Source organism: Sorex araneus, chromosome 2, assembly GCF_027595985.1.
Source record: "Sorex araneus isolate mSorAra2 chromosome 2, mSorAra2.pri, whole genome shotgun sequence".
Classification (NCBI taxonomy): Eukaryota; Metazoa; Chordata; class Mammalia; order Eulipotyphla; family Soricidae; genus Sorex; species Sorex araneus.
The window spans coordinates 107,066,337-107,518,550 of record NC_073303.1 but is presented as its reverse complement, the minus strand read 5'-3'; the positions used below and the strand labels follow the sequence as shown (position 1 = coordinate 107,518,550).

The 452,214-nt window shown below is 41.9% G+C and overlaps 3 protein-coding genes and 1 pseudogene across 4 annotated transcripts; 2 read left to right on the top strand and 2 right to left on the bottom strand.

Moving 5' to 3' along the window:
• Nucleotides 1-17,991: 17,991 nt before the first annotated feature.
• On the bottom strand, nucleotides 17,992-57,754 carry MRPL13 (mitochondrial ribosomal protein L13). The gene is made up of 7 exons (XM_055127622.1): nucleotides 57,601-57,754; nucleotides 55,152-55,275; nucleotides 49,010-49,103; nucleotides 46,968-47,028; nucleotides 39,297-39,383; nucleotides 33,615-33,736; nucleotides 17,992-18,275 (listed from the first exon to the last, which is right to left on the bottom strand). Exons 1-7 carry the CDS (start codon nucleotides 57,625-57,627, stop codon nucleotides 18,254-18,256), a joined length of 537 nt encoding a protein of 178 aa, XP_054983597.1. The 5' UTR covers nucleotides 57,628-57,754; the 3' UTR covers nucleotides 17,992-18,253.
• Nucleotides 57,755-57,968: 214 nt separating this feature from the next.
• MTBP (MDM2 binding protein) lies at nucleotides 57,969-139,647 on the top strand. The gene is made up of 22 exons (XM_004607645.2): nucleotides 57,969-58,152; nucleotides 58,964-59,044; nucleotides 60,868-60,941; nucleotides 61,022-61,173; nucleotides 69,893-69,951; nucleotides 71,877-72,021; nucleotides 73,542-73,659; nucleotides 75,866-76,000; nucleotides 76,217-76,311; nucleotides 79,895-79,967; nucleotides 85,056-85,173; nucleotides 97,219-97,392; nucleotides 98,387-98,494; nucleotides 102,913-103,074; nucleotides 109,670-109,787; nucleotides 115,378-115,530; nucleotides 118,373-118,468; nucleotides 132,095-132,361; nucleotides 135,314-135,554; nucleotides 136,140-136,253; nucleotides 138,759-138,824; nucleotides 139,437-139,647. The coding sequence occupies exons 1-22, from the start codon at nucleotides 58,029-58,031 to the stop codon at nucleotides 139,473-139,475; spliced, it is 2,712 nt and encodes a 903-aa protein (XP_004607702.2). The 5' UTR covers nucleotides 57,969-58,028; the 3' UTR covers nucleotides 139,476-139,647.
• On the top strand, nucleotides 89,569-90,437 carry LOC101537290 (60S ribosomal protein L5-like; annotated as a pseudogene).
• An 11,480-nt stretch (nucleotides 139,648-151,127) lies between the features above and the next one.
• Nucleotides 151,128-430,578, bottom strand: SNTB1 (syntrophin beta 1). 2 transcript variants are annotated; one of them, XM_055128958.1, is made up of 8 exons: nucleotides 430,203-430,578; nucleotides 429,106-429,722; nucleotides 301,264-301,480; nucleotides 242,145-242,352; nucleotides 177,440-177,579; nucleotides 158,379-158,575; nucleotides 155,941-156,131; nucleotides 151,128-154,185 (listed from the first exon to the last, which is right to left on the bottom strand). In XM_055128958.1, the coding sequence occupies exons 2-8, from the start codon at nucleotides 429,632-429,634 to the stop codon at nucleotides 154,093-154,095; spliced, it is 1,575 nt and encodes a 524-aa protein (XP_054984933.1). In that variant the 5' UTR covers nucleotides 429,635-429,722; nucleotides 430,203-430,578; the 3' UTR covers nucleotides 151,128-154,092. The 2 variants fall into 2 exon arrangements, with proteins under 2 accessions (XP_054984933.1, XP_054984934.1); XM_055128959.1 differs by lacking the exon at nucleotides 430,203-430,578 and adding an exon at nucleotides 429,886-429,953.
• Nucleotides 430,579-452,214: the final 21,636 nt, after the last annotated feature.

Below are 452,214 nucleotides of genomic sequence, written 5' to 3'. Positions count from 1 at the left end.
TGATTTTTTATCTTTTTATTCTTTTTGGGTAAACACCTGGAGACGCACAGGGGTTACTCCTGGCTCTGCACTCAGGAATTACTCCTCGCAGTGCTCAGGGGACCATATGGGATGCTGGGAATCGAACTCGGGTCGACCGCATGCAAGGCAAATGCCCTACCCTCTATGCTATCACTTCAGCCCCTGGTCTTATTTTTTTTTTTATTTGTTCTTTTAGTTATCTTTTATCCTAATTGACCCAAGGAGGTGAAAGAAGCATAGGAAAGTTGGGACAGTAAGCATTATGGCTCAAAGTATCTGTTCTTAATCTCCAGGCAGTCTGCACCACGTATTGGGAGCTCTTAAATGTTCATGGCAAAAGGGAGTGGTGGTGGGCTAATTCTTAAAACTCTCTTCAGTTTCCTGGGCTGTGAATATTACATTTATTTTTCTTTTTTTATTTATCTGTGATTTCTATTTCTATTTTGGTCCATGGGTCACCTCTGATGGCACTCAGAGATCAAGCTATATGGTGCCTGAGATTAAAACAAACAAACAAACAAACAAAAACTGGTTGGTTGCATGCAAGGCAAGCACCTTACTTGCTCTACTATATTTTTGCATCCCATATCACTGTATCACTGTCATCCCATTTTTCGTCGATTTACTCAATTAGGCACAGTAACATCTCTAATCTTCTCAGCCCTGAGATTTTAGCAGCCTTTCTTTACTCGTGTTTCCCAACGATTGGAGGCTTTTTCAGGGTCAGGGGAATGAGAATTATCATTACTGTTTTAGGCATATCATCCTGTATTTTCTTTATTTTTTTTCTTTTCTTATTTCTCTCTCTTTCTTTTTATTATTGTTATTTTTATTTAGTGAATCACAGTGAGGGTACAGTTACAGATTCATACATTTTGTGCTTGTTTTTCCCTCATGCAGTGTTCGGGAGCTCATCCCTCCACCAGTGTCCATTCTCCACCACCAATGAACCCAGTATCCCTCCCACCCCCCAGTCCCATCCCCCCAACCCCACCCTGCCTCTGTGGCAGGGCATTCCAATTTGTTCTTTCTCTCTCTCCTTTTGGATGCTGTGGTCTGCAATATGGGTATTGAGTGGCCATCATGTTCGGTCACTAGTCCATTTTCAGCACGCATTTCCCTTACCACCAGGTATCTCCAATCACATTTTATTTGGTATTCCCTTCTCCATTCGGTATGACTTTCCCCCAGGGTGTGAGGCCAAGTTCCAAGCCATGGAGTCAACCTCCTGGTATTATATACTACTATTCTTGGGTATTAATCTCCTACTCTGTTATTTTATATTCCACAAATGAGTGCAATCTCTCTATGTCTGTCCCTCTCTTTCTGGCTCATTTCACTTAGCATGATACTTTCCATGTTGATCCACTTATATACAAATTTCATTACTTCATCTTTTCTAACAGCTGCATAGTATTCCATTGTATAGATGTACCAGAGTTTCTTTAACCAGTCATCTGTTCTTGGGCACTGGGGTTTTTTCCAGGTTCTGGCTATTGTAAATAGTGCCGCGATGAACATATAAGTGCAGATGTCATTTTGACTATACTTTTTTGTTTCTCCAGGATATATTCCCAGAAGTGGTATTGCTGGATCAAATGGAAGCTCAATTTCTAATTTTTTGAGAAGCGTCCATATTGTTTTCCAAAGGGGCTGGACCAGTGGCATTCCCACCAGCATTCTCTCTCTTTTTTAATCAAACACTTTAGATGATTAATAAACTGAAGCCTAAGAAACACTGCTTTGAGATCATTCTGAATGTACATAGATATTGGGTTGGAAAGGATCATGTTGGGTTAAAGCAGTTATTCCATTAGAATTGCTAAAGGAAAGATGTCAGGGTAATGACCTCGGATATCAAACTGGCAGGACTTATCAAACAACTAGAAATGGAGACAAGGAGAGAAGCAGAAGCAACCAAGTGAAATAAGGTCTATTTATTCCCCCTGAAAATTATAAATTTGGGCAGAGAGGTTGAAGAGTTCAGCTTGGGAGATAATTGAGTTCAAAGTATTTAATAGACAAGCTGAAACTTGAGGTCTAGAGGCAGAAATTTAGGTGTTAACAGCATGTAGGTAGTATTCAAAGATGATAGAAATAAATTACATCATCTGAAATGTATTCTACTTTCTTTTTTCCCCTTCTTTTCTTTTTTTGAAAAGGGTGGGGTGGTGTGGGCAGAAATGTTGGGCCACACCTGGATGAACTTATTCCTGGCTGTGCTCAGAGATCACTTTTGGCAGGACTCAGGGAACCACATGTGGTGTTGAGATTAAACCAGGGTCAGCTGTACACTAGGTAAGTGTCCTACTCACTGTACGGTCTCTGTCTCTCTGGCCCAACTTTTTTTCCTTTTTTAAAACTTTATTTAAACACCATGATTTGCAAAGTTGTTCACAATACAGTTGTTTTGGGCTTTCTGTGTTCCAAACACCAATCCCACCACCAGTGTAACCTTCCCTATACCACTGTCCCCAGTTTCCCACCCCGCCCCCCAGCCTGCCCCCTTAGAAGACTTAAAATAATTTATTTTATATTGCTTATTACATAGCTAACGAGATTATCACACATACTTCAGTGAAAAAAAATTATGAAAATTGGGGCCGGAGCAATAGCACAGCAGGTAGGGCATTTGCCTTGCACATGGCCAACCCGGGTTCGATCCTCGGCATCCCATATGGTCCCCTGAGCACTGCCAGGAGTAATTCCCAAGTGCAAAGCCAGGAGTAACCCCCGAGCATCGCTGGGTGTGACCCAAAAAACAAAAAAAAAAAAAGGAAAAGAAAATTGTTATGTCTCGCAATGGCGTCATTAAAGTCATTGTCTGAGGGTTTACTAAGCTCTGTGTTGCCGGGGGGTCGTCTGCATCACTGTCTTTGTTTATTGAGCCGAGTGGGCTTCTCTGCTACTTTCCCATCTAATTGGGTGTGTTCCTAGTGGGCTGTCGGTATAGTGGAATTGGGAGGTTTCATGCTTCAGGAACTCCGGGATCTCTACAACTGGGCTGATACATTTCCGAGACGCGTCTCGCGTCTCGTCTACGATTATGGCAGTGGCTGTGGGATGTGGGTGTGGCTGCTGGGTTTCGGGCATATTGTGGGGGGCCGGGAGGAGAAGCTGCCTGCTCCTACTCCGAGAAGACCCCAGAATTCTCAGCCCATAAACCTGTATACCTGGAATATTTCTTGGCGCGGCATCTGCAGAGACTTTGTTGTGAAGCAGTGAAGTTGGGCTATTTGCCGGGTCTGCAGCAGCTGTCGGGTGTGGGTGTGGTTGCCAGGACACCCCGGAGTTTTCCACTTGAAGACCAGTGTACCTTTAGCAGCTTGCTTGCATCTCTTCCAAGATTAGTGCTACAGCTTTGAAACTGGTCTCTGGTCCAACTTTGTTACTAGCTCTCTATTCACTGTCCACAAGGGTTCCAAGATACCTTTTTGTTTTATTCTTAATAAATTGCTTTGAAATGTATCTCACAGCCAAAATATTTGTCAAACAGCAGTCAGTGAACTGGTTGAAAATCTCTAAAGCACTCTCCCCATCTTTTCTTTTCTTTTTTTTTCTTTTTTAATTTTATTGAATCACTGTGAGATAGTTATAAGCTTTCATGTTTGGGTTACAATCACACAATGATCAAACACCCATCCCTCCACCAGTGCACATTCCCCACCACCAATATCCCCAGTATACCCTCCATTTCCCACCCTCCCCCTGCCTCTATGGCAGACAATATTCCCCATACTCTCTACTTTGGGGCATTATAGCTTGCAACACAGACACTGAGAGGTCATCATGTTTGGTTCATTATCTACTTTCGGCACACATCTCCCATCCTGACTGATTCCGCCAGCCATCATTTTCTTAGTGATCCCTTCTCTATTCCATCTGCCTTCTCTCCTCCGCTCATGAAGCAGTCTTCCAGCTATGCGGCAATACCCCTGGCCTTTGTATCTACTGTCCTTTGGTGTCAGCCTCATGTGATGTTATTCTATACTCAACAAATAAGGGTAGTCCTTCTATGTCTGTCCCTCTCTCTCTGACTCATTTCACTTAGCATGATACTCTCCATGTCTATCCCTTTATAAGCAAATTTCATGACTTCATCTCTCCCAACAGCTGCATAGTATTCCATTGTGTAGACGTACCAAACATTCTTTAACCAGTCATCTGTTCTAGGGCACTCAGGTTGTTTCCAGATTTTGGCTATTGTAAACAGGGCTGCAATGAACATATAGGTACAGATGTCATTTCTACTGTACTTTTTTGCATCCTTGGGATTTTGCTACCCCTTGGAAATCCTTTCTTTTGCCCCCAGACTAGTTTAGATTGTGCCACTGATATTGCTACTTTCAAACTCTGCTATGGTCCTCTTCCTGTGTGAAACCTTTCTTAACCTCCACCACAACCACCTGTTCAGCATTAGCAACCTTGACACCACAGTCCTGACTACTGAAAGGGATTTACAATTAATTCCAGAAGTTCTGTGTTCCCATATAATGTGCTTAGTCTTTGAGACTGAGACCTCAGGTCCTCTCGGTGTGCTTAGCACTTGGCAGCTGTTCAATGGATGTTGGTAGTACGTCTGCATCCTGTCAGTTTCATTTATAATTGGAGTCAAATCATTCACCCTGTCTACCCTTCCAAATCTAAACTACAAAAATGGACTTAGTATATACGATTGCAGATCTTAAGGAGGGGAAATGGCTACCTTGAATCATCTTGTCAGTTCAAGGTAGTCATAAAATTTCTTATCAAAGGAAGGTGAGAAAGTCAAAGTCAGGGACAAAAAATAGGACAATGAAAATAAGAGCGATGTGCTTGACAGAATCCAAGACAACAGGCCTCTAGAATCTGAATTCAGGAAATTGTCCCCTCAGGGGTCTCCAGTTCACCTGAATTTGATCCTCAGTACTGCTAAGCCCACCAGCATGGCTAGGTATTGCTGGGAAGCACTCCCCAGGGGGCACTTTGTAAATGAAACCCTGTAAGATTCATTTCAAAACTTTTGAGCCTGGGAAAGCACATGGACCCTGCCAGGAGTGATACCTGAGCACTACTGTGTGGTGCTCACAGGAGAGAGAGAGAGAGAGAGAGAGAGAGAGAGAGAGAAGAAGAGGGGGGTAAGAGAGGGAGAGGGAGGGGGGAGAAGAAGAGAGGGGGAGAGAAGGAGGGAGGGAGGGAGAGAAGGAAAGAAGGAAGGGAGGAAGGGAGAAAGGAAGGAAGGAAAGGGAGAAAGGAAGGAAGGAAGGAAGGAAGGAAGGAAGGAAGGAAGGAAGGAAGGAAGGAAGGAAGGGAGGGAGGGAGGGAGGGAGGGAGGGAGGGAGGGAGGGAGGGAGGGGGAGGGAGGAAGGAAGGAAGGAAGGAAGGAAGGAAGGAAGGAAGGGAGGGAGGGAGGGAGGGAGGGAGGGAGGGAGGGAGGGAGGGGGAGGGAGGAAGGAAGGAAGGAAGGAAGGGAGGGAGGGAGGGAGGGAGGGAGGGAGGGGGAGGGAGGAAGGAAGGAAGGAAGGAAGGAAGGAAGGAAGGAAGGAAGGAAGGAAGGAAGGAAGGAAGGAAGGAAGGGAGGGAGGGAGGGAGGGAGGGAGGGAGGGAGGGAGGGGGAGGGAGGGAGGAAGGAAGGAAGGAAGGAAGGAAGGAAGGAAGGAAGGAAGGAAGGAAGGAAGGAAGGAAGGAAGGAAGGAAGGAAGGAAGGAAGGAAGGAAGAGAGCAATATTAGTAGCACAATTTAAACTAGCCTGGGGCAGAAGAAGGGACTTCCAAGGGGGAGTGAAGCCACGTCAAAGTGAAAATATGGGGGAGTAGTTCGTGACTGTTGTTTGTTTGACAATGTAGTGAAATTCAGCTTTATTAACCTGACTTAACATAAGTGCTATAATGAGATCCAGGGGTGTAAAAATAACTTTTTTTTTCTTCAGATCCAAAATGAAAGTTGACAAGGTAAAACTAATCAAGTAAGGCAGAGGAGAGAAGAGAAGTGTAATTTCTACAGACATTTAACTCTATTATTTGGTATCTTTACATCTGATTCAAATTTAGTGAATCATAATAAAACTATAGGCCTGTTAGGTCCGCAAAGTCATGTCACAAAATTGCTAAGAAGTTCAGTTTTTCTGATAAGAAATTAATATTTTAATGTGCTATGTTATTGAGTAAATTTATAAAAAGGAATTTATTTGAAAATTTACATGTTTCCACTTTACCTCTCTTTTCTCATGTATATGCAAATATCATGCCTGTGAACTGGCAAGCTTGGGGGTTGAAGGAATTGAACTTCACTGGCAGGATTCTTTTTTATAAGCATTCCAGTTATCAGATTTGGAACTATAGGTAGACACTGAGCTCTCTAAATCCACCTTGTCACTCCAGACTGCCTGTTCATGTTCTTGGAATGGTGCCAATGGTTTTTTTTTTTTTCCCTCTGATTCCACTATCAAGTGTGAATGTGTCTTATCACACCAGAAGGGACCAACAGTGCTAGCAATGGGGGCAGACAAAAAAAAAAAAAAACCCTAGGGAAAATGGCTACTGTTCCAACACTAACTCTATAGGGAGCAGACAGCCCACTTTCTATGACCTTGGAAACATTTGCTTTCTTCCCCTGAAATATTGACCAGTGCATATTTGGGGTACCTTCAGAAGGAATTAGATCCAGGTTGACATGGCTAGAGATAACTTTCAAAGATGGGGAAGCATACAAGCGACCATTGATCAGTCATGCAGTTACCAGAAGCTTGGCTAAGTGGATATGGCTGATCATTTTTGCCTTCAGGGACTGAACGATGACTTACTTTATGGTTACCAAAAATATATGACTCATAAGAAATTTTTCCCCCTCTCAAAAATTTTGTTTGCCTATCAAAGCAGGCACTTACTGAAGCAGTACTGGGTGGTTATGGAAGCAATCCCCTGTTTTGTAACTCAAAGGGGACGTACGTTACATTGGAGTGGTTGTCCATGCACTTTCCCCTTAACTGATTGAAGTCTGGGTTTCTCATTTCCCTGACTCTAGGTCACCAATGAAATAATCACATCTAGTTCAAAGTAATTTCATATTATCTGCTGTTAGAGAAGGTCTAGTTTTGGTTTTTGGGTTTTTTTTTTAAATTTTTTTGCTTTTTGGGTTATACCCGGCAATGCACAGGCGTTACCTCCTGGCTTTGCACTCAGAAATTACTCCTGACGGTGCTCAGGGGACCATATGAAATGCTGGGAATTGAACCCGGGTCGGCTGGGGTGCAAGGCAAACACCCTACCCGCTATGCTGTTGCTCCAGCCCCCAGAGAAGGTCTAGTTTTAACCAAGATTAGACAATTCATGTGTTTCTCTTCTTGGACATAGTTAGATTTATTTTCTACTTAATATAAGTTAGATTTTTCTTTCTCAGACTCCCTCAGTATGGCCAAGTGACATGTCTTGACCAGTGAAATAATACAACTTACTGAGTCAAGGGACATGTTCTTAAATATGCCCTTCAAGAAGCAATCTCTCAAACAAGGGTGCAGTAACACTTTTTATGACCTCTGCTACCTCCAGGAAGCATTCCTCTCCTCTCCTCTCTCCTCTCCCTACCCTTCCCCTTCCCTCTCCTTCTCTCCTGTCCTCTCCTGTCCTCTTCCTCTGTCTTTCTCTCTGTCTCTCCTCTTTCCTACTTTCTCCCTTAGTCCCTCTTTCCCCCCAACCCCATTTTTGGTTTTTTTTCTTGGCCACACTCATTACTATTGGTGGGGCTTAGAGGGGACTGTGACACCAGGATCAAACCCAGAATCGCTGCATCCAAGGCAAATGCCCTACCATGACACTAACTGAAATATGTGTACAATCTCTCTGGCCCCTAGATTATATATTTCAAAAGATATTTAGGAAGAATAAATAACAATAGACTCACACAGGAGCTTCTGAGCATTTGGAGTCCAATGCATTGGTGTCCGGATGTATTTTGATTCACCAACCTGGAAACTCTCTGAACTGCATTCTTTGAGTTTTTATGAAGTCACTACTGCAGAAGTGGAGTAAATCATTGGTCTTTGATGACTGATTAATTCTCCTCTTCCCACTAGAAGTCAGGAGGTGAAATTTAGGGATTCCATCCCTCTAATCACCTGATTGTTTTTTTTTTCCAACCAGCCCCAACCTTAAATGGGGCCTAATAGCACTGCGGGTAGGGCGCTTGCCTTGTACCAGGTTCGATTCCTCCATCCCTCTTGGAAAGCCTGGCAAGCTACCTAGAGTATCCCATCTACATGGCAGAATCTGGCAAGCTCCCCTTGGTGTATTCTATATGCCCAAAACAGTAACAACAAGTCTCACAATGGAGATGTTACTGGTGCCCCGTAGAGCAAATTGATGAACAACTGGATGACAGTGCTAAAGTCACACATTAACATAACAACAGACACCTTTGTGGCTCTCATTGCTTGGGATTTTCTAGGATTTTAAATCTCTCCCAGAAGAAGGGATGAAGGCCAGAAACAGACTTCATACTTTAAATCACAAGAGCACACCACGATAGAAAACATTTATTCACATAGGTATCTTAGGCACCTAGAATAGCTTCTGGATAACAAATTCAAGTTGGATGACTGAATGAAATATAGCACCTAATCCCATGCTAATATAGACAGGAACACTGGCTGATAAACAAATGCTTCTGTCTAGACGTAGATCACATTTTTAAAGGACATACATATTCATATTTCTTTATGATTTCCTGGCCCTGCCTATATACTGTGCTTATTAATCATTACACACATGTGCAATAATAAAATAACTGGTGATACTTTCATAAATAAGCCATAAAAATATTTTATTTGGATTTTGGAAATTTGCCCCCAAAGTAAAAAGACAGCTTTATACTCTGAAATTCCTCTAAATATCAAGACCCTTTTCAGTCTGTGATTTTGCTGAAGCTGCCAGATGGCACCATCATTTCAAAGTGTTGATTCTAACTGATTCTAAACAACTTAATACAGGTGTACAAGCTGGAGTACCACAGCATCAACCTAAAAGGCTTAGGAATTCCACGAGGAACGAGTGATCTTCTAGCAGTTACAAGTTGCTTGCAAGGTTTAAAAGGTATTAATTTTGGGATGAAAAGTGAAGGCAGTGAAAAGCAAAAGCTTTGACACACAAATGTGTTTGAAATCAACGAGTCTTTCGTGAACCCAGCAGCAGTGACGGTCTCCTGTAGAGGTTTATCATGTGGAAAATGGATCCTAAGCCTTCCTGGCAGTCAGTTTTAATAAAATTTGGCCCTCGTCCGGATTGATGGGTTAATTTTTACCAGTAGCCCATCTCAGATTTACCTTTTTCTAAGGCAAAGCCCCAAGCAGTAGTGATACTGCAAAACTACTCAGCTCTCATTTTCAGACTTTTGGACAGAGACAGAGAAATACATTTCTCTGCAAGAGTCAGTGTTTAAGTTGAAATAGAGTCTTCGTGTCTGTCTTGGAAAGATCAGACATTTTAAAGTAGGGTTGTATGGATCCAATTCAAACTCAGCATTGCAGAGCTTGGCAGCAAACCCCCCCCTGGGGCCTCCGGGCTTTGCAGACTCAGAACTTGCTACCTGTTCCATGGGAGCAATGTCAGCCAGGAGAGACCTGGACGTTTGTGTTGTTTTTGGCTGACTGTTGGAACTGAGCCCCCTTTCCAGGAGAAGGTAGGAAAATAAATCAGTCAATAGCAGTGTAGAAAAAAAGATGGCGGCGTGGCAGGATGACAGGTCTAGATCTGACCGGTTTGAATTAGCATTAAGAGAGAAAGGAACTATAGAAAGAAACCGCTAATAACTGTAATTTATCTGCTTTAAAACAAATATCCTTCATGTAGGCTAAACCTTGCAAGTACAGCCAAATTCAGGTTTTTAATAATTTTTAAAGCTGGCAGCATTGTTTCATCGTCATGAACCCCACCTCTGGGCCAAGAGACATTATCAGTTTCGCTGATCACGATTCGCTTGGTTAATTTCGATTTGGAATGAGAATACGAAAGCGAAGAATAGCAATTCATGACCAAGGATAGCTGTTCCTTGTTCGCACAGACATTTTATTATTATTATTATTATTATTATTATTTTTCTCCCATCCCTCCACCAGTGCCCATTTTCCACCAACAATGGTCCCAGCATCCCTCCCACCACCCCCACTCTGTCCCCTTCACCCCACCCTGCCTCTGTGGCAGAGCATTCCCATTTGCTCGCTCTCTCTCTTCGGGTGTTGTGGTTTGCTGCAGAGATATTAAGTAGGCATCATGTCCTGTCTATAGTCTATTTTCAGCCTGTATCTCCCATCCCTAGTGGGCCCGCCTAGCACCCTTTGCTTGGAAATCCCTTCTCTATCAGAGCTGCTTCTTCACCTAGCATGTGAGGTCAGCTTCCAAGCTGTGGAGTACTCCTCCTGGTACTTATCTCTACTATTCTTGGATGTTAGTCTCCCATTCTGTTACTTTATATTCCACAAATGAGTGCAATCTTTCTATGTCTGTCCCTCTTTTTCTGACTCATTTCACTTAACATGATACTTTCCATGTCGATCCACCTATATGCAAATTTTATGACTTCATCTTTTCTAACAGCTGCATAGTATTCCATTGTGTAGATGTACCAAAGTTTCTTTAACCAGTCATCTGTTCTCGGGCACTCGGGTTTTTTCCAGATTCTGGCTATTGTGAACAGTCGCACAGACATATTAAACTATACTTCTTAAATTCACTGATGTTCTAGACTAACCATAAATAAGTAAATGGAGACCAAAAAAATCATCAAGAAATAAGCAGCATTGTACTTTTGGTGTTGTTCTGTGTTTTGGATCATACTGGCCCAGGACTTACTCCTGGCTCTATTCTCAGGGGTCATTCCTGGAGGTGCTTGGGGGACCATATGTGGTACACCAGGGGTAAGTTATAGACAAGGCAATAATATTGTGTTTTATATATATCTTTTTTTTTTTTTTGCTTTTTGGGTCACACCCAGCAATGCTCAGGGGTTACTCCTGGCTCTGCACTCAGGAATTGCTCCTGGCAGTGCTTGGGGGACCATATGGGATGCCGGGGATCGAACCCGGGTCGGCCGCATGCAAGGCAAACGCCCTACCCTCTGTGCTATCAAAGACCTGCTTTATCCACTTTTTAAAAATTTTATTGAATCACTGTGAGATAGTTACAAGCTTTCATGTTTGGGTTACAATCACACAATGATCAAACATCCACCCCTCCACCAGTGCACATTCCCCATCACCAATATCCCGGGTATACCTGCCCTTTCCCACCCTCCCCGTGCCTCCATGGCAGACAATATTCCCCATACTCTCTCTCTACTTTTGGGCATCATGGCTTGCAACACAGACACTGAGAGGTCATCATGTTTGGTCCATTATCTACTTTTGGCACACATCTCCCATCTCGACTGATTCCTTCAGCTTTATCCACTTTGATCTTCGCCCATGGCAAGGTCATAAGGGAGCCTTGGGAGAATCGAGACTTTGAGATGAGGAAAGGCTGTGGTGAGTGTCCTTCTGTCCATTTAGAGCTGACAGTGACGTGGCCGTGGGAATGTCCTCTGACAGTGAAGTGCTCCCTACTCTCACCCGGCATGCCAGCAGACTTCTATACAGTCTCTCAGGGGGCATTTCTCCTGAGGCTGACCCTAAAGAGTCAGGCTGGCAGTCCACATGCAGATCCAGCAATTTCAGTGAGAAGGACTGCACACCCTAAGGGCACATGCATTCCCAAGATAATTATCCCTACTCCTGGGGCTGGAGAGATAGCACAGCGGGTAGGGCGTTTGCCTTGCACGCGGCCGACCCGGGTTCAAATCCCAGCATCCCATATGGTCCCCTGAGCACGGCCAGGGGTAATTCCTGAGTGCAGAGCCAGGAGTAACCACTGTGCATCGCCAGGTGTGACCCAAAAAGCAAAAAAAAAAAAAAAAAAAAAAAAAAGAAAAAAAAAATTATCCCTACTCTTAAGAGGCTAATGGGACTCTCCACAGGTAACAGGGCTAATGGAAAAGGAAGTTAGGCAGAAAACTCAAAACTTGCAATCTTGTGACTTAAGAAAATGATCGCATTTTTAAGTATCATACATTCCTATTATATAAAAAAAATACATTTAAAATATAGCACAGTGGGTAGGGTGTTTGCCCTGCACGCCGCCGACCCAGGTTCGGTTTCTCCGTCCCTCTCCGAGAGCCCGACAAGCTACGGAGAATATCTCGCCCGCATGGCAGAGCCTGGCAAGCTACCCGTGGCATATTCGATATGCCAAAAACACTAACAACAAGTCTCACAACGGAGACATTACTGGTGCCCGCTCGAGCAAATCGATGAGCAATGGGATGACGGTGATACATTTAAAAAATATACCCTAGAAATCATAGACTGTTGGGGCCGGAGCGATAGTACAGTGGATAGGACACTTGCCTTGTATGCAGCTGACCTGGGTTCGATCCCTAGCAGCCCAAGCCCACCAGGAGTGATCCATGAGTGCAGAGCCAGGAGTAAGACTTTAGCACTGCTGGGTGTGGCTCAACAATGAAGAAGAGACATTATAGATGTTTAATTTGACCAGACATGCTTCCTGGTAGAGGCAGGTAGAGGTGTTTATAGTGAAGTGCATGGTTTCTGGTCTTTGGAGAAAAGGAGGGAGGCCTCTGGGTCTAAATGGGATCCTGGAGAGAGATGGCCAGTGCTTCTTGTCCTGGCTTCATTTTTGAATGGGCTTAAGCCAGAAATCCAGCATTATGGTTCATTGCTCCTCTCATAAGGAAACGGGATGGTTCCCAGTGCGATCAGATGGTGCAAGTGCTCTCCAGAAGCAGGTTTGTACTTATCTTCAACCCACTGCCCACGAGAGCCTTCCAGTTCTCATTCCTCTCCAGGTGGATGTTGAGAAATGAAAATTAACTTTCTTTGGGTCTCAGTGTTGACTCCTAATGTTCATCACTGTGACTCTGGGCCAGCTGACTTCTGTGATATTACATTTTCTCCTACTGGCAAACTTTGCAATTCGTGTGTGTGTGTGTGTGTGTGTGTGTGTGTGTGTGTGTGTGTGTGTAAGTCACAATCAATGGTGCTCAAGAGGCACTCCTAGGAGTGCTCAGGGTTAATATATGCACTGGGGATTGAACCAGGGCTGGTCACATGCAAGGGAAGCACTTACCTCCTGTATTCTTAAGTCTTTTTCTTTTTTTTTCTCTTGCTACCTATAATCAGGATGTTTACTCATGTTTTACTGAGACCATTCATAAAATTGGAAGATACTAGGCAACAAAGCAGGCAAAACTGAGTCAGAGACAGATAAGGTTATCTCTACATTCTGCAAGTTATTATGCTCAGTTGGATATTTTGTATATGCATACCGGGCATTACCTGTTAACAGACAGAGGCATATTAAGAATTATAAGCTGGTGGAGAGATGGGTGTTTGATCATTGTGTGATTTTAACCTAAACATGAAAGCTTGTAACTATCTCATGGTGACTCAATAAAATTAAAAATAAATTTATGCTTCCTTGACAGTAGGACTGTCTTTTCTCTTTTGGGGGGAAACCCTAGCAACAATAGTGAGTTATGTGTTGAAACATGGAATGTAACCAAGATAAAGCGTAAACGAAGTGAAACTTATCACTTACAAGGGCGGGGACTGGGGGGGCAGGAGGGGGCGGGAGGTATAAGGGGGTAGTTGGTGATGGAATATGGGCACTGGTGAATGGAAGGGTGTTTGAGTATTGTATAACTGACATAATCCTGAGAACTATGTAACCCTCCACATGGTGATTCAATAAAATTTAAATTAAAAAAAAAGAAAAAAAATAAATTAAAAAAAAGAATTATAAGCTGATCTGAGCAAAAATTTTAAGTTTATTTGATTCTAACCATGAAGCATCCAATATAAGAGGCAGAAAGAAACTGAGGACCTGTTCAAAAGGAAATAAAACAGACAGAAAGGACCAGAAAAAGGACATCACACTAGATAATTAAACAAGGTGGCTATTGTAATTACTTTTCTTTGGGGCAGTGAGTGATCGGCAGGCTTTTAAGATCAGCTCTCTTGTTCTTTGCACTATGATGGAGTAATTTCCCTTTGCCTATAAGAATTGATATATTTTTTATGGAATGAAAGGAAGGAGAATAGAAGGAAGAAAGGAAAAAGTAGGGAGGAAGAAAAGGAGAGGAAAGGGGAGGAAAAGGAGAGGGGAGGGAGAAGGGAGAGGAGAGAGGGAAGAGGAGGGAAGAGAGAAGAGAAAGGTGAGAGTAGGGGAGAGTAAAGGAGAGGAGAGGGCAGAGGAATGAAGACAAATGGAGCATTGTCGAGCACTGTCAACCCGTTGTTCATTGATTTGCTCGAGCGGGCACCAGTTATGTCTCCATTGTGAGACTTGTTACTGTTTTTGGCATTTGAATACTCCACGGGGAGCTTGCCAGGCTCTGCCATGTGGGTGGGATACTCCCGGTAGCTTGTCGGGCTCTCCCAGAGGGTCGAAGGAATCGAACCTGGGTCGGCCAGAGTGCAAGGTAAATGCCCAACCTGCTGTGCTATCATTTCACTCCGAAGACAAATATCTCTTCATTAATCACTTTCTCTTTGAAGGTGTTTTCAATTTTAAAATAAAAATAACCTCATCAAGCATTTTCACAATACTCTACATTGTGGGTGAAAAACAGTCACTCATTTTACTCTAATAGTAGTTACGATTCTAGGGGCCCAGCGGTCTTCCTTCATCAGATTTACTGAGTCATCAGGTTTACTGATTTTTAGACTACCTGTGGTTGTGTTTTTCAGGATATGAACCCAAAAGACTGTTAAACCTCTCCGACAAGGCCGCTAAGTGTGGTCACTCGACCTCATACCTCTTCATCCTCAGCAATGGAAAACAAATTATCTAATACTTCCTTTTCAGCAGGTCTGACTTTAGGGGAGAGACTCTCCAAACAATAATAGTGAGTTTTGTTGAAATATTGAATGCAATCAAAGTGAAAGTAAAGTGAAATTTATTAGTTACACAGGCGGGGGGGCTAAAGGTGGGGGGGCTAGGGGCGTGGGGGGGTTATGGGTGTGGGGGCGTGGGGGTGCGGGGTGGAGCTATACTGGGATTCTTGGTGGTGGAATATGTGCACTGGTGAAGGGATGGGTATTCGAGCATTGTATAATTGAGATTTAAACCTGAAAACTTTGCAACTTTCCACATGGTGACTCAATAAAAAATTTAAAATTAAAAAAAAAATAAAAAAATAAACCTCTCTGACAGAGGCAATCGGCAGGCAGGATAGGAGAGGTTGGGGTGAGCCTGCTTGTGAGGGTCTGTTGCTTCATGGAAAAGCCTCTCTAGGTTCTCTGAATGTGAAAGGGAGTCAGAGTCCAGCAGGAAGGGGGAGCTCACTGAAGCGTGGATCAGGCGGAGCCTCTTCCGCCCGAGAAGCACTCCCAGGCCTGGAAGCTTATGGTCATGCTAGGTCTCTTAATTTCTTATCAAACATTTAATATGGTGATGGCTGGCCTCCATATTCGTGTCAAGTCTCTAGGATATCATCTCTTCAGATTCTCAGGTTCCGGCAGAAACAAAGACTTTCTTCAGGGAGACTCTCATCCTCCGAGATGTGCTGGGCGTTGTTCCGGGAGGGTAGGGTACACCCGAGATAAACTGCGGTCAAAGCGGCAGCACAGGAGGTGGGGCTCACTCCATCCGGGCTGAGCCTTAAGGTCACGGCAGCACAGTAAAGGCTAGAGCCCCTGTTCCCGTGAAAGTGGAGGAGGCGCCAGGCCACCTACTTAAATATAAATATTTGCTCATTTTCAATCTCACCATGATCTCAGGGAGCCAGTCAGGCTGATCGTCCAAGTGGCTAGGGACAGGGATAAAGAAGACTGAAAGGAGGGGGGCCCAGGTCAGGTCACTTCATCGCTGCAGCCATCATTTCCCACCTACATGGATAGCAGCCTCTCTTTACCCCTCACCTGGGCCCTGGAAAAAGACAGGACAGTTCTTGGCACATGGCCAGAGAATCAAGCAATGCCACAGGGATGGAGAGCAAAGCACCAGCAAAGAGGCAGGTCACAGGAGGTCAGCCACAGGCCAGCGGGCTCTCGAGAGCATGAGGAATGAGGGACAGTGGACCCCTGGATATTGAGGAACAGGATCCTGGAGGAATAGACCAGGATTCTAAACATAGGCCCTTGATACACAACATGAGTGAGGAACTAGTATGTGGCACAGGACCTGGAGAACTCATAATTCTCTTCATCTGTGAAACATCATAAACATCTGGAGCTCTGTGCTGATTTTACATATAATCCTCACGGACCACTGCAGCCTGTCTCAGCTTTAGGACGTCCTACCACCACTTCTAAGCCCAACAGTTGAAAATACAACTTCCTGGTGAACAGAAGTGATTGACAGGTGTGGTACGAGGTTACGTGCCCCTTATTACAGAATGTGACCCCCAACAGAAGCATTCTCTTTTTCTTGTCGAGCTGTGGCTATGTCCACCAGGGCTTTTTGAGCCACACTGCCTGGATTCCAATCCCATTTTTATCGCTCAGCAGTTCTGTGACCACGGCCGAGTTACTGACTGTTGCTGCCGTGTGCTTCCTTCTAAATGGGGGAATAGGGCACCCTATATGCTAAAGGATCAATGTGTGACTGGAGGGAATTAACTTGCATTAAGCAGCTATGCCTGGCACATTAGCTGGTGCTTACCAGCAACACTTCCTGCTTAACGCCAGTGACCATTTCCACCTAAGCCAGCTGGTATCACAGCTCACAGGTTATGGCAGCACGCTGGAAAACGGGTAGACTTCTCTGCAAGGTCTGCTGCTCCTTCCTGCATGCGTTGAACAGACTGCATAGTCCCTCCTATCATCAAACAGACTAGATGCAATGTAGGTGGGCTAAAGGGCCTAGGAGAAGCCATGCCATTTCTGTTTTTCTGGTATCTTAGAAGTACTGAGCTTGGCACACAGCAAGCACTCCATGAGTGTTTGTGGAACGAATGGGAAGGTGGTTGGAAACTCATTCCTTGACTGACTAGGGTAAGAGAAGAGGAAAAGACTATCATAACACACCTAGGGACAGTGGCAATAAGGGCCAAGAGGACTGCTCTATGTCTTGGAAGCCAACCTCACATGCTGGGGGAAAAGACAGCGGGGATGGATAAGGGACCACTAAGTGGGGGGTTGGAGGGATTGCTCGGAATGGGAGATGTGTGCTGAAAGTAGACCAAGGACCAAACATGATGGCCTCTTAATATCTGCATTGCAAAACATAATGCCCCAAAGTAGAGAGAGTAAGAAGGAATGTACCTGCCACAGAGGCAAGGGGCACGATGGGGTGGAAGTGGTGGGAGAAGCACTGGGCACATTGGTGGTAGAAAATGTGCACCGGTGGAGGGATGGGTGCTCGATCATTGTATGACTGCAACTTAATCATGAAAGTTTGTAACTGTATCTCACAGTGATTCAATTAAAAAAAAAAAAAGACTATCATAACAATGCCTAACTATAACACCTCAGCATCTTAATTCCCAGAGAGATTTTGCTCAAGATATCTCATAGCAGCTCAATGTAAGTGCCCAGCACAGGAGTAGGCACCAATGAGAGAGTGACAGTGGCACAGAGGAGCAGGGGGCTGAACAAACAGCATCGTGGCAGGGACAGCGAGACTTCAGCCAGTGGAGGCACTGGCTCAGGGCTGGGGAAGGAGAGGCTGGAAGTGACACAGAGAAAGAGAGGAAGCAGTTTGCTAATACCAAAGGACCAACCTCCCCCTGCTGAACTGGAAAGGTGAACTCAGATCAGTGGGAAGGAGCACTGAAATAAGTCACTGAACGAACTCAATAAAAGGCTCACCGAAGGGGGACCGTGAGGCTGTGGTTGGTTTTGCCACTGCATGAGCTGAAATTTGAAGCTAGCTGTGTGGACGGATGGGCACTTGGCAACCTGCAAAGACAGTGCTACCTAGAATCGGATTTTCCATTCAATGCAGTTAACAGGCTAAACCATTTTATTTGTTTCATCTGAAGAGCATTCAAATTAGTTCAGTATTAAAACAATTGTACAAAAATAACGCATCAGATTGTGATTTCTTATTGAAGGAATGTCCCTTCCTGACTTTTCCTCATATACTTCCGGCACCCCCACAGGCTTCGGGCCACACTGGAGCGACTCTCTCGTTCGGCCTGAGTGGTGAAGAAACTCATCTGGAGGACGATTTAATCACCTTATTGTTGTCTTCTGATATTTCCTTTCTAGAGTCGATAATCTTCGGGTCTGAAAGATAAAAAACGAAAATTCCTTCATGAGTCATTCTTCCATCTTCTACTCCTTGATGAAGGAAGACTATTTTTCTCATTTTAAGTGAAAATAATTGTTCACCAGGAAATAGCTACAGATACAGTGTGTAAACTTTTGGTGAAAAACATTAAAGCTAAATCATTACAGAATGGTTAAGTCAAAAATCCTCAAGTTCTTCTGAGAGCATACATATACGTCACTTGCAACTATGCATAAATGATTTAGTAACTCAAAACACCCAAATTTACTTTCTTTTCTCTCTTTTTTCTTTCTAGGTCACACCCAGTGGTACTGAAGGACTATACTTGTGTGTTGCTCAGGGGTTGCTCCCTGTGGCACTCAGGAGACCCCGTGATGGGGTCAAATCCAGGGTTCCTGCATGCAAAGCTTATGCTCCAGGCCTCTGAACTTTCTTCCCTACCTCCCCCCTTCCCCATCTTTAAGCATTCTTCCACAAAATCCTATTGAGAGGGTTGCTGTGACTTTAAAGTTTATATCTAGACTTACTTAATAAGAATAACTTTAAAGTGAATAAATTACATTTATATTTACCTATTTATATTACTGTCACATGCTAAATTTAATTTTATTAAGATACATATACAAAATAAATATACAAAAAAGGGCAATACAGCCCTTTCATATTTTAATTATAAACTTGTGACTAATCTTACCCTCATCAATAATTTTATACAGTAGCTTCTAGTAGTAAGTTAAAACAGGGAATATTTTCAAGGAAATGTGAACTCATACCAGTGGAGAAATGAAGACTAAGAAATTATAAAATGAAAAATATTTTAAAGTCTTATTTTTTACATAGTATGTTATACAGATGGAATCTTTAGAAGAAAGTAAGTAAACTAGTTTGGAAATAGCTGTGAAAATATTTGACAGTTAGAATTTCTTTAAAAAGGCACCTCAGATAGAGAAGGGAACACCAAGTAGAGGATGTTCGGGAGGACCCATTTGGGTTGGAAGATGTGAGCTGAAAGTAGACTATAGACCAAACATGAAGGCCACTCAATACGTCTATTGCAAACTACAACACCCAAAAGGAGAGAGAACAAAACGGAATGCCCTGCCACAGAAGCAGGGTGGGGTGGTGGGGGATGGGGTGGGGGTGGTGAGAGGGATACTGGGTTCATTGGTGGAGGTGAATGGGCACTCCACTGGTGGAGGGATGGGTAATCACTGTATGAGTAAAATGCAAACACAAAAGTTCATAAGTTTGTAACTGTACATCACAGTGATTCTCTAATAGAAAATTTTTAAAAAGTACATGAACTCAGTTTGTTCTGAAACAACTTATCAAGAAAATACTTGATACTTAGAATTTATTTAAAAAGTACATGAACTCAGTTTGCTCTGAAACAACTTATCAAGTTCCTTTCTACATTTACAGTGTGTTGTTTTCTTAAACAAAACACAAGATATTAGAAAGCTCAGCTACAAAGACCAATAGTGTAGTGGTGGAGTAAATGAAATATATTCCATTTTTCAGTTATTATTCAACACTGAGGACCACAGGCAGTGATCTGGGACACTAGGCAAATAAGCTTCATCATATCAGTCATCCTACAACAACAAGAGACATTGCAGGATTTTGTCACTGTTTTTGAAATCTTTGCCCGAGTGTAAAAACTGCATCCAAAGGCTGGGAAATGAGTGTTTGATACAACAGCTGAAAATGGCCTCAAAGCACACAAACCCTTTTAATCTCTGGTATGTGACTTAATACAATGAAAGCAGTTCCCAGTCAAGATACACCAGTGGACATATTAAGGAACAATTTATTCTCCCGTCCAGATGGTTCATATAATTATGAAAGAGAAGTGGTGATGCCATTGGAAAGAAATCTTCCAAGCTGATGTCCCAACAAGAAGCCTCTGGAACTCAGCTCAGTAAAAGGAAACGTGGTCAGTCACAGTCAAGCTGCTTCAATACCACAGACTAATTTATTAGGTAACAATGATGATAAACGCACCTTTCAGTGAATAAAAGGAAATGTGTGCAAAGGCTGTAATCTGTCATACTCTGACAATGACTCACGGCAATGAGGGGGCTCATAAAACCCATGTTTCAAGATTTTTCGTTTTCTTTTTTGGAGGAAGTGAGGAGGCAAGAAGCTTGGTTCAGGACTTAGGAAACAGAAAAAGAACATTGCTGGGCTCTAAGAGGGTGGCAGGGGACAGGGGAGAAACCAGGGAGAGGATGAAGGAAGGTGCCACTGGAAAATGACAATTCATGGATAATCACTAATTTTCAACTGAACTCAGGGGCCAGCCACACTATTAAATTTTTTTTTTTCGAGACAGAGAATACAGGCAGAAAAAAGGAATTCCAAAGGGGAGATCTTGGCCATTCCACTTCCATATACCAAGTAGTCCTGCTTCAAAATATTCAGTAGCCTTCTACTACTCTGTCAAAGCCCAGCCACGCAGAACATAATCCTCTGTGACAAGAGCTTTTCGATGGAGTCTAAGGTGTTCTCTGTATATGACCACGCCACCTGTGAATGATCGTCTACCATCTTCTCCAAGCTGAATGCCTTTTTCGACCTGTTGCTTCGGCTGACTTTCAACAACGTATTGAATAAAAGTGGAGAAAGTAGACATCCTTGCCTGATCTTATAGAAAGGCTTTCAGCTTGAGTATGATGTTTGCTATGGGTTTGTTATATGTGGCTATTACTATATATTCATATATGTTCCTCCCACCCCTATCTGTTGAGGGTTTTTATCATACCTGGATGCTGAATCTTATCAGGGTCTTTCTAAGCACCAATTGATACAATCATATGATTCATGATTTTTATTTTTACTTCTGTTGATACGATGTGTTACATTAATTGATCTACATAAATTAAGCCAACTTTGCATCCCTGGAATGAATCCCTCTTGATTGTGCTGAATCATCCTTTGACATCTACTTATAGTGTATAATCCTTTGATATACTGTTGGGTTCAGTATGCTAAGATTTTGTTGCTATTCTTTATATTAATATTCCTTAGGGATATTGGCCTGCAATTTTTTAAAAATTAAAATATGCTTGTGTTTGGAATTAGGATCAAGTTGGCTTCACAGACTGTCAGAAAAGATTCTTGCTTCTACTTTGGGATTCTACTATAATTCCCGTAATCCCAACCCTGCCACTCTCTCAGGCTTTGAGGTTAGGTTGTTTATTCTTGTTTTCTGATAAAAGTTTGCATTTCTATAGTACTACTTTTACTGAGTCCGACAGGTTCTGACAGTTTGCACCTTCATTCTCATTTGCATCAAGGAATGTTTTCAATTCTTCCTTTAGCCAAGGGCTATTTAAGTGTATCTTGTTCAGTTTCCAAATGTAAGTTTCTCCTTTGGTACATCTACACAATGGAATACTATGCAGCTGTTAGAAAAGATGAAGTCATGAGCTTTGCATATAAATGGATAGACACGGAGAGTATCATGCTAAGTGAATTGAGTCAGAAAGAGAGAGACAGACATACGAGAATTGTACTCATCTGTAGAATATAAAACAACAGAATGAAAGACTAACACCCAAGAATAGTAGAAATAAGTACCAGGAGACTTGCTCCATGGCTTGGAAGCTGGCCTCACATACTGGGGCAAAAGGCAGCTCAGATAGAGAAGGGAACACCAACTAAAGTGTGGTTGGAGGACCCGCTCCGGATGGGAGAGGCGTGCTGAAAGCAGACTATAGATTGAACATGATGGCCACCCAATGCCTCTGTTGCAAACCACAACACCCAAAAGGAGAGAGAGAAGAAAAGAGAATGCCCTGCCACAGAGGCGGGGTGGAGGGGGGGGATGGGATGGGGGGATGGAGGGATAATGAGGTCATCGGTGGTGGAGAATGGGCACTGGTGGAGGGATGGGTACTCGAGCATTGTATGACTGAAACACAAGCACAAAAATATGTAAATCTGTAACTGTACCCTCATGGTGATTCATTAATAAAAATTATTTAAAAAATTTGTTTCTCCTGCCCCCCACAATCTCTTTTTTTGGGATCACATCTGGCAGCTGCTCAAGTGTCACTCTTGGTTCTGTACTCAGGAATTACTCCAGGTGATGTGAAGCGAGCCATATGAATGCTGGGGACTGACCCCTGGCTGACCACATGCAGGGTTTCCTACCCACTGTCCAGAGCATTTCCTGGCTTCCTTATGGTTAATTTCTACCTTCATGGCATAGTGGTCTATGTACTTGATATAATTTCTATTTTCATGCTTTGTAGTATTAAGATTATGTCCCAGTCTGTTGTCTATCATGAAAAGTATTCCATGTGCACTGGAGAAGAATGTGCATTCAGCTTTTTGAGTATGGAGGATCCTGTACATGTAAATTAGTTCTAGTTATTCCAATACCTTGATTAAGGTATTTAAAGAAATTAAACCAAGATATATACATATGGTTGTCTGTCAAAGTTCAACTAGAGAAGGAATATTATAATTCCATTAAGGTATTTTTCCATGAGGAAAATAAAAAGCTTTACATTTCAGTTGCAAACCCATCAAATTGGGTACACTGCTGTTTCCTTGCTGATGTTCTACCCTTTTGATCTGTCTAATGGTAACTCCAGTCCAGTCCGGTCCAACTGGGCTGGAGCAATAGCATAGCAGGAAGGGTTCTTGCCTTGCATGCAACCGACCTGGGTTCAATTCCTCTGCCCCTCTCAGAAAGCCCAGCAAGCTACCGAGAGTATCTCACCTGCATGGCAGAGCCTGGCAAGCTCCCCATAGCGTATTCAATATGCCAAAACCAGTAACAACAAGTCTCACAATGGAGATGTTACTGGTGCCCACTCAAGCAAATTGATGAGCAACGGGTTGACAGTGACAATGGTGACAACTTGGTGTTAAAGTCTCCCTCTGCCATTGTGTTGCTGCTGATGTATATTACCTTAGGTCTACTAACAGTTGCTTTAAAACTTTGCTCTCTCTCCATTTGGTGCTAAAGTGTTGATAAGAGTTAAATCTTCTTGATTTACTGATCCTTTATCCAGTATGCAAAAACTGTCCGTATCTCTTACTTTCTCTTTTTCTTAGCTTGACCACTATTTGGTCTGACACAGGTATAGCTATCCCAGCATTTCTTAGTTTTCCATTACTTTGTATGATTGTCTTCCAACATTTGACTCTGAGCCTGAGAGTTCAAGGAGAGCAGAAAGATGGATTTTGTTTTCTGATCCATTGAGCCATTTTATACTTTTTAATGACATGCAATTCAATGATACTTAGAGATGCTATTAATATCAAATAACCTGTTGCCATTTATCTACAGAGATTTTGATTTCAAAGCTTAAAATTTTAAGCTCTTAAGTATGTGCTTGAATATATACTTGAGACAAATGAATTTTCAAACAATTTGCCATCCTAAAACATTCTTTAATTTTCTAATGTATACTCAACTTTCATATCTATTAAATATTCCATAGGAACAATGTATTTTGTACTTGTCATCAGCAGAAGACTCTGTAAAATATGGCTTTTAAAATACTATTAGCACCTTTGCAAGTGTAGAAACAAAACTTACAAAAGAACCTCTAAGATACGGAAAACATTTGTAATTGCTCAAAACCATGTAAAATCACATTACATTTCACACAATCCTCAATTTTTAGAATAAATTCTTCACAACAGACATTCCTCTGCAAAACACTGCCTGCAACTCATTAAATGAACAAGCGAAATGCTGCCAAAAGTACAGTCTCGCATTCAGAACACAGAAATGACATAGGTCAAAACATTTACATTATCCTGAAAATGGAACATTTCTATAAACAGAATTTGTCTTCTGATTTCAGGAAAAATGTTTTAGGAGATTACAGTTTTCATTATAGGCTGGTAGAAAAATGCCATTTAGTGAATGAAATTAAACCAAGATATATACACACGATTTTCTGTCACAGTTCAATTAGAGAAGAAATATTATAAACCCATTAAGGTAATTTATTTTTCTATGAGGAAAATAAAAAGCATTACATTTCAGTTGCAAATCCATTAAATTGGGTACATCTTGATTATTTTATTCTCCCATAGGTCTTACGTCTATCACACCTATATTATGTTTCTCAGTGTGATGCAAACTCCAACAAAACATTTTAAAAAGCAGATAAAAGATGCAGACAGTGGAGTTATCTTGAGAATATTAAAGTGTCAGTTTGATCTGAACTTAGAGTTATTTCCATTATGTAGATGAAATTTTATAGAACAAGCCCTTCCAGGAAACCAGCAACATCACATCTTCCTTGAACTAAAGATTTTAGCTTTATAGATAACAATAAGGCGAAGTAATGGAATCTTTGTGCTCATTTCTCTAGGCTTTACACCACCAGGCTGATCAAAAAAAGGTCAACAGGGGCCAAAGAGAGAGTACAGCAGTAGGACATGTCCCTGTATGAGGCTGGTCTGGATTTGATCCCAGGCACCCCATAATGGTCCCCACACCCCCACCAAGCATGATCCCTGAGCGCAGAACCAGAAGTAAGCCCTGAGCACTGCTGGATGTGCAAAACAACAATAAAGTTTAACAGTGCGTTTATTTTATTTTTTGGATGGGTGTGTGTGGGTGGCCTACACCTATCTGTGCTCAAGGCTTACTCCTGGCTCTGTGCTCAGGGATCACTCCTGACAGGGCTCAGGGAACTCTATGGAGTTGTGGGCACTGAATCAGAGGTGGTCACAAGCAGGGCAAGAGCCTCACCCACTCACTCTGGCTTCCATTAGTGCTTTTTAATTTTTTTTTTTTGGCAGGGGAGGAGGGAGCAGGCACACCCAGCTGTGCTCAGATCTTACTCCCGAAAAGGCCTAAGGACCCATCTGGGGTGCCAGGAATTGTCCCTGGGTCAGCCACGTGCAAAGCAATAGCTCTACCCTCTGGATTATCTCTCTGTGCGCCCCCCCACTGCCCCCACAGTGTTTTATTTCTTCCTTCTTTTTAAAAATAAAATATAAACTCCTACAATTGTTTAGAAAGCTTAAACCACACTCTTGGGGTTTGTTTACTCTTTTTGAGTCCAGAAAGAGTTTTATTGGCAATAAGGCTAAATTGGAAAATGGTAGATAATGGTAGATTCATATCCTTCAATTAACCATCTTCACTTACTATTAGTTAAAAATTAAATAAGAATTGTCATTACATTAATTACCAATTTTCAACAATATGCTTTGTTAACTATAAATGTAGATAAATTTTATTTTAAAAAATAGTATTTCTATTTTTACAATCAATCCTAATCTGTTCACATTCAAAAGAACAGTGCAGTCTGGAATGCCCACTCTGGACAAAATCCAGTGCTGGAAATACTGAGGTCTGCTGATGGAAGCCAATGCTGAGCGGGCTGAGAGGGAAAGTTCAAATGCTCTCCAAGTCCAGCTAATAACTTCTGACTGTGAAAAGCAGCACAGTAAGTTGAATCATGTAGGAAAATTCACATGACTTGGACTAGCAGAAAATAATGGAAAACCTTAGAGATATCCAGAATTCAGGTTTTTTTGGAGGGGAGGTAGGGGCACATCCAACTGTGCTCAGGATGTACTCCTCGATCTCCATTCAGGGATCCTTGCTGACAATGCTGGGGGTGGGGCGGGGTGGGAGTATCACATGTGATGCTGGGGACCAAACCCAGGACAGCCACGTGCAGGGAAAGTGCCTTACCCACTGTGCTATTTTTCTAGCCCCCAAGCTTCTTATAAAAAGGTTCTGAAAAAGTAAAAATCCCATACTGTCTTCAATTAAGTCTCTGATCTGAAACACATTTAATAAGGTCATTGGTATAAATTTTTTCCTGGATATTACTTAGAAGTGAAAATTTAGGGCTAGGGAGGTGACTCAAAGGACGGAGAACAGGCTCCTGTGCACACAGTGGCCCAGGTCTGATCCCAAACACCACACAGTTCCCCAAGCGCAGCGGGAATGACTCTGAGCATGAAGCGCCCCCAGCCCAGTGGGGGTGGCCCCCAAATCCCCTTGCCTGAATATAACCCTCTAAAAACTATTTTATTCGTTTTTTAAATGTTGTATTAATGTCACTGTGAGGTACAGTTATAGACTTACAAATTTTCGTGATTACATTTTGGTCATACAATGTTCAAGTGCCAGTGCCCATTCTCCACCAGTGCCCACTCTTCACCACCAATGTTCCCAGTATCCCTCCCACCACCCTCGCCCCTTGCCTCTGTGGCAAGCACATTCCCTCCTACTCTCTTTCTCCTTTTCGGCATTATGGTTCGCAATACAGGTACTAAGTGGTCATCATGTTTGGTTCATGTCTACTTTCAACACGCATCTCCCATCCCAAGTGAGCCCTCCAAGCATCATTTGCTTAGTGGTCCCTTCTCTATCCCAGCCATCTTTTCCCCCAGTTTCCAAGCCGTGTAGTGATCCTCCTGACCCTTATCTCTACTGTCCTTAGGTGTTAGTCTCCTGTTATGTTACTTTATAGTCTACAAATGAGTGCAGTCATTCTATGAGATCTCTATAAGGTTACCCATGACATTCTTCAAATAAATTAATCAAACACTCCTGAAATTATATGGAATGACAAGCCCCCATGAATAGCTAAAACAATTCTTGGGGGTAAAAAAAAGATGGGAGGCATCACCCTAACCTTAAACTGTACTACAAAGTGGTAATAATTAAAACAGCATGCTATTGGAACAAAGGCAGATCCACAGGGCAGTGGAATAGGGTTGAATATCCTTACACACACTCTCAAATATATGATCATCTAATCTTTGATAATGGAGCAAGAAATGTGAAGTGGAGCAAGAAAAGCCTCTTTAACAAATGGTGCTGGCAAAACTGGACAGCTGCATGCAAAAAAATGGGCTCAGACTTTACCTAAAACACAATGCACAAAAGTCAGATCAAAATGGATTAAAAAACTTCAATATCAGACCGGAATTCATAAAGCACCATGATGAAAAGGTTGGCAAAACCTTCTACAACACTGAAGCTCTTCATTACTAATCATCATGGAGATGCAGGTAAAAACAACTATGAGATACGACCCACATCCAAAGAACAAAAGCAACCACTGTTGGTGTGGATGTGGGGAGAAAGGACCCTTCTACACTGCTGGTGGGAATGCTGACTGGTTCAGCCCTTTTGGAAAACAATATGGACGATTCTCAAAAATTCAGAAATTGAGCTCCCATTTGACCCAGCAATATGACTTCTGGAATTAAATCCCGGAGAGGCAAAAAGGTATAGTCGAAATGACATCTGCACTTGTATGTTCATCAAAGCACTGTTTACAATAGCCAGAATTTGGAAAAAACCGAGTGCCCAAGAACAGATGACTGGTTAAAGAAACTTTGCTACATCTACATAATGAAATACTACGCAGCTGTCAGAAAAGATGAAGTCATGAACTTTGCATATAAGTGGATCAACATGGAAAGTATCACATTAAGTGAAATGAGTCAGAAAGAGAGAGACAGACATAGAAGAATTGCACCCATCTGGGGAATATAAAACAACAGAATGGGAGACTAACACCCAAGAATAGTAGAAATAAGTACCAGGTTTGCTCCATGGCTTGGAAACCGGCCTCACATGCTGGGGGAAAGACAGTTCAGACAGAAAAGGGACCACCGAGTAAAGTGTGGTTGGAGGATCCGCTCCGGATGGGAGAGGCATGCTGAAAGCAGACTATAGATTGAACACGACGGCCACCCAATACCTCCATTGCAAACCACAACACTCCAAAGGAGAGAGAGAACAAAACGGAATGCTCTGCTACAGAGGCGGGGTGGGGTGGGGGGAATGGGATGGGAGGGAGGGAGGGATGCTGGGGCCATCGGTGGAGGAGAACGGGCACTGGTGGAGGGACGGGTACTCGAGCATTGTATGACTGAAACACAAGCATGAAAATACGTAAATCTGTATCTGTACCCTCACGGTGATTTAGTGATTCATTAATAAAATTATATAAAAAAATAAAGGTATCTTTAAAAATGAAACGTTATTGACCAATCAAGTGGAAAGAGAGATACACAAATGGGACTATCTTAAACTAAGAAGCTTCTGCATCTCCAAAGAAACAGTGATCAGAATACAAAGTCTACAGAATGGGAAAGGATAAAGCAATAGCATAGCAGGTAGGGCGGATTCAATTCCTTTGTCCCTCTTGGAGAGTCCGGGAAGCTACCCACCCGCAGGGCAGAGCCTGGCAAGCTACCCGGGGCATATTTGATATGCTAAAAACAGTAACAAGTCTCACAATGGAGACATTACTAGTGCACTCTTGAGCAAATTGATGAACAATGGGATGACAGTGCTACAGTGCTACAGTGCTACCCTTCTAAGGAGTTAATATCAAGGATATGCAAGGCACTGGTTGAACTCTACAAGAAGAAAATAAACAATCCCATCAGAAAATAGGGCGATGAAATGAACAGAAACTTTTACAAAAGTTTGGTCAAAAGGGACATGAAAAAATGCTCTTCATCATTAATCATCAGGAAGATACAGATCAAAAGAACAATGAGATATTATCTCCCACCACAGAGACTGGCACACATCAAAAAGAACAAAAACTGCTGTTGGCATGGATGTGAGGAGAACAATATAGACATTTCTTAAAAAAAACTAGAAATTGAGCTCCCACTTGACCCAGCAATACCACTTCGGGGAATACATCCTGGAGAGGCAAAAAGGTACAGTAGAAAGACATCTGCATTTGTATGTTCATTGCAGCACTATTTACAATAGCCAGAATCTGGAAAAGACCCAATTGCCTGAGAATAGATGACATCTACACAATGGAATACTATGCAGCTGTTAGAAAATATGAAATCATGAAATTTGCATATAAGTGGATGGAAATGGAGAGTATTAGGCTAAGTGAAGAAAGTCAGAAAGATAGGGACAGACACAAAAATCTATTTTAAAGAGTATTAGCTTTCATATCAGAGGTATGCATTTAAGCTTAAATCTTTGCTTTTTTCTAGAGCTATACAGAAGATAAAGAAAATAAAAACCAACTCCTTCAGTGCAAATGTTTTCCTTTTCAGAGTTTGTTGGGCTTGGGGGTCTCATCTGGAGGTATTCAGGTGCTACTCTTAACTGTGTTCAGTGGAACTTCTGGTAGTGCTCGAGTCCATTGCAGTAGTAAACTGTACTGGAGTTGGCCGCACGCAAGGGAAACACTTTAAGCTTTCTCTATTTCTCTGGCCACCACACACCAACTCCTCTTTACTCTTTTTTGGTTTGGGGGCCACACTCAAGAGTGATCAGAGCTTACTCCTGGTTCTATGGTGAGAGGTCACTCCTGATGGGCTCAGGGAACCATATGGGGTGTCAGAGATTGTATCTGGATTGGTTACATGCAAGGAAGTATATCTGTTGTACTATAGCTCTGTCCCACACACCAATTTTTTTCCCCAAAAATATTCTTCCTAGGAAAATTTTTATTTGCACAAAATTTTCTACAAGATTTTGTGCAAATAAAATATTTGTCTTTAAAATGAATCCAATTTTTCTTTTACCTTACATAATGAAAAATTTCCATTAGGTGACAGCATTATAATTTCCATAATTTTTGTGGTTTCATATTACGTTGACAAAACTGCAATGATAATCACTGATAGTACTAAAATAAGTTGTCCACGGTAAAGTAAAAAATCTCAGGCAGGGCCAGATCGATAGCACAGCGGGTAGGGAGTTTGCCTTGCACGCGGCCGACCCGGGTTCGATCCCCGGCATCCCATACGGTCCCCCAAGCACTGCCAGGAGTAATTCCTGAGTGCAGAGCCAGGAGTAACCCCTGAGCATTTCCCGGTGTGACCCAAAAAGCAAAAAAAAAAAAAAAAAAAAAAAAATCTCAGGCAACTGAATTACAAGGCAAAGCAGTGCAGTTGTTTCATTATTTGAGAAATGAATTTTAAGTGTGTCCTCTACAATTATGATGTGTACAATAATTGTACAATTAGAAAAATACTTAATTATAGCTTTGTAACATAGCAACTCTAGAATATGTACAATAACTATATATCCATGAGATATGGAAGATACTAATATACTAAGATATCTACTACATTAAGAAAGTGAGGTGCATAAGCTATAGCTCTCAGGTGAGAAATGGCTTCTTTCATGGTTTTCTCATAAATATCAGATTATTTTTTCTCCTTGTTTATCATTTAAGAAAACACTGGAGTAATAATCAAGCATAAGGAAACTCAATATGCTCAAATAATGTCTGTGAAAATAGAATTTTTCCAAGTGCTTTTAAATACTTTACGTAAAACTCCAATGATGGCAGTTTTTAATTATGATTAAAACAATTTTCTCAAGTACTGATTGGTTCAAGTTTTTGACAGCTGTTATGAATGCTCAAAAGTTTTAGCCTCTAATGTAAAAGCTGTACTAGTTCCAATTAAAAATGTTTATTTTTATATTATAAACCTATTTAAAAGTTTTTGCTACAGAAACAAAAGTCAAAGTCAGTTATTTTTATGTCCATTTATTTATGGTGCAATCAGGTATATCTATTACAGTGAGGACTCTGCAGACATACCATCAGGTCTACCTTGAGTGAGTTTCAATTATTACATTCCCAAGGAAGATTATAATCTTGGCTGAGCTATATTTTTGCTGTGTGTGCCACACCCAGTGGTGCTCTAGGGACCTGTCAGAGCCAAGGACCAAAACCTGGACGCCTGCATGCCAAGCATGTGCGCCAGCCCTTTAAGCGGTCTCCCCAGTCCCTTGGCTGAGTTTTTAAAGAATAAAAACATATTTTACATAGGCTTCTTTTTCTTTTTTTGGCTACACCTGGCTGTGCTCAGGGATTACTCCTGGCTCTGCACTCAGGAGTTACTCCTGGCCACGCTGGGGCGGGGGCGGGGGGGCGGGGGGACCGTTGGGGTGCCAGGGGTGGAACCCTGGTCTGCCGAGTGCAGGGTAAGTGCCCCACCAGCTGGACGAGCACTCCAGGTTCAAAAGCTCCTTTTTCAAAAGGAGATGCACAACTTTTTTTTTCTCATAAAAACTTATCTACATTACATTTACATCAAATATTTTAATTCCCATTTGAATGTATATTTAATGCCAGACCTTTACAAAAGAGCAAATGAAAAAAAAATGGCACTTTAATAGGGTAGTCAATAATCAGGTGAGGCTACTGAACTTTAAATTAAAATACAATAATTTAGTTCTTCAGTCAGATGAGCTACCTGTGACCTATCCAATAGTTTCTGTGTTAAACTGCAAAGATAATGAGCCTTCTCAGCAGTGTAGAAATTTTTATTAGCTCTACACTAAAAGATAACCTATGTCTTAGATAGTAACTTTTTAGTTCATTAAAAAAATGCCCATTATTTTTCCTCTGGTCATATGCATTTCATGGTAATAAAAAAGTAGAAGGATTTGTTGTCAGTTCTAGTGTGTATAAGGCTGAGATGCTGAATGATTTATGTTAAGTAGCCAGCATACCTTTCTGGTGATATACCCTCTAATTTCAGTAGTATGTATACTGTTATTTTGGGACCAAAGTTAACATATGTGGTGGGTGGCTCCTAGAGATGAAAGATTGGAACTTTAGCAGGGAATAAAGGAAAGTTTGGTGTTTAATGCATATTGTGGCCATAGGAAAACTTGGAATAAGAGAAAGGGCAGGAAAAACCATTCCCAGAGTAGTAATTGAAAAAAAATATCAAGTCGCTCCAAGTTTTTCCAAAAGGCTCCTTGAAAATTACTATAGTTAAATAAGAATTTAGATCAGAACTCTGACTGTAATAACATTAAATATACTGGTATAAATTGCTAATCCATTACCTACTACCCATCACAATATCTTGCACAGAAGGGATGGCTACTACTTATTTATAGAAAAAACAAAATACTTAGAAGTTTGCTTCTGTACAAAGAACACAGGCTTTGAAATCAAACACCAGATACAATCCAAGCTGCACTACAAACCAGCTGACCCTTGGCTTACTCTAAGAAATAAAAATGATATATTTATCTTTTGTGACTGTGGAGGGTTTACACAGACTGCACAGAAACCAATTAGCACAGAGTAGAGCAGCTGAACCATGCTAGTACACGGTCATTAATAATAGGTGGCTCATCATTAGCATATTTAACAGAGGAGAACCTTGAGAGCAAAGTCATAGACATTTAGACAAAATGCCCGTATCCTAGCATGTACGGTAAGACTGACAGTTACTGTACAAACACGCAATACTGCTTAGAGGGACAGGTTAAGGTTTTCAGAATCTGGGGAACCTCTTGGCCCAAAGAGCCAACAGAGAGAGAAGGAATTTCAGAACAGTGAGAGCGGTGTCCTGGAAGATGGGCTGCCTTGTGCAGGTCAAGCACAGGTTATGTGTGGTTTTTTCCAGACCCCCTGCAAATTCTGCCACTATTCCTGAGGCCTGATGGTGCAAAGTGCTGTTCTATGCACTGGGGATTCAGCCATTGGGAAGAGGCAGCCTTTGTTCTTACAGGGCTCCAGGTATTGGCAAGCAATGAACTTACAGCACTACAGCAGGACGTATTTGGCACTTAGTCTGCTCTTGGTAGTAGGTATGACTTAAAGGAGATGACATCAGAATTTCAGATATAAAGCAGAGTACCCCAAACCGATTTGGCCTACTCCCCATTTTCCCAGTGCCCCCCAAAACTACCTAAACAAACAGAAATTGTCCCCCACTTTTCCCTAATTGCACCTAAGACTACTCCACTCCCCTACCATCCTGGGGTGCTGGCAAGCAATAAGCCCCACAATTTGCTTTACGCAGAAGTACTGCTAGATCAGTGGACTGGGAGGAATGTAAGTGCGGGAGAAGCCAGGTCATGGAAAGTTCTAGAAGTCGAACAAAGACGTCTGGACACAGAAGGAAGAGAGGAAAGCAAAGTGTTTTCTTTTTCCTGTTTCCAATTTAGATAGACTGTCCAGAAGTAACCAGAATTAAAAGTTTTCATTATGTGATACTCTTGGGTTAATCAAACAACCTGAAAAATGGCGATTTTTGTTTCAGGTTACTGCCAATTTATTTCTCATTCCCTAAGAGCACAAGTAATGTCAACCCAAACAAAGTGTTTGACAGTTACAAATGACAGGCACACATGCACATTCTTGCACTTATCTGCATGGTCTTAAGTGTTAGATACGTTGTATTTTAATATCTACCTTTAGAGTTTATTTGCAGAGAGAACTTACAAAGTATACCTAAGGGCTTGAAAAAAAAATTCACATGTATTATTTTCAAGGATCTTACCATCTGACTAATTAATAGGGAATAATAAACTCCCATTTTTTTTTAAGCAGTAAAAATAGAGACAAGGAACAGAAAAGACTTACGGGGACCACACTCGTGGGAAAGCCTCGATCTCTTCTTGCGTGTACTCATCTAGACGTCGGGGTACTTTGCGTGGCTGGGGAAGCTCTTCCACTAAATTCTTAAGAATATCTTCTGGTATATCCTGGATGAAACAAAATCTCTGGCTTTATTTTTTTAAAAGCATCTTCCATAGCAATCAATCAGCAATATTTAATATTGGTAAAATTAGTAACATTATTAATAAATATTAGTAAAGAATGCTTATAGAATGTGGAAAACTATATCATGATGCCCGAGATTCTCTAAAGAGTACATCAGATCAGTAAGTAATCTCATTGTAAAAAGAAATACTATATACTTATTTGGTTTACAGGGGCAGAGTTTGGTGTGAGGTGCTGGGCAATGCTGTGCCACTTCCAGTACTGTGCCTGATGGTCTGGTACAGGTGCTGGGCCACCCCCAGGGCCAGACCCAGCAGAGCTGTGAAGCTGTGGTGCCCCCCACCTGCCAACCCCCTGCATCTAAAATGCAGTGGTGGGATAACTCAGACCCTCACACATGTCGGGCATCTTCCTGGCCCCTGTTATTATGAGAACTATCTTTACCACAATTAAATATAATGTGTCCTAATGCCTTAACAATGTCCCAAACTACTGTCCAGGGCCAGAGAGAGCACAGGGGTCAAGACTCAGGCCGTGCCAAATATCAGACTCTGGAAGCAGACACATTATATTTAACTGTGGCAAAGATAGATCTCATAATAATGTAAACAGCTTCAATTCTGTTACCAAGGTTTTGCTATTTTCCCCCTAAATATGTTTAAATTAATTCTTCTGTAAAAAGGTGCTGCTTTGCTGCTTTGGCTCATTGTGTTTCTTCTGATGACTGCAGGTACTAAGTAAATTGCTTCTTCTGCTATAACCTTTGCAATGATACTCCATGCTGTTCCAGAACGGCGGGGGTGGGGGGACGACGACTTTCACTGCAAATCTGCTGAATGGAAATAATTTAAGTGACAAACATTTGCGGGGCTCCTATGACCCAGAAATCATGAGAGGTGATGCATAAAAAGGTAAACAAGAGGTCATGTTTTCAAGAGGCCTGTAAATTTAAGCCACTTGTCTACCTGCAATCTCCCCGAAAAGTCCTAACCCCTCAGCCCATTCTCCAATTTAATTTCTAAACACACACACACACACACACACACCTTGGCTTAGAAGTGATCACTCTCCTGACCTCAGCTACACTCATCCTAATGCCTTAACTAACTGTGTTCTCCATGTCCCAAGCTACTCTCCAGGGCCAGAGAGAGTGCGGGGACTAAGGCGCAGGCTCTTGGAACAGTCAGTGTTGGCAGGGTTCTTGCTGAGACAGAAACTCTCATCTGCTGCTGGTGGGTGGGAATGTGGTTGGGCTCAGCCTCTATGGAAAGCAAGATGGAGGATTCTCAAAAAACTAGGAACAGAACGCCTATACAATCTAGCAATACACTTTCAGCATCTACCCCTAAAATACAAAAGTATAGACTCAAAAGGTTATTATATGCACATCCGTGTTCACCAACACACTTAGTACAAAAGTCAAGATATGAAACAACTCTTTAAAAAACAGCCTCCCTACTGATGAATGGATCAAGAGGTTGTATATCTACTCAGTGGAATACGATGCGGCTTTAAGAAGGAACAAAATCCAGCTCATGGTCCCCATTGACGTAGCTGGGAAGACCCCCAGCACTACCAGATGTGTCCCTGGAGGCCCTTAAATGCCACAAAGGTGGCCAAGATGACCCCAGGAACCCCAGGGTCTGCCCAAGTACTGTCATTTCCTCCTGGGGTTCTCACACAGACTACCGGGATGGCTGAAAACTGTGGAAAAAAACAAAAGCCCAAGCTAACGAACCCAACCCAAATAGCTGGGAAAATGAAATAAATAAGTCTGAATGTAAACAAAGAACATAGACAAAGAACAGAACATATATTTGAGAGATATTTTAAAAAGAGCAGGAAGCAGAAATTGATTAGATATAGAGAATGAAGAACATGAATAAAAAAAGGACATTTAAAATGAAGAACATAAATAATCAAATAATTAACGTGTATATTTTGCTTCTGAAATAGAAATAAGGGAAGGGGAATTATATTATGTGCCAGGATGACCAATTAATTTTGGAGACTACTGAAGTAACAAGATATTGATATACAAGTGTGCCATTGGCATTTTCATGGGGAAGGTAGATATATTTCTCTCTTCATTATAGTCTGTTCCTAGAAGTTTTCCAAAAAATAAATAAAACATTTGTATACTGATTTCTGTGCAAAAAGCACTGTTATAACTGGCAATCAAATACTAAGGGAAGAACATGAAACAAATTACTGCCGTGACCAATCAATGTTTTAAGAATCAAAATAAAAATTTAAACTATTAGGCCTTGAAATCTAGTACAGAGGGCAGGGCCCTGCCTTGCATGCAGTTGACCTGAGTTCAATCCCTGGCTTCCCGTATGGTTCCCAAAGCACCACCAGTAGTTACTCAGCGCAGAGCCAAGAGTTTGGGCTACTATAATAATATACAAACCACAATATAAATACAATATATGCCACCAACAACATGCTTCTTTAGTGAGAAGCATTTCAGAATATTTAATATGATTCTCCCAGCACATTTAAATATGTAAGTACAATCACACAGACAGAACAAGCAGAGGATGTCTGGACATATGAAATATTGTTATGATTCACTTTTGATTTATTAAAGGATACTACTGCCAGTTATTTAAGAAAATTCATCAATATTTCAACTTCTTTGGGAAGCCATAACAAATATCCCTATTATTTGCAAAGACTATTTCAAATGTTGCCAAGTGCTCACTCAGCACACAGAAGGGGGAACACAGTGGGCTTCGAGAAAACGCTTATTGAATTGAAAAGAATTTTGGCTGAAATTCGGTTACCAAATTTCCCCCATGAAATGAGCTTGCCAAATTTCCCCACTAGTAGAGGAATACATGGAAAGAATGAATAAAATCACGACAAAATGAAGAATGAAGATACCAGGAAGAGGGGAAAGTGCCTCCTTGAACCCTTGTACAGAGAAAGTAATTCCAAGATGGTAACTGAATGCATATATCGAGAGAGATAAAAGTTTTAAGTGCAGGGGCAGGGAGAAAAGTCTAATGGGACATCTGCTAGCATATCCTTACATTGGGGAGGCCCTGAGTTCTACACTGGCACCACATTTCCCACCCCTCCACTCCAGCACTACTCATACGGCCCTTGAATAGAGAGAGAGCATCTACAAGCTCTTGCTTTTGAGCATGGAACTGTCAGCTCAAGAATAACTAGAGTGGCCCCAAACTTGGCTGGGTTGGCCCCTACTAAAATATAAGTCCTTAGGTCAGGAAAATGGTATGGCAGGAAAGGCATTTGCTGACCCAGGTTTTTGAACCTTGGGAGTCTCCAGAGGTAAAAACAAAAAACGAAACTAAAAACCAAACCAAACCAAAAAAATACAAGTACTAGGCATAGAAACAATAACAACCTAAGAGGAGAATAAGGGAAAGAGTTAAAGGGGAAGAAAGAAGGATCAGAGAAACTAGATAACCATTTAATTTATTGTTTTCTTGCGATTTTTATTATTTATTTTTATTTTATCCTCCCTTCCCTCTTGCAATTTTAAAAGATATTTCAAATCTATAGAAAAGTTGAAAGAACATCGAACACTTATCTACTCTTCATCTCAATTCACCTATTGTTTATAAGATGACATGTGTGCTTTCTTATACACAAACACACAGACACATTTTCTTTTTGGCTAAATTATTTGAGTTATGGGCAAATATTTCACCCTAAATGACGTAAGCATCCATCTACTAAATATAAGGATTGTCTTGAACATAACCACATTCCCAATTCATGTTCAAGAAAATTTAACACTAGTAAAATACTTTGTATCTTATAGTATATGTTTAAATTTCCCAAACTGGTCTAACAATGTCTTTTGTATATTTTATCAAACATATATAATAAATACATCATTTTCTCTACATTCAAAACAGTCAAGGATCACACAAGACATACTATGCTGTTAATGTCATCTAAAATATAAAATATGTTCTCTGGTTTCCTTTAATCTAAAAAGTTTTCTTTTTCTGTTTTACGTGATATTAATGTTTTTAAAGAGGCCAGGCTAATTCTGTTGGGGCAAGTCTCTTTATCTGGATTTGTAGGCTCAAGTCTCTTTATCCGGATTCTTTCCTCATGATTAAATCTGAGGGTTGACATTTTGGTGGATACCTGCTTCCCCAGGGCACCGACAATAAAATGTGTTGTCAAGTTTTAACAAATCTTTCCCTGCCCCCCACTCCCATTTTTTCAGGAAACAAGATCATTTATTTTATAGTATGATATTATTTGGGTAATTTATGGTTCAACTGAACTACTACAAACATTTAAAACATCTTCACTCAAAACCAGGCTTACTTACAACAGTATTATTTTGTCTTTTTATACTTGGTAAAGTGAATAGTAAAAAATTATTCCAGTCATTCAAGCAAAACTTAGCTAGTAAATTAACCATTTTGATAAAAGAAGGAATTTATATCTGCATTAATGTAACTAATAAAAGCTCATTAGTGACTTGACTGGCTGATGTAACTTTGTATCCTGGAATGAATTTCTACATTATTCTTCTAGTTAGAACTGTAACACCAATAATCAGACCCATGGTAATCTAACATAATACACCCATTGGTTCTAAGTGTTCTACAAACGCCATCTCACTTAATCTTTACCAAAAGCTTATGAAGCAAGTATTTGTATTTCACTCATTTCTCAGACAAGAACACTGAGACAGTAATTAGCTCATAATCATGAAATCCATAAATAATGGGACGTGAATTTTAATCCAGAATGAATCTACACCTGGACTCAACTATTTTCATTTTAGAACATCTAAGGCTCCATCCATTACTTTACACTCAAGAGAAAAGTTAAGAAATCAAAACAGTGTAACAGAAATAAAGATGTTTTATCTTTAAAAGTACCTTTTTGGGGGCAAGGGTTAAATTAGGGGTGAATCTGGCCACACCCAGTGGTGCTCAGGGCTTACTGCTGCCTGTGCTCAGGGACCACTCCTGGTAGGGCTCAGAGAACTATACGTAGTGCCAGAGATTGAGCCCAGGTTGGTGTTACGTCCAGCACCCTACCACTTGGATTTTTTCTTGGCAGAGATTGGGGGTGGGAACGATGTACTTTTTAGCTGAATAAGCTTTACATAAGATCAGGTATTCTAAAGTTACATCATGAGAAATAATTAACAAACAAAGCCATTAACCATGGTTCATAGAAGTGTTGCTACTGGGGATATAAAAACATTAACTAAGTTCATGCTTTTCAAAATTATTGCTGGTAAAAGCAGTAAATGCCCTGATGAACAGAGTCTCTGGTCACTTGTTCTTTGTTTAAAAGAAAGCAGTTGTTAAAATGAAAATACAGAACTTCAACGCGTAGAAGTTTGAGTCTAATGGCTCATGGCATCATTTAAAAGAGGATCAACTATTATAGAGCATTCACTGAAAATCAGAAAATATTTGAGTAGAGTTTAAAAAGTGATTAAAGATAAGTCTATTGCAATTATTTTTTAAAAAATAAATTTTTTTTGAACATTTAAAAAAAAATCTTCATTACTAATGGCCACAGACTTACCTCATCTGGAAAAAGATGTAATCTCTGCATCATGGTCCTCCTGTGAAGGTTTTTAGGCAGCATGCCGTAAATAGCTAGTTTCACAATCTGAAAAACAGAGACGTACACTGAGTTCAGGAAGAAAACAGGAGTTGGGAGATAAAGAAGGGAGCTCAAGTAGTGACGAGAACAGATGCATCAAGGCTTAGTATGAACAAGGAAAACCAGACACCTAAGTAAGAACGTGGTAATACAAAAAAAGGATCTCTTTTGTACATTATTATTTTCATCATATCCCACTTTTATTTAGAAAAAGGATGAGAGGAAGATAGGAATAATCTAAGTGTGTGCCAATTTTAGGTTAAGTAAGAAAAAAATCGGCTGTTTCTTTGAGAATTGGTGGCTCAAGATAATCTACTACAACCTGATTGGAGGAAATGCAAGGGAGACCGTAATTCTTTTCCTCCAGGTGAGAGAGCGGAAGATTTCCCATTTAGAATAAGTTATGGGAAGTCAGATGGTTATGATACTGACCCTCTAAGTCACAGTGGCAACCTTCCATGGAAAACTTGTTGTGTGTACAGTAGTAGACTGTTCATTTCATCCGTTTCATTTGTGATGCTGAGTCCGAATTCAGAGGAGGAAATAAAGAAAGGAAAGTGGAGGAACATGCTAAGTCTCAGATATCTAAGAGAGGTACAGGAACACCAGGCTGTTTTGCTGCCACAGTATAAGCAGTCATACCTATAATACATTTCTCTCCAGGTCTTAGCTGGAAACAAAATTCTTCTCACTACCATACCCATTTCCAAAACCTTAATACCAATCTTATTGTGTTAGTATGGCAACATTACATTTATTTGTTTTTTTGTGTTCTTAAAATTTAGTGGTACTTACTTGGATGAAGAATTTTTTTTTCTAAAAAAATGTCTTATTAGGAAAAAAATGCAAAGATGGCAATCAAATTAGAAAAGCTATAAAATGTGAAAAGGTAATAAATTGATAGGTGAGAGAAAAACAGGTATACAAACATTTATGCACAGAACAAATGTGACACAACATGCCCACCCATTAAAGGAATTCTAGCTTTACAGACTTCAGCATAAGATCTCACGAATTCAGAAAGTGAGAAAGACAATTAAGGCACAGTTTAACAATAAGTAGGAAGGGCCTTTCACACAGAATCTGCAACCTAGGGCTGGTATCATTTGTTTTACACACAATTCCTTTATATAGGAGGGAGAAATAAGAAAGAAACCAAGAGTATGAACAAATTCAATATAACAGGGCAGTAAAGGATGCAAAGAAATGATTGAATTGATATATTTGAGTGTCGGATTATGGATCTGCATTTGGAATATTTAATGACCATTTATTTATTTATTTTGGTTCTGGGGCCACAACTGGCAAAGTTCAGGTGACCATCTATGGTGCTGGGGAATCAAACCCAAGTTGGCCTGTGCAAGGAAAGTGCCCTACTTTCCGTACTCCCTCTGGCCCCCTAAGAACCACTGAAATGTTTACATATTTTAAAAATATTTCAAAGCTGTACTGATAAGCAAAGGATGTATTATGAAACAAATTCTCTTATCATCAATTAGCACCGATTAGCAAACTATGTGTTGGCAGAAGATCATCTACCATTTCAGATAAACAGCTCATGTTTGAATTGCTAGAAGAACAGTTGGCCTCATCTTACAAGCCATTCTTTTCCAAAAACATAAAGTCAAAAGTAAGATTAAAAGATGTTTAAGGATGAAACTCAATGTCAGATAACAACTTGAGGCCCTTTGCACCAAGAAAATAAAAGATTTTGCAGCTAGGAGGAACATTTGAATGGGGTCAGCTCTGACACAGTTCCTAAGCCTTCATCAAATATTCTGATTTACTTCTTGACCTTTTTCATTAAAAAATGACTGCCATAAAATAATTTTGACAAACGTTATTTCAATGTCACAGTTTTAACATCCAAAAATTGGACAATACTGCCGCCTAGTGTAGAGATAGCTCACCCAGATGAAATAAAAAGAATTGCAAAGTACTAAAACTGCGATGCTATAATAGTAATAAATCTATTATCAGCAGCTTAGTCTTAGTTCCCTCCCATGCGATCTGTGTGGCTAGCATAATAGTTCACCTTTATTTATCTGAGCTGAAGGAAAGAGAAGCAAAGACTATCATAAACCTAGATTCTCAATAGGGAGTAACAGCCAGAGAGCAGAACTGGGACAGAAAAAGAGAAAAGCCATTCCTCTTTTATTCAGGTAAGTGCTAACAGTAAGTCTGACCTTATGAATATCTGTGTGGCCCCAAATTAGTTCTGCTTCTGAGAGGTTCAGAAGTCTGAAGTAAGACTTTTTAAAGAGATCTTGGAATGGTACTGCTCACGTACTGTTAGAAGCTAAGAACGCTTAAAAAAATTTTTTTTTTCTGCAGGACCTCCTTGAAAAAAACAAAAACAAAAACAAAAACACTGAAGTCACCAAGGCAGCATGTGGTGGTATGGGGTGCCCCCCACCTCCGAGGGCAGCAGACACATGGTGCTGTGGATCAGACTTGGGATTCAGCACAGACATGTGCTCTATATTTTGAGTCATTTCCCTGGTCCTGAAGAAATCCATTTTTTAACACTTGTCTCCCTATGTTGAAGTAAGTTTGCCAATATCCCAAGCAGAAACAAAGTGCAGAACCACAAGGACCACAGATATTGGAATCACAGAGAAATGCTAATAAGGATGTTTAATGTGCTTAAAAAAGGGGAGGAAATCGAGGCACGACAAAAGCACAGGTGATCAAAACTGACCAGAGTGAACTTGAAAAAGAAAAAAATAGCATTTCAGGGTGAGGTGGACAACATAAAGACTAAAATCAATAGCTCAGTAAAAGGATTGATTAGAGTAGTCATGGGTAAGAACAGTACAACAAAGTATATCATAATATATCAACACAAAGGCACAAAATATGAAGGAGAATAAAAGTATTGATCACTGTCACTGTATCACTGTCATCCCGTTGATCATTGATTTTCTCGAGTGGGCGCCAGTAACATCTCCATTCGTCCCAGCCCTGAGATTTTAGCAGCTTCTCTTTACTTGTTTTTCCCTGCGGTGCCACACTGGAGGCTTTTTCAGGGTAAGGGGAATGAGACCCATCATTGTTACTGTATTTGGCATATCGAATACACCTTGGAGAGCTTGCCAGGCTCTGCTGTGTGGGCAGGATGCTCTCATACCTTGCCAGGTTCTCTGAGAGGGAGAACTAGGCTATAAGAGGTCGAATGCTTCCGGGAGCGGAGCATTGTTTTAGTCTTTGGATCTTGGCCGTTGATGGGATTACACGGTGCCGGAGTGGGAGGGAGGGGGCTGGCGGTAGCTTCTGGGTGTGGCTGCCAAGCTACTGGAAAATGGGGGGTCTGGGTGGAGGAGGCCCAGTGTCGATCCAAGCAGGCTTGGAGATCTCAGCCCCGGGTCCCACACACCTGGGTTCCTCTGCCGGTTTCTTCATGTGTGAGGCTCGTCCGAACATGTGGAGAGGGCCCTTGAGCATGGCTGTGGCTGGGTTCTGGAGGTCTTTGGCTGACAGGCGTGGGGGCAAGAGACTCTGCATCACTCTGAGAGTGTTGTTTTAGTTTCTGGATCTTGACCGTTGATGGGATTACATGGCTACGGGGGGCAGTTTGTGGGTGTGGCTGCCAAGCTACTGGAAAATGGGGGGTCTGGGTGGAGGAGGCCCAGTCCCAATCCGAGTACAGATCATAAATTAAAAAATGAAAGAGTCTACTATAATGATTTCTAAAGGTAACAAATAAAAGGTAACTAATAAATCCGACCTGGGTTTTATTCCCAGCATCCCATATGGTCCCCTGAGCACTGCCAGGAGTAACTGCTGAGTGCAAAGCCAGGAGTAACCCCTGTGCATTGCTGGGTAGGACCCAAAAAGGAAAAAAAAAAAAAAAAAGAAAGAAACTCACACCTAACATCAATAGCAAGGAGGAAAAGTTTTGTAAAGATTATTCTAGAATTGCATATATGAACAAAAAATATTTTTTAATTAATTTATTTTTTAAATTAGTGAATCACCGTGAGGGTAGTTACAGATTTACACATTTTCGTGCTTGTGTTTGCCTCATACAATGTTCAAGAACCCATCCCTCCACCAGTGCCCATTCTCCACCACCAATGTACCCATTATCCCTCCCACCCCCAAATCCCATCCATCCCCACCCTTCTGTGCCAGGGCATTCCCTTTTGTTCTCTCCCTTCTTTTGGGTGTTGTGGACAAAAACTGATTTTCAAGAATGAAGACAATATGCCTGAGTTGAGTTTCACCCATGAGTGAACCCACAGAAAACTCAGGTAGGCAGGACTTGCGAACGAAAACTCCAGGTTCAACGAAACTGGGAATGGGTGTCCTTCCCCGATATCCCCCTGTTTCCGGCAACTTAGTAGTCACCCATACGAGCCACCTCTGGCTGGTGCCATATACTCTCATCAATGACCATAATCCAGAGATGAATAAATCTCTCAGAAGAGAGCACAGATGATATGCCATAGCCATGCCTCCAGACACTGTACCAGGCCGTTTCATCTGGGGCAACCTGGAGGGGAACAGGTGAGGCCCTCCTCGCCCCAGAGGAGCTAGCCCTGGCAGCTGAAAACCTCGAGAACTCAACTCTCCACCTGCTCAGACGAGTCTCACCCATGAGTCAATCTATTCCTGGACATCTTATACTTTACACCACTACTATTTCCAAGAGTAGCGCACCACATTTGATGGGGTTTAAAGTAGAAGGCAACCAATCTTAGGGGGAAATATATTTTTTACAGATGCACACAAGGCTCAAGCTTTAACAACACTTTAGTAATCTCTTATGAAATGGCTTAATGGCTCCTGGGTGAAATATAAGAATCTTAGAATCTTAGAGAGAAAAAGATTTCTCCCTGAGAAATCTTTTTTGGATCATTTTTAGTGGATTATTCATAACAAATAATACAAAATAAATTATTTCGGTTCTGCTTTGGGGGCAGAGGTTGGGGTTCAAAATATGGTGGTGGGAAGGTGTAATGGTGGTTAGATTAGTGTTCAAATATTACATGTAATCAAATATTGTGAACTACTATATCAAATAAAATTTAAAAAATAATAAATTAAAATTATTGCAAAAAAAGAATAAAGGCAAGAATTCCCTATAAAGAGATTGTTATGACATCTTATAAGAAGTACTTCAAAGTAAAGAAAACTGATTGCAATAGGAAGGTTAGGTTACATGAAGTGAATAAAATCAAAGAAAACCACAATATATCTACAATGGTATGAAACAGCAAAAGTAATGTTATAAAAGTTAAAAAATTTCAAAGAAAGTATATAAAGTGGAAGGGCAAGTGTTAGAAATAATCAAAGGGTCTTGATTGATTTGGAGGAATGTGTATATATTGATCAATCTTAGACCTCTAATTAAACAAAGTCAGTGCATCCCTGAAAAGGTCGAGAAAAAGGAAAATTTGCCACAGTAAAGTTTAAACTGTAAATAATACACTTAACGCTATAAAAACATAGTTCATATGGATGGATTCCTATTTTTTAAAAGCCCTAAAGCTAAAGGCATTAGTAGAGATTAAAAGAGCCAAGTACAGCAGGATGAAGAGGTAGTACAGGCAGTACAGGATAAAGAGGTAGTACAGGGTGATTGTCTTGCAAGCAGGCATACCTGTTTTCATCCTGGCACCATATATGGTACCACTCCCACCAGGAGTGAACCCTGTGCATAGAGCCAGGAGTAAACTTCGAGCACCACTGTGTGTGGACTCCAAATCAAACAAAACAAATGTAAATAAATAAAAGGGTCAATTACATACTTCAGAGGTTTTCATTGGCTGGTCTGTGGACTGGTGTCAACAAGAGATTTCTTGACAGTTCTGAAGAATGGTAGTACTACTTAACACTGTAGTGTTGAACTACAGGTCCATAGATGTAGGAAGGGCAAAAACCACTGGCATACCCTATTATTTTAGAAGATTATGTTTCCAAATTTTGGTTTTTATAACACTCAATCTTCAAAACAAAGCAAAAGCCAAGAGACTACAATAAAAAATTAATACCACCCCCAACTGAAAGTCTAATTCTTTTGCATAACCAGTAAATGAACTGGAAAAAAATTAAAAAGTCAGATAATTGGAAAACTAAACTTAGCACATTTGAGACTGTATACATAAACAGAGAGACAGACATCTCTCCAAGCCATTTTCAGCAAGCATACCATGTTTAAAATGATTACAAAGGTGTAAGACGCTGTTGGAGAGGATGTGGGGAGAAAGGGACCCTTCTTCACTGCTGGTGGGAATGCCGACTGGTTCAGCCCTTCTGGAAAACAATTTGGACGATTCTCAAAAAATTAGATATTGAATTCCCATTTGACCCAGCAATAGCACTGCTGGGAATATATCCCAGAGAGGCAAAAAAGTACAATCGAAACAACATCTGCACATGTATGTTCATCGCAGCACTGTTTACAATAGCCAGAATCTGGAAAAAACCCGAATGCCCCAGAACGGATGACTGGTTGAGGAAACTTTGGTACATCTATACAATGGAATACTATGCAGCTGTTAGAAAAAAGGAGGTCAAGAATTTTGTAGTTAAGTGGATGGGCATGAAAAGTTTCATGCTGAGTGAAATGAGTCAGAAAGAGAGAGACAGACATAGAAAGATTGCACTCATCTATGGTTATATAGAATAACAGAGTGGGAGACTATCACCCAAGAACTGTAGAAATAAGTACCAGGAGGTTGACTCCATGGCTTCGAGGCTGGCCTCACGTTCCGGGGAAAGGTCAACTCAGAGAAGCGATCACCAACTACATTGTAGTCGAAGGCCATGTGGGGGAAGGGAGTTGCGGGCTGAATGAGGGCTAGAGACTGAGCACAGCGGCCACTGAACACCTTTATTGCAAACCACAACAGCTAATTTGAGAGAGAGAACAGAAGGGAATGCCTTGCCACAGTGGCAGGGTGGGGTGGGGGGGAGATGGGATTGGGGAGGGTGGGAAGGACGCTGGGTTTACGGGTGGTGGAGAATGGGCACTGGTGAAGGGATGGGTTCCCGAACTTTGTATGAGGGAAGTATAAGCACAAAAGTGTATAAATCTGTAACTGTACCCTCACGGTGATTCTCTAATTAAAAATAAATAAAATTTAAAAAAAAAAAAAGGTGTAAGAAATTAAAAAGCCACAAAATTCTTTCACCAAATGCCAAAAAGTACTAATCAGAAAATACACACAATTGAATGGTGATGAAATAGCACTGTAGCACTGTCCTCCTGTTGTTCATCGATTTGCTCGAGAGGGCACCAGTTATATCTCCAATGTGAGACTTGTTACTGTTTCTGGCATATAGAATACATCATGTGTAGCTTGCCAGGCTCTGCCGTGCAGGCGGGATACTGTTGGCAGTTTGACGGGCTCAACAGAGGGACGGAAGAATCGAACCCGGGTCAGCCACGTGCAAGGCAAACACTCTACCCACTGTGCTATAGTTCCAGATGAAATTAAAACCTTTCAAAATTTGAGTGCCACCATTAGAGTGAAGAGTTCACAGTTCTGAAAGCTGGCTACACTAGAGAAGGAAGACAGAAAAAGCAGTGCCTGTATAAGTTGTTGCAGAGATGATAAACAACAGAAAATAGCATAGACTTACGGCCACTGGATCCTTCTGGTGGAGCTGAGCAGCTGTTACTTGCTTAAATCCTCCAGGGTAGCTGTTAAAGCAGACATTGAAAAGTGGGACTCTAGTAGAGTAGTTTTTAAATAGTCTTGTAGAATGTAAACTTATTCCGCCCCCTCAACTCCTTTTGAATGTTTTCAATAGGGGTGATGATCAAAAGTGCCGTGGCTGGGGGTAATCCCAGTGATGCCTGGCCCTGCAATGCAGTGTGGGTCTACTGCCAAGAGGTCCTGGGAGTGAAGGGTAGGAAAGTGATCTGGGAATCAAACTTAAGACCTTGTACATATGACACATGTGTTCCACAGCTGGAGCCACAGCAGCCCACAAAATGTCATTTTATTATGAAGCTACACTTGTTTCTGAAAACTGATCTCTAATGCCTTAAAAAGTAAACAACAACCTCTGATATTTTAAATGCCGTGATAGCACAACAAGTAAGGCACGCGGCTGACCCAGGTTCGATTCCTCTGCCCCTCTTGGATCGCCTAGCAAGCTACCTAGAGTATCTTGCCCGCCCGGTAGAGCCTGGCAAGCTACCCGTGGCGTATTCGGCTCGAGGAAATCGATGAGCAATGGGATGACGGTGATACAGTGATTTGAAATGCCATCCTCTTAAGTAGCCAACTCTTTCTGTCATAAGGGTAACTCCACATCTTGGAAAATTTCTTACCATAATGCTATACAAGTCTATAAATTCTATAGAATTCCATAGATTCTATACTTTATAGAATTATAGACCAATTCTATAATTCATAGAATTTATAGAACTCTATGGAATTTAAAATGATTCAGGCAGGCACTGATTCTTTCACTACGAGGTGCTTATGTTATTCTGAATTAAAAAAGAAAAATGTCTGATAAGCCTGTAGTCAGGTTTGGGGAAAATGGAGGCACACCATCTGATTCTGAAATCAAGACCATACTGGAAACTCACAGAAAGGAGACACTATTGAAAAGGACATTTTGAAGAAACTATGAATTGAAAATTGCTGAAAAAAAATCTGGAGTTACAGCTGATTGTGAACTCATTGTACCACAAAGTGAGACTGTCTTGAACAAAAGTTCTAATGCAACAGAATTCAAAGAAACAGTTTTTCCTAGAAAATCACTAGAACATTAAGTTCTAGTATTTAGTTAAAAAAAGATGTTGAAAAAAATCATCAGAATAAGAAAGAAAACACAAAAGTAGTGAGGGTATTTAAGAAGGATGACGACTTATAAGCAATGAGCATGAAGAATAACCAAGATGTAATATGGATATTTGAAGCAAAGTCCATATAGAACTTAGAAGGAAATAATCAATGGCACCTGAAACAATTGTCTTGAAATTATCTGAAGGATTTTATGTGAGAGAGAATATTAAGATCTATAATTAGATACTATAGATATTAATTTAATATCATAACCAGATAGTACTAAAGTATGTAATTATAATTTTTATAGTGATTTATATTTTACAATGTATTGTATACTGTCCTAAAGAGATCAATATGAAATTTAGAGAAACATAACAGCATAGAGATTTTTAAAAAATTTACACTATCTCAAAGGTGAAATAAATGTGCCACCTCAGGAACTACGAGAAAAATGATCTTTCAAAAAGGTAGAAAAGCCTATAATTTGAAAGAAACATCAAGATTTTAAGTATCTTTCAAAGCTTGGATTTTCCTCATCATTTCGTTAATACTTACAGATGTTCAGGATGACTCTGGAAACAGCTAAAAACATGGATTATAGGAAATAAAAAGGAGCAAAAGAGATTGATTTAAAAACAAAACAAACTTGATTTAGAGAGGTTTTGTAAAAAGTTTTCAGGAAGAAGACTGTCCCGTAATAATTGACACTGGGCACAATTTTGTGTGAGTAAATCTTAGATGCAAGAAGAGAAAAAAAAGGAATTTCCTAAAGGCTAATTTTTTGAAGTATTTTTTTTCTTTTAAAATAAGATCAATATTATTTTTAAAATAATACATTTCACTTGCCTATCTCTCTTGATAAAGTGAGGAGTCTCTTACCCGGTATGTGAGGAGTACACTTTTTGTTCCCATTTGTTTCCAGAAAATGCAATGTGTCTTGTATTCATTATGACAACATGATCCCCACAGTCACCTAAATTAAAAACATTTTTTAAATAAAATATTAAACTTTAAGAAAAAGTAAACTTGGTTACATATAAAACTTATAAAAAAGTCCAAACATATTAAAATAATAAAACAATTCATAGTACAACAGAAAAAATTCTTGAACAAATTTCTTTTCTTTTTCACATGACATCTAAGTATAGAAATAGCTGGCTGGCTTCTTGGAAAATCTCAACGCTGGAAGGTTAAATAGAATGTAATAAAGACGCCAACAATAACAATACATCTTTTAATGGTAAACTACTGTAATTCTATTATCTATCTCCATAAATAATTACCTTACTGTTTACAGTAAGTACCTTTAAATATCTAACACAAATTTTTCGTATAAACAGAAGATAAAATGAAAAGAACATGCATACAGATAAGGAAAAAAAGTATGTTTTGCCAATAGGCAAATTGAAAACATATGTAGAATATCACAATTTTAGAGAACAATAGAGCATTATGATTTTATGCTTGCCTACTAACACAGATTTCCCCACAACCACATTTAACCAGTTACACTTAAGCTGCCACTCTCAACTATGACTACATACATATTTGAAAGAATAAGTGATATGACCTGAAAATCAAAATACATGCATTGGATTGATTGAAATCACTGTCATCCCACTGTTCATCGATTTACTCAAGCGGGCACCAGCAACATCTCTATTCCTCTAAATGTCCCCTGAGATTTTAGCAGCCTCTCCTTACTTGTCTTTCCTAATGACTGGAGGCTCTATTCAGGGCCAGGGGAGTGAGACCTATCGTTACTGTTCTTGGTAAAAAAATAAATATAAATCCCTAAATTTGGCTGTTCATTCTAAAGCAAACAAACAAAAAGGTTCATATTTAATTATTCAAACACCATTATAAAGGACAATGTGAAGTAAGCAGAAACATTTATTGTCTATTCTACCAATAGAAGATTCAGAAGACTATTTAAGAAAAAATACCACTGAGGGGTCCACAAGTACAGTACAGCACATGACACTAGAGCATAGCACATAAAAAAGTACAGTGTAGTTTACAGAGTACCCATGCAGAACTTGAACTTGAATGTCGATGTTTCCAGGAAGTTCCTATTTCATAGAGGACAAGGGAAAGAAGGATAAAGCAAGAGGATGAAGCAAGGGTCTTTCTTCATCATGCTGAAAAGGAATCCAGGGTGTAAAGGAACAATGTGGGAAGCCTGCTGTGGGAAGGTTGACAAGGGCTGCTCAAGTTCCCAGAGTAAGGGAACTTGGCGAGCTGCTAGGGCAGTCAGGGACATGAAATGCAAGAATGAATAAAAGACAGTGAGCAGACAGCAATCTAAAGCTCAAAGAATGCTGAAATCACAAGAGTCTTTTTTGGACAGCAGTAGCTAAAGCGGCTAACACCCGTTTCGAGGAAGTGGCTTGCTAGAGCTCACACACTTGCTATTTAGCATGGGCCCATTATTTCTTCTCTCTCTCATTGACACAGCACACACAGGCATGCAAACATAAATCATCCAAGCTCTCGTCTTTTCTCTAGAAAGGCTCTCCTGATTTATTTTCACTTGTTAAATCTTACTCATAAAATTCAATTTGGACAAAAAGATCAAATTCCAAATAATTATCGGGCTTCCCATAATTCCTTCAATTTTGCTCCAAGTATAGTGAGAAGAGACTGGCATACATCACGGTACGAGTTTAAGGTGTACTGCATGATTTCATTTCCATGCAGTGGGAAATGACTGCAATGGGTTTATCTATGTGCCTGACCCAAGGTCAACTTAGCACTGCTGCAATGCTCACGCACCACTGGAAATGAGCCCCAAGCACACAGTCCCCCTACCCAATAAAAATAAAGCAATAAACGAAAAAGCTATAAAGGGCCACGGAGATCTCAGATTCAATCCATAGCACCACATGGTCTCTCGAGTACCGTCTGACCGGTCCTGGAGGAGCCCAGCACCACAGAGAGAGTACTGCTCCCCGAGGCCACATCTGGGTTGACTGATCATCTTGGGGGGTGGATTATCATCTTTTATTATACTATGAGAAGTTCTATGTCTGAAATTCTAAATCAAAAAGATTCTATGGCTGTTTTCAAACAAACAAGATTTTTTTTTTTTTTTTTTTTTTGCTTTTTGGGTCACACCCAGCGATGCTCAGGGGTTACTCCTGGCTTTGCACTCAGGAATTACTCCTGGCAGTGCTTGGGGGACCATATGGGATGCTGGGGATCGAACCCGGGTCGGCCACATGCAAGGCGAACGCCCGACCCGCTGTGCTATCGCTCCGGCCCCAAACAAGATTTTATTATGAGTACACAATGCGTTTTTAATTAATGCCAATTAAGTCAGTACAAATACAAAACACATGTGTAAATTAAAAGTAATCTGCATAGAACATCCTGACCCCATGTTAGGCTGTCTTCACTGGGGCAACTTGGAGGGCGGGGCGGGTTGAGTTTCCCTCCCTGATCCAGTAGAACTCTGGCAGCCAAAACCCTCCAGAACCCAGCTGCAGCCATGCTCAAGGCCGCTCTCCACAGGCTCGGACAAGCCTCACCTATGAGGGAAATTGCAGAAAAACCCAGGTATGCAGGACCCACGACTGAGGTCTCCAAGCTTGCTCCAAACAGGACTGGGTCTCCTCCCTAGTTTTCCAGAAGCTTGGCAGTCACACCCACAAACTGCGCCCCACCCCCTCCCAAGAGCCATATAATCTCACCAAAGGCCAAGATCCAGAGACTGAAATAAAGCTCCCCGAAGAGAGAGACGCAGAATGTCCTGGAGCACATGGAGCTTATACTCTAGTCCACTGATGTACCAAAAGTAGCACCCATTTGTTTGGGTTTAACATACATGCTTGTAATCTCTTATACAACGGCTTAAATGGCTCCAGGATAAAACACAACAATCTTTACACACTTTCCTCTTTTAGTGGTGGAATTGGTGTTTGAATATTAACTATACTGTGAACAATTGCATAAAAACAAAATTAAATTTAAAAAAAGTAACTTGTAATTTAAGTTTTGATTTTAGTGACATCTTGTGGACATAAAAAGTTTTGCTGGTATGAGTTCTATATCACATACAGTGAAACAAAAATGCAATCCAGTCTTTAAAAACATATTTCTAGTTTCAAAGAGAAACTAGAAGTGGCCTCCAAGTTGCCCCGAGAAGACAGCCTGGCGCCTCGGGGTCAGGATGTCCTATGCACGTTACTTTCCATTCTTTTCTTTTTTTTTCTTTTTGGGTCACACCCGACGGTGCACGGAGGTTACTTCTGGCTAACGCACTCAGGAATTACTCCTGATGGTGCTTGGGGAACCATATGGAATGCTGAGAATCAAACCCAGGTCGGCCACGTGCAAGGCAAGTGCCCTACCTACTGTGCTATTACTCCAACCCTGCTTTTTTCCATTCTTAAAGAATGATAGGTAACCACAAAAATTATGGGAATCTAAGAGTGTTTGTTCATCCAGTAGATAAGGAATATTTCTTTTTTTTTTTGCTTTTCTTTTTTTTTTGGGGGGGGGTCACACCCGGCAATGCACAGGGGTTACTCCTGGCTATTCACTCAGGAATCACTACTGGCAGTGCTCAGGGGACCATATGGGATGCCAGGACTGGAACCCGGGTCGGCCGCGTGCAAGGCAAATGCCCTACCGTTGTGCTATCACTCCAGCTCCAAGGAATATTTCTTGTGATAATGACATTAATTAAGTGACAACAAAAATGCAATAATTAAAATAGTCTTCTTATACTTTACAAAGGAAATTGAATGAGTTATGAATTAGACATTTCTCCAAGTTTTGCATCATGTGCATTTCTAAAACCTAAGAGATCTTATTTATTATTATTACCTTGTTGGTACCATTATGAAGAAATAAACAAATCAGTAGGCAAATACCCCAAAAATGGCTAAGAATCATCACACTGAAGTGGAATCGGTCATTCCTACAGGGGTTTTCAGCCCTAGATCTACTAGAATGCAGGCTGTGCCAGGCATGTGGCATTTCTGTGCTTTTGATCAGTGACCTCACTGCTTCCCTTCAACTCCATGCTGAATTGCTATTGGGTGTTTCCAAGTGCAAAAGGGCATTAGGGGGAGCCCGGGGAGTGGCTCAGTGGCAAATAGCACCTGTCAGACAATGGTGAAGCCACAAATGAGTGTGAAGGCTGGTGCCACCTGCAAGTCAGGAGCACAGTCCCAGCAACTGTGCTGTCTTGGATGCCTGCCACTGCACTGGAGCATGGGATTCCTTGAGCACTGCAGACAGGCAGGTGCAAGCACAGCATCCCTGAATCCAGGCACTCCTGTCCTGCACTAGAGCTCAGAGAAACCTTTCCAAGGGCACACAGTGGGGAACAGTACATGACTACAGTTACAGTATTAGCAATGGTGAAACAAACTGGAAACAACCTAGGCATCAAGTATTTTTCCCACATTGTTAACTTTTTCCGAATATTACCTGCATTTATACATAGTTATACTATTTTTGAATATTCTGCTTCTCCAAAAGAGTTAAAAACTGTTATCAATTGCAACAAATCTTGTTAATAGGGTAAGCAAGATCTAAACGGGCTTGCTCTACTTTGCAAAGTAGAGCCTATATAAGTGTAGCTAATCAAAATCACTTGAAGGAACTGGAGAGATAGTGCAGTGAGTAGGGATCTCAGTTCATATAGTTCCCGGAACACCACTGGGAGTGATCCCTGAGTGCAGAGCCAAGAGTAGGCCCTGAGCACCCATAAGAGTGGCCCACAAACAAACAAACAAACAAACAAACAAAAAACTACTTGTAGAAATGCAAGTCTTGGTGTGTGAACAACCATCTTGGTTGTGATCTGGGAAAAGATACATAAAGCAATCTATTCATTCAAGACAGTGAAAGGTGAACTCTCCCAACCTTGCTTTATGTAACTTTCTAGGGAGAAGGGCTTTTTAAAAGAGGAGAAAAGCTAATTTCCTTATTTTAAAAAGCCCTGTGTTCAAATGTGCATGGTTATATGATAAGACATGTATAGGAGGGAACACATTTAATTTATACTCCAAATCAGGGTATTTCTGAAAGTAAAAAGAGGAATACTGTTAACTTTGCTAGAGTGATGGCATAAAATGGGGTTGTGCCAGGCAAACAAGTCTGTATGGTTTTCCTATGAGTAAGTTTAACAGATTTTAGAGTTTATATACATTATGTTGTTTGTTTTTCACCAATACTGGAATAAGGGATCCTTTGGACAAAGCCAAAGTCCTTAAAAACATCCTTGTCAAACTGCCCCAAATTTCCATTAAGAATCTAATGAAAATTAGCATCCAGTTCTTGTCTGAAGTGATCATTTCTAACTATTATTGTCATAGTGGTCCCTTCTCTACCCTAACTAACCTCCACCCCCCACATACTTGTGGCAAACTTCCAACCCTGGCCCCTCTTTATAATGTCCTTGGATATTAGTCTTTATACTATGTAATTTTTATATCCCACAAATGAGTGCAGTCATTCTGAGGAATATGCATGATAACCTTTCACTATCTGTTTTGCAAGCCATATTGCTTAGAAGGTGTGTGTGTGGGGAAGGGGCAGGTAAGGTGGGGGGGAGAAAGATGGAGTGGTAGGTGGGGAGGAGGGCAGAGGGTAAATGGGGACATTGGCAGTGGGAAATGTACAGTGGTGAAGGGACAGATGTTGGAACATTGTAGGACTGAAACCCAATTACAATAAACTTTCTGTGTATCTCATGATTCAATAAAAAAATTAACAACAATAAAAAGAATATTAATGAAAATTAATTTTTGTAATTAAAATTACATTGGATGAAAAATTTATGCAATTGACCCAGGTTCAATTCCTCTGTCCCTCTCGGAGAGCCTGGCAAGCTACCGAGAGAATCTCACCCGCACGGCAGAGCCTGGCAAGCTACTCGTGGTGTATTGGATATGCCAAAAACAGTAACAAGTCTCAAATTGGAGAGGTTACTGGTGCACGCTCGAGCAAATCAATGTGCAACAGGATGACAATGACAATAAAAATTAAAGCTACCCATGATACTCACTGAGTTGATGGTACACTGGCTTATGCAATCCTTGAAGTTTAACTGATGCCATAGCAGCAAGCTTCCCTGGGGGCTGCATTTTTCCATCTAAGAGATACCAAACTCGAGCAAAAGTGGCCCATTGCTTGAAAAAAGGAAAAAAAATGAAGAAAACTGTAATTAAGGATAGTGATAAAGAGTGTTATCATATACCATCGCAGTTATTCTAGAGTTAAAGCTAGTAATGACTTGGAAGAAATAATTTGCCATTAAATAAATTTCTTTGTGCTCATTTCCCTGATTTTTATTTCTAGAAAAAGAAAGAGCAGGCTTCTTTTCTCATGATTCTCAAAGATTAACACATATTTTTTTCTCCCCAAGTTGCCATGAGCAATATGATCATGTTTTTTTTTTTAATTTCAAAGATCTATTTTCCTCTCCTATTACTTATCCCAAAGATACAGACCCTTACTTAAGTCCTGTGACAGTTCTTGGTATCATACAGAAAATATGGAGGGGTGACGAGAGGCTCTCAGGAAAGCAGAAGTTGTTAGCAAAGGTCTTCACATTTTTTTGAAAGTAGCAGATACAATTCATTGAGAGAGAAGGGGTCAATTTGAACTATGGACTACTCAGGAGTCAACTCGAAGGGAGAATTAAATAGAGTACAGAGATAAAACACATTAAATGAACTTAAATTTTTTAAGAGCTGCCCTAGGAACTGGAGTGACGGCACAATAGGTAGGGTGCTTTGCCTTGTCAATCTAGATATGATCCCCAGCACCAGATATGGTCACCAGAGCCCTGCCAGGAGTAATGCACAGCAAAGGAATAAGCTCTGAGCACAGCTGGTGTGCCACCACCACTGCCCACTCCCAGAATTCGAAAGGACTATTGGGAGCTGAAGAGATACTATGGTGAGTAGGGGCGCTTGCTTGCTTGTGCCATCTCTGGCTCAATCTCCCATGACCCATATGGTTCCCGGAGTGATCCTAGAGCACAGAGCCAGGCATAAGCCCTGAGTACCACCAGGAATGGCCCCCAAATACAATAGCTGCCTTAGATATCTCTGAACTGTATTTTGGACATGCCATTATTTTCACGGTGCTTTCTAAAAGATTTTTTATTTAGTGCATTATAAAGCCGTTCATTATTGAATTTCAGTCATACAGTATTCCAACACCCATCCCTCCACCAGTGTACATTTCCCAGCGCCAGTATCCCCAGGTTCCCTTTTATAACCCCCTACTCCCTACCCCTTGCCTGCCTCTTTGGCAGGTGCTTTTCTTCTCTCTCTCCCTTTTTGGGCATTCTTCACAGTACTCTTCACTGCATACAAAATGTAAGAAAATTTCAGTCCCCAAAAGATCCTGACTGAATGCCGTCTTCTCTGCATATATAAAGCAACTAAACCGTGCTATGGAAAATAGAGCCAGGTTACTTGATTTTATTTAAAATTTTTATCACTTATCTCAAATCAGTCTATAAAACTGCTTCCTTCCTGTTCTTTAGACCTCCAAAGCAATACTCAGGAGGTCCTGGGTGGGGGTGGAGTGGGGGGTCCCACCACCCATTAGAGATTCTTGACCAAGTGGGTTGTTGGTCCAATGCAAGAGCTTAAGGATGCTGCTCAGAGTCTGTGGTGATGGGTCACTCCAGAGATACTGGGGGCATCCTGGATGTGCTCAGGGGGTCCAGGTGTGCACCTGGTGATGCCCAGGGGTTCAAGTGGTGCTGGGAATTGCAACTGTAATGTAATATATCTGATAAAACTGAAAATTTAAACATACTTCATATCTGATATTAAGGAACTGCTGTTCAATTTTCTTTTAGTTGCAATGGCATTGATGATTGTGGTTAAGAAATGGTATCTGGAAGTAATTTTAAAGAATCCTTATCTGGGATAGGACATACAAGTAACGAAGGCGCATTTTAGGTCGAAAATCCAGGTGTTTTTCTTTTTAGATCTAAACCTGCTTCAGCTTTAACTTTCCCTCTCACGGCGGGTGGCACACCGCTGGCGCTGGGAGAGGCCTGGATTGGGCTTGCAGCGGCGCAACTGTGCGAGCCCGCGTGTCTGCGTGTCTGCAAGGCTCATTCCCGACTCAGCAGCCGCATCGCTCAGTCCCCGGGGTCGTGACGTCCCTCACGCCACCAGCCAGCGACCTCCGTGTCCCGGGGCAGAAACAGCGCTCTGCAATGCCCTGTGTGATTTACTTTATCACCCCTCGGGTCTTGTCTCTTTCCCGGATGAAAAGATCGAAAGACACGGCAAGGGCAGCACTGGGAAGCGAAGCCCCCGAGAGTGACAGCCCGCGGTGGTGGCCACAACAACACACGACCCTTGACTCCGCGCTGGTCCTTCCGAGCCCCAGATCTCGGCTTCCTCTCTAAGTCAGCGCCACTAAATGCTCTAGAGCCGCAAACCTTCTTGGAGCAGAATAATGAGTCCCATCCAGCACGAGCTCACCTGGTTCACTTTGGAGAAACTCGACATGCTCCTCCCGACTCAGGCTGCACGTCCTTTTCCCACGACCCCGTCCCGCAGCATCACTGGTCCGACCGGAAACGCAGACACGCGAGCATCATAGTTCCTAGAGCTGGGGGTGGGGGGCAGCGTTCGCCTGTTTCCTCTCCTTTTCTTGGGTCCCCTCTCATTTCCCCCTAAGTAGCGAGCTTCAGAAAGGAGATGATGACGCCGAGAGGCAGAGCGGTCACTCCCGAGAAGCACCCGATGGTTCGAAATGGTTTGGAAAAACCGACGGCGCCCGTCCCAGTTTCCAGCCGACTTCAGTTGTCAGGGAACCGGAAGTCCTCAAGCAGCGCGCGGCTGTTTGGATGGGAAAACCCAGACTTTTTTTTTTTTGAAGACTGCGGGGACTCGGCTGGGAGAGGTGGATGGATCGCTACCTGCTCCTCGTCCTCTGGGGGGATGGAAAAGTCCCCGCGGCTGCTGCGAGTGCGGGGCAGGCCGAGGGTGGCCCCGAGATGTCGTCGCGCGAGGGTGCCGAGAAGAAGCCGGGTAAGCGCCGCGCAGCGAAAAGCGCGGGAACAGCCGGCGGGGAGAAACTGCACTTGGGGAAGCGGCTCAGCGGGCGAGGGACGGGGAGAGCCGAGAACCCCCGGAACCGTGACTCCGGGGTCCAGGATGAGGCCGATCTGGAATCGACCTGATCGGGGCTGAAAAATAGGGACGCACTTGTGCATGCGAGATTGCAGCAAGCACTCTGGGCGCGGCGGGAAGGTTAAGTCCCCCCGGGTGTTAGCCCCAGAGCTGCTGCCCTCGGGAAACGAATGCATTTATTCATTCATTCATTCATCCCAGGTCTTTCTGCCTCCCGGCTGTCAAGTGCAGCAGGCAAAGGAAAAAGCCCGTGGGGAAGGATCTCAGCTCTCCGCGAGTTTGCACGCGTGTGACAGTTCGTGCAAAGCCAGCAACAAGTGGTGCATCTAAACCACGTTTTGAACATTTGAGGTTGCACCGCTTATTGGGGTTGCACCTGTCTTCTCTTCCACTCTGCTTTGCGATTTATTTGTTTGGGTCTAGCAGGTGGACTGAGGAGGAGGCGATGAGGTGGTTTGGAGGGTATGATATCTGTTTGCCACTCGGGCGTGACATCGTTTTCTCGGGAGAACTTTAGTTTTGTGTTACCAGTTTGGTATGTTCGAGCTGGAATTTTTGTCTGTTTACTCTTCTTTCTTTAGATTTGTTAGAACGGAACTGGAACCGAGTGTAGTTCTTCGTTATAAACGATTTGTTGTTCCTGAAGGTGAAGTTGAACTTGGCTCACATAAACTCTTTCGCCCGTTGAGTTAGTCTTTTCTTTTTTCAGACTTCTCAGCAGCAAGTGTTTATCATCTCTTGAAAAAAAGCATTAGTGCTTCAGTTAGTCCAGAAGACAGTACGTTCCCTGGTGAGTGTAACATAAACCTCTCTCTCTCTCTCTCTTTTTTTTTTCTCCTGACACATTAATTTGTACTGGGAATAATTAAGAATACAAGAAATAACTTCTTGACTGCGTACAAATAACTAGAATAGGGAGGTAAGTAAAGCAAAAAAAAAAAGTTTATCCCCTTAACTGATATTAAATTTCATAAAGTTATAAACATTATTTTAGGTTCTCAGCTTGACTTTTGTCCCCTTTATAAAACTGTCTTGCTATCTTTAGGCTCATAAAAATTGGATAGCATATACTTTATTAATATTCATACACCCACTTCCTTGGCATTTTTTCATTCTAACCTTTACTGCCCTTCCTTTTCCCCTTCCTTTCCCCTCTGTCCCCTCCCCTCATTCCCTCCGGCACATATTTATACTGCCCTTATTTTTGCGAGAATGTAAAAGTTGACAGGAATGGAGAGATTGAAGATGTAGGGAAGAAAGTATAGTTGGTGACTTGTGTTTCCACAGCAAGTCTGATGGGTAACCTGAAGTTTCGAGAAAGAGCCAGGAAAGACAAAGACAATGCAAGTGGGCCATGTTCAGATAAGTTATCACGGGCATCATTACCTACTGGTTTCTGTTTTCTTGAGGAAGTAGAAGATCAAGTCTCCTGCTCTATGCTGGCAGAAAGGTGGTAAAGCTGAGCATCTTACTGATGGCCAAGGGCTAAACCTCGGTTACCACATATCTCTCCTTTGCTTCCTCTTTCTGTATTTGGCTCTATTTTCTTCATGACTCTTGGCATACACCCTAGGGTACTCCTTAATTTTGTGTTCCATTGTAATAGTTCAGTCTCCAAGAGCATCTTCTTTGTCTGCAGGCTATAATGAGTTATTCTTTTTTTTTTTGCTTTTTGGGTCACACCCGGCAATGCACAGGGGTTACTCCTGGCTCTGCACTCAGGAATTACCCCTGATCGTGCTCAGGGTACCATATGGGATGCTGGGAATCGAACCCAGGTCAGCTGCATGCAAGGCAAATGCCCTACCCGCTGTACTATCGCTCTAGCCCCTATAGTGAGTTATTCTTTAGCTCCTTTCTCTCTGTCCTGACTGAACAAAACCTTCATGGTGTTTGAAGAAGGAATTTTTTTTTTCTAAATTCATTTGCATGGATTTTTTTATTATGAGTCAGTTTTTGTTTTGGGATAGTTTTATATTGTTCAAACTTTCTGGTTTATATTAGTGTTTGAAGTAATGGCTAAAATCATATGGAGTTTGAATTATGATGAATCGAAGCAAAATAAAAAATTTTGTTTTTTAGCAGATTGAATTTTTTTTTTTTGGCTTTTTGGGTCACACCCAGCGATGCTCAGGGGTTACTCCTGGCTTTGCACTCAGGAATTACTCCTGGTGGTTCTCGGGGGACCATATGGGATGCCCGGGATTGAACCCGGGTCGGCCGCATGCAAGGCAAACGCCCTACCTGCTATGCTATCACTCCGGCCCCACAGATTGAATTTTTGCAAAGATTTCAAGAAAATCAATACAATGCTGTAACATACATATTCTGTAATATATATCATATATGCTGTATGGTATTCATAATATAGGATATGTAAGTATAGTACATTAAATGAAATAATTTTTCCTCATATGCAAATACAATATATTGAATATAATATCCAGGTTACTTATATCTTATTGTATACATTCATATAAAACATTTTATTATTCATATAAAACTGTCAAAAATATAAATTTTCAAAGTATATAAGCTGCATTTCCATATTTGTGGTATAGATTGTGGTATCACCTGCACATTTCCCTTTATAAATGTGATTTTATTTTCAAGCCTGTTCAGTGGGTGGAATACCAGGCTCCAGGAAGTGGTTCTTTGCGGTGCAGGCAATCTGTGGATTTTATCAGGTAATTAAAACAAATAGTCATTAGTGAATCCCCTTGTTAATAAAAATAATCCCATCCTTAATGCAAACATTTAATATTAGTTTTGTAGTTCTGACTGGGAAGAGATCCATTTTGATGTGGAAAAAGATGAAATTGAAGATGTTCTTCAAACAAATATTGAAGAATGTTTGAATGCTGTTGAGTGTTTTGAGGATGAAGATACTAATAGCAGGGAATCAACATCCTTGACTGAGTATGTTTATATGTTTCTTATATGTGCTCCTATAAAATGTTTAATGAATTACATTTTAGATATGAGAGTGAATATTTGATACTATAGCAAACATGTGGAGGAATTTTAGTTAATTGGAATGTCCACTCTTTATTTTGGAAGACAGACAGATCTTATGTTTGTTTTGGTGTATATGCCACTTGAAGTATTATTGATGTACAGTATTATGTTAGTTTCAGGTGTACAACATAATGAATCGACATTTGAGCTTTGTGAAATGATCATGATGTTAAGTCTTCTTAGCAACTTTCAAATTTGGAATATTGTCTTATAGTTGCTCCTCATGTTATACATTACAGCTCCCTGACTAATATATTTTGTAACTGGAAATTCGTTGTACCTCTAACTTCATCCTCTCCCTTGACCCCCCCATTCTCCTTTCAGTCTTCCAACCCTTTGATAACCACTGAGTTTTCTGTTTTTGTCATTTCAGTTTGCTTTAGTTTTGTTTTGTTTGCTTGTTTTCAGATATGGCAAATAAGTGAAATCCTACAGAATTTGTTTCTCTCTGTCTGACTTATTTCATTTAGCCTCATTCCCTCCAGGTCTAGCCATGTTGTTGCAAGTAGCAAGATTTCATTCTTGTTCGGGGCTCATTGTGCTGTTATCCAGTCACCTCTTTATCTATCCATCCATGAACACTTGGTTTAGTCCCAAATCTTGGCTATTGATGCTGCCACGATCATAGGGATGTTTTTGTCTTTTGAATGAGGGCTTACTTTTACTTTAGGAAAAATACCTAAAGGAAAATTTCTAGGTGGTATGTCATTGTACTTTGAAAGCCTCCCAACCGGTTTTCTCAAAGCCCTTCCAGTGTCCATTCCCACCCGAAGTGCACAAGTGTTCTTTTCCGTTCATGACTCACCAACACCTTAAAATCTTTTTTGTTAACAACTATTCTGACAGGAGACAATAATCCCACTGTAGTTTTGCTTTGCATCTCCCTAATGATTAGTAATGTTGAACTTTTCATATGCATCTTGGCTCTCTCTCTCTCTCTCTCTCTCTCTCTCTCTCTCTCTCTCTCTCTCTCTCTCTCTCTCTCTCTCTCTCCCTCTCCCTCTCCTTGGAAGAATGTCTTTTTAATCCTCTCCCCCTCTCCCCCTCCTTTGTTTGGGTGCCACACCAGCAGTGCTATATGCTCACAAGCTGCTTTTGGCTGATGTGGAGGGACCATGTGGTGCTGGGAATTGAACTCCAGGCTCTCACATCAAAATTTACTTTCTAGCCTTCCGAGCTATCTCCTTGACCCCTCTGCCAATTTGGAGTTGGGGGGCTTGAGAAGAAGTTCACAAGCTATGCTCAGGGGCCCAGAGGCCACTCCTAGTGTTGCTCTACTAACTGGGCCAGGCAGTTCAGTGCAGGAGCCAGAGGGTGTGGAGCTACTGGGGCCCTGTGGTGCCAGCCTAGTGGTGCTTGGGGATCTGGTAGGGCGAGTGGGTGGTCATCTGATACTGGGCTTGAACCTCTGACCTCTAAGCTGTCTCCTTGAAACTTCCCACTGCCGTTGTTGAATTTGATGGTTTTGGTTTGTTTGTTTCTACTGAGTTGTATGAATTGTTTATATTTGAAAAAGTTTTATTTTTCCTTCTCTTTGTTGCTGCTGGTGCCGTGTTCGCCAGTGACGACAGACAAGCTTGACGACCGTGGTACTTGCACTTAATTGTGGTGTCCGTGTCCTGGCCAGCACATAATCTCACACACTATTTTCTTTTTTTTTTTTTAATTTTTATTTTTTTTTTATTTTGGAGCCACACCTGGCAATGTTCAGGGATGACTCCCTGCTCTGCACTCAGGAATTACTCCTGATAGGGCTTGGGGGACCATATGGGATGCACAGGATGAACTCCAAGTCAACTGCATGCAAGACAGGTGCCTTAGCTACTGTACTCTTATCTCCAGCTCCTCCTCACATCTGTTTTAAAGTAATGCCTGCACATGATATGCCAAGATTACACAATGAAATCTCGCGATTTTCTGCTACTTGGATGGATCTGGAGAGTATTATGCTGAGACGAAGTGAGTCAGAGGAGAGGGGCAGACACAGAATGATCTCCCTCATTTGTGGGATATAAAGACACATAGTAGGGAAACAACAGATGCCAGAAGGGGACAGAAACTGAGAACTGGTTTTCTCTAGAGTTTACCACGGGAGATACAGAGAACACTGGCACAGTGCTGGAGGGAAGCAGACACTGGTCGGGGCTGTGGCACAAGACTGTTCTAGGCAAGAAACCCTACCAATAACAGTTTTGCAAACTTTGATGCCTAAAATAACATTTAAAAAATTTTTTTTAACAAAAGGCTTCACATTATAGTTACACTACACCATTTTTTTTTCCCCAGAAAAAATTTGATGCAAAATCTGTGACGATTATGCAGTAATGCTGGGTCCTGGCCGTGGTGCTCTCTGGGGAGGCCCACTTCTGGTGTGCTGCTTGCACACTTCCTCGCTGGAGTGCCCTTGGGCCCGAGTGCTCCAACCCTTTTTAGGAGTCGTGCTCACCAGGGGGTCGCACATTCCAGCTGTCATGTGTATCCACACCTGTCTATGCCGCTGCATACTACTTCAGTGCAGGGAACCCAGAGCCACCGAGTGTCGGTGGGGGCCTTGCTGAGCACAAACACATCAGTAGCTCAGCGGGAACAGACTTGTTGATTCACCCTGGATCCACGTGCTATTGCCACTGACATGGTCAGCAGAGATCTCAGGCCTCTCTGTGTAATTTGAATATTATCCCTTGATTTATTGGCTATTGTTTGTGACTATCTTATTCCATTTGGTAGGTCACCTTTTCTTTTCTTTTTTTTCCCTCTGACTGTTGATTCACTGTGCAAAAGCTTTTCAGTTTTATGTAGTTCCCTTTTGTTTACTTGTGCTTTTGTTGGTTTGAGTGACTTTAGAATAAAGTCCAGGAGAACATCCCTCTGACCAATGTCAGGAAGACTGCCACCTGTTTTCTTGTAGGAATTTTTGTGGTTTTCGATCTTGTTCAGGTCTTTAGTCTATTGTGAGTTAATTTTTGTGTTTGATGTTAGACAATGGTATAACTTTTTTAAAAATATTTTTGGTTTACTTATTTTAAATACAATCACTGTGAAATACACAGGTGGATATCTAGTGGGTATTGGTTAAAGGCAAAAGATTTATGCGATCTGAAGGGTAACCAGAGTTTATCTGATGGGTATTGGGTAAGTTTTTTGCCCCCTGTCTGTGGGCTCTTTGTTTCTTGGTTACCGTTTCTTTTGAAGTGTAGAATCTTCTTAATTTAATGTAGTACCATTTGTTTATATTTGTTTCTACTTGCTTGATCTGTGGTGTTTTATCCTTGAAGGTTCCTTTAACTTCAGTGTCATGTAGGGTTCTGCCCACATTTTCTTTCATTTATCTTATGGATTCAGGTCTGATTTTGAGATCTTTAATCCATTTTCTTGTGGCTTTTGCGCCTGGTATTAAAAGGAGGTTGAGTTCATTTTATTTCATGTAGCTGTTTAGTTTTTCCAGCACCACTTGTTGAAGAGGCTTTCCTTGCTCCACTTCATATTTCTTGCTCCTTTATCAAAGATTAGATGATCATATATTTGAAGGTCTGTGTCAGAATATTAAACTCTGTTCCATTGATCTGCAGATCTATTTTTATTCCAATACCATGCTGTTTTAATTTCTACTGCTTTGTAGTACAGTTTGAAGTTAGGAAGGTGATGCCTTCCATCTTCTCTTTTCCAAGGATTGCTTAGTTATTTGTGGGCATTTATAGTTCTGTGTGGATTTCAAGAGTGTTTGGTCTATTTCTTTGAAAAATGTCATGGGATTCCTTGAAGAGATTGCATTGAATCTGTATAATGCTTTGGGGAGTATTTTGGTAATGTTAATCCTCCCAATCCATGAGCAGGGTGTGTTTTTCCATTTGGTGTGCCCTCTTTTAGTTCTTGGAGGAGTCTTTTATTAGTTTTATTTGTATGTTTCCTTTACCTCTTTAGTTAAGCTGATTCTGAGGTACTTGATTTTCTGAGGCACAACTGTGAATGGGATTATTTTTCTAATATCTCTTTCTTCTCTTTCATTATTTGTGTAGAAGAAAGTCATGGACTTTTGGGTATTGATTTTGTAGCCTGCTACTTTACTTTACAAGTCTATTGTTTCCTGGAGCTTTTTTGTAGATTCTTTAGGATATTCTAAGTATAGTAACATGTCATCTGCAAATAGTGAAAGCTTGATTTCTTTCTTTCCTGTCTGGATACCCTTGATATCTTTTTCTTGTCTAACTGCTATGGCAGGTATTTCCAGTACTATATTGAATAGCATTGGCAAGAGTGGGCAGCTTTTTCTTGTGCCTGATCTTAGAGGGAAAGCCTTTAGTTTTTCCCTGTTGAGAATAATGCTTGCTATGTTTGGTAACTAAATTGAGGTAAGTTTCTTCAGCTCCCATTTTGTTGAGAGTTTTTACCATGAATTGGTGCAGGACTTTGTCAAATGTTTTCTTTGCATCTGTTGATTAATATGGATATTATGTTGCATCTTTTATTAATATGGTATATTATGTTGATTGGCTTGCGATTGTTAAACCATTCTTGCATTCCCAGGATGAATTCTACTTGATCATGGTGTATGGTCCTTTTGATGAGTTGTTGAATTTTACTTGCTGGTATTTTGTTGAGGATCTTTGCATCTGTGTTCATTAGGGATATTGGTGTGTAATTTTCTTTTTATGTAATTCCCTGTCTATTTTTGGTATGAGGGTGATATTTGCCTCATAGAAACTGGGAGTGTTTCTGCTGCTTCAATTTTCTGGGACAGCTTGAAAAGGATTGGCTTTTATAAAGGTTTGAAAGAATTCACTATTGAATACATCTGGGCTTGGGCTTTTGTTTTTTGTTTTTAAAAATATTCCTAGACACATCCTAATTAGAATGACAAAAAGCATAGATATAGAATACTGAGACTAGCAAGGTCAAAGAAGGAAATTTCTTTTAAAGGAGCGTCCTTAAGATTAAAAGCAGACTTACCAGATGAAACCCTCCAGACCAAAGATAGTGGTGGTATATCGTGAAAAAACTCAATGAATGAAAGCCTTACCAGGAATATTTTACTCAGCCCAGGCAGACTCTCATTCAGATTTGAAGAAACAATACATAACTTTGCCAATGAACTCAGAAATTTCAGAGACTCAAAACCATTGTTACAAGAACTAAATGGACTGCTTTAAGACAAAACAAGCCCCACCAAAGTCCTACATAAAGTTGACAATAATCTCTCTGATTAAATCTCTCTAATTGAATTAAATCAAGAGACACAGGATGGCTTAGAAAATTGAATCCAACACTCTGCTGCCTGCAAGAAACACATTGAACAAGGCAAACACAGACTCAAAGTCAAAGGTTGGAAAACAATTCTTCAAGCAAGCAACTTTATTCTTTTGCACATGACTTCCCCACTTTCCCAGAATCATTTATTGAAGAGACTGTCTTTTCCCAATTGTATTTTCTTACTGCCTTTGTTGTCAGCTAATTAAACATATGTGTGGGTCTGTTTCTGGGCCTCTTTTCTCTTCCATTGATCTGTGTCTCTGTAGCCAATAGCATACTGTTTTAATTACGTTGGCTCTGAAATATAGTTTGAACCACGGGAATCCTCTAGCTTTGTTTTTCAAGATTGTTTTCATTTTTCAAAGTCTTTTGTGGCTGCATTGTTTTATTCCTGTGAATAAATGCTAGATTTTTTTTCCTCTTGAGCCACACCCAGTGATGCTCAGGGTTTACTCCTGGCCCTGCACTCAGAGATCACTCGTGGTGGGGCTCAGGGGATCACATGGGAGTCCAGGGATGGAACCTGTGTTGGCCTCAGGCGAGGCAAGAGCCCTGCTTGCTAAACTGACACCCTGGCCTCAGGTAGGTCTTCTTTTTGAATAAAATTCTTTAGGAGGCAAAATTGGTATGTGAAAGTTTTATTTCTTAAGCTTATATCATTGCAGGAATCATTAAAGTTGATATTTCATTAATATGATACATTTTATGATAAATTATGGCCGATTTCATATTTTAAGACCTTAATAAGAATGTTATTTAAGGTTAATACTGTGCACTTAACCTGAAGTGTCATTTTATTTTTCTAGTTGAGGCGAAAGTTCAGTGTTTCTTCATTTTTTATGCCTCTTTAACAATTCAGACATTAAAAAAATATATCCATAAAGAGTATCTGAGGACTAGATTTTTTAGTTTGCTACTTAGATTTTGTTAATGGTAATATAAGTGTGATAATTTTTTTGTTCATTAAATATTTACATCTGGTCCATAATTCTTTCATGTTCTAACTAATAATTCACTAAAAAAATCTACTTTCATTCTGGTATTCATGTTCTGTGGTATCTCTGTATTTCTCTACATCACTTGTATCACTTGTATCCCTTGTTATCCCGTTGCTCATCGATTTGCTTGAGCAGGCAAACTCTTCCCTGTTGCATACTAGTGTAGCCCATGGCATCTGCTCAATCCAGGAACACGAGCAGCATCAAACCATTCATTTAGGGTCTTGACGAAGAAGTCTGACCATCTCGTAGGTGGGCGGCAAGGTGTTCTTTTGATGTCCTGTGGAATCCAGTCGGTAACAGCTCTAGTCCAGGGTCGTCTCCAAATTGCATTACGTATCCAGCCCATCTGATTTTTGACGCCTTGGCAAACAAGACAGTGTCCCTGATTCTCGATCGTCAGTGGAGGTCAGAACTCCGGATTTCTTCTCTCACTTGAGTGAAACGTGATACTCCAAGACCATCCTGTTGTACAGGAAGGGAAACATCCACGACTTTGGCATCTATCGCCCGATCTGCCTGCTGTCCACTGTCTACAAGTTGTTCACTCACATCATCCTGAATAGGATTGGCAGAACACTAGATGAAGAACAACCATGTGAGCAAGTTGGGTTCCAAAAAGGATTCAGCATAATCGACCATATCCGCACAGTAACCAAGCTCATTGAAGTTTCTCAAGAGTTCAAGATGCCACTCTGTCTAACGTTCATTGATTTAAAGAAGGTCTTTGCTTTTGTTGAGACTGAAGCAGTCATTGAAGCCCTAGCCAAACAGGGCGTTCAAACTCAGTACATCAGGATCCTCTGTGAGCTGAATTTCTCTACATAAAAATAAAGAGATTTTCTTTCATGTATTTGCCAGTCATTTGTTTGAATTATTTAGAGGAGAATTTGTAGAACTGTGGAAAGAGCTCTAAGCGGTATTAGGAAAGAAAGTTTATAGATATATGACTTTAGGTCAAATTCCTTCACATCTTTGGTCCCACGTTTTTGGTTTGTTTTGGAGAGGCCATACTCTTCGGTGCTCAGAGTTTAATCACTCCTGGGAGAGGAAGTTTATGGATGTATGATTTGGGGCCTAATTCCTTAACATCTTTGGTGCTTTGTTTGTTTGCATGTTTTTTGGCTATAGCCAGCAGTGCTCAGAGATTACTCCTGGCTCTGCATTCAGGAATCACTCCTGGTGGTGCTTGGGGAACCGTATGAGATGCTGGGGTTTCACCCTTAAAGGCTGTGGGCAAGGCTAGCACCATACCCATGTACTATAGCTCTGGCCCTGTTCCTATGCTCTTTTTGAACCAGGGAGTATGGAGAGCAATGGGAAAGGAGATTTCTACTAAGTGTTAGAGTTATTTCCACAAGAGGGAGCTTCAACACTGTTCTTTACTAGCGATGCCCTAAGGTGTTTTAGACAGTGATAGGTTTTCGAAAAACTATTTAAGATATCTGTATATTCTATAATAGACTGTTTTGAGGAAATAAATTCTGACACTTTGATAAAACTAATAGATTCTGAAAAATTGGAGAAGGGCATTATATTTTCCAATCAGAGCTATTTTGTGCCATTCAGATAAAATCAGTACCCCTTATAAATTGCTTAGTTTGCTCCATTAATTAGGATTTATGTTTAATATACTAGACACAGAGGGTAGGCCTTGCACACGGCCAACCCGGGTTTGATTCCTTCGTCCCTCTCAGAGAGCCCGGCAAACCACCGAAAGTATCTCGCCTGCACGGCAGAGTCTGGCAAGCTACCTGTGGCATATTTGATATGCCCAAAACAGTAACAACAAGTCTCATAATGGAGACATTACTGGTGCCCACTCGAGCAAATCAGAGAACAACGGGAGGACAGTGCTCCAGTGCTACATACTAGACACAATATAGGAATTCCCCCTCCCTTTCCTTTTTCTTTGGTTTGTTCTTTCTTCTTATAAGAACTTTGACTCACATTGGACCCCAAAAGGGGAAAAAAAAACTATCAAAGTTGGGGCTAAATTCCTCTTAGACAATTAGATACTTGACTTCAGGCAATTTAAGTGGAAAAGATAATATTAATATGGTAGTGGTTCATGAGGCTCAAATGAGGTAGTATTTCAGCACATTTAAACACATCATGTATCTGGAGGGCTAGAACATTAGTACAGTGAGTAAGGTGTTTGCCTTGCACACCTACCTGGGCTTGATCCCTGGCATCTCATATGGTTCCCTGAATAATTCCTGAGTGCAGAGCTGAGCCAGGAGTAACCTTTGAGTATCATCAGGTGTGATCTTCCCATCCCCTCCCCCAAAAAAACCCAACTCTTAATATTGCCTGTTATCATTACATATGATGTATACGTGTGGATATCTTTCTAAATTCTCCTTTTATTTTAGCCTTTATGAAGAATCTGCAGAAAATTTGCATCAGTTATCTGACAAGCTTCCTGCTCCTGGTAATATTTTGTGATGGTTTTAAATAATTTATATCTTGTTTTATACTGCCTATAAATTTAGTCTTTATTCTTGTGTCTAACTTTGAAATTCAGTATGGGACATAATTTCTTAATTGAACTTGGTACAAAAATGTACTTAACTACTTTAATAAGTTTGTTACTCTAAGATATTATAGTTCTCTTGATGGTTTCCATTTAATGAGATAGAAATAACTGCTATCTAGTATTCCTGAAGAAAAATTTTCCCACTGTGTATATCTGTTGAACACTGTATTTTGTGTAGAACTTGGGTCCTCTGACCAACATCTGGAATTGTCTAACCAGGATAATTTGGATAACATCTTTAATGGTTTGAAGTAATGGACATATTATCAGTTAGAAAGCTGTTCAGGGGCTGGAGTGATAGCAGAGCGGGTAGGGTGTTTGCCTTGCACACAGCCAACCCAGGTTTGATTCCCAGCATCCCATATGGTCCCCTGAGCACCGCCAGGGGTAATTCCTGAGTGCAGAGCCAAGAATGACCCCAGTGCATCACCAGGTGTGACCCAAAAAGCAAAAAAATAAATAAATAAAAGCTGTGCAGTAAAGTAAGTTTTTAATTCAGCTTTTTCAAATTAATCATTTTTTAAAAAATGGAAAACATATTATTTATTATTTGAAATAATATGCATATTTTATTGTTCTTATAACTGTTTTTTTTACCCTTTGTCTTAAATTTTTCCATTTTTGTTAATCAGTACATGGCACCTAAAAATTGGGACAATTTGGCATCCACAAATACTTTCAAAAAGCTTTCTTTTGTGATTGTTTTCTTTCTTTCTTTCTTTCTTTCTTTCTTTCTTTCTTTCTTTCTTTCTTTCTTTCTTTCTTTCTTTCTTTCTTTCTTTCTTTCTTTCTTTCTTTCTTTTTGCGTCACACCTGGTGATGTACAGGAGTTACCCCTGACTCTGCACTCAGGAATCACCTCTGGCGGTGCTCAGAGGACCACATGGGATGCTGGGAATTGAACCCGGATCAGCCGCATGCAAGGCAAATGTCCTACCCACTGTACTATTGCTCCAGCCCCTCTTTTGTGATTTTTTCATTGCTGAGGGTTGTTTATTAAGTAGATATTTTCTGTGTTTCTTAGGTAGCAAATATTGTTCTAAGAATTGAGTGTGAAATAAAACATATTTGGTTATCATAAGGGACTTTATAGCTCATAGAATAATCCTCATCTTGAAGAAAATATTGTAGTGCTCAAGTTCCAGAGAAAATAACTGATAAATGTATCAGGGTTTTTTTTAAATGAAATGTTTTGTGTTCAAATTTTATAGCTGCTGTTTTTCCAAGTTAGAATATTTCCATTATATATAATTTTATTTGATTTTTGTTTTTGTTTTACTCTTTTGGTCCCTTAGTAAATTTATAAATTTAAATCTTCATAAAGTTATACTTTTTCTTCAGAAACCAATGATGTTGTCTGTATAATTGATCTTCTGAATGTTTCATTGTCCTTTTAAAAGAGAAATAATTTATTTGAGCTAATTATTCTCCATTGTATATAAAATTAAGTGTCAAAAAATATAATGAAATTGCATCGTTTCCCCTCCTTCTGTTCATTAGAACAATAGTATTGATGATCTCAAGAGCAGTGTGTATAATTAACCACTGGCATCAAATTAGCAAGTAATTATGATATAGCTCATTGTTTTCTGGCTTATGCTAGCTATTTCAAGATAATTTGGCTTTAAATCAAATGATAAACAGAAAGGAATGTGAACTTCTAAAGATGTGTATTGTTTTTGAAGAATTTCAAAAATTGAGTTAAAATTCTCTTTCATCATTTAAATACTCATTAAATTCAGTTGTTCAGGGTACTCTTTTGAGACATTGCAAATCAAACCACTTTAAAAAATTTCAAAAGCGGCTTTTTCTCTTTCCAGGTAGGGCAATGATAGATATAATACTGTTGCCCTCCGACAGAGATCATCCTAAATTGAAAGATTGTCTACCTGCTATCGGAGCATTAAAACATTTGAAGGAATGGTATTCAGCAAAAATTACAATGGTGGGAAATCAATGTGAAATGTAAGCTTCCTTGTTCATAATTGATTAATGTTTGTGCTTTCTGTTTTTATAACATGCTAGTCATTTAATAGAATCACTCTTGGAAGATTTTTTAATCTGATAAGGTAGTTTTATGTAATACTTTGATTAGAGATTTATCTATTAAAAATAATTTATATCCTTTTTCTTTTCTATTTAGTTTTTTGGGCCATACTCAATGGTATGCGTGGCTTAGTCCTGGCTCTGTGGTCAGGGAGGTACTTGGGGGATCAAATAGTATCAAACCCTGGTTGGCTGTGTGCAAGGCAATACTCTGAACTATCTCTCCAACCCCAATCTAGATTTTTATGATTTTATTCTTCATATTTCTGAAATGCTTAAATTTTTGGTAAATGATATTTATGCTATTTTATAACTATTCTTCAACATAATTTCTCCAAACTCATCATATGTTTTATTTAGTTTTAATTAATTTTTTTCTTTTGTTTTTTGGCCACTCCTGTTGATGTTCAGGATTTACTTCTCACTTTATGCTCAGGGATCACTCCTGGCAGTGTTTGGGAATTGAAGCCAGGTTGGCTGCATGCAAGACAAGCACCTTACCCACTGTCCAATCCTTCTGACGCTTGTGTGCTTTTTAATAGGCTTGTGTCACTTAGTGAGCACTATAGTAATCCCATTGGTAGATGGATAAACTAGACTTGTTATATTTGATTTTTGTTTAGTATGCCAGGAGAGAAATAGGAACTTTTGTATTTTATTTTCGTATGCATCGGTTATTGGCTTAAATTTTGATTCTTACTGTAACTATTCACACTAGATTCAATAAATCCATGGGTTATTTATTAATTGACTCCCCAGCAGAGCTCAGGGGGTCCTGGGGCCACTCCCAGAAGTATTCATCCCAGCTGTACAGGCTGGGGGGCTCAGGGATCAAGCCTGGGGTTCGTGCATAAAGGCACAAAAAGTTGATCTAAATCCCTGCCAAATCCCCACCTGCATGATTTTTATCTTATTATTTAATAACTTTATGCCGAGCTCACCAGTAAGTAAGGGTGAGTTAAGATGAGTTCTGTCTTCTTTAGTGAAGTACTAGGAGAAGTAGGGTTGCCAGTCATCATGCTTGTAATAACAAATACTCATGGAATTCTATATGAAACTTTATGAAAACAATCCAGGAGAATAGTCCAACTTCTGAAGATAAGGAACCGAAACTCAGTTTGGGTGGATACATGTGTATATATATATACCTGACACATTTAAGCTCATAAATGCTCAGAAGAAAGTCTTTCGTCTTCTGTAATTAAGGGCAGTTACTCCTAATTGTAGGGATGCTGGGATTAAATGAACATGTGATAGTAACTCTCTTGGAGTTGGACTAATGGATGTTCTATCGTATTTTAAAAAATGTGGTAAAGTAGATAAAAGCAGTGATAAAAGCTCCATTTTGCCGCTTAGGCTTTTGCAGTTAGCTCTAATTGTTGAATCTAGGTAAAATAATAATGTTCCTGTACTTAATTAGCATAATTTTTCATTTATAGAAATTTTCAGAAAATTGCCGAGTACCTTTCTGCTAATATTGTCTCTTTAGAAGATCTCAGAGATATTATTGACTCAAAGGAGTTGTGGAGGGGAAAGATTCAGATATGGGAGAGAAAGGTAAGTGGTTTTCTTGGATATTTTAGATGCAAAGCAATCCTTTCAACTCCATTTAAATGAAAATGGACCTTTCGAACAACACTGTGACACTGTGTAGCTCGGGTTTCCTGAAGTGATGAAATGTTTTACATATATATATATATACATATATATGTATACATATATTTGTGTGTATATGTATATATGTACATATATACTAATACAGTATACTGCCCACAAACCTTCTTGTATTTATACTGAGCATTTTACATGTGACTACTTTAATTGAAAAATAGAACTTTTTATTGATTTGAATTAATTTAATGACATAGTCACTATGATCATGTTTTGGTAACTGAAATTCCAGCAAATAACTTTTTTTAAAAAAGACAGAATTTTGATATGTGCTGAGCTCATATTGATTATCCAAGTTGCTTTATGTTATATTATGTGTGAAATAGTAGAGAATTGCCTAAAATATAAATGTCATCTGTAACAAACACTAGCTTAGGTGCCATGCTGCCCTTTACTAACCAGCACACTTATTTTGAACATTTTTTTTTATCCTTGAAAGATTCCAGATCTTTCAATTACAGGATGACAATATTAGATTAAATTAGTTGGAACATTCTAATCTTAAATTTCTATAAAGGTCTGTTTCTCCTTTTCTATCCTAGCATCTCTTATAATGAATGAATATTTTAGTGGTTTTTATACATTCTTCCCTATGTTGAAATAAGTGTTCCTAGCACTTTTATATTTTGTATCTAAACAAGACTATAATAAGAATGGTTTTTTTCTCGATTTTTGGGTCACACCCGACGAGGCACAGGGGTTATTCCTGGCTCTGCACTCAGGAATTACCCCTAGAGGTGCTCAGGGGAGAATATGGGATGCTGGGAATCGAACCTGGGTCAGCCGCGTGCAAGGCAAACGCCCTCCCCGCTGTGCTATTGCCCCAAGAACGTTTTTTAATGCTTGTCAAGGGTGGCATGGGAAAATGAGTAATTCCTTGCATTCCTGTGAAAGTTTATTTTACCAATCACAGAATTTCCCCCTTTGCAGTAACCTTTAACGTAGTTTAATAAAAATCCATAAGAAGATAATGTTTAAATGTGTCTTCGTCCGTCGTGTCTATTTGCTTGTGGGTTTATCCTTACTTTGGGAAGGTTACCAAGTAAACCTTCAACTAAATCTCCACAAATGATTTTAAGGTAAACAAACCATAGAGACAACTGAATTAGGTTGGAGAGTAACTTTTTGACTACCATTCCTGAAATCACGTATTTATATACTATGGATAATGGCAGGTTATTTTTATTTATACTTTTATGAGTAGGAAATTAAATATTTGTTTTTCTGAAGATGATATTTAAAACTGGAAATCACTTAGGGACAGAGGTGGATTGATACTGGTGTTTTGGTGGCAGGTGTGTTGGAGTAACATTAATTGCTTAAAACAATTACCTAGGCATTATGTATTGCACACCCTGTTGCCTTGATAATGCAATGAAACAAACATAAAGACTTGAAAATTACTTTTAGGGGGCTGGGATTGAGAATACCTTTTAGCCTAGAGGCATTACTATGTTTAAGAATATTGATTCCAGAGGTACTACCTTCATTCAAATCCCAGCTGTTTCTAGCTAGTTTTAATTTTGTGTGGCATGCTGGATATTATTTGGCATTTCTGGTGCTTTAGCTCTCTTCATGTACAAAACAGGAACAGTAATAGTAACTGTCTCATGGATTTTATGGGGGGGAGGAAAATTGTGTAAAAACAAATCATAATGTAAACTGTTAGCAATCATGGTTGCTACTGTTACTTTTTTTTAGCTATCTTTTTACTTTAGCAGGACTTGATTTCTTCAGCAACTTATACTGAAAGCATTAGTTGTTGAAGAAATGTCTTTTTCCCGTGATGAATAAAATATACCCTTTGTGTTTTTGCAAGACCTACAGACTGGTAGGAAGCCAATTATTGAACAAATATATGTAAACATGGTTGTTTGTTTCTGTGGTTACATAAAATGGACTTAGTATACTGTAACTAGCATTAGTTTTTCACTTTATGATATTCAATATGCCAAAAACAGTAACAACAAGTCTCATAATGGAGACTGGTTACTGGTTACTGGTGCCTGCTCGAGCAAATTGACAAGCAACGGTATGACAGTGATACAGTGATACAGTGATATTTAATTGTATTCTCTTGGCTTCTTTTCAGTTTGGATTTGAAATTAGTTTTCCTGAGTTTTGTTTAAGGGGAATCACACTGAAGAATTTTACTCCATCTGATTTAAATACTTGCTCTCTTGCCAAAAAGAGAGTACTATCGAAGGATAAGAATATTTTGCCAAAGGTAATTTATATTCAAGTTGTTTTTAGTAATTATCTATTCATGTATAAGTTTTTTTCTGTATGTTTGAAGTGATAGTATAGGCTTATAATTTTAGTTTGTAAAATATGTAAAAGCCTACTTTTTAAAATATTTATTGTTTTAATTGCTAACTACTAATATGTTCATTTTATTGACAGTAGTTAAGTTATTACCCAATTGTAATTTCTCTTTTTTTAGGTTTTCCACTATTATGGCCCTGCTTTGGAATTTGTGCAGATGATTAAGTTATCAGATTTACCTTCCTACTATATGTCAGACATTGAATTTGAGTTGTATCCTTTCATTTACGCATTTATTTTTCGTTGCGTTTTCTGTCTACTAGATAATTTCTTGCTCCACATTTAGATGTTTGAGTATGCTGGGTATTTACGTTTTTATAAAATATATGGTACATTTTTGTTGTTTTTGGCCACACAAGGTGGTGCTCAGGGATCACACCTGGCAAAGAACAGGGGACTATATGGGAGACTGACAGTCGAAACCAGGTCAGCCACATGCAAGGCCAGCATCCAACTCTATATTATCTCTCTTGCTCCAGATATACTTCAGATGGATATTGTGAATAGAAGAGAGATCCTATTGTCACTGTCACTATCATCCTGTTGCTCATCGATTTGCTCGAGTGGGCACCAGTAATGTCTCCATTGTGAGACTTGTTACTGTTTTTGGCATATCGAATATGCCACGGGTGGCTTGCCAGGCTCTGCCGTGCAGGCAAGATACTCTTGGTAGCTTGCTGGGCTCTACAAGAGGGGCAGAGGAATCGAACCTGGGTCGGCTGTCTGCAAGGCAAACACCCTACCACCGTGTTATCGCTCCAGCCTGAGAGATACTATTAACTGTAAAAAATCAAAACTAAACAAAATAAAACCTCATGTGTGGTTGTTGGTTCTAGGATAGGAAGAGAACATCCTGGTATAGGAATAGGGAGGAAAGAGAAATATTAGGGATCTGTAGAGAAAAACAAACAAACAAAAAATTGAAATGTTCAGATGTTTCTCTTGCCATTGACAGAATGGACATGTAAGTGCCAGTGCTCTTACCAGTTTATATCTGTAAGTAAAAGTAAATGCAATTCATCATTCATATACTAACTATTCTATGTATCTATGTATAACTATACTATCCATGAAAATAATAAGAATTTTTAGGAAAATACCTAAAAAATGGTATATTTCCTATAAAATATTATTGCCTGGAAATGGAATAGTGGCGTGTTGTTGCTGTTCATATTATCATTATTATTCTGGTTACATCTGCCCGTACGCAGGGCTTATTCCTGGCTCTACACACAGAGATCAGTCCTGGCGGGTGGGGCTTGGGAGACCATAGGTGGTGGCAGGGATCCAACCTGCTCGGCTATGTGAAGACAAGTGCCCTACCTGCTGTACTATTCTTCGACCCCTGTGGCATATTATTTTTAAAGTTTTAAGAAGTCATTGTCTTCACAAATCTCTCATTCTCATAGTTTTTAGGAACACCAATAGTTAACTACTTATTGTTATCACTTGTATCACTTGTCATCCCATTGCTCATTGATTTGCTCAAGCGGGTGCCAGTAACTTCTCCATTCATTCCTGTCGCGTGCTAGTGTAGCCTAATGGTGTCTGCTCGCTCCAGGAACACGAAGAGCTTAAAGCCATTTGTTCAGGGTCTTGAGAAAGAAGTCTGACCATCTCGTAGATGGGTGGCCAGGCGTTCTTTTGATGTCCCATGGAATTCAGTTGGTAACGGCTCTAGTCCAATGGTCATCTTCAAATTGCTTTACGTGTTCAGCCCATCTGATTTTCAATGGCTTGGCAAATGAGCCAGCGTCCCTGATCCTCGATCCTTGACAGAAGTCGGAACTCCGGATTCCTTCTCTCACTTGAGTGAAACGTGATACTCCAAGCATAGCTCTTTTGATTCCTCTTTGGGAGACCTGAATAGTGTTCTCATCTTGTTTTCATAGGGCCCAGGTCTCTGAGACGTAGTGCAGGAAGAACGGTGGAGTCGAAAAGATGTGTCCGGAGTTGGAGGCTCTCAGAATGACCACCAACTGGGAGCCCTTTCGCACTATTGAGGCAATAGGGGAAGATACCGTCATTGATAATATTGACAAGGAATACAATCGACTGGTTCAGCACCTCCATGACTACTCGAGGAATACTGAGAGTCAGAAAGCCACAAAAAGATGCCTGTCCTCAGAAACTCTCGAGCTCATTCACCAGTGTGGTTTGGTTCGAGCCTCAGGCAATCACAAGATAACGTTCGAGCTTGCAAAGCTGTGCAGAGAAGCAATAAAGGAAGATCTCAAAGAAAGAAGAGCAGCAGTGTTGGCCGATGTGGCAGAAGCTGGGAAAAGTATTTGCAACACCTGCCTGCCCTTTGCCAACTACAAGATCAAGATGACTATCCTCCGACATCCTGATGGATCTGTTATATCTTCCAGAAGGGCAATGGAGAAAGTTATCCATGACTTCTACTCGGAACTCTTCGGTAGCCATGTCCACCTGCCCACATACCAAATTCCGTGGGATGGATATGTCATTCCAAGCATTCTCCCTTCCAAAATCCAACACGCCATTTTGTCGGTAAAGAAGTGTACAGCACCCAGTCCAGAAAAGGTCAGACCCAAACACCTGAAGAATCTGCCACCAATATTCGTCAATACTCTGGCTCGGCTTTTCACATGCTACCTGTCTGAATGCAAGGTTCCATCCCAGTGGAAAACTAGCAGGACTGCCCTGTTGTACAAGAGGGGAGACATCCACGACATCGGCAACTGTTGCCCAATCTGCCTGTTGTCCGTCATCTACAAGTTGCTCACTCTAGTCATCCTGAATAGGATTGGCCGAACACTAGATGAAGGACAACCATGTGAGCAAGCCCGGTTCCGAAAAAGATTTAGCATGATCGACCATATCCGCACGGTGATCAAACTCATTGAGGTTTCATGAGAGTTCAAGATGCTGCTCTGTCTAGTGTTCATTGATTTAAAGAAGGCCTTTGATTCTGTTGAGCCTGAAATGAGTCATCAAAGCCCTAGCCAAATAGGGCGTTCAAACTCAATATATCAGAATCCTCTGTGAACTGTATTGTGGATTCGCCACCAGGATCTCACCATTCTACAAGGAAGTGATCATCGATGTAAAGAGAGGGGTTCATCAGGGTGATACCATTTCACGGAAATTCTTCAGTACCACCCTCAAGAACATCATGCAACAACTTGAATGGGAGTGAAGATAGACAGTTGGCAACTACACCACCTCTCCTTCACTGATGACATCGTTCTAATAATACCAAATATCAGCCAAGCGACACAAATGCTGGCTGACTTTGACCATGAGTGTGGAATGTTCAGACTGCAGAATCTCATGAAGACAATATTCATGAGAAATGAACTAGTTCCTGTTGTTCTGTTTGCTCTCAACGGAACGAACATCTCTGAATGCAACAGTATGTATACCTGGGTCAAGAACTCAACTTGAGAACAACTTTGCGCCAGTACTGTGCAGGAGGAAGAGAGTGGCGTGGAACGCCTTCAAGAGTGTCGAAGAAGCTGTTAAGAGGACGAAGAACTTAATGTTATAGTTTCAGAATTTAAAAAAAATCATTTAAAAAAAAGAAGAAATTGTGAGTTCCTACAATTAAAAGTTTCCATAAATGAATTTAGGACCCACCAAACATTTTGGGGAATGGAGTTGTCAATTATTCTTCTCTTATCTAAAAAAAATAATGGAGTGATCTTTTGAAAGATAGTGAGAACTTCGTTATGATATAATTGACATACCACATAATTTACCCATCTAAAGTACCTAATTAAGTTGTTTTTTTGTACTTTCATTTTCTTTATTTCTTTAACCCTTCGTACAGAGGATTGACAAGAAACAACACCAAACAGAACTCTGTGTTGCTGTTGGAGCAGCTTTCTTCTTTGTGTGACAAGGTAATGAGGTGTTTTTTTTAACATCCTATTTAAGGACGTGTGAGGAAAGGGAATATGGCTTTTCACTTTGTTTCTACATAGTTTCATTTCTTTGATAAAATGTAAACATGATTTCAGTCATTATTCTTGTTAATTCTAAAGTGCTCTGCAGATAATGATGCTTTGTTTTTAGAAGAGTTACAAAAATCTATTTCCTGACAAATAATTGCTTTACGGTTTAAAAATATTAGGGCCTCAGCCATAGTTTAATGGGTGGGGTGCTTGCATTGCTAGTGGCCACCCTGAGTTTGATCCCAGGCATCCCATATGGTCCCTGGCGCCCTGATAGTAATGATCCCTGAGCATAGCCTGGTGTGAACCCCACCACTTCCCCCCAAAAAAATTTAGACTCAGATAGCACAGGGCTAAGACACTTGCCTTGCATCTAGGTGCCCAGATTCAACCTGGGTTAATCATACACAAAGCAAGCATCTTACCTGTTGTACTGTTGCTTCAGCTTAGATATTTACATGTTTTACTGTTAGTCACTTTCTTCATGAAGTTGATAGTTATTTCAATAATTTGATAAGTTGATCTTTGAAAGAATAGTAGCCTGAAGTATAACATTAGTACATGTTTTCATCCTCTAGACCTAATTTAAGGGGTGGAGAGATGATCAGATAACAGGGAAGATATGTGCCTTCCCTGTAGCTGACCTGGATTTGATTTCTGGAATCACACATGGTATCCTGAGCCCTTCCAGGAGTAAGTTTTGAGCATTGCCAGGGATGGCCCAGAACCATAAACAAAGGAGAAAAGAAATGGGGGGGAAAAAACACAAACAAACGAACAAACAAAAATGCTGCCTAGATATTTTGAAAATATTATGAAATTTTTAGGAATTAGTTTTATTGATAGTGTTTGAAATCAAAATCAGGCAGGTATCTAAAATTTGCCTAATGTTAGCTTAATATACTAACCTTAATCCATCTAACAGTGAAAATAGTTAACAGTAATCCTAGAAGTACACTATTGATACTTATTAATGTTGTATTTATAGTTGTTTTGATTTAAATTTATTGGATTAGATTAAAACCACTGTTGTTGCTTTTTGGACACTGACGATAGAATATTAGGCAATTAATTGTTAGTAGGGATACATAAAAGGAGCTTCTTATATATGTTCTTAATTTAAGACAGCCAAGGGAAAAGTCTTAGAAATGTGTGTTATGTTATTTGATGGCTACATCTTTAAATGTGTAGCAGTTCACATTTTTTTTATGTTGGTCATAATAAGTCTTTCACATTTTTTGAAAAATAATAGTTTGAATTGTTTGCTAATTCCTGGAAGTTAATCTAATGCTTTATAACTGGTTTTTTTTATATATAATTTATGTAACTTTTTTTTGGCCTGCCTGCTGTGTGCCAGATACTTGTTCTGAGCACTGGAGAGAAAAAGGTTGACAGCGAACCTCTTGGCAGCTTTCATAAGGCTTAAATTATAGTGATTTATATGATCCTAAGTTAACTAAGCTTTAAACAGTTTGTGATTAGCCCCAGAACAGAAATAAAACATCCTGAAGTAAGCTTATTTTATGAGATTAGAATTCTAAAAGACTATTGTGAATAGTGCTGCAGTGAGCATAGAAGTGCAGATGGCTTTTCTGCAGTGTGTTTTTGCCTTCTTTCTCCCTTGGGGGTATATTCCCAGAAGTGGTATTCCTGGTCATCTTGAAGTTCAATTTCTAGGTTTTTGAGGTATGTCCCTAGTGTTTTCCCAAAAGACTGGACCAGTTGACATTCCCACCAACAATGAAGGAGAGTTCCTTTCTCCCCACATCCACGCCAGCAGTTGTTCTTTTTGATGTGGTGTGAGATGATATCTCATTGTTGTTTTGATTTGCATATCCCTGATGATTAACGATTAAAAACATTTTTTGGATGTTTCTTTTGGCCATCTAGAAACAACCCGAGTCCCCCACTACAGATAACTGGATAAAGAAACTATGGTAGATCTATACAATGGAATACTATGCAGTCACCAGGAAAAATGAAGACATGAAATTCACATATAAATGGCTGGACATGTAGAGTATCATGCTGAATGAAATGAGGCAGCGGGAGAGGGACAGACATAGAATGATTGGACTTATTTGTGGAATGTGAAGAAAAGAGTATGAGATTAATACCGAAGGACTGTGGAAGCAAGAGTCAGGAGGACTGGTTCATGGTTGGAAGCTTGCCACAAGTGTCAGTGGGGAGAGGGCAGTTGGGATAGAGAAGGGACCACTATGACAACGATAGTTGGAAATGATCGCTCTGGACAAGAACTGAGGGTTGAAAGTGGGTAAAGGGACAAACATGATAACCTTTCAGTACATGTATTGCAAATCATAATGCCCAAAAGGAGAGAGAGAGCACTTGAGAGAGATGCCATAGAGGAAGCCTGAGGGGAAGGAGGAGGAGGGAAGGTGGGGACATTGGTGGTGGGAAATGTACAATGGTTCAGTGACAGGTGATGGAAGCTTGTATGACTGAAACCCAGTCATAAACAACTTTGTAAATGTAACAGTGATTTAATTAAAAAATATATGTAATTCTAAAACCAGATGAGGTTGTTAGGGAACCATAGTATCTACTGTCGTATGACCAGGAAATTCTCATGGCATCCTATAAACAGGAGTACCACTGTTTGTTAGGTGGTTATACTCCTGAAAGATTGAGTCAGGGCTTGAAAACTCACATTTAACATTTGAGTTGACTATGCAATTCTGGACATAAAGGATCCATCCTCAAGTCTCAGAGACATGATTTTGTGAAGTGAGATCAAGTTATTAGAATTCAACTTTGTTATGAATTCTGTATCAACAGTTGCTATAAATGTGACAATGCAAGGAATGATAGACTATGAAATTTAGAATGGTTTCCTTTTTTCTTTTCTCTCCTCTCCTCTCCTCTCCTCTCCTCTCCTCTCCTCTCCTCTCCTCTCCTCTCCTCTCCTCTCCTCTCCTCTCCTCTCCTCTCCTCTCCTCTCCTCTCCTCTCCCTCTTCCTTTCCTCTCCTTTCTTTCCTTTTCATTTTCTCTTTTTCTTTTTTCCTTTTGGTTTTATGTCTGTACCTAGCCAAGCTTGGGACTCATCCCAGCTCAGTGCTCCAGAGTTTCTCTTAGGCTACTCCGTGGTGCCAGAATCAAACCTTGGCCTCCTGCATACAAAACATATGTTCAACCCAATGAATAATCTTTCCCGTTCTATTTTCTAATGTGCAACAAATATTTCAACTAAAGTAGACCATCTAATAAAAAGTGTAGCCACTTCAGTGAGTCAAGACACATATCAGATTGAAAGTCACGTATTGGACTACCTTTATCATGTCTAAATTATTAAGCTATCACTATAATTAAAACGTTAATGTTGCTTCTTTATTTTGCTCCTAATATACTTAGGACTCAGCTTTGATCTGGTATATTCACAAATCTTTGTCTACTCTATGGTTATACAGTCTTAGGCATTTTGAAATCTTATGGAAAACAAAAAACAGACCAAAAAAAATCCTGGTTACATCTGGTACACCTAATTCATTTTCATTGCTTTCATTAGTTTTCATATATATATATATATATATATATATATATATATATATATATATATATATATATATGGGGACCACAGCCTGTTGATACTCAGCCTAGCAGTTTGGTACCTAGGACATCACCAGGCCTATACCCAGAGGTACTCAGGGGCTGTGTGATGCCCGGGACTATCTTTAGGACCTTGCGTGTGCTGGACAAGTACTATACCATTTGAGCCATCCTCTCCGGACTTTCTTTGTCCTTTTCCCCTCTTTCCTTTGTGGAAAGAGGTGAGGCTTCAGCCATACACAGTTGTGCTTAGAATAGAACTCCTGGCTCTGGGCTTAGAAATCACACTCCTGGCTGTGTTTTAGAGACCTATGTGGTGCTGGAGATAGAACTTGGGTTGGCCGTGTGTGTGTAAGTGCTCTCTCTACCCACTGTACTATCACCAGACTCTCTTTTTTAGCTTTTACTGTGTAAATCTTTAACTATGTAAAATAGTTGTGACTTCAGATAGAAAAGGTTATATAGCTAAAACAGTAAGGGAAACTAAGCGTTTAATTTAACTTTCTGTCTCTTGCTTCTAATATGCCTACTTTTATATAGGCTAATTATGAATACATAAGTGAAAATGATAAATAGCAATAAATATAGCACATTAATTTGACTTTAACACATTATAATATTAGTTAGCTGGCTGGCATCTCATGTGACATGAGGTGTCAGTTTCATTTCAAATCACTTAGGACTTTAAAATCTTATTTATGGAGATGTGTTGATTGATATAGCTTATATTTCTAACACAATAGGCATAGAAGGTTTCTAAATCACAGTGTATTTCATTCAGTGCATAATCAAACTGAAAATTTCCTTAAATATATTATGGTAGATCAATATATCAACATTTACAAGGGGCACTCCATATTTGATAAGGGTCTGCCTCGGCTTGGGAGTACAGAATAAGAATAAATAGGTTCAGTTTTCTTCTAAACCAGTCAAAAACTGCTCTATATGTTTTGGCTTTTGATATGTTGTCTTCTCTGCTAATGCCTTTTAGCATTAAATCACTAATTTGTAGGAAAAAAATTTAAATTGCCTTCAGATACGTTTCAATTTTGAAGCCAGAGCAAATCCAGTTAAAAGATTAGAAAATTGTGGCTAAATCGGACAAAATCTTCTGATGGCAGAATTCCCAGCTTCTCATTGGTTGGAAGATATACAAAGAAGTTAACTCACAATCTGCATTTGAAACAAATATTGGGAGCAACAAGGTTTTTTCAGAGATAAATAATTCACTGGAAAAGGATTTTGAATGCCTTTCTTTGTTTTTGTTTGTCCAAGATTGTTTTTAAAGAAGTGAGGCATTGTTCTCAGTTTTTTTTTTAATAGTGGTGGTATTAGAAGAGAGCCATATTAAGTGCACATTATTTTTGATTTTTCCTTCTGAATGCATGTTAGCAGAAAAAATATGAGTGGACACTTGTCAGATGACTCTGTTTAAGAGCGATTCTTACCCTGTGTTCTGTTTTCTCCAGGTTGGTGCTCTTTTTGTATTGCCATGTACTATTAGTAGCATAATTATTCCACCTCCCAGCCAACTCAGTTCAAGAAAATGGAAAGAATATCTAGCTAAAAAGCCCAAGACGATCTGTGGTGAGTGGTTATCTTTATATTGTTTTTATGGTGCAATGTAATATACTGTTAAAATTTGAAATGGAGTTAATACTTCCCTATGAGAGATAGTGTTTTAAACTGATACTGCTGATTTAAAGGACTCACAGTATGTTAATATTTTTGTTATCTATAACCATTTCCTAAAATCTCAAGAAATCAAGTATATATAACCATATTTAAAATGATGGTCGTCTTCAATCAGAGCTATTGTTTAAGTGGCCAGTTCTCTTAAACATGTATGTTTTACAGACATTTTGAAAATGATACTTGTGAAAAGAAAGTGATTTATTTCTTTTTTGCTACATTCAGATTATCATTTGCTCGGTGGTGGTCCATGGAAACACTGGGTATAGCCCTGGAGTTCCCTGAACATCCCTGATGTGGTCTTGGTGGCCCCCTGATGACTATACCTAGCATTGAATGAGTTGGCTGAGTATCCCGGAGGTGTGGGGGGCCTTGGGCTCCCAGAGAGCCCCTCCTCATCCCATAATACCTAAAAACAAAATTTGTGACTACAATTTTGTGAAGAAATTAGCAAAACATTTATCAGTTTTATGTATATGCTATGCAGTGTTGTAAATGCTTCTGATGTTTAGACATTCATTTAAGTTTTGTAATAGCCCTGTGGATGCCTTTTAATCTTCATATATAAGGAAATGGGGTTTGGAGAAGTTAAGAGCTTTCGATTGAAGAGTTAAGAGTTTGGGTTGAGATCTGGACTCTGCAAACTTATAGCTCTATAACTTCCCCCAAGAATTTGAATCCAGACTCCAGCTTTCTAAAATCTTACATCTCTGTGGTCATTTGTTGGAGAACAGTTTTTCCCCAACGTGCTGGGACATATTGTCCAGGGTCACACTGGGTCTGGGCAGACGTGGGCTGAAGGATGATGGCTACTCGGAGAAACACCCTCCGGGAGCAGCTGATGGCTGTTCACTTTATTGCCAAATATACACATTTTATAGAGGGTCTCGTCTTACGGGAAAGTCCAGTCACATAAAGTTCAGCATGATTGGCCTATCATCACTCCTACTCTGCTTTGCTCTGGTCTGATCCCAGTGCTTCGGTTAGGATGACCTGCTAAGTGTACGTGACAGTTTCTGTGTTCCTGGCGCGTGTGGCTGAGTGAGGCTCAAGGCTGAACACCCTGTGCTGATCCCCTGTTCTTGCCAACTTTGCCCAGATACTCCGTCTCTCGAGCCTTTGTTTTTGGGCCACTTTGCAAGGTTGGATCTTATCTGCTCCGGTGTGTCTCGCCATGCTCCACAATTATAAAATGAAAATCCTAATTTCTACTACAAAATAAGAAACTTATTTAAGTCTAGTCTCTATCATTTTCTTTGACAGTTATACCTGAAAATGTTAAAAGTTTCTTGTCCAAAGTTATGTTGCTAATTTAACTGTCTTCCTTTATTTTCTGCCTCAGTGTAATGACTTAAAAAAACTTTTTTGCATATTTATTTTATAAGCAAATTATATAAATATATATTTACATAAACATTTTAATATATTTTGTATATTTATATTTATATATTATGCATATATAAACATATTTACATATTTTTTTGTTGGTGGTAGTTTGTTTTGGTGCCACATCCAGCAGTGTCTTGATATAAATTCAAGTGAGTTTTCCTGGAGGCAAGGTGGGATTAATAGAAGAAGCGTTTTCATTGTGCTGACAGCAAAATATGCAGTTTTCACCTTCTCCATGCCTCAGGAATCACCTGGTAGTTAGGCTTACATAAAAGCAAAATCAGAAATAGATCTCCTGAGTGACTTAGAGTCAGTTTCACTTAGACTACATGAAATTGTGGCATAATTTTCCATTTCTCAGCATCACATAGTTTTAGGCTGATTAATATATCTGATGTTCATATTTCATAAAGATCTGCACCCAAAGGTCACTCATAGTGATGCTCAGGGGGCCATATGTAGTGGCAGGATTGAACCTGGTTGACTGTGAACAAGGCAAATGCCCTACCTGCCATCCTGTCATTCTGGCCCTCCACAGATATCTTTATTGATCACCAGTTCTTTGACTACGCACTGTTTTTTTACAGTCAGACCTAGCAGTAAGTGAGCGTTCTCAAGGAATTTAATATCATGCTGCAGTAGCCAGTCAGTTCTTCTGTTAGTGAGCCACATAACTAGGTCTCTCAGTTTGGGGGGGAAATTTAGTCCAAAATCATTTTTTCATTCAGGTCCTACTTTGCCATTCCATGTGGGACTGCAGTGAGATTCAGCATTTTTTTTCCCTTCTAGACTTATTACTATCTAAATAATAAATGTCTGTTTCATTAGAAGTGAGAAGAGAATAGATGAAACCTTTTATCTTTTATTCCCAGTGCCAGGAGTAATACCTGATAGAAAGTATATAGAAAGCATTTGTTAAACATTAAGTAAAATGTATAATAAGTTTTCTGATAGTAAGAGCAGCCACCTGCTTCCAAGGATTTGGAATACACTTTGCTCAAATAATAGGAACCCAAATGCTCAGTTTCTTTTCAGCTTCTCAGTTTTATTTCTTTAATCTTTCATTCTTTGATGAAATGAAATTTGTATACAGGGTCTAGGTAGGAGTATATGGAATGACTGTACTTGTATATAAAAATGGTTAAATAAAAAAAATAAAAATGGTTAGTGACATTTTTATGTAATTTGAACTGTAGAGTAGTTAAAAGAATGATCTTTAAAATGATTTTTAGTGAAATACCCAGAAAATATTAAACTAGGAAAAACACAAGAGAATTTTATGAACATATGCAGTTAACTAAATACTGTTACAGTCCCGAAGAAAGATTTCTATATTTATTCAAATACTGTACTGAAAAATCAGTTTTATAATGAAAAGTGCTTGCCAGATTTACCACGTTAACTTTTATGAAGTTGTCAAAAAAAGTTAGTGTTGATCATTGTCAAATATTATATAAAAGAAAACTAAGATAACTGAGAATTCAAGAAATATTCCCAATATCTTAGTATAAAATAAATCTCAACCCTTCTCTGAAAGCCATGCATGTCATTTTATAATCCTAAATTTTATAATTTTTTTATGTCCTTGGTGAGGCCTCCTAAGCCATGCTCAGAATCATTCTTGGTCTTTCATGTCCAATACCTCCGAGGTGCTGGGGCCTCCAAGACTACGTCAGCAGTGTGGGCAGCTACACAGTCACCCTCGGGGGTGCTGGAAGCCCACAGAGCTGGACCAGGCGTGCTGCACTCCAGCTCTTTGAGCAGTCCAGCCCTTCGTCCAATTTTCTTAAGTTGGAATTCTTTTGATAGGAGGGGCTTGGGGGGAGTGGAGAATGCAGTTAAAGGTATTTTTGGGAGACATGTCATTTCTTAACTGATTTTCTGATTCTTCTAATAAAATTAATTTTAAAGGAAATAGTAAAATAAGGACAGGTAAAGTATTTTTAGCTTACCAGACAGTATTGTCTCCATCCTTTTTTAATTTGTTTGTCTGTTTTGGGGTCATACCTGGTGATCCTGGCAGGCTTAGGAGATCGTATATGTTATCAGAGATCAAGTCAGGTCAGCTACATGCAAGGCAAGCACCTTAACTGCTAGACTATTGCTCTGGCACTCAACTGCCTTCAGTCTTAATGTTTCATAATTGTGATCTAAAACTGAGAAGCTTACTGTATAAATATGTTTAAGTGATGTACATTATAAGTTAGTGTCACAGTATAAAATAAAATGACACAGTATAACCGATTAATAATTTCCATCTTGAGAAACAGATAAAGGGCTCTGATAAAGATTTTGAAAGACATTTTGGTAGCAGAAACAGTATGACTTCAGCCAACAGATACTCATTGTGTGCCCATTTTGTGCAGAGTATCATTCTGGGTGCCAGCAGTTTGATAGTAGGCACTCAACCAACTGGATTACTGACACCAGGGAGCAGCATGTTCCTTCTCCTTAAGCACACAGGAACATTTTTCAGGATAGGTCATGATAGGTCATTGGATTTGAAAGGATAGAAATAACTTGCAGCATAATTACAGTGGAATTCAATTATAAATCAATAACAGAAGGAAATCTAGGAATTACTTCAGTATAGTTGCAATTAAAAAATACTTCCACAGGTCAAGACTTAGAAAGTAGTTCTAAATGAATGAAAATAAAAAGAAGCCATCATATTTATAGAAAGCTGCTAAAGCAGTGCTAAGAATATCTTAAAATGAAGGACTACAATTGTTCATGGTTAATCTAAACTTTTATCCTCTTAGCTCAAGGAGACAAAGACTAAACCCAAGTAAGTAAAAGGAAATACGCCAGAAATCAATTAATGAAATACTGAGGATATATCTAACAAAAGAAATATAAATCACAAAGCACTGTGGGTCTGTGTCAAGCCGTGAACAGCGGTCTCTGTCCTGCAGGATGGGGTTTGTTAAAAGTTGTCAAAATAAGGCGAATTTCAAGAGATACCTAGTGAAATTTATTAGTCAGTGAATAGGCAATACTGATTACCATGCTTGGAAGTATTTGGTGATCCAGGATAAAAATAAATACAGCACACCAAGATACAAGGTGCTGTTTTGGTGTCACCATCAGAGACATCACTTGCCAAATTGCTTATGTCATATTAAAGGAGATACAAGAGTTTGTGCAGCATATGCACTTGAACTTCCAAAGTATGGTGTGAAAGTTGGCCTGCTGCTGACCCGCAGGCTTCTCAATAGATGCGGCATGGACAAGATAGATCAAGGCTAGGTGGAGGGCATTGGAGATGAATAGAATGTAGGAAGCATTGACGGGCAGCCTGATGCCTTCGCCTGCTATTTGGAACAGGACTTGCCAGAATTACTACTGGAAACAAAGTATTTGGGGCGCTGAAAGGAGCTGCATAGAGGATTTTCTATTCCTCACAGTCCCAAACGATTCCCTGGCTGTGACTCGGAAAGTAGGGAATTCAATGCCGAAGGACATCGGAAACACATTATGGCAGAGAACGTTGCAGAGTATGTTTGTTACCTAATGGAAAAAGATGAAGGTGCCTACAAGAAAAAGTTTTCTCAATACGTTAAAAAAACAACATAACTCCAGACATGATGGAGCAGATGTATAAGAAATCTCATGTGGCTACACGGGCCAATCTTATATACGAGAAGAAGCTAAGAAGATGAAAAGAAAGGTGGAGCTGTCCCAAAATGTCTCTTGCTCAGGAGAAAGGTCAGGTAACCCATAAAAAATCAAGTTTCCTCAGAGCTCAGGTGCGGGCTGCTGAGAGCTAAAATCAAACCATGATTTTTAATGGACATTTTGCAAAGACAATAATAAACCTATTGACCAACCAGCGATTTCTGCATAAAACTCTTGTTAATGAAACTATAGGGAGAAGACTGAAATTATAAAATGGGAATTGCTGGTCTCTTTTTTCCCCTCAGGAAAAAAAAGAAAATGACAAAGCGGTACTGAGCATAATTAAAGATGTATAAGTCAATGGGATGATACACCATATTCATAGATTGGAAAATTCAGTATCATTCAAGTGACACTTCTGGGGCTCAGGGAATGACTCAGGACTGGAGTGTGGATCGGGCATGCTGGTGCCCCATAGTTGATTCCTGACTTCATATGTTCCCCACATCCAGGTGTGGCCCATAAAACATACCAGAAAACAAATGGAAAAACGATACTTTGGGCTAAGAATGCAGCTCAGTGGTAGAAAACTTGTTTTGCTTGCGTGAAACATTTGGGTTCAGTCCCTTGAACTGTCCCATTCCCACCAAAAAGAGATATTTCTCTCCATATTGACCTGTCAGTTGGATCTAATGCCTAAAACTAATGAACAAACCCATAGTAAATTTATGTGAAGTTGCAAAATTTCTAAAAGAGTTTTGCAGAGAACTATATTGTAGAACTTACACTTCTTGATGATCAAAACAGTATGTTATTGGGACAAGACTAGAAATAGCAGTGGAACAGAGAGAATAGAGACAAAGGTGTAGTAGAAACAGTGTGAACATATTCTCAATGATGCCAGAAGTACTGGATATTCCTATTTTTAAACATATACATGAAACTAGACATTGATCACCTAGTTGGATTATATTCCTAATTGTAAATGCTAAGACTATAAATTTTTCAAAGAAAACATAGGTGGGGTAGAGAGGTAGTAACTTAGCTCAGCTGTTGAGGCCCTTGTCTCCCATCCAAGTACTAACCAGGCCCGACCCTGCTTAGCTTCCGAGATCAGACGAGATCGGGCGCGTTCAGGGTGGTATGGCCACAGACGAGGCCCTTGTCTAGCATGTGTGAAGCCCTGAGTTTGATCAGCTGTACTGCATAATAAAATTACGAAAAGAAAGGAAATCTATACACCAAAGCAGTCTATAAAGAGAAAAACAAAAAGTGGAGAGATGGTACCAGATTAAGGCACACGGAACTTACATGTACCTGACGGTGGTTCTGTCCCCGGCATGGTCAGTCCCCTGAGCATTGCCAGGTACAGTCCTGCAGCCCCCAGGCACTGCAGGTCCGAGTTGTGTCGCATCCTCCAGCACTGACATTGAGTGTCTCTCCTGCTTTACCAACCTTAACTGTCACCTTCTGAGCACTGTTTGTCAGGCTCTTTCCCCTGCTCACCCCCTGCCCATAGGTTAAAAGGAAAACAAATATAGAATTTCACCAAAATATTTAGGAAATGTTGTTTTATATAAAGTTGCTAAGAAAGTTTTCAAGTTATATGTCTGACAGTGGACAGATATCAACAAAAAAAAATCTTAAATCTGAATCAGAAGGCAACTCAGTAAGTAGGTAAGAGGATTGAATAGACATTTTCACTGTAAGTATATAAAATAGCTAATAAAGCAAATGAAAGATGCTCAACATCATTACTTTGCAAATTAAAACCACAATGCACTTCTATAATACACTCACTATAATGCCTGTAATTAAAAATAGTGGCTCTCAAATGTAGAGGAAAATGTGGAAAATCACAAGTTTCGTACATTCTTGATGGGAGTGTAAAGTGGTACAGCTACTGTGGAGAACAGTTTGGCAGTTAAACTTCACTTAACTCTGCAACCCAGTGCTTCCGTTCCTAGGTATTTACTCAGAAGAAATGAGAACATATGTTCACACAAATGCTTGCAGGCAAATGTTTATAAAAGCAATATCCATAATAGTTAAGAATTAGCAACTATGCAAATGCCCATGAATTAGTGAACATACAGTTCTTTTTATCCACACAATGGAATACTCCTTAGCAATAAAAAGGCCTGAAAATTTTGGAGTGTGTCTAAGAAATGCTACATTCATAAAGTCAGGCTTAAAAGACTAGTATATGATTTTATTTACATGGAATTTCTGTGAAAGTCAGAAAGAGACAGAAAGCATATTAGTGGTCGCTGAAGGCCCTGAGTCAGACGGGAGATCAGCTATAATCCAGGTTTTCCCAAACTGAACTGGTGACTGCACGGTTTGTAATTTCCTTTAAAAATTATCAAACTAAGATAGAGACACACATACGTAAATGTACACACACATGTATTTGCTTGCACACAGATAACATTTGTTACTTCATGAAAACTTTCGTAAGAGCCATCCCAAAATTCTTATGCCTAAATGCAAAATTTTGTTTCTTTTCAGTGATTTTTAACATCAGCTCACATTAGAATCACCCTGGGAGAGTCTTGTGTGTGTGTGGGAGGGGGGGATTGTTTGTTTATTTTTTGAGTTACCATGAGATACAAAGTTACAAAGCTGATCATGGTGAGGTTTCAATCCTGCAGAGTTCCAACACCCATCTCTGGGAGATAGTTTTTAAAGCAAAGAATATTAAGTTACACAAGTTTTCCTATCAGAGACTAATGAAACCCAAATCTCTGGGTGAGAAACTAGGGCTTTCATTGTTCATAAAACCATCCTAGGATTTCTAACGTCTATCTGGATTTGAAGAGCTTTGCTGGGGTGACCCTCTTCACCCTGAGACTGGTGACCCGCTTACTGAAGAGTCCTTCACCTGCTTTCAGGGAAGGAAAATGATTGATTAGGAATCACTGCTTCTGTCCTTTAATTCCTTGGGGAAAAAATGAAAATACTTGTTGAGTATATTTCACACCTATACTCATTCGAATCACAATTGTTAAATACAGTAAGAAGCTTTGTAAACTGGCAGTAGCATCTATTTACAGTTTTCTAGTTGGCTGTTTCACTGATGAAATGTTACACTGATAAAATATTTCACTGATATAATTTCAGGGCTATACCTGATGGTGCTTGGAGAGGTCGGCATATAATACAGTGACTAGAACTCAGGATCTCTCTAATGCTGGGCGTCTATCTGGTCGACCGTTTGAGCTGTCTTTCAGGCTCCTGTTTTCTTCTTTCTTCTTTTTCTTTTCTTTCGCACGTACGTGTGTGTGTGTGTGTGTGTGTGTGTGTGTGTGTGTGTGTGTGTTATTTGGTATTTGAGCTACACCCATAGGCACTCAAGAGACCATCTGGGGTCAGAGTTCAAACCCTGACTTTTAGCATTGAAAACGTGTTTTGCATACACTCAGTCCACTGATCTATCTCTCCATCTATTATTTGTCATTTGTCAGTAATTCAGAATATTCACTTAGTTAGAATACCCAGTCTCCCTAATTTTCCTGGATATTTTCCATTATATCATGTGGGTTTTTTTTCTCCTTTTGCAGAAATATAGTTTTGTTTTTTACATTGTCATACTGTTCCTTAAAAAGGAAGTTTATTTCTTGTTAGTATTTTTGTTTGTTTGTTTTTCTTTTGATTTCGAGGCCTCCCAGAGGCAGCACTCAGCCAGCCACACTAGTAGTTCTGTGCTCGGCCCGAGGAGAAGAAGGAGAGTTTTGCAGGATTTTAAGAACTGTGAGAAATTTATTGGTAGAGTAGGATTTGATTTTTATTATACTGGAATTTTATTTGCTAATGAAACTACTAATGATACATCTTCTCTTCACTATAGTTATATATTAGAAAATTTGATGCAGCTTGTTTTTGGTACAACTAGATTTTGCTCCTGCTGTTTTCCCTGTCTAGTGGATTCAGAGTGGGTGATTATTTTTGGTGGAGAGGGAGCAGGCAAACCAATCAGCCTTTGTGTGGAATCAGGTTGATAGTATGAAAATAATAGCTGAAAATAGAAATTTCCCTCTAGTAATCAGGTCCGATCATTTCTGTAGGAAGAACCAGGAGAATTGAATATCTATGCTAATTATAAATCTGTTACTCTGTGGTGTTTACATAAAATTTATTTAGTAAGGCTTCACTTAACACCTGCCACATCTGAAACAATGTTTTTCAAATGACTGGATTGTCGTATGGCTAGGGGAGACTGAAAAATAGGTGTTTTTTTTTTTTAAGAAAATAAGACTGTTGTAACTACATGCACCAGTGATTTAAAGTGCTAATAAAGGTGATAAGGTTTAAAATAAGTGAGAAAAGTATGTCGTGGACTAAAGAAACGGGTGTAACATGAGCTGGCAAAGTGCTAAGTTTTTAAATGAATGATGCAACTTGAAATTACTGGTAATTCCAAATGCAACTGGTAATGGCCATTGTTCTCTCTAATAACCTTTACTTGAATTCCTTTTCTGAGACCAGTAATTCTCAGTGTTGGTATTTGTCAATGTCCGCATTTTTGCACCCATTTCCAGAAGACTCGGTTTTGCTCAGTGGCTTCCAAAATCCAGGTGAAGAAATGTGAATCCTTAATATTCTGCATGTGAACATTCTCCTAATCTGTTGATGATCAAGCCCAACTCTCAGAATGATACAGAGTTATAAGGACAGGAGAGAAACTGGGCAGGGTAATATGGAAAAGAGAATTGCCCCCAAGAAAAATTTCCAGTATGAAATATCAGGAAAATGGACCCAAATTTGTAGAAGATGATACTGTCACACACTCTGCTCTTCCTAGGCCCTTTGCCTCAACCCTGTGCATGCCTTAAACTCAATGCAGAATGCTCTCTCATGCCCCTCAGTAAGAAGGTATAAAAGGAAAAGGATTTTCACCTTTTTTGGTGCTTCCTACTTAATGATACTTGATGCACAGCTTCCTGGGTCGTTCTCTTCCTTTCGTCAAATAAAGTTTCCACTGAATTCAGCCATAATCCTCTCAGGGCCTCTGCTTTCTATCTTGACTGCCTGAGGAAAAGAACCTGAGGGTGCTATAACATCATTTCTTAAGTTAGACTCCAAAGAATAAATCACGCTGGTGAGAGGGCAGTCATTTACCCGAACAGACTAGAATAGGAGGGTCAGGAAGCCAGAGTGCTTCTCAAGTGGGCTTTCAACCTCTCTTCCTGTTTGGCCTTCCTTTTGCTTCTAGCACCTTCCTAGCCATCCAGCTAGAATCTTTTCAAGATTCGGTACTGCAAGTATAGCTTATGAATGCTCTCTGCTATTTTTCTCTTTTCTTAGCAGTTGAGACAGATTTGTTGTTAATTGTTCATCCACTTTCGGAATTTAATTAGTATTAATCTCTTCTCTCAGATACTTGCCCTTGTAGACTTATGCTTTTAGTTTTTTAAATTTAGTTAGAAAAATATTTATTGAGTACACATGCTTTGCTTTGAAAAAAGAAAACTACTTTGTTTTCGTTGGGATTGAAGTGATAATACAGCGGGTAAGACACTTGCCTTCCACACGGCTGACCAGGCTTTAATTTCCTACACCCATATGGTTCCCCAAGCCTGCCAGGGGTGATCCCTGAGCACAGAACCAGGAATAAGCCCTGAACACCACTGGGCGTTTCCCATAAACCAAAAATAAAAACAACACTTATTTTTCAATCATTGAAATACATTTGTTATTACATACGACTTTTGGGTATCTATTGTTAATGTGTACTCAGCATTTGTGTCTACTACACTAAGTTTGCTGCTGGTTTTTATTTTATTCTTCACCAGCTAGTTGCCTCCTCTTCACTGAGTCCCTCCTTTCCCTTTCTCTCCCAGGAATTGCTGTAGTCCGTAGACTGTGGGCTGAAGAGCTTTGTTATATTTATATATTATATATTTGTTATGTTATATTTAGCTCATCAATGTTTTTTCTTAATGTTCAGCATTTGCATGAAGTTACCTGGTGTTTGTCTTACTCTGACTTATTTCCCTAAAACTTATGCTGTCTTAAAATTTTTTTCATTTTGTGAAATTTCAGGAGATAGTGAAAATAAAGGCATATGTCCAGTTCACCATCTTCAGCAAAAAGAACTCTTCTGTTTTTAATCTCAAAGGCATCAGAGTCATTCTTCAGCCTTCACTGTAACCCTCACTTGATTTTTTTTAAAAAAAATATACTGTACCTGTCTTAGCTGACCTTCATGTAACTGACAGGCCAGATTAACAAATACTCTCTTCCCCTCTGTCAAATACACTTAAAAATCTTTTCATTTTGTGACTTTCAGGAGATAGTGAAAATAAATGTGTAGACCCACTTCATGATCTTCAACAAAAATAATTCTTCTGTTTTTAATCTCAAAGGCATCACAGTCATTAAAAGTTATATGTAATAACACAATGCATTTCAATAATTAAAAAATAAGTGTTCTTTTTATTTTTGGTTTGGGGCCACACCCAGTATAGTGGGCACCCACTATACCTACTCGCTGTGGATTTAGACTACCTGAGTTAGTGGAAGCTCCTTTCAGTATACCTGAATTTCTGCTCCAGTACAGTTCTTGTACTTGCAAGGATCTGTTGATTCAAGCTCAGAGAAATAAAAGCTAGAAGTAGTAGTTGATCAATGAAGAGTATGATTATGTACAAAAGATATCCTGTCAAGCCTCATGAGCCACCTCAAAAAGAATGAAAAAACTAATTTTAACTTACAGGGGAATGTTTAAACTCGCATCATTCTTATGAATATAACCAAAAATAATGCAATACAGCTGTCTCAGTTAAATGAACTCTTAGTGCAAGTGTATGGAATCATGGCTTTTTTTAAACTAATAGGAGCATCATCTTATCTTGTGGGTCAGAATGTCTGATTCTGCTCTGTCATATGCTGAGTTCCTACATAATTAATATCATCATTGTTTTTCTTTAGTTCCAGATGTTGAAGTGAAAGGAGAGTGTTCTAGTTATTATCTCCTGTTACAAGGTAATGGCAGTAGAAAATGTAAAGCCACATTGATTTACTCTGCCAACCAGATCAATGGCTCATTTGCCCTCAGTTTAATTCATGGACAGATGAAAGCAAGGGCAGAAGAAACCAAACTGAGTAAGTGTTAGCTTTCTGGGGCCCGTGCTTTGTTTTGTTTTATGTATTTGTTTGTGTATGTATAATAATAGTCATCCTTCAGGATCTTGTTCCATTTCCTTGCCCTTTCTTTTCTCTTAAAGCCCCATGTTTTGGGTATCTATCACTGCGTGACAAGCCCTCCCGCCCCAAATTTAGTTGAAAAATGACTATTATTATTATTATTATGTCTCCCAGTCCCGTGGATTGACTGACTTGGCTGGATGCTTCTGTTTTGAAATCCCACGTTTGATTGCAGCCACACGGCTGGGGCTGCAGGCCTGGCAAGACTTATTAGGGCTGTCTATTAAATGGCTTCTTCTTCTCCCATCCTTTGCCCCTGGGTCAGGATGGCTGGATAGACGCATGATAGTTGATATGCGCATCCTGGGTCCTTTCCTTGCCACCATGGCCAGTCTCCTTAGAGTCTCTTAGTTTTAGGATTGGCTCACGGCTGTTGACTTCTCTCTGAGCCAGTGTTCTGAGAAGCCGCAAGGTTTTCTGTGAGTTTCCAGAAGTCATTGTTACTTTGGCCATGCCTTATTAGTGACTTAGACAGCCCATAATCATTGTGGTAGATTTCATACAGGTGAGTAGAAGGAAGTTTGGCTCATTGGTGTAGGTGGGAAGGGGTGGACAGGAGAGGGGTGACCCTGGCGAGCGTGTTTAGAGATTAGCTATGATATTCCATCTTTGTTTTGTGTGGGACATTTGGTAGTGAAGTTGCTTGAGGGTAATGGGATGGAGGGAATTTGTCCGTGCTACTAAGATTCCCTTAACTTAGAGGTAGCACAAAGTTAAATATGGTTAATAATTTAATATGCTTTTTCCCTGCAACTTAGTGGTTGTAATTGACTCTGAAATATGTCAGATGTAGAGAGATAGAAATTGTTTTGTAGCATGTTTTCAGAGAACTGCATATTAGTTGTCATAGATCGTCTTTAATATAGTTTCCCCCCCCCCCCTACTTCTTCAGGTTTTCCTTTTGACTTCTTGTCACTTCCACAGCTTTCTGGGGAGCAACTTATAAAGAGAGAGAAACAATTAGCAAATGTTCAAGCTTTGGCTTTGAAGGAGTACCTGAGTAAGTAGTGATTCATACATTTCATTCTCCTATTAAAAATGACAAGTTGTTGATACACCATACATTCTTATTTTTGTATTATTTTTTCTTTTGTGACTTTTGGGGCACACAGAGTAGTGCTCAGGGCTTACTATTGGCTCAGCAATCAGGGGTCACTCCTAGCAGCTAAGGGGGCCCTTCGCGGTACCAGAAATTGACCCTTGATTGGCCACATGCAAAGCAAGTGCCCTACCTCTGCACTATACTCTGGCTCATTAGACCTTTTCTTATGCACTTTTGTCTTTTAGGTAGTATATTAATGTATAGAACTGTTCTTTTTATTTGTTTGTTTGTTTGTTTTCAGTTTGGGGGCCGTACTGGCAGCTGGCAGCTCTGAGGGACTTTGCAGTGTTGGAGATTGATCCTGGGCCTCTTGTATTCAAAGCACACACTGCAACCCTTTGAGCTATTTTCCTAGCCCTGTAAACTCTTCTTGATAGAAATGATGTCAAATAAAAGGACAGCTGCAGCTTTTTGGACTAGATTTAGAATATCCTTTTTTATTTGTACAATGTTATTAACATTTATGAAAATATTTCTCCAGGCAAATTTTTGATTTTATTGTTTTTGACTGTGGGCTGGAAGAGATAACTCAATTTTGTTATTCTGGTTGTGTATCTCTTCCTAAATATTCTCTTTATATGTTTTTGGTTGTAGTGGAAGGCTAGAGACTACAAATAAGAAAAAAATAAAAGAGTGCATAGTAATCCGTTAACTTAAGCTTTGCTTCTTAGATACTAATCATTGCCATTAATAATAGTAATGGTGTGAGTAGATTCCACATATTTCAAGGAAAATGTAATTAGAAAGGCAAATTGATTCCAGTGATAGTACATGTTAATGTCAAGGGAGGGGAGGAAATACTGGAATACTACAATTTTTGTGGACGAGAAACCTTTCTTTGAAAAAAAATCCGCTGGTGATTTTAGTGGCTGTCTTTATTCTCATCTGCTAACCCCCTCTTCGGGGCCTGATCCATGTAATGAGCCTCCTGCAGCTCTTTTTAACTCGACTCTTTCAACTTCTACCTTCTCTTTCATCTTCACCTCAGCCCCTCAGCCTTCCAGCCAGAGAAACTGTCAGTGTGGAAGAAGCAGAGCCCTGATGCTGGGTGCGCCTTTCTTCCTCGAGTGAGAAGAGTTAACCCCAGCCTCTCCAGTCGGGCCGTTCCATTGCTTGGCTGGCCAGGGAGAGAGTGTCTGCTAGTATTGACTCTCGTGGATAGTAGCCATCAGTGGGTCACCGCCTGCAGGTGTGATCAGAAGCTCTGCAGAGGGGAGAGGGTGAAAGTGCCAAGAGACGCTGAAAAACAACTGGAGAGATAGCCCAGGGGTTGAGGCTCTGGCCTTGCCATGCAGCTGACCCTGGGTCAGTCCCCAGCACCACAGAGTCCCTGCGAGCACCACCAGGAGTGATCCCTGAGTGCACTCTGGAATGAGCCTTGAGCACCTCTGGGTGTGTGCCAGCCTCCCAGACTCCTCTCGAATGCCATAAATACAGAAGCTGTAATGCTGGGTGGAGGGCAGGGACATGAAGGAGGTCTGAAGGAGCCTCAGAACTAGAGCTCCCAGGTAGTCTAGCTCAGGGCAGCTGTAAAATGGCCAGTTTGCGATCCAGAGCATTACACTTTGATTAAAATTAATCATCCATTTAATCCACTTATGATGGAAAGACTCACTGGACCAGCCTCCTGTCTGCCCAGAGAATTGACATGTTACCAAGGCTCATTGTTTTTTAGAATAACACAAACATCAGATAAAATTCTCTTAGGGTTTTTAAAGAAAGATTTCTTAGTTTTGCTTAATTAAAAAAAAAAGGTATTTCGAATGTTTTGATAGTATTCAAAATTTGATTTTATACTTTGTGTTTTACTTGGTTTGGGATCATATTTTGTATAATTTTTGTATTTAAAAATACTGTCTCATTTTAATATTTAAAGAAAAGCTCTTAGATAGTGAACTTTTTTTTCCCAACTGCATGTATGAGATGCTTTGGGCTTTATGTTCCCAGCCTGGGGGAAACACATATCAAAGCTGTAACATCATCATTTTATTCTAATACCAAGGTCACTGTTCAGAGCTCCTGGCATCATTTTGAAGTTTCTTGTGTCCCCTTGTTTGATTTTTAGTTTACTAACATTTGTTGGTATCCTTGTCTATGTTTTCCTCCGATGAATAAACTTTTTAGTAATAATATTTTTAAAAAATAAGTTTGGGCTAGCTATAATTTTCGTTCTTCTCTTCCCTTTGTTGATGTCACCGCCAGTGTTGGGATATCCCTGGTGGCATATTTGTCACAGGGCTCCTGTACTGATCAGTACTTGGTCACGGACTCACACGCACTTGGTGGCCTTGTGCTGGGATTGCACTCTGGGGCTGGGGTGGCACCTGATGAAATTGGGGAGGCGGGGCTGTGGGTGCACTGCCTCATATACATCAGGCACTGCTTTACCTGAGCCACATCTCCAGGCCCCAGGAATAGCTTTCTTGGCTATTTCCATTTTAGACTTTGGCTCGATATTTTTCTCTCCAACCATTATCTGCCATTATGTGTGTAAAGTTCCCCATTTCCCTTCCTCCCAGGTCAATTGTCCTGTTTATAATCCTAGTAGAGGTCTCTTTTCTCTTCTTTTTTTCCCTAGGCACTCAGTTCGATATGAACTTTACTCTGCTCTCTAGATTATCCACTGTGGTAATATAATTGACAGTTTGGACCGTTTGGGTTTTTTTCGAGTATGAGGGAGACCTCCCACACGGTGCTGGGGGCCCACAAACCACCTGGTGGCTACCGAGTCCTGCTGTGAGGGTTGAGACTGCAGTGCCGGGGGCCCTATGTCACTATGCCACCTGGGCTTAGGGCACCCAGTGGTGCAGGGGGCCCAGCAAGGCCACACCTGGCAGTGTTGGAGAGGGACTCGAAGCCATAGGAATTAAACTCTGTGCTTCCTCGTGCAAGCCTGTGTGCCAGCCCTCGAAGCTGTTTCCTGGTTAGGGTGCTGGCAGTTCCCATCGCACTGGTCAGGGTCAGGGTCAGGATTTCAGTGTGCTTGTAGCGTGAGGGAAAATGTGGGAGTCAGACTGTAGTGCATCTTCCTGATAAAAGTTGGGAACTTTTTGTTCCAGAATGGCCCCTAGCACATTGGGCAGGAAATCAAATGAGTTGACCCTTTATTTTTCTCACTTCAAAACTCTAAGAAAAACAGCAGATATTTTAGCTTTTACTCTTAACTATTGTTGTTTTTATTAAAAAACTGTTATTTTTAAAGTTATTGTTGTTAAGTTTTAGGCGTATTATTTCAGCACCAGTCCCACCACCAGTATCACCATCCCTCCACCAGTGTCCCCTTCCCACCCAGCCCCTCATCCCTCAACCACTATTCTTGACAGCAGATCACTGTGTGTTACTTATCCTGGATCAGAATTAGAATGGCCTGATTGATGCCCATGTTGGTGATGTGGACCTTTCCCAGAGGCATCTCTCAAAACCTTGAGACTGACCTCTTCGTCTCCTGCTTGTTCTCTTGCATTATGCATGTACCGACCTCCTGGAGAATGATGTAACAGGCTTTAATACTCTGTGTCCAAGCACGCACCGCAGAGCTCTGCAGGCAGGACACACTCAGTAAATGCTTGTGGAATTGAGTTATGTATGAATTTATAGCTTCCTATTTTATTATGGATGAAAACATGAGTAGGCCAGTTTTGTTTTAAAGTGAATTATTTTTACAGAAGTAATACACAGTTTAAAAAATTCAGTGGTACTTACTGAAAACAAAATGGATTTAAAAAATAGTGAACTCCAAGTCTTAGCACCACCATTGTGAGCCCGCAGTGTTCCTGGGGGCACCAGATCAGCCCTCCCTGTGCTCTGCACCGCAGGTCACCACATGTTCCAGTACCTTGAGAACTGCCTGTGTCTGTGCTTGCTATCTGCTTTCCTCCCTCGTGCCCCACCTTGTTTTCTTGTTTTCCCCCCGTGTCCTTTTGATGTGTAGGTTGGAAAGGAAAAGAAATTTGAAGTAGTTTGTAAGGTTTGACTTTTTACCTAAGTAGCCGCTTCCCCCCCATACACACAACATACACACACACACACACAAACAAACACACACACAGCTTAAGGCCCATCTTTGTGATGCACATATTGTTCAGAAACTTTGGTAAACATGTAGTGTTCCTTTATCCACTTCACATCATTCTACATTCTACCGTTATCTCTTCAGTCTGGTTGAAATGGAAGCTGGGTCCTCATATGAATGTTGGTTTGCTCTAAACATTCATGTACCTCACTTTTGAACCTGTTCCCCATAATAAAAATAGTAGACGCATTCCAGAGAGGATTTAAACTTACATGGTTCGTTGTGTTGATGTGTTATCTTCCAGAAAGGAGAAAGTTGGCAAAAGAGTCTGAAGTCATTTCTATTGATGAGCTCAAAAGTCTACTAGTACTCGCAAGGGAACGCTTTTTAGACCGTTTTAATAGGCTGATTCCTAAAATAGTTCCAGCACAGACAGACAAAATGGAAACCCCGAATGTACTAAGTGGTAAGTGTTTCAATGTTCTTTTTGGAGTTGTGTGTCACATGTATGAGTTTTTATTAAAATGAATTAAAATATTTATCATATCAGAGTCTTATAAATTTAAATAAAGTCATCAATAATGATTTATATCATTATTAGATATATGAGATAGAGAGATGTGTAAATATATATAGATATGTTTGATGAGCTATTTCTGTCATCTAAACAATAATGACTTTGATAACTTCTAGTACGTATGTTCAATATAATTGTTTTTGAGCAGGGGAAAAACAGGTTTTTTTGGGGGGGGAGCTGATTGGCGTTTGGGTCACACCCTGCTTAGGGTTTATTCCAGGCTCTGTGCTCAGGGGACCATATGCAGTGCCAGGGATCGAACCCAGGTCAGATGGTTGCCAAAGCCATTTCTGGTTATGCTTTCGAGATCCCCAGGGCCATACCCCGTGATAATGAGGCCTGAGGTGGGGTTTTCCGTTATGCAGTGCTGAAAATCAAACTCAGGACCTTACTAGGCCATTTGGACCACATCCACCATCTGGGAGAAGTGGCTTTTCATGATCCTGGGCAGGAGATTGGGTTAAGAGTGTGCTTTGCCTGTGAGAGCCTTGAGGCCATCTCCAGCACTGCATGGTCCCGTGGGGGCTGGCTGGGCGTAACCCCCATCACTGCGTGTTGTGGCCCTAAGTAAGCAAGCCAAAAGCCAAATTGAAAGTGATGCTTCCTAATACTGTGCTTACCTTGTTGCTGGAATGGGTAGAGTTTTATTAAGTTGTTTCGATAAGGTGAGAAAAGTAGAGCGCAAGGTAAAATTAATGTCGTTAAAGTGACTTAATGATAAGAAGCCCTACATTTGCTGTTCATCTAGCAACAATAGTCACTGCGCTTGACTGAGGAGGATGAAATTTATTTCTCTAACTTGCATTTTTTCGATTTTCTTCTTTTCTACTATTGCGGTGAATAGAAAAGTGACACTTGGAAACCTAACAGGAAACCTTTAGAAGATTGCCTAGCAGTTTGAATTTAGTTTAGCATAATTTTATTTTACTTTTGACCTCTTTTTGTGAGCTCAGGGATTGGATGCAGAGTCTGACTCATACAAGATAAGCTCTCTCCTGCTGAACTACATCTCTGCCCTTACTCGGTCTTTTACTTTGAGTTTGGATAGGTGGTACTCAATGAATACTCCTAGTTTAGTGCTCCTGGGTTCCTCCTGGCAGTGCTTGGGGGACCGTGTGGTGCTGGACAATCAAACTCAGGTTTCCTGCATGCAAAGTATGTATACTTAACTTTTGAACTATCTGCCTCGCCCTGCCTGGTATTTTGTTTTTTTTTTTAATTAAATTTTTTTTAAAAATTCTAGTTTAGGTAATGGGCTGGAGCAGTAGCACAATGGGTAGGGCATTTGCTTTGCATGTGGCCAACCCGGGTTCAATTTCTCCACCCCTCTCAAAGAGCCCGGCAAGCTACTGAGAGTATCTCGCCCGAACGGCAGAACCTGGCAAGCTACCCGTGGCATATTTGATATGCCAAAAACAGTAACAAGTCTCACAATAGAGACGTTACTGGTGCCCACTCGAACAAATCGATGAGCAACAGGATGACAGTGATACAGTGATAGTTTAGGTAATATGGTTATAGCAGTGTTCAATTTTTATACTATTGCTATACAAAGTCATTTCACATCACTGCCACTGAAGTGTCTGTAACCCTCCACATCTGTCACGTTGCCATCTCTGGTCTGACTTTCCTTCACCCCATTATTTGCTGATTGACAAGTACAGCGCTCGCTGCTATCTCAATCAGCCACCGCCCATATATGCAAGACTCCACCTATGTTCCCATGTCACTCCAGTCAAACTACTTGTTCCCTGCCCCCAGCCTGGCTCTCAGCTTTGTAATTGCCTGATACTCTCTGTGTCCTTGATTTGTTTCTCTCTGTACCACAGGTGAGAGGTGGGATCATCCTGTATTTTCCCTTCTGTCTCTGACTTATTTCACTCCATGTCATCCCCTCCGGTTACAGCCAAGTTGATACAAATGACATTGCATGACTTCCTTTGTTCCTGTCCTGCATGGTACTTCGAATGTTTCAGCTAACTTTTTGTTTAAATTCCAGTAGGACAATTTTTTATTTCATAGGGTAATAAGAAAATGACCAAAGAATCAGCAGTAGCATTCACCTGGTCACTTTTTCCTAATGTTTAGCAATTTGAAGTTTTAGTCATGATTTTCAACAGACCTTACCACATTTCTGTTGCAGATTTTATGCCCATTATTTTTGCAAAAATGGAGAAAGTGGTATGTGATAGCCTGTGATTCTTTCTTTAAAAAAAAATTGTATTGGGGGGCTGGTGGGGTAGTACAGAGGGTAGGATGTTGGTCTTGCATGTGGCTAACCCAGGTTCTATCCCTAGCACCCATGTGGCTCCCCCAAGCACCACCAGGAGTAGTTCCTGAGCTCAGCCAGGAGTAACCCCTGAGTGCCACCGGGTGTGGCTCCAAATCAAAAGAAAATAAACAATAGTAATAAAATTTTAAAAATTTAAAGACTGCACTGGGATAACTTACAAAGTAAAATGGTTACCCTAATGCACTTAGAACAATTATTTGCTGAAACATGGTCTGAGCTATTTCAGAGTAAAATATAAATAAAAGATCTTCTTCAGAGCTTAGTATCAATAACTAGACTGAAAGGTTCAAACCTCAGTCTTATCAATTGTTACAGAATATCTTTGGGAAAGTTATTTAACTTTTTTTTGGGTCTCCCTCATGTGTAGTGTAGATACTACTGTTACTCATTACTCAGGTTACTGTGGGAATTCAATGAGTTGATGAATATAAAACACTTAGAACGTAATAAATGCCACAAAAAAATGTGAGCTGACATTTGTATTATCATCATCATTATCATTGTTTCGTCATTACAAAGAGAATACTAGCAAGTGAGAGTAATAATGACAGATGTTGAAGGCAGTTTGTGGTTACTCCTCAGTGGGGCTGTTTTCAGTGAGTGAAAGAACTTATCATTTCTTAGTTACATCATGAGCTTTGGAGCCAAAATATTAAAGTCGAATCCTGGTTCTGTATCTACTTTGTTGTGTGGTCTTGGACAAATTCTTGAACCTTTCTGAACCTCCTTTCTCTCTCCTTCCTTCCTTCCTTCCTTCCTTCCTTCCTTCCTTCCTTCCTTCCTTCCTTCCTTCCTTCCTTCCTTCCTTCCTTCCTTCCTTCCTTCCTTCCTTCCTTCCTTCCTTCTCTTTCTTTCTTTCTTGTTCTATTTCTTTCCTTTTTTTTTCCAGAGAGGAATGGCATAGGTTGTGCTGAAAATTGAAAGAATTAATTTGTAAGTTTCCTATAGTGTTGCCCAGTATAAAATAAGCATTGTAGGCATGCTGGTTTGATAAATGAATAAGAATTTAGAGGCATCAGAATTGAGTAGATGAGCCACAGAACACTGTTAGCAGCCACGGGATTTTCTGTAGACCCTCAGTAGTTTGCAGGGTTTGGACAAAGAGGAGGGGAGGGGGTTTCTAGGTAGGCTAGCCACATAGGTGAGCTGTGGAGAGAACTGAGATGGAGTGAGGTTGGTTTAATCAGAATTTGAATACTAACAAATCGTTGAAAGATCAATAGGGCTCAAAGCATTGCAACAATTTTAATAAATGGAATGCATTTTACAAAGAATTATACAAAGTCAGGTCCTAAGATATTGTTAGCACATTGAGTTACAAGAGTGCTCATCTTAGAATTGGAATTGTATCTCTCTCTATGGCTCACACCTTTGTGACTGCTTCCGGTTACACATCGCACTGCACTATTTATGTGAACTGTAAGTACCCTAAATGATCTCTGACTTTCAGCATCTCCCCTGCCACTTTTGCTTTGCTTGGCAGTCATTTCTTAGGACTTTGTGTCTCTTTCTTTTTCTCCCTTTTTTCTGTTTCAGGTTGTTGTTTGTTTTGTGTGGTAGTAGGGTGGAGGTGAGGGACACACACCCAGTGGGGTTCTAGGGTTTCTCCCAGCTCAGTGTTCAGGGGTTTTTCCTGTTGGTTCTTAGGGAACCACAGAGTGCCGTATCCAGACCTCCTCTTGCACTCGAAGCATGGACACCAGGCACTGGAGCTCTCGCTCCGGCCCTGTCTGCCTTCCAGTGTCTTCTCTGCAAGAGCCTGTTCTAGGCTTTGCTGAGTATAAATTTCCTGAGATATTTCTTCCCGTAGTTTTTCTACAGATAATCGTCACATGTTACATTATGGACTCTAGGGAATTACTGGCTAGCTAGTGGTATTCTCTCTAAACCCTGTGTTCTCTGTGGATGAATGTTCCTATTTGCTTTCTCTGTTCTGTCGCCAGCCTAGCATAGTTGCTTGCACAGAGGAGTAAGCACTGATAAAAATGAAATACCTCTTGAAGAATTTCTAAACCTGTCCTAAAATGTGATTCTTTGTGACTTTGAACATGACTACCAAGAATGAAGCTATGATATGAAGCAGCCCTCAGAGTTGTTGTTTGAATCCGTACATCTGCATGCCCATTAGGTAGCAAAAGAAGCAGGAAGGGTAATTTCGTTCCGTCTTTCAACCCTTTGTTTGTAGTCATGCATATTAGAAGTTATTAGTAATTGTTAAGGCTGATCTGCTCGTTCTTTATAAAAACTCTTCCATGTATAACAAAATCAGGCTGGAGGAAATGTCTTAATCCAATCATTTTATTTACCATTGCCTCCAAATTGCTGAAGGTTCTACATAAATGGATTTCCTAGAGAATTCTATGAGGTCATAATTTTATTATTTCAAATATTTTAATGCAAATCCTTTGGTATTTGTACAGTGCTTTTTAAAACAGAATATCCCCATGATAATGTACCCTTTTCTTTGTGATTTATTCAGTAGAGGCATGTATAACCTGCAAGGTCTTTGGCCCTGTGTGTGTATTCACAGTAATATTTCCTTTGTGACTTGTAGCCATCCCATCTCCCCTTTTGTATTACTCTCACTTTTTGTTTTTTTGGTAAAGTGTTTTTATGTTTTTGTTTTAAAGTAGTATTCATAGTTTTCCTGAGACCCTTTGTATGCATTTTACTTATCTGCATGTTTCACTGTCCTGACAACTATGTAAGCAATATGCAATATTGTAACTATGTAAAATATGCAACTATGTATATGCAATGTGCAATATCATATTTCATTTTGCTATTAAAATGACACTAAATTATTCCCACAAGTATATAGAATGTATGCGTGTTTAAGGATCAGCTCCTTAATATGTGATTATTATAGATTCGTATCTTTCATAGTCAGTTAACAGTGAATTATAATACTTTGGGCAGCTAATTTTTACCTTTGATTCACATGACTTGCATTATTTTGTGAACCCAGCAGGCAACTGTTTGAACTGCTAATACTTGTTTTCTTGAAACATATTTTAGTGGAAAACCATGTTAAACAATGGAAAGCAGTATTAAAAAGAGATTATTTGTTATAGATCACATTCTGTAAGGTCACCAGTATTTTATTGCCTTATTAAAAAGGGGCACTGGTATATTTGGGTAGTGAGTGTTTGGTAGGAGTATTAAACACTGATGTTAAATTATCTTGAAACACTCAAGGTCAAATAGTTGAATATGGAAAGGGAAAAATAAAAGTACTTGGCCTTTGTTTCCATTTATGTTTAATTTTTCTTTCTGTTTAAAATTTCTTTTATTGGGTTGGAGAGAGAGCCTAACAGACTGAGTGAAAGCTTTGCATGCAGGACATCCAGTTTTCATCCCTGACACAAGCCTTCCTCCCCACCACTGGGGATAGGCCACAGGCACTGCCAGATATGACCCCAAACAACAGCAACAAATTCCCTCCATTATAATATAAGATCCTTCTGTATTAAATGGTTTTGTTTGGGGTTTTGGTTATTTTGTTGTTACTGTTTTTCATTTTGTTGTTATTGTTTTTTGTTTTAGACTGGAGCGATAGCACAGCGGGTAGGGCGTTTGCCTTGCATGTGGCTGACCCGGGTTTGATTCCTCTGTCCCTCTACCTCTCAGAGAGCCCGGCAAGCTACTGAGAGTATCCCGCCGCATGGCAGAGTCTGGCAAGTTACCTGTGCCGTATTCCATATGCCAAAAACAGTAACAAATCTCACAATGGAGACATTACTCGTGCTTGCTTGAGCAAATTGATGAACAATGGGACTACAGTGCTACAGTTTTTTGTTTGGGTAACACATGATGCTGTCAGGATGTACTCCTGGTTCTCTCTGTGGTTCATTTCTCAGGCTCAGGGGACCTTCTGGGATGCCAAGGATTGAACCTGGTATGCAAGCATGCAAACAAGCGAGCAAGCTCCCTACCCGCTATACTATCCCATCCCTTCCAAAAATCTTTTCTATGGCATTTTACACAGTTCAGGCAATCAAAGATATAGTAAAAGATCCCTGTGGAACATTTTTTGAGTTTAGCATGGCTTAATACAGACATGCATGTTTATGTGTGAGCATGCGTGTGCTTATATATGTGTATATGTATATATATTTGTATGCATTTTTATGTTACAAAATTCTATAAGTCAGTACTTTTCAGTACTTACCTGGTTTTCTTTCTCTGTAGATGCCAGCCCAGTAGCACCTGTTTCTTCAAGTTTAACGGAGAGTAATCCCTTAGAATGGCCTGAAAGGCATGTTCTTCAGAATTTGGAAACTTTTGAGAAAGCCAAACAAAAAATGAGGTAACATTTAAATGGTTCAGACTCTAACTTGTTTTTGTTATTTTTCGAGTTGAGAAAAAATGATGTTAGTATATTTTAGGTGTGAAGCATAATGATTCCATACTTACATCTATTATAAAATGAGTCCTACGGTAAACGCAGTAAAGTGGTTATTGTTCATTACCCCAGAGTTACAAAGGTTGTTTTTTTTTTTTTTTTTTTTGGTCATAAGAACTTTTAAGGCCTACTATAAACTGCAACCTGCCAGTATATGAGATGGTATTTCATTCATTTTTATCGGTTTGTCATTGATTTATAATACTATAGAGTTTATAGTATATAGGGGTATAGTGTCACACCTTTCGTTGTGTGTGACCCCCCCTCCCACAACCGCCACAAAGTTCTAATGCCTTCTCCCTATTCAGAGACCACACTGCCGTTTCTCCGTTTCTCCTGCCTTTCTCTTTTCCTCCAAACGTGCCATAGTTTTCACTGCATCTAAGAGTTTGTTTTGCTGTTTGTTTTTTCCAGTTCATTTGCATTTGTCAATAGTGTAGTACATAGTAGTTGTCTAGTAGTTGTTTTACACTACCTGACCTATGTAATAATGGTAACGGGGCTGGGCAGAGAGGGGTCTCACAGGCATTGTTCAGGAGACCCAGGAGCCCCTCCTAGCACTTACCTGCCAACCCAGTCAGGTTTAATACAAGGACTGGGGGATGCAGTGCTGCTTGAATATAAGAAAAACAAGTAAGGAAGATAGCGATATTCTCCTTTGAATCACTATCAATTGTTTCTGCTGTGCATTCTTGTAGAGTTCTTATGACAACTTGAAGAAGTACAGTTAACTGTTTTCATTTTTTTTTGTTACTTTTGTTTGAGGGGGCTTTGGGCTCCATCTAGTGATACCCAGGTGTGCTCCTGAGTCAGTGCTTAGGAGACCATATGGTCTAGTGATCAAGCACACGCTTCTTGCATGCAGAGCTTGTACTCAGCCCTTTGAACTTTTCTCCGGCCCAATTTTTAATTTAACCATTCAAGGATCAGGTCAGACAAGTTAAAAGAAAAGTCCAATTAATCTTTACAATAAATTTTCAACAGATGAGAGGAATATTTAGTTTTCAGTCTTGGATTTGTTTTTCTTGATTCACTTCTCAAAAAATTGAGCACTTGGGACTTAACTATAGAATGATAAAACAAAAGAGAAAGAATAATTCCAGTCCCTTAAATTACCCGCTTCCCCAAAACTGCAAGTGACAGCTTCATTTTTAATCCTTCCGTTGATGGCATTGGCCACTTTTAACACGTTGTTCAGATACATCAGCAAGTATTTGTTGAGCACCATCTGTGTCAGGCTCTCCTCTTAGAGTCACCTTTAATGGGAAACAGCATAAAAATAAACCAAGAAAGTAAGGCCAGCAATGTAGCTCAGTGGAAGTATACTCACCTTGTATGTATAAGGCCCTGGGCTCAGTCCCCACTGTCACTGTCACTGTCACTGTCATCCCTTTGCTCATTGATTTGCTTGAGCAGGCACCAGTAACATCTCCATTGTGAGATTTGTTACTGTCTTTAGCGTATCGAATACACCATGGGTAGCTTGCCAGGCTCTGCCATGTGGGTGAGATACTCTCGGTATAATACCGGGCTCTCCAATAGGGGCGGAGGAATCGAACCCGGGTCAGCCGTGTGCAAGGCAAATGCTCTACTGCTGTGCTATCACTCCAGCCCTCTCAGTCCTCACACTGCAGAAAAATAAATACATAAGTAAAAAGTAAAGAGAAATAAATAAACACAACAGTTATATTTAGTCCAATGGGTAGGATGCTTGCCTTACATGTGGCTGACCCAGTTTCCATCCCTGGCACTCATGTAGTCCCAGGAGTCCAGCCTGGAATGATCCCTGAGTGCAGAGCCAGGAGTAAGTAAGCCCTGAGCACCATCAGGTGTGGCCCCCAAACCCGGGGAAAGAAATCTTTAATGAATGAAATCATGGACAGAAATGTGAGGCGGTGTAATCTGCTGGAGAAAGTGAAGTGGTGCAAACTTCAATGAGGTCAGGACGGAATCTTTGAGAAGCTTCCCTTGGATTGAGATCTAGTGAATAAAGGAGGGTCTTATTAGTTGTAACATAGACTGAGTTTTGTGGGTTTTTTTTTTTTTTTTTAGCACATTGCTGAGTTTTTTGAAAGGGTTTTACAGCAGAGTGGTATGATCTGATTTTGCAGAATGACTTTTGCTTTTTTGTGGTAAATAGATTGTAGGGACAAGATATTAAGAGCAAAGACATCCTGTTCCGCTCTCTTGCCAGTTAAGTAGCTTTTTCTGTAGGCTAAGTGAGTGAGAGAGATTTGCAACCAGACTAGTCACAGATTCGGTATTTATTTTGGTGGTAAATTGAGATTTAAAAAAAAAAACAAAAAAAAAGCCCTGTGATTAAATAAATTAGATGTTGATGACAGGCAAAAAGAGACATCTTAGGGGCTGGAGCGATAGCACAGTGGGTAGGGCGTTTGCCTTGCATGCGGCTGACCCAGGTTTGATTCCCAGCATCCCATATGGTTCCCCAAGCACTGCCAGGAATAATTCCTGAGTGCAGAGCCAGGAGTAACCCCTGAGCATTGCTGGGTGTGACCCAAAAAGTAAAAAAAAAAAGAGAGAGACATCTTAGATCCTTTCGATTTCTACCTTGAGCAGAAGGATGAGTGTTGGGAAATACCCCTTTGCTTCTTTCATGATGTTCTTTGCTCTGTTTTCCTTTTTCCTCCACCCTCTGAAATAGTTTTAGCATTCTGGAGTGATTTTTTTCTTTGAAATTGTATTTTTTTCCCTCTCAATAATCCATCTCTTTTCTATTCTGTGATTTTTTCTTTTAAATTTTATTTTATTAAAGCACAATGATTTACAAAATTATTTCCAGTGGGTTTTAGATATACATGATCCATCACCAACCATGCCACCAGTGTCAGCTTCCCTCTGCCTCTCCTACCCAAACCCCACCTCCCCCCTTGACAGGTACCTTTTAAAGTTTGGGTCTCATGATTTCAACGTTGTTGACACTGTCCTTTGGATATTTAGTTCTGTCCTTCCTTAACAGCACTAGTGAACCTAGACCTGACCCTTAATCCCTGTTCCTTCTCATCTGTCTCTTCTCTCCTTCCACCCACCCTCCACTCGTTGTCTTTCCTTCTCTAGATTTTGGGACTAAGGGTGGCCTAGGCATTCCCCCGTTAAACCTTTGCCTTTCCTCATCCAGTAACCCTAACAATAAGTGACATCATCCTCTGTTTATCCTTCTTCTGGCTTACTTCACTTAACCTAATGCCTGTGTTCGAAAATCTTTCTCCGACGTTTGCTTTTACCTTTTGTTATATTTTTGGCAGTCATATTTTCAATACCTAATTGTGTTTTGTTCTCTTCCTTATATTTTTTATTGCAATCTCTGACTTCATTTATTGAGAAGAAACAGTAAGGATTAATTGGACATTTCCTTTAGCTTGATTTATCTGTTTCTTGAATGATCTCACTAATTTGTTCCTTTGGTATTTTTATTTTTGTGTGTTGTGATTTTTTTTTGGTTTCATTTATTTTTTTAAATTGAAAAATATATCTTGATAGTATGATTTATCACGTTTGATTTTTTTAAATTGCTTTGTGTGCCGAGAGTGTTGTATAAATATGAATTGTTTCTCCATTATATCTGACATGTAAAGTGATTGAGAGTAGTATTCATTGGCACCTCCATCCTGAATCGCTGCTAGAAAACAGTTAAATAGAAATTAAATTAAATTCTTTTTGTTTTTGTTTTTTGGGTTACACCGGCGATGCACAGGGGTTACTCCTGGCTCTGCACTTAGGAATTATTCCTGGCGGTGCTCGGGGGAACCATATGGGATGCTGGGAATTGAACCTGGGTTGGCTGTGTGCAAGGGAAATGCCCTACCCGCTGTGCTATGGCTCCAGCCCCCAGAAATTAAATTAAATTCTTAATGTAGTTTTTGCCCTCTTGGGTATAAAGTTCAGAGAAAATATTTTAGTGTTTTTATTATGTTTATATTTTTAATTTAAAAATAAATGGATTGGGAAGGGGCAGGGGAATTGTTAGTATATTGTTAATCTTTAATGCAGAAATATATATCTAAAACATCGCATCAACGTATTAATCACATAATTACCCAAAATGCTTGATTTTATTTGAGCAATAGAATAATGAAGAAATAGTTGAATTCATGCAAAGTCAGAAACACCATTTTTAGTTTTAAAAGATTTTATTTTTGTTATGGTAACAGCAGTAGTGAAATTTATGACTTAGTCCTTGGTGAGACATTTAGCATTATCTGAAACTATTTTCAGATTTCTAGATTTAAAAACTTGTGTGGGATTTAGGAGGTATATAGAAGGATAGATTAGAAATTGGAAATTATAGTCTGTAATGAGAAATTAGAGTGTCTAATTAGGAGTCAGTCTCGTTCTCACTTTATCATTCTAAATAACTGCCTGGCTCCTCTTTAATGCAGCCTTTTCTGATAATCTCTCTACCCAGAGAGTTGGAATAATGATTGCTTTTTAGGCTTTGTATGCAGATTTTCATTTTACAAAGTACTTATTCTCAGGTGTCCCTTTATTTTAAGATATTCTGGTGGGTTTTCTCCTCCAAGGAAATTTGTGAGGACTAAGAATATATTCTATATAAAGTAGCTGAAAAGTATAAAAGCTTTTCCATATTTTAATAACAATCCAGTGCTTATTCATTATGTCATAATCATGGCTAGAAAGGACCGTGGAGAGATGTCTGATTACTGTTTCATTTTATACTTGCACTTCAAGTAATCTTTCAAGTTTATGTAATCGTTGAACGTTCAGTCTCTGCTCTCAAGATTTACAATACTGAGGGATTTCAGAACATATAAGAGAGATTAGAATTTTATAGGATTAGTTCACACTACTAAATAATTATTCATGCTGTGAGTAAAGAAACATTTGCGGGCTGAGGAGATAGCTCCAAGAACTTAGTGCGTGTTTTATATGCAGAATCCTAGATTGGATCCCTGACACCACACGGTCCTGTGAGCACTGCCTGGAGTGACCCCTGAGCACAGAACTGAGACTCACCCCTGAGCACTGCTGGCTGTGCTCCTAAACCCCTCCCTCCCAAAATAATATTTTTGTTAGCTTAAGTAGGAACATTATTAGTAGTAGCAGGGTAACCATAAATTGTTTGGTTGTTTTTTTTTTTTTTTTTTTGGTTTTGGGGACATACCCGGCGATACACAGGGGTTACTCCTGGCTCTGCACTCAGGAATTACTCCTGGCAGTGCTTGGGGGACCTTATGGGATGTTGGGAATCGAACCCAGGTCGGCCGCATACAAGACAAACACCCTACCCGCTCTGCTATCACTCCAGCCCCGGTAACTGTAAGTTTTATTGTGACCTCAATACACTTTTTGAAGAATTGATAGTAAATTATTTGCAATGACTTTTTCCCCCTGTGAATGTGTAGTTCTTTGGTTTTCTTTGTGTGTTTTTCTAGTTTCTTCTCAGATGAACTTTTCCTGACTGTGGTCACTTAAACGCCAGTTTTAATAAGCCTGTATGATATTATTTTCACAGATCTGGTTCATTTCCTCGTTCATCTGAACAGTTGCTGGGCCACAAAGAGGGTCCACGGGATTCTGTCACATTAGATGCTAAAGAATTGCTGAAATTTTTTACCTCAGATGGATTGCCAATTGGAGAGCTGCAGCCTTTACAGATTCAAAAGGGGTGAGTTAATAAATTTAAAATTCCCAGGAAATTTTTTAAGTCTTTTTTTTTTTTTCCAAGAACATGGAATCTCATTTTTCCAGTTAAGGGAAGCCCTATGTAGGCAGAATTTGCATGGTTGATCCCATTGTGTGATTTGGCCTTAATCCCCACATTTTGCCTTAGCTAAAATATCCTCCTGCTTTATGATGCTGAGTATAAGGGAAATAGGAATAATAAAAACAACTTCAGTCTTTCCATTTTGGAAGTGCTTAGCATTTACTTAACATTCAAAAGACAATACTTGCCCGCTGACCCCCTCTTGGGGGTCTACACTAGTGGTGCTCAGAGCTTACTCCCAGTTTTGTGCCCATGGGCCACCACTGGTGATGCCTAAAGAGTCAGATGTGGTGCCAGGGATCAAACTGGGTCAGCCACTTGCAAGGCAAGTGCCCTTATTGTTAAACCATTTTTCTGACCCAAAGACTTTTGTAAGAGAAACAATATAATTTGACTTGCAAATATTTTGCTTTACTATTACCCGCTGTGTTGCACTATGGTTTTGATTTTGTGGCTACTTGTTATGATATTACTAGTCACACCTTGTAGCCAAAAGAGCACAGATTAACTGAAGAGAATGGGAAAGTAATGAAAATGATTTTGTGCATGTATCTGTGTCTATGTGTGTGTGTGATATGTACCAAGAAAATGACATATTTTTTTCATTTATTTAATTTGGAGTTTTTGCTTAAATCATTTAAGCATGAATTGGAAGTCAAATGAATTTACTTAATCTGAAGTATGTCATTTGCATCTTTCTGGGACCAGAATGTCTTTCTAATTGCAGTTGTATAGGAGAAATCTATTTATTCTGTAGTTCACAGGTGAGTTATTTAGGGTATTTGATATAGTTCCTTGATGTTGGGGAGGAACTTCATCACTATTGAATATACCTTCTCTTGAGGGCCAAAGGGACTGTGTAGCAGGTGAAGTACTTGCCTTGCAGGCAACTGACTAGAGTTCAGTCCCCAGAACTCCTACGGTTCCCCCAGCCTGCCAGTCGTGATCCCTGAACTCAGAGCCAGGAGTCAGCCCTAAGCACAGTTGTGTGGAGCAAAAAGCCCCTATATATCTATATCTACATTTTGCCCGCTCGAGCAAATCGAAGAGCAACGGGATTACAGTGATGACAGTGATACAGTGGTATCTTTATTAATGTGAAGATTTAAGAATAATCTAAGGCAAGAACAAAGACCCTAAGTCCTCCTATTAAATTTCTACCTGTAGAAAGAATCATTTTGAAGTGCTGTATTTAAAGTAGAGCGTGACTTCTAAATATACCACATAATATTTATATTGAGAAAACACCTATTAAGTTGTTTCTGTTAGCATGAGCAAGTGAAAGTAAACTTAAGCAAAGACTGGAGCACACGCTCTGCGTACAGGAGCCTGGGCTCAGTTCTGACTCCATGGGTGCCCCCGTGCCACAAGGAGCAACCCACAGCCCGCCTCGGTAATAAATAACGTGAAGCAACGTGACATACAGTTGCTGACAAATAGGAATTGAAATAAAAACTGGAGCAGAACATGGTAAAGGAAAGAGTTACTAAGTTACCTAAGGAGTCCTATAATAGAAAGTTATTCATGTTTATAATCAGTTGTCAAAATGCTGGGGTCACTGCCTTACTTGTAATGGACCACTTGCAAGTGGATTTCGTAGAATATAACTGCTTTTTTTTTCATTCACTATTAAAAACATCTTATTTCAGTATAATAATTTTAAATGCTTATTATACTTCCCTCTTTATTTCCAGTGACTGATGAGCAGTTTTAACTACTAATTCTATAATAGAGAAGTAATAGCAAACTTATTCTCAGTACTTGATTTTCTACACACTTTTGAAGTCTCTGAGTTCAAGATTCTGGTATTTTTTTTTTACCTATTAGCTATGTAAAGCCTGTTGCTGCATATTTCTCCTATTTCCTTCTAACCTTTTCTGAGCTACAGGAATATGATCATGAATAATCAGGATATTATTTGATCGGTGTCTGTATCTCAGTTAAGAAGGGACACTGTCAGAGTAACCAGAGTTAGTTGCACTTTTTTTGCATTAACCTCTCTTTCCAAGTCTGATATACCCCTGCTCTTGGTGTGGAGGGATTGAATAGGAGCTTTTGATATGTGCTCGTCATATGCTTAGTTCTAGCTTGCTGCCTGATTGAAAACCAACTTCAAGGGCCAGAGCAGTAGTACAGTGGGGAAGGCATTTGCCTTGCTTTGATTCCCATCATCCCATTTCCCCGCTCCTCCGAAATCTAACCCTCTCAGCACCTCCAGGAGTAATTCCTGAGTGCAGAACCAGGAATAAGCCTTGAGTATTGTCCAATGTAGCCCAGAAAATGAAAGAGGGGGATGAGGGGGGCTGGGTAGAGAAGAGAGAAAGAGAGAGAGGAGGAGAGAGAGAGAGAAGAGAGACAGAGAGGGAAGAAGCCAACTTCAGAAGAACTGAAGTCAGCTAGTGTTTATATCCTCTGATATTTAAAGGATTACTGATACCTAAAGTAGGTGTTGAGATGACATAAATGCATAAACATTAGTGTCCTCTAACAAGAAAAAAAAAATCCATGAACAAGACTGCTTCTTGAATTTTGATTAGTCATTTTTTTTGTCTTGATCTCTCCATTTCTGATAATAATTTGGTACAAGCAGAACCCTCATAACTTCTAGTATACTTCATTTTTACTCCATGTATGATTCACTTGCAGAATAGCAAATCCTATTTCTAGCTTTAGATACTTTCTCTGTTTCACTAAGTAAACTTTAAATATAAATGAAACCCTTCCCTATTTATTTATTTTTCAGGGAGAAGACTTTCATCCTAACACCAGAACTTAGTCCCCAGAAGCTACAGGGTTTGCCTTTTGAAAAAGCCTCAGTATGTCATTACCATGGAATTGAGTAAGTTTTGTTCCTTATACTTTACTTCCCTGCACGTTATGGCTGCAGTTTATGTAAAATGAACGTGAAGGGGGGGAGTGTGACAGTGGCAGAAATTGAGATCTAGAGTCAAGAGAAAATGTATCCAAAAGCAAAGCAGTTCACACACATCATTTGTCTCCTACTGAAAAAAATTTTTTTTATTTGATGATTAATGATTAATGAGTTTCATAGAAATTTTAATCAAAATAATTTTGGTCTTCATGTTATGGATGTATATAGACTTCTGGTCATATGAATATTCCCTGGTCCTTAAATTACCTTTTAATTGCTCAGAAGCCATAAGTGAAATGTTTTCCTGTTTGTAGCATGGTAATTGTGCATGTTTTTGCTGTTGTGGGGATCACACCTGGATGTTCTCTGTGCTCTGATGTCTTCCTTGGCAAAGGTGTGTGAGCGCTCTAGCCACTCGTCATGAGCACAACAACTAGAAAATGTACGCGCCCCGCAACTAAAGAGAACTAAAGTTCTCCCTGCGCTCCCCCCGAGAGGCACCTGTGCAATCACCACAATCAGTATGCAGCTCTTGGTGAGCACCATGACAAAATGTGCAGGAGCCGCAGTCTGGTGTGTGGCCCTCAGCACGTACCACAGCCAAACGGGCGAGTACCACCGCTGGCCAGACTGATCGTCACAACGACAAGGAGCGAGGACAATTTTTTAAAAACATAGGTGTCAGTGGATGACTGGAACATTCTGTTTGTCTTCGCTTGTAAACCTAGGCTTATTTCATGCAAACTTTAAAATACTTCCCTGACAGTCGCTCACTTGGGGTGATAGACTGACTGTATAGAAGATGATAGAAGAAACTGTATAGAAACACATGATTTGAGTAACACATAAATAAGAGGTAGATTTCAGGTACATAACTCTGAGTTGAGCAAGTAAGTTCCAGGAATTGTTTGAGAGAATTTCAAAGCAGATATCTAAACTTAGTTGGAAAGAACAAATTAGAATTTGCCTGGCAATAAAGGGAATGTCTGGGGGAAGAGTCAGGAATAGAGGCGCATATTCTAAAAAAGGCCATCGCCTTTTTCATTTTGAATAAGACTGACTAATACACTTTATTATGGTGAGATCAGATCATAAAGTCATAAGATGATTGTTGACAGAGCAAGGAGTTTGAGCTTTCTATTAGAGGCAATAGAGAAAAAAAACCATTTTTTATTTTTAAACAAATTTTATTTAAAAATTAATTTTAATTAATTTCAGGAGTATAGTGAATTTCCCTGTGGGTGTAAGCCACACCAGGCCCAGCCTCCAAAGTCCTAGCACTTCCCACTATCAGAATAACCCCTTTGCCCATTCCCTTCCTCGTTCTCACAGTCTCAGAGTTATATCTCTTCATTTCTGCCAGTTCATTGGCTTTGGTTCTTCTATATTCCACATGTGAGTGAAATTACCCGGCAAACTTGTCTTTCATTTCCTCCTTGCTTCACTTAGCCTCATAACCAACAGCTTCAACAATGTTCTCAGAAAACGGACAATTCCATCTTTTTTAATAGCTGACTGATATTTTACTTAGTATCATACTGCAAGTGCTTTATTCAGTCACCCATGGGCAGGCATTTCGGTTGAGTCCAAGTTTGGGCTATTGTGCACAACATTCTTGGGAACATGTGTGCAAATATTGTTTCAAACCATTGTTTTCATATCCTTCAGATAAATGGTTCCGAGTGGTTTTGCTGGATTGTGTAGTACTTTCAGTTTCATTTTTCTAAGGGAAACTCGCACTGAAAGATCTTTTCATTTTTGTTTCTGGTCTCTGGGCCATGCTTGGAGGTGCTTAGCTGCTCCCAGCAGTGCTCAGGGAATCATGTGCCACGGAGGCTCTCACCCGGCCTCCTGCGTGAGGTGAGACTCAGACTGCCCATCAGCCTCTGTGGCCCCTGAATAAAAGCTTTTCTATGGATTGATAGCACAATGGTTAGGGCATTTGCCTTATGCACAGCAGGCCCGGGTTCGATCCCCGGCACCCCGTATGGTCCCCCAGGCACCACCAGGAGTAATTCCTGAGTGCAGAGCTAGGAGTAACCCCTGAGAATTGCTGTGTTTGACCCAAAAAGCCAAAAAAAAAAAAAGGTTTTTCTTTTTAAAGCATGGAAGTGAATGCTTGGGCTTTGTCATTAAAGAAACCTCATTGTATTTGGATGAGTTGATCAGTTGGGTATTTCATGCAAAATATTTTGAAAAAACTAAATGCTGTCAAGATCATGAAAACAGCAGTACAAATTTAAGAGCTGTCTAAAGAATTTATAAGACGAATGAGATTCAAAGTTTGATATCAATGGCAAAATATTCACTTTATTTTTAGCAGTAAAGTCAATCATCCTAGCAAATGGGATCCAAAGAAAAGATACGTGTTCTTACCACTCTGTTTTAGGCAATGAATTAAAATAAGGAAAACTAAATTGCTTAAAATAGTCACATGTATTGAAAAGAAAGCCAAAAGAATTGTTTTGCTACTGGGTTTTGTTTTGTTTTATTTTAACAGAAGAGACCTGAAAGGTTATAAGAAGTGGCAAAGAATTTATTCAATGGCCAGTGATTACATATGAAAACAATGTTCCTTTGGACTAGCCACTTCTACTGCTGCTGTTTATTGGGGCCACACATGGCTGTGATCAGGATTTACTCGGGCCCTGTGCTCGGGGGTCACTCCTGGCAGTGCTGGGAGTGCCAGCAAGCAAACTGCAGCCAGCTACGTGCAAGGCAAGCATCTGAGCTGCTCCTAAACAGGCCATAGTTGAGTAAAATGAAAAATAATTTTCAGAAGGACTCCATAGCAATCTCAAACAAATTGAAGTATGGGTATTAGAAGTAATCTTAGCGCGAAATGGGAAAAAATTGCAATTATTCATAACATCTGATTTATTTAGCTAATGAAAAATTAGTGGTGCACTTTGAAAGTACTTAAGGGAGAGTATTTTTCAGTGTTATTTAAAAGAACATTAAGAGTAATGCCTAACTTTAGAGGCTTGATTAAGTAAATCATAGTATGTCTTTAAATAAAAATTCTGCCCTACCGCCAGAGTCTCTAAAATTAAAAAGACCAATAAATATTGGCAAGAATAAGGACCAATCAGAACTCTCATACATTGCTAGTGGGAGTTTCCATTGAGTTGTGTTCCTTAGAATAAGATCTAGGGGCCAGAGAGATAATACAGCAGGTGCTTGCATGCAGCCAACCCAGTTCAGTCTCCAGCACAGCACATGGTCCCCTGACCACTGCCAAAAGTGGTTCCTGGGCACAGAGCCAGGAGCAAGCTCGGAGTACAGCTGAGTGTGTCTCCAACACCTACCCCCAGCAAAAAATATATTTTTTAAAAGATATGGAAGGTTCTTACAAAACTAAACACACCGATACCCTGCGGTTTAAGAATTCCAGTGCTATGCTTTTACCTTAAAGGAATGAAAACATAGCTCCTCAAAATAAGGACTTTTGATTTATGGAAAAATGTATAGAGTGCCGAGGGGTGGCTCAGAGGACTGGATGAAACCATCACAAGGGGAACCCCAGTTTGATCCCCAGCTTCATGTAGCCCTCTGAGTACTATGCTGGAAGGAGCCTTAGGAGGACCAGGTGTTGTCCAAAGCCACAAAACAAAATAAAGTGTACAGAACAGAATTTTACTTTATTTAGATGGTTATTTTGCCATGTGAGTTATTGAACCCAGAGTCTTACCCTTGCAAGGCAAGTCTAGTACTGGACTACACCCCAGCCTTACCGAAAGCTGTTGTATATATTGGAGCAGTAGCCCCAGACTGAAAGCAGTGCCATATAGCAACAATAAGGAGCAGGATATTGATATAGGTAACAACGTTCAATTTGTGTATGAGTATGTGGGGGGTGAGAGGGGAATTTAAAATAAGAATTTGAGAACTTGAAATGAACAATAGAGAGGTGAAGTGATAGTACAGTGGATAGGGCATTTGCCTTGCATGCAGCTGACCTGGGTTTGATCCCCAGCATCCCAGATGGTCCCCCGAGCACCCCAGGAGTGATTCCTGAGTGTACAGCCAGGAGTAACCCCTGAGTATCGCTGGGTGTGACCTCCCCCCAAAACAGAAATGAACAGTAGAAACTAAAATATTCAATAGTAAATGATTTTTGAAAGAGTTCCTGAATGAATGAACTATTAATTTAAGTCTAAATGATACAAATAGATAATAATTTTAAATTGTTGGGGCTGGAGTGATAGCACAGCAGGTAGGGCGTTTGCCTTGCACGCGGCCGACCCACGTTCGATTCCCAGTATCTCAGATGGTCCCCTGAGCACCGCCAGGAGTAATTCCTGAGTGTAGAGCTAGGAGTAACCCCTGTGCATCGTCAGGTGTGACCCAAAAAGAAAAAAAAGAGAGAAAAAATAAGTTTAAATTGTTTTGTTATCCACAGACTACTCAGAAATAACTACTCAATCATAAAAAGATAAGAAATGCCACTTCATCAAGTTTTACTGTTTCATAAATTTAAGGAGAGTTATTTCTCTTTATTTAAATGATTTATATTTTATTTTATTTTATTTTTTTTTGCTTTTTTGGGTCACACCCGGCGATGCACAGGGGTTACTCCTGGCTCTGCACTCAGGAATCACTCTTGGCGGTGCTCAGGGGACCATATGAGATGCTGGGAATCGAACCCGGGTCGGCCGCGTGCAAGGCAAATTCCCTACCCGCTGTGCTATTGCTCCAGCCCAAATGATTTATATTTTAGCTGTACACCATTTTTGTGAAAATATTACAAATTTGACTTTTCATTTGCACACAATTTCCCTTAGTTATGTTTTAAGTGGGAATATGTTTTCCCTAGTATGTTAAAGTTTGATTAATAGGATATATTTTTCTGTTTTCCCCTCTTTTTAATTTGACTAAAGGTCTTAAAATTAAATGTCACAGAAAATTCCAATAATTCCTCCATTTATTATTTGTGCCTATGATCCAAAGTTTTAATTCTTTTTTTTTTCTTGTGGTGGTAGGGGAAATTTTGTACCACCACCAGCAGTACTCACGACTTACTCCTGGCTCTACAATTGGGATCATTCCTGGTAGTGCTTGAGGTTCTGTATGTGGCACCAGGGTTAAGAACTGGTTCGGCCACGTGCAATGCAAATGCCTTAAACCTGTACTATCTCTTTTAGCCCAGTCTTGGTTTTCAGGTACATGTGTATATCTTATTCCGCATGAGTCCACTCATCTGTTCATTGTCATTCACTTCATAGCTTATTTCCTGTGTTATTACCTCGTTTCATTCATTTTATCCCAGAAAGTATGATCTTCTCCTCCTGAATGGTAGAGAAATATTTCACCGAGTATATCAGCCACAGATTCTTTATCCAATACTTGCTTGATGGCATTTAGGTTGACTCCCTGCTGCAAGTAAGGCTGCTGTGCACGTAGGGTGCAAGTTTCAGATGAGTGTTTTTGTATGCCTAGAAGTGCTATTGCTGCATCTTGTGGAATTTCCATATATGTACTCTGTTTTGAGTTTTTGTTTTCAGTTTGGAAGCCACCCCCACGCCTGGTAGTGCATGGGGGCTGCTGTTGGCTTCCAACCATGGGGAACTGTGGATCAAACTGAACGTGGGGCTCTCACATGCCGTATTTGCAGGCCCCCAAGAACTGTTTTCATCCATTAAAGAAATCTCCCTGCGCTTTCCCACAGAGGCTATGCCAGTTCACCTTCCCCGCAGCAGATAGCTCCTTTTTCTCCACATCCTCACCAGCATTTGTAGTTTCCAGCCTTTTGGATAGCACCATTCTCACCAGTGTGAGGTACTAACTCGCTGCAGCTGGGATTTGCACTTCCCAAATGATTAGTGATACTAAGCATGTTTTCATATTTCTGTGGGCCACCTGTATGTCTTTTTTTTACCACATGTATATTTTATTTTCACTCTTTTATTGAATCACTGCAAATTACAAAGTTACAAAAATATATATGATTGCATTTCAGGGATATATTTTTGAACTCCAGTCCTTTCACCAATGCCTGCTACCTCCTCCAGTGTCCCCAGTTTCCTTCTCACCCCCAGCCTGCCTCTGTGTCAGGCACTTTCCTCCTCCACCATTGTCCTGGTGTTCCCTTCCCTAGCTGATCCCCCTCCCCCACCCCAGCCCAGTGCCAGACTTCCTACCAAAGACCGGTTCTCCTACTCTTCTTTTTGCCATTGGGCATTTGATATTCTCCTATGAGGTTTTTTCATATTTCATATCACTGTATCACTGTCATTCCATTGATCATCGATTTGCTCGAGTGGGTGCCAGTGATGTCTCCATTCGTCCTAGCCCTGAGATTTTTTTTTAATTTTATTATTATTTTTTAAATTTTTTATTAGTGAATCATCATGAGGTACAGTTATAAGCTTATGAACTTTCATGTTTGCATTTCAGTCATACAGTGATTGTTTACCCATCCCTCTACCAGTGCCCATTTTCCTCTACCAATGTTCCCAGTATCTCTCACACCACCTCCACCCCATCCCCCACCACCCCGCCCTCCCTCTGCCTGTCAGGGCATTCCCCCTTGTTCTCTATCCTTTTGGGTGTTGTAGTTTGCAGTAGAGGTATTGAATCTAGCCCTGAGATTTTAGCAGCCTCTCTTTACTCGTTCTTCCCAGCGGTGCCGCATTGGAGGCTCACTATATTTGGCATGTCAAATACACCACGGAGGGCTTGCCAGGCTCTGCCATGCGGGCAGGATGCTCTCGTACCTTGCCAGGATCTCTGAGAGGGAGAACTAGGCTATAAGCACACATTCTCGGCCACGCACTTCCGGGAGCATTGTTTTATAGTCTCTGGATCTTGGCCGTTGCTGGGATTACAGAGCCCCAGGGGCACTTTGTGGGTGTGCCTGCCAAGCTACTGGAAAATGTGGGGTCTGGGTGGAGGAGGCCCAGTCCCGATCTGAGCAGGCTTGGAGATCTCAGCCCTGGGTCCTGCACACCTGGGATACTCTGCTAGTTCCTTCATGCATGAGGCTTATCTGAACGTGTGGAGAGTGGCCTTGAGCATGGCTGTGCCTGGGTTCCGGAGGTCTTTGGATCTTCTGGGGCTCTGCTCAGGGCGGGGAGGGAAACTCAACCCACCCCACTCCAAGGGGCCCTGGTGAAGACAGCCAGGCAGGCACGGGGGCAAGAGTCTGCGTATATGAGAGAGATCATTCTGATTCTGTTCCTTTCCTTCTGACTGATTTCACTCAACACTCAACATGATACCCTCCACGTTGCAGCAAACTGTATGACTAGCTTTTCTAACTGCTGAGTAGTATCCCACTGTGTATATATGTATATATACCATAGTGAGTTTTTTTAATCCTGTCATCTCTTCATGGGTATTTAAGCTGTTCCCATATTTTGTTTATTATATGAAGTACTACAGTGAACATACAATTGCAGGTGTCTTTTCTGCATCGTGCTTTTGGGCCCTTGGAGTATATTCCCAAGAGTAGAATTGCTGGGTGATATGGAAGCTTAATTCCTTGTTTTTTGAGGAATGTCCATATCATCTTAACAAATAGGCTGGATGATTCAACATTCCCACCAGCAGTGAATGACAGCCCCTTTCTCCGCAAATCCTCACCAACACTGGTGGTTGTTCTTTTTGATGTGTGCCAGTCTCTTTGGTTTGAGGTGAGATCTTGTAGTTGTTTGCATTTCGCTGATGATTAGTGATTTGGAGCATTTTTTTCACATGGGCCACTTGCACTTCTTTGAAGAAGTTCCTGTTCATCTCTTTTTCCCATTTTTTGATAGGGTTTTGTTGTTGTTTCTTGCAGAGTTCTACTAGGTCTTTATGTATCTTGGCTATTAACCCTTTGTCAGAGGAGTGGTGGGCAAATAATTTTTCCCAGTGTGTGGGTATTTGTCTTCTTTGGAGAAGTGTTTGTTTGAGCAGGGACTTGGTTTGTGTTTTCGATAGTCACTTATTTTGTGGTTGTTGTGGAGTTGCAGCTCTGTGTTGTGGATATTAACTCCTCAGATGTAGGATGTACAGATGTCTCAATTGCTAGGTTGCCTTTTTGTATCTGTGGGGATCTTCATCTCTTATAAGGGCTTCCCCAGCAGGGCCTGGGATGCAGGACTACACAGGACTTCGGGACCACCGGGGCCAATACCTGGTGGTGCTCAGGGTCCACAGTGGAGCTGCTGGGGGCAGAGGAGACATGCCAGAGACCCAATGCAGAGTCTTCTGTATGCACTTTGCCCATTGAGCTATCTCACCCCTATCCTCGTCAGAGTTCCTTTTGCTGTTCTAAAAGATTTCTTTTCCTTTTAATTTTATGTTGCTCCATTTGCTTATTCTTTGACCCTGCTTTTGGAGTTGAGTCTCCAAATGACTCCTCTGATATTGAGGTCCAGGGCTATATCACCTATGTTTTCCTCTGTGTATTGATGGCTTCAGGTCTGCTACTTATCTTTAACCCATTTTGATTTTATTTCTTTCATATACTGTTAAGTGTTGACCTGGTTTATTTCTTTGGCCTGTGGTAGTTCAGTTGCCCACACACCGTTTGTTGAAGAGACTTTCTTTTCACTGTGTAAGCTTTTAACACAGATTAGCTGTCCATATCTGTGTATTTCTTCCAGTGCTCTCCATTCTGCTCCGTTGATCTCTCTGTCTGTTTTTGTTCTGCTATTATATCGTTGTGATTACTGTTGCCTTGCTATATAATTTAAAATTAGGGCACATGATGCCTCCATTCTTCTTCTCTCTCAGAATCATTTTGGCTATTGAGGTCTTTTGAGGTTCCATGCTCATTTTAGAAATGTTCTATTTCCTTGAGAAAGGCCACTGGTTTTTTTTTTTCTTTTCTTTTATCAGTAGGGATCAGAAGTTTAGTTTTGATGATCCCGTGTCTTCCCCACTTTTTTCTTCTGTTTTTAATTGTCCCTAGGAAGAAATGTAATGGTGCATATAAACTTAGGGAACACATAAAAGTGTATTCTTTAAGGCCATTAATCAGAATGTTAAATTAAAGGGTTTGGGCACTAGTACTAGTTTGAGCCCTATTTTTGATAGGCCTAAATCTCCACCCGAAGCTTTATTTACTCATTTATACACATATAATGTTATGAAGTTCTAATTCATTATACATTTCATTATACAGCATTCTTGTCTCTGCTATGACCTATTGCACTAGCACATAAACTTCCACAGTGATTGAATTTTCTTTACTATAAATGCATGCATTCTAAGCAGGGGAAATTTAAATCCAACCATGGAAGTTACAGAAAGTGATCACAGAGAATATAGAAACGTGAACTTTTTTTTGTTTTGAAGTAAAGTTACATGTATGATATGGGAACCTATTTAATGATGTACGTTAAACATGAATTAGGAATTAGAAACATATTTCATTGAACCTGGCATAAGGAATATTTAGAAAATATTTAAACTGCTCAAGGTCAATAATGTTTTTTAAGGTGAGTTGAATGCTCTGTAGCACTGTAGTCCCGTTGAAGGTGAGTTGAATTACTTGTCTTTTATTGTTGAATATATAAAACATTGGATTATGTCTTTATTTGCTTTTCCCCTCATAATCCTTATCTGGCATATAAGATATTATTTATTGTTAGATACTCTCATTTTAGTAGCTGTGCCTTAACACTGCTTGGTGATCACTAGACAATCTTTATTGCCCAAGCTCTTTTTATTACCAAAATAAATTTTTTTTTATATAAAAATATTTCTTATATTGGGGCTGGAGCGATAGCACAGTGGGTAGGGCGTTTGCCTTGCACGCAGCCAACCCGGGTTCGATCCCCAGCATCCCATTATCCCATATGGTCCCCTGAGCACCGACAGGAGTAATTCCTGAGTGCAGAGCCAGGAGTAACCCCTGTGCATCGCCAGGTGTGTATATATATATATATTTTTTTTTTACTTTTTTATTTTATTAGGATTTTTTAGCAGCTGTGTGGGAGCTACAGCTGACAGTTCTCAAGGGTGCCCTAGTGGTGTTCAGGCAACCTTGTGATGCCAGGGATCAAGTCCCGGGCTTCACACATGTACAGCATGTGCTCTACGTCATGAGCCACATTCCCAGCATAGGTTCATTTTGCTACAGTTTTCTTATTTTGGATGCATAAAGCAATAGGTATTGTCTTACAAGAATGTATGGAACCACAGTCACCTATCGGAAAATGTAATTTTTCATTAATATCAAATATACATGCAGATACTTTGCTTCTGTTTCTTCCTGTGAATAAGGTAACTTGTTTTACTGACAAATAATCATTTTGAAAAGATTTTAAATTTTATTTAGCTTCGTTTGGAGCAGAGGTCACACAAGATTGTGCGCAATAATCACTTCTGGAGTTTCTCAGGAGACCATTTGTCATACCAGGGGGAAAACTTGCCAGGTCAGCCAAGTGCACAGCAAGGACCCTATCCATTGTACTTTCTTTAGAAGCAATATCTTAGCAAAGAAAAAGGTACTTAATTGGAGTCAAAATATACATCTTTTCTCATAAAAGTTTCTTGGAGACTAATCAGTCATCGCTTTGCCCCGTGCCTGGAACATTTCTTTTTTTATATTATTATTATTATTATTATTATTATTATTATTATTATTATTATTATTGGACTGGAGCGGTAGCACAGTGGCTACAGCGTTTGCCTTGCACATGGCTTACCCGGGTTTGATTCCTCCATCCCTCTTGGAGAGCATGGCAAGCTACCGAGAGTATCCCGCCCGCATGGCAGAGCCTGGCAAGCTCCCCGTGGTGTATTCGATATGCCAAAAACAGTAACAACATGTCTCACAATGGAGACATTACTGGTGCCCGCTTGAACAAATCGATAAACAATGGACGACAGTGCTTTTCTCCTCCTCTTCCTCCTCCTCCTCTTCCTCCTCCTCCTCCTCTCTTCTTCTTCTTCATGAAATTACAAAATTATTCATGATTGAGCTTCAGGCATACAGTGTTTCAACCCAGTCCCTTCACGAGTATCTGCTTCCCCCCACCAATTGCCCACTCCCCCCATCTGCTTCCCACCCTGCTTTAACAAGAGACGCTTTTTTGTTTCTTCTTGTTTTAAATACATTTTGCACTGTGATGTACAGCACTGTTACTGATAGAGTTTCGCACATGACACTTCCCCACCTTTCAGTATCACCTCCTCCCGACTGAACACTTCCCTCCGCCACAGACAGACATTGCCACTCCCCTGTCCTCTCCCCTGCCCCCTCAGGCAGCATGTTTCTTACTGAAGACCGGTTCTCATGTTCTTTATTTCCATTGCCTTTGGGAATTCAGTAGCCTGGAATATTTCTCAACAGTCCTGGTTTTTAAATTTTACTCTAGATTTTAATCAATCGCCATGATGCAAGTAGGACTTAGGCTTACTGCTGATTTTTAGAAGGATCTTGTATGAAATGAGATGAGAGAAAGAACCTAAGAATTCTTACTGGAGAAATCTAGATTCTAAGCACTCCTCTGCCATCAGCGAACATTCTGATTTAGAAGCCCATTTGCTAACCTCCTGGGGGCTTGGCAGATGGTCCAGGAGTTAAGGTGTACGCACAGTGTATGCCTGACCCGGCCTCAGTTCCTGGCACCACATGGTGTCCCCAGCATTATTGGGTATAGCCTTGAAGACCCACACGCCATGATCACCTCAGGGATTTCCCTGCTGTCCTCAGCACCAGAGGACCTGAGAAGCACTGCATCTTTGAGCCTTAGCATTGAAGCCCCAGCCCAGCTGACCAGATATCACCAGCTGTGACCCTTGGGCCCTCTGAGCACTGCTTGGGAACACCCCCTTTCCAGAGAGAAAGGAAAAATCAACCCTCTTGGTTTGGATTGGATCAGGGATTTTTTTTTTTTTCAGTTCTGGCTACATTTGAAAATTACCTAGACTGCTTCTAAAAAAAGAATATATTCTTGGTCTCACCCAAATCTTAAACCAGAAACAGGGCAGGTAGACCAGATGTCAGTGTTTTCCTAAAGCTCATCATATTGCTATAAAGTTCAGCTGCAGACTGGCCCCTGAGTAGAACATTGGACAGAAGAGGCAATATTCTAAAATATTGAAACTTGGCACTGAAGTCACCAGTCTGTATTTAAATCCTGACTGCTATGTATTCCCAGCACATTGTAAATTTGTTGCAGTAGGAATTAAGCGTAATGTTGATAGTTAAAATAATAGTAACAAGAGAAATAGTAATAAGAGCAGCAGCACGAATCAGGCACTGCCGTGCTTGCTTTAGCAGGCTCGGGTTCTAGGTTACATCTTTACAGTCCTCAGAGTAGTTTTTTGAGACAACTTCGAGAATCTCTCATTCTGTATTATGTATTATGCCTGAGTAACAGAGCATAGATACAATGAACAATTTCACCAGATGCACAGAGCTCACGTATCAGTGGTGGAGCCAGATTTAAATTCAGGGAGTTCCGCCACCTACTTTGTATTCTGAATCGAGTTTCAGACAGGAAAGTAGAAGTCCCAAAATTTCTGACAAACAATTGATGTTAACACAGTGATACACCTTTGGGGCCACTAACTAAGGGAATATTTTAGAACTCTTCGAGTGAAGAGGGCACATGAACAGGAAAAGGTTTCAGTTTTTATATTCCTGCATCACATAGTGAAAAGCCATTTGTGTTTTCTTAATGCAGCTACGGAAAGGGAGGTGAAGAGCTTTCTAGTATGATGCGCCCTAGAGCTGACTTTCCTGGTGTGGTCATTTGTTCTGCTTTTTACAAGATGGGGTTTCCACTCAGCTGACATTTCACTGATTCTCTGAATGAATCGGAGTTACTGAGTAAGTGAGGTGCCCAGAGATCATGGAAGCGTTTGGAGGAAACAGTATCAATCAGTAAGGTGAAAGTGAGGGCCTGGGAGATGGATGGGAGGCCTGGCACACATCCTTCCTCTGCTGGACCCTCTGCTTCCACCCTGGGCAACCACTTGCTCCCCTGAGAACCCCCTGGTGTGGCCCCTGAGCACCTCTGTGAGAAGTGCCCACCTCTCCCCCGCTCCAAAAAAAAATGTTAATGAATTAGGTAGGAAGTGAGTTTCAAAGAAAAATTTCAAAATATTCTGAGTGTTTGTTGAGACTTTTAATCCAGGTGCTTTAAATCTTTGTTTTGAAAATGACCTTTTGGGGTCAGAGAGATATTACAGTGGGCAGAGCACTTGCCTGGCACACGACTGACCCAGGTTTCATCTGCAGCATCCTGTGTGGTCCCCTGAGCACTGCCAGGAGTAATTCCTGAGCACAAAACCCTGAGCATCACTGGGTATGTCTCCAGAACAAAGAAAATGAACTTTTTCCTTTGTAGCAGAGAAGTCAGCATCTCAGTGTTGCATGTAAGCCAGGCTGAAAGATCAGGTGTGGGTAGAGATATGTTTAAAGCCTTGAAACAGCAACTGTCTTATTTTGGAAATTAAGCCCGAGGATTCACGTCATCAACCACCTCACCTAGCCCGCTGGAAAACAAAACCGAGTTTGGGAGGGAAGCCGGTCAGTCCCTCAACTTCCAGGTGTTCCTCGAAAGTCCGATTAGAAACTTGTCAAGCCATATTCTCTCGTGAGGGGGCAGCTGTCGCCAGGCCTTGACTGTCATGATCTCTCCCGTCCAGGTACTGCTTGGATGACAGAAAAGCCTTAGAGAGAGATGGGGGATTTTCCGAGCTGCAGTCCCGGCTTATCCGATACGAAACCCAGACAACCTGCACCCGGGACAGTGTCCCGGTCCCCACCGTGCTGAGCCCGCTGCCGTCCCCCGCTGTCCTGTCCGAGCCCGGCAGTGTCCCAGATGGAGAAGCCCTGCGGAGCGAGCGCCGCCCTGAGGGGGCCCGGCTGAAAAGGGCGGCAAAGGGTGGGGACTGTGCTTACCCCCGAAAAAGGTGCGCTGCGACCTCCCAAAAGTGTTGTCTTGACAGAAAGTTTCCCTTGTTTTCCTTTTACTTTTTCCTCTCTGGCCAGCCCTCCCCTCACCCTTGCCACATTCTTACATAGTTTTAAGTCCTTTTTTGGCCTAGAGTTTAGATTCCTTCCTTCCTTCCTACCAGGAATTTGTTTTTATTTTGGAGCGGTGGGTTATTGGGTTTCTAAAGTGAAAGAAGAAAACACTGGAGGGAAAAAGGGATCCAGTGCTTCTTGCTTCAGCTGTTGAGCGATCATGAGTGCTGTGGGCTGTCAGGGGTTTGACTGTGGGATTGGGGGGTCTCATCTCTGAACTCCTCTCTGAGGAGGGTGCTGGGGCTCCTTGCAGGCTGCTCTCTGTCCCCTTTCACAGTTTCCTGCCTATATTGGCCCTTCTAACAAGGGTGGGCAATCGGGCCTATACGGAAAGCCAGTTATTGCATATAGACTATAGGGGAAAGGTTTATATTATAATACCCATGTGACACTTTCCTAGATACATTCGGTGGGGGATTGGGTGTTGCGTGCTCAGGACTCTGGGACCATCTGGGATGCCAGAAACTGAGCCTTGACTGGCCGTGAGAAACGCAAACACCCCACTCTCTGTACTGCCGCTCCTGACGGTGCTCCCTGGGGTCTGTGATAGGGGGTTACCCACGAGTCCTGCGTGCAGAGCATGACTTAGCCCGCGGAGCCATCTTAGCCCGCGGAGCCATCTCTCTGGTTTGGGGTTCACTTTTTCAATGAAATGTCCATATACTTAAAAATAAAATTTTTGTGGGATAAACACTCAGATTCCTTTTGAACATGTACATTTTTAAAACCTTTGTGAAGATAGACTTTCTGGCCCTTAAGCAAGCCTTACTTTATTTTATTTAAGCCCCTCAAATTATGTTAAAGTGTAACTTTGGGCTTTTTTTTTTCAGTTGAATCACTGTGAGATACATAGTTGCCAAGTTGTTCAGGATTGCTAGCTCCTTTTTATGAAAAGTTAAAGATGCTAGAACACTCTGTTCCTGGTCTGGAATGATTCCTGATGCTCTTGATGCCAGATACAACTAAGCGAGTCCATTAACATTTGAGATACTGCATTTATTTATTGTTTTTGAGATACTGTATTTTGCAACATGACTTTTTCTGACCTTGCCCTCCCTCCTGGGTAGTAAAAAGATCTCATGTACCTCAGGAAGTACACTGTGGCCTCTGGGTTAGAAGATTCTGTCCGTCCCGGCGGGGGGTGGGGGCGGTGACTGAAGGCTGGAGCCCTGTGCTTCACATTCAGGACACCCAGGGGTTCATTTGTTTGTTTGTTTTTATTGAATCACCATAAGATACCATCACAGAACTTTCATGTTTGAGTTTCAGTCATACAATGATTGAACACCCATCCCTCCACCAGTGCCCATTCTCCACCACCAATGTCCCCATTCCCAACCCTTCCCAACCCTCCCCCTGCCCCTGTGGCAGACAATTTCCTCCATACTCTCACTCTACTTTTGGGCATTATGGTCTGCAGTACAGATACGAGAGGCCATCAGGTTTGGTCCTTTATCTACTTTCAGCACACATCTCCGATCCCAAACGATTCCTCCAACCATCATTGTCTTAGTGATCCCTTCTCTATTCCAGCTGCCTTCTCCCCCAGCTCATGAGACAGGCTTCCAACTATGGGGCAGTATTCCTGGCCCTTGTGTCTACTGTCCTTGGGTGTCAGTCTCATATTATATTATTTTCCACAAATAAGTGCAGTCCTTAAATGTCTTGTCTCTTTCTGACTCATTTCACTTAGCATGATATTCCCCTGTTTATCCATTTATAAGCAAATTTCATGACTTCATCTCTCCTAACAGCTGCATAGTATTCCATTGTGTAGATGTACCAAAGTATTTTTTTTTCTTTTTTGGGTCACACCCAGCGATGCACAGGGTTACTCCTGGCTTTGCACTCAGGAATCACCCCTGGTGTTGCTCAGGGGACCATATGGGATGCTGGGAATCGAACCTGGGTCGGCCGCATGCAAGGCAAACGCCCTACCCGCTGTGCTATCACTCCAGCCCAGATGTACCAAAGTTTTTTAACCAGTTGTCTGTTCTCGGGCACTCAGGTTGTTTCCAGATTCTGGCGATTGTGAACAGTGGTGCAAGGAACATACAGGTGCAGATATAATTTCTACTGTGCTTTTTTGCACCCTAAGGATATATTCCCAGAAGTGGTATGGCGGAGAATATGGAAGCTCAATTTCTAGTTTTTGAAGGCATGTCCATATTGTTATCCAGAAAGGCTGGACCAGTTGGCATTCCCACCAACAGTGAAAGCGCATCCTTTTTCACCACATCCATGCCAGTACTGGTTGCTTTTGTTCTTTTGAATGTGTGCCAGAGGACACCCAGGTTTAATCCCCAGCACTGCCTGGGTCCTCAAGCACCACCCAGAGTAACCCCAAACACTGAGTTGGGAGTATCTCCTCAATATGCCAGATGTGGCCAATGAAACAAACTAAAAAGCCAAAAATGAAAAAAATAAGGGGTTTTGTATAAACAAACATTTTCAAAAGAAACAAGTGTTTTATAGTAATTTCTAATAATGATTTATCTTGCACAGGCAGTTGTGTAGATGCAATAAGAATAGCTTGTGGTTTCTTCCGTAAAATTAACAAAAACATTTATAGACTCAAAGGGTGAGTGTTAGATCTCTAAATATAGCAGCTGCCCTGCTGTGGCTGATTTAGGTGAGGAATTTTAAATTGGCAGGGAGGGTTACAGTTGCTTTCAACTAAAATCTTCAGTTTTTCATTGAGTTCTACTCTTAATTACTCATTTGCAGAACTAGAGAGGAACTTTATACTGTCTTCTCTAGAATTTGTTTTAGTGGCTACAGTTATGACGTGTACACGGAAATTGTTCATTGACAGGGTTCTGTTTCTCCCTTAACAGATTTGTGAAATCGGAAAGTTCCGATTCTCTTCTTTCACATGTGAGCTGCGGTAATCACCAGCTTCCTGCAGTGACCTCCAGAACCCCCCAGGGAGAACGGTCATCCTGTCCCTCTGCTCCAGGTCTCAGCTCTAAAACTCCGAAAGCCACCGCCACCAAGGCCAGTTCAAGACCAAAAAGTGCCTGTGAATCAAAACCTTCAAGGCAGATTAAAGAATCAAGGTCACAGAAGCACACTCGGGTAAAGTTGTCTTTCCCAGATCAGGCTTAAGTAGGAAGAAAGTCCTTTATTTCATTCAGTTTAAACATTTGTCTAAAAAAATTAGAGGTTTGGCATGAAATGGCATCTACCACTTGCTTTAAACTGTTTTCCCCATTTTTTTTTTGGTTTTGGGGTCACACCTGGCGATGCTCAGGGGTTACTCCTGGCTCATGCACTCAGGAATTACCCCTGGCGGTGCTCGAGTGACCATATGGGATGCTGGGAATTGAACCCAGGTTTGGCCGAGTGCAAGGCAAACTTCCTACCCACTGTGCTATTACTCCAGCCCCTTTCCCCATTTTTTGGCACATGTGGAACTTTGATGCTGCGCTCCCAGGACAGAAAGCCTCTCAATCTGCTGCAGAAGTATCCTGCCAGTGTTCTGTTACACATGTGACCCGATAAAGGTGACAGCTTTCTTTTCCTCTCTATTTTTAGTCTTCACGAGCAAGTGAAGTTTGAGCACAAATGATTGTTTCATCTCCAAAATTCAACTCTAAAGCTGAAAATAACTGTTGCATCTTTTCCCTGAACACATCAATCTTATTTTATGTTCTTTTCAAGATACTGAAAGAAGTCGTTACTGAAACCCTGAAGAAACACAGTATTCCTGAGGCTCATGAATGTTTCACCGCATGTAGCCAGCGTCTCTTTGAGATCTCCAAGTTCTATCTAAAGGTACATTGTTTTCTGTACGGTTGGCAGAATGGAAGTCTTGTTCTAATGTTTCTCTTTGATCAGGTTATGTTCAGTTCTTTTTTTTTTAAATGCTGATAATATGTAACTTGCCACTTTTTATTGGAGATGAAAAAAATGAAGCCAAAATATTTTGCATTTCATTTTAGTCCTCAGAGATAGAAAGTACATTTTAACTTTAGTATCTTTAGTAATTGTTTCCCTAATGAGTCATTGACTGAAGACAATAATAACCTTCAAAAGCAGGTTTAATTAGTTAGTATATAGTGAAAAGACTACTGTACTACCAAAATACCTTTTCTCATTTTGGGCCCATTATCAGCTACATCTGAGACGTGGGACAGATGAGCCACTCAACAGTTTTCTAAAATTTAGGTAGTGATAAGGTCTCTCCAGCCTTACAGAGCATCTGTTTTAGTTTTTGCAAAAATATCTCAAGACAGTCATTATTCATCAGTATCCTAAAACCAAGGAAAGACAGAAATGTCCTCATTTTTTTTTTTTTTTAAATACATTGTTGAACAAGAAAAGTGCATGGAAGTGTGAAACGACAGAGTAGAGGCAGCTGCCACTACAATGCCTGCCCTCTGAAATTCCAGCGAGCAAGCTGAAGCCATGTTTGCCTTGCATACATCCAATCTGGATTCAATTCCCAGCACCCCAAATGGGCCCCTGAGCATTTCCAGGAGTGATTCCTGGGCAGAGAGGTAAGATCTGATCCCAAAACAATAAAACAAAAGAACAAAAAATGCCAGTGAACAACAAGCTGCTTCCCATGGCACGGTCTCTGAGGGGCTTGGGATTTGCAAAGATTAAGTTTTGTGGAGAAAAAAAAAAAAAACTCCAACAAAACAGGGGCATAACTCACTGTGAAAAGTAGGGGAATTAAATAAAGATCGACAAAGTGGGACCCTTCAGCTTGCTCTGAGGGTGGGACCCTCGCTTACAAAGCTAACTACAAAGTGCATGGCTCTCCCCCAGCTCTGGTAACGTAGAAAATCTTCTCTGGGGCAGAGAGAGCAGGAAACCACCAGGAAAAAGCCACTGGCCCCTTATCATCCCTTCCTTGTAAAGCCTGCAATAAATAAGCTATGTGTAGAGCTTTGTGTAGAGCTTCCAAGAAGATGCTTAGCCTCTCATTTGCAGTGTGCCTGGACCACCAGCAACTAGCAGATGTGAAGGTTGCTACTAAGGAGAGAAATAACAAAACACAGGACAAGTGAAATGCGGGAGGACCAGCAAACTGTGGAGAAGTCCAAGTCTAGGGTCTGCTATCTTCCTGGGCCAGACCAACAATTTTTTTTTTTTCAGCTTTTTAATTGAATCACTGTGAGATAGACCCTACAAAGCTGTTCATGAATTTCAGTCGTACCGTATCCCATCATCACAGATTTGTTAAAAGTCAGAGATGCGGCCCATGAGGCAGGGTAGCAGGTAGGCTCTTGCTTTTCACGCCGCTGACCTGGGTTTGATCTCCAGCGTGCCGTGTGTTCCCTTGCGCCCTCCAGGAATGATCTCTGAGCCAGGAGTAAGCCTTGAACACCACTGGGTGTGACCCAGATACCAAAATAAATAGAAAGAAAAGAGGTAGCACCGGGTTCTAGGCACTTGGCCTTGTGTATGGCTAATTGCAGTGTGATGATTCCTGCTCCCCAGCACTGCGTGACAACCCCTGGAGTTGTCACGAGCGGACAGCTGCCCAGAGCAGTCCCCCAGCACGGATCCAGGCTAGTCATCACTAGGTGTAGCCCCACCCCAGTTAGATTAAAATCAGATAACTAGATAAATTAAGTCGGGAGTCTCCGGGCAGGGGCCTGCAGCTGAGCATTGGAGTACTTGCTTTCCCTCTGCAGGGCCCCAGTGGGCTTCCTAGCACCGTAAAAATGAAAAAGAGTCAGTTTCCTTTCTTATGCCATTCCCTCTTTTTGTCGAAAAAAGGAAGAGAAAAAAAAAAGGTCAGTTACCTAAAAAATGAATACAAGCTCCTTTTTATTTTCTGAATAATGAAGTGTTAGCTAGATACTCATAATAAAAATGGACTTAGATTTGGTCAGTGCTATTGAATATAAGGTTAAAGTGACAAAGATTCTGTATTGGTGTATCTGTTCTGGTTACAGGAGTTGGGAGCTGGTCTTTCAGGCTGGAACTAATTTATAAAGGATGGCCTTCATTTGGGGTAGTACAGCAGCATTACTCTTGATTAATGCCTTTCAGCTCATTATTGTTTTGTTTTAACAATGGTGGGAAAATAAAGATTCTGACAGAGGTGAATAAAACACTCTCTTTGGGGACTTGCATTCGCCTTACTTCTTTTTGCTTACGGGCTGTGGTTTCCCTGAAGCAGGTGTTGAGCGAGTCCTTTCGGAACGTCCTTAATCACATTGGCACGGGTTAATTGGTCGGGGATGGTCCGCAGTGTGTCTCATAATGACTTGTTCCTGGATTTGCTGTTCAAATTGTGAGCTGCTGTGTTTTGTTAACATTTAGGATCTTAAAACTTCGAGAGGTCTATTTGAAGAAATGAAGAAGACAGCAAACAAAAATGTTGAGCAGGTATGATTCCCATGAAAATATATTCAGCCAAATTGCTGTTTTCTCAGGACAGCTATAATGGTAATTTCTTCCATGCAGTAAGAATTAAAAAGTGCTCTTTTCAGCTCTGTCCTGACCACTTGAATACACTTAATAGTGGACTTATTCCCACAGAGTACTTGATGGTATTTCTTTTCAGAGTGACTTGGTAACAGAACTCCTAAAATTAGGTAAAAATAATGAATTAATCCAAAGAGCAGGAAAATCCTCTTTTAATTAGTTTTTTTCAGTGTTTTATTTTTTGGAGACACAGTGTAGTGGGCAAGGTGCTTGCCTTGCACACAGCCAAGCTCAGTGTGATCCCAGCACCCTTAAGGTACCCCTGAGCCCCTCCAGGAATGATTCTTGAGTGCAGAACCAGGAGTAAGTCCACAGCACTGCCAGTTGTGGCCCCCAAACCAAAAAACAAACAAAAAAAATTCAAATAAATTAGTAAATAAAACATGTTTAAATAAAATGTTTTCAGATTTTGCTCTTACCCTATTTAAATGTTTCTGTTTATTAATGCATTCAATATTTTCACTTGTATTTTCAGTTAAAATATACCGTAGTAATATTTTTTTCTCCCTGTAGGTGATCGAATGGGTCTTAGAAAAAACAAGAAAGAAATAGCAGAAGTATACTCTTCGGACAACTGAAAATCAAGAAGACTATTCTTTATTACTTCCTTGATTTGAAACTACGATTTTAGACTTTATTTAAAGAATATGATAGTATATCATTCTTAATAATTTCATACATATTTATATAGTTTTAGGGTGCTCAACTAATGTATTTTAATTGTATACCTATTTTATAGCTTACCTTATTTTATGTTATAATTAATTATTATATCTGTATATTTTTAAACTTTGCTTTTGACTAATTATTCCAATAAATTAAGAGATATCCTTTACTTCTTGATTTGGTATTTGTTGCTAAGCCTATTTAAATTATTAGGACTTTCCTTGTATGAGGTCAATCCTAGTTTGATCGATGGCACTGCATACATTCCCCTGAGCATTGCCATATCTGACCCAATACCAAAAACATTGCTAGGACCCAAGGAAGATATTATCAGTGACTCTTCCCTGTTTTTCAATAGCACCAACATCATCTTTCGGGCAGCTCTGGATTTAGAAAGTACTGGCTTTCTACCTGGACCTGTACCCTACACCACCACTATGGGAACAGTTACTGTACATGGGGATGGGAAAGGAAATGCTCAGTGCAGACCTTCGTTTGCATTATGTTTCAAATCTTCCTGTCACAGAAAATTCGGAAACTGCAGAAGTAAGAAGAATAAGAACAATTCAGCATCCTCATTATGTGTACATACATATCTTAGTTTGAGGCAGATGAATCGCCAGGACAGAAAATGTGCCTCCGATTTTCAGGGTTTTTTTAGGCAGTCAAATATCTTTTTCAAAAAAATGTTTTTTGTCTCTGAAAAAATGAAAGCAATTACCGTTCTTCTATAGAACTCTAAAAGAAATTTGCCCGCTGTCTGTGTGCTTGCTGTGCTGATGCACTGAAAGGCTATTTATTAGGCATCCAAGCTACGCTCAGAGCCCCAGGGAGCCACCCGTGCTTCTCACAGCGGGGCTGGCGACTCAGTGCCAGAGGCCCATGCGAGGCTGCTCAAGCCATACAATGCCAGGGGTCACCTGGCCACATTGGTGGTGCCCCAGGACCCAGACAGCCATACTCAGAGGTTGCCAGGCCTCTGGGGCTCCCCACAGTGATGCCTGGGGACTGAGTCACACCAGAATTGGATCCAGGTTGGGCACATGTACCCTGACTGCCATACTGTCTCTTGGTCCTCACATAGTCGAGAATAGCCCCGAGCACCTACCCTCACCCCCATTTCATAAAAAGTATATGTTTTAAAAGATATTCTTTCCATGAACCAAACATGATGGCTGCTTGTTTCTTGTATTACAAACCCTAACACCCAAAAGGACAGAGAGTAAGAGGGATTGTGCCTGCCACAGAGGCAAAGGGTGGGAAGGGGCAGGGGTGGAGAGAGGGCCACTGGGAGCATTGAGGGTGGGGAATGGGCACTGGTGGAGGGATGGGTACATAAACATTGTGTTTTTGTTTTTGTTTTTTGCTTTTTGGGTCACAACTGGCGATGCACAGGGGTTACTCCTGGCTCATACACTCAGGAATTACCCCTGGCGGTGCTCAGGGGACCATATGGGATGCTGGGAATTGAACCTGGGTCAGCCATGTGCAAGGCAAACACCCTACCCACTGTGCTATTGCTCCAGCCCCAACCATTGTTGGACTGAAACGCAATCATGAAAGTCTGTAAGTCTGTAAATGTATCTCACAATGATTCATTAAAATAAAAATATATATATTTTTAAAAAAGATAGTCTTTTCAGGAAATAGCACTTGGCTATTTGGATACTAATATTAAAAAAGTAGTGAGTTCACTATGACCTTGACTATGTACAAATGTTAATTTGATGTGAATCAGACTTAAAGTTTAAAACCATAGAGTTTCTAAAGAAAAATATGCATCATTTTCAGAATAAAATGAACATTTCTTAGGCTGAAAAATAAAAGCCACAAATCTAATTGCAAATTTGTTTGAAAAATTTTGCGTTCATTTCTCAGAAAGACAACATTAAGAAAATGAAAATGTCATGCGATTAACTGAAATAATTTGCAGTGTGTATATATGACAAAGAATTTTTGTCTAGAATATAGAAAAGAATGAATATTTAGTTCTTAGTAATGTCTCTTAACAAAAAGATATAACCCATTTTTCTTTTTTTTTCCCAGTGGGCAAAAGATTTACAAAAGCATTTCCCAAACACACAAATAATATAAGAATGACAATAGGGTCATGAATTTGATCCCAAGTGCTGCCTACATGCTTTGAACTGCTTTTATCTAGGTGCTGCAGTAGTGCTCTTCAGCTAACTGCCATCTGCGTGTTAGTCCAGCTAACGTGTGTGCATGATCCCTGGGGCTGGAGAGATAGTCCAGCGGGCAGGGTGCTTGCCTTGCACGTGTCTGACCTGAGTTCAGTCCCTGAACCCCAGAGGGTCCTACAGATGCAGCTTGGCCGAGAGTGCCAGCACTCACACCATCAGCTATGAGCAGACTGAGATGTGTCAGCCTCAGTCATTGCAGCAGCACGAACAAAGGGCAGAGCAGGGGAGGGGGCAAGAGAAATCTCAGTTGGGAATGGCTTTTAAAAAGTGGCAATATGGGACCAGAGCAATAATATAGTGGGTAGGATGTTGACCTTGCATGCAGCCCACCTGGGTCCAATCCTCAGCATCCCATATGGTCCTCCAGGCACTGCCAGGAATAATTCCTGAGTTCAGAGCTAGAAGTAGCACCTGAGCATCGCTGAGTATGGCACAGAGAAACAAAAAAGTGAAAGTATGGATGATGAGGAGAGACATTTCAAAGGCAAAGTTTGATTTCCAGACTGTATGGTCCCCAGAGCATAGTCAAGAAGCTGCAGAGAGCAAAAAGCCGGAGTAGCCCCCATGAACCACCAAGTGTGGCCCCAAATTTTACAAAAATATCTATATGAAGAATCAAGGCTGAATACCCATGAATACTCAAACCAATTCACTTCTTAATGGCCTTAAGCCAGAAGCTACCCAAATATTTATCAGCGAGTAAATGCACAGATGGAATACTATTAATCAATGTCAAGGAACAAACTACTATGTGGCGACTTGGATAGCTCGCATTGAAATACCAGAAAATAAAATCCTAGAAAACACAAATACAGGGTCACAGAAATGCAAGAATGCTTTCTTGGACCCAGAGGTTGTCACCGTTGGAAAGTGGCACAAGGTTTGAGCTGCTATAAGTGCTCTGCACACAGATTGTCATTGTGCTTACCTGACCACATGGCTACTCAAAACTCATCCAGTGTGGGTGCTCTAGTGTTAGTTGAGGCATTTAATGCAATAAAATCACTCTGCCTTGATTTTTTTTTAACAGAAACACCCCTGACCAATCATCCTACAGTTTTTCTGGTCTGTTGTATAGTGCTGAACCATATGAAACTACTGCAGGTGGTACTAGTGGTCCTCAAGTCATTTCAGGCTGGAGAAATGGCGCAATGCGCTGAGGACAAGCTTTGCATGTGTGGAATCCAGGGTACATCCCCACGGCTGCATGTTGTCCTTGGGGCACCACCAAGAGCAACTACTATGCACAGAGCCAGGGGTAACCCCTGAGCACCTTCAGGTACCCACCTCCCCTCCCACCAGCACCTCACACATAAAATAATTTCAGTGAATCTACCTGAAGTTTTCATGTTTACATTTTATCCCTAGTTCCCAACCATTGTAGTCACCAAACACAGTTTGTCAAAGTCCTGCACATTTTTTTTTTGCTTTTTGGGCCACACCTGGCGATGCTGAAGGGTTACTCCTGGTTCTGCACCCAGAAATCACTCCTGGCAGTGCTCAGTGGACCGTATGGGATGCTGGGGATTGAACCCAGGTCGGCTATGTGCAAGGCAAACGCCCAACCCGTTGTACTATTACTCCGACCTGCCACAGTCTTGCTTACCCAGAGAAGCAAGGGAGCTTGTGGATAGTGAGTGGGAGGTGGGGGAAAGGGAGAACTCTGCAGATGAAGCGAGCAACATCTTTGTTTTATTCTGTTGAAATTTCATCCCAGATGTTTATGTTTTGGGACCATACCTGTTGATACTTAGGGCTAACCTTGGCTCTGCACGTAGGCATCACTCCTGATGGCTCTCAGGGTATCTTATGGGGTGCCAGGGGTGCCTTGCCCACTGCACTATTTCTCCAGCACCACATCCCTGATTTTATTTCAATTAAAATTTAGAAAAATTATTTTGGGGGCTCAAGGGACAGTACAGGGATTAAGACTCTTGCCTTGCATGCAACCGACCCTGGTTCCGTCTCTGGCACCATGTATGATCCCCTCATTACTGTAAGGAGTGATTGCTGAGCACAGCCAGGAGGAAGCCCTGAACACTGCCAAATGGACCCAGCCACCCTCCACCCTCCAGTTTTGCAGCCTCAAAGTGAACCAGGAGTTGTCGTTTGAGAAGCTTTTACAGCTCGGTCAGCTAGTCAATGAAAAGGGTTCCTAAATGTTTAGCTGCCCTATGAGATTACAAAGCTCAGCTCCCCCCTCCACAGCAGTGCCTGGATTTCCCTCATTCCAGCTCCCTAAGGAGAAGTCACCTCTGTGCTTAGCATGCTCAGTTTCTCCTTTCATGCCACTCCATGCTGTGTTCACACTTCCTACCTTTGGGGAACAATCTACAGAAAATACTTCCAAGACAGAAATGGGGAAAGGCCTTTTAAAGCAATCTGAAAGAAGGCATAAGGAGAGACCCCAGAGACCACCCCACTTCCTCCCTCCAATGTCCAGAGTCATCTTTGACCATACAGGAGCACCAAGCAAGGCAGCCTGGCAAACCCCACGTGGATTAAACTGAAAGTCAGGGTGGAAAAGGCAGGCTGGGGGGAGTCCAGAGGCTCACTCGGCCTAGCACCAGGCGAACAGTTGTTCAGACCTTATTTCAGCTGAGCAGGAGAGGGGCCTTGGGTATGGCAGAGAGGATATCGCTGAACTACCGGACCAGCTGTTCTGGGAGTCATTTACTAGTGTTGGACGTAATCCTGACTGTTCACACTTGAAAAGTTTCCAGTGGACCCCACAGCCAGGTCAACTCACTGGCCCAGACCAGAGACTTCCCACGCCTAATTCTTCCATACTGAAATTCCAATAGGCACACACCAAATTAGAGAGGAAAGGGATATAGAAGCCAACAAAACACAACAAACAAAAACCGTTATATAGAGGGCTAAGTTAGCAACAAGCAGCTTAGTAAGTTTTTATATTAGAACTTAACCCCCTGATCAGATATAACAGTTATCACATTTTAGAAAATATCTGATTTCAATATTGCACATTGTTATCTAATGAATTTCAACTCTAGAGTTGTATCATCAGTGTGGTTTTTGTCTCATTAAAATAAACTTAAAGATTGAAGCAGCTAAGATGGCAGCAATGCAGATGCAGGGGCCAGGGCGGGTCTGCAAGGGATGCCTCCAGACCCCGCACCAAGCTGAATTTTGGATCCAGGATACCCAGAGAGGGGCAGGTGAGACCCTCCATCTACCACAGCAGAGCCCTGGTAGCAGAAAGCCTCCAGAACCCAATAGCTGCCATGCTCACAGCAGCCCCCACAGCCTCGGACGAGCCTCTTGCATGAATGCATCTGCTGAAGAACTCAGCTATGTGGGTTTTGTGACCAAAATCTCCAGGCTCCCACAGTCAGGGATGGGTGACCTCCTCCCCCCCCAACCCCATTCCCCTGTTCTCCCAGAAGCCTGGCAGCCATGCTCATGAACTGCCTCCAGTGCTCGATAAATAAGCTCATTAATCGGCCATGATGCAGAGACTCATAAATAAATCTCGAAAGAGATCAGCAAGCTGCAGAGATGCTTCCAGAGTTCCAAAAGTCATGCAGTTAATAATTGAACCCCAGTTGTATAACCTCATCAAAATTTTAGAATTTCTGGAATGACATCTCATACTTCACATCACTGATATACCAGAAGTAGCACACCACATTGGACTGGATGTAAAGTAGAAGGCAACCACAAGGCTTAACATGTAAATACAGTAGTAACCGTTTATACAAACGCTTAATGGCTCCAGGTTAAGATACAAGAATATTTACAATTTCTTTTAAGGAAATTTGTTTTGATTGCCTTTAGTGAATTAATTATAACAAATCATTTAAGGAAAATAGGAAAAATGGTTGTGGGAAGGTGTAATGGTAGTGGGGCTGGTATTGAAATATTGAATGTAATTAATGTCAACAATTTTATAAAATTAAATTTAAAAAAATCTGAAAACAAACTACATTTTAAAATTTTATAATTATTTTTATGTACTTAAAATGTTTTAAGGATTTGTTTTAAAATCTGAACCACTAGATTTCAATGAGCCAGAAACACGAACTATCTGTTATGGAAAAGAAAACTGCACCCTAATGGCTACAAGGCAGAGTGAAGAATAGAAGCATCAAATTGAGGCAAAAATCCAGACTAGAATAGAAGCGAGGACTTGTTTGCCTGTCAGACAATGCGAGGCTAAAGGGAAGGAAACCAAGCTTCCCCATCTCAGCCAACATCAGCTGCAAGACAGCGAGGACACTGGGACCTGCTGGCCAGTGGATTGCCCTAGTTAAATACAGCATCTAGGCAGAACCAGGAAGGCATTTCCCAGCCAATCCACAGAAGAGTGAGAACAAATCTGTTGCCTTGTCCTTGTGAGGAGGTGTACTTACATGGGGAGTTCTATTCACCTTCATTTGTTAAGGTCTCAATTTGGGTGGCCGGGGAGATGCTCGGGTGAGTTGCTAGGTTCCATCCGCCTCTTCCTGTGGTTCCCCAAGCACCACCGGGGGTGACCTCAGGCCACAGAGCCAGGGATAACCTTCCCCAAGCCCCAAGTGCGGCCAAGAAACAAAACTCTTCAGCAGAAGGCCCTGCTTGATAAACAAGAACTTCTCTGAGCACCAGGTTTGTCTCTCTCAGGGCACCCAGGAGACTTGCAGTTCTTTCCTTGTGCTGGTGAGAATCAGGAAACTGGGAAGCTGTAATGAATGTACCTCTTAGTAAGGACCTGCCCTAGACATGATCCTTGAGTCTGGTGGGAGGAGAAGAGGAAATTGCCTTTATTTACCCAGAGAATTATCACTGAGAGATACTGAGAATATAACTAACTTTATTGAGAACGTTTTCTTCCAAGAGAAAGAGAAAGAGAAAGGGAAGGAAAATGCCTACCATAGAGGCAGGCGGGGGTGCGAGGCAGGGGGCAGAGGGTGATGGGAGGGAACCTAGGGACACTGGTGTTGGGAAATGTACACTGGTGGAGGGATGGGTGTTGGAACACTGTATGACTGAAAGCTAATCATGAGCAGTTTTGCAAGGGTCTATCTCACAGTGAGTCAATAAAAAATATTTTTTAGACTCGCTGCCGAGATGTGATCTTGGGGGCCGCACACATGCATGCGCAGCTGCACAAGCATGACTCCAGAGGCCAGCTAAACTACTTTTGATACCGGTAGATCCTTGCAGAATGTCTCCAGACTGAGAACTAAGCCTGCCCAGGAGGGAAAAGGTTTCTCTCTATCTCTCTCTGTCTCTCTCTGTCTCTGTCTCTCTGTCTCTGTCTCTGTCTCTCTCTCTTTCTCTCGTGAGTGCGCGAGCGTGCATGCCTTTTCCTTGCGAGGGGGGGTGGCGGGGGGGAAGGGCGTAGCGACCGCCATACTATGAGGACCACTAATGAGAGATACAAGCTTGCAATGATCCAATTTCTGGAAGAAAGGAGTAATCCCTGAGCACCGCTGGATGTGCCCCCCGACCCCCAAACAAACAAACAGATTTAAAAAGGAAGGCAGGAAAGCAAGCCGCAGTGGAACATGATGCACTGGTCACTTCCTCAGGAGGCCCCTGGACTCTCAGGTGGCCTCTTGCACCTTTGCGTCTCAGGATAGATGGGGTGTGGAGACACCAGGTCTTGGAGACGTACGTGGGAAGAAGCAAGCAGAGATGTTGCAGCTGCTTCCCATTAACCACTGATTTAAGAGGAAGGCTCCCCGGACTTCTGCGTGGGGAGCTATTCTTTTGGATGATTATTATTGAGGTAAATGTGGGTTACCAGAGTGATGATGGTTCTGCTTTTGTTGAACGAAGTTACTGCCCTTCACCACCAACGAAGACCCTTTGACTAGTTTTCAGGCCCTACACCACTTTGGCTTTTTATGTCAGCTTGGCACTGACCGAACCCAGAAATTCAAGTCTGCGCCTCATCCTGTCTGCATGGCAGGAGCCAAGAGAGAAGTGGTGGCGGCAGTGTTTTCTCACTAGAAATGCCAATTGCCTGGCTCCTGGCGGCAGGTACACTGAGGTCAGGGAGAGCTGGTGTCACTGCTGAGAGTTGAAAACTTCAAAGAGCAGATGAGGGTGGTGAGGGATTCAAAGAAGGTACAGAAGATACATACAAGGTAGCAAAACAGGTATCTAGAACTTTTTTTTTTTAATGGCATCTATTACCTGTAAGAAGATGATAACAAGAGTAATAACAAGCATTTCAATATGTAGCTTTGACTCATACTAGGCAGATGTTTTGAGATAAGTGACTCAATTGCTACAATGCATTTCCTGCTAGTGAGAATCGTGTGAAAAAACGCCCGTGTTGTGGCAGATCTGACTAACTTCAGGTTCTTGTGGCTGGACGGCCTGTAAGAGCAACAGCCCAGCCACAGGGTATCAGCTCTTTATTTACAGTGCATCACTGTGTCACTGTCATCCCCATTGCTCATCAATTTGCTTCAGTGGGCACCAGGAACATCTCCATTGTGACTTGTTGTTACTGTTTTTGGCATATCGAATATGCCATGGGAGCTTGCCAGGCTCTCTGAGAAGGACAGAGGAATCAAACCCAGGCCGGCCGCGTGCAAGGCAAACGCCCTACCCGCTGTGCTATAGGGAAATCTTCTTGCTGGAAGTAGAGCAGCAGAAGGCTGGAAACAGCTGCCTCCAGGTTTGGGGCAGCAACTTCCTCTACTCAACACCATAGAACTCATGTATGTTTTGCATCCACACCTCTTACCTGTTTCTGCCATCTGACTGGTTATGTTATGTTCAATATCAAAGAGGTTTTACGGAACTGACTAGTTGGACTGTATGAAGCAAACCATGGTTTCTACGATGAACAGTCAGCTCAGATAAGCCCTTACGTGTCACTCCAACAGGCTGGGGTCATGGGACTGGCCAGGGAGTGGGCCCTGGCAGTCCACCTAATTCCTCCTGTTGTGCACCTTAGGGGGGGAGGGGGACAGCCCATTGAGGGAGAGTGAGCTCTCCGAGCCCCAAGAAAAGACACACACCCCTGGAGTCTCTGCAGGGAGAAGACTCAATTTATTGATCACAGGGTCAGGTCTATGTATCTCAAGAAACAGGAAACTAACTTTTCATGGATGGATCCAGCACACGGTTTGCACAAGGCTTTAGGATGTTGCAGTTTGTTATTCCTTCTCGGGGTGCTGTTTCCTCCATTGTCCCCTGGTACCACCGAGGTGACTGGGTATTAGGCTGGCTGCCGGAGGGGAGAGGGGATGAGAGGGGGAGAAGGGAACCAGTGCCAGGAAATCAAAAAAAGAGGGTCACCTACCACTTGGTCCCAGTGGGGTCAAGTCCCGGGGGCTTCATCCTCAACCTGAGTTGCTCCCCAGTTGTCCCTTGCAATGTCCGACACTCATGAAAATATGGGTTTGTAAAAGGCCCAATTGGATCACATTTGCCCTTATGCAAATGAGGGTTTGTAAACTGATCAGAGGTATTGATTACTTAGCTCCTCCCTCATTCCTCCAGAATTCGGAGCAAAATGAAAACACAGTTTTACTTTCATACAGGTGGCAGTGACAAAGCTAGAAAATGGAGAGTGTAATGATGTATAAAAATATTTTTGTGTGTAAAATGTAAAGTGTCAGAGTTGAGGCTCAGATCATGAAGAACTTGGGACACAAAAATTATGTGGGAAATCAAATAGCAGGACACCCATTCATTCTGGCACTTCTTCAGTCAACACCCTTAGTGTCTCCCCCAAATTTGACAGCCAGAGTGCACCCAAACACCACAAGCACAGACTGTCAAAATGCACTGGCCACACCAAAATTCTTGAGGGCCACATTTTAGGAAATGAATGGCATCTTTATATAAGCATCCGGCAAAAACTGCATGGAGCAATCTTTGTCCCTGTTAGTATGTACAGCTGCTGGGTGCATTCCTTTGATTTTTTATAACAGTTGCCAAAAAAATATTCTAATCCATCACTGTGCTAGATTTTGTTTCACGGTTGATTTACAGTGATATTTTTAGAGATTCAGGGAGGGGTTCTGGGCTACATCCAGTAGTGCTTAGGGGTTACTTTTGACTATGGGGTCACTTCTGCTGCTGCACAGGGGACCATATAGGTTGCAGAGGATTGAAAATGCTTACCTGCTGTACTGTCTCACCAGCCTGCCATAATATATTTTTAGTGTCAAATTACAAACAATGCTGGAAAGATAATCCAGTTAGTCTTCATGCACATGTGCAATCACATATCTAGAATAAATCCCAGTAGATCAAAAAGCACACTTATTTTATCTTTATAGCTATTGCTAAATTGCCCTCCAAATTACTGCCAAATATATACCACCTAATTGGTATCTAAATGTCTGCTTTCCTATCACTTTCTACCTCCAAGTAGGGAAGGATTTTTTTTCCTTAGTCAATTAGTTCTTTGCAGATGAAAACTGAATATTTAAATGTCCCATTTACTATCACCTTCAGATCGTTTAATTTTACCCAGTAGTAGCCTCCATGTATATTTTCATATGGACCATTCATGTGTGGAAGAGATTGAGCTTCCATGTTTGCTCTTGTAGAACTGGATAATGACTGAGTTAGGCAGCCCTGAGCTTCGGCACTAGAAATGTAAGAACTTTCTAAAAACTCTAGACTGGAAACAATGGAATAGAGATAAGAGGTTCCCTCCACATCACTAGAAATTTTCAATTTCATGCAGAATGAACAAACTGCAAACACCTTGGTATACATGTAACTGCTGTTTAACTTGGAATTTTAAAATTGGTGTACATTCATTTTCACGTAGTATTTATACTATGTTGCCTTCTGTATTACTAGCAAATCAGATACTCTTAATATGCAAATATAGCATTGCTAAAATTATAAATAATTTTTGGGCAATAATATGTTGAGCACCACTTAATAACCGAGGCACTACAATTTGAAATGTAATTTCATTTCCATGAAATTTTTAAATAGTGGAAGAACTCTGACCCCCAGCCTGTTAGATGAGCAGCTTAAACACACACCACGCCTTCATAGAGAATATTATGGTTTGAATACTAGAGTGCAAGTGCTGAGAGCTGTATACAAACAAATACAAGGACACAAAAGTTCTTGCAAAAAATATTGTAGTGGCATCTCCCATTTCCATTAGCACCCTTTTTCTTGGGGGGGACACATCTGGAGATACTCAGGGGTTACTCCCCTGCATATGGGATGCAGAGGATCAAATGTCGGCCGGCCACATGCAGGGCAAGCACCCTACCCACTGTACTATCACTTCAACCCCTCAGTAGCACCTTTTAAGAGAAATCTTGAGGAACGAGTACACCAGGCCGTGTCTTCACACTCCCATACTTCTGTGGCAACTAGGACACCACAAGTCAGTCCATCATAGTCAGAGGTGAATATTTATTAATTCATATATAAATTTTACATGATATCCATGGTGCTATAAACATAGGCACATTTTTTAAAAACTCAAAACACATTCAAAAATTATCCTCTCACCCAGTTCATTCCAATGCCCTCAAAAGGGAGTACCAAATATTGTAGAAGTCGGGGTGGGGGTGGGGGGGAGGGGGTTGGAGGAAGCTGCCACTCATTACTTTGGGGGAAAATTGCTGGTCATATGTATGTATATATTCATATATATGTGCATGTGTATACATATGCATATATATTCATTTCTATTGAATTTTTAAATTCCTATGGGATGGTTTGAAAATGTTTCACCACACGAAGGGCTTACTTAACCACACCTACTAACAGATGGGTCGTTTCCCATTCGGTCCTCCTAAAGGGAAAAACATTGAATTTAATAGACTATCAATTCAACTAAGAAACAAATTGAGCACAGAGCAAACTTGACAAGAACAAATATCGCCACATGACTAAGCCCATTAAGCCCATTCATTGACTGTACCCAGTCATGACTCGGATGTATGAGATCTTGTCATTCAGCACATTCGTAACACACAACAGGACACACTTAAATTCTACAGTGTAAAGTCACTGGAACATTGAATTCAGAATAAGAAAAAGATGAATGTTCACAATTGATTCATCATAGCCACTCTCGTGTGACACATTTTGAGTTACAGGGAAAAAATAATTCGCATACACGATTTTCTTAGTAAAATTTTATATTTCTAAGAACGCATTTTAATGCAAAAAATGCATTAATTTTATTCAAATATATTTTCTCTAAAATATAAATATTTAAATTAATTTTTATAAATGCAGAGAATGTAGTTTATGTTGATTCCCGCCCAGAAAGATATTGATCACTCAAAAACTGAAGTGATGAAGAAAGAAATAATATTTGTAATTATGATAATTTTAATTTGCTTATAAATATATAATGGGATCTTTGCAACTTAATTATGAGTAATTAACTCATACTCATCTTGTACTGAGCACCTTAGATTATATACTGTTGAATTAAACTACTGGCATTAATATATGCATTTTAATGTTATTTACAATACACAAGTATGATTCTCTTGGATAACAACATTCCAGTGATTTTGAAAATATATAATGAAGGAATACATAAATTTACAAATACACCAAAGTTTTCCTACTATTCAGGTTTGGGTTTCACCCTTCAGTATTTTAAAACCTAAAATAATTTTTAAAGTTCCAAAGTTGCGTTTTCTAAAGTATGCTTTTTTGTTTATTTTTCTTTGTTTATTTTTAAAACACACTGGTTCCACAAGAAAGTAATTGTGTGACTAAGTGTTAAAAATGGCATGTTTAGTCTTGAAAATCACAAATCTATGAAAGTCTCTGAGACAACTGGTTTAACTTTTGTTAATTTAATATCCAACAAACATTTCTGATGACCAAACTTCTTATTTCCTCCCTCCACAAAATATCACTCGATCAATGTCCCTGGGAACTAGTATTCTATGATACATACTTTGGGAAAACATAAAACTTTGCAATTCCTTAAACACAGATGTCTGAGTGAGCAATATCACTTTCCTTTAAAAACTGCTTCACTTGTTAAAATCTCTTTGCATAGGAATTTACTAAAATATGATTCTGAGGAAGCACACACATTTGACCCAGGGCATTTATCTATGTAAACTAAAGGAAGAAGTGTCACAAATGCTAGAGCTGATTTCCAAGGTTTTAGGACAGGACTTCAACATTAATTCATAAGTGGATTTTAAGTGACTTATTTCAAAAGATGTAAGCAAAAGCTTTAAATAAGTAATGTGCTATATATTGTCTGAGAATATTCTTGTAAAAAAATATCAGGTCGCTATATTATTTCCCTGGACTTCTGAAAGACCTGTGAATGCTATCAATAGACTCTATCATAAGCTGGGGCCATACTTAGGAGTATGTAAAACCCAGCATTTTTCTGAATTATATCAGGCTGCTCTATTATTTGTTTGAAAATGCATGCATACAAGCACAGGCAGAAACAAGGGCCAATACATTGCTCCATAATTCCACTGACAACCACAAAAAGGGGATAGTTAACCCCATGTGCCTTGTTTATATATATATATGCAGATATATATAAACTTAAAAAAATATCATTTGCCTTCCATATAAGGTTCTAAATCATGGCTCTAGAACAGCAGACATCGGGGTGTGCCTGGTCTGGAATTAATTATATTTCACACATACCACTGTCCAGCAAAGCTTGCAATATAAGCAGTCTTTGGCTCAGATTCTACCAAGTTACAGCCCAGAGTCAATAGCTTTCGCTTTATTCAATTCCTACTCGGCACATGCTAATGGGGACATTTCAGAACCATCCGACATCGATGGAAGATAATCCATTAAGAACAAAAGTTACAGCTGCTTCATACTTAAGTATAAGGAAGGTTTCCATAATGAAGTATTTTTCTTTCCTTGCCAGTAAAAAAAAAGAAAGAAACACTCAATCACAAGTAGGAAATAAATCACAATACAGTGAGAGCTCACACTGGGTGCTCTGGGAGAAGTGAAAATGTCCATTTCTCGTCTATTCAGCCCTTGCTTACCTGGGCGCACCAGTTGCTTAGAAACAGATTAAGATTTGCACATGCTGTTCTAAAGCTCGAGTCCTTGATTGTCGTTACTTAAAAAAGCTATGCTGTGTATTTCCAATTGGCTTCACCTCTTTACGCTTTCTAAAAAGAATTTTCTTCTGATAGTCCTTGTAGCACTTTCTTAGGGCACCCCTTTGGAGTTGGTGAAACTGACGGAGGAGTCTGGACAGTTGCAGAGGACTTAGCATCTGGAGCTGACAGTGGCGGGCCAGGTCTGGGGCCCTGCTCGCTGCCAGTGATGCCCGATGGTCCCCTTGGGTCGTTTTGCAAACCTCCTGGTCTCAAAGCAGAGTCGCCCCTCGTTCAGGCCACCAAGCCCAGTCTTGTAATCTTAGCCGACAGGAAGGAATGAATGATGAAAACAATTGGCTTGGGGCAGGAATGAAGGTCCAGTTGCTAAAATTGAAAGAGAATAAAGCATGAGAGATTTGTGTAATACAAGCTTGATACAGAATTATGATCACCACACCAAATGCATTTCTGTACTTCCTGATTTTGAATGATAACCGAAGCAACTATGTTTTAAATCCATGTTTTCTGCCCCTCCAATAAAAAATGACCTTAGACTTATTCCTTATACCTCATCTCCTTTTAGATCCTGTGAAATTTATATGAACCAGTAGCATAAATATTGATGTTGCTTTTCTTGACTGTCTAAAAGCATTTATTTTTGGTATCACTATGGTAATATTATTTATGTTGGACTAGATACACTATTAACTTTCACATCTGAAGATTTAGGGTTGGGTTCTGGTTTCTAACAATTTAATATATAATATCTTGGACAAATAACTTGAAAACTTTCTTGGTCCTCCCTATCTTATGGGGTAGATATAGTTCGAATGGTAATGAAAATTCCTTGAATCCCAAATACAGGGAGCCATTCTGCTAAGAGCTGGGTCCTCTTCCCCCTCTTTTCCTTCCTTCTTAGGTGACGAGCTGGGTTGGAGGGGTCTGCACACCAGTAGCACGCAGGCTTACTCTTGGCTCTACGCCTAGGGAACATTCCAGACTTGGCTCTGGGACCATATGTGGTGCCAGGGATTAAACCAGAATCTGCTGTGTGCAAGATATGTTCGCACCTGCACTATCTCTCAGTCCATGAGGTCTTTAATCTCAAAGTTGCAGCGACCAGACCCAGCAGAGCCTAATTTCTTCTCTGGAGTGCCCCTGCAGTAAAGGATGAGAGCTGATCTAAATTTGGAGAACAGCTTCTGGTCTAACTTTCTGTTTGTTTTGGTTTTGAGGCCACACTCAGTGATGCTCAGGGCTTACGCCTGGCTCCGCACTCAGAAATTGCACCTGGCAATACCTGGGGACCATATGGGATATCAGAAATTGAACTTGGGATGGCCATGTGCAAAGCAAGTGCCCTGACTGCTGTACTATCGCTCCAGCCCTAACATTTATTTTTTAAACCATTTTTATTGAGCTACTTGGTGTCCAATACTGTCAATCATACTTTTCATGCATGCACCCATCACGCTCTGCCTTTTCAGGTAGAGAAAATCATGTTCTCTTTCCTGCTGCTACATGTCCATGTCCTCCTATGGCTTTCATATCCTCTCTGTTCTGCAAAGACCACCCCGATGGATGGCCAGGGCTGTGGACCTTCGGTCTTGTATCTCTGCACTGAGAACAATGCTGATGGTAGGCTAGAAGCTCCAGACTTCAGCGTTTGAATGAGACATTGTTGAAGCTGGTCAGACCTTATCTGATGGGAATTTAATGATGACTTTGGAAAGGATTATTTCCTTTTGTTGGTCCCTAAGACACACCTGATGGTGCTTATGGGCTACTCCCAGCTCTGTGCTCAGGAATTACTCCTGGTGGTGCACAGGTACTGTGTGGGGTCAGGGGTCAAACCCAGAACTCCCACATACACTCAGTCTGGTGCTCTCTCTCCAGCCAGATTCTTTCCTCTGCTTCAAATACCTAGGTAGTATTCTATAGAAAATGAGATAGAAGAAAAGAGCTTTGAAATAAATAACCAGCTAATCTGTTCACTTTTTTGGGATCAAATAAGCTATAAACAGCAGATTCTGTTGGTAGTTCACATGTCGAATATGTACCAGGTAACGTTGGCCAGTCATTACTTGTGTGAGACATGAAGGAAATCATTGCTCAGCGCGCTCAGAGAAGTGCACTTACAATCTCTCCATCTTTGCCTCCGAAATCTAAATACAGCATTCGGATCCCATCATCGGATGACATTTTCAGCTTTTCATAAGGAGACTGAAGGATGGTCTTGGGTAAGGCCCCCTCCTGCGGCTCAGTGGTGATAGAAAAGCCATTGTCATAATGGATGGTCAGACGGCACTCCTGGTTCTTGTAGGTGCAAGCTGGGAGGTGGTGCAGGAGTGGGGGGAAGACAGAGAGAGAGAGAGAGAGAGAGAGAGAGAGAGAGAGAGAGAGAGAGAGAGAGAGAGAGAGAGAGAGAGATGAATGATGAAAAAGTCAGTACACTTCCCTAAGCACAGTCTCCTCAGTCCCAGGGACTATGCACAGATTCCTACAATTTCTGCAACATAAAAAACATCATGTCTATATGAAAAAAAAAATTCTGTCATTTAACTGGCCAACTTTAGCAAAAATAAAAGGACTTAAAGTTTAAGAAAAATAATTCTTTGTTTATTACATCTCCGTAGATTTATATTGCTTTGGCCAGTTAAGAAAAGGACTGGAGCAATAGCACAGCAAGTAGGGCGTTTGCCTTGCATGCGGCCGACCCGGGTTCGATTCCTCCATCCTTCTCAGAGAGCCCAGCAAGCTACCGAGAGTATCCCGCCCACACGGCAGAGCCTGGCAAGCTCCCCGTGGCGTATTCGATATGTCAAAAACAGTAACAAGTCTCACAATGAAGATATTACTGTGAGCAAATTGATGAACAACAGTGCTACAGTGCTACTGTTAAGAAAAAGTAAATGAGAAGTTGGAGTGCTAGTACAGCAGGTAGGGTGCTCGCCTTACATGCAGCCAAACTGGGTTTGTTCCCAGCACCCCATACGGTCCCCCAAGCACTGCCAGGAATAATACCTGAGTGCAGAATCAGAAGGAAGCCCAAAACAATGCCAGGTGTGGCTTGTTATACACATCTATTATCCACTATATATCTACCTCTACATTTATCATGTATCTATATAACTTGGGGAGTGACATAAAAGCATTTATCATAGCAACCTGGAAAAAGTATTTATTAAATCTCTGGCATAATGGTGATATATTCCAGGGCTCTGTAGATACCCTGATGAATGCACAATGTAATTGAGAGGACCATAACCTAGAACAAAGAAAGTTTAAGCATCAGAGGTGTGGCTCAGTAGTGAAGTACTTCAGCAGTGAAGCACATGCCTTGTAAGCATGAGACCTGGGTTTGATCCCTGGCATCATTAAAAAACAATGATTATTCATAATAACACTAATATTAGCAGCAATAATTCTGTCATTTATTAGCTTATGATTCTGGGCAAGTGGCTAAACCCTTGGCAAAATTTGCTTCCTAGTCTGTAAAATAAAGTTGGTAAGGGAATTGTGAGGGTTCTCTGAGATGAGGCAATGAATGGAATCGAGGACACACACACACACACACATACACACACACACACACACACACACAAGCAGCCACAAACCAAAAGTCCTACAACACCAAACCACAAAAGGTACCCTGCTGTTTCTAGTTCATTAAATTTGTTTTAAAAACACTGGTCTCAGGTATAAAATGAACTTTGTTTCTTGCAATACAAAAAACGTTCTGAGACATTCTTGAAAGATATTCCTCCTTGTCTGCACAGAGCCCATTTCTGCCACTTCCTTGGCTAATCTTAGAGTTCCACATGAAGGTGGCTCATGATCATACTTATGACTGGCGGTGTCTGTTTTCCATCTCTCCAGTCAGCCTGGGGGCACAGGTCACTGATGATTTCCCAAGGCAGTTCCTCTGACTTTGTTTACCCACTTCAAAATGCCTTATTATTATTATTTTTTTATTAATTGTTTTATTTGGGGGCCACAACTGGTGGTGCTCAGGCGTTACTCCTGCCTCTGTACCCAGGAATCACTTCTGCGGTATTTGGAGGACCATATGGTAGACCAGGCTGGACCCCAGGTAGGTTGGCCAGGTGTACAGCAAATGACCAGACTGCTCTACTATTTGCTCTGGTTCCAGCAAGATGCCTTTTGTTCAACTCTTTTTTCACTCTTATCCTCCAGGTTTGTCATCCATTTTGTGAACCGTGCCTCTCCTCTCAGTTTATTCTGTGATCATGAACAAGTGTTCTTGGTTTGGGCCACACAGGTCAAGCCTCCAGGAAACCTCTTGGAGGCCCCCAAGGAGGAAAAGTAACACCCGATGTTCCACGCACCAACTCATTTTTTCAGTGAAGAGGAGCAAAGATTGATATTTTCCTCCTCAAGGATCAATCAAAACCTAAGGTTCCATTTCAGTAGGGCATGAGGTGTATTCATTTAGAATTTAAATTTGCCTCTAGACTTGTAAGCCCAGCTAGCAGCTAGCCTTTCACGCGGGTCCAGCAGAGCAAGCATTACCCCTTCGGAATGCGCCCTAAGCAGCCCTCGCTGGCAGTGCTCACCGGTGGTGATCTCTGTGATGAGCTCAGCCGAGCTGTGGCAGCCCTGGACTATGCTCCTGGTCCAGTGCGAGAGGTCCCTGCTGATCTCAGCCTTGAAGAGATGCGTTTCGATTCCCTGCCTGGTCCCAGTGCGTGTCGCAAAGGACAGGTCCACACCAAACTGAGGCGATCCTTTCCCTGGCCCGGAATGCACCAGCCTGTTGAGAAGAAGAGAGAAAGAAATTACCAAGACGGAAATGACTTTCTCACCAGATATGTAACCCTTGGTAAAGCCCCCCACGCCCCACCACAGTGAGTGATATGCTCTTTTTTTCTGATTGCAAGTGAAATGGACAACTCTGCTTTTCCACCGTATTCTGCCATAGTCTTAGTGAGTTCCTCTATGATGCATGAGTCTGATTGAGAAAGAACAGTATCTTTTTTTTTTAATTTTTTAAACATTTTATTGAATCACCATGAAATAGTTACAAGTTTTCATGTTTGGGTTACAATCTCACAATGATGAAACACCCATCCCTCCACCAGTGCACATTCCCCACCACCAATATCCCGGGTATACCCCCCCTTTCCCACCCTCCCCCTGCCTCTATGGCAGACAATGTTCCCCATACTCTCTTTCTCCTTTTGGGCATTATAGCTTGCAACACAGGAACTGAGAGGTCATCATGTTTGGTCCATTATCTACTTTTGGCATGCATCTCCCGTCCCGTCCCAACTGGTTCCTCCAGCCATCATTTTCTTAGTGATCCCTTCTCTATTCCATCTGCCTTCTCCCCTCCGCTCATGAAGCAGTCATCCAGCTATGGGGCAATCCCCCTGCCCTTGTATTTACTGTCCTTGGGTGTCAGCCTCATGTGATGTTATTTTATATTCCACAAATGAGTGCAGTCCCTCTATGTCTGTCCCTCTCTTTCTGAGTCATTTCACTTAGCATGATACTCTCCATGTCTATCCATTTATAAGCAAATTTCATGACTTCATCTCTCCTAACAGCTGCATAGTATTCCATTGTGTAGATGTACCAAAGTTTCTTTAACCAGTCATCTGTTTTAGGGCACTCGGGTTGTTTCCAGATTTTGGCTATTGTGAACAGTGCTGCAATGCATATATAGGTATAGATGTCATTTCTACCATGCTTTTTTGCATCCTCAGGATATATTCCCAGAAGTGGTATTGCGGGGTCATATGGAAGCTCAATTTCTAGTTTTTGAAGGACTGTCCATGTTGTTTTCAAGAAAGACTGGATCGGTTGGTATTCCTACCAACAGTAAAGGAGCGTCCCTTTTCCCCCACACCCACGCCAGTACTAGTTGCTTTTGTTCTTTTGAATGTGTGCCAGTCTCTATGGTGTGAGGTAATATTTCATTGTTGTTTTGATATACATCTCCCTGATGACTAATGATGTGGAGCATTTCTTCATGTGCCTTTTGGCCATTTGTATTTCTTTTTTGAGGAAACTTCTGTTCATTTCTTCTCCCCATTTTTTGATGGGGTTGGAGGGTTTTTCCTTATCGATCAGAAATAAACGTTTGACGCTGGATTACGGACCTGACAGTGCCAGGCTGAGGCGAGCAGGGAGGGCAACAGTGAGATTGATGGGAATAACATGAGGACTGAGGAAGAGGATGTGGAGCACCCAAAGGGCGGCTCCAGAAGCTAAGCATGTGAGTCAAAACCATATTCTTCAGAAGGCAAATAATTACTATCTAAACTATAATAATAATAAAGACTAAAACAATTAACTAGGAGAAAGAACCCAAGAACTGAACATCTGGTTGAATATGCAAAGGAACTGAATGATCTGATTTTAACTCTAGTTGGATCAATTCAACTATACTCACTCTGCCAGAAAGAAGAGAGAGAGAATTAAGGAAACGAGAGACGGAACACTTCAGTGTGTGAAATGTCTCCTATGATTCCACTCCTGGGTCTCTATTTGTCCCAGTGTGAGCACAGAGTGGGAAAGTGAATCTTGAATTTCCTGGAATAAACTTGGTTTGTCTGTGTTCCTTTATAGTAGGAGCCTGTGTTGCGTGTACTTGGGGATATGCATTTTTCATGCACTCTGCCTCCAAATGCAAGTAAACCAACCCCTCAGAGCCAACTGGGGAAGTAGCAGCCATGCGCCAAAGAGGCAGCTCAAAGGGCTGGACCACACGCTTTGCTTTCAATCCCCAGATTCAGTCCTCAATACCAACTGGTCCTCTGAGCACCACTGAAAGTGATACTCTGCAACAAAAAGAGATCGCAACCTGTGTACTTGTGTTCAGGCTTGATAAATAATCTGTGTTTTTGCACTTGCTGGGAAACAGAAAAGAAGAGCACAAACGGTAGTGCTAAGGAATTTAAGAAGTGATTTTGGTTTTGTTTGGTCTGGGATCACAGACAGTGGTGGTCAGGGATGACTCTTGGGTCTGTGCTCAGGGGTTGCTCCTTGCAGTGCTCAGGGGACCATGCAGTGCCATGGATTAAACCTGGACCTCCTCCATACAAAGCATATGCTTGGCTCATTGACCCCCTAAAAATGATTTTTGTACATGCCTTGTACACAGACTTTAGAACTTATGATCAGCATAACATGTGACTTCCATAGTAAATATTTTCTGCAAGTGAGACTTAAAGATGAGAATGAGTATGAGCGCAACCTGCAAGGCAGGCACAGGGTCATACTTCTCAACAGCACCCATTAAACGTGTCCCTCCTGCTCTCTCCTATTCCTCCACATCTCAGCTTCCTTTTAGGAAACAGTCATCTAATTTTCAGGAGACCATGAGTAGAATTTAATAAGGTTACATCTTTCCAGAGCAACTGCATTTTCAGCTTAATCTTTATTTATTTATTTATTTATTTGGGTTTATTGGGTCACACCCACTGATGCTCAGGGGTTATTCCTGGCTCTGCACTCAGGAATTACTCCTGGCAGAACTCAGAGGACCCTATGGGATGCCAGGGATCAAACCCCGGTCAGCTGCATTCAAGGCAAACACCCCACCCTCATACTATCACACTGACCACAGGTTGATCTTTTAATGCACAAACACTTTACCATTTCCTAGAAAAATTCAAGAGTCTATTTAGTTGGTGGATAAAAGAGTCATCTTCTTAGCTAAAGAAACTTAAATAAAAACTTGCAAAAAGGATATCTCACTTTCTTTTAGAGTGGTTGGGCCACACCCAGCTGTGCTCAGGGCTTGTATCTGCTCTGTGCCGAGGGATCACTCCTGGTGTTGTTTTGGGGGATATATGGGGTACCAGGGATTGAACAAAGGTCAGCGATGTGCCAGCCAAGCACTTACCCCCTTACTATCTCTCTGTCTGCCCCCTTGTTCTATTAATAGCTTAACTCCTATAGAAAAAAACTGTCAGAAAAATTACATTAACTGTACCCTGTTGTATTTCAAACAAAATTTCTGCATAAGTCTAAGGATTTTTCTTTTACTAACAAAGTTAGAATTTAGGTGGGAGGATTGGTTTTTCAATGTCAACCTGAAGAAAACAGTTTTTTAAAAATCTGTTGGTCGGCGTCGATAGACAGCACAGAGTGAAGACATTTGCTTGCATGCAGCTGACCCTACTTTTATCTCTGGCAACACAAATGACTCCTAAGCAACGCTAGGAGTCATCCCTGAGCACAAAGCCAGGAGCATGCCCCAAGCACTTGAGTGTGGCTTCAAAACAAACAAAACAAGACAAAACAAAATCTTCTGACTGTAAAATTCTCTGACATAAAGCTCAGGAAAGAATAAGTGTTTCCAAGGTGATGGAGGAAAGATACTGTGGGTGGGGATGTACATTGGTGCAGGCATTATGGAAAATAGTATGGGGCATCTTCTAAACAGAAAACTTAGATCTAGTGTATGAACCTGCACCCCCTACTCTGACTCACTAGAATCAATTCTTTAATTCACTCTGAATGAATCGAAATCAGTATCTCAGAGAGAAATTGCACTCCAGGTCCACTGCAACATTAATCACAATTGCCAAAAAGATGGGAACACTCCATTGTATGTCTACTTATCTCATTACCAAAGTCTAATTAGTTGAAAAGGGAAGAATGAAAAATGACTTTTCAAATACACGTGAGTTATCTGAGATTTATATTTAAATAGAGGATTTTCCATCTGATGAAACAGCAGACATAATGATTTATGTGTTCTCTTCAATATGCCAATGCTGGTTAATGAAACCTAGAGTACTGTACATAAACTGAAATAAGTGCAAATTGTCTTTGCATATGTGTGCATGGTGAGGGGGTGGGGGGTGGGGGCTGTTGGACCACACCTGATAGCATTCAAGGCTTACTCCTGGATCTACGTTCATGGGACCATACATGGTATCAGGAATCAAAGTGAGGTTGGCTGCAAGCCAGACAAACAACTTAGCCTTAGATCATATTTTATATCTTTGGCCCAAAAGGGAACACTTTCCAGATGAAAAGCAAGTGAAGTACATCCATACTGGATGCAGATAGTAAACATCTTTCAGACAGATCACTATATAGATCTTTAAAGTTGTTTCATAATTAGACATACATTTAGGGAACATCAGAGTGAAATGGGTATACATTTAGTGAAAAGAGTCTTCAATTCAACCACATAAGAGAAATGCTTGGAAGCAAACCCATTAAATTGTCAAAAAATTTTATGGGTGACTTCAGTTTTTTATGTTTCCCCACCCCCCACAACATTTAAAGTAGTTTCTAAGCAACATAGATGTGGCAATTTAAAGATAAACTTTAAAAGTCTCTATGACTGAAATTAACCCAACTATTCCATTTGAATTTCAGAATCTGAAATTCCACTGAGACGGAGAACAGGTGCCTCCTGACTCCTGTTGCACATGTGCTTTGTTTGTGTGATGCCAGTGTCCATTAAGTGTTAAACTTCTCATACCATCTACTTCATTGTTTGATTGGGTTTTTTTGGTGGTGCTCAGGACCACACACCTGGCAGTGCTCAGGGACCTGGTGCTGTTAGCTATTGAACCAGGGACACCTGCACACAAGCCAGATGCTTTATCACCTGTGTTACCTCTCTGACCCTGCCATTTTGGGGGCTGAGATGGCCTATCTTGTCCATGCCTAGTTCCTGATGCCTAATGCCTGAGGATTGTGGCTATTAGCTGCCCTGTCTCAGACTGAAGTTATCCACATGGGATAAGCTGCATATGTGGCCTCATTAACCCCTTACCTTCCACAACTGACCTGCAGCAAATGACATAGGAACAATGTGGAGATCTGCCAGCTGCAGTTACAAGACTCTTTAGGGTTCAGTGGCACTCTGAGGGGCCTCACAGGGGGTCCTGTTCAAGTTATTTCTTCCATCCTTCCAGCCAACCACCCCAAAACAGTAACTCATTCTTTCATTCATTCAATATGGCTATTGTCACTTACCAGCTGACAGACCCTAATGTACTGATGAACACTGTTAAGACTGAAGTGTACCTTCCCCTTCGTTTATATGAAGACCGAACACTGGATGCATTTGCATGTAAACAGGGAATCATGTAAAGGAATCAAGGGTTAAGTGAGGCATCATAAGGAAGGTCTGACATCTTAAAAGAGAGGCAGAAAAACACGAAATCCCTGTTTTCAAGTACACACACACACACACACTCACACACACACCATTTGAGAAAGGGTATAAAGGCTGCTGTCTGCGCACGACAAAGTTTCCATCAGGAACCAACCCGATGGACAGCACCATCCGACTGGACTACAAGCCTCCCGAACTGTGAAGAAATGAATTTCTGTTGCTTAAGCCCCCTAGTCTATGGGATTCCATTATGGCAATGTTAACCAACAAAGCAGATCCAAGGCCAGGCAGGGAATGATCAGAAAGATATGATACCTAAATTGAGGAGGGTCAGTTTAGAAAGAGAAATTCCTCCCCCACCTACTAAGTCTCAATCTCCTCATTTCAAATGGCTGTTGGGAGAGTCATTCCTGGAATGCAAGAAGAGGGGTATGAGCCAAGAATGAGTGGGTGAGCAGACAGTCATCCTCCCTCACTGGGGCCACAGGACTGTGATGAAAACCTTCATCACAGAATAATGACCCCATTGTGAGTGAGACCCTCCAGTTCTACCAAGAGGACAGAGATTCTGGCAAGAAGAGAAAGGAATGTTACTGTTTTCAACAACCACACACACACACACACACACAAATACACACACACATACACGCATCAATATATTTCATTACAAGGCCAGAGTGAAAGCGATATAACAGAGAATACGGTATTTGCCTTGTACATGACTGATTCAGATTTAATCTACAGCATCCCATATGGTCCCTCTGAGCACCACCAAGAGTGATTCCCGAGTACAGAGCTAGGAGTAACATCTGAACATTGGCAGGTGGTATCCAAAACATACATACATATATAATATGCATATTATGTACATATATGTATGTATCTATGTATTTTATTGCTATCGAGTGTAGGAAATAACAGATTTTGTTTGTTCCTTACAACATATCTAACTGCATTTGATTATTCATAGCAATTAGTTGGGGATGATACACAGAAATATGGACATTCATCACTACACCATCCTGAGTACAACAGAGAGCTGTGGACAAACTATGGCTATAGAAACATGGGAACAAGTCAATGGAGAAATATTATAATGAGATATTCACAATCACGAAATCCTGTTAATCATCGATTTCTCGAGCGGGCTCAGTAACCTCTCATTCGTCCTTTCCTGAGATCTTAGAAGTCTCTCTCTCGACTTGACCCTCCCAATGATGTAGCACTGGAGGCTCTTTCAGGGTCAGGGGAATGGGATCCAGCTTGTTACTGGATTTAGCATATGAATACACCATGGGAAGCTTGCAAGGCTGTCCCATGTGGGCAGGAAACTCTCAGAAGTTTGCCAGTTTCTCCCAGAGGGAGAAGTAGGCTACAAGATATCACTTCTGGGGATCTTGCTTTTAAGTCTCTGGATGTTGGCCGTTGATGGGATTACACACACCTGGGTTCCGTGATGGGATTACACATACCTGGGTTCCTCTGCCGGTACCTTCATGCATGAGGCCCCTTTGAACATGTGGAGAGGGGCCTCGAGCATGGCTCTAGCTAGGTTCATAATGAGGTATTACAGTAGGAGAAGCACACGTTTTGCATGCAGTCATCCCAGGTCAGATGTCAGCACTAGATATGGTCCCACAAGCCCTTCCAGGAGTGAACCCTGAGCACAGAGCCAAGATTAAGTCCTGAACACAGTGGGATGTGGACCCAAAACTAACAAAGTCTGGACTGGATAACATCAGGATCTTTTATTCTACCTCTCGTGGTTATGTAGTGAGGAAAGAGGCAGCTACTAGAAACCAGGGAAGGACTGTATTCTCACAAGCCTACAAAATCTTTATCTTGAGAAAAATCTGCATTAGCATTGCCTATTTCTAAGTATTGAAATAATATGGGCTATTTAATCTATCTCATAAGGGGATCCTGGACTTCCCAATGGTCTGTTTATTGAAAATGTCCACTAAGGTCGCAGGCACCTCAGATTCAAAGAACCTGGTACCTGGGTTCTAAATTAAGTACCACCAGAATCCTCATGGACTTTGTCCACTGCAGAGAACAGGAAATTTTTACTGGGAGTCAAAAAACAGCACTCAAAAATAGATAATCCTTTAGATGAGAGACTGAGGGTTCAAACAGGGAAAGCTTATTTAACAATGCCAAAGACAACATCTGTTGCTATCTTTAGAAATGTATGGAAAAAGAAGAAAGAAGAAGACATAGTTTTGCATTTATAGACTAGCTGGTCTGATGAATGACTGAAAGAAGCCATAACTTAAAAGAGATCTTGCTTCACTTTGCAAAAAGAATGGTATTGAGCTCTGACCCTGAGTCAGGTTAAACGGAAAATAAGAAGTGAGTAGTATTTAGGAAAGACAGCTTGCTGCTTCCAATGAATTTAAGTCCTTGCTGAAGATGACCACACACTGAGATTAGAGATGGACTGAAACAATATAATTGAAACTTTAGGGAAATCTTTGGGAAATCAAAGAGAACAAGTGAAAGGTTGAGAGACAGGAAAAGTAGAAATTATATTTTGATGTTTAAAACAAAAAAAAAAGAGGGGGAGGAGAAATACCCCCTGTGACATGATTTCCAGACAGAATTATATGATGGATTTTTTTGATTAATCATTTCTGACTTTTGGAGAAGAGGAAATGGTAGTTCATGAAGAACTACATCAACTGTATAATTCAGAAACAAGATTACTAGGAAAACAATAGAATAAAGAAATAGAAAGAGCACATTGATAACTCTCAGTGTTCATTTGGGCTTAAAACAAGTAATGGGTACAAAATGTAATAATTAGATGAGTACCATTAAATGATCATAGCCAGTATTAGTATAATTTAGGATGGAGGCAGGACTGTGTCCTCAGACCTGTCTTGCTAAATTTTGACTTTGTTTTTGGGTCACACCCAGAGGTGTTCTGGGTCTAAGGATTGCGCCTAGTGGTAGTCAGAGGACAATGAGGGGCCAGGGATTGAACCTGGGCCTCCTGCATGCACAGCATGACCACCAGGTCTTCCACTTATTTACCTATTCCCTTGTTAAATATTTTCATCAGTGAGTTTTGATTTTTATTTTTCAGTTTTTTTATTTTTGTCATTTTTTCGGGTCACACTTGGCTGTGCTCAGGGACCACTCCTGAAGGTGCTCACAAGCCCCTGTGTGGTGCCAAGTATTAAACCTGGCTGCACCAAGGCAACGGGCTTTTATGCTGTACTATCTTTCCAGCCTCCTTTTTCTTCCTTCCTTCCTTCCTTCCTTCCTTCCTTCCTTCCTTCCTTCCTTCCTTCCTTCCTTCCTTCCTTCCTTCCTTCCTTCCTTCCTTCCTCTCTCTTTCTCTCTTTCTTTCTCTTTCTTTCTTTCTTTCTTTCTTTCTTTCTTTCTTTCTTTCTTTCTTTCTTTCTTTCTTTCTTTCTTTCTTTCTTTCTTTCTCTCTCTCTCTCTCTCTCTTTCTTTCTTTCTTTCTTTGTGTGTGGGGGTGGGAGGATCTTCAAAAAAAAAATCAGGAGGCCTAGGATTAATCCTGGCAATTTTTGACCAACCAGGCTGGAAGTTCAACGCAAAGACCCAAGGCTGAGGTACTGCTCAGGCTCTGAAATGCTGGAGGCTGGGGATTCCCTGGGATACTCTAGCAGTGCCCAGGTGTCACTAGGGCTGCACCCAACAATGCTGGGTGGCCATATGGTTGTGAGGGTAAACTGAGGCTAGAACATGCAAGACATGAGCCTACATCCTTGGACCCTCTACCTTGAAAAACCCTTATCAATAGCTTTTCTGAAGCTGTAAAGAACATGGACTTCAAGCCAATATTGGTCCAAAACTGGGATGGATAAGCAGCACAGAATCAGAATACGAGGCTGATAAGCACTGAGTTAGAAGGAAAAGTTGACAAACACAAAACTAGAAAGGGAGAGATACGATACAGGAGCACCGCTGGAAATGCGGCTGATGCTGATTCAACTGGCAGTTGTTAATAAAACTAAAGTGAACTTATAGGCTGGGGAGACAGTACAGGAGCGAGGGCATTTGCCTTGCATGTGGCTGACCACAGTTTGAATCTCTGGCATCATCTCTGGTTCGACAAGCACTGTCAGGAGTAATCCCTGAGCACAGAACTGGAACTAAGCCCTGAGTACCACCTAGTTTGTCCCAAAAAACAAATGTAATTTTAACTTAACCTGCATTAGGGGCAGGAGAGCAGATGGCAGACTTGTGTTCTACTCCATGTACTGGACCACACCAGAAAAAACTGCACTGAGTCCCAGGCACCAAGCTTTAAGAAAGGGATGTTTTAGGACTGAAAGAGAGTACAGGGAATAATGTCTTGCCTTGCACAAGGTTGACTCCTGTTCAAATGCTGGCACCATGTATTTCCCTAGAGTAGTCCTTGAGCACCACCAGGTATGGCCCACTCCCTCCCCACTAATTGATTGCCCCTGCCACAAAAAAAAAGGAAAAAAAGATGAATATCTTCAGCAATGAAGTCTAAGGACTGAATTATGTGTGTACATAAAGTAAATAGAATCACAAAGGAAACTGGAGATTCTGAAATACAGGGCTGGAAAGAGGCTAGAGTGGAGAAAACACTTGTCTTGCATGCAGTCGACTCAGCCCCACCAAGAGTGATCCTTAAGTGCAGAGCCAGGAGCAAGCCCCGAGCAAAGCCCAGTGTGAACCCACCCCCCGAACAAAGACAAAAAACAAACAAGCAAAATGAAATATAGTTTCACACAGTTAGCATGATGCTAAACAAGAAATTAAAGTAACAACAAAATACTTCAAATGCTTTACCACGAGCATAATCTGGAGAAGGATGGGACAGGCATCTGTGTCCGCATTCTCTCTGCATGTGGACAAGCACAGGCTGACTGGTGACTTTCTAGGGATGCAGAATGTGTGCTTACCTTGGGGATCTAAAGCTCAAAGCAATGACCTTGGCTTTGAAAGAAATGCAGAGGATTTGCTCCTGGAATCTAAGGCGCTGCAGGAATGCTACTAGTAAGACTGGGACAGCCTAGCCCAGCAGCCAACTCTGTTCTTGGGAGGCCCCTCTCTGTAGGGTTGCTCATATGTCAAGACCAACAACTCCTAGTTAAGAAGATGTTTGGGGAAATATACTTGCTTAATAACCTAACAATCAACTGCGACTCCAAAACCATGCAGAGCTTCATCTCTTCAAGTCAGGAGCCCTTCCTCTGCATCCCCAATGTCCTTAGCCAGCCAGGGCAGGGACCTCATACCATCTCTCCAGGTCTTGCACCCTGTCTATCACCTGGTAAGTATTCAAAAATACTTCTTGAATAATTAACTGCATAATAAAAATTCTGTTTTGCAAAGGAAAGTATAAACACACACACACACACACACGAGTTGACCTATTTTGAAAGACTGTGAAACTTGGGAAGAGTAATTGCGACTACATTTGGGAACACTGATTGTAGATTCTGGATGTTACTGAGCAAATGTCAGCTGCACATGAAGGGTTTTAGAGTCATCATTGGGATGTTTGGAAAGGTAGAACTAAGGGGACAACTGGATTGCCTGAGTTTCTCTTCTCTCAGCCAGGAAGAGTCTATTTTTTTTTAAGATTCCTTCCAAAGATTCTTCCCAAAGATTTTTCCTGATCTGAAGCCTCATGGGGTGGGGGATGGAGGAGGATTCTTAAACAGCTATTATTTATCTTTCTATTATTTTACATTTGAAGTTATTTGTGGATCCTTAAAAACATGACCATCTGTCTCTTATCTATGGTAAGGATGAAACTCAGGAACTGAGAAACTGTGACTCTTGGAAAAAGAAGAGGATTTTCTCACCCAGCCAGAAACACAACCCTACCTCCAAGGACCACCACGCCCCCCACACCCCCCAAGACAGGACAGACTTGTAAGCTACAATTTACAACCAACTTCTAAGATTTATCTTTGAAAACCCAGAGAAGCCAACAGACAGGCTTTGTTCCCTAAGTTATAAAATTCAGAGACACATTTCCATGGTTGGAAGTAAAGGCACAAATTCCATCCAGATTTAACATTTTAACATTTGACCACTGACCAAAATTGAACAGGACCACAATCCATTAGGGGAGGACAACAGAGGGACAGAGCAAAGCCAGATACCCAGATCAGCTAGCAACCTGCTCTGTGACCTGGGTAAGTTTCTCAAACCTTCCAGGTCTTAATTTCTCCAAATGGAAAGTGGGAATAATGATAAGTTACTTTCTGATGGTGTGATGAGGATGAATTGAGTTCATACATGAATACCGCATGGAACAGTACCTGGAGCATAATATGTAATGATAGCTATTACGATCATTTATTTCATCAGAGCAGGCCATTTTTATTTGGTTATTCTTTGCCTATTGCCTAGCACCTAACAGCTCCAGGCACATAGCTGGTACTTACTAAATATTTGTTCTATGCATGACTAAATGAAGTTATAAAGATGACTGCTTTCCAAGAAGCTTGTGATGAATGACTGTTATGAAATATTATGACTTTTCTCCCACACTCAGCTCTTCGACAGAACAAAACAGCTAATTTCCCATCCAAAGAACCTGAGTTTACAGTCACTGAACGCTAATTTATAGATTAATTCAGTCCTGGGGGGCAGGGAAATGATCTTGAAAGGTAAGTTGGACAAGATGTTCTATGAGATTAACCTAATACATTTTTCCTGCTTAATCTTTCAAGTCCATCCTTAGCAACTAGTGTTTGCTGAGTGACTCAGTTGTCAAGAAGGTCAGTGTTGCCGGTTTTGTTTTGTTTTTAATCAGGAGAGATGGGTAGAGGTTGAATATTTTCTACGAAGAGTCAGTCACGTAGTTTGACATTTATAGCAGCACATAGCCAGTGCAGATTTAGAGAATTGTAGACAAACCAATGCCTGTACCCCATAGAAAGAAGGATGAAATACCTTTAAGTTATTGTTAGTGCCCAAAGTGGTAGATAGTGGAGGGCTCAGTATGGCACTTTTAAGTCAAGCTCTCTAAGATTTGGGTAAAGCTGGCAGTGAAAATACTCATTCTTTTTAGGAAGTATGGCTAAATGTTTCTTTCTCTACTGATACCTGAGCAACTACCCTGCATGTTTAACATTTCTAGATCCTCAGATAAGACCATTTGCCCAATGGGTTCTAAGGAAGATCACGGGGTTTAAGAACAGCTACTTTGCAAGCATGTGGTCACAGGATCAAGTTCCTGGTGTCCCACCTCTGTCAAGTAAAACTTGGGCAGCACTGCTCTCCATGACCTCTGGCCCCACAGGTAATTTCCAGCAACACTGCAGCATCACAACTAAAGGAATGCATGGTCAGAAAGAGAGTACTGGAGCAATGTTCTTGCCTTTCACGTGGCCAACCATGATTCCGTCCCCTGCACCACATATGGTCCCCCGTGGTGCTCTAGCAGAGACTCCTGAGCACAGAGCCAGGAGTAAGCCTGAGCCCAGGTGGGTGTGGCCCAAACTCCCTCTCACACATATACAATTTAAGGTGTGCAAGCTTCAGTGAGCACCATGACTTAGTGTGTGAGTCCCATAACTCTTGTGCGGTACCTGATGAGCACCACAGGTAAAACAAATACACAACCATGTGAGCCAGGCATAGAGCAACCTGCAGTCATCAACCACAAAACAATGAAAGCAAGTGGTGTGGGGCAAAGGAAGTAACAAAAAAATTTTTTTCTTTAATAAATAAAGAGGAAAAAAAACCTGTCACCCAAAGGGATGCTTATGCCCTCAATTTAATTCTGGATAGGTATTAGAGAATATTGCAAAAATGTTCCATAGGAAAACATTATTATTAATATCCTTAATTAAAACAAAAACTGTTGCAGCACACAGATTCAGCCAAATTAGTAAAATTACATATTAGGTAACTGGGTTGCTAAGCAATATTACATTCTTATTTTACTTAATTGCTGTAATTAGCATCTCCCAGCAGATGCCACAATGCAAGTCACAAACACAACCAAACAGAAAGAGAAAGCAACTGGTCAGATCCCTTCAATGGTTCTCGTGTTTTCACATGCTTTTGATCCAATGGCCACCCTTTAGGAGCTGAGGGGAAAGATTAGGAATGTGAACTCAAGGGTGATGTAGAACTGGCTGTCCAGGAACCTTGCCAAGAATAGTTGAACAATGGCCTCACCACTATCCTTCAAGTGTGGGGGTTAAAGAGTTCAGCCAGGCCCCATCGCTTACAAAGGTGGGCTATTATGAGCAAAGTGCAATTTGGTACAGGAGAAAGCAAGCATCAGAGCAGGCTCGCATTAGCCAGCAACAGTTGAGTGCTATATCCTAGGGGGCATTTGGCGACAAGTGATTGCTCTTCATACATTTTCCATGGCTCACAATTTTCACAGCAGACATTCGCGGCTGTGCGACCTCTTATTGTCTAGTTCTCCCTCTTGGAGAACCCGGCAAGCTACCAAGAGTATTCTGCCCACACAGCAGAGACTGGCAAGCTCCCCGAGACATATTCAATATGCCAAAAACAGTAGCAATGATGGGTCTCATTCCCTTGACCCTGAAAGAGCCTCCAATGTGGCTCCATTGGGAAGGACAAGTAAAGAGATGCTGCTAAAATCTCAGGTTAGGATGAATGGAGACGTTATTGGCGCCTGCTTGAGCAAACTGATGAACAACGGGATGACCGTGGTACAGTGACAGTGATATGACTTTCATAGCCCACTGCCAACAGCTATACAAAGGGAAGGAAGTGGATACTTGCTATGCTGTGAACAGAGGCACTAAGGCACTAGTTCATTTTATTTCCTTTTAGACTCTTAGACAGTGGTATTTTAAGCTCCACTCTGCAAACAAGGAATCCATGGTTCTGTGTGTAAAGAGCTGCTTGGGATCAGAGCATCCAGAATTTAAACCCGGGTTCAGATGATTAGAAAATCCTTACTATTTTCATGCTACCAGGAATGAAGGCAAAAATCCATCACATAAGTTTTAGGATAAAAATGAAAAAGTACAGTAACTGGGGGTTTGCCTGTGTTTAACTTATCTGGGCCCTTGACTTCTCCAGCGATAAACATGAGCTACTGCCTGATGGAAATTGTCCCAGCCAAAAATCCAATGTCTTGAGAAATTTCTTCTTTTACATTAATAAGCTTTCCATTATTTGGCAATCTCAGAGCTCTAAATTTTTAATGCATCCTTTGAATTTTCTGATTGTCTTTTACTTATTTCCTTATTTCAACTATGCCTTAAATTAGTTCAACATATATCAGAACGCATCTAAAATAGGCATTATAGAACACCTTCAGAACTTCTTCATGTAAGGTAATGACAATGAAAAAATAGCCCCATTTTACTGAGAAAATGAGACCACGAGTGAGTAACCGGAATAATTAGCTCTTTTATTTCTTGTATTTAAAAAAAAAAAATTCCCATCTTGCTTTCCCTTCACACACTGTTGGCTGCTAACAGAAGCCTGAAGCTTGTTAGATGGTTCTTAAATGAAATGCTCCTCCCCTGTGGGTAAGGAGACCGTAAAGAGGCCAAATGCTTGTGATGGTGTTACAATAGCACCACTGCAGAAACTAGCTCTGGGTTGTGAGTTGAGAGATTCTAGTACCCCCTTTGTATTTGAGTCCCATGCAGTTGTGCTCAGAGGTATTTGGGCATACCTTGTGGCACTTGGGGGACTATGCAGTGCTGGGGTGGAACCCTGTTCTCTTACATACAAAGTATGCACTCGGGCCCACTGAACTATGTCTCAGACTCCAGTGCTCCCTTTGTCATACCACCCTCCCCTACATACAACCAACCATTCTCAGCACAATCATTCTATCTAAATGATGTTAAGACACTCTGAGACAAGTCTCAAAAGCTGTGTCACGCAGAATATCAAATATGTCAGGAGAGCTAGCTCAGTGTGCTGGGCACATGCTCTGCATGAAGGAGCCTGGAGTTGGTTTCAGCACTGTATGGCTTCCTAAGAAGTGCTGGGAGTGAGTTCCAAGCACTGAGGCGAGAGTAGCCCCCGAATACTTCTGCGTATACCTCCCCCCATCAAGTACTTACCAGTCATTCTTCTGCTCATTCTATTACTTTCTCTAATCTTAACCACTACCCACAATTCTCGATCACGTGCACTTCATATCTACAGAGACAGTCCTATCAACAAATGTATGCGGTAGAACACTCTTTCCATCCTCCTCTAGATAAGGAAACAGGTTCAGTGTTGGAGATTTCATCCCAAAACACCTCAATAGAGGCCTCAGGGCTCAATGCCTGGTTGGTCTGATTCCAAAGTCTATGGATTTCCTCACAGATTGAGAATCTCCCAATTAATGTGTGCTCCCGGGAAGGTAGGAGAAGAGGGCTAAAGACTGCCAGTGTGAACATGGGGACAAATAGGATGGACGGTGTGGGGACACATGGCACCTTTGCTTTTCAGTTTGACAAAGTAGTGATCCTTGGGTGTGCAGATTCCTTTGCACTTCACCAGGGGCTGCCTGAGGCCCACATTTCCTAAGAGGAAGGAGGCCCCAGACTGAGTATGAAAACCACAGGCAGACTCTAAGTCCTCTGTGCCTCAGGGAATCCGCCCAGGCCCTGTAGAAAGCATTCCGGACATTTTTGAGCTTGCCCTGAGGCAGCAACTGCTTTTAGCACTTAGAAGCAGGTTATTTCCTTAGGCATCCAGAGATGACCTGAAGTGTTGAGGAAAAATGCTGTCTCTGGCTCCCAAGTGGTGTCGGAGGCGAGAAGCGTCTATTCCTGAAACAGCAGCGTCTTTCACGGCTGTCCCAGGCTTCCCGCAGGCTCACACAGAAGCGAACTAGGCTCCAAACAGTGTCAGTCTCTTTCACAGGCTTGGTGCTTCTCGCCACCCCTCACGGGACTGTGCCAAGATTGCTGGGTTAAACCTTCTCTTGGCTTCCAGAAGTACCGTGACCTCAATTCTCTCTTTGTGTAAACCCAGCTTACTGGTCAGTTACTGAAGACAGCAGCAGCAACAACAACAACCACAACACACATTCACTCCATATTGGACAGAGAACGTTTTTCTTTCTTTCTTTTCTTGGAATGTTCGACAACACCAAGTAAGCTTCGGCGAAGCCAAAAAAATTTAAAAAGGTGTTCTGAAGGACTCATAAATAATTGAGGAGTGAAACAGCTACAATCATACCATGTTTGCAAACTTCCAGAGTGCACGGCTAGATGCAGTACCTCCGAGGCCAGAGAGGGCGTGAAGGTTTGGCTGTGGGAGCGGCACATACCCCCAGTTCCTGGACACGGCAGTGCATACCTCAAGCATCTAGGAGAATTTCTGATCCCATGCTAGGAAACACAATCAAATTTTCTTCTTTCAGAAAAATAGAAACTGGTCATGGCTGGGCCGAAGGAACGAATCAAATATGGACTGTCTGTGAGAGTAACTCAATTAAGAGAAATCTGTTTCCTTCTGGCTACAGTCCCAGACAGTGGCCCGTTCAGTTACACACCGGATACTAAGCTAAGCAAGACATTCAGATGTTTCTGCTCTGGACTGAATTCTGCTTCTCACTCCTGCATCTTCTGCTGGAGCCCTAACTCCCAATTTGGAGCGAAAGTCTGTACACAGGTCAATAAAGATTCATGGAAGCCGTATGAGTGTTCAGACAGTGTGAGTGTCCTTTCATTAAGGAGCACCCAACGCTCCTCTCTCCCCAGCCAGCAGGTGGGGACAATCGACCAGCGAGGAGGCAAGATGGATGAGAGGGAAGCTGGGCTCACCAGTGGAGGGATGTTAGCACTGGAGGTGCAATTAGAGTTGGAATATTGTAGATTTAAAACTCGACTGTCAATAACTTTGTGAATCCCAATGCCTAATTTTTTTTTTTTTTAAAGAAAACAGTGACAGTTCACTTTAAATCTGAAGTGGCCACTGGGCTTTGGGGACAGTGTCAGTCTGAGTGCCTTTGAGGGCTGAGGGCTCTGGAAGAGGGAGGTGGAGGCGGGGCGGGGCGGAAGCGATAGCACAGAGGGTAGGGCGTTTGCCTTGCACACAGCTGACCTGGGTTGTATTCCCAGCATCCCATATGGTCCGCTGAGCACCGCCAGGAGTAATTCCTGAGGGCATGAGCCAGGAGTAACCCCTGTGCATTGCCTGGTGCGACTCAAAAGGAAAAAAAAAAAAAAAAACGAGGGAGGTGGGGTGGGGAGCCTGGGACACGGGGAAGGTGTGGGGAGCATCTGCCCTTCCACTTTCAGGTGATGCGGCAGCAGGAAGAGTCGGAGCTGCCTTCGGGTGGACATGGATCAGCGTGGGTGGCCGTAGTCGGCTTGTGGCGCTCACGCAGGCGCAGAGGGCATGTTCCCGTTGCAGGGCAGGCTGGGTAATTTGAATTCCTCCAGCACACAGAAGTTATATTGTCTCTACCTATCTCTTGCCACCAAACCTCCATCCACATGGCTCCGCTTATTGAACCAGCATCTTGAAGAGTGTCCTACACTGCCCAACAGCTTATGCAACAGACAGATCATGTCCAGTTGGGCAGGCATGATGGAAGGGAGACTGTGATGCTGTGCAGATGCTCCCAGGGAAAGAAACAGGCACAGATGTCATGGGAGGAACCCAGAATCCTAAATCCTAGCCTGGCAATATGAGAAAGATGGGGCTGCTAGAGGCTTGAAGGCAAGGCTCAGGTTGATCCACTTTCGGATTCAGAGAAGCACTCCTGGCTCTGTACTCGGGAATTACTCAGAGGGACAATATGGGATGCTGGGGATTGAACCCTGGTTGGCCGCGTGCAAGGCAAATGCCCTACCCGCTGTGCTATCGCTCCAGCCCCCAGAGAAGCACTTTTAAAGCACCTTTACAGCAGCAGCAATTAAGCACAAGACAAGCTGTCACATGAACACTAATCGAGCACTGAAGGTCCTGTGACACGAGCCCATTTCCCTAAGAACCATCACAACTGAGGAAGGAATGGTCATGGCGTCTCTAACATTGAGTGAGTCATCACAGGGAAACACACCATGGGACAATTCTTTTTTTTTTTGCGGGGGGGGGGGTCACACCTGACAAATGCACAGGGGTTACTCCTGGCTCTGCATTCAGGAATCACCCCTGGCAGTGCTCAGAGGACCATATGGGATGCTGGGAATCGAACCTGGGTCGGCCGCATGCAAGACAAATGCCCTACACGCTGTACTATTGCTCCAGCCCCAACCATGGGGCAATTCTTTGTGTGTCACTCTGTGGCCCTGCCTTGGCTCTGCCGGAACTTCACACAGTTCATCTTAAAGAAAACAAGATCTCCATTTCCACATTTCCATCCAGGAAAGTGCAGGGACCAATTCAGAGATGCCATCACTCTTTCCTGATGGAGAAAGGGCTTGGTCTTCATGTACCGAATCATGTTTGGCTATAAAAGCTCATTAATCTCTCAGCTAAAGATGTGCAGCTTGGTTCTGAAGGAGTACGTGAGCACCGTTGTAGCAGAAAACTACAGCCTGTGGAAATCAGTGCAGTGGGTCAAAAGGGTTTCAAATTGTAGATACATCAAATACAGGCCATGGGTACCTGGTGGCAAGAAGAGGATATGTGTGCACGGGGCTGAACCAGGCTTCCTTTCTCCGAGGCATACTGTCATAGATTAAAAGGTCCTTCTCAGTCAGTACAACCAGGGTCGGCTTCCACTGTTTCTCATTCTCCCCAGAAACCTGAAACAGAAAGAAGAAAGCTGTCTGAGGGAAAGGGTGATTAGAACCGAGAAATGGATACCCCTTCTCACCCCAATCAAAAGAATCCACAGTCTTCGCTTCAGGTTGTAAACTCAAAATAGGAGGAAAACAATGAGATCTCAGGAACTCTGCCCTTGGACGTATACTTTCCCAAGGACCTTTGTGTGTCCTCAGTTGGTCCTGCCACAAAGCATCTTGGCTCCCCAGCACCTGTTCTTGTCCTTCCCTGACAATAAGCACTGAAATATTTATTTCACATATATGTTTTGGAGTGGGTGGTGGTGGGAAGGATTCCAAACTGGTTCTCTGTTAGAGTGCATTTGTTTGATTTTTACGTTTGTTTATTTTTGCTGCCCATAAGCTAACTCTGGCTCTGCACTCAGGAATTACTCCTGGTGGTGCTCCAGGGACTATATGAGATGACTGAGGGTCAACTGGATTGGCCACATGCCAGGCAAACAGCTTACCTACTCTACTGTCTCTCCAGCCCCATGTTATTTTTGTTTTTTAAGTATTACAAAATGGTAAGATCTGGAAGTTTTTGAATCACTATCTAAGGGTCCTGAACCTGTACTATGAAGAACAATGTCTGGACAAGTCAGATACACATCTTTGTAATTTGGGGTCCATCTTAAAATTCTCTGGTTCTACTGAATGTTTTATTCCATTCACCACAGGTAATTCTTTAACTCCAGGGCTGAAATAATATGAGAAGGATGTGAAAGGCTGCAAAATTCAGCTGGATGATTCAACCCAACAACCTTTTAAAAATTTATTTATTTATTTTTAATTTTTTTAATGAATCATCGTGAGGTACAGTTACAGACTTACAATGATCGAGTACCTATCCCTCCACACCAGTGCCCATTCTCCTCCACCAATGTTCCCAGTATCCCTCCCACCACTCCCATCCCATACCCACACCTCTGTGGCAGGCACATTCTCTTTTACTCTCTCTCTCTCCCTTTGGGTGTTGTGGTTTGCAATACAGGTATTAAGTAGCCATCATGTTCGGTCCATAGTCTACTTTCAGCACACATATCTCATCCTGAGGGGGCCCTCCATGCACCTTTTATTTGGTGTTCCCTTCTCTGTCTGAGCTGCCTTTTTCCCCAGCATCTAAGGTCAGCTTCCAAGCCATGGAACAATCCTCCCGGTCCTTATCTCTACCACCCTTGGGTGTTAGTCTCCCACTCTGTTACTTTATATTCCACAAATGAGTGCAGTCCTTCTATGTCTGTCTCTCTCTTTCTGGCTCATTTCACTTAGCATGATACTCTTCATTCAACCCAACAATCTTTAAAGTTCCATCCAACCCAGAGCATCTACGTAGTTCAGCTCTTTTCTCATGGGGCCATTCCCCTCTGCTAAAGGCTGATCCTCCCAAACTCCATAAATATTTTATCAAGGAAAACATTCTTCTTTCGATTTGAGCTCCAGACCCTGGCATCAAGCTTGACATTCAGTTTGGGGGAAATTCAGTGCTCGAACCTTTTTTAGGCCAAGATTAGATCCTGTGCCAGCAGCAGCTGGAAAGTTGCTAGAAGTGCAGAATGGCGCTGCAGCTCAGCCCGGAACCACTGACTCACAATCTGCATTTTAACAAGATTGTCAGGTAAGTTTCCTAATCTCATTAAAGATTAAGAAATACGGCGGTAGATGAGGTTAAGAAGATCTTCTCTGACACTGACAATTAATTCAGTGAAGATTCAACAGTCTCCTAACAAAGCACTATCGAAGATCTGTTTGGAATTAAAGGATGCTTGGCAGTAAGCTAAATAAATGATAGAGCAAACTTCTCCTCTTCCTAGCTTGATCATTAACCTTTCTTAAGTGCCACAGTGCAAGCTGAATTGAGGCTGGAAGCAAGCATGTGTGGCTTTAGGAATGCATGAGAAGAAAAGATGAACAGGAGGGTGGAAGGGATGAACCCCATAGTTTGTATAGTTCCACAGGCTTCCTGGGTCGAAGTCCATGCTCCAGTATTTATTGCCGATGTGATTTTGGGTAAGTAATTCTCTAAACTACTACTCCCCTTGCCCCCAAGGTAAAAAATAATATCGTAAGTGAATGTAGTTAAGCACACTAACACTGGAACCTGGAGAGAAATACAGGGCACTTGCCTTGCACGTGGCTGACCATAGTTAGAACCTTAGCACCTGAGTATGATCCTTTGAGCATCAGGGAAGTGATCCCTGAGTATAAAGCCAGTAGTGGGTCCTGCGCACTGCCAATGGTGGTCCAAATCCAAAGTACTTATTTTGGAGCTAGACGTGTTTAAACAAGTCACAACCCTGCAATTTACTAAGTATGGAATCTTTGGCAAGTTAGCTTGCCTCTTTGAATTTCAGTCTCTTAACCTGTAAAATGGAGAAATAATAGTACTTATATCAGAGCACTGTTGTGAAGATAAAATGAATTCCAACATGTAGAAGGTTTGAGAAGCTTTCAAAGATAGGATCATTATAACCTGTGAATGCACATACTTCAGAATGCTACAGTGGAGACTGAAATATTCTGAATGGGTAAAGTATGCTTAATTTGTTTCGCACAGTACGGGGCAGGTGCTGGGCCCTCATTGAAACTCAGGCTGCAAAAAGATGGCAGGTTCATCAACTTTTAAGTTTGCCAAAAGGAGACAGGGGAGAAGGCATTAAGAACTATGTACTGCTGATCAGACTTAGAGGATGACTACTCTCATTTGTGGAATATGAATAAATAGTAGGAGACTAAAAGACAAGGAAGGTAGGAACAAAGTCTAGGAGGACTGGTCCATGGTTGGAAGCTTGCTGTAAGTAGGGGGGGCATGGCACAGCAGGGTAGTTAGGATAGAGAAGTGATTAATATGACAATGCACTGTAGCACTGTCCTCCCATTGTTCATTGATTTGCTCAAGCGGGCACCAGTAATGTCTCCATTGTGAGACTTGTTGTTACAGTTTTTGGCATATCGAATATGCCACGGGTAGCTTGCCAGACTCTGCTGTGTGGGCGGGATACTCTTGATAGCTTGCCGGGATCTCCGAGAGGGACGGAGAAATCGAACCCGGGTCGGATCGTGCCCTACCTGCTGTGCTATCGTTCCAGTCCCACTGTTATATGACAATAATAGTTGGAAATGATTAGTCTGGACAAAAACTGAGTACTGCAAGGAGGTGAATAAGATAAATCATAACCTTATTGTGCCTGTATTGCAAAAAAGTAACACTCAAAAGGAAAAGGAAAGAGAAAAAGGGGGAGAGGAAGAAAGAGGAAAAGAAGGAGGAGGAGGAGAAAGAAGAGGAGGTGCCTGCCACAGAGGCAGACTGGGGGTGGTGGGGATCCCACACAAACATTGCTGTGGGATATGTACACAGATGAAGGGAGGGTGTTGGAACATTGTATGACTGAAACCCAATCATGAACAACTTTCTAACTGTGTATCTCACAGTGGTTCAATTAAAAAAAAATCTATGCACTTCATGTGGCTGATCTGGTTTGATCCCTGGCACCACAAAGTCACCTGAGCCTCAACGGCTTAAAGCTCTGTATTTTCTCAACCCCCAAATCCTAGCACCTCTGGGTGTGACCCTGGAAATCCTCAGAACCAAAGTGAAGAGCAGCACTGAAACCTAGACCCTCACATTAAATCTGCTGGCTTGGTTGGATGAAAATTTCTGGTAGAGATCTCTAGGTCTTCTCACCACCACCTGGGATACTCTTCCTGCAAAAAAAAATCATCCACTAGGATATCTTTTGGAAATGGCAATAATATAACAACATCATGATTTTCCTTGAGAAAACATTTAAGGACTCCCAAGAATGTTTTAGGCCACTAACAACTTCTATATGTTCTTTTCCTGACACAGTGGTCACCTGTAATTTTTAATGAACCATTTTTAATAACTGCAAATTCTAAAATCCTAGAAAAAAGAAATTGCCCCACACCAATATTTTTAAAATCTAGAATGTGAATTGACTGCATCAGTTCTTTATGCATTTTAAGAATGTAAATATATCTATCTTTATTGCTATTTCTGATGAAACAACAGCATATTCAAGAGATCAAAATGATTGTTAAAGAAAGCAAAGAACCGGGCTCTATAAGATGAATAAGCTATGGTGTCTCAAGGTATTGGGGGGAGGGGTTCGAAATATGGTTTTTCCAACCTCAACATTAAACCTAGCAAATTACTTTTCCAGCTCATTAAAGAAAACTAGAGAAGCTACAAATGATCCTCCCGAAGTGCCTATCTTACTTACCTAGTCTGATCTGATCCATTAACTTTAACCGGAACCAGATATTTAAATGTGAACACAACAAACATCATCCTTCAAAAACAAACACTAAGTTTGCAAAAGAAACTTTAGTGGGAAACACTAATAGCAAGTAGTAAAATTCAGTCCTTCCTTCTGGTGGAAACACCCACCCACACACACACATATGTTAAAATGCATCTACAGGGATTTGTTCAAGGCCCTGAAACATTCACACTTTACTGAAGAATCCTGTGCAGGAATGGTAACTGCTGTGAGCATGCTCAGACTGGGCGTTTTCAATGACACCCATATACAGTGCTTTCATTTTAATATTTCAAGAATGCTTGAAAGGAGAGGAGAGCCATGAGGAGAAACCCATTTTCTAAGAGAAATTGCTCACAGAAGAACAAGTTTTTACAGGCATACTCTGGGGCTGGAGAGATGAGGGCCCGAGCACATGACCTGCATGTGGGAGATGTGGGTTCGATCCCCAGCATTGTGTGGTGCCCTGAGCATGACTGGGAGCAACAGCCTAGCACCAAGCCAGGAGTAGATTCTGGGTCCCATCAACTGTGGCCCAAAAACAAACAGAAAAGAAAAAAAAGGGGCTGCAGAGATAGTACCATGGGTAGCGCATTTGATTTGCACACAGGTGACTTATGTTCAATTTCTGGCATCCATATAGTCCCTTGAGCACTGCCAGGAGTGTCCCCTCAGCACAGCCCAGAAGTAAGTCCTGAGCATCACGGGGTGTAGCTCAAACATCAGATATACATATATAGGTATATACACACCACATATACACACATATATACCATACAAACATCACACACACACCATACACACACACCATGCACACACACAAACTATGCTCTATCTCACAGGCCTCTGAAGAACATTATCCTTTAAGCTCACGTATTTGTGCTATTTTATTGACATCTTCATTAAAGAACCTGAACTTGCCAGTGAATACACTTGTTCTGGGGAGGTGCCTATATGTTATTAAAATTGGATGAAAGAGCTGTGGAGAAGGCACCAGCTCAACCCGCTCCCATCCCCAGACACCACAGCAGTCAGTTTCATCCGAAATCAGTCATGTTTCTGACGGAGAAGGGTAAGAAACAGGGAAACATTATTTTCTAAAGCACATAAAATTATTCTGAAGTACAACTGTGGGGCCTTGAATCCTGTCCCCTTAGTCCCTTCTGCAAAATGATGAAAGGTTTACAAGATGACAAGACAAACATAAGAGCGAGAGGGAAGTATTGCGGGAAGCAGAGTCATTAAATACTCTATCTGAGACAGCTCTCATAAGTCGTCTAGTTCATCTGCTTTCAAGCCTTTAAAATCTATTGGACCCTCTAGTCAATTAAATTTCAAGTCTCAGAGTAGAAATGTAAAATAATTAAGAGAGTGTTTGTATGAGGTTTGAATGGGTTCCCTAGCAATTCGTGGAATAGAGTTTAAAATGGACTAAAATACCTAGAATCTTCAGATTACTTTAAAAGTGATGGATTTACCAAAACCTTTGCATTTTTGTAGTTATTTCCAAAGAAAAGAAAGACATTGTTGTTCCTAAGGCAGAGTTATAAGGCTTACATTAATGCCTGGACAAAGTGTGGAGGGAAAGTGTTTGCACACAGTAAACAGACAAATACCTCTCTCCCTCCCTGCTGGCACCCCCCTTCTCTCTATATATATATATACATGCATACATATAATTGCTTTTATTATAGCTACTGTTCCATTATAGTGAGAATCATTAAATATCGATTTAAAGAGTCAAGTGAATTTGGGCAAGAATTATTGGCCTTTGCTGGGTCTAAAGTCCTCTACCCGCCAAAGGATGGGATAGGTCTACATTACTGCTAACAGCTTTCCTTTCCATTTCAAATCTGATTCTGCCCTCCCCTCCCCATTTTCAGATCCCTGCAACTCAGCCAGGGCTATTTATTTTTCTACCAAAATTCTTGCTTTGTATCTCCTTATTGTTCTGTGAACTCTGTTCAGGGGAAAAACAACATGTGAGTTTCTTTTTTCTGCATATGCCCACTCACTTTCCTTAACTCTTATTTCTTATCTTTATTGGAAGGCAGTTTGGGGCCACATTGACAATGCTCAGGCGTTACTCCTCTCTCAGTGCTTGGAGGTCACTCCCAGCAGTGTTCAGGGGACAATGCAGTTCAGAAATGGAACCTGGGTCAACTGCATACAAGGCAAGAGTCTTAATGCTTATACTATCTCTCCTTCCATCATTTCCTAGCTTTACCTGAGCTCTGAGTTTTTGGAGCTGAACAGTCTTGAGTCCAACATTAGTGTGTGTATGTAGGGTGGGGGGAGAAGGGGGGCTAGGAACAGATGATTTGACTACTGTTAAATACTGCTCCTCAATGACTAACATGCCATTGATGATGTCCACTGCCTATGTTGTAAGGATTAAATGAAACAGTAGGTCTAAAAGGCATGATCAACACACAGATGCCAGGAAAGTTAAACTATGCATGCATCACACACTTCACTCTTCCAGCTACCCTCAGAAAGAAGGTCTAGGTGTTTATAAAGTGACAACAGGAAAATACAGAAAGTTCACAAAGAAAGGCCAGTCACAATTTCTGTTTGCAAGATCATATTTATCTCAAGAAACTTTTCATTGAATATTTTCTCCTTAGGTTGCTAGATATTGAGAACAAAGAAATGCCAGGGTCATGAAAAATCTATCAACTCCCCAATCCCTTATAAATGTCAGATAATTAAGTCCTGCACCAACTCCCTGAAGAGGAGGGAATTTAAAGGCAGCCACAGAAATACTGACAATGCAGTATGTTTCCCTAAACCTACAACTCTTTTCTCGCCTACCTTGAACAACACCCAGCTCAGAAGGCAGATGAGGCCTCTACACGTGCTACAAAGGAGAATGGAAAGGAAGAGAGGTCAAGGCGAAAGCAAGTGAGAGAAAGCATTTTCAGAACCAGGTTCTAGGGAAAACTCTACTTTCTCTCACACAATTCCCAAGAAGGCACTGGATTGCTCTCTCAATTCATGGGTGACTTAAAATGAGGAGCAGCAAAGCGATCCGCCCCATTTGATGAAAGCCAAGACAAGGTAGAGTGCAAACACACAGAATGAAACAGAGGCCCTGATGGAAAGACATTGGAAGAGGTGATCATCTCTGTATGACAATGCTCCCAATGACCAATGGCAAGCCTCCAACAGCAGGCTTGGTCCCAAATGCAAACCAGCCCTGGATTTCTATGTCATATGTAAGAAAGTACCAAATGGCAGGCTCATCACTGGAACCAGGTCTATTCATCTGAGTCAACACACCTATTATCTTGGTGCTCGAATCACAGATAAGCCTGCTCAGGTGTGAGCAGCATGCTTTTCCCTAAAATGCTCCCATGAGGGATCCTTCTCGCCTCTCTCTAGCTTCTCCTGTCCTCCATCAGTGCCCTTGGCGTGTCGTGGCCTGAAGCTGCATCACCCCACACTCTCTTCCTACGTCATGTAGGCTACTTTCTCTGTACCCTCACCTGGCCTTCCCAGATTGATCTAGAGCCCATCCTAATCCTCTATAAACTCATTAACAAATTACACCTTCAAAGATCCTGATTTCAAAATCAGGTCATGTTTTGGGGTTTCAACTCAGCACAAATTTAAGGACACTCTTCAATTACCAAGGAGATTTTGAACAAAAATTAAGTTCTAACACTATCCAGCTCAGTATAATAGCAAGGCTCTGAGAACAGTTCCAATGATAAAATGAATTGTTAAATATTTACATATCAGTATCAGGCAGATAGCTCAAAGGACTGAAGCACACACTTTGTATTCAGGAGACTGGGTTCAATACCAGCACTACACAGTCCCCCCAAAATACAGGGAGCAGCCCCGGAGGGCCACTGGGTACACTCTCCAAATTTACATATTAAAACAATAAGTAAAATTATAGGATACCTATTTCTGTCAAATACACATAGGCCCCATAGGGCTATAACATTTTAATAAAAAATTTAATTAATTCACATTTTAATAAAAAATGGATTCAAGTAATATAACGCATGTTCTTTGAAAATAGAATGAAACTAGAAATCAGTAACAGGAAGATCTAGGGAAAAATCTCAGATATCTGAAAAGTAAATTATAAACTCCTAAGTAACCATTCAGTCAACAAAGAAACTGAAGGGCAAATTAGAAAGCATTTAACTTGAATAAAAATGAAAACACAACATATCAAAATTAGTGAGATGCTGCTCAAATAATACTAAGGGGAATATTTATAGCAGTGAAGGCCTATATTAAACAAAGCACAAGCCTTCGTCTTAAGAAACTGTAACTAAGAAAGCAAATTAAAACCAAAATTAGCAGATAAAAGCTAATAAATATGACTGAAGAAATCAATAAAAAAAGAAAACACAGAACCAACAGAGAAAATTCAAGAAACAAAATCTGGTTCTCCAAGAGGGCCAATTTTTCACAATGAAGGATGTCAAAAAAAGAAGCAAACACCATTGCATTCCAATTACACAAAATTCTAGAAAATGCAAACTAATCTTTGATAGAGGCAGAGAGCATAATGGCAGTCCACACAGGGAGAAAAATAAAATATATATATATATATAGTTAGAATAAAGCAGCTTACTAGACATTTATACATACATGATAACTTTTTTCATAATGTACTTATATGGAGTAAATTATTTTCAGAAATGGATTTTGGGATAATTTTTAAAACTATTTTTACTAAAAATAAAGCATAAAATGAGCTATATAGTAAAAATAATTTTAAAAAATACTTATACAAAACATGGTTTCCCTGAAATGCATAAGCAAGGACAAAAGAGATGAATGGAATCTCCTACCTTCTCACTTTTTAAATCACCATGGTCAAGATCATTAAAATTTTTTGGTTCTAAACACCCTCACTGCTACCAAGGGGTAAAAATCAAGAAATTAATCCTAAGAGAAAATGGACAGAACACACTACATTTTCATTCAGTGCTCCAGTTTCCCTTTTTCCTTTCAAACACTTGCAAGCACAGAGGTTTTAGGGAAGTTATCTTTTTTACAGAGTTTTACAGAAGGTCAGATGCTAACAGAGGCCTTTGATGGGTCTATTAAAAGAAATACCTTGGACCCAGGGGTTTCATCAGGAAGCAACTTTGGGCAAATCAAAGGTAAGTGCACAGCCAGGGTGGAAAGGTTCATCATCATACAGTGTCAGGGAAAGAGGTGCAGAAGGCACATAAAAGTCCAGGCATGGAGCACTCATGGGGTTTTGCAGCCACGTAAATGTGGTGTTTAGATTGCATTACCTTAGTTACTTACCGTTAATGAGACAACTCTTCAAAGCAGCAATATAAGAAGATAAACAGAAAGTGATTCCTTTTTTGGTTTTACACTGCATGCTGGGTTCTGCTTACATTACTGTCTCTTTTAGGTGTAACATACACAAGTTAGACTAATAAGTGGAGAGAACCAGATGCACCCAATCTTGTGCCTTGTGAAGTTTGGGATGACTTTTATTCTTTGCTGGGGAGCAGGCGGAGGCCACTCCTGGCAGTGCTCAAGGCTTATTCCTGTCTCTGTGCTCAGGGATCACTCCTGGCGGTGTTTGGGGACCATCCACAGAGCCAGGAATCAAGCTGGGGGCAGGCCCAGGCAAGGAAAGTGCTTTAACCCCTGAACTATATCTCTCTGGCCCCTGGGAGGATGTCTGCTCCGGCCTTTCTTTTTCTGCAATTGGGAAAGCAGCAAGGCAGCATTAGGGGAGGAGCCTGGGACCCTCTTACTGGGAGAAGCGTCACCCTTAGTTCCCTTCTGTCTTTGGAATCACTTCAATCTAGTGAATTTCTCTCCAAGGAAAGAGTGCCATCACCCTGATTTTTTTTTAATGAATCACCATGGGGAACAGGTACAGACTTACAAACTTTTGTGCTTACATTTCATACAATCATTGAGTACCCATCCCTTCACCAGTGCCCATTCTCAACCGCCAATGTTTCTAGTATCCCTCCCACCCTGATTGTTCATCAAAGATTGTCACTATGTCTCTCCGAATGGCAGCCATTGTCATTTTTGTCACTGTTTCAAAATTATTGCTTTTAGTCATTGCAAACAGATTTATAAGCTTTGAGTGTTGTCTCTGATTCTTATACTGCTGTTAGACCTTTACTAGACTGAGGACAATCAAAATATGTGATGCTATTTTAGAACTCTTTTGCTTTAGCCAGTCATCTGTGTCAGCTCATTTCCTTGTGATGAAATGAAGAGTAATGTTGAACCCTGAATAAACTACTACCTTGGACTAAAGCAATAGCATAGTGGGTAGGGCATTTGCCTTGCACTTGGCCAACTGGGGTTCTATTCCTCTGTCCCGCACGGAAAGCCCAGTAAGCTAACAAGAGTATCCCACCCACACAGCAGAGCCTGGCAAGCTACCCATGGCATATTTGATATGCCAAAAACAGTAACAACAAGTCTCACAATGGAGACGTTACTGGTGCCCGCTTGAGCAAATTGATGAACAATAGGAAGACAGTGCTACAATGCGGTGATGGTCGGTGATGGAGCAATCATGCCAAACCCTGTTGTCTGCATGAGGAGAACAGGTATGCTGAATTCCATCCACACTGCTGACTTGCTGACTCACCTATCAGTCCAAGTGAATCACTTCAAGAGTTCACTTGAACAGCAAGCCAGACACTTCATATAGCCATGTCCTATGTAATTAAATGTTTGTAGAGTGTGGCTGGAGGATTTGTTGGATACTTGTTCTACTATTCATAAATGTACTTTCTTTCATGTTTCCCATTATAATGTTGTTCCCTCTCAGAGTTGAAGGTCCCAGAAAGGAGGTGGGGTAAGTAGTTATATCAGATACTTCCTGCCCTGAACTCCCATCACTCAATATTCTCCAGAAACTGCATTTAAAAAAAAAAAGGCACCTGATGGTGCTCAAGGATCACTCAGGGGACCATGTGCAGTTTTAGGGATAAACAGGCCTCACCTCATCCAAGACAGGTCTTAATCCCTGTATTATTTCTCCAACCTTGCAAGAAATCCCTTTTGCTCCTCCAGATTCATTTGTCATTAAGTTGTACCCTATACTGATGCTTGGTGTGACTCCTTTTTCTGAATCCCTTTGAAAGAAATGTGCCTACCTACCCTTCCATCCTATCCCTTGATATAGCTTTTACCACTAGACAATTTCTTTTCTCTTTTCCTCTAGAGAAGCCCTAGGCCCATGACCATTAAACTGTTTTTACAGGCTAGGGAGAAAGCTCAATGCCCCACATTTAATCAGCAGCACTGCATGCTTCCCCGGTGCCCCAAGCATCACTGGGTGTAGAGTGGTCCCCAGCATCATGAGGGTTGACCAGCTGCATGTCATCATGCCAATGGGCTGGGTTTCACCAGGAGGCTCCATGGCCTTTGAGCACTGTCTGGGAGAGCCAGACCCCACAAATAAATAAGTCCTTTCACCTCTGGATCTCGGACTGCTCATCCCCTTTCAGTCCCTATTTTCCTTGATGAATCTCAAGGAATGGAAAACTATTCCATTCTGTCCCCCATCCTCAGTGTCTTGGCTCAACAACTCAGAACTTCCTGTTTTTCCCAGGGCTGGCCCACTTGCCAGAGTCAGTACACCAGCAGTCTGCAAGGGAAGCTTGCTGCCACTCCTAGGAATCCCTTTCTGCTTTTCCATTTTTTTTTATGGAAATTGGAGGTCATAAATTTGGGGCTTACCAACTCTGTGTTCAGAAGTTCCTCATGGTGGTACAAGGGGATCATGTGGTGCCAGGGGGTCCAGCTCAGTCTAGGCCCTCCACATGCAAAGCATGCACTCAGTTCTTTGCACTATTTAGCCCTCTGGCCCCAGTGGGGGTAGATTCTTTTAAACCCAGATACACACCCTTCTCATCTCATTTGCTTATTCAGATCAACCGTTTTTGAAATTTCAGCTTTATGCTCTGCCTGAATTATACAACACAATAATTAAGGTTAGGATGGTTTGGGATGGTTAAATGGTGAGGATGATACAATGGGTAGGGTGCTGGCATGAAGCGCTACTTGCCTGGGTTTGATCCCTGGTACCCTGTATCACTCCTGCTGCCAGGAGTGATCCCTGAGAGCAGAACCAGGAGTAAGCCCTGAGTACCACCATCTCTGGCTCCCAAAACAAACAAACAAACAAACAAACAAAAACAGTAGAGTAAGCTGGGATCCACAGGATTGGTCTGTGGCAAAGCACCCGCCTCGCAAATGTGAGACCATGAGTTTGGTCCCAGGTGCTGCTCTTCGGCTCCGACTGCCAAAATCAGCGGCTCTGCTCGCCAGAACTCAGCACTGCAGGAACTTCAGAGAGATCAGGCTGAGAAATAATCAGGAGTGTGAGCAGCCAGATCTGAAAGATTTAATGACCAAAAGATCCTTGAGCATGACCAGATGTGTAAGAGAGAGCAATGTTAACAAAGGAGCCCTCACAGGATTTATAACCAGAAAGGACCCCAAAGAACCTGATAAGGAATTGAGATAGAAATTGTAATGATAAAACCTGAGCAATTTATGCTCAAAAGAGCCTTGAGCATGATACAGTTCAAGAAGGCCCTAAGAATTTATGCATGAAGGACGACAAAGATTTATGAATGTACTATCACCCAAATCAGTACCAAGAGACTCCCCCTCTGTCCGCCCAGGCACCGGCCTCTATATGACCTCCCACTGGGGGTGCTGGGCTGAGAGGAGCACAAGGAACGACACACAGAGAACAGACCCTGAGAACATGTGACTTCCCATCTCCAGGGAACGCCACCAAGGAAAGGTATATATGGGGGCTGGAGTGATAGTGCAGTGGCTAGGGCACTCGCCTTCCACATGGTCTACCCAGGTTTAATCACTGGCATAACATATGGTTCCCTGAGCCCCACCAGGAGTGATCACTGACAGCAGAGCCCAAAATAAACCTTGAGCATTGTCAGGTGTGGCCCCCAAACAAACAAACAAACAAACAAACAAACAAACAAACAAACAGTACATGCACACAACGGAGGAAAAAACTCTTTGTGTAAGCCTGGACAAAGAATCAAAGATGCACAAGGGCTGTTTTACTCCTCTGAATAAAGACCTGCCCACACTACTCCTTAATAAAATTTCTTTACGTGGTTCTGTAACTGACTGATCTTTCTCTACTAGGCTGGGAACTTCTGTGGTGTTTGTCTTGCCCAGGCCAATTCTTTGGCCAGGAAAAAACAATCCCAGGGCGGGCAGCATCTCTGCTTCCCCTCCCAACCCCAGGGGCTCCCCAGCCGGGTGTGTGCAGGAACCACAACTGAAGTGTGAGCACAGCAGCGGAGACCATGAGCATGGCAGCCTGGCATGCACCACTGCAAACACGGAGAGAGCAAAGGCAAACAAAGGGGGCGAAGGGTGGCGAGGGTCACGGGGCAGTGAAGGGGCGAAGGCAGTTAAGGCTGGGAGAACATGTTCGATTCTGGGTCACTGAAATCTCATCATTTAAAAATGTCCAGAACAGGCCAAGAATTTTTTGTGTCAAGGGGGAAGCATGGAGGCATGAGCACGTATGGAGAGTCTAACTCTGTAATGAGCTCTGTTCAAGGCCCTGTTGTATCAAATTCATCAGGTCGAGTCCCAATGCCCCATATCTCAGAACACACCACTTCTGGAAGCATGTAATTACCAATGTAATTAGTTAAAATGAGGAATAGTAGAAAGAGGTGAACCCTAATTTGAGGACTGGTGTGCTTGGTAATATAAAAAAGCAAATTTAGTTTGGAGGAGGGTATGGACCAGCTTGGTGGAGCTCAGGAGTTACTATTTCTGGATCCGTGCTCAGGAGCGACCCCCTGCAGAGTTCAGAGATCACATGGGGTGCCAGGGATTGAAGCCATTTTGGCAACACGGACGACAAATACACCAGCACCCTACTATCTTTCCACCCTTAAAGGGGAAATGTACACACATATGTATGCATGCACACATGCGTGCGCATACACACACGCACACACACACATACACAAAGAATAGCATGAGCATACAGGTGGAGAGCAATGTGATGTGTTTCAGGCCCAGAAAAATCAAAGCAAAAACTCAGACACTAGAGTAGCTGCACAGAGCAGACTCCCTTTCACAGCCCTGGCTTGGAAGGCGTCCACCCTTGGCCACACTGACCTGGAACTTTCAGCTCCAGAATGATGGAGCCAGACAATGCAGGCTAGGAGAAAACACTAGCTAGAGGATGCATTTCTGTTGTCCACACCAGCCTGTGGCGTAAACACCCCTAGCAATGGCAGCAGCACGTTAGGTTAGATTTCTCCCAATCCTTTCAACAACTTTAAAGGCGTTGATTAACCTTATTTCACAAAGGATGCCATTTTAGAGAATGTAGGGTCTTGAACACCTGAAGAGGGTTATAAAGTCTCCGAAGGACCATCCTGTCTCCATAGTGGTGGTAGTTCCTGTCACCAAGTTCCCTCCAATAAGGAAGAAAAAGAGATGGTAGGGAGCAATAGAGAAAAGTAGGAGGGAGCTTAGTTGTGAAGTATCTTCTGGCTGGAGCATTTATACCACACAGATGCAGCTCATTTTCTCTTGGGGTTCCTCTTCTTAGCCCTCTTTCCTTTCTCCTGCTCCTACGGCTTCACTTGAGCTCCATATCTACCAGAATCCATGTTCATCAGTTCTCCTGTGACTAACTAAAGCTCCTTATCTGCTAGTCTCACATCCGACTAAAGTCATTCAGCAGTAAGGACTGAGAGATCCTTAACCCTTCATATGCTGTTCCATTGTGGGATGTTTCTATTTATAACAGGTAGCTGGGATGATATTTTCATTGCATAACCAAGTGGCTAGTCAGTGGAACATAGTCTGCTTTCTAAAGGAGGTAAAATAATCCACTATACAACATATGTCATTTTCATGCATTTGTTATTTTAGCAAATCCTGTTCCTCATCCTGACTCTGGTCCTTATCCCCACACAAATGCTTGCAAATTCTAAGACAGCAAAGTCTGATCAGATGCACTGTGCAGTTTTAAAATCAACTATATATCATATATTTAGTAACATAAAACCAGTAAGTATAGCAGACCATGAAATAGCACTGGGATACTTGGAACTACTGAACTTTTTGAGATATTGGAACTACTAGGGAGTTAATTGATGTCTGGCTTTCTGTTTAGGTGTTTAGAAAGCACTAGAATCAAACCACAACTTAGGCAATGTTATAGTGGCTGTATTAATTACAGGATCTTCAAAGCAAGGAGTCACACATTCAGTCACACACACATTCAGAGTCTAGTACAAGAAAAAACAAACAAATCAACCTTGGGGGTTAGAGCGATAGTACAAGGTAAGGCATTCGCCTTATATGTGGCTGACTCAGGTTCTCAGTACCACGTGGTCCCCAGAACACCACCAGGAGTGACCCCCAAGCACAGAGTCAGCCAGAAGTATTCCTTGAGCATTGCTGGGTATTGTCCCCTAATACACAATAATAATAAAGAAAAAGAAAAAGAGAACCCTGAGAAATACAACAATCAAACACATGCACACATCAACAACCAATATCCCTTGATGGCGTGGCAAGCAGCATTAGAGTTCAGCCTTAAACTCCCAAATGAATTTCTTATGATTGCTCAATCCCTCCTTGGGTCTTGTCCTGCTCATTATCTTAAAAGATGTTCTTGAACTCCATGTGTCTGTTGTTGAGCTAGGTGGATGGAGGGGTGAAGATAACCAAGCAATGTGTCTTCTAAGAACCTTCCAGCAGCTTTTCCTCTTCAGAGTGGAGCAAACACCAGACCCTTTGAAAAGATTCCTGAAGCTTGGGTTGGAGAGATGGCACAAAGATAAGGAGCAAATCCTTTGCACAGGAGAAACCTAGGTTTGATCCCAGGCACCTTGTTGGTCTCTGAGCACCTTTCCTAGGCATGAACCCAAGTAATGAGCAGGAACAGAACCCTTCTTCAAGTACCCCTCAACAAAACAGGTAAGATTTCTTACGTGGTCAGCCTTCTTTCTCACGCTCACCTCATTTTCCATAATGTTTGCTAACTTGATTTCCCAGCCAGCCCTGGAGAAACCACCAGCCACAGAGAGCAAAATGACTTTGGGGGCGGGGTGGGAACAAGAAATTCTGCATCTTTTCTCATTGCTAGCACCAGGATAAGCCTATTCTGCCTATAAACCTCTTATCTTTTGCAAAGTGGCTTCAAAGTAGCAAGCACCCAATTTTGGGCTTGGTATCATTGCCAGGAGTGATCTTGGGCATAGCAGTGCTCTCTCTTGCAATCTTTCAAAGTCAGACATCTACATCTCCCCACCTGTTAAAAACTAAGGCTCGCCACTCAAGGCAAGGGGTGAGAGGACAAAGTAATGTCATCCTACACCCACCCTTCCCTTAGTTATTTCTGCAATGACTGGGGGAGTCACACAGACACACTTGGACTCTGCACTTGCTGGGGTTACACTTTTACGCTGTGGGCTCGTCCATGCTAGGCTGCAGAGCCCCAAAGATGCACACACTTGAACTTAGCATGTGGGGAAGCCCCGGTAGACTGAATTTGTGGTCTCTTGACTGCAAGGCAGGTGTTTCATTAGGAAGCTACTCTATCATCCTCAGGTTTCCACCTGCATTTTCTGAAATGACTTACGCCAATGTTTAAAAAACAGGTGTATTCAGGCTGGAGAGATATTTGAACTGGCTGTGTACATGCTCTGCATGCAGATCTAGGTTTGAGCAAAGACCCCTGAGCATGGAATTCGAAATATCTCTTAAGCACTGAAACACATGGTTCACCACCCAAAGAAGAAAATATTCCTGCATTACTTTCCTAATTGTCCTCTAAGAAATCAGCACCAAAAGGTGATATTTTATTGCTCTACATTTCTGAAAGTGGAATCCTAAAACCAAGGTACTGGCAGGACTAGTAGCTCCTAGAAGCTAAGGGAAAGCCCATTCCATTGCTTCTCCAGCTACTGGAGGCTGCTGCATCCCTTGGCTTGTGTTCCCATACTGCACAGCCCTTTCTCCCTTTGCCTCTGTCACAGTATCACCTTCTCCTGACTGCCTTGCCGGCTCACATCCCTAAGGACCCACACAGACACTTTAGGACAATCTGCCTCTCTTAAAATCCTTGCCTTGACCCACCAAGCCCCTTTCCTACCCCGGCAGCATTTGCACAGGTTCTGAGGATTAGGATGCGGGCAGCATCTCTGTGGAGAGCGCCTTCCTCTGTCTACTTCTGTTGCCAACCATTTTGAGTGAGAAACTTGACTCATGGAGTGAAGGAAAATGAAGCTTGGAATTTGTTTGAAAACCTTCTACAAACTCTTTTACCCTGTCTCCCTAAATGGGTAGATGGAGAAAAAAAGGAAGATAAAATACTGACAGAGACTGAAACAGGGTTTTGAGCACCCGGTGGTTCATTTGTGCTGTCCACTTGCCTGGACAGAACTTGAAAAAGCTTCTGTGATTAAAAGAATCACCTAAAGTAAATAAAGTGGGAATAACACTAAGGAATCGCTAGCTATGATCTACAGGCTGTCTGGCTGCTAATAAGTAACAAGTGTCTCCGAGGGAGGAATGCACCAGACACGGCACACGGGCAAAGGCACTCAGTCACCTAACAGCCGGTGAGTCCTCAAAGTTCCTCAGGCTCCGGGTTTTGTTGCTGAACCATTGTAACCTGAATTAATTGCCAGCTAAGGAGAGGGCCAATGCACTTTGAGAGAGACTATCTGTGGGCTGACACCCACTCAGAATGTTTCCCTGTGTGTGCCTGCACATGTGCGTAGCTGAGCACATGGACATGTGAGTTATGTGTCTCTGTACATCTGTGTTTACATGCAAGTGTGCATCTATGTGTGTTGTGTGTCCACATATGTATGCGTGTGTTTCACTCACATGGCCTAGCTACTTAAGGCTTCCATGTTTTAATTTTTTTTTTGAGGGGGGGCACACTAAGTTGTGCTGAGGGCTTATTCCTGGCTCTGTGCTGAGGGTCACTGCTGGTGGGCCTGCGGGGACTATCTAGGGTTCCGGGGTCGAATCCATGTTGGCTGCACGCAAACAAAGTGTCTACATTATCTCTCTAGCCCCATTCATCTTTGTTACAAAATGAAAAGAGGAGGTCAATAATACTTCCAACACAGGTAGTGCAAAGGCAGGATAGGAAATATCATTGGCAATCTTTCTTAGAAAACTGTTTATTCACATTTATATCCAGTGACATCAAGAGTTTGGGTGGGGCGTGAGAATCAAAGTTGTTGAAACAGTTCTCACAAATCACAGAGGGGACTGTAACAAACCTGGGCCTCAGATACACTAGTCGCTCCCACTTCCTCACTTCTTTCAAACAAGCACTAAATTGTCGGTCTCTGGAAGCCCTTAGTGTGTGTGTGTGTGTGTGTGTGTGTGTGTGTGTGTGTGTGTGTGTTGGTGGGGAGCAGGTTCCCTCTCCTTTCTTGACCACAGCTCCATATTCTTCCTAGATAGTCATGAGACCTACAGCAGAGTTCTTTAACCTTTTTACACTTCGGGGACAAGCCTGAATACCAGCCCATGGACAGGCAGTTCTAACCAACGTGGCAGAGGGGCCCGGAGTGATAGAACAGCGGGTGGGGCACGTGTCTTGCAAACGGCCAACCTGGGTTTGATGCCCAACATCCCCTATGGTTCCCGGAGCACCGCCAGAGTAATTCCTGAGTGCAGAGCCAGGAGTAAGCCCTGAACTTCACTAGATGTGACTCCTTGGGGAAAAAAATGGTTTTCAACCTTTTTTACACCTGCAGACAGGTCCTGGTGTGTGCGGACTGATGACTGAAGACCACTGACTTGCACAGGATGCCTGGGAGGTAGCCATGTTCATGGCAGGCACAGCTAAACCCTGCGACTAAAAGCAGACTCAGGAACCCACAGGCCCCTGAGAAACAGCGGACACTAACAAGGATTATTTAATGACCGCAGAGGCTATGTGCACCTTCACCTCCACGGACAGTTTCCTTCCATTATACCCTCCTCACTGCCCGTACCTCCGTGCCCTTCTCCCTTCACCGGGAGTGCACGGTCCATGGATGCCGTCCACCCAGCTTCTAGAAATGGATGAAAGGCTGCTTCTAATCTGTGACACTCACAGATAATTAAATTAGACTTCTCTCAGTCTGGTGGGGAAAGCTATTTTATACTTTCATTAACTCCAAAGGGCCATTTCAATTATAAACCCTGCTCAGTAAACAAGTCATCTTTGACTTACAGCTCTTCCTTCTCTAACACCCAAGACGCATGACCTTTAGGAGGATGCTGAGAAGCAGTGAAAATTAATCATTTTTTAAAAAGTTCACGGGATCACTACATTCAAAAGAAGTGAGCTATTTATTTATTTATTTATTTAAAAGTCTCGGCTCCACTCATTTGTGGAGTGTAGGGTAGCATCACATGAGGCTGACATCCAAAGACGGTAGATACAAGGGCCAGGGGGATTGCCCCATAGCTGGAAGACTGCTTCATGAGCGGAGGGGAGAAGGCAGATGGAATAGAGAAGGGATCACTGAGAAAATGATGGCTGGAGGAACCAGCTGGGATGGGAGATGCATGCTGAAAGTAGATAATGGACCAAACATGATGACTTCTCAGTGTCTGTGTTGCAAGCTGTAATGCCCAAAAGTAGAGAGAGAGACTATGGGGAATATTGTCTACCATGGAGGCAGGGGGAGGGTGAGAAAGGGGCGGTATACCTGGGATATTGGTGGTGGGGAATGTGCACTGGTGGAGGGATGGTATTTGATCATTGTGAGATTGTAACCCAAACACGAAAGCTTGTAACTATCTCACGGTGATTCAATAAAATTTTTAAAATTTAAAAAAAAAAAAAGTCTCGGCTTCAGTTTCCTTTGTCCATCGCCTTCTCCACTTCAATTGGGGTCTTCGGGTTTCCATTTCAGTCTCCTCGTTTCATGTAAGCTTCTAGGGAGAAAGTCCCAAGTTCTTAGAGGGAAGAGACCGTTACACGTAGGAAGTATCCTGTCTCACACCACCCCAGCAGTTTCTCAGGTCATGACTTGGTACCTGACCTCAGGCAGTTTAGCCACTATGTGAACATCAGAGTGTATTTACCCAAATGCTTTTGCCTGCAGTTCACGTAGGCTGTCTAGGAACCATGGAAGTAGATGCAGTGTCAGTGACCAGCATTGCCATACATGACTGCATTCTTTAGAGACTCATTACTCCCATTTTACAGAGGAAGACACTAAGGTGTGGAGAACACAAGGAATTGCTCCAGATCGTGCTGTGAACAGCAGAGCTGACTTGCAGACTGGGACCGTCTGACGAGACTGCTTTCAGAAGGGGGCAGATTGGGAGCTCCTATTGCAGCTTCAGAGACCATGCAGGGCTGGAGACCAAACTGGGGCCAGCTGCAAGCCAGGCAAGTGCCTTAACCTCTCTCTCCAGCCCCAATACTGATTTTTATTTCTGGCTGATGTGGAGGGGTTGGGCTAGACCCAGAAGTGCTCAGAGATAACCCCTGGCAGTACTTAGTGGACCATGTGGAGTGACAGAGATAGAACCTGGCTCAGCTGCGTGCAAGGCAAGAGCGCTGCCCTCTGTCCTATCTCTTCAGTCCTAAGATTGATGTTCTTTTCCAAAAAAAAAAAACTTTATCAAGTTATTATTTTAATTACAGACATTCAATATTCTAACATCAATCCTACCACCATTGCACCTTTCAACCACCCTTGAGCCTGCCCCCATAGCAACCCTCAATAATTGATTTTACATTGCTTGTTATAAGTAATTTTCTGAAAGGATGATCAAAAAATGTTTACTTAGAAAAAAGTTAGTGAAGATTGTTGTATCTCACCATGGAGCCCTTAAGCCCTTGTATAAGAGATTACCAAAATGTTGTTACAAGTTAAGTCTTCTGTATTTGCATTTTGTTAATCAAGACTGGTTGCCTTCCACATTAATCCCATCCAGTCTGGTATGCTACTCCTGGTTCAACAATGTTACAGAATTTTGAGATGTCACATGACCAAAATTGTGGTTTCACACTCCAGGGTGTCCAAAATTTCTAACAGGGTGATACAGCTGGAGTTAAATTCTTTAAAAATTTTTTTTAACTTAATTTTATTTTTATACGTTTGTTTACAATAATTTATCACTTCAATATTCCAACCATTACACCTTCCCACCACCATTATTTCAAATTTTCCCACCACCACCCAGTAAGATTGATGAACAGTCCATTAACTCCTTGTTTCTAGGAGTCAACGGAGAGGAATTGGGGTTGGGGTAATCTGACCAACTTCCTAGTCTTATGAAAGCTGGTAAACGAAAGCAGGACAAGTATGTCTTGGGATTTGTCACCTGACTGTTGAACAAACACATTTTGAGATTTCTCTTAAGTGATTTTTAAAAACTCTTTCTGTTGGGTTATACAATTGTATCAGCACAACTGGGGACACGCACATGGATTCCTCTCTTATATTTCTGCTCAAAATTAATGTGATGATGCCTGACCGCATCACATGGTCATTATGTATATCTGGCCTGTGCACTGATGAGTCAACATCAAAACATAATACATCCTCTCCATTCTGTCTCCTATTAACCGCTTTGCAGAACTGTAAATGTGTCACAACTGTTCTGCAGGTAAGAAAAACAAGTACACATTTATGCAACATCCCCACTCCCCCATTCCTGCTTCCCTTTTACCTTTAAAACAGTCAGAAGAACCTAAAGTGCATCGGTTACTGATTATGTTTCAGGGCGGAAAATGCACAGAAAGCACAGCCATCCTGTTTTTCCTAGACTCCACTTCCTGTTTTCTAGAAAAGGACGAAATGAGTTTGAAGGCCTCCTTCTACTGTATTAACTGCCCTGACACAAAGGCAAAAGGCAGGCCTGAGGTCTGAGTCTCTCTTCCCTGCACTCCATCCACCCTACAAAGCCGCTGTGACAGTGTGACTCTCTCCAACCCTACACAGTGACCCAATATTCTATCAGTTTTTTTAATTTCCTGTTTCAGCATTGGGGCTGGAGCGATAGCACAGCGGTAGGGCATTTGCCTTGCATGCAGCCGACCCGGATTCGATTCCTCTGCCCCTCTCGAAGAGCCTGGCAAGTTACCGAGAGTATCTCGCCCGCACGGCAGAGCCTGGCAAGCTCCCTGTGGCTTATTCAATATGCCAAAAACATAACAACAAGTCTCACAATGGAGACGTTACTGGTGCCCACTCGAGCAAATCGATGAGCAATGGGATGACAAGTGCCAGTGACAGTTTCAGCATCAATATTATTTCCTCATTACCCTATTAATAACACACATAAAATGCAGAAACTGAAGTCCCAAATCTGCTGAATCCAGGTACTTAGAGACTAAGGCATCATCTCAATTTTCGCACTTTACTCTGGAGATAATAATGCACAACCTGCTTTGAGCTTCCCCAGTCCACAACCCCATTGAGACACTGGAATGACTGCTTTATTTTTAGTTTTAATTCTGTTTGTTTTTTAAAGGATTCTCTGCTCCCTTCTCTCCCTTCCTTTTCCCTTTCTTGTTATCATTGGGATGGCCAGAGGTCAGCATTGGTTTCAATGCTTATACACTTCAAGTGACCCTTGAATCACAAACAGTGGTGCTGGCCATGTTGTGCTCAGCATGTGGGCAGTGCTAAAGGTCAAACTAGTGCCCACATGCCTCCAAGGTGAGTACTCTAGCACTGAGAAATGTCTCTCTGCCCTACCCCTTTATTTTCTGGGGAAACAGCTCCAGCAGTGCTCAGGAGCCATTACTGGCCAGTGTTTGGGGAAATATGATTGAACCCAGGGCTCCTGCATGCAAACCATGTGCCCCAGCCCTTGGAATCATTACCCCAGCCTCTACTTCTTTACCTTTAAATGGGTTAGTCCATGTTTATGAGACTAAAATAAATATTTATTGTTGAAATGAGCTCTCCGAGATCAACAACTATCCAAGTCAACCTTGCCTCATATTTTTCCTTAATATTCCCATGAATATTTAGTTCCTAATGCAGCAGTTTTTCCAAATTCTAGTTACTGAACACCACTGTCGTGAGTTTTATTGTATTCAGCTATACTATTGTGGGAATAACTGCTACCTAGTCTTCCCATTTCACTAAGGAAACTCCAAAATGCTCCGCAGTGACAATAAATGAGATTCTATTCCTATTTCACTACTCTTAATAGTGAGATTCTATTTCCTAGCTTCAGCTGATCTTTATATTTTTACACTCATAGACAATACGTATTTTACTTTATTTTAAATTTTTTATTAGTGAATCACCATGAAGTACAGTTACAGACTTATAAACTTTCGTGCTTGTATTTCAGTCATACAATGGTCGAGTGCCCATCCCTCCATCAGTGCCCATTTTCCACCACCAATGGTCCCAGTATCCCTCCCACCACCTCCACCCCGTCCTCCCCCCACCTCACCCCGCTGCTGTTGCAGGGCATTCTCTCTCTCTCTCTCTCTCTCTCTCTCTCTCTCTCTCTCTCTCTCTCTCTCTCTCTCTCTCTCTCTCTCTCTCTCTCTCTCTCCCTTTGGGTGCTGTCATTTTCAGCTGCTCTTTAATAATCAGCTTCCTACAATTCCAACCCAGACGTGTATTCTGCCTCCATCCCACTTGATTTGTTCATTTGGTTGGACCACACGTACAGTACTTCTGACACTGTCTTTCTTGTGTCTCCTGTTCCCTTCATAGTTATCAAACAATAAACTTTATCAGTGTTACTTTAAAACGGATAGTAGACGTGAAAACAGAGTCATGTGGTTTTGGTGCTAACTGCAGGTTTTTAACTTTAGATTTCCCATCAACCATTGACCATATTGGTGGTCAAGATGTTCCTTTGTGCAGCCGAAATATCTCAACAAATTTCAAGAACATGTCACTATTCTACAAAAGACAAAGTGTATAAAACTTTGTCTTAAGACCTAAGAAGACACTTTTCCCTATGAAGACAAAGGTATCAGTTGAAATCCCAGAGCTGGTAATGTCTTGGAGTTCTTATTGCTAAAAGTATATTCTGTCCTGTCCTGGAAGTCAATTGGTGTCCTCTTTACATTTAAAAACAAAGATTAATGGGACTAGAGAGATAGTGCAGTGAGTATGACTTTCTTTGCATGCAGACAACATGGGTTTGACCCCTGGCACCCTGCATGGTTCCTGCAGCTCCGTCTAGCTGAAACAACCAAGGGACGAGGGGACTTTAGCCAAATGTAGGAACTTGGCCCATCAAATGAAAATCAAAACCATGGAGAGGGTATACTGGGAGCTTGGTCAGTGGAAGAAAGGATTGCCCCAAAGAGCTGGGACCAGGTGAGATGCAGTTATTTCAAGAGATGACCTTCACGTTGGGAGTAAGAAATGTCTTGGCTTTTACCTGCTCCTTCCTCCAATCTCTGAATGTTTTACAATTACTGAAACCAGACGTATATACTATAGGTAATAGTATTTCACAGGCCAACTGAGAATCAAATGAGGTTTTGGTTTGGGGGCTACACCCAGAGATGCTCAGGGATCACTCCTGGTCTACCTAGGGGACCATATGGGATGCCAGACATTGAACTCGGATTTGCTGTGTACAAGGCAAGTGCCTTCCCTGTTGCAGTATCTCCCCAGTCGCTGAGAGGTAGCATATACAAAGTAGAAAAGTTATTATACACACCATAGAATGCTGCCTTGCAATAGTGAAACCACAAGTCCAATCCCTAGCACCACCCACATGCCAATTGTGATCCTCATGGTGTTGCCATTTGTGAATTCACTTTTGTGATCAAAAAGCATACGCTGCAATCAACTGTGTGACTTTTGGGGGAAAAAAACAGTAGAAAGCTAGTAATCGTAGTATAGAGAATTTGTAGGAATGTGTGATAAGAGTGTATACAGTCATTAATATAGTTAAAAACTGGGATTCCTGTTAGCTTTGCAGAGCTCATCAAATCTAAAATGTCATATAATCTCACCAGTCCTTGATCAAATCTGACTCCTGCTATTCCTGTGCTAATCACAGGTTCCAAACTAAATCACATGACAGCACTTTTGGTTCTCTAGAATGGGTTGACTGAGGAGCTTTATACTTACTATGATATATCAGATACGATATATCAGATGTGTATATATTATTATGTAAATAATATACATTATGTATATAATATATACACACATATATGAGATACATAATATTCTATGAACACATGATACATATACATTCTATGGATCGGTTAAAGCCAGCAACAGCAGGAGTTCATATTCTGAACTCCCATAACCAATCCAAAACAGAGACTCTTAGTCATATTTCTCCTAGTTTTTTCAGGGGTCCTCAAATCACTGCTAAGTTCTGAAAATTAATTATTTCAAACTCCTCAAGAACACACTCCTTGACTTTTCATTCTTTGCTCAGCCAATTTATTTCTTTTAAGACCATCTTCTTATGTGCTTTTCATTTAGCAAACTCTGTTAGGTTAGTCCACTGCATGCTAACCTTTGAATCCTTAGAGAATGAGCGACTCTTTTCATTATAATCACTTTCCCCCTCTATCCATCTTAAGACCAAGGTTCATAATTATACACAATATTCTAGATAGATCTGTCAGGGATCCATAGCAACTCTGGGGTCTTCTTTTTTTCCTGCCAGGAAGGAATGTCTAAGAATGTACTCATCTGTGGAATATAAAATGCCAGAGTAGGAGACTAATACCGAAGAATAGTAGTATATAATACCAGGAGGTTGGCTCCATGGCTTGGAAGCTAGCCTCACACGCTGGGGGAAAGTCATCCCAGATCGAGAAGGGAGCACTAAGTAAAATGTGATTGGAAATCCCGAGTGGGGAGGGAGATGCACGCTGAAAGTAGACTAGAGACTGAACATGATGGCCACTCAATACCCCTATTGCAAACCACAACACCCAAAAGGAGAGAGAGAGAGAGAGAGAGAGAGAGAGAGAGAGAGAGAGAGAGAGAGAGAGAGGGAGGGAGAGAGAACAAATTGGAATGCTCTGCCACAGAGGCGGAGCGGGGTCGGGGGGATACGATAGGGAGGTGGGAGGGATACTGGGTTCATAAGTGGTGGAGAATGGACACTGGTGGAGGGATGGGCTCTCGAACATTGCATGAGGGAAAAACAAGCACGTAAATGTGTGAATCTGTAACTGTACCCTCACTGTGACTCACAAATTAAAAAATAAATAAATTATATATATATAAAAAAGAATAACACTGGTTTTACACTCAGAATGTGAGGAGAGGAAGGGTATAGATATAAACACATAATTCATGGCAATGTGTTGGTTGTAGATGCATTACAGCTCTGCCAACCACGGCCAGTTTTGGCATCTGTAAGGGTACTCATTCTCGACCCTTCTCTTGCCTTATACTAACTCTACCTTCAACAAATGTTGGGGTCATTTTCAGTCTGGCAGCCCTGGGTGTCCCACACAGTTCTATATGCATCCCTTTCCACCACCCCCACAAAGACTCAGTTCTCATTTTTGTCCTCAGTGTATGTAAAAAAGTGCAGCTTAGGTTTAACAAATTCAAGATTTCCTTAATATGCAAGACATTTGCAAAGTGACCACAAAGATCATTCTTAATAAATTTAATTTTTAAAAAAGCTGAAAATGATGAAATATGAAAAACAACCCAGGGGCTGGAGCGATAGCACAGCAGGTAGGATGTTTGCCTTGCATGTGGCTGACCCGGGTTCGATTCCCAGCATCCCATGTGGTTTCTCGAGCACTGCCAGGACTAATTTCTGAGTGCATGAGCCAGGAGTAACCCCTGTGCATCGCCAGGTATGACGCAAAAAAAAAAAAAAAAAAAAGAACCCAGACGATTTTTAGTCGAATTTTTGTTATTTTCTCAGAAAAATAATATTAGGAAAAAATTTCTACTACTACCATAACTGTTGCTAATGATCTACAGTGGAACCCATTGACAGAAAAAGCGTAGTTGTCTAAGAACACAGATCATTTTTGTTTTTGCATGTGGGGGAAGACCTTTCCTAGAAAAGTTCTCAAAAATTAATAGGCCAATGACAGACTAAGCCTCAGAGTCATTTAAAAAAGTGAAACTCACCCCATTAGTACAGGTGATCACAACTCAGTGAGGTCATACATATTCATTACAGGAGAAATATTTTTCGAGCACACGCTCTCTGCCAAGCACTGTGCTAGGAGCCAGGCATGTTATGACAAGCAGAACCAAATGCTCCAGATGGAGCTTATAGCCTGGTAATGGGGACAGATGTTACATAAATCATCAAACAAGAAATACACAATTACACACGGTGGCACTCATTAAGAGGCTTAACTAAGGGCTCTCCTGGGTCAAGTCCACATTCTACTTTGGAAGCTTTGCTACTCTTGAAAAAATTTCCCTTCACCTGTCATGCCATGAAAGCAAGTGTTAACATGGTCGAGGAACCTGATGTACACACCTGGAATAACAGGTGCAATGAATGCTGCTGGCGCTCTGGAAAAATCCTACAAACAGCAGATTCCTTTGCATGGGTCCCTCACCCACACCACACCCTTTTCTCATGATTTTTTTTTTTGTTTTGGAGACCAAATATTTATACAGCTGTTATGAAAAAGCTGTGTGTGTGTGTGTGTGTGTGTGTGTGTGTGTGTGTGTGTTTAGGGTAGGTCAGTCTTGAAAATCACTCAAAAATCACAAACCCCCACACTCCTCTTTTACTTTGGTTTTCCAACTTCTATTTTCTAAAAAATAGTTCTAGGGGCCAGGGAGATAGTTCAAAAAGCAAGAGCATGACTTGTCTCTGCAGTCCCTGAATTTGATTGCTGGCAACAAATTTCTCCCAAGCATTTCCCCACCATGGAGGCCTGGTAGCCCAAAGCACCACAGGGTCACTGCAGTTATAAATATTGGAGTAGCCCCTCAGAAATCCCAAGCATCTCATGGGAGACCCCCACCCCCCAAATTCCAAACAATTTTGATTCATATGGTGGGAAATTATGAGAATTTTTTTTTCCCTTCTGGGTCACACCTGGTGATACTCAGGGGTTACTCCTAGCTCTGAACGAAGGAATTATTCCTGGAGGTGCTCAGGGGATAATATGGGATCCCAGGGATCAAACTCAGGTCAACAGTGTGCAAGGCAAATGCTCTCCCTGCTGTACTATCACTCTGTCCTCAAAATCTTTAAAAGAACTTCTAATGATCAGAACTTATAATTGCCATTATAATTAATACCACTGTGAGGTCAGAAAAGTTTAATTGCAGCACCAGGGGTGATATTCATAATCTCTAACAACTGGCATAAGCACACATAGAACCAGGAGTCTGCAGGAAGTCAGTTCCAGACGCTAAGCAGCGTGAGTCAGCTGGAGAAGTGAGGGGCAGCCTCACCCCTTTATGCCATGCTCCTCTTGCCTTCCATGATGTGTCAGAACCTTTTGATCTTGTGTCTAATTCCAATCTTTCAAAGTCTTGCACCCAATTACCATTTGTTGAGCACAGCCCCAGGAACTAGAGAGTGAAGACACAATCCTTGTCCGCATAGAACTCATGAGTCTCTGGAGGTGATAGAAATGCAAGGAAATGAATGGGTTCAAGTTGTAATAAATGAGTGGGCGATGAGGTAAGAGACCCAGGAGAGGAAATGCAAATGACTTTGTTTTGATACACTCATTCTTTTAAGAATTGTTGGGGCTTCAAGAGTTGGTCCAGCACAAGGTATTTGCACTGTAAAAGGGAAAGAAACTATGAAAACTAAAGAACTAGTTAATGATGGGATTTGAGTTATGAAATGGCATGATGAGATTATTTGGGAAGCTAGTACATGGGACAGGGGATGATATTCCTAATCCAAATAATTACCTCATCTAGAAAGCCACTAGGGTCTCCCCTTTCCCTTCATATTCCCTTCTCCTCTCTCCCCTCCTTTCCCTTACATCTCCTACCCTTCCTTCCTCTACCTTTCTCTTCCCTCCCCTCTTCTCCCCTCCCATTCCTCCCCCCCTCCTTCCCTTCCTCTCTTCCTTCTCATCCAGAAGCTTTCAGTGACTATTTTTCAGGACTCACTCCCTCTGGTGCTTAGGGAACCACACAGCGTTCATTAAATCCATCCCAGTGCATTCTATCACAGTACTATTACAACAAACTACCACACAACACACAAATACATTGTCTTAGATTTCTTGAAGTCAGAGGAGTGATATGGGTCTCGTTTCTGACAGAGAAAACCAAGTTTTGTCTTGTTTTGTTTTGTTTTTCATGTGGCAGGAGAAGCTAGAATAGAATCTTCTTGCTGATTCAGGTTACTGGCTGATTCAGTTCTATGTGTTTGGGGAACAGTGTTCCCTTTTCCTTGCTGACTGGAAGCTAAAACCATCCCCAGCTTGTGCAGGCACTGTGCATTCAGCACATCCCTACCCGTCCTCCATCTTCTTCCACCCACAAAGCCGCAGGTATGTATCATTGCTATCTCATGCTTCAAAGCTCTCCTACAACTTCTGTCCTCACATCTCTGACCATAAACAGGAAAACTCTTTTCTTAAGGACTTACATGTCTACATTGGACACAGTTACAAAAGTCAGTATATCGCTAAGTCTATAACTTCAACCACATACTCAGAAGTTCTGGTGATAAGAGTCTGAACACCTATCGTGGCTTGAACTATGGCCCCTTAAATTTTGCCCAGAGCTCTACAACCTATCCATGTTATCTTGCAATGCGAAAACTTAGCAAGTGTGATTCATTAAGGACTTTGGGATGAGAAGATCAAAACAGATTATCAGGGTGGTGCTTAAGTTAACAACATGTGTCCTTGTGAGAGGGGCATTTCAAACAAAGAAAACCAGGTGACCAAAGAGTCAGAGTGTCCCATCCAGCAGAACCAGATAACGGGGTTCATGAGGAGAGGGTGTGAGAGTGATAGGGAGAGGGGAGACAAACACACACACACACACACACACACACACACACAGAGGTGAGCAAAAGCTACTTTATTGTAACTGTACATCGCTTATGTATGCTTAGGCTTCAGTCTACTTGCGTCATGGCCTTAAGGTAAAACTAGAAGTAACTAATGGCACCCGGGGCAACTAGGGGAGATAACAATAGATATCCAAAAGGCTGATCTATCTGTTCCTGTTGGCTAACCATCCTGCTGTTGTGAAAATGTCCCAGTCCTCTGGTTCTTGTAAAATGGCTTTCTCAACCTGTTTATGTGATGTTTGACAGCAAGCTATATGCCGAAGGCCTGCTCAACACATCAGAGAACAGAGTGATGAGGCCAATAGAGAATGTCAGTTGTCATTAGAAGGTGGAAGAGAGAAGGAAAGGATTTTCTTCTAAAGCCTCGGTGGGAATCTGGCTCTACAGTTATTTTGATCTCAGCTCAATGAAAGTGACTGTAGAGTTCTTATTTTCAAATGATATGGAATAAAAATTCTGTTTTGAAACCACCAGTTTGTGGATATTTGTTATAGCAGCTATAGGAAACTAGTACAGTATCTCTTTGAAGGACACAATTAATCTGCCTTCCATAGCACTGCGATCTATTTTTCTACGTATGTGTGATTTGCACATGCCAATGTCATAGCCAGAATACTTATGGTTTCCCCCGACACCAGGATGGCAGTTTTCAGATGTACCAGGATGGCACTTAAGTAAATAAGCAAGGACCCTTCATGACAGAAATGCAGAGAAAGATCTAATTAATGGGTTTGCTAATTAGTCAACACTTTTGGTAAGTCAGCAGCTCATCATACAGAGAAAGGGTCTGAAAGCACCTCCAAGAGGAGGTACATCAGTTTATTTGCTGAGCTCTGCACACAGGAAGAGACCCAGAATTGCTGAGTCACAAGGGGCAATGAGGACACAGCCCTGCCTTGGATGAAAGTGTCCTTTGGCCCTTCCCACAGCCCTTGTCCTCCAAAAGTTTCCCACCCACAGATGCAGAAAAGGTAGGTGGTTCTCTGTGGCCATCACATAATTCAAATTAAATCAAGACTTTAAAAGGTTGTGGTTCTACATATACATCACACAATTCAAACTAAAATCAAGATTTGACTCAAACAGAATATACATGGAATGTTAAAAGGGGAAGAGATGGTAGATTTTTCTAACTATAAAATTCTTAGTTAATTCCTTGAAGTGAAGTCCTTCTGTGTAGCGGGAGGAAAAGGAGGGCACAGCTTTGCTGGTGCAGTGAACTTCTCACAGGATACAGCATCTGTACACCATCCATCCTAAAATGACATCACAATTCCTTCAAGTCCTATCAGGAACCCCTCATGGTCCTTCTCGCTAGTATTCTGTCCCCTCTTCCAGGAAGAGGGTCCCTGATTCTCTATGGGCACATAACAGTTAACTGTTCTTTGATTTTCATGGAATTTGTGAAACCCCATGCGAATTCTTCATTTGTACCTTTCCATTTTCACTTATTATTATATAGTGCCCCTGTCTGCAATACTCTCCCGCAATTCATGTCACACTGAATTAATCTGTCCTTTCCCATATATCTTCTCTAATGTTTTATTAGCCATGGAATCACCCACTGTATATTTACTCTGTACCAAGCAAAAACTGGGTAGAGTGAGTACAACAGGTATGACAAACAGGGTCCTTATTCTAAGGACTAGTGAGACAAGAATAAAAGAAAAGTGCATGGGATAGTTAGTGCAAAGGATGAGGTGCCTGCCTTGCATGTGGTCAATCTGGACAGAGTCCCCAGCACTGCATATGATACCCTGAGCCCCGCCAGGAGTGATCCAGGACCATGAAGCCAGGGATAAATCCTGAGCACAGCCAAGAGTGGCCAGACCCCTCGTCTCTCACCTCTCTCAAATGCTAAGCAAATGTGTAATTCAATTTGTGATAGGTACTGGATTGGTTTCCCAGAGAACTAACAAAACAGAAATCTATTTCCTTACTGTTCCAGAATTGCTTCAAGACTAGCATTGCTGGGTTAAAGTCAACATGTCTGCTCATCCATAGTTAGGCCCCAGGCTCCAAGGGACAATCTTTTCTTTTGTCTTTTTAGCTGCAAGATTTGCTCTCCTTGACTCAGGACTTCTTTCTGCCATCCTTGGAGCAAAAGATATAGCATATTCCTTCTCAAAGGCATAAAGGCATAGCAAATTCTCTCTCTGACTACATCCCTTCGCTTTGCACGCATGACCTTTTCTGTATGAAGACTCCTTCTATCTTCCCCTTATGGTCTAGATCACCACAATTTTCTGGGATGACATCTTATCACATGGCCCTTAATCACAAGGATGCTTTTTCCATTACAAAATAACATAATCACAGGTTCTAGTATCTTAGGCCAGAAAATTATATATATATATATATCACTGTCACATATATATATATACATATATATATATATATGTATATATATATATATATATCACTGTCACTGTATCACTGTCATCCCGTTGCTCATCAGTTTGCTTGAGCGCGCACCAGTAACATTTCCATTGTGAGACTTGTTACCGTTTTCGGCATATCGAATATGCCATGGGTAGCTTGCCAGGCTCTGCCATGGGGGCGAGATACTCTCAGTAGCTTGCCAGGCTCTCTGAGGGGGGTGGAGGAATTGAACCCAGGTCAGCTGCATGCATGGCGAATGCCCTACCTGCTGCACTATTGCTCCAGTCCATATATATATATATATATGTGTATATATATATATATATATATATATATATATATATATATATCAAGGTTGGGAGAACAATAATAACCTTCAAATATAAAGGTATATGCCTGGAGGGAACTTGAATCAAGGCTTAAAGAATGAAAACAAGCCTTCATCTTTGATTCTCCATCAATACTCACTTCCAAACTAAATGCCTAAGTGAGCAAGCATTAGAGACTCCATCTTGCTCTCACATGCATACTTCTTATAACCTCTCATTCCCCTTTAGCCTTTACCATGTCATTTAATCTTAAGAGATGATCTCATGCATGGTACGTTCGATGTCAAACCAGGGTTAGATACAGATGGAGCAGGGAAGACCAAACACTAGGTCCTCTGGAAAGACTTTTGAAGGCAAATCATGCACATCCAGGAGATGGAAGGAGGCAGAAGTCTTTTAACCAGTTTACAATGAAGAGATGAAGAGTTCTCATACCCCCCTACCACCCCACCACATGCCTCCCCTCCCCCACATACATCCAGGAATCATTAACCATAGATATAAATCTGGATTGCATCAAGACAGAACTCTCTTCTTCACAAATTTCTTCTATCTTACACTTGCAGCCAGTCATTGGGAAACCTCCTTCCCAGGAGAGTAAAATGGGTTTTAGGGAACAATAAATCTACTATTATATCATATTGCTAGCACCTGAATAAAATAGTTACTTTTTTTTTCTTTTATCTACCCCTTTGTTTCAACTAACTGTCCCTAGAGTGGTGAACACTTGAACTTTTGTTTGAGGGAATGCCCATTAAAAAGTCATCAACTGCATAAATTCTCATTAATAGTAAGTTAGGAAGTTGTGTGATTTCTATCTCATTAGAACCTACCTATTATCTCTTCAAACAGTATGGTAGACAAAATTACAATATGAGCACACACAGTCTATTATTTTTTTTATTTCTGAAAGTAATTGCTGGTTGATACTTGTGCTAAACCCCTTGATTTTATGTTTATTTATGCCTCGTTTCAAATCAGGCTTAAAGAAGTAATATTGTTTCAACAGTGATAAAAGCTTTGATAAAGATGTACAGTCCATCAGTCAACTCTATAAACATTCAAACTAGCCATTCAACTGTCAGAAAAGTCCACTGATTGCTGGTTGATTGTAAATTTCTGAAAATTCTCCAGTGGAGCCCTGAAACCTATAATTTAAAGAATAGTTAAGGGTTTGTTGTTATTTTGAAAATGTCAAAGATATGTTTTATTTATAAGGATAGAGGGCTGCTAAGAATTTTTTCATAATAGATACTTCTCTCTAAACATTATATATTTTATTCTGTATTAATAAAAGTAATAGCAATTGAAGACTTCTAGAGTACTGCTAATGTTCTCTCTTGATCCAGGTGAAGTTAGTGGGTCTGTTCAGTTTGCTCATCAAACTTCATTAATAATATGTGCACATTTATGCATACATAGCACTTGTTAGAGTTAAAAACGAGTTTGTTTCTGTTTCAAAAACCAAAAATACAGCAAAGCAACAGAAAAACAAAGCAAGCATAATTTCTATTTTTAGTTGGGTTGTTTCAATGCATCTATTATTTTATCCATCATTTATCAAACCTGATGGCTAATTAAAAATTGGCCTAAAACTGATCAAGATGTGAAATATATATTTTCTCCTACTGGGATCATTCTGGGACCAGTTTTAACTAAAAGCAAAAAACAAAGCAAGCATAATTTCTATTTTTAGTTGGGTTGTTTCAATGCATCTATTATTTTATCCATCTTTTATCAAACCTGATGGCTAATTAAAAATTGGCCTAAAACTGATCAAGATGTGAAATATATATTTTCTCCTACTGGGATCATTCTGGGACCAGTTAACTAAAAGCAAAGAGGAGAAGTAATGCTGCGCAAATTTTATGACTGGGATTTAAGAGATGTATAACTTCTGCTCTTGTTCACCTGGAACATTATCACTTGGGGTCCAGCTACCATAATGCACAATATCCAGTTCATATGGAGAGGGTAAATAGAAAATGTATTAACAATTGTCAATACCAGTCAAGTCTTGAGTTGGTAACCAGTACCGATTGCCAGTCATATGTGTGCATCATTTCAGACGGACAGCCCACTGAGGACTTGAGAATGATGGTAGCATCAATACATAGAAGAGAAATACTCTCCAGCTAAATACAGTCAGCTCAGAAACTTTGCTACAAAAACACAGTGACTGCTGGTTTTAAGCTAGTTCCCTTATTTCAAAAGCATTTAATCAGTTAAAAACCACTGAGTAAAGGACAGCTTCCATTTTCTATATATCTGCTACTCTATCCATTTATTTAATTTACTTATGAATTTTCTGAGTCAACAGCATGTAGTGTCCTGATCACTAGAGCAGATTTTCTTTGTCTTTTGACACCTGTGGATGGACACCTGTCCTGTATACTGGTCTATGAACCAGTGATTATAACCAATGCAGTAAGACCAGTGTATTCACATCTTACACCTGCAGTCCCACACCGGGCTGTAGACAAGTGGTTAAAACCATGTTTTAGGGCAGATGATTTTATAGTTCTTTAAAGTGTGATATTGGAATGGGGTATCCCAAAAAGAGGACAAGAACACTATTAGGGTATCCCAAAGAGAAATCAAAAGAGCCATGCTAGGAGTATCATGTTTCAGTCAAGTGACAGAAGGAATCCGAAGTTCCGACCTCCCATCGACGGTCAAAAGACCGCGTGGTCGCCCACCAATGAGATGGTCAGAGTTCTTCGTCAAAACCCTGAATGAACGATCTGAGGCTCTTCCTGTTCCTAGAGTGAGCAGATGATACCATTGGGCTACACTCAGGTACCATTGGCCTACACTCGCACACGACAAGGAAAAATGGAGATGTTGCTGGCGCCCACTCAAGCAAATCCAAGATCAACGGGATGGCAAGTGATACAAGTGATTGGAATGGGAAAAATTGGGCTGCGTTGTCAGGAAGTGGAATGGGTCATAATTACAAGACTGAGAAGAAGGATGCAGAAATGTAAGCCATGGGTCAAGGGCATCCTGGAAAATCTCACCTGACACAAGAGGACAGAAAGAAAACCCAACATAACTAGAGACAGACTGGCCCACCCAGGAAAAGAGGACTGGTTAGACTGAAGCAGAGAAGAAAGCCAGCAGTCCAGAGACAGGGCAAAACGTGCCATACTTCCCCCACAATGGTGCACCCAGGAGGCCCAGACCAAGAGTGGAGTGTGAAATTAGACTTTCTCCTCCAGGTAGTGTCTGTAGTGTCTTGCAGGCTGTCCTGTCTCCCAGTACTAGGCATACAGCAGGTTACGCACACCAGGCTAGTTCCTTCAGAAAATCAATAATCCCAAATCTCAGCAAAGAACAGCCTTACTTCTGCTGCCCTCATTAGCTGGGCCTCCTCCAGGGTAGGGCCAGAGGCTCCTTGCAAACCCGAAGTTGAAGAACTTAGAGGTTCAGATTTAGATTTCATACGAGGATGCAAATATTGAGGATTCTGAGCTGGCTTAGTTGGACACGATCATATGACATGACTTCAGAAAAATATCCTAAATTCCAAATGCATTGCCCAAAATAGCTCCTAGATAGCCTTATTTCATACTGAGTGTGGCCCTCTTCTGTAACCCCGCTGAGTGCCTTGCCAACTCCCTGGTGCTTCAAAACAAGGACCTTCATTTTCATGTGCTTTGCAAAATTAAACAAAAATCCCTCCACAAAGTAGTGTGTACAAGTCAGTCCACAGGACCACTCTATGAGCCCTGCCTGAGGGTGCAGGGGAGGTCAGGAAGGGCAGTTGTGCGGAGAAGTATAGAGGATATCACAGTATTCATACATTGTGAAGCTTCTACCTCAAAGTGAACCACTTTGATCACATAGTCATGAAACAAGGAAGCTCTGCTTAATCTCTGTCTGTCTACATGTGTGTCCATCAGCCGACACATACTTCCCACCTGATTCCACCCTTCCAGGCTTGCCACTACATGCCCTCAGGAGATCACAAGCATATAGCTGTCTAGAATAATGAAAGGAAGATCAGGCTTTGGGCGTAAGAGCATTTCTCTCCACCGGGTCTTTAAGGTGAAGGCAAACTTAAAGGCTTTCTTGAATCTCCTTGAGTATGTTTCACCTCCAGTATTAAAGCAGGATTGGGGAGTTCTTTTGCTTATTTTATGATGAACTTCTCTGAAGCAAAGGCTTTTGCACCTTTTAAACTGTCACTCAGAATAATGAGGATATTTTATATTATTATCTAGTTCCCCCAATGGCATGGAGATATGGGTGAAAATGGAAACAAGGTCTCACAAAATAGCACTTTTAAAATATACAGAGAAATAAAACGAAGCAATGGAAAGTGTCTGATCATGGCAAACCCTTGGTCCTGGATTACAGAACTGAGAATTCCAAAGAAGGAGGTGTTGTCCATGGGCGTGGGGGGAAGAAGACAGATACTGGAGGTAGCCTATGGTCACAAGTGGAGGGTCTTGGGTACATTGCTAAAGGTCAGATGAGGTCATTATGTCTATCAAAACCATAAGCATAAACATGATTGTAAGGACCCAAACTATAGTAATTAATTTTTTTTAAATGAGTTTTCTACAGGAGTAGTGGTATGTGTGTGTGTGTGTGTGTGTGTGTGCGCGCACACACACACACACACACGTGCACTCCTGTGTGTGGTGGGGATTAGACCTTGACACATGAAGGGACACTGACACTGATGGTCAGTGGCGCTGGAGCTTTGTAAACCTGGACAGAGAAAAAATGGAGTAGCACACCTTCGTGCCAGGCAAACAGCATTAACACACTCATTACAAAACACATATGATGAAAACTTTTCATGAGCACATGTTAACACACATGTTATCTAAGATTAATAGAACTCCAAGATGGGCTGAACTGTGTTTGCCCTTGCTCCATGTTCATATTCCGTTTCCAACCCTCCAGTACCTCAGAATGTGACTGTTGTAGAAGACAAGGACTTGAAAGAGGTAACACTGTAGCACTGTCATCTCATTGTTCATCGATTTGCTGGAGCGGGCACCAGTCACTGTCACTGTCACTGTCACTGTCACCCCGCTGCTCATCGATTTGTTCAAGCGGGCACCAGTAACGTCTCTCATTGAGAGACTTATTGTTACTGTTTTTGGCATATCCAATACACACGGGTAGCTTGCCAGGCTCTGCCGCGCAGGCTCGATACTCTCAGTAGCTTGCCGGGCTCTCCGAGAGGGGCGGAGGAATCGAACTCGGGTTGGCCGCGTGAAAGGCGAACGCCCAACCGCTGTGCTATTGTTGAGCCCTGGGCACCAGTAATGTTTCCATTATGAGACTTGTTGCTACTGTTTTTGGCATATTGAATATGCCACTGGTAGCTTGCCAGGCTCTGCCGTGCGGGCAGGATACTCTTGGTACCTTGCTGAGCTCTCTGAGAGGGATGGAGGAATCAAACCTGGGTCAGCCGCATGCAAGGCAAACACCTTACCCACTGTGCTATCACTCCAGTCCTTGAAAGAGATAAGAGGATTAAAATGAATTTGTAAATGTGAGACTTATCCAATATGACTGGAGTTTGAGGAGGAGCTAATTATCACAGATGCACATAGAAGGTAAAACGTGAGAAGAGGCAAGACGAGAACTATCTCCAAGTCAGCAAAAGAAGCTGGCAATGCCGATATCTTGGTAAGGGTCTTCCAGACTCCAGGATGGTGAGCAAATAGACTGTTGACTAAACCACTCAGTCTAGGCCACTCTGTGAAGGCAGCTCCAGTAAACTGGGGCAGTTTCCTCGTCTTCAGTAAAAGGACATGTAGACAAAAAGACTACTTGTGTAAACAGAGAAAGACACTCTGAAGAACAGATAAGAAGTCCTGCTAAAGACAGAACACAAAACGCTGAAGAATTCCTTCAGAGAAGGACACTGATTCCCAAGAAAGGAGGTGAGACAGAAAGCAAGTGTCAGCAGAAAAAATCAATTTGGTGCAAATCTGAGCGTTGTGTAAGACAAAGAAGAGCCAGTGAGGGCCACTTTGGGAGTCTAAAATGAGAGCGACAACTAGACATTGAACAAAGTAACAAGTAGTAACATGTCACTTATTAGAACATGTAAATAACAAAGTACCAGGGAAGACAGGAGTCAAGCAAAACTTCCTAGGAATCATTTATTTGTTGGTGGGAGGGAGAGGTTAGAGATAATAAATTTGTTTAGACTAAGTCTTTCTCTATTTGAGAAATTAATGAGCGAGAACTAAAGGAACAGATGACTATAATATTTTGAAATAAGTGGAAAGGAAAAGAAAACAAAAGGAAAACAAAAAAAAAATCCAGAAGCTGACAAGATAAAAGCTCATGAGGCAGAACAAGAACCATCTTCCCTAAGAAGAGCTCCGTGTGGAAGGGCCCCGCTCTCCTCTCATCTCCTTCATGTTGCTGTTGCTCAAACTGATGGAAGTCATTGTTAAAATCACTGCAGCACTGCATCACTGTCGTGCCGTTGCTCATCGACTTGCTCAAGCAGGCACCAGTAATGTCTCCATTGTGAGACTTGTTGTTACTGTTTTTGGCATATCGAATACGCCACGGGTAGCTTGCCAGGCTCTGCCATGTGGACGGGATACTCTCAGTAGCTTGCTGGGCTCTTCAAGAGGGGCGGAGGAATTGAACCCAGGTCAGACGTGTGCAAGGCAAACGCCCTACCCACTATGCTATCACTCCAGCCCATTGTTACAATAAGTACGCTTTTTAATTAATTAATTAATTAATTAATTAATTAATTAGCTTTTGGGGTCACACTCAGTGATGCACAGGGATTACTCCTGGCTGTGCACTCAGGAACCACCCCTGCTGGTGCTCAGGGAACCATATAGGATGCTGGGATTCGAACCCGGGTCGGCCGCGGGCAAGGCAAACGCCCTACCCGCTGTGCTATCACTCCAGCCCCCTAAGTATGCTATTTTAAAGACAAAGTAAAGCCCAACTACATAAATGACAAACAAAACCATATTCATCCTCTTCCTTATTCTTCCTCCTTTTTTGCTTGAAAAGGAAAGAAGGGGCATGTATCTCACTTTACCTAAGATAACGTGGCTGTGCACACAGATATTGCAGCTATATGGGGCTGCTGTCTGATGCTTTCCCAATTTTACAGGAAATACTTGACAGATAGGTCTGATATTCTCTACAGTCATAGCACAGAGCTGCTATCATGTGAAAACATGCAATACCTCCTATGGATATCCATTTCTAAAATATTTTAAATATATATAGATATCAAAGAAAAGTCCTTATTTTCCACAGCTCAGAACTAAAATATCTAACAAGCATGGGTTCCACTCTCTGTAGCACATTGTTCTCCATGCACCGGTGGGTAGAGACCCTGAGCACTCCCAAGCATGGTCCTAGATGAACCCCTACACCATGGGTGAACAGGTATTCCAGCCTTGCAGGGCCCTGAGCAAAACAGCATCCTCAGGCCCTTGTACTGAATTGCTACTGGTTCATTTGGCCAAGAATCATCACGGGGGAAGCCAGGGTCTCCGAAGCATCCCTTAAAAAGCCCCTAAAATAAAAGCTCCCCTTTCCATCCCCAATTTTTCATGTTAGGATTCTGCATGAGGAGGGACCAATGTTTTTAGCCCACATCTTTGCCCATCACCTGTCTCTGACTAACCAACACGGAAAATCTTCCCATTCAGTTAATCCAGAGGCTTGTGGTCTGTCATGTCCATTTTGTCAGCGGGTCACTATCTGATTTTGAAACATCTCCCTTTGTTGTTTGCATCATTAATCAGCTTGGCAGTGACCTGGGCACAGAGACTCTATTTCACATTGGTAGCCCAGTAATCCCCTTGAGCACAGTGATGCTTCAGAAGGCAATTAACCTCAGTTTGCTGAATTTCCCTGATAATGCTAAACAGAGCACTTAGAAAATGAATGCCGATTCTCATTAGTCTTATCCACCCTAAGCTTGGAATTAATTAGATCTGTGTCATGGTTACTTCTGACCTCCTGTTGGCCAAAGAACACGAAAAAGAGAGGCACAACCAAGCCAACATGCTCAAATCATCATTGGAAAGCTCTCAGGAAGGCAAAATAAAAACAATTCTTGCAAACATTTTAAAAATATTTGCTATATTTTAAAGGTTCCCTCTGATACCTGTGAAAAATATTAAACCAGAGAACCATTCCCTCTGAAGAAGGAGATGCTCTACCACCTCAGTCACATCCTGGACCATATTACCCCCTAAAAACAATTTGGAAAGCATAAAATGTGTGTGTGTGTAGCTTGAAAATGAGTGAAACCATTCTGTCTGTCCCTCTTCCTCTGACTCGTTGCTCTCAGCATGATATCTTCTATGTCCATCCATGTATAAGAAAATGTCATGACTTTATTTCTTCTAGTAGCTGCATAGTATTCCATTGTGTAGATGTGCCAAAGTTTCTTTATCCAGTCATCTGTTCTGGGGCACTTGGATTGTTTTCCATATTCTGGCTATTGTGAATAGTGCTCAAATAAACAAAGTAGTGCAGATGGATTTTTGGCATTGTGTTTTTGGGCCCCTAGGGTATATTCCCAGGAATGGTATTACTGGGTTACATGGAAGTTCAATTTCTAGATTTTTGAGGAATGCCCAAATTGTTTTTCCAAAAGGGCTGGACCAGGCAGCATTCCTATCAACAGAAACAAGAGCCAGGTGGACTGGTCTATGGTTATAAGATTGCCACAACTTATAGGGGAGGGTGCTGTTAGGACAGAGATGGGACCACTATGACAATGACAGTTGGAAATGACCACTCTGGACACAAACTGAGTGTTGAAAGGAGGGAGAGTGATATACAATGATAACCTTTCAGTACCTGTATTACAAACCACGGACTGGAGCGATAGCACAGTGGGTAGGGCATTTGTTTTGTACGCAGCCTACCGGGTTTGATTCCTCTGTCCCTGTCGGAGAGCCGGACAAGCTACCAAGAGTATACCGCCAGCATGGCAGAGCCTGGCAAGCTCCCCATGGCATATTCAACATGCCAAAAACAGTAACAGCAAGTCTCACAAATGGAGAAGTTACTGGTTCCTGCTCGAGCAAATTGATGAACAATGGGACAACAGTGCTACAGTGCTACAGTGCTATTATAAACCACAATACCTAAAAGGAGAATGAGAGAGAGAGAGATAGAGAGAGAGACACAGAGAGAGACAGAGAGGCAGAAAGAGAGAGAGAAGTATCTAAGTATCTGTCACAGAGGCAGTCTAGCAGGAGGGAAACTGGACGCATTGGTAGTGGGAAATGTACACTGATGAAGTGCTGGGTGTTATAATAATATATGACCAAAAACCAATCATGAACAACCTTCTGTGTATCTTGTGGTGATTTAAAAAATAATTAAAATTAATTAATCAACTTACCTAAGAATCAAGTTTGGGAAGCAGTATTTTGTAAAATAATAATAGCTGTGGAGACCAGATAGTGCCTTCACATGCTTATTTATTGCCGTTTTTTTTTTTAAGGCAGATGCAGGAGTTCAGAAAGACTAAGCAGTTTACCCAAAAACAAAGAGCAGAATGAGGGTCAGAGAGAGTTGGCATCCATTACCCAACCAGGCCATCACTGCAGATGTTTTTATTCCTACTTTATCTATGTACAACTGGAAAAACCAATTATTCTGTCTATGCCTCGGTTTCTTTTACATAAGATGGTTAGAACAGACTTAAGAGAGACAGATACCTGTCCACAGTCAAAAATCTCTGTGGAGTGACCCAGCTGGACTTAGAGTCAGTTTTCTGAACTCTGTAAGCAATCCAACCAATCAGCTTTGAACTAGGGGAAGCCAGGAACAGTGTTAGACACTCCAGATGCAATAACAAATTAGGCACAATCCCTTCTCTGGCATTTTATGTCTCCTAGAATGTGCTGGGGGAAATTATATGCAACTGACTTTTGCTTCCCAAACCCAAGTAGCATGCCCTTTTGTGACCTGGCTCTAACCTGTCATCTCCTGAGAACATCAACGACACTGCAACCAGTTGACACAACACTGTTCTGAAATGTCACTAGTGTCCTTGTGGTCACTGCCACTTGGCCGTGCCTGCAGGTCTTAAATCTACAGTTACTCAACAGCAGAGCTGGAAGACAGCTTCGCTTTGGTAATAAAAGCTATTACCTGACTCTTTAAACATTTCAACTTTCCTCCCTATTTCACAGTTCATAAAGCACTTCTCAGATGTGGTGAGATTTTTTTTTATTTAAAAGGAGATATAAAACAGCATGTTTTTTTTTTCTACCTCTTGATTGCTTATTACTTCCCTTCAGCCACGAAACGGTAATTCTGCAACACAGCTTTTCTAATTGCTCACGTCTGTTAAGTTGCCAGCGTACTGGGTGTCTCGCTTCCCTCCTCCCAACACCAGCTCATTGTGCATCTGGCATTTGCACTGCCAGAGCTCTGGTTAATATGTACACCATGCAACTCATTAGCATCAGAGCCAAGAATCAACATGATGGATCCAACAATATGTTGGCGTGTGGGTCAGAGTAGCAGTTGAGGACTCGTCAGATGCAGGGGTGAGCAGCTTGACATCAGCTCTGTAGCATGCATCGAGCACGTCATGTTCAAAGCCATCAATGGGGACAATGACGAATATGGGGCCTCATTAAAAATTGAGGAGAAGAAAAAAAATCCCTTGTGGGACTCCCGGGACTTCATGGTTATGGATTTGCCTTTCAGCTCACACGAAGAACTTATTGAGTTAACCACCCAAATAAGAGGAAAACAAAACATTCAAGTGGCATTACCATATTTCTAGGAAGCAGAGAGCATAGATTAGGAATCTAAGAAAGCAGCCCAGAGTCAAGGCTGAAAGTGTGAAAGCCTGTCTCCTTAAATACAATGTTTTGGAGGTGCCCTTCTACTGTTCAGAAGGACCCAGGCTTCCACTAGCCATTCTCATCCATCCAGGTGGTAGTGTGAGGCCTGATGTGCTGCTTGGGCCAAGGATTACTAGGGGCACCCTGGTAGTATTTGGGGATCTCATGGTGCCAGGGATGGAAAATGGTCAAGTGCCCTCTCTGTCCCTCAAATACTTTTTGTAATCCTATGGGTAAGAGAGCTGGCTTAAACCTAAGGGATGTAAATGGCAATAGTCTGTTTCTCCTTCCTTCCATTCTTCACACCCTTCTGCCTCCTTCCTTCTTCCTATCAATTTCTTCCTTAACCAGATGCAGAAATAAGTTATTCCTTACATATAAACTGTCTTTCCCTCAAGGCAGCCCCTGAAATCATCTCGGAATACAAGCCCTCCTTGCACACCAACTCTTGGAGCATCCCAAACTCTCCTAAGAGCAGAAACCTTGTATTTGGAAAGAAAGGTTTCTTCTGAGCTCCAGGTCTGAGTTGTTTTAAAGTAATTGTGTAATAGGACATCTTGGGTCGGATTTTCATGCAATTACCAGCCTCTCCCTTTTTCTTTAAGAATGGAACAATGAGGTAGAGACTTCACCTGCTGATGATTTTAGAGACCCAATATGGGTGTTTAAAAATTACCTTGATTTTTGTAGTCCTGACTTGAAAAAGAAAAACCTCCATGTTTAAAATCACAGAGCATGTGGTGCTCCCATTTTCATAAAACCACTCACAAATGAAAAGGTCAAACTAATCATTCCAACACTGAGAATCAGCTTTCTTTTCAGCACAATTCAAACAGGAGCTTTTATTCTCAACGCTCACACCTTTTTTGGCAGAATCCCAGTAAGCACTTTGCACCATGACAACCACAAGCTTGCACAACATCTCCCGGGGTGCCTGAGTGCCTCCTGCCAGGGAAGGGGGCATCCTCCACTCTATAGCGAGGCAGCCACATCTCTAAGCTGGGCACAGAGCCCTGCACGCACCCTCTTTTTCTCTCATCTGGAGATCAACGAGCAGCCTTGCCCCAGGAGCTGAGCCCTGGAATCCTTTCAGGAGTGTGAAAGAAACGAATACATATGAAATCACTCTCAGAAAGCAGGGAACCAATATCTAATGGTTGCTGGAGTCTGACTGTGTGTCTCTCCAACACATTCTGAGGTTAAGACCCTGCTGCCAGTGGTGAGGGAAAGAGGAAGTAGGGCCTCTGAGTGGAGAGGATGGGATGATAATAAATAGACGCAGTCATGCTCATCTTGAACTCCAGCTTCCGGAAGTGTGAGAGAGCCATTTCTGTTATGTCTCAGCTACCCTGCTGTGATATTTGTCACACCAACACAACTGTTTAGCATTCCTTCTATAGTTCTTAGTGGAGAGTTGAACACTCACATAGAGATCTAGTCTGACCCAACACAAAAATCCCCAGAGTTCAGAAAAACAATGCACTCCAGTCCTCAAACTTTTTCAGAGAAAGATAGTTCTTGTTGTGCGGGAGAGAGGGAGAAGCAATAGGAAGGATTCAGTGGAACTGGCAATAAAGTGAAAGGGAGCACCTGGACCATAAGTAGGCACTCAAGTGTAACTGAATTTCTTTCTGTAAGAATCTATGGCATTCAGCATGATATTGTCCATGCCCATCTATGCAAAAGCAAATTTCATGACTTAATTTCTCCTAACAGCCATTTAGTGTTCCATTATGTAGATGTACCATAGTTTCATTATCCAGTCATCTGTTCCCGGACACTTGGGTTGTTTCCAGATTCTAGCTACTGTAAACAGTACTGCAATGAACATAGGAGTGCAGATATCATTTCTGCTGTGTGTTTTGGGCCCCTAGGATGTATTTCCAGGAGCACTATTGCTGGGTCATATGGAAATTCAATTTCTAGTTTTCTGTGGAATGTCCAATTTGTTTTCCAAAAAGGTAGGACCAATGGGCATTCCCACCAGCAGTGAATGAGAGCTCCTTTCTCTCTGCATCTGCTCCAGCACTGGTTGTTCTTTTTGATGAGTACCAGTCTCTCTGGTGTAAGATTATACCTCTTTGCTGTTTTGACTTGCATGTCTCTGATAGTCATGTAGAGCACTTTTCATGTGCATTTTGGTCACTAGTATTTTTTCTTTGAGGAAGTTTCTGTTCATCTCTTCTCGTTCTCTGATAGGATTGTATGTATTTTTCTTGTGAAGTTCTATCAGTGCCTTAGATATCTTGGCTATTAATGCCTTTGGGAGAGGGATAAACATAGAATGATTGTACTCAGTTGCAGATATTTAAAAAAAAAAACAAAATAGAGTATGTGACTAATTCCCAAAGACACTAGAAACAAAAGTCAGGAAGACTGGTCCATGGCAGGAAGCATGCTACCAAGGGGGGAGGGGAGGGCAGTTAGGACAGAGAAGGGGCCAATATGACAATGAGAGTTGGAAATGATCACTCTGGACACAAACCAAGTGCCTAATTGAGGTAAAGTGATATGCATGATAACCTTTCAGTAACAGCATTGCAAACCACAGTGACTAAAAGGAAAAATGAGAAGAGAGAGAGAGGGAGGGAGAGAGGGAGAGGAAGATGAGGAGGAAGAAGAGGAAGAGGAGGAGGATCTGCTATAGAGGCAGGATGTGGGGGCAGAGTGAGGCATGCAGGAGGGAAAGGCGCACTGGTAAAGGGATGGGTGTTGAAACACTGAGTGACAGACTCAATCATAAACAACTTTGTAACTGTATGTCTCACAGTGATTCAATTAAAAAAACAAAACAAAACAAAACCAACAACAAATCTATGGTCTTTGGGATAGAGCAGCCCTGGTGGTTTGTCTCAGGTAGTACAACAGCATATGCTTCCGTGCTTAAAACATCTCCAGACCTCTGAGACTGGATCTACTGTCTAAGGGTAGAAGACGCTGAATGGAGCCAAAGGGAAAAATAAAAAAAGAGGTACAGAGACAGAGAGACACAAAGAGAGATATAAGGGAGAACACATTTAAAAAAAATTATTAGAGAATCACTGTGATGTACAGTTACAAACTTATGAACTTCTGTCTTTGCATTTCACTCACACAGTGATCATTTACCCATCCCTGTGCCAGTGTCCATTCACCTCCACCAATGATCCCAGTATCCCGAGAGAACACATTTTTGTGGAATAAAGCAAATGCCCATGTGACTCAAGATTTTCCTACTTTGCTAAGACACCGTCTTTGAAGTCAATTTCAAAGAATTCAAAAAATGCACTAGAGCAGCATATGCGTGAAAGTACAGGCCTGAGGGTGTTGTTAAGAAAGATAGTAGCACCTGAACATCTGTAGTCAGTGCTCCAGCCACCAAGATTAATGACTGTCTTTAAATGAAGCCATGCATTCGACGCTTCACTAAGCCATCGCCGTTTTCTCTGCTGCCCAGAAAGTTTTTCTCTATCTAATCTTTCAAGTTCAGCTTCAAACTTTTCTCATCCTCCTAAGTCAGTGAGCCAATTCCTTCCTACATATATTTTTGCCTGTATAGTTTCGCATTTGAAACAGTAAGCTTTTGTGTCTATCTACCCCATTGAACTTGGAGTTTCTTGAGGAGACTCTTGTATTTCCAACTCACGGCCTTGCCAACATAAACAATGGACCTAGGACAGGGGATGTGCGTCAGTGGTTGCTATGAAATTGGCATGTGTGAATATGAGACCTGGGTACAAATCTCCAGCACTTCAATAACAATGACAACATCAACAACAAAAATAAAAACAATGGTCTAAAGTCAATTCCCTAGTCCTATTCCTTGCATAAAGCACATCACATTCCGAATTGCTTCCTTTTAAATGTGTTATCCATACCCCTTGGTTTACCATCATATTTCCAGTACTTAGATCCACCGGCATACTTTTATATACTCCAGACTTACTTGCAGGATAAATGAATTATACATGCTGAATCATGTTTATAAAAGGAATGAACAAGAAAACATTCATATCTTTTATTTATTTATTTATAAATGTCTTTGATTATTTACAGTAAAAATAATATGTAAACCCTAAAAGATGATGGAGGGATAAAGAAAAGACTTGTGATATTTCCATTCTGGCTCATGACTCCTGGGTTAAGAATAAATAGCAGTAAATAATAACAGTTATTATTCAAGCTAAAGCCCTGAAGCATGAAGTGGAGCAAAAACAACACGGCAAATGGCCAAATGGTGGAAAACCAAGTGCCAGAAGAAATTGGCTACTACATTTCCACTCTCTCAGAACAATAGAGAGTGGTGTAACGCTTCCAGAAACTTGTTTTCCCCATGAATAATTGACTATCATTATTTATGAGGGAAACAAATACAACTCATGGGTTAGTTTCTTTTCTCTCCCTCCTTCCATCCCTCCCTCTCTCATTTACCTTCTTCCTTTTTTTTCTTTTTTTTTTCTGAGGGGGGTTGTAGGGCTACAGAACCTACTCCTGGTTCTGCATTAAGAAGTCATTCTTGGCAGGTTAGCGTTGTACAAGGTTGCCCACTGGCTATACATCACTCAGGCCCTGTATACTGATTAGTTTCTACAGCAGTCTCAAAAACCTAAGACTTCTAGAATTTCTCTTTTAACTTCTGATCTCTCGCAGCAAAAAGGACAATAGGAATTTATGAATACAGTTTTATGCTTTTACTTAAAATTAATTTCATACATTAGGATACAATTTCTCTACATAAATAAAGTTTTAAAAGGAGTTTGTAATTTAATTAAAACAATCACTTCAAGTTTTCTACTAGGGTCTTGGAGAAAATGATACATCTTGGAGAAAATATACATCTGTATATCATATGTATAAGAATTTCAATTTTCCCTGGGAGCCCCATTATTTTCCTCCTTCTCTAATCCACGCTGCACTATCACTAGGTATACACTTGGCTTCCGTTTTTACTCTATCATGTATTGGCCTTCACGGGTTTAATACCGTTTTTACTATGTGTCATCCTGAATGCCAATGGCTTGTAGTCATTTGTCATTTTTCTGAGGATCAGTTCTGTAAGGGAAGCTGACAGACACGGTTTCAGAGCAAGCTAGCCGACACCCACCACATACATCTTTTCACGCTCAAATGCTAACTGCTCTCCTGTGGTGCAAAGGTATCATGGACACAACCAGCCCATACGTACATACTTTTTCAAATTTAGCTTCATTTTGGTAAATCACCTGAAATTCAAACAACAATACTAATTGTGAAAAGTGGTCATTCTTTTTTAAAATTTTTTAATTTTTTTTAAATGAATTGCCATGAGGTACAGTTACAGACTTACAAACTGTCATGCTTTCATTCATACAATGATCGAGTACCCATCCCTCCACCACTGCCATTCTCCACCACCAATGATCCCAGTATCCCTCCCACCACCCACACTCCATCTCCTCACCCCACCCCGCCGCTGTGGCAGGGCATTTCCTTTTGCGCTCTCTCTCTCTCTCTCTCTCTCTCTCTCTCTCTCTCTCTCTCTCTCTCTCTCTCTCTCCTTTTGGGTGTTGTGGTTTGCAATATAGGTATTGAGTGGCCATCATGTTCAGTCTATAGTCTACTTATAGTCTACTTTTAGGTAACTCCCATCCCCAGCGGATGCTCCAAGCACCCTTTACTTGGTGTTCCCTTCTCTATCTGAGTTGCCTTTTACTCCAGCATGTGAGGCCAGCTTCCAAGCTGTGGAGGAATCCTCCTGGTACTCATCTCTTCTATTCTTGGGTGTAAGTCTCCCATTCTGTTACTTTATATTGCACAAACAAGTGCAATATTTTTATGTCTTGTCCCTCTCTTTCTGACTCATTTCATTTAACATGATAAAAAGTGCTCATTCTTGGACAGAAAATGAAGTTAGGGATAAATTAAAGAAGAGAGTGTTGATTGGATAAACTCTGGACCACTGGGAATCAGAAAACACAGTGGGGAAAGGACCAGCACAAAGCCTTCCTACCACAGTTTAGAGCAGTAAGCATCAATATATTCACAGCATTCACATAGGCTTGCAAATGACTTGCGCTTCAAAATACTTCTTATAAATGAGTGCCACCTTTCCAATTATATGTGCAAGCTGGAGAGCTGACTGCCCATTAGGCTGCATTCAAATCATCAAATGCTCTGCGCCAGGCCCCGTGCCAGATACCAGGCACTGGACATAAAAATATTTTATTTAAACCATATAAACTCTGCTTGGAGATAAGTGCTCTTCTCTCCTCTTAAACAAAACAGCACATTCTTTGAGGACCAAAGACTTTAAGGAACTTACCCAAAGACACCAAATCTCTACGTCACAAAGTGGGGACTAAGATCCAGGTAGGTCCCTATCCCAAACCCATGATCCAGCTGGTAGGCTCTATAACATCCTCCCCAGCCCTCCTTCACTGTCAGTATGCTCTTCCCCGTCTCCTACATATTCATCCAATGGATTCTGACTGGGTTCTTAGACTCCTACCTTATTTTTAGGTTTCGAAAATTCAGAATCTCAGCTGTACTTAAGCATTTGAAGCTAACAGCTAAGATAAGTGCAATTCAGTTGTGCAATGCATTTATACATGCAAACTGGGATTCTAGGGTATGCTTCCACTTTGAACAGTGACACCATTGCCTTCGATTCATCTGACTGTGTGGAGAGCTGGACAGACCTGGGTATACAAGGCAGCACCCTTCTGAAGTGTGTGTGAAACAGGGTCATGCCCCCTGAACATAATCCCAACCACTTCTTTTCCACTGTCCCTGACATGAACCCACTAGGGTTGATTTGATCTGTGTCTCGCCCTCCTTCATATCCAGCAGCGAATGAGCAGCCCTGCAGGCAATGAACCAACCAGGGAAAAGGACATGCAGGATGAGTGTAGGAAATCTGCAAAGAGTTATATTTGAGCCCACCAGATTTAGTCTACCCAACCGAGGAGAAAAGAAGCAAAGAGCAAGGAGTGGAGAGTGGGGAGGTGAAGAGGTAGGAGAGGAAGGTTGCAGAAGTAGATGAATTTACACAGACACATGTTTTTGGGGGCCTGAATAAAATAGATTGACTAAACGCGTGTTAACAAGTATCTTCAGGGCTATTTTAGAAGTCTTTCAGGAGAGGAGAGCAATTGTAGTTTGGACACAGTGATTTTGGGCAGTGAGTCGTAATAGCAGAAACAGTGTCTTATATTTCTCTCCTTATGCTTGCCCAGGTTTCTCCCACTCAATCTCTCTTCCTCACATTATCTGGAGTCTTTTCCACCCTTCCATTCCCTCCATCTCCAGAAGGTTCTCCAATCTATACCCCTACATTTAATCTCAACTTCTAAACTAATGATTCCCCATACTCCTTATGTACAAAGAATGAAAGGATCATATGTTTGCATGACAAAGCTTTATAAGGGGACAAAATGCTCCAGGCAGTGAACATGGACTGAAAATTAAAGAGAAATGAGTTTTAATCTCAGACTTAAAAAAATGGCTGCATTCATTATGGTTAAAGCATACCAACTCATCCTTTTAAAATCTTTCTACATGCTCTAGCTCTGAAGCTCTAAAAGAGTCCATGTGGGCTCTTAGAGACCATGTGTATGGGCTATATTACTTACTGAAAGCAACTAGAAGCCTGAGTCCACAGCCCACTTTCCTGACTTACTCTTCCTTCTCCTTAAGAAGGATGATAAAGTAGGCAGAGATATAGTACAGGTGGGAAGGCACAGGCCTTACATGCAGCTTACCCTGGTGCAATGTCTGACATCATGTAGTACCCAAGCCCTGCTGGATGCAGCACTAGAGTCCCCTAAGCACTACTGAGATGGCCCAGGTAATACCTGATGCCGCAGGCCCAAGCAACACCATGTCCTTAAGCCTTCCCGTTGAACTGCCTGCCCGGATGACCAAAAGGCACCACGAGGAGTGTGAGAAGGATTAGGAGCCTTAAAAGAACATTCTCTGAAAAACCATCATACCTTCATCTCACTTAAAATTGTGAAGCCTGACATTTCTCAAGTAAAGAAATCCATAAATTACACTGAGGTCATGGGCAGAGAAGTTGTTCGGAAGGATGGTTAAAACTCAATGATGAGGGTGAGGTGTTTGGGGTACTTCACCCAACAAAACCACTTGGAAAATTGGAAAATTGGGTTTGTTTTTAAGAAAACGTGTTGAAGGGTCTACTGGAAACTACCAGAGCATGTTCTGGCTAAAATCACTGATGATTACTTTATTAGCCTACTGTCTGAACAGCTACTATTTTCCAGACACCATGCAGGCTCCGGGGGTATAAACATAAGTAAGGAATCAACCCTTTTCACTGCAAAGAAAATTTCATGGTTAAAAACAAACAAAAACCAAAAAGCAAACAGATCACAAACCACTGGCTGGCCTCTCCCCAAACCATTCTGAGGGGAAAGTGAGCATGAGTAATCCAGAATGTCTTGTTTGACCTCAGAAGTGCCACTTCACTTTCCTGTCCATGTGGCCCACAGGCAAATATGGGCGTTCTTAAACCCAGTTCTAGAATCCCAAACACATGGATCATCTCAGGCTAATAAAAAGAACTTCAAATTGTCTCACGTAATCAACAGGGGAACTGGTTTAGCTTATAGAATTTGTCAATACCAACTTGAAGGGATTTCAGGATGGAAAGCAATATTCACTTGCAATACTGCAGCCCAGCCCTTAGGGTATTACACAGCTCAGAGGTAACAAAAAAAAGCCCAAGTCAAAAACATAAAAAGGCTAAAGGACTCAGAAAATGCCATTTAGGAATTTTAAAGCATTTAAAAATCAATGATTCCCTGATGCGAGGAAGGAAGGAGGGAGCCTGTGTCAGAATGAGTTATGAGAATCTGAATCCGACTGTGAGTAAAAGTGAACTTCTAGGAGACAGCCAAAGCTGTCAGCATGTCACAGTCTCTGTGCCACCTAGGAATCATGTGTACTAATTCTGGAGGCCAGAGTGATGTTACAGTGGTTAAGGCGCTTGCACACGGACTTGCACACAGCCAACCTGACTCTGATCCCCTGCATCGCACATAGTCCCCTGAGCCTGCTAGGAGTGATTCTTGGGTGCAGAGCCAGGAGTAAGCCCCAAGCATCGCTTGGTGTGCCTTCCCCATACCTAATCCTTCCTCTGCCCCATTCAAAAGAATTTTGTGTACCATTGCTGAGAATTCTTTCCCTATATGATCACACTCATGATAATTGTAGATATTGTTGGTCCCTGGCCACAGTTCCTTTACTAGATGGGTGTATCCAACACCCTCTGAGGCCCTGCTGGGCCTGTGATGGCCATCTCCCTAGGCTTTGCATATGTGCGATAAATAAACTCTCCCAACCCCATCTGCCCAAAGGCCACCTCATACTCTTCCCAGAATGGGGGATCCCTCCCTCATCCAGGGGTGATTTGCAGGTGGCCAACACTATTAATGGAAATCAATAGAAAAATTATCTTATCTCCGCTCAAGTTGGGGATTCTTTCTGGAAGAGATCTACTTCATAAAGAAAGGGGAAACCGGGGTGGATGATAAGACAGCCAGCAACGTTGAGCATCATCCGCTCGCCTCTCAGCCAAGGCATGGGGACTTCCCGTCTCAAGTTCAATAGTTCACTCCAAAGACTGAATTAGGTCCTGATGCATTTGTGGGAATAAGTCCAACAGAAGGAAATGAACACACCCCAGCACACTTCCCATTCTCCCACAGGCAGCTCTGACATTGCCACCTTGGTGAAAGTGACTCATGTCACTAGCTTGGACTGTGAGGGGACTCAAAAGAGGAGTGTATTCTCATGTGCTCACAGGGCTGCCTCTGCCACCTGTCCTTCCTAACTGAAAGCTCTAATCTTTATGAGAAGGATCAGCAAATGGCGACAATTTGAATTGTGATCCCACTTTTTCTTTGAAAACTAATAGTGAAAGTCGAGCAGGAAATAAAGGGGACTGTTGCCAGTTTTTCTTCAGTCTTGCCCCATTTCAGAAATGATTCATGCAGGAACTTGATGCCTGCCTTTTAGAGCAACACAACAAGCCTATTAGTGCTTAATTGCATTAACAGTCTGCATTTCCTCACATAACCATCTGTTGACTTAGGGCTGATGGCGGAGCCTGGACTGTAGTAAGCCCTTCCCACTTCTCAGATGGGAGTTCTCTCCTTCAGAGACCATTTTCCCCAAGGAAGAAGGGCAGGAAATTTCTACTTAGGTGATTTTTAGGCAGATCATGAAGCTGATATATTTAAAGACTTCAGAAATATCATTCCATCAATTAGAGTGTCAAGATCTTAATCACCCCTACCTGTGTAACTCAGGCCAGTGTAATTTTATATTTATACTTGATTAGCTTCTAATCAGAAGCTGGACAATGTACTTCTAGAGAATAAAACGACATCGTTAATTATATTTGCCTGGAATTTGGAGTGGGGAGGATGAATAATTTGCTATTCTTAGAATAGAAAACTAATGACCGCCTGGAAATCATGTTAAAAATATATGTGTACATGTTTGAAATAGGTAGATAGAGAAGACAGAGATGGATTGATGAAATAGCTTAGACGGATGAACACAGGGAGAGAGAGAATGTGTAAGAGCACTGGTGCGATGAGTGTGGACAGAGAAATAGCTGAGATTGATGAGATGGGTGGGTGAAGAAAAAAACGAGATAGGTGAATGGAGTTACCATATGTATATACAGAGTGACAATTTAATGGATAGATAAACTGAGAGACAAGGAGGAAACAGACACTCCTTTAGCTATTTGTGCGTGAACTAATAATATGCAAGGACCAACTGCAGAGAGATGAAAGAAGTGATGCGACTGGCCACACATGAAGTATATTTATCTATGTATAAAGTGATCTGTGGAATGAAGAGCTAGCAGCAGAGGTTGCAATTTATAAAATTACTCAGTTAATATACTGTAGTAACTGAAATTCAAACTGTGTTGTTGAGATAATGGTATTTAACTGAAAATTGCAGCTACTGGAAATCTGCAGAGTAAGGTTGACTCTGTATGTGTATGCATGTGTATGTGTGTATGTGTGTGTGTGTGTGTATTCTAGTCTTCCCCTAAATTATACTATTAAGACCACTTGCAAGGCTGAGTGTGTATAGTATGTGTGTGTGTGTGTGTGTGTGTGTGTATTTTCTAGTCTTCTCTCACTTATCCTATCAAAATTGATTTCAAAGGCTAGTCAGAGATTCAGTACAGTGAGTAAGGTGTTTGTCTTACATCCTGTTGACCCTGGTAAGAATTTTCAGCACACATATGGTGCACAAGCAGTGCCAGTGGATACTTCTGAGCACAGAGCCAGGAATAGCCCAGATAACCCCTAGGTGTGTAACAGAAATAACAAACAGCCCAATTTCAATCTTTGCAGTCTCTATTTGCTGGGTGTCTATAGTATAAAATAGGAAAGGACAGGAGGCGGGAGGAAGGCTGTTGTGTGGAGTGGAAAGGAGGAATCCGGCCAGAGAGGTTCAGTTGCTCAAAGGACTAAAGAAATTGCAGAAGGACTGAAAGGAACGAATCTCTTCTCATTTTTTTTAAGAGTATCATGAGAGGATTGAGAGCAGTTGAAAACTAGACACAATAGGAAAAACAGAGTTTAGCAAGTACTACTCTGGCATGTGGATTCCCTTTGGCGAGGACTGAAGGTGTGTGCCCTCCTCACACTCCTATGTTGAAGACCTAGTGTAATGAGTACTTGGATGTGGGGCCCTTCAGAGATAATTAGACCAGATCCTGAAGGTAACAAGAAGCGGCGAGAGGGGGAAGCTAGTTCTCTCTCTCTCTCTCTCTCTCTCTCTCTCTCTCTCTCTCTCTCTCTCTCTCTCTCTCTCTCTCTCTCTCTCTCTCTCTCTCTCTCCCTCTCTTTCATTTCATTTGAAGACACAATGAAAAGGGAATTGTCTATAAACAAGGAAAGGGGCCTGCACCAAAACCTGACCTTGAATTTGGACTTGTGATCTCCAAAACTGAGACTAGTAGAACTGTTTATAAATCAAACCGTCGGTGATTCTTGGTTATGGCAGCCTAAACTCTCAAAGACAGCCCTTATTTCCCTAAGAGCAGAAAGGACTTGAATTACTTTGAAGTATCTCTAAATTCTGAAACCCGTTTTCGATCTGTGCTATGGCTCTGGCACTGGAGTTTGGAGGAACTCACTACTAAGAACACATGTTGCTTGGACCCCTTCATTAACGAACTACATTGTTCTGGACTTTGATATTAAAAAGGGCTCAAACAGTCCTGCTACTTATTAGAAGAATGGTCTAAGGAGTGTTAAATGCTGCTTTTCCAAACTTGTCTCAGAGACTAGGGATTATTTTAAGCATGTTGCTAACACAGACCATGCACATAAAAAGTAATAATGACCAACTTTTTTCCGAGAAAACCCTGAAAGTCACAGAGACATAAACTTTCCTATTCAAAACAATCTGGCATAGAGAGAAGGACAACTGAACTTGTATCTCTAAGGTACCAACTGAGTTTTATTTTGTTTTGTTTGATTTTTTTCTGTTTTCAATATGAAAAGAAATAGTTTGCCCATGGTGACCCAAGTGAAGGGGGTATGGGGGTGGGGGGGAAGTGCCTGTCATAGAGACTAGAAACGAGGATGGGGGTGGGTGGGAGTAGGAGTGGCAGGAAACTGAGGACATTAATGGTGTGAAATGTGCACTGGTGGAAGGACGTGTGTTGGAACACTGTATGACTGAAACCTGACCATGATCAGCTTTGTAACTCTGTATCTCAGAGTGATTCAATTAAAAAAAACCCAAAGAAACAGCTTTCAGAATGAGATCCTCAGCAGTTGAAATGGAGACAATGTCCCATGAACTGAGCATTAACTGAGCATTAGCTGAGCATTAACTAGAAGTTCACAATTCTGACATTTCCTTGTTTGTTATTAGTATAACAAGTAGCAAGAGAATTGGTTTCTTTCAGGTCTGAAATCAGACCAAGGGGAATGTGTGAGTGGTAACTGTGAAAGGATTAACTGGAGAATTCCGACTGGAGAGTGTGCTCCAAGCAGGAGACATTGCACAGTTCTGAGTACGGATTAGCATTTTGTAGACCCTCTTGAAACAGATGGGGGTTTTCAGGGAGTTGAAAGGTCTGTGACAAAGACTTTATACAATGCACTGCTCTCGTTACAGGCAAGGAAGTCAAAGAAACACAACACAGGCTCCAGCTCAAAGCTCCCAGCCTGGTTGCAGGCCTTAATATTGCAGAGCTCAGAGAACAGGTACTAGAAATCAAGGCAAAAGCACTAATGACTGCAGTGTGTGAGCTGGGGTGGCTTGTTTGAAAAATAAAAGAATACGGCATTGTCCATTCTCATGACTTCTACATGCTGAGTTAGAGCAGAGGTTCTCAAATTTATTTGGCCTATTACCCCCTTTTGAAAAAAAAGAAAAAAAGAATTTCTGAGAGGTCCCCTGGAACTGTGCCTTCTTGAAGGGAGCACACAGAATGTGCCTTCCACATTCCACATGTTTGCCCACTGGACAGGAGGCTAGACTCCCCCGCACCCCGAACCCCCCCCCCACACACTGCACTTTGGGAAACACCTGAGCATGGATTAGACAGAATATGATCCATTCTCTAAATCCCAGATTTATAATCTGCAGAACGAAGAGTCTGGTTTAGTTACGGTGTTGACCACAGCCCAGGATGCTGTGATCTGATTACAAACAGGTTGGTTTAGAAAGTTTGTAAGTCTGTAACTGTATCTCATGGCAATCCATTAAGATAGATAAATAAATAAATAAATAAATAAATAAACAAACCACCTGGAAGAGATTGCTCTGTATGGAAGATGTGTGCTGAAAGTGGGTAAAGGACCAAACATTATGGCCTTACAGTATCCATAATGCCCAAAAGGAAAGAGAGAGAGAGAGAGAGAGAGAGACAGAGAGAGAGAGAGAGAGAGACAGAGACAGAGACAGAGACAGAGACAGAGACAGAGAGACAGAGATAGACAGAGACAGAGAAAGGGCCTGCCATAGAGACAGGTTGTGGCGGGTGACGGGCGGGATACAGGGGATATTGATAGTGGGATGTGTGCACTGGTGGAGGGGATAAGTGTTGGGACATTGTATTACTGAAACTTAATCATGAAAGCTTTGCAATTGTATCTCACAGTGATTCAACTAAAAAAAAAAGAAAAGAAGTGAACAAGTAAAATTAAAAATGAACCATCTTCCAAGTTAGGCTGCGCACTGTGGGGTCGTCAGAGTGTGGACAGAGAAACAGTTTTGGTCTCTTCATTCCCCAGGGGGCACCAATCCCATCACAGGATTGCATCTACCCTCATGACCGCATTTAAACTAATGACAGCCCAAGGGCCCCACCTCCCGTAACATCACATTAAGGGATGTGACCAGGATTTCAATGTTGGTAAGGTGGGACATACTTCAGTTCACAGCAATCTTCTCAAGTCCCCTGCTGCCACCACATCAAATTCAAATCCTCTATCCAGCTTTCAAGATCTTCCATAGTTGGGTGGCTTCCAAGGTACTAGATTTGCTTGCTACCTCCTCCAGAATCAACCTTCATCTCCCTTCTCTGGTCTGCCCTCCCCAGGGGCTGTATTAATTCATTTCCACCCTTCTTCCCCTTCATTCCCATCTCTGTGAGGTAACAGAATTTCTCCATCCAGAGTAAGCTGTTCTTCCAGTCTACGTCCCAGAAAAAAATAATGTTCATATAAAATTTTCTTTTCTTGTGCAGTACAGAGGGGGGTTTAGGATTTACACTGAAAATGATCTTAAAAGGGACGTTATTGCTGTTGTTATTTCATTATTATTTTAGTTCATGCATGTAAGTGCCAGATATAAAAATTAAGTTAAATATATACAAAAATTGTCCCATGGCTATTGTTATTAATCCACAACATCAAAGATTAACAGTATAAGAAAAGACAAAGAACATCAGTTTAAGGTAAATTACAGTTGAATATATATAGGATCACACTTTATATCTTTACAAATACCAAGTGAATTCAATGATATTTGTGATGATATCAGAAAGCTGCAGTATTAAAGAATTGCCATTCACTGTAACATTTTGCTAAAAACCATTCTTATATCTCCACACTAGGATTCAGTATTAAATATTTATTCGAACATAATTCCAGTTTGGATTTGTTCCCTTGGACTTAATCTATGGTAAACTTTTGAAAGCAATAAAAGACGTTCTTACTCCTGATAATTATCCAAGAAAATTAATTACTGCTTTTAGGGATACAATGCATAATACAGGTAAAATAAATAATCATAATGATTATCCAAAATAACATCATAAGAACAATAGTCTAAGTACAGATTTTTTCATGCACCTATATTAGGGTTCTAAAGGGAATTTCTTGATTATGTGACTACTGGTACTATAGGAGAAAGAAACAGCTTAAATAACCAATTTATAAGTGATCAATTGAGCCTTTGGAAAAATTTTCAGTATCATCAATAATGACACAACTCTATTATATCTCAACTATCCAAATAGTCATGTTTTTAATCAAAGAGACCAAAAAAACTTAGAGGAAAGTATTTTTTTTTTGAGTTTTTAATTTTAATTTTATTTTTATTTTATTAAGGGACTGTGACTTACAAAGTTATTCACAGTTGAGTTTTTTTTAATTAGTGAATCACCATGAGGTACAGTTACAGACTTACATCTTTTCATGCTTGTGTTTCAGTCATACAATGCTCGAGTACCCATCCCTCCACCAGTGCCCATTCTCCACCACCAATGGTCCCAGTATCCCTCCCACCCCCCCATCCCATCCCCCCTACCCCACTATGCCTCTGTGGCAGGGCATTCCCTTTTGTTCTCTCTCTCCTTTTGGGTGTTGTGGTTCGAAATAGAGGTATTGAGTGGCCATCATGTTTAATCCATAGTTTAGAGGAAAGTATTTTTGAGACATGAGACTGCACATTCCAGCTACCTGGAAGGTAGTGATACATGTGTATAGACTATCTTCTCCCTGAAGACCCGGTTCTACCCTTTATGCTGAGGGACTGACCTTAGCCAGATACATCAGTGCAACACCCCTCCCTCTAGCCTTGGTCAATGGTAGACCCCACAGAGATCAGATCAGCAGGCAGGCGTATAAGTTTCTCTCCAAAGATCACAGCTTTTTTCTCCTGGAAGGGAGCAGCATGAGGCCAGCCATAACCATGGCACCAGACTCTGATGCAGGCTCAGGGCACCCCAGAGGGGGGTGGATGAGAGCCCTCCCCATCCCAAGGGACCCAGGCCCAGCAGCCAAAAAACCCCACAATCCAACTGCCGCCGTGCTCAAGGCCGCTTCCCACTTGCTCAGGCCAAGCCTTGTGCAAGAGTGAAGTGCGACAAAACCCAGGTAATGGGGAACTTTTTGACCTTGGACTCTGGGTTCAACAGGACTGGGAGCTAGATCCTCTGCCTGTTTTCCCCTGTCTCCCATGTCCCAGGAGTCACACCCATACACTACCTACTGACAGCCCAGATAATCTCATCATCGGCTACCATCCAGATCACTCAGTTTTTTCTCCCTGAAGGGAGCGACATGACGCCTGCATAACCATGCCACCAGACTCCACTCCAGGCTGTTTCACTCGGGGCACAGCGGGGGGGTGGGGGGGAGGGGCAGGTGAGAGCCCTTCCTGCCCCAAGGGACCCAGTCCTGACAGCCAAAAACCCCCACAACTTAACCTCTGCCATGCTCCAGGGCGCTCAAGGCTGCTCCCCACACACTCGGGTCGAGTCTCACATTTGAGTGAATGTATTCCTAGACCTTATGGCCACATTTGCAGCCACACAACACACCATAAGACACTCCCTACCCATTATCCAAGAGTACCACACCACATCTGATGGGGTTCAAATAGTAGACAACTAATCATAGAGGGAAATATATATATGTATATGTATACGCATATTTTCATATATATATATATATACACGAAAGCTCACATCACTCAACCTTTAACAACATGTTAGTGATATCCTAAGGAATGTCTTAATGGCCCTTGCCAAAATAGAACAATCTTCACAATCTTCACACTGTTTCCTTCATGGATACCTTTTTGTAGCATTTTCAGTGTTTTTTCATAACAGACAATACAAAATATATTATTTCGGTTGTGCTTTGGGACAAAGATGGGGCCTGGGATGGAAACATCCCAAATATGGTGGTGGGAATGTGTAACGGTGGTGGGATTGGTGTTTGAATATAAAATGTAATCAAATATCATGAACTACCTTATAAAAACTTAAAACAAAAAGACACCACAGTTTCCAGACTGACTCTCTCCTGCAGCTACGCTTCTGCTGGTTTCAGGAATCTGCTCCTTTTCCTTGCTCTTTTAGCTGATGCATGGTAGTAACCTGCTGCTTCTGTGAGCTCTGGAGTGTTTCTGCATCTCTTACTGGTTTCCCTGACCCCACCTCATAAATTATTCCTGCATTAAATCATGTTTAATTATCCTTTAAAGTTGCTCACCCATCTCCTGCTAAGAACCTTAACTATGAAATACCTCTTCAAGTCCACTCAAGACTTTAATCAAATGTGGACATTTTCCTTCTGTTTGGGAGGGGAAGGAGTGTTTTGAGTGTCTGGTGATGCTCAGTCACTGTCCCTGGCTCTGTGCTCAGGGGTGACCCCGCGTGATACTGGAAGGACTGTGTATGGTCAGCGATCTGAGCCAGGGTTGGCTGCATGCAAGGTCAGCACTTTACCTCCTGTGCTATCTCTCCACCCCAAATGTGGACATTTTCATCACAATCAACTCCTCTTCTCCTTCTAAAGCAAAGGTCTGTTGCTTCTGCTTCTCCAGAAGAATCCATGCTGTCCTTTGCTCGTCCAACAGTCAAATTTCCCATTGCAGAGCACTTGTCCTTATCTCTCAGTGCCTGCAGCTTGGAAGGTGACTTCATCCCAACCCAAGGCTCAACCTAGGATCTGAATCAGTGCACTTAGATGGTCTGATCGAGACTTTGGGAAGAACTATGCTGTTACCAGTTACAGCTTTTCTTTTCCTTTTTTTCTTTTTTTATTTTTAACTATGTGTTTTATTATCTAACTCACATACAGTAAATTTATAGGTGTTTTAAAATTACTAAAATAAAATTTACATAAGCAAATGCTTAATTCTAAAAATGTCGTAAAATTAATGTGTTTCACAAAGTCTTTTGTCTAAAAACGAATCGTAATGATCTAAAAAGAAATTGAATTTTTTATCAAACATTCACAACACATGTTCAGTATATTCATATAAGGCATAGCAAATATATTCAAGCACAGTTAATAACATTGAAAAAAGAATCATTTCAAATGCAGATCATTGTTAGTTTCTACTTTACTTCAGTATCATTTATGAGAGGCATCATTTTCTATTCATTTGACCAAAATAGTGTAATAAATAAGATTCCTACATACTAAAGAAACTCACAGTTTTAGTGGAACTTCCATTTCTGTTTTCTAAAGGAGTCTGAGCCTATTTCTACAGATGCTGCACAGATTCATGTTCTGCCCACAGTAAACATCAATCAGTCACACGTAGCTGTGACCACTGCTTCCAACATGTCAGATATAGTCTTTCTTATTGCTGCAACCCACTAGTTATAGTTTTGATTTCTGTTTCCCTAAAACTAAGTGATCACTAACTTCTTGTGCACCTAAAAAAATAACCATTATCTCTCTCAAATTTTTTAAAGTCTTCAGTTCTTTTCTCTCCCATTGCTTGCCTGTTTACAGAAGCCTTTATTCGTCAAAACTAGCAACTAAAAGGGAAACTCAATGGGGATCATTAGGCCTAGAAGAAAACCCTGTCTATAAGCCAACAAAGTGGACAGGCACTGAGAGATGGAGAGACAGTTCCAATATGCAAGTGTGAATCCCTAGGTCTCACCATGGCCCAAGTTTATTCTTGGATAATGTAGTTATCAGAAGCAGGACAGTCCCACTGCTGCTTTAGTTCAGCTGAATTTTCTGTCATTTGCAAAGGAAAGATTTCTGATACTAGGCCTTTACTTAAAAACACTTACTTAGGTCTATGACTTCTAAAATGCTATCATCCAACTCTGTTGGTGCTAATTTTACTAGGGAGCAGGAAGATCAAGAGAACTTATATGTAATTTACATCTATTACGAATTGGGTGCTAAGCCCACCTCTGTTGACCCTTTAGTTTTTTGAAATCTGTGAGAGATGGGGAAAACCAAAGTCTGTCTGGTATTTAACATTAGGGTCGAGACCTGTGCATGAATGGGTACAAACTAAACACACCAGATGCCGTGTTCAAGTATTATCCTCAAGTGCCACTTTACTGGGCTGTCTCAGATGACAGGGTTTATGGGCAGGGAAGCGGCTATGGAAACTATCATTATTCCCGTTTACTGCGTTTTAGAAAAGGAGTCACTGGGAGATGAGAGTTCCTAGAGCCCAATGTCACTGATCCCTCAAGGTCAAGTCTAAACGCCAGTTATCGGGTGTAGGAAAAACAGCAAAGGGCTAGTCCTCTGAAATCAAGAGATAGCACCCAAGAGAACCCTGCAGAGTGACTTTCACTGTTTTCAACACACCATGGGAAAAGAAATCAGAGTGATGATTTTCCAAGGTCTTTTCCACAGAACTGTCCTCCTCAAGGAAAGGCAATCATTATTCATCATTACTTACCTTCTCCACTCCTGCCTAGCCCGGAGCCCTACACAAAGAGCTGAGAGCAAGCAACCCACTTGCTTAAGAATCAAGATATCAGCACAGAGCTACAGCTCAAGACCTACTTACATTTTTTTAGCTAAATTTTAGGTCAAAGGTTTCAACAGTGTATACATTTATCGTGTTGATGCACAAAGTTCATCAAAGTGACCATGACCCTGCATCCTCATTCCTACGTCACCTCCAGTCTGATCTTCCTTTACCCCATTATTAGTTGATTGACAGCTATGGTTTTGACACATGCTACTACCTCCCTTAACACCACCCATGTGCTATGGAATCTCCACCTATGTTCCCGTGTTACTCCTTCCAGTCAACCTCGAGATTCCCTCCATCCTCTCCCCAAACCTGGCATCTCAGGTCTATAATCCTGTATCCTAGGTTTATTTTCCATTGATATTGTTCATACCATTGATATGTTTCTCGATCTACAACAGATGAGTGAAATCATCATGTATTCCTCCTGAAGTCATCTTTGCTCTCCTGCCTCTGGCTCTCTTCACATTGGCTGTCTGACTGCCATTATTTGTAAGTGCATTTGTGTTATTAAGAAGCATGTTGATCAAGACTACACAAACAATGTTTTTGCCTTTGGTGGCAACAGCTCTATTAAGAGTTTGAGGTATTTTTTTCCAATCTTTCATATGTAGAGGACACTGAATTTCTACTGCTTGCTGATTTCATCCATTCAACAATAACCGTGAGCATTATCCTAGGTCTGTGAGGAAGTGGGAGAAGCAAAGTCCTAGATTATCGGTGTTGGGAAAGGGCTTCGAAGTCCTTGTACAGAGCAAAGCATACCTGTTGGAGATGGACATGACAACCAAAAGGAATGAGGAAACTGAGTTATTTGGTTTATCTTAGTTGGGGACTGAGTTATCTTAGTTGGGGACACCTAAGGAAAATGCCTATTTATAGATCATGAGAATCCACATTTGTTATAAATTGGATGCTATGTATGCCCTTTAATCTTCTGAACTCAATGAGATATTAAAAAACCTAAAAAACCTACCTGGTACTAAAGCCTGGGGCTGAGGCCCAAGCAGGAATGGGGGATGACAGCAGAACATGCGTCTTACCTTTTCTGCAAGCCAGCCAAGGTGCCTGATCTCTCGGCTCCCAGCAATGCCAGTTTTCCCCAGCTGCTCTCGGACCTCAGCAATCACTCGTGTCAGCAGCTCACTGACGTTGGAGTGGATGGCACTGAACCAGGCCTGGGCAGTGGCTGAGTCTTTGCTCCGCAGGATCAATGTGTGCTTAGCATCTGGAGAGTGGATTTCAAGCTGCCTAGAGAAGCAGAGAGAAGAGTTGGAAGGTTTCCCAGAAGCTCACGCTTCATCCACTCTTGACTCACCAAGAAGCACTGATTCTTCCTTTCATCACTGATCAGTTTGGGGCATACGAATTTATATAAGTGGCTAGAGAATATGTTTTGCACACGTCTGACCCAGGTTTGACTTGTGGAATCATGTGGTCTAACAAGCATTGCTGGATGTAGCTCTGGAGGCATCCAGCATCATGAGGGTGGCCCAGGCCTCCTCGGCACTGCAGGGCCTCAGAGCACCACATCCTTAGGCCTTTCTGTGAAACCACGGACTGACTGACTGAGTATCCATGGTGGGGCCCCCAGACCTCTTGGGAGCACTCACTCCACTAAATCATCAGGGTTTTTTTTTTCTCTTTTTTTTTTGCTTTTTGGGTCACACCGGGCAAGGCACAGGGGTTACTCCTGGATCTGCACTCAGGAATTACTCCTGGCGGTGCTCAGGGGACCATATGGGATGCTGGATTCGAACCCAGGTCAGCTGCATACAAGGCAAACGCCCTACACATTTTGCTATCGTTCCAGCCCCAATAATCAGGTTTTTAACATTCAAAATATGGACATTTTAATTGTACTTTCTTTTTTTCTTATTCTTCATTTTATTTTGTGAAAGCACCGTGACTTACAAAATTATTCACAGTTGGGTATGTCAGTGAGAATGGACATATCAAAAATAATGGGAACAGTCTGTGTTGGGAAGGATGTGGTGAGAAATGAACTCTCACCCACTGCTGGTGGGGATGTTGTCTGGTTCAGTCCCTCTGGAAAACAGTATGGAGAGTTCCTAGTAAGCTTACAATGGAGCTGCCATATGACGCAGAAATCCCACTTTGGGGCATTTACCCCCAGGATAGAAAACATTCATTCAAAAGGGCATACACCTACCATTATTTATTGCAGCACTCAGTACTATAGCTAAGATTTGGAATCAACCCAGATGTCTGAAAACAGATCAGTGGATCATGAAGATGTGGTATATATACACAATAGGATACTATGAAGTAGTAAGGAATGATGAAAACATGCAGTTTGCTGCAACATGGAACTGGAAGACATCATATGAAATGAAGTAAGCCAGAAGATGATAGAGAACATAGGACAATATCACTTATATGTTATCTTTAAAGTAACTGGATGAGGAAATGCAATTATTTAAAGGAGTAGATGCCTACATCTGCCTTAGTCCCAAAGTATAGTGAGGAAGGAATGAAGGGTGAAGAATGGGGAGAGAAGAGACAGGTGAGAAGCAGCAGGGAGCAAGGATCAGTGTACATGGCGGTGTTAAGGAATGACAGAGTTAAATACCCAAGCCGCAGAGTCAACAACACTGAAATCATGAAACCAAAACTTAAGCTTTAAACAGTGCCTATCAGGATGATAGGCTGGGTGGGGTGAGGTAGGAGAGGAAACCTGGGAACATGGTGGAGGGAAGCTGGACCTGGTGGTGGGATCAGTGATGCAACAGTGCATGTCTAAAACCAAATAATTGGTTTCTCATGGTTTACTTTAACAGTCGCAGCATCCCAACTTTCTCTCAGGCACTCATTCAGACAGACACAAGTGTTGACGGAGTGCCCAAGCGCTGCACGAGATGCACACCTAGGCAAACACTAGATCTCTAAATAAGAGGATGTCTGGCTTTCTTTCTATTTACCTGGCTGGCCTATGAGAAGACTCGAATCAAAAATTACAAACTCTGAGCTGATAAGAATTTGTCTTGTCATTCAACTCATAGAGGATCTGACTAGTCTACCCATTGCCTTGCTACTGCTGGCAAATACAGATGGAGACATCCAGTCACTTGCATCCTCTGACTGTTAGTGTCAACTAGGAATATTCTAGAAATAAAGATGAGCAGTTTAAAATTTTTTTTAAATTAAATCACGGTGAGATATGCAGTTTCAAAATTGTTCATGACTGGGTTTCTGTCTTACAATGTTCCAACACCCTCCCTTCACCAATGTACATTTCCCATTACCAATGTCCCAGTTTCCCTCCTTCTGCCCATCATTTGCCTCTGTAGTCAGCACCTTTCTTCTCTCTGTCCCTGTCTCTGTCTCTCTCATTCCTCTCTCTCTCTCTCTCATTCTCTCTCTCCCCCATCTCTCTTTCCTTTTGAGCATTATGGTTTGCAATACAGGCAGTGAAAAGTTATGATGTATATCCCTTTATCTATTTTTCAGCACTCAATTCTTTTTTTTAATTTTATTTTATTGAATCACCGTGACAAAAGTTACAAAGCTTTCAGGTTTAAGTCTCAGTCATATAATGATCAAACCCCCATCCCTTCACCAGTACACCTGTTCCCCCACCAAGAACCCAAATATACCCCCCACCCTCCCACACCTGAGTGGCCAATGATCTTCACTTTATACTCTCTATTCTTTGGATACATTCAATATTTCAACAGAGAACTGACTTATTATTTGGAATTTCCCCCCAACAATCAAACCTGCTGAAAAGGCATCATTTGATAGTTTGTTTTCCATTGCTGAGAATGATGATTATAGGAGCTTGCGCGGCTGCACAGTGGCCATGCGGTTTTGGATTTCTGTTCTTTTAGCTCAGTTTACAGTCTAGGTGCATTTCTATAAGTCTCTGGGTGCCAAAATGGGTTAGTAGACCTCCTGGATCATAGTCTTTAAGGAGCAGAGGGGCCGTGTCATGCGTGGCTGCTCCAGATCTCATCTGGGCTCAGCACTCAATTCTTATCCAGAGTGATAATTCCCAATTATCATTGTTTTAGCGATCTCTTCTCTATCCTAACTGCCCTCTCCCCACCACTTACAGCAAGTTTCAAACCATGGGCCAGTCCTCCTCACCCTCGTTTCTACTGTCCTTGGGTAATAGTATCATAAAATACTCTATTATGTCCCACAAATGACTGCAATCATTCTATGTCTGTCCCTTTCCTTCCGACTCATTTCACTCAGCATGATACTCTCCATAAAGATGACCAGATTTTGCACTTTTTAGGAACCCTGTCTATGGGCCGCTGGCTGACCACTGAACCCTTAGACATATGTAATAAAGCAACTTTAATATCTAGGTGAATTGGTCTGGGCTGGAGCGATAGCACAGTGGTAGGGCATTTGCCTTGCACATGGCCGACCTGGGTTCGATTCTCCGACCCTCTCGGAGAGCCCAGCAAGCTATCCAGAGTATTCCACCCACGTGACAGAGCCTGGCAAGCTACCCCATGACATATTCAATATGCCAAAAACAGTAACAAGTCCCACAATGGAGACGTTACTGGTGCCCGCTCAAGCAAATCGATGAACAGCAGGATGATAGTGACAGTGACAGTGACAGTGGTGAACTGGTCTAGAAAGAAGGAACACTAGGGATTTATAAATCTCATCCCTGAGCAATGTCCGGGCAGCTCTGCTGGCCCCTGTGTACTTCCAGCCTAGCAGCCAAGCATGTCCACCCCCACTTACCAGCACATTGGGTGAGGCCCCTGCAAAATTAATTTAAAAAATCACATACCAAGAGTCATGTCAGAACTCCAAGTATAATACCTGAGATACAGAATTAAATATCTGCTTATAAATGACAGTGAAATAAAGAACTTCTTCAGATACTATTTTTAACTTCCTCTTTTGATTCCTACAGATTAGCATGGCCTTGCCTTACAAGAACAGGGAACAGAGGCCTGGTATCTCTCTGGCCTATTTCCCCCCGATGGATAGATAGGTCTCTCCAAGATGTTTGGAATAGACTTTCCTAAGCCACAACACTTTGCCATGTGAATCTTTTTTTAGCTGAGATCAAGATGCTATAGGCTTTCAAGAAAATTTACCAATCCCTTAGCTACCTAGAAGAATAAAAGTTGGGGTTATTGCCCAGAATTAGGATGTTTATTAGAAATGGTCCTTTTATCAGACTGAGAATCTATATGGTATAGCAAACACGAAATCACAGAGTATCTGATCTGTATCAGATGTGGTATCTCTCCTCACCATATGCATCCCCCCTTCCCTGACTTCCACTCAGTCCTACCCCATTTCTGAGCTTATAACATAGCCTTACTTTGTTTTCACTTTGTTTCACTTCATTCCAGCTTTGGAATCCACAGAAATTCTCCATGTGCAATTAAATACATAATTAAACGCAGTCCTTTCTCTTATTGACATTAATTTGATTGTCCATTACCCCTGGAAGTACCCAAAGAGGAAGGGGGATAATTTTACCTATGCCAAGAGAGCCTGTACAATATTTAACACACAGTATAATATCAAAATCAGGGTGGCAACCTTAGTATAAAATAAGTGTATAGTTTTTGATAATTTCATCATTTGCGTTTTCCTGTAACCACCAGCATAATGAAGATTTGGTACCATTCCATCACCACTGAGCTCTCTCTCTAGCTCCTAATATCTATAAGTGTTGCCTTCCTGCCAACATCCCAATTTCCTGGCAACCATGAAACTGTTCTCCATGTCTATCATTTTTCATAGATAATTTCTACTGCAGGATGAAAAAAAAACCAACGGCCATGATTTTTTTTATTATTTTATAATTATTCACAGATCTGTGCAAATAAATAGCAATTACTCACTCATGTTTGCATTAGAAGAATACAGACTGCAAAATTCATATTTGAAGAAACTAATCAATATTAATTTCTGTGTTTACCCCTAAAGAAGGTAGCATTCACTGACACTTTACAATGTGCCAGGAAAATATTTGTTTGTTTGTTTGTTTGTTTTTCATTTGTAGGACACACCAGAGGGTGCTCAGGGGTTACTCCTGGCTCTGTATTCATGATTTACCCTTAGTGGTGCTTGGGGGACCATGTGGGATGTCAGGTATCGAATCCAGTTGACCACATGCAAGACAAGCACCTTATCTCCTGTACTATCGCTCTGCTCCCATACCAAGAAAAGTTTTAAATCATTTTATATCCTTTAATATAATTTTCCCAATAGTCCTGTGAATATTATTAATTTCATGTCACAGAAAAACAACCACCACAACAACAACCCTGAAGTCTGACTAGAGAAAAATAAGTTATTCATTTGAAGCCATACAGTTGGTAAAACTAGGATTCAAACCTTCATAGTCTCAAAAGCCATACATTTAACAACTGCATTACAAGTCTCTCCCTTAGACTGGAAGCATTCAATAGGGGGGGAAACCCTTTGTCTCTTGCAGTGTAGCACTCCCATCCTCATCATTAAACATGTGTCTGTGGCCAGGGAGATGCTGAGTCTATATGCTCTGCACCCTGCAGCCAGGCACTTGCTCCCGGTCATGGTTCTGGAGCACTTCGGAGCACTGCCAGAGGAATCCCAGGCCCTAGGATTGAGCTGTAACAGGCTGAGGCAAATATCACAAGGAGCATATCCCAGTCCCCTGGGAAGAGATCCCCCTGTCCTCTGAGGAGTGACCCTCAGCCCCCTGAGCACTGCTTGGGAAGCCCAAAAAGAAAACAAACAGAAATCATATGCCCAACAGTGTCCTACTAAACAATTTTGCAGCTCATCTAAAACTCCGAAATCCCTAGGCTTACACGCCGGTCTCATTTACATTAGAAACCAAACTTTCAGAGTGAGTGAACCACTTTACCAGTAAACTTTAATTGTGAGAGAGGAATGATTTAGAAAATGGAGTGTCTGTAGGGACGTTTTAGTAGTAATTAGGAATTCGGGAGGAGAAGAATTTTGCAAAACAAGGCTTCTCTCTCAGACTCCAAAAGTTTTATATGATGAAACAGGGGCTTCAGGTGACACCTGTCTTCACCCAGGGAAAAAAAAGTCTCATGCTGGCCTAGTAAGCATGTTTTGAAGGGATGGGCAGTAAATCTGAGATGTGCTTTCCTTCCCTCTCCAGTTCTTACTCTCTAGGAGAGTTGTACAGATGCAGGCAAACTAGAATTCTCAAAGAGACATTAATGAAAATTTAACTTGCTTTACAAATCTATCAACACCTATTATTCTAGGAATTTAAGATATGCTAATATTTCATTTACAATATCTCCTTTAAAGCAGTTGAATTTGTTTCTAAGGAAATGACAGACTAGAGGCCAGGGAGAGAGCTCAAATAGGTGAACCACATGCTTTATACACCGGAAGATCAGGTTTGATCCCTGGCACCACAAGCCCCCCGCCACCAAGCATTATCGGGGAGCAATCCCACCCCCCAGCACCATTGGCTGGGACACAAAAAACAACAAAGAGTTTTGTTTTGAGACTTGGGTACTGCCATTTAGTTCTTGCTTGCCTTAGATAACAAAACTCATGAACATCATGGAACATTTAAAATATATTTATTGCACAAATAATTGAATTTTAATTTGAAAAGAATTGGGGGTGGCACAAAATCCAACAAAGAAAAGAGTTTTGTTTTAAGACTTAGGTACTGCTGGGTAATTCTTATTCACTTTAGATAATAGAACTAAATGATTTATTATTTTAAATTAAAAATTATTTTAAAAGAATACAATGTTTTGGGCATGGGGCCAGAGCATTGTATAGCAGACAGGACCAGGATGCTTACCTTGCATGCAGCCAACTTGAATTTGATCCCTGGCATCCTATATGGTCCCTCAGGCACCACCAGGGGTGTTTCCTGAGTGCAGAGCCAGGAGTCAGCCCTGAGCATCCTTGGCGCAGCCCCTAAATCAAAGACTGCTTGGCAGTCAGTGATGCCCCAGGTGTCATACTTTTTCTTTGTCCAGTTGCCAGCATGCCTTCTAAGAAGTCCAACTTGGTAAAAGTTACAGGTTTGTGATGTAGTTGTGCTTTCTCCCAGCTTTTAACAGCATTCATCGTCATCATTAATTTTTTAGCAAACTTCGAAAGTCATACACAGAAAAGTTACTTGGCAAAGGGAACATGCATTTGTGTAGCCAGTACACAGATTAAGATCTCCAATAGCACATGCCTCTCAGAAGGCCCCTTCATCTCCCTTCCTGGGTTCCAGCTTCCCCACTAACTATAGCAGGATTCCTTTGCTATGGATTACTTCTGTCTCAAGCAGAAGGAATTTGTTTGTTTATTGTAATGACCTAAAGGACAGGGAGGCTCTGAACTTCTATTTTTTAAATTTTTTAAAAAAATTTATTGAATCACCGTGAGATAGTTACAAGCTTTCATGTATGGGTTACAATCTCACAATGATCAAACACCCATCCCTCCACCAGTGCACATTCCCCATCACCAATATCCCGGGTATACCCCTCTTTCCCAACCTCCCCCTGCCTCTAAGGCAGACAATATTCCCCACACTCTCTCTTTACTTTTGGGCATTATGGCTTGCAACACAGACACTGAGAGGTGATCATGTTTGGTTCATTATCTACTTTCAGCATGCATCTCCCATCCCAACTGGTTCCTCCAGCCATCATTTTCTTAGTGATGCCTTCTCTATTCCATCTGCCTTCTACCCTCAGCTCATGAGGCAATCTTTCAGCTATGGGGCAATCCTCCTGGCTCTTGTATCTACCGTCCTTGGGTGTCAGCATCATGTGATGGTAGCTACACTCCACAAATGACTTCTGAGCTAAAGTTGAAATACCAGGTGCTGGACTTTTCAAAGCATGACCACACACCTGCAGAAAACTGCATTCCCTGGGAATTTAACTAGAAATACAAATTTGCCTCTAACCCACGCTGCATGGAAGGAGGAATTCTGGGGGTGGGATCCAGCTATCACCCTGCAGAAAAATCAGTGTTATTCAAATTGGAGGAGGGCGACCCTTTGGGTTCACAGAAAAGGACTTGGTCATTAGCCAAGCTCCCCAGCATCTGAGGTGGAGGTACTGGCAGGCACAGTACCTTCCCGTGGTCAGGCTCAAAGAAAGAACACGGGGTGCATAGAACAGAGAGGCCAGTGACTTTTTGTGGTTCATTTTTGAAACATGCAGTTCTTCAGAACCCCTTAAATAGTTGTTTTATTTTCTAAGCATTTAATTAAATACAGATGCCTGGACCCCAGCCAGGACCCACTGAGTAAGAATTTCCACAGGGGTGAATATATACTTGAATGGTTCTACAAATTATATAGATTCAGGATAATGGCAAGATACTCTAAGCCCAAGCTCAAATCTCCTCAAGAGTGGTGTCTGTTAGTGATCGTCCCTGGAAGGGAAACAACAGCATAGCCTTGGGGAAGATGTCAGTCCTGTACTGAGGAGCAACAAATTGTCCCAGAATTAGCACTGTAGCACTGTCGTCCCATTGATCACCGATTTGCTTGAGTGGGCACCAGTAACGTCTCCATTGTGAGATTGTTGTTACTGTTTTTGGCATATTGAATACGCCACGGGTAGCTTGCCAGGCTCTGCTGTGCGGGCGGGATACTCTAGGTAGCTTTCTGGGCTCTCCGAGAGGGATGGAGGAATCAAATCTGGGTCAGCCTCCTGGAAGGCAAATGCCCTACCCACTGTGCTATCGATCTAGTCTTATGCAAAAAAAGAAAAAAAATCTTGCAACTGGCTGCTACTTGAATGGATATAGAGATTATCATGCTGAGTAAAGTTAGAGGAGAAAGACCAACACAAAATGATCTCTCTATATGTGGGATATGGTGGAGGAAGTAGTTAATGGGAGGGGGAAAGGCAGCTGAAAGGTAAGGATCTTAAAAATGAAACATTTGTCAACTCATACTTTCTGGGGATGGTGATCTTGAAATGACTTTGCTGGCTCAGAAGATCTTGAGAGATTATGATAGCAACACCGTTTGTAGACTTTAAGACTGGACGTATGGAGGCCACCACAATAACTCTGCTTGGATGGTGGACACAGGGCTATGGGCAGAAGGTTTGGGTTCCTTCCCACGTGGACCTCTCCAGAGGCTGCTGGAGTGTCCTTTTGAGATGTGCACTGGTTTTCCCTGTAGCGGAAAGAGGAACTGCTATTTCTTTTATGACCTGGGATTCAAAGTCATACAGCATCACCATCTTGAATTCATTCTTTTTTTGGGTACATACAAGTCACTAAGTCCAAAGTCTGCTCATGAGAAGACTTCAGTTTCAACTTCTAAAAAAATTGTGCTGACTGAACCTTCCATGACATTGAAGCTAAAGGCATCTTTAAGGATGAAACACCACTGACAAAGCAAGTGGAAAAAAATATATCAAATGGGAATGCATTTAACTAAGAAGCTTCTGCATCTCAGAAGAAACAGTGACTAAAATACAGAAAGAGCCCACAGAATGGGAAAAAAATATTTACCCAATACCCATTAGATAGGGGTTTAATATCCAGGATATATAAGACACTGGTATAACTTTACAAGAAAAAACCCTCTAACCCCATCAAAAAATGGGGAGAAGAAAGGGACAGAAACTTCCACAAAAAATAATTCAACGGCCAGAAGCACATGAAAAAAAAAATGCCCTACATCACTAATCATCAGGGAGATGCAAATCAAAACAACAATGAGGAATCTGACACCACAGAAACTGGCACACGTCAATAAGAACGAGAACAACCAGTGCTGGCGCAGATGTGGGGAAAAAGTGACTCTCATTCACTCTTGGTGGGAATGCCTACTGGTCCAGTCTTTTTTGAAAGCAATATGGACATTCCTCCAAAAACTAGAAATTGAGCTTCCATATGACCCAGCAATACCACTCCTGGGAGTATATCCCAGAGATGCAAAAAAAAAAGTAGAAATGACATCTGTACTTGTATGTTTATCGCAGCACTGTTTATAATAGCCAAAATCTGGAGAAAACCAGAGTGCCCAAGAATAGATGACTGGTTTAAGAAACTCTGGTACATCTACACAATGTAATACTATGCATCTGTTAGAAGAGATGAAATCATAAAATTCATATATAAGTGGATAGACATGGAGAGTATCGTGCTAAGTGAAATTACTCAGAAGGAGAGGAACAGACATAGGGTGACTGCACTCATTTTTGGAACACAAAGTAGCATAATAAGAGACTAACACCCAAGGACAGTAGAGATAATGGCCAGGAGGATCACACCATGGTTTGGAAGGTGGCTCACATGCTTGGGGAAAAGACAGTTGAGATGGAAAAGGAACCACTAAGTAAATGATGACTGGAGGGATCGCCCAGGATGGGAGATGTGTGCTGAAAGTAGATCAAGGACTAAACACGATGGCCTCGTAGTATCTATATTGCAAATCATAATGCCCCAAATTAGAGAGAGAGTAAGAAGGATTGTACCTGCCATGGAGGCAGGGAGTGGGATGGGTGAGGGTGGCGGGTGGAACATTGGGAACAATGGTGGTGGAAAATGTGCACTAGTGGAGGGATGGGTGCTCGAGCATTTTTTGACTGAAACATAATCATGCAAGATTGTAACTGTATCTCATGATCATTCAATAAAACTTCTTTTAAAAAAATGTGCTGACGGGGCTGGAGCAATAGCACAGTGGGTAGGGCATTTGCCTTGCACACGGCCGACCTGGGTTTGATCCCCAGCATCCCATATGGTCCCCTGAGCACCGCCAGGAGTAATTCCTGAGTGCAGAGCCAGGAGTAACCCCTGTGTATCGCCAGGTGTGACCCAAAAAAAGCAAAAAAAAATGTGCTGACTTGGGGTCAGAGCAATAGTATAGCAGGTAACGCACTTGTCTTGTATATGGTAGACCTGGGTTCCATCGCCAGCATTGCAGAGAATCCCTTGAGCATGGCCTGGAGGGATGCCTGAACACAGAGTCAAGACTAAGCCCTAAGCCCCACTGGCTGTGCCCAAAACCAAAACGAAAAAGAACAAAGAAGAAGGTAGAAAGAAGGAAGAAAAGAAAAGAGGAGGAGGTGGTGGTGTTGACTTACTACCAAAAAAATGGTGGAAGGGTGGAAGAAACAATGTTCTGGAGTGAGACTGTTTCAAATTGTAGCAGAGGACCTGCTGGTTCTACTAAGCTTTTAGATCTGCCTAAAGAGATTGTTCTTTTTCTCTAAACTTTTGAGATTATAAATCTTTTGAGATTATAAAGTTGCATAGACTGTGGACTCCTGATAAGGCTTCATAAAGCGTGAAAGAGGAAAAGAAACTCATCGAAAGCATGTGGGAGCAAGAAGAAGCCACCCAAACTGATGGTGGCTTAAATATTGTTCGGTAGCATGGCCCCCCTAAAAAGTCAATTTGTGCAAGAGATAAGCACAAAAGGTTCCATTATTTCCACGTGTTCCACTGTCTAAAGTGAATAAGAAATACCGGGCAGTACTCAAGTCTCAGAAACTTCTGGACAATTGAAGATTATTAGCAAGATCAGGAAAAGAATGAGAGCAAGAGTGAGCGAGAGCGTGAGAGAGAGGAGTACAGTGTAGTACAGTATAGTGCTTAAGACATTCCTCTTGCACACAGACCCAGACTCAGTATTGATCCTTGGCACTGAGTACCACCAGGAGTGGTCCCTGAGCACCTGAGCTGAATACAGAGCCAGGAGTTACCCCTGAACACCATCAACTATGGTCCAAAATCCAAAAATAAATAAATGAAAGGAAAGGTTGGCAAGATCAAGGGTTGAATGTCTCTATATATCTATATTTATATTTATATCTAAATGTTTCTGTATCTATATTTATATATTCATCACCTAGCACAAATTTCAAATATTCATACCTTGACCAAATGGACTGAAGCAATAGCACAGCCGGTAGGGCATTTGCCTTGCACGCGGCCCACCATGGTTCAATTCCTCCTTCCCTCTCAGAGAGTCTGGCAAGCTACCAAGAATATTCCGCCCACATGGCAGAGCCTGGCAAGCAACCCGTGGTGTATTCTTTTTTTTTTTTTATAATTTATTTATTTTTAATTAGAGAATCACCGTGAGGGTACAGTTACAGATTTATACACTTTTGTGCTTATACTTCCCTCATACAAAGTTCGGGAACCCATCCCTTCACCAGTGCCCATTCTCCACCACCCGTAAACCCGGCGTCCCTCCCACCCTCCCCACTCCCACCTCCCCTCCACCCCACCCTGCCACTGTGGCAGGGCATTCCCTTCTGTTCTCTCTCTCTAATTAGCTGTTGTGGTTTGCAATAAAGGTGTTGAGTGGCCGCTGTGCTCAGTCTCTAGCCCTCATTCAGCCCGCAACTCCCATTCTATATGCCAAAAATAGTAACAACAAATCTCGCAATGGAGACATTACTGGTGCCCGCTCGAGCAAATCAAAGAACAACGACAGTGCTACAGTGCTATTTTACCAAACCTGTTCTGGTGCATACACATTGTACACTAGATCTTTAAAAGACAAAGAAAATACCATTGCTAGCTTGATTGTATATGCTGGTTCTTCTCACCAATTTAAAGCACTGACTTGCCAAAAGAGAGAGATTAGGCACAGGAACTTTGACTTCAGAGTGGCTCTGACGCTTACTGGCTATGAGGTGGTAGGCAAGTTGCTTGACTTCGCTAAACCCTGATGTTCTTATCTGCAAAATGGTTTAACATCCTTGCCTCTTAGGATGATTAGGAAGATGAAAGAACACAGCTGCCTCGACCTCACAGTATCATGCTGCTCTTGACTAATTCCACATTGCACTCCCGTTGAAAATGAATAATCTTCCCCAACCAAATGGTAGAGACTAAGTAGTCCCAAGAGACAGGAGTCTGCCAGGTGGGCTCTGTTTCAACATTTTTTCAGAGGACTTAAGGAAAATGCAAGCTTCAGAAAAAACTAAAGTCATGCATTCAGAGAAATGGAGTGCCTGCTTTGTATGCAGGAGTTCCAAGTTCTATCCACAAAGCCCAAGCACCACAACAGCACCCCAGAGCACCTCCATATGCTCCCCAAAATAAGAAAAATGTCATACTGTGCTCTATCAGACATTTTGGAATCAAACAAAATATTTTCTATGATAAATGCATGTTACTTTTGTGAGACCTGATAATGCAACACCCCCTTTTCCCATCCACATCTCTATTCCACCTACAAGAGCTCTTTGTGCGCAGCAAATCTTCTCGGATCTCCTTATGGCTGAATAATCCAGGGTACATTGGAGGGGGACGGGTTAGCCCAGTATACACTAAATAAAGCCTCTGGCAACTGCTTGCTTCCATAGTCCAAAATCATAGCCATGTTCCTGCCTGGTCGGACTCCACTGTTTTGAAACAGGCCTCGCTGAGAATTCATCATCATCATCATCATCCCGTTGATTGTTGAATTTCTTGAGCGGTCTCAATAACATCTCCATTCGTCCGAGCCCTGAGATTTTAGAAGCCTCTCTCTACTCATCCTTCCAATGATGCCGTACTGGAGGCTCTTTCAGGGTCAGAGGAATGAGACCCAGCTTGTTACTGGTTTTGGCATATTAATACATCATGGGGACCTTGCCAGGCTCTCCCATGTGGGCAGGAAACTCCCAGAGCATTTGACTGCTGAGAATTAACCTGCTGAAAATTTGGGTATACGGTTTTTGTGACTGAAATTTCCAGGCTTTCTTCAATTTGGGCTGGGCTACCTCCCACCACCATCCTGCACTTCTGGAAGCCTTGGCAGTCACATCCACACCACAAAGCTTCCACCCAGTTAAAAAGCTACTCCAGCCTCACCTTCCCAATAAAAATACTGAACGCCCTGAACAAACATGATGACCTCTTAGTACCTGCATTTCAAATCATAATGCACAAAAAGGAGAGAGAGAGAGAGAGAGAGAGAGAGAGAGAGAGAGAGAATAAGAAAAGAAGTGCCTGCCATAGAGGCAGGCTGAGGGCAGGAGATTGGAAGGTGGTGGGAAGGAAACTGGGGACATTGATGGTGGAAAATGTCTGGTGGAGGGATGGGTGTTGGAACATTATATGACTGAAATCCAATCATGAACAGCTTTGTAATGATGTATTTCATGATGATTCAATATATTTTTTAATTTAAAAAATAAAAATAAAGGGCTGGAGCTATAGCACAGCGGGTAGGGCATTTGCCTTGCACGCGGCTGACCCGGGTTCGATCCCAGCATCCCATATGGTTCCCTGAGCACTGCCAGGGGTAATTCCTGAGTGCAGAGCCAGGAATAACCCTGAGCATTACCTGTTGTGACCCAAAAAGCAAAAAAAAAATGCTCTTTGAGGCTCACATTCAGGAGCCCAAGTCATAACTAGATGTCACAGTCATAAGTAGAGCTACAGCCCTCTGTTGTTAGTCTTTTCTTTTTATCACTGTCACTGTCGCTGTCATCACTGTTTCTTTTTATACCTCCTGAAATAACCAATGACTGGAATATAGGGCTTTACAGAGATGGGAAATCTTGTATCTAAACCAGTTCATCTTTCTGAAATATTTTGCTGAACACATTACACCAAGGAATCCATTTGTAAGGTGAAATATCTCATGGAATCCATTCTTTTGAACAAGCATTTTCAATTCCAATAATCATTTCATCAATCAATAACATATGGAAAGAAATGAAGAGATAAGATGAGAGGGAGGACAAAAGAAGGGGAGAAAAGAAAAATAAAAGCTTGAGGGCAGAAACATGCAGCTTAATGGATAAAATCATTAAGGTTAGGGAACCAACGTTGTATCACACATATTATGTGTAAAGTGAAATATAAACATGTATCAGAGTGGAAGTTAAAAACACAGGACAAAGCAGTGAGAATGGTGTGAAATCATGGAAATAAAATGATAAGAAAAATGATATATTTCAGTGCTTGGACTCGTGGAGGCTGTGCCTGGTTCGGTAAACAAGTGGGTTAAATTGAGAAGGAATTTGAGTGACAGGAGGTCAAGATTATAAGTGGGACTGTTCACCATATAACTTTGTAGCTTCTAAGTTTTATCCCATTTGCACTCACTGTGAAGCTGAGGTATTTGCATCAAAGAAAAAATAGCAGAAAAAGTCTGTTGATTAAAACAACCTTGGCTTAAGTCCCAGCTCTATCATTTATTAGCCATCCTCTCTTACGAACATAAATGGTTCCCTGTGCCTGGTAGACATTCTTTATTTCAATTCATTTTATTTTTTTGTAAGAGACTTTAACCTCCTTTCCCAGTCTATGTGGCACAAAAGCTTGTATGTTCGATGGTTTGAGGGTTGTAGGTATAATCCAGGACCAGAATTTTTGAAGGTGTCATTGTTTTTTGTTGCTGTTGTTTGCTTTTTTATTGAATCACTGTGAGATACAGTTAAAAAACTTTCATGTTTGAGTTTCAGTCATACAATGATTAAACACCCATCCCTCATAAGTACCCAGTGCATATTCTCCACCACCAATGTCCCCAGTATTATTAACCCTCCCCTCTCCAACTCTCTCCCTGCCTCTATGACAGACAATTTCCCAAAGCGGTCACTGTTAAGGTGACTTTTCCCCTCATCATATATGCTTGAGGAACAGAGCTAATCCTGGGTTTGCTGTTGGCTATCTTGCCATAAGGAAGAGTGTCTACCCAAGCAAGAAATCAACACAGGAAAAACAGAGCTGAGAGAGATGAGAGCTGAACCCAGTGGTATCAGATGCACAGAACAAATAGTACGGGACTTTTTCTTCTGTCTTCCTCTTTTTTGCTTAGTAGACAACAACAGTAAGTTGTTTTCAAGCACAATTTCAGATTCTGACTCACATCCTGATCACAAATAGGTCACTTAATTTCTGAGTCTTAAGTCTCTTCATGCCATTACAAGACAGAAGCCACGATGATGAAAGTGATAGCGATTATAATGATCATAGGAGTTCATAGAACAAAACCGATTAAACATCACAGGTTTATTAGAACAACAAAAGGCATAATCATTGTTCAAATGCTTTATGACTAGTGAGTCCTCATGTTAGTTGTCATTGATGGCGTTAGCAGTTTAAGATTCTTCTCTTGGCTCAGTAACTGTAAAAGGGAAGTATATCAACAAACACCATGGTTTTGCATTATCTGTACAGATGGGCACATACAAGTGGTCAGTCTAAACTACTAGGATAGAAACAGGCATGCATATTGAAACAGAACACCCTCTTAGTGTACTGGCCTACAGAAGGAAGGTAGATTCACACCGTGAGTCCTGTACATATGCACACACAGATATACTCCAAGTATTTGCAGGAGTTTCAGGACTCTGATGAGGGTTTCTACCTGGGTCAGATGCTGCGGAGGTAAGTAGGGTATATGGCACCTGTTTGCAAGCAGCCACTGGTGTCTACTCAGAAGGTGGCTGCTTCTGAAACAGAATCTTTGCAGATGTAATATTTCAAGGTGGCACTAGATCCCTATCTCAGGAATTTTCACTCGCTGGATGAAGTCGGTCCCATATCCAATGAGAGTGTCCTTCCAGGAGGCAGTGAAGACACACACACACACACACACACACACACACAGGAAAGAGCAGGCAAATGCGGAGACCGAGATGGGGGGTGCATGCAGGGGCCAGGAGGTCAGGAGGAATGCCCAGGAGCTGTCAGCATTCACCGGGAGCTAGAACAGAGGCAGAAGGGGGCTGTTTCCTCTAAGGCTTCAAGAGTAACTAACTCTGTCTATCCCCTGCCCCCACTCTGGCCTCCAACATTGGGAGAAAATAAATCTTGATGATGCTAAGCCTCCCCGTTGGTGGGCACTTAATGATGGGAGTCCTAGACTATCACACCATGGAATGCTCTTCCTGTGCAGAGCCCACAGGCAGGCAGTCATAAAAAAACCAAAGGCTGCCTCAAGTAGCTTAATAGTTGCACTAAGGACCAGTAAAAACAAATATGCTTTTTTAAAAAAATATTATTGAATCACCGTGAGACAGTTACAAGCTTTCATGTTTGGGTTACAATCTCACAATGATCAAACACCCATCCCTCCACCAGTGCACATTCCTCACCACCAATATCCCTGGTATACGCCCCCTTCCTCACCCTTCCCCTGCCTCCATGGCAGACAATATTCCCCACACTCTCTCTCTACTTTTGGGAATCATGGCTTGCAACACAGACACTGAGAGGTCATCATGTTTGGTCCATTATCTACTTTCGGCACGCATCTACCATCCTGACTGATTCCTCCATCCAACATTTTCTTAGTAGATACAAGGGCCAGGAGGATTGCCCCATAGCTGGAAGCCTGCTTCATGAGTGGAGGGAGAAGGCAAAAACAAATATGCTTTTTACTCCAGCAAGCTGGAGAGTTTCAGTCTCTGATGGAAAGAAAAAATTTCATCTCTCTATCTCACTCCCACTGATATTTGATTTTCCAGCCCAGAAAGAGAGAAAAAAGAAAGCAGAACCTTCTCCACCGCAAAAAGAGAGCGAGCGAGCGAGCGAGCGAGAGAGAGAGAGAGAGAGAGAGAGAGAGAGAGAGAAAGAGAGAGAGAGAGAAAGAGCAGTGGCACCTTATAGGAGCGTGGTCTGGGGCAGGTCAATTGCCAGTGAATAAGAGGACCTTCCACTTCACTTCTCAACCTAAAAAAATTGAGGCAAACTCCTTTATGGGCTGATGAGTCCTACATTTCTGGACCTGGAACAGAGGAGGGAGGGAGCAAGAAAAGGAGCAATAAGCGAGAAGGGCTGATTGGAGCTATTTTCAGCAGGCCAGTCGTTTATAACTCCTATTTTGTTCCCCAGTTGAACTGACCACTGCTTGATGAATTGTGTTTATCTGTAGTTCAGCGATAAAGTTCTCTTTTAATTCCCCGCTGAATAGAAATATTTAGGGCAACGCCACAGCTGTGTTTATTCTCACACTCCACCACAGTTATGTAAATACTGCCTATGGAACTATTTCTGATAAAGGCCCCTACCCACCCCGAGGAATTAAACACTCACTCGAGATGTCTGCCAAGATGAGCAGTTTCGATCCAGCTTGGCACAGCATATGAATGATATCACAGCTTCTCAGAGATCATTTGGCAAACCTCACAATAAAAGAGCAATTTGCTTTCCCTCTTGCGCTCTCAAAGGCACACACTGAGCCACATGATATTTCCCAGCATTCTCGAATTCCTCGTTTAGAAACACGAGGTGAGCACACAGGACTTGAAGCTCCTGACACCGTGAATAAATGGAGACAAATGTGCAAGCAGGCAGCGCTGGCTTCAAGAGATCTCTCTTCTCCCCTGCAGGGAACAGAAATGAGGGGACCCAGAGGATGGGGCAGAAGATCTCCAGTGCCCACAGGGAGCCACGGGCAAGTCAAACCACATGTTCCTTTGGGTCTCTTACAGTTCACAAATTTGTCATTGCTACAGTTGATAGCACAGCAGGTAGAGCGTCTGCCTTGCACGCGGCTGACCCATGTTCAATTCCTCCATCCCTCTTGGAGAGCCCGGCAAGCTACCGAGAGTATCCCACCCGAATGGCAGTAACAACAAGTCTCACAATGGAGACATTACTGGTGCCTGCTCAAGCAAATCGATGAACAACAGGGATGACATTGCGACAGTGCTACAGTTGATAAAAACAAACAAAAAAAACCTCCCTACAGCTGCATAAGAGGCACTCTGAGCAGTGGCTAGCTTCAGAGGCAGAAGTGGAGCTCTTTTTTCATATTCATCCTTCTCAATTTCTTAAACTTTTTGCAATGCAAGAAGAAATATATTCGGAACAATTCTCATTAAGAAAATTGAAGTAAAGCACTTGCCTTGCATGTGTGAATTCCCACAACTGCTCCCTTCCAAAATAAAAAGAAACGCTTACACACTTCTTGTAAGAATATCACCAGTGAAACAATTCTCCAGGAAAATAACATTCCTTTAATTTATTTTATTTTTTCGTGTTTGCTTGGTTTGGGGGCCACACCCAGTGGTGTTCGGGGCTTGCTCCTGGCTCTATGCTCAAGGGTTGGTGCTTGGGATACCAAATGCAATGCGACGGATTGAACCAGTGTTGGTCACACGCAAGGCAAGAGCCTTAATCCCTGAACTATCTCTAGCCCTCCTTAAAAATTTTAATTGTAGGGGCCATTCTAGGGGGTTCTCTGGTGCCACGCAATCCTGGGAACTGAACTCAGGGTCTTTCCCAGGTAACGTATGTATTCTATTACCTGAGTCACCTGAGTCATATTTCCACACCCCAAGATGATATTTTTATGTGAAAAAGGCAGCACAAAAGGAAAAGAGTCCCCAAATCAGTTGTAAGACTTTCAGAGTTCACAGATGAGAAGATGCCCCATTCAAAGGACCAGCTTGTCCAATGAGAGGCAAAGCTGGAATTGGAACCCATTTTCACCCAACCCCAAAGCCTGTGCCTAGATCATTACATTTCAGCAGTTTGTTAGTCAAATCTGCATGTGTTGCTTCCAAGATTGTATGTATTGGTTGCTACTCAAAAGTTTCTGAAGACCTTTCCTGTGTATTTGACCCTCCCAATTATGAGTCAAGCTTCCCCAAGGGAGAAAAGCCAGGATTCAAACTCTCAGCCAGCCCTGCACCGAGGACACAAAGCCACTCTCCTCCAAATGCAACTTCTACAGGAGATAATGTAAGGAAGCGGGTGTGTGGGGAGCCATCTTGGGCAACCATGGAGGTAGAAGCACACAATTCTTAATGGCAGCAAAGGCCAAACTTGGCCAATCTCATATTGTCACTGAGGCAGCAGTGTGGGCTGCAGGGGGGAGGTAGAGGATGCGCTCTCTCTCTCTCTCTCTCTCTCTCTCTCTCTCTCTGTGTGTGTGTGTCTGTGTGTGTGTGTGTCTGTGTGTGTTTTCTCTAGACCAGCTCTCCCGGTGTGACTGCATGTTGACCTTCTTAGCCTGATGCTCTGGACCCTTGGAAAATACTTGAGTCCCCAGGTATGCTTAAGCAGAATTGATTCTATTGCATAAAAAGATAATCCCGTGGTAAGGCTGTAGATCTGGAAATCTGGTTACCATGACGGGAGCTAATGAGAGAATCTGAGGAATGTGTCAAGTGTGAGCAGTAAAGGGAATAGAAAGCAGGAAAGGTGTTGGGCTGTTTATCATAAAATCCCATTTCAAAAGCAGGTCATGCATGGGATAGCATTCTGCTGAGCTCTCAGGGAATCTGACAATCTCTCTCCTGTTGACGCGGGTTCTGTTTTTCCAGTAACACATACATTTACCAAATATGTGAAGAATTTCAGCACTTTGGAGCTTCCTAGGGGGAATATTATTGTTATCAAGGTTTTAGAAGAGGCAGCTTATGTCAGCCTAGCAAAACATTTTGTTTTGCCACTACATATTTTATCCGTACTTCACAAAATAGCCTTTGGTTTGACCTTGATCAACTGATTTTTTTTAAAGTCTTTGAAATAAGCAAGGTGCTCACATGGGTTAGATAAACGCAGAATGGTCCCAAACATGGAGAAAATAAACAATCCACTGCATAGTCCAATCCAGAGCACCGCCTTTGGAGTCTGAAGAATCTATTTTTGCTTCTTTTGCATTAGATTATTTTGGGCTAGGGTTACCAGATTTAGTAGCTAAAAATACAAGATGCCCAGCTAAATTTGAATTTCAGATAAACAATGAATATTTTTTTAGTGTCAGTCCCACGCAATATCTAATGTGGATATATATGGATTAGAAAAAATGCATAGGAAGTAAAACTGGTTAGACTTTAGGGTAAACTCACCAGGAGGCGTAGGAATGGGGGAGGTATTAAGGGCACAGTCTAGGTTTATGGTTTACATAACTGAATGAATGGTTGTAATTTGGCAGGGAGGTGGTTTAGGCCATGGATGACTGCTCTAGGGGGCTATTCTCAGCTCTGTGCTCATCATTTACTAAGATGTTTCAAATGTTACAGCACCATAGATGAACCTAGAAGGCAGAGGGTTTAGTAAAACGAAGAAAATCAAGCACGGTATGTTCACTCATTTTTACTGTTTAAAGAAATAAGGCAGATAACATGGATCACAAAAAACAAAAGTAAATGCTGAGACTAAAGAAGTTAGTTATTTTCAGAATGAAAGAGGTATGGGTGAGCAAACTAACGGGCCAACTGTAGGCGAGAGAGACAACTGGAGTTTGAGTGGTGAATATAGTGTATACAGATGGTGCTTTATAGTGATGCCCCTCTGAAACTTTCCTGTGGAAATAATGTAAATTTACTTCTACAAAAACAAATCTTTGTTTTAACAAAAACTGAGTAGACGACAGATAGCACAAATATATGGAGCATACGCTTCGCTTGTAGGAGCCCCTGGCTAGAGCCCAGTATCTTCTATTTAAAATTGAATTACCATGAGAAGATACACAGTCATGAATTTGCTCATGGTTGGGTCTCAGTCATACAATGTCCAACACTCAGTCCTTCACCAGTGTAGACTTCCCACCACCAATGTCCCAATGTCTTGTTTCCTTCCTGCCACTCCTTCCCCACCCACCCATCACCTCTCTCTCTATCTCCTCTCTCTCTCTCTCTCTTTCTCTCTCTCTTTCTCTCATACACATACACACTCACTCTCTTCCTCGGCATTATGGTTTGCAATACAGGTTATCATGTATTTTTACCCTCTTTTAGCACCTTTACCCCCTTTTAGCACTAGTTCTTGTCCAGAGTGACCATTTCTGGTTATCATTGTCCTAGTGGTCCCTTCTCTATCCTAACTGTGCTCCCCTCACCTCACTTGTGGCAAGTTTTCAACGGCCAGTCCTCCTGGCCCTTGTTTCTATTCTCCTTGGTATCAGTCTCATGCTATGTTTTTATATCCCACAAATGAGCGCAATCATTCTGTGTCTGTCTTTCTCCTTCTGACTCATTTCACTTAGCATGTCACTCTCCATGTCCATCCATTCATAATTTCATGACTTCCTTTTGTCCTGGTGGCTGTATAGTATTCCATTTTGTAGATACACCATAGATTCTTTATCCAATTGTCTAGAACCCAGCACCTTATGGTCCTCTTAGTACCACCAACAATGGCCCCGAGCACTCAACCAAGACAGAAATAGCCCTTGAACACTGCCAGGTGTCTCCCAAACACCACCCCCCAACACACACAAAAGAAAAACTGAAAATGGAAATGGTTTATATGTGATGAGGAACACTACTGTGTGTAAATAACTCCATCTTTACATAGGTGTCACGTTATAACCTTACATGTACAGTATATACATATGTTAGCAACTCCCATAGTCTGCTTACTTTGCTTTAGTAGCTTAAATAAACTCCCAATAATTCAGGTTGGATAAAACAATCATCCTTGATGCCTCTTGTTCTTTTCTCTTGGTATCCAGTATTATCTTTAGGGAGGGAGGGAGACTCTCAAGTAGTGCTCACGGGGCTCAAGAACACTTTCAGCAATGCTCTGTCAACCAGAGAAGATGGCTCAATGCTTGGGTCCGCCAATGCAATGCTTCTAGTTGTTCTGTGGTGATGGTGCCACCAGGATCCCATCATGATGTTTGAGGGCCATGAATAGTATGGACTGAACTCAAGCATCCAAGGTATGTGGTCCAGCTATTTAATTTAGCGCCATTTAATCTAGTTCCTCAGCCTCTGCAGTACTATCTAGGTAGTATCTCCTTTTGAGAAGAGCTAACTAATTTGTAGTCATGTTGTTTTCTCAGTGGAGCTGGGACAATCACTTCTCTAGGACGAGTGAGTATAAGGTTTACTTTGTAGGTAAACCTTAGTTTACCAAGTAGTTGTGCCTGGAACAATTGTCTTCAAAATAGGAACCCGAGGTCTTCTTATTCGAGACTGAACTTAGGAAAGTGTCCTATTCATTAACTGCTCTATGGTTGGCAGGAGCACATGAATTGCCAGTACTTGTGTTTTAAGTTAGATATTTCTAGAAAGTGTTTGTCATGTACTCCCCAGAAATAATCCACTTTTCCTTCTACTTACCCTACCTTTGAAGAGAACCCAAGATCTTGGTCCTCTAATGATTTATATTCCAAGGTTTTGTTATCCTTTTGTAGTTAATGTCCCCCACGAGATCCTGAGTTCCTTGAGGGCACCAAATTGGCCATGAAAGGGATCCTCCATCAGGACTTGGTGACAGGAGGTGAATGGATGACTTTGTTTACTCTTCAAAGCTGATCCCATTTCTGTGGCATCTCTCTTTCTACTCTGTTTTCCAACTGCCTCCCTTAACATTTTTGGTTTTCCCTTACTGGAACTTGACCTGTTCAATCTTAGCACTGCACTGTAGCAATGTCATCCCAATGTTCATCGATTTGCTCGAGGGGACACCAGTAAGGTCTCCATTGTGAGACTTATTGTTACTGTTTTTGGCATATCAAATACGTCACAGGTAACTTGCCAGGCTCTGCCGTGGGGGCAAGGTACTCTCGGTAACTTGCTGGGCTCTCTGAGGGATGGAGGAATTGAACCGCATGCAAGGCAAACGCCCTACCCGCTTTGGCTAAGATCAAGTGTAGTGTTCATTCTTAAAAAATAGAATTTAATTGTATAGTACAAAGTGCTCCAGGGGTAAGTGATGTGTTTGCTGAACTAAAGAAAATCAAACATGTTTTAAAGTCCCCCGAGAAGGTGAATTTCCATGGGTAATGCGCAATCATTGTCCACTCAGAAATGTTTATTTTATATTAGAATGTTTATTACATAATTGGCCAGACGTGGTTTCCAGGGACTAAAATCATAGTCAATTGGTGCTGTTGTAAGTCTTGCCCATATTACAAAAATAAGCAGATGGCCTTACAACTGTGCAAAATAAAAGGATTTTATTTTTAACTTGCCACTAGAAATACAAATTTGGAGAGTGAATAACTGCAAAAGAACAAGAGGGGCTTCACCAAATTCATTTGTCATTTCAGCGTAAAATAGTTTGGCCTGGCTCATTCACAAAATCCTATAACTTTCTGTTTGTGAATTTATAATAATTTTCAAGTGTCTAGAACCTACTAGCATTAGCACATGAGAAGTCAACAGAAGTATTTTTTCAGCTGGGGTCGTTTTCACAGAAACTGGGGCTGGACCTGCAGTACCAGACATCACCTCTGTGGGGCAGCATTCTGTTACTTGAATTCTCTCCCCAGTCCCAGGTAAGGTTTTACTAACTAAGGAGATTCTAGTCTAGCTTAGTGGACAACCACTCAGATTCTTATGTCTTCAAATGACACAGAAATCCCTCACATGAGAGAATAATTTGTATTTGTTTGAGGAGCAGAAAATATTTAAACTTTCAACAAATTACCGTAGTAATAATTTACCACATGAAGTTGGCAACTGCTTATACAGGGTAACAGTACTTTGACTGCACAAAAAATATTGCCAATCTTTCACACCTTTTTTTTTTAATAAAACTTTATTGAGGTAACTTCAGTTGATAGCTTCTGGTATATGGCATTATCATTTGACACATATGCTGCATAGTAATCGCTGCTAATGTCTAGTTCGCAGACATCACTAATCAACTGACCCTCTTTAGTCCATGTCAACCACCCCCCCTCTCTTTTTGGGGAGGGAGGTTGGGTCACACCTGGCAGTACTCAAGGGGATCATGCAGTTGTAGGGATCAAACCCAAGCCTCCCACATACAAAGAAGAATCTAGCCTTTCGAGTTATCTTCCTTGCCCCTACTTTGTTTCTACTTCTACTTTCTTTTCAAGGAGAAAGAAGAAAAACAGAGTAAGTACAAGGTTAAGATTGTGCATCCCTAGGTCTCTACCTAAGACACACGACTATGAATAAAAGCATACTAAAGCCAATCATATGCAGGAAGCCTTCAATAAAGATTATTAGCACCCGCCAACCAGCAGGGTAGAACACACCCAGAGAATGGCAGAGACAAAAACTGGATGGAATTTAAAAAGATTTGAAGGAATCAGGACTTAAAACCACAGGGGAAAAGAGTAAAATTCCCAGGAGATTTGGGTTTAGAAAATAAAAAGACTTCATAGGCAACTTAGCTCACATGGGAAAATGGGCTGAGCTGAAAAGCAGAAACCACAATGACCCTATTTAAGTATATGAATAAATGAATGATCAAAGGCTGAGCTAGCAAGCTGTAAGGACCTCAAAGGTCATTGATGCCAATCTCTCATTTCTCTGTGAAAAATTTAACTTCTGGAAGGAAATGACTGAGTCAAGGCCCCCTTCTAGGGAGTAATATCACTGATCCCAGAATCTAGAATTCTGAACAAATATGCTCACCAAAATGCAGAAAGTGAGGGGAAAGAATTCATGGTGTGTGGGAGGCAAACTGAACTTCCTTCCCAACTTTACAGAGACGGTCTTGGATTAGGCGGGGGAAGCGAGGTAGTTCTTTCCTCCTGCATTTGAAACACTTGCTGGAGGACTTTGGAGCTGTTTTACTGTCAGGGTATTTATGGAAATGACAGGTTCATAATTATTTTTTTTTCTGTAAAATCTTTGCTCAAAGACACTTTTGTCTTTTTTTTTGTAGATCGCAACAGTCATTTTCATTACCTGAAGAATTTAAAGAAGCACCAATAAATAAATCTGCTACCCAATAAATTGCTGTTTTTTCTTTTTTTTTTAAAGAATCTCTATCTCAACTATCTAGACAAGTTTTAAATCGTCGTGCCATTCCGTGCTGGTTGCGAGAGAGGGTGAAAATCAGAATAATGCAAATGTTCTTTCTAAGTTGATAAAGGTCATGCTACATGAGATACGGTCTTCCTCATTCTTACAGCAAACGCCAAGGTCTCAAATAAATTGAGAAAAGCATCAGGGTTTGCATTTTGTTTTTTTTTGTTTTTTTAATGTAGCAGCAATGCTCTGTAGGGTTGGATTTATTTAACTTTGTTTTCATGAGTTTTTTAAAAGAAAATATGTGTTAAAATGATAGAACAGAGAAATATTAGAGAGGAAGTGAACAGAAAGCTTTCTGCTTCTTGACGTTGGAGATGTGAGGTCAGGGTGGTCAATACAAGGGCAGGGCACAGAATGGAGAGGAGAATGGAAATTTCTGTGGCTGCTGCGAGGGAAATCTAAGCTCCTGGATTGGTTGGATGTCTGCTTCTATCTCTGAGCCTTCCAAGAAATAGTTCCTTCCAGAAATAAGAATCAATTGATTAAACTATGCGTCCATCTTTGCACCCTTGGGCAATCTACATCAGGGCTGTGTGTCAATTACTCTGGATTGCTTTTACCAAGACTCAACCCCAGTTGAAAACCTGAAAGAAGCCAGACATGAGGCTGAGCCAAGCACAGAGTCACAATCATGTCCGGATCATTCATCCAGAAATATTCATCGACTGCTTACCTTCTGCCAGAAACTCTACCAAGTGCTCAGGACCCTGAGTGAGAAAGCAATGTGAAGGCTTTCAAGTCTATTGCCCACAGGGACTGAAGGGGGCTGATGGCTGATGAAGAATCTAATGACAGCCCTGCGGGAATGGAATCTAGTTTGGTCAGTAGACGAGATAGTTGGAGCTGAGTAGTTTGAGCAAAGACCTAAATTTCTCTGGATCTTAGTTTCCTTATCTATAAATAAAGAGTAGAAAGAATTTTAATAAATATGGGGCTGAAGATATTTACAGTGTTAAGACTCTTGCCTTGCATACAGTAAAGCCAGTTTGATCCCTGGCACTCATATGGTCTCCTGAAGATGACCAAGAATGACTGGTGAGCGGAGTTAGAAGTCCTGAACACTGCTAGGTTTGACTGCACCCCCACCACCACAGACAAACACACACACACACACACACACACACACACAAGTATACAATATATAGAACCATGATAATTACATTTGAAGGAAGAGGGTAAGTTAGTTCAACCCAAAGATGGAGTTGCAAAATAAGGGTATTTCAAAACCAGAAATAAGCTAAGCAAAAGAGACATGGAAAAACCACATGGCATGTTGTAGACATCTGATGTATTTTTAATGGCGGTCATTAAAAATGTGGGAAAGATGGGCAAAAGGAAATGAAGGTGCAGAACAAACGGGAAAGAGCCTGAAGGGGGACCGCTGGCAATTTAGCTGAAGTAAGTGATATATACAATGGATCTTGTCTTTTAGTGAGATTGTGCTAAGGGGATGGGATTGGAAGGACGTGAGGAGAAAGCAAACATGCTGGGGCACATATGCAGTGATGGTGGTAGCAGAAGTAGAATGCAAAGGGGAGAACACTCTCGATACAGCAAATTAAGGTTTCTATCACTGTGACACCATGCCCCTCAAATGCTGATTCAAATAATACCTAGGAGTGAATAGTCATTTTCTGCCTACTTGGGGGTGGAGTGAGGACAGTGATTCCAAAATAATTACAAGCACATGGCAAAACAGGTGTGTTATTGAAGAAACATAAACTATTTAAAGAAGGCCTACTGGAGTGTAAGGAGCAGGAAGACGAAGGCATTTGAGGTGGGGATGCTGAATAAGAGGATCACGACAGATGGAGAATAGGAGAGAGCATTCCAGTCTTTAGAAAAATTATGACCAGGGACAGAAGACTGAAAGCAAAGGATCAGTCCATCTGGAAAACCATTTTTAAATGCAAATATAATTATCATACAACAAAGTGTACATATATTAAGTATACTATAAGTTTAGATATTAGTATATATGCTAAGACTTCTTTTGTTTGTTTGTTTTAGGGCTATCCCCAGTGGTTCTTCGGGCTTATTCCTGGCTCTGTGCTCAGAGATCACTCCTAGTTGGGCTCTGGGGAGAATATGGGGATGCTGGGATTGAACTTGGGTCAGCTACCTGGAAGGCAAGCCTCTTATTGTACTATTGCTCTGATCTCTGTCTATTTGGGACTCTTAACACATGTTTTACTCTGACTTTATTTGCCATAAGGAGAATTTCAATAAGTGGCATCACACAATTTATAATCCTTCTTTTATTTTTTTTGGTCCTGGCTTCTAAAAAGCATAATTATTTTGTTTCAGGCACACAGTAGCATTTTTTCTGATTTTTTTCTTTTCTTTTTTAGCTTTTTGGGTCACACTGGCAATGCACAGGGGTCACTCCTGGCTCTGCACTCAGGAATTATCCCTTGCAGTGCTCAGGGGACCATATGGGATGCTGGGAATCGAACCTGGGTCGGCCACATGCAAGGCAAACACCCTACCCGCTGTGCTATCACTCCAGCCCCTGATTTTTTCTTATATAGAAAGCTACTACTGTGTGGTAGTTCATTTCCTTTTATTTCAGAACATAATCCATTATATGCACATACCCCATTTATCCACTTGCCCTTCTCTTTCCGGGATCTGGGTTCCTCCTAAGCAATGTGCATAAGGCTCCAGGATGATTAATCCTAGTGATACCAGCCAACTTGACCTGATAGTTCAATGCTTAGGTCTAGTGCTGGAGGCCAATGGGATCACCCTACTGTGCTTTCAGGGAGCTATGAAGTACTGGGATTGTGCTTGGATTCTTGCTTCTGCAAGGCATATGTCCCCTGAACCTTGAAAGATCTCCCTAATCCCCATTCACCTTTTGATGAACATGACTTGTTTCTAGCTTTTGACTATTACAATAATGCTGCTATAAAAGTTTTTGTTTGTGCATAAACACTTGTTTTTCTTTCTCTTGGGTAAAATAACTAAGAGTCAAATGGCTGGTTCATGTGGTAGGAATGTGTTCAATGCATGTGTTGCTTAGTTGTATATCAAAATGATCATACAATTTTTCATTCCCTATAGGCAGTGCATTGAGGTTCTAATTCTACATCTTTGGTAGCACTCAATCTGATCAGACATTGACATTTCAGTCAAATCAGTATATGTAGTTACATCTTATTGTGGTTTTTAATTTACATATCTATAATGACTAACATAGAGAACACAGCTCCAGTGCTTATCTGCCATCTTCTGTGATGAAGTGCCCATGTATATTTTTCCCTTTAAAAATTGCACCTACTGCTTTTTTTTAAATGCATTTAAAATTTTTAAAATATGTATCCTGGTAGGGCATTTGCCTTGAATGTGGCTGACCCTGATTCGATTCTTCCATCCCTCTCGGAAAGCCCCACAAGCTACTGAGAGTATCCCGCCCTCAAGCAGAGCCTGGCAAGCTACTCATGGTGTATTCGATATGCCAAAAACAATAACAAAAAGTCTCATAATGGATACATTACTTGTGCCCGCTTGAGCATATCGATGAACAATGGGATGACAGTGCTATGCAGTGCTATATATCCTGGATATAAGTTTTGTATCAGGCACGTGTTTTGCAAATATCGTCTCTCAATCTGTAGCTTATAGCACAGCAGGTAGGGCATTTGCCTTGCATGAAGCTGACCTGGGTTTGATTCCTCCACCCCTCTGGGAGATCCCCAAGCTACTGAGAGTATCTCGCCCACACAGCAGAGTCTGGCAAGCTACCTGCGGCATATTCAATATGCCAAAATCAGTAACAACAAGTCTCACAATGGAGACCTTTCTGGTGCCTGCTTGAGTAAATCAATGAGCAACGGGATGACAATGATATAGTGATCTTAAAAGTAAGATTCTAATTTTTGTTCTATTCAAGTTTCACTGTCACTGTCACTGTCAATCCATTGCTCATTGATTTTGCTCGAGCGGGCACCAGTAATGTCTTCATTGTGAGACTTGTTGTTACTGTTTTTGACATATTGAATACGCCACGGGTAGCTTGCCAGGCTCTGCCCATGGGGCAAGATACTCTCGGTAATTTGCTGGGCTCTACGAGAGGGGCAGAAGAATCAAACCTGGGTCGTCTGCATGCGGGGCAAACACCCTACCCACTGTGCTATCGCTCCAGCCCCTATTCTAGTTTACCAATGTAAATTACAGTGTTGTTCATATGATTGTGCTTTTGATACCAGATCTAGAAATTTTGTCTAACCTGAACTAGTGAGAATTTTTTCTGATTTTTTCTTATAGAAGTAAAATAGTTTTTAAGTTTTTAAGTTTAATAATTTGAACTTTTATATGTGATACTATGTACTGAGTTTCACTTTTTGTATTTGATATCTCATTTTCACAGCTAAAAAAAACATATCACCTGCTAAAAAGAATTGCCCCCATTTAATTGATTTAAATTTTCTCTTCTAAATCAGCTCGTCATCTATGTCTGAGTGTTTTTGTCCAGAGTTTGTAATACATTCTGTTGATCAATGCACTTCTCTTGGTATTAATATTTCACTATTTTGATTGATTACTGTAACCTTGAGAAAAGTCTCGAATAAGGTCGTAATAGTACTCCAAATTTTCTTTAAGTTGTTCAGCTCCTTTGCATTTCCATATTGATTTTTAAATCTTGCTTTCTTGGGGGCGGGTGGGGGGCATGGTGCCACTCTTTAGGTGCTCAGGGCTAGTTCCAGCTCTGCACTCAGGTATCACTCTTGGAGGAGCTCAGGGGACCACAGTGGGCACTGGGGATCAAACACAGGTCAGCTGTGTGCAAGGCAAGTGCCTTACCCACTATACTATCTTGCCAGTCCTAGAATCTTGTGAACTCCTGTAGAAAATCTTGCTAGATTTGGCTTTGTATAGAACTAAGTCCACAAGCTGTCAAGTCATCTGAACAATATAGCTTTTCTTTTGACTATATTTCTACTTGATCTTTTGGCTTGCTTGCTTTTGGGTCCAACCTAGCGGTGTTCAGAGCTTACTCTTGGTCTGTGCTCAGGGATCACTGTGGTGGTGCTCAGGTCTTTCCCATACTATCAGAGTGCAGTGGTGTACTCTCTCTCCGGTGCACCAATTCAGAGACTATTTTGTACTACACGCGAGTTCTTTCATCCTATGTCTTGACCTAAGAACTCCCTCAAAGGAAATAAAAATGCTTACACAACTTTGGAGATCACCTTTCTTCTTTCGCAACTCTCTGGAATCACTCTATGTCCGAAGTCTTGAGCACTACAGCATCACATGTTCCACCCATTTTGTTTCAGGTAGAATAGTAAGCTGAGTTCCTAATACTCCCACTTGGCCAAGATGGAAATCTTATGCTTTCCTTTTAAGATAAGTCTTTAAGACAAAGTATTTTAAACATGATGCTCCTTGTTATGCAGATAGTGTGCCACTAATTATCATTGGCATATTAGTTAACACATAACTATTTGTATTCACTTTAAGTCAGTAAAAGCATTGACTGGGCAGCTGGCAAGTACAAGGCATTATTTCTGTCAAGTGGAATACACTCCAAAGGGTCTCTGCCTTTCAGGCATCACTTGAAAGATATTGTAAACAACTTTGGAGGAAACCCAGTATAGCACCTGGATATTATCCAAGCTTTTAATATTCCCTCCATTTTCTGGTGCCTGCCAACAGCTTCACTGATTTCACATCAAGGGAGAGCTAGAGGAAATAAGAAACTCAAGTCAAATGGTTGTACTCATTTCTGGTTAAAAAAAAACCAAAAATATATAGGTATAATTTGATATTTTTAGAGGTATAAGTTGAAAGATTTGATGCCAATAACCTGTTGGCTTTTCAGTTTCATGCACTTACTCTATTTCCATAACCATGATAGAAAGCTGACTCTACTTCAGATGGAAATAAATAAAGACTGAAATGGCTTCACCTTAGAACTCACAGAGGTGCTGTTGCTCGGAGCCAGGGGTAAAGCTCATAATACAACCATCTCCACATAAGCTTCCAATTTTGAGATGAGCATTTCATTAAGGTTGTTTAAGGTGGTATGCTGACCTTTCATGAGGTGGAGTGGCTGACATTCTGCCTGGATCTGAGCCAGGGTCCTGTGCTCTTCTAAATGAGAAATCAGTTAATCCCCATCTGCAGGGAGGGAACTTTTTTTTGATCATTTGCTAAAGCTTCATTTGCAAGGCACCGAGTGAATTTAATTAATTTCACCACCATCCTCCCCTCCTTGACCAATTCCCCATACATATGGATTCACTAGTAAATTGAATTTCATCTTGAGAAAACAAAATATGAAGAGTCAACTAAAAGACTAGAAGTTTAGTTTGGTGAAAGTTCAGTGATCTAGTCAAAATGAAAATGACTCTCAAACTAATGGGATGAATCATTTAAATGCAGATTCTGGTTCAACAAGCTCTGAGTGGGGCCTGACATTCACCACCCATCAGGAATGTGCTGATGTTGGAGCCACTGTACGGTGCCTGGACAACAAGGAACCAGGTGACTTTGTTATCATTCATCTCTCGTTTTGCTACCAAGACTCTGTGGGACCCTTCTGAACCAGTTTTCAATTTATGCTAGGACAAATGATTCTTCATGGTTCCATCCATGCCTTAAAAATGTATCCTGCTCTTATACCAAAGTAATTGTCTAGCTTTGCTTTTCTTATAAATTCACCCATTCTATTGTCAGGACTGTGCTAAACACTACTGGGTCTCAAGTAAGAACTGAATAAAGTTCTGGTAAGGTATAAATTACATCAAAGTCCAACACTGAGAATCTATTAAGAGAGAGGATAGAGCAAGAAGTGCAATGTTAGGCATGCTATACTTAATCATCGGTGCACACACAGGGATCCAAGAATCAAACTAATTGAGAGAGAAGGTAGGAGGAAACATCATCATAAAATGGTTCTCAGACTTGCATGTATATCAGAGCCACAGATTGCTGGGGTCCACCCACAGATCACCTAGAATTTATATTCCTAAAAAATTTCCAGATGATGCTGTTCCTTGTCTGGGGCCATATTAAGAGATACCCTGTTCTAACAGCAACCAGGCATTATACACTTCAGGACACATGGATGAATGAAAAGTGGGCTTTAGCTTTGGAATGGATGGCTAGGGAATGGAGCTGATAACCCCCTCTCCTCTGTCCATCCTCCTTCCCCCACCCCATCCAGTAAGGGTAGTGTGACTTTGCAAAGGGATGGAAGAGAAAGACTGTGAGTGCTGGTTTTATTCCTTCCACCTAAGCTTGGACTAGAAAGGGCTGGGTTCAAGCCCATTCCTGTCACTTACTGTTGTGGTCTTAGTACAGCACATGCTAGAGAAAAATGACAGCGGGGCATCTCAGAACAATAATAGCGATAAATCTGACTTGAGTGGGGAGGATATAAAAAGACTGTGCAGATTAGGCAACGTGGGTGTGGGGTGACCAAAGGGGTACTGTGGACTTGTGAAGGAAAGTCTGTTTAGGGTGGGTAGTTGTGAGCAGGTTGTTGTAAGTGAAGCATTTCACCAGAGTCCCACCAAATAACATACTGTTCTTCTTACTAAGTACCTTATAAGGTATTTGTCATTGCTCTGTAAACAGAACCAAATGTGAAATTCTTTGGGGGAACTTAACTCTTTATTTATTTTTATTGTTGTTGGAGTAACATTGGTTTATAAGAGTGTAAACATTTTTATGTTTCAGAGTTAAAGAATTAATGCACCATACCTAGCACTAAAGTGTCAACATCCCTCCACTCCAGTCCACTGCAACCCTTTTAGTCCTCTCCCCACTTGTTGTTAACCTCAGTTCTATAGTCAGAGTTTATGGGTTTGTTTTTATTTGCCATTGTCTAGGAGAACTAACTCCTCTTAAAGAATCCTATGGGAGTGGGAAGCTAATGGTCTGACATATATGCCAAGCATCATTAGCACCTGAATTTGAGTCTCAGCAATACATGCCCACCCCACCCCCACCAAAGTACCATTGGGTGTAGCCCTGGCCCCAGTAGAATCAAGTGTGGCCCTGGGTGTCCTGGCACTACAGGGCCTGAGCTGCACCACATCTTGCCCAGCCTGGTTGTCCCACCATTCCCAGAAGTAGTCCTTGAACTCCCACTGCTTGGGAGGCCTCCCCACACAAAAATATTAGTAAGGGAATCCTAAGGGCAAGTCTTCTGTGAAGTCGAAATTTCAGTGGTCTCAGAAATTCTGAGTTAGAATCCCAGATATGCCTCATCCAAACAATACAACATTGGAACTCAAATGTACACACCATTTGTTCCATGTCTAGCAATCATTCTGAGATGCAACAGGACTAGATAATGTGCTCAAGGTTAGCACTAGAGCACTGTCGTCCCGATGTTCATGGATTTTCTCGACCAGGCAATAGTAACGTCTCCATTATGAGATTTATTGCTACTGTTTTTGGCATATTGAATATGCCACAGGGAGCTTGCCAGGCTCTGTCATGCCCAAGGTTATTAACTACAAAATACTGGCATGAACAACCTTTGGTTTCCAGTCAATAGAATCAAATTTTATATTTAGGAGTTTTTGCTTCTGTTTGACTATTTCCAAAAAGAATTTTTCCTCTTTCCCCAGTGATAGGCATACTGAGAAAATCTGTTAAAAACACAAGATTCCCAGATTCCTCCTCTGACAGTCCCAATTCTCTGTGTCTGAGGCCAGGAATTACTACTTTGACTATCTGTGCACTGACTTTCCAACTTCACACTGAATAATATTTTTGTGGAAACTTGATCATCACTTGCTGTGAGAGGTCAACTGGTGTCTGCCCCCCAAATTACTACTCCGCACCTGCCCTTGGAAATAGAATTCTTGCAGTTGCCTATAGTTAAAGGGAAGCTATTCTAGATTAGAGTGGTTCAAAATTAATGAATTGCATCCTTATGAAAAAGAAAAGAGGACACACAGAGGAAAAAAAAAAACGATGAAAATAGAAACAGAGATTGGGGTCCAGGCAAGGAACACTGAGGTCAGCTCTGACCTGCAGAAATAGTGAGACAAGAAAGCCAACCTCCTTAGATACTTCAACGGAACCATCTGGCCCTCCAGGTTGCAAGAAAATTTATTTCTCAGTTGGGATGGGAGATGCATGCTGAAAGCAGATAATGGACCAAACATGATGACCTCTCAGTGTTGTGTTGCAAGCCATAATGCCCAAAAGTAGAGAGAGAGTATGGGGAATATTGTCCACAATGGAGGCAGGAGGAGGGTGGGAAAGGGGGGTATACCCAGGATATTGGTGGTGGGCAATGTGCATTGGTGGAGGAATGGGTGTTTGATCATTGTGAGATTGAAACCCAAACATGAAAGCTTGTGACTATGTCACGGTGATTCAATAACATATTAAAAAATTTTTTTTTTAAATAACAAAAAAAGAGAAAATTTATTTACATGTTTTTAAGCCATTCCATTTATGTTGGCTTATCACTCCCATCTGAAAATTTCAGGGAAAGTGCCATTGTATTCTATTGACAGAAAAGGAATGGAAATCTAGAATAAGCTTTCCACCTGGAGAAATACTGTTTCTGGGAAGAAAAACCTGGTGGCTTGAACATAGGAGTTAAAAAGAACTTAGTTATCATATTTGCATATGTTAAGCCATAAATATGCCAGGATTATTACAGACCCACTGGGGTTCCAACTTCTTTGTATTAATTTAATTTAATTTTATTTTTATAAAGTAGTTCACAATATTTGATTACATTTAATATTACATTTAATATTCTAACCCCAATTCCACCACCATTACACCTTCCCAACATCATATTTCTGATGTTTCTATCCTGAACCCCAACCCCTGCCCCAAAACAGAACCGAAATAATTTATCTTATATTGTTGTTATGAATAAACTGCTAAAAATGCACCAAAAAGTTTCTTTAGAGGTGAGTGTGTGAAGATTGTTGTATTTTACTCAGGGGCCATTAAGCCCTTCTACAAGAGATTACTAACATGTTGTTAAAGGTTGAGCCTTGTGTCTCTCTCTCTATATATGTATATATATATACACACATTATATATACACATATGTACATATATATGCATATATGTACATGTGTGTACATATATACATATATATCACTGTCTGGCACTGTCATCCTGTTGTTCATCGATTTTGCTCGAGCAGGCACCAGTAATGTCTCCATAGTGAGACTTGTTGTTACTGTTTTTGGCATATCGAATATGCCACGGATAGCTTGCCAGGCTCTGCCGTGTGGGCGGGATACTCTCAGTAGCTTGCCAGGCTCTCCAAGAGGGACAGAGGAATCAAACCCGGGTTGGCCGCATGCAAGGCAAATGCCTTACCCTCTGTGCTATTGCTCCAGCCTCGTATATATGTGTATATATGTATATGTATATATATTCTATATATATGTAAAAATATATTTCTAAGATTTGTTGCCTCCTACTTTAAATCTCATCAAATGTGGTGTGCTACTTTTAGAGTATGAGTGGTGTAAGGTATGAGATATCGCAGCTGCGTGGTCCAGGAATATGTTTAATCGTGGGTGCGGCATGTGGGGAGTGGCCACTGAGTACAGCAGCAATTGAATTCTGGCATTTTTCGGCTTCCAGGACTGGGTCGCCTCACCTGCCCCTTTTTGGGGTGCTCCAAATGAAACCACCTGGTGTGGGGTCCAGCAGCCTGGCTGTGATGAATGATGAATTGTTTTATGCTCTCTTCCAAGTGGTTTTTTTTTGGGGGGGTCACTCCCAGCAATGCACAGGGGTTACTCCTGGCTCTGCACTCAGGAATTACTCCTGGCAGTGCTCAGGGCACCATACGGGATACTGGGAATAGAACCCAGGTCAGCCGTGTGCAAGGAAAATGGCCTACCTCTTGTGCTACGGCTCCAGCCCTCTTCCGAGAGATTTATGAGTCTGGATCATGGCTATGAGTCTCTGGATCCTAGCCACTGATGAGATTATGTGGTGCCCACCAGAGGAGGCTTGTGGGCATGACTGCCAAATTGCCAGAAGCAGGGGGAGGTGGGGGGAGGTCACCCATTCCCAGCTCCGTTGTGTGGGTTCAAATTCTGCAAAGGGTGCTGGTATCAGCCTCTGGAGAATTTTTTCACACCCCCTTTCCTTTGACTTTTCAATCCTTCCTTCACCAGCATAGCCATTTCCCTGTCTCCAATCCCTTCAGATATGCATGCCCAGGGTTGTTGGTCTCCTAACTGGACCTTCACTGAAATGCTTCTGTGGACTGGATTTTGATTTCCTATTGTTGGTTGTAATAGCCTTGTTCTCCCTCTTGGAAAACCTGACAAGCTACCAAGAGTTTATTGCCTTCATGGAAGAGCCTTGCAAGCTTCCCATGGTGTATTCATGTCCCAAAATACAGTAAAAGATATATGCATACCTCTCAGAGAGCCTGGCAGGCTACCAAGAGTATCCCACCCGCAGAGCAGAGCCTGGCAAGCTACCCGTGGCGTATTCAATATGCCAATAACAGTAACGGTAAGGTCTCATTCCCCTGACCCTGAAAGAGCCTCCAATCGTTGGGAAAAACGAGTAAGGAGAGGCTGCTAAAATCTCAGGGCTGAGTGTAATAGAGACGTTACTGGTGCCCACTCAAATAAATCGACGAACAATGAGATTACAGTGATACAGTGATGGTTGGTTGTAAGCCATCCCTTCTCCGCAGACCCTAGGGCAGTGCAGTAACAGCTGGTCAACCTGTTGGCTGATATAAGTTTTCACAGTTTCAGAAATCCCTATAGCTGGACTTTCCACATCCATTAGGATTGCTTCATTCCAGGACCTCCTGGAAGAAGAGGGCCACTGACCTTTCTAGGTCAATCTGAAGGCAAATACTCATCTCCACCCAGTCCCTCTGAGCTAGTGTTCAAGACTCTCCAGGCATTCATGTCAACATTTTTCAGCTGAAGAGATGCAACTTCAATGACAATCCTGACCACTGAGAGGTAGGAAAGCTAAGTGGGACTCATCACAATTTTAAAGTTATCCAAATCTTACCAGGAGATCAACAGACACTAAAGTTCTAGTCCGCTGGCTAAAAAGAACTAATGTGCTGCACCAGTAATCAGAGTTGGAAAGTAATTTTCCTCTCATAAGTGATTCCTCATGTTTTTGTAACCTAATATACTAAATGGAGCAATCATTGTGAAAAAGAGCTTTTCCATCTGGGGATACTCCAAGATACCACAAAGGTCACAGCTCAAGAAATTCTAAACATCTGTTTAGCCCAACTCCTGGCAGCACGCAGGTGATAGGAATGTGGAATGGAAAAGTTGAGAAGATCTTCTCTATCTCCTGGGTCTCCCTTGTATTCTCTTGGCCTTATCAGTTCACTGGTCCATGCATATATTCATGCATTAAATATTAATTCAATGACTATCCTGAGCCAGTGACGAGGCAGGGAGTTGGGGACAGAAGGACAAGCAGAGGCAAATGAGGCCACTGAGTTCACTGGGTTGAGCAGCTGGTAGTCCATTAGAGACACAAATATGTAAACTACCCACACGATAACAGCTACACAGACAAAAGGTGGGAGAGTACTGAGTGTTTTGCAGGTACCAGTGAAGAGGGGGGTGGGGGACAGCATTTTCAATGAGGAACATGCTTTTCTTACCTTCTTAGAGCTTTAGAGCTTATGCAATAATGTTCATATACTTTTTCTCACTTTTTTCATATCAGTATTGAAACATTATTATTATTATTTTTAAGAAGTTTGAGATTTAGTATAAGGGCAGTTAATTCCAAATGAAATATGAAAAGGGTAAAGAGGGAAGGGAATATTAAGTAAGGCATTCTCAAGTCTCTGTTTCTCATTTGCCAAAAGTGGGTGTTGCCATTAAATACAGAATCATCTTCTTCATCTCGAAAGTAGAAGAAATGCTTGTACACAAACACTTGCCCGTTAGCTGTGGCAGAACCTCGTTCTTCTCTTGTTCCATGTGCTTGGGCGGTAGCAAACAGAGATCAAGGTTCCTTTCATTTTTCAAAGCGATCCTTCACACCAGAGGGAAAGTGTCGCAGCCATAAATAATAACAGTCTCTAAGAGCAACAGCTCTAATTGCAAAGCAGAGGAGACCTTTTAATGATCCTTTAGTTGGTCCCTTCAGGTCATGCTTATGCACTGGAATGACTTGAAAAGGAAACAGCATGGCTCTCCACTTAAAACTCTACACAGAGACAAGGGGGATGTCATCTGCTGCAGAATCCTTCATGAGAATCTCCTAAGCTTTATGAGAATTACTGGTGTCTCAAGGTAAATATTATCTTGTCTGACCAAACTGTCACTACACTTAGGAGTTGATAATATAAGTCATCACAGGGTAGGTTTACACTGTGGTGTCAAATTATCCTAAAACCTTCCATCTAACAGAGCCACTGGTGTAAAAATAAACAAGGTCTGATGTAGGTGGATTTGTGGATTGGAGATCTGCTCCATCAGGGTCTTGGGAAGCCAGGTAGAAGTGAGTTCCACTACTTCACAGTGCATGTTCATGAATACATGTGCTCAGGCCACAAGTGCCCATATAATTTCTGCTCATATTTAATTAGTCAGAATTCCTCAAAAGGTCCAACATAACAAAAACAAGACCTGGAAAGTTAAGGGAACAAACAGAATCCTCGTGTTGTTTCTACAACAATATCTTATTCCTAAAACTTTACAAAACTCATCTATTATCTTTGTCCCAAGTTCCTAAACCCTATCAAGGCATAGACTTTTCTGAATGCTCCTGCTTGGAATATTTACAGGAAAAGAAAAGAGAAAGAACATTTCTTTTTTGTTTGTTTTTTTGCTTTTTGGGTCACACCCGGTGATGCACAGGGGTTACTCCTGGCTTTGCACTCAGGAATTCCTCCTGGCGGTGCTGCGGGGACCATATGGGATGCTGGGAATCGAACCCAGGTCGGCAGCATGCAAGGCAAACATTCTACCTGCTGTACTATCGCTCCAGCCCCAAGAAAGAACATTTCTTGCTCTCCCACTAGGTAAACCAGTGAAAACTGGTTTACTCAACCTCAATGCAACTTCTTTTCAGATTCTCTAATGAAGGTTCTGGAGATGTTAGGTTCTGCCAGATACATATTTTTTTATGATCCCATGGGATATGAAAGATGAACGTGAATAAGAGAATTTATGCCTTATGTTCTGACTGCTGATGTGAGTAGTCAAGGCTGTCGAGGCCAAAATAAAAAAAAAAAAGACAATGGAAGAGATCTTGGAGTTTCTGTTTCCAATCACCAGCTGTCTGGCTGTCAGGAGGCAGTTGAAAGGTGTTAGGACCTTCATTCCAGTTATCTCACATTTGGATCACTGCTCAGACAGTGAACAGTATCCAAATTTCCAGTACCTCCCCACTTTCCCAATTTTAAGCAATTTTGTAGTATTCCTAGGACCAGTAATGAAAATCTGGTCTAAAGTCTCATTTCTTACAAATAATTCCTACACTAAGTTCCTTTCTACTTAAATTACCAGAACTAGTTTCTATTTCTTTCACTATAAGCCAATAACATTTGTTAAATACTGCTTTATGCCTAAGTTCTTAACATTCTGAGAAGTCTTCGGTATTGAAAAGAGTGAATGTGTACCTTTTTAGGAGAGAGAGATTTGAGCTCAAATAGCTACAGGCAGCTATTTGTTTGAAGTCTCATTTTTCACTTTAATATTCATGTGAATACTCTATCATAAATTCTATTTTCCCCAAATTCAGAGCAAAGTTTACGTCCCTGGAAGGCAGATCTATTCTTTTGATGCCTTTGTATATTTTTAATAGAATCCACCTTAACCTGAAGTTATGTACATTTCCTTGTATGAGGCCTTCAACCTGCATAACAATTCTGAAAAGTAAATCTTCTAATGCTCATTTGATAGATGATTAAATAGGGCTTAAGGAAGTAAAGTAAGGTGTCCAAATTTACAAGAGCTGGGACTTACACCACAGGCCTACTTTCAAAGCTATTTCTACTAGAACACATAGACTTCTAAAAGAACACCATTTCATTAGTTCTCAACTGCTATTGAATACGCTGACTTTTAGGGATACTGGGTTTCTGGGTCACAGCTGGTGATGTTCATATTGCTCATCTTGGCTCTGTGCTCAGGGGTCACTCTTAGTAGTACTGGAAGACCATGTGCACGGCCAGGATTTCCAAGAAGGTCAGTTGGTCACAGGCAAAGCAAGTGCCTTAATGCCTGCACCATCTCTCTTGTCCTGAACACTGAATTTTAATAGAGTATGGTTAGTCTATTGAGTTTAAGCCCGTATGTTAGTTTCCTCTTCTGCAGTCACAGAGTTAGAAGCCCATATGCCTCAGAAAGGCTCATGCTCACTTCTGACCATATGACAGAATCAGAAAAAAAGATGGATGAACATAACAGAAAAGTTTGAGAAAGGGAAAATTGACTCAGAGTTATGTTCTGCATCATGGTCATTCAAGAACAGTCCTATTGTAACTCTGTACCCAGATATAATATCAACAGATGGGTAAAATCCTGGGTTCTAATGCTAATTATCTTAGTTTCTCTTTCTGTTCTGACTCATGCATGCCATTCCATTTGTCACACTCCTCTAAATATCTGGCATCCGGCTGGAGAATTCTGCTACCGAAACTTATTACAATATTACTATAAGACCATGTGTAGTGTTAGAAGGATTCTATCCCTTCTTAGGGATTTGAGTCCATTTTACTGGAGAAATTAATCTGAGGCTACTCTTTGCTAGTTGATGCCATTCTTTTTTTTTTTTTTTTTTAATTTTTTTTTTTTTATTGTGGAAAGTTACAAAGTTACAAAGTTTTCAGGTTTAAATCTCAGTTATACAATGCTCGAATACCCATCCCTTCACCAGTGCTCATATTCCACCACCAAGAATCCCAGTATAGCTCCACCCCGCCCCCTCACACCCCAAACACCCCCACGCCCCTAGCCCCCCCACCCTAAGCCCCCCCCCGCCTGTGTAACTAATAAATTTCACTTTACTTTCACTTTGATTGCATACAATATTTCAACAAAACTCACTATTATTGTTTGGAGAGTCTCTCCCCTAAAGTCAGACCTGCTGAAAAGGAAGCATTAGGTAATTTGTTTTCCATTGCTGAGGATGAAGAAGTGTGAGGTCGAGTGACCACACTTAGCGGCCTCTCAGTTTTGGGTTTCTGTAATTTAGTATTTTAGTAACTAAGTCCAGAGAGATATCTGCCAGAAGTTGCATCGTTGCCAACTTGTACTTCTCAGTTACATTATATTCCACATATGAGTGCAATCTTTCTATGTCTGTCTCTTTCTTTCTGACTCATTTCACTCAACATGATACTTTCCATGTTGGTCCACTTGTATGCAAATTTCATGACTTCATGTTTCCTGACAGCTACATAAATGCCATTCTTTAAACTGTTATAGCAGTGGCAGTTTCAGACAGAAACATGAAATCACAATGTGACTTTTACCTACCCAAACAATGGTACTTTTCAACCCGGGACTTCATCTATGGCTTTGGAAATTTTTATTAATATGCCTAGTAAAATGATTAAAAAAGTGAACAGTTCTTCGTGATATAGAGTACTAAAAACCAGGCATTTTTGGGTGGTCAAAGACAAATAGAAAAAGCTTCTATAAAGTTACTACATGCTTAGTATGGCCCAGGCATGAAGCAAATAGCAACTCATTTTACCCTTTGTTCCTGGGGCTGGGGCTCCCAAGCAATGCTCAGGGTATCAGGGGGTCACACTCAGTATACCTGGTCGATTGGGCAGGATGGTTCCATGCTCAGTCGCGATGATGTAAAGCTACTCTGGCTCCCAGATAACAGGTCACTAGGGCCAGCGATGCTCAGGGAGCTTGTGTTGGGAGTCAAACTCAGGTCCCTACATATGTAAGGCATACAGCTGTGACCTCTGAGCTATATCCCAGCCCATTTGTTCTGCAAACCGTACTCCTACAGAAATATTATCACCCTTGCTTTACACATAAATAAAAATCAAAATTCAGAGAAGTAAATTGACTGAAGATAAAGCAGCAGGAGAGCCAGTAATAAAACCCAGGTTAGCTGGCCTGAAAACCAATCATTTCTGGGCTAAATCCAGTGAATGAAATGCATCCAAGGGAAAAAAAAATACTGCCAAAGAAGCTGAGAATATCGCTCCAAGAATTCTAACTTCTGCAGCTAGTGTTTCGTTTCCAGGTAACATGAGGAAACATTTTCCAATTGCCTGAGTATTTAATAATACAATATTAAAAACAAATTGGACTCCTTGGCCTTTGCAGAGTGTTTCATACCAGAGAGGTTCTATTCCAGGGAAAAGGAAAAAGCAGTGCCTTCTAAGGGAATGGGTGTCTTTACTGGGAAAGCGGTTGGGCATTTTAGATGAGAGCAATGAGCCGTAAAAAGGTTTTGCAATTGCAGAAATTTGATTCCCACTGATCCACATGTGCTGCTCAAAGGTCCGACTTTCCCTCCTTCCATCTCCATCTCTCTGTTGTCATTTTCTAGCCACTTCACTGTTGATCCCAGTGTCATGTGAAGACAGCAGTAGTCTTCCTTGGCCTCCTCCAACCCAAAAGCTCAGTCAAGAGAGATGAGATTCCTTCTAGATCTTCTTTTGATCTAGAATGTCCATCAAGGAATTTTCTTGGTTGCGCTTCCCTTTTCACTCCAGTTGGATCCCCTTCGGCGGCTTCCAGGATTGTATGAGATAAAGTCTCTTTTTCTTGAGCTTGTATACGCAGCACTCAGAGAATTCTTGGCCAAAACTCAAAATAGGTCACAACCTACTGTTGATTGGGGCTACTCAGCATGTTGAAATTCAGCCTTTTCCAGCAGGGCATGACTGTCCTCCAAGGATGCTGGAATAATCCAGGTGGGCAATAGCAGTCTTGGGGGCCATTGTGGGGTGCAGTGGGGTGGGCTGGGGGTGTGAGAGGCTTTCAGTTGGGCTCTTCAAGAAAGAATTTTGAGGGCAGGGAGCTTGGTAATTCTATTATTTTATAAAATGAGAGCGATATGGGAATGTTTATTTTAATCCAGGTATAATGTGTTCACATTAATGACATTTTTAAAAGTTATCATTTGCCATATGGCTATCAGACCTATTTTCAAGAAAGCAAATAGCAAATATACTCCAACAATCTTTCTTTCTTTCTTTCTTTCTTTCTTTCTTTCTTTCTTTCTTTCTTTCTTTCTTTCTTTCTTTCTTTCTTTCTTTCTTTCTTTTTTCTTTCTTTTCTCTTTCCTTCTCTCTTTCCTTCCTTTCTCTTCCTTCCTTCCTTCCTTCCTTCCTTCCTTCCTTCCTTCCTTCCTTCCTTCCTTCCTTCCTTCCTTCCTTTCCTTTTCTTTTCTTTCTTTCTCTTCCTCTCTCTTTCTCTCTCTTTCTTTCTCTCTTTCCCTCTCTCTTTCTCTCTTTCTTTCTTGAAAGGGCATCTCTGTCAATGTGCTTAAGGATCACTCCTGGCAGAGCTCCTAGACCACATATGGACCACATATGGTGCCAGGCATTTGCACCCAGGTCACCATATGCAAGGCAAGCACCTTAACCACTGTACCATTTCTTGGTGATTTGCCTCCAAAGTCATTCTCTGACTCCAAGAGGTTAAATCCTATGAACTCAATGGTAACCCTTAGGTTTCCAAGTCTCTGGCTGCTGGCTGCATTCAGCAGGAGCACAGAAAGGAGCTTCAAAGGTGAGAAAAGGGCAAGGCTGGGGAGTGGGTGTCCCTGCAGGCTTACAATCATGTGTCCCCCAGGCCCACCTCAGCACAGCCTCAGCCCTGCCTTGCTGCAGCATTCCATCCCTTTGCTCTGCCACCCAAAGAGCAGAGGCAGTTTCCCTCTATTCCTAAAGCCCAAGTACCTTCTCATCCAAAGCTGTGTGTGTGTGTGTGTGTGTGTGTGTCTGTGTCTGTGTCTGTGTTACTGGGGATCAAACCCAGGGCCTTGGACATATGAAACACTAAGCTACCTCTCTTGTCCACCATAGAGGATAGTGCACCCCTTAGCACTATCCAGTCTTGTGTAAGTGGTCACTTCATTCTGTGCTTTGGGCAACCCGGGAGCCCTGCCAAGCCACTATATCACAGTAACTACCACTCCATGTTTCATGAATGATTTCTGCACATTGCTGTCTTTGACAGGCTTGCCAAAGCCGGCTAGGAACACAGGGCTGTGAAAAGGCAGTCAGACGCCCACTCTTGATCCAGGCGATGGTCCTAAGACCTAAACTCCCCCTGTGCTTCTATCCCTCTCCCCCCAAGCACAGCTCATTCACTCTGGGCTAGTGTAACAATCTGGAAAACAGCGGCCCGGGTATGTGCTTGTCCTCAATAGCCACAAGGACACCAGAGAAAAATCTATTCTCAATGACTTCTTATCCGCCCCCCCGAAGCCTCATCCCTCCATATCATAATGTTATTATGAACATATCTAACAAATGAGTACCTAGCATAAAATATTCTAGCACTGTAGCACTGTCGTCTCGTTGTTCATCAATTTGCTTGAGCGGGCACTGTAACGTCTCCATTGTGAGACTTGTTACTGTTTTGGGCATATCAAATACATCCCGGGTAGCTTCCTCTTAAAATTTCTTACATTCATTCAACTAGTTTTCAGTGCAACTGTGCTACTTTGGAAGCTTATGGTATTCTCCCCGCACTTTGTAATCAATTTCAGAGTGACCCCAGAAACCCAGCCTCTCATCTTGCCTCTTTTCTATCATGCTTTTCTGCAAAGCCAGGGTCAGATTTGCTATCTCACTCCACTGCTTCAGACACCCCTTAGGTAAAGGCTGACCCTGAAGCAGCTTGGTTATGCTGGTAACGCTCCCTCCATCTGCTGATGCCCGCTTGCTGATTGCTCCTAAGAGACCATGCTCCCCCGCTTCTCTAGCAGAATGAGGTTCCTTCTTGCCTGGGTGACTTAGACTCTCACTACCTGCTTTGCCAAGAACACCCTCTCCATCTTCCTACCTTCTGACTAACTTCTATTTCATTTTTCAAGTCTTCCCATAAACACCCTTTCTCCCCCACTCATTCTCTGTTGCCACGACTCACCCACCACCTAAGCCAACTCTCTTTTGGATGAGGCGGCTTTACTGGGGCGGTGGGTGGAGGGTTCCCATGGCACGCACTTCTTCCCTCATCACCTTCTGCCAGGGTGTGCTACAATTTCCAGTTTTCTTACTCGCAGGCTGCCCCCAATAATAAGCTATGGTCAGGCAAGAATACTATCTCGGATGCAGCCTGAGCATCTAGGAAAGAATTCAAATGGTCAAAACTATGTAACAGCTGGAATTTGAATAAAGAAAGACACCTCAACCAGGTTTAGTGGACTTGCAGTATAAAGCGATTCCTACTCTAAACTGACTGGAAGGGCGGGGGGCAAGAGACACAAGAGAGGCAATGGAGGAGAGGGGACAGAGTCAAGGGCATCCAGGTACACTGGTGTTATTGAGAAATGACAGAGCAAAATACACAAACCGCAGAGTCAACAATACTGAAATCATGAGACCCAAACTTTAACAACCGAACTGAAAAGGTGCTTGTCTAGCAGCAGGCTAGAAAGGCTAGAGGAGGGAATCCACCTGAAAACCTGGCTGAAAGGAAGTTGACACTGGTAATGGTATCAGTGCTAGAATACTATATATCTAAAACTCAACCATGAATAACTGTGATTTAATAAGCACTAGCACTGTCGTAGCACTGTGGTCCTGTTGTTCATTGATTTGCTCGTGCGAGCACCAGTAATGTCTCCATTGTGAGACTTGTTGTTACTGTTTTTGGCATATCAAATATGCCACAGGTAGCTTGCCAGGCTCTGCTGTGCGGGCGGGATACTCTTGGTCGCTTGCCAGGCTCTCCGAGAGGGACGGAGCAATCGAACTCAGGTCAGCCGCATGCTAGGCAAATGCCCTACCCTCTGTGCTATGTAATAAAATAAAAAATTCTTACTCTAGAATTACTTAGGAATTGAGTGTTATTGGTAAACTACCTCAGCCCTCTATGTGTCTGAGTAGGTGTTATAAAGGTATCTAAGTGTCTTGCACTCATCCTCCATGAATAGAAATGTAATTCCTCTACCATATGGGAAGGAAGGGAGGGGGAGCAGGGGCAGCTCTAAGTCCCCCGTCTCCCTTTTCTCCATCCCGGGGCAGCCGTATCTGAGCAGACAGGATGCCTGATGCATTGGGGCTACATTCAGGGACTTTATTTTCTCAGCTGGCAAACACAGGGGAATCTTCTTGAAAACCAAATGGAGTTCAGTTAGAGTATCAAGAGCAAAGGATCAAGATCAAAATACTGAGAGTCTACATTAGCAAACATCCCTCAGCAAAGCAGATGGTTTGGTTCAACTTCTTGAAGTTCATTGTGAAGAACGGAGACAGGTTTTTAGGGAATAGTGATAAAGGGCCATGGAATGAGCTAAAACAATGGAATTTTACTTAGTATCAATGAAATCATGGACTTGCTCTTGGTGAGCCTTTTCTCTTGAAGAGTTAACCAAAGATAAGAAAATCCTCTTTCACACTCGCTTACCATTGTCAGGGAAACCTTACTAACTCATCTTTCGCTGATTAAAAATGTATGATAATTAGGATGAAGACCAAAGTTTATCTATGGAAGAAACAGATATTTAAAAAAATAACAAGGTTAGGAAAATGTTTTCGAAGCTCATTAAAATGATCCTTCCGTGCACTCTGCTGCATACAGAGATGATAACTAATCAAGGCTTCTTATGGGGAGAAAGAGTGGCTTAGCCTCTCATGTTCATCTGCTCATCCCAGTAAGAACAAGACAGTGAAACACATACAGACCACAGGAAAGTAAGATGCAAGAGTAGCATGTATTTTAAGATTATCAGGATAAAGCCAGGTGTCTGACTGGAGAGCAGAAGAGCTAGAGAACGTTATGATCTACCAGGCCAGACACAGAGAGGATTAGAACCAGGAAAGCCCCTTGGCTCTGCCCAACCTTCAGGGTCTCAAAAGAAAGAGACAGACAGAGTATGGATGGCGTGTGACAGCGGGGAGGGGGTGTGGGAAAAGAGAAGAGAGAGCTAGGGGTGATGCAGGGCTGAAAACAAGGATTCGATGTGAGGTCTGCAAGCAGCAAGGAGCCTTTAAGTATCTGCCAATGGGGTGCTCCCTCATTTCTCCACCTTCACAAGTATTGATTCTCTTCTAAGTCATTTAAGCAAACTCAGAGAAACATATAAACACCAAAGTGTGCAGACTTGGCAGGGTCTCTTGGTAAGAATGGCTCACCAAGCAGTGATTTCATGACTGGAGCAATAGCACAGCAGGTAGGGAATTTGCCTTGTACGAGGCCAACCTGGGTTGATTCCTCCATCCCTCTCGGAGAGCCCGGCAAGCTACTGAGAGTATCCTGCACGTACGGCAGAGCCTGGCAAGCTATCCGTGGCATATTTGATATGCCAAAAATACTAACAACAAGTCTTACAGTGAAGATGTTACTGGTGCCCGTTCAAGCAAATCGATGAACAACAGGACAACAGTGCTACAGTGCTACAGTGCTCAGCAACCAAAAGTACCTCTTCTTGCAGCACACAATAAAGTTAGTGAGCAGATAGTGAAGGATCACCAGAATTTGAAGAACATATAAATGGACTGGGCTGGAGCAATAGCACAGCAGGGAGGGCGTTTGCCCTGCATGCAGCCAACCTAGGTTCAATTCTTCTGGCCCTCTCGGAGAGCCCGGCAAGCTACCAAGAGTATCCCGACCGCACGGCAGAGCCTGGCAAGCTACCCGTGGCATACTCTATATGACAAAAACAGTAACAACAAGTCTCACAATGGAGACATTACTGGTGCCTGCCCGAACAAAGTAATAAGCAATGGGATGACAATGATAAATGGACTATAAAGACTCAAACAGGAAAATGATAAGTGGAGGAAAAAAGAAGTAACAAAGGAAAGTAAAATAAATGACCAAGCTCCAAACCTAAGAGAAAACATGACATTCATTAGAAGAACAAAATTCTTCTAAGCACTGAAAAGATGGATCAAAGGTCTAGCATACATGCGCTGAAGGCAAGAGGCCCAAGTTCCATTCCCAACCCACTCTGTTGCCTGAACACCAAGAGTCAATCTTCAGCATCAAGTAGGGATTGTGCCCTGAAAACAACTGGGTGTGGCCCCAAAACCAAAACCAAATTATATCAAAAAGAAAAATTCAGAGAAAAAAGGAACTAAAACATAATAGCTAAATTGTAAACAAAATATATTCCGGAGGAGAATCAAAAATATAAAAATATAATATGGGTGATAGATAGGACAGCGTGTAAATAGCTTGCCTTGCATGCTACTGACCCCCGCTCAGTCCAGGGCACACCTCCCAGTCTCCGGAGCTCACCAGGAATAATTAATGAGCACAAAGCCAGGAGTAACCCCTCAGCTCACCAGGTGTGGCTTAAAAAGCTAAAATAACCCCCTGTCCCCCCCAATCAACAAAATGTGATTTAAGAAAGAGAAATAAAGAGACAAGTATAGAACAGACACTGTAGAACATAAGACCAGGAGGTCCAACACCCTTCCAGTAGGAAGGCAGAGAGAGAACAAAAGAAACTGCAAACAGGACACTGAGTCAACAGCATGAGATCATTTCCCAGAGTTTAGATATGAGCCTCAGTTTCGCCAACTACAAGCTGCAACTGAATGGTTAATGCCTATTGCTTCTAAATACAAGAAGTCTTGGGGACCCAGAGATAAATTTATGGCACAGTATCTGCCTTGCAAGCTTAAAGCTGGGAGCTTATGCTCTAGCACCATCCCACATGGGCTGAGCCTGATCCTAGCAGCACCGCCATTGGGATCCCAGACACCAACACAAAAAGTACCTTCGCAGCACATTGCAACCTCTGGGACCTCATGGTCCTAGAACACAACAGCAGCGCCATCACCAAAGGTAGGGAAAGGGAATAGATATATCTATTAAAGCCATGAAAAGTTTTACTTGATTTTAAACTATTTACCTGTATCATTTTGAATAAGATTTAAACTTTGATTTAAAAATAACTTTCTGGGGCTGGAGCAATAGCACAGCGGGTAGGGCATTTGCCTTGCACATGGCCGATCCAGGTTCGATTCCCAGCATCCCATATAGTCCCCCAAGCATTGCCAGAAACAATTCCTGAGTGCATGAGCCAGGAGTAGCTCCTGTGCAATGGCGGGTGTGACCCCAAAAGAAAAGAAAAATTGATAATTAAAAATAACTTTCTAAGAGGGTTAACTTACCTATTGCTTTAGAGCTATTGTAAATTCTACAGGTTAGTCTCCTTACTAAACCTGTATAAAAGTTTTACTATGTAGTTTTATTGTACTATTTGTAACACATGCACTATATTCTGTATATAGTATCAATCACACACATACAATAATGGGTAGTATAGTCATGGGGTTTGATACACTGATTAAAATCTTGCACACCCATGAGTTGTGAAATTGGGACTGAGGTTCCTGCAAAGAGTCAAAAACTTGAAAAGACAAAAAAAAATGCTATTCAAAGACTTGTAGAGATGACTTGGATACTTCCTTTGCTGGGGAAGAAAACTCTCTCTCTGGCCAGGAATGAGGCCACTTTGATGAGATGCAGTGTTTAAGCTATGGTTATGCCATTGAGAATTACAAGTAAATCTTCAACTCATCGCAATTCTATATCTCTGTATTATTAGCTATATACTACAGGTAAAAAGTTTGTGCCTAAAAGAGGTTAAATACTTTAAATTTAAAAGAAATCAGTGACAGAACGGGATTCTATTTGTGGGTCAGGGCTCAGGGATCACTTCTGCTGCCCAGTGAATCCTGTGGTGCCAGAATTAAACCTGGGTCTACTGCATGCAGAGCATGTTCTCAGCCCTTTGAGCTCTCTCTCCAGCCCCAAAGTAAGTGTCTGACCTTCTGTAAGCAAACCTTGATGTTATATTTCAGTGACATCAGTAAGGGAATTTTGTGGGAACATACACAGGTTTCCTGTGGAATGTCAGACTACACCACTTTGAAGCAGAGTGATGAGTTTACTCTTCCATTCCATTCTAAACTGAACAATATCATCTGCTAAACTTACGGAGATTGTAGGATAATATTGGTTTGTAGTTTCTCCCTAGCTGCAGGAAGCTTGGGTTTATTGGGTTTCTTGGATTTCACCATTCTCAGTGCTCCCTTTGCCATTCCTTTGTGTTTACTTTTAACTTCTCTGTGCGATCTTCCCCAACCAGTTAATCACCATTTTCTCCTAAGCAGTACCTGTGACTTGTAAAATCAAATTCCACAGAAATCTCTGATTTTGTATTTGTAAGTGAAATACTGCTTTTCTCCTTCCCTTATGTTCTTTGCATAATTTACTTCAGAGTAATGTCCTTTATGTATAGACACTGGGATACAGTTAATGCTGTGCTTTTCTAACTTGGGAGTTGACTCCAAATCATATTCACTCCTGGGCATCTGTTTTCTTGACTTAAGCCTCAGTTGCCCTTAGTTCCTAGCACCCCAGAAGTAGGGTCCCGGATGGACTCAGGGCAAGCTGTAAGCTACCCTCGCATCAAAATGGGCCAGGCCAAGATCCATAATACTTAACTATAAGTTAAGAGCATGGTCATGGACAAATTCTGTCATGACTCAAAAAGTAACAACTGGCTTATGACCCTGCTAGGGTTAGGAAATATTAATCTGGTCTGAGCACTGTAGTCTGGGATCTATAGCGAGATGTCCTCAGGAGAGCCACTCTACAATTTTAATGCACCTCTTACTGTGTCCATACAAAATGGCTAATATTATTAAAAAGTAAAATTAAGATGAATGTTTAACTGGTTGTTGGACTAAGGAAAGGAGAAACGCACATCTTGATGGTAGGTATTTTGCCCTTGAGTGGATCTCCTAGATGCAGGAGATCTTTGTCTTATCTTAGAAGGAGCTTTCCTCTGAAGAAAGGGCTTTACATATGTTGACTGTGCTACCTGACCTGGGTGTAGTCGCTACCCCCAATGCTTGGAGGTTGGGCACTAGACCAAGGCTGCAAGACAAAGCATGGAGAGAGTAGCAAGGGGGACAAGAGGAGCCAGGAATGAGGGGCAGAGGGAGACTGAAATGGGATGCTTAGTGAGACTGGAACAGGCCCGTGGGGAGAATGGAATAAATGGCACGTGATCACCAGCTAGCCTGGCGGCCCTGTTTTCTCCTTCATGTGTCCTTTGGCAGCCAGGGTGGGGAAGCGACTCATGACTACCGAACTCATGTGGCGGGTGAGAGAGACCATGCTACCACCACTCACTTATTTATTTTGTGATTACACAGAGAGGACTTGAAAATTTCCTTCAGTAGGGAAAAAACTCCCCTTGTGTCCAGGAATGACACTATTTTGATAGGACAATGCATTTTGTTTTTGTTTGGGGCCACACCTAGTAGTGCTCAAGACTTACTCCCGTCTCTGTGCTCAGGGATCACTCCTGGCTCTGCTTGGGGAACCATGTGCAGTGCCAGGGACAGAACCTAGGTACACTCCATGCCGGGCAAGCACCTCAATCCCTGTCCTACCTCTCTGTTGCACGTCTTTAAGGAAATACCTTGCTCAGTGATTTGATCATAAAGACCACAGAGTAGATTGCACGCACAGCCATGAGAGGAGCATTCACTTTGGTCCATGTGCTTTTGAGCCACTAAAAGGCTTGGCAGACAGACTGGTCCAGTTTCTTTAAGTTTCCTGAGTCTTACAGATAGAACTGAACTCTTTTTTAAAAAAATTCTTTTATACACAAGGTTATTTAGTGGACAAGGTAAGGATATTTAAAATTGCACTGATAAATATGGCATTTATCATTTATTAACATATCATCTATTTTTGATTGCCTGCTTTGTACTAAAATTCTAAAAACTGGCATATTAAAATGAATTTATCTGTTGCACCAGACCTCAAGGATCATAAGACTTTAAGAACTTGACAGGTATTTAAAAAAATACAGGAGATCATACAGTATTTATCATTCTCTGTCTTACTTCCCTTAATATACCATTTGTGCTCATTCCATTTATTATAAATGCCAAATGTCCTTTTTGTGGCTAAGTCAATTCTGTTGTGTGTGTGTATATATATATGCACATATATAAACATGTGCATATATAAATACAAATATACATAAAAATTTTAACATTTCTAATAAAGAAAATGTATATGTACATACATTTTATGTATAAATGTATATATACATACATATATTTTCATATATACATATGAACATATGTATAAATATACTTTATAAATATACATTATAAAATACATATATACATAAATATGCATATAAGGTTCTTTATTCATTCTTATGTGGCAACTTAGATTACAGTATTTTAGCTATTTATAAAAATGATTGTAAAGGGGGTGACAGGAAATGGCAGGGTGAAGTGGACACTCTGGTAGGGGGGTGGTTTTGGAATGTGGTATGTACGAAACCCTAGCACTAGCAATATCGTAATGTCTAGCATTTAAAAAATTAAAATTTAAGATGAACTAGCAAAATGTCAAAAATAATTTTAAAATTATTTTAAAATAATTCTTTAAAAATACAGGAGTTAAGGATTAAGACTTGCATGTGGGCAACCTTGGTTTGATCCCTGGTCTCCACACATCACCAAGTGCAGCCCAGAGATCCCACAAACATCAACCACCGCTGTAGGGTTTCAGGTAATCGTGGTACTCAGGGCCCAAGCAGCACCACGTCCAAGGGTTCTGGCATTGACCAGCTGTCCCCACTGGCTGGCAACTGCCAGGAGGCCCCCACCATGACTTTGGAGAATTGCATGGGAACCTCCCTACAAAAGGGAGAAAATTAAAAACCATTGTGGGTGCTACAATATTTTAAAACTAAAACAATATTAGATCAAGTTAAACAGTTTAAAATGAATTCTTAGAATGCAATCTAATTTAAAAAGATCGATGAATTGACATATGAAATACTGTGGGTCCTGTGCTGAGGCTCTCAGGAGGACTAGGGAGAGTCATCAGGAAGACATATGTCGGATACACCCTAAAGTCATGAAGAGATGCTGGGACTAATGGACAAGGAGGGAGAAGATGGCCAGCTGGGTTAAGAACCAGGACTTCCTGTGCTTTTACACCACACGCCGGAGTCTCGATACTCGTGAAGACAAAGAGGAACCTTCTAAACAAATAGGTTCAACATGAGCGTTTCACACTTTTCTTGGCCAGGTGACTTTAGGGAGAAGGCGAGGGATTAGAAGGGAGTAAATAATCAAACAGTGCATCCAGCAGGAAATATGGACAAATGGTCCAAAGGACGAAGGCTGCAGTCTTGGGAAGGTAAGGCCTGGGAGAGAAAGAGCTGCCCGAAAAGCACAAAAAAAAATAGCACACACACAAAATGTTGTAATCATTGACAAGCGCTAGCAGGGACATGTGTCTGTAGATTGGGTGCCTGCTGAGCGACCTTTTCCACGGAAAGAACAGCAATCCTGCCTGCTGTGCAGGGCTGCTTCTACTGGAGAAGCTGAACATTAGTGTATTTAATGCAAACTCTAAGTAGCTGTATGTTACCGACCATGGCGTTTGTCATCTATTCTCAGGTTCTGGCATACAGGAGACTATTTAACTCCTGGCTATGTGCTTGCAGTGCAGGTGAGTTGTTCTGCCAGGTGCTAAAGTCAGAGGAATTGGGGTGTTATGATGAAGCACTTGGGACTGGTGTCCTCTAGGCCTGGCCTTGGCACCTCAGGGCCATTTGTTACAACTCTCCTCCCTAAACCAAGTTTCATTGTCCATAAAATAGACTCACATATCTACTAGGGTTGTTGCTGGGATTGCTGAGGTCTCATTTTTTATGAGGGGAATAAGATTCCATGCTGGGTGTGGCTATTTCCAAAGTCTACTGGCTCCCTTTCTCCTTGTTTCTCACTGTCACTGTCATTCAGTTGCTCATCAATTTGCTCAAGCGGGCACCAGTAATGTCTCCATTGTAAGGTTTATTGTTACTGTTTTTGGCATATCGAATACGCCAGAGGTAGCTTGCCAGGCTCTGCTGTGCAGGTGGGATACTCTTGGTAGCTTGCCGGGCTCTCCGAGAGGGACGGAGGAATCAAACCCAGGTCGGCCTCGTGCAAGGCAAACGCCCTATCCTATGTGCTATTGCTCCAAAAGAAACAATTACAGTTTATAAAGTTTTTAGTGTACATTCATCTTCCTGGTTAACTATATCATCTGGGTCTTCTGTCTTTACTTGTCTTTTGCTCACTGGTCCTATCTTAAAGGGAGAGGAATACCCTAAATTGCCCAGTATTGTGGTATTTAGTCCATTTCCATTCTGCTATTCCTTGCTATTATTTCTTGAGCATTCCTGACTACAGAATGTTTGTTGTGAATTTACTATATTAGTATTTGTTGTGCACTCCTAACTATTGAATGTTTCTTGTGAATTTAGTTCAAACCAGTCCTCCGATGATTTGTTTTGTGCTTTCTAGTTTGCATTTGTGATGCTGGAAGTTGAACCAATATCAGCTACATGCAAGACAAGTACCTTAGCCACTGTTTTATCCCTCTCTTCCTTTTCCCTTTTCTCCTCTTTCTCTCAATGAATGTAAGAGGATCTCCATCAGGCCCCTGTATTAGCAGCATACTGGAACTGTCTGCACTAAATTTCTCTCCTGGACCCTCTCACTGAATGCATGTCCCGTAAAAACTGCGGAAGTCTTCATTCACTCATCAGGGTGTACTTAGAGCACCAATATATAATTTTGAAAACATGTTTATCAGTATCAGCAGAACCACAGCACAAAGCTTCCATGATCTGAACTAAAGCCTGATGTCTCCCATAATATTCTTTTAAAAATATAGCATGCAAAAAAAAATCATAGCATATAAATTGACAGAAGGAACCCTTCAACCATTCACTTGGCCTCTCTTCCCCATGCTTTGACAATACCCCAAGCTTCCTCATCTGTTTTAAGTTTTTGATGGTAATGCTACATTTATATGCTTAACCCCATAAAGGAATGAGTTTGATGTTAAGCTCAACCATATATAAGCAAATATATATTTATATATATAATATATATAAGTATCACTGTATCACTGTCATCCCATTGCTCATCAATTTGCTCGAGTGGGCACCAGTAACATCTCCATTGTGAGACTTGTTGTTACTGTTTTTGGCACATTGAATACTCAATGGGTAGTTTGCCAGGCTCTGCCATGTGGGCGGGATACTCTCAGTAGCTTGCCAGGCTCTCTGAGAGGGACCGAGGAATCAAACCTGGGTCGGCTGTGTGCAAGGCAAACGCCCTACCCGCTGTGCTATATTTATATATATAATATATAATTATATACTATAGTTATGTATAATTATATGTTATAATTATATATTATTATATTATATATTTATAAATATTTTATATATTATAATTATATATCACTGCATCACTGTCATCCTGTTGTTCATCGATTTATTCGAGCAGGCACCAATAACGTCTCTATTATATTCAGCCCTGAGATTTTAGCAGCCTCTCCTTACTCGTCTTTCCCAATTATTGGAGGCTTTTTCAGGGTCAGGGGAATGAGACCTATCATTACCGTTTTTGGCATCTTGAATATAATACATATAATATCATATTCATAATATAATATAATACATATAATATATAATTATATATAAGCAACAAAATGTTTGGTCCGTACAGAAAAACTGAACTATAGGGTATTTTTAATTTAAAAATTTTTATTTTTTGCTTTTTGGGTCACATCTGATGATGCTCAGGGGTTAGTCCAGGCTCTGTACTCAGGAATCAGTCCTGGCGGTGCTCAGGGGACGTAATGGAATGTCGGGGATTGAACCTGGGTGAGTTTCCTGCAAGGCATTCTACCTGCTATACTATCACTCGGGCCTCTATAGCTTTTATTTTTTAATCCACAGAGGCAGTGAAAAATTCATCCTGAAACATCAGAGGATGGTTAGGAGAAAAAAGCAGGATTACAAATGGCAGGACTAGTGAGGAAGCAGAGAGGACTGGACAGGAAATTGATCAGATGCGTACCCGTGAGGCAGTAAGAATGACAAAGCAGTTTACTCTCTTACCAGAAATGACATCTCTCAAAGAAGAAAAGGGCCTGCCATAGAGGCAAGAAGGGGTGGGGGGTGGAGTGGAGGTAGGCGGGAGGAAAATTTAGGACATTGGCGGTAGAAATGTACACTAGTGGAGGGACGGGTGTTGGAACATTGCATGACTGAATATTCACAATAGTGAACAGCTTTGTAACTGTGTATCTCATGGTTACTCAATTTTTTATTTTTAAAAGACATCTCTCCTGAGCTTCTGTAGATATAAGACCTGCCTATGGAAGCATGCACCTAATCATATTATCGGATCTTCCAGTTTTTCTAGAAGAGCAACATTCTGGCTGCCTTACACAAAATTTCCCAATATTGAATACACACAAAGCATTCAAATATCTTTAAAACCCTAGAAAGACAATAAAATAAGCAAAACAATACCCCATCTTTAGTTGATTACACCGGTGAGTTGCCACTTTCCATTCTCCAGTCTGAAGGAATTAGCATAATGCTCAACACAAGATAGTCACACTTGAAACATCATGAAGCCATCAGACGGAAAAACCAGAGGCCTTGGATTCCGTGGAAAACCAACTCGTTGGACCGGATGGGGAAGAGGTCAGGGAATTGGAAAAACAGGGCCACTGGACATCCACTGCAGGCCCAGAAAGTGGGCAGAAAGTGAGAAGAAACGGAATGCCATGGAGTGGGCATGGCTCACAGAGGAATTCCTCCTTCCCATCAGCCTGCTGTGAGGCAGCTTTTGCGATACTTGCTGGATCTCTCTTACCAGAGGTCAGTCCCTGGGCAGATGTAAAACTGACACTGGGAGGGCGTGCGGAGGGGGTAGACAGCACAGCTAACCGAGTCGGAGTGCTGGCGGTTTCCTTAAAGCAAAACTATGGGTGGAGAACTAATCAGCCCTGAGCTGTGAGCCAAGGGGGACACTTTCTCCCTGCCCCTATTCCCGTGGGCCTCTGCCCATCCACAACTCTGAGTTGATCATTTCCTATTTGTGTGGGCTGAAGCTGTCCCACACATGGAATGAATCAAGCCAGTAGAGCTGCTCCTATTTTTAGCATTTAATATGCATGCAAAGGTCACCCAGCATCCCGATTTGCTGGCTGGACTCAATGCTCTTCCCTTCTTCCCCAAACACACATTTTCTATTACAATGAACTAAAAATAAAGAGTTCTGGAGTATGGGAGAACCCAAATTTGACCATCCTGGTGAAATTTCTTTTTGATTTTGGGCTACATCCAGCAATGTTCAGGGGTTACTCCTGGCTCTGCACTCAGAGATTACTCCTGGTGGTGCTCTGGAGACCATTGGGATGCTACGGATCAAACCCAGGATGGCCACGTGCAAGGCTCTACCCGTTGAAATATCACTCTGGCCCCATGGTGGGAGTTCCTAAAATTGCCGTGCACTGGGTGACGTCTATCCTTTGGCCTGAAGAGTCAGGTACTGAGTTTGGGAAAGTGACACACCACACTTGGACCACCCAATCTCTTTCCCTCCCCCTTCAAAAGAATACTTCCTCTGTTGTTGCACTGACTGGGGCCATGCACTCAAATCACAGTGCTTGCACACACCAGGTGTTAGTGTGCCAGAGACCGCACACACTTTGTTAGGACCAGGGATCACCACAAACAGCACTTCTGTAAGGATTGTACCTGGCACGTGGATGGTGGTGGGGATCTAACTTGAGGTTTTGTGCTTGCAGAACAGGGACTTGACCACTCTACCACTGAGCTAGCTCTTCTCTTTTTCCTCATGAATATCAAGAGAGGTGTAGAGTGAAACATAGGATGCTCACATCTAACCCTGGTTGTTCTGACACAGTTGAGCATCCTGAGGGCCATTCAGAAAAGCAGATTTGATTCTTGATAGGTAGAAGAAGAAAAATATTAACATAATTTATAATCATGATAGGTTTTTCCCATGCTGAGAACTTCCCATAGATTTCCTTATTGAATTCTCACAAATTCTCACAACACACCCAATGGGGTGTGTAGTGCAATTATTCCAATTTTATAGATGACAAAAGTCGGGTTTTTGTGTCGGAAAAACTTGTTCAAAATAAAACCCGGGCAATACAATGACAAAAAAAAATAGTAACCCAGGACACAATTTGGAAACACCAGACCAAGGAAGCCACTTCAGATCCCATTTGAGAAGAAGCAGAACTCAGTGAACAGATTCTTAATGAATGTTGAGAGAGAGAGAGAGAGAGAGAGAGAGAGACAGAGAGAGAGAGAGAGAGAGAGAGAGAGAGAGAGAGAGAGAGAGAGAGAGAGAGAGAGAGAGAGAGAGAGAGAGAGAGAGAGAGAAAAGAGAAGGGGAGTGAGTGCCTCGGCCTGAGGACACGGATTCCCTCTTTCACATCATTTTCTGGAAACCACTGAGCGTCTCCAGACTCTTGACACCAGACCAGGAAAATCCTCCCTGCAATTTACGAGGCCAAAGAGTTGCTGAGATCCACAGGCCCCTTGGCCACGTTACCTGTTCTCGGGGTCAGCCAAGGCCAGACTCCTGGTGACGAAGCACATCTTGAGGGGGATGCATTTCCGGTCTTTATGGAAGGAGAAGGACTGCGAAGCCAGGGGGTCCGAGGAGCCGGCCCCTAACCGAGGAGACTCCGGCGGAGGCGTTTCCCACCCGATCTCCGAGACCGGGGAGCCCTTTTTCACGTAGGGCGTGGCTTCTCGCATGTACTTCACTGCAAGCGAAGGAGACAGAGGCACGTGTTAAGGACAGCACGGCTGGGTTCCCGCCAAGTCTGACGGCGCGCCCGCACCTTGAAACATTAGACAGGCTCCTAAAGGCTGGAACCTCTTAAATTCTGAGCAAGATTCCGAGTTCTGTCCTGCCTAAAATAGCAATCCCGCTACTTCATTTAGAAGCCCGAGTGGGTTTTAGAACTTGCTAGCGTGACGACCTAAACTTGAGAATTACTTGCAGCTCTTTTCAACGATGAGGTCTATTTTTCCCTGATTATAAGATGCATTCTGGGAAAGAGGATGAAGAACAAATGGGCAGAGTGCACGCGAGCCCTCGCTTTGGCTGAACGGCCTAATTACTTAATAGAGAGGAAGGGAATCTGGTAGCCACGTTCATGTCAGCATTTTTCTGTTGAGAAGCAAGAATTTATGTGCAAAGAAAGACAAAGGATGACATTTATTCTGAAGTGGGAAAAAAATACTGTAGCTGCAGAATCACTGGGGAGGGGTTGGGATTGAACACTAGGAACAATGTTCCTAGCCTACTAAAAAGAAATAAGAGATTGAATCAATTATAAGACAGTTATGCCGTCACTTAAAATGAGATAGATATAGATGACTGTGATAGAAAGTCCTGTAGGATCTATTATTAGCTTAGTATAAACAAGAGAGAGCGGTTTAGAGACTATCTTTTCATATAAAATTACGTATATTATACAAGTTTATCTACAATTATTTCTACATAGAAATGCCAGAAAATACTAATAGCTGTTATCTCTGTGGAGTGAAAATAAGAACCAAGATATAAAGAGACCTTTACTATTCACTTATGATCCCCCTCATTGCACCTTCATGCTTAGCCAGAAGCATAGATTACTTCCTAAGATTAAAAAACAAACAAGCAGTTGTTTAAAAACAGAGTGGACCAGACTGGAACTCTCTTTGACTTGTTTACCCTGAACTTAAGGAGCTCTGGGCAGGGACCTCAGGGTTGAGTGGCAAAGTACTTGCCTTGCAAGTGGTTCCTGCCTGCCTCATGCACATGTGCTAAGCATCACCGCAGAAGCTCAGGTGTGTGGCACACTGATGCTGTCACAGAGGGGGTGTGGCTCCACCACAAGCAAGGATGTCTGAACACCAAACCCAGCAAGCAACATGTGTGAGCATCACAGTGACCCCTGAAGAGCACCAGAGCTGAACTGTTCACAAGCACAATAAAATGATGTGACCCCAGTGAGCACACATGCGAGCAGCACAGGGAAAATGTGTGACATTCAGAGAGGACCACTAGCAAGTCAGTGTGTGAGCTCCTTAACCAAGCCTGCAGGGGACCCTCCCACCACAGCAGCAATGCCACAAGAGAAAAGGAGAAAAATAAGAAAAGAATGGGCCCATTCCTCGCGGAAAAAAAAAAAAAATGTGTGCTTTGAACTTGAAACAGCCGCAGGATACAGAGCCAGCCCTAGTCGGGCCCGTGCTCGGCTCCGGCCGGCCGGGTTTTCGGCCCGGGCGCCCATGCCCCTGCAGAGCCGGTGGATGTGGAACAAGCGGGAACCAGAGACAGCTTTAGGAATTGGGGTTCCAGCAAGTGCCTGCACCCATGTATGGAGACTGTGAATTAAGCCTTTGCCCCACGCCGGCTAACGGAGGAAATATGTAATTTCTGGCAGAATTTTCCCAGGACTTTATACAGAAATCCAAAACCGCGTGGACGCGGCTTAACATTTATAATTGTCATCAATGTGAAAGGGTTCCATTTGAACAGGTCAGACTTGGGGGGGAAACTCCAAATAATAACAGTAAGTTTTTGTTGAAATATTGAAGGTTCTTAATGTAATAGCCACCTCTGGACTATGAGCTAAGCAAAAGCCCCACGCTGGCCAACGTGGCGTGGAGTACACCATACTATGAGGCGCAGGAAGGGGGATGAGGGGGAAAAATTAAAAAAAAAAAAAAAAAAAGGAAAAGGAAAAAGAGAAAAAAAAAGAGAGAGAGAGTTATGTCAACTATAGTGAGTTTTGTGTTGAATTATGGAATGTAATCAGGGTAAAGAAAAAATGAAGTGAAATTCATTAGTTATACAGTAGGGGGTAGGGGGTGGGGGCGGGGGGGGTAAACTGGGGTTTCTGGTGGTGGAATTTGGGCACTGGTGAAGGGATGGGTGTTTGAATATTGTATAACTGACATATAAACCTGAGAACTTTGTAACTTTCCACATGGTGATTTAATAAAAATTAAAAAAAAAAAGAAAAAAAAAAAAGAATGGGCCCATTCCTAATCTGATCCTTAGAGTTTAGTTGACGAGACAAGTAGGTCCTTGGAACACACAAAATAAATTTCCATAGCCCTCTCAGTCACTCATCGTCTGGCTCTTGGCTGCAAGTATGTGTGAGGCTGGGCTGGGGCGTGGTATCTCGCTAAGTCCCTGCTGGTGTGTTACATAAATGGCAGCACATGGCAATGAGAGCAGCGGAAGAGGCATTCTTGCAGATCTCTGAAGACTCAACTCCACAAGGCAGTGTCTTCCCTATGCAAGACGGAATGCCAGCTTATTGGGACGGCAGAAATAAACAATATGTCATTCCAGACTCTAGTGACCCCAAATTCTGGGGGACACGTGGAGATGCTGCTGGAGTCCCATCAGAGGCTATCGATGAGCCAGGGCTCATCTGAGCTACACCTGAGCTCATCTATATCCTATCACCCGCTCTGGAAAACTACTCTTGGCTCAACATACTAAGGGGAGGCTAGAGTTGCTACCTGACTTTTCTGATAGAGGTTGTACCTCGAGGGAACCCCACTTACTGCAGAATGAGCTCATTCTTTTATATAGGAATAAAGTACCTGGATGAACTCATGGGAAAAATGGATCCAAATACATAAGTGGCAGACTGGGTTCACAACAATTTAATACACAGAGCAAACATACACAGATGCATGATACACACATACATATGCATGTATGTATATATACATACATAAGTACATATACATATATCTAATATATATTTATGCATATGTGTATACATACATACTGGGATCCAATTAGCCATATAAAAACAGACATCATAATTCAAGATAAGTCATGTGTACCAATGCATGTGTACCAATGCATACTTGAAAAGAAGATTCCAAAGACTTTAAATATAAATACAGTTTAGAGCAAATGGCTTCAGGTTTGGCCAAACCTGTTAGTACAGGAAACAGCCACAGAAAACAAAAAATTATTCATGGAAGGTATATTTTGAGGATTATTTTTAAAAATTATACTTTAGGAAACATGGGTACAAATTGTTAACATTTATGGTCTCAGTGTACATAGTGATCTCACCTCGTGACCAGCAAAGTGTCCAAGACCCTTCACCACTGTTCCTTGTTACTTCTTGTCCACCTCTTCCTTCCTGCCCATCCTCTTCCCCCACTGCTAGATAATCTCAGCTCTGTCATCCAAAGCCAAGGGTTTGTCATGTGATACTATTTATTTCTTTGTTTTCTAGATGTGACTTATGAGTAAGAACATCTGGTATTGGTCCTTATTTTTGAGGAATACATTTAAAAGGACCAAAAACACACATAAGAATAAATACAGAAACTAGGTTTTCAGTCACCCATTGAAGATACTGAATTTTTCAACTTTAAAAGTTTCAGCTAAAGCCAGAAAGCTGTTTACTGTTGTATTTTGTGGAATTATACTTATTTGTAGTTAGGATATTCAGTTACTAAGTAGTCATTTCTATGTGATTCAGTACTTGGAGGAATTGATAAAGGAGAAAAGACATAGCAATGATTTAATGAAAGTACGCTCCCCATTAGAAAAGATATACAATACAAAGTAATTCTTTTAACTGATCAAAAATATAAAGAGAAAAAATAAATCAATAAGGTATAGTAACTGAAAGGTTTATTCATTTAGAGAAAAAAACTGTTTTGGTTTGGTGTTTGAGCCACACCTGATGATATTCAGGGTGTACTCCTGCCTCTGTGCTCCTGTTGGGGTACCATATGTGGTGCCAGGGAATCAAACCAGGTCAGCCACATGTAAGGCAACTTCTCTACCTGCTCTACTGTCTCTGCAGCCTCTCATTTACTCAAAATCTTATTAGTCAGTGGGGCTGGAGCGATAGCACAGCAGGTAGGGAGTTTGCCTTGCACGCAGCCTTCCCGGGTTCGATTCCCAGCATCCTATATGGTCCTCTGAGCACCACCAGGAATAATTCCTCAGTGCATGAGCCAGGAGTAACCCCTATGCATTGCCCAGTGTGACCCAAAAAAGCAAAAAAAGAAAAATTTCTATTAGTCAATTTCCACGAGGTGAGGACAGGTCTGTCCATAAGAGAAAATAGGACATGGTCTTTGTTTAAAATATGTTTAAGATCAGGAAAAGAAGGGAAGGAAGGAAGGAAAGGAAGGGAGGGAGGAAGAAAAGAATGAAGGGAGAGAGGGAGGAAGGGAGGGAGGAGATAGCAAGGAGGTCTTGTGTTAAATCTGAACTTTTAATACAATGATACAGACATATACAACTGGTTGCTTCCACTTGGATGCCCCTGAACAGAATGTACCAACAGAAGTGCTCACTGTTGCCAAAATTTCTTATTAAACTTTAGTTTGGCCTCATCCAACAAAGTAGAGCACTATTAATTGCCCTGACAGATGGCAAGAAACACACATCACAGTGCCAGTGCCAGTCTCGTAAGGAGTTCCAAACCAAAATAATCCGATGAAAATCCTTTGTGAAGGAAAGTAATTCTATCCTCCCAGATGGCACAAGAATCCATACAAATCTTTTTTTATTTTGTTTTAATTTATGTGGGTCACACCTGATGGTGCTCAGGGCTTACTCCAGGCTCTGTGCTCAGGGATCACTCCTGATGAAGCTTGAGGAACCATATGTGGTCCCGGGGATCAACTTGAGTCAGCTACATGTAGGGCAAGTACCCTACCGGCTGTGCTATTTCTCTGCCTTTACCCACAAGAATCATTTAAAGGTAACATATCTATGGTAGAAAATCTGAGTAGGTGTTATACATAAGGGAACAAGATATCCCTAGCAAGAACTACTAAGAATAACTGACAGTAATATCAGTCTCATATCACTGTCACTGTCACTGTCATCCCATTGCTCATCGATTTATTCAAGCGGGCACCAGTAATGTCTCTCATTGAGAGACTTACTGTTACTGTTTTTGGCATATCCAATATGCACGGGTAGCTTGCCAGGCTCTGCTGTGCAGGCTCGATACTCTCGGTAGCTTGCCGGCTCTCCGAGAGGGGCAGAGGAATCAAAATCGCCTCGTGAAAGGCGAATGCCCAACCACTGTGACACTACAAAATTACAAGTCCGTTTGCTATCTGTAAAGAAAATCAAGAGACCATAAAGGAGCCCTGAGTTCAACCCCCAGTAGTACCTGGTCTCCCAAATCCTGCCAGAAGCAATCCTTCCAGAGTACTAAGCCAGGAGTAGTGTCTGAACACCACTAGGTCAGGCCCCTCCCTTCAAACACTCAAAAATTTGAGAGCTACTTGGGGGCAGAGAGACAATACTGTGGATAAAGTACTTGTCTTGAACACACTCAACCCATCTCCAATCCCTGGCACCCCGTATGTTCCCCCAAGCCCTTCTAGGAGTAATTCCTAAGTGCTGAGCCAGGTAAAAGCCATGAGCAACAGGTGTGTTCCCTCCCCCCCCAAAAAAAAATACACAAAAATTTGAGAGCTTCCTCCAGATATTACTAAAAAGAAATTGGCCAAGCAATGTATATGGATAAAATAATCAGATAGGACATTTCAAACAATTCAACAATTATTATGAGTATTTTATAAATATTATTGTTAAATTTATAATATAATAGTGATACTGTTATATATTAATCATTGACTAAAACTAGAATTACAATATTGATAAATATGTGAGGATTGGAATTAATAAGTTGTATATGAGAAGAAATCATACAAATTGTAGCACAAAAATACAAAAAAGAATTGAAAATATGGAACAGGGATTATGAGATGTGGCAGAGGAAGTGAGAAGGTATAGTACAAGTTTAACTGGAATCCTGGAAGATATAATAGGAAAAGAATTGCAGACAAGGACAAGAATTTTCCTGATGGAAATCCATCGACAGATTCAAGAAACCTGACTTGATTTGGCTGAAAAATATCATCAACACAAACAGATCTAAGACACCTCCTAGACCATCACTGCATCACTGTCATACCGTTTTAAATCGATTTACTTGAGCAGGCGCCAGTAATGCCTCTATTCATGAGATTTTAGTAGCCTCTCATTACTTGTTTTTCCCAATTATTGGAGGTTCTTTTCAGGGCCAGGAGAATGAGACCTGTTATTGTTACTGTATTTGGCATATCGAATACGCCATGGGGAGCTTGCCAGGCTCTTCCGTGCGGACGGGATACTCTCGTTAGCTTGCCGGGCTCCCGAAGAGGCATATACATATATTTCCCTTTATGATGATGTGTTGCAGTCCAGTCCAGGAATATGTTCACTCACTCATGTGTGAGGCTCGGACTGAGCGTGTGGAAAGTGGCCTGGAGAGTGGCAGCGGTGGGATAGTGGAGGTAGGCTGCCAGGGCTGGGTCCCTTGGGGCGGGGAGGACTCTCACCTGCCCCCCCCTCTGGGGCACCCCTTGTATGGAGTCTGGTAGTATGGTTATGGGGGTCTCATTTTATGCTCCCTTCCGGGAGTAGCAGCCGTGAGATCATAAGGAGCCATAATGGATTAGTTTTTCCTCAGAACCTCTCAGAGAGCACTTTTCTATGAGCTTTAGCTCGAAACCTCTTTCTTTCACAAATTGTGTTAAAGAAGGCTCAGCAAAATTCCTAATTGAGTCCAGAGATCACATTTCCCACCAAAAAAGCAAGTTTTTAATTTCACAGAACAAAAGTACGAAAAAGATTATCATCATTGTTTCTAAGCAAGATAAGCTAAGGTCAGTGAACCTCTTTATCTGTCTTGAGGGAAAAACAACATCCCGATTAAGGAGGCTTTGTTTAAGTTTCTTCTCCTTCTTGAGAGGCACAGAAAAATGGAAAATTTTGTCCCCGTGTATAACAAAGACAGAAGTAGAAAATTGCCGTTGAATTTCTCTAAGGGTCCGCAATTTCTCACACAGGGGAAGTAATAAAATTGTCACACTCTTCTTTCTTGTTGGAAGATAGTCTGAGTAATTTCTTGAAGACTTGCCCATCAATTACAAGGATAATTCTATTGGCAAGCAGAACCATCCTCCATCACCATCTGAGTCCTGAGGTCAAGTTTGCGCTCCACTCAAGAAGAGTAAGAGCAGAAAAGCTATGTCTGGATATATAAAGAGTGTCTCTAATCGGAAATTAGGACTATGATGTGGGCTGGAGAGTAGCACAGGGGTTAAGGTGCTCGTATTTCATGTGCTCAACCCTGGCTCAATTCCTGGTTCTGCATGGATTCCCCAAACGTCACTAGGATCAACCTCCAAGGCCTGAGCTGAGAACAGCCCCAGAGCACTGTGGGTGTGGGTCCAAAACAAACAAAAAGAGGCTCAATGACACCTCTCCAGGGTTCTTTCTGCCTTTGTGTTCTGACACTTCTATATACTGCAATCAAAATAATGAGTGTGGTCTAAGTTAGAGAAAGGAAGGTGGTACTTTAGATTTAACTGCAATAGATGCCTCACATTACCGTGTATTTAATAACACAGAGGTTTGTTTTTCTTTGACCAAACGTCTAGAATTAAAGAATATAGCTGCTAGGGCAGGCAACTCTGCTCTCTGACGTATCCGGGGCCTCAGGCTTCTGTTCCCGTCCCTGTCTCCATCCCAGGCTCATGATCTCATGGCCCAAGATGTCTGCTTGAGTTCTGGCCATCATGGCCAAGTCCCCATCAGTAGGAAAAACAAAGACATGAAGAACACCATTGTTCTTCTTTTAAAGCTCCTCTTCAAAAATTGACATATTATATCTACTTATGAATTCCTGGCCAGAAATCAGTCACATGACCGTGTCTAAAAGAAGATTTTTTTATTTAACCCTTAATTCTTCATAGCACAGCGGTTGGGCGTTTGCCTTTCACGCGATCGACCTAAGTTCAATTCCTCCGCCCCTCTCGGAGAGCCCGGCAAGCTACCGAGAGTATCGAGCCCGCGCGGCAGAGCCTCGCAAGCTACCTGTGCATATTGGATATGCCAAAAACAGTAACAATAAGTCTCTCAATGAGAGACGTTATTGGTGCCCGCTCAAACAAATCGATGAGCAACGGGATGGCAGTGACAATTCTTCACAGCCCTGTCCTCACCCATAGAGTGAAGAGATAAAACTGTTATTTTAGCAAATGAAGAGACAATTGTTAGGGAAGAACTCTCAGCTTTTGTGTGAGGAGACATTCCTGATTCTCTGAGGCTAACTCTAGATTTCATAATACACAGCACCTAAGGACACAGGCATTACAATCACCCGCATCTTACCAAAGACACTTGTAAGTCAGGGAAAATCAAATGTCCAAGTTAGAGTGTTAGAAACATGAGTCAAACCCAAGCTGTCTGGCTCCAGTGGTCTCGATTTTAACAAAGAAGCAATACTGTTTCCCACACTTCTTTCCTTTAATTAATTGGATGTACGTCTGTCTGTGTGTGTATTTAAGCCAACATTTTTATGTACGGAGAGAAAACATCCAATTAAGAGTCTACTGCCTGTATCATAAGAGAGCTTGAGTTTGTCAGCCTGAACTATTAAACTATGGCATTTCAATAAATGCCTTTTAAGACACTGGGATATGTATTCATAATAGAGGGTTTAACCTGGCAGAACTGAACAGCTAGTGACGGAATAATTACACCTCCATGTACTTACAGACAGCAATTTCAGGCAAAGAGCTGTTGAAACCAATCAAGAAGAAGCCAGGCCTAGTTCAGGGAGCCTCATAATCAGACCTAATTAATAAACTATGCCCTTTCAGAGCATCATGAATTAAAAACTGTGGTTGAGCAATTAAAATTCCAATCTTCACTTGTAAAAAGAGAGAGGAAAGAGCAGTAAGAAGTGGTCTTCATACCAATATTCCCCCAAGTCACTTTCAATATGCCTCTCCTTTTTCATTCGGAGGCCAGGCAATTGTAAAGGTTTGAAAAGAATGTTCAGGAAAGCCCAAGTGTACTCTGGTCCCAAGTTGCCACAATTAAATCTTTGTTGGGGTGCCCAGATGACATTTGAAAGGAAAAGCACACACAGGCTACTAATGAGGAAATGCTTTAGGCAAATCTAATCAACCCTCCTACCAGGCTGGTTTCTAAGGAGCCTGTAAAGCCTTCTGATAGTTGTATGTTTTCATCTTAAAATAAAAATAGTGACAACAAAACCAAAACAAAGGGGAGAAGCGTTTCCAATTTACAGGGAGGAAAGGAAATATCTCATTGCCCTAAGTCGCATGAACACAAAACTGTCCATTTCCTTTCTTTCTTTATTTTTTTTAACTGAATCACCGTAAGATATACGGTGACAAGGCTGTTCAATGCATAAAACTGTCCCTTTTCTAATGTGGTTAAGGGGAAAGCAGATGAGCCGAAGGCCATCAACCTGGATATTCTGATCTTCGCTGAAGCTTCCAAGTTGGGAAAAGGGCAGATAGTGGGATTTTTCTGACAAAATGCAATAGAGACTTCCCCTTAATGGCATTTTCCAGGGCCGCCATGGAGAGAAAAGATACAGTAGATCATCTAAAAAGATGAAGATGAAAGAAGTAATATAAGCTCCTAGAAATCACAGCTAATCTCTCAGGAGGCTCAGTGGTGAAAAGAGAATTGGCCCTGGGAATCGGGGACCAGGATGAGCGTTCCAGCTCCACCACTAACTAGCGCTCTACCCCCTGGCAAAGTCACGTCATCTCCTAGGACCTCATTTTCCTCACTCAGCTCAACAAGGGATAGGAAGAAGGACCTTATTTCCATATCACAAGATGCCTTGAGGAACAACCTTTGCTGAAATAAAAAACAGAACAAAACCAAACAAACCCAGTTCTTCCTTTTTTTCAATCACCATTAGATATAGACTTACAAAGCTGTTCCTGATAGTTTTCAGTTACACAATGTTCCAACATCCATCTCTTCACTAGTATGCATTTACATACATTTACCGCTACCAATGTCCCGAGCTTCCATCCCCTCCACCCCCCGCCACACCACCACAGCCTGACTCTATGGCAGACACCTCTCTTTTTCTCTTCTCCCTCTCTCTCTGTCTCACTTCTCCCTTTCTCCCTCCCTCCCTCCTTCCTTCTCTCTCTCTCTCTCTCTCTCTCTCTCTCTCTCTCTCTCTCTCTCTCTCCTCTCTCTCTCTGCAACACAAGTACTGAAAGGTTATCATGTATGTCCCTTTACCTCCTTCCAGCACTCAGTTCTTGTTCAGAGTTATGATTTCCAATTACCATTGTCATAGTGGTGCCTTTTTATCCTAACTGCTCTCTTCCAAAGTCTCCAACTTGGGGCAACCTTCCAAGCATGGACCAGTCCTCCTAGCCTTCGTTTCTACTGTCTTTGGGTGTAGAGAGACAGACATAGAATGATGGCACTCGTTTGTGGAACTATAAAAATATTTTTTAAATGCCATTTCTTTATTTCAACTTTTTTTGCGTAATTGCCAACCAATAACCCTATCATCCAGCGTAACAAATTTGTAGGTCTTGGGTATATGTGTCTTCTGACATTTTACCAACCCCTGAGGAACCTGATAAGCATGCAAAAAAGCCCATAATAAGATTTTATCTTTAAGTAACTTTTTCTTCAGTTTGACAGAGTTGTCTAGGAGAATGCTAATCTGCATTCCCTTGCCAGCATTTCTTTCACTCTGTTCCATCAGGATCTCATTCCCCTGACCCTGAAAGAGCCTTCAGTGTGACATCGTTGGGAGAGCCAGTGGAGAGAGGCTCCTAAAATCTTAGGGATAGGACGAATGGAGAGGTTACTGAGCCCGCTCAAGAAATCGATGATCAATGGGATTTTGTGATCGTGATCGTGATCATATTCCGTCAGGTGGCTCTGTGATGGTAGGTTAAGAGGTAGTGGAGGAAGTTTCTCAAGAGGTCATTAGAGCACTGTGGGTGAGCGTGCTGAAGGGTCGGCTGTAAAATTAACTGGGTATGAGTTTGTTGAGACTATTAAGAATGATCTAAAAACCATCCTATTTTAGATCTCAGTCCCAATTCCAATTTTGCTCCCTCTGTAATATTTGGTAATGTTCACATTCTCTGTAACCCTTTATCTCAACCCTCCATATCTATAAAATGGGGAAAATAATGCCCACCTAATAGAACTGTTCCTGAGGCTTAAAGAGTTTTGGTATTAAGATGTAGTAAAGTGACTAAAACATACACAAAGAATGGTACTATTTTAGACAGGAAAGTCTTTCAATAGGACCTACCTTCATTCTTCAACAAAGTTAGAATGTTGTCCCCGGGATGCCTTCTGAGACCCAGGAAACATTTCCTATCCCATGAGTCATCGAACTCTGATAGGCTCTGTTCTTCAGTACTTCTCCACTAATCTAATAAGCTCCCAATTGGGGCAGGGTCCTCTCTTTGGGTTGTAGCGAATGAATCATACACACCTCCCCTTAAGAGTGCAAACTCAACCACATATGTCTGTGTGTTGTGTTTTCATTTTTTGCTTTGGGGGTCACACCCGGTGGTACTTAGGGGCTACTGCTTGCCTCTACCACTTGCCAGCTATATGGCCTTGGGAAATAATTCTTAACTTCTGGGCATCTCCATTTCCCCACCCCCCAAATAAAGATAAATCTAGTCTACTTCAGAGTTGCAACAAGGATTAAATGGATTATCATACATCAGGACTCATGATTAGCACCCGGTAAACTATTGTCAGTGTTGAAAAAATAGAAATTCACCTAGATAGCCATAGGAATAAAACAAATGTCTGACTATAAATCATGGACTAGCTGAGCAAAGGAAGGATGATGCTAATAGGAAGAAAGATTAGTTCTTTAGTCATAACTACAGCAGCAGAGGTCAGTGAGTCTATCCAAAGTTTCAAGATATACATGTATTAGATGAGGGTCAGAAAATCACATCTTTTATTCTATTAAAATGATGATTGGCAAATTATTTCTACTAGGGGGTCAACTGAAACTTGGTATGTGTGTGTTGGGGAAGTTTTATGGACCACAGGTCAATGACATAACTATTCCAATCTGTTACTATAGCATACAAGAACCCAGAAAATGTGTCAACAATTAGATGTGGCTGCTTTCCAATAATTTTAAAAAACACAGGGAGGATCTGATTTGACCCAGAGGTTAAGTTCCCAGCTCTGGCTTTGGAACAGTAAGCACGGCCGGCAGTTACTGACCGCCTCCCAGGCACGGGTCCTGCTCTAAGGTCTCAAGATTATGCACTTACATAAGAACCATTCCATGTGGCAGAAGTATTATTGCACTGTCACACTGTCGCCCCATTGTTCATCGATTTGCTCAAGCAGGCACCAGTAACATCTCCATTGTGAGATTTGTTACTGTTTTTGGTATATTGGATACCACAGGGAGATTGCCAGGCTGCTGTGCGGGCAGGATACTTTTAGTAGATTGTCGGGCTCTCTGAGAGGGATGGAGGAATTGAACCCGGGTTGGCCATGTGCAAGGTAAATACCTTACCTGCTGAGCTATTGCTCTAGTTCAGAAATATTATTATTATACTTCATATAAGCAAAGAGGAGCAGAAGTGACTTACCCAAGGTCCCACAGCAGCAGGATTTGTGCAGAAACTGTCCATCTTAAAAGCCTCTAATTCTAAGCATTTTCTAGTGCTCTTCCTTTAAACTCTGGATAGAGCCTCTCCACATGTCCAGATGTCCCTGCCTGCTATTCTGTCTGTCCAATCACCACTATTTTAAAAGTTATGTTACTAAAAACATTTCTGAGATTCTTTCTGTTTCTTTTTTATATGGAACCCAAATTTTATATAACCTGTATTCACTAACTGGCTCTACTGTGTAGATCTACACAAAACATCTTGAATAACATATAAATGAATTAAATTGAAACATTTGGCTTTATATTAAGAAAAATACAAGTCAGGTTAAAAGGCAGCTAAAACTCCTAGAATCTTGCTCATTAGTCGTCTACAGATTACAAGGCTGCTGGTCAATATTTTCTTAGGACTTAAAGGTAGTAATGAATGAATCTAAGAAGTAATGAACATGATAGTTGTTGCTTTCACTAACTTAGGCCCCTCGATGAGCCCCTAGTGAGCCTTTGAAAGCCTTTGCTACCAGTGGCTTGGGTAACAAAACTAAGATACCAAGAGTTTCTTTAAGGCCCATTTTATTTATTTATTTATTTATTTATTTATTTATTTATTTATTTATTTATTTATTTATTTATTTTTGGGTCACACCTGGCGATGCACAGAGGTTGCTCCTGGCTATGCACTCAGGAATTACTCTTGGCGGTGCTCAGGGGACCATATGGTATGCTGGGATTTGAACCTGGGTCAGCTGCATGTAAGGCAAACGCCCTACCCACTGTGCTATCGCTCCAGCCCCAAGGCCCATTTTAAAAGGTCAATAATATAGATATAATGGAAAGTTCCTTCATTTCCTGTTCAATATAAAAACCCCATAACATGCAGAATAAAGCCATATTATTATACAAATTTTATGAGAAGAAATGTTGAGGGTTGTCATTACTGTAGTTGTCAAAATAAAGTAATAGGACATTAGGTTCCACTGATACCTACTGTCCAAAAAGACAAAAGATAACTTGTCACCTTGATTAACCCATACCTGAACTCCTAGAAATTAGATTATATTTAAATTAGAGTAAAGAGAGTCACAAGGTTGTTGAAAGATTCACAAAATAAACAAATTCAATAAGAGGCACTAAAGCACCAGAGCCAAGTGTATAAATCCTGGAATTTGACTCTTAAAGTTCAATTCTGAGCTTATCTGTTGCCTAGCACTGTGTTCAGAAGAAAATCTTAATTTTCCATATGTTAATTTTGTCACTAATGTCCTAGAATTGTTGAAGGATTAAATAAATTGATACAGGCTTGTGGAGATAATTGAAAATGGTTAATGTATATGCTATGATGCAGGAAGCCCAGGTGTGGTCCCCGATCTTGTGTGGTCCCCCCAAGCACAGACAGAGCTGGGAAGAATATCGCTGAGAATTGCTTGGAGTGACTCTAAAACAAAACAGAACAAGGTCATGTAACTAAAACACTTGTAAGTTACTTGACCTGGTAAATTCCATAATGATCAATTACCATCATTTGTAACCAAACTGAAAAATAGATTTATGGAATCTAAATAATAAAGGCTAAGGCTCACTTTTCTGTATCTCTGTGTTATCTCTACAGGGTGGAGCCACAGTCTGTGACTACAAATTACAGGGTTAATACCTGAGTGCAAATATATGAACACACTGTGAAGGAATGAGTTCCCACTTGCTAGTGACAGTCATGCAGAAACTGGAAGTGATTTCTCTGAACTGTGTTGTGGAAAAGTTACTCTGTGGAAGAACAGAATGTTTCAAATATCCTTTCAAGCTGTCATGTTCTGAGTCCCTTCTAGAATGTGATTAATGTGCCTAATGCAGAGACTTCAATACAGTAAGGGCAAGTCATGGTTTAGATCATGGAAAATCGTGCAATTTATTATAATATGCTCATTAGTTATAAAATAATTATGGAACAATGGAGCAGTTAATATGTCTGAGTCTTAGTCTCTGCAAAGTGTACCTTAGAAAGGCAATAAAATGTAGTAGTTTAATAAGTGAGGATTAGAGTCTTTTTCCTACGAGCTGGGTGTCTCTGAGCAAGCAATCGACCTTCTCTCTACCTCAGTTCCCCCACCTGATTATAATGGGACCTACTGCAAATAATTTTATAAGGATTAAATAAAATTTAAATGTAAAACAAAGCCTAAGAATAATGGGTGCTTATATTTAACTATTACCACTACTCTGTTGCTATTATTATCATTATTAGGAGATGTAAATGAGAAAACACATCACAAGGATATCAATTTATTTCACAGCTATAGAAACTGTCATATTATAAATGCTCGAAAGTAGATTCTCATTCCTTTTTTTTTTTTTTTAACATAATATAAACTCCTGTGCATTGTGTGGACTACACAGAATAGACTCTGCTGACCACATCAGTTCCTGCTTCTGGGGATCTGAAAACCATTTCCAGGTCAGGAAGGAAAAAAAATGATACAAATTCAAAGTCTGGGAATTGCTATATATATTATATTGCTATATATATTATATTATATTATATTGCATATAATTTAATATGCAATCCTAGATAACCCCAAGTTATCTATTTCATATGTTTGGCTGTTTTTTTTTTGTCTGTCTGTTTTTGGGATACACCTACTGGTGCATAGGTCTTATTCATGGTTCTGTACTCAGGAGTCACTCTTGGCACTGCTTAGGGGACCATATATGTGTGTGGTACTGGGGACAGATACTAGTACTGGGTCGCAGGCAAAGCAGAGCTGTGCAGGGTGAATGTCTTCCTTCCTGTACTATCTCTCTGGCTTTCTCTACCAGGCATTAGTCAGTGTGGAGAGAACATGAATTCATGATGCCTGCAGAGTCAACCCCTCCCTCCCCATTGATCAGGGAATTTCCCAATTCTCACATCTCAAATAATCAAAACTTTTCTTCCTTTGAAAAATACATAATTATTTTATCAGCTATGCCCTAATGTGCACGCAGGAAATGAGTAACAAGAAGAGAGGATGTCAGAATACCCCACTCTGCATACTGCTCCAATTCTTTCCTAGTCCAGAGTTCACAAAGATAACTGGGGGCTTCCATCAAAAGACAGGAAATGTGGCTCTCACTTCCTCCTCCCAGGTACATGTAGAAAATAAGTCTCTGTTATTCCAGGTGTAGCTTTGTAATAACATTCTAAAACCCGATCTTGGGTCTCAGCAGATTTACAGTCACTTTTCAGTGGCAAAAGCCCAGAGTCACATAGCTTTTAAAAGAAACCATAATAAGTAAACAAAATATCATTACAAGAGCACACTCAAGCCAGGTCTGAGCCTTTTTTCCCCACTCAAGCCTAGATAACTTGTAGACTCGAAGGGATCAAAGAGACATATAAGAGTTAGGCCAATGAAATGGGGACAGAGGGCTTAGAAACATCGGGGTCCATCAAAGTAGACAATGTTATGCATATCTGCTATTTTAATGTGCTTTTATAGCTTGACACTTCCACGTGCACAATCTCATTTCCTGTTTACTGTCATCTGTATCTGAACAATACAGGGGCTAAGATACTGTCAGAATCTGACTGGGTCCAGTCAGGTAGCTCAAAGGGAGGCAGGATATACCTTGCATGCAGGGCCCAGAGCTGGGACGATGCTCCTAGCCCACGCCTCCCATGCTCTGGGACCCGAGCAGCACCACACTACTGTGCCTGAGCACTGAACAGTCCAACCCACCATTCCGGGGCCCACTCCAAAGCAGAATATTATCTGACTGTGCAGATACATCACAACTTCCGTGCTAAGAGGTAAGAACTAATAACAACTACGAGGTAAGAGAAAAACAACTTTCCCAGTCAAATTCTACTTGGAGTATGAGAATGCATGCAGACACACCATAAGCACAACACATATCACATATACAACTACATCATATGCACCACATACATCACACACACACCTTATATATAAAACACACCACACACATCATATACACACCCCCACACACTACCACACACGTACACATACACATAGGCACCACACACACACACACACACACAAAAAAAAAAACACGTAATCACATATATGCTCAATTGATGTGATTTGCTTACTTGCTCACTTGGCTCTTGAAGGCCAAACATGGGATGGCCTTATTGAGTGCTCTTTTGAGAGAGCGGTTTTGAAGACCTAGAAGAATGAGGTCAGCCTAATAGCCATGAGGGTCAGGGGATTAAAATCTTATATATTTCCACAAAAGCACCAAAAGCTTCTCTTAAGTCTGAAAAATCAAAATAGAAAAATTGTTTTTATATTTTTAATTTTTAAATGAAGAAGGGACTCATTAGTATTACTGGTATCAGCATGAACACAACAATTTCAAAATAAATAAGAAAATTTGCCAAAGAAAACCTAATAATAAAAACGATCTCTAAATAAATTATATTCAGAGAGCTTACATCTCTCACCTCAAGCAAACACTAAATTTATAATTTAATCTCTCATGTTCTAAGTCTAATAATCCAATGCTAATATAGCTAATAACCAGAACTGTAATAATACAATCCTTTTAAGTGATATGGACACAAAGGCTAGATTTCTATGGTTAATGAGTCATGAGTCCTGTCAAACTTGAAAGAAATCTATGCATATGGAGGATTAACAAACTCTAGTGATGACCTCAGAATTTGTGTTTTTTAAAAATATATAAATGATCTTTATAACATACTATTATGAGATTTCTAAAATCATTGAGCCTCAATTAGAGCAAAATTATAATCACATAAATACTAATGATAAGAATAAAGTCAAAATTACCCTTCAAAAGACACCATAAATATTCTCAAGTTCCCTTTTGATTTCTGGGTATCCATTCACATGCTATTTAAAGGTAGCATCCTTCCTATTTTTTTTAATTTTTAAAATTTTATTGAATCATCGTGAGATAGTTACAAGCTTTCATGTTTGGGTTCAATCTCACAATGATCATACACCCATCCCTCCACCATTGTACATTCCCCACCACCAATATCCCCGGTATAACTCCTTTCCCACTCTCCCCCTGCCTCCATGGCAGACAATATTCCCCATACTCTCTCTCTACTTTTGGGCATTATAGCTTGCAACACAGACACTGAGAGGTCATCATGTTTGGTCCATTATCTATTTTCGGCATGCATCTCCCGTCCCAACTGGTTCCTCCAGCCATCATTTTCTTTTTTTTTTTTTTTTTAATAGTTTATTTTTAATTAGAGAGTCATCGTGAGGGTACAGTTACAGATTTATACATTTTTGTGCTCATGTTTCTCCCTTACAAAGTTTGATAACCCATCCCTTCACCAGTGCCCATTCTCCACCACCAGTAAACCCAACATCCCACCCCCCCTTCCCAGTCCCGCCTCCCCCCACCCCACACTGCCACTATGGCAGGGTATTCCCTTTTGTTCTCTCTCTCTGGTTAGGTGTTGTGGTTTGCAATAAAGGTGTTGAGTGGCCATTGCGTTCAGTCTCTAGTCTATATTTGGCCCGCATCATCTTTCCCCCACATGACCAACAACCACATTTTACTTGCTGTTCCCTTCTCTGAGTTGTCCAGAATGAGAGAACAGCCTCCAAGCCATGGTGACAACCTCCTGGTACTTATTTCTACTATTCTTGGGTGTTCGTCTTATAGACTATTATTCTATATTCCACAGATGAGTGCAATCTTTCTATGTCTGTCTCTCTCTTTCTGACTCATTTCACTTAGCATGATACTTTCCATGTAGATCCACTTATATGCAAAAGTCATGACCTCATTTTTTCTAACAGCTGCATAGTATTCCATTGTATATATGTACCAGAGTTTCTTCAACCAGTCATCTGTTCTAGGGCACTCGGGTTTTTTCCAGATTCTGGCTATTGTAAACAGTGCTGCGGTGAACATATAAGTGCATATGTCACTTCGACTATACTTTTTCAGCCATCATTTTCTTAGTGATCCCTTCTCTATTCCATCTGCCTTCTCCCCTCCGCTCATGAATCAGTCTTCCAGCTATGGGGCAATCTCCCTGGCCCTTATATAGTGTCCTTCCTTAAGGGAGCTTCACTTGTACCTTCAGGATGGGGCATTGTTTTGTCTTTTGAAAAATAATTTTCTTTGATAAGAACAATTATTCTCTCCAAATCTTCCAAATCTTTGACAAATTCAACAGTCTTCAATTCTGAGTATTCATAGCTTATCTCCATCAAAGTTGGAAAATTTGTTCTTTACCCTGTCATTCTGTTCTGCTATTTTGTTGTTGTTGATGTTTTGGGGCAGCACACTAGGCAGTGCTCAGGGATTACTCCTGGCTCTGTACTCAGGAATTACTCCTCTGAGTGCATGGGGTGTGGGGGACATGGTGGACCATATGGGATCCTGGGAATCAAACCCAGGTAAGGCAAATGCCTTACCCACTGTACTGTTGCTCTGGCTCCATCTACTATTCACTTCCTACAGAGTGATGTCTTATTTTCATGATAAAGTTTTAGTCATTCCTTGAAGTTTGTGCTCAAGTTTTTGTTTTTCATTTCCAAGCTGTATGTTTGGAATGGCAAAGACGCTTATTCCTTCTGGAGATTTTCAAGAAGTTCTTCATTTAGTCACACAACTAAAAGAATCAGTAGATGAAATGAAAAACTCCGTAGGAGCCCTCAATAGTAGAATGACTACAGCCGAAGACAGAATCAGTGAGCTTGAAGATGAGCTGCACAAAGCATATAGACAACAGCAAATAATGGCAAAAGACCTCAAAATGGCTCTAGAGCGAGTTAGAGTCCTAGGGGACGACCTCAGGAGAAACAACATAAGAATCATGGGAGTGCCGGAACCACACGGAACCAATCCCAATGAAAAAAACACCATTAAAGACATCATTGCTAAAAAATTCCCAGAGCTAGAGAATGTGGACATCCAGATACAAGGAGTCCGAAGGGTGCCAGCTAAAAGGGACCCAAATAGAAAATCCCCAAGGCATATCATAGTCAGAATGATGGATGCCGTGGATAGAGACACAATACTGCAAGCAGCAAGATCAAAGAAGGAGATCATATACAAAGGCGCACCCCTTAGATTCACAGCAGACCTATCAGAAGAAACCCTCCAAGCCCGAAGACAATGGTGGGATATAGTGAAAAAACTTCATGAAATGAATGCCTCACCAAGAATACTCTACCCGGCTAAACTCTCAGTTAAACTTGAAGGAACCATACATTATTTCATGGACAAGCAACAGCTCAGGAACTTCATAGACTCAAGACCAAATTTAAAAGAAGGACTCAAAGGGCTACTATAAGACAAGGAAAAAGACCTATAAGAACAACAAACCCTACAGAAAAATGGCACAAAATCCAATGACAATAATCTCTCTTAATGTTAACGGGCTAAATGCACCAATCAAGAGGCATAGAGTGGCAAAATGGATTCGGAAACTAAACCCAACCTTCTGCTGCCTACAAGAAACACATCTGAATAGCCGGAACAAACACAGACTAAAAATCAAAGGATGGAAAACAATCCTGCAAGCAAACAGCCCCCTCAAAAAAAAAGCAGGGGTGGCCATACTAGTATCCGATAGCATTGATTTCAGGCTGAAAAAGATCAGAAGGGACAGCAAAGGTCATTTTATATTCATCAAGGGATATGTGCAACAGGAAGAAATCACACTCCTAAATGTATACGCACCTAATGAACGACCAGCGAAATACTTAAAAGAACTCCTAACAGAATTTAAGGAGGACATAACTAGCACCACGATAGTAGTTGGAGATTTCAACACTGCCTTATCACCTCTGGATAGATCGACAAGAACAACACTCAGCAAGGAAACGATGGCCCTGAAGGAAGAAATGGAGGAGACAGGGCTAATAGACCTATACAGGGCTATATACCCCCAAAAGAAAGAATACACATTCTTTTCCAGTGCACATGGAACATTTTCCAAAATAGACCATGTTCTGGGCCACAAGTTATTCCTAAATAGAATTGGAAAGATAGAAATTGTATCAACTATCTTTTCAGACCATGATGCACTGAAGATGGAAGTTAATCATGCACAGACTCGGAGAACCAAATCAAACACTTGGAAATTAAACAACTCACTATTGAACAATGAGTGGGTCACGGAGGAAATCAAGAAAGAAATTAAGAGATACCTCGAAACAAATGAGAATGAAGACACAAGCTACCAGAACCTATGGGACGCAGCTAAAGCTGTGTTAAGGGGAAAATTTATAGCTCTGCAAGCCTTCCTCAGAAAGGAAGAAAGGGCCTATATAGATAGTTTGACTTCGCAGCTCAAGATCTTAGAAGAGGACCAGCAAAAGGAACCCAAACCAGATCGAAGGAAAGAAATAATAAAACTTAGAGCAGAAATTAACGATATGGAAACCCGAAAAACAATCCATAAGATTAATGAAACAAAGAGCTGGTTCTTCGAGAAAATAAACAAGATTGATAAACCGCTAGCAAGACTCACAAAGAAAGAAAGAGAGAAAACCCTAATAAACCGAATCAAAAATGAAAAGGGGGACATCACAACAGAAACCAAGGAGATTCAAAGGATCATCAGAGACTACTTTGAAAGTCTGTATGCCACAAAACAAGAGAACCTAAAAGAAATGGATGAATTCCTTGACTCCTACAACCTCCCAAGACTGAGCCAAGAAGACGTGAAATACCTGAATAAGCCCATAAATATCAAGGAAATCGAAACGGTAATCAAAAGTCTCCCCAAAAACAAAAGCCCAGGTCCAGACGGATTCACTGGCGAATTCTTCCAAACATTCAAAGAAGACTTGTTGCCAGTTCTCCTTAAGCTTTTCCAGGAAATCGAAAAGACAGGAACCCTTCCAAACAGTTTCTATGAGGCACATATCTCCCTAATACCAAAAGCAAACAAAGACACCACTAACAAAGAAAACTATAGACCAATATCCTTGATGAATACCGATGCGAAGATTCTCAACAAAATACTAGCAAATAGAATCCAACAACTCATCAAAAAGATCATACACCATGACCAAGTGGGATTCATCCCAGGGATGCAAGGTTGGTTTAACATTCGGAAATCAATCAACATAATCCATCACATCAACAAAAGTAAAGATAAAAACCATATGATCATATCCATAGATGCAGAAAAAGCATTTGACAAGATCCAACACCCATTCATGATAAAAACTCTCACCAAAATGGGTTTTGGAGGAACTTTTCTCAAGATAGTCAAAGCCATCTACCATGAACCTATGGCGAGCATTATCATCAATGGAGAAAAACTAAGGGCTTTTCCTCTGAGATCGGGGACAAGACAAGGATGTCCACTCTCACCACTTCTCTTTAATATAGTACTGGAAGTATTAGCAATAGCCATCAGGCAAGAAAAAGATATTAAGGGGATTCAGATTGGAAAGGAAGAAATCAAGCTCTCACTATTCGCAGACGATATGATACTATACCTAGAGAAACCTAAAAGCTCTAGTAAGAAACTCTTGGAAACAATTGACCTGTACAGTAAAGTCGCAGGCTATAAAATCAATACCCAAAAATCCATGGCCTTCCTATATGCAAACAATGAGACAGAGGAAAGGGACATGAAAAAAGCAATCCCATTCACAATTGTGCCCAAGAAAATCAAATACCTTGGAATCAGCTTAACTAAAGAAGTAAAGGACCTCTACAAAGAAAACTATAAAACGCTACTTCATGTAATAAAAGAGGACATGAGGAAATGGAAAAATATCCCCTGCTCATGGATAGGGAGAATCAACATTGTCAAAATGGCAATACTCCCCAAAGCATTATACAGATTTAACGCGATCCCTATGGGGATACCCATGGCATTCTTCAAAGAAGCGGAGCAAGCAATCCTGAAATTTATATGGAACAATAAACGCCCACGGATAGCTAAAACAATTCTTGGGAAAAAGATGATGGGAGGCATCACCCTTCCCAACCTTAAACTCTACTACAAAGCGGTAACAATTAAAACAGCATGGTACTGGAACAAAAGCAGAACTGCAGACCAATGGAACAGGGTGGAATATCCCCACACACAACCTCAAATGTATGATCATCTAATCTTTGATAAAGGTGCAAGAGATGTGAAGTGGAGCAAGGAAAGTCTCTTTAACAAATGGTGCTGGCACAACTGGACAACCACATGCAAAAAAATGGGCTTAGAACTCGATCTGTCACCATGCACAAAAGTCAGATCAAAATGGATTAAAGACCTCAACATCAGACCACAAACCATAAGGTACATTGAAGACAAGGTAGGCAAAACCCTCCAGGATATTGAAGATAAAGGTATCTTCAAAGATGACACGGAACTAAGCAATCTAGTAAAAACAGAGATCAACAAATGGGACTACATTAAACTAAAAAGCTTCTGCACAGCAAAAGAAACAGCGACCAGAATACAAAGACTATCCACAGAATGGGAAAGGATATTTACACAATACCCATCAGATAAGGGGTTGATATCAAGGGTATATAAAGCACTGGTTGAACTCTACAAGAAGAAAACATCCAACCCCATCAAAAAATGGGGCGAAGAAATGAACAGAAACTTTACCAAGGAAGAGATACGAATGGCCAAAAGACACATGAAAAAGTGCTCTACATCACTAATCATCAGAGAGATGCAGATCAAAACAACCATGAGATACCACCTCACACCACAGAGGCTAGCACACATCCAAAAGAACAAAAGCAACCGCTGTTGGAGAGGATGTGGGGAGAAAGGGACCCTTCTACACTGCTGGTGGGAATGCCGGCTAGTTCAGCCCTTTTGGAAAACAGTATGGACAATTCTCAAAAAACTTGAGGTTGAGCTCCCATTTGACCCAGCAATACCACTGCTGGGAATATATCCCAGAAAAGCCAAAAAGTATAGTCGAAGTGACATATGCACTTATATGTTCACTGCAGCACTGTTTACAATAGGCAGAATCTGGAAAAAACCCGAGTGCCCTAGAACAGATGACTGGTTGAAGAAACTCTGGTACATATATACAATGGAATACTATGCAGCTGTTAGAAAAAATGAGGTCATGACGTTTGCATATAAGTGGATCTACATGGAAAGTATCATGCTAAGTGAAATGAGTCAGAAAGAGAGAGACAGACATAGAAAGATTGCACTCATCTGTGGAATATAGAATAATAGTCTATAAGACGAACACCCAAGAATAGTAGAAATAAGTACCAGGAGGTTGTCACCATGGCTTGGAGGCTGTTCTCTCATTCTGGACAACTCAGAGAAGGGAACAGCAAGTAAAATGTGGTTGTTGGTCATGTGGGGGAAAGATGATGCGGGCCAAATATAGACTAGAGACTGAACGCAATGGCCACTCAACACCTTTATTGCAAACCACAACAACTAATCAGAGAGAGAGAACAAAAGGGAATACCCTGCCATAGTGGCAGTGTGGGGTGGGGGGAGACGGGACTGGGAAGGGGGGGTGGGATGTTGGGTTTACTGGTGGTGGAGAATGGGCACTGGTGAAGGGATGGGTTACCAAACTTTGTAAGGGAGAAACATGAGCACAAAAATGTATAAATCTGTAACTGTACCCTCACGTTGACTCACTAATTAAAAATAAACTATTAAAAAAAAAAAAAAGAAGTTCTTCATTTGTTTCATCTACCTCAGAAAACTGAGCATACAGCTGGGTTCTTTCTCTCTCTTAGATTTCTAAATTGTATTTCTCTTAGAGATCCAAATTAGTTTCCCCAAAGCTCCTTTGGGTTGGTTATCACTTCTTGACTCACTCCCCATTTTCATGTCAGTGAATCCTCATCTATTAGATCACTTCCAAGCCTAACATCTTCAGCCAGTGTCCACTCAGAGACTTGATCTGATTCTCATGAGCAGTGAGAACTTGTTTTAACCTTCAGTGGGGTGGTTTTCACCCCACTTCCTGCTTATTTAGCTCATTAACTTGTTCCTTCCACTCTTCAGTTGTTGTAAAAGCTGTACCTGGAGATGGGAATTATTCTTTATCACATATTTGAGAGCAATCTGGTGTTGTTATTCCTTCATTTGAAATATTTTTAGGGTTGTTTTGGTTTTGGCTACCTCCACTGGAGGACTTTTATTTTGTTTTCTAGGGACATTTTGTTTAAGCTATTCTCACTTCCAATTCACCTTGTCTGGAAGATGTACATTTCACTTCGCATCCTTTTAACATTCTCTCTCAAAAGAACCCTCATGTACTCTTGGGAATGTAAATTAGTACAACCATTTGTGGAAAGAGGCAAGGACCTTCCTCAAGAAACTGAAGAAAGAGCTACCATAAGATGTAGCAGCACTTCTGGTTAACTCCCCAAAGGATATTTGAACATTAACACAGATAGTTATATCAAGCCTCAATTTAATTGCAAATCAATTACAATAGCTAAAATATGTAAGCAAATGAATGCCTGTTAATAGATGATAGGATTGGGCCAGAGAAATAGAATAGGGGTTTAGGTTTCCTGGAATGAGACTGACCCTGTTTGATCCCTGGCACCACATATGATCCCTTAAGCAGCTCCAGCAGTGATTCCTGAGGACAGAAATCAGAGCAATCCTGAGCACAACCAAATGTGCAAAACTCCCCTCCTGCAAATAGAACCCCACAGATGATTGGATAAATGATACATTTTTATTGTGGAAAATGACTAGGCTATTAAAAAGATAAAATCCTGCCATTTACAGCAAAACCGAAGGAGCTGAAGGGAATTGTGCAAAGTGAAATAACTTAGAAGGAAAAGGATAAGTATTGGATGTTTCTACCTACTACAAAATGTAAGGATATAAAATTGATAAACAGACAAAAAAAACAAAAACAACTCTAAAACAAAACACACCAGTGGACATTGATAGTAGAACTAAGGTTACTTAAGAAGTGGGTGGTGAAGGGAGACAAGTTGGGGGTGAAGTGAGGAGTAAATTAAAAATAAATATAATTAAGTGGAGATGCTTGTTCTAAAGAGTAATTGGTAACCCTCAATGTAGAAAATATTTTTTGGTAATTATCATGAGGTACATTTTGATACATGGCTAACTTGCCCTTTAGAACATTTCCGAATCTATGTTAAATGATTACATTTCTCAATTAAATATATCCAATAGTCTAGTTAAGGGTTACTAGCCCCATATAACCCCTGAAGTGTGAACTCAGAAGAAAGTCAGATTTTGTGGAGTAATCACAGGTCAAGAGGTCTGACTCATTCAGCTCAGCAATTCTGGCTGCTGAATAACCCACAATACTTCCTCATACTGGGTTTGCTCTTTCCTTCACAACATCCACAGCCTCCTCCCTCTTCTTTCCTGCTCTCAGGTTATACCATGCAACATTAGAAAGCATATTAGAACTGGAAGGGCTTAACAATTATCTCTCCAGTTCTAGAGCTAGTTTTCTTTGCACTTTGATCTTTACCTCTTGCCCTCTACTTGGCAGGGGTCTTACACAAAGAAGGGTCAGAGAATGACAACCTCTACAATGGCTTTAGGGAGAGACAACTGGCAGCTCCCTTTTCCTTCTTCATCTTTGTTTCTGGAGGTTTGCCTTGACAAAAAAAGACAAAAGGAACTACCGTTGATACCATTATTTTTTATTTTAATGTTTTAAAAATATTCTTATCTTTAGTGCACTATATTTGGTTGTTCACGTTTTTTGTTTTTGCTTTGGTTTTTTGTCATACCTAGCAATACTAAAGGTTTAGGTCAGGCTCTGCATTCAGGAATCACTCTTGGTAGTGCTTGGAGGATGATATGGGATGCAAGGGATTTAATCTGGGTCAGATATATGTGAGACAAATGCTCTACTAGCTGTGCTGTTGCTTGTTCTGGCCTCTGTACATTATTTTTATATACCTGAAAACATACACATATTATCTGGTATATAATGGTATATAACATATACAGCAACACTGTGATGTTAGTGCTGCAAACTTGGCATCCTGACTGTAAATTTCAGGCTATATATTTGTATGGGCCAAGAATCTTGGTATCCAAACATGCCATGGAAAGAAAAGCTGTAGATATAATCAGGAATCTTGATATTTTGAATCAAAGCATTCAGCTCATTGCATGGAAAAAATTATAGTGCTTTACTTTCAATTAGGTTCCAAATGTTATAGTCCTTTTGTGTTCAACACATTATGTCTATACTAATTTTATTGCCTTGTAGGACAAGCCTCCCAATCATGCAAGATTTATGACCTGAGCAGACTCAAGAGGGCTCTGATATTTCCTACTCAAATTTTTATGATCCAATATACTATCTAAAATAACAGAAGTGGATTCTGCTAAACAATTTTTTTACTATTGAAGCAGTTTATTCTGTCCCTTTGAAAGAAAAAAAGATCAACCCATAATCGCTTTTCTCTTCTTTCTTAATCCTTTAGTTATGTCTAAGTACTTCTTAAAAGAAATATTATGATTTAAGAAAGTTCACCCACACTATAATTTGCAACATACTTATTATTACTTCCAAGAAATAATTCCTTCTAGTTCTACAATCAGTTACAAACATTAAGCTATATCTTGGTGACTCATACCCAGAGTTCATGGAATCATAGATTTATTGATGAATTGCATTTGGCATGAATTTTCTATAAGTACTTAGAAACGCATGACATTCACACAGTGAATGAAGTTCATGCACTTCTAAATAGTTGATAACACCCATTGCCAAAATACAGTCTGAGAAAAAAAGCACTGTAACCACTGAACCATAGCTTAACATTTTCTAATATGATAATAAATTAATTATGTGTATGTTTGAGAAGGTGCAGTAGAAATAAAAATTTCACCTTGTAAGACATATAATGACACAGGAATCCCTGTTACTGCTATAGGGCATTTATTCTTCCATTAACAGAGCTTGGAAAAAATAATAGCAAGCATTCGTTCAGATCACTAGAAACTGTCTACGCAATGTCACCTTTCAGTCCTGTTAGACCAATTTTACATATGGAGAAGCTGAAGCTCAGGCACATTTACCTGGCCATGGTCACATGATATTGCAAAGTGCTCATCTGATCCAGATTTCTGATTCCAGCACTAACCACTGATCATTATTCATGCTGTGGATCTGGAGTGCTAGCACTCTCCTCCTAGTGCTCTCCAATACCCACTTTATCAGAAACCTATCCCAACTCCTGGTAGTAATGCACGTAAAAACACACTGACCTCTACAGTGGATAATATAAATATTATCATCCTTTGAGGTTGCTCTAGGGACAAAAAAAAAACCATCCAAACAAAACAGAACAAAAACAACAACAACAACAACAACAAAACAGCCTGCTCCTGAGAGTGAAGATCATTTGGGTTGAGGTACAGCACTTTTCATCTGATGATGACAGACAGTTCATTCAACGATTCAAAAGTTTGGCATCATCATCTATAGATAGTAACAGAAACACTTTTTAATCCGAACAAAATTTACAGAGTAAAGTACTGAGATCTTAAGTTCCTAATTCACTCCATTGAGATAAATACGTATGAGGATAAAGAACATTTCATCTGCCTAGATATTTCCTTTATGCTCCTTTCTTGTTGTGTCTGCTTGTATACCTCCATAATTTGATTGTCCCATCATTATTATTATTAGTAGTAGTAGTAGTAGTAGGGCTGGAGCGATAGCACAGAGGGTAGGGCATTTGCCTTGCACAAAGCTGACCCGGGTTTGATTCCTTCGTCTCTCCGGAGAGCCTGGCAAGCTACCGAGAGTATCGTGCCCACACAGCAGAGCCTGGCAAACAACCCGTGGCATATTCGATATGCCAAAAACTATAACAAGAAGTCTCACAATGGAGACGTTACTGGTGCCCGCTCAAGCAAATTGATGAACAACAGGATGACAGTGACAGTGACAGTACTACTCCTTTCAGTCATTCCCCCAAAACAATTTGATTTCCTTTTTCTATAATTTTTTACAAATTGAACCATGCAATATATATTGTCATGTCTTCATCTTCTTTCATTAAACACAATACATATGGCATTTACCCATTTGGAATATATAAGTATAGTTCATTTCCAATAATAATGGTCTAATAGCCACATTGCATGAGCAAGTGTTCATTCTCCATTACTACCTATTAAAGAGTCTACCAAAAATACTTATTATTGTTGTTCTTATTCAAAACTGGAATCTCAGAAGCAGGTGTACTAAAATATATTTGAAGAATAAGGCTCATTAATGGCACCCCTCACATAACATCATTTACTTATTTGAAGAAGTCCTATGTCAGAAACACATATATGCATTTGGGTGGAATTGCATTGAATTTAGCCTGCCAGACAGAAGTTACTTTTTTGCCATGCAGAGATTATTTTGATAGCATACTTTCTCAACACACTTCCAAATATTCCCTTTGGCCAGGCATAAAGCTGAAGAGCCACATATATTAAAAGGGTAAAAAGGAGGGCATTTGTGAGAGCCACACATAAAAAAATCATGCCTAATGCCCACCTGCAGCAGGAGCTGAATTTTATGCTCTCAGTTCCCACCAGGGATAATTTAGTTTCCTAAAACAACCCTTGCAAGTATTACACCCAAGAAGCATTTCACAAAAGTTGATTTGGCCACAGTGCATTAATCCACCCTCTAGAAGGATTCTGGCTCACTGAGATACGTATGTTAAGTAGTTTCTTTCTAGCAGAGGCATTCTCCACTAAAAACATCATCTTCAAGTCTAAGCAAGGAGTAGGAGGAGACAGGGATGTGACTTGGTATGCCTTAAATGTGTTACACCAAGGTTCATTCCCTAGTAGGAGTGTATAAACACACACACACACACATCATATCTCACCACACCACACCACATACAATCACTCATATTTAAAGCAGGTGCTGTCAGGGTTTTCTGAAGAATCGTGCTAAGAGGTTTGAGTGTAAATAACTAACAGAAACGCTTTGGAAATGATTTCACAAAGCCAAATTAAAATATACAGTGCTATTAAATTTAGAGCAAGCTATAGAAAAAAAAATCCTCCCTCAAGTTACTGGAAGTATGTGGGTGTAAGTTCCTAACCAGTTTCCTGCAGAACTAACATCTGTTCTTACATTTAACACAAGTCACCTCTGATATTTAGTGCATTTGCTGAATGTTGAAAGGAGCTGAAGTGTTAAACTGGTGATCTGTCACCAGTCTTGGATTTCTGTGAGAAGATGAGCTACAAAATAGCACAAATTGAAGAAATTTCATGTACTGAAAAGACATAAATCCCCATCAGTCAAATTGTCTTCTAAACACAATCGTAGAGATTGTTTAAAAAAGAAACAAAAATAATCCAACCTTTATCAAACAATCTACTCCTTTGCTTTCCTCTATATGCAGCAGCACTGTTTCCTATAGTAAAGTGCATTCCAGGATTTTGGGTTTCAGCTTAACCCATTCACTCTCCAAAGTGGTTTAAATTAACTGTATGCAAATCAAGGCATATCTTTGGTCTCATTAAGCTCATACTATCCTTAGGAGAGAAATGAAGGATTTGGGTCATTATCCTGTTAATGAAGGATAAATGTATTCCTCTTTTAGGGTTTTTTAATTTTTCAATTTTATTTTAGACAATTGGCTGGAGTAATAGTACAGTGGGTAGGGCATTTGCCTTGCATGCAGCCGACCTGAGTTCGATTCCTCTGCCCCTCTTGGAGAGCCCAGCAAGCTACCAAGAGTATCTCCCCTGCATGGCAGAGCCTGGCAAACTACCCGTGGCGTATCTGATATGCCGAAAACAGTAACAACAAGTCTCACAATGGAGATGTTACTGGTGCCCTCTAGAGCAAATCGATGAGCAACGGGATGACAGTGACAGCGACAGTGATTTTAGACAATATGATGTGCAGTCCTGTTGACAGGAGGGTCTCAGTAGGAAATATTCCAGCACCGTATTCTCCACCTGTCCCTCCACCATTCCCAGTGCTCCCAGCTCCCCACCTCAATGAGGCTTACATATGACTCTAACCCAATACTCAAGACTCCTGATTCTCATCAAAGAATAAAGCTGGAAGTTACCCAATGATCTCAGAAAACATCAGCAATTTAGTTTGCAAGAATCAGAAATGAGGGAAAAACTCAAACACCACAAATATTTTTTAAAAAATTTTAAATTAGTTTGCATGACATAACTTGGGCATCTGGAGGGATTGAAAGTGGATAAATAAGAAGATATAGGCTGGAATTTTGTATTTAAAGAGGTCCCTTTAAATGAATGATTAGCAAAAGATGATGCCTACAGGTTATGAGAAACTAAGAGGGTGGGGAAGGACTTGTATAGGTTTCTGTGAAAGATTTCACATGATGTCAGACAATGAAATGAAAATATTTGGCACAAACCAGAGGGTCCTATTACCAGGGAAGAGAGGTTGCATTTTTTCTTCTGCATTTTATGCTTATTAAACGCTCTTTATTACCCATGATACTCTCTTGCCTTCATAGTCATGTGGAAAATGTTTGAGAACGTAACTAGAATCTGCTCTAACTAAAATTCCAAGTCTCAAAGACATCAAGGAACTCAGATTTCTGAAGAAAGCAAAGCAGAGAATCAGCTGACCCAAGTTTGTATGGTTCTATTTGCCTTGGGAAATTCCATCTGAGTTAAACAAGAAGAGTCTCAGTCCTGGGTGAACACTGGAAATCCTCGTCTTGATGAGTCATAAAGATTAAATCTCATTTCTTCTACTAGACTTTGAGCTCTTTTGGAGGGGAAAGAGCTCAAGTCTTTCATCCTTGCTTTTTAAGGACTGATATCATAGTTGGGGAGTACAATAAATACAGGATAAACATTTGCCTCAAGGAATGAAGAGGTGAAGGAATACATTTTCCTACCTCAAGCACATGTGTCATCAACTGACTGCTGAGGATAAAGAATATATTCTGGACACAATTCTATTACTATTATTGGCAATTTTCCCTCAAAACATACTTCTATGTGTTAGTTTCACGTATTAGCAACTCTAAATTTTTTATCACTATTCAAGCTACTCGCATCATGTTGCTTTATTCCTGCATTCACATAGATGAAAACTGATTCCTTAGCAAATATTCTAGGCAAACAGTTGTATTCTGTGAACACTCTAGGCAAACTGTTGTATTTTTTCAATTCCTGTCTAGCAACTACAAGTCTACCTTTCTGTGGGGAGAATTCAAAAGATTTTGGCCTCTGACTTTGGAAAGCTGATGTTCAGGATTCTGATAGGTAATCAGGATAACATTAATATTCAGAGTTGTGGCAATCTTGGGCCAGGCCGATATAGGCTCGCGCTCCACTGAGATTCGACCTGGGTGGCCATGCTTCTGCACCGCCGCTTTGCTGCTGAACGACCAAGATTCAGAGTCATTACTTCTGGTCCTAGCAAGTGCTTGCAGCCATGTCTCCAGACTGTGAACTAAGTCTTTGTCCCATGCCGGCCGAGAAGGGGAAATATCCTTCTTCCTCAGGTTTTCTTCCCTTTGTGGGAAGAAGCGGCGTGGCATCCGCCATATTATGGAACTTTTAAGCAGGTATGAACTTGGTGGCGCGGGAGGAGGAAAAAAAAGTGTTTTGAACTTGAAACAGCGGGACGCTTGGGCAGTCTCGGGCCAGGGCCAATACCGGCTCTGGTACCGGCTCACGCTCGGCCGAGATTCGACCTGGGTGGCCATGCTTTTGCTCAGCCACTTTGCTGCTGAACAACCAAGATCCAGAGCCAGCTACACTACTTCTGGTCCCAGCAAGTGCTTACAGTCATGTCTCCAGACTGTGAACTAAGCCTTTGCCCCATGCTGCCCCAGGAAGGGAAATGATGCGATTTCCAACATAAATCTCCCTGGGCTTAATTACTAAAATACAGAAATCCTAAACCACGTGGCCGCGACTTCATATCTCTTCATTTTCATCAATGGAAAACTAATTATCAAATGCTTCCTTGTCAGTAGGGCCATAATTTTGGGGGGTAAACAACAACAATAGTGAGTTGTGTGTTGAAACTCCAACAACAATAGTGAGTTTTGTGTTGAAATATGGAATGTATTCAAGGTAAAGAGAAAATGAAGTGAAATTTATCAGTTATGCAGGTGAGGGCGGGGGGGGTGTGAGGTATACTGGGGTTTTTTGGTGGTAGAATATGGGCACTGGTGAAAGGACGGGTGTTTGAGCATTGTATAACTGAGACATAAGCCTGAGAACTTTGTAACTTTCCACATGGTGATTCAATAAAATAAATTAAAAAAAAAATATTCTGAGTTGTCCATGGTCCCAAGCAGTGAGCTCTCTCCTGAGGCAGCATCTTGCAGAAAGCACGAGTACCTCCTTTCAGCTTAGATGACCTTGAATACTGCTTCAACCTGAAATTCTAAAATTCCATGATGTAGCACTGAAAATGGAGGTGTTTGCTTATACTCTGAAGCAATTTTGGGACTGCTAAATAATTCACACCAGGGCCAAGGCAAAGGGGACTGAAGACTGCCCTTCCCTGAACAGCGATTTCCTTACTGATCTCTTTGCGATAGAATCCATGAATTTTAATATTTTAGCCTAGAGATCCAATCCTTTCTGCAGAATCCCTTGATTCCCTGAAACTTAATCTTTCATTCAAAGATGAAGCTGTTTAAGTTGTCATGGAATCTCCTCCTGGCTCAAGACTATGCTGTCCTTCTCTTTTTATTAGAGAGGGAAGGAGCTGGGACTATACCTGGTGATGCTCAGGGGTTACTCCTGGCTCTACACTCAGGACTCACTCCTGGAGCTACTTGGGGGACCACAAGGGGCACTGGGGGGGTTGAACTCAGGTCAGCAGCATGCAAGGCCAATGCTTTACCTGCCATCCTATGGCTCCAGCTTCATTTGCTGCCCTTCTTTAAAATCACTTTTTCCAATATGAAAGGGATTTTGGTCTCCCACTGCTAACTAATCATAGGCCTTTAGGAGGTTACCCAGGAGAACATTAGGCAGATGGATTAGAATGCTTTGATTTTAATCCTCAGGCCACTCAGAATCTCCCTGATAATGGAAATGCAGTTTAATGTTCCTTTCCGTTCTGCCCAGATGATCTATGAAATCTCCCCGCTCTCACAGAGCTGGAGATGCAGCCCACTGAACTCCACTCAAATGGGCCTCGGTATTTATTAAGACTGTTCTCCCATAGCAGAACATCAGGGCTAAGACACAGAGCCCTTGAAGAAAGGTGCTCCAAGTGACAAGAATGCTTGGCTGACTTGAATGGCCCAGGGAATATGACTAAAAACTCTTGCTCGTCCTCGGTTATCATTTTCACTTTGCCTAACACACCTTTTCTGATTTCAGTTTTACAGATGGACATTCTCAGCCAGCAAGTGATGCTGAGGCTCCAGAGCACTGAACTTTGCCATTCTCCATCAGCCCCTGCAACAAAGCACCAATAAGCACCAGAATGGAACCACCTGCTGGAAGCACGGCTCCCTCCCACTGTCGCAAGGATCCTGCTACAACCTCCCTGCTTGCAGGTGAGAAATGGCCAGGAATGATCTCAGATGGAAATGAGTCAGGAAAGGTCAACATGGACTTTTCATTGTACACTGCAGATAGAAAATGGGGTCAGAATCAGTAGTTACTTGTTCACTCCTTATTTCCTTAGAGAAAGGACATTCAGGGCATTATTTGAGAAAACATAAACAAAATAGAAAATAAAGCTCTCTTTCTTCAATGGCTGAAAGAATAGAGTACATCAGTGGTGCCCAAGGAAAGGTTCAGTTGGAAGAAATGAACTGTCACAGGTCTGTCAATCTGCTCTGTCTTTGGAAAGAGAAGAGAAGTCGGTGCTCCATGCTCCCTTTTCGATGAATTTCCTCTGATTCATCAGTGGCTACAATCCCCTCGCCCTGGGGTAAGGCATGTCCAAGCCATGGGATGTGCCCAACTGGAGCCTTCAGAATTCTGCATCCTATATAAAGAAATCCAAGTCTAGCACAAAACCTGGATCGATAGCACAGCAGGTAGGGCATTTGCCTTGCACACAGTCGACCCGGGTTCGATTCCCAGCATCCCATATGGTCCCCCAAGCACTGCCAGGAGTAATTCCTGAGTGCATGAGCCAGGAGTAACCCCTGTGCATTGCTGGATGTGACCCAAAAAGAAAAAAAATAAGAAAAGAAAAGATATGGACATGTCTTCCAGTCTGTCTTCCGGAGAGTCACTAAGCCACAGAGCACCTATCTCTAGGCTCATGAGATAAGACAGGAATTCATGTTTGCAGGAGCAGGATATTCATGGAGCTTGTGTGATTGGCTATGTACATACATGAGCAGAAATCCTGCAATATGGCATCTCTAGAGTCAGGTGACACAGAAAAGAGAGTCAGCTTCAGGCCAGGAGCCCACATTCTCTCTAGTCACCCACTTACAGGAGAGGAGCTGCAACTGAAGATTCTGGTTTTGTTTGTTTGGGGGGTCACACTTGGCAATGCTTGCGGGTTATGCCTGGCTCTGTAATTAGCAATTACTCCTAGGGGTACTCAGGAGACATATGGGATGCTGGAGGGATCAAAACGACATCAAGGCAAGCATCATACCTGCAGAACTACCTCTCGGCCCCAGCAATTGAGGATTCTGAGAATTCTAAATATGACCCAACACACAGGGGATAGTTGAATAGAAAGGACTGGAGCCATAGCACAGTGAGTAGGGCATTTGCCTTGCACATGGCCAACCCGGATTCAATTCCTCCGTCCCTCTCAGATAGCCCAGCAAGATACCAAGAGTATCCTGCCCGCAGGGCAGAGCGTAGCAAGTTACCCACAACGTATTTGATATGCCAAAAACAATAACAGCAAATCTCACAATGGAGATGTTACTGGTGCCCACTCAAGCAAATTGATGAACAACAGTATGACAGTGCTACAGTGCTTTTACAAATTTAACAAGATTATATTATTCAGAGGCCCATTGTTGTTAATGTTTTGGGCATACTACTGGACTAGAGCTGTTACTGACTGAATTCCATGGGACGTCAAAAGACCACGTGCCCGCCCACCAATGAGATATCAGACTTTTTTTGTCAAAACTCTGAATGATTTGAGACTCTTCCTGTTCCTGGAGTGAGCAGGTATCACTGGGCTACACTAGCACACAACAGGGACAAATGGAGACATTACTGGCGCCCGCTTGAGCAAATTGAAGGTCATCGGGATGACAAGTAATACAAGTGATATATTATTCAGACCTTTAGATAAGGACCTTCATTTGCAGAAATATCTATGGTTCCCAAAATATTGAGTAAATATGATTCTGATGAATTATTTGTCTGGAGACAAGTTTGGGGAGAGAAAAGAGAAAAGAAAGCAAACACCCTACCACTGTGCTATCACTCCAGCCCAAATACTTGTAAATACTTGGGTATATTCTAAAGGCAGTCCTGGGTAGCTTACCTATTGTTGTTTGCTTATAATTTTGTTCGACATTTGGGAGGCATTAAATCAATGTTCTCCAGCTAACTTCCAAACAGAAATAAGTAATTTTAAAGAAACTGGGAATGTGGTTCAGTGTGAAAGCACATACTTTATATATACCTGGGTTTGATCCCTTGTAAAACACACACACACACACACACACACACACACATGCACACACACACACACGCACACACACACACACACACACACACCCCATGCAAAGCATGAGCAAGTGAGAGACAGAGAGAGCTTTAGAACCCCCAGAGTTTTATAAAGTATGCACCAAGGGGTTACAAAAATATTTGGTTCAGGTTTCATTTTTTTTAACAAAAAGTTTCCTTTGACTGAAAAAATAAGAGTAATAAAAAGTGACTCAGGTATTCAAGCGTCTTCCACAAAACACTGGCACTTGGGAGTGCACCAAGGATGGGGTGCTGCTAGGTTAACTTATTTTGGCATAGACTTTGAAATGATGCTTTGCATGTACTCAGCTAATCATGATGGCATCTGTGAAATAATGATGGCCACAGACGAATGCTTACCTGTGGAGGCCACGATCACCGCAAAACCCAACAAGTGCTGAAGTGTGTGGAAAACTACAACTGCCTGCCCACCCTTCCAATTAAATAGTGTTGTCTGATCGAAGCAGCTTTATGACTCTAATTGACTGTAAATGTATAAAGCTGCACTTATGAAATAAATCCATACATCTCTACTCCAAATACAACTTACTCATACTCCATGCTGGTTTTCTATGTAGGTTTCTGTGAAGGAAAAAATTTCATGATTAAACATAAGCTTGAGACCACTTGTTTAGATAAAGGTGAAAAACCTCCCTTCCAGTCTCAGTATTTTATCACATACTTATTTCAACTATATCAGAGAGATGAAGATTTAATATGGAAATACTTTAAATCCCTCCTTAAGGTCTTCAGTTTGGTGTTAGGCTACTGCTAAATTAAAAACAGTTTCAAAATGTACCATATGAAAAACAATATGTGTGTGCATATGTGTGTACATTATACTATATATCATATTTTCTTAGAAAAATAGAAAGTATATATACCAATGTTGCAAACTGTATATAAAGCCCACTGGATGTTTTAAGAAAGCAAAGCAAGAAGACATGGTATTTTCAGCACAGAACTGAAACCTTTCAGTGCAGAAGGATGGGCGTTCTTGGCATTACTCTCACAGGCAGAGAGAAACAAACATGAAGGATGAACCTGGGGTTTGCCTAATCCACTGTGGATTTTTTCATTCCATCCTGGTTGATTGTCTGGGAAGGGGCAACATATCAATATCTAGTGAGGCGGCGACAAAGCTCACTGATGACGCAAAATGATTTAGACACACAGATAATTGGGCCCAGGGTCTAATTCTAGATAATTCTAGATGTTCACCTCAGCATGATCTCTTCTAGTTCCATTCAGGTCGCAGCACATTGCATGATACCATACTGAGTGAAGTAAGCCAGAAGAAGGACAAACACAGGATAATCTCACTTATCTGTGGTAGGCAGAGTAACTAGGTGAGGAAATTCAATGTAGTAAAGGAGATGCGTAGACCAAGTTTGACCTCAGATTGTAGGGAGGAGGACAGAGAAGGAAAGCAAGCAAATGGGGAAGATGAGGGAGGGAAGTATTGGGGCAGCAGGGGTCAAGGGCTTCGTGTACATCAGCCATGTGGGGTAGTGGTCTAGTTATATCCAAACCACAGAGTCAACAACACTGAAAACATGAGTGAAAACAACATTGAAAACTACAACAACCAAACCTTAAATGTGCCTGTTAAGGTGGCAGTTAGTGGGTTGGGAGGCCAGGAAGGGAAGTCGGGAACACTGGTGAAGGGAAGTTGACACTGGTGGTGGGACTGGTGCTAGAATATTATATACCTAAAAGTCAACTATCATGATTTTCAACTTGAAATCATGGTTCTTTAACAAAATTTTTAAAGCATTTGAAAAGATGTTTACCTTGAGTGCACTTGACCTTACTCAACCTCATGGTTTCTTACCTATAATATGAACCTTATAATACCTACCCAGAGGGATTATGATAAAGAAACAAAGTAGTCTGAGCCCTTGAACCTTGCCAAACTCTTACTTGATGTCCACTACATGGCGGCTATGATTAATATGACCTGAACCTGCTGCCTTTCCCCACGTGCTTTCATTCTGATTGAAAGGCACAAGTCATGTGAACACATCAAAGCACCCTACATCTAATCACTACAGCCATGGAAGCATGAACAGCGCTGTGAGCTGAAAAATCAAAGAAAATGCATCCAGTAAAGTGAGAGCCAGGGGATCTCAAACACTGGCTCTCTCACTTATAAGAGACTGAGGTAACTTCAGGCTCTGCCAAGGTCTTGAAGGTCCCCTGAAACCGGAAAGGAAGGCCAGGAAAGAGAGTTGAGACCGGCAGCCTGTGAATATTCATGGACAATGTGATCGATCACAGGCTCAGCCTCACAAAAGTGCCCTGTGTCAAGTCACACTGAAAAGAAAGTGGGTGAGTAGTGAGTAATGGGGCCACTCAGACTTCCGGACCCCCTGATAAGGTTCGGGCTCAGCACGACAGCCATGGGTGCAGGCTGTATCTGAATTCCTAGTAAGTGGTGAACATTCCTTCCCCGACGCTAGCAAACAAGGGATCCCATCAGCTCACGTGTCACCTGCGAGGCAGGACTGTATATCTCCAGCAATTCTGAGATCAAAAATCTCTCCTCAATCAGCAGAGCTCTTTGACCCACACCTCATGCCAGCTTTCAAAGACTGGAAGATATTTTCAGCCCTGAATCTCTTTGAGAGAACATGGAGTAAGAAAGAATTTGAGTAAGATAAAGAGAAGAAGGCAGGAGCTGGAGCAATAGTACAGTGGGTAGGGCATTTGCCTCGCACGCAGCCAACCCGAATTTGATCCCCTGCATCTCATATGGTCCCCTGAGCCCTAGTAGGAGTAATTCCTCAGTGCAAAACCAGGAGTAACCTCTGTGCATCGCTGGGTGTGACCCAAAAAGCAAACAAAAAGAAAAAAAGAAAAAAGAGAAGACGGCACCCCATTTTAAAGGAACATCTGAAAATAAGTTCACGACCTTTTTTTCAACCCCTCGCCCTGTGGCCCTCTGGGGGGTACTCCCTGTTCTGTGCTTTCAGACTGCTCTCTGTGGTCTGCTGGGGATCACAAAGGGATGAAGGACAAAACTGGGCCTCCTGCATACAGAGTATGCCCTCAAGCTCATTAAGCTATCTCTCTGATCTGAACTCATCATATCTCGTACACTCTCTAATTCAAGTAAGTTGTGATCACCAGAGACCACTTTTTTTCTACTTTTGCTGTACACTTATTACTTTACTGATAAGATGCGTCGCCACGTCTTGGAAGGCAGCCGCTAGGAGTCTTGGACTTTCATCTCAGTCTGGAACAAAGCTTGGCACGGAGCTCATAGAGCATTAATCTTTGCTTTAGAACTAAACATATTTTATTGCTCTGGTAAATATTCAAAGATAGTATAAGATCAGTATTTCAAGTTCATTAACTTCAATCAACTGAGAGTATCTTGCCCACACGGCAGAGCCTGGCAAGCTACCCGGGGCGTATTTGATATGCCAAAAACAGTAACAAGTCTCACAATGGAGATGTTACTGGTGCCTGCTTGAGCAAATCGATAAGCAATGGGACAATGGTGCTACAACAGTGCTAAGTTCGATACCCAAACTCACTTAAAGCCCTCTTCCTTCACGGATATTGTATTTTGGAGACAGCAGTTTTGTTAGTTTATTCCTTTGATAAAGTAGAAATCAGATGAGAAAAATAAGGCCCCCAAATATGGAACATAGCAGCCAGAGAGAGTGGGAAGTGGGAGAGCTGTCTTGCGGAGTGGAATTTGGAATACAGCAAGATGAGGTTGAAGAGAAAAGGACCAAGGAAGCCAATGGGATGAAAAGGAAAAGTAGTGCCTGAACCAGAGGCAAGTTGGGAAGACAGAGCAGGGTCAGGGGATGAAAAGGAGTGAGACAACTGTGGCAGCCACACACACACACACACACACACACACACACACACACACACACACACACAGATCTCTTACAGAGAACTTAATGGCCCCTGAGTGAAATACAATAATTTTCACATACTTTCCTCCAAGGAAACTTTCTCAGAGCATTTTCAGCAGTTTACTCATAACAAACAATACAAAATAAATTATTTCAACTCTGCTTTTGGGCAGAGGTTGAGGTTCAGGATGGAAATACCCAAAATATGGTGGTGGGAAAGTGTAATGGTGGTGGGATTGGTGTTTGAATACTAAATGTAATCAAATATTGTGAACTACTTTTTAAAAATAAAATACAATTTTTAAATTAAAAAATAGAACTAGAGATGAGTTTTGGTAAATATTGAGTTATAGCCTCCAAGTATGCATTAACTATAATTTTTTTAAAAAAGTTTTCCCTAGAGGTTATATTTATAATAGTTATTGATTATACTTAGTAGCTCTATGCTCTGCCCGTGTGCACTATATGTGCAGAAAATTCCCCAAATGAAAATCTGAGCAGGCAGATGGAACAGAGCAGGGAATATGCCTAACCAACTATCAGTCTTGCAAAATATGAAAACCATGGTCAATAGAGAAAGTTGGTGTTAGATCTGTTCTTTCCAGTAATTCTTCCAACTTTAGCAGGGGATGAGTTAATGTTCTGGTATTCTAAACACTACAGCTGCTGCCCTCATTGCTAGTGTGCCAAGGACTGAGGCATTGTGTCACAGAGCAAACATGAAGACCATGAAAGTGGTCATCCTAATTCAACATGCAATAAATGCACCACCACCACCAAATCTATCAGCAGCCCCACTACAATGCTCCAAACAGAATTCTTATTCCCATAAATCCAAATATTTGTGTAATCCATTAGAAAGTTTACCATACGTGGGGACTACTCCAGTGAATTCTGATTAATTAGGGGTGAACTTAAAAGGCACTTTGGCATGAGTTTACTTTTGCAACAATTTTACATCTCCCCACTCCCACATATCTCTCTTGAGAGTTCTTTCAACATACACATCTGAGATACATTGTGCACAGTGGTTAGAATCTCTGTGATGGATTGGAATCTCAGTGTTGGCATCAGTTAGGTGACCTTAGGTGAGTTAGTTAACATCTTTTCATATGGACTCTCATTTCACGTGTGAAGTGGCAATAACAACACCTATTTTCCATGCAGATTCAAAGTTTCAACAGTGCATACCTAGGGCAAACACTCAGCAGAGTCTATCATTAGGATGCCCTATTATAAGAAATAGGCAGGAAAAGTACAGTCAAATGAATAAATTACATTATTGAATATACTGTTTTATTGGCTCAAGGAGGCATAATGAATAGTTGCACCTATTTTTACTTTAACTAGTTAAATACAAACTCTATATACAACATCACTGTATCACTGCACCACTGTATCACTGTCATCCTGTTGCTCATCTATTGCTTGAGCAGGCGCCAGTAACGTCTCCATTCATACCTGCTGCATGCTAGTGTAGCTCAATGGCATCTGCTCGCTCCAGGAACATGAAGAGCATGTTATTGTTACTGTTTTTGGCATATCGAATACAACACGGGTAGCTTGCCAGGCTCTGCCATGGGGACGGTATATCCTCGGTAGCTTGACAGGCTTTCTGCGAGGTATGGAAAATGAGTAGGGAGTATAAATATATGTCTATATATAAACATGTATATATAATTACATATATAAACATATATGTATATATTAGTGAAACAAAATACTTTTTTTAAAGTGAAGCAATGTAGTTAGCTTTTACTGAAACTTATTTAGAAAGGAAAGAGTGGGGGCTGCAGCAATAGCACAGTGGGTAGGGCGTTTGCCTTGCATGAGGCTGACCCAGGTTCAATCCCCAGTGTCCCATATGGTCCCCCAAGCACTGCCAGAAGTAATTCCTGAGTACAGAGCCAGGAGTAACTCCTGTGCATTGCTGAGTGTGACCCAAAAAGCAATAATAATAATAATAATAACAATAATAATAATAATAATTTTTTAAAAGAAAGGAGTGAGTGTGAAGAGGGGAAATGTGTTCAAGAAAGAACACAGGCAGCGAAGAAACAGATAAACAAGCGAGGTACATGTGCATGAGACAACACAGACTTGAAGAGCAAGCTAAGATCATTTTCACTGAGTGGAATTTACTTAGGAAAAAGTGAGGAGAGAATAAGAAAGGGAGATATGTTTAAGAGAGAACTAAGGCTTCTCCAGAGTTTAAAAAGGAAGGAGAAAAGAGAGAGAGATGATCAGGGGAGAACAGGAGCTGAAGAGAACAAATCATGACCACCATATGAAGGAAGCACACAGACTCTTCCAAAGAGAGCAGCTCCCACCATTTCAGAGCCAGGGAAAGTGAAAGGTCAATAACAGAGCATTAGAAATGGATCACTAGGACCCATTTGGTCTCTCTGGGCCAGTAATGAAACCCTGGGTGCCCGGGATGAGGAAGAGATGACAGCTGAGAGAGCTAGTTTGCATTTCATTGGGAAAGGTTAGCTCCCTTGCCTTGCTCGGAGCCACAGAACCTTCTGTTCAAGAGAAGGGCTGATGAACATGCAGACCTCCTGCTCGTGCCACCAGGGACACAAAGAGCTCACAGAGACTCGCCTCGAATTTCTTAGCAGGCAAATACCAAACCCGGACTCAGAGGCCAACCCTGCAGATGTCTGAAGCAGATCTTTCCTCCTTTCATACAGTGCCCAGCCACTGCTGGGTACCATGGGTTTAATTCTAGGTAATGATGATGACTTGTTGAATTTTTAATTTCCCCTAAAATGAACTTCAACCGAAAACACTCAACATTCCCCAATGCCGCATAATTTCTGCAAAGGCGATTGGTATGATCATTTTATTTCTTGAAAATGAGGAAATGGTATAAGCATCGAACAGTGTTTCAAAACTGGTGCTTCCTTTGATAGCCATAAGAAGCAATTTGGCTCTTTCAAGATCCTTATCTCTCCACAAGGAAAAGAAAATTAAAAGTTGGAACGCTCAAAACCTCCATAAAGAGCTCTCAGACTGCTGTTCTTTTATAGGGCATGGTGGCTGTGTTCTTCTCTTCATACTGTTGACGGTTTGTCAACAACTTTCTAGAACTTGGATGTTAATTTTACTCTTTTGTACAAGCTTGAACTTCTGAGACTAAGAGCATATTCCTTTGTTGGTTTGTGATCTTTTTTTCGGAGTCAAAGGATTGAATCCAGGGTCTCATGCAAGGTAAGTGCTTTACCACTGAGCCCAATCTCCTGTCCTGGGATTTTTTTTCTTTTTAAACAAAAGCACTCGATACATCATGTACAGTGGTTAGAATCACTGTGATGAATTAGAATCTCAGTGCCAGCATCAGTTAAGTGGCCTTAGGTGAGTTAGTTAACATCTTCATACTCTCATTCGAAATCATGTTTGTCCTCTCCAGTAGAACTCAAGCTTTCAAATAAACTGTCCCGGTTCCTTCTCATGTTTAACCGGAAACACAAATGCCTTCTAAGGAAGTGGATTCTGGGGTCTTGAAGCAGGAAGAGGTTATCTTTCACTTTCAGATCATGACACCATTTATATCAGTTCTCAGGCAAGCTCTTCCATTTTGAAAAGAGGAATTTTCTTTTCTTTCTTTTCTTAAAAAAATTTTTATTAGTGAATCACCATGAGGTACAGTTACAGATAGAAATGTCTGTGCTTGCATTTCAGTCATACAATGATCAAGTACCCATCCCTCCACTAGTGTCCATTCTCTACCACCAATGATTCCACTATCCCTCCCACCAACCCAACCCCATCCCTCCCACTCCACCCTGCCTCCATGGCAGGGCATTCCCTTTTGTTCTCTCCCTCCTTTTGGGTGTTGTGGCTTGCAGTAGAGGTACTGAGTGGCCTTCGTTGAACAGAGGACTCTTCTATGGAGAAACACACATAGCATCTTGTTTTTGGAGGGGGTGGGGGGAGTCACACCCAGCAATGCACAGGGGTTACTCCTGTCTTTGCACTCAGGAATTACCCCTGGAGATGCTCAAGGGACCATACGGGATGCTGGGAATCGAACCAGGGTCAGCCATGTGCAAGGCAAACGCCCCACCCTGCTGTGCTATCACTCCAGCACCGCCCCACCCCGCTGTGCTATCACTCCAGCACCCCCCCACCAACACAGCATCATTTAAAGATGCTTGAAGGCTTCCAAACTGAAAGTTCCCAAGTCCTCTTTGTTTCCTCATGCTTCCATGAGTTGCTACTTCGGTGTAAAACTGCAAAGTAGAATTAGAATATAACTGGCAGGCAGTATCAAGAATTCAAGCGCTTATAACAAATGTCACAAGGGTGGAAGAAAGTCATTTCCCCCAACTAATCTTGACTGGGTGTGAAATTATATGCAAAGTCTGAAGTAGACATGTCTTTGAGAATACTCACAAAGTAGTTTTTAAAATAACAGTAATCTAGTTTTGAGCCATGTGTGTGCTATTCCTTTTGCTGGAAGAGAGTCTTGGCAATCTGAGCGAGACTTGAAGTGGGTGAGAATGACGATCTGTATTGAAATTCTGGCTGTGATTTTTAGTTGAAGTCCAGAAGGAGTATCAGGGCTGGCAGTTAGTGGTACATGTGTTAGTGTCCATCTCATATTCCTCCCTGAGACATCGGTTCTGTGTTCAGTTTCCTGCTTGGTGGGGCTCAGAGATTCTTGCGCTATAAATAAGAGGTCTGTGTTAAATGCCACTTATCGATATAAACAAGTATGTGCTTTTACATTCTTCTGCTGCCTTCTTTAATGATGCTGGCAGGAAACTTGAAGCCATTTGGTCTCTTTTGAAAGAAGGAATAATGCATGGGGTTGTGCCTCTTGCTTACTGGGTAGTAACAAATAATTAGCTCCAACCTATCAAACACAAATAGCCACATCCTTTTTATTCTCTCCCATCACTAAGCTCTCAGAATTTTCATTGATGAGACCCCCCAAGGGATACAAGAAAGAGGTTGGTGATAAAGTTTCACAATAGGCAGCATTTAGCAACAGTGAGGCAAACTCTATTTAAACTGCAGGATCCAGTAATCACTACTGGAGAAATAGGCACTGCCTGAAGAAAGAGTTGGCTGGTGTGATTACTTTATTGTAATTACCAGTTTAGTACCTGGCTTTCCTATTTTACTGTAAGCTCTGGCAGAAAGGTATATCTGCTGTTTTCAAGGCTTTTTTCCCAGGAAAGTGGAGATCTGTTAATAATAATACTCACACTCAAGACTTACCATGTAGAATTTAAGTAAGATCAATGAATATAAAAACCATAGCGCACCACTTATGACATATCAGATATTCAGTAATATCTTGTTTAACAAAAATAATAGAGGAACAAAGGTTATACTTAAGATGTTCAAGCATGTCATTTAACCTCACTTGCACAAAAGTCATAAAAGCTGAGAGTGAGTGCTTACCATGAGTCGGATTTGTCACTTTATTTAATCCCTGACAGCAATGCTAAGAAATATGTACTTCCATTATTATTATTTTAAAGAGGAAGAAGTGGATACACTTGGGAAATAATGTTCCTTAGGTTCTGAAATGAATATGGCAATAGCAGGGGTCAATCTAGGATTTACTCCAGTTTCCAAAGGATGATTCTGCCACCTAAGCACTACCAGCCTTTTCCTGGACCAGAGCAACACTGCATCACCAATCCTAGCACTGAACCAGACCACTTGGCTGAGTATCACAGAAAGTGGTCCCAAAGTCTCCTGAGCACTGCTTGGATATCCTTCCACCAAAGACATACAGACAAAACAAACAAACAAAAGAACTTACATCTCTGCTGTAGACTACAATAGAGGTTGGTGGAACTTTCAAAGAAATAGCAAAACTGGGGCATCTGGACACTGAGATTAGTCAATGACTGGACAATGGATCAAACCGTCTAGAGTAGCCAAAAGGTCTTGAAGGAGAAAAGAGACACGCAGGAGTGTTAGACATTAACAGAGACCCACAGGAGCTAAAAACATAGGAATTATTTTCAACCTAGCCCATAAAGGACATGGATATCTTATGAGGAACAGTGCTTAAAAGGATTGAAGTCAAAAATACAGGAGCACTCAAGAAAGAAACTGCAAGTCTGCTCACTCTACATCTGCAAAAACGTGGCTACTCTGGTGGAAGGGGATCCCTATCTGATACGGCTATGGCCATGCCGACTCCAAGTCAAGATCAAAACTTCCACAAACTTTGGATTTCAGTAGCAAGAGAGCAAAACTTGGTAGAGATGGAGCAGAAGAGGGGCTTGGAGGAGAAGAAGAGAGAGCACTATAAGACATCCCTGAGAAGGAAGTCATGATCACGATCAAGAAATCTAGTTAATCATCAATTTCTCAAGCGGGCTCAGTAACCTTTCCCTGAGATCTCAGAAGTCTCTCTCGACTCGGCCCTCCCAAAGATGTTGCACTGGAGGCTCTTTCAGGGTCAGGGGAATGAGATCGAGCTTGTTACTGGCTTTAGCATATAAACACACCATGGGAAGCTTGCAAGGCTGTCCCATATGGGCAGGAAACTCTCAGAAGCTTGCCAGTTTCTCCCAGAGAGAGAAGTAGGTTACAAGATATTGCTTCTGAGAGCTCGCTTTTAAGTCTCTGGATGTGGACCGTTGATGGGGTTACACACACCTGGGTTCCTCTGCCGGTACCTTCATGCATGAGGCCTGTCCGAACGTGTGGAGAGGGGCCTTGAGCATGGCTGTAGCTAGGTTCTGGTGGTCTTCGGCCACCAGGAGCTCTGCTCGGGGCGGGGAGGGAAGTTGGAGCCCATCCCTTCCAAAGGGCCCCGGGGAAGACAGCCAGGCGTGCGGGCAGGAGACTCTCTGCTGAGAAGGAAGTAAGTCAAGAAAAACAGAAAACACAGAAATGAAGAAGCAAAGTCAGAATATTTACCAGGTGACCAGCAGTTAGGGGCAGAACTGTGTCTCCCTCAAAATGTATATGCTGAAGTCCTAGCCCCTCACCCTTCAGACTGTGTTTGGAGACAGGATCTTTGAAAGGGTGAAGACAGGAAGATGAAGCTGTGAGTGGAAGGTTATAAGTCAACGTGACTAGTGTCCCTCAAAGTGAGAAAGTTACAGCTGCAAGGCCAGAGAAGAGGACTCGGGAGAAACCAAAACTGTTCCCACCTTGATCTTAGAAAGCTGGCCTCCAGAAGAGTGAGAAAGCCAGCCTCTGTGTTTAACTATCCCATCTCAGGCCCCTCATTACAGAGGTTCCCCAGCAAATCAATACACAAGGGAACAAGTGAGCCCCCTAGGATCTTTCTAGAAAAAAGGAAGAACTGAGAAAAGGAAGGAAGAGGACAGTTTAGATTTAGATTGCAAGTCTACTAGAGACAAATCTCAGAAAAGAAGTTGAACAAACAGTAGGGAGGATCACAGAGCAAAGCAGGACCCAAACATAAACAGATGTTGACTTATCTCAGAATTCTATAAAAAGCTTGTTCCACTTGAGACCAAAGCTTCGGTGACTGGAAATAACATTTCTATGATACACGTTGAGCATACCAAAAGCAAAATAGTTACAACTTCTACTGATCCAGCTTAGATTTTGTTAGAGAGGACATCTCTCTCCCCCTGTGTCCCCCAGACATTGTGGTGCCAGGTATCTATGGATTAATATGCAAGGGTGAAGTGTTGGGCCTGAAACATGGAACACTTAGAAGCCAGAAGCTGGAAGAAAATCAAACACATTCTATTCCCAAAAGTCCCTCTGATTGCATTACCATACCAAAGACATAGGCACATTTTTTTTTAAATAAGATACCTAATTTCACCTGGCTGAAGTACTAATTATCTCTCACCTGTGTCTTCACAAGTCAACATTTAAAATTTCTCTCTTAGTCTGCTCGAACAAAATATCACTGACTAGGTAGTCATAAGCCACAGAAGTTTATTTTCAGGCTTGGAGGCTGGAAGTCTGGGCAGGATGCCAGTAGTCAGGTAAGACCGTCTTCCTGTGGTAGGCCTCTACTATATCCTCACTGGATGAAAAGTGCCCTCGGGGGTCTGTTCTCGAAGAACACCCCTATGGCAGACTCCACCTTGCTGACCTTAGTACCCTCTGAAGTTCCCTCTCCTCATTCTAGCCCATTGGCATCCCTCTTAAGAGCTTGGAGAGAAAACCAGATAGTCATACCATAGCTTACTTACTCCCTCTACCTCTCTCTCCTTTTCACTCTCATTCTTATTCTAAACAGTTGGCAACATGGAATCCAAACTTAAATGTCAGATGGCTTAACTATTCATTCACATATCAGCATGTGAGGGACAGATCCACCTTAAACTTGTTCTCTGACCTTGAACATGTCACATAGCCTCTCTGAATTTTATTTTTTCATTATAAAACAGGGTCATTAGAAATAAGTGTTTTCTCTATGCCAAGGGATTGTGCAAAGTACTTTACAAACAGTGTCTCATTTAACCCTCTTGATCTTCTGAGAAAGCTATATATTATTACCTTAATCTCTAAAATACTTTAGATCTACTCCACAGAACTTATGTTAGAAAGAAATCACAACATTTGAAAATCACTTGGTCTACAAACTATAAAGTTACAAAGGAATCTCAGTTAGCTATAAATTTATTTTCAGATTAAACAACCTTCATGATTTGTTTAGTGAATTGGTATTTTCTAAGAAGGGAAGGAAAGGTAATTGTTTTCAAACCTGATACAATCTCCTATATAAACTTGTAGTTTTTGACAGTAGAAATGAAACCAAAACACGTACAGGAAACTTAGTCACAAGCAATGTCCAGAGATTTAAGAGACATCAGTGTTCTAAAGTGGTGTAGGGGTAGAGAGCAGCTATTAACATTTTTTGTGTGATGGGGTTTGTGTGTTGTGTGTGTGTGTGGATACCTGGCAGTGCTCAGGGATTACTCCTGGCTTTACACTTTTGAATCAGTCCTGGGACCTTACAGGATGTGAGGGTTCAAATCTGGGCAGGTCATGTGCAAGGTCATGTCCAGCCACTCTACAGTCTCTGGCTATGATTGAGGGCAGATCCAGAGCCAACCATCACGATCTGTCTTCATGAATTAAAATTTCTGCATGTTCTTCACCTCCCCTTGAAATACTTCCTCATTTCCCCCATGTTATTCTACAATTCAAAACTTTTCTCAGTACCTTCTCATTCATCATAATACATAATCTCATTTTTCCCCCCATTCCAACTAGACTCCTAGAAGGTAACACCCAAACGGCTAAGCCAATCCCATTGGCTTCTTGGCGAATACCATGGAGTTTCTGCACTCCCTCCTAAACAGAATTTTACAGTATAGTGAATAGAACCATTTTTATTTTTTTAACAACCCTTTTGAGTGAAGCAATTTTCATGAATCATAAGATAAGCATTTACAATCACTAAAACTTTCCAAAGCACATTTGCATCAGGAAGGACTTTTATGTAGTCAGTCTATCACATGTGATGCAAGATCTTCTGAGACAAGATCATTATTATCTTCATTTTTCAAACAAAGCAAGTCTTGAGAGGTTAAGTGTTTTCCTTTGTACATGTAACAAAATGTTCCAATTACCATGGGGTCATCCAAGCTCTGTCCTCTAAGACTCTCACTGAGCATCATCAGCCAAAAGACTCAGGGTCTTTTCATAAGATCTTGATCAGAGAAGAGAGAGATTGCACAGCATGGGGGCATTTGCCTTGCATGCAGCCAACCCAGGTTCAATCCTCAGTATCCTGTACGGTCCTCAGAGCACCGCCAGAAATAATTCCACATTGTAGAGCCAGCAGTAACCCCTGCGCACCACTGGGTGTGGCCCCAAAATAAATAAAAATACCAGATATGACCACACATATAAATGGTCTATGCAAATTGCAAAGCTTAAGATACATATTCAGAAAACAGCAAGCATTGCCATGAGGATTTTGTTTTTCTTTTCCATTAATGATAAGATTTTAATTTTTCCAACAAACACGTGCCAGCCTCAAAGCTTCCCAAATCTGTACTCCATTGTATTTCAATTAAGCTAGGGTTGGGGCTCACATGGTAATGCAAAGGACCCGGGTTCATTCCCAGGCACTGTTGGACCATTAAACACCACTGACCCCCCCCCCACCCCAGTTTACTACAACAACAGAAGTTTCCAGTAGACTTCACTCATGAACAATTTCTACATTTTAAGAATAAATGAGAACTGTAAAGCGAATCATTGATTCTAACAACTCTTCTGTTTGGCAGCTATAGAGGGTGTGATACAGGCATGACCCCAAACACAAGAAGTAAAAGCCATCCTCAGAATGAAGCAAATCCCCCCCGTGAAATTGTGTCCGAAGAACAAGTGTTTACTGAAAAGCACTTGTCAGCTCAATAGAAATAACAGAATTAATCTGAAGTGTGCTCCATGCATTATTAAAATAAAGTTGCCATTTTTTTTAAATCAGTCCCCCTTCAATTTACGTAGCCTCTTCTCTCCTTAGTCTTCAGACCTTGCTGACAGTAGTTACACAGGATCTCATTAGTTACAAGGACCCCAAAGGGTTGGGAAATGTAAGAGAAATTACTTTAGCTGATCCATGGCAATGAGCTCAAGTGAAAGAGGAGAGCTTTCCCAGCAAAGGGGGTTGCCATGGTACAAAAGCTCTCAGTTTGGTTGCAGAGCATGGGCTACTGTTGTCAAAAAATAGGGGGTGGGGGCAGGGCCTGGGGAAAGATTTCCAGGAAACCTAAATTTTCTAGTACAACACAACTTTTGGAACCCCATGGTGGAAAGCAGCATTTCTAATAAACTCAAATGATCTTCATGGAAAGAATGAGAAGAGGGTGCAATTTGATGAGAGATGGTAAACACTAGGGAACAACAAAAAAGAAAAATTAGAAAAGAAGAAAGGGTTAGGAAAGTTCAGAGTTAGCGGTGTTGGATCGAGAAATTAAACACATCTAAAGAGCTGTCATAACAGAAAGATTAATGTTGGGTTCCACACTCTCCTGACATTTACCTCAACTCCTAAGTATTAAATATTTACAAAGCACTTGGGTGTATAGAGTGCCTTCTCATTCTCCTTTAAATGTTCCCCTTCTGCGCAGGTGCAGAAGTGCCGCTATTTCTATTTCATTGGTGAGGAAGAGGAGGGTAATGAAACACCAAATGATTTCATCAAAAATCACAAAATTTATGGAGTCTTTGAGGACTGGCCTGAGTGAAAACAATACACTCTATCCTGCATGAACCTACACCTTGAAGCAAATACTCCAGGACAAGCGAAATGAGCCAATGGACGTAAAAGCAATTCAACAGGAAAGCAGGTGCCAGTTTCCCATCTGTAAAAAAATTTAAAAATAAACAAAAATAAAAACCTTCAAGATTGCCATAGGTAAGATACTGGATTGGGGTGTGGCGTGCCTTAGGGGAGATGGTGACAGGGTTTAGCCAACACTCACAAATGCTTCATGGCGATTTCAGGCTGTGTGTTCAAGAGTGACCTGGTGGTGCTTGGGGGATCATATGAGGGTGCTGGGGATCTAATCTGGGTCTCTCTCTGTCTCTCTCTCTGTCTCTCTCTGTCTCTGTCTCTCTCTCTCTCTTTCTCTCTCTCTCTCTCTTTCTCTCTCTCTCTCTCGCTCTTGCTCTCACTCTCATTCTCTCTCTCTCTCATAATTTTACCCTGGTTTAATTCTTAAGACTGTGACTCTGAACATCTCTCCCACTTCTGCCGTTCTGTGGTCAGTGTAAAAAAAAAAAAAACTGTAGGTCATGTGTCAATCTGGCTCTTGACCTGTATACATATGATCTGCATACTAAGAAGAGGGATGTGAGAAAAAGCTTGTATGCCACCCATGAAGCCTTTAATATTTAGAATGTGGTCCTTCAGGAGAAAAGACTTGGACATGACATTTAACTTAATTTCTGAAGTTACAAGGAAATGTACTTCTCATTTTCATCTTGGCATTTTTGCTCCATTCATTGCTATAATCAAATACTTAGCTCACATTTGGGGAAATAAGTCAGAAAGAGATCATAGCTATGATGGCAGCAAAAAATAAATGTATGTTAAAGTCACTTTGCACAACCATGCACTCGCATACTTGTCTTGCCAAATCAGTGTTCGATGATTTGTGCATGATAGCCGAAATCAGTGTAGTATCACGTTGGTAATATTTGCACCATGGAAAACATGACTACAATTTATGTACGATTTACTTAAACATACAGGAGAAAACTGCCTTAGGTTTACTTTTCTTTCTCCAAAAGGATCCTAGGATGGAAATTCTGCAAGAGCAGAAGATGCAAAAGATACAAAAACCATATAGTCTTTTGTAAAGCAAGTCGAGAAAGCAAGACTTAAATCAACACAAACCCAAATAATTATGAGGACGGGGTATGTAGGTTACACATGTGCATGGGTTGGATGGAAAACTAAAGGAAATGATAGGGCCTGTGGAAACAGGAGGACTGATCCAAGACATTCAATACAGACACACACACACACACACACACACACACACACACACACATATCACTGTATCACTGTCATTCCATGTTCGTCGATATACTCAAGCGGACACTAGTAACCTCTCTATTATATTCAACCCTGAGATTTTAGCAGCCTCTCCTTACTCGTCTTTCCCAATGATTGGAGGCTCTTTTGGGGTCAGGGGAATGAGGCCTATCATTACATACATATATTTATGTCTTGCCAGCAGTCAAAACCCTGCCTGACAATTTATGGCCCACATATTCAGAGAGAGAAGACTATGCCTTTAAAAAATCACCTGTATTGGGACCGGAGCAATAGTATAGTGGGTAGGTCACTTGCCTGGCATGCAGCTGACCCAGTACTGATCCCTAGATCTCCATATATTTTCCTAAGCCTGCCAGGAATGGTCCCTGAATGCAAAATCAGGATAACTCCTGAGCACAGCTGGATGTAGCACCAAAACAAAACAAAATTACCTTTCCTGTCAATCCAACTGGGCATTGGTTTGCACTGATTTGGGAAGTATTAAAAAGGGTTTCAGATGCTATACAGAAAATGCAGCCCAGGATTACTGAATGAGAGCTACACTATCGAAGGAGGCAATTGGCTCCCTCTTCTGAAAAATGTTCCCAACCACAAGCATCACTTTCATGGGAAACAATTTATTTTCCTGCAAGGCAAAGGGTTTGATGGAGAGAATGCTGCACAGGGTCCTGTTCCAGCTCCATGACCCCTGACCACACCGGCACCTACAGCAGAGACTCTCCTATCTTCCAGGCATCTCGGAAAAGTCCTTCCATAACCATGCATGGTATTCTTTTTTTTTTTTTTTTGGTCTCACCTGGCAATAAACAGGGGTTACTCCTGGCTCTGTACACAGGAATTACTTCTGGTGGTGCTTAGGGGACCATATGGGATATTGGGAATCAAACCCAGGTCGGCCACGTGCAAGGCAAACGCCCTACCCGTTGTGCTATTGCTCCAGCTCCATGCATGGCATTCTTATCTGCTGTTTCTCTTAGGATCTCTACATCACTCTTCTCCAAAGTGGTTGCTACTACACCCACTCCTTGGAGGGGCTAGAAAGGGGGACAGAGGTATAGCCTTAGGTGCAATTCGGGGATACTTTCTGCTGGTTCAACTATGAAGGCAGATTTCCATTCCTCAGTGGGACATGGGGCTGCTTGGTTTTCTGAGAAGAGAGCAGACCAAGTGCTATATGAACCTGTGCTATAGATGATTCTGTCATGGAGGGAAGTTTTTGGACTTGCCTCTGAGAGAAAGGCATTTCCTTCCTCTATTCCTAGATGGTGGAGGTGGGATTGAGGAGACACAACAGGTGGCACTTGGATGGCTACTCCCAGCTCTGTGGTCAGGGGCTACTGTGGAGACAACAGTGGCGCTGGGAATGAAGACAGGAGTCCTGCATGCGATCATGCACTCCAGCCCTTTGAGCTAGCTCTCTGGCCTTCCCTTGCTGGAGAATGATCAGATTGATAAGGATGAAACAGAATGTGTTTAATGGGGAGACCCCATGCGAATGCCCGAGGAGAATACAACATAGCACAGATTTCTCAAACTTACACCAGAGTTCTCCTGCAGCTCTTGTCAGGGGACATAAGTATGCAGATAGACTCTAGTGTTGGGAGACATGTAAAGCAATACTGATGCCCATGAAACAACCCTATATATAGTCTCATTTGCAGTTTTCATAATTATTGAGAAAACGAGAAGATAGCTAATGGGGTAGAGCACATATTTTGCAAGTGTGAGGCTCTGAGTTCGATTTTCAGTACATGCTGCTCCCACCTCCCACCCCTACTACCAAGTACCATGGAGTCCCGTACATAGATTAACTGGAAAGAGAGAACATACAGAGATTTCCTAGACATGTGAAAATAAGACCTTCAGGAAGCAGAGAGATAGTACAGGAGTTAGGTGTTTGCCTACATGCAACTCACCCAGATTGGATCCCTAATACCACATATGGTCCCTCAAGCTGTACCAAGAGTGATCCCTGAACACAGATCCAGGAGTAAAATCCTGAGTAAGCTGGGTGGGGCCTCCAAACTAAAAATAACAGTTAGATGAACAGAAACGCAGCATGGGATTGGTGTGACCCAACAGGGAGTTCTCTTGACGTCCTTCAGAGTGTCATCAGCGGGGATGATTCTCCTTGATGAGAACACAGGATCCCACCATGAGGAACAGAGTTCAGAGAGAGGATGCAGGGTCTTCCTCCAGGCAGACAAAGCATGGTGCAAGCAGGAAGGCTGAGTTTTCCCTAAATATTCCACCCAAAGGGCCAGCACAGCAAAAAATCTGCCTTTTCTCTTCTCCTTGTGCCGCACCACTGACTGGATATGTGTTATATGCCAGGTCAGAAAACAGCGCCATTAAAATGATCTAAAGTGAAATGCTTGAGGAGCCTCAGGTTTGTTCCTACAACTGCTAGGGACTAAACATTGATGTGCTTCCAACATTTTAAGGTTGATGAGCTAACCCAAGGGTGATGATCCTAGGAGGTGAGCCTGGGGCAGACTTAACAAATGGGATTAAGAGCTTATAAAGGACTGCAAGGCAAACACAGCCTTCTGAGAAGGGAGAGGAAGACCTTCAACAGACACAGAAGTGTAGCACTTTGCTCTTGGACCTTTCAGCATCTGAAACCACAGACAATAAATGCCTGTTCATTATCAGTCAGCCAGTTGATGGGTTGTTGCTGGTGGTGGTGGTATAAGAGTCGGAGCATATTATGGCAATACTAAACAGTTATTTATTGCGATACTGGACATCCTCAAATGGATACAAAACCAGGTTGCAGAATCACTCTGCTAAACAAGGGTGAAGCTATGCAGACAGTGGGGACTGGAGTTTAGTTCGAAATTATAAGGCAAAAATCTAGAAGGAGTAAAATTAAATTACTACTGAGAAACTTCTCACAGGCCCCTCCTGAGAATTACATATACAAATGTCTATAATGACTCCTATGCATGTTCAAGTGCTTAGAACAACAGAGCTCCTAAAGGAAAGATTAAAAAAAAATCTATTAGCAGATGTTGGAAAATTCCTTTAGTATAATGACCAAAACTTTAGCTTTTCTTGGAAGATAGGTAAAGTCAATATTTTCCCTTGCCTGCTGGGTTTCCAGCCATTTCAATAATAGAACTCTGATACAAATAAATAGATTTGTTTCCCTCTTTTGAGTACAGCCATAGCAAATCCTTCCTTGTCTTTTTCTGGGAAGGAGGAGGGAGTAGCACCCAGTCTTGCTCTGGGGGATCAAACTAGTGTTGGTGTCATTAAGGGAAGCACTTTGTCCTTCCTTAACCTCCTACTCTCTCTCGGGCCCAAAGTCACAGCAATTTCAATACAACCAATCACATTATTAAAAATATATCTAGTGCATATAAGTCAGGTTTATCCTCCATATTATAAGTCTGTAATAGTGTTATGTCCAAAAATCACTTACAGACTTTAGTTAAATATAACACAGAGACACAAAGTGAGCACACCTTTGTGGCAGCAACCAACAAGGCATGGCTGTTTAAGAAAGCATGAACACAGTCAGAGAAATAGTACAGTGAGTAAGCCTTGCACACAGCTGACTTGGGTTGTATCCCCAGCACCTCAAATGGTCCCCTGTGCCCACCAGGAGTGATTCCTTAAAAACAGAGCCAGAAGTTAAGTCCTGAGCACTGCTAGGTGTGGCCCCATGATATACAAAATATGGCATTACTGAGTTGGCATCTAACCCCGGCATCCTCAGCCAGTTACTACATCGCATAGAAGGAGAAATTCTGTATGGGTCTTTCTACTCAACGGTACTTAGAAGACAGTGTCTGATTAGTAGGAGCAAAGTATGTGAGGGCAATCCCAATGATGTTTAGCCTTCAAAGGACATGCATTTTAAGATGACATTGAGTGTCTGTCTGGCTGTGTTTCATTATCACCTGGAGTCTAGAAATTGCACGGAACGCACAGGTAATTACGAAACACCATCAACAACACCCTTTCCTTGGCTTCTTGATCCATGCTCCTGTGAACCCTGGACAGCTTCATTCCTGCTAACTGACATCTGGCATGCAAGCAGGACTCATCAGTCAAAACTAACAGAAAGCTGAGTGAAGGGCCACGCTGAGGTCTGTCTGAGAGGTCACGCATCGGCTGGGGAAGTTAAACTCTAATGGAGTTTGATTGTTCGATTTGCAGCAACAGTACAAGGAGCAATTCCCCATCTCCAGACAGAGTCAGACCCTCTTGGAATCTATGAATAAAACATTAAATTAACAGCAGGGACTCTAGGCACTGTGCTCTTCCAGGGGGTGGGGCTTCTGTGAATGTCATCATTCCAACTTGTCAGGTGGTGGTGCTTAGACGGATCAAGGCTGTTCCCGGGCTTCCAGGTGTGAGACTGAAGCTACACGGCCCGAGGAAAGAACATGTGCCTTTTTGAAATTTTCTTTTTTCTTTTTTTGTCAGAAATCCCTATGACAAAAACCTAATGGTCTGTGACAAATCATGTTTTCACTTCCATTTAGTTTTTGTTTAAGGGCAGTGGAGGGGAGACTGACCGTGTATACCTCTTACACTGAAATTTAACCACTCATTTCCCCCTAAAAGCTGACAGATACACTTCAGTGAAGATCAATGCTAAGAATGCAATTCTCTGAGAGAGGTGTACAGAATCCCTGGGCTCCATACAGAGATGGGTATGAATTGTCATTCGTCTTGGCCTCTCTGGGCCCTGGGAGCTGCTTTTGCTGGAGGAGATAGATCATTCTTATTTGTTCCGTCTGTAAGGTGAAACATTTCGCTTACTCTTAACAATATGTTTAATGTGACATAGATTTGGAAAGTTCTACCACATATTGCTATAACCGCCATGACTCAATGGGTGTACCGTTTTTCACTTTGATCTCAATAGTTTACGATTGTTTTTAGTACTGAGAGCTATTCCTGGATGGAAGAAACTTGGAATTGATGACACACACAGATGGCTGGGGGATGTATTTTGGCATCTTAAAACCAAAACAAGAGCAAGCAATAGATGCAAATCGCATGGAGATCTACTGCTCCTTCAGTCTTTGTTTTCTATGTCCCAGGCACCCCATATTGCTGGCATGTTGAAAAACAAAACCAAATATATCAAAAATAACACAACACTAGTTCTCATTAATGATCTGGCAGCGTTTTAGAATGTAGGCATACTCGTCCACCCCACTTTCTGATGTTATCCTTTCTTCTTGCTATCCAAATCTGTTTGGTGGCTGTGCTTCTTGCCCTGAGCCCACTCAGTCTTCCTACAGTGCAGGAAGATTGGCCTCTGTGGACTTCACCGTCTGGAAGCACTGCTCACTGACTTTCCCTTGGATCTGGTCAATGAGAGCACTGATAGGAGAGCCAAGGTGAGAATGCGTTACACAGCTCCATCCTTCTGGGCACGAACTGAATGTTCAAAGACGGTAAAGGGATATACATGATAACTCGTCAGCATCTGTATTGCAAGCCATAATGCCTAAAATGAGAGAGAGAGAAAGATAAAGAAGAGAGAGAAGAGAAGTGCCTGCCATAGATGCAGCCTGGGAGGGGGCATTGGAAGGGAAACTAGGAACATGGGTGCTGCGAAGTTACACTGGTGGAGGGATGGATACTGGGACATTGCATGAGTGAAACCCAATCATGAACAGCTTTGTAATGCTCTATCTCATGGTGATATGATAAAATAAAATATTAAAGTTATAAAAAATAAATGAATAAATAAAAGTAAAAAAAACTTCAATACCCAGCTCCATCCTTGATATCCAGACCTCCGTCATGGTCCATGTGCCCCTGCTGACATGCTGTGACTGTCACTGCAACTTCTCCATGACAGGAAGTGCTGATGTCCCTGATCCTCGCTGTACCCATGCCCCAATTCTCACCACCTCCATGTTGCTATTCTCTGGGTCCATTCCTTCTTCCTTGGGTCCCTTAGTCTTATCCCTACCTTTGCCTCAGCATGCCACCTATTTCCTGCCAGGGCTCCCAACCTACCACAGCCCCCTCACACAGATAAAGGGAGATGTTTCCCCCAGATTTCTTAAGATTCCAGAGGAGGACCAAACGGATAGTACAGCAGGTAGGGCATTTGCCTTGTGTGTGGCTGACCTGGGTTCGATCCCTGGGATCCCATATGGTCCCCCACGCACCGCCAGAAGTAATTCCTGAGTACAGAGCCAGGAGTAACACCTGAGCATCACTGGGTGTGACCCAAAAAGAAAAAAAAATTCCAGAGGAAATGCAAAGTGCATTTTTCCCTCATAGTCTAGGTTTTTTTTCTTCATGCCAACTTTGCCTTGGGCATGGTTCTCATTTCCTTAGTCCTCTAAAACACCATCACAAAAGTAGTTAATGCTGCAAAATCTCACTATGGGCTTGAGACATGGGAAAGAGGGACCCTGTTTGGAGCTAAACTAGAAGCAAAGTACAATTAATCTTAGACGTGAATTAAAATTCCCTGGTTGACTCTAATTCCGGGTCCTACCCCCCAAGTCCCTCTCGGAGAGCCCAGCAAACTACAGAGAGTATTCCTCCCACAAAGCAGAGCCTGGCAAGCTACCCGTGGCATATTCGATATGCCAAAAACAGTAACAACAAGTCTCACCATGGAGACGTTACTGGTGCCCGCACGAGCAAATCGATGAACAATGGGAGGACAGTGATACAGTGCTACAGTGCTACACCCCCCCCACCACCATAGGGAATTTCTCTCTAACAGGCTTCTTCTTAGACCTTGTTAGCTGCCCAGACATAGAATCATTTCTCTCACTGAAATTCTATTGAAGTTCTCCGAATCTACTTATTCCTACCAAGAGCTTCCCATGTACCAGTCACTCCATCTTTCAAAATATGGTTACTCTGTCTTTGTCTTAATCATACCCTTATGACACAGATCCAAGTACCATACCCTATGAATGAAATGGCCCTGAGTTTGTAAGTCAAGTTTGGTTCAAACACAGCCACTCACATTATCTATAGCTTCTCCAGGTTTTGAAAGATTTCACAGCAGAGACCCCTTGGTCCACAAAGACTATATTTGCTACTTACTCTTTATAGAAAGAGTTTGCTGACCCTTAGTTTGGCCTTGTACTACCAAAAAAAAAAAGTCAGGTGTGCATTTTCTCAAAAACAAATTGCAATCTTAAGATTGATATTGATATTTGTTGGGATACCAAAAGAAATACATAGCTGGCCTTTAAAATGATGATTTTCATCTGTGGAATATAGAATAATAGACTAGGAAACTAACACCCAAGAATAGTAGAAATAAGTACCAGGAGATTGACTCCATGGCTTGGAGGCTGGTCTCTCATTCTGGGCAACTCAGAGAATGGAGCACCAAGTAAAATGTGATCGGAGGTCATGCGGGGGAAGGGTGATGCGTGCCGCGTGCCGCAGGCCGAACGCCGAACGTAGGCCACAGAATGAACACAATGGCCACTCAACACCTTTATTGCAAACCACAACACCTAATCAGAGAGAGAGATCAAAAGGGAATACCCAGCCATAGGGGCAGTGTGGGGTGGGGGGAGACGGGATGGGGGAGGGTGGGAGGAATGCTGGATTTACTGGTGGTGGAGAATGGGCACTGGTGAAGGGATGGGCTCTCGAAATCTGTATGGGGGAAGCATGAGCACAAAAATGTATAAATCTGTAACTGTACCCTCACGCTGACTCACTAATTAAAAATAAATAACTTATTAAAAAAAAAAGAAAGAGACAGACATAAAAGGACTGCACTCATCTGTGGAGTATAGAATAACATATGACAGTAGATACAAGGGCCAGGAGGATCGCCCCATAGCGGGAAGACTGCTTCATGAGCGAAGGGGAGAAGGCAGATGGAATAGAGAAGGGATCACTAAGAAAATGATGGCTGGAGGAATCAGTCAGGATGGGAGATGCATGCCGAAAGTAGATAATGGACCAAACATGATGACCTCTCAGTGTTTGTGTTGCAAGCCATAATGCCCAAAAGTAGAGAGAGAGTATGGGGAATATTGTCTGCCATGGAGGCAGAGGGAGGGTGGGAAAGGGGGGGTATACCGGAGATATTGGTGGTAGGGAATGTGCACTGGTGGAGGGATGGGTGTTTGATCATTGTGAGATCGTAACCCAAACATAAAAGCTTGTAACTATCTCACGGTGATTCAATAAAAGTTTTAAAAAAATAAATAAATAAAAAAAATAAATAAAATTATGATTTTCCTTTTATTACCTGAAGAACATAGGATCAGTAAAAGTTTTTAGGGCAATGCAACCTTCAATACATGTGCATGTGCCCACCTATCCACCGGTATTAATCTTTCTAAACAAAGTAAGTATTGAGCAAAGAGTTAGCTATAAGGCTATTAGATAATTTGCAGCAAGACCAAAACAAATATCAATTGATGGCTGTATGTATATTCAAACAAAACTTTTGACACAAAAGTAACAAAAAAATAACCATCTAAAATTGCCTTGCATTTTGATTTTCTTTTCACCAGAGAAACATGTCTAAGGTGTTATTTTCAAGTAAAAAAAAAAAATCAGATGAAAAAGTAGATTTAAAAAAAAAAAAGCATTACCTATTTTGGGAGGTCGGGAGGCATACCTGCCAATACTGGAGGCTGTTCATGGTGGTTCTCAGGGACCAGAAGGTGCTGAGAATTCAACCAGAGGTTCCCACATGCAAAGTTGGTGGATTTTTGAGCTATCTCTCCAGTCCTAATCTGGTCCTATTTTTGTTTCCTATATTTAGGTCTAGCTATGCACTCATACATACACACTGAATTAATAATCTAGAACAACACAACCCAAATTTAAGCATGGTTGCCTCTGGGTGAAGAGGGGGAAAATTTATTCCTTCATTTTTCTTTCCACTACTTTTTGCTACTGGAAATACAATATAGACATTAACAGTCACCTAATGTTTAAGATCACTGGTGGAGTTGCTTGCCAGTTTTAACTGTTTGATGACTGAAGAGCAACCATTGCCCTCTCTAATTAAACCCAAACTTTTATGTCCCTATCTCTTGAACCCTTGGTTATTCTCTCAAAAGAGTTATAGGGACTCTTCAATCAAGCTTTGTTGTAGCAACAGCTGACATCCTGCCCTTTCTACTCACAAGTGAGGACTCATTTTTCTGTATTAGATCAAGGCAGTTGTTTGTTTGGGAGTGGGATTCCGCCAACCCCCCTTTGAAGACTTGTTCTAAAAATACACCTATACACAAAAATAGAGATGACGGAACACACAAAAATGTGGCCCTGATCCTTCCGTGGTCTGGGAACTGCAGTCTGGAAACGCAACACAAAGGGCCTGTTTTCTGCAGCATCTGGCACTTGCAGGAACTGTGGATTAAAGAGGAAGGGGGCGGGGAAGGCAAGTACTGTCTGCGAAGGGCCAAGTCTTACATCAGGGGGTCAAAGGACCAATTCAGACCTGTCCACAGAAAAGGAAACATGTTCATTTTGTTAATTGACTGTGTCATTTCAAGGCACAAGGAATTCCAAAGAATTATGAAAGATGAACATTCTTCCCAGGGTCACCGTTAATACTTCAGTGACCAGCAGAAGGCCTGAGGGGTGCCAACAGCCTATCTTTGTGTCACCGTGCAGAGGAGCTTTCCATACTCATTAAGTCCCCTGCAGTGGAAAGAGTCCAGGCTCCGGAGTGACACAAACTCAAGGCCAGGCCCAGCTAACTTCACAAGTCTGGACTTAGCCTAAGTCATTTGCATAGTCCTGAGCGGGGCCTCCATTTCCTTTTCTAAAAACAGTTAATACCACAACTTTTGTTATTCTTAGTAGTTTTATTAGTAACAGGTAGTTAGAGTGTCTGCTACCTAAAATGAAAATAGAGAAGGCTATGCAATAAAATAAATATGTGATTTAAAATTTATTATTTCTAATGTGGCTTCTAACATGATTTTCAACTCTGTCTGACTGTTCTAACTGGATCAGAGGAAGGATTGAAGGAAAAAAAAACTTGAGAGGAAAGTCTTACAGGAATAGATTTGAAGGTCTGGATCGGACCTATTTCTAGAATATTCCTCCAACATTTCCCCCAACTTTTAAAATTAACAGCTACTGCAAACCTTCTAACGCTCATTGGCTTCAAGAGGAAGTAAAAGAGAAAGCAAAACCACTCTCTTTCTTTGTTACAGGTTTGCAGGGTCTTGTGACCGAGGCTGGGTCTTAAATGATTCCTTTCACATTTGACCTGGTTGCTTAGGAAGAAGTGGTACTTTTTTTATCACCACTGTGAATTTACTTATTATTGAGGTGGCATTGGTTTGTTTACAAGACTGTAAATGCTTATATGTTTAAGAGCTACCATGTAACTACACCATACTCATCACAAAAATGCCTGTATCTCTTCATCCCTTCTCTTCTTTCCATCCACTCCCTTCTCCCCAGAGTTAACCTTCAGTTCTACTCTAAGAGTCTTAGGGGTTGGATTTGTTTGTTCCCTTGCTTTTTCTATATAACCACAGGTGAATAAAAAAAATCAACAGATTGTTATCTTTCTCATTCTGATACCACTTAACATGTCATTTCAGTTCCATCCATGTTGGAACAAAAGGTAGAATTCATTTTCTTGTAGCTGAATAAAATCTCCTGTTGTGTAGATTACCCCATCGTTAGCCACTCATCTGGTGATGGAAACTGAGGTTGTTTCTCTGTCCTGGCTACTGTAAAAGAACTGCAATGAACATAGGTGTGCATATGCCTATTAAGAGTAAAGTTTTTGTGTTCTTTAGAGAGATATCCAGGAGAATTACTAGCTCATGTGGTAGTCTATTTTTAATATTGCACATGCTGTTTTCCATAGAAGCTCAATCAACGTATGTTTCCACGGTGAAGGAGGGTTTTTTTTTCTACATCTCTGCCAGTACTTATTGTTTCTGACCTTTAGATATAAGCCGTTCTCAAAGGAATGAGCTGATATCTCATTGTCATTTTAAATATACCTTTCCCTGATAATAAGCGATAATAAACTTTTTTTCCCCCATATGCCTATTGAGCACTATATGTCTTCATTGGTGAGTTGTCTGACCAGCCCTAGCAGCCAGACTTCTTTATGACTACTTAAATGTATTGATTTTTCCATGTCTCGGAGCTAGATCAATATATTCTACACAAACCACCGCAGTCCCTCTATGAATCTATGGAAGACATCCTATTCTACTGCTCCGGTAGCTGCCTGTAGTTGTCTGCATGCCGTAGGAGGTGCTCCCTTCGGGTTGCCTGTTGAACTTTTTTGTTTATTGTGAAAGTCTTGTGAAAACCTACTGATAATGCTCACAAAAAAGGAAACTGAAGCAAATGCAGGGGAAGTGAGGAGCCAAATGTCTTTCTCATCTTTGCTCTGTCACTAAAATACCTGAGCCTGGTTCAGCAGCAAGACCTGGGTGGGATGCAGTGTTAGGACTGAAGCCCTGCCTGCTTAGTGTCCATTTGTGAATTTAGCTCCTCCTGAGTCTTCTATTTCTTCTTCTTTTAGAACAGCACGTCTGAGTCTTTGGACCTAATCTTTATAAGGCCCTTTTCAAGAGTTCTCACTTCATAAATCTCTAGCTGTCTCAGCATGTAAAGATAAATTTCCACCTTCAAATTTCCTGTTCTTTAAAGGCAGTTACTGAAGTAACAAGTTAAATATATACAATTTTTAAAAAGTAGCACTGTAGCACTGTCACACTGTCCTCCCGTTGTTCAACGATTTGCTCGAGCGGGCACCAGTAACGTCTCCATTGTGAGACTTATTGTTACTGTTTTTGGCATATTGAATATGCCACAGGTAGCTTGCCAGGCTCTGCTGTGCAGGCAAGATACTCTCGGTAGCTTGCCGGGCTCTCCAAGAGGGGCAGAGGAATCAAAACTGGGTTGGCTGCATGCAAGGCAAACGCCCTACCCGCTGTGCTATATTTAAACTATGTATCATTATAAATAAATACCATTCAGACATTGGTTTTTCCTTAATTATTAAGAAATACTGGACCAGAAAGTGAGTATAGAGTTAAGTTCCTTGCTTTGCATGCAGCTGACCTTGGCTCAATTCCTGTCACCACACATGGTCTCCCATGTACTTCCAGGAGTGAATTCTGAACTGAGCCATGAGTCCATGAGTACATCTGGGTGTGGTACCAAAACAGAAATAAATAAATAAATATTAAGAAAGCGCATCTGATCCTTCAAAACCAGCCCTTCCTACCACAGACAACTTATTCTACTACTCAAGCTAGTGTTCCCTCCCGCCCTTCCTTTCTTCCTTTCTTTCAGTCTATTCACTTCCCTTCCATTCTATTCACTTCCCCTCTCTTCTATGGCTTCTTCACATATCTGTTTTTTTAATGTGCAATCACAAAGTCAGAAACAAACTCTCTTTAGAGCCTAAAACAAAACTACGCACAACATGAGCTCCCATGATATACTGTCCAAATGAATGTTGAAATCCTTAGTTAAATGTAAGGGAAAATAAATGAATGAATAACTAAGGCTCCTATTCGGATGCAACAAGACATTCTGTTATTAACTTTCAGTAAAAACATGTAGCAATTATTACTGCCTATTATTATTATTATTATGTAAAGCATTTAAAGTATCACCCACATCGATGAGTTAACTGCTACCATATGGGGTTTGGGCAGGTTATGATATGGGCAAGTCAAACACCTCCTTCCCCGGTTCTCTGGGACCTTACTGTCAAATGATGATGAGAATCACTGAGCAACTCATTACAGAAGCAATTAAATCATTCTATGCTCTATGGTGGAGAAGCACAAGGATGTTTTGAGAAAACACAATATGCCAGAAGAAGTAGGGAGTTGGTCCAGATAAGGTTAAATTGCATGATTACAGAAGGGTAGCGGAACACCAATTGTGGGGAAATTAAAATCAAGATAGGGAGATAGCATTTAAGAAGCCCTGGGGTAAAATGAAACACAATTCAGAACTGCAAATGGATTTGGAGGGAATGCAATGAAAACTTGAGAGTGTTTCAAGTTGAAGATGGAAAGGAGCAGACTCTGGCCTTAGTAACAGAGTGACTGTCCTTAACTCATTTTTAGAATCTTCATTCTTGAATCAGTGTCTTTGGGTGGAGGTTGTAAACTGTTATGAATTCCCTTGTGGGCATGCAATGTCCCCTTGGATCAGACCTTTTCCCATCTCTAATTTCTTCCCTACCGGTGTGCTCCAGGCAAACTTCACAGTTTCCTTAAGGGTGGCTATACTTGCTGGCCTGAACTTTGTGAGTTACCTCTACATGGAAGGTTCATTCACCACTTTCCACCCAATTATCATTTCAGCATTTAACTATAAGCAAGAGTTAATCCTCTCAAAATACAACATCTTTATTTTTCATCCCCCCCCTTGAACCCTACAATAGTGTTTTAAAATTTAAATGCTTGGTGTAGTAAGAAGGCAGATGTGCAAAAAGGTCACTAGGATCATGGTGAAAGTGACTGCAGGACTGGAGTGGAGGAATTGGTTAATCAGGGGACTAATACTACCTCTAAAGTGCCATTTATTCACCTGGGATGAGTTGAAATAATGGGATTACGGGCTAACGTTAACTTGAGTGACACACAAAGAGTTCCAAATCTGAGAGATGTGAGTATGTGCATGGGTGCAAGAATGTTTCCAATATTGACTCAAAAAAAATTTCCTACTCCTCTAATGAGTTTTTTTCCATCCACTATTGATCAACAAAATGACATTTCGTTTTTAAGCTCTGAGAGACCATCAAAAAAGACATACCGCATGCCCTCAGGCCAGATGAGATCTGGAGCAGCCTCGCACGACACAGCCCCTCTGCCCCTTAAAGACTATGATCCGGGAGGTCTACTAACCCATTTTGGCACCCAGAGACTTATAGAAATGCACATCTAGACTGTGAGCTGAGCTACAACCGCATGCCACCCGGGGAGGGGGAAGGATTTTCTCTCCCAACTCTTTCTTTCTACAGGGAAGATGGCAGCGACAGGAGCAGCAGCACCCACGTGGCGTCTGCCATTTTCTAGGACTCAAAACCCAGAGGTACTTGCTTGTAGTGATGTGGCGCGCAAGAGATCATCGGATGTGGGTGTTACCGGCATGCCCTCGGCCCAGATGAGATCCGGAGCAGCCGCGCATGACACGGCCCCTCTGCTCCTTAAAAACTATGATCCGGGAGGTCTACTAACCCATTTTGGCACCCAGGGACTTATAGAAATGCATCTAGACTGTAAACTGAGCTAAAACAACAGAAATCCAAAACCGTGTGGCCGAGAGCTCCTATAATCTTCATTCTCAGCAATGAAAAACAAACTATCAAACAATGCCTTTTCAGCAGATTTGATTGTTGGGGGAAAATTCCAAATAATAATAGTCAGTTCTCTGTTGAAATATTGAATGTATCCAAACTATAGAGAGAATAAAGTGCAGATCATTGGCCACTCAGGTGCAGGGGTTGGGAGTGGGAGGGGGGTATATTGGGGTTCTTGGTGGGGGAACAGGTGCACTGGTGAAGGGATGGGGGGTTGATCATTATACGACTGAGACTTAAACCTGAAAGCTTTGTAACTTTTGTCACGGTGATTCAATAAAAAAAAAAAAATACCAGTTTGGGCAGAGAAAACAACTCAATGGTTAATGCTGTGCATGCAGGAGACCTGGGTTTGAACACCACATGGCTGAGCACAACCCATAATCATAGTTGAGTATGGTGCAGACACAAAACAGAGGGAAAACAAAAGCCAGTCTCTAACTTGCACACATTTCATTCTCATGTGTTGGTTTATAGTCTGGTGCCTCCTAGTCATCTTTGTTTCTTTTTATTGGTTTAAATTTGTTGTTGTTGTTCTCTGGGGTTCACACCCAGAGGTGCTCAGGGGCTACCCTTCAGGTGTTTGAACTTTGTTCCTAACAGGGTTGGGGGCCCATTCAATGTCAGGTATCAAACCTGGGCCTTCCAAAGACAAGATATGTGCACAACCCTTTGAGATATTTCTTGGGCCACATTATATTTATCTCATGAAACCTTTATGAAAGCAAGAATAGCAGCAAAGTTAGAACCGTATCTTATGACACATACGGTCATACTGTCCTTAAACCTCTGTCATTCCAGGGTTGTGTTCTGTGTTTGGCATGTAATTGGAGCTCAATGCATATTTAGAAATAACATGCTCTATCTCACGGTGATTCAATAAAATTTTTTTAAAAAATTAAAAAAAAAGAAATAACATACTTATCCAGAGATTTACTAGGAGTTCACAAAAGGAAATGACTTTCTGTGCTCTTAACTGCCCCTGTGATCTTGCCTGAAATTCCTTCATTAGTGATTTTTACCTAGGGAGGGGACCCCTCACCCTAGGTGTCACTTCATGTCAGTCACACACAAATTCATCAAAATCAAATTTGTCTTTTCGTATTCACTCTGGGCTAAATCAATGTCCTCAGACTCCAGTCACTGTGCTCTGATTTGTGGCAATGTTGCCCCTACAGGAGGTAACGAGCTCTCTGACCCTTGGAAGAAAAATACTGCAGAAAGGGTAATTGATTAGAAAATTATTGAATACACGGAGTGTCTCTGGCCTTGTTTAAATGGGACTTACTCACGAAGGGTCACGGATGCTCTTTTGTTCTGAGAAGAAGCATGCTGAGAGATAAGAATGAGAAGCAGAAGGGGCGATTCCATCTGTCACGGGATGTCAGGTGGGAAATGAAGGGCTAGCTCCAGTCTACAAGCGGAAGCAGCTTCATGCATAAGCTGAGGGGATTGTGACTTAAGTGTGTGAAAAGCTCCTGGTGAACATTGGAGGACTCTGCCCCTCTCTTCTGTCATCTCCCAGATGTACTATAATAATTTACAGGCAGTCAGCCTGTTACTGAATTATTTCAGTACTGCTTTCTGAGAAGGAGAAAATCATATTATCTGTGGTGAATGGATCCCCTCTAATACTGGACCCTGTGTCCCCCACTGTCAGCTCGAGAGAACAAGAGTGAGGTGCAGATTTCCTGAGTGGAGAAATGTCCATGGGGTGGGCCACCTAAGGACACTAAGCTCTCTCTGGGTAAGAAAGAGGGCAGTGAATGTGAAAAGGCAGAGTGAATTCTGACAGACTCTGACAGGCTCTGAACATGCTGTCCACATGATGATGACCCCAGGAGAACTATGCAAGGATATGTGTGACTAATGATGGAATTCCAGTGATGACAACTGGGTAGAAGAGATCATCTGGGACAGGAAGGTTTCTAGAAAGTGCCTCAAATCACTCCATGCCTGTGTTTATTCCTACTTCTTTGTTTATAGAAGTCAGATATCCTGACAGCCAGAGCTATAGTATACAATAATTAGGGCACTTGTCTTGCAAGCAGCTGACCTAGGTTTCATTCCTGGAACCCCAAGTGATCCCCCGGGCCCTCCCAGGGATCCTGAGATCTCTGAGCACAGAGTCAGGAGTAAACTCTGAGCACAGCTGGGTGTGGCCCCCCAAAACCAAGAGGATAAAAAAGAATTCAGATATCCAAATTAGATCTTACAAAGAAGTCTATCCCTACAATCTTGTCTGTACCTCTAGTGGTGACAATATTGTTATTGGCACTAGAAGAAAACATCTGATCCTACAGTTGGCCCTTAGTTTTTTGTTTTCTTCACCTTCTGCTCTTGGCTTGTGCATAAAGCTTTCTTCCCTATTACATTATATGAAGAAAAGGCACAGCATTATGTACCTGTTAGATCATCTTGGTGGACTGACTTTGATAAGCATCCTTTTTTTTTCTGTAATGTAGCATAAAAATTAAAAGTGAAAGAGAACATAAGGTTTGAGGAGAGTGTCCCCATGCTATGGATGTTCAGTGGGCATCAGCCTTTTGGATCAGGCAGCTTTCCCGGCCCATCCTCAAGTGCTCACCATGTTCCGGCTAAAAGCCGTGAACCACAAAGCAGTGCCTATCTGCATCAAGCCCAGCAGGTCATTTCTAATGTTTGAAGGGACTTGGCATTAGAGCCTGCGACTAGCTGCAGGAATTGCTCTCCTTTTATCTTGCCCATGGACTGAAGTGATAGCACAGCAGGTAAGGCGTTTGCCTTGCATGTGGCCGACCCGGGTTCGATTCCTCCGTCCCTCTCATAGAGCCCGGCAAGCTACCGAGAGTATCCCACCCACACGGCAGAGCCTAGCAAGCTACTTATGGCGTATTTGATATGCCAAAAACAGTAACAACAAGTCTCACAAAGGAGACGTTACTAGTGCCCACTTGAGCAAATTGATGAACAATGGGATGACAGTGCCACAGTGCTTATTTTGGCCATAGTACCCCACCCCCACCCAGTCAAGCCGAATACTGCTACATATATTTGTCTCATTAAAAGTGACATAAACTGTGAGAAGAGAAAAACATCAAATTTAAAGAGACAATTAACAAAGCCAAGCCTAATAGAAGGACAAGTTTATGTAGGTCATTAGACAAAGAAGTTAATGAAAAATCTGATTTGGTCTCAGGTCAGGCAACTTGGCTTAACTGAAGTTCTGGAAAATTCTGGCATTAGCCCCCTCCCCCACAAAGAATATGCAAATGTAGAAATATATATACAATTTATATAATTTAAAAGAATAGTAAACATACACAGTGTGTAATTTAAAATAAACAATAAGCATATCATTTCTATTACATACATATTTTAATTTTATTTATTTTTACAAACCATAACTGTGAGGTAGTAGGAACAAGTTTGGAATTTAAACCCTAGTCATATGACTCAAAATGTCATGTCCTTAAAAGCATCAGTATATTGTTTGCATGGCAATATGGCTAGCTATCTTTGGCAGTCCAAAGATAACTTTTAACTTTCCATTTCTCCACATCACTAAGAATTCTAAGTTCATAATGAACTTATTTAAAGAAATAAGCACTTCCCCCTCCCCAGTGCACCATCATTTTCTATTTCCTTACTTTGCTTTAATTAAATTATTTTTTTGGGGGGGTCATACCTAGCTATTCCTGGCTGTATGCTCAGGATTGACTCCTTGGGCGCTCTATGGGAAAAGGACCTGGGTCAGCTGCATGTAAGGCCAGTACCTCCTCTCTTGTTACTCTCTTTTAACCTTTTGCTTTAATTTTTTTATGGGTGGCACACCCAGCTCAGTATTTACTTCTGGCTCAGTGCTCAAGGATCAGAACTTTGATAATTTGTTGTTGTTGCTTTGTTTCTTGGGCTGCACCTAGCAGTAATCAGAACTTACTCCTGGTAGGCTCGGAAGGACCAGATGGGATGCTGGGGATTGAACCTGGGATGAGAGTACGCACAGCAAATGCCTTACTCACTGTACTATCTCTCCGGCCCCAGCTTTAATTTTTAACACAAGTACTTAACAAACCTGATATTAAAGTATCTATTTCCATGGATTTTATTTTCTAGAATATAAAGCCCATCAGGTCAGAACTTGTTCTTATTCACATTTCTATTTCTAGTGCCTAGAATAGAATAATAGTAATAGAATAAGACAAGTCGATGAATTGTTAGACAAATATGCATGGTTGGATACATAATGTGGTAAACATGGATTTAGGGTAAAGACAGTTAAAGCGGAAACATGCACCTAAACAAAAGTATGGAGATCCTCAAAAATTAAGAACTTCATACTGGGTAATAATCAAGAAACCCAACCTTATTCAGTTAGGTATAGCCAGTTTTGCTGACATTCTCTTTAAAACTCCAGAGAAAAATCAGCTCTACCTTTAAGGTCTACCTTAAGGTACCTTTAAGGTAAAGCTGGATGGAATTCATGTTCACTCCCTACCTTGGGAAAAAGAAAATTTTATTTCCCTCAAGACATGAGTTAGAAAACATGAGAAAAATCAACTGTTACATTCCCAGTGACCTAAGTACCAAATTAAAATCCAAGGCCTTTAAGAAAAAAAAAATTGAAGTCCTAAGGTTCAATTTTTGCTTCCAATGCAGCCAGGCCACATCTTTATAATAATGTCTGTCTTTTTCCAGGATAGAAGGGATCTCATCCTTTTCTCCCTGATCCAAGATAGTGAATAATCTCCCTTAACTTTATGTCCACTTCCTATGGGACGTCCGGAATTGAGGTTGCAGTAATGATGACGGCAACTATAGTTATACTCACATGCCAGGCCTAGGGCTAGGGATTAGATACTAAATATTAGTCCCTAATCCTTACACCAACACTGCAAAAGGCTAAATAAATTTCTGAAGGTCACACTTTTACTCAGTGGGAGAGATGAAATCAAAACAGATATATCAGGTTCCCAAACCTGTTTTCTACTGAAAGGACTGCATTCCTCCGTGACACTGGATAATAGGTCTGTAGTTGCCAGAGCCAGCTGAACAATGATGAAGTGGAAAGACTGGAGGAAGGTAAGGGAGAATAGCAGAGTGATTATTAAAGAGGCTAAAGCAAGAAGAGTAAGACTGGAAAGAGCGTCCTGAAACTCGAAGTATGAGTGAAAGCTAACTTGGAGCATGGAGAAAGATGACCATGATAGAGCAAATGGCCAGACATGACAGTTGGGTGGCCCTTCTGTGTCTGACAAGTCACAGAGAAGAAATGATTGGCTGTACATTTCCAGAGAAGACAATTAGGAGGCATAAGTAACAGAATGATTGTGTATTTCAAATGAAATTAAAACTAGGAGGTACAATTTCCACTCTGATTTATGTAAGCGTTTCCAATCACCCAAGATGTCCTAACATCTAACTCCATTTCTGCTCACCTAATGTCTATGAAAGTTTCTTTTATTTAAACCATATCACTGGGGCATCCAACCCTCCTGAGACTATATAAATATAGACAAATGGATGAACGGTAAACTGATCAGACTTCTCATCACAGGAAATGGAAAAAAATCCCTAACTCCTTTCTAATTGTGAAGCAAGCATAAATGAACCTAGGAACTTACTGGTATGTTTTTCCACCATGTGGAAAAATTCAATTTTAAAGAATAAAGAATAATAAAAATCAGATAGAGGGGGGAAATTAAAAAGCCTGGGAAAGAAACAGAGAAAGGAACTGATTTCCAGTAATCCTCATTACTTCCAATTAGCACTCACTCCTGAAACCTGCTCTTCCAAAGCCATGTCAGAGAGCTAAAAAAAGAAGAAGAAGAAGAAGAAGAAGAAGAAGAAGAAGAAGAAGAAGAAGAAGAAGAAGAAGAAGAAACTTTTTCCTGAACCCAATGGGATTGAATTCTGTCACTTGCAATCACAAGACCCTGACTAATGCAGTCAATTATAGATTGAGGTGAGAGTATGAATTCCCCATGCCTCTGCATGTTAAAAAAATGGCCTGGATAATGGAGAGATACAGGACTCAATTAGGAGATCTTTGCAATGAGTTGGAGGTTCTCATGAAGTCTCTATTCTCTAAGAGCTGCAAGATAGTGAAGACTATCACATTCTTGTGCCTCAGTCATTTCTACATGGGTCATTTGCTTCATTATTTCTCCAGCCCCATTAATAGGCAATGTAATCTATTGATGGCCCACTTACAAGTCTCCTGTGGGGATTTCACAAGCACTCCCGCAAAGGATAGAGAGTAAAGGAATCTAACCATATTTCCATGCCAGATCAAGGCACAGTGAACACTCAGGGCTGCAATACGGGGACATAGCCAAAAAAGACTCAAAGCTACTACTAAGTTGTGAACGAGGATGTTAGTACTATAGGAACAAAGCGGGGAAAGAACAGGTGGGTCAAGAGATTTGTGTAATTCACTTACTCTCCTAAAAATTCTGGACTACTTGGGAAACTATTTCTGATGAAGAAAAAGTCTAGATTGTATATCTGTGCATTTCTTGCACCTCTCCAATGATAACAGCCCAGCCCAGACCATTCCCCAGTATCAATTCAGTTCAGAAAGGAAACTGTTTTGGCTGTCTCATAGTTCTTGCCTATGAGAGTAAGAGTTTATTAACGGGTCATATCCCAGAGTTATAATGTCCCTATTCTCCACAGAGCTCTTATTAGACCCATTCTATTATTGGATAAACATGCACACCACAGTATGTGGGTTAGCTTCTTTTCTTGATAAAATTCAAACTAGGTGGAGGATAGAGTATTAAACATTACTACAGAGTTAACACCAACGCACAAATGTCCAAATATTTCTACCTGTTCATAAATGTTTAGAAAATTCTCCCTGGTCATGACTTTCTCGGTTTAGACAAAGTGGTATTCTCTCTTTTTCTATTTTTTAAAAACAAATAAGCCCATTCCCTTCGTATACTTCTTGACAATTTAAGAATGGATAATCACATTGAGTATATGTTAAAGTGGCATTACAACATGAAGGTAGGTACAGAAGTCAATGCCCATGGTAGGGGGACACTGAGACAATGACAGAGAAGTGGACACTTTGGTGGAGGGTTTGTGCTGGAATGTTGCATGCAAAAAATCTTATCATTAGCAATACTGAAAACCACAGTACTTAAAAATTGTTAAATAAATATTGAACAAAACACAAACAAATCTGTTAAAAAGAAAGCAACATAAAGCAAAGGGGAGAAAGTCCATAACTCTCAACAATTACTACAAAGTCAGAAGTCCAGTGTACTGATGGTTTCCTGATGATGTAAGTGCACCTAAGAATATTCAAAATACCTGGGCCATCATCAAGTATTTCCTGTTCCACTAAATAGGCTGAATGTCAGTGATTCACTCCTGCCCAGTTCCTAATCCAGTGTCTTCCATCCTAAATCAGTCCAGTAAATGTTTATTTGACTGACCCTCCCGGATCTCCAACAAGCCTCAAAGCTCCTTGCAAGATGGATCTATGTCCTTGCTCATCTTAGGATGTCACCACTGTCTCCAGCACTAGACACGTGCTCTTTAGCTGTTGATTTTCCAGTTATGCTCAGAGCCCAAAGGGTTCAAACTGAACCAGGACCTGAGTGTGCTAACCCAACTTCCACAGATCAGTTTCTGCAAAGGTCAGCAAATAATGGTAGGTTATGATGGCTGTATATCTATTATAGCCACTGCTTAATTTTTTCAGAGACAAGACATAAAACAAATCAAAGTGGATATGGCCCAATAGAATTTATTTCTAGACACTGAGATTTTAATTTTGATATAATGTTTACATTTTATGAAAAAGTATTCTTTAATCACCACATACTTTTTGAGAATATAGGCAATACAAAATAAGATATATAGAGCTCTCACTATCTTATTTTGTATTGCCTATATTTTCAAATAGCAAATATGAAAATTTTTGTATCTGTATTCAGTATCTGTATTGCAAACCATAATTCCCAACAGTAGAAAGGAGAGAGAGAGAGAAAGAAAGAAAAAGAAAGAAAGAAAGAAAGAAAGAAAGAAAGAAAGAAAGAAAGAAAGAAAGAAAGAAAGAAAGAAAGAAAGAAAGAAAGAAAGAGAGAGAAAGAAAGAAAGAAAGAAAGAAAGAAAGAAAGAAAGAAAGAAAGAAAGAAAGAAAGAAAGAAAGAAAGAAAGGAAGGAAGGAAGGAAGGAAGGAAGGAAGGAAGGAAGGAAGAAAGAAAGAAAGAAAGAAAGAAAGAAAGAAAGAAAGAAAGAAAGAAAGAAAGAAAGAAAGAAAGAAAGAAAGAAAGAAGCATTGAGGCAAACTAGGGGTGTAGGGGGTGTGGCAGAAGGGAAATTGGGGACATTGGTGATGGGAAATGTACACTGGTGGAGAGATGAGTGTTGGAACATTTTATGACTAAAACCGATCATAAACAGCTTTGTAATTGTATCCCTCATGGTGATTCAATAAATAGATAAACAAATAAATAAATCAGATAATGCACTTCAGTTTTGGTTGACATGTCAAGACTTGGAAAATCTTATTCCCATTCTCACAACAAGAAAAAAACAAAGTGAAAAACTGAAAATCAATAGCTTCTTAGGTCCGCCAGAGAATCAAGGTCACAGAGAAATCACTGTAACAATCAGAGGGACAGGGCAGGTATGGGGGGTGGGGAGAGATAAAGCGGGGTATGAGAGTACATATTATGGAAAACATAAACCCCCACAGGAGCCAACATTCAGTAGGAATACTTACAGGGTAATTGTAGCTGATTATCTTTTAATTACTAGTTACTGGAGGTTGGGTTTGCCCTAGCTTGAGTGAATAGGATGAAAAACTCCTGGAGACTTAGACTTGAGGGAGGCTGACACTTTCCTGATTTGTGTCCCCAGAAGCCCCATCAGAATCTCAACATAACAGAGAAAAATCTCAAGTTTCCAGCAGGGAACAGGAAGAGTAAATGCACAGAAATGCATCCAGACTGTTCCATTCCCCTGAACAACACCTGCCCGCAAGGCAAACGATTTCACCCAAGCCTGAGCTTCTGGGATCTCACCAGAGACTGTTCAGGAGAAAAGAAATGCCCAGTGCCCTGGCAGCTCTCCTGTCTCACTTAAGGTCGGGAGGAAAAGCGTTCAGAAATTTACTTGTGAAGATGGGCACATTATCAGATGGATTCATCTTTTTTTCATGTTCTGTGTAGAAAAACAAAAGAGCAAAAACAAAATCCAAAGGCAAATGGAAACACATTTTGAGAGGCTAATTTCTTCTTTTTGTTTTGAATGTGGGCTACACCCGACAGTGCTCAGAGCTTATTCCTGGCTGTGAACTCAGGGATCATTCCTGGTGGGACTATATGGGGTGCCAGGGATCAAACCCTAAGCCTCGTGTGCAAGGTAAGTACTCTGCCCACTATATAATCTCTCCTGCCCTCATGCTAATTTCCTTAAACCAGGAAGGACTCCAACAAACATTAGTCAGCCCAACAGAAAAAAAAAAAAATGAGCAAGGAATATATCAGGAAAAGCAATTAAAAGAGTCCTGAACCTAGAGATAGAGACTCATTAAAATCTGAGACCTACTTCTGAGTGTGCTCCCCGTTCCTACTCCCTGCCCCCCAACGCATCTTACTACACCAGTGGGGCTTCTGTTTAATACCGAGGAATTATAAGTGAGAAAAAAATGTATAAGGCAAGATTTAGATTCTATTTATAAAAAAGTCTCTAGGGAAACCCAAGACAACAGGGAAAAATCTGAGGGAATTTAGCCTCCGACACCTATTCCTACAGCAACAAGACACACTGCTGAACTCCCAGGCAGATAAACATGGGTGGAGCAGACGTGACCCCACAGACCATCTGCAGAATTCCCGCAGATTGAATTCTTCCCTGGTTTGAACACCTTTTGCTTTGCCATCCTCAGGAGCCCCAGGCTTGCTATGGACTCAGTAGCAAATAGGAAGGCAGCTCTGCCCATCAAGGAGAATAAAAGTAGCCTATAGGATTAGCCAGTCACGTTTTCTTTATTTTTTATTGTTTTTTTTTTAAATTACTTCTTATAGCACTTACAACTTAGAAATATAAAAGAAAACCTTGAACACATTCTGTTACCCAAACATATCAGATTCCACTTTTCCACCGCAGAGGCCTTTTTTCCAGATTTTGTCCTGATACATATAGCCGTGATCATAAGGCAGAGGCAGGTGGAGCTGGGTTTTTTTAGCCATCACTTCCTAGACATTTTTCATGTACAATCTTAGTAATTTGGAATAGGTATGGGACATTCTGTCAAGCAGAGAAACTTTTAAGAGAAGTGCTTCTTTTAAACAAAATAATGGCTGAGGGTGCCGTATAATACTCATAAATGGTGTAGGGTCCAGTTATCTAAGTTGCAATGGTTGGACTGTCTTCTCTCTAAACTCCTTTGTTGAAATCCTAAAGCCCAATATTATGATATTCAATTGTGGGTCTTCGGGACCTGCATAAGTCATGGGGCCCTCATGATAAGATCATAGTCCTTGAAAAACAGAAACAAAAACAGAGAGGCCTTGTGTCCTTTCTTTTATGTGCTGATAACTTTCAGCTTCTGTACTGTTAATTCTTAATGAATTTTTTTTAATGCTAGCCTTCAATCTAAGCCTTGAGTGAATCATCATCTTTTTGCTGGTGCAGGCTCTTGCCCCAATGGTGATGAATGTTGACTAATCAGAGTGATGGTTGCTGAAGGTTGGGTGCTTGTGGCAATTTCTTAAAGTAAAAAAAAAAAAAAAAAAAAAAAGACTTCAGTGAAGTCCGCTATATTGATTACTTTCCCTTTCATGAAAGAATTCTTTAAGGCCTGCTTCACTGCTGGTAGCATTTTACTACTAAAATAAACCCCTTTATACAACTAGAGCCAGCCCTCTCAAACCCTGCTGTTGTTTTGTCAATTAACTGTAGGCCATGTCCTAAACCCTTTGTTGTTACTTCAACAATGTTCCCCTCTTCTTCACTAACATTAGATTCCATCTGAGAACTTAACTCATCATAAGAAGGCACATTTCATTCTTTTGATCATGAGATTGCAGTAATCCTGTCACATCTTCAGGTTCCACTTCAACTCATTTCTCCTACTGTTTAATCTGCAGTGACTTCCTCTACTGAAATCCTGAACCAATCAAAATTACCTTTTTTCTTTATTTTTTGCTTTTTGGGTCACGCCTGGTGATGCACAGGGGTTACTCCTGGCTCATGCACTCAGGAATTACTCCTGGCAGTGCTCAGGCGACCATATGGGATGCTGGGAATTGAACCCAGGTCAGCTGCTTGCAAGGCAAATGCCCTACCCATTGTGCTACTGCTCCAGCCCCTCAAAATTACCTTTTTTACTATTGGCTGGAGTGATAGCACAGCAGGTAGAGCATTCATGTGCCTTGCAGGAGGCCAATCCGGGTCTGATTTCTCTGTCCCTATCGTAGAGCCTGGGAAGCTATAGAGAGTATCCTGCCCACATGGCAGAGCCTGGCAAGCTATTTTTGGTGTATTCAATATGCCAAAAACAGTAACAACAAGTCTTACAATAGAGATGTTACTGATGCCTGCTCAAGCAAATCGATGAACAAAGGGATGACAGTGCTACAGTACATTGTTGTTGTTGTTGTTGTTGTTATTATTATTATTATTATTATTATTATTATTGGTTTGGGGGCCACCTCCCACTGTGCTCAGGCTTATTCCTGGCTCTATGCTCAAGGATCACTCCTGGTGGGCTCAGGGGACCATACAGGGAGTGAACCTGTGTTGGTCATATGCAAGGCAAGCCCTATCCTCTGGCCCCTCAAAGTCATTCTTGAAGAATAAACTTCCAAACTCCTGATCCATGAATCACAAATCTTTGTGGGTGTACATATAAACACACTTATACATACATATAACAGTGCCAGGGGTGGGCTAGGGCAGGCCTGAGTGTTCAGTGCTAAAGACGTGTTCAGTGTTCAGTTGCACCATGTGGTGCCAGAATTAAATTCAGAGCCTTGCCTATGTCAGTCATGTTCCTGCTCTGCTACATGAACAATTTCCCCAAATGGCAATGTTTTAATTTGTTATTATTCATTTAAGATTTGAGGCTAAGCCCGGTCATGCTTAGGGGCTTGGGCTCAGAAGTGACCCCTGGTAGTGCTCGGGGAACCATATGGAGTATGGGGATATGCACCAAGGTCTGCTGGATGCAAGGCAAGCATCTTACCACTTATGCTATCTCTCTGGCTCTCACAATGTTCTTAATGGCATCGTGAACCTTTCTCCCAGAGGTTTTCATTTTAGTCTGTCCAAATCCATCCAAGAATCATTCTCTATGGCAACAAAAGCCTTGTAAAAATGTATTTCTTAAATAAAACGACTTGAAAGTCAAACTTATTCTTTGCTCCGTGGGCTACAGAATAGATGTGTTAGCGGATGTGGAAACATGAATCTCCTGTACATCTCGAGCAGAGCTCTGCGGGGACCAGCTGCCTTGTCTCAGCGAGCAGCAATATTTTGAACAGAATTTTCCTTTCTTCTGAACAACAGATCCCAATAGAGGCCTTAAAATATTCAGCAAGGGCCAGGGAGATAGCTCAGAGGGCTGCCGTGCATGTCTTGCGCAGGGGAGGTACTGGCTGCATCCCCAACATCACATGGTCTCCCTCACACCGCCAGGCACATCCCCCCTCCCCACCCCCCACACAGTAAGCATTGCAGTGTGCATGGGTGCTTACTGCTCCTTTTCCTGAGCATTGGCAGATGGGAGTTAGAACAACTGCTGAGAGTTGGAAGAATTCGGGAATAGCCAATGAGCACTGGATACAACTTAAAGTAACCAAGTGAATTAATCCTTAACAGGAAAGTCTGCCTGCCCTTGGAAGCACGAATGCAAGATATTCTTCAGCTAAGAAAGTCCTAGATAGCAGCTTCTCCTGGTATAAGGCCATCCACATGTAGCCAGCTTCATCAATTATCTCCTGATTACATTGGCTTCTACATGAGCAATAGCGGGCTTGCGTTTTTTACACTGCGGACAATGCTTCTTTCCTTAAACCTCATGAACTAGGACTAAAGATACGGCACAGTCGGTGAGGTGCTTGTCTTACACACAATCAACCAGGGTTAATTCCCTGTCACCACGTATGGTATTCCAAGCACCATCAAAAGTGATCCCTGAGCACAGAGATTGGAGTAAGCCCTGAGTACCATCGGGTGTGCTGCCTCCCCTCCTGATTCCCCCAAAAACATACTCATGAAGTGGCCTCTGTTAGCTTCAGGCCTTTTCCCTGCAGCTTCCTTCCTTCTTCTCAGACTTGAAGAGAGTTAGGGCTTTGTGCTGGACTAGGGTTTGGCCTAAGTGAATTGTCTGACTGGTTTGATCTTTACTCAAACTATTCAAAAAAAAGAAATACTTTCTCTGTATCAGCAATAAGGCTGTTTCACTTTCTTATCATCCACGTGTTCACTGGAGTGCCACTTCTCATTTCCTGCAAGAACTTTCCTTTGTGTTCATAACTTAACAACTGCCACTAGAGGCCTAGCTTTCACGAAAGAACCAGAATGTTTTTTGGTTTTTTTTTTTCCCCCAAAGATACCTGATACATTTTCAAAACCAATCTGTTTTTCTCAACTTCTCACATACTTTCCACTTTCATTCGGACAATACCCAACAGCTAGAAGCCACCACTCTTCTGAATTCCAGCGCACTGAATTTGAGTTTTCATTAGAAGGATTAGAGTGAATTCCACATCAAAGAGGCTCATAAAAGGGCACTAAGAGCACCAGCTGGCACAGGGCAGGAGAGTCACCAGCGTTTTGATCAATGCCCATCCTGTCACAATAGCTCTATTCACTGACAAAGTCCCTCCTGCTTCCCACCAACTGCACGTCCAGCAAATTGCACTCAGGGACGGTAGCGGCTCTGCAAAGCAAACCAAATGTTTACCAGGATGAGACCAGCCAGGAAACCCATTTCCTTTATCCTCTCATCTGGATGAAAAAAGGGGCCGGGTTTATGAAAGGCTGTGCATTAGGTCCTGCTCTTCTTTTCTGTCATCTCTCATTACCTTCCTGAAAGTAGAGGGTTGTGTGGATTTGGAGGGTGGAACAAAAGCTGCTACTTCATTTTCCAGTCCAGCCCTATTCATTCATAGGCTAATTGCCAGTAGATTACTTTGCCATGGGGGCCAACTGCTCTACATCACAGGTTCCCAAACTGACCTGGAATACCACATCCCTTTCAGAAGAAGCACAGGACCCGCTCTGAAACTCTACCTTCTTCGAACCAACAGAAAGCATCTTCAATTGCACCTGAGACTGCTAGATCGCTCCCCCCGCCCCTCTCCATTCCAGCAGTTTCCCAGGGGAGATACAGACCACTTCAGAAATACAGCTCTGGATTACAATTTCACAATTATTTGGGCCTTATTGATCTAATAGAGGATTTCATTAGTAACATGCCCCCCTACTTCTGTGCGATCTAAGATGGCGAGAGTCTTGGTGTTAGGAATAGGGACGTGTTTAGTCTTTATTCCCATAATCTGATACAGGGTTTAGTACACAATAATTCCAATTAAAAAAATGCTTCTAAGTTAAGAAACAGAATTTTATCTCGATAGCAAATTAAAAATAGCTTGCATGTACTGAATATTTAAACTTTCCAGGGCTTGACAACGGTCTCTCATAGTAGGTAGAATTCGTAGCCCCTGTTTGGAGAAGAGGAAAGCACTGAGCTGGGAGTGAAACAGCTCCTCTGGCTCTGAAGCCATTTCAAAGCCCCGACACAAATTGACCTCCCAAACCTTCTCAGCACAATGTATGAGATTCTTACAGGGTGTCTTTTGCTATCGTAACATGATGTCAATCCCATCATCGTATGTGCATTTCCTGCCAAGAGCTGCTTGAAGAATGGCCATTGGGAATGCAAAGCTCTTCTTGAAAAGCCAACAGAAAACTGCAGAAATACAGAGTAGAGACTTCCTGGAAAACTCAGGGAGAGGGTTTGCTTACTAGCGCATGAAGGGAAGAGCAGTAAGGAGCAAGTTCTTCCACTGCTAGACTTTCTAATTGCTAAACAATCTTTCTTCACGGACTTGCTGAAATAGCCTCCTTGGAACGTGCAATGATGCTGGCCTTTGTCCTCTCTCTAGGAAGCAGAAATGACGTGCTGATTCTCATCAACCACCTGGCTGATACCTGGTTTCACTCTATTTCTATTAGACACCCAAAGACACAATATTAATAGTCCAAATCATTTTTAGAACATAAAACAATGTAGGTCATGTTAAATAGTTTATAGATAAAGTACTTAAATAATAGGACCATAGACTATTAGAGAAACAATGACTTTTGAAAATAAATCTCTTTGAGGAGTTGAAGACCTTCCCAAACAATGCTTCAGGGACCTTGTGATGCTGGGGAATGAACCCAGGGCTGTGCCATTGATGTAATCTACCCCTTTGAGCTACCATCTCCCTGTCCTATAAGGTAGTCACAAGTCTTTGTGAATGTGATATAAAACCTGAATTGATTCATCGATTTCATCGATTTGCTCGAGCGGGCACTAGTAACGTCTCCATTGTGAGACTTTTGTTGTTACTGTTTTTGGCATATGGAATATGTGACGGGTAGCTTGCCAGGCTCTGTCCTGTGGGTGGGATACTCTCGGTAGCTTGCTGGGCTCTCTGAGAGGGAAGGAGGAATTGAACCCGGGTCGGCCACGTGCAAGGCAAATGCCCTACCTGCTGTGCTAGATTAAAAATTAATGTAAAGGTTTCATACACACAATGAAAAATTAATTAAAAAATTAAAGGTTTCAAAAAGAAAAGGTTTTAAAGTCTACAATAGGATACTCAACTGCTCTCAAAATAAGTGAAATGCACTTCAAACGTACAAGAAGCTATCGTTCTGTTATTCCTGGCTAGACAAGTTGAGATTGAAAGTTAGCTGACACAATGGCAAGGGCTTGAGGAAAAATGCATTCCCCATACATGGCTATAGACTGGACACTGGACACTACTCTGGAGAGCACTCTGCAATCTTCCCTAAGTGATAAGTCATACATACCTTTTGATTCAGGATGAGCCTTAATACTTAAGTTCTTTTTATTGTGCCTGGCATGACACACTTCTAAGGATATCACAACAGCCTCATTTACAATGGCAAAATATTAGAAACCACCTAATGTCCACCCCAAGAGGTGCAGTTCAATAAATTATGTGTAGTTTAATATACAGACTCAAGAGAAAAAAAATATGGTCCAGGAGTAAATCACATAGCTGTTAAAAATAAGAGGGCAGGAGCTGGGAATGCAGCTTGAATCACGTACACACACGCCTGTCATATGTGAGATCCTGAGTTTCACTGAGTGGGCTGCCGACCTCCCCAGTGCTGTCAGGTATAGCCCTAATGGTCCCTAACCACTGCTTACAAAGAAGAAAAAATGAGGCAGCTTCTTAAGGATGACTTAGAAATCTAGCAAAAAAACACTAAGTAATATAACATGAGCCCAAGACACATGTGTGTGGTATGGTCTCATTTGTTTTGAAAGCAAACCAGAATGCTTACTCATATGTGCATGCAAATGCATAGGCAGACTAGCAACAGTGGGTGCTTTTTTTTTTTTTTGGCAAGACACTGACTGGAAGCTGAGAGCGGCAGGAAAACATTATCTTTCCCTTATACTTCATCAGTGAAGTTTTTTTACATCTTAAAAGTCAAATAAATTTATAAATTTATTCCATTAATAAATGATCCTTCAAAAATGCAGAGCTGCCCTTTTCTCCCTATAGTCTCTAAACTTAACCTCATAGAAAATGGGTCAGGAGTACCCACAGAAGAAAGAAGAGAGTCCAGATCCCACCCAGACCTCACTCTGAGACCCACACAGATGAAATAAAGCCTCTTAGAGCCAATAAATACACAAGCACAGAATTTCATATGTGATGAATGAAGTTTCCTTCCAAGACAATATCAGTCCTTTGACAAATAGCTTGTTGCTCTCTGTAAGTAATCTACTAATACCAATTATCCTTTCCTTCACAATATTAGAACTTCTCTTTTATTTGGAGTAACCAAATATAATGCTTACAAAATCATAATTCTCAACCTTCCTATAGGGAGTGGTGGATGAGATGCAACATAATCATTTGTGGCTGACGATTTTGAAAAAGCTTTTTAATGAAAGGTACTTAGGTGGGGGAAAATGACTTTTATTGTCATTCTCCTTTTTCCTGACTTGTAGATTGTGGATATAACGACTGGAACTTCAGCAGCCATTCTGTGATATTGAACTTGGATGGAAACAGCTTCAGCTGAGGAACTAAAGGAGTGAAGGAGTGTACCTCCTGGATAACTGCATGGAATTACTCTGGAACACTGAAGCCTGGAATTTACATAAGAAAAAAAGTCCTACATTTTTGGCTACTATTTTCATATCTCTGTTACTGATCAGGCACCAGAATGTAAGTGCTGAATATCTAAATGTCTACTTTAACGTTGCTTTCTATAAGCATGGGAGAACTAGGAAAACAAGAAGATATGTTGCTTATTCACAGAATATTTATTAACCAAGTGCTACCCTCTTTTCCTCTCCCTTCTTCCCTCGATTCTCTTTCCTCCCTTATCCAAAAATTAATGGACCTGGTGAGAAGAAAAACTGGTTACTGTGGGCCAGTATTTTACCTACATTCCAAACTTTTTCCTCACTTCTGAGGCTATTTGCATTTTTGATGATGATAAAACTGTCTCATAAAGGGTAAATAACTGGCCCTATTTATTAAGAGAGAAGAGCCAGGATTCATATTAAGTATGACTGATTACAAAAATCTAAATTCCTATAACCATTTTATCTTTGCATTTCTATATATTTTGCTTTATATAATTTATAGTGACGCTCTTTGGCACACAGTGTCTAATCTACTATATCTTCATCATTGAAATGCCATTTATCAATGAGAAACCACCCATTCTCTTGTGTTTAACATTTCAATTAAATTCTATTATCCTCATATTCATGTCTCATTATAACTTTATTATTAAACATCTAACAGATTCTGTACACCAATCATATACCAACTACATACTGGCAAAATCCAAGTGTTTGTCTTCCAAGTAATTAAAGTGAACATTCACCAGTACAGTGCAGAGGCGAGACAGATAGTACTGGCGTGAAGGTACGTACCTTCCCTGCACTCATCCTCAGCGTGGTTCCCAGAACTAGATGGCTCCCTGAGCCTCACAGGTACTCTGGAGGTCCTCAACCACCACCAGCATGTGCTTTTAGAGTTCCCCCAAATGGCCCAGGTAATGTCTAGCATTGGAGAGCCCAATCAGCATTCCATCCTCCAAACACCCAGGTAATGTCCAGCATTGGAGAGCTCAATCAGCATTCCACCCCGGTATTTCATCACTTGCCCAATAAATTAAGAATAGCCTGGAGGAACACTGAGGTCCTGAGTACCACTTTAGCACTGTAGCACTGCACTGTCATCCCGCTGTTCATCTATTTTGCTCGCTCAAGCAAATCGAGTACCACTTTAGAGGCACGATAAACAAAATGCTATAATTTACTAGTTTTCTTCATTGGTTAATCATTGCTTTTCATTTTATACAAAGTTTTAACCCGTTTTGGAATTAATTTTCCTGTAAACATTATTGAAGTTCTCCTGGCTTTACTGCAGTAACTGAGAAGTAATACTGTAAGGTATTTGAAGTCTACAATGTGTTGATTTGATGTACACTGACATACACTGTGAAAGGATCACAATGTATGTAGATATTTTTATTCCTTCCTTTGGTCAGAGCATTTAAGCTCTTAGTGAAAGTATTTTGCTTTCAAAGAAGAATTTAAATCTATGGATTTGTCATAATGCCTACATTTTGGGACTTATTGTTGCTGTCTTTTAAATTTCCTTGAATTGTTTTTTTTGCGTTTTTGTTGTCTTGTCTTGTTTGAGGGCTACACCAAGAAGTATTCAGGATTTCTGTCTCTGTGCTCCAAGATGACTCCTGGTGGGGCTTGGAGAGCCATGATTAAGGGGATCAAATCTGGGTTTCCACATGCATGGCAAGTGTCTTACCTGCTTACTATCTCCCCAGCCCCTTCTTGAATTTTCTTTTCACTATTTTCCCCCTTATTTTTAAATCCTATATTCACTTCAAAGACAGTCTTTTTATTTGCAGTGACACAAGTGGGCAAATGTAGCTTTTTTTCATAAACACATTTTTAAGTGTGCCTTTAAAAGAAAACAAATTAAAAAGAACCTCCAAAACTGACGTCTTTCAGATTACCAAGAATTTAGTGCCTTATTTGTCTCACCCCTCACGATTCTCCATTGTCAAGCTTTTACTAATTTATCTATGTTGTCAACCTAGCCATTACTTCCTGTATGTATTTATTCTTTTAAAGAACCTTTTTGGGACCCTTGTATGCTGGTATGTTTCCATAGTTACGGGAATTATTAGCATCCGTTCTTGTTGCTGGCCCTTAGTATTTTTACCCACCCGACCTTAAAGTTCAAGCAAAGCTGAAAGATGATTCTCTAGGGAACCCAGCATTGGTGGGAAGCTGGAATAATCTGCTTCTCAAATCCCTTCCACTGAAGTACTTTCAACTACACATGATATATACAAATTGCTCCTACATCCACCATGCTTACACATTTCAACAAAGAAGCTTGATATCAGATGCAAAAGGTGGATTGCTTATACATTCTTTAGATCTTGAAAATACTTAGAGCAATTTAAAAAAACACACCAAAAAAGAAGTAGAAAGAAGTAGTGGTATATCCATAACCAGGCTCGTCAGCTAGACTACCCTGGACTGCCTCGGGGCTCTGGCACTGACTACACTCTATGAACATGAACCTCTCCCTCTTTGCTTCAGCCTTCTCATCTGTGAAATGGGATAACAAATCCTCTGAGGGTTGTTCTGAGCCTTCAAGGTGACAGACCACATGAGGCTCTCATAACACAACTCAGTTGACATTCTCTCTTTCCTGCTAATCAGTTTTTAATCAGCTTTGTTGAGTCTGGGGCATGGAGGTATTTACCTACTAGTCACTATATTTATCTAATTTACTTATTTGCTTTGGGGCTACACCCAGTGGTGCCCGGAAGCTACTAATGGCTCTGCGCTGAGGAGTCACTTTTAGCAGTGTCTGGCCCCTCTGCAGTGCCAGGGATTGAACCAGGCAAGAACCTGCAAGTAAAGCCTGAGCTCAGCCCGTAGAACTCTCTCTCAGTATAAAGAACCTTCAGCCCACAAGTTATAGCATATTTTATTTCTTCCACTTTCCAACACTTTCCTCATTTACTCTTGAAAATTATAAAGAACGGTTCTGACAAGTGGAGGGGAAATATTACTTTTTCACTCCTCCCCTGAGAAGTCACCCAGGAAGGATGGTTTGTAATTAGCCCAGAAGCAGCATTTCTAAAGAAACCTGATTATTGGGGCTGGAGCGACAGCACAGCGGGTAGGACATTTGCCTTGCACGCAGCCAACCCAGGTTTGATTCCCAGCATCCCATATGGTCCCCTGAGCACCGCCAGGGGTAATTCCTGAGTGCAGAGCCAGGAGTAGCTCCTGTGCATTGCCAGGTAGGTGTGACCCAAAAAGCAAAAAAAAAAAAAAAACCCACCTGATAAACAGAGTCTTGTTCATGCCCACAATGATGGAAAGAAGGGCAGTTGTTCCTGCTGGCAAAACCTCCCCTGGAAATGAACAGCGATGCCAGAGCACTGGGCCTGGGACCGAGATGATCCCACAGCACAGGAATGCACCAGTTTCCCAGGAGAGCACTGCTGGGCTCCCAGGAGGATGGCACCAGGCACTAGCCCTCAGCCATGGGGGCTCCCAGGCAGCGCTCTGGAGCTGAGGAGGTCCCACCTGCGATTCTCAGCCAACTGGATGAATGTTGAGTGTGAGGCCCAAGGAGGCCAGTCTGCTGGGGCCCTAAGGTACTGGGGATAACTGGGCCACACCGGTGATGCAAGGGCCCTCCAGGATCCAGCTTAGCAATGCTCGGGAAGCCTCCAGGGCTCTAACCAGTGATGCTTAGAGAAGCAGGTGGTGCCAGAAATCAAGTCCAGATCAGCCTGCTGTGCTGTCTCCTAGCTCTGAGACCAGAACCTTTCTGGAAGGGTTTGTAACACCAGGAAGGTCCTGCCAGGTAGACACACAACTTGAAAGTGTTGTGGGTGTAGACCCCAGGATCCTCTTTCCTCTCAATTCGGGGATATGTAGAAAGTACCCATTTTCAGCTGGGGTATGTCATAACTTTGGACACTGTAGTTGCAAGAGTAACAACCGATATTTGTATCATCACCTGAAAACAGCTCTTTGTCACTACCTTGTTTTGGACACATGTTTCTGGGGAGGAAGAAGGCAGCAATTTCCTGTATTATGTAGCCCGGTCTATATAAAAATTGTTTCGCGACACATCAAGCTGATGCATAGTAGTAAAAGATGGCCACACCTTCCTTGGCACCCTTTCCACTGAGAAGCGGCGTCAGCTTCTTTCTTCAATAATCTGGGTGGGCTTTGAGACAGCTTTGACCAGGGAGTATTTGTCAGAAAAGATGAGCCAGTTTAGAGACCCAGATTGGAAGCTGCTACTTTATGCCTCTTGGGGTGTTAGCAGCCATATAAGAAATCAGACTCTGAGCCCATGGTGCTGTGAGAAAGCCCAAGGCTTTCCTGCAGAAATCCTTCACTGATTCAGCCAGCTCAGCCTGCTTGCTGACAGGTGATAAAAGTCTTCAGATGCTTTACAATTCAATGGCAAGTGTAAAAAAGGCGCTAAAAAAATAAAAAATAAAACTGCACATCAAACATCTCAGAACTACAAGAGAGATCATGTGGAGGTTCTTTTTTTTTCTTTTGCTTTTTGGGTCACACCCGGCAATGCACAGGGGTTACTCCTGGCTCATGCACTCAGGAATTATTCCTGGCAGTGCTCAGGGAACCATATGGGATGCTGGGAATGGAACCCGGATCATGTGGAGTTTTGTTTGTGTGTGTGTGTGTGTGTGTGTGTGTGTGTGTGTGTTTATGGGTCACTACATAGGAATTACAGTAACCTGGCAATGCCCAAGGGTTACTCCTGGCTCTGCACTCAGGAATTACTCCTTCTGGTGCTCAGGGAACCATGTGGGATGCCGAGGATTGAACCCGGGTTAGCTGCATGCAAGACAAACGCCCAACCCATTGTACTATCTCTCCGACCCAAGATGATGTGTTTTTTAAGTGACTAAGTATTGAATGGCTTGTTAACAACACAACACATATCCCATGCATGAAAAATGGCTAACAAAATGCTCATGGTGACAGTGATGTAATTTATTCAAACTCACATATTAAATCTGCTGTTGGGCAGGGCCAAGGACATACACAGGTCTGAAAGTCTAACCTCTTGCTCTGTCTACTGCACAATGTAGTGCTCTGGATTCAGGGTCCATTGTTTAAAATCAGTCACACTTATGGCAGATATCTCCATGCATCCCACTCATCTTTTATTGAATCATGAAATGCTTCTTTCTTCTCTTCTGACCATTCATGCCTGTAACTATTTCAACATTTTATTCTCGATTAATCATGTTCATGTTGCCTTTTTCTCTGAATCCTACCTTGCGGGAGGTTTCCCCTCTTAGCACAAAGGACCTTGATGAGGGATGGATGCCGAAAAATAAGAAATAAAAAAAGTACCAGTCACTCCAGAGAAGCCGTGGATGCTTGCCACAAGCCTTCACACCCCCACCTCAGTCCTCACTCTACCCCCGCTCTCATGATATGAGCCAGACCCAATAATTTGGCCTTGACGTGTCTAAATCTGCAATACTAGAAGAAAATAAATCCTAGATACCAATGAAACTATTTTTTATTATTATTTTGTATTAAGGCCACACCCAGCTGTTGTCAGGGCTTACTATTGGCTTTGTGTTCAGGGAACCATCTGTGGTTTAGGGGATGGAACCTAAGTCAGATGCGGTCAAGGAAATAGTCAATTCTCTACACTCTCTGGCTCTCAATTACACTATTCTTAATTATAGAAACATCTGATTTAAATGGAACTTTTTTTTTCAAAGCAATTGTTTCTGGTACCAATCTTACATTATAACCAACTAAGCTAGTCTGCCAGACAACTGGTAGCAATCTTTACCTACATTTAAGTTCAGCTAAAAAAATGGGAAAAACAAGCAGGGCGACAAAATTGTGACCTTGGAGTCTGAACAGGAAGAATCACTTTAGATCCTCCGTTTCCTAAATGTGCACTCAACAGAGCAGAAGAGAGGCCATTAGGAGCGGAGGTAGAGTGGCTCTGACAGCTGCCAGCCTCTGGATTTGTCACTGGAATAGAACTGACCTGACATTCCCAAGAAAGTAAACTACTTTCTCCCAGTGGGGGGGTAAACAAAGTTTTGAGGTGGGAGTGGAAGGGAAGCCAGATCAGGGACCCAGCCAAAAATCAGAATCTCAAGACCCAGAGAATGAGATATAAGATCAAAATTTAGGGGCGATGTGTCTCTGTCTCTATATTTCCTGCTATCAAAGAATACAACCATTCTTTAGGGAAATTGCCTCAAAAGTTTTATTTTAATACAAAAATAAAGAAAAGGATAATATATGTGATTTCTATTCTACTAGAACACACATGATTAAATGTCTTTGCTACGAAATTAAATACAAAAAAAAAAATTGTGTGAATTTAAGTGGTTCTAATTCTTGCTAGGAGTCAATCAGTTTTGAGAGGAGATGTCCTTAATTGGTGTCTGCCTTCTTTCTGTCAAAAATCATTTTCAACTCCAGGGTCTGACTTGAAAACAATGAAAAAAGGGGCTTAAAATAAAAACATGCCTTCTCCTCTCTGAATCCTAGTCCCAGAGTTGTAATTTACATCAAATTTTTGAAGCATCTTTGTTACAGAATTCAACACTTCTAACAGAATCCTTCTATAATATGGGCTCACAGGAGTTTTTCTGGGCATCAATGTCCCAGTATATGTTGAATATTTGTCCTATATTCTGTCCTATTCAGAATCCTCCTCATCATCTCTCCCAAATGACATTAAAGACACACGGAAATTTTAAACGTAAAGTATAACAAAGGAGAAGGATAAATGTCACCGAGCATCCTATGCTACTGGGACTGACTAAACTGAGAAATACCCAGAATTATATTAATCAATCAATTATATAATTAATTAATACACAGATAAAAATGCCAGAGAAACTTAAGTTGACAAATTCTGGTACAGAGCAAGAATGAAAGCTCTTTAGTCTAATGTGATAGACAACATTTATTAAGGCTATAGGGGCCTTGGTAAGGAGTGGAAGAGAAGAAAGACAAAGGAGACAGGGAAAGATACTACCGTGAGAGCCACTCTAGTAATACCTTTGATGAAAGTAACCCCAATTTTGCAGCGTTTGACGGTGCCAACCTCATACACAGACCAGAGAGGGTGGTCCACATCATTTACTCATCACACTCCCATAGAAGGTAGCACTGTAGCACTGCTGTCCCATTTTTCATCAATTTGCTCGAGCGGGCACCAGTAACATCTCCATTGTAAGACTTGTTGTTACCGCTTTTGGCATATCCAATATGCCATGGGTAGCTTGCCAGGCTCTGCCATGCAGGCAGAATACTCTCAGTAGCTTGCTCTCCGAGAGGGAGGGAGGAACTGAACCCTGGTGGGCCGCGTGCAAGGCAAACGCCCTACCCACTGTGCTATCACTCCAGTATTCACTATAAAGAAACAAAATTAGGATTCTGGTGTTCTAGAAACCTGAAGAAGTCTAATAGGAGGTACACAAGCAAAAGAGTAATAATGATGATGACCTTAAAATAAAGGAAACAGAGTCGGAGAGATGGCTCGATGGACGCAGCACATGCTTTGCCTACGGGGGGCTGGATTCAATACTCCCACTACATGGTCCCCAAGCTCTTCCAGGAATAGATTTTGAGCAGTAGTATGTACAGACTCAAAACAGAAACAAAACAAAAATAAATGCATAAAGCAAGTCATAGAATTTTCTGTCTAAAGGAGAATTTGGAATGGACAAGGATGGTTGAGAAGAAAGCTTCAGGGCAGCAGCCAGTGCTGACGGATCTTTATATGAGAGTGATCTGCCTAGCAATCCATACAGGCAGCACCCAGGGAGAAGACCATGTTGTGTGGTTATCTGTAGCACAGGACTAAAGCTGCAGAAGACATGTCCTACTGACCTAAAGAAGCAACTTATGAATCCTCATTCCTTGTTTGAGAATCCTGAGAATTCAAGCAAGAGTCAGACACATCTGGTCCCGTTAGACACCAAGTTCATAGGGGAAGAAAGATGTCAACAAATAATCAAGATTCGGCATGGCATGAGGGGAGGAAATTATTACGGTCAGCCTCTACTGCATGATCACTGTGTGCAAATACAGTAACTGATTATGATCTCACTTTATCTTCCCAGACACTGAATGAAGCAGGTGCTATGATCATACAGATAAGAACCGTGAAAGGAGCAGGACTCAACTCAAGCAAAATAGTTGCTCAAGGTGATTGAAGCAAAAAAGACATGGGACTGGGCTTTCAAGACACATGTTCTAGAGTCAAGACCATGTTCTTCCTCTCATATCAAAATTAATTTGTTTATTTATTTTTGCAGTAACATGATATACAATAGCATTCATGTTTGAGCTACTGGTGTACAAACTTACTTCCACTACCATCGAACTACCCCAAGCCCTTAGGACTTCATGTCCCAAGTCACTTCTTGGGGTCATATTCTCTTTCCCTTGTTATTGCTTGTGTCTTTTGTGGTTGTTGTGGTCTTTGTTTATTCTTGAGGGGAGCACACTTTGCAGGGACTCAGGAATTGCTCCCAGCACTGTGCTCATGGGTTGGTCCTGGTGCTCCTTGGAGGACTATATGGTGGAGGGACTAACCCCAGGTCTCTTGCATGCAGTGATGCCCTCAACCTTTTGAGCTATCACATCTGTCCAGAGCCACATTCTCTTGACCATGATGCTGTGTCTTGGTACTATTTGAGAGAGAAATAAATAGTTACTGGACATTATGCTGTTTGGTTGACTCCTATCAATGATTGTATGAAGTGAGCATTCTGTCTCCATTATGCAGAATACAACAGAATTTCAGAGAGAAGTAAGCATTAAAATTCAGATCTAACTCCAAACTCCACATCTTTTCTAGTGAGCTGCTCCCCAGAGAAAAGAAGATGCCTCAAAGACTTGCTCAAGAGGAGGGAAGGAAATGCCCTGGAAGGGATGGGATCATCTATGTAAGAATATTCCAGTCGGTGGAACTAACAGGAGCAGAAAAAGTGAGGATGACCCACAAAGACATGGTTAGATTCCTACCACGACTGCAGAGGGTACCAGAGTAGGCCTGCACCCAGAGGGGAGGGTCACATGGCTCTGGTGACCCTCTGGGCTTAAGGATATGGCAGTAATGCTCTGAGTCTGGAAGAACTCTGGAATTGTTCTCTAAAAAAAAAGACAGTGGCACAATCAGATTGGCATTGTGGACAGATATCCCTGGTAAACACTTGAAACCCAGAGTGGAGAGAAGACAATTACTGGAACCACAGACATTTAGGTAGTACAACTGACAGAGCACAGTGGGTGAGAGAAAGGAGTGTAGGATGAACCCCAGGTTTCTAGCTTGGGAGTTTGGTGACAGGTTCTGAAAACTGGAGAGAAAGTGTCAGAAGAAAATCAAATATTCAGTCTTGAATGGCTGAATCTGCAAAGCTTTGGCACACTCAGTATGGGCTTATCCACCAGGGAGCTCAAAGATCATTCCAGAACTCTAGGGAAAACACAGAGTCACAGTGAACTTGTCTTAAGATGGTGGGGGTTTGCCCTCCGTCTCTCCTCCCGTGCTTGTGATTTACTAAACAAAGCTGGTTTCAGGCTGTATATTCAAGTGATCCTCGCCCAGGAGCAGGCTAACCACATCCCGAGTGGAGAAGCCTCAGCCTGGAGTTCAGTGCTGTGAAGTCCTGCTCTGGCCCCAGGCAGGGGAGCTGAGATCAAAGCTCACAGCACAAATATTGTTCTGATGAAAACCAAACTCTCTGCTTTTGATGTGGGCCAATCTCTATTGTTGGTAGAAACAAGGAGGGTAGTGTAGCAAGAAGATACTGGCAGCAAGTATAAACCAGGATGTACTCAATTAAGAGAGGCAGAGAGAGGAGGGGAAAGGGAGAGTGGAGGGGAAGGAAGGAGAGAATGGGAAGAGACAGAATGAGAAAGAGGAAGGAGATGGAAAAAGAGGGAGAAAAAGAGACGAGGAAACAAAAGAGAGAATAGGAAAGAAAGGAGGAAGGAAGTGAGGAAGGAAGGAAGGAAGGAAGTGAAGAAGGAAGGAAGGAAGGAAGGAAGGAAGGAAGGAAGGAAGGAAGGAAGGAAGGAAGGAAGGAAGGAAGGAAGGAAGGAAGGAAGGAAGGAAGGTTGGAAGGAAGGAAGTTTGGAAGGAAGGAGAAGGAAGGAAGGAAGGAAGGAAGGAAGGAAGGAAGGAAGGAAGGAAGGAAGGAAGGAAGGAAGGAAGGAAGGAAGGAAGGAAGGAAGGAAGGAAGGAAGGACGAAGGGAGGGAGAAAGGGAGGGATGACGGAAGACAGGGAGGGAGGAAGGAAGGGAAAGGGGAGCGGAGGAAGGGAAGGAGGGAGGGAGGAAAGGATGGAGGGAGGGAGGAAAAATGTCCCAAAGAATATTCGGCAGGGCACCGCAGAGCAGACAAAGCACAATCTATCCTTCAAGGGTCCCATTTTCCAAAGAAGAGCAGACAGAGCACATCTCAGGTACTCTTTCCTTTTCAGGCTATTTTTACTATCACATAAAGGTAGCACCAGAATTGTCTCTAATACCTTCTACCTGACACTGAAATTCCCTACTGCTCCTGGCAGACACTTCAGACTCTTCATCCTGGGAGTCAGATGCCTGATCTTCAAGGGATAATGGGGCACGATTGGGGTGGGGGTAGGCGGTGTAGGGAAGCTGTCTTAGTCATCTGTACAAAATCTGGAGGTAGGGAGAGGTCCACACGACTTCCTCTTTGAAACTGCCAATACACTACGAAACTGAGAGAAACCAGACTAGAAATTACCAACTCTTTTTGTACTTTTTAATGCTTAGATTGCACAGATTGCCTTTATGTACAACCCAAACAAACTTATGTTTACAAACAATATCCAGAGTTTCCATTTCATGCCTTGTATGAATAAGCAGTCCAAGATTTGATGCCCCACCCTCTTCTTTCATCAGCCTAGTTGGCACCCCAGGAGTTTATTATACATAATTGTGACAAGGTGGATAATAAGGAAGTTCTTGCTAACTGAATAAATGCATATAAGGATGAAGCAATGAATAACCTGCATGTCCCTGAGTTCCCTATACTTCATTAGAGAAATACTAAGGTAAAGTCTGTAGCTGTAAAGCATGTAGGGTAAAGTCCAGTTCTATGACTGGCTAGATCCTCAGCAAACACCCTTTAATTAGAAATTTAAGGGACACCAAAGAGTCTCTTTCCTAGAAGTAGGAATAGTATCCTGCTCTCAGCTCAAAACATCCAAGACCCATCTTCAAATGCAATACATCCCTACCCTTTAGATTTTCAATAAGGAAGGACAGGATTTTCCAGAAACCAAAGAATAGTTCCTGCTAGTTAGATTCATAAATATTTTGGAGGGCATTAGGAAAAAAAATCAGTTGATTCTGCAAATCTTTATTCTTTGCATACAAAGGAGAGTGAAAAGACTGACAAACAAGTCAGACCTGGTAGAGCTGAGAGTATGCATCCCGGTTTGGATGTGTCAGGCACACCCAGCCAAGCAGATACTGATTTCCGCATATTGTTTTCCAGGGACTCTAAGGGGGAAACCCAATGAGGACTGCTGATACATGGATGGCTGCAGAATGGAGAGTCACTCTAGAAAGAGAAGTATCAGATGCTCACTGTAGGTCTAGGTGTATCCAAAAGACGGGGTCTCCTCCTAGGATTTATCATAGAGGTGGTTCATTAACTACAAATCTGTGCTTCATATTCACAGCCCTTGGAAGGAAGAGAGCATGAGTTTGTCTACCCTCTGCACAGTGCTCATGGCCAGGATAAATGAGTTAATAAGCGATGAGAACTTTGCAAGCCACAGGTGACCACAAACACCATTAGCACCACATTTTTTTTCCCTACCAAAATGGTTTAGGCTTTGAACAGAAGGTGAAATCCCAAGAGAAAAGTACGTCTAATACAGGAAACAAAATGCCTACTCTTAAGTAATAGACTGACTGCTAAAATGCCCCAGGTTGTCCAGTCACTAGTGGCAGGGACAGATATAGACAATATGAAGGCCACAATATCCCCCAAAGTACTATTGAAAGGCACCAAAGCAATAAGCAATTCCAATTAACAGTGGCATCTGCAGTCACAGCAGAAATGCCTTGGTTAGACTGATGCTCTGAACTCTCTTTCTCGAGACTAAAACTTATTTTGCTGTATTTGCAAACTACAGTTCTGTTAACAACATCTACTCCTTTGAATCCACCACATCCCGACTTTATGTGTGCATGAACATAACCTAGTCAAAAGGCAATAAATATAACTTACTTGATACAACCTGGTGGCTGCCAAAATTCCTGTTAGCAGGGAAAATACAGTTATTCAGAGCACTGTGGGCTTAGATAGATCTCCTTCCTGTTCCCAGAAGCATTTCTTCCTGTCTCTATATTTACCCTCAAAGTACAAATAATAAGAGATGATTAGGCAGCTAACATGTATTGAAAGGTCTCCTGTACCTCCATAGAACAATACTGCCTGTTTGGCAACTGAGGGTTTCTGAACTCTAAAATAGTCAGAGGGAAAATTTCAAGCTCTTTTAAGGTGGCAATGGTCTCTAACTTCTGAATCCTACTCCTAATTTCAATTGCTCCAGGATTTGGCACACATTTCCACTGCAGACCAAAAAGGTTTAAGCTAATAGGGATATAAAGAATAGATTTTAGGAGGAAAGGAAGTAGAGAGAACACTTAAGACGTTCCTGTATCAGACCAGAGAAGACAGTTCAATGATCATGATGGTCGGCATGTTAGAGCCTGGATTGATTCCTGGCACCACAAATGGTTCCTTGAGCATGGCTAAGAGCAAATGTTGAGTTACAAGCCAAGAACAACCCCCCAGCATCACCAGTTGTGGTTCAAAAACAATATACAAAGAGAAGCAGTCATTGCAGAACTTTATGAGTCTAACAAGACTCTGAAAGAATTTAGCAGTGGTGGAGAATCAAACAGGGCTTGTTCCTTTGACCATATTCTGTATTAGGGGCTCAGTCTTCATTGCCTTACAGGATTAAGACTTTGTGAGTACCCAGTGCCTACCCAGATAGTCACGGCATACCTTAACTGCTCTAGAAGTAGACTAATAAAATGTTCCAGAATCACAAACTAAGAGTAAAAAGACAGAGACATGAATAGTCATTTAAAAAAAAAACCTTCAGAAAAATGACACTCTGAGTAGGATTTCATCCATTTCAGAAGGAGGTAAGTAGCTTTCCTGGCAGCATGAGAAAAGCATATGTTTGGCAGGCCCCATGCCTATAGAGTCATTTGTCTATCTTTTCATTCAATCACTCATTTATTCATTATTCATCCAGTCATCGGGTCTCTCCCAGGTGTCAGGCTGCTCATGGGAGTCTGGATAGATACATTAAGTAAAGCCCAGTGGGAACAGATGAAGTGAGAGACGCCAGGCTATAGAGTTTTTGCTGTATCCTAACAATCACTAAGGGTCTAACAAGGAATTGTGAGCAGACAAATTACAGTCATCGTTTCTAAAAAGTAAAGCAGCTCTGGTCAATAATGGAATTTATAAATGGAGGATTAGATAAGTAGGAGCTGACAGTTTACCAAGATCCCACAGCTGTCCAGACGAAGGACGAGGTGACTTGGACAGGTCAAGGGCGGGGGGGGGGCGGGGGGGAGAGAAAAGCATCAAGTTTTGCAAGCAGTGTGGATAGAATAAACAGAACCTTGAGAAATGGAAGCGAAAGAGCCTGGGCTCACATTTCCTACTTTAGGAAGCAGACAAAGTGAGAATGTGACCCAGGCGAGGGACATGTGGAGGAAGTGTAACAGTGAGGATTCTCGTTCAGAGCATTTCCAGATCAGGAAAAGACTGGCCCAGTCACGCAGGAAGGTGCAGCCAGCAAGCCAGCATGCATGAGGTCAGGACAGAAGCTGCGGCTAGCAAAACAGACTTTTTTTTTAAAAAAACTGAATTACTGAGAAAGACTCTTACAAAGTTGTTCATGATTAGGTTTCAGTCATACAATGTTTCAACACCCATCTCTCCACCACTGTACATTTACCACCACCACAGTGTCCCCAGCTTCCTTCCCATCACCCCACCCTCTGCCTCTATGGCAGGTGACTTTATTCTCTTTCTCTAGGAAAAAAGACTTGAGAGTTTTTTTTTCAACTATGGGGGGGAAGGAAAAGAAGAAATAGAACCTTATCAAAGTCTTTGCAGAAACAAGGAGGGTGAGGATCTTTGGGGGGGAGGGGAAATTTTTGGCAGAGTAAGAGGACTGGGAAGGAGAACTATTATGGAGTTAATGTGCAAGAGTTTCCTGGAGTGGGAGAGTGCAGAGTGGTGGTCACAGTGAGTAGTGCTAGGATTGGGGGTTGGGGGTCCGCAGTGCTGGAGATTGAACCAGGACCACATGTGCAAGACATGAGCGCTCTCTCTCTCTCTCTCTCTCTCTCTCTCTCTCTCTCTCTCTCTCTCTCTTTTTGCTTTTTTTTGGCTCATACCCAGCGATGCACAGGGGTTGGTTACTCCTGGCTCTGCACTCAGTAATCACTCCTGGCAGTGCTCGGGGGACCATATGGGATGCTGGGAATCGAACCTGGGTCAGCCGCATGCAAGGCAAATGCTCTACCTGCTGTGCTATAGCTCCAGCCCCAACGAGCTCTAACTCTTGAGGCACATGACTGTCTCCCACCCTCCCCCTGCCTGATGTGTCCTTTAGCATCTGTTTGTAAGTTCTGCCTGAATGTTTATCTGTGGCCACGGTTCACAGAGTATCTGAAACTCCATAATATCAGTATTTTCCATCTCCACTTTGGCGAGTTGACCCAGGTCATCAGGAATTAGAAACGAACAGCTGACATGTGTCAGGTTATTTCAGAAGCTGCCAGCAGGAAAACCTTTGGAAAGTATATTTTATTGGCATCAGAGATGATCAAGAGGTTTTCTAAAATATAAGTCAAAGTCATTTACTTGACAGCATTTCCAGAAAAATCTGAATTGCAGAAACGCTGTTTCCAAGAAATGGTAATGGTTTCTTCAGTCCCATTTTATTTCTCCCCTCCTGTCTTGCACTTTTTGGATAACTAACTGCGACTTTCTTAAAGAGGAAGCTATGAAACCAAACCAAAAACTAAGCCACAATTGATACTTTCACAGAAATTTGGTTCTTAATTTTTAAGACTGAGGGCTAAAAGAATCATGACTTTCAGTTATAAGCTAATCAGGTAGATGTGCTTGCTTTTAATAAATGCGTACTATTTTTTAGCTCTGGTTTGTTTTGCTTCCTTCGAAAGACACAGAAGAGAAACAAAAGTCACAACTCAGGTCCCACTCAAACTTGAGTCAGTAAGCCAAACTCCTTGCAGTCTTGTGAAATCATCAAATCCCTGGTTTCCCTGCAACTGGTGGCACCTTTGTTTGTTTGGGTCACAACCAGGACTTAACTCCTGACTCTGCTTTCAAGGACCACATCTGGTCGGGGCTTCGGGGACCTGATGTGGTGCCAGAGACAGAACCCAGATCACCGGGCACCTTGTTCACTGTACTAAGTCTCTGGCCCTGAAGCTAACTCTGTGCCGATTAGACCAAGAGAGAACGAGGCTCCTAAAGAAGCCCACTGACCTCCGGGCTGTCAGGAATGCCTGCCGAAATCAGTGAATCTTCACTACCAAACCAGAAAGCGGGGAGGAGTGGCAAGCAAACATCTAGAGCTGATCACCAAGGAAATGTAGCCTACGCATATTATTAAAGTTTGGGTGGTGACCACAAAAGAGCTAAATATGGAAACTGTTAAAAAGTAGTTTCCTCTGGGAAGTGAGCTGGGAGGTGAAGAGGGTGGGGTGGCTGAAGCGGGAGGCTGTGCTTTTTATTCTAAGACGTTTTGTACTTGGCAAGTTTTTCTTTTTAACCAGAGGCATTTTCAGTCGGCAAATAGGAAAAGGGTGTATCAGTCATTCAGTCATACTATTTGTGCATGCTTACTTGGCTTATAGATGACTGAATGAATATACATTCACCAAGTCACATACCAAAAATATTTTTTTTTTAAAAAAAAGACCATCTTCTCTAAAAAAATTAAAATAAAAAAATAAAAGACTTGGGTAAGTTCAGTGAGCTAGCCAACATCACAGAGCCAAAGCAAGAATCCAGTCACATGGTTGGAAATAGCAGGTGTCATGAGGGGGACAGATAAAAAGTGAGCTGTCTCATCTATGGTATATAAAGAAACATCATAGGGGAATAACAAAAGGTCAAAAGTCACAGAATCTAGAATTACTCTATATAACTAAGTAAATGGGGGACATGGAATGAGGGAAGAGGGGTTTTGAGGCATGGGGGTTATTGAGGAAGGATTCTGGGCCTATGGTAGGAGAAAATGGACACTCTGGGGAGGGATGAAATATGGTGTTCAAATGCTGTCTTTATGAAACATTATCACTGATAATGTTGTACATTGTAAATCTTTTCGACTAAGATTACATCTGTAAAAAAAATCCAGTCTTTGGAGTGGCTTCGTTCTTCATTCACATACATATAAGCTGCTTCTTTTGATGAATTTTATAAAATGCAGAATGGATTCATTCTTGTTCAGGAATCCTCAGACATTGTGATCAGCCTTCATAGAAAATGATCATATCACATTCAATTTTATAAATGTCTGTTGTGAAAGATAAGAGGAAGGGAAGTAGGAGGGGTTGAAGCATGGAATGTCCAAAGTCCATTTCTCGGGAACCAGGACCCCTGAACTTCCTCTGAAGCTTTGACTGCACTTCCAGAGGGTTAGCTTACAGGAGCCGCCATAACTATCACCAACTGCAGGACAGAAACCACAGAAATCTTCAGGTTCTGGTAGACCAGAAGTCAAAAGTCTGGGTGCAGAAACTATGGTTCCCTTTGAGGGCTAGGACAGAAGCATCTGCCGTTGCCCTTCTCAACATGGCGAGTGCATCATGGCCTCTCCTGTTGCTGCCTCCTCCGTCTCCCTTCCACGACTGGAAGATGCAGACTTCCAGGACTGGAAGATTCTTGATAATAACTGAGGCAACAGAGCAGGTTTCTTCTGCTCCAGTCTGACCTTATCTTGACTAATCACATCTTCACCAACTCCGTTTTCAAATAATGAAGAACTAGAGATTAGATGTCAACCAATGAATTAGGCAGTGTATGACAATACAATTCAACCCACAGTCTCCCAAAGGTGAAAAATCCTTGAAGCCTTCTCCCAAGTATTTACAGAGTTTACTGGAGATTTTCTATTCCTGAGAATATATCTATTGCAAGGTAAAATCAAGTGGAAAACACAATTTGTTGGTTAGAAATTTATCTCACCTTTACGAATTATTAAATCCTCTAGTAAATAACATGAAGTGTGCTAACCATAACATTAGCTCCTGCAAATAAATACACACTGCAGACCAGAGATTCTCAACCAGGACCTGGCTGGCAGTCTCCAGGATAATCCATGGAGGCCACAGGTAAAAATGATGTTAACAGTGAAGGAAGGGGGATGCTATGGCACTAGGCAGTGGGCCAAGGGGGCCACAGGAAGGAAACACAGTCAGAGGGGGGCATGATAGGAAAAAGGTTGAGAAACTGCTCTAGGATGAGTAGCAATCATAATGTAAATACAAATAAATGCGTATAAGCTAATATAGCCAATGCAAAATTATAACAAAAACTTTTGCAACAAATTGATCACCCAGTAATGTAAAAGCATTCACCCAATAGCTCTATGCCAAACTTTAACACTCAAATAAATATGTCACTTTTTAAGGGGTCTTGTCAATTACAGTACACAAATGCACAGCTGAATGAAGTCTGAGCACCTCAAACTGGGGAAAAACACAAAAATTTAAAATCCAATTTACTTTCCCATTCAACCATGATATTTACCTTGTGCTTTCCACTCAGAAAAATACAAAACTTAAAACAAGGAAAACAGTTTTTCTTTTCTTCTAGCCAACTCTTCTTATCTTGGTCTCTAAAGCAAGGGCAATTTTCCTCACTGGAAGTTTAAGAGGGGAAGCAATTCTTAGTCAGTCTAAAACTAATTAATAGTTTTCCCATCATATGCAATTGTAATTAACCTAAAAGGGTTTGCTTAACTTGGAACAAACTCTTCTGGGAGAATTTTGAACACAGGTCTGGCTGGATTCAAAGTAATAGACATTAAGGTTGGAGAGATGGTACAGGTTAAAGTGTTCGCCTTGCACACAGCCGACCTGGGTTCAATCGTGGAAAATATAGTCCCCTCAGCCTCACCAGGAGTAAATCCTGAGTGCAGAGTGAGAAGCTTTGAGAACAGCCGGGTGTGGCCTTCAGATGAACAAAACAAAGTAATAGACAGTAGTAAATATTTCGCGTGGGAATAAATAATATAAAGCTTACAGTTTCACAAGCACACCTCTCACTCTTCATTTATTTGTTTTTATAACTCATTCACCCACTCACTTTTCACAGTCGCCAGACATGAGTACGGGTAAATCCCAACATGAAAGTGGCTTGCTTCCTTGTTTTACACAGATACTGTTTGGACCTGGAATGCATCGTTAAAAATAAAAGCAGAGTGACACAAACAGAGTTGGCCTTCCATATCCAATAAACATGCATCTAAGCATTACAAGGAAGGGAGGAAACAGAAACCATGTCAAAGCCCGTAATTTAAGCAGAAAATGAAACGAATTAGGCCTTCTTCTGAAATAAAAAAGACCAACTGATCACAAAATCTTTCTCAAGTGCCCCTTCAGCCTCCTGCTCGCCGTGGCGGATGTCTGGCTTTCCCCTGAAATACCACTTCCTCTGTAACTCTTTCCACGCCTTCAACTGCTTGCTCAACTTCAAGAGTGAAGAAGAATCAATCCCGTGTTCCTTTCTGTCCCTTCCAAATGCTTGATGTGACCCAATCACACATCAAAATAAACTCTGCTGCCAATGCAGCTCTGAGGAATGGCCGGTCCTGGTTGTGTTTCCAAAGAGTGTAAGCCCAGGAACCCTGCTGAGTGAGCACCGAGCCACATGTCCTGGCTTCCAGCACACCTGAGAAAAGGCGAGACACTCATCCAAGTCGGACCCACCAGACTCAGCAATTTGCAACTGAAATATTTCTGGTGTAGAACACAGTGAAGAAAGGTGTGAAAAATGGCACGGGAGAAGGGTGAGGGGCTCCATGGACCGTGGTGGAAGAAAGCTGGAGCTGTGCTGAGGAAATACTGTCCCTCTGAAACACTGAATCATTTACACTGGGTTAGCAGCGTCATCGGGAGCAATAGGACCTCAATAAAAACAAATATAAAATAGCACAAAAGAAAAATGAAGATTTACATTCATTCCTTTGTTCCTCATTAATTCTCCAACACGCACCACTTGTCTATTGCTAGTCAAGCACACTGGCAGGTCTTCCGTTATATAAGAATTACAGGAGAGAAGAAACTGAAGCTCAAGCATAGCAGTCTTGAGGAAAATAAGCAGAGAAAAATGAGATTAAAATCACAGGGGCAAAAAAAAAAAAGTTGGGGCTGGGGCAATAGCACAGCAGGTAGGGCGTTTGCCTTGCATGCGGCCCATCTGGGTTCGATTCCCAGCTTCCCATATGGTCCCCCGAGCACCGCCAGGAGTAACTCCTGTGCATTGCTGGGTGTGACCCAAAAAGCCCAATAAATAAATAAATAAATAAATAAAATAAAATCACAGGGGCCAGAGCAGTAACACAGCAGTTACATCCCTTACCTTGCATTTAGCCAAGCTGGGTTCAATCACAGGCATCACATGATTCCCTGAGCCCACCAAAGTGATCCCTAAGTGAGGAGCTAGGAATAAAGCCCAAGAACCACAGAAACACATACAGCAACAAATCATAGCATATTCTGAAGGCAGAGCAAAACTCAAGAGTTCTGGCTTCCAGTTAAGATAGAAAAGCACCCACTTGTTTCTTAACTTACCTTAAGTTACTCTGCTTCCCCATCATTTAACTTTTTTTTAGATTTTATTTTTATAAAGTTGCTGCTGATGATTTATTACATTCAACACCAATTATTCCACCACAATTACATCTTCTCATTGCGATTATTTCCAATTTTCCAAGCCTGCCCCAATCGCAGGCCCTAAATTATTTTGTATTGTTATGAATAGTTCACTCAAAATGATCAAAAAATATTTCCTTAGGAAAAATTGTGTGAAGATTGTTGTATCTCACCCTGGAGCAAATAAACCCTTTGTATAAGGGATTAATAGCATGTTGTTACAGGTGGATACTTGTGTGTTAATATTCTCTTAATCGAGATTGGTTGACTTCTACTTCACATCCCATCCAATGTGGTGTGCTATTCCTGGTATATAAGTGGTGTAGACTTTCAGTTGTCACCCCAGTAATTCTAAAATTTTGAATGGAGTCATACAACTGGAGAAAGAGTTTTAACTGGATAGTGACTTTGGGGTCCAGAAGCATCTCTGAAGTTTGTTGGTCTCTTTCGAGATTTATTTATTAGCCCCCGGATCATGGCCAGTTAATGAGCTTATATGGTGCAAAAGGCAGTTCCTGGGCATGATTGCCAGGCCTCAGAAGACCAGGGAGATAGAGGAAGACCACCCATCCCTGACTCTGTGGGAACCTGGAGATTTTGATCACAAACCTGTATGCCTGAGTTTTTCAAAAGATTCATTCCCGGATGAGGCTTGCCCAAAGCTTGTGGAGTCTGCCCATGAGCATGGTGGTAATTGAATTATGGAGCTTTTCGGCTGTGGAGGCTCTGTTTGGGAGGGTGATGGGCTCACACGGCCCCTTCTGGGATGTCCCAGGTGAGACTCAGCCTGGTGTGGGGTCTGGAGGCATCTCTAAAGCTTGTTGATCTCTTTCAAGATTTATTTTCGAGTCTCTGGATCATGGCTGGTTAATAAGCTTATATGGCACCAGAGGCAATTTATGGATGCCACACTTAACTTTCAGACGCATGCTTCGTATCCCAAATTGAATGAAATACAATCCAATTCCTCCTTTCATGACCACCACTGAACTATCATACCGGTACCTCCCTGACACCAACATAAGAAATCCCCAATGGAGGGAAGGAGATCAGGGCCTCCCTGTGGGTCTCCCATCCACCCGCCCACCGTGGACTGGTGCCATGTTAATATGCTGCTGACCCTGGAACCTGCTCAGGAGGAAGGCAATGGTCAGTCCAAGTGTGCAGAACAAACTGGGGTAAGAAATTGGCATCCTGGCCTTAGAGACACAAGAGACGTAGAATGAGTTTTAAAAGAATAAACTGGGCTTCCTGAAAGAATACCGTGCTAGGTAAGTGGAGAGGAAGGAATAAGAGCATAAGAGAGGCACATTCAAAGAACTACGCCATGTCCTAAGCCTAGGGTGATTTAGTGGTATGCAACATTCCTGTGCTTGCCCAACAGCTCCGTGATTAAGAAATTCTGTTATCGCCTTCAGAAGGAAGTTTCCTGAAACATTAGGCATGATAACCTCCTAGTGGAGTTTTCCACAGCCATTGCAGCAAGCACTTCTAAGCACGCTGCTCCAAAGTAGGGCCAGTTGAAATCTAAGGAGAGGACAGAGGCGCCCCAGGGAAGAAAATGTTGTTCCCATGTGCCCTGTGATGACACAGTTTTTAAGCATTCCACTCAGAGCACCAAGTCAAGTTCAAAACCTGCTTTAATTCTGGTGTCCTGTGCTTCTAATAACCGGAATGATGAAGATTTGACAGCCCAGAACTACAGGCATTGAGCAATCAGCCCACTTAGTGTCAAAACCTACATTGTTTCACTAGGCAAACACTTATTTTTTTTTCTAAAGTGATTTTAAAAACTGAATTTATAAGATTCTAGAAAATATTAACAATCAAAGATTCATTCCAAATATTAATGCTGCTGGCAAGGACAAAAATGATCAGCTGTTTTTATTTTCAGATGCTGAAAATAAAAGTCCATGATGAAAGGGCTCATCTAAATGTGACTAGCTCACAGTATCTTTTTCAGTGTTTCAACTTATTTTTCCCTGTCATCACTGTTTTTTATGTAGTGGAAAGGAAACCCCCTTGCAACAGGCTTAGTTAGGATAGTAACAAACTTGCTGCCCATGTACCTCCAAACCCTCTACCTGAATCAAACAGGAGGAATCAGCAGTTGGTGAATTCAGTGTTAAGGACATTAAATCCATTTGCCAATTAGCTATAAACTGGAAACCTCCAGGAGCCCTTTAGAAGCCAGTGTTCTCCCAAGTGGGTGATCTATAGAGAGGGAGTGGGGACAGTAGCAGTTAGGGGATTTTGCTGTTGGTTCCTTGAAGAAGGTAGATTTGGTATGGGTGGAAGGATAGGGCACAGTAATTTTTCTTTTCTGGTTTTTGAAAAGAGTTGATAGGCCAAACAATCTGGGACTCTCTGCTTTAGACAATACAATGTACTAGAGCTCAGCATAACTCAGTAACTTAGACTACTAGTGACTTTTGTAAAAGGGATCTTTCCCTACATAAATTCCTTCTTTTACTGCTTTCATCTCCAATCAGCCCCACCTATTTTACGGTAGTAAATTATCTCAGACCTTCATGTAAAAGTTCAGATAAGCTCCTTATTTCATATTGATTAACTTGAGCGACATCTACAAACCTTCAGATCACTTAAAAAAAAGCTACTCATTTCTTCCTTCAACTGTATTTTACTGAGTGCCCACTAAATCTCTTATAATTCTCCAAGCACTGGACAGGACAGTTTATTTCCAACAGGGGGAGACAGAGAAGAAACCTTTTAAAAAAAACTTGTTTGTTTATTACAATCCAAAATGCATGAAGTTCTCATGAAATAAAATCATATGGTACAGGGGCTGGAGCGATAGCACAGCGGGGAGGGCGTTTGCCTTGCACACGGCCGACCTAGGTTCGATTCCCAGCATCCCATATGGTCCCCCGAGCACCGCCAGGGGTAATTCCTGAGTGCAAAGCCAGGAGTAGCCCCTGTGCATTGCTGGGTGTGACCCAAAAAACAAGCAAAAAAAAAAATCATATGGTACAGATAAAAACAGACCATGACAGACCAGTCAGTTAGCGCAGGGCCAAACTGTCGACCACCTAACAGGTTACATAATAGGAATTTGAAATGTCTAAAAATAGATAATCTGGTTTCTCTAAAGAGAGAAGAGAGGAGGAGGAAGGAGGAAGGAGGGGAGGGGAGAGGAGAGGAGAAGAGAGGAGATGAGAGGAGTGGAGAGGAGGAGAGAGGAGGAGGGGGAGGGGAGGAGATTGATGGAGGGGAGGGGGAGGAGGAGAGGAGAGGAGAAGAAATGAAGGAAGAGAAAGATTGGGGAGAGGAGAGGGGAGAAAACAATCACAGTAAGCCCAACATGAAAATGCTACTTTTAAAATTTTTACAAAGTAACTATCTCACCCCATGCACCCCATCTATTCCTTGAAAACAGATCAACCTGCTCTGAGCTTTGCCAAAGTCCATTTTTATTAGTAATTTAGTTAGTGTTGAGCTTACAGTTACTGTCTTCTTAACCCCATTTTCTTACTTGCTGCTCTAAACTCTCAACCATCTAAAATTGGGGGCAAGAAGCCAAGGCCACATAAATGGGAGATGGAAGAGGAAAAGAAGGTCCCTCGTCTTTTCCTGAGAGGGATCCACAAAGAGTCATAGACACCGCCTTAAGCAGCTCCTTGACTTTTTATCTTTCAAAACCATTTCTCAGCTCATTCATCCTTTGATTTCTTTTTTTTTTCTGTTTTTAGTGGCATATGGTCTCATCACTGGCTGGCCACAGACAAGGCTTCACTTTTGAAAGTCATGTCAACAAGTTGGCTGCCCAGTTAGATCGAGTTTCAGACAATCAACACAGATTTCTTAGCATCAGTATGTGCCAGGGATATTTGTGACATACTTAAAGGGAAATTTTGGATCAAATCACTGTATTTTATCTAACATTCCTGTACATACGGATTCCAGGAAAGTTGGTTAATGATTTCAGTTGTGTGGATTGAGGCACTGACTCACACAGGAAGGAGAGAGAAAGTTCCCGGATTAACAGCCCTCATGGCTGGGCCAATCACATGCTTAAGAGCAAACTTTCCTGTGTTGGACGCCCATATCAAAGGTGTGCCCCACCTATTCCATGAAAATGGATCGACCTGCTCTAAGCTTTGCCAATGTCCAGCCTCTGGTGCAGGCTCCACTCCTACAGGTGAAGAGGAATTTACTGGAACACTTAGGTGAGTCCAGATGGTATCATCAGACATTTAACAAGGAAATAAACAGTGCTGGAACTCAGTCACTGCCCATTCAGTCCTCAAACTTCTTGCCAAATGTCACTGAAATGCAATCTAAAACCTCCTCCAGGAGGTGGATTTGTTTGCTAGGATTGCTGCCACAAAGTACGGCAAACCGGGTGTTTGAAACAACAGGAACTCTCCCTCTCTCACATTTCTGGAGGTCAGAAATCTGAAATCAAGGTGTGGCTAGAGTTGGTGCCACTGAGAGCATCCAAGGAGAATCAGCTCCAGAATTCTTCCAAATTACAGTGTTTTCTGGCAATCTCTAGAATTTTGTGTGGTAGAGAAGCTGCATCTTTAAACTCTGCTTTTGAGTCACAGGTGTGTGTTTGTGTGTGCATGTGTTTCTGTATGTGTGTGTGTCTGTGTGTCTGACTCTCTGAGTGTCTGAGTATACATGCCCAAATTTTCCCAGCACAAGTAGAAAGTTATGTTGGATTTCAGACTCTTTTTACTTCAGTGTGACCTCATCTTAACTAATGACTCTTGACTAATGACAACTGCCATGACCCTATTATTGTGACCTTCTGAGGACCTGAGGAACACAAAGTCAGCACATAAACTTGGAAAGGAGATACACAGTCTCCCACCAGGTGAAAATCTTTAAGCACAGAAGCACTGTAGCACTGTAGCACTGTTGTCCCATTGCTCATCGATTTGCTCAAGCGGGCACCAGTAATGTCTCCATTTTGAGACTTGTTGTTACTGTTTTTGGCATATTGAATATGCACGGGGAACTTGCCAGGCTCTGCTGTGCAGGCAGGATTCTCTCGGTAGCTTGCTGGGCTCTCTGAGAGGGATGGATGAATCAAACCTGGATCGGCAGCATGCAAGGCAAACGCCCTACCCGCTGTGCCATCGCTCCAGTCCTTAAGCACAGAAGGACCAAAGAAAAGAATGAAAATCGAACAGGTCTATATATAAAAACTGACAGCAAGAACATATGACGTGGAGGACTAGGAGCTGTCCCCTGAGTCACCCATTCTGCCTAGGGAGCTCACTCTGAGGACTACTGCCCTGTACAATGAGGTTGTTGCTTTTCCAGGTGGAAGAAGTGGGGCAGTGGCAGATGAGAACGAATTATTTTGTCTGGTCTGTGCTTCAGCTCTGCAAAAGCATCCCTTGCTGTCCCCCACTTTCCAGATTTCTCCCCCCTCATACATACTGTACTATCTCTAACACACTTAGTCAACAAAGATGTCGATAATGCGAGCATTTCCCAGAAGTGATCTGTCTTTACAATGATGGAAACTTTTGATCTTCCCCAAATCTACTCTGTACACTACATGCATGAATCTCTATAAAAACAAGACATCTGCTTTTTAAAAAAATTAAATAGCTGGAAAAGAAAGTTTACAAATCACTATCTCAGATTCCTTCTGGGAAAGGTTTTCTTTTTTGTGGGTAAGAATGGGCTTCGGTAGTTGGCAACTACCTCACATGTATAATGCCCAAGTTCTTTTTTCAGATAATTCCTTCAGGTCTTATGGGCATTTTCAAATAATATGCTATTTAATTGAGTGCTTGAAACAGTTAAAAATCTATATCCACACGTTTCTTCTGATAAACACAAATTACTAAGCAAATCAACATGGGAACACTGTGGTTCCTTGCCATTTCACAGTAATTGAAGTGATGATGCATTGGTGGTGAGCACATTGTCTAGCAAAATGAGAAATAATGAATCTGTGACAGGAGTTCTAAGTATTTTTAAAATGTCCCCGTACAACAATTTTTAAATGTTTAAAGTATTGGAAAAACAACTAATCCATTCAAAAGTTGTTTTTCCAGGTCTAATAAGTAAGGAGGATCACACATATCTAGGGAATTTAGGCCCTCTTTCAGCCCAGAATTGATATACAGAGCCCTCTCACACCTATATTGTTCCACAGCCAATAATTCTCACCAAACATAGCTGCTTTATTTGTGTGTGTTGGTGAGGGGAAGGGGGCATAGGTTTGTGCCATCCAGGGCTTTTTCCTGACTCTGTGCTCAGGGATCACTCTGGCCAGTGCTCTGGGAATGATGTTGGGGATTAAAGTGGAGTCTGCTGCAAGCAAAGCAATTGCCTTTCCCCTGTACTATCTTCCGAGCCCAGCTATTTCTTTTTTTCCCTTTGTTCTTTTCCCTTTTTCTTTCCCCGCTGTCTAAATCCTGCAGTATTAGATATGATCCCTTCTCTTAGGATTATGCACTCTAGTAATGAAAGACAGCTACAATGCTACTAACCAATACTCTCTGAACTTTTCATGCTAGATGCTGTATACTATGTTCTCTGTTAACTCTGTATTGCCGCCTCAGCCATACAAAAAAAGTACCTGCTCTGGGGAGACTTCTCTGAGAAAGATCAATGGGTGGCAAATAGGCACATGAAAAAATGCTCATCATAACTTAGGGAAATACATGCCAAGATTACAATGAGATACCATCTCACACTAGGAAAAATACTAGGAACAATCTAAGTTGGCAGGGATGTGGTGAAAAAAGATTTCTCATCTACTGACAGTGGAAATGTTGCCTGGGTCAGCCTTTATGGAAAACAGTATGGAGATATCTCAGTCAACAAAGAATTAAACTCCTATCAGACCCAGCAATTCCACTTTTGGCTACTACTTCCAGAACACACACAAAAAAGATTCATTCAAAAAGACATGCACACACCATTTTTCATTGACGCACTTAGTACAATAGCTAAGATACAGAATCAACTGTGTCCAATGATAGATAGTGGATCATGAAGGATGGTACATATACACAAATGAATACTACACAACTATAAGGGATGATAGAATCATGGAATTCACTGCAATATGGATAGAACTTGAAGATACCGTGTTGAGTGAAGACAGAAGAAGGACAAACACAGAATGATCTTACTTATATGTGGAATATAGACTAACTCAGTAAGGGAATGCAATACTTGGACAGTGGATAACTAGATCACCCTTGGCCACAGAACATGGGAAGGAAAAGGACAGAGAAGGAAAACTATTGAGGAGTAATGCAGAGATAGAGAGGATGTAACGAGTCAAGGAAGATCCTAGTACATCAGTGGTGTAAAGGAGTGGTACAGCTAAATATCCGAACCAAAGAGTGAACAACACTGAAAATAAGTGATCCAAACTGCAACAATCAAAATTAAAAAGATGCCTGTTAAGGTGGTGGGCTGGAGATGGGAAGGGGGGGTTAAGGGCAGATGGAAGGGAACCTAGGAACCATGGTTGAAGGAGAAGACACTGGCAGTGGGATTGGTGCTAGAACACAGACTGTCTAACACCCAACTATGAATCACTGTCACTGTCATCATTGCTTATGGATTTGCTCGAACGGGCACCAGTAATGTCTCCATTTTGAGACTTGTTGTTACTGTTTTTGGCATATCGAATACGCCACAGGCAGCTTGCCAGGCTCTGCCGTGCGGGTGATATACTCTCGGTAGCTTGCCGGGCTCTCTGAGAGAGGCAGAGGAATTGAACCCAGGTTGGCCATGTGCAAGGCAAACACCCTGCCGCTGTGCTATCGCTCCAGCCCACCCAACTATGCATAACTTTGCAAATCATGGTTCTCTGATAAAATAAATGACAAAGTTTAAAGTACCTGTTCTGATCCCCAATTATCAATGAGAAAACTGAGTTCTAGAAAAAGTCCAAGGGAAGGCAGCAGCCCAAGGTCACAAAGCTAGTTTGTCCAGTTGGCTCACACCGAGTCCACACTGTGGACTGTCCTTCTCAGCCTCAATAGCCCCTTTGTTGTCACAACAGGACTAGTATTATGAAAAGAGAGGTGTACAGTTAATGCCTTCTGTGTGCTCCAAAGCACAAATAAAGCACAATCAATCTGCAATTTCCAGAGACTAAGCAAAACAGAAAAGTGATCTCTTCAATAAGGCAACAAGTAGCTTAAGTTGCCCACCTGAGATGAGATGCCTCTGGCTGACCAAAGCCCCACACTGTTTTCTTTCCTGCGCTTCCTTCACTACTTTACTGTTAATAACTAGATCTTTCTGCACAGGGAGCCTCCGCCACAACTGGATGTTTAATCGCCCGCAGAGTTTGTAACCCAACTAACGCCCAGAACAAATCCCTGATTAATTGAAACCAGGAGCTCTTGGTGAAGGAGCCAGTCTTAAAGGTTTTTAAAAAGCTTCCCTGTGCGATCAAGGTTGAGAAGCGGTAACAATTGGGTGAATGTAGTCTGGGGTCCTGCCAGAGGACATCTGGCAGAATCTGAGGCATTTCTGCTTAGTGCAGGGGGAGAGGAGGAGACTATTTACAGTTATTGGGGAGAAGATGGGAGTCTTACTAACCATCCTATATGAAATCTGGCCTTCATCCCCAGAAAAAAATATCTCCTCCAAAATATCACAAACACTAAGGTTGAGAAACAGACAATGGCTGACGTGCAATAACCTGATTTTGACAGGGTCTACTTGCAGGAGTTGTCCAAGCGAGCTGGATGCACACCTGCCTGTCCCCCACACATCTAAACAGCGGCAAAAATAGGTAGTGAGGGCCCAAAGTTTTGCCTTGCATTCTAAGGGTGGGACACTCAACCTTGATTGTGTTTGAGACAGGCTGGGTCTGTGTGCTGTATATCTGCCTCTAAGCGTCCATCTCAATGCTTTAGGAAGGGGCACCTGGTCAAGGCAGAACCAACTTGGGGTGGCAAGATTCCATGGGTGAGTTATTGGACAGGCTTGAGTATTTAAAATTTACTGCTAAAACTTCTATAAATCATTGCTTAATTAGGGACACAAAAGACAAAGAAGTGGAGGAGGAGAAAGAGAAGGAAGAGGAAGAAGAAGATGATGGAGGAGGAGAATGAGGAGGAAGAGGAGAAGGAGGAAAAGGAGGAGAAGGAGGAGGAAGAAGTAGCAGCAGCCATTAGTAACTAGCAAGAAATCTGAGCATAGACTATCACTTGCCTAGAAAAATAGAACCATATAAAGATCCCAATTTTTTTAAACACCAATTGGTTCAGTCAACAGTAGCTACAACCATTATGTCAAAAAGCAGTTTAGGTATGTTGTCTCCGACAATGAAATATACTATATATGATATTATATATTAGAGTACTTATTTATATATTAGGGTACATACATATTCATAGATTAATATGAAAAAATCTATTTTAGTATTAGAATGTACATAATCTTTTGGGGAACAGAGGAGCCAGGGGGAAAGATAAGCAAATAAAGGCGATAAGCTGTATTTTTTTACTTAGTCAAAGTCTAAAAATGAAACAGAGAACAGAGGACAAACTATGGATATTGCCAGCAAAAAAAAAAATCATTAACCTTGATTTTCACTGCAGATGAAAGGGCGTTTCAGATGAAAGCATTTGAAATTCAGGGCCCCAACTAGCTTAGGAATTATCTGTATTTTAAATTTCACTCTGCTTATGCAACAGTTCTGTAACAAGTCACCTCTTCTGAGAAGCGCTCTTTTCCATTTCAGATATCCTTCGTACCCGCAGATCATCCATAAGGCCTGATACAGCATTTACTCCTTTATAATTTATTCTCCTTCATAAGATGTATTTGCAATTTATATCAATGTAATTTATTACTCTACACCTGTCTCCTCTCTGAATTGTTCTATTTTTAAAAAATGAGAATTTCATCTTAATCCTCTATAGAATTTGCTTTACAGTACCAGAAAGGTCTCAAATATTAAAAGAGAAATTATTTTAATAACTAATTCTGTATCTATTATAAAACATGTCTCATCAATGTAAACTATGCACTTAAAAATATTTAATTACTTCTGACTTGGGAAATGTGCCTCAAAATTGCTGAAGTCAAGACTAGAGAGAGAGAGAGAATCACGGTTAAGGCCTCGGATGCAGTCTACCCCATTCAATCTCCAGTACCACATAGGGCCCCCTGAGTACCACCAGGAGGATTCCTGAGCACAGAGTCAGGAGTAAACCTTGAACACAACTGGGTGTGGGGGGAAAAAAGTCACTGGTGTCAAGTTTGTTTGGGGGCCACACCTCGCTGTTTTCAGGGCTCACTCCTGGCTCTACACTCAGAGATCAATCCTGGTGGGATAGGGGGACCCTATGTGTTCCCAGAGATTAAACTCATGTCATATGCAGAACGTGTACATTTTCTGCTATGTTGTTGTTCCAGCAGCCCCTAGAATCAAGTTCTCAAAGTCAAGTTCTTGGCCAGAGCTCAGATACCTGCTCTTGTCATTCATTGGGGGTTCTTACAGTCTGGTCTGAGATCACTTTAATTTTATTTATTTTTTAATTGTAAATAGTCTTTTTATTTATTTATTTATTTATGCATCACCGTGGGGTACAGTTACAGACTTACAAACTTTCGTGTTTGCGTTTCAGTCATACAATGATCAAATGCCCATCCCTCCACCAGTGCCCATTCTCCACCACCAATGATACCGGTATCCCCAACACCTCACCCCTGTGGCAGGGCATTCCCTTTTGCTGTCTCTACTTGTGGGTGTTGTGGTTTGCAATAGAGCTATTGAATTGCTATCACTCAGTTTATAGTCTACTTTCAGCACACATCTCCCCTCCTGCGCTGGCCCTCCAAGCACCCCATACTTGTGTTCCCTTCTCTATCTGAGCTGCCTTTTCCCCCTGCATTGAGGCCAGCTTCCAAGCCATGGAGCATCCTTCTGGTATTCGCCTCTACTACAGAATTCTACTACAGAATTCTACCTCTACTACAGTATTCACCTCTCTACAGAATGGGTGTTAGTCTCCCATTTTGTCTCCTTATATTCCACAAATGAGTGCAATCTTTCTATGTCTGTCCCTCTCTTTCTGACTCATTTCACTTAACATGATGTTCTCCATGTAGATTCACTTATACACAAATTTCATGACTTCATCTTTTCTAACAGCTGCATAGTATTCCATTGTGTAGATGTACCAAAGTTTCTTTTTTTTTTTAAATTTAATTTTATTTTATTAAATCACCGTGTGGAAGATTACAATGCTTTCGGGCTTAGGTCTCAGTTATACAATGCTGAAACAACCATCCCTTCACCAGTGCCCATATACCACCACCAAAAAAAAAAAAAAACCCCACACAGTACACCTCCCATCCCACCCCCCCACCCCCTACCTTGTAACTGATAAGTTTCATTTTACATTCTGTTTACTTTGGTTACATTCAATATTACAACACAAACCTCACTATTGTTGTTAGGAGCACCCCACTAGATTCAGACCTACTGTGAAGACAAATAAGGTTTTGAATTTCTGTACTTTAACAAGAAGTCCAGGGAGATTTCTTCCAGATATTAGATAATTGCAGGCTTGAAAACCCAATCTGTGGTCGTCTTAATATGGCGGCCACCGCGCCCTTCATCCCCGGAGAGAAAGAGGCGAGAGAGAGAAATACCTTTCCCCTCCCGGGCGGGCACGGGGCCGAGGCTTAGTTCTCAGGCTGGAGACATTCTGCGAGGAGTTGCCCACACCGAAAGAGGTTTTGCTGGGTCTGGATTCACGCTTGTACAGCTGCGGAGAGGCCGCACATGCGTGCGGCCCCCAGGATCACATCTCGGCGGTCCCAAAGTTTCTTTAACCAGTCATCTGTTCTCGGGCACTCGGTTTTTTTTTTCAAATTCTGTCTATTGTAAACAGTGCTACAATGAACATACAAGCGCAGATGTCACTTCTACTATGTTTTTGTATCTCCGGGATTCCTAGAAGTGGTATCGCTAGGTCAAATGGGTGCTCAATTTCTACTTTTTTAAGGATTGTCCATACTGTTTTCCAAAAAGGTTGGACCAGTTGGCATTCCCACCAGCAGTGAAGAAGAGTCCCTTGCCAACACTGGTTCCTTTTGTTCTTTTGGATGTGGGCAAGTCTCTGTGGTGTGAGATGGCATCTCATTGTTGTTTTAATCTGTATCTCTGAGATCACTTTAGATTGAACTATCAAGATTTTAAAAACAAAATAAAACCTCACAGTGACATTGTGAATTCAGAAAATAATATTTATTGGGCCAGACCTGTAATTCAAAAAAATCTTAGGGTATGGGGGCTGGAGAGGAAGTACAGTGGGCAGAATACTTGCCTTGCATGTGGCTGACCAGAGTTTGATCCCCAACATCCCATATAACCACTCAATACCCATCAGGAGTAATCTCTCAGGTCAGAGCCAGGAGTAAACCCAAGAAAGATGTGGCCCAGAAAGAAACAAAAAATTTAGGATATATATTTTTTGTTCCTGCTAGCAGGACAAAATTTTCAACACATGAATTCTTTTGTTGACCCTTTCTGTGCATGGGGTTTATTTTTTTCTTTCTTCCTGCATTGAATAGTGTCTCTTTGCTGTCCCACCATTTAGCAGGTGTCCTATTAGATTTCTCACCTTCGAATTTCTTCTTTAGGGGTAGAGTAATGATTTATCTTTCTCTGGATGGCTTCCTGATTTCCATAAAACATTAATAAAAATATAAGAACAGAGAGAGTGAGAGAGATAAGACAGAGAGAGAGAGAGAGAGAGAGAAAGAGAGAGAATAAAAGTGCCTGATATAGGGGTGGGCAGGGCAGGTGGGGAGTACAGTGGGAGAGAAACTGGGGACATCAGTGGTGGGAAATGTATACTGGTGAAGGGATGAATGAGTGTTGGAACATTGAGCAATATTGTAACTGCGTGTCATGGTAATTCAACTAAAAATCACTGTATCACTGTATCACTGTTGTCCCATTGCTCATCGATTTAATCGAAGGGGTGCCAGTAATGTCTCCATTCTTCACTGTCATGTACAGGGTCAGGGGAATGAGGCCCATTATTGTTACTGTTTGGGGCTATATATTATATATATGCATATATGTAACAATAACAACAACAATAATAACAGAATTAAATACTCAAGCATAATTCTGGTGTGAAAATTTGCATATTTTTGCTTTTTAATAACAGAAGCAGCTTGCCTTCATTTGTATACAAAGATCTCCACATCCCTGCATTTACTAGGAAATTTTTGAAAAATTTCTCATTTTGCTGTGTAAGTTAAATCCTGACTTACCAGCTTTCCCATCACAAAACACTGCTCTGCCTATTCTGCAGAGTCAGCGTATTGGACATCATTCACATCTGCCCACCCCGAACCACAGCAGCCTACAGGGTGGTTTGGTTAATGGGAAACATCTGCAGCTACTAAAAGTCATCAATGAAGTGTAGCCTTGTGGGTTCCTAATTTGCCCTGGATAGGGGAAACACACTCTCCTAAGCCATCAACTACACCATTAAGTTCCCTAACACAACAATTTCTAATCTGTTCCTCTGACCCACCCCAAAAAGCTTGTATATAATCCACTGAACCCTTCATTCATTCTCTTTGATTGAAACTATCAGATGATCCTGCTTAGGTAATATGAAATATGACATATCACTTAGTTAGTCATTTCGTGCTCATTATGTCCCTGCCAATGAGTTTATCATGCTACCACACATAGTCATTTTACTCCTCACAATGACCAAACTGATTAAGAGGAGGGAATTTGTAGGGTAAGTGATTTGCACAAGATCATACTGCGAGAAGGAGGAGGAGGAGGAGGAGAAGGAAGAAGAGAAGAAGAGTAGAAAGGGGAGGAGGAAGAGGAGGAGGAGGAGGAGGAGGAGGAGGAGGAGGAGGAGAAGAAGAAGAAGAAGAAGAAGAAGAAGAAGAAGAAGAAGAAGAAGAAGAAGAAGAAGAAGAAGAAGAAGAAGAAGAAGAAGAAGAAGAAGAAGAAGAAGGAGAAGAAGGAGAAGAAGGAGAAGGAGGAGGAGGAGGAGGAGGAGGAGGAGGAGGAGGAGGAGGAGGAGGAGAAGAAGAAGAAAAAGAAGGAGGAGGGGCCGGAGCGATAGCACAGCGGTTAGGGCATTTGCCTTGCATGCGGCCAACCTGGGTTCGATCCTCGGCATCCCATATGGTCCCCCAAGCACTGCCAGGAGTAATTCCTGAGTGCAAAGCCAGGAGTAACCCCTGAGCATCGCTGGGTGTGACCCAAAAAGCAAAAAGAAAAAAGAAAAAAGAAGAAGGAGGAGGAGGAGGAAGAGGAAGAGGAAGAGGAGGAGGAGGAGGAGAAGGAGGAGAAGGAGAAGGAGAAGGAGAAGGAGAAGGAGAAGGAGAAGGAGAAGGAGAAGGAGAAGGAGAAGGAGAAGGAGAAGGAGAAGAAGTCCAGAGAATGTAATTCCAAGGCCACCTATGTCACTGCATTCAACCACTTTGAGGAAAACAGTGGCACCAGGGGGTGAGGCAGGTGTGGGGAGGGACAATTTTAACACTGCAAATAAATGGGTATGTCCAGAGAAGTAATACTTTGCACATGTATCAACATGCTAGAATGTTACTTCAAGTGACAAGGAAATCGTTTTTAAAACTACTGAAAGTACTACGCTCCTGTGGGGGGTCATCACTTTAATTTCCATTATAATCACTAGGAATCAGGAAGTTTTCCATTTTGGCCAGCCCAGTTTGGGAGCAGGGCTCATTTGCATGGGGCTGTTAGGGCCTTTACTTCATGATGCATATTACATCTCTTAAGTCTCACTCTGCAGGCCAGAGCTAAAGGCGAGCATTATTATAGATCAAAGCCAGTGAAGTGGGTAATGAGGTTTGCTATATAAAACACTTGTTACAAATGCAGGGGAAATTCTGCCTTTTCTTTAACATTGACTGCCTTGAAATGCCTCATTTGAAACAGAATTCTTAGTAGGCTGCTGGAAGATAATTTCCCTTTGCCAAAGCCAAACAGACCACTGGTAGCTTCTGCTAGAAGTCTTTCACAAACGCGACCTGTGTGCGGTGAGTTATTTTTAATATATGCGCCACGGGGTGATGGCTAAGATGCACTGCTGAGCACGGAAAGCATTACCCACCACAGCAGTGACTCGGGACGGAAGGATCTGTTCGACTGGCTCCTTTCAAGGAGTGGGGCTGAATTCTCAAGCCTCTACTGAGACTTAAAGCAGATATTATTCAAGATACCCAAACAGTTTTCCTCTCCTCGGGCAGACAGCACCTTTACCCCATAGGTCCCTGAGTAAGGGAGGAAAGGGCAAAGGAAGAGGGGTTATAAATCCAACATTCATGGTCATCACATTTTCCCACCACTTTGCAAATCATGCCTGGCTCTTCTCTTGTCAAAAGTTGTTCAAGACTGGTCTAATGTCACATCTTTCTTCCTCTCTAGATGGAGCAGGGAATAGTTTTCATGCTCAGTGTGAGTTTCATGGTCCAAAGTCCCATAGCAAGAGCAACGGAGAAGAATGTCACAGAAAGGATGAGGAAAGCCATGGTCCTTTTCCTCTTTCCCCATCTCTACCAGGCTCTCTCCTTTCCATCTCCCCCTGTCTCCCCCTTCCTTCCATCTGTCCTTTTCCCCCCTTTCTAGCCTGCCTTCCTTCCTTCCTTCCTTCCTTCCTTCCTTCCTTCCTTCCTTCCTTCCTTCCTTCCTTCCTTCCTTCCTTCCTTCCTTCCTTCCATTTCTTCTTTTTTTGGTTGGGGGCCACACCCGTAGTTCTCAGGCCTTACTCCTGACACAGGAGTAAGGAGCTCAGGGATCACTCCTGGCAAGCTCGAGGAGACATATGGGCACCAGGGATAGAAACTGGATGGACTGTGTGTAAGGCAAGTACCCTACCTGCTGTACTATCACTCCAGTCCCTTCCTTTAAAACATTTTTACACACTGATGTGTGCCGGGGCTGGAGCGATAGCACAGCGGTTGAGCTTTCACCTTTCACGCGGCCGACCCCAGTTCGATTCCTTCGCCCCTCTCGGAGAGCCCGGTAAGCTATTGAGAGTATGGAGCCCGCGCAGCAGAGCCTGGCAAGCTACCCGTGCATATTGGATGTGCCAAAAACAGTAACAATAAGTCTCCCAATGAGAGACGTTACTGGTGCCCACTCAAATCGATGAGCAACAGGATGACAGTGACAGTGATGTGTGCCAGGTACTATGCTCGATGTACTGGAGTACAAATCCCATGAGTTTTGACCATTGTCACCTGCTCCATGGCCAGCTTCAAGCATCCTCTCTCCTTCACTACCTTTGCTGCGGTCAGCTCCTTGCAATCAGAACCCACACTTCACCAACCCCTTCACCCCTGCTGTCTGCTGCCTGCATCCTGCGACTGTGTCCCTTGCAGCCGGAAGACTCTTGTGGGTGCCAAAGAATCTGGTTTTGAGTTCCCTCAGGTACAAGATAACTTCAGACAAATCAGCTCATCTCTGGCATTTCCACTTCCTCCCATGCAGGGGCTGCAACCACCCCTGCAACCACCATCCACAGAGGATCCATGTGCTGTCAAACCTACAGTGGGAGTGAAATCACGTGACTGGTTGAAGCTTTGCTGCTGACGGGCTCTGGTGTCATTCAGACACCCAGGCTGCTGGTGGGCCAGGGAGTGGTCACTCATTCACCGGAGTCACCTCGAGATGTGAGACTCGGCCTGACATGTCCTTGCTTCAAGCGCTGTATGCGGATGATGAAATGGAAGCCCGCTCACTAAGAGGCCCCTTCCCCCTCCTCAGTCCTCTTTATAGCTCCTAGGCTCTTAGGGGTGACGCCAGGGGCCTGTGCTCATGTGCATCTACAGAGTCCCAAGATGCCAGGGTCTAGATGTCACATTGCTGGATCCTGGCGTGATGTCTCTGGGTCAGTCGCTTGAAAACTATTTCTTTTGGGGGGAGAACAGGAAGGGTCACATCTAGTGGTGCTCAGGGGCTGCTCCAGACTCTGCTGGGGCAGGGTGGGGGGGGGGCTACCTCTACTCAGATGTCACTCCTGACAGTGCTCAAGAGACTGTGGTGCCCGGGATCAAACCAGGGTTGGCTGCATTCAAGGAAAGCACCTAGCCCTGTACATTTCTCTGGACCTCTTAATAGTTGTTTCTCAAGGGCAGTGCCCTAGGGGTGTGTGGTACAGAGAAGAAACTGCATTTCTCACTAGATGGTAGATAAAGGATTGGATGAGGAACTTCTATGCAATGAGGCAGGGCGTGCTTACTGACTGTGGTTCAGTATATTCTTGAGATATTGCTGGGGTACTCTGATTTTTGTTTCAATTTATTTTTTCAGTGCAAGAGGAGGGTTTGGCCTCACCTGGTTTTGCTCAAGGCTTGTTCCTTACTACTCACTCCTAGCAGTACTCTGGAGCCATCCGTATGTGGTGCTGGGGATGGCTGTGCCAGGCAAGTGCCCTGCCCACTGTGCTATCGCTCTGCCTTCTGTCTGGAAATTCTGTACCATCACAGCTTCAGCAAACCAGATGTGCTGGGCAGAAAAATAGCTCCCCTCCTCCAAGATATGCCCATGTTCTAGAATCCAAATCCCAGAAATCTTTATAAGGCAAAGAAAGATTGACTGAAAATTTGAGTGAGGCTTACCATCAATTGATTTTCGAAATATGGTGATTATCCTGAGGTCTCCAGGTGTGATGAATGTCCTTAAATATGGGGTAGGTCAGAGGTTAGGGGAACAGACCTTATATGTGCAAGGCCCCAAGTTTCGCCCTGAGCATCGTTAGGCTGTTCCCAGGATGCCTGAATATAGTCCTAAAGGGCTCCTGAGAGCAGCAGGGTAGCACCTCTGGGTCTGAGTAGCACCACAGTGCCGATCCCTGACTTGTCTATCATGCCAGCCAGCTAAGTGACTCTGAGAGCCCCTAAGCTGCTTAGGATCCACCCAAAAATGCAAAAGGGAGGATGTAGTAGTTTGAAATGAGAAGAATTTCAGCTGCTAATACAAGCTTAAAAAATCAAGAGAGATACAAGAGCCAAGTCATATGAACCATCTCTAGAAGCTTCTAGAAAAGTCAAGGGGCTAAGATGCTCTCCCAAGAGTATCCAGGAAAAAGAATGCAGTCCAAGAGACACCTTAATTTTACTTCAATGAGATCCACATCAGATTTGATTTAAAAAAAACTGATAATAAATTTATATTTTCATTTTCTACAATTCAGATCATTTGCTATAGCAGCAATAAAAATCTGATCCAGTGGAGGGAAAGGAGAACTATTTAGGCCAAAGGGTTGCCTTTATCAATCCTTTATCAGCAAGGACAGCAGTCCTTATCTGCTCGCCCCTAAGGCTGTTTGTAAGGCTCACAAGCTGTACTACAACCTAAGCCTCAGGATTTCCTCACTGCAGTCCTTCCTTTTTTGGCAAGAGACTTAGCTGATTTGTGCCTTAGTTTTCTCATTTATGTAGTTCTGCATTCTGGTGGAAATCCACTTATTTAGTAATGCACCTTGCACAATGTGTTATCAAGTGTTAGTCATTAATAAATCATAAAAATCTCGCAAAAGGTTAGGCAGATAAAATGGTCTAGTAGAATTAGAATGCAGAGAAGACCGGTTCTCAAGAAGGCGAGGCCCAATGCAGCCTCAAAATAGCAGCTCAAACATTTATGGAGACACTAGAGATACCCAGACCAGAGCCAAGGGGACAGGATCCTACCCGTGGTCATGACAGAAGCTGAGGATACTATATTTTGAATAAGTTAATTTATGGGGCCTGGGGGCTGGAGCGATAGCACAGCGGTTGGGCTTTCGCCTTTCACACCACTGATCCATGTTCGATTCTTTCGCCCCTCTCGGAGAGCCTGGCAAGCTACTGAGAGTATGAAGCCTGCATGGCAGAGCCTGGCAAGTTACCCCTGCATATTGGATATGCCAAAAACAGTAACAATAAGTCTCTCAATGAGAGACGTTACTGGTGCCTGCTCTAACAAATCGATGAGCAACGGGATGACAGTGATGGGGGCTGGAACCCCTATAGTGGGTAGGGCACTTTCCTTGCATGCAGTAGATCCAGATTCAATCCTTGGCATCCCATATGGTCCCTGAGTCTGCCAGGAGTAATCCTTGAGCACAGAGCCAAGAACAAGCCTGTTCTCAATAAGGTGTAGTCTGCCCCTCACCCCAAAAAAAGTTAATTCACTTATCCTTTACATTAATACCATAATGAAAAATTCTATTGCTTTTAAATTTAGAATTTGCTTGGGTTGTATTATTTATGCAACTCATTTCATGATAATGAAGAGTATGTGCTTAATTCTGTGGTTCAGTATTAGAGGTTCAGTATGCCCTTATATCTTGGCCACATCTATCAACCAAGTTAGCAAAAACCAATAGATGAAAATCAATGTAATAGTCGAGGAGATGGCTCAAAGGGCTGATGGCATAGTCTGCAAGCAGGAACAGCAGCTCTGTTCCCGCACCATGATATAAGAAACCCCTGGAGCCAGAGAGATGTCACATCGGAGAGGCCCAAGCTTGAGCCCTGTCAGGGCAGCCCCTCCCCCATAGCTTCTAGGAGAAACCCCCAAGCACCAAGCTGGGAGAGTCCCTGAGAACCAGCAGGTATAGTCCTCGCACCCCCGCCCCCGCCCCACACCTCACGTCCTGCCAAAATGAAAGTTATAAGACCCCAAGACAAACTTTAGTAAAGTAAAAGGAAGGGATGATCCCTCAGGATGGGCAATGTCCACTTCATTTTACCGGAATTGTGCTAGTAATCTCCGCAGGTGTTCAGTAGGCACTGCCTCCAACTTTAATTCTGAGCCCTCTTCCGTAATGCAGTCAAGCAGAGCAAGCATGGACAGCCGATTCTTTTTCACGCTCCCTATTTTTTCAGGATAAGCCACCGAGGTCCGGAAAGGTGAGGGTGATTCTGTCGACAGAGTAGCCCCATAGGTATGTACAGACACCTGTTTGTGCTCAAGGCCTCAGTTCTCAGCGTGCGTATCCACTGGTAGAGGTAAGGGCTCTCCACTAGGGGGCGTTTGTTTGCATCAGGAAGTGAAGGTTGACTGTGGTCGAAGATACCCACTGGCCCCCTCAAACCACAAACCAACCGACCTCAGAAAGGTCATCTACATCAGAAAGCAGCATCTCTGCCACACCTCTCACCCACTCCCAGATTACAGCAGGCAACCCCCCGCTCTTCTGTAGGAATCCTGGAATCAAGACTGCATTTCCAAATATGAGCACATGGATAGGTAATTTTTTTAAAAAAGTCTCTTCGGGTGGTTTGGATGAACCCCTTCAGCTGGGAAGCTCTCTGTCAGATCAAACAAGGAGAGGCAGAATGTATGCTATTTGACTGGAGGGGGCACATGACCCCTGCATCCACAGTGGCAGCTTACAAACGTTCACCTTCCAACAAGAGACACTGGAAGGGTGGTTGTCTCCCAAGCAGTGTGCAAGAAGAAAGGGGGGTGGGGGGAAGTAGGGGGGTGCCTGGCGATGACCCCTCAGTTTTAGGGTCTGAGGCTGCTGGGGGTGGAGGGGCAAGCATTAACCAAAGTGGGAGAGTGGAATGGGGCCCCCTGGGCTACATACACCCCTGAGGGCTCAGGATGACACAATGTTTTATTTATTTATTTATTTATTTTGCTTGAATGCTTGAAGCAAGATTCTTTTTTTATTAAAAGAAATTTAGAGAAATGAAATGTGAGGGGAGGGGAAAAGAGAGAGATACATGTTTAGGAGAGAACACCCGCAACTCCAGAGGGGAAAAGCCAAAGAGACACTATTATAAGGAAGGTGTCTCCTGGCTTCTCTGAAAACAGTCAGTTTTTCAACTATAGGCCCCAAGTGCAGACCAAACCAAAACAAACCCGGCTTCAATCCCTGCTACCGCATATGGTGTCCTGAGCACCGCCAGGAGCTTATACTTCGGAGGCCCCCAGGTCTTCCTCGTAGGCCCCACCTGCATCCCCTGATAGTGAGTGTAAGAATGTCACGTGAGAGCTGGAGAGATAGCACAGAGGGTAGGGCGTTTGCCTCACACACACCAACCCGGGTCCAATCTCTGCTAGAACATGTAGTCGCCTGAGCACTGCAGGGGTGATCTCTGTGTACAGAGCCAGGAGTAACCCCCTTGCACAGCCAGGTACAGCCCTAAGATCAAAACCAGACCAAAATGAAGTGAACCTGGGTTCAACCCTGCTACAGCATAGTCTACTGAGCATCGCCACAGAGTCAGGGTAACCCTGTGCACAGCCCAAAACAACCAAACTGAAACAAACAACAATAGCAGCTGCATCAGTAAACCTTAAGAAGTACTTGATCTGTTTTATTCTGTTTTGTTTTTTCCCTGCCAAGGACTGACCCCAGGGCTATAAGCAAAAGCAAGGGATCTACTGCTGAGTAAAATCTCTGACCTGTATAAGTGACTTTCTTTCCTTCTTTTTTTGTTTTGCTTTTGGGCACACCTGGTTTTGCTCCTGGCTCTGTGCTCAGGGATCTTTTTTGGCAGTGATCAAGGGACCATATATGGTGCCAGATCAAACTGAACCCAGCCTCATGCAAGGCAAATGCCGTACCTATCACTGTACTATCTCTCTTGAAAGTATTTTTCAAGTACATAGGCTCACCTCACCTTTTATTCCTTTTGGGGGGAGTTTTGTTTTTTTTTTAAGCACTTTGCTAAGTCATTTTTGTGCCAATAAAACCAAGGAGAAAAGTTTTGCCTTAATTTTTTTAAGAGCCTGAAATATAAAGGTTCTGCCTTTTGTCTCACTTAGATTTTACAGTATATCCTGCACTGTAGTGCCCAGCCGACTACCGTCCAAACTGCATGGGTTGTGAATCCCAACCTGCCCCTTGGCACACAAATGCACACACACTTGAGTCGGGAAAACTTTTTTCTGTTTGCTTATGTTAATCATCAAGCCAAAGCAAATAGCCTTCCACTTTCAGGATCCAGCATAGCAATTAAATATGAAGACATCACAAATCCTCTAGATAAATAGGGGGGGGGGGGAGAAGAAAACCCTCTGTTCCCACCAAAGAGTTGCATCAGCTACCACACTTAACCAAGTTGGCTTTTCAACTTTGAACTTTCACAGTTTCACATACCAGCACCACCAGGCACCAGGGGTGGGTGAGCAGGAAATTGATTTTGGCCTCAAATCAGCAAGCGATTTGCACGGTTGGGTTGAAATCTTCTGATTCAGTGGTTACCGGTAACCGAGTTCTTTTATTTATCCCCACTTAAGAGAGGACCCTACCCTAAGTAAAAGATCCAGACAACGCAGCCTGTGGGGAGGAGCGGGGGAGGATCCAAATAAATAAAACAATTGCATGTAAGTGTTGCTGAGCTTAATTTAGGGGGCCGGCGAAGGAGAGAGAATTGCATTGCGTTGGAAGGAGGATGCATTGCCTACTTAGGACTTAAACCCCGCAACACCAGGTAACCACAAAAGTCGGTTCCTTGTGTTAGTCACTGTTTAAAGGCACTGAAGGCATCAACTCTCACAGATGTGGTTTGTAAGACACCTCACACGCAGGGGGATATATTTATTTACAAATGTCAAGTGGTTTTCACAGCACTCTTAGTGGGGGGGTAGCTTGGTGGGGTGGAAGAATATTCCCCGAAAACGACGGACAAAAAACCTCCCACCCCACTTCCCAGCCCTCCATGCAGAGGCACCTGGAATCCAGACTGACCGGCCCAACTCCTAGCAGCACCCTCAACTTTTGCATAATGCTGCAGCCACACGCTTACCGGCGCGACAGCCCTGCCAGAAATCCAGCAGCCCTCCCCCCTCCCCCCGCCCCTGACACCCCCTTTCGAAAGGGGCGAAGCGAGTAAGGAAGATGGGGAGAGTTTGCGCTCCACTTTCCCGCTCTCAGGTCCCTTCGGATTCAACCCTCCTAAGCGCTGCCTCGCCGGGGAAGGGGGCGCTGTGGGGGGTGTCCGTTGGGCCGGAGAGGACCGTGCCAAAGCAGAAAACTATCTGCATGGCTTAAGCTCGGTGAGCTGGCTCCGCCGGGCGCACGGGTGGGCAGCTCGGATCTGCACCGCCACACTTCCAGCTGCCAACCTCACAGCCCCGACCCTTCCTTCGCGTAGGGGAATTCTCCGCTTTTGTAAAAGGTGCGGCCGACAGTGCCCCCTCTCCGGCCCCGTCACGCACCCCGGCGGGCACGACTCCCCGGTAGAGGCGTGGGGCGGGGGGAGGGAGAAGCGCCCCCGGCGAGTAAAAGTTGTTCAAACTCCCTGCACCCCCGCCCCCGCGCACGCACCGCCCGGGGTGTGACGGCACGTGGGTGCGAGCAGGGCTGCGGCTGGCGGGGCGCAGGGGCGTGTGCGCGCGCCGGGAGCGCCCCGCGCGGCCTTAACCCCTTACCTTCCAGCAGCACCTCCTTGCCCGCGCGCTTCAGCGCCTGCACCGCCTCGTCGTGGGTGGCGTCCCGCAGGTCGGCGCCGTTCACCGACAGGATGGCGTCGCCCACGTACAGGGCTTGGGTCTGGTCGGCCGCCAGCCCCTTGAAGATCTTGCTGATGAGGATGGGCATCTTGTTCTCCTTGCCGCCCTTGATGCTGATGCCCAGCCCGCCCAGCTCCTGCTTGAGCACCTTCACGCCGCGCTTCTGGTTCGAGATGGACTCGGGCACCTGCTCGGGCAGGTCGGTGAAGGCGGTGCGGACCCCGGCCGGCGAGTCCGGGGGCTGCGCGGCGCCGCCGCCCGCGCCCCTGCAGAACGAGCCATTGGTGGTGGCCGCGGCGAGGCCGTTGGACGCCGCGGCGGCCTCGTCGCAGCTGAGCACCAGGGAGTCTTCGCTCAAGTTCACGAGAACTTTGTGCCAGCGATCGCGCACCAAAACTTCCAGCAGCCCGCTCCGCTGCGCGCGGCCGCCCGCCGCCGCTAGCGCCATCTTTCCGGCATTCTCGGGGACCCGGTGACGGCGAGGGGTGGTTGGTGGTGGGGGGGGGGGACAGCGGGCGCGGGGCCGGGGGTTTCGCCTGGGGAGAGACGGAGAGCGGGAGGGTGAGGATGGGCGCGCGCACCGCCCCGCGCCCGCGCCGGCCCGACTGCGCCGAGCCCCGGAGCGCGCGCGCCCAGCGCCGGGCAGGAGGCGGGTCGCGGCGGGGAAGGGCGGGGACCCGCCACCCGGCGGCCGCTCACCTGTTCCAGCCGCCGCGGGCTCGGCGTGTGACCGCCGCACGCCCGCTCCCCGCCGCCCGCCCCCAGCCAGCCCGGGGCCGCCGCGACACCCTCCCCCCTACCCGCGCCGCGCCCCGCCCCGGCCCGCGGGGCCCCCCAGCGGGCGTCCGCGCCTCACCTCTGCCGGGTTGCGGGGCCGAGCGCCAGCCTCTCCTACCTGCCTCCACCCCCCACCCCGTGACACCCCACATCGAGCTGTCGCTCCGTTACAGACCCGTTTGCGTCGAAGCCCACGTCTCCAGCAGCCAAGGCTGGGCTCTCTCCTGCGGGATTCTTACCTGTCTGCTCTCGGCAACGGCTCAGACCGAAGCCCCCCGGGTTCTCCGACGGTTCGGTGCTAAGCCCGTCCGGGGAGCTGCGCAGGAAAGGCCAGGATCACCCCAGAGCTGGAAACTTCCTCTCTCAAACGCGAGGCATCCTCGCCCTGTCTCTGGAGAGGTGTCCGTGCTGGCCGCGCTTTCAGCAGGTGCTTGCTCCAGCCCCCACCCCGGACACGCGATTTGGTTCCAGCACTTTATATGTGCTCTGTTTCTGACGCGCCCCCGCCCCCGCCCCCAGTGTCATACCAAATGTTTCCCAGGATTTGGGTTTGTCTCTTTCTCTCCCAAATCTGATAATGTGAAGGCACCATTTCAGAACTCGGTGGCGATGGACGGTGGCATTCAAGCACCTTTATGAACTAAATACTTGGAGCACAAACTCCTTTTTATTCGGTCCCGAGGCCAAGAGTCTTACAATGGTGGTCACCTTCAGGGTTAAATGCGGAACGGCCGAGGTGACCAATGGGTCACTTTGAACCTCCCCAAGTCCTGCTCCTTGAACTTCCCCAGCTCTCCCCCTCCCTATACAGGTGTTTTGGACCTTTTCAAACGTTTCCTTGCTTTGCATTTCCACAGCCCTCTGCCCTCTCCAAAACCAGACCTCAAACAAAACAAACAAATATAAATTGCTATTTTATAGCAATTTATAAGATATACAAAATATTGCTATTTTATATATCTTCATTCTCAGAGATATTCCCATGCTAAATCCTAACGCAGCAAAGCGTCAGAAAGAAATCTTCACTGAACACATCCCTATCGATGGGGAGCATCGTGAACGTTTGCAAACCCTTCTAGATTGTCCAGCAGTTTTCAACGTTTTAAACCCCTAGGTGAATTCTCTGAAGGGTGGCTAGTGGCCCAGAGAGGTGTCACACAAAGATAAAAAGACACTTGAACTGTTTTAGATTTTTCTAGAGTCAGGGGATCGCAAAAGGTGGTGTGGAAGAGACCTTTGGATTCGTGTTTCTGCTCTAGTGTAGTTTCTGCTCCAGAAACTCTTTATTCTCATTGGTAAAGTGGCAAAGTGCCCGCCCACAACAGGGATGCAGGTCCAGCATCTAGAGAGGAATCTGGTGTGGGGAGATTACCCCTGATGCAGGGAACTGCAGCCAGGGGACTGCCCTCTGCCTTAGAAGCTTTGGGAATATTAGAACTTGAGTGTGTACAATCCAAACCCAGCTCACAAAAGTAGAGATGAGCAGAGAATGCCAGTGTGGTGATTTAGAAATCAAACCAGATCTGCCTGGGCCCAGCTCCTCACGCCTGGCACGTCTGCAGCCTGCAGATATCATAGAACACAAGGGGAGGCCCAGGCATAACTAGAGGTAATTTATCAATTTGCTGTAAGAAATTGCAGGCTTCAGGATGGGAATTTCTCAGAGCCTCTGTGATGAGTACAGTTGAGGTTTTTTTGTTTTGTTTTTTGTTTTTTGTTTTTGGATGCAGACTGGCACGGGAAAGAGTAGGTTGCATCAGAAAGAGGCAAGACAAATATGTAATATCATTAGATCTGAGGCATGCATGCTAATCAGAGATGGGATTGCCAGCAGAATTACAGTTCTTTTCAAGACTTTGTGAGGATCATGTTACTTTTACTGAGTAATGTCTGTTTCCATTAGGACCTGGTTTTGATAACGGAAAGAAATATGAAGAGAATTTTCACTTTTATAGCAAAAGAGAAATTTTTTTTAAATAGAATTGAGGGCATGATTTGCAGCATAGCATGCCTTGCAAATTCCAGAGACAGCATACGGCGGGCATGAACTCTGACCTGCAAGAGTGACCTGGCCCGGATCCTTCTGAGGACATACTTTCTCCGGGCTCTGGATTTACATCAGTCCTGCATTGACTGGATGCTGGTGTCATAGTAAACTTCATGTGTTTTTGGTATGATTTAGTAGGTTATTTTGTGGACATGGGAACACTCAATACTATTTTCATAAACTGTGGTAAAGAAACACTGGTACTTTGGTGGTGGTTGTGGTGTGGGAACATTTACCTTTAAGAAGCATGAAATTGTACCCTCAAGACAAATGCATCCTGGAACCAAGGAGATAGTACAGAATGTAAGGCACTTCCACTGCATGCGGTTGACCCTGGTTCAAATTTCCAGTTCTATATATGGGCCTCCAAGCACCACCAGGAGTAACCCCTGAGCCCAATATAATGTAGCCTCAAAACAAACAGAAGAGATAAGGTACATTCAGTTATGTAAACCATTGGAATCACAATGTTAAAAACTAATAAAAGGGGCCAAAGAGATGGCACAGCTGATAAGGTGCTTACTGTGTGGGAAACTGACCTGGGTTTGATTCCTGGCAGCCCATATGGCCCCAAAAGCCTGTCAGGAATGATCCTGGGCACAGAGCCTAAAGTCAGTCCTGAGCACAGGGTATGGATTAACTCCCTCCGCCCCCCAGGCGCCCCCCCCCCCATCTAATACAAATAAATAAATTACTTTCAAAGTTCCCATGTAAATACATGGCAATGGCTTCTTTGTTTACATTGTGTTGGCTTATAAATGGTTTCCTAGGATAATGAGGGAAACTTGTGTTACAGCTAATCTCAGCACTTTACATATATTAACTTAATTCTCTTAGCAATTCTTCGGGAAACAAGTATTATCATCACCCAATCATGTTACTGCTAAGTGGCAGAATCAGGATTTGAAATCAGCAACGAAAAGCCTGGCCTGCTAACCACTCTCCTCTCTACCTCCTCCCGAAAACCCTGGAGCCTGTGGGCTAAGGCCCTCTGTTCATCTCCAGCCTCTAGGGATAGAACCAGCCCTTACCAGGGGCCTCTCCTTCCCTGTCTCAGAAAGCCCCTGCAGGCTATGTATTTACATCATTCTCCACTTTCTTTAAAGGTTCCTTTTCTTTAGAAATGTTAATATGCTGAAATTGATCTTGTTGGCCTAGAAGCCTCACACCCCTCTTCTGGTCTGACCTCTGATTTGCTGAGCTAATTAATGCTTTACCTTTTCTTAGGTCCTGGGAGGATTTGACTGCTGCCCTGTTAGCCCCAAACTGTTACCATCAGGCCAAATTCTACTCTCTGGGTGGCTCCTCTCATTAAGTGTTCTATTTTCCTTCTGGGCCACACAAGTCTGGGCTTGGGGCTTCTCCTGCTGGTGCTCGGGAGGATCACACGTTGCCAGGAATAGGACGGGGGTCGACAGCATGCAAGCCTTTACCCCTGGACTATCTCTGCTACCAGGTGGACCCTTTGAAAGAAAGACTGCACATGGCCGATCCAGGTTCAATTCCCAGCATCCCCTGAACACCGCCAGGAGTAATTCCTGAGTGCAGAGCCAGAAATAACACCTGTGCATCGCTGGGTGTGAGGGAGGAAGGAAGGAAGGAAGGAAGGAAGGAAGGAAGGAAGGAAGGAAGGAAGGAAGGAAGGAAGGAAGGAAGGAAGGAAGGAAGGAAGGAAGGAAGGAAGGAAGGAAGGAAGGAAAGAAGGAAGGAAGGAAGGAAGGAAGGAAGGAAGGAAGGAAGGAAGGAAGGAAGGAAAGGAGGGAGGAAAAAAGGAAGGAAAGGAAGGAAGGAAGGAAGGAAGGAAGGAAGGAAGGAAGGAAGGAAGGAAGGAAGGAAGGAAGGAAGGAAGGAAAAGAAAGAAAGAAAGACACACCCAGCCTCTTCATTTTCTAATGGTGGCACAAGGAGCTCCAAGCACGCCCAGCAGAGGAAATTTGTGGCAGAACCGAGACTGGGCTTTCTGACTAATGGCCCTATTTTAGTAGTTCAGGAATGATACCGAATCCCCTGCCCTTGGGGTTGTTGTTAAGCAGATTTATTTGGTTTAGTTCTGTCCCCATTCTGTTTCCTTTTTCTGTCCTAAATCCTCGACTTTCCCTTCCCAAGATGCCGAACCCTGGACTCTCCGCGTTCTCAGGTCTGCATGAGCAGGTGGCAGAGTCCTCGGCTCTGTGGTGAGCAGCGGGAGGGGGCAGAGGCCGCGTCCATCCTTCATTCCTAGCCGCCCTGTGCAGCGACCACGTGCCAGGCTCGGAGCTGGGGAATGGAATGGACAAGCCTGCAAAGACATGCCTTGTGAAACAGGATAGCCGTGGCAGGGTGGGGAAGGACCGGAACATAAGATAAGATACTTTGTACAGGAGTAAATTCTAGAAACCGACACAGTAACAGGGTCAAGAGTGAAAGGGCCAAGAACTCCCTGCGGGTGGCTGTTGACAAAAGGCTTTGTTAAAGGTGACTCTTGGACCCAGACATGGGTGATAAGAAGACAGGAGTCTTGGCCCAGGGATTAAGGGGTGGTGGGGTGCCCGAAGCACAGGTCCCCAGTTCAGATCAAGGTTGTTCATATGCACCTTGTCTGTTCCCTGTGACCCTGTCGTCTGACCTCTCTGTAGTTCAGCCCTCTGTGATCCCTGCTGCCACAAGCAGTTACCGTCTCCACAGCAGCCCCAGTCTAGGTCAACACAGTTCAAACCACTGGTATTCACAGGCACCGAGCTTGTTCCAGGTGGCTCTGTTGTCTGTGCTCTCTTGCTCATTCCTCTGTGATTCCTATAGCCACAAGCAGTTACTGTCCCCACTGCAGCCCTAGTGTATATCCGCACCTCAGAGGACTGCCGTCCCCGAGAGGCTCTGAAACTAAAAAGATGTGCCAACGCCACAGTCAGCAAACACCCAGGGGAAGCTCCCAGCCCTGACTCATGTGCCACCACAAAAGAGCATGACCCCAGCCAGCACTAGAGGAAGCATCACAGCTAAGGCTCGGTTAACACCGCTCATCCTACTGTGGGGCCCCAGGGAGCAGCCATAGTCACCTTCCATGAATGCCTACTGCAAGGCAAGGGCGTGGAGAAATAAGCAGAGGAGAAAAACGCAGCAATGATGAAGGCAGTGTCCAGGGAGAAGAGAGGGACTAAAGGGAGGTGAGGGAGATTGGGGTAACCCATGGGAGATAGGAGGGGTAGGAATCACAGAGAAGGGGAGTGGATTACCAGGAAGGACTAGGACACAGGCTCTTCTTGTCCTTTCTGAGTTTTTTCTTTTTTTCTCTTTTTTTGGGGGGTCACATCCGGTGATGCACAGGGGTTACTCTAGGCTCATGTGCTCAGGAATTACTCCTGGGGGTGCTCGGGGGACTATATGGATTGCTGGGAATTGAACCAGCATTGTCCCCTTTAGGGACACTCTGGTCTCATCTCTCCCCTCAATGCTCCTGAGTAAACTTCTATGGGCTAGAAAACCCGCACCCATATTTTGGTGTAGAAAATATCATCACTGGACTTCTGACACTTTTGATTTAAAAAAAAAAGCAGAACTATTTACAATAGCTAGAATCTGGAGACAACCCGAGTGCCTGAGTATAGATGATTGGAAAAAAAAATCTATGGTACATCTACACAATGGAATACTCCATAGCGACCAGAAATGATGAAGTCATGAAACTCACTTATAAATAGATGGACATAGAGAGTATCATGTTGAGTGAAAAGAGTCAGAAGGTGAGGGACGTAGAATGATTGCACTCATTTGTGGTCTATTAAAAACATGTAGGAGACTATAATCCAGGTAAAGTAGAAATGAGAGTCAGGAGGATGGACGCATGGTTGGCAGCTTGCTACAATTTGGGTGGAGAGGGCAGTTAGGATAGAGAAGGGGTCACTATGACCATGATAGTTGGAAATGATCACTCTGGACAAGAATTGCGTGTGGAGAGTAGGTAAAGGGTTATATGTGATAACGTTTCAGTACCTGAAGTGCCTGCCCTAGAGGCAGACTCTGGGTGGGTGATGGTGGGAGGGAAATTGGGGACATTAGTGGTAAAAATAAAACATACATTTTTGAAGGGACAGGTGTTGGAACATTGTATGATCGGAACCCAATCAGGAACCGCTTTGTCAATGTGAATCTCAGGGTGATTTGATTTTTTAAAAAAAAAATTTTAAAGGAAGCTGAGCTACTTTGGTGGTGGTGGTGTGGGGGCGGGGGTGACCAAAGTTTCCAGTCATCCAGGGCAGAGAGTAGCTGCGAGGTGAATAGGAAAGAAGAGCCCTGGGGTGCTCCTTGGTGGGGGAGGGAGGGGAAGATGGGCTAGCAGATGAAAAGGAGCGGGGAGTGGGTGGGATGCCAGGTGGTGCTCCACGCCTATGGTGAAGCCTACCCAAATCAACAGGTATTGAGGAAACATTTATTAAGTGCTGCCCTTACAGAGTGGGGGAGCTGGAGGGGCCCCCCAAGAATGCCAGGGCCATTGAGCAGGAAGAAGGCGTGATCAGAAAGGGGAAACTGAGAGACTGGGCTTGCCGTGGTGCTGAAACGGGGGGCGGTGTGGGGGGGAGCAGCAGGTCCCTGGTCCCAACTCCTAATCCCGATGAGTCATTTTTGTTTTTAAAAATGAGGTGCTGAGAGTGTGGAGGGCACGCGAACAGGAAGCTCAAAGGGTTCTTTCTTCTCTGTCCACTTGGCCATCTGTTTGAAATGGGTTGGCAAAGCCCCTGCGTTGCATGTGCCTACCTGGCATTTCCCTGGGCGGGTCCTGGGTAAACGCTCAGGGCCGCCCCCAGACTCTCGGGCAGCCAGTGAGCTGGGAGCTGTCTGCTTGATCACGGTTTAGACTCTCGAGTAGGGACTTTCCCAGGAGTAGGTCTAGCCCCAGGCGGAATCCGAAGCACTTGGGTGTTTATCCTCTGCCTTCTCTGCTTATGTTCCACACTCCCTTCACTTTCCTTCCATCACCGCTGCTGAAATAAACCTGATGTCCATTTGTGAACCGTTTGTGCCACTTCTCCAAGGGATTAAAACATTTGAGTCTTTTTAAGCAATAGACGACAGGCGAGGCTAGTCTGGCCATCACACGCTAGAAACCTTAGTCATTTATCCAAGTAGGCATAGGAAATATTCTGATGCAAGAGTAGAGTCACCAGAAATCAAATACGAGGCGGCAGAAAGATAGTACAGTGGGCAGGGCGCTTGCCTTGCAGGCAGCCGACCTGATTTGACACCGTGTACCACGTGTGGTTCCCAGAACATCACCAGGAGTGATCCCTGAGTGCAGAGCCAAGAGTAAGCCTCAGCACCCGCAGGGTATGGTCCCAAAACAAACATGCAAACAAAAATCAAATATAAAATGCGTTCTATAGGATAATGTTGGTTTGTCCTTCCCGCCTTGCCACAGGGAGCCTAGGTTTATTGAGTTACTCCCATCACAGTGCTCCCATTCTGTGTTAACTTGTAACTTCTTTCTTTGTGCTCTGTTGACTTGTAAATATTGTTTTTCTCTTCTCCTTAAGTCCTTTGTATAGTTAATTCAGAGCAATGTCCTTTTTGTATCTGCACAAAAAGACAATGCTATCATTTTGTAACAGCGGAGTTAATTGACTCCAGATATTATTACCTCTGGGGCATCTGTTCTCTCAATTTGAGCCTTAGCTGCCCTTACTTCCTAGCACCCCCAAAGCAGGGTCCCGACAAAGGACTGGATGGACCCAGGGCAAGCAGTGAGCTATGTGCTACCCTGGCATCAAAATGGACCTGGCCAAAGTGCCATAATACTTAACTATAAATTAAGAGCTTGGTCATGGACGAATGCTGTCATGATCCAAAAAGCAATAACTAGACTCAGATTCTGCTAGGGTTAGAAAATATTAATCTAGCCTGAGCACTGTCGTCTGAGTCTGTGGCGAGGTATTCCCAAGAGAGCTACCCTACAAGCTCAATGTATCTCTTACTGTATCCGAACAAAATAACTAATATTAAGAAGTAGAATTGAGATGTTAATTAAGATGTTAATTAAGTTATTGGACTAAGGAGAAGAGGAACACCCCTAGGTAATGTTTTGGCCCTTGAGCCTGATGGCAGTCAAGAAGGGCTTTCTTATGTTGATTTTGCTACCTGACTGGGTGTAGCTTCTACCCCCAGTGCTGGGAAGTTGGAGAGAGGTGAGAGAGAGAGCAGGGCAGCAAGATGGAGCGCGGAGGGACTAGAAGGGGGAACAGAGGGAGAAGAATGTAGAAGAAGAATACAGGAGCAGGCGCGTGGAGAAAGAGAGCCCAGGCTGCGAGATGGAGCGTGGAGAGATGAGCCGGAGAGAGAGGAGGAGACCGGATGAGGGGCCGGATGAGGGACAGTGTGAGGCTAAAATGGGGAGCTCAGAAAACTGGAACAGGCGCGTGGGGAGAATGGAATAAATGGCAACTGATCAATCAGCCAGCTTGGCCCTCGTTTCCTCCTCTATCCAAGTAGGCATAGGAAATATTCTGATGAATATTCCCTATGTCATGACATGGGCCCCCCAGCCCGAGCCCACCAAACCCTGGCCGTGAGAGGGAGAGCCGCCGGGCCCTTCCTAGCCTCCTGGAGGCTATACAGGGCTCTACATGAAATTTGAGGTAACCAGTTCAGAATCTTTTTAAGCTACTCTTCAAGTTCCCCTCCAAAGAGAGGGGCAAAAAGGTTGGTTGTTATTCCTTTTGGAATGACAAACCTCTGGAAACAGAGATCTAAAGGAAACAAACTCTCATTCTTCCCCATACCCCTTCCTCTTCCTTTATGGAATCATCCCTGCAACTCTTCCTTCATCCGTCCAAAAATGACCTCCATCCTCTGTCTAGCAACCTGGTAACCCAGTTTTGTTTATTATCAAATTTTCTTCTGTTAAACTCTTGGTACTGAGGATTTGGTCCATAGTACAGAAACGTTTTTTTTTTTTCAATCCTAGATTGGGTTTTTCATATCTTCCATTTTCTAATTGGAACTCGAAATCTTCTATAAAACACACACCTTTCTCTCTCTTTCTCTCTCTCTCTTTCTTTCTTTCTTTCTTTCTTTCTTTCTTTCTTTCTTTCTTTCTTTCTTTCTTTCTTCTGATTTTCAAGTGAAAATTCAAGCATTTTCCTCAAATTGTATTTCTCCCCCTTAACCCTTAGCAATCTAGACATTTTTGGATGACTGAAGTTCCCAGCTCCTTTCCTCCCCTTTAATCGAGTCAGACTTGAGTTTTATTAAGAAACATGTATTCTTCAAATCTCCTTCACTTCTGGTTTTCTTTTTTTTCTATTTGGAGCCACCCCTCAAGCACTGCACTAAAGGCCCAGGGGCCTTTCCAGTGGATACTTAGATGGTTCAAGGTTTGGCCTGGTGCTCTGGCTCTGCTCAGGCCCAGTGCTTCTGGAGTTCACCACGACTACTCAGCAGTGCAGGGGCCTCCAGGTGCAGACCTGGAAGCTATGAGGAGCCATGGATCAGACTTAGGGTCTCACAGGACTAGGCATGCACCTCAGTTCCATAAGCTGCCTCCCAGCTCCTTACTTCTGAACCTGGTTAAGCAGAGCATTTTATTGTAATTGGGTAGACACATAAGAAATAGCAAGGACTAAACAAGATGAACAACTTGTCCAATTAGTAAATGAATATCAGATAACTTTTAGGTTTAAGATGACAATTTGGAGGTTCAGTTAGAGGAGCACTCACAGGTGGAGGAAAAACTTGAACTTTATGAAAGAAGATTTAGAGTGGGGTCTTAAGGAAGTACAAGCTTGAAGAGGGGACACCATTCCTTATAGAGGAGGAACTATTTTTCCCTATTCAAAAGCAGCAAGAAAAGAATAAGCAGATTTTTTCCCCCCTTCCACTGGGCAGTGCTGTTTAAGGGACTTAGGGAAGATGTACGATGGGGATCTATAGAAAAAAAATAGTATTTACTCCAAGTAATAGAATACTAACTGACATGAAATGCCAAATGGAAAAGATGCACAGATACCACGACCAATCAATGATAGTCAAGGGACACAGAAGCCTCAGGTACAACTGGAATCGAAACTAACATACCCGTTTCTCATTGTATAAGCCTAATTATGACTGCTGCAACACCAGAATTCATGATACCCAGCTTGTTTTACAGAAAGGAAAGGATTATTTTAACCCAATTTCAATTAGAAAAACATTCATGAAGGAAGAAGACTCAGATGGCTGGGTGAAGACCACATTTCTATTGATGAGGGTCATCCATAGAGACCGCCATGATTGTGGTCTGCACAATGATGCCATAATAGAGGTGGGAGTTATGAGTAATTCACCAAAAGTAAAGGATGTACTTACCTGAAGAGTCAGGGAAAATGGCCAGAAAAAGTACAGCAATCTACAGATGGGGGGAACCTATTGACTCTAGAACAATTGTTCATGCTAAGTGTATTGGAAGGCCACTTGCTCCTAGCAATAGAGAAGTTACATGAAAATGGATAGCGAGAGAGATCGGTTTGTTGACCAATAAAGAGGAGTGGGTTAGTTGGAAAATATTGAACACCTAGGCCAGAGAGATAGTACAGGGGTTAAGGCACTTGCCTTGCACCAGCCAACCCTGGTTCAATCCCCAACACAACACTTAGTAGCCAAAACTGTATAACTAAAAATATATTTGTATGAAAATAAAAGAAGTATTTTAAAGATAGACTAAACAAATTGTGATAGAAATGAATGAAATGATAATTAGCTTTTGCTAAATTTTTATACTATGTTGTATCTTGTATGCCTGTAATTATATCACTGATTTCAGATTGCAACAACTTGGTATAGATATCAAGGCATCAATTATGCCCATATTATAAATGAGAATGTTCAATATAACAAAGCTATCTTGTTCATGTGTTTGAACTAGGGTTTCAATATAGGTCTAAGTTAATTCTGCTACACTCTCAAGCTCATGCTTTCCAATTATTATATATAATATTTAAGAGTCAATGAGACCAGGAAGAAGGTATCTGAACTCGTTGAGATGGCATAGATCCGTGGTAGGTTTATTGAGTTTGAGAAAATGGTAGAATACCCCAAAGACACTGAAATCTAAGGTCTGGATAAGATATTTGATATTGTTTGCTGGTACAGGTTTAATGTCATCTAAGGAGACACTTTAGGAAGAAAATGGGAGTGCCTTTTTGGTAATGAGAGCAAAAAAACAAAAAGTCAAAGGAAGATGCTTTAAAAAACGTCTTGAAAGCTGAATGAGCAGGGCCTGGCAATTGATTTGGCTATGAGAAGCGAAGGCAAAGATGGATTAGAGAGAGAGAAATTCATAACTATAATGCTAACTTTTGAATTGCTCCTGTGTGTAATTAAACTTGAAGTAGACAAAAATAGCCCCAATTAATGACAGTATGGGGGAGCCCAGAGGCAGAAAATGTACTTGAATGTAAAGGGCTACTGCCCTACTTCTGAAATACAAATTCAGGTTCTCTGGAGGATCACAGGACACTCTATTTACATAAAGTATCTGCAGGACCAAACTCCAAGGAGGGAACGGATGCCTGAAAACTCTGCCTGTGGAGGTGCAAAGACATCTAGAACAAGCAAAAGGAGGGGTCTGGAGACAAACCGGGCAGCTGCTTCCTTTTTTTCAATTCTATGGGTGTAAATATTTTGTGATATAGGATCAAAGGATTGTTATGGAAGTAGAAGGAAAGAGTTCTCCTGGCAACCTGCTAGACTAGAACAGTCAATACTAGAATGGAGTGCCCAAAGTATCAGTGCAGCTGGCATAAGAAAACAATGAGGCAACTGGAGAGGTAGTGCAGTGGGCAAGGCATTTACCTTGCACACGACTGACCAGGGTTCGATCCCTGGTGCCCCCCATATCACTGGAGCCCAATCAAGAGTGATCCCTGAGCGCAGTGCCAGGATTAAGCCCTGAGAAATGAGGGGTAGCCCAAGAATAAAACAATACCACCCACAAAAAACAATGAGAAGAAATATTCTTTATCATATTTTAGGGAAATAAGCAAATCATCATGGATAACTGGAATTTTCATTTATCATAAATGTATTAATTGTTCATTTCTTCAGGGCAAGCGATATTTAATGTGTAGCTATTACAGAATTAAAGAGCTTCAAAATAACATCCAGAAGCAATTTCTTTTTACTTGTTAGCTTGTGTCTTTGTTGTGTTTGCTATGCACAGGGCTTACTCCTGGCTTTGTGTACAGGGATCACTCCTAGTATGCTTGGCAGACCATATGTGGCGCTGGGAATCAAAGCTGGGCCCACAAACAAGGGAAGTGTCCTACCCTCTACCCACTATACTATCTCTCTACATCCCCCTCCGCCCCCCCCAGGAGTTATTTCTAAACTTTAGAGGAACTAACATGGGCTTAGGAGTACTTTCAAAAGGCAAAGACATTTTTAAAAGGTATAGAATTAAACAATACTTTCCATGTTTACCATGAATCACATTTTTAAAATATAGGACTTCCATGTAGGTTACTTTTATTACTGTCACTTTAATTTTATTACAATATTTCTTATTTTATGTGATTTTATTATTCTGTTTTCCTATTACTGTCATCATTCTGTTTTCTGCTTACATATCACAATTTTAGTTTTTTTTTTTCTTTTTGGGTCACACCTGGCAATGCACAGGGCTTACTCCTGGCTCTGCACTCAGGAATTACCCCTGGCCGTGCTCAGGGGACCATATGGGATGCCGGGATTTGAACCCGGGTCAGCCGCGTGCAAGGTAAACACCCTACCCGCTGTGCTATCTCTCCAGCCCCCATATCACAATTTTAGTCAATATGAGTTGCCATATAGCTTAATGACAATCATATAGCTTTGGAGCACATTTTTTTTTCTTTCTGGCATGAAAAGTTATTCTAGAATCAACTCGTGTTTTTCTACCTACTCCTGGAAATCACTTATTTCTTAAGTTCTTTATCATGTGAAATATGTTAAAAGTCAGGATCTGGAGGTGAGGTGTGCTTATTTCTGCTACAGCAATAGAGATTAACTTCATGGTTTTAATCCAAATCCAACACCATAATGTGCTTCCTTACCTTTCCCTTTCTTTGAATTGTGTTTCTTAGTATGTAAAAGACATGGTTTATGAAATTATCAATGTATTTACTTCCAAGCATCTTGCAATATAGAAATTATTTCAGAATTACTATTACTATTACTCTAGATTTGTCTAGATTTAAATCCAAACTCCCTAATATACTACTTCTTTGACACCTGGGGAAGTGTTTATGTTTTTTATATTCCTGTTGTTTAAACAACATTTTTGCCTGTGCCGGGAATAAACCCAGAGCCTCACATGTGCAAGGCAAGAGCTGAGTCATCGAGTTACATCCTGGCCATTATTTAAGTCTTTTAAACTTCAGTTTTCTCACCTATAAATATTACAAAATATTTTTATCTCATAGTATTATTGCAAGGCTTATAGAAGCATTTGATCAATAGTTTACATAGAGGAAAAAAAGCGACCAATAAATGTGCTAGTTTCAGCAGAGCTTAAGATGATAGTGATAATAAGTGGTGTACACATTCTAGCCAATGTGCATTGCTTAACACAGTGGAAAACAGAATCTTCTCTATATTTATTTAAATACAATGGTGTTTATTTAAATACAATGGTATATACTGTCACTATTAATTCTCTGGATATTACTTTCTTCCTTCTCTTTCTCCCTCTCTCATTTCTAATATGTACACTTTTAAAAAATATGGTTTAGTGGTGATTCAGTAAAAGAATAAATTTAAAAAATGTGATTTAGGATAGCAGAAATATGTATGGAATGCTGAAAGTCCATAGTCAAGTGCAAGGATTGGCGAACTAGTGCCACAGTTTGTTTTCATAAATAAAGTTTTATTGGAACACTGTCATAGACACCCTTTCACATGCTATATTTTCCATAGCAATGGCAGGCAAAACTGAGTAAGTTTGATAGAAGTGTAGATATGGTAAAAAATATGAAAATGCTTTTGTCCTAACCCTGGACAGACAAAGGATGACCCATGGTGCAATGAACTAAAATTCTGGGTAAAGGACTGAAGCAATTTTTAAGGCAGAAGAAAGCTGAAGATGAAGGTGCTGGACCACTGGCCTGAAAATAAGCAAGAAGTCAGGTTCGGAGTAGCCCTCCTTGTTCCACATAAAGGAAGCAAAAGAGACAATCAGAACCAGCGTTTGTGAGGGCTTACGATGTGCCAGACAGTTTATGATGCTTCTCATGCAATATTCATAGCAACTATATGAAGCAGAAGTCACCCAAGTTTCCTAAATGGGAACTTGGAACACAGAGAAACAAAGAAACCCACTCAAGGTCACATCTACTTTGGGAGAAAGGATTAGAATTCAGAATTAAGTTTGACAAGCTTTACATCATGTCCTTTTTTTCCTGCTAGGCCACCCTGTCACCCTCTTCACATTTTAAGCTTCGGTGGATTGAAACTCAGTTTACAGCTAGGGTCTTCTGAGTGAGAACCTTGAGAGTCATTTTTAAGGACAAGCCCCCAAGCGCAACAACTTTTCCTCCAAAAAGCAAGTCCTTGGCAGCCCTGACGTTGCTATGCTTTAAACTCTGTCCCACAGGCTTTCTAAAAGGTTAAAAAGCTGTGGCAGTTCCTCTTGGTGTCACCGACCCCTATGCCCCAGAGTAAAAAGCAGCTTTAGAATATGGCCAGAGCAAGGGAATCTTTTTTTTTTTTTTTTTTTTTGCACAAATGCTGAGATGCTTCATTGCCATTTTAATTTCCAGAAAGTCAAAATCTGAAAACTATGTTTTGGAATTTTTCTTTTTTCTTCTTTATATTTTCCTTTCCTTTTCCTTTCCCGTTCCCTTCCCTTCCCTTCCCTTCCCTTCCCTTGCCTTGCTTTCCTTTGCCTTCCCTTCCCTTCCCTCCCCTCCCCTCTTCTCCTCCCCTGCCCTCCCCTCCTCTGCTCTCCCCTCCCTCATTTTACCTCCTTTCCCTTCTCTTCTCCCCCTTCTCTTCCCTTCCCTCCCTTCTTTCCTGTTACTTTCTTTAAGGAAGAAAATTATCTTTTACAATAAGATTTACTAGGACTTTGATTCTATCACAGGAAACCCCTCATAATCAGTGAATTCTAAAATTCGTCCAAGGTTACTGAGTCTTCTTTGGGGAAGACAGTGCTGTGACTATAGAAAATAGGTGATCCTGATGATACTGTCACTATTTCCATGAGGTTCTCTCTGTCTCTTAGTTTTCCAGTAAGCATTCTAAATTTTGATAGACATAAGTAAAGAAGAGCTGTTTCTTGATTATAAAAAGAGCAAGGGCTGGAGAGATAGTATGGGGGGTAGTGTGCTTGCCTCGCATGTGTCCAACCTAGGTCTCCCAACTCCTCTCAGAAGTGATCCCTGAGTACAGAGCTAGGATTAGTCTCCAAACACAGCCTGGTGTGGCCCACACGCCCAAAAAAGTCCCCCAAATAAAAAGATCAAAGAAAGAATTTAAGAAAAACCCACGATGCAAATATAATGTTAAGTGGCCCCAGTGTGAAGCAGTAATCAGGGCAAATGTTGCTTAGAAGCTGCCTTGATCACTGCCATTTGGAAAAGCCTAGAAGCCAGATCTTCCTAGACAATAAAGGATATACTTTTTTTTTTTTTTGGTTTTTGGGTCACACCCGGCGATGCACAGGGGTTACTCCTGGCTCTTCACTCAGGAATAACCCCTGGAGGTGCTCAGGGGACCATATGGGATGCTGGGATTAGAACCCGGGTCGGCCGAGTGCAAGGCAAACGCCCTACCCGCTGTGCTATCGCTCCAGCCCCCGATAAAGGATATACTTTTAAATAATTTTTAAAAATTAGCTCAGTTTCTAAAAATGCTATTATTAAAAACGAGAACTAACAAGTTCTGGCAAGGATGTAGATAAAAGTGAACTCATAGGTACTATTGGTGGGAATGTAAATTGGTACATGCACTCTGGCATACAGTCTGGCACTTCTCAAGGAACTGAAACTAGAGCTATCAGTAATTCCAGCAGTCTCACTCCTGAGTCAACATATGAAAGAAATGAAACCACAGAGATATCTGCTCTTCCCTTGCTCATCGTAGCATTGTTCACAATAGTATAGGTATGGATAGAACATGTGTGTGGATGGAGGAAAGAATAAATAAGACATTTATATATTCATATGGATGTTTATTTATATATGCATATATAATGTCAACCATAAAAATGGAAATCTTGCCACTTGTGACAGCATAAATGAAACTCAAGGGCATTATGTTAAATGGAATAAGTCACTGAAGGAAGACACCTTGGATATCTCCTATATGTGAAGTCCAAAAGGACAGAAATCATAGAAGCAAAGTAAACTGGTAGTTCCCAGAAGCACGAGATTGCTGTGGGGAAACTGGCGAAGACGGTCAAAGGGCACAAACTTTTAGCTATAACATAAACTACATAAAGCACGATCACTATATTGAACAATTGTGTTGTGAAATTTTAAAAGTTGTTAAGAATATAGGACTTAATTGTTTTCTGCATAAAAAGAGAATTATTTAAGGGAATGGAAGGGTTAAATTTATGAACTCATTTCACAATACACCTAATGTATTATGAAATGCACGTCTTAAATGTTCCCAATGCCATAAGCCAATTATATCTCAATATATTTTAATAATAGACTTCAATTAGCACAAAATACCATTTGACCTTATAAATAGGAGGCAAACAATAGAGTCAGAGTCTGTAAAACATGACTTTGTGTACCTTTCAATGTCAATAACTGTGTTGTAAGATTGCAATGTTATCATGTCTCTGGGAAGTCTGTGAAATCTTCTGTTCTCATAGAATCATGTATCTCCAAGGTAGATATTAGGGCAGAAATCTCTGCTTCATGGTTTTCTCCTTCAGGCTACCCCAGTGCTAGAACTATTGTCAGCAAAAAAAAAAAATAGGAGACACTTTGTTTTCTACTGTATGGTTCAACATCAGGCTAGATGCTTCCATGATAGAATTTTGCACAAAAGGCACAGAACAGTTTCTGAGAGTAATTTTCTACCTCTTTTCATATTCCCAGTTGTCAAGAGGCAAACACTTTCAAAGACTTGTAAGGAAAGATAAATGAAAAGAAACCAAAACATTATCCAATAAAGTACCTTGCAGAGAGATGGAGTTTGAGTGACTTTGAATTTATAGTTTCCAAAGAGAGCACTTCTGGGTAAATACCTGAACTGTGTTCCAGAAAAATGTCTTTGGTATGTGACTGTAGCCCCCAAAAGCTTAACCCAGGTAGAGGACAGAGTTTAGGAGCAAATCCACATGGCCTTTGAGAGTTGAGAAGCTCACCTAACCCTTGTCATTGATGTGGAACCTCCTATCTTTGACTTCCACAAATAGCCTGGTTACTGTTTGTTTGTTTGGAGGATGACACCTTGCATTAGCTGTCTCTTAACAGGACATTTTATAGAATCATAGAATTAACAACCACCCACCAAAACCACCCAGGAAAACCCAATAGAGATTCAAAGGAGGAGTCAACATTCCTTGAAACCCCTGAAACTCTCAGAAATCCCTGCACTGGAATCTGTCCTGATCGAATGATTTACGCCATCACGAAGGACCAGAAAAGGTCAAGCTCGAGCTTATTGGACCTGTGACAAGCCGGAACATGGATCTCCATTAAAAGCCTCATGGGTTCAACAAAATAGTGAGTTTTTTATTGAAATAGTGAATGTAATCAAAGTAAAGAGAAAGTAAAGTGAAAATTATCAGCTACACAGATGGGGGTGTGGGGATGGGATGGGAGGTATACTAGGGTTCCTGGTGGTGGAACATGTGCACTGGTGAAGGGATGGGTGTTCGATCATTGTATAACTGAGACTTAAGCTTGAAAGCTTTGTAACTTTCCACATAGTGATTCAATTAAAAAAAAAAGCCTCCTGGGTTCTCTTGCTCTGGTGCTCTCTGTTCATGTAGCCCATTCCAATAAAAACCTTGCTTTGTCAATATGCAGATCTCCTTAGGCATCCTTTTTTAGCATTAAAAAAAAAAACTACTTTTAGGGCCCTAGAAAAGATATGCTGGAAACAACATGGAGATGATGAGATCATGATACATCTTAAGTCATCAAGTGATTTCTTGTGGTTTATTTCTTTGTGTGTGTGTGGGGGAACCCAGTGGTGCTAGAGGCCATCCATTTTGGACTTTTATTTTTAGGGAGGGGTGTTCCACAGTGGTGCTAGGGGCCATCAGTGGTGCTGAGAGTCAAACCCTGTAGTGCCAATACCCTGCGGTGCAGGGAATCAAACCCTGACCACGCCAAGTGTGTATTTCTGCACTTTGAGCTATCTCTCCAGCATTGTTAGCCTTCAGATTATGACAAGACCTAGAAAGTTTTCAGGCGTAAAAGCCCTCCTCTTTCTTCGCTCCCTAGGTAGTTAGAAGTTTAATTTTCCCAACCTTCCCCCAGTTCCTTTATTTGCACTATGTTGTTAACTATGTTAACATTGGAAACATTTTTCTAACAGGCCCCATTTTTCTAATAAGACGAGGAACTATACTCTGGGAAAAGCACTTTGCATGTTGCTGAGAGTAGTTAGATACCCAGCACCACATATGGCCCCCTGAGCACCACCAGGCATAAGCCCTGAGCACCACGAGCGGTCCTAAAACAAAAAGAAAAACAAAAGGATGCCATGGAATGAGGGCAATTCATACTTAAATTTTCCTTGAAATATGGGTAGACCAGTTAAGAATCATATATTGATGAGGACACAAACATTACTGAGATTCTGGAACTTTGTCAAGATTTCTAGAATTCAGGGACAAACAAGCATCTTTTCCTCAGATTCCTGGAGAATTGTTACTCTATAATGTGTCAATTCTATCGAGCTATTTAATTTTCACCTGTGTATGATCTTTAATTTTAATTTTTAATTTTCATAGGTGTATGATCCCAATGTTATGCAAATATTTCGATAATTTTATAACAGCCATTTCCTAGTTTGTAAATAGACTTTATACATGCTTTTATGGGATTAAGTAAGAATCATCATGCTTCATTTCTGTTCTCTGGGGATGCACAATTTGAATTTGAAAAATAAGAATTACATGAAAACACCAGAAAATGAGGTAAAACAAGAAATAATGTTTCTCATAGCAAAAGCCAGGCACAGAACTCAGTATTTTACGTAGATTGTCTGATTTAATCCTTGAAGTATGCTCCAAGGCAACTGTGATTGTTCATCTGACCATGGAGGAAACTATGACCCCAAGGTCATAGCTGGATTTAACCATGAGCTTGCCAGATGCCAAAGACTGGGGAGTTTTACAGGATATTCTAACACCCTGGACAAATCCCTGAGCCCACAATGCTCATATGGAACACTGCAGTCCCCAGAAAAGCTCAGAATTTGGGCATCCTCAATGGATGACAGGACTGGAGATGTGAATGTTGTATTGGGGTTGGAAATGAATGGTGAGCATGCACTTGGGAAAACATGATTAGTGGTGGGTGATGGCATAGAGCTGTGTGTTGTAAAGTCAGTCTCAAGCCAGAAAGCTTACCAACCTAGATGATTGGAGGTTAATATGGCCCGTTCTTAGGGCTGTGTTAATAACTATTTGTTCCCAATGGGAATGCACTGCTTTTGTTGAGTGCCTTTGCTTCCTGAGTGCAGATATTCTCTGGAGCAGGTATATAGCAGGATTTTGCAATATCTGTGGGACCCACAAAGGGAGTTTCTCTGAGTAAGGAAGAAAGGATTGAAGCATATCTTACTTTTAGGGAATCATGAAGTGTGAGATTAAGAGGCCTCTGGAGGATGTAGCATACACATATTTCAGAAAACTGGGTTTAAAAAGATCTTGAAAATGACTCAAATTTCATACCTTCCCAAATTGTGATTTATAGATGTATTTTACTCTGTATGATGTAGCACTGTAGCACTGTTGTCCCATTGTTCATCGATTTGCTCGAGCGGGCACCAATAATGCCCCCATTGTGAGACTTGTTGTTACTGTCTTTGGCATATCGAATATGCCACAAGTAGCTTGCCAGGCTCTGCCGTGCGAGCAGAATACTCTTGGTAGCTTGCCGGGCTCTCTGAGAGGGATAGAGGAATCGAACCCGGGTCGACTACATGTAAAGTGAACGAACTACCCACTGTGCTGTTGCTCCAGTCCCTGATGCAGTTAGCATTTCACTTTATGCTATTCTTCCCCTAAAACTATAACTCCAAACAAAATATTACAAAAACACCATTATAGGGACATTAAAAAAATATTTAATCAAAACTCAGGAAAACCTCCAAAGTCATGGAAAAGAAAGACTGAGAACAGATCAGAGGAAATGAGGAAGATATTAAAAGAATTACTTTGCATGATATAAAGGTTAAATATATATATTTACATTTTTAAAACTCAGTACTCTAGAACTGTCATTGATGCTGGGAAAAGATGTCAGGAGCCAACTTTGGAATTTATAACTTTATTGGTGTAAACTTTTTTTTTTTTTTTTTTGCTTTTTGGGTCATACCCGGCGATGCTCAGGGGTTACTCCTGGCTTTGCACTCAAGAATTACTCCTGGCGGTGCTCGGGGGACCATATGGGATTCCGGGGATCGAACCCGGGTCAGCTGCGTGCAAGGCAAACGCCCTACCCGCTGTGCTATCGCTCCAGCCCCTTGGTGTAAACTTTATTTGGGCAACATTTTTATTGTGTGAGGAACACTGCTCCTCTTAACTGTTCCCAAAGTGGTTAAACTCAACATACTATGGGACTAGGATGGCAGAACTTGCCAGAGAAATTGTGTATTCAGAGAAGGGTGGCTGGTTTTCATTCTGTCACCTAGATCTCCTAGATGTGGTTTCTAAATCTGCTGTCCCGAACCCCTCTTCCTCTGCTTAGAACAGAGTCAGCACACATAGGCCCTACATGCCAACTGGATGATTGATTTCAGAAGGCACAAGGGGTTGCGTGTAAGTAGGGAGATCCCACGGTGATGTGATCTAGGGCACAGAAAACCAGCCTTTGAGAAAATAGGAAGATTCATCTGCAAGACATCCACAAAATAGGTCCATTTATAAAAGATGTGATCAATTTTCCAAAAAATCTCAGCTTCACTCACAATCAATTTGGAAACAACAAACTTTTTTTTTTATCTTGCACACTGACAATTCATTATGAAGTCTAATAATAGTCAGATTTAAAGATAGTCTGAGGATATAGAAATCATATTCCCTGTCAGTGGATTGTGTATAGAGATAAACTTTTGGAGACAGCCTTACATGGGTTGAACTCGTGCTAAGCATGCCCGCTAACTCCTCTACTTTCTCTAGGGCCCAGGAATGAACTTCTTAACTCACAAGAATGTGCTGAGGGAGAATAAGAAAAAAGTAAATGGGCTGAAAGAATAAGAAGTGAAAGTTCTCCCAAACATTCCAGAGTCACTGCAAGGCAGACAGATTGGTTTCTAATTGGTACCCACAAAAACCACAGAATTCTTAAATTTTGGTTAAGTGACACTGGAAAGTGAGAAATGTTTTTTTTTTTACCTTGAAAAATATCAAAGAAAAACTAGTAACTTAACAATATAAACCCAACCAAGATCCTAGCCATTACAAAGAGGGAAGTGGAAGAAGAATGACGGCAAGTAAGAATTAGAGAATCATTTGCCGTGCACAAATTTTCTGTTATTCAAAAATAGAACCTTTCTATGAAAGCTTTGTGGTTTTTGTTTTATTTTGTGAAAGTGACTGAGGCATGTGCTCTACCATTGAGCAACATTGCCAGCTCTCTGTGAAATGTTTCTGAAGCCAAAATGGTGTAAAATAAGAAATATTTATTACACGATTTTTTTTTTTTGCTTTTTTGGGTCACACCCGGCGATGCTCAGAGGTTACTCCTGGCTTTGCACTCAGGAATTACTTCTGGCAGTGCTCGGGGGACCATATGGGATGCTGGGAATCGAACCCGGGTCTGCTGCATGCAAGGCAAATGTCCTACCTGCTGTGCTATTGCTCCAGCCCCAACGTGAAATTTTTTAAGACACACACAAAAAAAAACCAACCCCTTTCAAATCATATTAAATTATGCATAAAGCCAAAAATGCCAACATACATATTGGCAGCAATGATATGTTATGATATGGTAAGATATGATATGCATAAACCCCGATGAATATATTCCCTGGAGAAGTGTGGCTCTTACTGATTCAGTCCAGACACTGCCTCTAAAACAGCTACT

Excerpts from the sequence above, each read along its gene's own strand:
- MTBP (XM_004607645.2), top strand. The coding sequence starts at position 58,029 with ATGGATCGCTACCTGCTCCTCGTCCTCTGGGGGGATGGAAAAGTCCCC. Across the intron at positions 76,312-79,894 it reads TCAGACATTGAATTTGAGTT|AGGATTGACAAGAAACAACA; the intron begins GTATCCTTTCAT and ends CCCTTCGTACAG. Across the intron at positions 79,968-85,055 it reads TTTCTTCTTTGTGTGACAAG|GTTGGTGCTCTTTTTGTATT; the intron begins GTAATGAGGTGT and ends TGTTTTCTCCAG.
- MRPL13 (XM_055127622.1), bottom strand. The coding sequence starts at position 57,627 with ATGTCGAGTTTCTCCAAAGTGAACCAG. Across the intron at positions 55,276-57,600 it reads GTTTCTCCAAAGTGAACCAG|CAATGGGCCACTTTTGCTCG; the intron begins GTGAGCTCGTGC and ends CCTTTTTTCAAG. Across the intron at positions 39,384-46,967 it reads ACCAGAAGGATCCAGTGGCC|ATTGTGAAACTAGCTATTTA; the intron begins GTAAGTCTATGC and ends TCTGTTTTTCAG.
- SNTB1 (XM_055128958.1), bottom strand. The coding sequence starts at position 429,634 with ATGGCGCTAGCGGCGGCGGGCGGCCGCGCGCAGCGGAGCGGGCTGCTG. Across the intron at positions 301,481-429,105 it reads CAAGGAGGTGCTGCTGGAAG|TGAAGTACATGCGAGAAGCC; the intron begins GTAAGGGGTTAA and ends CTTCGCTTGCAG. Across the intron at positions 158,576-177,439 it reads TATCCTCTTCTTGCCACCAG|GCTGGTGCATTCCGGGCCAG; the intron begins GTACCCATGGCC and ends TCTTCTCAACAG.